Source organism: Molothrus aeneus, chromosome 6 (genome assembly GCF_037042795.1).
Source record: "Molothrus aeneus isolate 106 chromosome 6, BPBGC_Maene_1.0, whole genome shotgun sequence".
Classification (NCBI taxonomy): Eukaryota; Metazoa; Chordata; class Aves; order Passeriformes; family Icteridae; genus Molothrus; species Molothrus aeneus.
Window position 1 is genome coordinate 54,565,013 of NC_089651.1, and position 553,174 is coordinate 55,118,186.

The 553,174-nt window shown below is 44.8% G+C and overlaps 8 protein-coding genes and 1 pseudogene across 12 annotated transcripts; 3 read left to right on the plus strand and 6 right to left on the minus strand.

Moving 5' to 3' along the window:
- The first annotated feature begins 8,096 nt into the window (after nucleotides 1–8,096).
- CEP170B (centrosomal protein 170B) lies at nucleotides 8,097–66,370 on the plus strand. 3 transcript variants are annotated; one of them, XM_066551287.1, is made up of 21 exons: nucleotides 8,097–8,128; nucleotides 9,385–9,520; nucleotides 21,454–21,543; nucleotides 24,555–24,633; nucleotides 27,250–27,308; nucleotides 28,581–28,719; nucleotides 37,078–37,179; nucleotides 37,737–38,213; nucleotides 40,455–40,517; nucleotides 41,466–42,211; nucleotides 44,232–44,417; nucleotides 44,608–44,716; nucleotides 46,180–47,955; nucleotides 51,176–51,425; nucleotides 53,642–53,801; nucleotides 57,586–57,624; nucleotides 58,172–58,315; nucleotides 59,728–59,816; nucleotides 60,357–60,450; nucleotides 61,369–61,420; nucleotides 62,170–66,370. In XM_066551287.1, exons 2-21 carry the CDS (start codon nucleotides 9,416–9,418, stop codon nucleotides 62,403–62,405), a joined length of 4,995 nt encoding a protein of 1,664 aa, XP_066407384.1. In that variant the 5' UTR covers nucleotides 8,097–8,128; nucleotides 9,385–9,415; the 3' UTR covers nucleotides 62,406–66,370. The 3 variants fall into 3 exon arrangements, with proteins under 3 accessions (XP_066407384.1, XP_066407385.1, XP_066407386.1); XM_066551288.1 differs by lacking the exon at nucleotides 40,455–40,517; XM_066551289.1 differs by lacking the exons at nucleotides 40,455–40,517; nucleotides 57,586–57,624.
- A 4,634-nt stretch (nucleotides 66,371–71,004) lies between these two features.
- On the plus strand, nucleotides 71,005–85,542 carry PLD4 (phospholipase D family member 4). The gene is made up of 11 exons (XM_066551973.1): nucleotides 71,005–71,061; nucleotides 73,978–74,067; nucleotides 76,226–76,431; nucleotides 77,093–77,276; nucleotides 77,619–77,739; nucleotides 78,088–78,215; nucleotides 78,700–78,900; nucleotides 79,314–79,453; nucleotides 82,479–82,644; nucleotides 83,681–83,777; nucleotides 85,051–85,542. The coding sequence occupies exons 1-11, from the start codon at nucleotides 71,059–71,061 to the stop codon at nucleotides 85,248–85,250; spliced, it is 1,536 nt and encodes a 511-aa protein (XP_066408070.1). The 5' UTR covers nucleotides 71,005–71,058; the 3' UTR covers nucleotides 85,251–85,542.
- A 4,115-nt stretch (nucleotides 85,543–89,657) lies between these two features.
- Nucleotides 89,658–218,498, minus strand: AHNAK2 (AHNAK nucleoprotein 2). The gene is made up of 7 exons (XM_066552556.1): nucleotides 218,120–218,498; nucleotides 115,935–116,011; nucleotides 115,083–115,172; nucleotides 114,263–114,319; nucleotides 113,517–113,658; nucleotides 113,002–113,177; nucleotides 89,658–112,147 (listed from the first exon to the last, which is right to left on the minus strand). The coding sequence occupies exons 1-7, from the start codon at nucleotides 218,496–218,498 to the stop codon at nucleotides 90,632–90,634; spliced, it is 22,437 nt and encodes a 7,478-aa protein (XP_066408653.1). The 3' UTR covers nucleotides 89,658–90,631.
- Nucleotides 218,499–219,738: 1,240 nt separating this feature from the next.
- Nucleotides 219,739–228,403, plus strand: CLBA1 (clathrin binding box of aftiphilin containing 1). Its single transcript, XM_066552896.1, has 5 exons — nucleotides 219,739–220,200; nucleotides 223,660–223,808; nucleotides 225,269–225,398; nucleotides 227,119–227,232; nucleotides 228,236–228,403. The coding sequence occupies exons 1-5, from the start codon at nucleotides 219,754–219,756 to the stop codon at nucleotides 228,401–228,403; spliced, it is 1,008 nt and encodes a 335-aa protein (XP_066408993.1). The 5' UTR covers nucleotides 219,739–219,753.
- Nucleotides 228,404–234,447: 6,044 nt separating this feature from the next.
- On the minus strand, nucleotides 234,448–248,603 carry LOC136557662 (SERTA domain-containing protein 2-like). 3 transcript variants are annotated; one of them, XM_066551746.1, is made up of 4 exons: nucleotides 246,930–247,149; nucleotides 246,631–246,729; nucleotides 245,508–245,626; nucleotides 234,448–238,003 (listed from the first exon to the last, which is right to left on the minus strand). In XM_066551746.1, the coding sequence occupies exon 4, from the start codon at nucleotides 237,997–237,999 to the stop codon at nucleotides 237,148–237,150; it is 852 nt and encodes a 283-aa protein (XP_066407843.1). In that variant the 5' UTR covers nucleotides 238,000–238,003; nucleotides 245,508–245,626; nucleotides 246,631–246,729; nucleotides 246,930–247,149; the 3' UTR covers nucleotides 234,448–237,147. The 3 variants fall into 3 exon arrangements, with proteins under 3 accessions (XP_066407843.1, XP_066407845.1, XP_066407842.1); XM_066551748.1 differs by lacking the exons at nucleotides 246,631–246,729; nucleotides 246,930–247,149 and adding an exon at nucleotides 248,554–248,603; XM_066551745.1 differs by having other exon boundaries at nucleotides 246,631–247,149.
- Nucleotides 248,604–252,958: 4,355 nt separating this feature from the next.
- CDCA4 (cell division cycle associated 4) lies at nucleotides 252,959–263,863 on the minus strand. Its single transcript, XM_066552637.1, has 3 exons — nucleotides 263,755–263,863; nucleotides 260,523–260,603; nucleotides 252,959–257,887 (listed from the first exon to the last, which is right to left on the minus strand). Exons 2-3 carry the CDS (start codon nucleotides 260,559–260,561, stop codon nucleotides 257,132–257,134), a joined length of 795 nt encoding a protein of 264 aa, XP_066408734.1. The 5' UTR covers nucleotides 260,562–260,603; nucleotides 263,755–263,863; the 3' UTR covers nucleotides 252,959–257,131.
- A 1,702-nt stretch (nucleotides 263,864–265,565) lies between these two features.
- Nucleotides 265,566–276,701, minus strand: LOC136558234 (SHC SH2 domain-binding protein 1 pseudogene; annotated as a pseudogene).
- Nucleotides 276,702–282,006: 5,305 nt separating this feature from the next.
- GPR132 (G protein-coupled receptor 132) lies at nucleotides 282,007–284,771 on the minus strand. The gene is made up of 2 exons (XM_066552817.1): nucleotides 284,715–284,771; nucleotides 282,007–283,074 (listed from the first exon to the last, which is right to left on the minus strand). Exons 1-2 carry the CDS (start codon nucleotides 284,769–284,771, stop codon nucleotides 282,007–282,009), a joined length of 1,125 nt encoding a protein of 374 aa, XP_066408914.1.
- Nucleotides 284,772–438,991: 154,220 nt separating this feature from the next.
- Nucleotides 438,992–507,703, minus strand: JAG2 (jagged canonical Notch ligand 2). The gene is made up of 26 exons (XM_066552433.1): nucleotides 507,359–507,703; nucleotides 506,752–507,075; nucleotides 481,776–481,830; nucleotides 474,917–475,171; nucleotides 473,896–473,956; nucleotides 463,102–463,232; nucleotides 462,595–462,714; nucleotides 460,574–460,687; nucleotides 459,576–459,689; nucleotides 458,900–459,013; nucleotides 458,326–458,372; nucleotides 457,877–458,050; nucleotides 455,353–455,503; nucleotides 454,909–455,073; nucleotides 454,234–454,347; nucleotides 453,109–453,222; nucleotides 452,631–452,744; nucleotides 451,574–451,690; nucleotides 450,901–450,928; nucleotides 449,967–450,052; nucleotides 447,666–447,779; nucleotides 447,349–447,464; nucleotides 445,888–446,133; nucleotides 445,329–445,460; nucleotides 444,156–444,312; nucleotides 438,992–441,281 (listed from the first exon to the last, which is right to left on the minus strand). Exons 1-26 carry the CDS (start codon nucleotides 507,701–507,703, stop codon nucleotides 440,809–440,811), a joined length of 3,981 nt encoding a protein of 1,326 aa, XP_066408530.1. The 3' UTR covers nucleotides 438,992–440,808.
- Between the last annotated feature and the right edge of the window lie 45,471 nt (nucleotides 507,704–553,174).

Consider the following 553,174-nt stretch of genomic DNA (forward strand, 5'->3'; position numbering starts at 1 on the left):
TGCTGCCTCTCAGTCTCATACAAGACCTGTGTGTACTGTCCTCAGGATTTTTCTTTTTCTCTTTGCATTTTCTTTTGTGCTTGAGTTTAGCAGACCACCCTGTCTCAACCACACCACTTGGGGAAACCTCTTCATGGCATCCCTCTGCTGTGCTGGCTCCTCTGTTACATTATGTGTTTGAGCTGATGCATATGCAGGCCCAGCTACTGAGAAATGTCTTTTGTAGAGTGGGGGAAAGTAACCCTCAGGAATGAATGAGAAATTAAGATAAAATACTAATGCTAATGAATGTTTCTGCATTCAAAGTTAACTCATGGTGTGTGGGGGGAAAGCTCTAGGATGTTTCCTCAAGATCCCAAGAGCAGAAATTCAACCTGTAGCAGCGAGTGGCAAAGGCAGGATGAGGGTAGGCATGACTGAGTTGGGGATGTGCTGTGTTGTGCCCACTGATGTGATGCAGAACCTATTTTGTATGTCCTAGGACAAAAAAAAAAAAAAAAAAGTCTAAAATCCTTTAGTGAGATTTAGTAGTATAATCTGTTCTCATCCCTAAGTACCCAGCCTGTGGGCAGGTGTGACCAGCATTGACTGGTGTGGCAGTCACTGTTTTTTCCTAGAGAAAAAAACTTGCTTGCTGGTGTTATCTACCTCCTTTTCTCTCTGGAACCACTGCCAGGGTCTTTGAAAAAACGAGAAACCTGCACAAATCTGCTCTGCCATAGGGAAAGGAGAGACATCAGTTAAAGCTGGTGACTGGACCCTCCTCTGAGAGCTCCTGCACCCCCTGATATTAGATCTGGCCAGAAAGATACAACATGGTCCTTCTGCCTGCAGTGGCCAGATGTGGTCAGTTCAGAGGTGTTTCTGCTAAAGCTTTTCCTGCAGAAAATGCAATTCAACCCCAAACACTGAAGCTGATTGTTAACAAAGGGAGTTGTATGGTGCCATAATCTCCCAGCAAGCATCCATCCTATAGGTAGAGGTATTGAAAGGGCCCAGAATTTTATTAATCCCAAAAAAATTGTGCAAGATGGTGAAACTTAGTAGAGGTGAGAGGCATTCTGAGTCTCTTCTGGACAATTTAAACAAAGCAGCCTGTGTGTGTAGGAAGTGAACAGTTGCTTCATGTTTGGCAGATAATCAAGACTGTGGTACCTCTCTTTTTGTTCAAATGTCACTTAGCCTTCTTCAATCAACTCTCTCAACCTCCCACAACTAATTTTTGGGAATTAATTTCACCAGCATGGAAATACCCAGGAACCTGAGTCTTGCCAGGAGTGTTGCAATGACACAGAGATCTGTGCCCAGCTTACCTGAGAGCTTGTTTCAGTCATGATCACTCTGTTTACCTTAAATGAATGGAGCTTCTACTCACAAACTCTGCACTGACGACAGCCACGAGCTATGTGTGTGCAGTCAGAAAATGTGCATTTTTTTCAGGGCTTTAAGACGGTTTAATGAATGTGGAACACATGGCAGTTCATGCACCTGCTGACTAAAGAAGATTATTCTAAAGTATCCTGAAGCTTTTAAGAACCAGCATGTAATGAAGCCTCTACTACATCTCAAAAATACTGCTCTGTTGGTCTCCTGCTCATGGCTTTTATTCTCCAGTGGTGCTGTTATACAACTGTTTTCCCCAAAGAAATAAATATTATTCTGATGAGCTCTCATAAAATGCCTAACAAGCATATAAATCTCCAGCTGATGGCTTGTATGCTATAAATTACCAAAGCTGCCCCTACAGTTGACCCCATCAAAGTGGGCTGGCTCCTCCTGACACTGCTGACCTTTTCTTCCACATTCATAGCATTCTTCCACCATTCTCAAGTGAAGAAAGAGCATCACTAAAGATCAACACAGTGGAGTATGGTTTTAACTTCACAGGGCAGAAAATACGTGAATCTCCAAGTGATTCAATAAATTATTCCCTGCAGGGCAGCAAATTATGAACCTTCTCTTCCTGAAAGGCCTTTGCTACTACACTGGATATTCTTCAGACATATTCTTCAATTTAAAGGGAACTATATTTTTTTACATGTACCTATTAAATATTTCATCAAAGCTTTTCATCTTGCAGGCAAAAATGATAATGCAAGAAACCAAGAAGATAGTTTCAAGCAGAACTGACATTTTCATTAAACCAGATGATCAGTCAGCAGAACAAACACTTGTCTACAGTGGCAATAATAATGATGAAACTTTACTGTTACCTAAAATGTTCTTTATAACATCAGCAAAATAAGTTTATTGGTCTTGGATTTCCAGTAAAATGCATGAATTTGTTCAAATCATACAGGAATGACTTCTTTTCCAGAAGTTCTCATTTACCCATTGCTGAGTCTCTAAGTCTTGTCTTAACAAGTCTCTTAGGCAAGGAGCAACCTTGAATAGTTCATAAATCTGTGAGATCCTGTTGAATGACAGTGTTGGTTTTCTTTGGTGTAAACTGATGTTTCATTTTGAACTAGGATTTTTATAATCCTCAAGAATTTTAATCAAACAGCCCCACTGAACTAAATATGAAGAGGATTTTCCTAAAAATGCAGAAAATTGAACCAATGTGAGAAATTTTATTAAGAATCTCCTGACTAAGTGGACCCTTGGGAAAGGGTAGCAAAGGATCCCCTGCATGGAACAGAGTCTGCAATGAATGTACTTGCAAAATAAAGCTTGGGCCAGGTCTGAAAATGTGCAAGTGCATGACTGTAGTACTAGGGAAGAGGAAGGAAAATAAATAAAGGAGGTTACTGTAGCAAAACTGCTTAAGGAAATCCTGTATTTCTGGCATTCAACCAAATATTCCTGCCTTAGCATGATAATAACAACCACAGAGGAAGAGGAGAAAGAATTTGTTCATGGTTGGGAGGGTAAAGTACAGCCCTCTGGCCATGTGTGTTGTGTTGGGTTCCCCAGGCCATGTGAAATCATTTTTCGTTCAAGTAGGCTTGCAACCTGTCTCTTAAGAAATACACACATATATGAAAATTAATTGAACGAATAAGTGGGAAAAAACCCCTGAAATAGAGACAATCTCAAGCTGCCTGTTGTTCCCATTCTCCCACACAGGAGGCCTCAAAACCCCGCTGCTTCTCTTATGAAACCAATCAACTTTCCCTGAGAAGCTATTTCTTTAAATGTGATATTGAAATGGCTCTGACTTGCCATAAGGTGATTCCCATTTAAGATGCCACACCATACAAGTATGTATAATCTGACCTAATCTCATCAGACAGCACGACATCATCATTGCCGAGCTTTTACTAATTAAACCCCCCTAAAACGAGCTCACTTAAGCGTATGTTTTAATTCTTTCAGCGAAGTTTTATACCACACAGATCCTAGATGAGACATTCTGACAATGTTCACACTAAACCAGCTCCATTCTTTTATTGCACTGATAATTCTTCCTGCTCCCCTGCCACAAGTTATGAGGGTCATAAATTAAAAATAGTTGTACAAATTCCTCTCCATAATAAAAGTAAGATATTTTTCGTGGGTTAGCTGGGGAATGAAAGAGGATCACTGGAGAAGGCCATACTGCACATTCTGAAAAGAAGTGTTAACACAAATGGGGCTTTATTTTAGTAAATTCCATAGTAGTAAAATTAAATTTCATCTTGGTATGTAGGACTATGCTGTGGGTAAAAAAAAATACAAGTAAAATTCTCCAGCTGGTGTAAAACAAAGATGCCAAACTAAAGCTGTTTTGGGCAATGCTACCTCATTCCAGCTATGAATCTGTCCCTATAGCTGGTTAATAAACAGGTTAAAAACACAAGTATTGCAAAAAGCCATCTTGTGGAACCATCCAAACGACAGAAGCCTGTCCCAGTCAGACTGTATCTCTGCAAATATTTATGCCAGGGAATAACCATGCACATGAATGGTCTTATTGTTTTCCAGTTGACTGGGTAGGGCTGGGGCCTGTTCCTGGCTATACAGGAGAGGAGAATGTTGGCAACCAGCACAACTGAGGTACTGGGCAGAGTGTAGGATTGGTGTTAGATAGAGAGGAGGGGCAGATTGCTTTTGTTGGTCCAAACTCAGTTCAGCAAGGTTCCTACACCTTAAAATTAAGATAAACATCCATTAAAAAATAATTCTTTTTAGTAATTTAAAAATCACCAATCAGCAAGAAACGAACAAACAAAAAAACCCACCAAAAATCAAGGGAAATATTTTTGAAATGACACTTAGAAGGTGTATATTCAGAAGGGGCATTATTTGCATTTTATGCTGATCCAGCTCATGCTGATACCCAGAAACAGTGATGAAAAGCTTTGGTTTCAGGCTCCATAGGAAAGGGCTCAGTGCTGCCCTTTCTGCTGGCAGCCAACAGCACCAGTAGCTGTGTGAAGTACACAGGTCCAGACCTGCAGCATTCTCCTGTGAAAGCCCACAGATCTTTCCTGGTTACAGTAAAAATCCAGGCAGAAATCCTGACCTGAAGTGAGAATGCTGCAGGCACACATCTCCCTGCAGCAGGGCTCAAAGAGCTGGCATGTGTCCAATTTTGCTTTTCTGGGAAAGAAAGTAATCACTGAGGAGTGGAATCCATTTGAATGAAGAAGTGGTTAAGAAACCCTGCATGACCTACTTGTGAACCTCTCCTGATGCTTCTCAAAGTGAGTTAACAAAGAACAAATGAAATAATCTCGGGGAACAGTGACTGACAGCTACTTCTACAGCCCTTGGATGCAAAGTAGTCAGGAATTCACGAGCTGCACTTGCACTCATGAATGTGTGTGCATACAGCTGTGCACAGTGGATTTCAGCCAGCCTGCAAAGAGTTAATCAGGCCACGTTCACTTAGCAGTCCTGCACACCTTCATCTCTAAGCTACCCAGCATATTGATATCTAGCTCATGGAGAAGGAAAACTGCCCCTCAGAGGGGAAGCCAAACAGGACATCTGGATCAGGCTGTGATCGCTCTGGAACAGAAGCCTCCTCTGCAGCAAGATGCAGCTCTTGTTTGGCAACTCTGTCAAAAATCTCCTTCACTTCAGAGCCTGCCAGCAAGAACTTGATTTAGCTCAGCTCCTTTGGGGATGGTGGGATCTTTGTTTTGAAGCAGGGATCTAAAGTGGTTTTTCTCCAAGCTGTGGGTTCAGGATGTCAAAGTATTTCAGTGGAGCAGAGGACCTGATTCAACAGCTCTGGATACAGATTGCCCTGTGACCTGTTATTCTTCTGCCTGGACATTTTACCTTGCCCTCACTCTCCTTGTTTAGTGGGAATATGAGTGCTCTGGGACAGGGACTGGTCCCCTTACTCTGCATCTGCACAGCATACAGAGCAGTGAACCTCCTGCCACCTGGGCCATGCAGGCTAACACAGCTGTGAGCATGTCCCCTCTAGCTGAAGGTGACAATGCTGTAGATGAATGTAGAGGGATTTGCACGATAAACATATGCTCCAAATTTAGTGTGAGCCACATGGTGCTGCTACTACACCCAACTTTGTGAGGTCTTTCCCTGGCCTTTCCTCCTCCCAGCAGGAAGAAGTGCTTTTATGTCATTTTTATGGGGTTGTATTTTCCAAGACAGTTGTGTGTTTGGCTAGCCTGGGGGGTTGAGCAGCCCAAGGGCTACACTGCCTGCCAAAAGGGCTTGTTTCAATATGAAAAAAAAATTTAAAACTCAAAGTACAGCAGTGCAACAGCTTGTTTTCCCCATGGACACATGCTCTGAGTGTGATTTAAAGATGACAGTGTAGCACCAGGATATGCTGCCCACACACTCTTTTTGGAGGGGTGAGGAGAGAGGACAAGGAAAGACACCACTTATTATCTTTTTTATTCCTTTTAGATCACTGGAGTAAAATAAAGAGGCTGCAATGCAGCATTCAGCCAGGCCCAGGGTATTGGCCCAAACTTCATCTTCAGCCAGGTCAGAAGACACGTGGTGGGAACAGGGACTTTTTTTCTTCCCTATAAACATTGAAGTACTGACTGACTGCTCAAGTAAATACACATGGATAAATGCATGGTAAAACTGGGCTTAAAGAGAGACTAAAGCAAACACTAACCTTTTTATAGCAACTTATATCAAAGATTTGCCTAGATGGCAGGCTTGTATAAAGAAGTAAATTATCCTACTTCCTTTGAGGAGTTTAGAGATGCTCTACAGATTAGTTCATAGAGCAGCCTCTCCAGTAAATAGATGCAGTTCATAAAGAAGTGAATAATATATATAAAAACTTTAGCTATAGGTCAGTAAAACCAATAATAAAACATCATTCAATGACGGGATGAGCTGGCAAAATAGGGCAGAAATCCATTTTTATTTATAAAGGATTTCTATTATTTGATGGCAGCACTCAGTTTAAAAGCCTTCAAAGTGCCCTGGAAGTGGCAGCTGCTCCCTCCATCCTCCTGCCTGGTGTCTGAGGGACATGGCATGCTGCAAGGGTGTGGTGCTCTGCTCCAAGCAGAGACCAAGAGCACTTCAATAAAACACAGATGCTGCAGCTCAGCCAGCTTCCAAGACTTTGAAGATAATGATACCCTGAAATCACTCTGGGGCATGACGTATATGCCAAGAAAGAAGTCAAATGTTGATTTAAAGAAGGCAATAATACCATTAATTAAATAATAACAAAGTCCTACTGCTCTTCAGAAAGAGGAGGAAAAGGAAGAAATGCTGTTTTCCTTCCCTCCTTGCAGTCCTGCTGCAGTTCACTTTGCCCTTCCTGCTGCAGTTCACTTTGCCCTTCCTGGCTCCTCAGCCTTGCAGCAAAAGTATAAATCAGGGGTAAGCCCACAAAGTGATGTGCCAAAGGGCCACCCCCTGCAAGTGGTGTGCCAGACCTGTGGTTTCCATGCCATCAGACTTTATTAAGATTACATCCTGAGCCAAAATTCCAAAGTACACACAACTGAAGACACCAAGAAAAGTTCTTGCAGGTGACAGAAACAATACTCAAACCCAACTGTACAGAGTACAAAAGCAAAGCTGTCTTTCCAGCTGGAATATCAGCCTGGGGAGACATCACTATGAACTTGATGTGTTCCTATAGTCTTCCTTTAGCAGCCTGTGTCAGAGAACCAGTGCTCAGCTGCTGGTCTTTGCAGTTCCACTGACATCTGCAGGAGCTGGGGCCCTCTTGAGAAAGCTTTACCATGATATTCAATGCTCCTCACAATGGGAGAAAAAGTCATCACTCACTGCACTTACTGTTTTTCAGAATTTTCTAGTTACCTACAACTGAAAAGAACTCATAAAACAGCATGTCCTTTCACAGCACCCATTTCAGGCTCTTATTCCATGGTTAGATGCTCAAGATTAACTCAATCCTGCCAACTGCATTTAGGTACTGCCCTGCAAGAGGACAAGGAGGGTATGTGGAGATGGATGCCAACCTGCAGCCTGCTGGAGAGACAGACTGGTGCTGAGGCACACTTGAGTGGCTGGAGAGGCTGTGCTGGGATTTGGGCTGGAGAAGCAGCTGGTGTTGGGACTTGAGTGGGAGAAGAGGCTGGTGCTGGACCTCCCTGGTGTTGGGTCTGGTCCCGGTGTCTTGCAGAGGCAGCATCTCCAGTCCCATGGCACCAAGCCTGCATGTTGGACCTTCCCAGGCTGCCCTGGTCAGTGAGGTGCCAGAGGCTCTGCTGGCATTCACTGAGCCCCTCTGAGAGCCTGAAGGGAGGGATGCTGAACCAGGGCACGGCACTGCCAGAGGCTTCCTGGAGAAGCTGTGGATGCCCCATCCCTGGAGATGTTCAATGCCAGGCTGGATACGCCTTTGAGCAACCTGGTCTGGTGGCTGGCATCCCCGCCCATGGTGGCAGGGTAATGACCTCTAAGGTAGATGACCTTTACGGTAGATGACCTTTACGGCCCCTTCCAAGCCAACCCATGCCACGGTTGTGTCCCTGCAGCGATGACAGGACCCAAAGCCAGGCCAGCACCTTCCGCCCAGGTGCCCGGCCAGCCTGGTGCGGGACTCGCCGCGGCACCGCCGCCTCCCCCGGCCGGGCCCGGCAGGGCTGGAGCCGCCTCCTGACGTCGGGAACCTGCGGCGCGGGGGCGGAGCGGGGCGGGCGCCGGGAGCGGCCCGCGGGGCAGGCAGAGCCGGCTGGCGGGGCGCGGTGCCCGGCTGCCACCGCGCCGAGGGCCGCAGCAGGTAGGACGGACGGACGGACGGACGGACTGCCGGGGGCCGGGGGGCCGGCACACAAAGGGCTCTGCCGGCGGCTCCCGGCTCCCCTTCCCGGGCGCTTTGTCGGGGCCGCGGTGTGTGGGGCCGCTCGCGTGTCGTGACACGGGCGCGGCAGCGCGGAGCGGCGGCTCCCGGAGCGGCGGGGAGGCGGCGGGGGCCGTGCGGGCTGTGCCCGGTCCCCGCGGAGGGCACTCATCCCCACCTGAGCGCCCCGCGGCCGCTGAGGCTGCTGAGGCGGCGGTCGGGCCGGGGAGCGCCGCGCAGTCCGGGGAAAATGGAGATCTCCTTCCCCCGGTGCGCTTAGGAATGCAGCTGGGAGCCCGGGAGGTGGGTGAGGGGAAGGCGAGAGCCTGGCGTGTGCCGTGAATCCTCCTTCCTTCAGCCAGGCAGGGGAAAATGGGATGTTGTGGGAGAGGCAGGCGGAGAGGCCGCAGGAGCAGCGACAACAAATAGGTGTGGCCGGGAGAGCGCCCGGTGAGTGCCGCACGCCGGTCAGCGCTGCCGCCCCTCCGCCCGCTGGGCACCGAGCCCCGCTGGGAATCAACCGCAGCCTGGGCTTCCTGACCTGGGGTCGCAGAGCGGTTCGGTGTTTGGACCAGCCGTGCAGCGGGGGAGGAAGGAAGGAAGGATTTGTGGGCTCCCAACTTAAATCAGTGTGGAAGTGGGATGAGCAATGGGGAGGTTGGTCTCCTCCCTCCTAGCGCTGGTGTAAGCGCTCCTGGGAATGCACTGAGAAAGGTTAGAGGAGCCACGTTATGTCACCTCGGTGATGTGCTGGTCCACATCTCTGGTGATGGGGAAGGCTCAAGCCGTGTAGCGCTGTGGTAGTGGTTCTGGAAAATGTTCTGGAAATGTTCCGGAAAGGAGATCTTTTTTGTTTTCTCCTTTTTCCCCTCCACCATATTTCATCATTTCATTCATTGGATTCAGCTGGAGCCTTCAATTTTTTAAACAATCCTTTCTGCAGATCCTTAGTCTTACTTTGCCATGGGAATATTTCCAGGTCTGCAGAGCTCCTACACATGGGCAGCAGGTCCTGGCAGACACTTCACAACAACTGCTTGTTGTCACCAGAGATTTAAGATAGGAGCACAAGTGCATGACATGAGGCAGCGTTGGGTCCCACGGTAGAGGGAAATTTGGGAATGGCAGCTACACACTCTTGTACTTGCACACTTCATTAATAGCTAACTGTGTCTTGTGGGTTTTTTTGTGTTTAGGATGTATAAAGGTTAAGTGCCAAGCGCCAAAATGAGCGTGACTTCGTGGTTCTTGGTGAGCAGCACTGGCATTCGCCATCGGCTCCCTCGGGAGATGATATTTGTTGGGAGAGATGACTGTGAACTGATGCTCCAGGTAACACGGCTTTTTTTTTTGGTAATTATTTCTTCTGAAGATGCAGTAAATGTGTATGTAATGCTGGGGATCTGTAGAGATGTTTGATGCTTTCAAGTGACACCTTTTAAAAGGAACTTCCTCTTTTTATCCTGAGTCTGTGTTTCCCCTGAAGACTTCATGTTTGTGACAGCACAAGTGAGGTTTTCAAATTGCCATGTCATCAGATGGATAGGATCTGTAGTGGTGGGAGATTAATCAAATAGATTAACTGTCTTGATGCTACTAGAAGCAGTAAACAAAGACATTCCATTCTGTCCTGATCTGTGATTATGCTGCTGGCTTTTTTAGCTTTTAACACATGTGCTGTTTGCATGTGATTTGAATGCAGGCAGGGCTTTTTGTTTACCTGTTTTTCCCTTTAAGTTTGATTAAATTATTTATGCTGGTATTTCTCAGGTGTTTTTGTCATGGTAGAAAATGCTGATGTTTAGCAGAGGAAATCTGTTTTGGTAGGCTGAGTAGGCTGGTGACCTCTTCCCAAAGTAATTTGTGTTACTTGGGCAAACTTTGAGCTTCTATTAGTACTTTCCATACCAGCGTGTGTCTCTGCTGGACCTAATCCAGCATGTCTGAAGTGTTGACTGTGGTCTGATGTTTGACAGCATAATGTAGTAGATGTCACTCCAGACGAATGGGGTTGGAATCTTGCAAAGAGCTTTTGACAGGAGCAGTTTAGCTCAGGAATTCGTAGAAGCTCAGAATTGAATTAGTGATTCTGCTAAACCCATGCCATGAGTACTTAAGTGCACAAAAAATGTTCTATTGCACCTGTCCATCCCCCTTTTGCCCCTTTGTGAAGGTGGCAAATGTTCCTGTTGGTGGCAAAATTAGGAAGCTGCCTGCACAATGGAGACTCCCTCCTCATAATTTCCACTGCTGACCTGGTCACAGGTATGTCCTAAATGCTGTGCTGATGTAGGAGGCTGTGTTTGTAGTTGCTGCAGGGATTTTGTATGATATGTCAGTAGGAGGCCTGTTTAGAGAGGTGGAAGTGCTTGTAGAGGTGTAGTTGAAGGGCAAGGTGCTCTCTAGCTGTAACAAAGTGTCAGTGCCCACAAGAGGAGAGCTTGCAGTGTTTGTCCTGCTCTGCATGCTGGCAATGACTGGCACAGCTGTGTTGCAGTGGTAGAGCTGGGACTCCTGTTCCACAGCAGATCATCTGTTTGGGTTCTCCCATGAATCACACTATCTCTTATTTCATGTTTCTACATGTCTGGCTGCTGAGACATGTAAAGGTGAGACATTAAAAATGTCCTGATATTTGCTGTACGTCTGCATTTAGGTGTCAGGAACCTGATTGGCATCTTCTCTCATTACTTGGAGGGAGAAAACACACAGTGGCCCTGGTTTCCAGAAATGGTCTTTGTTTGTGGCTGCCCATCTTAATATCTCATGAAGAAACTTGAGGGCTGTTGTGCATTTTTCTTACTGTTAGCTTTCAGTACTCTGCCAGTCATGTCTAAAGCTGTGCACTCTAAAATAAAAGTACCCAAATACCTGTTATGCTTAAAATGCACAGCTTGTTTCTCTGGTTGCTTATGGGGTTAACTGGATGTCGTGGATTGTGAGGCACTCCATACCAACCAGAGTATTTCATGTTTCTTTGCAAGCCTGAGCTGGCTTGTCAGTGTTGCTTGTGGAGTACCCAACCTTGTGAAGGCTCTTTGTTTGCCATGCACTTTTCTACAAGGTAAATGAATTGAGATTTCTAGAGGAGCCAGGAATATCTGTGAAATGGTTGTATCTGGGGGCTCGTAGGTGGTGGGTGGTATTAAAAGAGGTTTTCATTATTTCACCAGAGTGAAGGCTCTGGATTGTCTATAAAAGCCAGCAGCTTGTGTTCATGGGGTGAGCTACATGTGACCCTTTATAAACATATATTAACATTTTATTACATTAAAAACATTTATTACTGGTCTGCTATCTCCAGTAATAAAGCTTTTTCTAGGCTCACATGTAAGGTCTTGTTTTGAACAGCACAGCACATTCTTTTCCTAGCCATTTGTTTATGAAGATGTTTTCCAGAGCTACCTGGGGCTCCAAATGAGATGTTTGTAGTAAGACTGAGTGCAGAAGAGAAACTGTGAGCAGAGAGACTTCATATCCAAGCAGAATTGTATGTGAGCAGATGGAGGATGAGATCTAAAAATAGACTTTTTCCCTACTGTGACTGTCCATGTCACAAAATCGTTGTGCAGACTGGCACAATCATTTGTCTTGGGGGAAGCTTAAGAAGCAGGGCAGTTATCAGAGCAGATGGACAGAGCTCTCGTGGCAGTTGTTTGCACCTTGTAGTATTTCTGTGGTACTAACCCTGAAACTATATATTCACTGCATGGTTATTTTCTATATATATTTCAAGATACTGGCATTTAATCCTTTAAAGTGCACAGCTGGGAACAGACTGGCAGTGACTGGGTGACCTGGTCAGTGTTTTTTCATCTCTAAGGCTGCTACTGCTTATTGATTTCATAGTGATATGGTTTGTGCTCCCCTGTTCAGTCCACGTGTAACACGGTGCTCAAACACACGGCACAGAGATAAACCTTGTCCGGGAGACCTGCAGTCTTGCCTTTCTCATTTTACTATTTTAGGAGTGTCTTGTATATTGATATTTTCTTGGAATGGACTGTCTCAAGGTATCAGATCTCTAAACAGCAAAAAAGGATGGATTTGTCACCAAGCAATTAAGCTTTAGTTTTGTCTGGTTTTCTTATTTCATAATACAAGTAGTGGATTTGCTTTCTGATTAACAAAGAGGTGAAGAAACCAAAGTCTTTAATCTTAAAGTAGGTCTGATAGTGGGGAAACATAATCTACCTTGATATCTTCTATACCTACTAAGAGGATTAGAAATATTGTAAATGTTTTTGCAGCTCTCTAAAGCTTCTAGTACAAGTAAATGCGAGATTTAAGTTGGGTTTGAATGTTAATGCATGGGTGAAAATGCCATGAAGTGGAGCTGTAGCTTGGCATGCAGTGTTGCTGCCAGAGCCAAGAGCTCAATTCTGCCCTTTTTCTAAGAAAAATGCTTTATTTCTTCAACAGCTTTGCTGCTTCCTTCAGGTAACAGTGAACAAACTGCAGGAGTGTGGAAGTCTGGACCTTCACTAACTTGCACTGCTGTGGGTTTTTAATGTGAAACTCGGGGGTGGTAGGAAGCAATAGTCTGAAAAGATCTACTTTTTTAAAATAAAAACTAAAAGAATTTTGGGACCATCCTGAAGAAAATAATTTTTCCTTCCCCCAACGTCCTTCTTTTGGGAAATGCAGCTGCCATTTTTATCAGCTTTGATAACTTGCTTACTGTGATGGGTACTCAGGCGACAAACATTTTGCAAACTCAAAAATTTCGCTTAACCATTAAAACATTCCCTGCTGCTCCTAAACAAAACATTTTTTTGCATTTTTGCTAAATGTAAATATTTACAGAATGGAAAGCAGTGTCATGATTTCCCTGGTTTTGTTTGAGAGGGATGTTTACTGGAAAATTTGACAAATAGAAATATTTAACCAGTGCTCCCCTGATTATTTCCCTCACTTTAGAGTGATGCTCTGGGCATGTGAGTTTTTACATGAGTGTGAGTAGGTGCAGGCAGCATGATGCTTTCTTTTTTATGCCTTTATCCTAGATGCCTTTTGAGACAGCCTGACATTTCCTATCAGGAGACACTGTTTGCAATTGCTTATAACTCTGCTAAACTTTGTAGGTGTTTGGGATGAGAGTTTATTTTCCAGGCATCTGTTTTATGCAGTGTGTTCTGGATGCAATAATTTATCTCCCTTCTTTGGTCTTTGCTGTGAGCAACTCTAAGAAAAATGCTTTTTTCTTCAGGTCAATTATTTAAAAGTATATTTAGCCTGTTCTTTGAAGTTCTGGCATTGTAGTAGAGCTGGGTCAGTGAAGATTTTCAAGAGTGAATGACTAGGTTGGAGGTGGTGGGTTTTGGTTTTTTTTGCCCACACTGAGCGGCTTTGACTAAGTTCCAAACCTTTGAATAAAATCTGGAGTTTGAATGTGGTCAGCAGGGATGTATTTGATAGTATTCCCTTAAGTGATTTCATCTGGGAGTGAGGCTGGCAAGGGGATGGAGTGGAGAAGTGTCACAGGCTGGGCAAAGAGGAACTGGGTGCAGGTATCCACAGGGCTGGGGTGTAGATGTAACAGCAGCTGTGCTGGATTAAATCAGGGTACAACTAACCTGGCATCCTGACCCAGTGGTCAAAGCAGCTGTCAAGGAAAGCTGTTCAAGCTAAGAGTGCAATGATACTTCCAGAATGCTTGTTCAACCTCTTCACCTGTGTTTCAGGAAGCCACAGGTCAGATCTTTGCATGTAGCAGTTGGATTTCTACTCTATAGAGCTTCACCAAGTGATGAAGATTTGGCCAAGTGAAGAAGTACAACGAGTACAAGTGAGGATTCTGTTAGTGCAGAGTGAGAGGAGGAGCAGCAGGATGTGGAGAAGTGGAGAGGGTGGTGCACGCAGGGCAGAAGCCTCTCAGTGTGGGCAAAACGGGCATTACAGGATGTGGCTGCTGAGCAGCATCACCCTTAGGCCTGAGATGGGTCAAGACTTGCTATTTATTATTCTGGTGTCAGAAGAGAGCTGTGAAAGCTCCTAGCCAAGCATCTGTCACTGGTCCAGATGGGACCATTGCTGCTTATGATACCAATTAGTCAGTTCAAGTGCTAAGGCCTTGTGAGCTGGATATACGAGTTCATTGTGGTGAATCACACAAAAGTAACAATACTGTGTTTCCATCTTTTTAGCTTGCTTTGTTAAAAAGACAGGGAATTACAAGCATTCTAGGCACGGAAGGAGTATTCTTATGGCTGCTAAGTCAAGTGTTTATAACTGCAGAGCAGTTAGAACACACTGGTGTGAAGGCTGCCTGTGTAATCCTGCCTCTGCCCCTGTGTACATAGGCATGAAGATGCAATCTGTTATTGTGCTGTTCCCGGGTATTTTTCCCCGCAGGATCTGTTCTGTGTCTGGTATGCAGGGTGCACGGCATGCTCCACAAATAATAGAGTGCAAAGATGAACCCTGCCTGTGTGTGACATCTGGTCAAATTAAGGTTTCATTGACCTGATGTATCCTGCCTTCCTTGGGCCATACTTGATAATACCATGTCTCTCCTGTGTAGTTTAGTTAGTGCATACATAAACGAGTGTGAATGGGTGTGGTTGTCTGGTACAGTGTTATGCTGGGAAGAAGCAGATGGTGAGAACTTGGTAGATGATCTTTTTCCTGGTCCTTCTAGGTGGCTTCGCTACAGTGCAGAAATTGTATCCCTCCATTGCTCATGTATTTCCAGCACTGGGAGCTCCCAGAAGAAGCCATGAGGAGTCTCTGCTGGTTGTTGTGTCTGGACCTCCTTCCCCATGGCAGTGTAGGGTGGAAGGGGGAAGCTGTAGTCAGGATGGGGAGATGCCCTACCTGTGCCGTTTTGCTGCAATTATCCAGAGGGTGTGAACAAGCACCTAAGTTAGTCCCTGGGTTTGCCAAGAGTAATTCATTAGGTGTTACAAAGGAAGTAAGTGTCTTACAGAAGGGAATGGATCTAGCCTTGGGAAGGTGCTGCTTTTTGACAGGTAGTGTTTCCAGGTGCTGGGACAGCAGCTGTGGGAGGAAGGATGCACATCCTGTATTTCCAGGCCTAGAGTTGTTTTTTTGGCTCTTCCTTGTCCCATTGTGTTCTGTTAATGTGCAGTTGATGGGAGGAGGTTATGATGCCTAATGGCATATGGGTGTAGGAGGCTGGAGGCATATCAAGACTGGCAGACCTGGGAGGGGAGTTCATTGCTGGAGGCAGGGTAGGGAGAGAGGTGATGCTGGCACTGAGGGCAGGTGGTTATTAGGGTTGAGAGGGGTTCATGCAGCTGGCAAGGTGCTGGAAGCCTGGACTGCCAAGAGAGGGTTTGTCCCACTCTGGAGTGGACAGAGAAAAAAGGGAGATGTATCTTCCTTGTATGAGATCCTGATCCAGGCATTAGCAGCTCAGCTGCACTATAAAAATTCAGGCTTGTGTCCCACCTTAAATTATGCTTTTCCATTCCTCCTGGGTGGCCATGTAAAACAAAGGAAAAGCCAGTGCATCTGTGGGCAGCGTGCTCCCTGCCTGTGGTCAGGATCTGACCCTGGGTCACTTGAACCAGTTCACTTTGGGGATGGGGAACCAGCGAGCAAAAACCCATTTTACCCCAAAATAATGGGTTAAGTTTTTATGGGAATCATGCCAGCTTCCAAATCCCTTTGCCAAGCTGTGGGGATTACAGTTTCATTTTCCTGGGGGATTTCTCTCTTTTGTTCAGTGCCTTATTTTTTGCTTGAATACTCAGGCCCTGCTTCAGCCACAGATCTGCTAAGCCCATGATTTTGGCTGCAGCAGAGCTGAGGGCAGGAGCCTCTGCAGCCTGGGAGCTGTAAAGAGAGTCCAGCCCCAGGATGAGGTGGCTGCACTTGCTGAAGAGATTTATCTGCTCAGGTAGAGTCATTGGAAGCTGGCAGCACCTGCCCCTGGGAGCCATCAGGCTGCCACAGGGGTGACACACTTGCAGCCAGCCTGGGGCAGGATGGAGCATTCACTGATATTCTGGAAAAGTACTGGAGGGGCCAGTGCACACAACGCTGTGAGATGCTTTGTGGTGAAAGAGGAGGACCCATCTGTGACCCAACACCCCTCCTGAAAGAGGTGTTCACATCTGTCATTAAATGTTATCCAGCATATGTTTACTTTTGAGGAGCAAAATTCACATTTCAGGCCAGAATGCCTGTAAACAGGTTTTTGTTGTTATTGCTGTTGTTTTGTTGGGTCTTTTGTTTTTGTTGTTGTTGGGTTTTTTGTTTGTTTGTTTGTTTGGGTTTTTTTTTTTTGTTTTTTGTTTTTTTTTTTTAATTTGGTTTTGTCTGTCTCTGTTCTAAAGTGGGACACCAGCAGAGGTTTATATTTCCTTACTGGGACACTTGTGCAGAGCACAGTACTGGCAGAAATGTAACCTGTTCACTATGGAAAGTATTTGAGCAACTGTTTTATTGCATGCTGCCACCAGAACGCTGCAGTTATTTTGTGCCAGAAGTGCACAGCAGACTGCAGTGAGGAACAGGGAAACTGCTCATGTTTGTTTATTTTATCTCCAGTGCCACGATGCCTCGCGGCACTGGCAGGGCTGAGGTCCAAATCTCAGCCCCAACCGGTAGGTTTTCACCCATGGTAATTCTCCTGAGGAAAAAAGTAGCATCTGTATCTGCACAGACAGCTGAGCTGTGTCTGCTCCCTGGCCCTGTGGGGAAACACAGGCTGTCTGGCTGTCTTTCTCCTCCTGCCTTCCTAAGCAGGTCTTTTTGCCTTGTGGATTTTGTTTGGCATCTCTGCAGCTCATATTTTCATCCTGAGATCCCTGTTCTCTGGATCAGACCCTTCCCCAAACACAAAGCTGTAGGGTGTGCACAGCACACGTAGCCACAGTGTGATTTGTGCCTCTATGGAGATTCTGCAAGCTTTTGAAGCTGATTTTGCTGATTTGATGATGTGTGCAGTTTTGAGAATCACAAGTGAGCTGCCTGGTTGCATGGCTGATTGGAAACTGGTGATCCAAGGTGTTGGTACCACTGTGGGACTGGCAGACCCCCAGGTACCATTCCTGTGTTTTGTACCATCTGCTTAACATGTTCATGGAAGAAGGAAGAGCTATATATAAAGAACCTCCTTCCTCAGTTATATGCTGTGTGTGCATTTTGTCTACTAGGTATTTAAAACATGATGCATGGTAGATTGTATGACAGAAAAGCAACACAACCTTATATTAGGAAGTGATTTGAATGTCTGGAAATTCCAGCCCTGGATGAGGGCTGAGTGTAGTAACAAATCAGTGCCCATGTTTTCCCTGCAGAGGAGTGTAAATACTCTTAATCAGAAAAGCACACGTGTTTTCCTGAGAGTTGTTTTCATTTGAGAACAGGTCCAGTGCTGGGATATGGTGAAAATGCTATGTGCTTCCTTCATTTCCAGCCTCTTGGAATGTAGCCTTATTTCTTGCTTGAAGATCACCAGTGCTTAAGAGGATGATACCTCCCTTCTTTCTTTTCCCCTTCTCAACCTCCCCTGAGGTGCTCCAGCTCTGGTTTGGTTGTTTGGATCTCTTACCCATAGCTCAGGACTGCTTCTCACCCCATCATAAGTGCTTTTGCTTTTGACATCTGGATATAGGTAATTGAGGTTTCTTAGTAACACTTTATTGGAAATTCTGTTGTTTTGTTTGGTTATTTTTTTGGACCCCTATGTCTACTCGTGACGGATCAGTCTTGCCTTTGGTTGTGGAGGTCATGGCTGATCATTAAGCAAGACTCAGTATTTGGTGCACGTGTGCATTTAGGTTAGAAGTCCTCTTATGTTGGTGACTCAGTCAACTTAATTGCAGTTTTTCAATTTAGAAATGCCTAAAATCTTTCCAGTGAAGTTGCAGGTGGCTGGGAGCTCTGCACCCATGGGCAGCTCTGTAATGTGTTGACTCAGGCTTCTTAAATCACTTTCTGTGATTCAGCAGGTCACTCCTTAGAAACCACTGGCCTGCTGGGCTGAAGTGACTATCCCTGGGCTCTCAGCTGTTACCAGCATGGAAACTGGTTAGTCTCCTCTTGGGAAGTGGGATTAAGGGAGCCTGCTCCTCTCTGCAAGAGACAAAAGCACCATCAGCTGCTGAGTTGCTGCTGGCACTGCACACAAGAGCAGTTTATGTTAAATGTGACTGATGTTGAAATAAACCACACCTCAGTTCTCAAGTAAGAGTGACCTTTGGCAAGTCTGCATCAAAATAAATAAGGTGTGATTTTAGTTACTTTAAGTTGAGTTTCCTTGGAGACAGGCCCCTAGGAACTCCTGCTGCCAGTTCCTGTAATGTTTGCTGGCTTAACGTAAACAAAACTAAGAAAATTCCTCTCTTCTCCACAAAAGCATGAAATTTCACAGAAGTGCAATATGCATAACAGTTTGCCTTGTTCCTGATGTGCTCTTAAAGAGATGCTGAGAGGTTGGAGGAAGACTGTGGGTCAGATTTTGCATGTTGTTTTGACTCTTTTTGCCATAGGCTTTCTTGAACACAGCTGAAACTTCCTTGGAAAACAGGCATAAATTGGTTCCTTTGGTGACCTCTTTCTGCATTTATGGAGGGGAATATCATGTTGCAGGAATACATGTCTGCTCCCCTGAGATGACCCCCATCTGACTGGGGACCCCTGAGTGGCTGAAGTCAGCTGTTGTAGAACACAGCAGACCAAGGGCTGTGCTCAGTTACATCAGGGTCAGATGCAGGGCAAATTGAATTTTTTGGAGACAGCTGGTTCCCAGAAATAAACTTCTTTTAAAGTGACCTGTGATACATTTAAAATCAGATACCAGATCTGTCCCAATTTTTTGTCTGGGTTAACTTTTTGGTCTGGAAACCTTTCTGCCCTTGGAAGGGAGATAAATGGTTTGTTCTGCCTTTAGAATCTGTTAATCTTTAAATGAGCCTCCATGATGTGCTGTAAAAAGCTAAAGCAAACACTGCTGCAGCAGTTTATCAGCATTCCCTTGTATCTCATTGGGAACAGTGGCATCCACAGTTTTGAGTAGCAGAGGGATCACGGGGAAGACAGATCATGTCTGTGCTGTGCAGGGTTTGCATGGTTGCCTGTGCATGGTTGTCTTTGACTCTGGTGCCATGAAGCACAGCACATAAATGCCCATGGACAGGGAGAGGGGATGGTCATCCCCCTCTGCTGTGTAGGTGAGGTGTGGTGATCCCTCCAGGAGCCCTGTCCATACAGTGCTCAAACAGCCAGACTGCTGTGGGGACAGGCTCTGGGCTCACATCCTCCAAAGGGTGTGAGGGACCATGTGACAGATCAGGAACAACCCCAGCTTGTGTAGCATCAGCTGCTGTGGTACCTGAGGCTGTGCCTGGAGACACTCCTGTCCTCAGGGCCATGTGCTGAGGTGCAGGGCCTGGGCAGTGTCCCTCAGCTGTGCTCACCTGGACCATCCTTACCTTGCACTGCACACGCCTGCCACAGCCACTTGGGTCACTGAAAATGGACTGAGGAGCTGCATCTGGTGTGGATAACAGGAGAGAGAAGCACTGCCTTCACTGCAAATGCTTAAGATGTGCCCTGCCTTGAGGTCAGGGCTCAGACAGCAAGTGTGGGGATGGCATGGGGGTGAGGGGTTTGTGTGTGCCCCTCCTGGGAGGGCTTTGCTCTGTGTTGCTTCTCCTGTTTAGTGCTCAGCATAGCAGGAGGCACAGGTGGGCTGTCCCCAGCCATGGTTTCTCTGTCTGTTCCACCTCTGTTTGTGTCTTTGTGGGGTGATTGCTGTCTGAGCAGCATCAGTTGGGCAGCAAAGCATGAAGTGCTTCCTTGGAAGTCCAGCAGCATGTGGATAACTGTATTAGTGAGGGAGCTGGAGGCATGGGGTCACTTGCCCCTGTCCTCACTGCCTCTGCTTGGGGTGACATGTCATGAATAGTGTGAGGGATGTTGCAAGGTGGAAGGGTAATCTTCTGGCCAGATAGTGCTTGCTTCATATTGGTACTTCAAGGTTATTCTGGAGGATGTGTCTCCTGGGCTGATGGGTGCTCTGCAGGGGAAGGAGACGCCATTTCTCAGGTGTTGTGGTACTTCCCATGTGCTTGATATTGGTAGGGCCAGAAGAAATTTCTGCAAATAGTAGCAGTTTGTGTGAAAAAAGCCTCTTTTCACCAAGGAATTGCCTGAAACAATCTTTGCCTCTGCATGCTTGCAAGAAGCCAGATAATGGCTTGCTGAGAGCGGTGCTGTGGAAACCAGTGTGTCTATACTTGGCAAAAGGAAAGGACTTTCAGCAAGAACTTGTTGGTTGGTGCCCAGGAGGATGAGGATTAGCTGACTTGGAGCCTGGCTGGTCTCCCTGCTCTCCCCTCCCCTGGCCTGAGGTACCAGGGAGGTCTCAGTGCTGTGTGTACATGCTGATGGAGAGACTGCTTCCAGTGTCTGCCTGAGGTCAACTGCAGCAAAGATTCAAGTTACGAGAGGCAGCAGGTCTAAAAACAGACAGTCTGGTGTCTTTATAGATGTAACACACCATATTTCAAAATTATTCATAGATCTTGTCCTAGCACTTCTTTCAGAAGTCTGACATGATGCCTGCTCAAGCGTCACACTGTTTTGAAGATAAGGTGCATTACTTGTGCATTGTGACAAAGCCAGTGGCACCAGATCACTGTTAAGTTCAGTGTACTCAAACCCAGTTTACAGTTTAAATTTTCTTGGAGTTGCTTTCTTTCTCATTCCAGGTTTACTAACCTCTAGTTTGGAACACATCCTAAAATTTAAATCAATTCCAGGACATAATCCTGGGAACAGTATAAATTTTTGGGAACAAGTTTGGTTTGTAACTCAAGAAAATGATTTTTTTTCTCTTTGAAAAATAGGAAGAAATGATCCCAAGTAGGAGCATCCCTAGTGTTGAGGCCATTGGCCTCAGCAGTTGAAAAATGGAGATCTTCTAGCTCATGCTGGCTCAGATCCTGGCCCCCAGGCTTTCAGTTTGACTGATTTTGTTCAGTGTGTGTTGATATAATTTATTGAAATTGTGGCATAGTCTTGACAGCCTTCAGCGATTTTTTAAAAACTTTTTATTTTCCCTTCTCCATGAAAAAAAAAAAAAAAAGCGTATTGTCTTCAAACTCTGCAACCAACCATGGAAGCATTTACTGCTTATCCTTCCATTATTTATAGCAGTAAATAGTATTTAATCCTCCCTGCTTTCCCCTTCTGTCCCCCTAGCCCCATGAAGGCAGTTTAATGTCTCAGTGTTGCTCTGATGACCAGTGTCTCTGTGCCTGATGCTCGTTCTGTGCTTCCATTGCCAGTCCCGCAGTGTGGATAAGCAGCACGCTGTCATCAACTATGACAAGGACAAGGATGAGCACTGGGTGAAGGATCTCGGCAGCTTAAACGGGGTGAGTACCAAACCTCCAGCTGGCAGGGGTGGCCTGGTGCTGTGCTGAGTCTGCAAGCACTCATGTGCTCGCTGAATCCTGCTCTCAGACCCTTTTGGGTCACTGCAGCTGTTGGCACGAGTTAAGCCAAACATGCATCATTATTTGCAAGGCCTGAGGTGGAGGTTGTGTAGCATCTCGTCTTGGGAGGGGAAAGCTTTGGTGAATATTGTATTGCTTTTTCCCTCTCTGCTGGTATCCTTGCAGAACGCTTCAGGGCTCACAAAATTAGAAAGCCTCTTGCAAAAGGGGAAGAATTAAATTCAGTTGCATGTTGGGGATGTTAACTTTAAACTGGTGGAGATTCTGGAGCAGCTGTTCAGCATGAGCAGGGTGACCTTTTGGTGGTTTCATTGTCAGTGCATGGAGTGATTTATGGGGTGATGAGAAATTTAATTTCATTGGGGAGAAACTACTTAAAACCACCTCTTTTTTTTAATAATAAAAATTGCTTTTTTGCCTGCCTTGAGCCTGCTTTGCATGAAAACTGAGGAATACTGTGAGCACAGAAGAAGGAACTGAGCCTGACTGAATTTTAACCTTTGCTCTGCTTCAACTTATGCAGTGGTGTTAGACACCTGAATTCCATGATACTTAAATACACCACTGTTGTTAAAAATGTCCAAATGTCGTAGCATGCCTCTGTTTTGGTAGTTTTTTCATACAAGTGGAGCTGTTCCTCTGCTGGAGCAGGCCTAAGCTAGATTCACCTAATTGTCTTCCCAGTGGGGGTTTTACTGCAGCCATTGTTTCATTGTTTTGGACATAGAAGCCCTCCACCATCACAGCCACAAAACCACAAGATGAGCCCAGAAACTTGTACAAAAACAGTGGCTAAAGCAGCCCTCAACCATTCTGCCTCTTCTGGCATCTGAACACAGCAAGAATGAGTGCTAATCCTTCTCAGCCTAATAGCTGAAGGCACAGAGCCCTGCTGAAATGGGAATATTTCCAGTAACTGGTCTGGACTCTAGCTGGATCCCTGGTTCAAAAGCTGTGGTATTTAACTCATGGTGGCAAAATAGCAGCTAAAGATTCTGCTAGCAAGGGAGGGAAGACATGTACCACTAATTATTTTCTATCTTTCTATCACATGCTAAACATAAGAATTTACAGCATTTTAATAGTAGACTTACGCTTAGAGAGGTAGTGGAGTAAAAGGGAGTTGCAGCAGTGCCTATTTTTGCAGCTGATCAAACACTTCTCTTGACTGTTTCTGTTGTTGGCCAAACCAAATTTTGCATGCAATAAACATATTTTTATTTGAAAATTGTCACAAAAACTTGTTTTCCCTCCTGAAACTAAAGAAATCACTTTTGAGCATCTTGATTTTAAATCCATTTTCAGAATTTCCTTTTATTTTGTATTTGAGTAGTCAGCAATGCATTATGTGGCTTTGCTGGATAATCTGGTTAATATTAATTGTCAAAATGTTTTATATTGTTTTTATTATAATGTTCAGGTAATTCTGCTGTCTCTATTCAAAGGTTTTTGTTTTAAGGGTAGCATTTCTATCCAAATTAAGAATTTTACTGAAGTTACTTTTATCTCAAGTAAATGTGGACAAATAGGTAACTATCAAAATGGGTTCTTGCAGACTTTTTTGAAGAAAATTCAGCAAACAATTATTCTTGTTCCAGATGCGACTGTTGTGGGTTTTTTAAATATTAAAAACTTTAATGCAAATTGGAATTCTGTGCCTTTTAACTAGCTTCACTGTTTTTATTCTGAAATTACAGGCCTGTTTCCCAACTCTTCTATAAATTGCCAGGAAACTGGGGGCTGTTGTCTGCTGAGATTCTAGTTTCCTGCTCTACCATTTATTTTTCATCTGTGGTTAATACTAGGTCTTATCATGCATGTTTGGCTTGGCTGAGGTGAGAAGACAGAAGGAAAAGACTGCGCTGCAGTCATGCAAACATGCAAATTCATTTTGTAGTTTAATTCTGTTTCCTCAGCTGCATTTGCATTAATGGCACAAAGCCCCAGCAGCAGGTTCCTGGTCTGAGAGGCTGGGTGAATCCCACCTTCCCAAGTAGGGTAACTCCTGGTGTCTGACTGCCTCAAATCCAGCTGTGGGAGAGGCTAATCCCCATCAGCACTCTGGGGCTTCTTCACCCCTTTCTTTTTTTTGTTTGGCCCAGGTCATTGCGAAGGCACATGGGTTTATTTGTGAAAGATGTCCATGCATGCTTGATTTGATCCTCGGTTGGTCTGGGAGAATTGTTTCATAGTGGGTTCCCTCCGGAAGCACAGACATCAAAGACATTTATTCACAGCTGTGAAATACATGTCTTGCACCTTTAGAAGGATGTTAATTCCTTTCAGCCTCAGTTAACTGCCTGGAGCATGGGCAAAAGGAGCGGGTGAAGTTTCAGCGCGAGGGGTTTGGTTATCTCGGACAGTGTGGCCTCAGGTGTCATGGTGATGCTGCTTCAAATTTTTTTCCCATTTCCCTGTGCATTTTCATTTCCCCTTCCTCTGTGATAGGCTTTGCTTGTTAAATTATCACCCCTTGGGGCTGACACCAGTCTTGTTTGGCATCCAGCAGAAAGCTGATTCCTAGCTCAGTAATTAAGGGCATGAATTGCAACCGTTTGCTGGTTGAGACGGGTGTAGGAGAACCAAGAGCATTTGAAGTTCCTAACTTCAGGCACCTCATTTACCTGCTCAAGTCAGGGACTAAAATTGCATTTGCAGTTGGTGCAAAGGAAATCTCCCTAAAGGTCCCTTCACAGCACCTTGCTTTGAAGCATAATTGGGGTGCTCTGACTTGCCCATGGGAGCTGCTTGCTGGTGTTGGTTTTTCCAAGGAACTTAGCTCCTAGCTCCTGACTTGGTGCTGGCACACTCTGAGTACGTGCAGTGCCATCAGCAGATGGCCATGGGTGCTCTCCAGGAGCACCATCCCTCTGAGATCCATCACCCTGGTACCCTCAGTCCAAACCCATTCCTGTGCTTCTCTCCTGCAGACGTTTGTCAATGATGTGAGGATTCCTGACCAGAAGTACATCACCCTGAAACTGAACGATGTCATTCGCTTCGGCTATGATATCCTTTCTGGAGAGGATGGGGACTCAGGCTCTGTTTGGGTTTTGTGCTGCTGGCTGCATGGAGAGGTACCAGGGCTAATTGTGTCTACTGAGTAAGGTGTTTGTTTGGAGCCTTTGGGTGTCTCATGAGCTTGTGTTTCTCCACATGAACCTGATTCAGAGCACATTAATCATGATGCCTGCTTTTTCATTGTACTTTGGATCAGGCCCTGCACTGGCAGTAATGTGGAAGTGCCTTTTTAGTCTCCTCCTAAGGAAGGGTTGTGGTTTTTTCTTTTTATTTGGGTGGCAACTGTAGCTGGTACTAGCTGGGAGCAAACATAGTTAATATATTTTTGTATGAACTGATATCTTCCTATATTTTTTTTCATTCAATTTGCCTTGTTTTATTAGTCATTTCACCCAGATGCTTTCTTTCAGACAATTTTCAGGCCTTCAGCCTTCAACATTTAGCTGTGGAGTTTGTAGCCAGACCTTGACTGTGTACTGATTAAAGTTTGCCTGTGCAAATTGGTTCTGCCATAAAATGCAAGAGTAAATCTTTAGCAATAGCACATTTCACCTCTAGCAAGGGAAGCTAGGTTGCAGTTATTGCTTTATTTACAGACCACAAATCCTGCCAGTGTCTGCTGAAACACCTTTGCTTTCATCCCTTTGCTTTTTTACCCTGATGTGACAGTATGGCTGGCTATAAGAATAGATGTTGACGTGCCTTTCTGAGTCTGAAGAGCAATAGTGGTAAGTAGAGGCTCCTATTGCTGTCTTTTCATGTAATCCAATACTTTTTTCACTTTTTTTTCAGTTACTTCTATCTGCCAAACTTTGCCCACTCAAGCTGAATTTAGAAGTAGCAAGTGTCTTCTTCAGGGTTTTTTTTTTTTTTCTTTTCTGGGGAGATGTCAATTAAAACAGTCCAGACATTTCTGAGAATAGAGCCAGAGACTAAGTTTTAGTTTTAAATTTGGTGGGGGAAAATGTTTGGCTGGAAAATTCTTGTGCATCCTTGACCCCAAGGCAACATTCCTCCTCTGCCTTTTGCTGTCCCATGATAATCCATTTGTGCTTGGCCATGCTTTAGCCCTTGAAATACTCTAAACCTTCAGCCTTGCTGGTCTCCCAGGGAGCTGGTACTTCAGCTCTCTGCAGTGACAGTGCAGGAGCACTCACTGTTGCCACCAGGATTGCTTAAACTTGTGTGTGCCATTCTGGATCTGCAGGAAAAGAGAGTTTTCTGGGCCATGGATCATAATTTGGGTCTTGGTCACTCTCCTCTGGAATCCTGTCATTAAAGGTGGTGTCTTGCTGCACATGTGATGAAATCCATTACAGGCAACCTCAGTTGAAGCTTTTCTTGATTTTGCAATTTTTTTTTTTTTTTTTATGCAGCTGCTTGTGTATATTCTGGTTTCTTGGTGTGTGAGGAAATGCAGAGAAGACTTGCTGTGAGCTCCAGTCCTGGGAAGGCAAAAATCAGTGCCTGGAGCATGGGTGGGTTTAATGGCTCCAATACCAGTTTAAACTTTTTACAGAAAGCTGTTCTCAGCAATGAGCAGCTGAGTTTAAGTATTTAGTCCTGCAGCCCTTTCATGCATATTCAAGTGAAATGAATGGTTATACTCATGAGTTGTAGAATTTATTGCCCTTAACAGGAAAATTTTAAAGAATGTAGGTTTTAGAGTAACCTTTGTAAGATGTACTGTACCTATGGCAGCTATAAGGTCTTTCTCTGCTTTGCTGTGTTGGTGCCATTCTGTTTAGCAGAGCTTTCTGTGCACACTGCAGGCAGCTTGGTGTGGATGGCAGCATCTCCTGAGGTCTTGGAGTCTCTGTGTCCCATTGCACGAGAGCTTTTCTCTTTTCCATTTACAGTTTCACTTACAGGCTGTGCAGAGTTTCCCTGCTAGGCCAGTATCACTGGGTTTATTTTTAGTCTAACATTTTCCATCTTTCCTTTTTCCTCCTCTTTGCTTTCTGCTGTGCTGATTGGGTTGTTCATGATGACATTCCAGATGCCAGCTTTTTTTTTTGCTTTTTTTTTTTTTAATACAGCATTGCTGAGGATTATTGCCTGGGCTCAACCATGTGAATGCCTCCCTCCCTAAGAGGTCACAGCAGCTCATGACCTGATTTACTTTTCATCTAGAAAACTGCAGTGACTGAAAGGCCTTGCCAGGGCAAGAGAGCACCATAGTGCCAAGGGTTTGAGCAAGGAGCTGAGCTCTGCTGCTCCCTTACCCAGCATGTGAAACTGGCCCATCTTGGCCAGGATGCTCAGTGGTCTGCCTGAAGCCACCAGCCAGGTGGAGAGGGTCAGGGTGTGAGCTGAGCTGGGGCTCTGGTTGCTCCCCCAGGTCCTGCACTGAGTTGCTGGTGCTCCTTCAGGCTTCTCCTGCTCAGGTCCCCACGTCTGCTGCCCCTCAGCTGTCCTGGATATGCCCAGCAAATGTGATTGTGCACAGCAAAGACCATGCTGGGCTGCAGCACAGGCAACTTTAACTACCCCGTGTATTTTAAGACTTTCTGGTTTTATGATCCTGTTTTCTTTCTGTGACTAAATGTTAAATTTCTTTGTCCATTCAAGTCCTTTGTATTTTCCTTAATGAATTTTCTGTACATTCGAATATGTATGTCCTGGAACAAATTCAACACAAAGTCCCAGAAGAAGCATTAAAGGTAAGAGTGGCTGGGTGCAGTGCACTTTAAAAAAAAACCAAACTTTTAAATACTCTGGTGATGATCAAGCAGAGTGAAATATTAAAATACTCTTGATGGCAGTGATATGTTTCAAAATGTGAGGCTCTCTTTAGATTTGGACTTAATGAACCCCTCCTTTGAGGAGAGATACATTTCCCAGTTATCTCAACTCTGATCTCCTATCCCTGTGCTAACATGTAGATCAAGTTCTGTATGTTCGTGACTGCCAAGAAAAAAAAAGGTTCCTTAAGCTGTAACGTGTTAAAGAATAACCAGCACATGAACCTGTGGGTGAAGCACAGCAAAACTTTTTTCTCCCCAGAAGTGGAGCACAGATGTCTTTTCTGAGCATGGTGACTTATGCCAGCTCCACCATACCTCCTCAATCAGGCTGAAGTTTGCTTAATTTATTCATGGGTATCATCTCATTTTTGCCTTCAAGCTCCCAATTTTTACTTAGTGAGCAGTCAGTCTTCTTAGGAGTGAGGTGTTTTTTAAACATTGTTCAGTAGCAGGTAAGAAATATTCAAGCGTCCCTTTATCTAAGGCAGAAAAGCAATCCCCTCTGGGCAAGAAAGCTATAATGTTCAACTGTGGGACTGGGCTATCAGTGCCGTGCATCAGCTCTTGGCTAGCAGATACTGCCTTCCTAGCCCTGGTTCCATGTTTAGGAATTGGCAAAAATAGGGAATTTAACAGCTACAATTGGGCAAATGATTCATTGAACTTACTCAGGGATAAACTGGATAGGTTCACCCTTTTATTAATTTACTTGTAATAAACCAGCTTCTAAATAGCTCATTTACTGTGTTAATATGGAACCTGTTTTAAGGTAGAATCGCTTTCCTAGCTGGGGAAAGAGTTTGGAGAAAATAATTCAAATAGATTCCAATTGCCTTTGCTGAAAAACTGAGATAATGCAGATGAGCACCCTGAAATAATTTATAATGTTCTTTTAAGAACAAAGGGGATTTCAGGATTTGAATCCTGAGTGGAGAATGGCCTGTGCTCTGATTCTTCTCAGTCTATTTTTTAAAGGATTTTGCTAATTAGTTGTTTTGCAGAGCTAAGTCACAGTGACCTTCTTGTGTACTAGAATTGTCACTTAATGGCTTCCAAATGGGGTACTTCTCCTGTTCTGTAGCTTCTTCCCAGGTGTGCATGCTTTTTGCTGAAGGACAGAGCTGCAGTGGAGTTTTGGGTGATCTGTTGGTGGGGAAGAGGTTTTCACTGCTCTTGGTGTCTCTGCAGCATGAGAAGTACACCAGCCAACTCCAGATGAACTACAAAGGCACGGCCGTGAAGAGGGCGGAGCAGCCCATGGAGCACAGCGTCTACACAGAGTCCCCACAAGCAAAGCTGGAGAAAGGAGAGAGGAAAGCAATTACAGGTACCTGCTTGGGAACCAGTTCATCTGGATTCTGAGCAAAGTGCAGCTTGAGTCCTGTGCTGGGTTATGATTCTGACAGTAGAGTCTTGTGGGTTGCATTTGGGAGCAGTTCTGGAAGGATCATCTTTCTAAACTCCTGGATTATTCCAGACTCTGGGTTTTCAGTCTCAAAAAAAAAAAATCAGCTGGTGTGATGGCTCCTACATGCCTTGTTGCTGTGTGTGTTCTGGAAAACCTGTGGGCAGAGCAGGTTTGGTAAGTTCTCTGGCACCTGTATGGTCTATTTTTAATTTCCTAATCATGAGCTGGTGTTTGAACAGAGAGAGTGACTCAGAGTAGAAAATGTATAGCTGCTGTGGCATGGTGCTGGCAGGCAAAGAAGCAGCAAGCCATTTCTTTCACAAAGCCTGGATGGTTTTAAATGGCTGTATTTCCTAACGTGCCAACATGTGGGATTGAAACTGACTGCCAAACTGGGAGATGTTTGCTTCAGGTTCACTGTTCCCCAGCTTCAAACCTTTTCTGTTTGAGAAATTCCTTCTCTTCTCCATTTTGTTAACAACTGCTGCCTGCCTTTAAAGATCCTTTGTTGAATTTGGTTCCTCTGTGTTCCCCATTATGGTTTGCCAGGACCTTCCCAGCAGTCTTGTCTCACCCATTTCACCCAAATTCCTGCCCCCTGTGTGTGCTGTCCTGACAGGTCTCTCTCCCCACTTCTGGTCAGGTATCAGTTCATGGCTTGCTGATGCATGGGAGGAACAAAAAAGGTTTTAAAGCATACTGGTGACATGACTGCCAGTGGTGGTCTTGTGGCTTCAGGATGGCAGAGCAATTGGAAAGCTTTAGGGTTTAGCAGGGGGAGTTGCCCACTCTGTTGGAGGAAGAATCAGGGAGGAGAATGGAGGGAAGGGGATGGCAAGTAAAAGAGTGAGGTAAACATCTTGGGTGAGTTTGCCTAGAGACAGGTATGGCAGCTTTCTAGAAAAGTGTACAACTTTGGGTAGATCTGTTAAGGCTTCATGATAACTAATTAGAGTGGGTTGATTGACCATAATCTCCCATGTATTGTCCTTATGAAAATCCCCCTAGGATGACACAGTGCACTAAAACAGTGAAATGTTCCTCCCTGGTCTCTTTGCTGTCTCCAGCTGTGTGGGAAGCACTCCCATTTTCTGCACTAGAAAACCTTTCTTTGTGTTGCTTTGGCTGTGTCTGTGTTTGGGACTGAGCCTGACAAGTGTGAATGTAAAGGGATGGAATTGTGGATGATTAAGTGTGACACTGGTGAGGGTGAGAAGGGGTGAACTCCAGCGGGGGAAGATCTCTCCACTGCCTTTCAAGGGGCAGGAGGTTCTTGGAAAGCTTTGCCAGTAACTGGAACCACTTTGTGTTTGCTACTACCTGGTTCCATGAACACTCAGTTTTTTATTCTTGCCACCTTCCAAAATACACTCTCATTGATTTTAACCTACATAGCATAAGCAGTGGATATTTGGAACACCTTCAAAGCCAGAACATTGAGTGACTCTTCAGCAAGGTGACCCGTTTTTCTGGCCTGTGATTTGCAGACCTGCATTTTGTTTCTGTCATCTTCACTGGGCACAGACCAGAGGTCTGAGGCAAAACGGGCTCTGTGTTCTTGCTGGGGACCAGCACTGAAGTATGTCACATGCAGTGGGACTGATGGGCAGAGCTAAAAAAAATCTGTAAAGTGCTGCTAACCCCACTGAATATAGAGGAAATCAGGACTTTTTGTTTGAAGTATTTTGCTGGATTGGACTGAAGCCTGTGGAAAGAGCCTGAGCATTAAATCAGTCCCTGGCTCTCCCAAAAGCATCTCTGTCACGTGAGCAGAATGATCAGTGGATTCCTTTCTCATCTGCGAGGTGACTAATTCACCTTGTCCTCAGCTGCACACATGCACTGTTTCTCCTCGGCTGCTGGGAGGACTGGCAGCAATTTGAAATGATTAGTGAAAAGAAGAGCTGTAGTGTTCTTAAGGGGAGTGGGCTTGCTTAGTGGCAGCAGAAGGAGGCTTTAGGGAAAGAGCTGTTTTGCTAAGCCTGTAGGTATTTAGGAATTTGCACTGACTAATTAAAGCAAGGTCTGGGCTGACAAAAGCCTTTAGAAGGATCGGTTCCCAGGGCCCGGGTGGAAAAGAGGCAGAGGGAATGCAAGCTTTCAGGGAAGAGGTTTAACAAAACAATGTGAACAATTAGAGCTGCTTAGAAATGGGAGGAGGTGAGGGGCTGAGGATAAAGAGATGCAGGGGAGTGAATGGGAAACAGTTGGTTTAGTCTTTATGCTGTTGAACTTGCAGCTTTTGGGTGTATGTTGCCTGTAAGCAGAAAATCATCAATCTGTGAAATGTTTGAAGCAAGGAGCTTAGTTAATTCTATAGCTTGGAGATGGATAGGAATAAAAGTGTCCACAGCTCAGCTAGTTAATGCTAAAAATAGCTATTAGCTCTCATGTCTAAAGCCTTAAGTTATCAGGAAGCCAGGTAGAGCCTTGAACTGAGTAGATTTCAAGACAGTCACAATCCCTATTCCCATCTGTTGCTACCTGAGTTGAGGTACTTGATGAGATAAGCTGCTTTGTGATGCTCTGTTCTCGGCACATGGTTAAATCCTCAGGCTGATCTTAATTTTTAGTATTTTCAAAGCTGCCACAGCCTGATGGGAGTGGGTAATCCCGAATCTGATGACTAACCTCTGAATAACTGCTGCAGGCCTGAGTTTCCAGGGGTGGAGGCTGCTTGCAGGGAAATGGGCATCATCACTTGCAGGAGTAGGACCAATTGCAGGAGCTTCTACCGGGATCTGTGAAATAGGTTTGCTCACCAAGTCAGCGTCCATGTCATTAGTTAAGTCCTCTCAGCAGAGTGGACAATTTGAAAGTCTTGCTGATGTCCAGGGCTGAGGTCAGCAGGCAGCATGGATGGAGGCAGTGGGAGTTGTGCCCAGCTGTGAAGTGATTTCCATGGTCTTTGGCTGCTTTCCCCATGAGATCATGGCAATAGCTATTTAGACACACAGCTCTGCCCTAGCCTTTAATTTAAGGGAGTGGTGTTATATCTGCTTTTTTGCCTGAACTAGAGTGGTGGTAACTGCAGCATGTTTAAGGTTTGACCATGTAAGTGATACAAGTACATTTGTGATCATCAGCCTGATTTGAAAGTCCCTGGGATCTGTGTATGTTCACAGCAGGTACAAAAGACCAGGGCCCAGATTAACCATGCACACAGTAAATAAATTGTGTGGCAAAGAGTAGAGAACTGCTTTATGATTATTCCTGCTAGTTCTGAATTCTTTATTTTGGAGAGGAGTGAAAAAGCAGAGATGTAAGGAATTAATTTTAAAATGCTGTAGCTAGATAATATTTTTTTTTCCCCAAGGCCTCTGCTGTAAGAAACCTACTCTGCATCTTCTAGAGATGGACATTATTGTTATTAATAATGAATCAAAAACAGTTTGACTTAAAGGAAGCTGGATTTCTCATGCTTTTGTTATGACTTGCAGTAGCGAGCTTCAAAGCTGTGTGTGCTTCTGTGAGCAAAGAAATTTGCTGTTGCTGACTGTCTGTCTCTCTCATGATTGTGTGAAGTTTTGTGAAGATTCAGGCAAAGCACAGTGCTCAGTCCTGTCCTGACCACAGGGGACACCTTCAAGGGAAATCAGACCCCTCTGTTTAGTGGGAGCTGTGTGCTTGTCTTGAAAGCACTTCCTCCTGCTTGATGATGGAAAGCAGCTTTAACACAGTCTTTCTCCTTTGCCTTTCATCACCTGGAGTGCATTTCTGGTTGTGGCCTTGTGTTCTGTGTGATTCACTTCTTCATAAATACACCCTTTGTATTGGCACATCTCATTCTCTCTTTTGGTGCCTCTCCTTCAGATGATCAATAGTTCTGTTTTAATTTAACAGGCCCCATTTTTTCAGACTGTTAAACAAATGGACTTCCCTTGTTCTGTGCTAAAACAGCCTTCATTTTTTCCTTTTGAGTGACTGCCCCAAAGACTGAAATCCAGGAGCAGAACACGTGTATGTCAGTGGTCTTCCCTGTATTACACCATCCCTGGTAACTCAGTATTTATCTGGCTGAATGCTTGTGCTGACCTCAATTCAGTTATCTAAAAGGATGGTTTTCGGGCTGCCTGCCTGAATTGATGAGCCAAGAAATATGTCTAAATGAATTGGCACCATCTGGGCAGCCTGGCACAGAGTGGAGAGAGGTGGTAACGAGCTGCCATCAATTGGAGGAAGTCTCATGTCATTAAAATGACTGAGCAGTTCATTTTCATTGGTGTTCCTCCCTTCACTGCTGACTTGAGCAAAGCCCGAGTTTCTCTGCTCTTGCAAGAACATCCATCTTATGCTAAAACAGAGCAGACAGGAGGTGGCTTCAGGGTGCTTTGCATATCTCAGGACACAGGCAAACATGCTGCTCTGGATGCTGCAGGTCCAGGTTGAGGTTGCTACCTAAAATGGATCCCAGCTGGTGAAGAGCAAAGCCCGCTGGCACAACTGCATGTGTAGCTGCTCCCTGGCCCACTTCTGTCACAGCCATCTGTTTTAGCTGCCTTCCCCTCGTGCTTTCCCCCCCTCCCCTCCCCTTTTTCTACAATATTGTTGTGTTAGAGCTGGAGCTGGGAGAGGTGTCAGTTGTGCTGGCAAATTAGAAGGGACAGAAGCTTCTGACATGAGCAGGGCAGCAAATTCATGTAGCTCTTTGTGCTGGTTTTGGCTGGGGTAGAGTTAATTCTCTTCCCAGTGCCTGGTATGGAGCTGTGTTTTGGATTTTTGCAGAACACAGAGTTGTTAATACAGAGATGTTTTTGTTATTGCTGAGCAGGGCTTACACAGAGCCAAGGCCTTTTCTGCTCTCTGTACTGCCACGCTGGTCAGGAGATTGGAGCTGCCTGGGAGGGGACACAGCCAGGACAGGTGACCCAAAGGGACCACAGGGATACTCCAGACCATATCACATGCTCAGTATATAATGTATAGAAGAAGGAGGAAGTGGGAGGGGATGTTTGGAGTGATTGTTGTTTGTCTTCCCAAGTCACTGTTACATGTAATGGAGTCCTGATTTCCTGGAGATGGCTGAACACCTGCCTGCCCATGGGAAGTGGGGAATGAGTTCCTTGTTTGGCTTTGCTTCTGTGCATGGCTTTTGCTTTCCTTAGTAAACTCTCTATATCTCAACCCATGACTATTCTACCTTTTACCCTTCTGATTCTTTCCCTGATCCCACTGGTGGGGGAGTGAGTGAGTGGCTGTGTGGAGCTTGGCTGCTGGCTGGGGTTAAACCACAACACTCTTCTGAGGTCACAGAAATTTTAGTCTGGTTCAGGATCTGTCTGCTTTCAGCAACAGCCAGGAATGATGGTGACTGTGTCACTTGACAATATTACTCAAAATGCAAATTAATATGAATGCTCAGGGGAAATATTAATTGCTCTTAAAATATTGAAACTGTCCCTGAACAGGAAGGTACTGTCTCCTCAGCTTTCCATCTGTGCTTTTTGCAGTTTTAAAATTAACTTCCCTTTCATTGTGGAGATCGGGAGGGGAAAGGAATGAAATGCCACACACACAGATGTGCAGCTTTGTCACAGATGCTGTAACAGGCATTGCAGGTGGTGCCATGTGAGCTCTGTATCAGGGGGCATGAGGAACCTTTTACTGCTAGGCAGTGAGTGCAGTGCAGTGTCTTCCACCGGAGGGCCCCAGATCTGTGCACTCTGGCCAACCTGGTGCACTCTTTTTAGGTGTTCCTAGACCTGCCCTGGGGTCTTGGCTTTGTGTTAGCTTTTGTCAGAGGGGCAGTTAGGGTAATTTCCAAGTACCTATCAGGGCCCAGGGAAATTTGAGACAGCAGAGGAACTGAATCATCATTCTTTATAAATCCTTTCTTTTCTCCCTTCATCTTCAGTTGTAATCCCAAAGTTCCTCATCAACAGAAGAGGTCTGACCAAAAGTCTGACTTACTCCCCTGGCTGCCTTTTCCCTGTAGTAGAAAAACTCCCATCCAACAAAGGCAGAAGCTCCTGTGTTTGTACTCAGATGGGACACAGATCTTAGAGCAGTTTCTGGGAAGACTTCTGTCCTGCAGGATGGGTGTGAGCTCTCTTAGCTCTCTTCTGCCCCTCTGGACACAGAATTGTCTTGGATTAGATCACTGGCATCTTCTAGACTAGGGGGCCTTTGGGATCCCTTTGGGGCTGGGATGTGCTGCAGAGATGAGCTGTTAATGAGCTGCAACTCCTTGTAAGATGCAAGCAGTAACAACATCCATCCTTGGGAATGGTGCTGCTTATGCAACAGTGGAGTGCAGGTGGTCTTTGCATTTCATCTGGGGCAGTTGATCCCTTTAGGCACAAATTAACTCAGACAGCTCTTGCTAATGGATTTGTGTTAAAGTGCTGATCTCCCTCCTCTGGCTTCCCCCAGATAGCTGCCTCTTGGCCATCAACCCTAAGGTCTGTAATAATCCATGGTGTGCCCTAAGTGCCTGACACTGGTGGAGCAGATCCTGCATGGGTGGGGTGGGGTCTAGTGGGCAAGTTACAGCATGAAAAGAGGATGGTAGGTTTCTGCTAGGCTGTGTGACAGCAGCCCTGAACCTAGGAGGAACCAAACCCTGCACTGGAGTAGGGTTCACTGACAACCTTGTGAATAGGTTTTTTATCATTTCCCCCCCCTCTCCCATGAGTGGTTTACCCATCAGTTATGAAACATATTGCTTGGCAATTCCAATTTATCATGGTGAGAAATGCTTCCTCCTTTGAACTTTCAAAGGCCGCCCACATAATAGGAGCATGGTTTATCTTCCATGCACTCTAGGCAGGGAGGAGAGCAATACTTTCAGCCTCTTTTGATCCTCAGTGAAAAGGGAGACTGTGTGGTTATCTTTGAAACACGAAGAAGATCTCTAGAAAAGGGCCTGTAGGCTGCATCTTTAAAGCAAAATTTTTCCTGTGGACTGTCAGTGTATGAGCTTATATATCTGGAATGATCCTAGACCAAAATATCTGAAGTGGCCACTGGGCCTGTGTAGCTTTAGAAACAACAGCATAAAATCAGGCTGCTTTTTAAATTTGAGTTATTTAATTCCCCTTCCTCTCCTGACTTCCCTTATGCAAACAACTGCTTTCTGTCATGTCCCTACTAAAGCAGGGAATGCAAAATTGCAGGGCTGTTTGAGAGCTGCTTTGCACAGAGCAGTGTGTGGCTTGAAAACCACAAGCTGAGCAGCAGCTGGCAGTAGAAGCCCAGCTATGGCCCTGGAGCTGGAGCCAGGGTTTCAAGACGTGGCTGGCTACAGCTGCTATGAGCAGAGGCAGAAACAGCCTAACAAAGCTGGATCTTAACCTCAGCCCCTGACCTATCCTGGTGTTTCTATCACCTGTAGATGAAAGAACAAAAGCAACTTTATTTGCTTCTCTTGAACTATGAAAAAACTGTAATATTAACTGTACCACAGGCAAATTGGGTGTATTCTTTTCGTTTGTTGCATAAACAGCAGCAGCCCAAGGCACTGCCATAACACAGCCTTGTTTTGTGGGATACAAAACGAGGAGCAGTGGATCAGCTCCACTGAGTGGGTGCCAGTTGTTGCAGTGAAGTCCTGATCCTGCAGTGAGTGCTTATTGAACAGAGAAATAATGCAAGCCTGGCTCTTCTAGAGGGAAATTCTCCATGAGAAAAACCTCTGTATTACAATGACTATACAACTCATTTGGTTTACTATAAATAAGCTTTAGAGCAAGAGTTTACTGCTTCTTTATGAAAGTGTTAGGAGATGGTTTTACTATTTTTCATAAGTTTGTAATGCTTCAAGAATTTCCTGTTGTGGAATATGTGTCACTTACAGTGGGAGTGGTAAATAGTGCAAAAAATCTCTTGCCTGGACACATCCAAGGATATGGTGGGACAAAAAAGGGTAGAGCTAAAGTCTTCCCAATTAAGGTGAGGAAAAAAGATTTTCACCTGAATTTCAGGAGAGTTGAAGACAGTTTTGTGGTTAGTGTTTTGTAGTCTGTCCTGCCAAAAATTTTCTACTTTTTGTGTATAGTAAGGCAAGAAAGGGACAAAAGCCAGTATCTGGGAAACACAGATGTGAAAGACATTGAAAGGAGGTGAAGTTAGTATCTTGCAATAGAATGTAAAAAGGAAAAAAGGGCGAAACAAAGAGAAGCCTGAACATATTATTATATATAATTTGCTGTTGTTATAGCTGTGGTGTAGCAGGTTCATGGTCTCATCTGGCCCTGCTGTTTTCCCCCTCTTGCTGTGCAATTGAACCTGGGAAATTAGTATTTTCTGTGTTAAAATATTTGCTTATCCTCTTCCTAGAAACAAATACTTACCGCACCCCTCTCTATGGGCAGCCCTCCTGGTGGGGGGAAGATGATGCAAATAACAAGGAGGAGAGAAGGCAAGAGGAACATTACTCAGGTAATGGAGAGCGAGGTGTGGTGGGAGAAGATACAGGACACAAAATTTTGGCACACTTTTGATATTTACTGTTTGAAGCCATCCTGTTTCAAGACTTGTAATTACTACTTCTTTTTTTGTCCTTGTATTTGCACGCTCCTGTGTTGTGTGTAGGTTGCTGCTGCTGAAACTGGAATAAGAGGGAGTTAAAATGTGTTCCCTAAAACATTTGACCATTAGAAACAGTAGTTGTGGAGTAAATCACTAAGTTTGTTTTAGAGTTAGTTGTGTACCTGTATCTGTTTCTCACCTCATCATCCTTGGGAGCCATTTGGTCTTAACACTCCTGTTGAATCTGTGTGTATGGAAGAGGCATCTTGTTTTCACTTATGCAGCAAACCTGATGTTTCCATCAAGCATGTGCTCTACTGCACAAAAAAGTGTTCTAGTTCAATGCACACACAGTGTATCTGTTCTCTAGCACGGTTGTGATTAGTAGCCCTTCCAAGAAGTTGAAATAAGTTAATTAAGTAGTACTGAAAAAATGTTATTTTATCCTTTTTTTTCCACTTTTGCAGAGAGATCAAAAGAGATAACCCAACATGAAGAGGAACTGAATGGGAATATTTCTACCTATAGAGATGCTCAAGAACAATCTGTGTTTGCCTTCCGGAGAGAGCCAAGTTATTTTGAGATTCCAACTAAGGAATTTCAGCAGCCATCAAAATCTCCAGAAACACAGGTTCATGAGATCCCAACAAAAGATGTTGATGCTGTGGTAGCCCCTGTGGTACAGAGTCATGCCTCTTTCACCATTGAATTTGATGATGGTACCCCTGGTAAAATAAAGATAAAAGACCATGTAACAAAATTTTCACTCAGACAGAGAAGACCCTACAGTAAGGAACCAGCTCCTACAGAAGTGATGTCGGCAGAGAGCAAAGTGGCTGACTGGCTTGTCCAGAATGACCCAAGCCTGATGAGAAGGCAGTCTGCAGGAGATGATGTTTACAGTACCAAGAGTGACCTGCCAGTTCATGTAAGGACGCTCAAAGGTGAGTGAATGTCTTGTCATGTGGACATAGCTTTCTGTTGGCCATGCAAAATGCAGCCTTTCATAATAAAATATGAAAACCCTTCTCCTATCAAGGAGAACTGGACTTAATTATCTCTGCTCCAAATTTGCAAGATGAAGAATATTACTTCAATGACTGTTGATATTTTGAATGCATCCAGCATGCTCTTCACCTGGCCCTGAAGTCATGTGTGATGTTGGCTTGGGGACACTAATGTGACTCCTCTGCATCTATAATGACAGCTCAGTAGTAATTGGTTGAAAATAAGATTTTGGTTTTTAAATGTCTAAAATAATTTCCATATGGTCAGGCAGGCTGATAAACACAGATATTTCAATGAATTTGGTTCTTTTGGCTTCTAGCTGATGGAATGGCTTTTCTTTTTACTTGTAATCCATAGGAGTGAGTCTAAGCATGATCATCCTGCTGCCTTAAGTGTGATCATCTGGTAATGGCCAGAGCCAGTTGGTTGGATGACAGAAAGTGCTGACAGAAACAGTACTGGCAGAGTTGAGATACACATGATCCCTAGTAGAGGAAATTGTTGTGCTTGTAGGAAAAGGTTTCTTCTAACCCAAAGCTTTTCTGAAATCCTGCTCTGTTCAAGAACATCACATTTAGTGAACCTCTGTCTTGTTAAGTGTGTCACTTGTGAGGAATTCTTGGGGGATTTTCAAAGATCTGAAGTGGAATTTGGAGCTCAGTTTTTAGAGCAGCTTGTGGGACTTACATGATTCTGATGCAACTTGGAATATGTTCTGCAAGATTTATGGTTGCTTAGGTGTTTCTCTTGGGCCATCCTCTGAACAGCTTGGAGGAGACCAGTGGTTCCTGCATTCTCACTGCCTTGCCTCTGGAAGAGCTATTGTTTTGAACTGCAGCTTGAGCTGATGAAGTCAAATTGAAGGTTACCAGACCTATCTGTGCTTGAGGTCCTACTTAAATAAAAGCTGTACCTTGTTTTCTCTTAAGGAATATTTGCTTTGACCTTCTTGAAAAAAAAACCCGAAAACTCATCGTAATATGAAGAGTTTTATGTATTACACCTCCAAATTGCTGGTTTTGGTACATATTTTTGGGAACCCTGTAGGATCATAAAGGTCTTCTATTCAGCTATAGGGTTTCACATGGTATGGAAATTGAACTACTTTGTTGGCCATTGCTTGGTTCTAGTTCTGCCCAATAAGGGACAGTGTTGAGGTGCCCTGTTTCATTATTTAGGATCTTATTTTCAGTGTACTGTGACTGTGTGATGAAAGGGTTTGTGCTGGGATTTTTTATGTTGTTGTCATACTGGATTTTGTTGACTTATTGGAGAGCATTGTCAAGGATAGAAATGTGCTTCAGTGGTTTTGCTCTTTCCTCTTGGAGAAAACTAGAGAGCTGGCAGCTGTTGCTGTTGTGATGCACAGGAGCACTAGGGACTGACTGCATTTGCCTATCTACAGTCCATAAGGCATGGAAAGAAGCTGAGGTTATTCAGGGTGCAATTTGCATATCAAGAAATCAACACTGGACATTTGATTAAAACATGGAGTGTTGATGGACTGAGGAGTTGACGCTCCTCTGCTTTGGCAGGTGTCATTTATCTACGATAGCTGTGCAACGTGTTCTTCTGGCAGGGCTGATGTTGAAGATGTCTTGGAGGCTGCTGCTGGCTGCCTACCAGGTTTGGGTCTCCAGGATCAGAAATGCCCTCCATCTGGGGCTATCTAAGTAACATTTGTTCATTTCCAGCAACAGTGTGGTGAATGTAAAGTCCAGTATCAAGACTACAGGGTGTTCAGGTCTTAGCAGCTTGAGAGGATGTGCATGATGTTCTGCTGGGGCATCTGTGAGCATGGTGCATGTTTTCCTTGTGTCCTCACTGTTTTGCATCCATCAGAGCTCTTAGTCAAGACCTTTAATTTAAGAACTTTCCCTTCCAAGGGTGAAGCTTATCAGCCCTCAGGGCACAATGCAAAGTTTGCTGGCTTTCTTCATCAGTGTATTAGCAAACTCTTCATAGAATTGACTCCTGGGTTGAATGGACCTTACATTAAATTCTAATCTTTTGCAGTTAACTTGTTGTAATAAATGGTCTTCACCCATGAGTCTGGAGAACTTGCCAAGTTGGTTTGAGCAGTTTTCCTTCAAACACGTGGTGTTTTAGCCAGTATATCTTGCTACATATTACAGTCTAGAGCGCAGAGACCTCTTTCCCCGTTCTCCCGATGACAGGTTCCTGGTCGTTGACTGAATCGTGTTGTGTGCCTTCACACCTGTTTGCTTCTCCAAAAAAAGGTTTGTTTTTTGTTTTACTTTTAACTTTTTCTTTTAATTTTGACTTTTTGTTTTACTTGAACTTACTTTCTGAGAGTCCTGAGCTAAGGTGCTGAGAGGCAGGCAGTCACTGGTATGTAGAGACAGTTGTAAAGATGGTTGTTGCTAACATAAATGAAAATAATTATAAACTTAGTTTAAGCTTAGTGAACTCTTAAGTAATGATTTAACCTTTGCTTGGCTGGTGATCGGATGGTGTAACTCATGGGGGCGTCATGGTGTGATTCTTAAATCTCCAGGAAGAGTAAAGAATCTTGCAAATCCACTTTTCTGTTAGCCTCTGTTTTATCTCCCCTTGTGGAGGAGGGTGACATGGGTGCTCAGAGATGCATGTACTTGTAATGCAGTGATCTGTCTGGTCTTTCATCATGGGGATTTGGTTTCATGGTGTGCAGTGTGAGGGTTTTATTTCCTGATTATGCGGAGATATTTCTGCTCTGTAAAAGAGAAAACCCAGTGAGGTGGTCTTGGACTACAGTAATTGGATAGAATGGCAGAATAATCTCTTCATTTTTATTTGAATTGAAAAAGTAAAGAAACAAAACATTAGGTATGTAAACCAATCACCACCAGAATCAGAAAAATCAGAAATCCATGAGGTTGAAAGTACTTCTTGAATTCTTTTTAAATAAGAATAAAAATAAGGTTAAAAGTACTTCTTGAATTCTTTTTAAATAAATCATTAACTTGGCAGCCAACCAGTGGTGAAAAGTGGGGTCAGGAGAGAGCTGCTTTCTCTTTATTTCTTGTGATGGGGTGTAATCACTGTACCACACAGATGACTTTGGAGTTTTTTAATCTTACAGAATGCTTTTCTTGTAACTGAAATGATAAATTTCATCTGGGAGGTAATGACAGGCCCACAACATCTGAGAGTACAAAGGTCAAATATTCATACCTTGTTTCCAGGCAACAGGCACGAGGACGGGACGCAGAGTGACACCGAAGATCCCAAGGCGGAGAAGGAGACGCCGACGGCGGGCGGGGAACGTCCCACAGAGCAGACGAGGCTGCAGCGCCAGATGAGGCGCGACCCCCATGAGATGCTGCACAACAAGCAGGCCTTCGTCATCGAGTTCTTCGAGGACACGCCGCGCAAGAAGCGGTCCCAGTCCTTCACGCACAGCGCTCACTCATCCCAGAGCGACACGGATCCGGGGATGAAGAGCAAGGTGGAAAAGCGCAAGAACGCATTGCCAGCGGAGAAGCCGGGAAATTCGGTGCCACCGTCCCACCTCACAGCCCAGACGGGCAAAGCCAGCAACAGCTCCTGCGGGACCCAAAGAACAAGCTCCTTCAAGAGGGACAAGACGGAGGATCGGATCAACTCTTCGTCCTCCTCTGCTCCCAGAGCAAAAAGTTATGGGAGCGTTGGGAGGAAGTCGAAAATGGCTCAGGATTTTATGGCTGAGTACTTGCGTGAGACTGCTCAGTCTGGGAAGCCAAGCGCTGAGAAAGCAGCCCCTGTGCCCGTAGCTCCACGCGTGGTTATATCCTCGGAACCAGAGCCTGCCTCTGCTCCACCTCCAGAGGTGAAGTCTGCCCAGGGCAGGAGGAATGATGAGGAAGACAGTGTAAGTGAGACGGGCACGTACACCATTGAGACGGAGTCGCAGGACAAAGAGGTGGAGGAAGCGCGAAAAATGATAGATCAGGTAAATGCTGCTTTTCTGTGCTTGGCCAATGAGCTGCGGGCTGAAGGCTTGGAGGGCTTAAATTAACTGTTGCCACGAAGGGATGCAATTGGGTGCAGCAGAGCATTATAGTTAGGGGTGGAAAATCGTCCTGAGTGACGTGTGCTAAGGATAGGCCCCAACAAACTGTGACACTTGTCTTTAAAAAATCCCATCAAAACAACAAAATTACAAACAAACAAAAAACCACAGAGTAAAAGAAGGCAAAACATGCTCACGGCAAAGAGCTGCTTGCTTAAAAAATGGAATTTGGAAGCAAAAGGGAAAGAGTGGGTTTGCCATCTGTTTAGAGGAAAGGCAACACCTGAATAAAGATCAGGCTGATCCTGCTGACAGCTGTGGCTGGGAGCAGCTCTGCTCTCTAGGACTGCTCCCAAGCCTCTGCCTTGGCATTGCATCACCTCCTGCCCACTGTTATAAAGATGGGAGCTGCAGTCCTTACTGATGCATCATCCCATGGTAGGCCACAGGAAATGCCAAGGGCTGGTGCTTACAAGCCTTAGTGGCAGATGTTTCTGTATTTGGCTGTGCCTGATTAGAAAGGCAGTGCTTGCTGTCAGGGCAAGCGGCAGCTGGCTGAGATAGCAAAGGGTGTGATCTAGGGCAGAGGCAATCCCAGATGGATCTGTACTTGTTTGGATTTTGCAGTGTGAATGATTGCATAAAAAATAAACTCCAGAGATGAGGAAGGCTTAAGAAGAACCCACCCAACTAACCAACCGCAGGGCAAATGAAAGTTTGGCTGATTTTCAGGTTTAACTCTCATCTGCGGTCTATTATGAAAACAAAACTGGCAAGTTGTTATGAAGATTTAGTGAAATGTAGTCAGGAGGATGGCAAGGTTTAAAGGAAGCCTTAATTGAGCCTGGCTTTAGAGCTTTGTATACACTGTTTATGAGCCTGGATCTAGCTTCTCTCTTTTGTTTTTGATTACATTTGTTCCTTCCATCTTGTTTGAAATGTGATTGGAAGCTTTCAGGGCACGGCATTTAGGTCACAGCAAGGTCCTAGTCTTGACAATAGATGACTAATTGTTCTGGTGGGGAAATATGAGGGAAAATGCCACAAAAATACAAATATTTCTGGGGAATAGTCTTGGCAGCCATGTGACTCTGGCAGACAAACTGGCCACCTTCTGGTCCTGACTGTGCCATAGACTTGGTGCAGTGCAGACCTGCCACTTGCGAAACAGCTGGTAACTGAACCTCAGTGCTTCTGTCCAGGAAAAAAGAAAATGAATTCTGGACTTACTTATGTTCTAAGGTGTTTCTGTTCTTTATTCCTCCACCATTGCAAGCACATTTTTTTCAGAGCAGTGAGAGTGGAGATCTTTATGGCCGTCTCTGCACAGCCAAGGCACCCTCTGTGGTGTATCTTCCTCTGAACTTCTTGCAGTCAAGTGAGAGGAACAAGTCCTTCTGAGGCATGAGTCTTCATCACTCCCCATAGAAGGCCTGTTTATCTTCAGGGGGAATCTGTGCAATGAGCTCAAACACTCACCCATCTCAGAGGTGCATCCTGTCCCAGTTCCTTGTGGCAGTGCAGGGCTGCTTTGCTCAGCCCACTCACAGCCACAGTCTATGAAAGGCACTGGGGACGGAGCTGTCCCATTTTCTCTGTCTAAATCTTCATGAATGAGCTGGTAAATAGCTTTCCCAACACTCATCCTAAATTTCTCTGGGCTGAAAAGGGACTCCTTTTCAGTGGAAGTTACTGCTGTTGAAGGCAACAGCCCTAAATAATGAGGGAGAGAGGAAAGGTGGGTGTGCGTGGAATTCTGTGATTATGTATATTTAAAGCTGCTACTGTGGAGTACAGAAGAAAATCATTTACATGGTTTGCATGGAAGCATTGGCAAGTGTTTCTGGCCCCTTGGGATCATAGTTTGTGTGTGACTAATGTTTCACAGATTTTCATAGATTTTGGCTAATGTTTTTCTGTTTCCTTGCATTTTAATATTCCCATGCAAATATCTTTTCAGGTTTTTGGTGTTCTTGAATCACCTGAATTTTCCAGAATCTCTTCAACCTTTAGACCAGTAATTAAAGGTGAAAGAGATGACTCCGGTTCTCAGCATCTAATCAGTGAAAACGGCACTAGTCAGAAGTCACCCTTGCTCCAGGCTTTTTCCTCAAAAGCTGTGAATGGGTCTCAGGCTGAAGCACAGGTATGAGCAGTCCAGGTGGATTTCCTGGGATGTTGGAGGTGTAGATGGGTTTTCTGTCTGGATGTAAATGTGATGTGTAGCTTGATTTCTATTTTAAACAGACTGAGTGATGTCAGTGAGAGAGGAGAGATTTTGTGGCTAGGATTTTGTGTCCAAACCCTCTTTCTGACCTCATCTTCCCCACTTGTAGATGTCTGCAGCATCTCAAGGGAGTCAGAAGTGGGTGTCAAGGTGGGCGAGCCTTGCGGACAGTTACTCTGACTCTGGATCTGTCTCTGGGCAGGGTGATGGAAGTGCAGGTAAGTCTCTTCCAGCACTGTGGTTTGAGGGTATCTGAATCTAAACAAGGATGTTAGGAAAAGCAGAAATTAAGGGCACCTCTGCATCTGGCTGTAGCTTTGTTATCTGTTTTAGCTGCAGTAGTTGGAGATGGGAAGCACAGAGTGAGTAGTTCCCAGTGGACTGAAGATAGAGAGAGCCTCTGGTTTGCATTTTGGAGTTATTCAAGAGGTTCTTAAATGTTAGGTTTGACATGACTAAATGGAACCTGGGCAGGAGAAAGCTTGTAAGGGCTTTGGGTGTTAACCAGCCCCAAGCTGTGATTCCTTAGACTGCCTTATGATGCCAGATGAGAAGAACCCTTTGCACGTAGCCTTGGAGTTAGTTCCTGACCTGCATGTTTTTTTGTGTGCTTCTCCTGTGTCTGGTTGTGCTGAGAATTTAGGCTGTTCTGGAATTTGCTGTTCTGGAATTTGGCTGTTTTAAAGGGTGTGGAGATCAGCATAGGAAACTAGATATGGTGGGGGAGAAATGATGGGAGTCTGATATCCCTCAATTTCCTAACTTGGAAAACACCTTATGGACTCTGTGGTCCTCTTGGTGTGTGAGAAAAGGAGAAGAGCACTTTGTTGGCTTTTGCAAATGTTTTCAACTTTTTTTTGGTTGGGATTACTTGTCATACCTTCTTGCCATCTACAGCTGTAGACAGATCCACTAAAGATTAGAAGGAATCTTTGTATCAGAGATCACTGCTACTGTTTTCACACCATGCAGGAGACCTAACTCCTGGAGTGCTTGTAACATTACCATAGCCAAATAACCAGTTATCCTGGTACTTAAAGGTGTTATCAGATAGGGAGGCTTGGCCAGAAGCATGGGAGAAATAGGAACACTCTTTCAATGGAGTGTTAGTGTTCCTGCTGATAAGCCCACACATGCTGGGGCAGCGAGCTCTAATTCACAGCCTCTTAATTATTACAGGGTCTTTCTCCTGGGACTTTGCTCTGGGACATGAGTGTAGGAGAACTTGTACTGTGAAAAACACAATCTATTTAGTCAAATGGGCAATGTTGTTTAGAATGGCACTTAAAACACTGCATCACTGATGTCTGATGGCTTTTCATCTCATTCCTGTGGCCTGATTGATGCTAGATGTCAGCAATGTCATTATACTCCATAGTGCTTGTACTGAGAGGTATATTAGGGGAGAATGAATCTGACTTCCTACCTCGAGAAGGGAAGGTGTTGGGCAGTGTGATTCAGCAAAGGAATTAAGTTTAATGTCTGTATTGATAAACTCGAGGGACCAGGCACCAACCAGGCCCTGCTGATGTTCATATTACATAAAACCTTAGTTATAAGCACATCTTGTGAGTGCTTTTGTGGACTTGCACTTTGCAGGATCAAGCTCTTCCTAAACAAATAAATAAATAAATGGCCCAATTCTACAGTAATTGATTCTTTTCCTCTTAACTCTCTTCAGAAAGTGGGGTACCCCCAAAACCTGGGGAACCAGAAAACTCTGTGCCCTCGAGAACAAGGCGCCTTCTTCCCCAGCTCCCTCCAAGTGATAAATCAGACAGCCCCACTCCCACAGTCCTGGTGTGCCAGGAGTCCTATTCGGAGGTTACCAAGAGAACCATCGTGAAGGACCACTGCGTGGAAGCCTATGGCGATTCCAGCAGCCACCTCTTCATCCAGGAAGACCTGGATCCGGATAGCCTCAGCGATGCCAGCAGATCTGATGATGGCTTCAGCACAGAAAAAGGCAAGAAATATAAAGAGAACAGCAAAATGCTAGAGCAGATGAGGGAAGACAACAGATCAGAGAACCGGCAGCCAGGAGCCACCCGGATCTCTCACGTGAGAGCTGTGAGTGAGCCAGTTTCTACTTCATTCTACATTGGTGATGACAGCAATGATGCAGAGGTTCCCTCCAAGCTCTCTATGAGTATATCCCATGCTCGAGCAGACAAGGACAGCAAGGATCCGGAGTTTTCCTTCAAGTGTGCTGGCACACCAGTTTCTGGAAAGCCACCGGTCAAAGATGTCAGTGCTTATATAAACACGGCTGGAAAAGTTGTCATTTCCCTTCATCAGAGTCTTCCTCAAGATCAAGAAAATATGTCAGGAAAGGAAACGGCATCTTTTGTTAGACAGGAAAGTTTTACCAAAGATAAATCAAGCAGTGGTGTTCCTCAGAATAAACTCCCACATATTTCAAGTCACCCTCTGCTTAAAGATTTAGAGACTGTTCGATCAACTCGTATGGACTTTAGTCAGGACACTCATCTTCTGCTTAAGGACACTGAAACTGCCTTGGCAGCGCTGGAAGCCAAATTGCTTGGTCAAAGCCAACAGCTGGAGCCGTCGGAAACTGCTGGTCAGCTGGAGGACTCCTTGTCAGGGGACTCAGATGTAGACACGGCCAGCACAGTCAGCTTGGTGAGCGGCAAAAACGTCCCAGCAAGTGCCCCGAAACGCAAAGCAGTTGTGAGCTTGCAGAAGGAGAAATCTTCCTCCACGCCATCCATCCAGGACCAGTGTGGGCAGCCCAGCGCTCGGGACAGGCTGACGGAGAAGCAGAAAACACAAGCACCAGAGGCACCCAACCGAGCAGAGGCCGCCAAACGCTTCCAGATGAAGCGGAGCGCTGGGACTCGAGGGTCACTTGACTTCACAGATGATGAGAGAAGTTCAAACTCACCCTACCTGCCAGTCCCAGATGCAGTTGTGTCTGACCATGAGCACTCAGTAACCCGGCCTGTGCCCAGGAGGAAACCTTTCACTCAGCCCACCAAGGAGGACCAGAGCAAAACAACCTCAAACGTGCAGAAAATCCAGCAGGTTCTCACCCGGTCCAACAGTTTATCCACCCCACGGCCCACAAGGGCCTCAAAGCTGCGCCGCGCCCGGCTGGGAGATGCTTCGGACAACGAATGCGTGGATGCTGACAAAGCAGCCTCCAACTCGGATGCCGCTGCTCAGGGCACCAAGCAGCCCACGGAGACGAAGAAGCTGTCCCGGCTGGACATCCTGGCCATGCCCAGGAAACGGGCAGGATCATTTACAGTGCCCAGTGACTCGGAGACGGCGCAGGCGAGGACGGGGTTTTCGGGCCGCAGCGCCGACTCCTATCGCAAGACAGGCGTGTCAGAGGTGAGAGCTGCAGCCAGGAAGACGGCAGCTGCTGCCTCTGCCAAGCAGCCTTTCAGCAGGACTCGTTCAAGCAGTGTCAAGTATTCCTCCTCATCATCCTGTAAGTGCTCCTGCTTTATGTTTCTCCCCTCTTCCCCTGTTTCTGACCTACAGGCTGCACGTGGTTGCCAAGGATTAGTATCACAGTAGTAGAGATGCTGCCTTGGTGAGTACAAAAGTCCGCATTCATGAGCAGCACAGATGTTGAGACTTCATGTGGATTTGGAGACAGCAGAGCACTCTCATACTCAGTGAGATGGTATTGTGGTTATGTCTGTGAGGGTACTCCAAATAGCTACTCCAGTGGTTTGGTTTTTGAACAACCAGTTGCCATTTGACAGTTTGCCATATTATAGAATTTAATGCCTTTCTAGTGCTACAAAAAATTCTGATCTGTTTTACTTGTACAATTCAAAGTTATCTCCCAGAGAGCTTATAATGATGTTGGTGACAGCTGATGTCCAAGGTGGCAGGTTTGAAGGCCTCTGAAACTGAAGAACAAAAAATATATGTCCATGTGTTGTGAAAGCTGTTCCCTTGTTGTTCCTGAAAATATAAATACAGAGCTAGACACTGCACATTGATTACCCCAAGAGATTGACACTTCTGTGTATTTTCACTGACTTTTGCCACAGCTAAAGCAGGTTCACAGTTGGGGTTCCCATGAGGCAGAGGTGTGGGGACTACATTTCCCTGCAGTTGAGCACTCAATAGACCCTTGAAATATCAGCATTTGTCGTATTGAAATCAGCCTTCAATTAAGAGGTGGGGACAATTCAGATGACAACCTTGGGATGGTAATTGGTAATGGGAGATTGTTCCTGAAACCTTTGGTCTAAGTTCAAGTCAATGCCTGTAGCCCTTGACCTGCCACAGATGTGGCAAAGCAGATGTGTTTGCTTAGGATTTTAGGAATGATTGGCAGCCAAAGGGACGGGAAGACCCCCTTTGGCTGGACTTCTCAGTCCTCTTGAGAAGAATGCTATTTTCAGCAGTTTCATGATTTTATAAGGGGTCTTGGAGTTCTGAATGTGTCCTTTCATATATTTTCATACAGCTGAGTATTTATCCCTCTTGCAGTATTCATTTTTATTGCATGCTAAAAATGTTATTTGCTGCTTGTTTTGATTTGGATTGTTTTAGTACATTCAGCTTCACCTTTAATTTTAGTGATTTTTTTTCCTTACACACTTGTATATGCATGTAAATCAGAATGTGATTAAGCTAAAAGAGTATGTACAGTCTCTTCTCTTGCCTTTTTTTGAGATGATGCTATTATTAACTTCTTGTTAATGCTGATAAACAAATTTAAAGAAAGATAATGTGGTCAGTTTTCCGAACAGGAGGTGCTCTTTGCACTCCCTCTGCCTTTGGACCACAGGCTTCAAATCATTTGGAGAAAAATGATAAGTGTTGGCCAGTTCTTTATTTAAATGAATTGGTTTTTGATTTCCACACCTCTGTAGCAGCATGCTAACACCTTTCCTTGTCCATAGTTGCAGCAGATGATGCTAATCCTTCCTCTGAATTAGTCACTCCTAAAATACTAACTTCCTAATTCTTTGATAGGATTGTGAACCTTGTGCAAGCTCTAAGTACACGCTGGTGTATTTTGAGCTTCATTGTGCTTGGTGTTGTGTGATCCATGCTCCTGTACTAATGCTGTTATAGCAAATCAGCAGCTAGAACTCCCTTCCTGCAACAAGAGTGACATGTTGTGAAACTGGACTATTGCACTGTGCCATCAAGACTTTTTCTAGCAACAAAAAAAATACAACAGCCCTTGAAAGCTTTGAGTGTCAAGCCTAGGGGATAGGGAGGCAGCTGTGGCTGATTTATTCCAGGAGTTCTTAGTGTTTAGCTAACCACAGGAGTTCCCAACTCTCCCAGTGGGAGAAAGTTAATCTCACTAGTGGAGGAACAGCATGAACTGTCTGCCCATGAGACAAGAAATGCCAGTATATTGTTGGGCCATCTGAAGTAGCTTTCTGTGAAAGTCACAGATAGCATCAAAATAATCCAACTTACCAGTTCTGAGAGCTAAAGGCCTGTCTCCCATGCTCCTCTGTGTACACAATTTGTTTACTCAGGGTAATTTAAATGATACTGAGGGAGCTGATTCTGATTTCCCTTGGCATACAGAGATAGAAAATGAGTCTTAGCATTTTAAAATTGCTGTTCAGTGACAGGGTGACCTCTTGATTCTAAAACTGCATTTAAAAAAAGAGACACAACTCTATGAATTGAATATGAGCAAATTTATTTTTATTATATATATATATAAATATCCTAAGCCAAGGCATTATTGTAGCTGTGAGTGAGATAGCAATGTCTAGGAGTTCTTCTTTCACTATACAGTAATTATATATAGTTTCTACCTGCATCTTACACGCCAAATTAGTTGGTTTTGTTTGTATGGTGTATGATGCTGACTTAATTCACAGGTAGTGTTTCAGTGTTAGGATTGTCTTGGTAACACAGTGAAGTTTTTAGGTGTTGTAATTTTAAATAACTCGTCTGGTTCTGTGTTTGGTGGGTCTTCATTCTCCAGGGGTGGACAGAAGGGAATGAAGCAGTACCTGTAGAGAGTATAGTGAAGCAGCAAACATTGGGAGCCCAGTTTTCAAACAAGGACACCTTGACATTTCCCATGCAAGGAAGACCTGGCTGTCTACAGATCTGCAGAACAAGTTGGGATAAGTGAGCAGCTTCCACTTGGCTCCAGGGCTTGGAGCCAGTCCTGAGTGTGAGCACTTTCTTGTAGAGTGTCATTAATGGTGAATTGTGAGGCAGGAGGTGAACACGGGGTGTGGACTCTTGCAAATAACACCAAGCACCAGCAGTCTACTCTTCACTCAAAAACCCCTCCTTCTGCTTGTACTTGAAGCTAATTAGAAAGGTATCTGCAGGCTTGAAAATTGGGCTCTCTTCAGAAAAGGACATCTGTGGGACTATGAGGAGTCTGAAATGTGTGCTACTTATACACAGAGCTTCTGTGCATGGAAAGCAAAGTCTGTGGTAGTAATTTACTACAGTGGAGGCATTAACACAGTCATTATGATTTTCCATTGGAATTTTCCACTCCAAATTTGTACAGTGAATGGGAGCTGTAGAGGGGCTCAACTTTGAAATAAGCTCAGAGAATGTGGTATTTTAACTTAAGATCTGCACAGAAACTCTCCTTTCCTTGTGCTTTTGGGCTAGTTTTGTGTTACCTTTCAGCCTTTTGTAGTTACTCTTGACTACTGTCCTCGGTCTGAAACCAATTCATTTTTTATAAGCATCAAGGCGGAGACCACAGGGTTCAGATTACACTTCCACTTCGGAGGAGGAATATGGCTCAAATCACAGCTCCCCTAAACACAAACGCTCCCATACTTCAACAGCCACACAAACACCGAGGATACGTGGCTCTGGGCTGGGCAAGCAGAAGCACAATGGCAGAGAAACAGACGAGGATGAAGATTTTGATGACAACCCTGACCCCTACAACTTCATGGCGCAAACAGCAGAGATAGCAGAAATAGCCAGGTGAGGTGGGGATTTATCTGCTAACCCATGAGTTGAAAATGGGTTGTTTTCTCCTTAGTGTTCAAATCAAACCCAGGTGGGGGGGTAGAAGGAGAGGTTCTCTCCTGTTGTTTGTGTGCCCCACATCTCCTTTATATATGAGCATTGACTTGGAACCTTTACAGCCCGGATGTACTGTTTGTACCTTGTACCTACAAAAGGCCATGGTGCAGGGCATTGTCTCTTGGTTTGTTTCTTGTTCAAGCTGTGGGAAGTCTAATTGTTTATACCTGCATAACTCTGCTCTCTGCTGGAAGTCACAGTGTGTGTGTGTGTGTGTACGGTGTGGTTGGTGTGAACTCTCTTAATTCTCTGCAGAGGAAGTCAAATGGATTAGCAAAGACTGAATATGTAAACTGTTGAAGCTGCTTTGCCTGAAGCTGGTCAGGGAGCTGTAAGAAATAGCTGCAGGGCAGAAACCTCTTTGCTTGGCACAACTGAATCTGAACCTGTCTAGACCTTGTATATAAATGAATCGTTGCTTAGCTTGATGTCCCTGGATACGGTGCTGGCTGTGTACTGGTGGTCTGATGGTTGCCTGGAGGACTTCAGCAATAAAGCAAATAGATTCTTTTTTTAAACAGTGGCATTTGAGGTTTGTCATCTCTTATATGCAACTGTGTTATGCCAACTTTCCAGAAATACTGGTCTTCCATTGTACTGGCCATACTTGAAATACTTTTGCCTGAGGAAGCTGCCTTGTGTCTGCTTTTGGCCACATCGCCCTCGCCGCTGCCGCGCTCACCTCTACAGGGCTTTTCTTGCCTGAAAGTTGCTGTCAGGCTGTTAGAAAGTGTGTCAGCCTTCAAACCAGGCTGCTCTACCTGTGCTGCACAAAGTGTGTGTGTGTGAGAGATGCCAGCTTCCCTCCCAGCAGCATTCCCAGCACCGGAGCGCTGGGGCTCTCAGCAGCTATAAATAAAGGGTTGCGTCAGCCTCGTCTGGCGCTGCACCGTGCAGGGCTCTGTCACAGAGTCTGCCTGGTAATTGCAGCTCTGATTTCCCTTGCTGCTCCCGAATTAACTGGGAGGGGTTTAGAGGAGTCAGGGAGAGTTAAAAGGGAAAATGCCACTTGTTTACAGTAGTGAGTCACATAATGGAAGTGTTTGGTGACAGCTCTATCCAAACCAGCACAGAGAGGGGTTACCTTATGCAGGCAGCTCAGCCTACTTTTTATTAGTTCAACTGTGCATTTTCTTTCCAAGGAAATGTTTTGATGAACTGACAGTTTTATCACATTGCTTGTTTTCCTTGTGGGTGCCTTCCAACTTGGAATATTCCATAATAATGGGGTTTTTTGTTGGGTGGGGTGTTTTGGGTTTTTTTTTTTTTTTTTTTGTTGGTTGGTTTTGATTTTTTTCATTAAAAGAAGATAGTTGTTTCAAATGAATCTGACTAGCTGTAAGATTATCTTTTCTTGTGGAAGCTTTCCTTTAAAACTACCACAACAGCTATTTCAGGTCTGAAAGGGTTTTTTAAAGCTCTACTACTAACAATCCAGAGACTTAGGAACTGTTTTTGAGCTCAAGGGCAGATAGAGCAAGGTCCTGCCAACAGTGAGTGTTAACTGGACACCTGTCAAGGGGCTTGAAGTTTCAAGATTTGGTTTCTGAAAACCAGATCCCTCTAATGTATGCTATGCTTATCCTCATAATCCTTCAGCTCTTGTGAAGAATGTGGAGGCATATTGTGATTTTCAGTCTACGGACCACAAGGAAAATGCAAGGGAAATTGAGTTTTTTTTCTTTTAGTTAAAAAAAAAAAATTTTTTCCCCTGTATGTACTTTTTAATGGAAAACAAGACCTAGGAAGAAAAATTAGCTGTACTGTATTAAGAAAGCAAAGAAACAAGAGAAAGAAGTAGAGTGAATGGGTGGGGGAGCAATAGCATAATTTTTTTTATGGATTGTCTCTAATTTGTGGCAGTGTGTAGTCACTAGCATTTGCTTTATATCAATTCTCCACTTTGAAGCTGGATTCAGGAGGGAAGGGGATTTATTTTTTATGCAGCTAGAACATTCCTCAGCCAAGGCAGCCCAAAAAGCCCTGCTTGCCCTAGCCTCTGCAGAGGTTATAGTTCCCACAAACCTTTTGTGGCTTCTCTTTTTATATGTTATGAACGTGAGGCGTGCTGTATTCTGTGTCCTGATGGTTCTGCTTCGTTGCCTGTGCTTTAGGCTCAGCCAGACCTTGGTGAAGGATGTGGCCATCCTTGCTCGGGAGATTCACGACGTTGCTGGAGATGGGGACTCACAGAGTTCCTCGGGGACGGGACCCAGCCCCTGCCTCAGCTCTGTGCCCAACACTCCAGCTTCCACCATATCTGCCAGAGAAGAGGTAAGGTGGGATCACTGACATCTCTGCCCCTTGGTGCTAGTGAGTGCCTGGGGCATGGCTGGGGTGGGAGACCAGGGCAGCATCCCCAGTTGCTGCAGCACTGAAAAAAACCTTCATTCCTTGTACTCCTAAAAAGCACCACCAGAAAGACCAACTGCAGCCTATGCAGGGTGCTCTTCATTTTCTCCTCTCTGCCGCAGCCAGAATCATGTAATTTCCCAAGGCTTCTGTTTGGATGCTGGTCCCTGAAATTTGCATCTAAGGAACAGGATGGAGGGGAATGTGTTGTGCTGCTGTGCCAGGGAGCCAGAGCCTTCCTCTTTGTTTCACACAAGGCACTGACCGTGTGTGCTGGCTGCACTCTGTGTCAGCTGTGTTTTGTGCTTCTGCTGTGTCCTTTCTGCCAGGACTGTTGAAATGCTGTGCAGGTGTTGCTTGAATCCCTTCCCTCCAGCTGAGTATTGATGGAGGAGGGCAAGGACTCTGGGAGCTGGGCAGGGAGGCAGGCAGGTAGCTTGGGAAGTGCTGTCCCCCAGCTCTTCAGTGAAGCTGTGGCTTCCTCCCAAACTGTGGAGCACAGTTTGTCTGCACTAGGCTGGGAAGGAGAGAGGCAATTTCTTAATTTGTTTCACCGGTGCTGCAGCACAGGGACCAGCTCAGCTCAAATTTGGCTGCAAGGTCACCAGGAGGCTTCAGATGCTGAAGCAAAATTGCCTTTGCTACTGTTTAAATCCAAATTCTCTCCTGTGTACCACCAGTGTGGGCTTAAAAAATACACAGCTCTCTGCTGCTCAGATGGTTCCCCTGGCCCCCTGTTGTCTTTGACTGTTGTGAGAATTGCAGACCCATCCTAGGCAGGGTTCAAAGCTGAGACCAAGGCTGTTACTCTGCCAAGAGGGTCCTTGGAGGCCCTGTGATCCTGCTGTGATCGGCACTAGATCAAGCAGAAGTTTAGGGAGATACCCAGAAGATCAGGTGACTGTGGCTGTGATTGTGCTAAACTGAGATCAGCTGCAGCCTGCTCAGGGAGGGGTTTGTCCTGGGGCCTTTTGGAGCCAAAGTGCACAAATGTTTCACAATAACTGCAGGCTCTGAGATAAAGTGTTTTATTGCTTTGTTTCCTTGCAAGTGCCACGCCTGCCAAGCTGCCTTTTGTATTATTCTTTTCAAGCAGTAATGGTGACATACCTACTGTACTTCTGACTTGCAAATGAAACATTTTACTGGGCTCCCACTTGCTTACAGAAAAGTAGGGAAGGAAGAGCAGCATCCCTGCTTTTTTTTGGAGTGCCACTGAAGGGTTCAACCATAACTCAGTTCATATAGAGGGATGTTCCCAGCTGCTAGTGGAGGACACCTGGAAAACAGTGTTTCTGCTCTGTGCAAAATGACAGGCTCCAAAGTGTGGTGATGAATAGCAGAATCACAAACCCAGGATTGCTCACACCTGGATGAGGGTTTCTCTGTGGTTTTGCAGTGCTGCTGTGTGGGACATGCCAGTCAGTCCCTCACAACAGTCAGGAGAGTAAATTCAGGATTGTCACACTGTAGGGAGTCCTCCTGGCAGTGCCCACTACCAGAGCAGTTTTTGAGATCTTACAGTGGTGTAAGGAGGACGAAGCACTGATATTAATCAGGGAAGACAGATCAGGAGCCATAACCTTTGGTGTGTTCAGGTAGTGGCTGAAAACACTCTAAAGGTTTTCTAATGAGGCTTCCTCTGAACAGGAGTGGATATCAGCATGATTTCAGCAGGGCCAGCATCTGGTAGCCCATTTGAGTACATCCCAAATGGCAAAGTGCATCGGTGTTGCTGCCTGATGTGATCGATAGCCAGGAACAGGTTCCATCAGCAGGGCTTGCTGCTGGCAGATGAGATGTGGAGCCAGATCCTAGCTTGGGATCCTAAACAGTGCAGCTTGGGGGTCTTGTTATGAATGCCAACAGTCTAAACTGATGTGAGTTTAATAACCAGACACCTCATCTTTGGTGCTGGACCAGATTCAGCACCAGTGCACTGCCATGCCTGCTTCCCCCAGTCTGAGTGTTGTTGAAACTGTGCTGAATTAATAATTTTGGCTTGATGCAGAGAAGCTGCTGGGAAATTTCTGAAGATCAGTGTGTGTGATGCTAAGCACTGTGAATTTTGTGAGTGTTTATCAAAAAAACTATATTAAATATTCTAGGAAAGGACATAGTGATGAGAAATAGCTACCATGGTTATAATAGTAATATATTGAAAGATCTGATAGAAGGAATTATGTGAGTAAGAAAAGTTTTCTCTGTATGGGTGTCTCTTATGCTACAATGGCTTATGCAGTGTTGTATGCCATTCTGCATTCTAGTACTAAATATTTATATATATTCCAAAAAAGTGGGGAAAATGCAGGAAAAATAAGTACTGATACTGGAATCGCTTTTGAGTGTTTAATGCTGTACCAGAAACATCATCTGGGACCAGTGTGTGGCTGGCATTTCTCAACCTCAAATGAACTGCTTTTTAAATTAGTTTTATTAAGAAGCTTGGTTAAAGTTTAAATGAGGAGTATCCCCTTATAAGTTAAGGTGAAGCCTTAGATTTAAGCCTTATTCTTCAGTTTCTGTTCTTTCAGGTTCAGTGCTGGCTTGGATGTTTGCCAAAGAGGCTTTCCATTTCCCCAGTGTATGTTTGGGGTGGTTTTGTTTTTCTAGGCTCAGCTGTATAGTTTATGATAAGATAGATTCTTGGCATACAGAGCTGAGTACTGCTACAAATTAAGCAAATTAAAAAAAACCCCAACAAAACAGAACAAAAGAGTTCAGCAAGGATGAAACCTTAATATTTCCTGTTTACCAAAGCCTTGGGTTGTTTGGGATGCCTTGCTTTGGGGGCGTGTAGGTTTTGCAGGACTCAGCTTTCTGCAGATCTCAGCCATCAAACTTAAACCTCAGCTGCTGCAAACACAGTCAGGTTGGATCATCCCAAATCACTGGCTACTTCTGCAAATTTTAGCCCTGCATAAAATTCTTTTGGCAGGTCTTTTTAAAAAATGTTGATAACGATGTAACAAAAACTAAAGAGCCTGATTAAGTTTGTTAAGTTGTTGTGTAACATACTCAGTATTAGTATTGGTACAGCAAGAGGAAATGCCTACAGTTTTGATTGAACAGAAAATGTGAGAACAGAACAGGTCATGCCCAAAATCTCCTGGGATGGTGGAGCAGGTGCTGTCCTTACCTTGTTTTCAGCTGGTTGGGCTGAGACCTGCTCACTGTAGGAATATCTCATTCCCTTCTGACACTTTTACTGCTGCAGTCAGCCTAACTTACTGTTTCTGCACTTGATGAAAGGAAGCTTATTAGCTAAATATTTTGGCTGTTCTGCCCCTGTGCTATAATATCTCACACCTGCTGCCTGTGTATAACCCAAGTGCTGCTGCATAGTGTGGGGAGCCTGGACCTTGGATGGCACACAGTTTCCTCACAAGGAGCTGTGTGCTTTGCCAACCAAAGAGCCTCTTGGGCTGGGTGTTCATCCCTTTCCCAGAGCATTCTGGATTTCACTCAGCACAGTCCAGTTTGGAGTAACTGGGGGTCTGCCCGAGGCCACCTCAGCAGAACTGGCTGCTGGCCAGGATCTCCGTGGCCTTCAGTGCATGATGGGGGGTGGGCACCAAGTGCTGGTCCTCAGGAATGTGCTTTTGGGAATATCAACCCCAAATAACCCCAAACCCTGTGTTCTCTTTGATACTTGCTGTCACAGTCATTCACTAGCATTGATCTCTTTGTTTCTGTTTTAACACAGATTGCTCGTAGATCTTTTCGGCTGGCATATCCATCTCAGGTGCACTTTCCATCCCATTATTTTTGTATCTCTGTCTTGTCACTGTTATTTTCTTCCCCTTCTTTTAAAGTTTTTGTCAGTAAACCCAACAGGAGTAACTGTCTTGTCATTTCTGTTCTTCTTGTTAATTATTTGCTTTTTTAGTGGTTTTGTATTGCTTTTTCATCTCTTTCATGTGTTACTAAATGGTTTCTGATTAATTTGAGTGTGTCTTTAATGTTGCATTGATGTATTAAGACATAAGATAACAGGAAAACAGAGTCCTTTTGAGTTCTAGCTAAATTCAAAAAAGACAAAGATGTACTTTTCCATACGTGCTCAAGACTCAAAATTTTAAAGTAGAATAGCCCCACAGAGTTTTGTGGTATGACTCCAGTGGGTAGGCACTTGCAGGATTGGGGTCTAGTAATTTGCTTACAAGCCCATACCTGTCTGAACAAGACTTAAGTGAATCAGTATTCCTCTAAATCTGCAATACCTTCAGTGAGTGCCTGTGAACCTGCTTTCCCTACTAATTTTTAATGACTCATTACTCATTATTTCCAAGTTGGTGCAGCACATTCCAGAAGCAAGTCTGAACTACCAGAAAGTGCCTCCGGGATCAGTGGAACTGAAGGATTTTGACCAAAATATGAACGACAACAGAGAAGAGGATCCCTCAAGAAAAACAAGGACCAGAAACCGTGAGGAGGCAGGCCACCTTTTTCTTTACTTTATATATGACATGGTTTTAAGCTGCTGTATGTCTTCTTGTTCTTTGTAAGCTGCCAAAGGAGGCTGCTCAAAAAAACCCCAAGCCTACACTTCTCAGCAGCACTGATGTGTGGGTATAGAAACAGTGTTTAAAAAGAAAAAAGAGGAACAGAACCACCCCTCTTGCCAGTAGTGACTGGAAGTTTCCTCTCTTGTGTAAAATGCCAGTAAAACCAGAGGCTTGGTCCCCTGTTTTTTGGGAGCACACATTGAGTGTCTTCTTAGGCTATTTCACTGCTGTCTTAGAGAAGAACTCAAACATCTCAGCTTTGAAAGCAGAAGCACTGATAGTTCAATGGCACTGTTCTGCAGCTGGCATCCTGGTTAGAGCTGCTCATGGAGCAGCAGTGGCAGGATCTGGACCTTAGGAGAGGTGTGTGACTGGGGCTGTGGCAAGCTGGTTTGCTGTGCCCTGCAGTCTGTGAGCATTGCTCCCTCCAATGTTACGTGCAGGGTGATCTGCAAATCACTGGGGTGATGCTAAAGGCTGGGAAAGCCTGTCCTGCACTTGAGGCTGGGAATGGTGTTGGGATGAGAGGTGTAGTGGGGTGATGGTGCCAGGAGGAGGAGGAGAAAGCTGCTGATCCCACACTGGCTGTTGCTCCTGCTTGCTTTCTGCCTGCCAGCTGTGGTGGGAAGGAAGGAGCTGGGCAGAGGCTTCAGGGAGGCAGTGAGGCAGAGCTGGCTCCAGCACAGCCACTCTGGAGGTGTAGTGTGACTCACACAGGCACATACAGGGGACTGTGGGCTGAGCCACTGGAACTGATCCTGTCCTGTTTTGAAGCAGTCCCTTCCTCTCCTGTAGAGAAGTGCCAAGGCTGGATAAAAGGTGCAGCTTCAGAGTGCCCCCACCTTGACGTGGGCTTTCCTGGCAGAAGCCTGGAGGCTCTGCTAAGCCACAGGACTTGAATATTTGGAGTTTGATAGTATTTTAGTAAAGCAGAATGTAACATGGTGGGATTCCTGCCTGTGAAGGTGGTTTGAGCTCATATGTGTCACATTAGGTAGTATCAGTGAGACTGCTTGTGGGGCTTCTTGCATTGTAATTTGACTTTTGGGGGGTTTTTTTTGGAGTGTGGAAAGTCCCAAGTGCTGTTCTTTCAGAAATGCTTAAATGCCTATGTTACTGCAAACAGCTCTGTCTCTAGAAAAAGTCTGAACAAGTTAGTATTAACTTTTTTGCCAAAGTGCTGCAGTAAAGCTGCACATCATCTTAATCTCCCTTGAACTTCAAGTATCATCCACACAAACAAAGATGTTTCAGTGGAGATGATTTACTGTACAAAAAAAATCCTGTTTTGTAATATGCTGCTTTTGCTAAAAGTTTTCCAATCTGTCCTCATATTTTAGGTAATCTTTGACAATCTGATGTTGAACCCAGTGTCCCAGTTATCACATACAATCCGTGAAAATACAGAAAACCTTGCTGAAAAAATGAAGTAAGTAACTTCTTGTCCCTGGCCTGAAATATTGACTTGCCGGTGAGTTTGTTGACTTGCTACTTGTGGAAGATATTGTTCTGTTGTCTTGGAAAGTTCTGTAATCAAGATGCAGGGAGTCTACATGTAGGAAATTGTGTGTGTGTAGTGAACCAGAGGTAATACGATTATTTGCTATCACTTTTCCTCATATATTTGGCCTTTGGAATTTTGATGCTGGGTTTGCCTGTTGATGCCTTGACTTTGAAATGTTGCCTATGCAGGAGATACAGCAGAAAACTGGTGGATTGTCTCTTTTTACAAGGCTCTTGTAAATATGCAATATGTTACCAAGCTTGTGAAATCTTTTCAAAGTTTGTTGTTGCTCTAGAGACATCAGAGGGAAGGACTTTGGATTGTTCCTAAATCAGCTGAAAGGAGCTTTATCCAGCTGCTAATCCACTAATCTCTTTTGTTGCCACATCTTGTGATAATTAAGTCTTTTAAACAAGCAGTTTGTTGATGGCAATTTTAAGATCTGCTCTACTTTTTGTATTACAGGATTCTGTTTCAAAACTCAGAAAGGACCTGGGAGGAAATGGAGGCCAAAATCAATTCAGAAAATGAAGTGCCAATTCTGAAGACATCAAACAAAGTAAGTCCATGCAAACCAGTGAAATACTAAAGACTTGATCCATGAAAGCTTTGTAAGAAACCAAACCAACAATCTCTGACCCTTCTCAAATCCATTTCTGGAATTTCTGGTCCATTCTCATGTGTTGAACTGCTGGATTTTGTTACTGTTTGAAGTGTCACAGAGTGAGTTCTTTCTGTGGTTTTGTTTCACCAAACCCTTTCCCAGTTCTTTTGCAAATGATCTTCAAAGCCAGGGTTTCTTAACAGATGTTGAAGTTCAGGGTCATTAGGCCTCATTTAAACATTTACCAAAGGGTCACTTGCCACGTGGTTGCCACAGCTTCGGTTGCAGACAGGTGTTTCTCATGAATGTTTGTTTTCTTCACCTGGAACTGTTTGATGTTAGGGCAGTAAAAATCCACCTCAGGGTGCATTCACTCAGGTGATTCAGCCTCAAGATGGTGCTTGTGCTGTCATGGCCTTTCATTGTCCTTGAAGGGGATTGTCAGTGAGGATGTAAGTGCAGTAGTGGATCCAGTGAATATGATTAATGCTAAACAACCTCGTGCTAGACCTGTGCAGCTTGGTGCTGCAGCAGTATAAATGTGGCCAAATGCCCTGTCTGGTCTAGGTGTTGAGTTTATAATTATCTTTGTGTATTTCATATTAAGGAGGAGTTTTTGTACAGGTGTAGCATTTCATAAAAGCCACTGTGGCCATGAATGGGGTGCTGTAGTAGCACTTGGTGACACAGTGCAGAGCAGGCTCCCTGTGCACTGACCAAATGCCCCTCAATGCAGCTTTTCTGGTAAATGAACAAGGTTGGGCCTGACCTTGAATCTTCTTGATCAGATAAGGCAGAAGCAGTAACACTAGATTCCTGTGTCAGTCGAGTACTTTGTTGCTTAATTTTCCATTCTGATGCTTTTGTTTCTAGGAAATCAGTTCTATACTGAAGGAGCTCAGGCGAGTTCAAAAACAGCTTGAAGGTTGGTCATCTAAAATGTTCCTGTTGTCTCCCAAATGTTCCTGTTGTCTCCCAAATGTAGAGTTGCACAAAATGAAGTATTGTTGGCCTGATTTGTCAGTGAAAGCTGGGAAAGGATGCAGAAGTTCAGGCTGTTACCACAGTGCTGTCTGATGAATGCATAGGGAATCAACAGTAGATTTATCTTATACTGCCTGTTTTTAGGAAAATTTTGTACTATTGAAATGTAGAAGCTGTTGCTATGGAAATGCTTTGTTTGTGGTAATTAGCATATTCCCATAAGATAATATGGTGCAGGACTGTTCTGGTAAAATAATATTTAGCAGCTCTTTCAGCCAATAAGCTGTGCTATGCTTTTTGGACTTGAATTTTGCACATGGATCTCTGCATTAGGAAAAACAAGACAAGCTCTTGCATCATCTAAAAGCATAATAAAGGCATGTAAAAACATCCAGGCAACATGTTGGGCTCCTGCTAAAAGCTTACCATTTGGCTGCTCTAATTTGTCTTTTCCAAATTAACCAGAAAGTTGAGAGTCCACATCTCTTCAGTCTGGGAGAGGTTTTGCTTGTTAAAGCTGTTTAGACCTGAATGTATTAATGAGCAAAATAACCTGACTAAGATGAACAGAAGTACTGCTCACAGTTCTGCTGCCTTCAAAATGAAGGCAGCAAACTTCTGTTTGGAAACTTTGCTGATGGCTGCTGATGTGTTTATGTCTCTTTTTTTTTTTTTTTTTTTTTTCCCTAGTCATAAACGCTATCATTGACCCTACTGGAAACTTGGATATAGTTGCCAGTAACAAAGCATCTTCTGCTGCTAAACAATCTACAGCCACTAAAGTCAGGACTGCTAACAATTCTGGGTCCACACTGGAGACTTTGTCCCTAGCACAGATGAGAAACTACGCTCAGAAATCGAACTGTGGGTCTTCTAGCTTGCAAGATTCGAATTTCATTCCAGATGGAGAGAAATACGTGATCTGATACAATATTTTGTATTGCTGTTATACTGTAATCTACTGTTGCATTAGTATTGTGTATGAGTGGTTTGTGGACAGTTTGTGTGGAGCAGTTCTTTAGATTGCTAACATGTTGCACAAAAAAGAAAAATCTATGCTGTGAGGGTGAATGGAAAGTCTGTGTATGCCTTTTAAACAAGACTAGCACTGTGGAGCAGCACATACTCAGCACAGAGGCAAACTGATTTTTACTAAATTACTCATTTATTTATTCTTCCAGTGTGCCATAAGAAAACAGGCTTTGCATATTTTCCATTCAATACTGCTGAGGCTAAAGTGCTCTTGCATTGGCCTGTTTATAACTATTAAGTTGTAATGTGGCTCAATTTGAAAAAAAAAACCACACCTTTTTGGTACTATATCTGTTTGGGTTTTATTTGGTTGAATTTTTTTGAAGTGTACAAGTGAAGCATTACAACTCTGTTGGAATCAGCTTGCAAATCCAACAGAACAATTGTGCAATATCATGGGTTTCTGAGAGAAACCCTTACTTGCAATTGTGTAAGATTTCCTTTCGGCAGTCATAAAAAAGAAGCCACTCTGAAGTTGTGCATCTGTTTTTCAGTCCAAAAACCAAAACAAGACAGAATAAACCCTTTTGTTTTTTCTCTTGGGAAAGTATAAAAGTTAATAATGGTATGAATGTAAAGACTACCAATACACCTACTATTTTTGATTCTCTTTCAGACCCAAAGTTTGGGGTAGGTGCAAAAAGTTATATTTTACAATTTAGCTTGCCAAATTTTCATGATTTTGGTACAAATGCGGTCTTTAAGCTGCTTTTCTTTTTTAATTTAAATATACAGTCTTTTCGTCATGAGCTACAGATGCTCTTGGCTGGGCCAAAGACTAAGATGTTTGCAATTACCCAATTGCAAAGAAAACCATCTGTTCCAATGGCTCATGGAATAAACTCAATTACACAGTTGCTGTGAACTAGTGCAATCACTTGACAGCACTGAAAAAATAATGGCTTCAATGTAGCTCCACCTTTATGGCTAATTCTGTTATGAATTTTTTTTCAATGCAAAAGTGCTTGTGAAGGCCACCATTGTGGTGTTCCTCAGAAACTATTCAACAGTGTCAAGCACTTGTATAGGTACATTTGGGATTTTTGTCTCTGGATTTAATTTTTGGTCTGTTATAATCTAGAAACACTAAGGATTGTGTACAGTTCTTTGAGCAATTTCTTATATAACAAAAGTTGGGGTTTATATTCTGTCTTTGTGTTAAACTGCAAAACACTAAGCAATTTTTGTTGCTTTAAGAGCAAAAATTTTGGTTTTGAGGGGATCTCTTCCAGATGTGTTTGCTCCCAGGTTTTTCTGTCTTGTATCAATTCCTTTTTCATTCTTCCAGGTCAACAAATAGTAATCAGGTAAAGAAATTATTTTGTAGCTGTGGAGGATACATTTACTGGGAAAGGTGAGCAGATGAGTTCCACTTTGCCCTCATACAGTATGTAGTTTAACCAGTGAAAATGGTTTCCCAAGCTTGACTGCTTCTTGTGTGCTGACTCTATATTTTGGGGTGAGTAGTGGATTCCTTAGTTAGCTTCAGTAGTTACCTGAGCTTTTCTGCTAGGATGTTGTAACTGTGGGAACCTGTTAAAATAATTTACATAAATAGGGATGCTCACAAAGTGTTTAACCTTACTAGTGAAGAAGGTGATTGCTTTCCTGGTGGAGCCAGTGAGAGCTTTCCATCAATTTCAGCAGAGACAGGATCAGTCCCAAAATGGGAGTATGTCAACACGTCATTAGTTTATTTTTGAGCCTGCAAGATGCTGGCTGGTAAATAGTAGATGCAGATATCCTTCCGAGATTTCCAGTAGGCTATAAGCTCATCTGCTTGTGTGGAGGTGCCCTTCCATGAAGAAATCTGCTGGATTTCACATAGATGAATGCAGAATAAAAAGAATTTGCCCTTGATGTTGTTCTGCCTGTAATATACGCACTATCTGAATGTGTTAATTCAGTCGTTGATTCTGATCTGTCTTTTCTTGAAATACCTGACTGTGTCCTTGGTGAATATCATAAGTGGTGGTATCATTCCTGACATATGAAACACAATTTTTCAAGCCCTTCTTAGTTAGGGTTTGAACTGACCAGGTGCTACCCCAACTCACTAGGAGTCAAAGGACCTTCACAGATAAGGTGTTGCTGTTAGTTTCAGTTTTGCTGTAGAAACAAGTGAATTACTAAGACATAAATCTGACTTCTCTCATTATTTGTTATTTCCACATCTTCATGGCTATGCGCAAGTGGATTCTGTTTCTCTGCAACGTGTCCTTGATGGGACTTCTGTTTACTTTCACTTGAAAATTGCTTGATTCTTCTTTGATTCTTGAACACATCAGGGAGGGATTTTTCTCCCTTGGTTGCTCTGTTCTGAACTAGAAGAGAGCAAACCCACAGACACCTTGCATCAATTAAATCAACCTGCAAAATACAGTACCTCTTCAAGTGACTAATGAGGATGCAACAATCAGTGTCTCTTGATAATTTGGAAATGAGTGTGTGAAGGCAGGGAGGATGCACAGCTTGATTTGTTTTATTTGTGACTCAGCCAAACTGTAAAATGCTTCTGTGTCTTGACACAATGCTCATTCTTGGATCTTTGCATTTGAAAAGGTTTTGCTAGTCAATGATGAAACGCGACATATTTTCTCTTGTGTTCACTGCTTCTGCTGTACTGTGGTTTGCACTTGTCTGCTCCAGATAAGCCAAAGAGCTATCCACTCCTTTGCTGATTGTTGGTTCTTTCAAGCAGTACTGTATGCAACCATGGAACCATGCCTGTGTGACTCCAATGTGAACCTGCCCCATGTGTAGTGGTGTACCTGGGGGGCCCAGGATCAGTGCACGAGATTCCTGCTGCTCCTGTGAGCTGTGGATGGGCCCTGCATTGAGCTTGGCAGGGCTGGCACTGCCCTGTGTGTCACTCCTGGGCCACTGCTTTTGTGTGTTTTTTGTTTGACTAAAGCAATGTAATCAAGGGTGGGATTTTTGAAGTCTTGGGGAAGCAGGTGCTCAGGTTCTTTTGGGGTTTCCATATGCTTTGGGTGCTTGATGCCCTGAGCACCTTCCAAAATCCCAGCCCTGAGCTCTTCCACTATACTTGAAAACTTTTCAGTTCAACGCTTTCAAATGTAAAATCCTGTTACTCTCTTCTGATGGGGTGAATGTAAATTCCTGTGAGGGTATGTAGGAGCTTTGGGAGCAAGGACCCAGCTGGATCTGTGGTGGTGTCATGTTGTGGTCATGCTCCAGGAGGAAAGAACGTCTGCATCATCCTTAGTATTTTAGTAAAGGTACAATTAGAGGAATGTTTACATACAGCCTACTGACAAAAAAGGAGACAAAAAGAAAAAGATAAAAAGGTGTAAAGTATTTAAGTGCAAGACTCTACTAGTTTTTTTTCTTGTTTTGCAGATCACACTAGCTATTTTTGAAGTTGGTAAATGTGTATAACTTTTGCAAAGACCAGACAGAACTACCTGTTCACTTTCAATGTGCCCCGTGATGAATTGTGCCTATTTCACTCTCTGCTGTTGTTATGCTGCTGATTCTGCTGTTCTGAAGTGTTCACTGGATCATTCCATTTGCATGCAACACAAATGCAAGCTGAGCTGTCTGAGAGTAAAGCTGAAACACGTTTGTATAACTTGAATCGATTAATGACTTTCTCTCTTCCACGCCCTCTTGAAATGCTGTGTATAATTTTGATTAGTTTCTTCTGCCCTGATTTCTTTCCACTTTTGGTTTGTTGTGTTTTTTTTGAACGGTAATTTATTTTTGTTTGGATTATAGGCAGTATCTGTACATTTTGTTTCAAGGTGATATTGTGGATGTCTTTAAAAAACCAAATTGTTATTTTATATAATTTTATCATAAAGTTGCTCTAATAAATCATTCTTTTATCATGTGACAGTGATGCTGCATTTTGTGCATTGATTTGGAGGAGGATGTGTTTGGTGGATGGATTGTTTCAACTGCTTGTTCTCACTGGTGTTAAGTGCAGTAGAATGACAGAATTGTCAGCAACTGGAGACTCAGAGCATGACTGGATCAGTCCTGTGACACCTATGGCTGGGCAGATCCCTCTGCAAAGAGCAGGAGTCCCCTTATTCCCCCAGAAACTCCAGGGTTTAAGTCCCTAAGTCCCTTTCACATGAAGTTAGCACATCTCAGTATTGTCTGGTGATACTTTATTTAATTTTTAGTGCTGTTATGTGTCATTGCCATGATTAACATGGTGGTTGAATCCAGCCTGGAAGTGATCGTTCCCCAAGAGGTATGTGATTGCAGATACATTATTAGGCTTATTTTTTTTTTTTTTAGATACATATATATAGCTTATGTGTCTGTGAAATAGTTGTTGATGTTTTCCTTCATTGCACCAGTGTCCTCCTTCCCTCCTGCAGTTCTGTCTGAGCTTTGCATCCTTCCTGGCACTTTAGAAATAATGTTAATTCCTCCTTCTCTGCACTGCCTTCAGCCTCCCCCAGCCTGCCTGGTGCCACTTGGGACTCTGCATTAGCACAGTTCCTGTAGGAAGCAGAACACATGCAGCTGATGAAAACATGGCATTGCTTGCCAGCAATAGCTGAAACAGAAATAAGAAGAAAATATTAGTCCCTAAGTAGAATCACTGAGAGATTTTCCATCGCCTGGTTACCTTTCCATCAGATACTTGTATATAGAATCTTTTACATTGAAAAGTTTTAGGGAGGGATTTTGTTCTTAAAAAACCAATAAATCTTATGTCTCTCTTAAAAAGCCTTCTGAAGCTTTGTGTGCTGTGTCTGCAGAGGTTTCTGTGTTGCCTACAATGCAGGGCTGCATTACACACTGACAATATTGCTTCTCCCCAGGCTTCCCTGACAGTATGGAGCAGTGTTTGAGTTGGGATGCTGTGCAAAGGGCCCTTTTGAAATCAATAGTGCACCCACTTCATTAATTTTTAACTGTTTGACTGAATAAACATAAGAGGCGGTGGAACTGTAGCCAAAACTATTTGCAACATAATGAAAGCTGCTAGAATTGAAAAATAAAGGATAGATGGGAAAAGTAATGATCTCCTCTGTGCATCTTCCTGCTGAGCCTTCAGCTGCAGGCCTGGCTCTCCAACATCCTCAGCTGCTTTGGGAAATAGAGCCTGGTTTTCCACATGTGCACAGCAGGGAACACCAGAACGCTTTGCCTTGAGCAGGGTTTCAGGATCTTTTCTCAGAACAAAACTTTTCATTCTTTGGAGGAGACAGGTTTGGGGTTCTTTTTGGATGTTGTGTGAAGATCCAGCAGTAGACCCTCATCTGCCCATGGGCTGGTGGGAGAGTCAGGACAGCAAGGACATCCTTGGGCTTTGAAGAGCAAAGCCCTGCTGGTCTCAGCTGGTGAGAGGGGGCTGCAGTGGGCAGTGTGCATGCAGGGGTGCTGCTTTCCTCAGTGGGGTGCAGCCATTTGGGTGCAACCCTGAGCACCAGCACACACCTGCACACTCCCCTGTGCAGTTACCTAGCAAAGGTGTTATTGCAGTGGGTTGGCTGCTGAGCTCTCTGAGTGATGTGGGCTGAGCAAGAGAAGCCAAGAACAATGAATATAAGAAAGCAGCACTCATTAGTACTTTACCCTGATTAAGCCTTTTCTCCTCTGAACAGAAAATACTGGAAATATTATACTTGCCAAAAGAGTTGGTGCCCAAAAGGGTTTGTTCAACACTAAATGCTTCTGTCAACATTCAAATCACAGGAAGGAAAAAAACCACCAAAGCCCACAAAATACAGCATCCACCTGGCACCTGCAGACACTTCCCAAACAGGAGATCCAGAGGTCTGGGTGAGATTTCGTTTCAGCAACAGCAATAACCACAGAGATAAGAGGAGTATAATTTTTATAATAGAAAATACCTTTAACACAGCATACACTGAAGTATTTTCCTAATACTTGCAAGTCGTCTTTCCCAGGTGTGGCTGGAGGGTGAGTGCTACAAAAGATGAGTGACAAGACTGAGACAGCAAAGGACTCTGCAGTCTCTTGTGCTATATGAATCACAGCTTTATTTGTTTTCCCCTGAAATATTTTTTTCTAAACAGAACATGGCTGGCAGACATGGCAGACATTAAATAGAACATTTAATTTTAGGCTGAATAAAATTTATTATAAAATTTATTATAACTTATTCCAAATAAGTTATATATTTCAAGTTAAATGTTTCAAGTCCATGATGAGATATCTTAGTGAATTTACTGAATGTTTTAAAAGATGGAAACTGAGTAAATCTTTAAAAATACTTCCAAACAAATCACAATTTTATTTAGACTTTGAAATTTTCCCATGACTTGTCAGCTGAATCACTTCCCAGTTCTGAACCTGAAATAATTTCTTTTGGTTCCCCACCCCCCTTCCCCAGCTAATTTAAGTATACAATCTTTTGGCACAAAGTATAAATAGAGCACTTTTCTTTTCAGACCTTGACTACTCCTGCCTCCCATCCTTCTGTCAGCTGTTGGTATTTGGAGCCCAGCCTCCTTCTCACGAAACAGAAAGTGTAATTTTGTAGTAATCTCTGCAGTGGTACTGATGTTTTTGTCTATAATTAGCTCTCAGAGATGAGGATGCATTAAACTGGCAGTTTCTTCTTAGCAAACCTCCCACATAGGCAGAAAAAGCTTCTCCACTCTATCTTTTAATGCGCCCTGTAGCAAACTGGAAGTCCAGGCATGATTTTTAGAGGGATTATGTTAACCATAGAGTGCCACCCAACCATACAGCAAGAGGTGCATTTATTCTGTGTGGGATGATGGCAAGTCAGCCAAAGCAACTGGTAGAAGGAGCCTTGTCTGAGAGATGGGGAAGAGGAAGAAGAAATAAAGTTTCCTGTTTGCTCTAAAACTTGCTATTCTTTTTTGTCTTTCCTCCCCCCAGCTGCATGAATTGGTCAAACAGAACCATATTCTACCCATAAACCCTCTTCCATCCTGAAGCTGTCATAGCTACAACACTGCTAGCAAGATCAGAAATGCAGAATGGGTGGGCTGGTATGTGAGGTCAGATGAGAAGGAAAGCAGGATTTTGCAAGCTGGAGTGGAGGAGGACAGTGGAATTCATCAGTGCTGCAAGTGGTTAGAGAGCTGACAAAGAGGAGGAATACAGAGCATTCCTTTTCCTGGGAGCTGCTTTTCCTCTGATACAACCCTCTTAAACTGAACTTGTGATACTGGAGAGATAAATTATGAATCCTGAACTTGGTAAAAAGGTGCTGCTGCCTGGTGTGGTTCGATCCCGAATTCAGTGGGAGCTTTTGTGACTTATCTGACACAGTTCACACCAGGATTTCAGTCCTGCACACAAGCAAGAGCTTAGCTGAAATATTTAGTTGGAATGCTCAGCCTCTGAAGTCATCTGAGGACCAGGGACACTTCCTGGGGGTGATTTGGACCTTTAGCAGGGGTGGCTTTCTGGAGCTCTTTCATTGGCTGCAGATCCTGCCTCCAGCTTTCTGGTAACTCAGATCTACAGGGACAGCAGCAGCCCTTCCTTTGTTTTTAAGCCCTGTAGTAAATCCAGAGATTTGGGATGGCTCCCATGATAAGTGATCTGTGCACAGCAGTAAATTCAGGAGTGAGGTGGCTGGGAAGAGAGGTGTCCTATCTGCTCCACTAATTACTTTTTGGGCTTCTTTGAGTTCATGCTTGTGTTTTGGTCTTGAGGGAAGCAGAGGACTCATGGCATTTGCATTTTCCATGGAAAGCCCTCTTTCTGTTGTACCAGACCTATCCTCTGGCTCCTTATTTTTTCCATCCTCAGCAGCTTAGTACAAGGTGTGCTAAAGCCTCATGTTCCAAGCTGTCTCCATTCACTCCTTACAGCATCCTTCCTCTGGACCTGCACTAGGGAACTGCATCCTTGGGTTCAGCAGGAACAAGAGGCTGCCTGGAGGAAAACAGCAGCATTCCCAGAAGGATTCGTGTTGGCTGAGGTGCAGCCTTTGGATTTTTACAGAAGGCATAATTAATTTCTTAGAAGCTGCCCCAAACTGAATGTCAGATATAACCCCTGAACAGCATCACTGCAAATTCCAAATGCCACATGTTCAAGATGGGGGCTGCATTGTTTCAAAGGAGCTGCCTTGCTCCCTTGTGTTTGTCCAAGCACAACTGTGCTTTCAAAAAAAGCTTTGTAGAGAGTTTGTTTTGGAGGGTTTGTCTGCTTAAAATGAAGCTTCTGGTGAAAATAGAGCCATGTTTGGGCAGCAAAGAGCACCAAAGCTGAGCAGTCCTTCCAGCCAGTGTCTTCTCATGCTGATGTGGACTCTGACTTTCCACCACTGAGTGGGAGCTTTGACACTCAACAGAGCAAGTTATGGCAAACATGTGAAGATCAGGACCCAGAGTTTAAGAACTGGGTCACAACAACTGGAGGATAACTTAGTACCCTGTCAGTACACATTGTGAAACTCAGTGTCTAAGAGGAAGTGATCTACAGCAAGAGGGGAAAAAACCAGAAGAAACCTAAACAAATGTGCTGACAGAGCATGAGTGTTGCCTTTTGTACACAAAGCTGGGATAACATCAGAGTACAGGGGGACATCCACACAGGAGGAGAACTTCCAGGATGGTGAGTACCTTTGTCTTCATCTTGAGGGAGCTGGGGGGTGGCCATGGAGAGATGAGTGCCCCTTGTTCATGTGAGGAACTTCAAACTGCTCCTGGGGAGGATTTGGTACAGTGAAAAATCACATGCTTGTGCTTGAAATGCAAAGTCTGACACAATTTGTTGCTGGTGGAGAAAAGAAGTTCCAAGAGGCATTTTGGAGACGAGGAGAAAGCAAACTTAATGTTACAAACAGCAGTGTCCTGTGGGTACTCAGCAGACTGGCATTAGCTGGTGCCCCAGCCTGTGCAGCAATGCTAAGTAGTGCTTATATTCACTGCTCTTGGATGAACTTCATTCAGTCATTGAAACTGGCAGCTGGTAGAGCCCTGAAAGCTTTGAGGGAGCTGTAGTTAATTGCTGACTAGCTACAATATTATTCTTAGGAATTCTGGTTGTTTCTGTGATGTTTCCCTTCTTGAAAATTAAACTGTTTTAGAGCAGTTCTCACAACTTCTGTACAGCAGGTGGGACTTCAACCCATCACCAGTCAAAAACATCAGAAAGGGCTTTGTTTGAACAGAATGATAGATAATTCTATAACAGCACATACAAAATCTGTTCACCTTCGTATTTTAAGAAAAACACTGCTTTTGGAAGACATTTTGTAACTGTTGTGAAAAAGAGAAGTGAAACAAGTTGTTTCTGGTAAGCTCCATCCATCTGAGGCCATCACGTGGCTCTAATAGCACTGACACCTGCAGTTTCTTACCAAGACATTGCCTGGGTCACCAGATGGGACTTTAGGAGCCAGAGGGACAAGGGAGCCAGAGGGACACCTCTACACCTCTCAGCTCCAGTCCTGTGTTGAGAATCACTCGTGGTGGCTGTTTGTTCCTGGCCAGCCCAGCTGACTGGGACAGCTGTGCCAAAGGCACAAGCTGTGCAGCGTGACCTGCAGCCCCAGTGGGCTCTCCTGGCCCAGCCTGAAGGGCTGCTGCTGTTTGTCAGATGCCTTTCATCTCCTCCTTTAAAATGCCTTTGTCTCACTTTCTACCCAACTCTCTCACATCTTCACTCTTGCTTCTCTTCCCTTTCTACCCACTAAGATTTCTGCGTTGCAATGTGACCCCTTCCTCTCATGTGTGTTGCTGTCACACCTTTCCCTGTGTGGTGGGTTATATCCCCCCATCTGCTTGGGCTGTCAGCTCTTTGGGGAAAGACAGTGGGTCTTTATTCTGTGCTCAAAACATGAACTGGGACTTCAGAGCTCTGGGAATGGCCAACTGTCCTTCACTGCTGGCAGCCACTCCATTTCTCCAGGGCTGGGAGAATGGATATTTACTTGCCAGCATTTGTAACTATTTCTAGTAGAAAAGCTTGCAGCTGAGCCTGGGGCAGCAAAAGGAAGTGACAGTGAAAAGTGTGAGTAAAACTGCTTTGGAAAGTGGGCTCTGCTACAGTGATTGCAGCTGATAACAACAAACAGGTCCTGAAATGGAAACAGGGCTTTCTTCTATGCAGCTCCAGTATGCTTTTAAGCAGGAGTGTTTGTACCTTTTCATCCCTCCCCACCTTTTCCATCTTTGTCATTCTCTCATGTCTGCTGTTTTACCACAGGTCCCCCCTTTCCACATCCCTCTCTGCATTCCCCAAGTCTGTTTCAGACCCTCCTCCCTTGTCTTCCTGTCCATCCTCCACCTCTTTTGTTCAGGCCCACCAGTACCTGTGAGTCGAGGAAGCCTTTGGGGCTGTGTCCAACCCCTGCCTGTTCCATGCAGCCACTGCATCCACACAGAAAGGTGGAGTGGGCAGGAGCTGGAAGCAGCAGGGAATGTGTATGGGCATGCTGTTTTGCTGCTGGGAGAGGGCAGACACTGTGAGCCCACCCAGTTCAGGTGACAACAGCTGTGAACACATGGCAAGATGGATGGGACAAGCCTGGCAGGATCCTTCCTACACAAACCTTGTTTGGCCACCCACAGAGCAACTCCACATCCAGTACCACTGCAGCAGGCTCCTCCTCCAGGCCACAAAAGCCCAGTGGCTCAGGGGTCAGAAGCAGGCATTCAGGGACTGGACACGTGGAGGTATCATCTGGTAGCACCTTCTGAGATCTGCTCCAGCCCAGGATCTGCTTCTTGCTTCTGGGAATGAAAAGTGTCATCAGGCTCCTGTTGTGTAAATTCACCTCTGCCAATGCAGGGATGATTCATGACCCACTGGGCATGTGTCAAGTTTTTGAGGAGGTAAAATAGGCAAGTGCCAACTCCCCCTGTCTGACCATCTGCTGTCATATTGGAATATTTTGGTATTTGCTCTTATGTTTGCCTCTGCTGGGGATAACAAAAGATTGGAGAAATACTGCCTGAGAAAGAAAAGAAGATAACTTATTTTCTAGAGTCATGACTGCAACAGGGGAGAAAGGGAGTTTGTATTTCAGCCTGGTCCCTGCCCCTTAACAGAGTCACTTCTGGAAGAGACGCTGGCATTGAAGACAACAGGCACAGGAAGAGAGCAGAAACCTGACAGAGTCACATGCAGGATGAGACTGATGCTCTGCACACTATCACCCACTGCTTCTGCATTTAATTACTGCTTGTTGGCAAATATGTTCTCTTGCAACAGGACAAAAGCGGGTGTTGAAGGATGGCTGGAAGAGGCAGTGATGCAGTTGTTTACACGTTAATTACTGCAGGGATTTTTGTGTGTAGAGAGCACGGGGGGAAAACAGCGGGGACACGTCTCTCTGTCACTTTGGAATCTGTTAATGTCACTCAAGACCCATAATACAGGAGGATGTTGCACAGATCCATACTCAAATCTCAGAGCACTGTGTAAAGCAGTGGCAGTAATCTGCACTATTTCTCTGTAATTGGCTGTACACAAATGTTGTTATAAAGCTTTATTTTTCCCCTTGCATACATTTCTGTTTTTCAGATTGTGAAAAAAGCATTAAAAACATCCCTGATGTTTGATGAGTCCTCCAACATGAAATTAGGCGTGAACAATCAAAAAGACGTCAAAACGGTAATTATTGGGACACAACACATTTGCTTACAAAAGCTGAGATTGTGCTGACATTTCTGAAAAGAAATAACAGGTTGAGAATTATTTTATTGGCCATTTTAGAAAACTGTGTAGGTTTCAATCCTATTTGTAAACAAGTGAGTGACAAAACCCTCATTGATTTATCCGGTAGACTGATCAAACCTTGCCCAGAGGGAGTAATGTGGAGATAAATCCTGCAGCTCTGTCTGGCTCAGGACAAGGAAACCACACTCATACAAATAGCCTCACTTCCACTCCTGGCACAGCATTTAATAATGTATTCATTTGTTCATTTATTCAGATGCCCAGAGTACCTGGACATCACAGTGTGTAGCATGGTGACAGCCATGATGTGACTTCAAAATAGATTTCTTACCTTAGAAATAACTTCTAAAACCTAAGTCTTGCTAACGTGTTCATGTGATGAAATGTGGAACTGTTAAAAATGGGTGAGATTTTTTTTTGTGGTAAGGTGGAGAACAAGCCAGAGGGCAAAAATTTAAGTAGATACCTTTAAGATGATTATTTTATTAAAATTGCTGCCTGAAATCTATGTCAGCACTGTAGATTTTGAGAAAAGCAGAGAAGATAAAAAGCAGGAAGCTTTATCCACATAGAAACTTAAACTGAAACCACATAGAAACAGAAACTTTCAGAGGCAAGTGGTTTCTGTGTGGTTTTCCCATGTGCCCTTTTGGGAGCTCAGATTTATGGCTGCAGCCTCACGACCACCCCCAGACTTGATTCTCCTGCCTGGGAGCTCAGAAGCTGGGCTCTGAAGTCCATGGTGCCTATCACAGGCTGGTGGATGGTTCCAGCTCCCACAAATTGCCATGGGGAGCCAGCCATGATAATTACTGGGGGGAAATAGATCTGCATGTGTGGCTGGTTGTCTTTGCCTGCTCAGTACAAGGCAGCATTTAGAGCCTGGTGCTAAAATTTTCAGCATGTGAGTGGCTGGACTGCAGATCTGAAGCTACCAGGTAGCCAGGCTACTTTTTTTTTTTTTCCATCTACATTCAGGAAAAAAATTGAAAGTGCAGCAAAAGTGAAATGAAACTAACTCAACACACTAAAGTGACACAGGAATACTGTGCACATGGATAAATGAGATTTGTGTAGCTTCAGTTAAGGGAGGTTTAAGACAAAACCAGAACGTGTTCAGAAACCACAAAATGTCTTTCTGCCTCTGACACTTTCTGAACTGTTTTTTCTCCCCTGACAACACAAACTTCCTTTCTACGGGAATGCTTGGCTTAATCCCACAGCTAATCTTGTGTTAGAAATTTCCCTGTTTTGATTTTAGTAGAAATTTTGTTGAACGTCCATTGGTCCTGTGCTAAAATAAAGCTAATCAATGTCAAATTAATCACAAAATTTGGGAAAAAACTCCAAGGGATTGATATGTTGGCACAAAAAAATTGAACCAAAAAATGGAACTAAAATCACAGTCTTCACATAAACCAACACCAATCCATTTCCAAATTTTCTTTTTTTTTCCCCCAGTTGCACTTTATTCGATCATGTCTCCTTTCCAGAGCGTTTGTTCCACTTGATTCTCTGATTTCAAGATTTCATGAAATTTCAGGAAATTCCTCCTTTCAGGAAGGGAATGAAATCTTGTCATTTCAATGAGGATCAATTGGTCAAGCTTTGGTCCATTTCCCCTGCATGTTGTGTCATCCCACTAACTTTTATTGTTTTCACTTAGCTTCAGAATTTTCTCTTTTGTTTTTAAGCAGTTCTTTTCTTCAATTTATTCTCATGTCTCTTTGTTTACCTTTATTCCTCAATTTTGGGGTTTCAATGTGTAAAATTCTAGCAACTTCTAGTCCTTCTCACTGCACCTCACTTGAGTTTAAATGGCCCTTTTAAAGGTCATCTAATCCAAACTCCCTGCAGAGAGAAGGGCCATCTTCAACTGGATCAGGCTGCTCAGGGCCCTGTCCAAGCAGACCTTGAACAGTTGTTCCTCACTTTCAGTGCTGCCCCTAAGAACATTGTCTGGCAGGAGCTGCAAGCAGATCTCCCATTCAAAGATTGTGATTTATTCACCTGCACAGGTATTCATCCATTAGCTGGTGCATCAATGTCTTGGTGATGACTTAAATCTTCTCCTCTGTGGGTTCTGTTCTAGTTTCAAATCTTAGGGGCGATTCTGACCCTTGGTCTGGTCCTGATGGCTTTTTACTTCCTGAGTATGGACAGCACAGTTGATGGTAATGGAGAAGAAGCAGCAGCTGTCAGCATTTACAGAAATGTGGAGGAGGAAGGACTCTATGGAGATCTCCCAAGAGCCACAACAACTGAGGAGGGCACCAACAGATGCAATGACTCCTGCAGGTGAGTCAGGTTAGGTGGCACATGGAGAAGTCATCACCAGAGGGAGAAATAGCTACAGGACTGATAATATCAGCATGGGCTTTATTCTCTTCCCACTGTACCATAAGTGATGAAGCACCACAAATTAGGGAGGAGTGCTAATTTGGGGGTGCTGTTTAGGCACTGGGTAATTGGCAGCTGCCTGCTGTGAGGGGCCGTGTCACAGCTCTGCTCCCAGTCCTTGCTTGTATGCTCATCCCAGCTCGGTTCCTCCTCTGCCCCCTGCAGCCACCCTCCTTTTGTGGCAGCAGTGTCACCAGCTGGCAGAGCAGCCTTTCCCAGAGGCTGCAGGGGCAGGGAATGTCTGTGCTGGGAGGGGCTGAAGAGGGTACCCTAGCAACATCCAGCTATGGGGGTTTGCTTTTCTCCACATCTTAGGCAGGGTAAAATAAAAAGCTCAGAATAGGTACCGAGAAACCACTCTGCTGAATTTGGGAGGTCACTGTACAACAATATAAGCCTGGCTACAAAAGCTAGGGGTAGAGAGCACTGCCAGCCTGTTTGTCCAGCTCATCTTGTTTGCTGTGGAGGTTGACACCCAGCATGGCCATCTGTGCAATCTGGCTTGGTGTCCTGTTGGGGTCACAGTCACTTGTTTCACAACACAAAATTGCCATTGCAGCTTTGAACTTGTGGAAAACGTTCCTTATGACTTACCCTTCGAGATAAACAGCACTGCAGCCAAACCCTTGTACCAAGCCTGGACAAAACTGCTTGATCTAGCCCAGGAAAAAGTGCACGTGGCCTCTTACTACTGGTCTCTCACTGGGAAGGATATTGGTGTCAATGACTCCTCTTCCAAGCAGGTAAGGTAAAACCAGCAGCAAGCATGTCTGTGATTGTTTTTCCTCATGTCCATGTGGTAGAGGACAGGCTGGCTGTGTGGTGTGTCTTCCAGAGACATTGCTTAACTCCTCCTGCAAATCCAGGAAGGTTTTCCATCTGTTCTGAAGCAACACTCCAGCTTTCCTCCTTTAGTCAAGTTAGGCTGAAATAAGTGAAATTTCTGACCTTCCTTGTGCTGGGGTTCTTCAAAGGAAGTACTCATTAGTACCACTGCCCTTGCCTATATCTTGCTACACCTTCTGCAACAAAATATAAAAAAATAACTCATATAAACTCATATAAAAAAATAATTCATCACACAGGGTGAAGATATTCTGCAGAGGTTTGAGAGGTTACTCGCAGAGAATGTCTCTTTGTATATTGCAGCAAGTTCACCAACTCTGGCTACAAAATCAACGGACCTTGAGCTTTTAGAAGAAAAAGGTAATTCCCTTCAGTGATCCACTCACAGCTTCTGTATTGCAAAAAGGCATCTGTGGGAAACCTGGTTTCCAAGGCCTGTTCTGATGTAGTGCTTAAATAAATTCACAGGACAAGCACCATCTGCTCACTAGTTCATGCTTTCTTTCTGTGCTCTTTAGGATCTTCTGAAAGTTCACATTTTGCATATTGTTTTTCCAAGTTACTGTGATCCCAGGAATGAGTGCTTGTGAATTTTGGTAGTTGTTACTGCCTGCAAGAGTCAAACATGCAGATGTGTTCTGCCTGTTGAGGAACTATCTCCATGCTGTACCTAAACTCTTTTTTTTTCCCCTCTCCATCTTTCTTCAGGGGCTCATGTGAAGAAGATTGATTTTGGACATTTGACAAGAGGAGTGTTGCATAGCAAATTCTGGATAGTAGACATGAAACACGTATACATTGGTAGTGCAAACATGGACTGGAGATCTTTATCGCAGGTAACGTCTGCTGCTGCGTATTCAGAAATGTGGGGGAAAATTCATATCCTACCAGATAACAGAGAAAAACCATATTGATGTAGAATATTGTCAGAGCAGAAGAAACAGCAAAGAAACATGCTGTCATTACATTACAAAGTTCCATATTGTTGGCTCCTTAATGCAGGGGTTTCACACCTCCTTGATGTTTCTTGTGGGCAGCTCCTCCAAGCACTAACTCTTCCTTCTTACAGCAGCCAACTGACTCCAATTCCCCTCTTGACCAACCAACCCACTCTTTTATAGCACTCTTCTTCTTATTGGCTACAGCTGCGGCCTCTTAAAGTCAGGCCTGCTCCTAATCTTTAATAATTAGCCCAGCTGCAATTCTTTAGGGGTAAGATTACTTTCTATACTACCTTTATTTTCTTATATTCTATCCCCCTACAGAAACCCCAGGAGGTGGCTCCTTCTGGGGCTGTGACACAGCTTGCTCTCTTTGCAGGTGAAAGAGTTTGGTGCTGTGATGTATAACTGCAGCTGCTTGGCCCAAGACCTCTGGAAAACGTTTAGTACCTATTGGGATGTTGGATATCCTAATGCTACCATCCCAGCTCCTTGGCCTCTCAATTATTCAACCCACATTAACAATCATCATCCTCTGGAAGTAGAATTTAATGGAATCTTGACAAAAACCTATTTTTCTGTAAGTATGTTTGAAAATAACACAATAGAGTGTAAAGTGCTTAAGGATTGAGCAGGAAAGTTTCTTCAGCAGTCCTGCTCAGTTGCTTGTGTTCCAGGTGGATAATAATTTGTTCCTTAGGTTTCTCTGGGATGTTCAAAGGATAGGGATAAACCCAGCATAAGCTGGCAAATTGTATGGCAGGAACAGTGTGCAAGTCTCTTTTAATCACCTGTAGGCCCAATATATCAATAAGTATCTGACCCAGCAGCATATGACATGAGGAAAGATGGTGATCCATCTCAAGTGCTTTGTGATATTTTAGTGAAAAGTAGGCAGATCTAAACACAAAGGAGTCTGATTAAAAGAAAAAAAAAATCACTGATCTACATGTTTTCTTCTTCTTTTTTTTTTTTTTTTTTTTTTTTTTACAGGCTTCTCCTCCAGCATTTTGTCCAGAAGGTCGCACCCATGACCTCTATGCTATACTCAGTATAATCAGTCAGGCACAGAAGTTTGTCTATGTTTCTGTTATGGAATATTTCCCTACCAGCCGTTTTGTTCAACCAAAAAGGTACAATTTCCATCTTCACAATTATCTTCACAATTTCCATCCTGAGCAAATCAGCTACTGGTACTATTTAAAGAAAAAAAAAATATGATTCCTCTCCTTCTGCAATGAAAATATTCAGAATGGAGAGAGGCTTTGCTCTGCATTCACAACCATCCCATAGACTGTGCCTCCCACGTACCAAGGGACAGGATGAGAGGAAACAGCCTCGAGTTGTGCCAGGGGAGGTTTAGATTGGATATTAGGAAAAAGAAATTCATGGAAAGGGTTGTCAGGTATTGGAAGAGACTACCCAGGGAAGTGGTGGAGCCACCATCCCTGGAAGAGTTTAAAAATTCTGTGGCTATGGCACTTGAATACATGGTTTAGTGGTGAACATGGTGCTGCTGCTGGGCTGAGAGTTGGACTTGATGACCTTAAAGGTCTTTTCCAGAACCTGACAATTCCAGGATTCTGTGATTCCAGTCCTGATGCTGCAGGAAGGATGATTACCAGTACCTGTGTGCTTTGCTGGTGCTCTGGAGCAGCCTCCTGTGCTCTACACACAGCAGAACAGCTGTGAAATGCCATGCTAGGGACAGTCAGGTCCAGCATCCTCCAAAATTCAACACAGTAGCTTTATGAATTGAGAGAGGAAAGGGAACACCAGAAATATATCTGGCATCAGATTTTTCAGAGAAAACATTGCTGTGCTCTCCTTTCTTGCTCCCATTTTTCTTTCTTGCTGTTCTTTACTTATGAAGAGTCTTGACTTCCTGCTCTATTTCTTGCTTGATGCACTTGACCAATGGTTTAGAGGGTGGTTCTTGACTCTCCTGACCTTTGCAGTGAGAGCTGAAACAGCCTCTAAAAGAAACTTCAGGGTGTTTTGTTTGTTTGGGGGTTAGCATTTTTTGTTGCTGTTGTTGAGGGGTTTGTTGTTGTTGTTGTTGTTGTTGTTGTTGTTTGGGGTTTTTGTTTTGTTTTTAACAATTCCATCTAAGTTCCAGCAGCAGCTTCAGAGATAAAGTGATGGTGTTGATCTGGAGTCATCACAGAATGGTTTAGGCTACAGACCATCTCATTCCTCCCCTCCTGTGCCATGGGCAGGGACACCTTCCACTAGACCAGGCTGCTCAAAGCCCCACCCAGCCTGGCCTTGAGCCTGAACCACTGTCCTGCTCCAGAGACTGCCCAAGGCTCAGCAGAACTGTGCAGGCTCTGCACATGAACCCAAACCTGAGAAGCACAGAAAGTTACACAGTCATGGGGCAGCACTAAGACTCCCAAATCCTCTTAGATATGCTTGAATTGGGATGTTTCTGTGCAACCAAGTGCTCTGAATTATCTGCTTACAACATTTCTCAGTTTTCCAACCAGCTAAATGATCTGAGAAAGAAGTTCAAGTGAAAGAATTACATACATGTCTTGTTGAATAGAGTAAGCTCTAGGCTGCCATTCAGCCAGAATGATACCATGCATCATGTCCCTCTGCCACAACTGTGTAAAGCCTCTGTTGTTCAGCTGAGGCATAGGTGTGTTATGGGGAAGATTTTAGGATAATAGAGAGATGCAGATAATTCTGCTGTCCAAGAAACCAAATTGAGACTAGCCTCTACTTGGAGGATATCTTTAATAAATCAAACACCTCAGAGGATTTTCAGTTTCTATGTAATACAATTGAGTCTCTGGGTTTCTCATCTTCTGAGAACCCACTCATCTTTCTGGGAATAAGTTCCCAGAAAGTCTCTTTCCCCCCTTAGGACTGAGTGCATTAATACTCCTTATTCTTCATCTAAAAGCTTAATCCACAGTTTGTGACATCTAGGGCTGATCAGATGCAAACAAGGGTTTGAAAGGCCCAGGGAAAGTGGCACAGGGCCTCGGGCTATCTCCACAGCAACCAGCTGTAGTGCCATGAATTGAAGCTGATTAGTTCAGGTTAGGTTCCTCCAGCAGCTGAGGCAGAGGAAACAAAGCTGCTGTCTAATGCCTGAGTGTTCATCAACTAGAAACTGATATATTTTAAAAATTGAAACCATTCAAAAATTGCATTTCAAATAGCATGATTTTCCAAGCTTTTCAGGATCTGTAAGTCAAGCCTGAGCCTCAGAGCACATGGCCAGGCCATTGATCACAACAGGACGATGCACGGGGGAGGATCAGAGAATTCAGGCCTTTGTACATAAGACCAAAAGGATTAAGTTAGGCAAATTAATTCATCATTGCTCATGGGACTGTGAGCAAATGCTGGACCTCTCTCTGTATCAGCCTTCCAATCTGTACTAAACATGCTTGTCTCCCTCCGTGCAGCATTTGTTAGGATCCACGCGATGAAAATGCCACGTGGGTGTTTGGAGTTACCAGCCCTGGGATGCACATTGTTCAGCTCTTAGGGTTGTGTAGCTGGGTGAAGGAGTTAAAAATGTCCCCCATTGCTACAGCCAACACAAATGTCAGGAAAACAGATTTTCCCATGTTCGGGGAACACGGAGAGCACAGCTGTGTCCCTTACCTTGGGCACACACAATGAGAACAGGGAGGGGTGGGGAGGGATGGAGTCTGCCCATGCTGGCCGATGGCACAGGACCACTGCAGACACTGGAAACAGTCTCCAGGGCCCTGAAAAAGCCATATTCTGCAAAATGGTTCTTAGACTTTCCTATGGGCTCTGCACTGCCCTTTTACTCTGTGCTGTATGAACTGGCCTTACCCTGGAGTTGCTATTGTTATCTTCAGTTTCCTAAGCAGGCACCACGCTGTGTGTGTATCTGTGTATGGGCACTTTACTAAGCTTTAGACTTTTGGATTAATTTCACCCCAATTTGGCAGGGTCTGGAGGTCTCAAAACACGTTCTGTGAGAAGAACAGGCTTGGTAGAAGGCAGAAACCTTGTTTGTACCTCCAGGGAAGCCACAAGTGCTTCACTTACTAGACACCAGAAACCCCATCTGTGCATCATCACTCCTAGTCTCAGTTTAACTTCACAGCTTTCTAGTGAACTGTTTTAAAAAACCATCCCTTTTTGCACACACCTGCTTTTCTGCAGATACTGGCCAGCCATTGACAATGCCCTCAGACGTGCAGCTTTCAACCACCGAGTGCAGGTCCGGCTCCTGGTCAGCTGCTGGGCCTACACAGACCCCGCCATGCTCCACTACCTGAGGTCCCTGCGTGCCCTCAACAACCCACACGCCCACATCAGTGTCGACGTGGTATGAATAAAAAACCTGATTTTGGAAAGACGCTTTGGGGATATGGCCCCCCAATTCTCTGATTTCTGAGAATAAGCTGCTGTTTGTGTGTACAAATGTTAGGTTTTAGAGAAGCTGGTTGTCTGGTTTTGCAGTGACTGCTTCCCGTTTTTGTGAAAATAAGGCCCAATATATAATCTTTGATGAAGTAGCTATTTCAAGATACTAGTGATATCAGGTAGGTGCCTGGCTGTGGCACTTGAGACATTATCCAGGCAACTGCTTTTCTGAGCACTGTGACAAGTAACAGTTTATATGATAACTTAGTGCTCCTCTCAGAGACCTTTTCCTGCATGGAATATGTTAAATTGGTCTAATTGATATCAGTTTTTTTTTTAATTGAGAGCTCTGCTCTCTGCCTATACAGATAGATCTGTTCTTGAACACTAAATATTGCACACAGGCCATAGGCATTAGGCTGGAATGCATCAGGTGGAGTGGGGATGGTATGGATGCTCCCAACATGATGCAGTAATCACAACAGAGAAATACCACAGAAGGAGGAGTGGATTTCAGAAAAAAAAAAAAAAAAAGGGACAGATAGATTTTGGTAAGAGTTAACACAAAAAGTTAGGCATTATCGTTGCCTACAGTACCCCTTGTGTCTGTGATCAGCTCATTCTCACACAAAATAAGAGCAGCAATCAGTGGTAAATGCAATCTATTAAACAGCTGCCTAAAACTGCATTTAATTGTCTGCCCTGTAATGATAATAGCTGTGCCACTAATGGAACATTGTGAGGCAAACATTTTCTGTATCTGATCTTAATTGCTTATCCAGTTTTATGTATAGTGGAAGTATTATTTGCTAGTTTTCTTGGATAGGAGTAAAATCTCTTCTATGGTCTATTCAATAATTCAGAGTGCAGTATGCTCTCTTTTGTTCTTCCCACACTCTTCTATTCTTTGAAACTATAGAAAACATGCACTGTCCAATCATGACGTCTGTTCCTCACTCAAGTATTTGTGTTAATATTTTTAATTCCTCTCCCTCCAGAAACTCTTCATTGTTCCTGTTCTCAATCACACAAACATTCCTCATGGGAGAGTGAATCACAACAAATACATGGTCACTGATAAAGTAGCCTACATTGGTATGTATTCCATTATTCCAAATATTTACAGTATCCCCAGATCTACTAGACTGAGGCTGAGATAGGATCAGCTGCAATACCAAAAAATACCTCATTTTGCCATACAAACCAAAATCTGTTCTAGGTAAAGTAGTATAGATGTAAAGGGGAGAAAATAATGTAGGTCAAGTTCAGTAAGAGATTATTTCATGTGATTGTGAGCCATTAGGAGCAGAGTGTGACAAGGCTGAGTGCACAGCCTGTGACAAACACAGCGGGGATTTCACAGCCTGTGTGCTCAGAATGACACAGGGATAGCTGGTGCTCCAGTACATAACATTACAGTGCTTTAATAAAGAGGAACTGCTGGGAGGAATTAATTCCATGCACTGTTTGTTGAACAGAATTCTAGGAAAGGAAATGAGAAAACAGTAATGTCAATTGTGCGTCGTTCCTGAAAGCAGGGATGGTGTTTACATTTCATCCTTTTATTAGGAACCCTCAGAAAAGGAGATGTGAAAGTGCTCTGTCACTTCAGCCAGCTCATCCTCCCAGCAATACACTCCAGCAAATAGCCTCATCTTCCAACTGGCTGAGGGTTTACAGCCCCAGTTGCCTTCAATACTTTAATAACCTGTTTTATACTTGAAGGCAGATATGCAGATGATTTGTTTTCATGCCTAAGCACCTTCTGGAATTGGCAGATTTTTCTGGCTAAGGCGATCACGAGGGGAAGTGCGTAAGTGATAAAATGTGCATTGTTCACAGTGCTTGATTGTCTGAATTGAGGTAGCTTTGGAGAGAGCTCTAGACAATGTCTGCAGCTGGATTTCCAGCTTTGCCTGGTTTAGAAGCAGGCTTTGCGTGTCGAGCTCAGAACAGCTCCTGAGGGTTTATTGATCAGGAGTCCAGTTTCTCCTTTTGTTTTCCTTTAACAAGTGAAGAGAATTGAGTAAATTAAAGACTTCTTTCTTTAAACACTGAAACCCATGTCAAACACTGGCTTTTACTTCTCTTAATACTCATATATTTCACTTTATTGCCATGTTTATGAGTAGATTTGTGCACTCTGTCACAGGCTGTAATGAATCAGAAGGTTATGAACCTTCAGGGTTGCAGTTAATAGCAAGTTTTGAAAACCTGAGGTCTGGCATAAGAAGGAGGTGACCTGATTTTTGCTGCCTCGTTGGTCCTAATGAGATTTGCAGTCATAGAGCAAATCAACAAAGCCCAGAGATCAAACAGAACATTGAGAAATGAATGTTTTCTAATCAGCTGCTTTTCCATTGCATAGGGACTTCCAATTGGTCAGAAAACTACTTCACTGATACAGCTGGTGTGGGACTAATTATCAAACAGAATTCTACCGACCTGCAAAGAAGGCAACAACCTGTCCAGGAACAGCTGAAAGATCTTTTTGATCGAGACTGGAATTCCAAATATGCGGTGAATCTGGAAGATGTGCAGGGACAGAAAGACTGTAACTGGGATTAGACCTGAAGTGAATTGAAATGTGCACTTAAAATAGAAACAAAAAAAATATATTTGAATCTTGTGCAGGTGCAAATCAAGGAAATCTCTTCTTTTTGTCTTTGTCAGAGAAATCACTTCCTCGTGGCATCCACATTGGTGACATGAGAATTTCTGACAGTTGACTCTACCTGCAAAACCACTAGTCAGTGTGTGATTGATTTTTTTGGTGTGATTACCTCATTGCAGAGTTAATGAAATGCATACAATGTTGTATGACAAGCTGTCTGACATTAAAGCAAACATCAGAGACACAGATCATTATTGCTCGGCTATTCTATCTTTAGAAACTGTATATTTCAACCTAAAAGTTCCATTAACAGTGTCTGCTTACATGTATTTAAACATTTTAAAAAAACTCCTGGCCACCTTAACTTTTTAGCCATGTATAATGATCACCTACAATAGCAAGGGCAGATTTTTAAAGGCATTTAGAAATTAGAGATACAGGGATTAATGTTGGTTGAAAAAATTAGAGATACCTGTTTCTAAGTGTTAAGGCTAGCTGCTAGAGATAATGCCTGGGATTTAAACTTTGGGGCCAGTTTCCAGCTCAGCTGCCCTGGAGCCCTGAGAGTCTGGGGGTGTTTGGATGTCTGTGTGTCAGTCTTGTGCAGCAAACAGGATGGGGAGCAGGGCAAAGCTGCTACATGGGTGCTGTTGTGGCTGGGGCATCCCACCTGCACTGTGGGCAGTGCTTGGAGAGGCTCCTTGCTCCTTCTGGGCTGCCCTGGTGCTGGCCCTGAGCAGTGTGGAGTCTCTGGGCTGCCCTTCCTCCTGCAGTCACTCAGGGACCACAGCTCTGAGCCATCTGGTGCCTGATATCCACATCCACCACAGCTCTGCCCTGGGCGACTTCCTGAGGTGACAGGAAAGGAGAGCAGGGCTCGTGCTCCAGCTGTGAGTGACACTGGGCTGGAGCTCCATGAGCTTTGCCAGGGCTGTGCATACACAAAAATCCCTATACAAATAATGACTTTCAGAGATGACCCCCATCAATGTTCCATTTTTTGGTTTCCGGGCTGCTCCTTAGCTATCTCTTCAGACATTTCCAAGATTCCTTGGAGTGTTTTATCCATCATTACAAATCAATTCTTCTTGTTACTGTGGCAGATTTTCTAAGACAGGTAGTTACATGTACAGATATCATGGAAATTTTGGGAGTAATCCCATACATGCCAAAATATTGAGGAACATGCAGGTGCTTTTCGTGCTCTCACCCCCTATTTCCTTACTAGAGCTAGCTTGAAAATCTTTGTGAGACGTTACATCTTCAACCAACAAAACAGTTTTCTGTAGAGGAGCACACTCCTCTAGATGGCACTCCAAGCTGTGTTTTCTGTTTTGGCAGGGATAGATACTGCAGGAGGAAGAAGAAAACGTCCTTCTCTTCTATTCGGGAGCTCAAATCTGACAGTGCTGGATTAGTTGTTCAGTGGGACAGAGTTTCTGGATAAGGTGGCAGAATTGTTCTTATGGCCATATAAACCTCAGGTGGGTTAAGGTTTGGCTTACAAAAGAAAAATGGATGTTTAGGAGAGTGCTCTTCTGTTTTCTCTACTGACTTCACTGCTGGTTTTCCTCTACATATGGGAAGGTGAGGGGGGTGTTTACAATGAATGCAGTGAACTGGATCTAAGAGGAACTTGGGAGTATTTCCCTCGTTTCTTGTGAGATTTTTGAAGACCATTCATACCTTGATTCTTATTTACTTGTTTTCTATTAAACATGTAAGTTAAAACCAGGCTTTGAGTCTCAATTATTTTCTATTTATGAAACAGGTTTAATAATAGTCCTTATCCATTCATTTCTTACTTATCTCTTTTGTTTAGATTGTGATTTCTCCAAGCTAAGGACTGGACCAAATGTATCCTGGGTCCTCCAGAGGCATTTATTAGCATCATCTTTGGGCAGACTGGCTATTGGAAAAGGTTCTTCAACCAGAGGGTGGTTGGGCAGTGGAAAGGCTCCCCAGGAAAGTTGTCACATTAAGAAGCATTTGAACTACACTCTTGGAGATGTGGTGTGATTCTTGGGGTTGTACTGTGTAGAGCCAGGAGCTGGACTTTGTGAGTCCCTTCTGGCTCAGGATAATCTATGATTTTCTAGTCTGACTGTAGACTGTTCAGTTTTTTGTCAGTATTGGTTTATTCATGTCTAGAAAAAGTCACTGTTTTGGCTCTTGAGCATGGACACTCTCCTCTGATCAGCTCATCTCAGGTACCTGTGTGATGAGGGAGTACAAGGTGTGAGAATTGGCTCTGCTTTACTGCAGTGGCTTTCAGGAGGAGCTGCTGCACTGCTCTCCCAGCAGGATCACCTCTGGAAGCTCTTGGTTTGGTGCAGTGCCTTGTGGCTACAGTGCACAGCAATGCAGGTGACAGCAGGACAGAACCCAGCTGGCTTCAGGGGTTATGAGTACTAACATGAGCACAAAGTTACCTTAGACACCAGCTTGTTCCAAAACTTTAGTATTATCTGTTCACACTTTTTCCTGCCATTATGCAGGATTTTCCTTTCCCAGTTGTTACAGATAAAACATACCTTTGTTGCTTTAATCCAGGTACTGGGAAAACATTTCATCTACCATTTATGCCCTATCAGGGTACACTTAATTTCATGACAGTAATTAATATCTCCACAATCCTTAGAGGATAGCTCTTGGGCCATGGGCACTGACTCACAGACCTCTGCTCTCTGCAGAGGCCCAGAAAAGTCAGCTTTAGTTGCAGGGTGGGTTGTGGTGGTGCAGTTTCCTGAAGAGGGGAAGTGGAGAGGGAGGTGCCAGTTCCTTCTTCCAGTATCCAGTGTGAGGATGTGTGGGAATAATTCAAAGTTGCATCAGGGGAGGTTCGAACTTGACACTAGGAAACATTTCCGTACCAAGAGAGAGCTCAAACACTAAACCAGACTTGTCCTGAGAAGTGTTCAATGCCACAAGCATTTGGACAATGCCCTTAATAGCCTCAATGTTTTTTTCTATGTTTTGGTCATCACTTAAGTGGTCGAGCAATTGACTGAATGATCATTTTGGGCCCCTTTCAATTAACTATTCTATTTTGTTCTGTTCTGTTCTATTCTAACGGTCTTGTAAGTGAAACAGGGTTAGATCAGCTACAAGGAAAAAATCTTTACTGTGAGGGTGCTGAGGCCCTGGCACAGGTTGCCCAGAGCAGCTGTGGCTGCCCCATCCCTGGCAGTGTTCAAGGCCAGGCTGGATGGGGCTCTGAGCAAGCTGGGCCAGTGGAAGGTGTCCCTGCCCATGGCAGGGGGTTAGATGGATGATCTTTAAGGTTCCTTCTGTCCCCTTAACATTCTGTGATTCTGTCATAAGAAGAGAAGAAATGAAGAACATCTTAATCTACAGATGGTTAGACAACCAAGTGCACTTCACTTACAACCCATTTCCTAAGTGTTTTGCTGTGTCTGCTTTCCTATACTAAGAAGAACATGGAGAAATATGGGAAAACTACTATAATGAAGCATGTCTGCACTTGTCATTCTGGAGAGAGGATCTCGTGAGTGAAGTGGTGATTGCAGCCGTCTTGGCCAAAGAAGCCACAAAGAAATTGAGCTTAAAATCTCGGCAGGAGGAAAAGGGACAGCAAAACTTCAACTCTGGACAGGAGGAGAGCTGACTTCAGGAACTGGTGAGTAAACTCTCCTGGAAAATGTTTTTGTATTTGAGGGGATTTTCCTGCTCTGCTCTGTGCTGGGGCAGCCTTGCCTGGAGTCCTGTGAGCAGTTTTGGGTGCCACAATAAAAAAAAGGACATTAGAGAGTGTCCAAAGGAGGCCACAGGGATGATGAAGTGTCTGGAGGGGAAGCTGTATGAGGAGGGGCTGAAGTCACTTGGTCTGTCCAGCCTGGAGGAGACTGAGGGGAGAGCTCAAGTGTGGCCTTCAAATCCTCATGAGGGGAAGCAGAGGGGCAGGTGCTGATCTCTTCATTCTCATGGCCAGTGAAAGGACCTGAGGAAACGGCTGGAGCTGAGTCATGAGGGATTTAGGATGGATGTTAGGAAAGGTTTTTCACCCAAAGGGTGTTTCAGCACTGGGACAGACTCCCCAGGGCAGTGGTCACAGCCCCAAGCCTGACAGAGTTCAAGCAGCCTTTGGACAATGCTCTCAGGCACATGGTGCGAGTCCTGGGGTGTCCTGTGCGGGGCCAGGAGTGGGATTCACGGATCCTGAAAGGTTCCTTCTGACTCAACATATTCTATGATTCAACTTTGAGTGAAAAGTCTCCATTACCCTTACACTAAGGAACTGTGCTGTCATTAAGTACATGAAGAACATGCAAACTTTTGCAAATTTAAGCTGGGATTTTCCTAATCAGAAATGTCAGTAACTCACGCTACTCAAGTTATTATTCCTATAGTGAGTTTATTGTGAATTAAGAATACAGACAGTGTTTTAATGGTACATGTGAAGGCTGTCACATACACATCCTGGTTTTCCTTGTGCACTTGAGAGAAGCATTAATATAAACAAAGGAGCAAATAATTATATACACCTCCTTTCCCAGAAAATCTCTGAAGCAATTCCACCAGTGTGGCAGATCATTCTAAGCATTTAACAATCCCATAAGTATATACATTAAAATTTATTTATCCACATTTGAATAATATTCTTTGTAAGCATGTTTTATTCTGGTATCTTACAAACATGATTTAGTTACATGTTTTTTGGTCTTGAAATTTTTCTGTTGGGTTTTGCTGTTTTTTATTTTAAATTATTGTAAGGCTAAATATGACCTGCCACAATAATAAAAAAAATGAGAAGAGAGGAAGAGGCAAAGCATTAGTCTCTCTACACTAATATTTAATTTTTATTTTATATTTTAAAATGTTTGTGGAATATACATACTACCTTAGCTGAAATAAAGAAAAAACCTTTTAATAACAAAGCAAAAGTAGATCAGAAAGTTCCAAAATCTAAACAGGTAAGTGTAGTTCTCATAATACTAGTTTAGAGCCCATTCTGGAAATAATCTGTAATCTAAATATAACTGGTGTGTTTTGAGAAGCCTCTTTAACAAGTCTTTTGGTATTGTTGAGCCTTTCAATGATTTACTTTCGTGGTTCTGGTATCTACTCAGACTTTGCTCAACCTATGGGCTCATCTGCACCTGTCATAATTGTTGCCCTTGGGGTAGATATGAAGAAATCATTATTTTTATTAGTGTACAATCTAGTACATCCATGTACTTGAAAAATTGTTCAAGTGTTCTCATGAATACCAACCTTGGCTTTTAATTTTCAGTTAGTAGAAAATTAGGAAAACATTCTCTTCTGTGGATGATTTTGTTTTTGTTGAGGATTGAGGATTGAGAAAATACAACCTTCATTTGGCTGTATCTCCAACAATACTAGATTTACTCTCTTTTTCTTCCTCCAACAAGATCAGTTCAGTTCTTGCTGAAGATGTCACAATAGATGAGGCCCCATCAATTTCAGCTTTTTCACTTTCTCCTATTTCTTTAGGTGATAAGCTTTCTTGTGCATCAAAAAACACATCTGGCTTATCTGTTGGGCTATCTTCATCTGAGAGTCTCCCCTCTTTATGACCCACCTCTTCTTTGTCAGCAGACTTAGCCTTTTTGGAAGGAGATGTGAAACCAAGCTTGGGAAATCTAAACCATCCAGCTTTTTCAGCCTGCTTAGAGGAATCATCTGATGTGTCAGCAGGTTTCACATCTTCTGGAACTGATTTTTTTATTTCTGCTTTTGCATCTGTGCTTGTTTCATCCCCAGAAGATGAAAAGCCAATACTTGGAAGCCAAAATTTAAATCTTCCAGGAGATCTTTTACTATCAGTCTTTTCTTTCTCATTGGTTATGTCTTTTTCTTCACCTTCCACTGCTTCAACTGCATCTTCATCTTCAGAGAGAGGAGCTGCAGTTATTCTCTCTGGTGATTTATCAGGAAAACTCTCTTCAAGTTTACTGGAACCCTTTACTTCAGCAGCAGATGTTTTTAACTTTGACAAACTTACTTTTCCTCTAGATTCTTCAGACCCACGGTGTGGTTTGTCAGATAGTTTAAGCTCAGCACTGCCACTTCCCTGTGCAGCTACTCCAAAGCTTTCACCAGCACCTGTAGGTTTTCTCACTGATGCATCTCCTGTTGGAGATGGCTGCTGGACCAGCACATCTAAATCACTGTGTGATTCAGGCAACTTGGCCTTGAGCAATGAGAATCCCAAAGTAGCAGTTTTGACCTCTGATGATAGAATCTCTGATTCTTTCAGTATCTCAGTAGTGTAAATCTCACACCGCTCAATAGCAACATGTTCAGGTTCTACTTTTTCACTTACTTCTTGGCCCTCTATGTAAGACCAATGAATGTCTTGCCCTGCACTTGAAAGGGAGGAGTCTATGGTAGCTGTCATTTGGGCTGTTTTAATGGCAGGTTCAGTCAGTGTTAAAATTTTGCTTTTTGCTTTTTGAATACCCCCCTCTACAGCTCCTGGGGTTTCTTCAGGGATAGCAGAGCTTGCTTGCAGTTGCACTATTTCAATGTCAGTACTAGATCCCTTTGGATCTGTTACTACTTTTGACAGTAAAACATCAGCTTCAATTGGGGGAGCTCTGAAAGTGAATCTTGGTATTTTTAGTTTGGGAATTCTTACACTTACTTCTGGGACACCTTGTGTTTGGTCCACTGTTTCCCCTGTTACTCTGGCAGATGCTTCTATACAATCTAGAGCTGGACTTTTCAGGCCAATTGATCCTTCTGGTTTTTGTAACTGCATTTCTGCTGTGCCTCTTTCACTTTTAGGTGCTGAATCAGCTTCTGACTTTGGCAAATTGGTATCATCTTCAAACCCCTTGATTTCAGAATGCAACATTCCAAACCTTGGAATCTTAAACTTGTATGCTTTAATTTTACTTGTTTCTGCTCTATCTTCTACTTGCACTTCCACTCCTGCAGACACATCCTTTTCAACACTTTTCACGTGAAATTTCATTTCAGGATCTACTCCAGTAATTTTAACATCCGTCTTCAATGTTGGAACTTCTACCTTTAGATCTTCCAGCTTAGCAGTAACATAAGTACCATCTTCTGATCTTTTTGCTGTGGACCATTCATACGTAGTCCTTTTTAATTGACTTTCTTCACTGTCTTTTCCTGTGATTTTCACCTCACCCTTTATCTTTCCTTTTTTAATTGCTGCCTCGTTGTTTTGAATATCTAGCTCTTCCTTTGGAAGATTAACATCTGTTTTCTTCTGTGTTGCATCCAGAGTAATTTCAGCTGATGATGGCTTGAATCCTACCCCTGATGTCTCTAACTTCATGGAACTTTCTACCTTTTGGACATTTATATCCTGTGATTTGCCTTTATGCTCTGGAGATGACAGAGTACACGTAGGAAACCTATTTGCTGAACTCTTGTCTTTGTCAGTTTCCAAAGTGCTTGGGTATGACTTAGACAATTCTGCTGCAGACACTGTGATTTCTGAAGTATGTCCTTCAGCACTGTGCTTAACTACATCTGCGTAAGTTTCAGTTTTTGGAATACTCACTCTACTATCTGTTCTTTCTGTGGATAATGAAATGTCTCCTTCAATCTTTGGCAAGCTAACATTAGAACTCTCCACAGAATCTCCTAATTTCTGAATCCCTTCTTTTCCAATAGTAATTTCAGCAACTGCATGTGGTAATGAGAAGGTATTTTCAGGAGCACTTGTTTCAGTTTGTACTTTAGCAGAAGGAATAGTTGCCTGAGCTTTTTCCATACTTCTTTCAATATCGGCATCACTTTTCTTTTCCTTTAAGGATGACCTGCCAAATGCAGGTATTCTGAATTTTGGCATTTTAAACCATCCCTGATGTTCTTCAGTCTGAACTTCAGCTTTTATTTCATGTTCTTTTAATTTGATTTCCTTCTCCTCAAGACTCTCACTAACCCCCTCTGTCTTTGGTTTGGTGCTTATGTCTACCTTTGCATCTTCAATGCCACCTGTCAGAGCTTGGGGTGTTTTTACCTTACCATCAACTACTCCAGGATCTGCCACATCAGATATAAGTTCTGATGCTGGAACTCCCACAGCAATGTCAGCAATTTCTTTTGTTGTTCTTAGTTGGGGTAGCTCAGCTTCTATTTTTGGAGAACTGATCTCTGTCTCTGGGACTTTCCCTTTTGTTCTAGTGATTCCAAACTTTGTCTTCTGGAATTTCTGCATTTTAATCTTCCCTTCAGGACCTTCTAATTTCACTTTTCTTCCATCCACAACTGATGAGCTTTCTGTTAATATATCAGGGCTCTTCAAATCAACTGAAGCTTCTCCTTTGGAGAGCTTAGTACCTGTTTTTTGAATATTACATTCATTGGTAGAACTTATTTTTAAGTCGACCTGTTGAAAACTCCCCTCTGAGGGAGCCAAAGAAGCATCAATCTTTGCTGAGCTGACTGTTATTTCAGTTTTAGAGGCTTCAGTTTCTACTCTGGAAAACTCCAGAGTGTGGACTGTAGTGTCAGCCAGTTTTATGCTGATCTGTGCCCCTTCTTCCGTCCCTTCAGGATGACATTTTTCTATATCAGGTATCTTAATAGAATCATCATCCTCTATTTCTGTTTTATGAAGAGTAGCATCAGCTTCAACTTTTTGAGATTTTGGAACCTTGATCTTGGAGAGCGAAATTTTAGGCATGACAAATTGAGGCTTTTTAATTGGACTTTTTTGCTCAACTTTTCCTGCAGATATTTCCAGATCAAGGTCTGGCCCACTACCTTGATCATCAGTTGCAGTTTCATTCACTTCTGTGTCTATTCTGCTTGACATGACAACAAGCTTTTGGTCTTCCAAATTTGCTCCAGAATCAGATTTAACACTTGCTTCCTTTTTTGGTGACCAACTGAAGGATGGAAGTTTGAATTTGGGCATCTTGAAATGTCCTTCTTTCTCTTCTCCATCTCCATCTTGCTTTATTTCCCCCTTGATCTTTACTGCTGCATCTGAATCCTGAATATCACTGTCTGGTTTTGGAATAGGAATGTCAGCTGATGGGAGGTGAACATCAGCCTCTGATGTCTTACTGTCAGTTTTGGTAATTTTGGCTTCAGGACTGTAAGTCCTTGTTTCTGTGCCACATTCTACCTTCAAGTCTGGTGCTTCAACAGCAATGTCAGATATTTCTACTGTTGCTTTTAGATGGGGAACCTTGACTTCTGATTTGGATTGGCCAACATTCTTTTCCGACCCTTTCCCTTTAGAAAGTGTGATTCCTACCTTTGGCATTTGGAATTTAGACATTTTTGTTTTCCCTTCAGAACCTTCAGCTTTTATCTCTACATCACCCACAGCAATTTCACTTGATGTTCTTTCAACACTTATGTCAGGACTCTTCACCTCAAGTGAACCTTCAGGTATCATCTTAATATCTGAGGTGGAGAGGCTGGCATTAGCAGCAGCTGATTTCAGTGTCAGATCATCTCCTTCACAGGTAGGAACTTTGACCTCACCTGTAGGCATGCTAATATCCACCTCTATTTTGGGAGCTTTGGCTTCTGGTTTGGAAAATTCTGAAGTTGGGACTGATACTTTGGGCACTTTTATGCCCAGTCCTGCACCTTCTCCACTACTTCCTTTCTCAGATTTCTGAACAGAAACACCTTCTTTTTCTTGTTTGGGTCCAGAAACACCACTTTCCACTACAGGCAGAGAGACCTGTACTTTCTGACCCTTAATTTTAGGGAATGAGATCTTTGGCATGGTAAATTGGGACTTCTTGGTTTTGGCCTTTTCACCATCTTTTTCTGTTGTATCAAATTCTTCATGAAGGTATTGATTCTCAGGAGCAGGAAAAGTTAATTCAGATCCCATGTCTCCAGATAAGGTAGACAAAGTGGGTCTTTCCAAATGTTCCTCAACATGAGAAGGAGCAATAGCTTCTTTCTTTGGGGACCACCTAAATGAAGGCAATTTGAATTTTGATGATTTAAATTTGTTTTCTTTCTCCTCAGTGCCCTTTTCTCCTGTAACTACTTCCTGTTCTGCCTTGCACTCTAAATCTGGGTCATGGATTTCTGCTTCTAATTTTGGCAAGGTAACCTCCATGGGTGAGAGATTTGGATCCATTGTTGGTGCATCCTGAACAACTTCAAGTGAAGGCTTATGCAACTTGACACCAAGATGGGCATCAGGGATTTGAACTGGTTTTTCAATATCAGGACAAGTCATATCAGATGTTATACTTCCCTTGGAAATTTCAGATTCCACATTGGCACCAACATCACTTTCAGATGCTTTTCCCTTAGATCGAATTCTGAATTTTGGTTTTCGGAATTTAGGAATTTTAACTGTGACCTCTGTGTCACCCAAAGATATTTCAGCAGATGTGGTTTTGCCCTCTAGCTTAAAACCTCCTTGCTCCTCAGAACCATCTTCACTTAAAATTTCAAAATCTGAAAGATTTTCATCAGCAAGAGATGCTATTTTTGATTCCGATTCTGATAGATTAGTTTGGTATTTAGTAAGAGTAATATCCCCCTGTTGTAATGATGACTCCAGATCAATTTGAGATGAAGTCACTTCAGATTTAGAGAAACCAATGCTAGGAACTCTGAATTTGGTACTTTTAGAGACACTCTCCCCCTTAACGTCAGTAAAATGTTTAGGTTCAACGCTCTCAGAAGGGACAGAAGAAGATTCCTCCGTTAAAGAATAACAAAGAGTTTCAGACACAGAAACATCATATCCAGACTGGCTTTGTGCATGAGGTTTGAAACTTTTAGAAAGAGAAATTTTAGGCATCCTAAATATAGAAGATTTAGATTTACCAATATCCTCTTTACAAGAAGAAGAATCTAGGGGAACATCAAAGCTCAGCGCTTGGAACTCAGACTCAGAAAATGTCACGTCCACGATGGCGGGTCCTGAGGGCTCCGTCACTTGAGGCTCCAGGAGGCTGACGTCCACCTCGGCGGCCACGGTGCCCTTGGCCTCTCTGCTGCTGGACCAGCCAAAGGAAGGCATGCCGAACTTGGGCATCTTGAACTTGCCGTCCTTGGTCTTGGTGGCCTCCTTCTCTGGGACTTTGGCTTCTCCTTCAAGGCTAAGGCTGGCCTCGGGGGCCTGCAAGTCGACGCTGGCCTGTGGAAGAGTTACGTCAACAGAGGGCAGACTGATGTCCACCTTGGGAGCTTTGATGTCAGCTTTGGGCATCTTGAGGGAGGGCTTCTCCAGCTTCACGCCAGTGCCCTCTGTTGAGGCCATCACGGTGGCGGATGGGAGCTCCACCTCAGCGCTGGGCAGGCTGATCTCGGCTGTGGGCACCTCGGCCTTGGGGGAGGAGACTGTGAATTTGGGCTTGTCAAATTTGGGCATCTTCAGCTTGCCTTTCAGGCCCGTGCCTTCCAGCTCCAGCTTGCCTTCGGCGGAGGGAGCTTTGACCTCTACGTCGGGCGCCTGGAGCTCCAGGGAGCCTTCAACGGAGGGCAGCTTGACATCGGGGGCCGTGACAGTCATGTCGGTGGCCTTGAGCTCAGCCTGCGGGAGGCTGACGTCTGCCTCCAGTTTGGGAGACTTGATGGTAGGCTTGGAGAAGACCACGCTGGGCACCTTGACTTTGGGCATGTGTATTTTCATGCCGCCACCCCCCTCTGCTTTGCCAGCGGCCACCTCCAGGCTGGCTTCGGCCTCGGGGCCCTGCAGGGCCGCTTCGCCCTCCTGGCCTTTGGGCAGCGAGACCTCGGCCTTGGGCAGGCTGACCTGTGCCTGGGGAGCTTTGACTTTGGGCAGCTTGACGCTGGGCATCTTGACGTCGGGCATCTTGAATCGGCCTTTCTCACCCTCGGCAGCTACCGTGCCCGTCTCAACGGTCACCTCCACACCGGGCACTTGGATATTGGCCGTGGGCAGGGTCACCTCCACTTTGGTGGCTCCAGAAGGCACCGTCACTTGAGGCTCCGGGAGGCTGACGTCCACCTCGGCGGCCACGGTGCCCTTGGCCTCTCTGCTGCTAGACCAGCCAAAGGAAGGCATGCTGAACTTGGGCATCTTGAACTTGCCGTCCTTGGTCTTGGTGGCCTCCTTCTCTGGGACTTTGGCTTCTCCTTCAAGGCTAAGGCTGGCCTCGGAGGCCTGCAAGTTGACGCTGGCCTGTGGAAGGGTGACGTCAACAGAGGGCAGACTGATGTCCACCTTGGGAGCTTTGATGTCAGCTTTGGGCATCTTGAGGGAGGGCTTCTCCAGCTTCACGCCAGTGTCCTCTGTTGAGGCTGTCACGGTGGCAGATGGGAGCTCCACCTCAGCGCTGGGCAGGCTGATCTCGGCTGTGGGCACCTCGGTGGAGGGAGCTTTGACCTCTACGTCGGGCGCCTGGAGCTCCAGGGAGCCTTCAACGGAGGGCAGCTTGACATCGGGGGCCGTGACAGTCATGTCGGTGGCCTTGAGCTCTGCTTGCGGGAGGCTGACGTCTGCCTCCAGTTTGGGAGACTTGATGGTGGGCTTGGAGAAGACCACGCTGGGCACCTTGACTTTGGGCATGTGTATTTTCATGCCGCCACCCTCCGCTTTGCCAGCGGCCACCTCCAGGCTGGCTTCGGCCTCGGGGCCCTGCAGGGCCGCTTCGCCCTCCTGGCCTTTGGGCAGCGAGACCTCGGCCTTGGGCAGGCTGACCTGTGCCTGGGGAGCTTTGACTTTGGGCAGCTTGACGCTGGGCATCTTGACGTCGGGCATCTTGAATCGGCCTTTCTCACCCTCGGCGGCTACCGTGCCCGTCTCAACGGTCACCTCCACACTGGGCACTTGGATATCGGCCGTGGGCAGGGTCACCTCCACTTCGGTGGCTCCGGAAGGCACCGTCACTTGAGGCTCCGGGAGGCTGACGTCCACCTCGGCGGCCACGGTGCCCTTGGCCTCTCTGCTGCTGGACCAGCCAAAGGAAGGCATGCCGAACTTGGGCATCTTGAACTTGCCGTCCTTGGTCTTGGTGGCCTCCTTCTCTGGGACTTTGGCTTCTCCTTCAAGGCTAAAGCTGGCCTCGGGGGCCTGCAAGTCGACGCTGGCCTGTGGAAGGGTGACGTCAACAGAGGGCAGACTGATGTCCACCTTGGGAGCTTTGATGTCAGCTTTGGGCATCTTGAGGGAGGGCTTCTCCAGCTTCACGCCAGTGCCCTCTGTTGAGGCCGTCACGATGGCGGATGGGAGCTCCACCTCAGCGCTGGGCAGGCTGATCTCGGCTGTGGGCACCTCGGCCTTGGGGGAGGAGACTGTGAATTTGGGCTTGTCAAATTTGGGCATCTTCAGCTTGCCTTTCAGGCCCGTGCCTTCCAGCTCCAGCTTGCCTTCGGCGGAGGGAGCTTTGACCTCTACGTCGGGCGCCTGGAGCTCCAGGGAGCCTTCAACGGAGGGCAGCTTGACATCGGGGGCCATGACAGTCATGTCGGTGGCCTTGAGCTCGGCCTGCGGGAGGCTGACGTCTGCCTCCAGTTTGGGAGACTTGATGGTGGGCTTGGAGAAGACCACGCTGGGCACCTTGACTTTGGGCATGTGTATTTTCATGCCGCCACCCTCCGCTTTGCCAGCGGCCACCTCCAGGCTGGCTTCGGCCTCAGGGCCCTGCAGGGCCGCTTCGCCCTCCTGGCCTTTGGGCAGTGAGACCTCGGCCTTGGGCAGGCTGACCTGTGCCTGGGGAGCTTTGACTTTGGGCAGCTTGACGCTGGGCATCTTGACGTCGGGCATCTTGAATCGGCCTTTCTCACCCTCGGCGGCTACCGTGCCCGTCTCAACGGTCACCTCCACACCGGGCACTTGGATATCGGCCGTGGGCAGGGTCACCTCCACTTCGGTGGCTCCGGAAGGCACCGTCACTTGAGGCTCCGGGAGGCTGACGTCCACCTCGGCGGCCACGGTGCCCTTGGCCTCTCTGCTGCTGGACCAGCCAAAGGAAGGCATGCCGAACTTGGGCATCTTGAACTTGCCGTCCTTGGTCTTGGTGGCCTCCTTCTCTGGGACTTTGGCTTCTCCTTCAAGGCTAAGGCTGGCCTCGGGGGCCTGCAAGTCGACGCTGGCCTGTGGAAGGGTGACGTCAACAGAGGGCAGACTGATGTCCACCTTGGGAGCTTTGATGTCAGCTTTGGGCATCTTGAGGGAGGGCTTCTCCAGCTTCACGCCAGTGCCCTCTGTTGAGGCCGTCACGATGGCGGATGGGAGCTCCACCTCAGCGCTGGGCAGGCTGATCTCGGCTGTGGGCACCTCGGCCTTGGGGGAGGAGACTGTGAATTTGGGCTTGTCAAATTTGGGCATCTTCAGCTTGCCTTTCAGGCCCGTGCCTTCCAGCTCCAGCTTGCCTTCGGCGGAGGGAGCTTTGACCTCTACGTCGGGCGCCTGGAGCTCCAGGGAGCCTTCAACGGAGGGCAGCTTGACATCGGGGGCCGTGACAGTCATGTCGGTGGCCTTGAGCTCGGCCTGCGGGAGGCTGACGTCTGCCTCCAGTTTGGGAGACTTGATGGTGGGCTTGGAGAAGACCACGCTGGGCACCTTGACTTTGGGCATGTGTATTTTCATGCCGCCACCCTCCGCTTTGCCAGCGGCCACCTCCAGGCTGGCTTCGGCCTCAGGGCCCTGCAGGGCCGCTTCGCCCTCCTGGCCTTTGGGCAGCGAGACCTCGGCCTTGGGCAGGCTGTCCTGTGCCTGGGGAGCTTTGACTTTGGGCAGCTTGACGCTGGGCATCTTGACGTCGGGCATCTTGAATCGGCCTTTCTCACCCTCGGCGGCTACCGTGCCCGTCTCAACGGTCACCTCCACACCGGGCACTTGGATATCGGCCGTGGGCAGGGTCACCTCCACTTCGGTGGCTCCGGAAGGCACCGTCACTTGAGGCTCTGGGAGGCTGACGTCCACCTCGGCGGCCACGGTGCCCTTGGCCTCTCTGCTGCTAGACCAGCCAAAGGAAGGCATGCCGAACTTGGGCATCTTGAACTTGCCGTCCTTGGTCTTGGTGGCCTCCTTCTCTGGGACTTTGTCTTCTCCTTCAAGGCTAAGGCTGGCCTCGGGGGCCTGCAAGTCGACGCTGGCCTGTGGAAGGGTGACGTCAACAGAGGGCAGACTGATGTCCACCTTGGGAGCTTTGATGTCAGCTTTGGGCATCTTGAGGGAGGGCTTCTCCAGCTTCACGCCAGTGCCCTCTGTTGAGGCCGTCACGGTGGCGGATGGGAGCTCCACCTCGGCGCTGGGCAGGCTGATCTCGGCTGTGGGCACCTCGGCCTTGGGGGAGGAGACTGTGAATTTGGGCTTGTCAAATTTGGGCATCTTCAGCTTGCCTTTCAGGCCCGTGCCTTCCAGCTCCAGCTTGCCTTCGGCGGAGGGAGCTTTGACCTCTACGTCGGGCGCCTGGAGCTCCAGGGAGCCTTCAACGGAGGGCAGCTTGACATCGGGGGCCGTGACAGTCATGTCGGTGGCCTTGAGCTCGGCCTGCGGGAGGCTGACGTCTGCCTCCAGTTTGGGAGACTTGATGGTAGGCTTGGAGAAGACCACGCTGGGCACCTTGACTTTGGGCATGTGTATTTTCATGCCGCCACCCTCTGCTTTGCCAGCGGCCACCTCCAGGCTGGCTTCGGCCTCGGGGCCCTGCAGGGCCGCTTCGCCCTCCTGGCCTTTGGGCAGCGAGACCTCGGCCTTGGGCAGGCTGACCGGTGCCTGGGGAGCTTTGACTTTGGGCAGCTTGACGCTGGGCATCTTGACGTCGGGCATCTTGAATCGGCCTTTCTCACCCTCGGCAGCTACCGTGCCCGTCTCAACGGTCACCTCCACACCGGGCACTTGGATATCGGCCGTGGGCAGGGTCACCTCCACTTCGGTGGCTCCGGAAGGCACCGTCACTTGAGGCTCCGGGAGGCTGACGTCCACCTCGGCGGCCACGGTGCCCTTGGCCTCTCTGCTGCTGGACCAGCCAAAGGAAGGCATGCCGAACTTGGGCATCTTGAACTTGCCGTCCTTGGTCTTGGTGGCCTCCTTCTCTGGGACTTTGGCTTCTCCTTCAAGGCTAAGGCTGGCCTCGGGGGCCTGCAAGTCGACGCTGGCCTGTGGAAGGGTGACGTCAACAGAGGGCAGACTGATGTCCACCTTGGGAGCTTTGATGTCAGCTTTGGGCATCTTGAGGGAGGGCTTCTCCAGCTTCACGCCAGTGCCCTCTGTTGAGGCTGTCACGGTGGCGGATGGGAGCTCCACCTCAGCGCTGGGCAGGCTGATCTCGGCTGTGGGCACCTCGGCCTTGGGGGAGGAGACTGTGAATTTGGGCTTGTCAAATTTGGGCATCTTCAGCTTGCCTTTCAGGCCCGTGCCTTCCAGCTCCAGCTTGCCTTCGGTGGAGGGAGCTTTGACCTCTACGTCGGGCGCCTGGAGCTCCAAGGAGCCTTCAACGGAGGGCAGCTTGACATCGGGGGCCGTGACAGTCATGTCGGTGGCCTTGAGCTCGGCCTGCGGGAGGCTGACGTCTGCCTCCAGTTTGGGAGACTTGATGGTGGGCTTGGAGAAGACCACGCTGGGCACCTTGACTTTGGGCATGTGTATTTTCATGCCGCCACCCTCCGCTTTGCCAGCGGCCACCTCCAGGCTGGCTTCGGCCTCGGGGCCCTGCAGGGCCGCTTCGCCCTCCTGGCCTTTGGGCAGCGAGACCTCGGCCTTGGGCAGGCTGACCTGTGCCTGGGGAGCTTTGACTTTGGGCAGCTTGACGCTGGGCATCTTGACGTCGGGCATCTTGAATCGGCCTTTCTCACCCTCGGCGGCTACCGTGCCCGTCTCAACGGTCACCGCCACACCGGGCACTTGGATATCGGCCGTGGGCAGGGTCACCTCCACTTCGGTGGCTCCGGAAGGCACCGTCACTTGAGGCTCCGGGAGGCTGACGTCCACCTCGGCGGCCACGGTGCCCTTGGCCTCTCTGCTGCTGGACCAGCCAAAGGAAGGCATGCCGAACTTGGGCATCTTGAACTTGCCGTCCTTGGTCTTGGTGGCCTCCTTCTCTGGGACTTTGGCTTCTCCTTCAAGGCTAAGGCTGGCCTCGGGGGCCTGCAAGTCGACGCTGGCCTGTGGAAGGGTGACGTCAACAGAGGGCAGACTGATGTCCACCTTGGGAGCTTTGATGTCAGCTTTGGGCATCTTGAGGGAGGGCTTCTCCAGCTTCACGCCAGTGCCCTCTGTTGAGGCCGTCATGGTGGCGGATGGGAGCTCCACCTCGGCGCTGGGCAGGCTGATCTCGGCTGTGGGCACCTTGGCCTTGGGGGAGGAGACTGTGAATTTGGGCTTGTCAAATTTGGGCATCTTCAGCTTGCCTTTCAGGCCCGTGCCTTCCAGCTCCAGCTTGCCTTCGGCGGAGGGAGCTTTGACCTCTACGTCGGGCGCCTGGAGCTCCAGGGAGCCTTCAACGGAGGGCAGCTTGACATCGGGGGCCGTGACAGTCATGTCGGTGGCCTTGAGCTCGGCCTGCGGGAGGCTGACGTCTGCCTCCAGTTTGGGAGACTTGATGGTAGGCTTGGAGAAGACCACGCTGGGCACCTTGACTTTGGGCATGTGTATTTTCATGCCGCCACCCTCTGCTTTGCCAGCGGCCACCTCCAGGCTGGCTTCGGCCTCGGGGCCCTGCAGGGCCGCTTCCCCCTCCTGGCCTTTGGGCAGCGAGACCTCGGCCTTGGGCAGGCTGACCTGTGCCTGGGGAGCTTTGACTTTGGGCAGCTTGACGCTGGGCATCTTGACGTCGGGCATCTTGAATCGGCCTTTCTCACCCTCGGCGGCTACCGTGCCCGTCTCAACGGTCACCTCCACACCGGGCACTTGGATATCGGCCGTGGGCAGGGTCACCTCCACTTCGGTGGCTCCGGAAGGCACCGTCACTTGAGGCTCTGGGAGGCTGACGTCCACCTCGGCGGCCACGGTGCCCTTGGCCTCTCTGCTGCTGGACCAGCCAAAGGAAGGCATGCCGAACTTGGGCATCTTGAACTTGCCGTCCTTGGTCTTGGTGGCCTCCTTCTCTGGGACTTTGGCTTCTCCTTCAAGGCTAAGGCTGGCCTCGGGGGCCTGCAAGTCGACGCTGGCCTGTGGAAGGGTGACGTCAACAGAGGGCAGACTGATGTCCACCTTGGGAGCTTTGATGTCAGCTTTGGGCATCTTGAGGGAGGGCTTCTCCAGCTTCACGCCAGTGCCCTCTGTTGAGGCCGTCACGGTGGCGGATGGGAGCTCCACCTCAGCGCTGGGCAGGCTGATCTCGGCTGTGGGCACCTCGGCCTTGGGGGAGGAGACTGTGAATTTGGGCTTGTCAAATTTGGGCATCTTCAGCTTGCCTTTCAGGCCCGTGCCTTCCAGCTCCAGCTTGCCTTCGGCGGAGGGAGCTTTGACCTCTACGTCGGGCGCCTGGAGCTCCAGGGAGCCTTCAACGGAGGGCAGCTTGACATCGGGGGCCGTGACAGTCATGTCGGTGGCCTTGAGCTCGGCCTGCGGGAGGCTGACGTCTGCCTCCAGTTTGGGAGACTTGATGGTAGGCTTGGAGAAGACCACGCTGGGCACCTTGACTTTGGACATGTGTATTTTCATGCCGCCACCCTCTGCTTTGCCAGCGGCCACCTCCAGGCTGGCTTCGGCCTCGGGGCCCTGCAGGGCCGCTTCGCCCTCCTGGCCTTTGGGCAGCGAGACCTCGGCCTTGGGCAGGCTGACCTGTGCCTGGGGAGCTTTGACTTTGGGCAGCTTGACGCTGGGCATCTTGACGTCGGGCATCTTGAATCGGCCTTTCTCACCCTCGGCGGCTACCGTGCCCGTCTCAACGGTCACCTCCACACCGGGCACTTGGATATCGGCCGTGGGCAGGGTCACCTCCACTTCGGTGGCTCCGGAAGGCACCGTCACTTGAGGCTCCGGGAGGCTGACGTCCACCTCGGCGGCCACGGTGCCCTTGGCCTCTCTGCTGCTGGACCAGCCAAAGGAAGGCATGCCGAACTTGGGCATCTTGAACTTGCCGTCCTTGGTCTTGGTGGCCTCCTTCTCTGGGACTTTGGCTTCTCCTTCAAGGCTAAGGCTGGCCTCGGGGGCCTGCAAGTCGACGCTGGCCTGTGGAAGGGTGACGTCAACAGAGGGCAGACTGATGTCCACCTTGGGAGCTTTGATGTCAGCTTTGGGCATCTTGAGGGAGGGCTTCTCCAGCTTCACGCCAGTGCCCTCTGTTGAGGCCGTCACGATGGCGGATGGGAGCTCCACCTCAGCGCTGGGCAGGCTGATCTCGGCTGTGGGCACCTCGGCCTTGGGGGAGGAGACTGTGAATTTGGGCTTGTCAAATTTGGGCATCTTCAGCTTGCCTTTCAGGCCCGTGCCTTCCAGCTCCAGCTTGCCTTCGGCGGAGGGAGCTTTGACCTCTACGTCGGGCGCCTGGAGCTCCAGGGAGCCTTCAACGGAGGGCAGCTTGACATCGGGGGCCGTGACAGTCATGTCGGTGGCCTTGAGCTCGGCCTGCGGGAGGCTGACGTCTGCCTCCAGTTTGGGAGACTTGATGGTAGGCTTGGAGAAGACCACGCTGGGCACCTTGACTTTGGGCATGTGTATTTTCATGCCGCCAACCTCCGCTTTGCCAGCGGCCACCTCCAGGCTGGCTTCGGCCTCAGGGTCCTGCAGGGCCGCTTCGCCCTCCTGGCCTTTGGGCAGCGAGACCTCGGCCTTGGGCAGGCTGACCGGTGCCTGGGGAGCTTTGACTTTGGGCAGCTTGACGCTGGGCATCTTGACGTCGGGCATCTTGAATCGGCCTTTCTCACCCTCGGCGGCTACCGTGCCCGTCTCAACGGTCACCTCCACACCGGGCACTTGGATATCGGCCGTGGGCAGGGTCACCTCCACTTCGGTGGCTCCGGAAGGCACCGTCACTTGAGGCTCCGGGAGGCTGACGTCCACCTCGGCGGCCACGGTGCCCTTGGCCTCTCTGCTGCTGGACCAGCCAAAGGAAGGCATGCCGAACTTGGGCATCTTGAACTTGCCGTCCTTGGTCTTGGTGGCCTCCTTCTCTGGGACTTTGGCTTCTCCTTCAAGGCTAAGGCTGGCCTCGGGGGCCTGCAAGTCGACGCTGGCCTGTGGAAGGGTGACGTCAACAGAGGGCAGACTGATGTCCACCTTGGGAGCTTTGATGTCAGCTTTGGGCATCTTGAGGGAGGGCTTCTCCAGCTTCACGCCAGTGCCCTCTGTTGAGGCCGTCACGGTGGCGGATGGGAGCTCCACCTCAGCGCTGGGCAGGCTGATCTCGGCTGTGGGCACCTTGGCCTTGGGGGAGGAGACTGTGAATTTGGGCTTGTCAAATTTGGGCATCTTCAGCTTGCCTTTCAGGCCCGTGCCTTCCAGCTCCAGCTTGCCTTCGGCGGAGGGAGCTTTGACCTCTACGTCGGGCGCCTGGAGCTCCAGGGAGCCTTCAACGGAGGGCAGCTTGACATCGGGGGCCGTGACAGTCATGTCGGTGGCCTTGAGCTCGGCCTGCGGGAGGCTGACGTCTGCCTCCAGTTTGGGAGACTTGATGGTAGGCTTGGAGAAGACCACGCTGGGCACCTTGACTTTGGGCATGTGTATTTTCATGCCGCCACCCTCTGCTTTGCCAGCGGCCACCTCCAGGCTGGCTTCGGCCTCGGGGCCCTGCAGGGCCGCTTCGCCCTCCTGGCCTTTGGGCAGCGAGACCTCGGCCTTGGGCAGGCTGACCTGTGCCTGGGGATCTTTGACTTTGGGCAGCTTGACGCTGGGCATCTTGACGTCGGGCATCTTGAATCGGCCTTTCTCACCCTCGGCGGCTACCGTGCCCGTCTCAACGGTCACCTCCACACCGGGCACTTGGATATCGGCCGTGGGCAGGGTCACCTCCACTTCGGTGGCTCTGGAAGGCACCGTCACTTGAGGCTCTGGGAGGCTGACGTCCACCTCGGCGGCCACGGTGCCCTTGGCCTCTCTGCTGCTAGACCAGCCAAAGGAAGGCATGCCGAACTTGGGCATCTTGAACTTGCCGTCCTTGGTCTTGGTGGCCTCCTTCTCTGGGACTTTGGCTTCTCCTTCAAGGCTAAGGCTGGCCTCGGGGGCCTGCAAGTCGACGCTGGCCTGTGGAAGGGTGACGTCAACAGAGGGCAGACTGATGTCCACCTTGGGAGCTTTGATGTCAGCTTTGGGCATCTTGAGGGAGGGCTTCTCCAGCTTCACGCCAGTGCCCTCTGTTGAGGCCGTCACGGTGGCGGATGGGAGCTCCACCTCAGCGCTGGGCAGGCTGAACTCGGCTGTGGGCACCTCGGCCTTGGGGGAGGAGACTGTGAATTTGGGCTTGTCAAATTTGGGCATCTTCAGCTTGCCTTTCAGGCCCGTGCCTTCCAGCTCCAGCTTGCCTTCGGCGGAGGGAGCTTTGACCTCTACGTCGGGCGCCTGGAGCTCCAGGGAGCCTTCAACGGAGGGCAGCTTGACATCGGGGGCCGTGACAGTCATGTCGGTGGCCTTGAGCTCGGCCTGCGGGAGGCTGACGTCTGCCTCCAGTTTGGGAGACTTGATGGTAGGCTTGGAGAAGACCACGCTGGGCACCTTGACTTTGGACATGTGTATTTTCATGCCGCCACCCTCTGCTTTGCCAGCGGCCACCTCCAGGCTGGCTTCGGCCTCGGGGCCCTGCAGGGCCGCTTCGCCCTCCTGGCCTTTGGGCAGCGAGACCTCGGCCTTGGGCAGGCTGACCTGTGCCTGGGGAGCTTTGACTTTGGGCAGCTTGACGCTGGGCATCTTGACGTCGGGCATCTTGAATCGGCCTTTCTCACCCTCGGCGGCTACCGTGCCCGTCTCAACGGTCACCTCCACACCGGGCACTTGGATATCGGCCGTGGGCAGGGTCACCTCCACTTCGGTGGCTCCGGAAGGCACCGTCACTTGAGGCTCCGGGAGGCTGACGTCCACCTCGGCGGCCACGGTGCCCTTGGCCTCTCTGCTGCTGGACCAGCCAAAGGAAGGCATGCCGAACTTGGGCATCTTGAACTTGCCGTCCTTGGTCTTGGTGGCCTCCTTCTCTGGGACTTTGGCTTCTCCTTCAAGGCTAAGGCTGGCCTCGGGGGCCTGCAAGTCGACGCTGGCCTGTGGAAGGGTGACGTCAACAGAGGGCAGACTGATGTCCACCTTGGGAGCTTTGATGTCAGCTTTGGGCATCTTGAGGGAGGGCTTCTCCAGCTTCACGCCAGTGCCCTCTGTTGAGGCCGTCATGGTGGCGGATGGGAGCTCCACCTCGGCGCTGGGCAGGCTGATCTCGGCTGTGGGCACCTCGGCCTTGGGGGAGGAGACTGTGAATTTGGGCTTGTCAAATTTGGGCATCTTCAGCTTGCCTTTCAGGCCCGTGCCTTCCAGCTCCAGCTTGCCTTCGGCGGAGGGAGCTTTGACCTCTACGTCGGGCGCCTGGAGCTCCAGGGAGCCTTCAACGGAGGGCAGCTTGACATCGGGGGCCGTGACAGTCATGTCGGTGGCCTTGAGCTCGGCCTGCGGGAGGCTGACGTCTGCCTCCAGTTTGGGAGACTTGATGGTAGGCTTGGAGAAGACCACGCTGGGCACCTTGACTTTGGGCATGTGTATTTTCATGCCGCCACCCTCTGCTTTGCCAGCGGCCACCTCCAGGCTGGCTTCGGCCTCGGGGCCCTGCAGGGCCGCTTCGCCCTCCTGGCCTTTGGGCAGCGAGACCTCGGCCTTGGGCAGGCTGACCTGTGCCTGGGGAGCTTTGACTTTGGGCAGCTTGACGCTGGGCATCTTGACGTCGGGCATCTTGAATCGGCCTTTCTCACCCTCGGCGGCTACCGTGCCCGTCTCAACGGTCACCTCCACACCGGGCACTTGGATATCGGCCGTGGGCAGGGTCACCTCCACTTCGGTGGCTCCGGAAGGCACCGTCACTTGAGGCTCCGGGAGGCTGACGTCCACCTCGGCGGCCACGGTGCCCTTGGCCTCTCTGCTGCTGGACCAGCCAAAGGAAGGCATGCCGAACTTGGGCATCTTGAACTTGCCGTCCTTGGTCTTGGTGGCCTCCTTCTCTGGGACTTTGGCTTCTCCTTCAAGGCTAAGGCTGGCCTCGGGGGCCTGCAAGTCGACGCTGGCCTGTGGAAGGGTGACGTCAACAGAGGGCAGACTGATGTCCACCTTGGGAGCTTTGATGTCAGCTTTGGGCATCTTGAGGGAGGGCTTCTCCAGCTTCACGCCAGTGCCCTCTGTTGAGGCCGTCACGGTGGCGGATGGGAGCTCCACCTCAGCGCTGGGCAGGCTGATCTCGGCTGTGGGCACCTCGGCCTTGGGGGAGGAGACTGTGAATTTGGGCTTGTCAAATTTGGGCATCTTCAGCTTGCCTTTCAGGCCCGTGCCTTCCAGCTCCAGCTTGCCTTCGGCGGAGGGAGCTTTGACCTCTACGTCGGGCGCCTGGAGCTCCAGGGAGCCTTCAACGGAGGGCAGCTTGACATCGGGGGCCGTGACAGTCATGTCGGTGGCCTTGAGCTCGGCCTGCGGGAGGCTGACGTCTGCCTCCAGTTTGGGAGACTTGATGGTAGGCTTGGAGAAGACCACGCTGGGCACCTTGACTTTGGGCATGTGTATTTTCATGCCGCCACCCTCTGCTTTGCCAGCGGCCACCTCCAGGCTGGCTTCGGCCTCGGGGCCCTGCAGGGCCGCTTCGCCCTCCTGGCCTTTGGGCAGCGAGACCTCGGCCTTGGGCAGGCTGACCTGTGCCTGGGGAGCTTTGACTTTGGGCAGCTTGACGCTGGGCATCTTGACGTCGGGCATCTTGAATCGGCCTTTCTCACCCTCGGCGGCTACCGTGCCCGTCTCAACGGTCACCTCCACACTGGGCACTTGGATATTGGCCGTGGGCAGGGTCACCTCCACTTCGGTGGCTCCGGAAGGCACTGTCACTTGAGGCTCCGGGAGGCTGACGTCCACCTCGGCGGCCACGGTGCCCTTGGCCTCTCTGCTGCTGGACCAGCCAAAGGAAGGCATGCCGAACTTGGGCATCTTGAACTTGCCGTCCTTGGTCTTGGTGGCCTCCTTCTCTGGGACTTTGGCTTCTCCTTCAAGGCTAAGGCTGGCCTCGGGGGCCTGCAAGTCGACGCTGGCCTGTGGAAGGGTGACGTCAACAGAGGGCAGACTGATGTCCACCTTGGGAGCTTTGATGTCAGCTTTGGGCATCTTGAGGGAGGGCTTCTCCAGCTTCACGCCAGTGCCCTCTGTTGAGGCCGTCACGGTGGCGGATGGGAGCTCCACCTCGGCGCTGGGCAGGCTGATCTCGGCTGTGGGCACCTCGGCCTTGGGGGAGGAGACTGTGAATTTGGGCTTGTCAAATTTGGGCATCTTCAACTTGCCTTTCAGGCCCGTGCCTTCCAGCTCCAGCTTGCCTTCGGCGGAGGGAGCTTTGACCTCTACGTCGGGCGCCTGGAGCTCCAGGGAGCCTTCAACGGAGGGCAGCTTGACATCGGGGGCCGTGACAGTCATGTCGGTGGCCTTGAGCTCGGCCTGCGGGAGGCTGACGTCTGCCTCCAGTTTGGGAGACTTGATGGTAGGCTTGGAGAAGACCACGCTGGGCACCTTGACTTTGGGCATGTGTATTTTCATGCCGCCACCCTCTGCTTTGCCAGCGGCCACCTCCAGGCTGGCTTCGGCCTCGGGGCCCTGCAGGGCCGCTTCGCCCTCCTGGCCTTTGGGCAGCGAGACCTCGGCCTTGGGCAGGCTGACCTGTGCCTGGGGAGCTTTGACTTTGGGCAGCTTGACGCTGGGCATCTTGACGTCGGGCATCTTGAATCGGCCTTTCTCACCCTCGGCGGCTACCGTGCCCATCTCAACGGTCACCTCCACACTGGGCACTTGGATATTGGCCGTGGGCAGGGTCACCTCCACTTTGGTGGCTCCAGAAGGCACCGTCACTTGAGGCTCCGGGAGGCTGACGTCCACCTCGGCCGCCACGGTGCCCTTGGCCTCTCTGCTGCTGGACCAGCCAAAGGAAGGCATGCCGAACTTGGGCATCTTGAACTTGCCGTCCTTGGTCTTGGTGGCCTCCTTCTCTGGGACTTTGGCTTCTCCTTCAAGGCTAAGGCTGGCCTCGGGTGCCTGCAAGTCGACGCTGGCCTGTGGAAGGGTGACGTCAACAGAGGGCAGACTGATGTCCACCTTGGGAGCTTTGATATTAGCTGGTGTAATTTCTGAAATTTTATCTTTTGATTTTTTATTGAATTCCCACTTCTCTGTTTCAATACCTGTTTTTGAAATCTGTATTTTTCCTGTGGTATCTTCTGTTTTTATTTCTGTTGGTGTAGATTTTATATCTGGTTTTTTCAGACTCGGTAACTGGCCTTCAGGTTTTTGTATTATATTGTTTTCATCTGTTTTTCCTATGGATATTCCTATTTCCATTTCAGCAGTTGGAATTTTTTCTGGTGGTCCAGTTACCTGAAGTCCTCCTGCATTTTCCAAGGTTTGCACTTTTAGTTCTCTGTCACTTATCTGTTCTTTAAGTTGGGCTGTTTCTTCCTTGGTATTTGACCAGGTAAATGTAGGGAATTTTAACTTTGGCAGTCTGAATTTGCTTTCTTTCCCCTCTATATCTTTTTCTCCTCTTTTCATTTCAATTTCTATGTTTAAGTCTTTGTCATTTGTGGGCATGCCATCTTCCTCCATACTTTCCTTTTTTATCCTATCTTCTGTGTCCTCTTTGCTTTCTTCTCTTGTTATTTTCATGTCTGTTTTGGGTGCTTTGGGTGCTTTGGCCACTTTGAATGATGGCATTTGTATTTTCCATGTAGATACATCTGATTGTGCATCTGGCAAAAGAGTTTTCACATTGAAATACCTGCTGTCCTCTGAAGTCATATCAGCTGTTTTTTCTGGGACTGACTGTGGAATGTCAGTTCCCTGTTTAGTAGTGTCAGTCTCTGTCTCTTTTCTTTTGGGCACTGAAATTCCAGAATTTATTTTCTGAATATTTACTATTTGTGTGTCTTCTGCTTGTTTTTCTCCTGTTTGCAGTGTTTCAGATGTCTGTAATTCTACTTTAGCAGTGCCAATTTCTAGGCCTTTTACCTGTACAGATCCTTTAGTACTGTGACCCATCAAGTCTATGTTAATTCCACTTTCTCCATCTTTTTTATCTGCTGTTCCCTTCTGTTTCTTTTTTCGGGATTTTGATGAGGCTTGTGGAGATTTTTTAGTTGGGCTTACTTTCAGATCAGCAGTTTCTAAACTAGGCTTTGGTATCTCTGTTGTTATGTCTGGTACTTCAGGTACACTAAATTTTGATGATGCTTCCTTGTCATTTTTAATGCTTATTTCAACTTCAGGGCATTGTTTTACATGAGACGGAATGCCATTTTTAATTTCTTTTAAGTCTTTTGTTAAAGTTTCATGTCCCTCCCCTGTCTTCACTTCATAAGCAGGAGATGTGGTATATTCAACAGTTAAAATTTCGGGATTTTCCAGGCTTATATCATATTTATGCATTTTTTCTCTTTCAGAGATCAGTGTCGTTTTTATTTCTTGTTTTTGCTTCTCTTGTGGCTCTGGTTTGGACCTGTGCATTCTGAATCCAATGCTAGGGAACTTCAGCTTCTTTTGGCTTCCTTTTTTCTCTTTGGTATGGACCTCTTGTGGAAATTGAGACTCTGTGTCCGTGCTTGTAGGGGAAATATCCTGCAAAGCAGGCTCATATGCATCTGATGTACTATGAGATCTTCTGTGCCTCAATATCTTTTTATTTTTGATTGATTGAAATTTTGGCCATGATAATCTATCTTTTTTAGGTCTCTTACTTCTTCCTACTCTTTGGCTTACAATTAATGTTTCCCTGTCTTCTTCTGAAATGGATTTTCCTGAAACATGCAGTGTTTCTTCAGGAATGCTCTCACTGAGCTCTTTTTCCTAAAAGAACAAATAGTATTCAGAAGATTAGAAGTAACCTAAATATAGGTGCAACAGAAAATAAAAAACATACCTTAAAACCTGAAAAATGTTCTTTTGATTACTAGTATCTACTTGTTATATAAAAAAATCCTGAAGATTATAAAAATATGCAGTGTCAGGCAGAAATTACATAAAACAAATGGACTGTAATATATGGATTTCTGAAGATATTCCTTTCAAAATATTACTGTAAAAAGTGGTTTCTGTATGTATGTATGTATGTATGCATCTATCTATCTATCTATCTATCTATCTATCTATCTATCTATCTATCTATCTATCTATCTATCCCTGTACAAATATATGTTATATATAGTATTTATGTGTATGTATAAGTATTTGAAGAAAATACAATCTTTAAGTTGATGGAAACCTATGAAGAGGTCTGGCAAAATATCAGTGGTTAGACACAGATTTTTTTTAATAGAAAAATCTTACAGAGAAGCTTTGGATTAAAATTTTCACTGATATTTTACATTTTTGAACATGCTTATTATAAGTATTACAGAGATTACCCAAGTCTGTTCCATCAGTGGACAATTAACAATTAAAAAAATGCTGACTCACTAAAGAGTATTATCACCACCTAAAACAAGATTGTGGATTTATATAAAATCCATAGTCTCACTCAAGATATTTAAAAAGCTGCAAATATTGTGTGGGATTTTTTAAAATCATGAATATTCATGCTAGTAACTTTAAACACATGTGTAAGTCTTAAGAAGACACAAGCGTGTGTTTTATGATCTATTTCCACAGAGCACATTACTATAGTATGTTATCCAAACTTTGTAAACTAATCAGAAATCTACCTGGGCTATCCTTTCCTTTTTGTGCTGGGCTGTAGAGTGTTCCAGATCTTCTTGCACGGCAATTTTTCTTTTGAGGCTGAATTGGACTCTGTATGGCTCGGAATATTGGAGAATCTTGAGTGCATCTTCATATTTGATATTATCGAAAAATATTGTAGCACTTAGAAGCTGATCACCTGTAAGTGGAATAATACATAATTTTAATTACTTTGTGTTTTCTTATAGTTTTTTTTTTCTATTTTAGTTTTGTATATACTAATTTCTATGTGTCTTTTCCACTGTTCCAGTGAAAACTGATTTTTTTTACGGTATACAAAAAACATCACATTTCATTATTGTTCAAGCAAGTGATCTTAGAAATTATTAATATGGACAGGTTAAGCTCATAGATAACATTAGTTGGTTTAAAATCTACTATTTCTGATACCCAAAGAGATGGCAGATCACACAGCTACAATTCTCATTATTTAAAGATATAGAATAAAATCAAAACAAAATAAAAAATCAGACTGTACCTTCTCTAAGACTAAATATTTTTGAAGCAGGAGATTCCTTAAGTACTTTTTTAATAAATATTCCTTCATTTCCTCCACCTTTCACACTAAAACCACTAGCTCCAGCTTCCACTTCTGTTTTCAGGGTCACTTCCATTGTCTCCTAAAGATAGAAAAATATGTGAATTTATCATTTTTACTAATTTGTATTAAAGGGTTCTAAGTTGTTCTACAATAAAAAATTTAATCTCCTCAAGTATATTTTCAATGGTGCAAAAAAGATTATCCAAAATAGAGGATATACTTAGTATGGGTTTGATTCTGTTCTAAATTACAATTAAGCACGTGTGTTAGGGTTATGTTAAATCAGGGTCATAGGAAAAATAGGTTATAATTTTAAAATGTGAAACATATGGAAACTTTTAGGGCTGAAAGATTGTATTTTCTGTGAAGATGTTAACCACTCAAATTAAAGTCAATGGGCCAGAAAAGTCAGAATAAGAGTTAATGCTATACTGCACTCAAATCAGAGAAGGCTAAAGAAAGAATTCTAAAAAGAATTATGGAAGGACCACAAATAGGACAAATAAATGTTCCTGCCCGTGCCACAACTTGGCCATTCATGGAGTTCCTGGTCAAAACAAGTCTGAAGTGATTCTTTGCCCATTTGTCCTTCCTTCTGTCCACCCATTCATGTCTGTGTGTTTTAACAAACTTTACTATTTACAAAGCTCATACCTAAAACTACAGAGTGCTTTTAGACTGACCTGTGGATGACTCTGCTTTGATTTGTCTGTAGAATGTCTTTTGTTTTCTTCTTGAAGCTGAAAAACAATTTTAAATTATTTCAAGTTCAGAAGCCACAGTGTTCTTAAGTACAACAAAAGTCAGTTAAAATTCCTGGTTTAGAGCAAGAAATGAGGCTGACTTTAATGGCAACAGAGCAAAATCAGGATCAAGTGCCATGTACAACATGAATGATTTAACTATACTAATCCCAGCAGTAAATTAGATGCTAAGGCCTCCCTTCATTTTACCAAAATTTGCATTAAATCAGAGACCATTGTAAGAAAATTTTCATTTAGTCAGAGACCAAATGTCTTAAGATATTGGGAGACTTTCTGTGTCCTAATGTAGTACACTGTTCATCTTTCAATTCTGTAAACATAATTTTTTTTTACTTATTCAACTTCAGCATGAATTTTAAACTGTTGCCTACTTAACATGGCTGTACTAATTAAATCTCTAACTTTGAATAACCAAGAGGTGCAGGTAATTTTGAAATACTTATTAATTAGGTTCAAGCCATATATTCTAACGGGAAAAACACTACAATTTCTTTATGCTTTCTGCCTTGTTCCTTTACAGGATTAAGTCAAATGCATTTTCATGCCAAGAAACAAGAACATGGTCCGGAAGCCCAGCACAAAATAAATCCATCAATGAACAGAGATGCAGTTTTGGTGGGGACAGGAAGACAATATGGCTGCAGCAATGTCCCACTCTATGGCATGTGGCTCTCTGCTACTTGTGGGAGCTAAAGTATCTTGAGAAAGCCATGCCTACATGAAAATTTAGTTATCTTGCCTTTAAATAGTCTTCTTCTACGGGATACTCATAAACTGGAGAGGATCCTTGTGGCCTTGGACGAATGTCTTCTACTGCCACTTCAGTAACCTGTGGAAAAGACATGAGCAGTGGTAAAGGAACACTCACCATTAAACAGTGACTCGTTTTTAGGAATGTTTCTCTAGCTATCCATAGTAACCTTCTGAGTAAAAATCTTTCATTACTGACGGTGGATAAAAAATAACCAATAACTTTTTTTTAGGTCAAGAACAAATACAGTTCTCATGTTAAAGCACTCGAACCCACAAGGGACAGAGTTCTGAGAGACAAAACCCAGTGGTAAGCTTATTTTGATTTTCTTTATGTATTGTGTGTATCTGCAGACTGAACAGACTGAAAACAGACAGATCAATTAGTAATAACTGAAAAAGTTACAAAAAAAAATCCCTTCCCTGCTCTATTTCCATACCTAAACTTTGCATCCAATGGCTTCAAACTTTATTGCCCTCTATAAGCAAGCAAATTCCCAGCAGGAATTTCTGCTGACAAGCAATTGGCATTCTTCCTTCTCCAGTCAGACAATAGGGAACCTAAACTGTCTAAATCCTTAAAGAAAAGTTACTGTAGTCAACAGCCATGTAATAGTTTGCTAAGTCTTGGTAGTAAACTTATGCCAATGAACCATGGCAAAGAGCAGATGCCTTTACACTGAAACATCTTTCTGGGTTTTGAGCTGGCAGGACAATCCCAAGCAAAAATACATTTTAATAGGAAGGAAAACCACCAGCAAGACCTAGCCATAAACAAAATATTTAAGATCCCATTTTGCCAAACTGTCATCACAGAAAAATTCAACCCTAAAAAACTCACAGAATCTTCCTCCTCTGCATCTGCATCGGCATCAGCATCTCCCGGGGGCTCGGCCGGTCTCAGCTGTCGTCCAGAACCTGCAAGCAGCACACAGGTTGTGGTTGTTGGTGCCTGCATGATCCACACAGAGCACAGAGCAGTCAGCTTGCAAGCTGAAACTCCCTGGAGCAGCAGGGCAAGGGCTGTGCACAGGCCACTGGAAAGGCCTGCCTTAATTTAGATTCCTGGCATCACAGAATGGTTTGGGTTGGAAGGGACCTTAAAGATCATCCAATTCTCCCTACTAGCCATGGCAGTGGTTATAATCTGGTTTACTTCTAATTCCACATTTTCTCCAAACTGGGGGGGTTTCTTTTTCACAAAAGCCTTTACAGTTCTGGATATGAGTATTTCTGATATGTTTAGAAAAAGAAAAGCATCAACCATCTGCTGACCCCAGTCTCCTCCACCAGCCCCCACCTTTCCAGAGGGACTGAGCCCACAGTGAAAGCTTGGAAGGACTGGAGATCAGAAAAAGTTAACGAGACGTGTACAGAGGGAATCTGAAGTGTTTCTACCTGAGTTGTTTTATTCTTTAAAATAGCAGAATCAGTAATTAACAGTTTGCTAACTCACAATGAATTAAATTGATTGAAATTCCTCATATTGAAACTCTTCCTCACTTCTGACAAAGGTCTTAAGAACAGGAGAGTAAATATCATGAACCTTGACAGTACAAAAGACATTTTTTCTTAGTTTTTAAAAGTATTGAGGGAAGACAGAGAAGAGGTGAAGGAGATGGGCTGTCTGAAAGTATGATGAAATGCTTTAAATTGGGCACCAAAGAATGAAAACAGCATTTTAGAACAGAATTAGAACATTTGCAGAGATCCAGCTTTAACCAGTAGAGGACAGTGTGGCTGAACTACGTATTCCCTAATGCACCAGCTATTCACACACATGCCCAAGTCCTTGTCCCAATAACTATGTCTCTTTCCTGTCTCCATGCTTGTTTTCTCCAAGCCATCAGGCTGTCTAGCTCCCCAGCACTCAGTTCTGCAACTGCCATTACTATACATAGCTTTGGCTCTCCTAAACAGATCCTCTGGCTTAAAAATATGCTCAAAAACTGGAGAAAACAACTGACAAGAAGAACTGTGCAACTCATTGTCTGTCTCAAATGGAGAATCCTTGGGCTGGAACACAAGATTTCTGGACATTACACACTCTGTGTGCAGACAAGATGGCACGACTTAGTCATGTCTGCAATCACTGACTTACACACGTTGCCAAGCTCTTGTTAAAGTGGCTGGGATTTTGCTGGTCATGCCTCATAATTTTCTGATCTCCTGCGTTTACTTCTTTGATTTTTTGATGATAAAATTATATATTACAGGCAAAGTTTTGCAAGAGTTATGCCCCAGTGATCAGTGATGGACCACTTTGTTAAGATGGATGGAAACAGTGTGCTTCCAGTGGGAATATCCCCTACCAATCTGTGGGTCAGGCTTCCAAACTTGATAAAATAAAAAGCAATCCACATTAGCCATATGTACAGCATCATAATCAGTTCTCCTGCAGCATTCCAGCTCCAGGGAATTTGGATCAACTCAGAACACATCAGGGCTGCCAGATTATTCCTCCTTTAGCCTTCACAGCACTAGTCCTGACACCTGCAATGGACAATTCTAGCAAATTCTAGAAAATGGTCTTAATGCACATTTTAGCTCAGATTAATTACCTGCCTGAAATTTAGCTTGATTTTTTTTCAAAAGCTCGAGCATTTTTAGTCTTCAAAAGCTCAAAAAACCTGAAAAATTAGCATAACCATCTTAAAAATTTAGACATGGAGTTATGAACCTGATTTTAAGCATTTCTGCTTGAAAATTCTGGAATCCATTCATGAAGCACTTCACCAAATGTATTTTAATAAGCATCATATGAGGAGAAGAGCTGTAGGATTGATGCTTGATTGTTTAATTTGCCTAGTGCTTCTAAAGATTCAGGTGCCAACAATAAATTTTATGGCTGTTACTAAAATTCCAAGAAATAGTAAGGACTAAGTCTTGTGGCATTGCCATATTTTTCCCCTAGGAGAATCCCACCCACAAGCCCTGCAGTCCAGTAGAATGACTTAACAGAAAATTGCTTGGATTGCTGGAGTGTTTGCTCTTCAGTGCAGCACTCCAACGTTAACTACAGCATTGATCCCTGGTGGCTGCCAATAATTTTGCTACTGGAAAAGAAAGAGGAAAGAATCATCTCTGAGACTTCTTAGGCTGGTTCACTCTTGTTTTACTCTGATGTAGCTTCAGTGACACTTCAGCTGTCTGGAACTGGAGCAATGCAAGTACAGTACCTCTCCTAAACTGTGATAGTGGCGCCTTTTCCTAAAAAAATTAACCAACGTATTACTGTCCCCAGGGCTAACAGAGATGTGGGTGAGACTCCAAGGAGGGGCATCAGACACACAGATGACCTTGCCTCCCAAAGCTTCACACTGAGGCTGTTCCATCCACCCTGATTTCCCCAAACTCTGCCTAGGCTGCCCCTCTATGATAGCTAACCCATGTCATAAAAGACTACTTGTGCCCTTGGTTCCTACTGTAAACTAAGATTTGCTTCTGATTATTTCCTGATTCAGAACACTTTCAAAAGAAATCTATAAAAGAGAGGCATTGCAGTACATTTTCAGCAAAGCCTTCTTTCTGAGTAGAAAAGCCTGTGCCAATAAACTATGATTTATATGCATGTCATTCTCATGCCCTGAATAGTAGCAATGCCAACATTTTAAAGATTTTAACTTTTTTTTTATGGACCCTGGACAATCAATGCTTTGTTCAAAATGTTTTCATAAACAAGATGGAATTTACATCATGACTACTTCTAATAGCTACTGGACTGACTTCAGAACAAGGGAATTTTTTGAAAGTAAGCAGTAGGAGTTATATAGGCTGGATCATTTTCATATCATATGGCTGAAATGTGTATCGGCTTTTCAAAATGCAATTATTTTAAAATTATTTTATCTTTAGCCTAGCAACCCAGATGGACTGTTTGGGCAAAACCAGAAGGAAAAAAGTAAAAAGAGGCTATTTTTTTGGTATTCACATTCATTGGGCAACAGGCTCCAAAATCACATTTGATACAATATAATGAATTCCAAGTAAGACAGTGTCATTTAATTGAAATCAAATGTGCTTTAATGTATTGTATAAAGAGAAACCTAGTTTTAATTGGAACACTAGCATATAAAATTCCTGCGATCTGTATGCTTCAAAATTAAATAGTACATGAAAATACCAGAGATGTTAATAAAAGAAACAAAAATGTCTTTTGCTGATCATCCTAGCTTCTCTGCTTCCAGACTATAGCCCTTTTTCTGCAGCTCTTGATTTGGGCTTTTTGCTTTTTAAGATTTTGTACTAAAGTTATATTTGCATATGAATAGTGAATTTAAGTGATCTGCTCTCATCTTTAAGCCTATTACTTTTCCTTGCATCAACTTCAACATTACTTCAACAAATAATTTCTCTTAACAGACAGAAACCTGCCCACAGGTGAGAACTTTTATGCTCTGCTAACTCACTTATTAACAATAACACACTCTATGCCTTTTCTTTACGCTTTGTCACAACCTATGCCTTTTCTTTATGAAGATTTTGGCATTTTCTAGTTACCATTTCTAAGCTGTGACAAGAAACTAGCAAATCTATTTGTGCAGTGTTGTGGAAATAACTCTGAGTCCATAGCCAGTTAGAAAACTTGTACCTTGACATGTGGGCAAGGCTGGGACATCTTTAGATCAGGTCTTTTCTGACAGTGCAAAGCATGCTCTGGACACATAACCTCATTTGTGTTATTAATAAGGAGAAGGAGGAATGAATAATTGCAAGACAAACAACATAATTTAATGTCATTGTCGTTGTTGGCACCGTGTTTGACCCGCTAAAGAATTCATACATGTAGGTTAGCAGTTTTCATGGTGCTCCCTCATGGGCTTATGTCTAGCTGTAAACAAAGATGTGCAAGGCTGCTGTCAGGGACAGCTTCAGCTGGCTCCTGTACCAGACCTCTCCTCCTGCAGCCATCAGTCCCTGTACCTGCAGGTGTGTCTGTCCCTCTGCCTCCAGGCACCCTGTCACACAGGGCTGTTACTCCTCAACGCATAAATGGCTGGTAACTGCCAATGCATTTCACCAGAAAGTCTTTTGGTTTTAAAACCACATCCCTCTCTCCAGATGGATGGTGTGCCTGACTTTCCCCCACGGCTTCTCCCTCTCCTGCAGGTATCACAATTACTGGGATTTCTTTTCCTCCCTCAGAGCTCTCACAGCTCCTGAGCAGTGCTGGCGTGAGGTCCTGCAGCTCCTTCTGATTCACTTCTTATAGTTGAAATAGGGAATACTTAGAATACTTAGAATGTTTTAAATCGCAGGTCCCAGTTCAGGAAAGCACTTGATAACAGGAACACTATGCACATGCCTGACGTTAATCTTGGCCTCTCAAGAGCACTTTTTCAGATAGGTAAGCTCACCTGACTCCCAAGCAAGTAATGCTGGAGGGAAATGATCCTGCAAGCATCAGCTGCAAAGATAAGAATCTGAAAGTGTCTGCAAATAAACTTTGCTATGCATGTGCTTGTTCCTCAAAGAAGCTGCCATAAGGTTTAAACATGGTTAAAGGACAGGCTCTTGCACAGACTGTGCAGGCTCCACCACAACCTCGAGAAGGTTTGTGGCACTTCCAGTCAACACCTCCAGCAATGCTGGGGAAAACCACCAGCAAAAAAAATCAAGAAGTTCATCTTCTACAGAGATTTCCTAGTGCATTCCAAAGACCTGGATTCATTCCATTGTCCTGCAAGATCCCATGGACTGAGTTACAGCAACTGCTGGGGAGGGCTCCGGGGCACAGCCGGAGCGCAGCAGGAATGCTCGGCTGTCACTCTGTCCAGCAGGCTCCATGGCCATGGATGGGGACACCCGGCTGTCACTCTGTCCAGCAGGCTCCATGGCCATGGATGGGGACACCCGGCTGTCACTCTGTCCAGGCAGGCTCCATGGCCATGGATGGGGACACTCGGCTGCCACTCTGTCGGGGCAGGCTCCATGGCCATGGATGGGGACACTCGGCTGTCAGTCTGTCCAGCAGGCTCCATGGCCATGGATGGGGACACTCGGCTGTCAGTCTGTCCAGCAGGCTCCATGGCCATGGATGGGGACACTCGGCTGCCACTCTGTCGGGGCAGGCTCCATGGCCATGGATGGGGACACTCGGCTGTCACTCTGTCCAGCAGGCTCCATGGCCATGGATGGGGACACTCGGCTGTCACTCTGTCCAGCAGGCTCCATGGCCATGGATGGGGACACTCAGCTGTCACTCTATCCAGCAGGCTCCATGGCCATGGATGGGGACACTCGGCTGTCACTCTGTCCAGCAGGCTCCATGGCCATGGATGGGGACACTCGGCTGTCATTCTATCCGGGCAGGCTCCATGGCCGTGGATGGCTCCACAGTCACGGAGAGCTGCCCCTCCCAGCCCTCCATGGCTGGAATGCCGTGTTACTTCACTTGAACCGCTGCCAGCGAGACAGCAGGGCACGCAGCAGCTCCACCTAGAAGAACCAGCCCGTCAGCTGTGCACGAACGGCTGCCACAGCGCAAAATCAGCCGTTCTGCCTCAAAAAAAGGTGTTAAAGTGAGCGTCAGCACCGCCCCTTTAGCACTTCCCCTCTGCTCTGTGCTGCCAGTGGGACCCTCCCCACCAAGCCCTGAAATTTCTGTGGGATGAAGACAAAGGGCTGCTCTGTGGAATGAAGATAAAGATTTTGCTGCTGAAGGAGTTTAACAGGCCTTGTTATCAGCGGGATGCTATCAGAACCAGCTGGGCCGGTGTTCAAGCTACACTCCTGCCTTTGTTTTGCTCTGGTTTGGCAATGCCCCTTGGCTGCACTCTGTCCCGGGGCTGCATACTTGTGCTGTGATGAATGCAGCTCGGACCTGGGAGCCGAAAGCAGGGGCACAGTCGTGCTAAAGGAGCAGCTACTCCCAAATAACCAACGTGTGTGAATAGTTTCCTTCCATTCAAGGCATGAACAAGATGTTTTGATTCATTGCCTTGGTATGTTAAGCTGCCCTTGTTGGCTGTTAGAGTACTTCATTAAAAGCCTTCAAATAATTTCATCTCAAAATCTTTTGAAGACATTATATATATGTGAGTTACAATCATGAGTCTCCTTGCCCAGCCAGAGGATTGTCCATGAAGTTAACACTTATTTTTATCAAAAGGAACAGTACTTTGCTCTGCAAAGTACATCCAAGCAGGGAAATGTCTCAGGAATTAAGGTTCCTTGCAGACCATACTGAGCTCTGTAGGATTTTATAGAGCATTTTCTACAGGTTGACTAATATCAGGAAAGATGTGTAAGAGCACTGGCAACTAAGAACTGATATAAAGACTGACATAAAAACAAAAACTAACAGCCCCCAGATGAAAAGAAGAGTGAATGGCTTTCCCATGAGTGTGTGTTTATTGATAAGCTCTGCCCACAGATTTAAAAGTATTAAAAGCATTCCTCATCACACTTCACAATAGGAGCAAAACCTCTATGAAGGCTGAAGAAAGAAGTTTGTGATTCTTACAGTGGTCTACCTTTTCTCTGATGGTAAAGATACACTTGATAGAAGCCACAGAACAATTCAGAACGTGAAAATAAATCACTCTGGTGGGGCTCTGCACAGACCTTCTCAGTTTGAGTCATATTTTAACATAAAAAGCACAGGGGACTTTTTTTTTCCAACTGTCAAACTGAAATTTAGCAGATCCCGAGTTAATGACTTTCATCTAGCCATCATCATTTATTGGTTACTTGGCTATATAGGAAATGTAGTTTGGCCAGATTCACATAACTCTTCTGTTACAAGGATAAAATATTAACTAAAGTATTTCATTAGGCTGATATTTCACCCCTTACTGAAACAGAATAACCTTTCCTACAAGTAACAGAGAGTTTGAAAATAAGCTCTTAACCAAAGTTTATTGCAAGAACATGAATAGAGGGATGTCCAAAAGAGACAGCAAAAGCAGACAGCAGTGGTTGATAGCTGTATTTGGCTCTCCTGGTCTGTCCCTCCTCCTAGCTAAAACACAAGTGAAAAAGGCAAATGCTCATGGCACCCAGCAGGCAACCAGAGGTTTGCTGCTGCTTCCCCTAGGCCATGGTTCTGTCTCAGAAGCACAAGTTTTGTATCATCCCCAGTTTTAGTCTGTTTGCATAGAGGGTAGATGTAACTTCCCGTCCCATGTCTCTATCTTGCATGTGTTAGGCAGGAGTTTTCCTCTCTGCCAGGTTTTATGTGACAGAATGGGTTTCCAGTCTGTGCTATACAATCCTGCATGAATTTGTACAGTGTTTTCTTGCATAACATTGTGATAATGGAATAATTGTGAATCAGTATAATTATAAATTATGATTTTTTCCAGGATTGCAGGGCCTGTTCTCACAAAGATGATAAGAGAAGGGAATCACTTTTTAGCAATTGTTGCTATGTGTGCCCAAACTCCTGGACTGAACCAAAATTGCTTACCACCCTTTGAACAGAAAGTGAGTTAGCAATTCATAGCCAAATAAAGCAATAAATACTGGTCTAATCCACTTTGATCCTCAACAGTTTTATCTCCTGGGACTCTCAACAGTTTTATCTCTTGGAATGTGCTGGTTTTACTTGCAATTGATTCACTACTGTGTGAATAAATGTAAAGTTGTATGGATAAACAGTAAATAGTAAATAGTTGTATGGATACCCAAATAAAATTTCCTGGAGTGTCACTGCCCAAGTGGATGATCTGAGTTTTAAGAAGGGTTTCAGGAATGTGTTGCAAATGAAGAGCTCTCACTTACTTACCAGCTTCAGAAACCCTAGTGGGAACTATTCTGCAGCTATTTGATTATCCAGTATATTGATTATTGAAATCTTGCAGTTTTCTCCCCTCTGAAATAAACCCCTTCACCTACACAACAAACTAGACTTGGGAAGGAAATGCACAGCACATCTGCCTTCCTCTCAGACAAAGGAGTTGATTCCTGCTGCCTTCCCTTTTGGACAGCTGTGAACTCAGCCCTTACCACGACTCACCCAGAAGCACAGGCAGGTGGGTGCCTATTGCGGATAAGGCCCATAAGGATCACAAAAATTAACTTTGCCACATTCCTTCTCCTCTCTGATTCACCCTTCCAAGAATTCAGGCTTCAACCAGAGCAGATTGCCTGTTCCACTGCCAAAGCACAGCCCTGCTCAGATTTATAAATGAATCAAATGAATGCATTTATGGAAAATGATCTCTCTGCCTGCGTAGGCTTGATTGGCAGCCCTGAGACTCAATTTCTCTGGCCACAGAGTCAGTATTTCTTAAGAAGAAGTGGTTGTAACACCAAGCTGTCTCTTAAGGTAGCCCAGTACTGACACATGAAGAAAGATGCTAATTCTCAGTGGTTTTGGTAGAAAGCACATTTGTTCTGTAAGAATAGGTCTTAAGATAAGAATAGAGGAACTGCTAACATTTTGCAAAAAGCCCAAAGAAACTGATGCAGGCTTTGTGTAAATGGCACTTACCACTCCAAATTAGAAACAGACATTTTAGCCCAAACTGCTAAAAATGCTCTTCAAACCCTTTGCTTAAAAAAAGTCCCCATCAGAATCAATGCCCAGTAAAAATGTTTGTATTTAGAGATAAATATAAACACATACATCTATAGAGAGAAAGAGTTTGTACTATGATCCTTATGGCCTTAAGGTCCTTTTGGTCTAGAAGACTTTTATTTCTCCTTACCCAACTGATAAAATTCAGTGCACAATCCAGTGCCCAGATACAGCAATATTAATGGAGTGATGCGACTTTGCTGTCGCTTTGGTATGCTGGGCACAGCCCCTCTCAAAACAGGAATGCAGAAAAAAACCTGGTAGTTTTCCCACAACCTTTTATGGGGGCTTTTATATAAATATCTGCCTTTGGAAACAGGTTTTCAGCTCGAGAGAAAATTCCCTGGGCAGCTTGTTTGGATGTAAATCACCACAGAAGAAAATATTTTTTAAGCTTTTAAATTCCTTAATGTATATGTAATACAAGAGATACGGGATAAAGGTGACAGAAAATTATTATGGGAAAATATTTTACATCAAAGATAAAGTTAACAGTTCCCTCACTTTGTTAAGATAAAAATCTTTTCTGTCAATAAACACTGACAGTAGCAAAATAACATTTGGCACAGCTCACTTTTCCTTGTTTTTGTGTGGTAGGAGATTCTCTTTAAAATTGGAGAGAATTTCTGGATGCAGACTGTGGGTTTACAAAAGCATAAAATCTCATTTACAGACAAACTAATCCATTGAGTCAGATAAATAAATAAATTAGCTTAGTTCTGCCCACATCAGTGTAATTCAAACCTGAATAAATGGACTATAAACTTGGGTTTCAGTCACAAAAAGGTCAGATTTCAAAATAATTGAGTTGGTCACATACCAAATTCTTTTTGAAAATGTTGTCTAGTGATTTCAGCCCATTGTTTTTTACCTCTTTTTGGAATACCTTTCCCTAACAGATGCATACCTTGCCCAGCATTTTCTAAACGTGTCATTTGATACATGTCTTCTTTTACAAATTAAATGTTACCTTAATCTTCATTGTTTGAAATTAGAAATAATTTTTAAGACTGAAAAGCATTGAAATTTTAAGTGCATATTAATTTACAGAAGGAAAAAACTGATGCTGACAAACTTTTGTTGCATTATATTTTTGAAAAAAATAAAATTGAATCTTTGCATGTGGTTCAGTACTGATTTTCCATTTCTGTACCTCCTAGCACCCAAAAATAACAAATCAAAAGGCTTGCTTAATAGATTAGAGGGAAACACAGTTTAGTTAAGGAAGTAGATTTCAGTTTTAGGTTTCACAGGCACAAGTGTAAACGATTGGGAGAAACCATTTCTTTCAAGACTCATTACTGCAGTTCTGGATTTCTTTCTGGGTAAAGACTAAAATAGCAAGAAAGTAACTACACTGTGGCTCATCCCTGAATTGAATTGAGATGGGTGGAGTTGTTTGAAAGCACTAAGAGGACTATTTCTTGGATTTGATTATCAACCCTAACACTGATTCATAGCATTTCCAAACATCCAGAGCTTCTCCGTAATACAAAAATAATGATATCTAATGGAAATGAGTAACTTTATCATAATGGTCTGTTCACACTCAGGTTAAGCATCTTGTAACTCAGTTAAAACAGGATGCATTCTTTTTGGAGGCGCATGGTAAGGTTTTTTCTTGATAAACAGCTGTGCTAAATTCAGACTAATTCATAAGGGAGAGTAAATTACATTTTGTTCTTCAGCCAGATCAAGACTCCACTGAAATAAAAGAGCTTTGTACCAATACAAAGTATAAGGAAAAGGAAGATCCTGGAGTTCAGTTACAGTTTGAGAATCTGCTCCAAGGTGGCTTCTTCAGTCATTTAAATCTGTGCAACAGGAGTGGCTTGTCCCCACTCTGAAGAATAGCAGTGAGCACCTTGATTTGTGGAACTGTGAAGAGTTTGAGCAAAGGGAAAGAATGGGAGGCACCTGGAGATGCCCTTCAGTCCATCTGAAGGGTTATCTGCAAAGAGTATTTTTAATATTTTTGAAGTATTAAGTATTTTTAAGTATTTTTTTTCTTTGCAAAGAGTATTTTTAAACCAATGGTGTTTTACTACCTGTGCTATCTTGCACCCTGCCTGGTCCAATGGCCCCATGAGGACTCTGCTGTCTGAGCAGTGGTTCAGCTCTCTGTGTGCTCTGTGTGCAGCAGAGAGACCTCTCCTAAGGAAGGTGGATTTGCATTCCTTGCACTATGCACAGCTTACAGTCAATAGTGCCAGAAAAGGAAAACGATTGCTACCATGAAATTATCCTGTCTAAAACAAAAGGCTCTACCACCATCTTACTGTGACATTTTTAAATGCTGCAGTCCCAAAGTCCTCCATGGACTGAGATGTTAATAGGGTTTTAGCAGAGACTGAAATATTTCCTTTATATAGTGGTGTTGGGGCAGTGTTGACAGAATTCTGCGACTACACTCAGAGCAGAATTTGTTTCTTTCTTCATTGCAAATACTTTGAACACTACTTAATCCCACTTTGAACACTTATGAAGAGGATCTGCCCCCATTTGACCAAAACAGAGTAAAAGAAAATCACTCTGCTGACCTTAAAAGACAAATACCCAGAGCTCTTCTTCTTTTCAGAGAAATCAAGTGCAGGGCTTGATGCAAAAGGAGACACATGAGAAAAGGGCAAAGACAAACCCACACATAAGCCCAGAGTCAGTCACAGAATCATAGAATCACGAATGGTTCAGAAAGGACCTTAAAGATCATCTCATTCCAACCCCCTGCCATGGACAGAGGCACCTTTCACTAGACCAGGTTGCTCAAAGCCTCCTGAAGTCCTGCTAACTGCAAAACAGGTCCTTCTACACTTCTGCATCAGGGAAATCTACTGTGGAAAAATTATCCCAAAAGGTTTTGAAAATACACCTGGGCCAGGGTCTCAAGTGTGTAGGACCCAGATTCAACAACACAAAGAAAAGCACAGAGTGAGGTTAAAATGTAGGATCTCCTGGGGCATGTCCTTCTGCTTAGGGGTTGGTTAAGGAAAAAAACTTTGCTTTTGGAACACAACTTAGCCAATGCTAGGTCTTGTTCCTGATCCCTGAACTTCTAAAGCCAGTTCTCAGAGGGCTCAAGCACACATATGCAAAGTACATGTTGCTGCAGGTTTATCCACTGGCCCTGTGAAAAACTTCTAGACTGGTTGGTACAAGGAGGTTCTGGTGGATTTGTTGCTCTTATCACTTGGGCAGGTGTGGATACTACAGCTATGTCACTCTGCACACCTCTGCAGCAGGGAAGGTCATGACCACTTCACACACGCACCTTCAAAGAGAGGGATCTGAAAATGTATCTAAACAATTTTTAGGGAAGTTTAAGTTCTCCTTGCAGAGCAGTGCCAGATCAGGAATACTGGAAAACACATTTTTCATGCATATGTTTTTTATTAAATGCAGTTGTCAAAACAGAGCAGGGCTCATGTTCCTGAAAAGGTGCAGGGATGAGAAGACAAATGGTTGGAATAAAGCAGGAATGTGCCTACTCTGCCTAGGCAAAAATCACCACTTCTGTAGAGCCTTCAGGGCAACCTTTAAACCAGCTGGCTCAGGGACTGGGAGCTGTGGGATTTCAGTGCACGCCTTACAAACCCAGCCAACTCCCCAGGGAAAGCAGGAGTTGCTGCACCAGCCACTCCTCCCGTGCCCAGGCTGGCTGGACAGACACCAGCTCTGCACAGCCTGCACCTTCCCAGTGCTGTGCAGGCACAGCCAGACAGAGACTGTCCCCAGCAGGGCTCCCTCCCTGCCATGCTGCAGGCAGTGTGTTCCAGGAGTGCTGGCAGTGGACTTACACCACCTACTGCAACCTGGTAACACCTACCTCTAATCATTTTGCTGCAGTAGAATTATGGAGGTGAAAACAGCAAAGGAAAAGCTGGGGTTTTTTTAATAAAGGTTTTTAAAGGTTTTTTTTTAATGATAATTTTCCTTTTATTCCATAGATACAGATTCAGATTTTAGCCTCTGATCTAAATTTGTGTCCTGAAGGTGTTCATCTGAATTTATAACAGTGCAATAGCAGAATCTGGCCATGATCTTCAGACAGTTAACAACATCAGTTAAAAGACTTGCTTATTTCTCTATAATGTATTATTTGAGTTTTCTACGGTGTTCCTATTCAACCAGGATTATAGTCCAAATACAATGCAGTTGTGTGGCAACAGTGTACCAGATAAATTCAGCTAACTCTGGGTAATATCACAAAAAAATATGTGTTTATAGCTTCATGCCAGTTTCTGACTAATGCTTTTGTTTGTTGCTATAGCAAACCACACATGAATCTGATAGCCAAAAGCATGTTTATGACTAACCTTAGCTCTCTGGGGATTGAAAATATGGAATAAAAAAAATCCCTAAACCACAACACACAATGTGAGGAGAACATGATAGGAAACACCTTTTTTGGCACAAGTTACTATGAACATTAAGAGAGAAGAACATCATAAGTGGAAAACATTAGGAAATGGGAACTGTGGGAATAACCGCCTTTAACCCACGGCAATTCAAATCCAGCTTTCACTTCACAAAGTTGTCTGTGCAGGACTAGAGAACTTTGCAGGAAGTCCTGGCTACATGCTAAGAGATGGATTTAAGCCTCTGAAATCTGGAGAAGCTTTGTATCACACTTTAAAACACTCAGACCACTTTACTGGAGATAATTTTTACACCCTGCCTTGACACCTAGGACATGGGTATTCACTTAATTAATTTTTATTACCATTTATGCTTTGGTAGTTTCCAAGAGCCTGCCCCAAGACTGACACCTCATTATGCTGTACAAATACACAATGGAGAACAGTGCTGGCCCCAAAGGGCTTTCTGTTAAACTAACAGAGAGAGCCAGAGGAGGAGGGGGCTGGACAGAGGGGGAGGCAGACACACAGAGGTGATGTGACTGCATCACCCACACAGTCAGAGGCTGAACCCAGGTGTCTTGCACCCCAGTTCAATTGACTGATTCTAGTTGCCAAATATGTTACTGTGAGAAGAATAATACATTATGTACCCTGCAGAGGAGAGAAAATCAGTGCAGTTGAAGGGACACCTAAACTAGGACAGCTTATAACAAAGCCACAGTATGTCAGGAAAATTTTATACTCATGTTACCATGTTATTCTTAATAACCTTTCTCCTTTGTAGGTTAAAAAAATAAAGGAGACTATTGCAGTAGAGTGTATAGATCACATCAGTCTCCATCAATGTTTTCTATTGATTTTAATAATCACTCTGTCTCTAGACTTGAATATTGCATCTTTATTCTCAGATTTGTACAGTGCATAAAGGCATATGATTACCACTATTCCTGACAAGTTCTTCCATCATCTGTACAATACTCAAGTCTTGAGTTCAGGTACAACTTTGTGGAGAGATAAATCTGCCCAAGCTCTCACGTTCCAGGTATTTCCAAAAGGTTTCTTGAAAGACATCCTGATCCACCAGTAGGATCATAAGGACATATCATAAGCCATAAATGGAAGCTTACAAAAATCAGCAGGACTTATATGATACCTGCTGATCATCTAATGCCACAGGATCAAATCCTGAAGTATTGATATTTCATTCTGTGCCTACTCAAGCAAGACATCACTTGGCCCCATTGAAACTGATACATGGCATGTTACATTGCATTCATCTTGTAATTCAGACTGTGATATGGGCTGAGGTCAGCTTTGATTTGCAAAATCCAGCAGAGTACACATCACTGCTCATAGCAATCACACCTGCAACCTTGTAAGAATAAACGCTTTGAGAAAAAAAAGCAATAATTTTGTAGGTTAGCCATGAGCTGCATTGGTGGGTGCAGCAAGCAGCACTAAGACATCAGTGCTGTACAAAGTGAGGAACAAAGGCAAATAAGAGATAGGCAGGAATTTTCTGGTAGCCCAAGTGTCACTGCTGGACCACAGTCGTGGTGGTAGGCAGAGGGCCATATATGACTCTCTCTTGGCTCTCACATGCTTTTTCAGTTCTTCACTTTTGGCAGAAAATGCATCTTAAGAAAAAGAAAGAAAAAAAAAAAAAAAGGAAGCTGCCATCCTTCTTTCCTCCACACTGGGAATGTGAAAACAGCTTTGGGTCCAGGAAGCACAAATACAGAGACCACTTAAAAACAGCCACTTCATTCTCTGTGATTTAGCCCCAAAGCAATTGCTCTTCCCTGAGAGTGCTGTAGAAAATGAAACAGGAGATCACAGACAGAGGTTGCCAACCCAGCTTCAGCTCCAAATTACTTTGTGATGTAGGAGGCACTGGTTACTGGCACTTATGGACACATGTTTATGCAGGCATGGTGCCACTTCATGAACATGTTTCCCTCAAAAGGCACAGCTACCCCTTGCACCCTCTGTCACACAGGCAGCACTTACTAATCTGCCAGCCTGCCAACTGCCCCATCTTGGTCATGGCCACCAAGGAAGTCCCTCCACCTGCCCAAAGCACCATGTGAAACTAGGTGAGCTCTCCCCACCTTGCAGAAAGTAAGACAACAAAGTGAAAAAAAAAAAAAAATTACTTGCTCAAAGTCACAAAGCAAGTTGGCAGCAGAGCCAGCAATAAATTCAACCCAGATGTGCTGGATTCCACCTCCTCCCTGCACCATGCTGCCTCTCTTAGCTGGAAGGAAATGTTTTACATTTACTCATCCCTCCTTTTCCTTTGTCAATAGAAATTAAAGCAGGCATCTGATTGCCTAAGTCTTGAATACTCCAATGGTTTCCAAGGCTTGCAGTAAAGTCAGCCAAAATTTCTATTGAGTCCGGCCCTAATGGACAACTAAAAGTGATTTCTTTGCCAAGAAGCCTATCAGTGCAAAACTCATTTAAGCACATACTACTTTTATATAGATAGGCATTGTGCATACATATATATATTTCATGATTTTGCAAAGAACCACTAATTACAAAACCACAATTTTTCTAACTGTGATGGTTTTGGCTGAGGTAGAGTTAATTTTTTTTTTTCATAGTAGCTGGTATGGGGCTGTGTTTTGGATTTGTGCTGGAAACAGTGTTGATAATTCAGGGATGTTTTTGTTATTGCTGAGCAGTGCTTCCACAGAGTCAGGGCTTTTTCTGCTCCTCACAGCAACCCCACCATTGAGCAGAGTGGGGGTGCAAAAGGAGCTGGGAGCTGGGACAGCTGACCCCAACTGACCCAAAGGATATTCCAGATCATATGGCATCTGCTCAGCATATAGAGCTGGGGGAAGAAGCAGGAGGGGGAAGGACACATTCAGAGCCATGGCATTCGTCTTCCCCAGTGCCTGTGATGGAGTCCTGATTTCCTGGGGATGGCCAAACACCTGCCTGCCAATGGGAAACAGTGAATTAATTCCTTGTTTTGTTTTGCTTTTGTGTGTGGATTTTGTTTTATCTATTAAACTGTTATTATCTCAGCCCACCAGTTTTTTCACTTTTACTCTTCCTATCCTCTCCCCATTCCACTGAGGGAGGGAATGGGGAGAGAATAGGAAGAGTGGGGCTGAGCTGACATCTGGGGTTAAACCATGACAGCAACTTAACCAAGCTGTGAATAAACTGAGCTACTACTATTAAAAAAAAGGAAAAAAAAAAAAAAAGCAATACAGTATGCTTTTTATACAGTAACTATAAATTTAAGATGAGCTTATTTTGTTGAAAGGTAGTAAAGTCTGTCAGGATGTTTTTCATTGAAGCTACTCAGGTCTGCCAAAAGACTGATAGCTAATTAACGTTCATTAATGTTCCCATCAATTTATTTTGTGAACAGAATGTCCAAATATTTAAAATTTGCTTATTAAGCTATCTATGGTGTCTGTGTGGTAGGCCATGTTCATGTATTTTCCAAAAGCAATGTAAATCTCATTTCCATCAAATATATCATGTCCTGTCAGCAAAATATCCTTACTGCTGTCAGCCCAAGGTAAGTCCACATCTCTGAGCAGTTAAACACACTCTTACTTGCCTGCTTTCTCACCCTCAAGGTGAGTGCCATTCCATTTTTCCTACCTGTCATCATACAAATCCAACTGGGGTTGTAGGTATTGTGCTGCTGTTGCTATAACTCCACTTCCAACATGTTGCTCTGCCTACTGAAGGAACTTCAGGGGAGCTGGACAAAAGTTAAAAAGAAATGCAGCATTTCATGTTGCATCCTCCTCTCACCCAGAAACTCAGGGGGCATGACAGTGGGAACAAAATCTTCAGCAGCTGCAGGTTGCCTAAAACACTGAACTCCCTCATTTCTCTTGACTGGAAAACAAATGCCCTCCAGATTCTGCATTCAGGTCTCCTGTCAGAGAGCAGCAGCCTCCTGCTCCTCTGCAGAAGAGCAGCTGGAGATCCCATACATGACAAGGTCAAACAGCTCATGGTTTTCTTAGATGCTCTTGTATCAGGTGTCTCCACCACGAGCACTCTGCACAAACCCACTGCTGGGTAACTGCATCCACAGCTCTGCTCCAGCCAGCAGGGCTTTACTACCATTGACATTTTCTGAGATCTTCTAGACAATGAAGGAGGCAAAAATGCACCTTGAAAAAGCTTTCCTTCTTTCTCTGTAGAACTGTTTATTACTGTCACCTCCATTTTGCTCAACTTGTGTGACACAAACCTTCTAAATCCTCTGAGGCACACCTGGGCAGGACACTGTCTCTCACCTAAGGTGGGGACCTTAACCTGCCCTCAGACTGCAGCAGCAATAAATGAGGAATAGGTCTTGACAAACATGGCTGGGTTGTGCCATTTTTGTGCAACAACAGTTAGTTTTACAGATTTGAGCCTGTGCTCCTGCCAGAGACACTGCTGTCTGCAAAGTCCCTGCGAAGCAGAAAGCTCTCACTCCTGCTCCTCAGAGCTACTGCAGCCAGGTCAAGGACATTGCTCCTTGCTGCAATCTGTCAGTGCTGATTTAGCAATTCCCCTGGATGCACAGGCTCTGGCTGGCCTTCCCCATGGTTCCAAGTGTGTCTGAGAGCCAAAACCTTATCGCAGTCCATCTCTGTCTCCCCACAAGAGCAGAGTTAGTGGAGGAGTTGGCGTGGTCTGTTTGTGCTGATATGACAGCCAGCTCCTGTTCTGGATTAGAGGATGATGGTTTTCCCTCCCCCTACGTCCCTTACTGGGCATTTGGAAGAGGAGGATTTGTGGGGAGGGGAAACATTAATAATAGGTTCTCATGGCTCTTTTGCCCTCCCTTTGCTCTGGTGCAAATGAAAGCCCCAGCTCCATGGGCTGTATCTGTGTGTGCTGTCATGGGGCCCAAACTTTGCCAGCCCAGGCCATGAAACAACAGAGTGATAGTGCAGAGGTGTTCATGCAGCACCTGAGCTTAGCTGCATGAGCAGTCCCTGCACAGAGGGCTGCTGGAAGAGGACCAGTTTCCAGGGCATGTCACAACTTGGGGGATCATTGCAAAAGTGCCGCTTCCCTATCAAACACTAGGGTGGAGGATCTGCTGACTCCAATCCCCCTCCTTCAGAGCTGGGCAGGGACTGAATGTGAACCAGCAATAAGCTCCAGACACACAGGAGGGCAAATAAATTAATGAAGCACAGCTGAGGATGATGGGGGCAGTGGTCAGCAGAAACACCCCAAACACACTGCAGTGTGCCTTGTTGCTGATGTGCAGCTCTGGGGCACCAGCGTCTGACACAACTCCTACAAGGTGTTTTTCCTGGGCTGCAAAATGCTGTGGTTGCCCACATGGGATTTTGCTGCATGAGGTTGTCTCACCCACACTGGTTTTCACTGGCCTGTGGCTGGATGTGTCTGTGTGTGGCCCTGCTGGCTGCTTTCTCAGTGCCCTTGAAAAATAATCCAAAATCATTGGTTTTCTTTCCATGGCATTTGCTTCTGTCCCTGCTCTGGGGTTGTCTTTGACTCCATCACAGGTACCTTTGAGCAGCTTTGCTGATGCAGCAGCCTATGGTAGGGGGGTGTGCTGTGGGCTCCCCTGCTCCCATACCTGTCTTTTTGCCAAGGTATCTTCCCTCAACACTGCCTCTGCCAAGCAGACTGATCCCAGAGGTACCAGCTGCAAAGGACTTCAAGGTTGGCCTGTCATAGTCTTCCTTCATGGGTGCTGTAGGAAGTTAAACATTTCTTTGGGGGAAAAAAGCTTTAAAAACTGAAAATAAGAAATCACTTTTTTTTCCACAGGTTTTCTTTCCAAAGCCATTCCATCAGCTACAGTCCACATCCAACAAGTTAATCTGACTCAGGTGCTTCACCCTCTCTGTTCAGAGCACCTGCAGTGCTGACTGCCCTCAATGCCCCTGCTAGCACTGCACCTTTTGCCTGCCTGCAAACACCCAACCTGCAGAACCACCACCCCTCTGCCCTGCCCTCTGCCTGCCACAGCCTTCCCTGCCCTGCACCAGGCACTGCTCTCCTGGAAAAGCCACGGTTCTATTGACAGAGAGGGACTGCAGCATATTCCTAATCAAGAGAGGGGCAGCTCTGAATTTGTGTGACAACATGCTCTGGAGCCCGTGGCTTGACTACAACATCATCTTACTGATGTGCAGTAAAGGCTGCTGACACATGTACCTGCTCATGCTGGCCCCAGAATGACAACACACTGCTGCCCTCCAAATACATTTCTGCTGCCAGGTTCTCCTTACGTACTGCAGCTGAGATCCTGCCTGTCTGGGATGCTGTATTTGCCAATACCCTCGGAGCAGCCTGACTTCTGAATAGGGGCACCTCAGGCACCCACACACCCTGCACACTCCCAGTCCTGCTGTGCTCAGCAGCAGCAGCAGCAGCAGAAGGGAAATGATGATCCAGGTCTCTGGGAGGAGTGCCATGGCCTGGGACTGGCCATGTGGTTGGGATGTGAGGGGATCTGCAGGACTGGGGCTGTTTATCCACAGGAGAAAAGCAGAAAAGTGAGAAAGGGACAGAAGGAGGGGGAAGCACTGGGCAGGGCTCCCAGGAAAATGCTGCTGTGGACAGTTTGCTTGGGCTCCTCAGGGACTCCTGATGGCTGCTCTGATCTCCTCACCATGAGACCCAGGGATGATTTGTTGTCACATGCGCTGAGCACACTGTTTTCTTTCTAAGAAAAAAGCTGGTATATTAAGGAGAGATTACATTCATGCTTGAGCTTATCTGAAAGTGCTGGGCTTATTCTTTGAGCTTTAAGGTTTATTTAGACTAAATGAGGTTTATATATTTGGTTGGTGAAGCATGCAGTGTATACATTATAATTATGTAGTTAATGCACTAATCCCTGTGATGAGCTTTTCTGGCATAACCCAGTTATAATAACAGTTATCCAAAAGCTTCTTTTTAATCTCTGAGGAAGGATAATTTTAAGAAGAAAAACATGATTTCTCCTGCTATCTCTTTCCAAACCCTTTCATTCACGGATTGCTTTTAGACTGACTGAAGCAGTGGTTAAATCCACTGTGAACATGTAACCCAAATACAGATATAAGATCACAGTGCCATTACTAAATTTATTCCTTTCACAGCAGACCTGTGGGGGCCCTGCCTCCATCCAGCTCTGCTGATCACTGGAATGTCCCCTCATAAATACCTGTGTGTGAAGAGTCTGTTTTACACCACTTACATGGTCAATCATTTTCTAGTCTGAGACGTGCCCCCCAAAAGGATACTGATAGCAAAACCTAAGAACACACCACCCAACACTGTTCATGGGAAGCCTGAGTAGCAAGATGGCATCACCATGAACCCAAGTGCTGCATGTAGTCATTCTCATGTGAAAATGCCCAGTTTGCCTCCAAAATGAGCTCTCACTCACTCTTTAGGTGCTGAGCTATTCATTCTGCAAACAATTTTTTTTTCTCATAATCAAGTCCATTATGTGAAAAAGTCAGCCCCAAGGAGTGTGAGGACACATTTCATATAAAAATCAATGCGACCTTTCACTGAAGCATAAATCAGATCAGCTCTGACATATATGAAAATATTTGGGGAATGTTTAATGACATTTTACTGTTCTTGTAAATTATTTGCTTTCAGCTGACTTTAGAAGCAGGAATAGTGGAAGCTCAGCTCATATCAGGAAACATCAGCAATAGAAACCACCAACTTTCTCATGATAGTTTCACAGATCTTCATCTCTAACAGACCTTCCAATAAACTCACACACACAGAATCACAGGACCTTTAAATGTGGAAAAGACCTCCAAGATCATAAAGCCCAACCTTTGACCTAATACCGCCATGCTCAGTTTTCAAGCAAATAGAAAAAAAAAAATCAAACCAAATCTTTTGAATGCCTATCTGATCTTCTGATCTGAGGGAGAGCTGCTAACTTCTCTGAGGTTCACCAAAAGCTAACTAATCTCTAATTTTCAAGATAATGATGCCTAGTGCCACCAAGCCGTTTTTCCCCTTCAGAATACAATGCAAGCATCAATTAAAGCCACTCCTACTGTGTGGAAAAGTTACTATCCCATTTGCTAACTTTAATAATTTTTGCTCCTGCATGCACATCCTTTGAGTTTCTTCTATTCAGGTAAAAATTCCCGTTTTGGAATTCACTCCTCCAAGTAATAGTGCCGAGGCAAATTCTTTGGATTAAAAAAGAGTGATGTGAGGAAAAGGAAAGAAAAGTTCCTGCATGTGTTTACTTGAGGGAAAAGTAGAGCACTGTGCCTGGCTGACAGTCAAAGGTCCAGGAGCTGGAGTAAATCACACAGCAAGTAAATGAAGAGAGGACCTGTGGAACACCTGATGACCTTTGCTTCCTATGGCTGGTATGGAGTATGGGAATCCTAGGAAAAGTAGGGATGCCTGGACTAATAAAATGTGTGAGCTTTCAGGATGTACTTCAAGGTGGAATATTTTATATCTGTAACAGTTTCTTAGACTGTTTAGCTAGGACTTGTGGAAATGGGAAGAAGTGTGTGCAGCTTGAAACCTTTGCTTTCCAGTGCTGGCTGGCTGAGGCTGCAGACACACCACTGTTCAAGGGGAGAGAACTGGGAGGTCAGTGGGCAGGTAAAAGGTATTTAAAATCAGAGGGCTGCATGGATAAGAGCTGCTCCTCTGACTCTGTGAAAGTCAGGTACAGAGCACTGCTATCAAAATCAAGTAGTGTTTGTTCTCTTAACTACAGGGAAGAAACAACATTTGCCCAGCAGTGAAGAGCAGTTCCTGTGGCTTTGGAGTCTCGAGTATTTATCAGCAAGCTTGGAAATCATATAAACCCTATCTCCTTGTTTGTGTTTCTGAAAAACAGATAATTCTGCCCCCTGAAGACACTGCTATCTTTATTAGGCAGATGAAGTAGACTTGGTGCCTGCTCTTCTTCAGGCACTTGCATTCCTGCTCCATGGAATTTTACTGGGATTTGGGCTGTTACCATGGCCTGGGACTCTCTCCCTTGCAGAGTTGCCGTCCCTTACTGATGGGTCCTCTATCAATTATCTTGGCCTATTTATTACTTACATGCCACAGCACCCTTAGCATACTTTGATTTGTTTCACTCTGGACTCACTATTTTCTCTTCTGGACTACACATTTGGTCATGCCTTTCTCTGACAGAAAACTGCAGACTTACTCTCTCCAATAAGTCAGCGGTGACTTTCAGATATTTGGCTACCTACAGTCCCTTTTCAGGAAGTAAACATGTTGGTAGGAAGTATTTAGCACATGAACAGTCCTCTCCTAGCCTGAGGTTTTGTTTTCCAATACAAAATAATGAATTCCAGCCTTGACACTGAAATCTGGAGTGAAACGAGCAAACACGTGGATTTAGCAAATTTTCCTTGGAGCAGGCATAACCCTCCCACACTGGGGCTAGGCACAGCTGTGGGTCATCCAAAGGACCTTCCCTGCCACAAGGATGTTGCCTTGATTCCTGCAGCACGTGGAGAGATGGCAAATTAGTTTTGGTTGGGTTTAATCTTAGCTCCACCAGGAGCCAAGTCCCCTACATTGCTCAGCCCTTCTCCACCACTTGGCTGTAGAGGGAAAAGCCTGCTGGGATGTTACACCAAAGGGAAGCAGACAATGCAGCAGTTGTTAGCTGGTGTTGTCAGGAAAACAGTTTGTTGGTGCACTGGGGGTCAGGGACATGGCAAACTGCCTGAGAGCAAGTGCTTGGCCTTGCTGGGTCTGCCTGTGCTGGTGCAGAGGGCCAGGTCCCCTCCTCACTCCAAACAAGGTTAAAGGTGAGGCTTTTCTCAGCCTTACTGGTTCACACTGTACCTGCAATACAGAGCCCACAAACACAGAGAGATGTTTTTCCAGAGGAGGAAATGCTGGGTTTTTTCAGGGCATATTTTGCTGTTTCCAAATGTAAGCAACATTATGGAACGCAAAAATAGCTAGATGTAAAAAATTAGATTGACTCTATTTACTCAAATATTTACTCAGCTTATAAGCTTTCACACCTTTCAAATACACTGTCTTGTATTCTAATTATTTAGGTCTCTGAATGTGAGGAATCCTGGAAAAAAATCTTATTCTAATCCCTCAGCGTTTTACACTTGTATAGGATGAACTTCCTTCTTTGCCCAAGTAGAAAACTTGAGGGACAAAAACAACACAAATCTCTGAGTATATCTGGAGATTCAAACCTTCAAATCCACATTCCTGTGGCTTCATGGAAGGCATGACATCTCAGTAAGACCCTGATGCTCCCTCCACTCACTCACAGTGACAACGTTAAGTGAAACACCTGTGGAGTTCATGGCGTGCCTTCCTGGAGAAAGGTGTGTCCAAGCACAGGGCACTGAACCCCCTGAAGTCAACAGGAGGTTAACTCAGATTGCAGCTATTCCCAATAACCACGCGTTGCAGACTGTTGGATTTTGTTTCAGTGATGAGCTTCAAGTACAGCCAAAAGCAAATAGAGGCACGTTGACCTCATAGCTTTGTGAAGACAGACGGAGAGTCCAAGACAATTAAAAGCAGGCAATACGTGCCATCTCCAAACCCCTGGCCAGCCACTGCCAGAAGTTCCCGCTGCCCCGTCCGACTGCAAAGCCATTAACACCCGCTGCAGAGGAGCTTGGAAGGCAGCCATCCCCAATGGATTGCTTACGAGCACTGACTAGAGTCAAACTGACTTCAGTCAGAGATTTACACAAGCCTCATAATCTAATAGTAGAGTTTACTTTACAAGAGTGCCACACCAAAGATAGTAAAATGCAGTTTTAGCTAACAAATCTACATGCTTGCACAGAAAAGCTACGGCCATGGTGGAGCGTGTCAGCACCGCAGAGCGCCTGGAGCAGATTTATAGTTTTCAGTTTATTGCTGAAGAGTTATTGTTAACTCCATTGTTATACACTTTCAGCAATTAAAAGTTCCAGTCACGCTTATCATTTTTAAACATAGCTAATAAAACCCAATAAATCCTGAGATGTTAGAGGTTTTCCTGTGCCGTTAAACATCTGACTTTTTTTTTATGCTGGATTTTTGACCTATGTTAGGATAGATTTTGGAAGTAAATTGGCTGTTGTAAGCTGGTTTACTTCTGATTTGCTTAGATCTGCAAAATTTGTCGTTTTTATTATAGTAAAAGAAAGAGTGAGGCAACACTTAGACCTTTTCCCTCATACATGCAACAGGTGATCATACAGTGTCTCTTACAAGTCATCTTCCAATCTTCTGTGCTCTTTGTGTCATAAATTATAAGGAATAATGTTTTTTTTTTCATTTTGTTTTGTTTTAGCAATGACTTTTGGTCTTTTGTCTCATATGAGTAATGTTTTCCCTCTTTTCTGTCGAAGCTTTGAGAGAATGGACTTTTCATTTTCTCTACAGGTTGTTACAAGTTCTACTTCTGACCATCTGTATTCACACATTCAGAAAGGTATCAGGGTACATGGATGAACCTAGACAGGTGGACAGAATCATTTTACCCTGTGTATTTCCCAGCACTTTATGAACTAGTTTCAGCAGCCTTGCAGGGAGCACTTCCAGGATCCAACTTCTACTGACAAGGTTATGGATCTGCTTTTTGAATGCCTCAAGGTTAATCTTAAGTCTCAAATTCCATGAACATTCAGAGATCTTAATGCCAAGTCAGTATACATATGTAGTGCAAATAGTATCTATTGAGATATAGTATCCACACAAATAGTATTCCTCTTATAGGAGCAGAGATACTATAAAATCCAAACAGATCTAGGATAGGACAAATAACAGAAAACTCATATTCATCAGAAATCAACCTCACTGTAAGAACATGACTCTTTGCACACTGAAATTCATTGCAACTATTGGGATTGGCTCTTTGCACTACAAAAGAGTTTCATTATCTCTGAGATCGTCCCAATGGGTTAAGTATACAGACAGAGGAAGTAAGAAAAACAACATGCATGATGTGGAATAGAGATTACTGAATGGAGGGGTGTGTATACACTAAGAACCAACATCCCTCTGAAAGCTTTGGAGGCTCAGAGGCTTGAAACCCCCTGCGTAAAAACACGGATCAGAAACTTTTTATCAGGGTGAACACATTTGTTCATCCCTGATCTCACCTCTTCCCATACACAGGAAAGGGGCAAAGGTTTACACCAGGTGAGATGCACCTTGGTTGAAGCTCTGTGCATACTTTTCCCCAGCAGTGTCATTTAACACACAACATCTTCAGGTTTTGCTTATCAAGTACAGCAGCTGGGAACATTGTGTCTTTACAACTGTAAAGTCCGGTTTCTGTACCAAAGGACACGAAATGCTCACACCCACATCTCTCTGCATTTTTAAAAGCCCATCATTTACTGCAAACTTTTGCAATCTGCACCAGAGATTTCATAGAAAGAAAGAAAGAGAGAGAGAGAGAGACGTTTGGGTTTTAAGAAAAAAACTTACCAAAAATAACTGAAGTTCTCTAAAGTTGCCCTGAAGTTGAAATAGCCCAGAACACCAGTGCAGAGCCTGCCTTAAACTCTCTCTCACTCCCCCTCTCTCTCCAGCAATTGGAAGGAGGGCTGTGCAGAAATTCAGCAAACAATTTTCCTTCTATGTCGACCGGGGCGTTCCTCACGGGCAGAAAGGGGATGGCTGAGCCTGGGTGAGGCTCGCTGCTCTCCCCAAGGCAGGGAGCACTGTCGCAGATTACACAGCCCGTGAAACCCAATCCCTTTCTCTGCTCAGGCAACAGCTGTACGCCTTCAGCCGAGGCGGGAGCAGGGGACAGACCCTGGGCTTGGTGCTGGTCCGGCTTTCCATGTCGGGGGACGCTGAGGGATGGGGGCACAGGGGGGTCCGTAAGCTCCGTGTCCGCTCCCGGCTTTGCTGCCTGCGGGCGCTCCCAGGGCGGAGATGCGGGGCGATTTCCGCGGCACTGGAAGTATATGGGATGTGGGCGCCCGCGCAAAACAAACATCTCTTTTCCTGAAATTCATTCCCAGCCTTGCTCCAGGACATAACTGGGTAATTAGCGTTGTATGTATTAGTAAATTCTCATGCAGGCATGCACACACGCAGGATGCAGCCTGTCACAACAGCGCGGTTCAAACGGGCTTCGAGGCTGCCCCAGTGCCCTCTCTAAATTCTTTTCTCCTTGTCACTTTTATCAGCTGTTTGATTCTTTCCGAAAGCCCCCAGAATGCTGAGCTGACAATGCTTAGACCAAGGGAAGAAGCACTATGGTGGCTGGCAAGGTGGGAGTGCCAGTGCTTAAAGCTACGTTCAGCGTGTGCTGATATTCTACACTTGAGGGAAGCTGCTTAAAATCAGCAAAACCGGGTTTGTGATAATTTCCAGCCCCTCCTCTCACCTGTTTCTATTTCACAGTGTCTTGGTTTGAAAAAGAAGTGAGTTTTTTGGGATGCTGTGGTCAAACTAATCGGTACTCAGATTTGAATATTGGCACCTGGTGTAGCTACTGAAGACAGCGTAAAACCATGACACACCCCAAGTAAAGGAACGAAATTTGCAATACAGCTGACTCCTCCTTCTCCCAGGAATTCCACTAATCCTTTGACTCCTCCTCCCTGGAGCTTTAAGAAGTCGCAGCGAGAGATTTCAGCCCAGGTTTTCCGTGTTTCACAGAAGCATCTGGCTGCTGGTTTGCATTCTGTCAAATAGGGGTGAGGTGAGGGAGGGTGTAAAATACAAACACGTAAGTAGCCCTGGGAGTGCCCTGCAATTGCTCCGGCTGCTTTGCCAACACCCCAGAGCAGGTAAAAAACACTCCAGCCAAAGGAGAAGGAGAACCCCTATGTTTACAGAGCAGCCTGGTTTCGTGTCCAGGCAGATGCTGTGCTGGGGGGTTTTATGCTGTTGGCTCTGAATAGGTTTTGACACCTGAAATTCTGCGGATGTTGGGTTCCTGGGCCCAAGTTTGGAATGGGCTTACATGGTTGTCACAGAGGGTATTTGAAAATCTGAGAGGAAAATTGAGTGTGTATCTCTGATTCCATCCTATATGGGTGCTTTTCAGGCATTTTATGAAAACAGGGTCACACAAATACAGTATTTATAGTAAAGCCAATTATTTAACTTGTGCAATTAAAGTATATTATTACATCTAATTATACATTATATATTAATTACAGATCGCAGATATAACTTAATTTAGAAATACTATATGCAATTTTATCTAATTAATATACAGTTTTTCAGCACATGAACTGAATAACACTTCAGCAATTGTGTCTATTTATTATGGGATGCTATTGTATATCTATACAAAATAAATAATATATAATCACATATAATGTGTGATTATATACTATATCTATAATCATATATAATTAATATAAATATGTTGTGAAGCAGTATGCAGTTCATATACAACCTCTGTCATCTTGTGAGTGTGGCACCCAAATAAGGAGTTAAAAGCAGATGTTGGCTGTAGTCACTGCAAGGTGGTAAGGCTGGGAAGGAGGAAGATGAAGCAATGGGACAGTGTTAGCACAGGGGAAGTGAGAAGGTGGCACCTGAAGTGTGGAAGGCCAGGATGGGTGGGGTTTGGAGCAACCTGATCTAGTGGAAGGTGTCCCTGCCCATGGCAGGGGCTTGAAACTGGATGGACTTTAAGGTCCCTTCCAACCCAAACCATTCCATGATTCTGTGTTTCAAGCAAGATGTCCTGCAGCTGCCTCCAGGATGGAGGTGCCAGAAGCAATAAAGGCCTCCTGAGGTGCAGTCAGCAGCAGCAGAGTGAACTGAGGTGGCTGAGAATGGGAACAAGACCTTGCTAAGAGCTGGCTCAGGCTGGCTCTGCTGACATCCCTATTTCTGTGCACTGTCTTTAGGACTATACCAAGGTCCAGCCTTTCTGGGCCATCTTACAACATCCTGACAAACAAGATACATTTTTAGAAACGGACGTGCAAAACAAGAAGCCCAGCCTACATCGTGGATTGATGTGGGGAGAGTTCATTGGATGCAGAAATGTGACTCCCAGCTCCAGGGCAGGTGGTGCCAGCAGCAGCACTCCAGCAGGGACAAAGGGACAGGCTGTGGGGTGGCAGCAGCAGCTGCAGTGTGCTCCATCCCCAGCCTGTGCTGCATTTCAGCTGTCCTTGCTGAATATATGGATGGGCGTTGTTTCGATCTTTTAAGAATTTTTAAAGCCCACATGAGACAAACTCCTGGCTAAGTTGAGAGAAGCCAACTGTTTTTCCATAAACCTGGAAGAAATGACTCTGTTGGTTTTCATGGTATTGGGAAATCCATGTTCACTGTCAGTGGCTTTTTTCCAGTTTCATCTCGGAACTGAAGGTGTAAGTCCGGATGTCTGAGCACTGCCCTGCAGCTGTGACTCCACTGAGGACAACTGCTGTGTCAGAGATTTATCCCCACGCAACTTCAAACCCGAAATCTTCCCTCTTTTCAGCCAATATGGTGCTGTTCTGGGACTGTCAAATTATTTCAACATCATTTGACTGACAGGAATTCATAATGCTCACTTGGTTTATTTTTAAATATTTATCAAATCCACTGTTTGTCTACTGAGCTATTGAAAAAAATGCTATCAGACCAATAATTTCCCAATTCACCAAGTATTTCCAGCACGAGTTATTCAGTGAGAACACTCCAAACAGCCCTTGTGTTTACTCTTCTTGACAGACATCTAAATATTAAAAGATAAAGCTCTTTGAGTTATGCTGCAGCAATATTAAAAAATATTCCTTTCTGCTCAACTGCCTTGCCAGGAAGCACCCTTGTACCTCACATTTCTCTATCCTGTATCTAACCCCATTTCCCAGCTTCCCTGTTGTTTTCTCAACATTGTTTTCTCTACTCTGCTCACAGGTAAATCTGCAAACACACAGCTGAATGACACAAGCTTTATTTTATTAGTGCTACTCACACCCTGCCCTGTGCATGGACTCATGTTAGATTTATGCATAAGGGTGTGCTGCTCTAACAGTAATTGAGAAATGAGATTAAAAACAACCGGGATGTTCCTGTGTTCTCTTTGACCCAAAGAGAGAGAGGCAGCATGTTCCATGAGATTGTAGCAAAGCATGCTCTGGAACACAAATCCTTGTAGTTTAATGTGGAGGATGCAAGGGTGATCATTTCTACTGTTTTTCCTTTTTAGCAGTTACAAATCTTCAGATATTTGGGGGAAAAATATGAAGCCATGAATTTCCACAAGTAGTTAAGACTGGGTTGCAGAGATCAGCTTGAGAAGGCAAACTTGTCTGCACAATTCAGAAAGGAGTTAAAAAATTGAGGACCTGCAGCTGAAAGAGAGATAAGATAGGCTGCTAAGAGAATGAACCACAGGAAAAAGAAGAAGGAAGGGAGAGATAAGATCAGCGTGAACTCAAGATGCAGAAGAGTGGATGGAACTGAACATCAGACTGGCAATGAGAGGAATGAATGGGTGGAAGCATCTGGCCACCAACTCTCAGTTCTAGCCCAGAGGAAGTAAAATGTAACATTAATCACCAGTTTGGACATCTCCCATGCTTTGTCTCCCATGACTGCATTTTGTTACGACACAGGAATGTATATATTTATCTATTTCACAGTCAGTTAGTTTGAACTGAAAAGGTATTTAAGCCAGCCACACAAACTTCCTCTGCATTTCTTCTCTTTTGCAATACATAAGCTATTAATTTGATTGATTTGCTTCAACATTTTTTTGCATAATACTCTTCCATTTGCAAATGGACATGCAACCTCACAGAGAAAGAGAGCCAGGTATGGAAATGAGGTTCCATCACTGCCTCTTTTAAGAAACCTCAGGGTTGCACTCAAAGACCTCTTTCTGAAGTTAGTCAATTCAGATGAGTTCCCCCCCAAAAAAGTGAATGGGTGTCATTCATGTATCTTGTAACTTAACTGAAGCCTGTCCTCCAAATAGTTTGGTCTTTTAATCTCAGAATTTACTCAAAAGAGGCTCCAGTGTCTACCTGCCTGTGGCAAGTTCTACCAGCACTGCCTGCTTCCTGCACTAACACCAAGATGCAACTGATAATATTTTGTATAGAAAGAAGTTTCTCCTTTGTGAAGATAAACAAAGGTCAACTCCAGCAGGTATCCAGGGCTGGAGTAGTAAAATCCAAACTCATGGCAAAATAACCCAAACAAACCCAGGGAAGGGTTGAACCTTTTCAGAAATTCAAATATTCTCTTCCAGGATCCTAAATACCTTTTTTTTTTTTTTTTTTCACTTTAGTGGTTAATATTGTTGCTGATGGGGAAAAAATAAAAATAAAAGGAGCCTAAAAATGCAGATCTACAACCAGCATAAACAAAAAACCCCAACAACAACAGAGAAAGCATTATTTAGAAATGAAACAAAATGAGACATTTTCAAGAGCACTCCTTTCACTAACAGGAGGAGAAGAAAGAGGAAACTAATTTACCCCGCACAGTTTCTTTTATTTTGTCCTCAGGCACATGCTCCATCTCTCTTTGTCCCCCAAATGCATTTCCACTGGCCCTGACAGTGCTGGCTTTGACCTTCTGCAGCCAAAATAGCTTGGACAGAACGAAACAGAAAAACAGGAGCCAGCCAGAGCAAGGGGCAACGCAGCCATGGGTACGGACCTGGGGGAAAACTGCTGGAATTGGCAAGGCTGGTACAAAACCCAGGGTACCCCTGGAGCTGCCCCCCATCATTCAGAGCAGAGGGGACAAAGCCACCGCCTGCAGGACTTGTCATCCCCTGGCCTGAGCAGTCACTGCTGCTGCTGGACATCCATCTCCAGACTGTGCTGGGGAGGGCTTTAATTAAAAGTTACTATTTACTCCATGTTCCCCACAACCTCCTCGTTCCCAACTCTCTGCTGCTCTCAGTTCCCCACTCAAACGGAATTCAGAGCTGGCTGGCCGTGAACCTTTATTATTTTACTATTTCAAAACCTGTCATGTGTGAAAAGCAGACCTGGGCTCCTCCCTGGAAAGTGAATATTAGTGACAAATAGCCGACAGGAGGAAAACAAAAGCAGCTCTTCAAGCTGGAAAGATAGGTGTTAATTTCCTGTGAATAACCTGTCTGTACTACGTGGTTATGCTCAAGCACCTGGAAAAAAAACCTATTTGAAACAAACTGTTTCTCTTTCTGCAATGTCATTATGCTGCCTTAAGCACTTTTATTTCCACAGTTTTGGTACTTCTGGATATTACAAAGTCAGTAATTTTTCTCGTTTCGAAATCTAGGTAAGAAAACCCCCTAAGGATTGTCAAAGTAGGGATACAACATTCACAAACTCTCCATTTTCAATGACTTACTGAGTTAGGTATTTCTGAAGTACTTTTAAGCATCTGTGTGACATTTGTTATATTTGATCAAGACACCTTTTTCCTATTAAATTGGAAGCTGAAGGATATTGCCACCGATATGGAATAATATAAAAATATCTCATATAAAAAATAGACATCAATAAAAGCCAAGTATAATTATTAAATGCAGTAGCTCAGATGCCATTGAAAAGAGCAGAACCTTTCATCTGCTATAGCAAAACACATTTCAGAGGTGTCACTAAAGGTTGGGGTTTTTTCCCTTTTCCTTTTTAGCAGTCCCTGTATGGAATGGCATAAACTCCTGCATTTTGTGGGTGCTCGTCTGGTTTATGGCATCCCAGCTGAGGAAATGCTTCAGTGAACCCTCCCTTGTTGTCTTTCTCTCCAAAGCCTTAGAACAGTTCTTAAACAAAGATCTTAAAATAAAAGAATCCTGGCAGACGATCTCACTCTGCGCCCTGGGGTTTCTCTGGCATTTAGAGGTGGTTACCGGTGATTAGCACGTTTGTGGAAGGAGTAATTGGGATCTGCACTGAAATAATCCCTTTCTTCTGGCTTCGGGTCCCTAACCCTAACCCTAACCCTGCTCTGGGGGATGGAAGGGGTGTAAATGCTCACCTGGGCACCTGGCTGTGCCCACGCAGCCCCAGTCAGGAAAGAGCTGTTTGCTGGCAGTGGCTCTGGGCCTCTGCATTTCTTACAGATACTTCTTTTTTAGCAGTGTTTTAACCTAAACCCTCACACACATCTGGAATAGCACCTGTTACTGGGTTACCTGCTCCTGTTTCTGTGCCCTGCCTGGTGGGCACCAGCTGGCAGATGCTGCCTTTGACAAGCAGCAAGAAGCCCAGGTGAGTGGGAAAAACAGGAGAAACTCCCTCAAACGGGGAACAAGCAAGCACCAGCTCCTGTCTTGCTAATAAAACAAACTGTTTTCCTCCAGATGATGAATGCTCACCCTGTTTTGCCCCTGTGTTGCAGGGGCACAGAGGGAGGCTGGGGATGAAGGGAGGGTATTTCACACACACAGGGGCTGCTGTGTGCCTGTGGCTGGCACACACCACCGTGGAAAAACAGGCTCAGTGCTGCTGCTGTGCCTGAGACTCGGTGTGCATCTTCAGGGCGTGGGCAGGGACACAGAAAGGACTCAGCAGATGACAATGGGGCTCAGTGTTTGCTGCAGGATGTCAGCAACACAGCAGGGTTTATTTCTTAATGAAGTGAGTCACTTGATTGGTATCAAGTATCTGTTAAGTTGAGTGATGGGGTGGATCCAAATGTTAGAGGACCTCGTTTTAAATATACCATTCACCACTCTGGACTGGCTTGCACTGTGTAAACAACATCAGTGAGAGATGGAAATATATTAGGTTAATTCCATCTGGGGTTTGTAAGTCTCCTGCTTCCTCAGAGAGCTAAGACTGATTTTCCAACAACACAAAATTCACCTCAAAGCCCTACATCCCATCACAAAAAAGCCTTTCCTTGGAAAGGGGAAAGCCTTACAGGGCAAGTAAAATCAGATAATCAGCACAGTTATCTGATTTCTGCACTTCAGCTTACTCAGCTGAACTGGCTCGCCGGTGTCCCAGAAAGGAAAACTCTGGGAAACAGCAGCCAAGAGGGAGTAAGGAAAGGAGTGCTCCCTCCACAATGCCCTTGGGATTCCACTGGCTTTGGCCTGTGCAGTTCCTATAGCTGGAATGAAATCTTTGAGCTTTAAGGGTCATGGCACATATATATTTTGATTTATATTCACTTACTGTCACTGAAGTCAGCCATAGTATTGCTGTGACTTCTAATGGCAGCAATGCTGAGCCCTTTAATGCTTCCTTCCTGACTTTCTCCCTCTGAAGAGCAGGGGAAACGAGCAACCAGCCTCAGACAGGGGTGAGAAATCCATCATGTCATCTTTTTCACCAGTCAGTGCCAGAGAAAGGTAAAATGTTACTGAAACTGCCAGACTCCTCAATACACATCCAGAAATTGAATTTAAACATTGATTGATGCTCCTGGCAGAGAAAATCATCTTCATAAGTATGAACAGGATTCCTTTGGGTTCTGCTGAAGCCCTCAGCTATGAGGCAGCATTTCTGTTTGGAGGAAGGAGCCCTAAAAGAGACCTTTCCCCACCCTGCACTGGTGCCCTTGAGTTCAGCTGCCAGCCACTTGGTTGGGTGGAGAAACCCAGTGTGTAATAATTAATTCCTCCTAATTTTCAATGATGCTAATGGTAAACAAGGTCACTGTTCAGTCTTGCACAGCACAGAGTGCTATACTGGTTCTGGCTGCAGTTGCCAATAGATAGGAATCAATGAAGAAAGACAGGATAGCTCATATTTTTTTTAAGGCAGAAATTATATATATTGTGGAGTTTTGGCAGCAGAAGTGCTCTCAGTTGCTGATGAAAACCCTGTAAATGTAGGCTGAGAAGAAAGAGCCCAAAATGGGTCAGGAGCAGAGAAGAGCATTTATTCTGAGATCACAGCAAACTGAACACTGCCAGCAGTGAGTCCTGTTCTTCCACAATCTCTTATCTCACACAAGTACTTGAGTCTTCAGTCTTTGTTTGCTTATAAATAATGAAAGTATTTTACTTTTATTTCCCCTTTTAAAAAAGGTATTGAATGTGTTTGGGGAGCAGGAGTAGAACTGAATCTTGAAGATTTTTATACAGTGTTCATGAAAGGATTTGAAAATCTAAGTAAAGAATTACTGATAGTTTAGCTTTTTCTTTGTCTTGATTCAAATAAGAAGTTATGTTATTAATTAAAATAATCCCAAGAAGTACCTGGATTGACCAGTGACAAAATAGAACAACAAAAAAAGAAGAGAGAGTGAATGTAGCTCTTTTCCTTTCTACCTCATGCTTGGTCAGCTTAATTATGTTAGCTTAGTTTAAAAACCTTCATTTTTAAAAAATGGGAAAAAGTGTCCTTAGAAGTTCTTTTATTTGAAATGGGTATTCCTGTGGATGAATGGTTAAGACAGAAGTTAGTGGGGAATTTTTAAAATGCATTTTTTAGTCACTGTTCCGTTCTTGCTCAAGGAACTCAAACAGAGGCGGTAGTGCTCCTCATGGTATCACTTAGGTGATCCTTCCTGCTCACAGGGTCCTGAGCTCCCTCCAAGGCCCTCTGGCAGCTGCAGGATCCTGCCTGGACTGGGCTCTTGCCCGGGCATACCCGTGTACCACGTCCCAGCCCATGATTCTGAGTAATGCGAGTGACTCAGGAAACAAACACATGTGACACCTCACAAGCAGCTCTGTGAAGGCTTCCAATTTCCCACTACACAGCCACATGATTCATCACCTTCTTCTTCTGCTGGTGGCTTCCTATGTAGAGAGTGGTTCAGTTAAACAGCACTGGCCCTACATATTTGCAAACTCAAAATCCTGCTTTCAGGAAACGATTCCTTTTCCAAATATTCAGCAAATACATGACAGAGGAAAAGGTGTGACAGGGAAACAGAAAAGCAGAACTGCAAGCATCACCTGCTCAGGTGTGATTTGCTAGTCCTTGCTGAAGGTTTTTGGATGCAAGAAGAGAAGCAAGTTATCCTTTAAGCAGCACCCATGAATGAGCAGGATGCTGAATGTGACAGCACAGATCCTGCAGGGGAAACAGCACAGGGAGGGTCAGTCCTTGGGCTGCCTCTTTCTTTTGCTTAGAGCAATGACAGGGCTCAGAGTGTCTTGTGATAAACTACTGCCTGGAGCCCATTTCCATGTGTAATTGTTAGCACAGCTGAGTATTGTCCCTGTTAAAGGAATAAAGGAATCACCCGTTGTTACTCCAGCTCCCTGGTGACTCAGCTCTGAGCGCTATTTCGGGTGGCAGAAGGGAGAGGCTGCCAGGCTGGCGTCCATCCCCTCCTGTTTCATTGTGGAAATGCCATGTGGCTGCAGAGGCCAGGCTCTGGTGCTCTGTGAGCTGTCTGAAGGGATGTCAGAGATCACTGATACCACAGGTGTGGTACAAACAATCCATCACTCACCCGTGTGAGGAGAGCCAGAGGAGTGGAAAACTAGAACATGAATGTGGTGAGCCCAGAAACCCAGCAAGTGATTCATGCTGTGTGGAAAACGGGCCTCACTGAGTTAGGCCTGTAGTTCTGCAGAATTATAATAATTTATCTCATAATTTATCTCATTTACAACAACATTTGTCTTTCTCTTGGTCCTGAAAAATGCCCGGGCACAGCCCGTGCACCATGGGTGAGCCTTCACCCTGTTTGCTTGCCCAGGTGCTTTTTAGCTCCCACAGATGGCAGAGGGAGGTGGAATTCTGTTCTTCCCTTGTGAGCAGGGGGATAAGGGAGCAGAGCAGATTTTGCTTAGCTCCCAAACCCAAATAACAGCAATTAAACCAAATTTGATTTGGTTTGTATTCCCTCTCATGTGCAGTTATGCTGGGTCCAGAGGGTTTCTCATTCCCTCTCTTTTCTCAGCCCTTCTCACTGGGGATTTCAGTAAGAAACATGAACACCACTCCCCTGCTTCCTGCAGAGCAGCAGGAGGGGCTGCAAGGGCTGGGCAATTGCAGAAGGGTGCTCAGCTTTCCCCCCTCAGAGACACCTTCCTGCTCGCCTTGCTTCCATAATTTTCAGCTCCAAGACTAATTCTGGAACCACAAGCATAATGCTGTGGCCTAGGACTATTCTTTCCCTGGATTAGAATATTTTTGTAGTCCATTTTGCCAAGGAATCACAACAGAAAAGCTGCAGATTGCCTGTTCTGATTATTCTCTCACTCCTTGCTGAAAAGTTTCTCTCATCATTCTGCTGAACAGGGAAATTTCACCAGGGAAAAGCCAATGAAACACAGTTTATATTCAGATATAAAATTCTCACTCAAAGAAAAATGGATTTTTTTTTTCTCTTGGGAAAATAATTAATTTCCTCTCCTGGATTTTGAACTTATTCCTTTATTACAGATCCTTTGATGAGAAATGAAGGACCCATTAACCATCTCCAAACTGATCATGCACCACAGAAAACAAGAAGCCCTTGGAGGCAACATGAAGTCCCCAGTCAACAAAATGAATCTTTAAAACTGGCAAAGGAATGAAGGAGTGAAACATCCCAAATGCCCAATTAGTCAGTTTTATTATCATATTGTGTGTGGTCTCTGTGAAAATCTGGCCACATCTCACAAACTCTGAGACCATCAAAAAGATGTTGCATGTGCATACCCCATAATAAAGCCATTAGAAACCCAAGAGGAGTTTTCTAGTGTGAGTCATGATACTCAGGAACAGATGAGGCAGGGCAGCCAATTCACTTTTAAAAAGCAGCATGAGCCCAGTGCAAATTCAGCAAATCCAGACAACCTGGATATCGCACAGAGTGTTTTATTTACAGCCTCAGAAATGCCTAAATCTCAACCAAGCTTCAAATCTAACTCCCTGCACTGATATGGAGGCAGGAGGAAGGGTGCAGATGCAAGCAACAGCTTCAAAGATTTATCTTAGCACCCACCTAACCCTCCAGTAAACCTGGAGAGAGGAGGACCAAGGGTTGTGAGGCAAAGGAGTGAGAGCAGGGATGAATTGGTTCTTGGTAACTGCACAGAGGAGAAGCCTTGGTGAGACCTTAAAGACATCTTGGGAAAGAGATCCATTTCAGGTACATCACCAATCTTCTATTTTCTTAGTTCACACTTTTTTAATCTCAAGGAGATTCTGGCTTTTTTAGTAGGGAACAAGTTGGAACAGAGCAGCACTGCAGAACACCCCTGGGGTGCCTATGAACCAGAACAGGTTTGGGAATCTGCAGCTCAAGGCCCACAGTCGTCATCCAGGGAGCTGCAAAAAGCCAAGTCACCTGCCAGATGTTAGCTACAGTCTTCCAGCAAGGCCACCCATTAATATAAGAAACAGCCACTTTATGAAGAACAAACCAACCAGGAACTCAGCAGAGCAGAACAGTGCCGGGCCAAGATGCAGAGAACATTGGGTGTGTGCTTCAGATAGAGCCAACATGAGACAGACAGGAGCCTGAAGCAGCCCTTCCTTCCCAACCATGGCAGTATTTTCTTAGCTCAGTTGCCCTGCTTGTTCACCCCCTAAAGCTTCACTGTTTCTGGACAGAACATGTCCTTACCAGGAACATCCATCCCTTGGGGCAGGGGAGATGGCAGCACATCAGCCTCTGCTTGGGATCAACCCTGCAGATGGTAGAGGTGGAGAGGGGGGGCAGCAGGCAGGAACTGTGGCGGGCTGGAGGGATTAAGCTCAGGTAGGAGTTGGACCTAGTCAAGGCTCAGCCAAGGAGAGAACATCTTCACCTGGACTGAACAAGAAGTGTGGTGGAAACCTCCAGAGCTCTTGGAGGCAGATGCCAGCAATACAGAAGAAGCTGGAATTCAATGTGTGGAACAAGGAGGAAGGGAGTGTTGGAGAGATGGGTCTAGTGGGAAACAGTCCTTTCAGGAGTGTGTAGCTAGGATTTGCCCCTTGTGCATTTTCTGCTCACCACAACTGCATTTCACAAATCCTCTAGCACACAGGTTCATGGGGAAGAGCCTAGAGGAAGATTTTGGGCATCCCTTAATAGTAGATGAAGTAATTGGGTGGTAAGATTTTTAGCCAAGGTGTATCCAGTGATGGCCAAACACCACAATTCCCATTTTAGACCCTAAATGTTCAAAGAAAAAGTTAGGACTGACTGAACAAACCACCACCCACAGCTGGTGATTTCAAAACTATTGTTATTTCCCTGGAAATCTCTGACTGCTGAGCAAGTAATTTTCACTCATGAAAGATTTAAGCTTTTTTTAAGGTGGCACTTTGCCAGCAGAAAGAAAGGTGGTGCACATCAAAAATGCTGGTTTTAATTTTGGCTGTACCTGCTGACCCTGACCTGGTGACAGATGGAACACCCTGAATGTTTTATAATGCATAAATACTTTGTCCATCTGGACAGGAGGCACTCAGGACCTCCCATAGCATGACACACTGAATGGCCACCCTTTCTCCTGTACCTACTGGCATCTCACAAGGCAATGAAAAGATTATTTCAGAGGCACTGCTCCTGCCTGGGAGTCCCATAGCCCATTGCATCCTTTTGTCTTCCAATTTCAAAAAGCATCATTGTCTACTCATTCTGAAAACAAGGCTATCCTCAGGTTTAGGCACATCCATGAGTTTGCCCTTCTCATCAGTGATCACAAGCAATGAAGGACAAGCACAGTTGAAATAAGGATGTAGTTACAGGCTTTTGCATCAAGTCACACCTTCCCCCTAACCTCTAGGCTAAGAAATCTGTGCATGCTCAAGTCCGGAGAGGTGTCAGCCAGACTGAGTGTACTGAAAGCCAGTATGGGTAGATGCCTGGTTTAGGACCTTTCCATGATCCTTTGAAGTATCCATACAAGACAGAACAGCAAGAATTACAAGAAAAATTACACCCTCAAGCAAAGACAGACTTTTATTCTGAAAAAACTACTTAAATGCAATCTGCTGCTGTGTAATATATATGCCAGAGGGACAAAATATGGTGTAAAGTAAGATCTCAGCAAGCTGAGATCCAGCTTACATATTTGGCCTATTTAATCCAAGGATGAAAATAATTACACAAAGTCAGTCCAAGCAATCCCAGAAGGATTTGAACATATGAAATGCAGTCACTGCGAGCAGCGGAAGGAAGGGAGAGCTTCACCAGTTTCAGTTCCCCTTGGCTTTCCTACCCTTGTGTGTGAATTTGGCCCAGAAAACTGTCTGGCACAGGGGACAGTGATCATTCATCCTTTCTATTTGCACAAGAATGTGGGAAGGGCTTAGAAAAAGCTCTTCTTCGCCCATCTGGGGGTCTGGGTGAGTGCCAGTTAAGTTCAATGATGCATAACCATTTCAAGAAGCTCCTTGCCACTCTCTGTTTTGCAGGCATTTGTAAAGAAAGCAATGTACATGCCCCAGTAGCATGTTGGTTGCTCTGTCAGGGTAGGGGGTATCCTACTTTTCTCTGCTTGTCATGACAGCAATACCAGGCAGAAAGGAAATAAAACCAGTTTATCACCGTAGCACACATCCAACAAGATTTTCAAACCCCAGCAGCTGGGGAAAAGAGAGAGAAGAAACTTAACATGCAAGTAGAAAGTCTTGATGTGGTGTGTGCTCAGAAGCCAGAAACTACATCTTCCTGAGGGCACCAGGTGCCTCTTCTCACAGAATGAGCAGCAAGGCAGCGGAGGCAAAGCAGGATGTGCTGCAGGAGGGGAGCTCCTACCTGGAAGCTGCGGGCAGGTTTCGGTGCAGTGTCCTGCTGACAGTGTCCCTGCTGCGATGGATGAGGTGCTCCGGGTCATTCATGCACCCAGGTCCCCGGGTGGGGCCAGCGGGGGTGGCTTTGGCTCCAAACCCCGCCTCACATGGTGTGGGCCCTGCTCAGGGAGCTCTTCCCGAGGGCTGCTGCCCTGTCCCATGTCTCTGTGAGCCCTCCTGAGGAGCCTCTCTGCACTGAGCGGGAATTGCAGCCAGCCTGCCTCGCCTTTGAGTCCTCGCCAAGGCTTTGTTTGTTTTCTCTTCTGTTTCAAACGTCCTTTGTGCCTTTCTGGCTCAGCTAATTAGCTACAATGCTCTGCTTTCTCCAGTTTTTAAGTGCTGCCCAAATAATAGCTGGTCAGACCTAGAGAGACTTCAAAGCCTGTGCTGGAGGTGTGCTGGGGAAGGAAGGTGGTCTCTGCCTGTGGCAGGTTCATCCAGCTGATGCACAGAACATCAGAAAAGGCACAGAGGCTTGGGGTCAGTATCTTAATAGGGTTTGTACCTTGCTATCTGCAGTGCCCTGCAGCCAAAACTGCCACATCTGTGCTCCTGGTCCTGGCACACATCACTGGGCTCAGGTAACAGAGGGGAAGCCACCAACACCTGCAGTTGCAGGAGGGGTTGCTGTGACATAGAAAGGATGACGCCAGGAACACACTGGTGCAAAGGAACACCTCCAGGGCATCCTCAGCAGCCATAAAGAGTGAGGAGCCCGAGAAAGAGGCACCTGGGGAATGGGGGAACTGCTCTGACACTGCTCAGAGGGAGAGACAGGAAAAAGACAGAAAGGCTGTGTATAGGCAAGAAAATCAGGAAGAAAAGCAGTTTCAGATATTTGGAGTTGTTCTATCAGATGGACCATCAAACTGTATTTTAAAGGTTTGTCTGAGCTTGACTGTTCCTACAGCTCCATGATGTCACTTATCTTCACCTACCACAGGGCAGTTTGTCCAGGGTTAAAGCTGCAGTTTCCAGCCATGTGGCAGCCTGTTGTAATCCGCCCCTATTACATAACCCAGCAAATATTTTGCTAAAGTTCAGTTTAATTGTAGGATTGATGGTGGCGAGAAGTATATTCTCCTTTATGAATTTTTCTCCTTTGGAAATCATGATAGACACATGCAAAGGGCAGTTTTTTCTCTGCTTGCCTTATTCAGTGGCCAAGAAAAGGCACTGTGTTCACCCTCACACCAGTCATGTTTTGCTTCTCAAGGGAGAGGTTAACATCTCTCCTTTCCCTACTTCTCCTGCTGTGGCACATACCGGAGATCAGAGTGCAAGAGACAAACATGACACAAGTCAAGCAAAGAACTAGAAATAGGGTAGGGAGGAGGTGAGTTATCCTTAGTCCAAATTAGGTGGAGCCCAGCAATTCTAGTGCTGTTTTCCTAAGGTCACTCTGGATTAGGGGAGGACACAAAGGGGAAGGGAGTGAGAAAAAAAAAAAATTGCTATTTAGCTTTTTCCTGAGACTGTTTATAGGTTGCTTGACATCATTTAATGATCATTCATGGCAAAGCTTTCTTAGGCTGTTTTCTTCTGCCTCCCTTTAATGCCACTGTTGCCTTTCTGATGATGGGTGGGATCTGTGTGGCTCTTTCCAGATCTCATATTTTCTCCTGCTCTTCCTCATGTGATTCTCTCTTTTCATGATATTGTTGGCCCTTCTGTGTAATACAGAGAACAGCTGCTGGAGGCTCAGACAAGCTGACTGTTAGGCCAGATCACAGATTTCTCTGTTCTTTAAAACAACCTCATATCTAGCTCTTTTAGATCCATGCTGACCCACCTTTTCCATCTTTTTCCATACCTTCCTTTAATCCATTTTGTTTTTCTAATCATAGCTGTAATCCCCATTTACTAAAGCTTTGTGTTGTCCAGCTCCCTTTTCCAGTTACACTAGTGTGAATCCAGAGTAAATCTGCTGGTGTAATTGGGATCATAAGATATGAGATGACTGTACCTTCCAGGAGCCAGAGCCAAACCCAATGTCACTGTCATCAGCATCTTTCTCGCCGTTGTTTCCAATATCAAAGAGAGATTGTAGTCTGGGAACAGTGATACCAATCATCAGACTGGGAGTTAAGTTGCATCATTTACCTACTTCAACCTTCTCCAGATGCTTTTCAGCCATTAATTAATTGTGGAAGCCCAATAAAGACAAGGGTTATCATTTTTCAGGGTGAGGCACTAAGAAGGCAGCAATGATCTCAAAGGCAGTCCCCCCTGGCTCTGTGGTGAAACCCCACATTGATTTTACTGGCTCAAAATCAGCAATAGGAGTGGAAAAAAAAAAAAAAAAAAAAAGAAGAAGAAGAAAAGTCCCTGTCTTTTGTCTGTGTCTTGCTAGAATGTTGATCCCACTGGGGAAATGGGTGCCACAGAATGGGTGCTGAGTCTTTCCCATGCCACAGTTGTGTCAAATTTGGGGTCGGTGTTTTGTTGAATAGGGTCAGAGGAAATATAAATGTCTGTGACAAGCCACTCCATATGGCACTGGCTTCACTGGGGCTATCACATTTCCCCTTCCAGCCCATGGCAGCAAGCTTCCAGTCCCTCAGGATTTGGGGATAGGTTTTCCCTTTTATGCTGTAGTTGAGTCCCAAAGGGATTTACTGATGTTGGTTGTCAGTCCAAGCTAAACACAGCTTTAGCCACAACACAAACCAGACCTTGAAAACAAAAGTGTGGAGAACCTGATCTGTTCTGCATTCATCCACATTCCCAGCACCTCTCCTGAAACACATCTGATGCCACAGTAACTTAAAGGATTCTGCTCCATGCTGTGTGTCGTGAACTTAAAAAAAAAAAATAGAAGCCTGGAAAACTTCCCAGACTGTGCTGTGCATCTGCCTTTTGTGCCCTAAGAGAAGAGCGAAGGTGGTAGGACTGTTTCCTTTAATTTTCTTGGCCCATAAGCATGCATCATGTTCTCACACAGGACTAGTCTGCTGGTCCATCCCAGCTGTATGTTTCATTAAGAAAAGCTTGTATTGAGGTGAGATGGAGAGCCCCATGGCACTGAAAGACAGATGAAACAGTTTTGTTTCTTGTCTCTTATGTATTCTGTGTATTCTAAATGCAGGTAGAAGAGTGTATGTGTAATGCACCTGTGTAATTTACAATTAATTTGCTAGCATTAATTTACTAATATTTCTCCCACAGTAATTCTAACAACTAGATAGATTTTTTTTTTTTTTTACAGCGTGTTCTGTCAGAGGAAGATACACTGATAGAAATCTGATGGTAATATGTACTAAAGAAAACTGGAAGCCCAGCCAGGACTGATTAGTGCAACCTCAGACCTGGCTGCTGTCCTCGTGGTGAGGCTCTGTGCAAGCACACGGCTGGCAGGGTTAGCAGGGGAACAAACTACTGCAGAAACAGGAATGAAAGGTTACACTTGTGCAACTCTCATGGCCCTGAAGATACTTCAACACAAAATATTATGCCAGCAAGTTTTGGTACACAGACACTACTATTTAGTTGTAATATCTACTACTACTAAGTACAGAGGCTTAAGGCTAGAAAAATTGGAACCTTATTGGCATTTTCAAACTCATCTGTGTCTCATGACTGGACACAGTTATGTAATTGTCTGTGTTGCCATAAAGTCAGGGGTGTATCCTTGAGAAATAGTTATTCCTTTGGTGCTTGAGAGCTTGGGGCCCTGAATTTCCTACAGTGAATGTGCTCTAGCTGGCCAGGATGGAGAAAGCTCCCTCATGCAGAATACCAGCTCCATGTGCCTTTTCTTACACATCAACACTGGCTCTAGGAGGTCCTTGTTATCCCCTCTCTGCATCCCCTGCACTGCCACATCATCCCCAAAGGTGTGCACACTATTAGACCAGGGAGAAATAACCTTCCTGCAGCCTCACTGCCAACCAAAGCCCCACGGAGATATCCCATTGCTCAGGAATGCAGCCCCAGGCACCCCATACATCCAGGTTACCCATGGTGGCTGCACTGGCAGACACTACAGGACAGACGTGCTGGGGATGGCATTGTGGCTGGGACAAGGGTGCAGTGCCCTGTGCCATGGGAAACACAGAACAAAGGAAAACACAATGTCCATCAGCACAGGGCACTGGCACTGGTGACCATGCATGCTGCAAGCTTGGATCCAGAATTGTTTTGCAGCCACTCCTCTGTACAGACAAGCCCAGCCTGGCTGATTGTTTGAGTGTTTGTCTTGGCAGCAAGCCCCCACCTCAAACCGAGGGTGTCATTTATCTCCGGTGGTGGCAGTGCTCGCCAGAGCGAGGAGCAATAGCAGCAGCCCTGGAGGCCCTGGCTGGTGGGGGCTCTCCCTGGCCTTTGCTCACATTCTTCCACCTCTCACACAGTAACAAGAGCCCTGCAAAAGAGGCTGCTGCAGCCAGATGCCTTGGACAGAAACAGATGGTGCCCAAACTGCTGGGTGAAATGCATCACGCTTTGGTGCCCAGGGAGGAGCACACTACTAAAGCAGACTTGAGATGCCTGTTGATCTTCCTTCTTGAAGAATTGAAATGTAGCAGTAAAGAAAAATCAACGTTTTTCAGCTGGTTTTGGTTTGCTGCTGGGGTATGTCCGTTCCTCACATGAATCAGAAGCTGTGGCAAGCACAATGTGCTGTGCCTCTGGCGGGTACATACCATCCCCATTTCTTGCAGCTTGATGGAGAACAGCAAACCCTTCATTGCACAGGGCATGGACAAAGAAAGCCTTGTTGCCTGTGGGGCTCTGTCATGCCGATGTTTCTTTTCCACTTGTGCTCATAAGTCACCAACGAGCCCGTGCGTACCCATTGGAAATAGAAGTGTGAAACTAATAACTAAAAATATAAACTCTGGAGGGAAGAAGATGAGTCAGGAGGGAGGGAAGACCGAGAGAAGCCAGAGGGATGCAATTTACTGAGCCTGATTCATGATGCTGGCAGGGAGCTCTCTGCCAGAGCCAGATGAATCAGATTCCCTTTTAGTCTATGCTGGCACCACAGTTATTTTGGTGTCACCATGGGTAGAACAAGAGTAGATATTGGGAAGCATTACTGTGCAGAGAGTGAGTGTCTGCTGAAACTGAAACTGCTTGTCATTTTAGCAATGTACTCACTGAATGAAGTAAAAGGGGGGAAAATGAGATATGCTGGTGTGTCAAGTCAGAGCTTCTCCTGAGAGCCAGGGTGGGTGTTCCTCATCCAAGCTGGGAGTCTGGCTCCTACAGGTTTTTTTTATCTCTATCTCTTGTTGGGCCTGGAATATATGCTGTTGCAGCTCATAGTCAAACATTGTGAGAAAATATTTCTAAGAAAAAGTGCAACTGAGCTGGCATTTTGGTTTAGATCCTCAAAATTTGTGGACCATATTCAGCAGCTCGTACGGTGGAGTGGACATGCAGCCTTTGGCATGGCAGACAAGAACAGAGGAGAAGGGATGTCACTGTACTTGTAGTGTTGTAGTGTTTTTCTGGATGTCACAGCTTGCAGGGGAGCCCTGACCAGGGACTTCTATAGCTCCAGCTGATCTCAGGATCTCAGCTGTGTTATTCCTACACAGTGCAAAGATCAGCATGGCACCTGAGAAGGAGCAATGTTGGGGTCCAGGTGTCCATTCAGCAAAGGACTAAGGGAAGTGTTTTATTTTGACCCTTGCTCCAGTCTGGTGGCAATTAGGAAGCCATACACACTTGCTCCAGTGTCTTAGTGAATGGAGTCCTTTACAGCCATTAGTTTCTGGGGATTTAGATCATGCCCCAAAACAAGGTGAAGAAAAGCTTTAGAAAACATTTGTGCTAGAAGGACCTCTATATTTTAGGATTTGGCCAATTGCCACAGTTTGCTGATGGAGATGTTCTCCTACTTATTTATTGTTCTGACTCAAAAATTATCCATTAAAAACATGTTCATCAACAATAGCAAAACACTCCCAGCCTCCTCCAGATGTCAGATCCAAGTGCATGCCTGTTCTTGCCTGGCTAATAAAGAAAACTGGCAAATTTTTGTTTATCTGTTTCTCACCTGTGTCATCATGACAGTCAGCTAAAGCAGGAGCAGTGAATATAGGCAGCAGAGACAGGAGCTTACAAAACCAGCCTATTTTTAGCCAGCCTCCCTTCCATGCTGGGGAGGAAACGAGGCATTTAATATGCTCTGCTTGATGTGGGATTCATGGTGTGGTTTTCCCCACCCTTGCTCAGATAATCCTGCCTCATCACCACGCTGATACTCCTTTCTCAAGCCCATATCACATGCCTGGGCAGCCAGCCAGCCTACCTGTCTGAGAAAAACAGAGCTGCTTCTCCCCGCCACACCCTGAGCTCCGAGGACGCTCACCCGCTGTCGGCAAACATCAGCAATAGCTGTTTGGAAAGCAGATGCCTGTCAGATTTTACATGCAGCCATCTTTCCCTGCTGCGTCCCTTCCCAGCACAGATCTTGTTGTAGGTGCCATGGCCCTGATCCTGCTTGGCACCTCCCGGGCACCAGGAGCTGGTTGGTGCCATGGCACGACCCCGTGCAGGAGATGCTCCTCTGACACACCAGCAGCATCCTTTCACACCGTCAGAAAACTGGCACCATGGAAGTAACAACCCAGGTTCATGGCATGGGGGAATTTTGTTTCCTTAGCCAAAAAAAACAGCCTGAAAAAAGCCAACCCAAACATTAATCGGTGAGGAAAGCCTGGCTTGGTGGAGTGCTCTGTTAGTGTTCTGGTTGTATTTGTTTCTATTAGGTAGCACCTAGAAGTCTCAAGAATGTCTCTGATGTGGTAAACAGAAAGAGTAGTAAGAACCACAAAACCAGTTTGTTTGCTAAACAAGTAAATCTGTGCAGGCAGACAAACATTAGGAAAATGCTGCTACTGGAAAAGTCACATTTATAAAAGAAATTATTTTCACCAAAACTATGTCAAATATATTTTGAATAAATAATATTTAAATACTGTCCGAGTGTAGTCCTAAAATATTTGCTATAACCTTATAGTGATTCAGTTGGTTTATCTAATCACCAGGTAACCAGCAGAGAGCCAGAATGTATCTTTTGTTGGGTGGAGAGATATGAGTTATTCCTTGAGTTGTCTCCTTGATTCCAACAAGTCAACTTAGGCAATAATAGGACTTAGAGTCTGACAAGCAATTTCTGACTTTCCATTGTTATGGAAAATATAATCCCAAACTATTTACATGAGAAAACAAAAATAATCAGGCATTCAAAGCAAAAAAATAAACGTGCTCCGCTTTTAGACTATGAAAATCTTACAGACTGTGTTTTGTAGATTATAACTTCTACCAGAATAAATAGCGAGGAAATTTATTGCAGAATGTAGATAAACATAGTTTTTTGTATATTTTAGGGAGAAAAAGATACTGTAGAAATTTCAGATTCCTGCCATTTTGTAGACACGACTTTAAGACTACAAGTTGCTTGTTTTAAAACAGGTCAATCTCTGCATAAACTAAAGAGCAAATTTGTAATTTATTGATACTCTTCTGCCAACTGAGCACTGTTTTGCATTACTCTTTAGACTCATTCCTCCAGTCACCACTGTTCTGCTTCAGCAATATTTTATACTAAAATGTGTATCTTTTCCCCTTTAAAAAAAAAATTAAATTGCTAATTTCCTCGTGCTCTGCAGGGAAACCCAGGAAAACAATCCCTTCTTCCAGAGTGCCGTGTTGTCCAGCCAACAGACCGAATACAGAGCACAGGACACGTTGAATTTGCAAACATACACTGCACAGCACAGCTTTAGCCATTGTAAATGCCGGGTGGGTTGGATCATGCAGGAATCCTGCTACTCTGAGAAATGAAGGGCAAGCTCGTGAATTAAGGCATGCAACCCGAAAGAGGTCATTTAGACACAGCTTGAATTTAATTTGTTTACAAAGTCAAAGGCTTCTTTAAGCATAGCTTCGACATGTGCAGGAAAGTTTAGAGGAGGTAAGGACAGGCTTTTCTTAACTCTATTTTTCCTTATCTGATTCATGCAGCATCAGGGAAAGCCACACCCCAGCAGCTGCAGGGCTTGCCTGGGAGGCTGAGCCGCAGCGAGCAGAGCACAGGGAAGCAGAAGCAGAATACAGAAAAGTATAGAAAACGTAAGCCCACCACTGGCTGGAGATCCTTGCCAGTTAGGAAGAACTAGATGAAAGCAGTCACACATCTTGGTAGATTGTGGTGGTACAGCAATAACAAGAGAGGAAAACTTTGTCTTTTCAGAGGATCCTGGTGCAGAATCAGTCCCAATCCAGAGGAGGAGACGGAGACTTTGTGATTCTGTGCTGCAGGAAAAGTGCAGCTAGACTGAAACTAAATGCTGACACACTCCCCAGCCTCTCAGTGAATATACATCCTTGGATGCCAACCAGATTATTCCGGGCTGCCCTGCATTGCATTATGCCTCACTGCTCACTGCTTGCAGAGCTGGAGTTCAGGTCATTGCAGAGAGGGAAGAGGAGTGGTGAGCATGTTCCTCGCAGAGTCTGAACACACTCAGGGAGATTGATGAGGGCTGCCCGATTGGCTGCTGCACTCCCCGAGCCCCAGCGGAGAGGCCACGCTGACAGGAGAGCACAGCAGCCTCCTGGTGATGGGGAGAGCCAGGAGCATGGGGCTGGCAGTGCTCTGCATGCCTCCCTGAGGAAATGCAGGGGAGCATGCAAGAAGGGTGAGCAGACCCCGGGATTTTCCCCTCCCTGTCAGCAAGATCTGATGCACTTCCCCCCACCTCCCACATCCCCCCACCCCAAAATCAGCAGAAGGGAATCCCACTCATCTGTTTAAAATTACATTCTTAAACCCTGGACACTCATCAGAAGAAGGGGTTTGTTGGAAATAAACTTGTATTCATGGCCAGCTACTTACCACCACCAAAAAGAAAAAGAACAAGATATACATTATATGTAGACTTCCTGTGTTGAACTTATTATAATGCTCAGACATTAGTAATCTTTAAAAAACAGGAAAATCGTGCTGCCCATTCCACATGTAACCAGCCTGGGGCCAAAACCAGCTGCTGTGCAAGAATGTGCACTGGGTCTGATCCAGTGCCCACTGAGACCAACAAGAGAAGTTTCCCTGATCCTAGAGGAGGCTGAGGAGAGATGAGAGCAGCCAGTGTGAGTAGGAGACCAGTGCTGCTAAATGTGAATGTGTCCAGACCATCACCCCTGTTTTCTGGCTGTGACTATTGCAGTGGTGTTGGTGAAGAGCACACGGTGGGAAGGGACTTCAAGGCTTCATGCTAGAGTTGGCTTCCTTGGAATTTAGGGCAAGGAAGGCAAGAAGTGTGGCTGTACTGCTTGGCATCCACCTTAGACTATGCCTAGCCCTTATTTTGTCCTGAGGAGCACAATCCCCATGACTCCAGTTAGCCTGGCCCCACCAGCTCTGTGGTGACTTGGTGCCTCAAGGATCACAGGAGAGGTGGCTCCCACCAGAAGTCAGGTCTGTGGACTTCTGAGGCCAGGGTTCAGCTCCCATGGCTTTAGATATCTACAGAATAAAAGCTTCATGCTGTGTCCCATTGCAGCCAAAGGACTGTAGTAATCCAACCATATTTTGTTAATTGTATCTCTAACCTTTATATTGTGCTAACTGTGCCTGATGGCATAAATCCTTGAGCAGCAGAGCCAGCCCAAGGCCCCAGCCTTTCCTGGCTCAAACATGGAGAAGATGGATCAGAAGGCAGAGTGGTGACTCAGGGATTCTCTATGTGCATAGGATGTGGTTTCTCTCTATCTGCAGAACCAGCTGATCAAGAGAGCAGTGTGGTATCTGACAAGTGAATTATTCTTAGTGCATAGAGGAATAAAAAATCCATGTCTTCTTCCCTACTGGTGAAAGCCCTTTAAAGACATGCTTTTGAACATAGTAAAATATTTAGTGAAGATGACAACAGTTCAAGTAAAAATGCAGATACAAGCACATGTGCATGCAAACACAGGAGAACAACTAAGCTGGAAGATCTCCCTATTTCACTCACCATTTCAGCCATATGTTTGCACCTAGAAAGCCAAAATACTTCTTGGGGCAGATATTTTTGGTTAGCTTTATTTTTGCTTCTGGTGTCAGTAGTGAATTCCCTCACAATACAGAAAGTGTGCAGGATAAGGAAAGCACCAATGTGTCACTGTCCAGCACAGGGAGCAGAAGGGCAGGACCTGGAAGAGATCCATAACTGGGGACTAGATTTAAATGAGGTTTCAGAGCTTGAAGCATGACATGTGCAGAAATGGGTCCAGCACTGTGCTGCCAGGCACCCCAGCTCTCTGCTTGGGCTGCTGCCTCGTGCTGAACACAAATACCCTCTGGAAGGACCTTGTTTCTCTTTCCCAAGAGATTGAATCCCTCCCACACAGGCCCAGAGGGGGCTGCTCTGCAGCAGAAGTTCAGCCCAAATGGATTCCTGAGTCTGCTGAGCTCCTGGATCTCCTGGAGATATTGGTATCCTTGGAGCTTAATTTATCCACGGTAGCAGGTCTGGGTTTCTCCAGCTGCAGTGGTTTAGGGCTGGTACCCACTTTTGCCATAACACACCAGTCCATGGAGCACTCTCCTGGCATGCAGGTGGTCTGGGTTCAGTTCCCAGCTTGCTCTGCAAGGGTGAGGGTTTGGATTCACATTTTCCTTACCTCAGAAGGACCAGAGACATAAACATGGAGCTTCATTGGATCTGGCAAACATCCTTTCTTGACACCATTAAGAAAGCTCTGTGTCTCTTGCTTGCTGAATGCATTCCATCAGAGTCTTCACAATGCAGATGAAGGGAAAGTGAGAGCCCCTTCCTGAAGGAAATGGCCACAAATCAGGAGCTGCTTGCCCATGGACCAGATGTCACCACAGACTCAGTTGAAACCAGGTCTGGGGTGCTGATAGAAGGCACCAAAGATTTAGAATTGCACAACCACATAGACCTGCTGGCCACCCTCTGCAGGGCCACGGCTCAGCCTGTCCTCCCTGGGCTCTTCCCAGCCTTCCTGCTGCTCTCTGCAAGCATTTCCAACCTGGGAATAGGGCTAATGCTACAGTTTTCTGATCACGCCCTTTCTCTGTAAAATCCAAGCCTCTTGTCCTCTGAAAATGTCCTCCCTCCATTTGCTCGTTAGTTCAGCCAGGTGGAGATGCCCTCAGGGCTGGCAGCTGAGTCTGATGGCCTCAGGGCAAGTGTGTCATGGAAATATCCACAGATGACAGAAGAACAGGCAAAAGCAATTGCAAAGTGCTAATGCTCCCTCAGGGGCTGTGAACAAAAATAAGATAAAAAGACAATACCAGACCTTTCTCGTGACATTCTGTACCCCAGAAAATGTGTGGTGAGGGAGGAGCAGTCCCTGGTGCGAGTGGTTTTGGGAACACTGCCTGTCTGGGAGCCTTTTTCCATGTGCTGTGCAGCCTTGCTGCTCTGTGTCCCTTCAGTGGACCAGGCTGAGTGGGACCAGGCCACCAGCAGAGCAATGTCCCAGAGCAAGGCAGTCACTGGCTGCCAGAGTTTGGTGGTGTGGTATTTCTGGGGGCTCTTTGCTTCCAGCTGAGTCTACAAAGACCCAAAAGTGAGATATTGGGGAGAGTATGTTTGCATGACTAAGGAAGAGAGTAACTGAAGTGCCTTTAGTTTCTCAAGCGAGACATTTACATTGCAAGTTAATTTTCAAGGATTTTTTAATAGTGTCTGAAAAGAGAAATGTACCTCTGAAGGGAGATTCCTCTAGAGATGGCTGTTGCAGACACACACATCTCCATTACTGCTCAAGGAGCCTGGAGGATGGATTCAGTCCAGTTTCTCCATTTTCTTCTGTACACAAAGGTACCTGATGCCCATCCTAGGTACCTTAGGGTCCCATGACATCTACATGGGGCTGGCAGATCTGACCCAGGATAAACCTGTCCCTGGACCCAGGACAAACCTGTCCCCTTCTAGAGAGGCCAGCAGAGGCAAGGCAGCTTATCCTGGTTGTCTCAGAGAGCACAACTTGCCTACATTTGGGCAGCTGAACCTGGCCAGGGAGGCTGCACTTTGACATTGTTAAAGCTGAGTCAACACATCTGTTCTGGATCTTGACAATTCAAATGTTGGGTAGACCAAAATTGTTCAGAGATGCATATTTTTTTTTCTGCATTCATTCCTACACGTTTTGTTTTAATTACTCTTTTCACTTGCAGTTCAACTCATCCAAACAGTGCAGCACAAGGGAAGATGGCTCTTCAAACGAGCTTGTGTTTCTGTCCTGTCTGTCCTTCCTGGATAGCAACACCTCACTGGGTGTTTCTTGTTAGAAACTTCCTCCTCTGGACGTGTGACCCGGTTCATTTCACAGGTAAGACTCCTCCAGTGGGATTTATGGCTCTGGCCTGGCACACCTTGTTCCCTCTGTGGTGTTGGAGGAGGGCAGGAGCACAATGGGAGGGTGAGGTCAGGGCACAGACCCCATCTCCTTGATTCTCACAATAACACCACAGACTTGCCAAAAATATAAATACTGCCAGGAAGTAGGGGCTAGCAATATACTTCCTGGAGGTATCACAGAATCACAGAATAGTTTGGGTTGGAAGGGTTCTTTAAAGATCATATAGTGCAACCCCCTGCAGTAAGCAGGGACATATTCAAATAGATCAGGTGGTTCAAAGCCCTTCCCAACCTGAGCTTGAACACTTCCAGGGGTGGGGCATCTGCTGTCTCTCTGGGCAACCCGTATTTCACAGGTTTCAATGCAAAAACCTTTCTTAATATCTAATCTTTTAGTTTGAAACCCTTCCCTTTTGTCCCACCCCTCCATGCCCTTGTAAAAAGTCCCTCTCCAGCTCTCTTGGAGCCTGTTCAGGCCCTGGAAGGTTCCATAAGGTCTCTCTGGAGCCTTCTCTTCTCCAGGCTGAGCAACTCCTGTGTTTGTAGGACAGGTGCTCCAGCCCTCTGATCTGTTCTGTGGCCTTCTCTGGACCCACTCCAGCAGGTCCATGCCATATCCTGAGCAGTTCCTCAGAATGTCAGCCCTCACCATGTCCCCACACAGCCGTGTGTTCAGATGGCTTTGCCCTGGGTCAGTGTGTACAGGAGGAAGAATTCCAGCTGTCCTTTTGCTCTGCAGTTTCCATACCACTGAGAGGTTAATGAGGCTGAATGCCTCCCTGATCCTCAAATACTTGTGCAGAGCATGGGGAGCAGGGCTCGTGCCTTTGAAGCTGGGAGCTGGGGGAAGGCAGCTCAGCCCCGGCATCTGTTCCCAGCGGGGCCGGCTGCGTGAGCCCTGCAGTGCCTTCCCAGCCCTTCAGCTGCTCTGCAGCAGCACATTGCTGAACTGGGAGCAGCTCCTTTGTTCCCATGGGCATGGATGTCGCTGTCACTCTGCGCTGGAACTTTCCAGGTTGCACAGCAACCCCCCAGCCTCGATTCCTATATGCATCCCAGCGTTTGCGCTCTGCATCCAAATTAATGTACTTGCTCTTTTGAGGGCCCAGATTCCTCTCTCTTCATTCCCTTCCTTCTTGCTCTCAGTGTCCTCCTATTCTTTACCATTGACCCTCAGTGGTTGGTTACTGGTCAGATGGGGCTGCCACTGCATGGGCAGTTATGGAAAATGGGTGGCAGGAGGTTTTTCCACTGAGGTCTGTTGGGATCAGAGGGGAGATGCATTGCCCTGGGAAACATGTTCACATTTCCATGTCCAACAGGAGGCTCAGCTAGTCCCTCCTCAGCCTTCCCTCTCCCCTTCAATGGCCTCCTGAAGTGTGCCCATTCTCACTTGTTAGATGTCTTCTGCTTGGATTTATACTCTGGCCAGTTCAGCCGTTTGAGATCTTCAAGGTCCTGCAACATCTCCTGAATTACCAATTTTCTTGTTTTCTTTATGTGACTCTGTGCTTTTTTCCTAGAGTGTTTTACATAACTTTCTAGATGATTGGAGGTTTTAGTCTACGTGACATGGACCAGTTCCAGTGACTTTTCCCACTTCACTTTTGTGATCTGGTATCTGCTGAGTTGCACAATCTCCTCCAACAGTAACATTCAGCTCATCACTCCCCCAAGGTAAAAATCTGCTTAGGGAGCTGCTCTCATCTCAGATGCACAAACCTTTTCTGGCACAAATGAAGTGGGAAAGTCAGACAGCAAAGTTCCCTGGAGCCAAATGGGTGTCACTCATTCCTGCCATGTCCTGCCATGTACTTTTAAGCAGTACAGCAAGAACAGAACAGAGAACTTAGAAGCAAGTTTAGAAGTTGTCTGAAATTGTTCCTACAGGCAAGCAGAGCTAATAATTGTACATGGGAAAAATTAGATTAAAAATATGAAAATATTTCACCTGAAATAAAAAATAATAATACCCTTCTCAACTTCAGCCTCCCAGGCCCATCCCTCCCTTTTAAATGTCTGTGATTTGTACCACTGTTGGAGCTGTGCACATGGAGTATCCAAAATGAACATGCAAGGCACCCTCAGTTTCTGCTGCAGCATCCCTCATGCAGAAGGAGTCCAGGTGTGCAGCCTTTAGTGTGCAGAGTCCAGGTTCATGAAAAAATGGTCCTTTCCTAACAAAATTCGGCACAGCTCTTTATACTGGTGTTTTCCTTCTAGCTTGGGATCTTTTCCTTTAGTAACTTGGGACCACACCATTTTGCTGGACTAAGGGGAGACTCCAGAATTTGGTTCCTGACTGTAAAGGATCTTGTCATGGCCATTTGTTCTCTTTTTTTAATGTGCATTTGGTGCATGTAAGTGAGCATGTACTGGTACGTCCATGGGGCAGGGAAGGAGGAAAATATGCAGTGCCCAGTGAATTTCTGTAGGGCCATGTTTTGCTGTCCTGACTCAGCTGTTCTTTTGGCCAAGCTCTACTGACCAGCTGTTCAAAGCTATTTAGACACCGGATGCCTCAATATAGTTCAGCATCTGTCTCAGGCTGACTGAGGACTGGTGAGGACCTGTAGAGACTGATCCATTCATGATCATTATTTGTAAAGACATTGGCTTTTGCTGCTGGACCCTGTGTGCCTAAATTGCCTAAATTACTTTTTTTTTTTCCTCTGGAGAATTTCTACTATTGCTCTTTGTACCTTCCAGAAGAGTCCCCTCTTTGCTGTCTGATTTTAGCCTCCTCCTGGTAAGTCTCTAGGCAGAGATCAAGGCTTGGGCAGAAGAGATTCTCACTGAGAAAAACTTAGGCCAGGTTAAGTCTCCTGCAGTTTCATCACACTATAGTAATGCTAAAGTGCAGTACAGATGTTCCTAGTAAAACACACTTGCTTTCAGGCTTCCTTTTTGAGACCATCAGGTGTAATATCTCAGTGTTTTACCCAAAAATACTCTTAGTTAGGGTTCTATTAAAATAACTTTGAAAGTTTCATTAAAATGTATCTGAAGATTTCTGAGTGAGATATATCAACCTCAACTATATAAAGGCTTTCATTTTTACAAGAAAGTATCTGCATACCCTGATTTGTCCAGTTATGAGAACAGTTCATTTATCTCTTTCTGTTTCAGCCATTTGAGTACCAGAAAACCAATTACAGAAATTTCTTCCCTTTTACAAGGACACATTTTTCAATGTTACATTCCTTGGGCTATGAAGAGGTATTGGTTGCCTAAAATCTGCTCGTTTTCCATAGCTCTGTTTCTCAATCTCCTCTTCCCAGCTAAAGAGAAAATATCAGTGCAGGAAGGCCTTTTCCTCCACAATGATCAGATCAGTGCTCCTCCATTAACCAGGCAAAAGCCACCCAGATGAGATGCATTGCCCAGATAGGAAGGATTTTAGAGGCTGCAGGGCTGAGTATTTCAGGACTTTACCCCTTACATTTCTCTATCCAGTTCTGACTGGAGTCCTGTGCAGATTCTGGGAGAACTCAGCATGTAAAAGTGGGATTCCCCAAGGCCAACAAGGAGCAAGCCCCTAAGTTAGCCTGAAGAAAATGGCAAGGAGAGTAGCAAAGAGATACAGACACTTAGCTCTGAGCTGCAGAAGTACCTGCTCTCACCTGGAATCTGTAACCACAAACTCTTCCCTGGAGACCATGTCCAAGCCACCCTTTTGTCACAAAACACAGATGGGGAGAGGCCATCTGCCTTTGCACAGAGTCGCAGGACACTTCTGGAAGGTGAGAAGCTGAAGAGCAATTCCTTCCATGTCCTGGAGAAGGGTGCCTGAAGGTGTCCTCTCACTGTGTGCTGCATGGAGTAGGAGAGAGGCACTGTGCCCTGCATGAAAACACCCCTCAACCCAGCAGCCAAAGTGTGTGGGCTCTGGCCAGACTGGGAGAAGGCTTTGGCTGGTGGGCATCTCTTCTTTCTGTGTTGCCAGAGGCTGTGCTCCAGAGCTTGCTGCCTTGCAGGATGCCTGATGTGAGTCTTTCATGACTCATCCCTCAAAATAATCTCCCACATGAAAAAGGCCTTTTAACTCCAGGGTTCCATGTGTTGTCCCAGTGCTGAAATCTGCCCAGTCCATCTTTGCTGTGGGTCTTCTCTATCTGCTGCAGACTTGTGTGTCACCTGAGCAGTGCCTCCCACTCCATCAACCTGTGTTGCATCTGCTCTCTCGTTCTCTCAGCTTCCTCCAAAGGGGCCATCATTCACAAGTGAGAATGCATTAAGGTCCTTTCTGGTGTTAGCTGACTTGCACAGCTCACCCAGTGACACCCAGTGCCTGGCATGGGGGTTTGTGAAGAAGAAAATCCTTTTACAGAGATGAGTTCATAACAAGTGGATCGCCATCCTTATCAGTGGGATTTCCAAAGGGGCCATCGTTCAGAGGTGAGAATGCACTAAGGTCCTTTCTAGTGTTAGCTGACTTGCACAGCACACCCAGTGACAGCCAGTGCCTGGCATGGGGTTAGGAGCTGCTTGTGATTTCCACACTTTGCCTTTGCCTCTGGAAGGAGGCTCTCGTGGTGCTCCAAATGATGCTGTTTGATAAACAAAAGCATTTGCTCTGTTCCTTTATCATTTCCTGAGAGGGCGTGTTCATCTCCTTCCTACTTGTGGCTGTCCTCCAGCTCCTGGATCTGTGCAGGAAACCTGCCCTGAACAACACGTGAGGGCTGCCAAGACAGGCCCTGCTGGTCCCCACAGGCACCAGCAGACAGAATTAGAGTTACTTGTCCTTGGGGATCAAGTGGGACATGGTGTTCTCCTCCAGAGACCAGAGCACTTTCACATTGCACAGTAGCTCTGACTGGGGACAGAGGAGGGACAGTGCTGTCACACTGGCACAGGGGAGGCTGCAGGAGCATTTTGGTGTTGCAACCTCCATCCCATCCAGCTGAGCTGTTTGCTGTCAGCTCAGCAGGCTCTGTCACAGTGGAGAGGGCTGTGACTCCAGCAGGATCAGGTATCTGAGCATGCCAAAGACTCAACTTCCCAGATGTGGGAACCCAGAATGTCCTTCTGGCTGTCCAGGATGGCCAGAACCCTGCCAGGGGGCTCAGAAGCCCTGGCACAAAGCCCAAAACACCTGTGGGTTTGATTGTGACCCATGGAGCAAGTTACCAACCTTATATAAAAATCAGCAAGCCACAACAGTTTAGGTAGAATAATAGTGAAGTTATCACAGGGTGGAAAAGTAGATTTTAGGGTTTTTGGTAGGGGGGTTCAGGAGGCAAGATGGAGGGATCTGGGCATGTCCAGCCTTTCTCCTTCTTCTTCTTGGCCTCCATCTTCTGCTGTGATGTTGGCACTTTTGGATTGGTTTAGAGTAGAAGCTCACTGTCTAACATAGGTGATAGGTATTGGAAAGTAATTGTAAACATTGTACAGGTAGTTCTTAGTATAAAGACATAACACTGTCCCTGGGGCAGGCAGAGTGCCTGGAACTGTCCTGCTGGATGGACCTCGGCAGGGCAGGAGAAAGAATTTTATAGATAAGGAACAATAAACAACCTTGAGACTGAGAAATGAAGAGCTCTGACTCCTTCTTCAAGTGCCAGGCTGGGAAAAGAGACTTTGCAACATTTCTCGAGGTCACTCTGACCAGCGAGAGATCCCAACACCCAGGGACTGAGGCAGGAGCTGTGGCTGCTCTCTGTGAGTGAGGGGCTTCACCCTCCTGCTTGCGTGTGCTGCACACCAACCTCAGGGCAGTCAAGGGCTGCAGGGAGTGGGTTTTTTTCCTGCTCAAAAGAGGACAAAGCCTGAAGGAAGTTTCATGCAGATCTCACTCTACTCTCCCTGGCAGTGAGAGCTGTGCCCCAGGTATCCCCACACCTGCCAGGGAGGGGTCTGGCCACGGCTGTGGGATTTTTGCCCTTTTTTCTCACAGAGGAGGGCAGGGAGAGCAAGTTCTGAGGAGGGAGCCAGTTCTGAGTTGTCTGCTGGGGTTTCAACCTGGTCCTCAGCAAGGCAGGAGGCTGCTGCTATTTATTTCATATGTGTGGTACCTCTGTGAAGGGAAAGCATGAGAGCGACTCAGGCTGCTGCCTCAGGGATTCACAGTTTCAGCCAGGCACAGGGGTGGGACAGCCATGCCACCAAAACACAAGGACACACCATCAGCTGCAGCCACTGCTATCCACCTGCCATAAAGTTTGGGATCAGTTATCATTCTCATGTTAACAGAGGCCATGATCTGCACAGCATCACCTCTGAAAACCAGCCAGCTGTGAGGGCTCACAGGGAGGGCTGTTCTCCCTGGACAGCCTGACACTTCCAGGCAGGCTGTGCTGTTTTCCAGAAAATAGGGACAAAAATCAAATGTGTGATGCTCTTGAACTGGTCTCCCTAGGAAAATACTCTGTGTGTGAACAAAAATGTGATCCCAAACAGAAAATGCTCACATAACTGAAACGTGTATGGCCAGAGAAGAGCTGATAGCTGGTGGGAGGGAGGGTATCTGCAGTACCATCAGAGATAATGCACTCCCTAAGGAATAACCCCCTGCTGCTCTGTGGGAGCTGGGGGTGGCTCAGCACAGCGCTGTGCCTTGCAGAGACTGGGAGTCCTCAGCCAGAGACTCTGGGCTGGAGCAGAGCCCTCTCCAGCAGCCAGCAGGGTCTGCTGGCCACCTGCCCTCTGCCCTGCTCCTGGTGCCCACCTGCAGTGGCACATTAGGGTCACTGGTTTCTTCACACTGTCAGTGGCTGGCATTGCCACAGGAGTGCCACCACTCAGCCCAGGGTGCTACCTGAGCACTTGTGCCTCAGTGGGACCAGTGTCCTTTCCAGGATTGCAAGGAGACACCTACAGCCAGCTGGGATCCACTACCAGGACCTCCTCCTGAAGGCGCACACCACCTTTCCCAGACCTCACCAGAGCTGAATCTTTTCCATCTGAATGAATCCATTCCTCCTTTTCAGTGATTACACAGAATCTGGAGCTTTGGTTCAGGAATTGGGGGAGCCAGATTTGCTGAGAAATGGGATTCAAATCCATGCTTGCTCACCAGGTAGTCCAGTGGGAGCTGTGGGAATTCCCATCACATTTCCTGAAAATGGCTCTGCTGTGCAGCAAGAAGCTCAGACTCTGATCAGATAGAGAGGCACCACTGCAAATACAACTGTGATTTAGTGGTCAGGGTAAGCAGGTGGCTGCCAAATCTTGTTGTACATTTTGCATTAAATATTTAGCACATAAAAAAAAGGAAGTGGTTTTCTGGAGCAGAGTGCCCCTTCTTCTAGGTGAGTGGCTCGACTGCTAAACCATCAAAGTCATCATTTTTCCTTGATGCATGTGTTGAGGTTTTTTTTGCTTTCTACAACCTGAAGGAAAAAGAGTGACCTGTGAGAGGTAACTTGCAAAATATTTCACTGGGGAATAGGAGAATACCATTATCCAAACACTGCTTCTTGTTGAGTGTATGGGATGTTTGTACTGGTTCAGCTTGCAGGTTTTTTGAGTTATTTCCTGATGCAAGACTACCCTAAGCCTAATGGATTGAAATGCTCTTTCTTCTGAACTGCTGCACCCCTATAAAAAAACCAAAGGTGTTAATATGTCTGTTTACCACTCTGCTTGTCTCCGTGGTTTTGGTGTGAGCTCTGGGCAGCCAAAGGTACAAAGATGGGAGAGGCAGGTGCTTCCAGGTGCAGCACAGGGCAGCATTTAACAGCAACTCCAATTATCCCTCCTGCATTAAACCCTTCAATGAAAGCTGTTTTCTTTAGGAAGTCTTAAGTTTGCCTAGCATTTATCAGTGGGTAAGTGCTAGCACATGAGTGTGAGGATGAGGACAGGGTGCAAGGCTGGGGACAACTCTGGGAGAAGGTGCAAAAGAAGAGGAAGCTCAGGGAGGAGCCGTGACTCAGTGTACAGCCAACAGGCAGAGTCAGGGATGGGCTGTTAGAGGGAACAATATGTTGGAAAATAAAATTATTTGGCTTTTCTGTTTTAAAGAAAAATAGCATCCTCTGTGTAAGGCTGTGCTGGGATGCCCTGTCTGACCTTGCTCTGAACCTGGGTGTGTGAGCAGAGCTTATCTGGTGGGGGCCTTCTAGAGGTCTGCTGTACATGCTGTTCAAAGGAGATATTCCTACCAGAGGAGGAGGAAGAGTTGTGCCAGGAGCAGAAATGAGGGACAGAGCCCCACCGATGGTGACAATGGGGTGAGGGCAGGAGGGTGCCTGCCCAGCTCCCCCACCTCAGGGCCACCCTGAGCACACCCCAGAGCTCTGCTCTATCTGTAATTCACTTTGCATGATTAGTTTGACATGATGTAACCCCTGTCCTTGTGACTCAGCAGGCCAAATATAAGCATCAAATGACTCCAGAGTCATCTGATTTACAGGAGTCTCACTTATAACAGCTCATTACCGAGCCAGCAAAGTGTCTGTGAACCAGCCAGCAGAGAGCAGATTGGAGAGCTTATGAAAGCAGATTTTGGGAAGACTCTCCTAGTCATGCCTGCAAAACCATCTACTTACAGCAAATAAGCAAAATCAGATTGCCTTACCTTCTAAGTTTTCCTTTCTCACTTCACTTTATCTCAGGAAGTGACGTTTCACCAACCAAAGCCCATCTCAGGAATGGTTTGTTTAAAACCAAGTGAAAATTAACTCTGGCTGAGAGCTAGGTGATGGAAGCAAAGTTTTCCACCAGCACAGGGTGAGACCAAAGGCAACTCTCAGACCTGTAGCTCTGTTGATGGCAGAATTTTCATGTGGTGTCTCTGCATGTCAGTGAGTCCTGTCAGAAGCCAGTCAGTGGTCAGAAACTCCAGTTGCTGTGAAGTATATTCACTCACAGGCCTTCTGCATTTATTGTATTACTTAGAGAGCCAGATCACCAAAAGTTTTCTTAAATCCCCCTATTGTACTTTACAGCTCACTCCTAAAAAAGCTACATTGGGCCAGTGACTTGGGTGGTCAGGTTATGATGTTTTCTGAATTACTGCAGCTAAAACTGCTCCCATGGAATATCCCAGGCACTAAATGTGCTATTTGACTGCAAAGCACCCATTTTGACATCACCTGTCTTTAAGCTAAATAAGGAAAGGAAATGGGGAATTTCAAAATGCAGTGCCACTTGCATTCAAGTCTTGCCTAATGTGATCCCTGCTGTCAGGTATTTCTCTCTCTGTAATTTCTCTTTCTGGGCTGGTGCAGGTGTGCCTGTGCCCTGAGAACATGAACTTGGAGGGATGTGGCTCCAGCTGATCTCAGAGATCTTGTCCTTATGGATAGAGAAGACATGCCTAAGCCCCTCTCAACATGGTACAATGCAAACACCTCTCTAACAGAGTATTTCCCTGACCTCCAGGCTATGGGATACTTGGGATAAGGGGTTTCTGGGAGCTGAGAGGGGCACTCAGGTCTTCCCACAGCTAGATGGGTGTAACTCCAATTCCTTGCAGCCGCTGAAGAAATAAAATGTTTTTATTCCAAATCTCTGGGCTGTGCCCAGCCCCACTCAGAGGGGGTAAAGTAATCTCTACCTGCACATGTCCTCAACTGCAGATTGTCACAATGCAGGAAACACAGGTAAGAGATTCAGTTTTTAAGGAAAATACAGAATGTTTGGGTGTATGCTTATCCCATGGGTATTTTTCATTCTCTCTCCCTCTTTTTATGCAGAGCTGTCACAGGAGACATCTGACAGAACCTCTTGGGCTTTGTCCATTGTATTTAAAAAGAATAATCTCGGAAATGTTTTGCCTAGTTCACATGATTTATTGCTTCAGGATAAGGTTTTCTGGAAATCTGTGAGATCCTCCAGGATCAAAGCAGCCTAGCAAAGGCAAGGTGCTGTTATCATTACATCTTCAGTCACCTTGCTTTCCCCATAGGGAGAAGTAATTGTGCATGCAGTTTGTGTCTGGAGGCAGCATATTCCACAGAAATGCCACTTATTACTGCCCTGCTTTTCATCTGCAGAGGGGAAAAGGGATGTGAAAATGCCTGGAGGAGCAGGAATGTGGTAATATGAATCTCATTTTACCATGCCTAAAAGAACCTCATGCAGACAAGGAGTTGATAAAAGAGAGTCAACGCTGAATAAAAATCCCCAATTAGAGCCCTATCAAAAGCAGCACTTCCACGGGGAAGTGGGTTAGCTCTCCCTGCCTCTACAGAAACCTGGGCTAGTGTGTGCTTGCTTGGCTTTTTCATAAGCTGTCTGTACCTCTCCCATCTTGAAGCCATGGATTTCTTTCCAGGCACCTGCATGCCACTTCCAGCAGCTGGATGGCCAAAAGCTCTGCTGTGCTGCTGCAAGGTCATTGCTCCAAGGCAGGGCTCTGGAACTCTCCAGTCCCAAAATACAGAGGGTTTTTGCCATCAAATGATGGAAAGACACAGTGGTTTGCCATCCCTTTAAATGGACACATCCAGCAAGCCCTGAACCTGATAGAAACCTGATGGTGCTCAGCAGCTCAGCCCTGGCTTGTGGCAGCCTGGAGACAGAAGTCTCATTTTCAGGCTGAGTTTGGAAGCAGTATGTGGGTGGAGGGACAGCTTGTAGCTGTTTGTGGAGGGCTGGAAGGCTCCAATTTGTGATTGTTGTCTGCTCCCCTTGGAGCACAGCCCTGGTTTACACCAACCCCCTCGTCCCTTGTGCAGAGGGAGGTGTTTAGGAGCATCCCCAGCTGAGCCAGGGGCCTGCAGCCCTCCTTTTGTCCCAGCTGCCACTGGCACTGAGTGCCAGCTGCTTTTCTCATTCCTTGCACCCCTGACACCTGTGGGGCAATTCCTCAGGCAGGGATGTGAAGTTCCAGATTCACTTTCACACTTCCTGCCCTGGAGTCTGTCCTTGCAGTGAGCTGTGGTGGGCTTCAGATTTGCTTTTACATTGCATTTGAGGGGGCTAAAACATAAACAGCTTCTTCAAAACCATGCTCTATGCAGCTGTCCCCTCAGATCAGGTGAATCTTTCCCCCATAAAGATCTCCTTGCTCTCAGACAGAGCCTTATCAGCAGAGGCTGGTTGATAAGCCAGAGCAGCGTTATGTGTAGGGGGATAGAATATAAGTAAATAAAGGTAGTACAGAAAGTGATCTCATCCCCTAAAGAGTTGCAGCTGGGTTAATTATTAAATATTAGGAGCAGGCCTGATTTTAACAGGCCACAGCTGTAGCCAATAAGAAGAGTGTTATAAAAGAGTGGGTTGGGTGGTTGAGGGAACTGGAGTCAGTTGGCTGCTGTGAGGACAAGAAAGAGTCAGTGCTTGGAGGAGCTGCCTTTGAGTAACATCAAGGTGTGAAACTCTGGAAACGTGGAACCCTTGTAATGTAATGACAATGGAACCCTTGCAATATAATGCCAACAGTTATGTGCATCTTGGCCTCACACACAGCAGCACACGTGTGTGTGCACACACATTCCTGCCAAGCAGGAGGCAGCAGTGAAGCTTCCAGTGGTCTGGAAGGGACCTGGAGGGCTCTCAGAGAAGAACTGAGCTTTTAAGAACCCCTTTGCATTCAGCCTCTTCCTCCAGGTACCAGTTTATTTGTAATGTCTGATTTTCCCCTCAGCACATTCATGCCACCTGCTCTGACAATTATTTCTGATCTTGCCCAGTGTGAATTTCTGCTGGGCCATTCATAACTGACTGTCACAGGGTGCCACAATCCTGCTGTCAGAGTGAGCACACACCTGATTTACTCACTATGCCTATGTTAGGAAATTACTAGTTTACATTTAGGGGGGAAAAAGTTATATTTTTTCTTCATCCTCTCAAATTTTATCACAGCACTATCAAAAATAAGGGCTGAAAGGGATTTCTGAAAGTCATCCAGCCCTGGGCAGAGCCAGGACAGAGTGAGCATGGCCTGTGCTTGGTCCCAGTGTAAAGGCACAGCCACAGAGTCACAACATCACAGAGCAGCCACTGGCAGGATTTGTCTCAGCAGTTCAGGAGCTCCAGGGCTGACCTCCCTTTGTACCAGCAGAGTTTTCATTTTGCTGTGTCTGAATTAAACATGCCTCCCCCAAACATGCTGCTGAAGGGGAGGTTTCACTGGGAATGTTGTTGGTATGAGACAGAAGCAGCCTCCACATCTGCCCCTGCAGAGTCCTGGTGGTGCAGGAGCAGAGGCACAGGGAGGTCTTGGTGCTGTTGGGATGAGCAGACCTGGCAGGAGGGAGATCTCACGGGAGGGAAGGGTGCTCCCACCCCCTCATTTCCATCAGCCCAGCAGGACCAGTCTCTTCTCAGTGACAGACACCTTGTGGGATGGTTACAGCCCAGTGGGAGCTCCTCAGCATGCAGCAAACAAACTGGGAGTGGCTCCCTTGTGAGACTGGTGCCCATGGTACCACTGCCTCCATGCCAAAACACAAATCTACTTCTTCCCACAGAGGATGAAGCTGTTTAAACCAGCCACAGTGCTCCTGATAAGGAGTGATTCTTCTTTGCAGCCACCAGGTTTCCAAGCAGATGTGTTTTGTGGGTGGGAAGCTGTGTGTTGCCAGTGTTACTGCTGTGTGAATTCCTTTTTCAGATGTTTATTTGTATAGCCAATGTCCTCAGTGTGTCCTTGCTATGGGTGTAGCCCTGATGCCAATAAAAACCTCCCCAAATTTCAGCAAGGGCATCTGATCCTGTGTTAAGTTGCAGGAATAATGAGTGTTTTTTAACTGGTACTTGAGCTTAAAACCCAATCCTGATTTGTAGCCCCATAGATCTCCTTTTCCAGCCCTGAGTCTTTCCTCCTTCCTTGGGAGTGGTGGCATGGCTGTGCATCAGTCAGTGGCTCAGGACATCAGGGGAGCACATCATGATGACACATGTGCTGGTTTGCCCTGGAGTTTGTCCGGGACAGAGATTTGCTCTTTTCCAAAGTAATGTCTTGCAAAAAGGGGAGTTGTGGGGAGGGTTGTGACATGTGGACAGGGGCCATAGCTAAAGGAGGGACAGTTGTTTCAGTCTGCTGTCTCTTCCTCTACTCATGGAAATGCCCAGTTTGGGCTCAAGTGTGAGGTGTTGTTGCTTTCCCTCTCTTCTGTAGCTTCAGGATCACAGCATTCCTTTATCTGCAATTTAATGTCTACACAGAGTGCTCAAATCACACCAGTATTTAGTAATGCACTGCTGAGGGAGGAGGCTTTGCAGTCTGAAGCACATTTAGGAAAGTACAGAAATGTGGGGAGGGGAGGAAGATCCCTGAAGGCATCACTTGTACAACTATGCAGCATAAAAATTTTCACCACTTCAATAAAATATACACAAATAATTTACAGTCTCTCTTCAAGCCTAGCGGCTCTACTGTGATTTCTAAATAGAATATGATTAATGTTAAAAATAATCCAATATATGAATTCTGTCTTCTGGATTGTTTTTAGCAGGTCAAAGGCCATTATTGCAGTAATTGAATAATCCCACAGCCCTTTGCTCCAGACATTCACTATGGAAACTAAGCAGTGAGGACTGGCTATTCTATTTTCCAGTCATCCAGACAGCATTTTAATGGGAAAGAAAAATCTGATGCAGTTAAAAGCCCCTCTAAAAGCAGATTATGGGGAAAAAATAGATGCTCAGATGAGATGTGGGCTGATGATTCACTTCAGAATACTGTAATTGTTAAAGACACTGATAATCACTTTGGCAGGAATGCAAAGACATAGAAATGCTTTTTTACCCTGTGTTCTCTAGATTGAGAGACAAGGGGGAGGGCTGTTTTCTTTCCATGAGATCAGTGAAAAGCACATATTTCTAAAGCAGAAATCAGTGTTTGTTCTGAGAGTGTTTTAAGACTCTCAGATGAAAAATACTCTGCTGTTAGAAATGTTGCATGTCATATTTAGACAACAGTGTTTATTAATTACAGGATAGAATCATCTAATGACTCCAGCTGAGATTGTGACATAGAGTACCAAGTATTATATACACATCATGAAGTGATGTGTAAAAAACAGCCAGGGACACCTCAAGCCTCAGTAGACTTGTAACTGAACACTGTTTGTTTCACCTGCTTTTACATCCTTGCAAATCCATTCACCCCAGCTGAGATGCTCTTGTCTTACCTCAGCTTTGGAGGGAGACAAATCGTAGACAAATTTTGTTATTCTCATTTTTTTCTGAGAAAAGGGCAGGGGAAAATTAGCTTATTTGTCTTAAGTCACAGGAGGAACCTATGGAAAAGGTGGCATTGACTCTGGAGAGTGTCCTAGATGCATAAGACTGTTTTCCCCCTATAGGAAACATCCTAAGCTCATTTCAAGATGAGTGAGAGTTAGCCAGAAAAACCCAGGTGCTGTTTGGTCTCCATCACTTCTCCTGCATCCCCTTGGAGTTTTCTGTGTGTCCTGGTGGGCTCACATCCCCTGTGGTCCTGTCACAGCCACCACAGAAGACTCTGCAGATCTTGAGAGATCCGGGGAAAGCAAGTACAAACTGCAATGCAGGCATGAGGCACAATCCAAGCTTTGAGCACACAGGGCTGCCAGTGTGGCACTCACCAGGCTGGTTACTGAGCCTGCCAGGCTTGGCTGCTAAAAACATCCTGGCATTTGGTTAACTTAACCTTTAGAAGCCCAGCAGCTGCTCCCCAGGCCTTCTGAGAGGCCAAGCAGTCAGCATTTAAGATCCAAGATTTGAAGCATTGCAGATCCATTTTTTATGCATCTTCAATAACCTAAAAAAAGCTGAAGGTCTGCTAAAGGTGCAGCTGCATTACCGGGAGGGAATCATTTAAGGTCTGGCACAGGGAAAAGCACATCTTTAAAAGACAAGCCTATCAGTCTTTAATGAGGTTATACGGGGACTGAGTGGTCATCTCATCATTGAGTAATCCTTAATGCAACGTGCTCTGAATCTATAATTAAAGCAGCTTCCACCTTTATCTCGCATGCTAAATCTTGATTTCTCCCAGTTCTTGCAAAACCTCTCTCTGTCTTCAAGGTTCACCTGGTGTGTCCCTGAGCTCTGAGAGGACTCATCTTGAGTGGCCTGGTGGCACTGTGAAGGGCTCACTTGGAGCTGAGAAAGAGAAACTCCAAAGTGATGTTTCCTACTGAGTGAGTTTCAGCAAAATAAACCACGTTTTAACAGAACAAAGCACCTTTATAAATTGTTATTACCCACTGTCTCTTGCTGCAGTCTGGCTCCTGCCTGCTCACTGTCTTTCTCTATGGAGAAAAATCTCTGCTTCTTCTTCAAAAAATCCTCTCTGAACCCAGAGGCTCTTCAGATCTCCCAGGAGGCTCCTTGCCTTCTCCCCCAGTGAAGTCAATTCTACCTGAGCCATTGCAAAACACTCCAACAGCACCTGCTGCTGGAAAAAAGCAACTCAGGGCAAATTAATTACCTGTATTTATAGAAATTACAGCTTTGAAGCACTCACTCATGCTTATTGCCAAGATACCCTCAGGGGTAAGAGAAAGAAGGAACCTTTAGGTCCTAAAGGGAAAATTCTTACAGAGCAAAGTTGCCAGACCAAGCCCTCTGCCTTTTTCTTGGGCAACTGTGAAATTGTCCTAAAAGCACAATAAAGAACACTGTCAGATAATTGCCCTGTGGTCCAGGCACTGACCAACAAGTTGGCATTTTCTCTCAGTTCCTAACTTCATCCCAGGTTTCCTGTGTGATCTTCAGCAAGTTGCTCAGACTGGATTTCCTCTTGCACGTGCAGGTACAGATTCCCACTGAGTTAGGTCAGTGTCTGCCAAGGACCTTGCAGCAGTGCCAGCCTCAAGGCCCAGCCTGTGCAGTCCTGCCTTGCTCCTGATGACTCTCTTGCTTCTTTAGATACTTTGGGACTGGGTGGCACACGCTGTTTTCTCTGCAGCATCCCCAGCTGAGTTCCAGCTTTGATTTGGGGCTCTAACACACCTTCAACCACAACACAGTAGAAATAAACTACAGGTGGTGGCAAAGCTTTCATGTCTACAGGAGAAGTGCAGGGGCTGCTTTATCTCCTTGCAGCAGATAACCTAAATCAGCCCCAGTTTTCCCCCAGCTACTGAGCTGTGTGAGATGTGCAGCAGGCACAGTTTCCACAGAGCAGTAATTTATTTAATCACATAGCACAGAGCAATGGGGATTGCTGGCTCAGCACAAAGAGACAAAAACGTGTCAGGAGCTTCTCCTGAAGGAGCAGCAACCTCCAGGCTGTGACTGTGGGAGCTGTGCTGTCTTTATTGAGAGTTCAGACCTGGTGTGACTTCACAGCACCTCTTGTATACAAAATGAGAGGCATGGGAAGGCAGGTGAGCTGAGGGCATCTTTCTAAGCATGGCAAGTGTTCCCCAAAAAACTCGTGAGAGCTGCAGCCAAGCCCAGCTGAGCTCTCTCTGCCTGCTCTTGGAGAAGGCTTTTTGTGCACTGCTGCTACCCAGATCCTTTAGGTGACATCCAGCAGGTGGGAAGGGCTCAGCCCTGGAGCCTGGGTGGCACAAACTGCAGAGCTTTCATTTCAGAGAGAGGCCTCAGCATGCTCATCCTCCTGTGTTCACTGTGCCCAATTTCTGCACAAATCCCAGGCTTGCAAAGCTGGAGGGGCATTGTGGTGGAGTCTGGGTTTAGAAAACCCACTGCTAAGGGGACATTTAGGTGGTGACTGGAAAACAGGAGTCCCACAATCTCTTAGTACTGACTCTGGCCCTTCACAGGCTTGCTGGCCTTGGAAGGGAAGGTGTCCAGTGGAGGGTGGGATTTGGTGAAGGTGCCCACTGGAAGGTAGGATTTGATGAACTTGCCAGAGCAATTAAAAAAAAAAAGAAAAAAAGAGAGTTGAACATTTTAAGAAAAAGTTGCATTCTGACTGAAACTAATGGAAATTAGGCATTAAGCAGATAAATGCATTTCTGGTTCTAACCCAAATTTTTGTAATACGTCCAGTGCCCTGTTAGGAAGAAAAACTCATTGAATGTCACAGTTCCTCTGAAACAGAGGTGACTGATGTGCTGATAAATTGGAAATGCAACTCATTCCATCTTCAGCCAGAGAACTGTGTCCTGCATCTGACATTGCTTCATTATTTTAATGTTTTTCTTTTTCTTTTTTGGATATCATGTTCCCAGACAATTTGAGTCACAAATAAATCAACCTGTCTTACATGTCAGTTCAGCTTTTTCTTATTAAATTGAACAACTACTGGAATTTAGAGTTTTAGGAAAGAGCTTTCAAATTAATGCAAAGCTTGAACTGGTCTTATACTGCAAACCAGTGGGAAAGAGTAAAGCTCCCTCTGACTGGCAGCCAACAGCCACTTAAATTAAGGAGGAGTCAAACTTTTTGCCAGTTTCACAAAATGTCAACACATCTGTCTGAATTATGAATTAGCAATACTGAGCTTAAGTAGAAAAAAATGGACAGAAAATGGACAAAATCAGATCTGGATCTCCAGGTTACATGCAAGAACTGAACTCTGTTACTTCTACTTGTATGTAGTTGTCAAAACAATTCAATGTTGAAAAATTTCAAATGTTGAAAAGCACCTCTGCTTAAATAACTTAAATGCTCAGTAAAGTACTAACAACCCTGGAATCCCTTTATACTTTAATTTAGTTTTTTCTTTGTTGGTTTGCTTACTCTAGAACTCCATCTTGAAATTAATTGCATTTTTGCTCTATACTGAACAAACTTGCAGTTTTCTGGCTTACTGGGAACTGTTGTGTATGTTTTCTGAAGTAATGAAAAAAATTAATGCCAGTTTTAATTATAATTTAATTATGATGTATATGCAAATTATATATATATATATATATATATATATATATATATATATATATATATATATATATAATTTGAATTTAATTTCATTATAATAGCCATTACCAGCCCTGTAGGTAACACATACTATGAGTAGGCTTCAAAGAATTTCACAAAGGGAGTAAACATATAATTAGCACTGCTTTACAGATGGGGAAACTGAGTCAGGAGCTGTCTTGGCCAGAAGAAGGCAAGAAGTTATCTCCAGGTACTGCACCTCAATCCTCTGGGCGCAGCTCCATGCCCAAGCTTGTTCAGATGCTCTGGTATCTTTCTGAGAGCAGGGGCTAAGCTGGGTATTTAGGAGCTGTAATTCCTTTTTCCAAACCCTGCTTCTTCCCTGCAAAATCCTAGACAACATCCACCTCCAAAAGAAATGCCATTAGGCAATAGATGCTAATTATTATTGTGGCAAAACTTTCTGTCTCTGGCAATCAGCCAGACAAGACATTGCCATGGAAGGCTTGTGCACCTTTAGCCACTTCTCTAGCTGTAAAGAACATTTCACTTCTGGAGTGACTGTCCCTGCTGAGACCTCTTGAGGCTTCCCCTGTCCAAACCAATGTCCCGTTTGAGATCTGGGACCTTCTGAGATCCCTCCTGGCCACTTTGGGCAGCTGCTGCTCAGCCCTGCAGACAGACACAGCCAGGGCTCACCCTGTGCTCTGCCAGGTCATCATACCAAGGAGATAAGCAGAGCTGGATTGCTGCAAGAAATGTGTGGGTGAGGAATTCATCCTTGCCTAATTTGCTGCTAATAACTCCCTGGCTGTAACACAGGGAGCACTCATCTGTACAGCTTCAGAGCCTAAGAACACAGAAATACATGCCTAAACCACAGTGTGATCCAAAAGGTGTAAAAAAGAGATGTGTTTATTAGGAAAAGGAAGATATGAAAGAAGGGATTGTAATGAATAACTGGGTGTGTATATATATGTCTGTATGTCTATCTATATATATGTATGTAAAGAGGTAGAGGGCTTGACTGTGTCAGTCTTTTCCAACCTAATTTGGTTTTGTGATCCCTGACTTGAAGGTTGTTGTTGATGATTTCAGTCATCATAATACAAAAAAAAAAGACTGATACTATTATTATACTAGCATATATATAGTATATATATTATATATACTAGATATATAATACTATATATACATAGTATATATTAGTATATACTAGTATATATTATTATACTAGTATATATATATTATATACTAGTATAAAATTATACTAGTATACTAGTATAAAATACTATATTTTTCCCTTTATTCTTAAAAAAAAAAGTCACATTTTTTCCCCATGTACTGGTGAGATGACAGGGCATTCTCTGGAAGAAAGTAGCGTGAGCCATAGTTCAAATAAATTAAAAAGGAATGAGAGAAGTATGGAGTACAGATATGTCTGGATGAGTCATGCATACACTGTCAGGAGAGATGAAGTTACAAAGAAAAGTTGGCATGTTTGTGAAATTTCCTGCCCAGATTGTGCCAACAGAACTCACATATGGGCTTTTGAAACTGCAATAACCCTCATGTGTCTGTGCCAGAGGCTTTTGTCCGTGCACCAGTCTCCCTGCAGCCTGGAACAATCCTCTGGTCCCAGGCCAGAGGGGAGGGTGGCTGCAGACTCTCAGCAGGCAATGTGTGAAATGTGCCCTGGGACTTCAAAGTGGTTCTTGTTATTCTGGGGAGGTGAGAATTAAGGAAAAGGTGTTTCATACTGTTTTGTTTAAAGACCTACAACAAAGAGGAGTGCACTGTAATGTAGGATCCCTGGACTGGAATCCTGACTTTGGACAAGACACTTAACAGTCTCAGCTTCCCCTTCATGGAGAGGATACTGTCCTGGCATCTCCCATGGAGCACTCCCAGCTCCACTGAGGAAAAAGACATTTATGTTGTTATTACCTTCCTTTAGCATTTGTGAGTGTGTGCCATGGGTGGGTTGTGTCCAGCAGGCAGCAGGCTCTGATCCAAGTGGGGTATATATAAGTGTGGCAGCATGAATAAAATAAAATAAAATAAAATAAAATAAAATAAAATAAAATAAAATAAAATAAAATTATAAAATAAAATAATAGGAAATTATCACAAGTACCTCAAAGCCAAAGTGCCTGGAAGTGGGAGGGTGAGTGAAGCACACTTTGAAGTCATGACCTGTGCAGAAAACCTCCCTGCTGCTCCACTCACAGCCCCACTCTGACCAGGAGCAGCTCTGCAGCTCCCTCAGCTTCTCCTGTGCTCCTGCCCACAGGAGCCTTGGTTCTCACCAAGGAGATCCAGAACTTCCTTCTCCCTGCAGCTCTGTTGCTGCCTGATTGTGATGAAAAGTTCAGAGAGGTTGGCTTGTGCACTCAGCTCATCCAAGGGCACAGGAACCATGGAATCATAGAATTGTTTAAGTTGGAAAAGACCTCTAGGATGGAGGTAAGGGGAGGAAAGCATGTGAGAAGGACACCAAGAGTGAGAAATGGCACGTGGGTCTGGATTCATGGATTAATGGAAGAGCTACCAGCACAGCTTGGAGATGATGCTCCTGGGGGAAGGGTTGGTATGGAAGATGGCACAGAGCAAGGCCAGGGTGAAGGACACAGGCAGCACACCTGGCACACATGAGGGAGTGAGGGACTGAAGGGAAAACATGGCCCAGAGGCAGGAGAAGATTCCAGAGAGAGAGTGACAGGATAAGGGCAAGAGTGTTCAGGGGTAATCAGAAGAGAAAATCTCCCTGGGATAATATTACATCATTCAATTTGTCTGAACATTACATCACATCATTTCTGACTTCCTTCACTGTAGCAATCACTGACAAACTCCCCAACTTACTTAACACAGAAATACCCAAATGAGCAGCCCACCAAGCCCAGGATGCAGCAGGGGCAATTCTCTCCTGCAGGCAGCCCTGGGTGGGTGGGCTCTGCCTTTTGTCCTCACCCCTGGGACCAAGTGAGCTGCTGGAAATGCTGGCCCACTCTCATCCTTGCTGCTGGATGCTGCTTCCAGCCCAGGCTCACTGATTACAGCAGTGAGGACACCCTGTTTTCCAGCCAGGGGCTGGGGGACTGGCAAGGAGATACCTCCAGGAGATGGGCTGTGTCCTCAGGAAAGGTCTGAGGCTCATGATGGAAGGATGAGGGAAGATACAGACACCCCTGGACACTTTCATGAGGCTCAGAGGCCCATTGTGAAACTGCTGTTTCTTGGTGCTGGGAAAAACAAGGGGAAAAAAGACAGAGATAAACGAAATTAATACTAATGTTTTTCTCAAACTACAACTTTCAGGGTCAGGACAGCAGGTCAGAAACTCTTTCCTCTTGCACAGCCCTTTCTCAGCTCTCTGCCCTCCCTAAGATCATTCCATAAACCTCCTGAGGAATACTCCACAGGTGTAAATACCTTCACTCCCTTGGCTTTGGGTGGAGATGGGGATATGGCTGATTTGAACCAGCTGAGGTTGTAGTCTCTCTGAGCCCAGAACAGTTTGATCTGAGAATAAAATGCCACCCCAAGCATGAGTGCACTTCAGGAGCAGCCTAACAGGTGAATGATGTCTTGAAAAATCTGATTTTCAGCAGTTACATCAGCTGCATTTGTTATTCTTCATCCATTTCTAAAGTCTGGGTTCCAGGATGTCTCCCTTCCACTGTGAATGGGAAGCCTGTGTATCTCAGTGAGATGTTATTCATTCCAAGTGAATACACTTGTTAGCTTTTCTAATTACCCTTCTCATGTTCTCACATAAAAATGACTCCAAAAAATTTGTATTTCCTGGAACAGTCATTGACAGCATGTTTACCATCTCTAATTGATCACCCATCACAGACTCCTTCTCTGCCATAACCACTCAATATTTCAGGGCCAGGCCAAGAACTCGCTTTAAGTGGAGAATATTTGCACAGTGTGTCTCCAAGGCAAGAGGAGCCCTTTGAAAGGTTAAATGCTGGGGTCTGCAGCACTCCCAGTCTTGGCTGGAGGCTGAGATGCTGCAGGCACGAGTGTGGGACACTGCAGCAGCCCTCAGCAGGCTCAGGACTGCTGGCTCAGCAAGGCTCTGGGTCTGGAAGCTGGGGGAAAGGGAGCAGTCCCAGTCAGAAGGTGATTATAATAACTTAAAAACTTACAAACTTAAAATTTGCCTTCCCACCCAGCACTCTCCTAGGAATTCTTTGTATCTCCAGTAAAACCATGTTTAAACACAAGAATAGAATGGTTCTCTTTATTTATTTTCTTCCTCTCGAAGTTCCATCACTGCCAGATTGGAGGACTCTGGATGGAAAAGCAGAGGAGGAGGAGGAGCAGCCACACAAAATCTAAACAAGTGAGAAATGTGAAACATCAGGAAATGTTTCATTCTGCATCAAAATGGAATAAAGTTTTTGTTTGCAAATTGAGAATGCTGAGCAAGTTAATGAACAACCATAGCTCTTGTGGTATTTGAAAGGTAATCTCTTATTTCAAAAGCACTTCTCACTGACAACACTTCAGGTTCTGACCACAATTTGCCATCCAGATTCCTATAACACACAATGTTCCTGGGTGTGGGCTGGTCTGACTCAAGGAGGTGGGATATGGGATGTTTGGAAACACAAGACATCCCTTGCCCTGCAGGGCTGGGGCATTTCCCGTGGCTCCAGCCCAGTCTGGGCATGGCAGTGCTGAGCACCAGGATGGTCCAGGCTGCACCTCCCACTAGCAAAGGGTCTGTGGACTGGGCTCCATCCAGAGCAAGGCTGTGCCTGCTGGGGGTGATGCTGCCCTCAGCCATGCAGGGCACAAAGAGCTCAGGAATTGTGATGAATCAGCCCAGAGCCAGCATGTGGTTGTTCACATCAGAGCCATTTCATTAGAGCCATTTACTGTCATTAAAACAGGTTGGTGAGCAGCAGGACTTCCCAATCCATCCATTTCTGGGTAGGCTTGTAAAGTGCTGTGTGTCCATTGACAGTAATTCACAGAATCACAGAATAATGAAGTTGGAAGAGACCTCTAAGATCATCAGGTCCAATGTGTGCCCTAACACCTCAACCAGACTATAGCACCAAGTGCCATGTCCAGATTTTTTAAACACATCCAGAGATGGTGATTCTGCCACCCCCTGGGAAGAGCATTCCAGTACTTTATCCAATTATCCATGGCTAGCTGTGTGGGGGCGTTGTAAAAGCAAACCTTTGGAGTGAGGACCTGCACTGAGCTGCTTTGGAAGAGGAGATTCAGAGCATTTGTGTGCAGTGAGGTGTGAGGGAGCCAGGCAGGCTGGAACAGAGCAGCACTGAGAGGGGAGCAGGGAGCCCCAGGACAGGCACTGCCTTTGCAGAGCCCAGCTTCCCTGGGAGATGCTCCTGCAGGAACAGCACTGCTACAGCCCAGCTGTCCAGCTTCCAGCCCTATAGCCTGCCCACCCTGTGCTCATTCTGGGTCCCTGCACAGTGTCTGGCACACAGAGGGGTTCACTCTTTGTCACCAGCATCACACAGGTCTAGCCAAGCTGAGCTCCTCTTGTTTCAGCTTTTTAGTAATATACTGGAAGCTGTAGGATGTGTACATTGCACGGGAGTTTTGAGATTAAATCCATCAAAACTCAGGGTACTGCTCCAAGGAGGCCATGTAAGTCACATCTATATTTTCTGAGTTGTGTTTAATTTGATTCAGGTCTTATCTAATCATGATGCTGCATTCAGAGAGAAGCTGGTTTAATAATAGAAATTTCCCAGCAAGGACAAGCTCCAGCTGCTGATCCTGTGTACCCTGGTGCTGAGGAGTGCTGTGTTCCAGCTGCACAAGCAATAGGGACATTTTCACTGCGCATTTAGCAGATCCCACCTGAAATCCCTATGGAATACACTGTAAAAGTGGAAGGAGATGCCCTTTGATCCACAACTGAAGTTCCCTGCCATATTCCTGCTTCTCTGGCAGTCAAATGACCCCTTTGCCAGAGATCCCAGGTGAATCCATCAACAATTGAATGGATTTACACTATGAATCAAGCACACAGCTGTCTGACCCAGCTCCTACTGGACTTAGTTTTGCCCAAGGTTTATCCCAGAGCACTCTGAGGATCAAACCAGTCACCCCAGCACTGCCTCCTAATCATCACCCAACAAAGAGCTGAATGCCTCCCTCCCTCCCTCCCTACATCAGCAGCTCCTGAGCACTGACTTTGGCATAATGCAGCATCCAAACACAAGCAGACACAGCAGGATTTACTGGAAGAGGTTGTCTCTCACAATCCATTATTTATAGCAGTGCTTTATGATTAAACCTGAAGCCATTAGAATGGAAAAAGCTCAGGCTGGAACTGTGTCAGCTTACTCAGAGAGCACACAGGCATGGTCATACCAGAAAAAAAGCATGTTTCCCTGCTCTGCCTTTGGGATATATAGGGAAAGGGTAAGCAGGCAAACAGGATGACAGTGTCAGGCTGCAGGGATGGAATCTGATCTTGTGGGAGCTCACCATAATTTGTGTGGGTAGCACTGGGGCTATTTGTGGGGCCACCTTGTCTGCACAGACCTGGCTGGAGGTGCAGCACCCTCCTTCTCCCTGGCTCTCTGGGGATGTGCACCCAATCCCTCTGGCAAATCCACACTCTGGTGTCCTGCCCCAGGCCTCAGCCCCAGCAGAGAGCTCTACAACCCCCCTCCCTTGGCACAGCCAGTTGTGTATGGATGGGTGCAAAATCCTAATGCTTAATCCTGCTGCTGCTGCATCTACAGAGAGCTCCTGTGAGGAGCCCCTCATGAAGCTGCCAGCCATGGCTGCACCTACAGCAAACAATCAGGCAGCAATACTGATCATATCCAGAGAACCCTGGATGCACCTAAATCCTGGGCAGTACAGTCCTGTGGTGGTTTGGGTGTAGCTGTCTCCATGGGGGAGCACGAGGGGATCACCTGGGGAGATGCTGGCAAGTGTGATGGCAAAGCAAAACTTCCCTCCTGGAGAGCCTCTGCTTGGTCATCACCCTGCCACCCCTCCATCCCCCTGCAGAATTATGGGGAGTAAAAAGCCCTGTAGAGCTGCTCTTCAGCTGAGCATCAGCCTGTGCTGACTGTTTGGGGCCAGTTTGTCCAAGTTTTCTCCGCCTGGAGGGCTGTTCTTCCCATACCACCAGCGACAAAACTGCACAGGTCAGTTGCTTTTCAAAGTGAAGAAAATACTCTTAGTGCAGCCAGATGAAAGCTTTCCCATCCTATTTAGCACAAGATCTCAGCTCCCATGTGGAGCAGGGCTCTCAGCCAGCACTTGCCTTATTTAGGGGAGTATTGTAGAAGCAGGTGATCTTCTAGCTAGGGAATAATGTGTTCTGACTCCATGATTCAGAAGGCTGAACAATTGCTTTTTTAACACTATACTATATTACATTAATACTATATTAAAATTATACTAAAGAAAAACCTGTGACTGTCTGAGACAGTCAGGACACAGCTTTGACCCAATTGGCTTAGGAAACAAAACAATCCTCAGTAGAATCTAATTGATAAATCACTTTGGGTAAACAATCTCCATAACGCATCCCACATGTGCAAAACAACAGGAGTAGTGAATAGAGATAAGAATTATTTTCTCTTCTTCTCTCTGTGCTTCTCACTGCCTTCCCAGAAAAAATCCTGGGAGAGAGAATTATGTCTCTCTCTGTTCAGAGAACGTGAATACTAGTAAAAGTCCCAGAAAAAAAAAAAAACTTTAAAATGAGCCTCTTGAAGCCTTCTCTGTGCATCCCTGCTCTCTATCCCAATAAGTTGGAGGCATGGGATGCCTTATCCCACCCCACAGCAGGAGCTTCATCCAGCAGTGAGATGAAGATATCAGAACCTCCCAGAGGATCTGGAAAGGGTGTGGGGGTGCAGAGGCCAGAGGAACTGCAGGTTTTCCCTTTCCCATGTCTCAGCCCTGGCAGGCAAGCAGGGTTGAACACAAGCACACAAGATACTACAGAGAAAATTAACTCTACCAGCACAAACTAAGTTTGCCCTCCAGCATGGTGAATTAGGAGAGACAGACAAGGAGAAGGGAAAGAAGGAATTAAGGGAATGTTGTATTTACGGGTTGCCCCGTGGCAGGAAGGAATGATTAATCTGACTCCATGTTCTTAGAAGGCTAATTATTATATTATATTATATTATATTATATTATATTATATTATATTATATTATATTATATTATATTATATTATATTATATTATATTATATTATATTATATTATATTATATTATATTATATTATATTATATTATATTATATTGAAAGGATACAGAGAGAAGGCTAAAAGATACTAAAGAAAACTCATGAGTCCTTCCAGAGCCACGACACAGCTTGGCACTGATTGGTCAATAAGTCAAAACAATTCACATGAAACCAATGAAACAATCACCTGTTGGTAAGCAATGTCCAAACACATTCCAAAGCAGCAAAACACAGGAGAAGCAATGCAGATAATTTTTGTTTTCATTTTTCTCCGAGGCTTCTCAGCTTCCCAGGAGAAGAATGCTGGGCAAAGGGATTTTCCAGAAAATATGACTGTGACAAGGGAAAGGCCCCTTTTTTTCTCTGAAAGAGCAAGGGCTGGCAGCTGTAGAGCAGGGTTGTCTGACAGCTCCCTGCCATCCCCTTGGTTCTGGCAGGAGAGCTCATCTGCATTGGCTGCCAGTGCTCTTCACCAGACACAGCAGCAACAATCTTCAGTGTCCTTCAAAAATGTTTGCAATGATGCTCTCCAGAGCCACCCTTCTGGCATCCCTTGCTTGGACCCCTTCCTCACCCAGGAGCTGACCCTGAACTGTTCCATGTGCAGATGGGGGTCAAAGGCCATAAACTTCCAAACTGAGAAAGAAGAAAAATTACTTTCTCCACCAAAGAAGGTAGGGAGAGAAAAAATTAGCAACTAAACCCCCTGATGGCAGCAGTTTTCCAGGGCAGTGAATTAAGGGATCTCTCTGTGGCAGAAAGAACATCTATATGACATCTTTTTCCATTGCTGAAGAGTTAGAGTTGTAGGTTCATCATAGTTCTTTTTTCATATCCATAGGTCAGTCTGTGACACTTTATTATTACAGCCCATGTTGTTTGGAGCACAAGACCTGTTTGGGCACCACAGTTCCCTTCCAGCCCTCTATCAAATGTTCTCCCATGGTGAATCCCCACATTGGCATAAGAAAAGCTTGGTGTTGGCATAGCTGGTGGAGCACATCACACTTTCTTCACAGAATCACTCATGCAGCAATGAACTCCTTCAGCTCAGCTCTGCACTGGTGTAAATTAGGAGTAAAGCACTGTGGTTCAGTGAGATAAACCCATGATGAGTAACAGATTTCCTTGGATTTCCTTATCTTCCTGCTGTGACCTGGCTGCTGAAATGTAACCTCAATCCATCACTTATGGAGAATAAATTCCATTACCAAACTTCAAGCCTGGAGTCTGTCAGTCCCTGGCCATCAGGGTTGGGAGATTACTTTACACTGCCTGACCTCTGACACTATTTAAGTGCTCATCTACAGCTACCACTATTCATAACAATTTAATATTTTCATATTTCACACATGTGATTTCATCTGCCTGGCTGTAATATTAATCAGTGTGCAAAACCAGTTTTGTTAAAACAGCTGCCTCATAGGGGGCGTTGTGGACAGAGAGTTTTTCTGCACATCTGTCGGATTTCTTTGGCATAACCTTCCTTTTTATCATCCTATGGGGTCAGTCCTGTGTCTCATACTCATTTCAGATTGCACTGTCAAGCTGTTTTGCAAGAAGAGTGTCCCAGCTTATTTAGTGGTCACAAGATGCCAATAAAAATGGCAAGCATTTGCTTGTTCTAATAAAAAAATCCTTGCCCTGTGTTGGACAATTAGCTCATTTTGTACAGCCCAAAACCACTTCAGGTGTTGTTTGAGGTTCATTCCATTATTTCAGCAAACCCTTGAGCCAAAGGATGCTCCTGTTACCACCTGAAGGCATGTCTGGATTCAGAAGCATTTCCACACCTCAAACATCCAACATCTTGCATTTGTGTGACTCAAAGATAAGCAGAGTCAAGTTGGTGAGAACTGGGCATCAATTATCTCCTTTGAATGCTGTTGAGCTGTTCTTTGGGCTAACATGTGCAGGGATATATTATTGTACAAAACAAAATCAAGGTGTTTGGGTTTTTTAGCCAGGCGACACAGTTCTGTCAATGCTCAAAAGATTCACCCAGTTGAGCTCAGTTTTGCTGTGGTTAAACCACAACAAAATGGATTTGGTACAAGAACTGGTGCATTTTGAAGTAGATGAGGGGTATCTTCCTGCAGGTTTCACCATTCTAAAGGGACACACCTGAGGGTTTTTTAAACTTTTCATGGGTATTTTTGCTTTTGGGTCATAAAGTAGTTGATCCACTTCATAAGGATCATTATCAGGTCAGGCAGAAAATCTTGGATTGCATTTGAGGACACTGGCCTTGTTGGATTCCTGGCATTGGGGCACTGAATAGCAATAAAGTAAAAATAGCAAAAAAATGAGAAGAACATGAGTAGTTATTAAAGAGGAGGAAATTAGGAGGGTTTTACAGTCACAAAGAGAAGGTGGTTGAGGAACAACAGGGCATTATTTGTCCTACACGAGAACTGAAGGGTGTCCAGTGGAAAGAGCAAGTAGCAGATTTATTTTAAAATAAACAAGGGGAAGTACTTGTTCACACAATGCATAACTGAATCGTGACTCATTGCTGCAGGATGTTGTGGAGGACAAAAGCCTGCACAGGTTTCAACAAACTCAGGGAGAAGAAGTCCATTGAGAGCTATTGAATAAGATAATTCAGATGTTCCCTGTAATTCCCAGTCCCTACAGCACTGGTTGCAGGGATCTAGGCTGGAATGGTAAAGCAGGGAACAGGTAACTCAGCATGTGCTGCATTTCCTACCTCTTCCCCCAGCAATCTGCTTCTTGTCTCTGTTAGAGAGAACTGTCAGAGGACTTTCTGACCTAGCAAGTATTTATATTTAGCAACACAAGCTTATTTGTGGAAGAAATTGTGGTTGTATTGATGGCTTGCCTATGGGGAAGATTGCTGGGAGGGGTCTGCTGCCGGTGAGAGATGTGTGTGTGCCTCTTGTACGGAATAAATCCACTGCTCATCTGCCTTGCTTCCAGGCTGTGATAGGCTCTAGAGAGCACAGTCACAGCTGGGAGTGCTGGTTTTGTCACATCCTTGGGGTTTTACTGTGAAGGGGAAAGGCAGAGAACTCAACCAAGGGCCTGAGTCCAGCTGGTTTTGCTGCTCTGTGCTCTTCTAAGAAGTCAGTGAAGGAAGGAGAGGTTGTTTGGGAATTTAAATAAGTGATTTATAATAGGTTACCTAAATACATGTAGGAGCTCAGTGTTGGAGGGCACTCACAGGACGGTCACAGCAGTTTTGGATAATTTGGTTTTCCTCCATCATCTCTGCCTGCTGGCTGGGCCTCTGAAACACAGAGGGGTTCAAGTGATCAAATTAGTGAGGAGGTTCTTGTTCCCATCCACTGAGCAGCCTCTCAGGAAGGTCTCTGCAAATTTCATCTTTGTGTCTATTTATCCTACTTAATCAAATCTACAACATCTTGCAAGGCTTTTAAATCTGAGGTTGTCTTTTCCTGCATGGGGAATGGGGGGATTTGAAGCTGGGCTGGAGAAACAGTGACAATTACAAAACTTCTGCTTTTATCCTCCTAAGAGAACGTCACCTAAGTGTATCCAAGGTCCCACTGCAAAGTTTGAGCAACACTGGAGAATGGTGGCCAGGTAAGAGCAGGGTTAATAATATTATAACCACCAAAGAGAGAAAGCAAATAATATTGTTCCAACCTAAACTCCCCTGCAGAGCAGGCAGGCTGTCAGAAATATTTCCTTTCTAAGTTTCATTTAGAGAGTGAGATGGAGAGATTGTAATGGCAAGGAAGTGAACAAGTAATACTCAGGGGCCAAAGCTGGGAACCAAGCAAACACTCCAGTGAGGTGGCTCTGTCACAGAAATCTGTGCCATTGCAGGGATGATCTGTAGGAAAACTTGTTCTCCTCTCTTTTCCTTGGCTCACTGGATGGATATTGCCTGATCCATCCAGCCCTAAGAGCATTGAAAATTCATGGTTTGTGAAATCAACACAGGGCAGGAGACTTTTTGTCCTTTTAATGCCATATTAAAAGTGATGAGCTCAAGATTGGGAAGCTTAACGGGTCTGCAGTGTCTGTCGTCCCTCCCAGGGTGACTCAGAGAAGGAGGAATGTGAAGCTTTGTCCACCAGGGACAGAGCTGGGGGTCCAACCCTCGGGGGAGCTTTGGGTGTATCCCTGATCTAAACTTTCCACGCCTTTCCACCTCCAGATATTGGTTTAAGATGATTTCTCTGATCAGGGAGAGAGGCAGCAGTGGTTTTCAGCATCCCTGCAGGCTCAGCATTCTGTTTCTCACGTCCAGGCATCACTCTAATTTCTTAATTCTGCATTGGCTCGTTGTTTTTTGGGTTTTTTTTCCGGTGAATTTGGCACTTCCCATGGCATGCTGCTCCTGAAGTTATTTTGCATCTTCTGATACCCCCTCCTCCTACATCTCCTCCCTTCCCCTCACTGTCTGGGGAGAAGAGCCATTAACTGAGCCCTAGGCAGGGCCTTTTCTGATACAAAAAGAACATAACAAACAGGTAGTGCTTTAGCAGCAACACTGCTCTGACTAGTTTTTGTAACCTTTTTCTCACAAAAAAAAAATTGGCAGATTTTTGTTTATAACAGTTTTTCCTGTGATTTGTGTTCTCCTGGCCTTAGGTGAAGAAGAAAGATGTGCCTGTGTTTAATTGGGCTTGTCTCTTCTGTCAGTTCTCTGAAAATATAGAAATTGGATCTGGCCATGTTTTCCCCTTAAACTCTGGAAAATATATTGGATCAGTCAGATAAAAGAAGCTGTACAAATTAGCTATCAGCTGCTAAATACTTGGCAGCCTGGACAATGCCAGTATCAATCAAGTTAACAATTCAGTGTTTCCCTCCTTCTGCTGGATTAAAAAACTGAACTGCTCTGCTCATGTAAGAAACCACCAGAATTCATCTTCTCTGTGCTTGGGTTGCTGTTTACCCAAGGAGTCCTCAGTAAAATTTTGTTTCCAATTGCTGTGCTGTGGAATTATGGCTATCTCTCTGTGCTCCTTGAGAAGGTGATTTGTTACTCACTGATTTGGTGAGATGAAACAAATTGCAGGAAGTTGAGGATGGATGGATGGATGGATGGATGGATGGATGGATGGATGGATGGATGGATGGATGGATGGATGGATGGATGGGAGCTCTGGCTGACATTGGGTGGCACTGAGTCTGCTGAATCCCTCAGGTTTTAATTAAGGGGCTTTTTTGCTTCTTGTTAAATTTCCCTGCTTTAAACCATATGGAATTAACTGTCCTTTGACGAGGGAGGAATGAGGTGAGAAACTCCACCAGCTTTGTGCTTTTCTTGTCCTGCCAGAGCTGATTTCTGGAAGGGATCACAGGTCTTGCTTTCAGTGGTCCCCTTCTCCTGGCACTATGATGTGCTGCACTGACCTGACCCTTGTCTTTGTCCCTAAGACAAGAAAATTGTTAAAGATACACCCAGTGACAACAGTACATAGCAGTTTTATGTCTTCTTAGGGAATTAATACCTGAAAAAAAGAATCCAAATCTGTTAGTCCTGAACTGAAGACCATGGCAGAAAATCTTGTGCTGGCAGAAGCAACAGGAGATGAGCCTGCCCGTGCCCTGCTGCTCCCAGTGTGTCTCAGGGGCAGCTCCTGGCAGCACAGCACCACAGCCAGGAGCTGCCCCTGCCAGCCAGCTCAGGGCTGGGGCCATCAGCAGGGAGAGCATGTGGGAGGACTGATTTTTTGGGAAGTTTCATCCCTTTTAGCTTCATGGCCCTTTCCTACATAAGAAGCGCTCCTTAAAAACAACAGTTCCACAACCTTCCTTTTTATGCTGTTCCTACCAGCAGCTCCACAGACAGTCTCTGACAGAACACCCACCCTCCCAGCTCCCAACAGCTTGGTTTGAAGAGATCTCCCTAAAAGTGAAAGCTCTTATCCAGCAAACAAAAAGAGGTTTTTGTAAAGACAAGTGGCTTAAGCCATTTGGGAAGCACATATGTGCCTCACCATCTTGCTGATCTGATGGATGAGCTGCTTGAAAAGACAAAGGATGGGGAGGCACAAATTTCTCCTGTCTCCCCTTTGCTGCCTCCAGAGCCTGCTCACTCCAGCACAGTTTTATGTGCACTGTGGGCACATAAGCCCAGAGAGAGCACCTCCAGTGACTGGAATGTTGTGCACTGGGGTGCCAGAGCTGTGCACAGCCTCCAAAGCCCCCCTCTGCAGCCACCAGCTGTCCTGTGGCAGCTCTGAGCTGTGAGATGTGCATGATGCATCATCCCATGAAGCCTCTAGGTTTGTTTCCTCAAGCTACATCAATACCCCTTTAGAGTAGACCTGTGTGTCTGTCCTTTCTTAATGGGAAAAACTCCACTACATTTCTTATATTGTTTTTTTCCTCCTGGATCAAATGTAATTCATCCTGCCCTGTAATGCAGAACTTCACAAATTTGAGCTTACTTGGTTGCTTATCCAATTGCATAATTGTTTCAACTACAGAAAACTAAATAAAGACTTTCCAGAGATTTTTATTTTGCCATGTTTAAGTAGGTTTGAAGTGCTAGAATTTAACTGAGCTTTAAGAAACCCAAAAAACCCTTATGCTTTGGAAGATGTTAACTTTGGCTCCTATAATGGACTAGCCATAATACTAAACACATGCTGCAGGAAAACAGAGACACATAGACTCTTTTTTTTCAGTAATTTTGGACATTGTCTCCATGTGTAACTTTATACATAAATAAGAATTCTTTCTCTCTCACTCCACCCATGCATTTTTAATATTCTCTCTGGAAAGAGTTTCCTTAAACACTTTAAGGAAGCTGCTTCTTCTTCAAAGACTTTTTCCTGCCTCCTCGCTTAAAACAAGAACTTGGGTGGCCTCTTTTCTGATAAAGGGCGTCAGCTCTGTGAGCTTTGGGGTTTCAGCTCTTTCTTTCCCTGAGCATCTGTCCTGGCTGATGCCTGCACACATGGAGAGTGAAGCAGGTGCTCCAGAAAGACTCCAGGAGAAAATGTTTTGCCAGCAATGTTCCTGTAGCAATAGCTGCAATGAGCAGAAATTTAGAACTCCTTTGGCAGCCACACTCATGAGCACTTTGGATCCAGAGGCTGCTGTATTTTAGAAATTGCTGGTTCTGGAGGAATGTTTTGGAGCCCAGAGAGCTCTGACAATGCCCCAGTAACCTCAGTGCAGTTGTTCTTCTCTCTAGTAGGGCACAGTTTGGACAGTGGGTCACTGCCCAGCTGGGCTTGTTTATCCTTGGTTCAAAAAGGCGTAAAAATTAGGAGGTTCAGCAGGGAGGATAGGTGGGAATCTGGAGAACATGATGTACAGGGGACTGGTCTTGTTCAGCCTTAAAAAGCAAAAGCTGAGGGTGATTTTCCAGCTCTCTTCAGCTCCTTGTGGCAGGGTATTGGAAGATGCAGTCAGGCTTTTCCTGGAGGTGCACAGCAATAGGACAAAGCACAATGGACAAAAGCAGGAGAGTGAGAAGCTCACCTATAAAGAGAATTGCCAGGAGGACTGACAAGCACTGGGCAAGGCAGAGGATGGGAAATCTCCATCCTGGAAGACAGTGAAAACCTAGACAAGATCCACAGAAACCCAAATAGTTGGCCCTGCTTTGAGGAAAGACCTGAACTAGATGACAGCTAGGGGTCCCTTTCAACCTGAATTTTTCAATGTTTCTGTGATTTCTCATCTATTAATCCTTTCAGTTTTCTTCTGTGTTGGTAGTTTTGTGTGTTGTGCCCACTCATTTTATCTGAAATGTGCACAAGAAACAATTTTGTCTGGCCCAGATTTCAGGATCTACTGAATGATGATTTTGGGATTCAGCAGAAGTGGCCAATATTTCACCTTCACAAATGTGTCACTTACACATCATAGCCTGCTTGTTTCATTGACATTCCAATCTCTAAGAACTCCTGTTGTGATGCCAGAGTGGTGAAATTAAAGAATCTGTTACACAGGTGGGTAAGAGGAAAGGAGACAGTGTCACACACTAGTAGAACATTCTGGAGCAGTTTCATTAATTCTGCCTTTATACACAGACTTCTCTCTACACTGCTACAGTTCTTCCTTTTGATTGCTCCAGCACACTGCCAAACGTGGAGATAGGGATCTTGAGCCACCTCCCTTAATTTAGTGAATCAATCCAGCAGAGTATCAAATGCCCAGAAATACAGACCCAGGAGGAGCTTGTCTCACAGAAGTTAGAGCAAAGAAGAGAATAAAATGGATTGCCAGCATTGCATCCAGTCAAGCCAGGAGTGCCAGACCTTTTCTGAAGAGAAGCCACACAAGTTTCACTCATCTTTGCTGTTGCCATTGGTAGGAAATAAGCAAATGTTCCTATTCTTTCTTCTACATAAATATTTCCAATAAGTTAATACAAGGATATGGGAGCATGAATTATTCCTATGCTTGCCAAGTACTTTGATATCTCTGGAAAAAAAAAAGTCTGTGAAGGTTTTAGCCATTATTAATTAACATGGTTGTTGATTTTTGCAAAATACTGCCTGCTTGGAATAATGTAATGTCACTGTGAGTGGTACAATAGGGCAACATAAACCATAAACATAGAGCATGGTGTGTGTTTCTCAGGCATGTGAGACACAAACACACACAGGGCAAGTGCTCTGTGATCCTCTCCTGCCTACCCTGGCTTCAGGGCAACAAAGGCAATATTGAGGAGCCTCAGCTGTTCCAATGGGCTTTTAACATTTCAGTAACCAACAGAGGATCTGATGGGCCATAGAGATGAGTCACAGCCATGTTTTATGAAAAATCCTTTCCTTACGATTTTTTTCTCCTGAGAAGCTGAGGGGCCTCAGGAACAAAATGTAAACAATGGTTATCTGCTGCTGTGGAATGCAACAGGTGGAGTTGTGATTGGTCTCATGTGGTTGTTTCTAATTAATGGCCAATCACAGTCCAGCTGTCCAGACTGTCTCGGTCAGTCACAAGCCTTTGTTATTCATTCTTTTTCTATTCTTAGCTAACCTTCTGATGAAATCCTTTCTTCTGTTCATTTAGTATAGTTTGAATATAATATATAACATAAAATAATAAATCAGCCTTCTGAAACATGGAGTCAACATTCTTGACTCTTCCCTCATCCTGGGACCCCTGTGAACACCAGCACAGAGATGAGCCAGCAGTGGTGTGTTTGCTCAGTCAGTGCCCAACAACTCCTCCATGTGCTCAAGCAGTGCTTTGTGTGTAAATTGTGTCATTTCCCACTAAGTTTGCACAGCACACTTTGGTTTGGGCTGTAGACCTGTGGTTTGTGTTGGCTGCATCCAGCCAGCCCTGTCAGCATCCCTGCAGCACCACGAGCTCAGGAGCTGATGGAAGTGTGTCATTATCACAGCAGTGTAACCCCACAGCTCACAGAGAAATCCACCATCAGTGCTGGGTGCTTGGGCTCCTCAGACAAGGAGCAGGTCCTCTCTGTGCAGCCCAGGATCACCAGGTTGCTGGGGGAAGAGCAGAAATAGCTGTATAAACTTCACCCACCTGCAGTAATGAAGCACCTTATGGAGCTGTTAGCCTGGGCCTTTATCCATTTGGGATCCATATTCTGCACCCTGACAAGAGAGGGGCCTCAGCCCCCTCAGGGCCTTTTTCTTAGGAATAAAACCCACTCCTTTCTTTCAAAATATGTGACAGTATCATACTGAGGAAGGAGCTGTGTGCACTCTTCCATGGGGAATATTCACAGCATTGAAGACAGGGGGCAGCCACCACCAGTCCCTGACAAAGGTTTGGGACAGTCTAAGTGACTTCCAGCCTGATTTTTAACCCCTTTCTGGGACTATTCATGCACTACATCTGAAAATCATCTGCACGAGCAGGTGAACAGGAACAAGGTTTATACTACAGGATTCCTGACTTTGAAGGCATTACCTTAATATTAACATTTTCACTTGCTCTCTTCCTGACAAAATGCATCTTGAACACCTCTCAGGTGGAAGCTGGGAGAGACAATCTCTTTGAGGACATCTCTTTGGTGGCTTAGACCAAGGGTCTAGGGAGAAATGCTGGCCCTGGAAGCTCTAAACATGGGCAGACAAGAATGCCAGGGTGCCCATCAGCAGCCTAATGAAGAGGATGGCCAGATGCAGTGCTCAGATCCAGGCCTTGTCCTGTTTGCTCACAGAGAATGATCTTTTAGCTCAGACTACAGACTCATAAAATCTATTTAAGGATGTGCTGTGTTTACCTCACAGTGTACCAAGATCCCTTGGGAGTTGTTCTGTTTCTGCTACACTTCCTCCCAGATAATGATTGACGCATTTTCTTTACTTCTCTTTAGTATTTCCACCTGATGGTGGATAACAGGTATGGCAATGCTGGCCCAGCTATGGGCACAGGCTCTCTCCCACATAAATGTAATCAGCATTTCAGGTTATAAAGGCTGTGATGGCAGACAGTATCCTTCCTGTAGATAGAAAGGTACTTTCTAGCCAAACCAGCCAAGTATGATCCTGATCTCTCTATCCCTGTCTCTTAAATTAGAAGTTTGGTCATGTTTCACCTCTGAAATTCCTGGAGCAAAACCTTCAGGCCCTGGTCTACTGTGATTGCTGGGGGAGGGTGTGCAGCTCCAGAGAGCTCACCTGGGCAAGCCTGTGCCCAGGTGGAGCTCAGAGGCTGCAGAGGATGGTGGATGTACCTCTGGAGCACAGATGTCAGCATGGAAAGGCCAAATCTGAAAATCACTACAACTGTTTCATAAACAACATGGAGGATAATTAATGATCCCATTATAAAGACACAGCGATGGAAACAATTGCAAATTTACTTCTGGCAGACATTTTTGGCAGAACTGATTGTGAAATACCAGAGAGAGCCTCACAGGACTGGGGCCTGTTTGCTGCACACAGCATTTGCCCGTTGATTCCTGGGGAAGCTGAGGGACAGAATCACAGAATGGCTCAGGCTGAACTGTCCATAGAGATGGACAATATTCCTTCCAGGTCTGCCAAGCACTCACTTGCTCTTCCTAGAACTCACTTCTGAAGCTGCAGTTCCTTCAGCCCCACACTCTGCTCCTACATTTCACAAGTTAAGTTTCATGATTTGATAAGCTCTCTGACTGCTTTACCCTTGTATAATCCAAGGACAACAATTTTAAGTGCCTTGACATTTCAGATGCTTCTTGGGATTTTTAGGATTTCAAATGAAGACCTGTTAAAAAATTCAGTCCCTTCAGTCTTTTCATGCTCAGAAGCCTCAGCCTTCTGATGCAGTTTGTGTTGCAGCAAGTGATTTGCTGTCTCATTAAAAGAAAAAAAACAAAACAAAACACAAAAAACCCCAACAAAACAGAGAAAAAAAACAAAAAGAGAAAGGAAAATGACACTCATGTGTCCAGGCAAGGAAGTGACACACATCCACCTCCTTTCTCAAGCAAACAAACAGCTCCAGAGCCGTTGTTTGAGTCACAGCTGCCTGAAGAGAGCCGAGTGCTGAGCTCCAGCCTTGCTCACCCAGGACATCAGAGGGATGCTGCCCCTGCTTATAACCAGCAAGCAGAGCTGAGCCTGTGGCAGTCTGACCACACAAAGATACAAATCTGTCTGTCACTTCATCCTGCACAAGCCCATATTTCAAGTAACTGTACACAAAAGCCGCTGCAGCCATAGCAACAGTTTTTAAACAAACTGCTCCTCAATGTAGTTTTTTTATGCATTTATGCAACCTCTTCTTAGGAAAATAGAGGGGGATGTGTGTCTATATGGTTAGAATTTAAACATATGTACACATTGATATAAAGATATTGATGGGTAGAGGTACATACACGTAATGCAGAATTATGGTGAATAAAGATATTGCTAGCTAGAGGTACATGTAATGCAGAATTATGGTGAATGAAGATATTGCTAGCTAGAGGTACATGTAATGCAGAGTTATGGTGAATGAAGATATTGCTAGCTAGAGGTACATACATGTAATGCAGAGTTATGGTGATGCCCTGTAGGTCAGAGTTCTGTGGAGATGCTCAGTGACCCAAAGCACTGCCCATCACCCTGAGAGGGGAGCCCTGCCTAGAGAAGGCCAGGTCACCCCATGGCCAGCTCAGCCACCAGCCTGGCAGCAGACTAACCCAGCAGAAAAACAGGGAATCTTTTTCTTCAGTGTTAGAAAGCTGGTCTGGCTGCTGGGAGAGCCTAGTGAGTGTGAGAGCAAGCTGGAGGGAGCAGACATACTGGTGGAAGAAACATTGTTCTTTCAGCATCTGTTCCTGAGATCAATTCAGTGCACCCACAGCCCCAGCTGTCCTCCTGGAAAAGCCTTTTCCTCTCCCTTGACTGTGGAGAGAGCCCAGGCAAACAAGTCTTCCTTGTCTTAGCCTTACCAAACGCCCCTCATGCTGCTTACAGCAGGATTTACAATAGCTCAGAGCTCAGGACCGATTAAAGCAAATCCGCGGAATTCGGGACGCAAAATTCGGAATTTCCCCAGTCCAAGCACATCAGCTGCCTCTCATTATTCCTCTGCTCCTGTCCTCTTCTGCAGCTTGTCCAAAGGAGCATTGCATGGCCCTGCAGCTTGAGGGCTCCTCAAGCTGTTTCTGTTATTTGAAGAAAACTTGTAATGGGAGGGTTTTGGAGGAGCAGCTCAGAGGGAATATTAACACACTTCAGAGTGGAATTCTGTGGCTGTGACAGCCAGAACAGCTTGGACATTTCACCCCAGGCCTCTCTCAAGTTGGAAGATAAGAACACAATCCCCCCAAGGCAAAACACCATAATATTTCTTACTTGACACCCTGTACCCATGAAAAATGCCTTTCAAAACTGCTCAAATAATAGGAAAATTATCATTAAATGTTCTTCTGAGGTGTTTTCTTTAAGATTAATATTTTGCAACTTTATATATACACTGTGAATAATTTAGTCTGAATATTTAAACTGACACACACACACACCCCTACTCTTTAGCACTATAAATCCACCTTAGAAATATAAAAATCTGGATTAATTAATTCAGAAGCTCACTTTACAAATCTATAAAATTACTTAATTAATTTTTATATTACAGAAAGATTAATTGGGGAAAACTGTTGGATCAACTGGAACAACTAATGTTTGATGTGAATTTATCATATAATGCAATTATTTCATATGTTGTATTACAGTAAATTGCTGCCTAAGAGAAGGGAAGAATATTTTAGGAAGGACTTTGCAAATATTTTTCCTGATTTTAACCATTCCAAACTTGTGATTATGCTGGTAGAAAATCTGAGCAAATGAAGGAAGGGTTTTACTGAAACACATGAGGAAGAGCTCTGTAGCCACAGAACAGACACAGTATTCTCAAGGCTCTTGCTTAGTCTTGTTTTTTAGAGTGTCAGGGGCTTCAGGACTGATCTCTACAAAGCAGAGTTGTAAAATCATGGGTTCTGTGTCTTATTGAGAAAGTCTCTTCCTGGAAACTTCCTGGAAAGTTCCCGGGAAAAGCATAGAGAGATAAAGGGGTATAGTGCTAGAACCAGGCTTCACTTTTGTACAGACATAATTTCTGCTGGTTGTAATTGATTCAAGACTATCCATGGTATACACCAGACATTTAAATCAGTAATTTGGTCTGGTTTACTGAATGTCGAAATCCTTGCAGTAAATGAAGCCAAACTAGCTAAGAGTCTGCAGATTTTTTTGAGATGTAGTAAAATAAAAGGGTAAAAACAACAGCAAAACCAGGAAAGAGACAACTGCCTTACACAGAGTACTCCTAATGGCAGACTGCTGGTTTGGCTGTCTGAGGAGTGAGGTGCAAAGCATCTATTTATGCCCATGGTTGCACAGCCATCTCATGGACAAGAGTTTGAGAAGAGGGACAAGTGATGGGTAATCATGTCTTAACCCTCATGCCAGTGGGGGAGAGGGGAAAGAGCCTCTTGCAGCCCACCCTGAGGGTGGGCTGACACCGAGGGACGCAGGGCATGGCTGGGCTCTGTCCCTGTGCAGAGCTGGGTGAAACCCGGGCAGCAGATCACACACTCTGCACCAGGGGTGATCCCCAGCAGCCACATGCTGCTGCTGAGCAGATGGAGCACAGATCCTCTGCAGAAGGGCAGCTCATGCTCTGCTGGGTTAGCAAAATCCCCAGTGTGGAGGGCAAAACTGATACACACGCTCCAGCTGAGCCAACCAGTCTGCCCAGCAGTGAGCAAGCCTTGTTCAGGGTATCAGCAGGATGGAGGGATGGCTGCTGGATCCAGCTCTTTGGATGCTTGTCACCTAAGAGCAGCAGATTTTGGTGTGTGGCTCACAGGACAAGAGGATCCAAGAGCTCCCACCACCAGGGCTCCATGGTTAAGCTGGGATTTCCCTTGCACCACTGGCATTTCCCTTGCACCACTGGCATTTCCCTTGCACTACCAACATTTCCCTCACAGAATCATGTCTGAGGATTGTTTTCAGTCTGTGGAACCACCTGGGATGCTTTTTCCTATGTTACAGGCTTTACTTTGCTGCTTTTCTCTTCCCACAGCATATTGTCCCTTCCAACACTCAGCAATCCTGCAATGAGATTTTCGTGCCATAATTCAGCCCACTGGGGTAGGATGGAAAACAGGATGCTGTAACACACACACAAAATCCACCATCAGTCTCAACTGAGGGCTGAGGAAAACTGCACTGCTGTCCTCCATGAGGCTCCAGCCTGGAAAAGAGCAGCCTGAAGCTGGCTGTGGCTGGGAAGGGCCCCCTGCAGCAGAGCTGTTTGGGGTATGCTGATCCAGACTGCCTGCATTTCTCATCTAATGTCACTCACTTCCAAGCCTCTCCTTGGGGCTCTCTGGAAGTTGCTTTGTGCTGCCACAGCCCTTCATGCAGGTCTTGTCAAATGAATTCACAACCCTTACTTGCTCAGTAAGGAGCTCCCATTAACTGGAACTAAATTTAGCCCAGCTCTTCTGTGTTGAAAGATGCTGTATAGAAATGCAAAATGAATACATTAAAAATTAAACAAGGCAAAGATCTAAAATACTAACCTTATCACAATACATTCAGCTCAGTCTTCTCTGTGTTCTCAGTATTTTTGCCAGCCATCTCTTCCATATAAATTTATTTAAATATGGAAACCTTGCTGACATTATTTCAAAAGAGAGGACCCAATCTTTTTTCCACTTATAGCTAGTGAACTGATCTCACTGTCTGTAGGGAGAACAACATCCAGGTGTTAGCAATAAACTCAAAAATCTGAAGTGTTCTAGTCACCTTATTCTGCAAGGTTCCACTCCTAAACAGCACATCTAAATGGCTTGTAGGAAAAGAGCAACTGGTGAATAAACTGACAGGCTAGTTTATGGTTAAGTATTTGATAAAATTTAATGGTTCACTAGATTTACTTTGAAAAAACATTTTATTTAACAAATTGCCTTTTCTTGACATGTTCCTACCCATATATAACTTCTGATTTTCCCTGACACATTCATGCCCTTGTAAATCATGTCTGTACTCAAGCTAATAATAAATGTATGCACTTTTATACAGTATTCAAAAATGGAAAATTAATATAAAGTGTGATTGAACTTCTCAACAAATGCTTTTTCTTTTAAAAAATGAACTATTGGTGTGCCTGTGCATCTCAAGTTTATATTTTGCTGTATTATTAATTGACACGAACCATGTGCTTTGATGTTTGAGTTGAACAGCCTTTTATTGCAACTGTTTCCTCTAATGTAAAATGTGTGTGGCATAAGTCTCATTGCTAATTGCAACCTTATGATAATATTCTGCAGAGTCCTGCTGACCTCATTTACAATAGCATAAGAAGCTGAGGCCAGCTGCTAATAGATGCATGCTAAGCCTTTTCTCTTTGGTGAGGTTTTTTTAGCATAAATAGAAATGACCAAAATCTAAATCTTAAAATGCAAGTCTGTAGGCACCTGGGGACAGTTTGGATCTAGACCCAAACTTTGAATTTCCAGGCCAGGCACAGATGCTGCAGAAGAGGTTCCCTGCTTTTGCTGCTGATTTGTTTTGCTCTCAGAGCAAATGTGGCCTCAGCACGGAGTAATACAAAACATTAAATAAAACACGTGCTGCCCTCTTCCAGCTGGAGCTGTGATAGCGTCCTCAGCGCAGGAGGGGCTGGCTGTGTTCCCTCCTCTGCCCTCCTTTGATTTTGCTGTGAATTGTCCAGCCCTGTGTTTCTGGTGTTACCGACACGGAGCTGGGAGCAGCCGCCTGGGAGCTTTAAACTGTTTTAAACGATTTTCTCTTTGCAAAAACAGCTACCTTGTGTTGGTTGTATTTCGTTTTACCACATGCAATACAGACAAAACAAGGCTAAAGCCTGACTTCTTATGAACTACATGGTGCAAAGAGCATCTGGAAGCATCATGGCTCAAGGAGGGGCTTGAGTAAGTGTTTAATGCAGTTCATACGAGGCAGGCACGGCTCTAAAACAATTGTGGTGTGGTACACACAGTGTACCACAGCTGTGAGGGGAAGGGATAGACAAGGTGACATGAAGAACGTTTGTAGCAAAGGTGGGACAGAAGGATTTGTTCCCACAGACCCTTCCAACATTCCCAGGCACACAGGATTTCATTCCTGGGGTTGTCCTGTGCCCAGGACAGGAGCTGGACTCGATGATCCTTGTGGTTCCCTTTTACCTCAGGATATTTTGTGATTTTATGGTTCTGTGGCAGCCTGCCCGGCTGCTTTGGGCTCACCTGCATTCCAACGTGATGGACTTACTGCAGCTCCACCCGCTGCCATCTGTCACCTGTCCTAGCCCTGGGACACCCATTCTAGCTCACCCAGCTCTGTCTGAGATTGCACATTCCCACCTCCCAGGGGCAGAAGCAGGCAGAGCAGGGGTTTGGAAGTACAGGAGGCAGTTTACTTCAGATTCAGAAATTGTCACCTGTTTTATGTGACAGCTGAGCCCTTGCCTGCTGTCTGTACTGCAGCCATACTGCTTTACTGGAGAGGTGGCACTCTCTGGTAAGAAAGGCAGGTGACTGTCTTACACACATATGCAAAATTCAAACAAATTCTGTCTTTTTGCTATTTAATTCCACAGGGTTTTTTTCTTGCAAGGATCACAGAATCGCAAAATGGGTAAGATTGGAAGAGACCACACTGGGTATTTTGGTCCAACCTCCCTGCTCAGGCAAGACCATCCCAGAGCACATGGCACAGGATTGCATCCAGATGGTGCTTGAAATATCTCCATTGAGAGAGACTCCACACCTTCTCTGGGCATCTGTTCCAATGCATGGCCATGCACAATAAAGAAGTTTTTCCTCATGTTTGGGTGGAATCTCCCATGCCTCAGTTTTGCCTGTTGCCTCTTGTTCCTATGTAGTGTCACAGTCATATTTTCTGAAAAATCCCTTCACCCAGGATTTTCTCTTGGGAAGCTGAGAAGCCTCAGAGAAAAAGCAAAACAAATTCTTATCTCATTTGCTTCTCCTGTGTTGTGCTCACATGTGGAATGTGTTTGGACATTGTTTACCTACAGGTGGTTGTTTCATTGGATTTCTGTGAATTGTTTTGACTCAATGGTCAATCAGGGTCAAGCTGTGTCAGGGCTCTGGAAAGAGTCAGGAGTTTTCATTATTATCTTTTTAGCCTTCTGTAAGTATCCTTTCTGTATTCTTTAGTATAGTTAGTTTAGTATTCTTTAATATAATGTAGTATCATAAAATAGTAAATTAGCCTTCTGGGAACATGGAGTCAGATGCATCATTCCTTCCCACTTCTGGGGGCCAAGCAAATACGACACCATAGCTTGGCACAACCAAGCAGAGCCTGGTCCATCCTCTTGCCACCCTCTCCTCAGATACTGACAGACATTGATGAGGTCCCCTCCCAGTTGTCTCCTCTCAAGGCTGGACAGGCCCAGCTCCCTCAGCCTTTCCTCAGAAGAGATGCTCCAGACCCTTCAGCATCTTTGTCACCCTCTGCTGGACCTGCTCCAGGAACTCCATGTCTTGTCCTGAGGAGCCCAGAATTGGACACAGCACTCCACCAGGGCTGAGGAGAGGGGCAGGATCACCTCCCTGACCTTCTGCCAATGCTCTTCTTAAGGCACCCCAGGATCCCACTGCTCTTCTTGGCCACAGGTCCCTCTCCACAGAGCTGCTTTCCACAGGTCTGTCCCAGCCTATGCTGTGCCTGGGGTTGTTCCTCCCCAGGTGCAGGACCTGCATTTGCATTTGTTGAATTTCAGCAGGTTCTTCTCTGCCCATTTCTCCAACCTGTTGAGGTCTTTCTGAAGGGCTGCACAGCCCTCTGGGGTATTGGCCACTCCTCTCAGCATGGGAGGATGGCATGCATTTTTCATTCATACTGCAGTGCTACATTTTAAGCAAAAAAATGACACCTTTACTGACAATTTAATTTCACAGTGTTTGGGACATGGAGACGTCCGTCAGGGACTTGGTGTCTCCTTTTAGGGGCAGATAACTTAAACCATCTTTGATGGTGTTTCCCCCGTGCAAGGCAGAGTGGTGAGCTTTCCCCCATGCAAAGTGCAGTGATGACCACCAGTGCACCAAGCTTAGAGCCCCTGCAGAGCTCACTTGCAGAATGAAGAAGCAAGATCCTTGTAATGAAGGAGCTACGAAGATGCTGATTATCATGATTTTGTGTTCTTTCACGTGCTGCTTGAAGTGGGAACTTGAGTTTTTAAAATATTTTTATGCTAATGCTTTATTTGGTTCTTTTTTTTTCCTAGGGATTTGCTAAGTGTCAAATGTAATGACTTCAGGTTGAAGCACAGCACTTCTAATGGATTGTGTGACCTTCCCACAACCTCAGTGAGCAGCACCAACGAAATTTCCAGGCAAGCTAATTAATACACTGGTACAGCACCAGGCTGGTGAACCTCCAGCAGCTTAACTCTCAGCTGAGAGGATGAAATCCTCCTGCCCTCCCCACACCCACATCTCTCTAACAATGATGGATTTGGGACCTAATCAGGCATTAAAACAGAGGATTAGTGAGCTGCAGACCGCAGCGATCACGGCTCGGCTTACAGGGCATGCAGGGGACTGGCAAAAATTGCCAAGCATGCTCCCAGCAAATTAATGTCTATGTACCTGAAAAACCTCTGTGGGCAGCAGAGACTTCATATATAAATGTGATGATTTTGAAAGATCAGCAGAAAAGCAGAGCAGAACAGCAGCTTAGTGGGAAATTTTAATAGAGGAGCAGGTACAGGTAGGTGGGTGTGAATCATCAAATACAACCCAAGTGTGGTACCACACCCCATGGTTAATGTCTTACATTTAAACAACCCCCTTCTTGAAGATGTGGCTTAGGTAGCAGGTTCAGGGAGTGTAGGGCCCACTTTCACCTGTGTCCAGAAAAGGGACCACAGGAGAAGGTACCAAAGGAGAATGCATGCTCCCCGTTTTTCTGCTTTGACTACACTCAAACCAAGAGAAATTGAAGTAGGAAAGGAACACAGCATTAAGAGAAGCTGGAGCTGGAGGTTTCAGAGCAAAAAGAAATGTGTAATTGTCTTCTTTAAGATCCTTTTCTTGGCTGAGTTGATCATAGGAAGCAAGATACTTAGATGGCCATTGTTATGTGCACAATAATAAATAATTTGGTGCAATAAGTACTGGCCTTGTACATCAGCCATGGAAGGTGCTGAACTGCTTCCACCTCTGGCTCCTGCCACAGGCCTTCCTGTGGGATGTGTGTGCAACAGCCTGGTGGCTCTGGAGGAAGACACTGTTGTCAGGGCATGTCACCGCTCCAATGAGGTGCCTCCAGAGCCTCTAGAAGCCAGTCTGGCACCTTGGATATCTGCCAGCCCCCTGAAGGAGGGAAGGAGCCATCCCACCATTTGTTTTACACAAACATGGCAATGTCTGGATCAGGGCTGGGCAGGCAGATGTGATCACTGTTGGTATTTTCACGTAGGTGCTGGGTGAGTTATTTCTCCTGCAGCTCACAGCCCCTGTGGAATTGCTTTTAGAGGTGTGCCAGCACTCCTGGGCAGTCTGGTGATATTTATCACTGCCCTGCAGATCTGAGCCCAGAGCTGTAATTCCTTCAGAAGCTTTGGCCCCTGCCAAGCAACCTGTATAGAAAAGCAGCACTCACTGTGTTGGGAACAGGAGTGTGGGTACAGGGGGCTGGTTCCAGCTGATGAGGGGAGGAGGTGCAAAAGGCACCTTACAGTGTGGCCTTGAAGGGATCTTCTGTGGGATCCAAGAATAGCACCCTGGAGCCACATCAAAGCACTGTCACTTCCCCAGGTCCTCCAGCATGGTGACAGAGTCCATGTGAGCTGTGTTGTGCTCTCAGAGCAGGTGAGTGTCTGCTGTGCTCTCAGTGCAGTGTAATGGCACTTCAAGAGGATCACCTTTATTCTCTGAAATCTGTTGCTGGCCAGTGCTCTCATACAGTCATACCGTGAGCAATCTCCTGCTTCTACCAGCAAATTATCCTGCTACCCAGGAAACCTTTGTCCCTCTCATGTCCTGCTCACTGAATAAAAAGCACCAGCACTTCCATCAGGGGCCCAAGCCTCAGCTCTCTGGGTTTTCTGGAGACTGAAGGCAGAAGAGAGAACAGTTGGCAAATGGATAGTAAAAAAAAGATCTGATAAAATAATTGAGGGGTTCAGCAAGTGGAACTGACAACAGAAGGGAAAGCAGCTGAAGAGAGGAAAGGATTTCAAGCCAGCAGTGTCACTGGGCAGAGTGGAAGACAGGCAAATGCTGGCCAAAGGAATGTGCCTGTGGCACTTGGCCCTTTTCATATAGGCACAAAACCCACTTTGGGATCTCGTGGGAGCTCTGAGAGTCACACAAGACTAGTTTGAGAGTCTTCTTTCAGCACATGTGCTATGTGAATTGCTGGGAGATCCTGAAGTGGTGCTGCCCACTGGATTTGGAAGGTGATGTTTCCATAAAGTGCCAGGGTGGAACAGGGTTTCACTGCCTTTCCCCATTTTGTGCTCCCCAAAATCACTCTGAGAACAGAGTAACTGTCAAAGCAAATGTGAGCTTTGCTTTGGAGCCACAATGGTGGGCAAACACCCACATAAAGGCAGCCACTGAACACAGGGTGCTGATGCCTCTTGCACATCTTGCATTTTTCAGAGGTGGACTACAGCTCCCATGTCTTTCACACCTGAGACAAGAAGAGAAGGATGAAAAGTACACCTTCCACACTGGATGTCACTTTCTTTATCACTTCTGCACTGACAGCCCATCAGTGAAGGGGTCCTGTGGGATGGATTGTCTGTGGACAGCACACAAAGAAGGTGCTCCAATACCTTTATAGAGTGGAGTGTGGAGGGGATTAATCACTTCCCCTGCTCAGGAGCACTGACAGATGTGTTGTGTGCACAAAAGAGAGACAAGGGAGAGCTGCCATCTGCTGTTGGAAAAATCCTGGTTCGTCTCTCAGCCCAGGCACTGCTCGGAGCTGCAGGTGGCTCCTTCCTGCCAGCAGCTCCCAGCACACTGGGATAGCACACAGGGCAATATTCCACAGGGAAAACAGGAATCCAAACCCTGCACTGGGGAGGGGAAAGGTTTGCCCCAAAGATCTGGTCTTCTCACGTGTGAATCAGGAAGAAGAGGATGGATTTACCAACCTTTCCAACCATCCATACCTGCAGCAAAGCAAAGAGGGGAGAAGGTATGGCAAACCCTCTGTGCCTCCAGGAGCGACTTCAGTGGAAAAATCAAGCCCATCTTCAAATGTAAGCCACAGATAGTCAATTAGATCAGTATTTAGACCTGACCACTGCAGTGGATTTTCAAAAGGATGAGCATTCTGTATTATTCTGAAAAAAATTGGTGACGTCCTACATTCTAAACTCGGGGTACTGAGGATGAAAAGAAAACCAATCACTAACTGAAAAGGCAGCTCATTTATTGAAATGCCATTCTGAGTCATTCAAAATTATTTATTTGCTTCTGAAAACATGTTTGCTTCTATTTTCCAAGTGACATTTTACGTCAGTTCAGCTAAATGTATTGTTTTTTACAAGAAAAGACATCCAAGTATTTAATACAAATTAAATATTTCAGTCCTTTAAATAGCAAGTTAATGTTGTTTAAAACTTCAATTAAGTAAACTCAGACAAATCTGAAAATTCTGCATACAAATGTATCTCTTGCTTATATTTTTTTCCAAAAGAAAAAATTAATTAAGGAAAAAACAATCCATAAAAAACCAATCCTTGTCATTTACAAGGGAGCCACCCAATTCAATAATCCAGGTCTTCCATAAGCAAGCACAAGTTTGTAATACAGCAGCATAGTGCTGATTTGACCTGAAAGTAAACACTTTTCAGTTATTATGTTGAAATTTTTCACTGCAGATTGGTATTTTTAAAAAGGATAAAAAGATAATAATTCTAGAGTATGTGTAGTAAACTAATGATTTTCCAGTAGGAAATGCTGAGAGGAGCAGTAATAATAATTAAAGATCAGTGTTCAGTCAATTCAGTTGTTTGCATTGGTGAATTTTTGAGTAATGATATTCTGCTCTGGTAGATGCATACGTGTGTGTCTAAATATAAGCTTATAGTCCATGTCTGAAGCTTTTGACCTCTTTACCTTTTAAATAAGGACTGAATTATTAAAAACAAAAATAACCAAAAAGAATAAACCAAACCCCCACGGTGATAGTTCAAAAAGAAAATACTTATTCAGTGCAGTAATTATGCACAAGGCCTGGTCTGACAAAATTGTAAAATTCTTTTTTTCCCCCAAGCAGATAACAGGAATTTTATTCCACTATACTTCAGAGGGGAAAATTCTTAATCCAACTGTGTTGATGCTTCTAACTTAACCCAGTGTGATTTAAACAGGAGCTGGTGATCCCAGCAGCAGCTGTCACACACTCAGCTGAGTCCAGAGGACTGAACTCAGACCAGGGCAGGTGAAATCCCTTTTGCAGGACATCTCTACTTCACACTGACCCCTTTTGAAGTGAAAACCTTCCCAAACCACACCAGCGCAGGTTTTTTCTTACGTTTGTGCGTGTTTTCAGCAGCATTTGCCTGAGAGCAGAAGGCAGCAGTGCTTACACCCAGCAGATGCTGCAGCCAATTGTTCCCTGCAGGGACGCAGGGCTGGCAGCTGGGTTTTCCCAGGTGGGTTGTGAGGTGTGCTGGGGAGACACAAACAGCAGCGTTACCTGGCCAGCCCTTCGCAGAGTTTCTGACGTTACCTTGGGAAGAAGGAGCTGGAGCTTCCCTCTGTTCCCACATTCTGGTGTCAGAAGCCTGTGGCAGCTTCTGCAGATGCCCGGCTCTGCCGCAGCTCCTCGCTGTGCTGCAGACACACCTTGAACCCGGCAAGGTTTGCAGAGCCACGCAGCCCTTCCCCGCCGGGCGGAGGAGAGCATCACCTCAGCCTGTGTGCCGCCTCTTGGTGGCCTTTCCTTCGAGAAGACAAAGGTGAAAGCGTGAAGCCGAGCAAAACAATCTCAGTCACTGCAAAAAAATGTTGATTTCCCTCGAACACTGAAGGGAGGGCTGGAAGCCCTGAGGTCCCCGCGGCCCCGGCCGGGGTCGGGCGCTCCGGGCTGAGTCAGCCCCGCCGAGCCGGTCCGACATCCTGAGAGCAGCCGCGGGATGGCAGGAACCGCTCCGGAGCAGAAAGAAAACAAATTAAAAAAAACTTTCAGACAGTTGCCAATAAAGTTTCTTTGGCTCTGCGTCTGGGCATGGCTCCCAAATCCAGCCTCTTGCCCTCGGATAAAGCACTAGAGCCTGGAATGAGAGTCAGATGCGTGGGAGGAGTGCATGTGTCTGTCTGGGCTGGAAAACGTATGAACTGTAGTGCCTAGAAAAAGCTTTTTACTTCGGGCCTTGCTCCAGAAAACCTCTTTCCTTGCTTTTACAATTGTCCTCTGTTCCTTGGGACTACCCAGATGTCTAACCCAGCCTGAGGACAGCGAGCTGAGGAGTTTTCTTGGTGTCATTCCCTCTGACCCCCGGGCCTGGGAGCAGCCAGCCGGGGGCACACAGCCTCCAGCCCTCACCCTGTTCCTCACCAAGTGGGTGGGATGGGATGGGATGGGATGGGATGGGTTGGGATGGGATGGGATGGGATGGGATGGGATGGGATGGTCACCAGGCCGTGGGGTGAACTGTGTGCAGCACTGGACCCACAGCTTCTGGCTTTACCTGTCGGGAGGGGATCAAGCCCCAGCCTCGGCAGAGACACCCAAATACCTCGGGGGGCAAAAGAAGATGGGGAGGAAGAAGGTTGTTTTTGGTCTGTTCCTACTGTTTAATCCTGAAGTTCTGTTAATGGGTGGACTGATTGTCACTCTTAAAAAAATCTGTATCCTGGAACTTTCCAACTATGTGGGAATTTTAGCTAGTCTCAAATGAAAGGCAAACAGGAACCCCACTATCAAAACGTGCTTCATTAGCCTGCCAGGCCGCAGCAAGAAGCTGGGGGAGGAAAAAAAGAGCGAAATTTTTTTTTTTCACACCACTGTTTGAACCCCAGTCTCTTCCGGGCGGGCAGAGCGGCTGTAACCCGGGGGATGCGGCTGCGAGCGAGGCCCGGGGGCGAGCACGGAGAGGCGCCGGTGGAAGCGGAGCGAGGGCGGACAGACAGACAGCGGGCGCGGGGGATGCGCTGAGCCTCCGTGGGCAGGGAGGCACCGAGGGAGGGCTCGGCTGTCCCCGGGCGGTGCCGGCCCCGCCGCCCGCCCCGCACACCTCGGCCCGCCCCTGGCGACCTGCGGGCGGCGGCGGGGCTGCTCGGGGAGAGGCTGCTCGGGGAGAGGCTGCTGTGGAGAGGCTGCTCCGCCGGGGCTGCTCCCTGCCCGCACAGGTGACACCTCCCTGCTTGTAGAGGTGACATCTCCCCGCTTGCACCGGTGACACCTCCCTGCCCGCCTCGGTGACATCTCCCTGTCCGCACAGGTGACATCTCCCTGCCCGCCCCGGTAACATCTCCTTGCCCGCCCCGGTGACATCTCCGTGTCCGCACAGGTGACATCTCCGTGTCCGCACAGGTGACATCTCCCTGCCCGCACCGGTGACACCTCCCTGCCCGCACCGGTGACACCGCGGGCGGAGCAGCCGCCGCCCCGGGGAAGCGCCCGCGGCTCCGGACGCGCGTCCCCCGCCCTGTCGCTCCCCGGGGACTCCAGCGCGTCCCTGCGGGCAGGCCAGGGACCTGCCGCACCCCTGCTCTGTGCCCGGTCCGCCTCCGAAGGAAACCCGGGGGACAAACACACATTCGGGTCTGTTAAGCACCGCGGCAGGTCGGTGAGAGGAGCGTTTAGTGAGTGCTTTTTAACTCGCCCCCCAAACCAGCTCGGGAAAATGCTTGAGGAGATGGGGTTAACCTAACATGGCCAATGCAGCACGGTCTGTATCGTTTACAGATGCCAAACTGAATTTATTAGATCTGTCTCAATTACCTATATAGCTGGAAATACTGTATTTTTACAGGGTTATAGTCTTTGGGATGGGGCAGCCTGTGCCGGCAGAAATAGCATTATTTGAGTTTGCATTATTTGAGTTTGCATTATTTGAGTTTGCACGAGGTGGATGAAGTAGTCACAAAAAATATTTTTAAAGTGTTGGATGTTGACTGTAGTTGTTTTAGTTTGTCTCCAGTGTGCTCAGTCAGTTCTGAGTTAATAATCCAGTGACTTCTGTTATGTATTTGCTGGGTATTGTTCACTACTTTAATGGCTTTCTTGTGGTGTGGGCAGATAGTTCTGTGTAAATTTTAAATAATTTTGCCTACAGCAATTTTCAGTGGATAATGCTGGAATGTGTTTATTTTAACCCAGGCATTCTTTCTCCTACCTTATCAGCTATCTTTATTCCTACACAGGCCTTATCACAGAGGTATTTATTTATAATCCTTTCTTTGCAGGCTTAATACTCTGCACAGAAAGTGAGGCCGAATAACTGCACATGCCGAGTACTGGAGGAGAGGCTGAAGGACATCCTGTTTTGTTTCAGCAGTGTTGTTATTCTTTGGAGTGAAATGAAGAATTTGATTTTGTTTTGGAAACACTCATATTTCTGATGCAACTGAACTTCAGTAACCTTTTTGCAGTGCAGATTTCAACAAATAATTTTTGTTCTCTTGAACAGAGATGCAGAACTTGTCGGTGGTAGAAAGTCTTGGTAACGCGGACGTACCACACTGTGAGCCTCCAAAAGACCTGGCAGCTGAGGCAGGTGGAGTGTGTCTCAATGAAAATGGCTGTGACTGGAACGGAAGAACAAGGAATGAAGAAATTGTTAATCTTGAAGCAACGCAGCAAAGCCTCCCTGCAATGAGCAGCGAAGGGAGAAGTTGCGAGGAGTTTTCTGAGAGCAGCTTTAGTACCTCAGAACCCAGTGGTTCCTGGGGTGATTTTGAAGGCTTCACGGAGCCCGTAGACAAATCAGAGAGATTCAGTGATAAACCTGAAGTTTTGGTGAAGTCAGCAACAAATCGGGGAGCCGATCTGGAGCTGAGCAGCATTTCTGCTGCCCACGTGTGTGCGGAGCCATCTCTGTGCCAGGGCATGCAGGAGGCTTCGGGCTCTCTGGGTGAGGTACGTGTGCCCAGCAAACCAAGGACCTGAAATGTTCGTGTTTCTGCTTCCTACACCTCCGGGTCTGTATCTGTCTTCTCTGTAGTGGGTAATCTGCACATGCAGAGAAATTGTCCAGCTACTTCGCAGCTACCTCAAGTGGAACAAAAGCAACTTCTTTGCAGTGTTTGACAAATACTTAAGCTGTGCTGCTGGAGAGCTTTAAAGAATGTAATGCACTGTTTTGCTTCTAGGCACTAGGAATAAGTAGGCACATAGGCAAGGAAGCACGTAGGCACCATGAACCTTGCCCTGAAGTACATGTAGTGTAAAATTTAGACGAGAAAGAGCATAAGAAACAACAAATCGGGAAGGTGGGTGACAAAAGCGGGGTGGACAGAAATTCTGTGAGTTGTCTGCAAACTTATTGAGGTAAACCCACCTATCATTGAGTTAGAAATTGGCAAAAACCATGTATTTTTGTTATTTAGTATACTCTCTGAATAATATCAACAGTTTTTCTGGAATTTTAGTGTGGTGGTGACACACAAGACATTAGTAAAAATAATATAATTCATATTTTAGCATAGGATATAACATTCAGTCTTACAATGTTAGAGCTAAAATTTTGAGTAAATAATGCAATGAATTCTTATCAGCACAAAAAAAAGTTCAGGTGAAGGGTTATATATTGTGGGGATAAATGTGTTTCCATGTGGACCAAACATGCATCAGCAAAGGGAAGGAAAGTAGCAAAAGGGCAGAAAGAACATAGAAATACAGAACAAGATCTCCTTGTTCTTACTACTTTCATCCTAAATGACAACATTTGAAAAGAGAGAACAATCAGCTGAGACTTCCATGGGGTTAATCTGTAGCAGTAATAACTTACTGCTTGTAGTCTCTTGGGTGAGTTTTAGTGTGCACAGGGGACTGACACTTTCCTGGAGACAGGATTTCTTGCCCTTTGCCTAGGAATTTTACTTGTTGCAGAGGTATTACTAGTAAAAACACAAAGATGCAGGTGGGAAAAGCTGCCCACACTGATTGAAAGTAGATACACAAAACACCTGGTTATTGGTGTGCACAAACAGAGAACTCAAATGTTTTGTAATGCTGGAAGTGGCGGACAAGAGCCCTTCTGTTGGAGAAAGAGAATGTTGTAATGACTGAAGCTGAAATGGAATATAGCAGGTTGCTTGGTTTCTTTCCAAAAGCAGCAGATCTTAATCTTACTGAAGCCTTTTCTTTACTTTGCATTTGTTAAAGGCAGAAGGAAATGTCCAGTACGAGTTAAATCAGTTAACCATGCTTAGAGTTTCAAGTTGTCTTTTCTCATCTCAAGGTAGAGAAAGAACCACAGAGCTGCTGGATATTCCTTGGAGTGTAGAATATATGTGTAGCTGGTTCTTTATCCCTGTGCTTTTTGCATTGTTAGTTTGAGATCATAAAATCTTTGGACAGGGACTCTGGCTTCTGTGTGATCAATAGAAAAAGGCCAGGTGGGTTGGAAGGGACCTCTAGGAATCATCTCAGGTCAGAGGTCTCACCTTGAGTATTTATTGCTTCAGTTAGTTGAATGGCATCAGTTGAGATCAAAATCATGTGCTTTAAGATGGAAACAATCATTAATTTCCTTGCAGTAGCTGGGTATTTTGCCTACAGGATTGAAAACTTCGAGGATTTTTCACGTGCTCTTTAAACACTGGCCTTTGAGAGAGGGACTGATGCATGTGTTTAAGCCATGGGATATTTTGATATAATAGGACATAGAGGATTTGTTCAGAAAGTACTGACATGAACTTTGTACATTGATATTTTATAATTAGTAGAAAGCCACAAGATAAATGGAAATATACCCAAACTTTGTTTCAGAAACACTCACTGAAATAGACAGTAATAAAGGTAATAAAAAAAAAAATCTCTTGATCTGTCTTGGCTAAACTATAAGTCAGTGACTGGAATGTGTGTTGGAGCAGCACCAAGGCTCTAGGGAGATGCTGCCATTGAGGCAGAGCTGTGCTTCCCTCGATGCTCTCCCTGGGGCTGTAACCCCCCCATCCCAAAGCCAAGAGCAGCTGCCTGGCTTTTCCTTGACTCCCATCCCACTTCACTTTTGGTGCCTACCTGGAAGTTTGGCTTTTTTCCTTGACCATGTATGCCTCAGCAAGTGTAACTTCAGAGAGCTCTTCTTCTTGAGCATCCATCAGGATCCTCCATTGTATCCCTGTTGAAATAATTTACAAACTGATTGAAAGTACTGTGACATTTTGGGGAAGACTCAAAGGAATTTACCCAGGAGTCTTTGAATGCCCCAGCAGTGAATCATCAGGACAGGATTTTAGCAAGGCCTTACTTCGGGAAGGAGCAGCAGTGGGCACAGATTCTGTTCCTTGAAGCATGGTCAGAGGTGCAGAAGCTCTACCAGTTCTGTTGATTTTGCCCATTTATCCATAGATTAAATCCATACTCTGTCAGTATTCACCTCACCTGTCTGAGTTCACTATAATGACACAGTGGAAATATTTCAGCTGTTCAAGTCACAATTAAATGAAACTATAAAAATGTGGAGTATCCATGCTTAGGGTTTTCAGACTAAATTGTTGATTGCTGGGCAAAACCCCCAAACTGAATGGCTCCATTCTTGAGTTTTCACACAGTGTTGCTGCTCCTGCATTGCAGTCCCTGGGCAGGGTGGTGAAGTCAATTAATTTGCTTTTATTTGGAGAATTGCAGTAATTCCTTCCTTGAAGGAATAAAAGGATACAGCTTCCAAACCAGATGGCATGCCCCTAGGATAGGATGTAAATTATGCATGTTTTCCCTTGTATATGTATTTCTTAGTTGTCAAATAACCCCGCTTACTAGTGCTTACTTCCACTAGGCCTGTCTGGATCCCTCCTGTGCTGTGGTCATTCCTCCAAACCTGCTCATCACTCCTTGAGGAGGAACAAGGATTTAAATCTGGCTCTGATTTTTAACATAGGCTGGAGAAAGTTTGGTGCAAAGCAAGAATACAGAAACATCCTCACCCCAGCTTTTTTGCAGGCTTGCACAGTGCAAGTATTTATTGGTAACTGTAGCATTTGGCAGGTGTGTTACATTTGAATTAGGAGTGTTTGAATACTGAGCTGGCAAAACAAGCTGTTGAATTGATACATCAGATTTGACCCAGACTGAATTAGCTGAGCAGAAGGAGGAGTCCCAAGTGTTAAATATGCAAGTCTGTGACCAAAATGCTGGAAAGTTGAAGGCTAAGGTTCATCAGAAACTCTGGGACTCTTGCTTCCTCTAATTCTAAGTACTCAAAATACTCAAAACACTGAAACATGAGCTCAGTCCCTCTACTAGTAAAAGTAATAGTAATTCTAAAACAAATAAGATAATCTCTAGAATTATTGTAGTCTTTGGACTAGGTCCTTCATGAACTATGGGGATGGTTTGTATGATGTATATAATAAAAATATCTTTTTTTTCTAGGAAGGCCACAGCTATGAGGAGATATTTAAGTTGGGCTTTCCAGAAGTCTTTGTGCCACAGTCCAGAGAGCACATAAGAAGCTTAGAGCAAGTTCTTGATGCAAATAATGAAGATGTTTGGATTCCTGAACTTTTGAAGAATCAACTTTGGTAATGAGTTTACATTAACAGTTAAAAAAAAAAAAAAGGAAAGCAAAAGTTCCTCATCAATTACACTGTTTCATAATTTAGAAATCAGTGGTGCACTTAAAAATCTTTTTAGTACTATGCCTTTCAGTGTATAGATCAGACCAGTTTTGTAGCACGTTGTTAAAGGAAGTGGATGGTGCCTTAGCCATTGGAAAACAATGAAGGGAATATATCAAAATTACAAATTCCTGCTTAGCGTTTTTCCTGCTGTTGGTGTGTCTCCTTATGACTAAGCCTCTGGAATGCCAGAACCCAACAGGCAGCCTGTTCTTCCTGTTTGCTTGTCCTTTCTTTACAGCACATCCCACTTATTTCTTCATCATTGGAGGCTGCTGCTTCTACTAACAACTTGGGTTTTTTTCCTTCCCTCTCAGTTTTCCCAGTTGGTAACTTCTTCTCATGTTTAACCAGATGTGCTTCAGAATCTGTGGTGCATCTGGCTTTTCCTTGACTCCCATCCCACTTCACTTTTGGTGCCTACCTGGAAGTTTGGCTTTTTTCCTTGACCATGTATGCCTCAGCAAGTGTAACTTCAGAGAGCTCTTCTTGAGCAACAGCTGGAACACTTCTAGCTCTATTACATGTTTTTTAAGGATCAGCAGCTTCAGAGCAGTATTGTAATTACTGAACAGTGTTGCAGTTATTTTTTCATTACTTGGAGGCTTTGTGTCTAGAAAAGAGTGTCAGACCCTACTTGAGAAATGTCCTAAGACTCAGAAGAAAAGTGGGTAAAACTTCTAATGTGGGCACCCTTTCAGCCAAGTTCCTGCATATGTGTTGTATTTTAATCAGCATCAAACTTGTGGAGAAATATAATTGTAAAGGGGACTGCATTATTAGGTAAAAACAGGTAAAAACAAAAATTTCCTAATCTACTGTGACGAGTAACTAAGGTCAATGACAACTGCAAACTAAGTAAAGCCCAACTGAAATTTTATATGTGATGAATGCAGTGTAAGAACCCAAAGAACCACGCCAAGGGAGCTCTCTCCTCTCTGTTTCAGCAGTGAGTGCCTTTGCCTTGTTGTGTGGGACAGGTGCTGCAGGGGTGAAGTGTGACCTGTGGGATGGAGAAAGACTTGAGAGACAGAGAAGGCAAAGGGCAGAGCTGACAGGGCTGAACTCTGCCCACATTTCACAGAAACAGCTGAACACTGTGAGCTGTTGGCATGTAGCAGTCTCTGGGATGTGCTTCTAATGCCCCTCTTATCTGAGGAGCACAAACAAGCACTTCTGCTGACTTACTGCTCCCACTAATTGCCATGCCAGCTCATTAGTGCATTGGGCTGGCAGTTTGGACAAGTGCAAAAGAGTTTTAAGACAAGTTCCTTGTTAGGTGAAGGTTAGTATACAGCTGTGTGTAGTGAAAATAACTGTTGCACATGTTCACTGGGAACCTCAAAGCGTGTTTTGTTTCCTAGCATGGATTCTGGAAATGTATGGAGACCACTCAGGGACTTTGATAATACCCCCAGCTCAAGACATCCCTGGAGTAAATCTCATTGCCAAGAAATCCTCTTGAGTGTTCTCGGAGTAGATGCAAATCAAAAGGTAATTGAACAATGGTTTTCCATTCTGCCAGCATAAACACTGGGCTGGGAATCTGATCTTCTGTGAGCAGCACATGCAGATGCAGGAGGGACTAGATCTGGGTGAGTCACAAGGTTGTTTTTTTGTTTTGTTTTTTTAACAGGGAGCTTTTAAAGACAATAGCTTAGTGTTTTCTCATCTTCATGTGTAAGCAACTATGAACTTGTGCAGGATCACACTTTAATTGTCTTTACAGTGAAGTCTGCCCAACACAGTTCCCTGTTGTTTGGTGGTACAGAAGTTTTGGTAGAGATGGAGAAGCAGCTCCCTGGTGTGTGGGCAGTAGGATTGTTTACTTTTTTTGCTCAGAGTGTAAGAAAACTGTCAGCCTCCAATATCTATCTTCACTTTCTGTTAAGTGAAAATCAGATCTGAATCAGAGAGGCTGTTACAGTAATTACTGGATGATTTTACTGTGAAGAAACTGAAAGTGTGTTCAGCTTCCCCTTTCCTCACATTATTCCTCTGTTTCTGTAAGGCTTGAGGGAGAGTATCTTACAAATTGGATTGAAACCAAAGAAGCGGCGTTGAAAGATCTCAAATAGAAATGTCTCTGTTTAACAATCTCTTGTTTTGAGAAGGTACAGGTGTCAGGGATGGTTTAGAATTCAGTTATTTAGCTGGGATTAATTAGTCACATGTAATTTTCAGAAGTAACTATTACAATTGATTATTTGAATGCTGAAGCATGGGGTTGACAAGACAATGATTTTAGGGGAGTATTTGACTTTTCATGCAAGTTATATACAAACAGAAGGATGGTGCTGAAGGTAGAAATCTATTTTGCACTTGAAAATCACTTTGTAGAACTGTAATTTAACAGAGAGAAAATTGGAGACATTTCTCTAACATAGCTAAACTCCCATTCTATTCCTTTCTTGCCCCCCAGCATTAAATCAATGCCTAGGCAGCTTAAACTTACATCATTATTCTTATCTATTTCTGGAAAACTGTATTGCTTTTAACAATACTGATTAAGAGGCATTTCTCAGCAATGCTTTGGTGCTAATTAAGGATAATACTAATTGGAAATGGCTTTTTTTTTAATTGAAGCCACAGATTCATGTGTGTAGGTGATGCCTTGAGGAGCTACCTGGAGCAGAGGCTACACAGAGTTAGATAATAAAGTTGGTATTTATTGAAATGCTTTCAAAGGATTCTCCTTGGGCAGTGCAAAGTCTTGCAGAGGCTGCACCCAAGATGGACAACAGTCACCAGTTTTCTCAGATGGGTATAAGTTTGGTCTGTTTGCATATCAGAGGTTAATTGTCCATTTTTAGCTTCACATTCCCCCTGTTTGCTCCTCTCCCAAGTTTAATTTTGTTTACACTTTTTGGGCCTGAGGCTGTGTTGATGACCTTGTTTCTCAGGCCTAAAAGGATTGTTTAGTCTGACCAAAATGTGAAGAAAGCTAACTAGCATTCTATACAGAGTTCAGAGTTATACACTAATGCAGTACAGAGTCTGAAAAATACAAAAGCTGAAATGTAAGGCATCATTTGTGGAACCGGTTCTGGCATAAAATTGTTTTGATGAAAAGGGAGACACATGAAAAAATACATCTTCAAAAAGTAAAATTTAGTGGTTATTTGAGGGAAACTTCTCTTTTGGTTGTATGCATTGAAATCAGAGAGAAATGCATAAATAAATTAATAAATAAAATGTAAATTATGGTTTTTAGGATGTTTCAGAGAACCAGACTGATATTTTTGAAGAATTAAATGTCAAAGATAATGAGGACTTTCAATTTGATGGATTCAGTGTTAACGACTGCAAAGCATTGATCCAGACCAAGGTAAGGACTGCTCTGGAAGTGAGAACTCCAGAGAACCATGGAGTGTGTTTAGCACCTTCCTCCCTGCTGTTCCACCACATGTTCTCATGTAATGGCTTGGTGCTGGTAAAACTTTTGGATGTGGAGTTGGTTTTTGGTCTTTGGAACCTCTCTGACTGCTTCAGGAAAGATACCTTGGCACTTGTTTGTTTCTTGTTGTAGCAATGCAAGCTGGAAGGAAAATTGTGTCATTCTCCATTGCTGTCAAGCACCTCAGTCACCTCACTCTGTTTTTTAGCAAGGTATTTTGGAGGAATATACTTAAGCCTTGGTCCCTTCCTCAGTGGAGAATAAAACTGAGCAGCTGTTGTGGAGACAGAGAGTTTGAGACACACTTTTCATTGCTCTCTTTTATTCTATTTACTGCTGTGGACAGTGAAGGTACACAGCTGATCTGGGAACCTTGTACATAAGAAATGATAGACTGGAGAATTCAGAAATAAAACTTAAAAGGACTGAAAAACTTGTTCCTTCATAATTCAGTTCTGCTTTCTTCAGTGAGTATGTGAGGGGGATCACAGTGGCTGAATCACATTGGAAATGGAAAATCACATTTTATTTTCAATTGAAAATAAAATACAGGAACAGGGTTTAGACAAAGGAGAAATGGTTTGAGGTAGACAACGAAGGAACAAAAGAAAAAAGAATTGTGGTACAAAGTTAAGGTAAAAGGACAATATTTTTCTGGGATAACCTGGAAAGAACAAACCCTGCAGCTTGGTGTCTCAAAGAAAAATTCATTAAAAACCATATGTTGCTATTTCTAATTTGAAGTAAGTCAAATCTTACAATGGGATGTTTTCCATTTATCTTCATATTTATGTCCATTTTTTCCTCTAAAAAATTAAAATAAATTTATAAAATATTATTTTAATGAAAATTTATAAAAATTAGGTTGGCATATGCAAAGTGATTAACCTCCTATAGGATGGAAAAATTAATTAAGTTTTTCTTTTTCACTCAGCTTTCTGTGTCACCGGACTCCAGACATGGTCACCTTTTCACCTGTAACCTCTTTTTGAAGACCCCGTCATCAAATGAAAACACACAGTGTATAACAATCCCAAGGAAGAAGCAGATTTTTTCTACACACAACTTAAAAATGAAATTTTTCAGTAGCAATGTTTGTTGAACTAAATGCAATTTTTTCTTTTTTTTTTTTTTGAACTGAACGCAGTTTACCTTCATTTTGTTACTGACTTGGTACTATAGACTACAGACATTCTTTAGGAAAGTGACATATTGCTGTATTTGAGGGACATAAGGCCACGTTATTAGAAGACATTTCTCCTGTTTAGTTGAGAAGTCAAATTTTGTAATTTTGCCCTGCCAAGTTTTGCTGCAGAGTCGTGTCTCTTACAGTAAATGCTGCAGCTGCAACCACGCTTAGAGATAACTCTGGTGGACTCTCCTGAACTACTGCCCTTTCAGGCCTTAATGCCTCTTCAATCAAAGCCCTTCTTTCCCTGCCAAGGTCTGCACAAGTCTCAGGTGTGTTGTAATGTGCCTTGCCACCATCTCTCCTCATATTGTCCCAGTTTGGATCAGCTGAGACCTGTGGCTTTGCCACTGCTGGCTGTAATGAGAAGAGCCTTTCTTCATTTGGGGACTTTCAGTGGGGTTTAGCAGAATAAAAGTGTTTTAATTTCTGTCTGGTGAAGCCTGCTGTGGTGATAGGGGTGGAGGCAGCAAAGTGCTTCATTCTGGGATTGATTTCTGGCTGAAATAAATCACCTTGTGGAAGCTGATTGTCACAGGACACGTTGGCTTCATCCAGCCACCCTTACACCCTGCACACCCTGCTTGTAAAAGCTCAGCAGTGGTGCAGTTCAGGATGTGAATAATGGTGTAAATCCCTGCCCTTTTAAAATTTTATGGAAACTGTCAAGTATTGCCCATCTTCCTGCGTGCCTGGGTGCTGCAGGGGATGCACTTCACTGTCACTCAGGAGAATCCATGCTGGTTCCCTGCCAACTGCAACAGCTTTATTTATTCATTGGCAGTAACTTTTACACAAGTTACTGATCTATTTGCTGCTCTGGCCATTCTGAATATGGAAATTTTATATGGCTTTTTGTTTTAAAGAGATGCTAAGCATGGCAGCTGATATGTATTGAAAGCAGGGAACAAAGTTGGGTGTTCCAAAACTAAGTCAGTTAATTATTTAATGATGTGCATAGTCTGTTCTTAGAATTAAGAATACCATAAAGCACTGGCAGACTTCAACCCTTAATCTAGTAAACTGTTCAGCAGTGACATTACAGTTGCTGTAATAACTTCAGTAATGCTGATGATACCTCAGTGCTATTAGCATGGCATGAACTCTGTCCTGCTTACTCAGTAGATGGAACAGGGCATTTGGAAAAAGGCTCTTTTAAAGTGGCTCTGCAGCTCCCCTGGCCCTGGAAGGAGTTCTGCAATGCCAATCTAGAAACTCCACCTGTATACCAGAACAGGGTTAACTTTTTCAGTTAACCCTAGATTTGAATTAATTTTCAGTTTCCCTTATATTCTTTCAGAGCTCATAAACATGTATTAAATAGGTTTAATTAGTAGTCATAAACTCACAAAATGTTAAATTGCCAGTAAATGGTGAATGAATAGTTGAGGTTAGTAATAAACATTATTAAAATCAATTATAAGATTAAAATCCCATTTTTATGCCTTCAGACAAGCAGGGGCCTGCAGAGGGGCTTTAGGGGGCAGCTTGTAGTATGTATAACATTCACTGATGCATCAGAGCCCTCTTTTCCTCTGGGCTTTTAACTCTGCCTTTGCTTGTGTGAGCACTGGATGAATGGATGGAAAACTGTTTGGCACTGTTACTCTGGGAGAAGGATGAATACGTCATCTTTCCCTCATATTAGCAGATTTTACAGCCCTGTCCAAGGTACAGAATGGAAAAAAAAAAGGGTTCAGCCCTTGTGATTCAGCAGGGAAATGAACTACTGGGGTTCCAAAGGTGCTGGGCTCCACCTTCCAGGACTTTTTCTTTTGGGCAGGTGCTTTGGGCCACCTGAGCCCTCACTACCTGTCAGAACTGGCTGCATAAGACAACTGAGGGACTTTGTAACTCATTTCCAATCTGAGATGAACAAATTCACCATTCCAGGGGAAAAGACTGGCAAAATTTGAATGGCAAAATAATTCAATTCAGCTTCAAGGCTGGGCAGTTCTGGCAACCAGCCCCATGGGAATTTGGACACGACCGGCACATTTGGGGGTACCCACAAAGACAAAACTGGACTCTCTCAACTGACAGAAGATCAGGGACACAAACCAAAGGGTAGCCAACATTTTCAGGCACATTTCATGGTAAAAACACAGCCTTGCCTTCTGTGGCTCTCCTGGGAAACGAGGGGTGCCGGAAGCGCCTCTGACGCGTTCAGCACAAGCAGCAACCGCGCGCACCCTGAGTCATTTCCTGCTGTCCCTGCTGCTGTCCCTGGCAGCCAGCCCGGGGTGCCAGCACAGGCACTGTCCCCTAAGGGCCAGCACAGCCTGTGTCCTCAAAGGGCCAGCACACACTGTGTCCCCAGAGTGCCGGCACTCACCGTGTCCCCAGAGTGCCAGCACACACCGTGTCCCCAAAGGTGCCAGCACTCACCGTGTCCCCAAAGGGCCAGCACAGGCCATATCCCCAGAGTGCCAGCACTCACCGTGTCCCCAGAGTGCCAGCACACACCGTGTCCCCAAAGGGCCAGCACAGGCCATATCCCCAGAGTGCCAGCACAGGCTGTGTCCCCAGAGTGCCGGCACTCACCGTGTCCCCAAAGGTGCCAGCACACACCGTGTCCCCAAAGGTGCCAGCATTCACCGTGTCCCCAAAGGTGCCAGCACTCACCGTGTCCCCAAAGGTGCCAGCACACACTGTGTCCCCAAAGGGCCAGCACTCACCGTGTCCCCAAAGGTGCCAGCATTCACCGTGTCCCCAAAGGTGCCAGCACACACCGTGTCCCCAAAGGTGCCAGCACTCACTGTGTCCCCAAAGGTGCCAGCACACACCGTGTCCCCAAAGGTGCCAGCACACACCGTGTCCCCAAAGGTGCCAGCACTCACTGTGTCCCCAAAGGTGCCAGCACACACTGTGTCCCCAAAGGGCCAGCACTCACCGTGTCCCCAAAGGTGCCAGCACACACTGTGTCCCCAAAGGGCCAGCACACACTGTGTCCCCAAAGGTGCCAGGACACACTGTGTCCCCAAAGGGCCAGCACTCACCGTGTCCCCAAAGGTGCCAGGACACTCCATGTCCCCAAAGGGGACACCAGAGGCACTCAGTGTCTGTGCTCTGGAAGTGGCACGCAGAGAAAATATCACTTTGTGTCTCGGCACGTTTAAAGCTCCAAATGTCACCATTTCTAACCTTAGTCCTGAGCTCTCAGCTGTGACATCCCGAGTTCTGATGAACTGAACGTGTCACTGTACTCTGTGTTTGTGGAAAGCAAACACTGCAGGCTTCTGACATTTGCTTAGGATTTTGAAAAGGTGACAATGAGAGCAAGGCAGGAGATCTGGACAGGAACGCCTCTTTCTTCTGCTGGGATTAGAGGGAAAATATACCCACAGAACAAAGTTTTACAAAGTCCCAATCAGCATTGAAAGTCCCAATCATTACTGAAATTACAAATTCTTTTGGGGAAGGAATGCTGTAAACATTCTTCAGACAAAACCCCCTCAAACCAACTTCATTGTAGTTCAAAGACTGAAAATTTTTCAATGCATATTCTACAATGTGGAATTTAATTAATTATTATAATTTTTAAAAGAGTCAAGAAAAAGAGTGGGAACAATCAGACTCTAGGACGATTTCTAATCATACTGTAAGCCCATCGTTGGTTGCATATGCAGAAGATGGAGTGAAAAACAAATAAAAAAATAAATCTTGTAAAGATTTTTTTTTCAAAATGCAAGGTCATTGCAGGATTTAAAAGCACTCTGGTATTTTTTAATAATGAAGATCAGCTTTAATAGTTTAAAAAATGGGACTTCCTGGAGTATGCCTACTCCAGTTAAGACAGCAAAAGGAATTTGGCTAAAACTGAGCTACCTGCAAATTAATTGTGAACTCCCAAATTTCCCTGTGGATCCAAATTTAACTTTCCAGATCTCCTCTGGAAGATTCAAAAGAGAAAAAGTTTTTGTTGCTTCTACTGAAACATGTCTGAGAAGCTCCTAAATTGCCTCCCACAGCACAGCTTGAATGCCAGAGCACAGCCAGCCTGGCTTAGAGCTCTGCTGGGTGGGATAAGCAGGCCCTGATGAGGGAAAAATGTATGGAATGAAGTTGCAACATTTTTTGCTTTTTTCAATCAAGGCGAGATGCCTGTGAATGCTGGGCAAATCCTGAAATGCCAAAAATCCTCCAGCTTCCCCAAACATCTACTTTATTAACACACACTTCTGCAGACACACTTCGGAGCTTAATGCCTCGCTTCTAACGCTGATTTTGAGCAGCTCAAAATTAGTTTTGCTGCTAATTTATAATTCATCTTCCTCACAGAACTAATGGATAGGTTATTTAATTTTGTGTATTTTACTGTTGCTTGTGCTGGAAAATTAGGGGTTTTTTTTAAGTGTCCCTTCCAGCAGAGAGATTACAGAGCTGGACAGAGCACCTGGGCAGCACCCAGCCCTGCCCAGCCAGCTGTTTGAGGCAGCACTGTCCTGAGCTGTGCTGCTCTGAAGGCTTTTAAAAGTTCAGATCTTTCAGCGTGGCTAAAATCAATGTATGAAAGCCTACACCACTGAAAGCTTCAAAAATATTTTCTTAAAACACTGAACTGCAGCACACCCTTGAAAGGCAGTGTTTTCTGCTGCCACAGGCACAGGCTCAGCTCTGTGCTGCAGCATCCACAGCAGCTTCCTCAGGAATGAGTCACTGCAGGAGCTGATGGCACGGTGGTCACAGCACTGGATTTCTGTGCAGTTCCCTCTAGACCTGGGCTTTACACACTCTGGTCAGCAGGCTCCATGGCAAAGGGAAGGGCAATTCTGTGAGCAGCAGCCAGGGCAGCCTCATCAGTGAAAGTTATGCCTCAATCTATTTGATATAAACATTTTTCCCTTAAAATGGAGGGAACTTGATGTAATTCTTAAAATGGCACACAAAGAGGTTCATCTCTATTTAAACACTTTAAAATGAGGGGAAATGGCGATTCTGCCTCAATTCAAACCTTAGTTTGAGTTAGAAGTTCATTGCAGAAGGGTCTACAATAGGAAGAGGATGGAAAACTCTAAACCTGAAGCTGCTGGTTTGATTATCCAAGCAGCCTTTCGCTAGCCCAGAGAGGCAGGGCTTTGGTGCAGCCTGCCAAGCACACAGGTCTGAAGAGCCACCACTATGTGTGTCAAGGACATCTGTATGTGACACTTGCTCTGAGGCACAGCAACCCCTGAAGGGACACCGAGAGCTGCAGGGGCTGGGAGCACCTCACAGGGCACTGGAGACAAAGCCCAGAGGGCAGCTCAGTGCCAAAATCCTGTGTCACCTGCTCCCAACAGGAATCCCCCTGCCCCACCAGCTGGAAAAACGCCCTGTGGGCCATCCCTGCTTTGGGGATGTGAGGGTGTAGTGCTTTTCAGGGAAAACCTAAGAGCCAAGCAAAGCTGCAGCTTAGGTATTGATAGCTGAAATAGAGAAAAATCTATGGATTGTGGTCAGTGAGTGTAACATTAGTAGAAGATTCCAAATTCCAGACTGGGAGGATGAGATGCTGTGCAAGGCAATGACCACTGAGCAGTGGAGGAGCAAACACCATGAAGACCTCAAACCTTCTTAATAGTCTCAATTATTACTGTTATAGGCATAACTGCCCAGGAATTTCAGTGTTCACAGTCCCTCTTTGGAGGCACCCAGCTCAAGCTGTGGTGCTTCCCTAAAGGAATCCATCCTTCAGGGTACATGGAAACCTCATGTGGAACCTCATCCCCCACCCTGTTATGGGGCCTGGGATGGGCAATTATTTCTGTACAGGTTTGTAAGGTGTTTATTATTTCTAGGGACAAAGGATCAGGGAGAGGAGGAATATGGAGAAGGAAAAAGGATTCAAATGCCTTGGGAAAATGCTACGTGTCTTTGTGAGTGAAAGACCAAAGAAAAAGTGGCAAAGTGCCATAGATTTTTTTATGCTTTGTTTTTAAAACAGTCACATACCAAAGGCTCCAAAATATAACCAGTTTAAATGCAAAACTGTGGCTTTTATTTCCAAACATACAATAAATAGGTCCACCACAACTAGCCTCTAACTTCATTTTACATGGAAGGATTTTAAAATTAATTTGTGCATATTTAAAAATTAAACTTCCCTTTGCACATAATTCCAAACATAACCGAACTGCATTACACACCAGGTCATGGTCTTGGCACTGTGACACAAGCAACCAATTAGAAACAGAGCTCTGTAGCCAGGACTTGTACAAAAGTTGCATTTTGAATTGTTGATAAAAGATCTACCAACAATTAAATCTTTTGCTGCAGTATACAAAAAACTTTAGTACATAAATGTTGAAAAGCAAGTTGTCTTCTCTTCCGTTTCTGTAGAGACTGCAAGGTAAGTGGATTTATTAAGTGTTCACTATTTGCTATATGATACAATTTTCATACCAAAATATCTTTACTGCATAGTAACATTCCATATTTTCAAATGCAAAAAGAGATTAGATGCAGTCTTTTTATTTTATCCCTCATCACTGAATTTAAAGACATTTTTAACCGCATCTCTGTTTCATCACAGTGCAGAAGGCCCTTAATATTTCAAGGATTTATTCAGTCATATTTTTAATACAAAAGTAGAGGCTGAGGAAAAGCCAGAGTAGTCTATACACAATGCACAATCTGTGTACATTCTGAAGCTGTACCTCTTCAAGAACTAGTTATACACTCTTCAAACAAATCCCTTTATCCAGCAATTCAAAATGCTTTAGATCAGAAGTTTTATATTAGAATCAATACAATATATGCATATAAATACATTTATACCCTTCAGCTGCTAAACAACCCAGATGGTTGCAAGGATGTGACCGGAAATGGTTCTCCATTGGCCTGGGATACCAAATTATGTCGGCAGCTAACTGTTAACCAAGAGAGTCACAGTAAAAAATGGAGATCTCTGCACAAGGTAGGTGTGCCACAGCATCAGTTAAGACTAGAAATACCAGGTGACACCCTGGCCCCTTCAACAGGGCCAGGATTTCAACTTCTGTGAGATGCAACACACAGGCAACATTTTTTCCCTCTGCTGACACTCCGTTCATAAAAAGTCTCAGCAGAACAACAAAACCCCAAAAAACACAACAAACCAAAGCAAAGGTTTTACGACTGCAAGTTTCCAAGACAGGTGCTGCAGCTTTCAAGAACAAAGTAAAAGTTTTATAATTAAAAAAAGAAGGAAAAATAAAAACAAAATCCAAACCAAAAAGCAATGTGCAAGTGTGAAACTCAGAAGACAATAGAAGGGATCGATCTAGACCTCGGTTCAGGCTGAAACACAGAACCCGCACTGCCTGATGGAAAACCAGTTCTCACTGCAAAACTCACCTCCCGCTGAGCAGGGTGTTTGTGTATCTGCATAAAAACACCCCTGCCCCACCCAGCACAGCCTGGGGCAGCAGCTCCGGGGTTCCAAAGCCCAGGTGGCCCCTGGGAGGGACAGAGCCACCAGCACTGGGTCCCCCCACAGCCCCAGGGGTGTCCCAGCACAGGGTGATGTGTTCTCAGTGCTCTCAGCTTGGCTTCTCAAAGGATGCAGAAATGTTGGCTGAGTATCCTCCAAAGGTGCTAGAGGCTTTAAGTTTGAAGCGTTTCTTCCCACAATGCCAGGTATAAAAATGTGTATCTCTTTAAATAATATTGCACATAAAAATCATCTTAAAATCTGTAGTGAAAGCAGGGTTGAAGGACAGTGTTTTCCAAAAGAGAATAAAAAGCTACCTGTACATAGTAAATTTTAATTTAAAGAACGCCAAGATTATTCAAAATCTAAGCACATAATACTGACAGAAAAATGTTAAATTGCACAATCTACATATAAATTAATTTGTAAATACTTAAAAGTTTTTAAACATTGAATATCCTTGATTTCACAAATCAGCTAGGTCACTGTCAAAGGATCAACTTAATGAGTTAGAAGTACTTTCCCCCAGAAAGAAACAGAAACAAAAAGATTTGCAGTCTCAGATGAAGCACTGGAAAGAGTTAAAGCATTTCAGCTCAGAGGTAGTGCTAAACACATCCAACTAGAAGTCCATTATATTTGAACTATGATGAAATAATGTAGTAAAATGTAGAAAGACTATAAAATTTACAAAAATAAATAGTTCTGAATGCTTTAGAAAATGCAAGAGACTTTGTTGGTAAGTGTCTTGATCTGCTTTTCTGACCAAAAGAAAGCAAAGCGTGTCTCATTTTTAAAATATACCCATCTCTAAGAACATGTCTGCAATCCACACAATCTGACTCTGCAACTTGACAGATGCCAGCTTGGCATAGACTCTGATATTAAAAATAAAGTGGAGGCTTTGTAAAAGATCACCTCATATGAAATTTGCTTTGCATGTAAATTCTTCTGTCAAATTAAAAATTGCACATAAAAAAGTTTATTGAAAGAGGCATGGGGGGTGATGAGGGTATGTGCCCATTGTTCCACATACACCCTGGAAGGAAAATGATGATTGCACAGTTCTGATAAATAATTTTTCTTTTTTTAAAATCTGCCACTTTTTTGGTTTGTAAGTTTTGGAATTATTTAGAAAATTCTACTATGGACAAATTATTATTTAGTTTGCTTTTAAAAGAATTCTTTACAACTATTCCAGTGGCTTTTATCCTGAAACCAAATCCAAGTGGCAGTCTAAAAGTATCTTTGGGTAAAACAAGTATCAGGATCCAACCAGAATTTCCATTATGTGGTCCAACTCACTCAGATCTGTTCTGCATATCTGAATGTTGTTTGCTGAAGAAGAATTACAAGATGGGAAGGTTTTCAAGGGTTCTTCTGTAGCAAGAGATGGTGATCTGGGCGGCATCAGGGGAGGGCAGCAAAAGTCTGAATCATACATCGAAGTGTCAATATCTTCAAAAATGTCATCTATTGCCAAATCCTTCAAGTAACTGGTTGAATTTGAAATCTCAAAGGAACCAAACACACATTCAGCTCCCTTCAAATCCTGCCTGTCATCTTCTAGTTTCAGACCAGTATTTTCTGGAAACTTTGGCTGGTCATCTCCAGTAGGAACCAGACAAGTAGGTGGGCTGATATCTTCTACAAAGTCTAAATCCTTCAGAATAGATGAAATAGCAGATGACATGTCATCATCTGAAACCATCAGCAGGCTGCTCTCAATCGGGTCCTCCCCAGAGCGCAGCTCACAGCAGTGGGACTCCTGCTGACCAACACCTGAAGGCAGCTGAAGGGAAATGCCAGGTGCCTCCATCCCTGGGTAGCTGTGAGAAGCAGCAGCAATGCCAGGGCAGATGTTCACTGGCTGCTGGCTGCTCTCTTGCCTCATCTCCTCCTGGATCTGGCGCACGGTGTTGGCGATGAGCACGGAGCGGTGCAGGTTGGGCTCCACCAGCATTTTGTACGTCTGTAACTTGGTGAGGCACATGTTGAGCACCAGCTGCCTCTTGAGGGGGTAGGACAGACCTCGACTGGAGTCAAAGGCACTCGAGAGACCAGCCATGCTCTCCTCATAGTCACTCAGCTTGCGCTTTAGGCCTCTCCCCAACATGAACCTGCAAGACAAGAATCCTGAATTAACCTTGGGCAGGCCCAACAGACAATTCTGAAAACCCTCTAGTGTACAATGTATTGGTTAGCTTAGACTTTTTATGTCACAGAACATCAAGAGGTAATAGAGGTACTTCCATTGAAAAGATGCACTTTCCAGCTATATTGTTTCATAGCAAGTTCTTCCTAAACAGAAAACATGGAAGAAATATACTAACTCTTTTTTTATAAAGCTATATACTTCTAAGTATATCTGACTGTCCACATGAAATAAAATAGATGCTTGTATTAAGGATCAAACTACAGACTATTTCATCATTTCCACTTTAACATTCATTCTTGGGTACAGCAGGTAAGATTTCAAGCTAGTTTTCAACACCCATTTTGATCTCATTAAGGCATTCTAATGTCTTGCTCAGTGTCTCTGAGAACATACACAGAGTTCTATGTAGGGCTGATTCTTCTCTTTTTTTCTTTGGTGACCCAAAATTGTTTTACAGCAAGACCAACAGCAGGGCCTCCCATGGGATCCTTATATCCACTCCACATCTTGGTAGTTTGGTTAAATGTGGGAGGAAATCTGGCTGGGCCACTGAGCTCACAGAGAGACAGTGGGTTCACAACCTGCCACTGACTTCACACTGAGAACATCAGGCAGGAAGCTATCAAACAGTATTTTAAAAGTGACCAATTTTGGGAAGGGAAAAAAATAGAATTTAGTTGCTTTCATTCTGCTTTGTGTGCTCTTGCACTGAAATACAGTAGGTGTAGAACAATGTGGTACAAAAACCTGTACACACAGTTCTAAAATATAAGTGAGCTAAACAAATACCTGCTTGGGTTTTTTGCAATCCCAAGTCTAAAGAGTTTTATTAGGGACAACAAGCCCTATGCAATCACTCATATAAACACAAAAAAGGAGTGTACTCTGCACAGAAAACACTGGTAAAATCTTAGTTACACACATCCTAAAGTGTCCATGAATACAGACACCTTGTTCCCAAACTATTAAAAAAAATTAAGCAATCACAAATTAGACACCAGTGGCAGATTAAGGGCAGATCCTTCGTGCACAATGATCCAGACCCTGCATGCTGCTGAGGCCTCCCAACTTCCTTTTCATGTGAGCACTGGATGCTGCCAGCAATAGCTCAGCTGATGGCTGCAGCTGCCAGCTGCTCGCCTGTTGCTAGACTTTTGGGGACAAGGAGAAGGCAGCAGGAGAAAGCCTCTTTTACTTTCAGGATTTCTCCAGATTTGCAAGGCTCCATGGCTATGTCCATCTGCCCAGACAAGGCTTTGGAGAACTCCGCTCCTCTGGAGGAACAGAAAGCAAGAAAGCGCTGCATCCTCTTCAGCAAGACACATGAGAGAAAACAGCTGCTACAGGATTTTAGGTGTCAGACTTCTCAATAGCAGACACTTTTTGTTCTTTTAAGGACATATCTGGATAAAATTCAACTTGTCCTAGGACTGCCTTTTTACTTAGCAGGGAGTAGTCTGGTCTATCTTCAGTTCATTAACACAGTCACTCTTGAAATAGCAACAACCTTTAATTACTTGTAATCTTACCACTTCTGCAACTTTTAAACTACGGAACTCTGTTTTTCTCCAAAGTTTTCTGCTTAAGTGCCACAGCACGAGCTGAATCTCTTTAAAAACCAGAAGGTGTCTGGAAGTGGTGTACCTGCTCACCCGGGTCATCATCCCACACTGATCATGTATCACTCTCCCACTCCAGCACCCCATTAAGAGCAAACACACCCAGACAGTACTGAGCACTCCATTACAACAAAATCAGAACAAATATGGATACAAAGTTCAGGCACAAAATATAAAAGCATTCTGGAGAGGCAGTGTGTGTGTCAAGGATCCTCAAACTATTCACAATAATGTCAGTAACTGCTAATTTTTGACACAATCTATGGAAAATCACATTTATGTGGGACAAGTAAACTGCAGCTGAATATACCAACTGTTGTAGTGGAAACAATAATTTATGCAAATCATAAACTCACAATAAAATTGTGAGCTCTCTATTTCAAGTAGCATTTACATGTTGTGTACTATCTCAAGCATTACCTCACAGCATCACTGTAAGAACAAAAATTATGCATCAGAACAGCTCTTTCCTCACTGAGCACCATCATTCCCATACACTGCACACTAGTGGGGTTTGTTTGCTTTTCTCTCAATTAATTAAACAGACCAAAACTTACACCCATAAGGGAATGAATATATGACCACACAGGAAACAGCAATTCTGACATATCACACATTCAGAATGCTTGGTTTTGATAATTTACTGCTTTTAATATATTTTTTAAAATACACATTTATACTTTGTTAGACACACAGGACATACTATTCTCATCTCTTTGAATTATAAAAATGATGTTAATTCCTAACATCTCAAAAATGTGCTAGTACTTAAATTCTGTAAGCAAACTTCAAGAGCAAGCAGACTATGACATGCAAGGATGTATAATTTCACAGAAACAACTTAATATGACATGTTTTACTTTTCAATTCAAACAGTAGTCTTGTTAGACTAAATACTTCATGCTCATATAGGCAGACACCCCTCTTTTCATTCCTCAAATTTCCTTCATAAAATTTGTCCCAGAGCATTTTACAAACATGTAACAATGCTTGAGCATGACATCACTTGACTATGAAAATGAAGTGCAAGAAACACTATTTGCTCCAACTTCAAAATGTTTCTACTTAACATACCCTCCACTCCCAAGATGTGTTTTTAAAATAAACAAACATAGTACTACCTTACATTTTAGAAATTCGGTCTAACATTGATTTATTTCCTAACAGGAAGGATCCCCTACTCTCCCACAAGGAGCTAGATGACTTCAGCGGTTACACAAAAATTTGTAAAAGGCTAATAAAAACCAGAGTACCATTGGTACAGTGGATTTAAAAATGACTAGTGTCATGGTTGCTACAGGAGACATTAAATTTCAGTTCTTGTCAAACAGACTCAGCTGCTGACCTACAAAAGACACAAAGCCCCTTTGTTAGGAGCTAATCTACATTTTATCAGGCCTTTTGCTTTACTTTCTAACACAAGAATTTCTGATGGGATCAGATCTTTAACACACTACTGTGTATTTTCTAAGTACCTTGTTCTGCTGTAGCACTGCCATTGACACCTCATCCCAAACCCAAAATTCACAGTCAGATGCTCTCTTTCACAGCATTACTTTGCAGCAGAAGATGCTGATGGCATTATTTAATTATGCAATGCTTATCCCACTTCAAATTTTTGGTAGTAAGGCAAAGGAGCAGCCGTGCACACACAAACCCCAGCTGCCTGCTCAGAGGAGGAGCAGTGTCAGCCCTTCCATCAGCTCAGAGCAGCACAATCTGGGCACACTAAAGCACAGGCTCCAAAAACTGCACTCTCCTCACTCCAGCCTAATTCCAGGAACCAACTCGCATCTCAAAAAATTGGGTCAACTAACAGGATTTTAGGATGTGCCAATCTGATAACTCTGTGATTTGTAAGTAAATAAACGAAATAAAAATGAAAAGTTTATGCCACTTCAAATATAAGGTCTTCACATAGCTGTTCAATTATAAAAGCAGCAAACTTAAGTCACCCTTTTCTTGAACTTGAAAAAGTTCCACAACAAAAATTTTTTTTTCCTGTTCAGATGATCTATTTTAAAATCTTTTGTCATGAAAAACACAGAAACAATGAGGAGCAACACATCTCAACTTTTTTCCTGGCATCTTCTCATCCTCTCCCATTACAGCAATGCAAACTGAGCCACAGGCTGCTTATGGCAGAATGCTTTTTTAATGAAAATAATTTTTCAGATATAGAGAAAAGGAAGCAAAGTGAACTCAGTATTTGGGAGTACCAAACTCTCTATTCACATCACTGAACTACAATGGAGTCTACACAGAAATTCTGCCCTGACAGCATGTTCCTCAGTTCCTTCCAGTCCTCCATGGAGGACATTTCATTGCAACTCCTCCCTGCTAAGATGGGAAGAAGCATCCAAGCACTGTAATCCTACACCATACCAGGGTTTGAAAAAACTTGGGAGGGAAGAAGCACGTCCCTGGTTGGCAAATCCACACAATACCAAACAAACAGGCCTGGTCAGGGTGCAGCTACTCAGAAGAAACATTCCAGGCTACCAAGAAAAATTCACATTGCAACGTGTTGTGGACAATACAGGGCCCGTGCCACCATTTCAGCTCCATCTGTCACACGGCCTGACAGTGCAGCTGCCACTGACACATGGCTGGGAAGTACAGCTGGGAACACTCTCAAGGAATAATGCAACATGTGAAAACCCTCAATTACTTCTATCTGGGCAAACTACTACTTAAAAACTTTTTTGGAATACGAGCGAGAACTAAAGAGAAAAGTTAAACAATGTTTAGAAGTCAGGACCTCACAGAGCTTTAATTTTCAGTAGGGAAGAGCTTAAAAATAATGAGTGTATGAAACACGACTGCCATGGTTAGTATTGTCTGAACACAAACTTCTCATGCACTGTATTAAACTACACAACAGTTATTTATTTACCACTAAATACGTTTAAATAGCAAGATCATCAATAAAGTACCTGGCATTTCCTATCCAGGTAAAGATAACTGAATTCATAGTGGCACCTTTTGGCTTTTCTTTTGAGAGTATTATTAAATTCAAACTTGCTTGATCCTTTCTGTACAGCCACACTGGTGTATTTTTCAGCCCAAGACTGCCTCAAAGGGAAATACTACGTTTTCTTACAGGACAAAAATACCAGCTTTGCAGGTGTGTAAGCACCTCATGAGTGAAAGCTGCCTGTCAAGTTTGCAGTAATGCAACTTAGGTATTAAAATCAAAATTAAGAGACTCCTTGCTATTGTAATTTGGGCAATTCCCTTTCAAAGTCTCTTTTGTCTCGTAACTATAGAAACCATGTAAGAGTAAAGACAGACAGACTCTCTGGACTGTACATTTGTGTTAGTGACTGACCAAGGCTGGCTGATAACCTGGTGTTCTGCCCTCCCCTCTCTTCATGGACACATCTCACAAGCACACATCCATCTGCAGAAGTGCAAAGGAAAACAAACACCCCAGCAGCTACGGCTGCTCCCCAGAATTATTTGATGTATGCTGTACACTGTTTTTAAAGATAATCCTTCCCCTACCTGACACACATTTTTAGGCAACACAACTTCACAAGCAGTTTTAATTAAGTGCTGGACTGGCTATTGATATTTCACACAGAAGAAAGTGCATAAGGAAATGGAAAGGCTGAAGGTGCAGTTAACAGACAGCACAAATCCCTTCCTCCCATCCAGGCTTAGTGCTGATCACTTGGACATGCCTTACATAACAGTGTAAGCTGTCAGAGCACACAGAACATCTCTGATCTAGGGTCCCCAGCAAGTGCTGGAGATCCCCACACTACATCTTGCCTGTTACCCTGAGCAAGTGAGGGAAGGACTAAATACCTTAGGAAACATTAAATGAAAAAAGTTTAGACCTGAAGATACTTCCAAACATTCAGAAGTGTGTTTAAGTCCATTGCCTCCCCACCCCCCTCAGCCCTGGCCCAGTTTAGCCAAGATGAGTAACTGCTGGAGAAGGCACAAGTGACTAAAAGTGTGCACACAGGGAGGAGTGTAGTCCTGCCAGCTCACTCCCATACCTAAACTCCTATGCAACAACTTCACGGGAGTCAGAAATTACCAGAAAATGGCTGCTCAAAGAAAGAAGACTTAATGTCAACTTTTTGGTCAACAAATCCTGACCTGTAACACACCCACAGTCTGGTATAAAGCAAGTGGAACACAGAACCAAGATATGCTACTGTTCAGACTCAAGAAACCCCAACAAAAACAACAAACAAACCCAAAACCAAACACACACACAACAACTCTGCAAACAAAACAGAAAAAAAAACCCCACACCTAAGGATTTCCCCACATTCTGAAAGTCAGACTAGCCTGAATAGCATTCATTAGGTACAGGACAGGAATGAGAGGAAGATTGGGTTTAGTACAGAATTATTCTGGAATTAATAATGTTCCCACTGTCATTGACTATGTGTGGAAGTAGAAAATAAACCTGTATCATACACAAATATTTTAGGAGCTGAAATGATGTTTAGGAAGCACTTGGAAAGAAGTTTTACTTTGATTTAAGAGTTATTCTGAAACCCCCCAAAACAACCTGTTTATGTTATGTCTACTGGGATCTGGAAAATTCCTGCACTTAAGGACATCTTTCTAAGTTCCTTACTCCCATTTCATTTCACAAAGCACTGATAAGAGCTTTGCTTTACAAACTATGGCAGCTGAGTTTCAGAGCATGCCATTTCACTCTGGAGAAGGAACTCTGTTAGGGTCTGTACCTTCCACAGCTAAAGCAAGTGGGTTCCAGTGCTCAGTAGAGAGAAACTTCCACCCATAAAAAACCCCAAACTAAACCACTATCACTCTTGTCTGTCACTTGTGTATCTTGTTCCACATTTATTAATAAATCTCATGTCTATGTTTTCAATAGGAGTGTGTTTAGCAAGGTTTTTTCACAGATTCTGGGTGTATTTATTTATTTTTTTTTTTTGTGGAAGAAGGGCCCGGAGTAATTTAAACAAAGAATCAATAGTAGTTGGCAAAAGCTAATACATAATCAAGAGTTACTAAACCTAGAAACACCCATAGTAAAACTAAACTATAATTAACTGAGAACCTAAGACTCATAAAGGAAACAAGAAGAACCAAACCACCATGTTTCCACCAAAGCATCTCACTGGAGAAGCAAATGATCATTAGAGCTGCAAATGCAATGGCAGACCTCTTCACAGCTTGTTCTAGTCAACTAACAGTTCTCAATCCCACATTTGCTTCCAACAGAGATACTAGATGCATTCCCCTACCTAACACTGACACATGTTTTCGGGTTACAGGGATCTAAAAGATCTACTTATAAAGGAAGTTACAGCTTATTCAATATTAAAAATTGGCATGCCCATACTTTTAACAGAAAAAATTGGACCATTAACAGTGAAAGCAAACAACAAAAGAGCTTTTTTCCTGATAGAGGACTGTGCATTTATTCTTTCTGTGACCAAATCAGAAATCATGAATTTTCATTGAATTTTCTCCTGTAGTACACAACTTTACTTCAGTATCCAAAGTGCCACCTTCTCACAAGACAGAACTGCAACACTCAATTTTAGCAGCTGAACAGTGGATCTTACTGTAAGATTGAAGTCTTAGTTAACCAATTTCCAATACGAATGTGATCTTAAAGTAATATGTTTTATTGAATTGTGATAATTCCCCCTTATCAAGGAAAACAATAGTAACAGAAATTCAGAACACTCAAACCAAAGTTTTTACCTCATTTTATATTATATATCCCATTTTAAAAAGATATATTTCAGTTTACCATTCTAATCCACAAATAACATCTGCAGACCATTATCAGAACACGTCCTATGCCCATAAGATACAATTTCATAAAAACATAGAAGTCATTACCCTTAGAAAACAGAAAGGAGTCCAGGCAGGAAGATTCTGGATTTTGCATAAAGCGTGGTCATCCAAGAGTCTTGAGCTATCCCAGAGGCCAAGCCATCCACTGAGGTAGGATGATGCGACTTAAGAGGAAAAACAAAACAAAATCAGAGTATTTAATTACCATATGGTGGTTTTTATTTTTTTTTTTAACCAGAAGCATTAAGCACACAATTCAATACAACTTTTTAAATTATTTGTGGTAAATTCTAGAAAAGCAGATAAATGTGGGTTAAACCCCCTAAAATTCACAAATACACTGAAATAAGAGGACCTAACTGCTTTACCTGTGAACAAATAAAATGCAGAAATTATCTTTTGTAAATGAGTATTGCAGAATGCTGATCCTCTGAGCATTAGGCTTTAGGATAAGGACTTGGCACTACTACTTCCTAAGGTTATTGAACACCAATTTACAATTGCAATCATCTCAAAAATTACATAATCAGGAGAGAGAATACCATGCATTGTGAAGAACTACATTTCACAATTATCCCCTAATGCTTACAGGCTGCAAAACCAGTTAGATTTTTATTTAATTCTCCAACTTTCCTCTTTTTCAGCATACATAAAACCAGTATGAGAAGGCAGTTGATAAGGTGTCCTATGATTGTGTCTAATGTTCAGTGTGGCACCAGTTCCATCAAACCCCTAATATAGCAACATCTGCAGTATGGCCAGAGACCACATGGATTAAATCATGGATTAGCTCAAGGCATTGGTAACTGGGAAACGTGAAAAGGCTCAAGTGACAGTGAACTATGGGCTAGGCTGGGAAATGTGGAGGGAATCGCACGATCCATGCTCTTGGGGTCTCACCTCCACCTGGAGAACCCAACAGTTATGAACTGCAAGGATGAAAGCCCTTGCAGGGGCTAAGAGCCTGCAGGCAGGATTGGATGTGACGTGCCAGTCTGTGCACATCACACACGCAGACACCTGACCCAGCTACGGCAAACCCACAAATGCAGCGCAGGAGCAAGGATCAGCACTGGCTGCACAAACACAGCCCCTCACGAGCAAAAACCAAGGGTTCACACATTATTGCACAAATCTTAAAATAATACATAGTGAAAGGCAGTCTTACATTCAGACAGACGGGCAAGTAAACGCCTACAGTTCATCTTACATAGCAACTCATAGCCTGATGCTAGCAAAGGGCTCCTCCGCTTACAGAACCTCGGAACTGTAAAAATGCAGTAAAACAGCAGTAAAATGCCCGTGACCTCAGCAAGCCAAATCTAACCCACAGCAACAAACACATTAACATCTCCCTCCTCCTCCTAGAAGCTGATTTATTTCCCAGTATAATGATATCCATGCTATCTGTAAATAATTAGAAAATAAAAAAAGCCCCAAATAAAGAGACAAATGAAGATTCATAACCTATTTGCTCTGAAACAGCAGGACTTCAGGTGGTCACTATTGAGGTTCATTAAAGAGTACTTGTTAGGTCACAGGGAGAGGTGTGCAGTCACTGCATTTTCTATACACTGAATATAAAAACACACGTTTTAGAGTTTTAGGATTCTTTAATGCTAAAACAACTTCACAAAGCTAACAAGCATAGTAAAACGTTGAAAAGTTTTAGATTTCAGCACCTAAGCTGAAAAACCCCAAACCCAACAGAATTAGAAGCACTGGATGAAAAAAAATAGTACTGTTACTTGTGGTTTAGAAGTCCAATATTTTGCTAGAAGGAGATGAAGTCAAGAAGTTTTCAAATTTAATTTCTTTATTAGACACCTCAAAGGATTCCTGCAGAAGTAACTGTGGAGGTTTTGACTTTTGCCCTGTATGATTTCTGGGCACACTGGGTTAAGTGTCAGGAAGAAATACAAAAGTAAGGTTATTAGGTGTAATTTTTACAATCTGTTAGGAAAAAAAAGCAACTATAGAAGACACAGTAGCTGCAAATCACTATCAATTACATCTCTAGTGGATTACTTTCTGTCTTCCTTTCCTAGTACGTGTTTAGGGGTCACTTTAGAATTTTGAAATTACAGCATCATTTAAATGTTAATGGCATTTCCCACATTGCAGTTAACTGCCCGAGCTATGGAATTTTAGCCACATCAAAAATAAAGTGGAAAACTACTGCATAAGGCTCCCACCTATGCTTTTAGAAACGAGCATTCCAACACAGTTCGAAAAATTCCAGGCCTAACTAGGGCAGAAATTATTAACTGCACCTATTTGCGAGCTTAATCTGCAATATGCATAGAGACCAATCTTTATGCTCCTCCAGTCCCATCCACCTGCTCGTAGCCCAGAATAACACACGTTTATTAAGCCCAGCAAAACCTGCTTTTAAAAACGTAACTGCAGCTTATACATAAGTCTCAAGTACCGAGCGGCAGCGATGAGGAGAGCCAGGATGGAGCGGCCGGGATTCAGGGAGAGCCCTTTCCTGCCGCCCTCCCGCAGCCGCTCCCGCGGCTCCTGCCACCATTTGGCCTTTGTGGAAGGCGCGTCGGTGCTTCCTGCGGCCGTCCCGCCCCCGCCGCGGCCGTGGGCAGCGGTAACCAGAGACAACCTTGGGCTTCCCGAGCTGCGAAAAGTTACACTCCTCCCCCTTCCTCCCTCCGCCCGGCTCGCTCAGACCCCAGCCGGGCTAATTATAACTGCGCGAACAACTTCCACCGCCGGCCGCGCTCCGGCCGCTCCCCCCGCGCCCAGCCCGGCTCCCCGGGGCCGCCGCACCCGCACCCCGGCGCCGCTCTGCCCCTGGCCCCAGCCCGGCTCGCCGGGGCCGCCGTCTGTCCACCCCGCACCGCCCCGGGGCCCGCCGTCCGCTCCACCTGTCCCCGCTGTCCCCTCCTCTCCCACCGCACCGCCGGCTGCCCCTCCGCCCCTCAACGGCAGGGCCCCCCCGCCCCGTCGGGGCTCCCGCCGCCCCCGCCTCGGCCTCCCGCCGTGCCCCGCCGTTACTCCGCGACCGCCGCCACCCTCCCCCTGCCCGCTGCTGCCAGCCCCGCGCCCTCCCGCCGCCTCCCGCCCGGCGCCCCACCTGGGAGCAGAGGAAGCCCCGTTCGTTCGCGGCCGGCCGCGCTCCCTCCCTTCGGCGGGGCTGGGACTCGGGCCGGGAGGAGGCGGAGGCAGCGCCACCCCCGCCGGGCCCCGGCAGCCTCCGCTCCGCCCTTCCCTCCGCCCGCGGCTCCCGCGGGGGGGCGCTGCGTGCGCCGCGCGCGCCAGCTGCCCGCCCTCCCATTGGCCGGCGGCCCTTTCAACCTGCCCGGCAACCATTTTCTGACTGGCCGGCGAGCCGGGAGGGCGGGGCTACGGCTGGTCCCGCCGCACCGCCCAATGAGCGAGCCGGGAGAGCCGGGGGGCGGGGCCGCGTGGCGGGCTCAGCCAATGGGGGCGCGGGCGCCGCCGAGTCCCGCGTTCCCGGCGCGGCGCTTCGGGGGCGGCCCCGCCCGTGCTGCCGGGGGTGGCGGAGCGGCTGCGCCGGGCTTGTCTCCGCTCCGCTCCGCATCGTGCTGCTCCGCCCGCCGCTGCTGCCGTGAAACCACCGCGGAGCCACCGGCCAGCCCGCACCCAACCCCACAACCACCCCTGCTCCTGCCCCCCCCTTTTTTTTTTTTGTATAAACTCGCAGTCCGTCTGTGACCAAAACTACCAAATTTCAGTAAAAGGCACGCCTAGGGCCTCTACAGAGCGGCGTTCCTACAACGCCCCGGTGCCAGGCCTGTTGGGACACCAGGCGCACACGTCTCCGACCAGCCCTAGAGCTACGTCAAACATTGCACAATTCTCCCATGAATATTCACTTGATTTTTTTTTTTTCTTCAAAGATGTGGTGGTTTTAGCCGTGCTCGAACCTCATATTTGCTTTTCACGGGCATTTGCGTAATCAAGTTACATTGGCACGAGCGTTTGTACAAACCAGATTTCAAAATCTGACATGGAAGTATTTGTAAAGATCGATTTTGATCCTTTGTCGAACCCTGCCATGGATTGGTTACCTGATGCATCCCCTAAAAGCTGCTTGATCTAAACCCATCTCCGGAAGAGCCAATCTCTAGGACATTAAAACCAAACAAAACTCAAGGACATTTGCACAGACGGGTTCCTACATAGACAGCAAGTACAGACCAAGCTCACACACAAGCTTCCATGTCGGTCTCATAAATACTACAGAAATATTTTCAATTTTCTGGTGGAGATACACTACAACTTCGAGGAAAGATCAGCTGGTTTTTGTGATAATTCAGCAAAGGACATTTTTTCTTTTAAACGCTCAGGTCCAACAGATTTTAACTCTTGTGTCTCCTCATGGGCACTCGGGGTAGGAGTGTGCAATGGGGGCGAAGGGCAGAGGGACAGAAAGCCAAGGTGACCCCTGTGGGTGAGGTGTCCCTCACTCAGGACAGGGACATCGTCTCTCCAGGCCACCTCTCTCCTGCAGCATGGTGTCCCCAGTTCCCCAGCCACAGCTGTGCTCTGACCTCACTGCTGGAGGTCATGGAGCACAGAAGGGCAGCGAGCACTGCCATGAGAAGCACTAATGAATCCTTTTTGACACGCTGCCGGAGCTGAGGAGTGACACCCCGACCCCCATGGTCCATCTGCTGCACCAAGTGTAAGTGCAGGACCAGTGTCAGCACTGAGGGGGAGGAGTGGACCAAACACCTCCCCAAGATCCCTTCCTTCCCACCACACACTGTGGCTTAAGTGGAGGAGTAACTCTGAGATGTTCGGGATTCTTGTGTCTGCTGAAGTCAACCAGGGACAGCCAGGAGTGTTGCACCAGGACCAGCCCCTGCCATCTGCTGGGGATTATCTCCAAGGAATTGACACAGGACAGGCACACAAAGGTAGCTGGTGCAGAAGGGATGGTTCTGGAATCATTATTCTAATACAGAATATAAAAGGGTAGTTTAACTAGCAGTACCACCAGAGTGTCCCCATAGCTTGAGCCAAGATTAGGCTTTGCAGACTTCATCTCTGTTGGCCAAAAGTCTATGACCTCTGGGCATCCCTGCAGCACCAGGACAGTCCTGGACAATTCTCCCTCTCCAGCTCAAAGCTTGAGCCTCTGGTACAGCCATTCTCCTCCAGCCCAGCAGACCTTCCAGAAAGACACCAACGCTGGTCACCCTGCTCTCCTCACTCTTGCTTGAGTGATTAACCTGAGGTGGTCAGCTGTTCTGTAAGCAGTTTTTGTTCTGTGCAATAGAAAAGGCTGAATGTGCCTTCTAGTGGGTGTTTCTAAAAAGGTCAGTTGTTTCAAGCATGATCTGACAAGAGCTACAGCAAAAAAGAACCTGGAGTTGTTTAAATGCATGCATCGTAACTTTGGATTCATGGCTTAACACCTGAAGAAGTTAATATAAATGACACAAAATATGGTGATTGTTTGCAAAGGGTTTGGTCACTTTTTTGCTTGTGTTAGCAGTGGGATTCACATAAAAGAACTGGAACCTCGATCAACTTGGCAATATTTAATGTCTCGTGCTAGAGGAGCCATGCTTGTCACACACAGTGAAGAATTCAGAGGGTTGTGCTCACATACAAGGTCCTTCTTGACAAAAATCTTCCTTTAAAAAGTGCTTACATTCTCAAATGAGGTCATGTTCTAGGAGTCTAATGCTCTCCCATTTTGAATTGAACTGAGCTTGAGGCAAACCAAGGGTTGTATATGATTTTTTAAAGCTTTAAACATGGCCTTTCAGTATGACTGTACTCACTGCAGCAGACCAGGATGCCATTCTCACAAGCAGCATATTTGATTTTGCAGCAAATTTCACATAAACCAGGAAAAAAACACAACCCCCAAACCAATCAGGGTCTCTATATAACTCATCTGAAAGGAATGCTGGGGGTTTGCTACTTCTTCTTACCTTCACACTCGGCATCTATTTAAAAACACAGTTCCATGAACACAAGAACTAACAAAGTCTGCTTTCCTATGGATTTATGCCTGTGATTAATTACTCTGTGTCTAAGGTATGAGCTCTAATTGAAGCTGGTCTCATGCCTGGAAACTTATGTCTCTCCCTTATCTGGATTACTGGCTATCAGTACAGAATGCTGTTTTCTTCTTGTATCTCCACACTTGGAAACATTCTAAAAATGTAGTGACTGTGAGATCTGATGGATTTGGTTGAAATGAATGAGCTGTTCTAGAGCTGAATGGCAGAATGATCCTGTTATGCCACCCTTCCATAGGGAAGTGAGAAAGGCAGAGCACACTGCACCAAACCCTTGTTAGTTTTATCAGCTCTTCTTGGTGTAAAGCCTCTGTGAACAAACTATTCCTACACCTACTTAAGTTTATTAGAAAAAGCCATGACACAAGGTGGTTAATACAAAACCTAACAACACCTTACAGAATATTTCTCAGAGTAGGAAATTAGCCATTGATCTCTTTTGTCAAAAGAATCACAATTTACAAGAAAAAGCACTTTCCCCCTACACCTTTTGAACAAAGCAGAGGCAAAAAAGCAAATGACAGTACCAGGCTTCAATTTAAACAATTAACCATTCAACAATTTTGTCTTAAACTTCAGTCAGTTCACTGCACACAAAATAATCCAAACACCCAGTGCTTTCCATATCTAGCCTTTCTCTCAGTAATTATTTCAAACACAGAAAAGTGAATGGTTTTTTTTTCTTCTACATATTAAACTCTTTTGGGTTTTGAGTTTTTTATCAACATACCCACTCTTCACTTTGGAAGTCTTGTTTTGTAAGCTTGCACAACTCCAGGCTGAAGTTACTTTTTCTTGATTTCCTCTCCAAATTTTGTCTGTAAATGGACCATGAAAAATAGTATAAACTGTTTCCTTTGCTGCATTTTACTATTGCAGTACATCCTTGCACTTCCCTCTCCATGGCAAGCTCCATGGGGACTTCCAAATACAGCATACATGGGGATACAATTTTTGTTTAATTCTGGTTTTGCAGGCAGTCTTGTAATCACATGTGCCTTCAATTACTCTTCCCTAAAAAGATGACACTTGAAATTACTCAAATGTTTCCCTAACAATGCAAAGCAGCCGCTGGCATTAGGTTTTCCTGTTGACATGTTTGTCATGCATGGACATTTACCACAATAATTCTTCAGGTCATAAACCACTCATTTTGGGGGAATGTTGGCTAAGCAAATGAATAATTATTGGGTTTTTTTAAAGAAAAAGCTGCCATACAAACTTAAGAAAATCATGTCAAATAATGAAATTTTTGTATTTTTCACTATTTTTTTTTCAAAACAAAAAATTTTTTTACAAATATCTAAAATAAGTCTGTCTCCTGACAAATTATTTGATGGGATTTCACCTCTCCATGAAAACTCCTTGGGAAAAAAGTAGGAAAACTTATCTTAGCTGTCAACTTTGCAAGAGACACTAAAAGAAGTTCAGACAATCCTTGCAAAATCTTGTATTTAATAAGCCAGATTGACAAAAATACACATGTTCCCAAGATGTTTATTTCATTTCTTTGAAACTTGGTGGCTTTGTAGTCTTGGTATTAGTCAGAGTGTGAAATAATACTCATTTAAGAACTGATGAGCAAACAAAATTTGTCATCGTCAGCCATGGGGTTTTTTTGCATATGGGACTACATCCTAGGCTTGAGACACAAGCATATTTTCACTTTGAACAAAAGTAATTTTTGAAAGCATTTTTGTCTTATCATGGATGTCAGAAAGCAAATGTCTTGGGTTTTTTCATTCTAGCTTTTGACAGTTCATTTACCTATAAGGGAACATGGAATAAGCTGCAAGACTGTAAAGGAGTCACACAAATCAATATTCTGAGACACAAAGAAATCCATAATGGTCTGGTAATTACAATATTAAACTATACTCTCAGTCAATTTACAATAATGCCTTTTAAAATGCTTTCTAAAGTAGCCCAGACACATCCAAGACTTCAAAAAAGTCTAAGGACAGCTTTGAGAACAGGTAATTCCTGGTGAGTCTGAAGGCTCAGCTCGTGTGTGAATCCCTAACCTGCTCCAGGCTGAAACCCTTCACTACTGTGCCTCCAAGGCAGTCTGCTTAGGAAAGGTGCTTTTTTTATTCAAACACCTGATTCTCTCTTCACTGACCAAATTTGTCCTTTAGGCTAACACAGCTCTGGTTGTAGAGACAGGTGATGTTTTTTGCTAGGCAAACCTCCAGAGCTGTGGCAGAGAGAGGGGGTTAAAAGAAACTAACAAGCACCACACAAACAGAGAAGCAATAAGCAGAGAAGCCATTGTTACAGCAGCCTGGATCCTTGCACTTCTTGTGCCTGATCTATGATTTTCTGGCAAGGGAAAAGGAGAAATAAACCCACAGGCACAGAGGAAGGGCACAGATACTCAGTGCTACCTGCAAAGGAAGCAGATTGGATATGAGTGTGTGCCTGACAGTGCTTGCTGTGCTGCAAGTGTCCAGCCCAGTGCCATCAGCACACCAACAGCCTTGTCTGACACACGGCATTGATACCGTGCAAGCTCCACAACTCTTCCCTAGGAGCACAAGAGAAAAAAGGCTGCTGGGAGTGGCAGCAAAATCTGTCAGAAGCCTTTCCTAATTTAAGAAGCTACGTTTTTTTAAATTTCCCATTTACATGTAGAAATTAAGAAAATCCCCAGCAGCAAGTATCATCTCTCACCATTTGTAGTAACAGCTCACTAAAGAAATGAGAATAGCAGTTAAAAAATGAAGCTTCTTTTTTCTATATATTTTTTTAACCAGGAGAAGTGAAGCATGAGAAGCTGAATTAGAGTGAGACACATTATTAAAGCAACAGGGAGACAAGCTCATTTTACAGACTGGTCTCTGCAAAGCCAGACCAGTTGTAGGCACCCAGAAGTTCTGCATGGTGACTGTGCAAGTTTCAGCAATATCAATTCTTATACCTGCTGAGCCAAGATATCAGGCTTGTAAGAGCACATAAGATTTGGCATAAGTTTTAAGAATGTAATAAAACCGGATATATATTTCTGTTTAAATGCTTAACTCCACAAATGCCTACTTACCTAACAGCTTTCCTGCTAAACCAAGTAGACTCTATAAATTGTTTTAAGTAGGCACAGCTTCCTCAGTAAAGGAATGCACCCAGCTAGATGAAGTATAAAGTTATAAATACACACATGTGCACTTGACATACACAGTTTAACAGTTATGAACAAGTTATTCTGATTCCTATCTGTAACATGTAGACTGATGCACACACTAAGGAGGGGGGAAAGAGCATTTTTAAGATATCTTAACATGAAATCGCTCATTTAATGAAAATGGAGGGTATGGGGGCAGAGAGGAACACACAGTTGCTCAAACCTGTGGGTTTTCAACACAGTTCAGAGCAGTTTTAGAAAAGTTTCCCAGAGGAACAGAAGATATTTTGTTATTCCAATCAATGCTGATGTTGCCTTTATAAAACTGAAACTGGTTCTCTGTTTTACCCTAAGGCATCTGCTTTCCAGTGTCGTGGTTCACACGCAGAGAAGCATCAAGAAAAATTACATGCAGATTTATAATTTTTGAAAGAACTTCTGATACTACAGCAAACACTACCACATAAGCCAGCTTTATTTCACTGTGAGATATGACAGTTTTTATCTATATTTGGATCCTCCTGAATCAGCATTTATTGCTGCAATACCTATGAGTGATCCTCTCAGTTAAGGCATGGGCTTCTCTGTGGTCCAGCTGTATCCTACAGACTGAACTTGCAAGTGCCTATATGCTATTTCTTCCTTTAACATGAAGTTATTAATCAAAGTTTAACTACAGCAATTACGAGTTATCTTATGCCAAATTTAAGACAAGGAAACATCTTCTAGTTGACTGAAGACTCACACAAAGTGCATGGTTTCAGAAGATGGAGCCAATACACATTCAACTGCTGAGTTTGCAAAGTTTATCTAAATGACATCTTTCCTCAAAGCAGATGATTCTAGAGCAGGTAAGCTCAGTGGTCTCCTTATTCTTGAAGCGATACTCAAATATTCTTAACACCCCTTTGGCACCTCCACCTCCAATCCCCTTCTAGGTCTGAGAACCTGCATCGTAGGTGAGGTCACTCATGGGAAGGCAGAGCCTGTCCACACAGCAAGGTTCTCTTTTCTTCTTCAGCAACTGGCTTGGCTCAGATCTACAGAAAACAGCCACATTATTGACAGATGTCTTCCCCTGGCACAGCCATGGCCCACCCATTCTAGAAACCAATCCATATTTTCCCCCTTCCCTACACCCTGCTAGCTTGGGGCTTTTCCCCAGTAGCAGCTTCTGATGGGAAACATTTGTTATTTATAATAAAATCATAGGTTATAGTCAAATTATCCCTTTCCCCCCAAAAAAGTCTCCTAGGAAGATTAGTTATACACTCTAAACCAAATGTACTGGAAGAAAAGACCACCATCCCATGTTGTATTACATTTTTTGTTATAAAAAAAGCCAAGAGGAAACCCTTGGTAAGAGTGGAGCATATTAATTATGACAAGACATCATGACATACCAACTAGTGAGACTTAAAGGCCGCTAATAACACTTTTTGTAGTAATTAGTGCAAGATAGTTATCCCATATAAACAAATATTTGATGGTAGACTTCAATGATAAACAATTCACTTGATGACATTTACATATAAATACACATAAATAAAAACCTGCATCATTTAGGTTTGTAGTTAACAAAAAAGTATGGTCTGAAATGAATTAAATGTAATTGTGTCTAGCTAGATCAAAGATCTTCCTATAATGATACTCAAATATGTGGGATATGAAAAGCATAGATGTACAATTCTCAATTTAGTAAAGTACTACTCTATAAAACAGAATCATGAAAACAGCTCTGACATTTTAATGCAAAGTATAAAATTGCATATTTACATTTACATACACTTTACTGAACTACATCGGGTAGCTCATGGTAAAAAAACATCCCTTTTTGAAAATCTTGCAAAAAATACATCAACTGCAGATATGATCAAAAGTTACTAAGTTAGCAGCTGACATAACATCTGTAGTAAAAAATATATTTTAGGAAAATACCTGGAAAAATCTAAACACCGATAAACACTTTAAAACTATTTTTGAAGTAAAAATTGTAGCAAAACCCAGAAGAAGCTAGCAAGGATAACAAGAACTATTGCATACTGCTCTTTAAGAGCCATGTAGGGACTTAGAAGCAGCAGGTATGGTAGAGTTTTGTGGTGTAACAAAGTGGAAACTGGAAGGTAACAGGAAATCAGTTATCCAGCTTCTCTCTCTGTTTATTACCATTTTTATGGGAGAAGTGTAAGAAGATAAGAGAATCCCTCTCCCTGAGGATATCCTCCATCAAAGGCTAAAACAAATTGGTAAAAGGAACCCAATTTCAATAGCCTTGGACCCCCAACATAGAAACATTTACCATATGTACTTACAGTTCAGTGGACAATAAATCAGATTATTACACTACAAGTTGCAGGTTAACTTTAAGAGTTAACACTATTTTGCAATATGAAGTGCTTCTTAATATATATATATCTATATAATATATAGATATTTGTAAAATACTCGTGCAGATAGGATAGAACAAACTGTGGAAATTGCTTTCTCCAGTCTTTTCTTCCCATTAACAGATCTTTACCTCCACACAAGGAGGTTCAGGATTCAACAAGGATTTCCACAATATGATCAAGGTCATTAAGATCAGATTTACAATTAGAATTAGAAGCTGTATTTGTTGGAGAAGAAAATGTTTCAAGACTATCACAGTGTCCCATTTTTGTGTTGCTCATCATGCCAGTTAACATAGTATCAAGATCATAATAAGAATTGTCAACTTCTGAAAACAGATCTTCAACAGTATTAGGACTTTTATTCTCCAGTGTCTCAAATATTTGATCTAAAGATTTTTGAAAGTTTCCTTTATTTTCTTGTGGACTCTCCATTTCCCACATGTTGCTCTGCAGGTTTCTTGGTGTCTGCACTGCAGAGGCTGTTGACATAGTTTCTGAATTATCTTGTGCCTGGTCACTCTCAAAGTCTTTATTGAAGGTACCATAGGCTGGACCATGCTTTCCCTCAGCTTGATCCCTAGATGAACGACAGAGGATATCTGTTGAAACGAGACGATCCAGGGATGCCTGCCCTGTGCTCTGTGTATTTATCATCTGCCAAGTCCCATCTTGAGTCATCTCCTCTTGGATCTGCCGTACCGTGTTGGCGATGAGTACCGAACGACAGAGGTTGGGTTCCACCAGCATGTGACACAGCTGAAGTTTAACCAAGGACATGTCTAGAAGTGACTGCCGCTGGAGATTGTAGGAAGGAATAGCCTTAATACCAGCCAGAGTGCCTTCAATATCTTCTTCACCATCAAAACATTTTCTCTTTAATCCTCGCACAAACATTGTGTCCTGTTAAAAAACCCAAACAAATAAAAAATCATGTATAGCATAAACAGCTCAAGAGGGAGGAGGAAAAAAATGGTACTAAAAAAAGAGAACAGTGAACTTTAATCTTTTATTAAAAAGAAACATCAGAATTGTCATACCATGTTCTAGAATGGCCAGTGTAGTACAACAGGGGTCAGGAACATGTGGACCGGGTCCCAAAGGCGACATTCTGGAACCAGGGGTGAGCAGGTCCACAAGACATCAGAGAGGGGCTGGGGCTCCCAGCTCCTGGCTCCCACAAGGCACGGCATTGGAGAGGGCAGGGGCTCCCACAAGGCATGGCATGAGAGAGGGCAGGGGCTCCCACAAGGCATGGCATGAGAGAGGGCAGGGGCTCCCACAAGGCATGGCATGAGAGAGGGCAGGGGCTCCCACAAGGCATGGCATTGGAGAGGGCAGGGGCTCCCACAAGGCATGGCATTGGAGAGGGCAGGGGCTCTCACAAGGCATGGCATTGGAGAGAGGCAGGGGCTCCCAGCTCCTGGCTCCCACAAGGCATGGCATTGGAGAGGGCAGGGGCTCTCACAAGGCATGGCATTGGAGAGGGCAGGGGCTCCCAGCTCCCACTGAGCTCCACACTCGGTGCCAGCCAGGAGCTGCTGCCTCGCACAGAAGCAAATATCTCACCGGCTGCATTTCCCCTACTGCACAGGCGGTTTCTCCTCGCTCCTCCTGAGTTTCTACTGGCATGCTTAACCTCTGATTTTGGAAATAAAAATACAACCTGGCACACCATCTTTAAAAGATTTGATCCCTCCAGAACATTAATATTCCCAACAGAGAAACAGGGAAAAAAAAAACAAACCAAAAAAACATGGGCAGCACATGTGAACTTTTCACATGTGAACATGTGAAAAGATCAGCTTATTTGGCTCCAAAGAGAGTAATATCTAGATTTGTTCCATGTAACTTGAGACATTCAGAAGAGGTGCCCAAAGCAGTCCTTCCGGTTCCCTTCCTTAGGTGAGTAATTCCAACAAGAACTGGGCAAGTCCAGTAAGGACAGTCACAGTCATCCTCTGTATGGGCTTCTCTACTCCTTTCCCACTTGACTGTAAGACAGGAAAATTCCTGTATTCCTACCTAAGGTTCACCAGCTAAAAATACACAGGGTGCATGCAGGCTTTTCAGTATTCACACCTAAAATCACTTGCTGAATTCTACAAGGGGTACCTCTCAAGTACCAGCCTCAGCTCTTCTTCTGAATTGCACTGATTTTGACAAAAGTGCCCCATGCAAATATTGTAGCTGGTCCCTTGGAATACAGAGTAACTTTTTTTTTAATGCAGTATATATATCAATTCTTTAAGTCTTATAAAAATTGGGCTGCAAATGAAAGCTGATACCTGATCTTTACATTTATGCTTCTTCCTTGTTTTCCTTTTAAATCTTCTGTCCTTAGAATTCCTGTTTGCCCACTATTTGGGGGCTTTTTTTCAAGGTAGTGACCCAAACAAAACAGTTTTTCAACTACAAGTTGATAAAACCAAAATACTATTGCAGTGTCTTTCTATATAATCTCCCATTTTCCTTGATAAGCCCTAAACTCTGCCTTGCTTTTCTGGTTGCTACGGTACATTCCACATATTTTCAAGGAATTCTCTCTCAGCTTTTTCAGAGACACTAAAAATCCACCAAAGGGCAACACCACTGCTCCTTTCAAAATACATTACATGCTTATCTACTGTGAAAACCTGGGGATAGCACAGTAGCTAGATAAACACTTGGTCTGACTCTGTACAACACTTGTAACACTGCTGTACATATCCATGAAATAACCTTCATTGGGATTTGCCAACTCTTAAAAGATTTCTTTCCAGTGAAGGTACAAAACTCTTTAGAAATCATAATGTGCAGAGACTACAATATAGAATAAACCTGGTCTTGTAGTCATTTTTCATAACTTCTTAAAAGCTATCCATGAATTAGCTATTTATTAAATATTTTGGATGTTTCTTCTGAAATTTTATCCTGAAACCTAACATATTTCCATTACTCCTATTAAATACTGAATATTGTTGTTGCTCTATAGTTCCTTTTCTAGATTTTTAGACATTCCTGCAGACTTCCTATCAGAGGATATCCTATTTAATTTTTCCAACACATCTATGTACAGTAATTTCTGAACATACCCTTCCTCCCCCTTCTGAAACAACCTCTAGAAACATCTTTTGGGACTGTTTACAAATCATGCATGATTACATCATCAAACATTAAACACTGTGCAGAGTTTGAAGTTTCTTTTATTTCAACTTACATTCTTGTGAAGAGTAATTAAAACTTCAATTGAATGTTAACCTGGTTCCATACATCTATAATTGGGCATTTATATGCCTTCTAAGGCACACCAACCAAACAGAGCACAGAGAAAACTTGAAAACCTCAATACATCACACACACTTGGGCACCTAGAAGCAGAGGAAAAACATTTATCTATTCTTAAAGATAAACCTTTCACAGCATTCACTGGATTTTTTCTAACACTTGCTTTCAATTAGTATCTTACATCATAAACCCAGTTTTTTTGCCATCCTGTTCTTGTGACTGCACAGAGTACCAGGTTAGGGTTTCATTTAAGAAGCAAAAAGTGACGTACCAGGAATTGTGTTTGATGCAGTCCTTCCTCTTCTCCCATGCTACTGAGCAAGAGTCCATGCAGTAAAAGTGACAGCACCACCTGCCAAGCACAGGGAAGCAGGATGTCAGGCAGGGACAGGAGATGCAGAACAAGACAGTTTTCCTTCAGTATCGCTATCCTGTAGGATGTGAGCATCATTCCCAGAAACATGAATAGTACTATTAAACCCAATGTCCAATTAGAGCACAAGTGTGATTTGGCCAACAATACCCCCAAAATCTGCAGCTGGAGGAAAATGCCAGTTTAATTCCAACTCCAAGGCTATTGCCCTGACCTTTGGACCAGCCTTTCCCTTATGCCTACAGCTTTGCCACTTAAAGAGCAAACAAAATTTTTTCATATGAGCAATAAAGTGTACACAAACAAAAGGTAAGCAAGTCTTCCTTACTTTTATTACAAAACTATAGTTTTCACTTTTGTTGTACAAACCCATGTGTATCTATGTAGCATCTAGAGAAAATGAGGTGGCACAAACACAAAACTCTAACACAGCAAAACATGAGAGAATTTTCCTTTACCAGCATAGAAACTTTATGACTAAGATTTACTTAGCAAGATGACAATAACGAAAGTAATGACAGTAATTAAACTGCTTTAACAATAAAGGCTGAGTTTTTAAATCCCATCTAAAGCGTAATAAGATCTGATACCTCAAATACAACTTCCCATCACATGCAACAATTCCCTTAACTACTGAAATGAAAAAGAATGCTGTTCCAACAGGCTACAAAAACTTTTATAATAAACCATGGAAACAATTCAGATACTTTTCTAGACATGTCTGTGCAGTACAAGACAGTTCTGCATCTGCAACTGAACTGCATACCTGGAAAAGAAACAAATAAAGAGGATGCACATGGACATCTGTTCTTATTTTCTGTTTTGTGTAGTAATAAACAATTTTTCAAGATTGCTTGCTGTCAAATAGAGGGAGAAGAAGGTGGATGACAAAGGACTTGGGGGTGGGAGAGCAGAAAACATATTTTTCCTCAAGAAGCTGCATTCTGGTTAAAATACCACAATGGGGAAAAAAACACCTTTAACATTCTCAAGCCAAAAACTTTTGACTTGATCCCAGATATTCAAGCTAAATGATGTTATGTCATGGAAACTGTATTTCAAACAACTCATAGTCTTTTTTTTAAAGGACTGAGCTCACAGCAACTTTAGAAACAGTGTCTCCAGGCATCCGAACTACAACTTCAGTCAAACACCGTATCAAGTCAATAAACTCTTTATTTCTGGCAAACACTTCATGACACTATAAAAGTTCACAAGTTTTTGCTCCCCAGGTACACTTTGAATACATTCTATAAATGAAAAGTGATCTCTTTGAGAGTCTGTGTCTGGTGACTATTTGAATCCCAAAATTTCTACTTTTTTGGAGGGTAGGTGACAAGGGCATAACAAACATCCAACACCAAACATCCCTCCACCCCCCTGCCAAGAACTACAGGTAAAGATTGTGCAGTCATGAGAGAAACAAACTGATATTTGGTATATCTGACAATTTTAGAGGGAGAGGCTGTGGCTGTTTGCCTCCCAAGACAGTGGACAATACAGGAGGGGACCGTTGCTGTTGGTGAAAGAGCCATTATCACATCACAACCTAAATGGCAGGGGATGCTGGCAGACCAGGCCAGTCTGTAATCTGTTTACATACTACAGAAGGAAACTTTTCCCATGCAATATAAAAATGTGTAAAACCTGCTGCACATGATTCCAGGTTCTTCCCTAGATCAATAACCAAACGACATGGACCTCTGTTAGTATAAGGCATTAGCCATTGTATAAAACCTTTTTTGGTACATCAGAGCAAGACTGCTGCTGCTTCAGAGTCAAGGTGTTCAAAATCCCCTGATAATTTCAAGCAGCACCTTTCTCCATCCAAGAGGCAGTATCTGGATGAGCTACATCATCTCCTTTCTTCCTCTGCTGCTCCAGTGTCATGAGCCCAAACTTTGTGTATTCAACTAAACTGCTGTTTGAAACAGCTATGCAAAAAAAAAAAAAAAGTCGTCAAGGAGACAACAGCTAGCTGCAGCATAGTGCACTAAGAGAAAAGGAGTTTTGCGGGTTTTGTTGTTTTGCTTCTTCTTATAAATAATAGCACAGCATCATGTAATTCATTACAAGTTTTGCTTTTAGGATCAACAAATTCCCAGTCTGCTTTACAAAAAAGGTGCTTGAAATTTGATTCAGTTCTTATTAGAGCATCAACGTAAGACATTCCAGGTTCACACTCAATTTGGACTCATAGTGATATGCTGCCAAAGAGACAGTTAAGTACTTAAGGGAAAAAAGCTGCTTCCCACTAACTGGGCTAACAGAGAAGATAGGGAATTTCAGCAGTGCTTATCTTTAGGAGAAAGCAGACAAGACTGGAGGTTCAGTGAAGCACGGTGCTGCTTTTTGTACAGCCGTAAGTGCAGTGATGATGGTTAGCACGGAAAGCAAGAAGGGGCCGTATCTCCTCTCTGCCACTCTAATCCTCTCCACTCCAACACTGGCTTTTCTAAGAACCGTGGGAAGAAACCAAAGCTCTGTGTAACAGTGGAGAAAAAGAGGGAAAGAGAGCTACTCCTCCTCTTTAGGCATGCACGTGTGCCCATGTGGTGGTGTCGAGGTGTAAGGTGGGATGCAGACACAGCAGAGGGATGGTAAGGCCAGAAGCAACGCTATTCAGACTGGAACAAAGGCCCCTGTGAAGCACTGGGGTCTGCCCACCCCCGGGGCGTAGGGGGCTGGCAGGCACCTCTCCGGCACTCGAGAGATTTGGAAGGGGTTCCAGCACCCGGGGAAGGGCAGGCTGAGCAGATGGGGCAGGAGTTCCTGGACACGCAGGTGGGGGCCGGGAGCGCTGGGCAGGGGGAGCCCGCAGAGCCGGGGGGAGAGGCGGGACCAGGGCGGGGAGCGAGGGGGAGCTCCCCAGCAGTGGGAGGGCAGCGGAGTGCCCGGGAGAGGCGCGGACGCTGAGGGAGCGCGGCTGCGGGAGGGACCGAGCGGAGGAGAAGTGCGGAACGGGCCCCCGGTCCCGCCGCCCCGGCCCCCTCAGCGCTCCCGGCGGTTACTCATCGCCCCGCGCTCTCGCCGCCATTTTGAATCGATCCCGTCCCTTCCACGGGTTCCGCCGGCACCGGCTTCCCGCGGATCCGACCCAGCCCAGCCCGACCCAGCCCACCGTACTCACAGCCTTGCCACTGCTGTCGCCGGCGCACGCCCGCGCAGGAACTCCCGCTCGGCTCCCGCCTCACCGCCCGCTCCGCGCCTGAGGGACGGGCGGGGCCAACCGACCCCGCCTCCCCCCGCCCGCCATCTTATTGTCAAACCCCACAAAGGGACCCGCGCCCGCCTGGGGCGGGCCTTCCCCGGAGACCGCGCCCACCAGGGAGCGGCGGCAGCTGCTATTGGCTGCCTCCAGGCGCTGCAGGCGCCATTCGCCGCTGTGATTGGCTACAGCGCCCGCCTGTCCCGCTCCCGAGCTCCGCCCCGAAGGCTGTGGGGTTGCCATGGCAGCCGGGCCCTGCCCCTCGGCCGTGAGAGGCTGAGGGAGGCGGGGGCGGGGGTGAGGCGGGGCCGCCCCGATTTCAAATCGCAGCCAAGGCCCCGTGGTGTGTCTGGGCTCCCGGCCACGGGCTCCGGCGGGAACAGGTTCAGACCTGGCCGCTCTGCAGCCCGCGGGGAGCCCTGGCGGGGGAGGGGAGAGCGAGCGTTGGTCGCCCCGGTCCAGGCTCTCCCCGCCGTCAGGCGCCACTTCCCTCAGGGCCGGGGAGCTCTGGGGCCGCGTCCCGCGGGGTGACAGGAGGCCTCAGCACTCCATTAGCAAGGCCTGTGGCATTTCCTGTTCGGGCCCGGCCGCCAGCCCCGGGTCTCGCAGTCAGAGCCAGGAACCCGCGTGCTGGGGGCGGGGGTGATGCCTCACACCCCGCAGGGAGCGGCTGTCTGAGCACGAGTCAGCAGGGAGTGCCCAGGTGGGCCAGAAGGCCGGGGGTGTTCTGGCCTCTGTCAGGAATAGTGTGGCCAGCAGGACCAGGGATCGTCCCCCTGTGCTGAGCACACCTGGAGTGCTGTGCCTAGTTCTGGGCCCCTCAGTTCGGGAAGGCTATTACGGTGGCTGGAATGTGTCCAGAGAAGAGACCAGAGCTGGTGAAGGGTCTGGAGCACAAGTTTTATGAGAAACAGATGAGGCAGCTTATGGGTGTTTAGCCTGGAGAAGATGAGGCTCAGGGGGGACTTGGTCATTCTACAATTTTCTGACAGGAGGGTGCAGTCAGATGGGGGTTAGGCTCTGCTCCCAGGGAACGAGTGACAGGGCAAGAGAGAACACGGCCTTAAGCTGTGCTGTAGGGAGTTTAGGCTGGACATTAGGAAGAATTTCCTCACAGAAAAGGTGAATAGGCACTAGAATGAGCTGCTCAGGGAGATGGTGGAGTCGCCGTCCCTGGAAGTGCTGAAGGAAGACTGGACGTGGCACTTAGTGCCGTGGTCTAGTTGACAAGGTCCTGTTTGACAGGACTCGATCTCAGAAGTCGTTTCCAACCTAACTCATTCTGTCCTAAAGCTGGCGCCGCCCTGCTGAGCGAAACCCCCTCCCCAAACCCTGCTGGCCGCTGTGACCCCAGCCCGATGCAGCTGCACATCTGCAACCACTTAGGCCGCCGCAAGCGTCTCTCGGTCGCTCTCCCGGCCGAGCCGCTACGTGCCGGCTGCTCCCGGAGCAGCCCGGGGGAAGGAGGGGCGGCTGGCCCGGGCTGCCGAGCGCCGCACAGGCGGCAGCTGCTGCCTCCCGCCCCCGGGCGCGGCGGGACGGGGAGGGGAACGAGCTGCAGAAAGGGTGGGATAGGCAGCCGGAGCTGGAGGATCGGCGAGGCTTGCGGCTGAGGTTCTGTAGGAAAGGCTGGGAAACAGCAGAGCTGTAGCGTCATACAGTAAAGCAGGAGGAAATAACATTTCCATAGCAAAACAAGATCTGCTTTTGGGACAAGACTCAGTCATCTCTTTTCACTTCATCTGGCTCTTCTTTGTAGTAGTAGCCCCAAGTTAATTTGCAATTTTGTAGCTGCTTTCAGTTTGCTCAGAAATGTCAGCTCTCTCCTGAAGCTGTGCATTCAGGTAATTGTTCATGCCTGAAGCCTCTACACAGGTTGGCCATCCCCCAACTGGGTGGGCTGTGTTCTCTTTTGCTCTGGCTGCTTGAAACATCTTTTACATCAGAGACCATCACTGATCTGACCAGGACCACACTATATCCTTTATTATTGTGGATCACATTATTGACCATGGTTACCTTGGGAAATGTCATTAATACTCATCTAAGAAGTTTTCTATAAGTATTCCCTTATTGCAGCATTGCTCAACAGAGTGCATGCACTACCTGGATGTATTTCCACACCAGCACCCTTAGCATCACACAGATCTGAGTTTTTCATTAATAGCTTTGCTGATGTCTACACTGTTATGCCTCTGGTTTCATATTGTAACACACAGTTCTCCAGGGTGGTTTTCCCATGATGGACATTTAAAATCCCCTTCACAACTTCCTGTGACACTTCGAACTGGAGGTCCTTTTACTGGATTCTGTTTGGTCAAGAAAGATGTCTCCTTTCTTTTGTTTATTTTACCACAACATAAAAGGCACAGCCTTTGAGTTCACCTGAATCAGCACTGCAGAACAGGCCCTCTAGAACACAGTGACCAGGACAGATGATGACTGTGTCTGCTTCCTAACAGGCACTTACAGCTGTCAGTGGATTATGGTGAAACTGTATTTCTAGGTCTTTACCACAATCAGCTACAAGCCCAGAATCACACCTTGTTCTCACATGTCAGAATGCAGCCTCAGTCAAGGCTCAACACATCACACAGTAATCCAAGTTACCCTCTTCCTCCTCCCTGTCCCAGTCCTCCAGATGCACTGGCAGAAGTGCGTGACATGGTCTACAGCTTGTGCTGTTTGGTAAAACTCTCCTGAGTCATTATACACAACCCACAGCTCCCACACTGGTATCTGGTGTCCCTTAAGCTTCAAGGAGCTTCTGCTTTCAGAATTGAGTACTCCATATCAGCCACTCCAACAAGAACCTCAAACACATTTGTATACCAGATGTCCTGCTGTCCACATGGTGCAAAGACTTTGCCCAGGTATTCAGCTGTGAACTGTCACCTCCAAAGTTTTGCAATGTTAAGGAAGAGTTTGGACCCTAGGTTCTGAGCCAGAGTTGGTTTATTTCAGCTTGAGGTGGTGCCTCTGGAGAGGAATCCCAAGCCAAGGAATCCCTGGGCCTTTATATCCCCACACTCTGTGCACCTGATCTTCCTGTGCCCAATGGTGGTTTACGGTCTGGAGTCTTCTAACGCCTCATGGAATTCCTTCTCCATGTCCACGTGGGCAGGCCATAATTGTTCTTATCTTCCATCCTGGGGCCCTTCAGGATCTCAGCTCTTATCTGAAGATACCCAGTCTTTCTCTGTTTACTCCCCTGCTTAGCTCTCCTTGCTGACAAAGTTCACTTAAAGTTCCTTGACACCAAGTTTTGAGCAGGACCCACTCATGCTAAACTGTCAGCATGTTGCAATTAAACTTAACCCTAGACAATTAATTTCTAACATTGTAATCCCCAACAAGCAGTCAACCAAGATGTAATCCTGGTAATCTCTAAACTGCTTGTGAAACAAAGGATGTTCAGTGTGAAAAATATCCGGAAAAAATACATTCCCGTTGGGCAGAGTCTTTCCTAAAGCAGTGCCTAGTTTGTCGCGATGATGCCTTAGTCACGCCGGGAGCCATCACTCCAGACACTCAGCACACGCCTGGAGCAGACAGATCCAGGCTCTGCGCCTCGGCTGCTCCCGCAGGGCACCGCCTCCCACAGCTGGCGGCAGCCGGGCCTGACCCTCCTCCCACGGCCCCGGCAGCCCCTGCTCAGCCGGAATTCAAGTAGGTATTCCCACAGAATCCTGCAAGAACCTTAGGCCCCTTTGGAGGCAGTGTGGGGGCTGTTCCCTGAAGGATCACAGCTTGGAGAGTTCATTTGCATTGCTCTTTCTAGTGATAGCATCACCTATATAGAGTAAGGTACTTAAGTCCCCTCTCCATATGCTTTTTTCCTTTTTTTCTGTGTAGCTACAGTGAGAGGACCACAACATTTTTGTTTATGTTTTTTTCCCCTCAATAACCTCTCCAGTGAAACTGGAGGATGTTTTATGGCTTAAGAACTACATAATCTAAGTTTCTGACTAAACCAGTGAAAGAAAAATTGTGAAAGATTCTCCATCTTCATTAAAAATCTGAGAAACTAGTGATGTCTCCTCATTTGATTATTCTCAACAGAAATCAACTCTCACATCTCACATATGTGAGAAACAAAACTTGAAAAGTCAAAATGGAAGAATCTGGACAGATCTTTGCAAAACAATGCAGCTTGAAGTATTCACTAGAGAGCTGGAAAGAGATGTCTGCAAAACTACCTGACAGGGGAAATGGAAATGAAGAAAGTAACTGCATACAAAGAAAAGGAAAAAAGTGAGGGAATCACTGGCCAGGATCGTCAGTGAGAGGAATAGCAGATTTGTCTTTATAAACAAGCCGTGGGTCTGCTGGTAGATAAAACTAGCTTTGGAAGAGAAAAGAAACACTGGGAAGGATTCCACTGATTGATGAATGGAAAAAGATATTTGCTTTTACAAATAAACTTTAGGTTTGCTGATAAACAAAATTAGACATTGAGAGATGAAAGAAACAATGGGGAAGAAAAACCCCTAAATTCTGTAAGAATTAAAAATTAAAACAGAGGGTTACACATTAAAGGGAAATCTTCGGGAAATCTTCAGTGTCAGGTGTACTGGGGACTCTGTACCTCTCAAGTACCTCAGCCAATGGGGAAAGAGAGAAGGAAAATGCAGCCGGGAAATTAGGATAAAAAGGAGGCTGCGTCCTCCAAAAATTTGAGAGATCCCAGGGGAATGCCCCATGGCCTCTCCCTTTATTCGAATAAAGCCAGAAAGGACTCCTCTGTCTCCTTTTTGGACATAAACCTCTGGTGTTTGTGGATTAATTTTCGTAACATCAGGGGAGCTACTATTACTTCTAACACCAATCACTTATATTTTTTCCCCACATAGTCCTACTACAATACATCTTTTCACAGTTCTAATTCTTTAAAATATCTAGTCTTTTTACAAGACCATATTTTAAAACTTGTTGAAACTTGTTTGTAGTTCAATCTCTCTCAACAATATAATCTCTATTCTATAGCCTTCCTAAATCAACACACCTTATCTAAATGTTTACATACAAATGTATAAGATTGTGTGAACTTTCGATCAGGTTTTAAGAATTCTTTACAAATCCATTTCTCACAAGAGCATATACCCAAAGCTTCTAGAGAATTGGAAGGCATTGCACCTAGTAAGACACTGCAGAGCAGCCTGCCTGCTGAGGAAGTGAATAACACGGGTGACAGGGAAAATGGTACAAATCAGCTCTGCAGGTCTCTCCTGGGAAGCCGAGTCACCACTGACATGGTGCAGCAAGATCTCCAGAGCCAGTGGAAGTTCTGAAGAGATTTAAAAGCACTGGCAGCCTGTATAAAATACGGATGGGATGCTCTCTTTGTCTGAAACAGGAGGCACCAGGGCTGGTGTAACAGGAGCAGGCATTGCCTCGATCTTTCCAACCAGGCCCGAGGTGCAGATCCATCCTCAGCACATGGAGGCAGTGATTTGAACCGCAGCCCCAGCCTCAGAGCAGGAGGGCCGGGCGGAGCGGAGCTGCTGCTTTGAGCTGCCTTCCCTTGGCTGGGCAGCGGATGCCTCGTGCTCGGTGGAAGGACGGGCTTGGCTTCAATCCCTGAGAGCTGCGTGTCTCCAGCCGTGCCGCCTCCCCGAGCGGAGCAGCCGCGGCTGCGGGAGCTGACCGCAGCCAGCTCCGGCTCTCCCCATCCCGCAGCCCGGGAGCCCTGCCCGCCTCTTCCTCCGGCCGCGGCTGGTACCGGCTGGTGTGACCTGCGTGCCACGGGCCTTGGAAAGCAGCCACTGCTCCCTCCCTCTCGCCCAGCCCCCTTCCTTCCCGTCTGGAGCAAGCCTGTGCTGGGCTGTGCTTGATGCCTCCGGAGCTTTGCTGCTCCTTTCTCAAAGCTGCTCAGGCCCCTGCTGAGCTGGCCAGTCTTTCACACATTGGCTGTGACGGGAAGGCTGTTTAGAGCTGGATAATGTTTATAACACCGCAGAAATTAACAGAAACGCAGCGTCCAGGAGCACGCATGACACAACCCTTTTAAAAGACAAAAAAACCCCAAACCCAACAAAACCAGACATGACTCAGCCCTGAACTGGAAGCTGTAAGCTGTCGCCAGTGCAATGCTCTGCTCTGGGTGGCGACTCTTTTTGAGAGACAAGGTGTGTTAGCTCAAGCTCTGTGCATTACCAGCACAACTGCCTGTGGTTTGGAAGAGTTTTTTGGCTGTGATCCCACTGGTTCAGAACGGGGACAGAGCTTGCTTGCCTGTGCCTGCTAAAGACAATGTGGACTTGTTCTAAGTCTGTATTGTTTCTCTCATAATTACCGTTTGATTAAAGCATTTAAGATATGTTTGTCTTTTTAATTTTGCTCTAGAGTAGGGCAGGAGGCCCATTCCTAGCACACATAGTTTCCTTTAAGCCCAACCTGGCAAATTCTGATTACTTCTGAGATAGGCAGCATTATGAATCAGTCCTTAGTGCTTCTGCAGACAAGCACATTCCTGCAGCAGAGCTCCCCTAAAAAATCCAGAGGCAGATGGAAAAACAGCTAAGGAGTAATTAAATGTGGCTGTTCCTCAAGAAACAAGCCTGTAGTAGCAGCTCAGCCGGGCCCCATAAGCCAGGTACAGGATCCAACTTCACTGCGTTCAGTCTGCAGTCACAGTGCATTGAATGTGAGAGAAGTTGTTTTTGGGTCACTGCAGTGTGTTAATGCACGGAGCACCAAAGGTGGCTGGAACTTCTCAGCCTTCCCTGAGGGTAGGCTTCTCCTTCACTGCTCTGAGCCTGGATGTTACTCCTGCCTGTAGGAAGAATTAAACAAAGAGCAGTGGGTAACTGGAGCCTGTAAAACAAAGGAAAAGATTTGTAGTAAACGAGTGAACATTTGAGGGCTAACTGTAGCTTGATGTTGGATGATAATGATGCTGGCATCAAATGTTAGTGGCTTGCAAAATGAGAATAGCACAGTCAGAGCACTCATCACCCCAGCTAATCCATGCAGCAGCTAATACATGTCTGAATATGGCACTGTTGGCTCAGCTGGGGGTTTGAAAAACGGAGCAGTGGGAGTAGGCAGGTGATGGGAGGGGCGTGTGGCTGTCAGCACAACAATGGCAAAGCATTCTGTTCGTAGGCACAAATCTGTCTGCCTCAGGCCACCAGCCTCAGGCCTTGGGTTTTATGGCTGTATCTGATCTATCTGCAAGGAGGCCATGGGGATTAGGAGTGACATGAGCCAAGAAATGAGTTCTTTGTAAGAACTTGTACAGACGAAGATACTCTGTGAGCTAAAAGCAGCCCTGCTGTTTTTACCCAAGCCAGCTAGTAGCTTTATGGAACCAATATTAAATTGCTAAGAAGAGGTATTAGTATGTTTTGATTGCAGGAAACAGTGAAGACAGGACACAGGGAAGCTGTTAGGCTTGCAGTAGGCCACTCACTCTCTTAGCCTGCCTGGCTAAAGTGGTTTGGTTGAAGATCCCTCACAGGCCCTCACTGTTGAAGTCAGTGACTATGAGTTTCCTCTTACAGTGGAAAGGCACTGAAAGAGAGTGCCCTCATTACAGTACTTGTTTAATCTCTTCAGCCAGGACGATGTGACAAAATAGAAGTAAAAAAACCAGTGTTTTCAGCAGGATCTCTATAGTTGTCAGCCAATTCAGAGAATGTGTTCTCCATGTCAGGTGAAAGTGTATGGTAGTGGACATTGGCAGGGAGGAACAAAGCCCAGATGATACAAAGTTAGTGACAATAGGAACCTCTAGTGACAAAGCACCATGCACTGGACCAAACAGCAAAAGTCTCCAAATGTTGCACCAGCAGTCAGCAAAGATGGATTTTAAAGTCCTAAATGTCGTTTGGGGTTTTATTTTAAGGTAGCTCATTGTGATAGTTCAGGTTTACGTTTGTGAGGGACAAGATTATTTTGCTGTTGTGAAAGTGCTGTCCTAGAAAGGAATTTTAATAACTAGAAGAACACACCTACTTCTTAATAGGGATTTTTTAAACGTACATTTTGGATACTTCAGTGCCATGTTATGGTGCTGCTCAAAATATGTGTTCTGTATCTAAGCATAAATACCATAGGCTATGACAGTTGCTATAGCAACTAAGCATCTACTATTAAATAGCACCCACAGGCTGAAAAACCATGTGCAGCCTGTCAGTACACAAGGTATTCCTTTCTTTTCAGCCAGCTAAGAACAGTATTTTCATCTCAGGAGCTAGTCTGTTTCTGATGAATGTGTTTGTGCTGGTCATGTGAAGATCTTTTCTCCCCCATCAGCTCTACCTTCCTTTGAAACAGCAGATACCGTAAGAACAAAATAGCCTGGAGTGGTTGCAGGCTGAAGAAGTTAATGAATAATTCCTTTTTTCGTATATTTTTGAACATACATTAGAGAATGGCTTTCAAATCTTTTAGTCCAGATTTGAGCTTGCACCTTTTCTGTTCTGCATCTTTTGATATTACAGTGTTTTGCTCCTGAAACCAGCCTTTCAGGAGGCACCGTGCTGTTCCTACAAGCCGTGTCCTTGAAAATTACAATATCAGTGGGAAACTAATTTCTGCAGTCATGGCAGACTGGAGAGTTATAATTCAAAAGCACAGTTAAAACTAACAAAACTTTTAGGAATATGTGATGTAGTTATTTATTTTAAAGCTTATTTTAAGGTTGGTAAGCATTTGGACCATGAAATCTATGGGGAAAAAGAAAAATGAATACTGAGTTTAATATGCAATAATAATTCTGGTGGTTGAGATTTTGGTAACAAGCTGTTGACAGTTGTTTTACATTTTCCAAACCAGAAATGTGATTTTCTTTAGACCCATCACAAACAACAATAAAAAGAAGAGAATAAAATGAAGCATCAGTAAGAAAAATATGCTGGTTATAGAAATAAATGCTTTATCTGCAAATTAAAATGACCCTCTATGAGCCTTGAAGAGTAGAAAGCAGCTGTGATGGCGTATTGGAGTGTTTGGATTGTTTCCAAATTTTATTTGAGTGTCTGATGAATCAATAAGTTAAAAGGAAAGTGTACTGTAGCCACAAATTATTGCTGATGTTGATTTGCTGGTGGCTTAGCAGAATTCCATAGTCTGTAAAAATATAAATTATAGTAGGAACAAAACAATTACAATTTAATAAGAGTATCAAAAAGTGAGGATAAGAAGTAAGTAAGGTAAGGCATGAAAAGGCATATTAAAATGTGATTTTTTTTTTCCTAAGAGAATGATTGCTAACACATGTGTGCCTTGTGTTTAAAGGGTTAACCCAATTAGAAGCATGACTATGAACAGAGATAACAGGCTGTGAGCTGGTCTTGCTCTCTGCTCTGGTCCTGCACCTCGATGGGAATGACAGCCTTGACTTTTGTAGCAGTAAAGGAATGTTAACTCCTGTCTCCTGGTGGTCTGCCAGTAGCCAGTGGTTTCCCAGCAATCATTTCAACGTCTCATATTAATGGAATAATAAATCTTTAATTGGTATTACTTACAAGTAGCACCAAATGCCAACAGACTTGGGATAAAGTCGCAGGAGCTGCTGTGAGCAGTGGTGCAGGAGGATGTGGAGAGAGGTTTGCTGAGGCAGAGAGGCAAAGTGGGGCTCATCAAAGAGTTGTTTAGAATTTGCTGGGTGTTTAGATACTGCATGGGGCTCAGCTGAATGCCTTAGATGGTCTGCCTGCCTCCTGCCACTTACATCCTCTTCAGGGAATCATGGACACATCCTGACAAGTTCCATCATCCTCCATTTTTTTATTTTAATACAAGGGAATTGTCTCTTTCTCCCTATGATTTCCCTGTTTTTTTGCTTGTTTTGTTTGTTTTGTTTTGGTTTTGTTTTGTTTTCTTCTTGTTTCTCAGCTTGTTTATGGCCATCCTTTGCAAAAGGTTGTGTTTCTGCCATATTTGGATAAATATTATAGCCTGATCTTGTGTCTGGCTCAACAGCTATTTGTATGGTGAGGATAAGCACACAGGCACACTCCTCTGTACAGACTGTTCTACCTAGGAGCAGCACAAAGTCTTACAGATTATGTTTACAGGATGTGAACTTTAGGGATGTAAGAGGTACTAATGTTTTTTTCTTTCACTGTGAAGTCCACCAGGCTCAGCAGGAGGAATAGGGTAGAGTCTGGTGCCCTCTTGTGACTACATTGAACTACAGGAAAAACATTATACCCGGACTTAAAAGCGGTCAGAGCTTGAATTGCACTGGAAAACACAAAGAAATTGATCCTAAACAAAAGCTTGAAGCATAGAAAAGGGTGAATTAACCTCTCGGTGTTATTTCTGAGATGAAAATTCTACATGGCTCAGAATAGAGGCAGTAGTCACAACTCATAGTTGACTGATATATTGAATATTTCAATGACATGTTGCTTTCATAAAAACTTTTCTTCATGCTGTTCAATTAGATAAGGTACTGAAGGATGGGCAAGTCAGGGTTATACATTAATATTGCCTTGCATAATGGAAGATTATGCCCCAGCTACATTTCTAAATTAAAACCTCCCCAAATTCTCCAAATTCTGAGAGGCTGAAGTCATGATCTGAAACTATGGTCCAGGGGTCCAGCAAAAAAAGGTCAGATTCAAATTTAATTTTCTGCAGCCTTAAGGGAGGAGGAGGATGGATATTTTCATGCCTTTGGTTTAGGCTTAATTTCACATTGATTTATTTGGAATGAGTTTTAGTATCTCTAGAGGTTAAAAAAAAAGAAAAAAGAAAAAAAATATTATTTTCTGGGATTTCTGATTTCTTGTACAGTGTTATTGTCTTATCTTGGAATTTGACTAAGAACTTGTTCTAGTATCTGAAACTGAATGCTAGGATGACAAAAAGAGAAACATTTAGTATAATTTCCAGCCTCCCCAATCTCATGAGAGGGGAATATTTCTGGTCAGAAAAGGCAATGACTCATCCTTTAAGAAATCAAGACGTGTCCACTCAGCCTCTCTAGGGAAAGCCCCATGCTGAGTTATAAAATCACAAACACCTCTGAATTCTTATTTTGTGTAAACTGAAGTCATCCTCTGACCTTTAGTTTCTCATCAAACTTTTCTGACTTTACAGTCTGCCTGTATCTGCTTCACACCACGGTGTACAGAGGAAGATACTCATTTGTCCTCTTCTTGTTTCTGCTGAAACTTCAGATTTTTTCTTGGCCTGTCTAGAATCTCCTAACTTTTGCTGGTGGGCCATTCCCCCAAGTCAAGACAGCAAGATTTGGTGATACTCCTTGAGTTCCCTTGCTGTTTAATGTACTTTTTTTCCTTCCCTTTTCCATATCTCTCCATCTAGTCCTGAGTTTAGTGTGAAACTTCTGGATTTGTCCCCTTTGGGATACAGATGTACCTGCCAGTGATGCACCATTTCACTGAGAGCTTTATTTTAGGAAGGATTTGAACAAAAGAATTAGAGACAGTTAGAAACCATACATGCAGCTAAACGGAAAATGACAGGATTTTTTATAATGTATAAAATGTCCTGTATCAAACACACTGCCTCATCACCTATAAATGTCCAACATTTATAGAACAAGACAAACAAGAATAAAAAACAACAAACAAGAATAAAAACTACCTGTAGTGGGTAGTGTGAACCTCATCTTCTTGACTATATTTAAGAAAGCAACACTACCTTGCCTCCAGTTAATAAAATCAGTAAGTAATAGTTCTGTTGTCTCAAGTGTGTCAGACTCACACTGTCAGAGACTTCATCTCAGAAAACTGGTGCTAAGAAAGTGCTCCCAAACTCATGAAAGTACTGTCAGGAAGGGAAGAGCTTGAGAGGCACAGTCCACATGGATAGATCTTCAAGAAGTAGGGATTTTAGAGATTATCCCTGGTGGGCCTCCTGTGTACAGCACTGCAATAGTGCTACTGCTGTCTTCAGTCCTGTACCTAGACAGGTAGCATGAGCCTTGTGAGTGCTTGGCACTGAGTGGTTCCAGTCTGGAAATCAACTCTGCAGATCAGTATCACTCTTATCTTCTGAAAACAACAAGACACCTCCAAACACCAGAATATCACAGTGAGGAAAATCCCAGCAAAATCCCCAAGGGTCTAATGCCATGTTACCAGAAGGAGACACAAAGTAAAAATGAAAGCCTGTGTGTATTTCCTTCTGATGCCTCAGCATAAATAGAAGCAAATAAAGTACTTTGAATCTGACCCTGAAAGTGCTGACTAATTAAAATTTGTGTTTTAATACCTCCTATCTGTCTCTATGCTGTTCTCTGCTCCATTGCAATAAGCTCTGAATATGCACAGACACACCTGCTCACGCTTTCTAGTATCTCCTGCAAGGGCTTGTGTTTTAAACCAAGGAGCCAGACAATGCTCAAGGGAAAAAATGTCACATTTTACAGATGGGGAACTGTGATACAGGCTGCTGCATTTCTAAGTAGCTTTCTGAACATGGATATTTGCATATTTGCTCAGAACATCTGTGACTTAAGGTTTACAAGGTTTTTAAGGACTTTGTATATCATACAGCACCCTCTTCCCACAGTATCTGTCTTCTTTTTGATTCTTCATTGCCCTCAAGAAAATATTTCAAGACAGACTTTTGAACATGGATGCTCTGTGATCATGCACAGGCCCTGTCACCTACAGAGACTACCAAACAGGATGGATCATTTCATGGTGCAGTGAGAGGTTGCTCTTGTAGACAATATTCATGTGTTGCTTTGAAAAATTTTTACCACATCTTATCATATGTCCTCAGCAGACTTTCTGTCTGAAAGGCTGGTTTTTGCTTCATCACCTCTGAGCATTTCTTACAGGATAGAGTAAGAGTATAAAGACCTAGAAGTTGTCAGTGATGTGAATTACAGATTAGACATAGTGAGTTCAGAGCCCTTTCCTTTCTTACCAACAGCTCATGATGGCAGCTACTAACAGCTGTTACCAGGGTGTTAGTATGAGTCCAGTTTGGGATAACATTTCTCTTTTTGTGCTTCACATTCTTGTCACCTTGAGGCCGTGCTGCATCCCTGCTGCAAGCAGAAGCGCCCCCTCCTGTGCAGAGGTTCATTTTACGGGCAAGGAGGGAGAGCAATGCCGTGCAAACCACCCACTTCCAGCAGGCACTGAAGAGATGGACAGAACTGGTGTCACATCCTCTAGACCCGGCTGCAGAAGACATGCAGGGTGATCCAGCTCTGGGGATGCTGGCACTTGTATGCTTCCCTGCATGCCAGAGAGGTAAAAGAATTATTGCATCTCTTTGATGCAGTCCCCCCACTCTTATTTGCTACTGTTAGTTTGTGCTGGTTTGAAAAGAAGACGGGCATTCCAAACTGTCGGGGAACTTTGGCATCATTTCACTGTACAGAGGAAGTTTCCTAGAGGACCAGTCCCACAGTGTGAGCTGCAGAATGACAATATCCTCACTCAGAAAAGCTGTTAAGTTGTGGATATTTCTGAAAGCCTCATTCTGAGTTAGATTTCATCACTCACTATACAGCAGAAATTTGACATTAGGTTGACATGAGTACATCCTAATGTCTGTACGTGTACAGTCACAAGGTGACCAACTGCAGAAGAAACTTTGTCACATGTGGAGAGGCTGAGTTCATTCCTGTGGGATTTTGCCAGCTTTGAAGTAAAATTGTAGTAATCCTCTTGTGGCAAAATTTAATACAGAACATGAAAGCATTTCTTAGTCAGGAATAGAGTTTTATAAGTGAGTTACCCTAAATATTTACTTAAAAAATGCAGTCTTCAGATATAACTTAAAACTAATGAATAAGCAAACAAATCACATATATTGTCTGCAAAAACTAGTCTGGCCAGCTCTAGTTCATAGCCAGAAATTATTCACTTCATGTTTTATAGTCATACTTAAAATAATCAGCAATGAGCTTATCTCCCAGGTACATTGTAAGTGTCTGAGACACATGTAAAAATAAAATGTTTTATTTATACAGTAGCCCACTCTTATTTTAATCAAATGATTGAAGTTATACCTGAGTAAATACTGAGTATAAAAGAGTGAAATTTTCTAATCCCACCCCCTTACACCAGTGCACAGCTTACCTGCTCTGCCATCTAAAGACCAAATTGGGAGGCACAGCCTTGGTTTGGTTCTGTGCTCTCTCTAACTCATCTCATAGCTTGGACTGAGTTGGGGAGGTCAGGAGCCAGATCCATATGGGTACAGATCCAGATGGCTGTGTTGAGAACTGCAGACCTGATGTGGCAGGTGAACCTTTCTTCACAGCATGAGGCAGTCCCTGTGGGCTCACTGGTGGTGTGTCTGCAGGAGGAAAGGGTTGAAAGACTCACACACTCAATCCACCCCTCAGATCTGCTCTGAACACACAAGTGCCCTTTGCTGTGTATCTCACACTTGGGCCAGTGCTGAGACCTTTCCTCTGCCTGAATGGCACAGTCAGATACTGTCTGACAAAAAACAGATTGTGTGCTTGAATTACCAGACAAGAAACAGTCACTTTATCTGGTGGGACATTTTAACAAGATGGAATGTTTCTTGATGCCCTCACTCAGCCATAAAGCTGCTTTTCTGTTTATCCAAAGAAGTCAGCATTTGCAGTTTTCCCATGTGGATATGTTGCTTGGTACCAGGCCCCTAACCCCTTCAGTAATCTATCACAGAATATTTTAGCTTGGAAAGCACCTCTGGAGATTATCTAGGTAAATTTTTATATTAGATCAGGCTGCACAAGTCCGTCACTTCTAAAACTTTTCTTTCAGAGTGTGGCTGAACAAAGAAACTCCAAGGATTTTCATGAAGAGAAGATGCAGAATGACATAGTAATTTAGAATGACATAGTAATTTAGAACAGCATGCAGCTTCATTAAGGCAGCAGAACTGTAGCTGTTGCATCAGACCCTTATAATCCCAAGCCCCTGCATCTATGGCACTGGGTTCTAGTGTTGCTTCACAGAATTGTAGAATAGCCTGAGTTGGAAGAGACCTACAAGGATCATCAAGTCCCAACTCCTGACTCTGCACAGGCACCTGAGAGCATTGTCCAAATGTTCCTTGCACTCTCTCAGGGTTGGTGTTGTGACCACTTCCCTGGGGTGCCTGTTCAAGTGCTCAGCCACCCTCTGGGTGAAGAACCTTTTCCTAACATCTGACCTAAGTCTCCTCTGCCTCAGCTTTAGGACATCCCTCAGGTCCTGTCTCTGTTACCAGAGAGAAGAGACCAGCACCTGCTTCCTTGATTCCCACCATGATGAGGGCTCCCCTCATCTCCAGGCTGAACAGACCAAGTGACCTCAGGCACTCCTCATATCCTCCCCTCCAGAGTTTTCACCATCCTCATGGCCCTTCTTTGGTTGTTCTCCGATAGCTTGATGTGGCAGTGTGTTTTAAGAGTTTTATAGTTGTTTCAATTGCAACAGTTAGTGGTTCAAGGTTAATTAAGCAAAATGGTTTGCTCCTTGTACCCCCGTTTTATCCCCTCACAATGGTTTCTCCCAAGTTGTTTACCCCGAAGTTTTCCCGCCCCTTAGCCGCCTGTTTCCCTGCTCCTCCCTCCCTTCCCTTGTATGGACCTGTCAATCCGAGTTGTGCTGTCCCCTTCCCTTGTCCATCAACCTAAATCCACCCCAATAATTCCCGAATGTTCGATGTCCTGGTTCTAACAGTTGATTTGTTTTAGAGGCTTCTCCCCTCCCCTATGTTAACGCCATTGTCTTGTTAGATCCCGTGCTCCTCCCCGAGTGTTCTCCCATTGGTTATGTGTTGTTCCCATCCCCTAAACTAGCCTCCTTTAAAAACCCTAGCCGGATCACTGTTACCTTGTCACTCGTCCCTGATCCATCTTCTGAATAAAGCTTCATTGGACTGCATAGAATGTGCTCTCCTTCGGATCTTTCCCTTGGGATCCTGGTGGTGTCCTGCTGCAGTGTCACCCTCTTTCCCTCGGGATCCTGGTGGTGTCCTGCTGCAGTGTCACCCTCTTTCCCTCGGCATCCTGGTGGTGTCCTGCTGCAGTGTCACCCTCTTTCCCTCGGGATCCTGGTGGTGTCCTGCTGCAGTGTCACCCACACCGCTGCAACCACGGCCACCTGGAAGGCCTCGGTGGAAGCTCAGGGGCAGCCTCCCTTGTGTGTCCCTCCAGTCACTCAGGGAGCTTTGCTAGCTGCCATTCCAATGCTCTGTGACTGCAGGACAGCCACAGCTTAATGTCATCTTTATATAGTGGCTCCTAAAACTGCACACAAGACTTGAGGTGAGGCTGCAGCCGCTCAGCGCGGAGCAGGACAATCCCCTCCCTCAACACACTCACTCCTTAGAGGAAAATCATCAGAGATGTTTAAATTCATTGAGGTCAACAGCTAACTTACATCCATGTCAATCAGTTCAGAAGCCTGTACCTCTGGTTTATTCTAAATTCACTTCTGTTTTTCATTAAGGTTTGATTTCAGACTATGAAAATCCTGAGGTTGGGCAGTTTGCATGTGCATCTTCAGAGATGAGTCACCAGTGCTCTGTCTGGCAGGGGCTGTCAGCAGCCACATTCTGCTGCTGCTGCAGAATTCTTCAGCAATCGAAAGTTACAGATATTCAGCACCTTGCAGGTCTCTCCATGATACCTTAGGGAATTTGATCTCCGAGATGCATATAAAAATAGAAATCCAGAATTTTTTAATTAGCGCCACAACAGAATGTCACGTTCTTCCAAGAAACAATCTCCAATTTAGTATTAGGTGGATTACTTTTGAGGACAAAGTCATTTCACATATAAATACCAGAGGAGTCATTCAATAATTAAAAAATGAAATATGTAATAAATTGAGCATATATAATTTTGGCATAAAGGTTCTTTACAAAAGTAAAAAATATATAAAAATAAAACATAACATACAAAGATATCTATGGCAGTTTTAAGACAAAAAGTATTGTATTTGTATTAAGACTGGTTAATATTAATTCAATGCAGAAATGTCAATGTCAAAAACAATTTCAACATGTCACAGAAATACAACACCACAGATTAAATGGAATGATGCTATGAAACACTCTACAAACTCATACTCAAACTGGTTCACGATCTGTCTGTTGAATCACATAAAAATATGAAGAAGTTGTTTAGATAAACATTGCCAGATTTGTATCATTCTTATTTTTTAAATACTTGTTAGAAGGCACAAGGTACTACTACCAACAAGTTATTCATAATAGAAGTGGCAGCAGCAACAGTGGAATTTGCCCCAGCACGTCTGAGGGAGTTCCCAGCTGTGGGGAGGAAGGACTGTGCTCTCCAGATTGCCAGCCTTCAGCAGCATCTGTGAGCCTACCCATAGCTTCTGCAGACTCCTGCACAGTAAAAGTGGGATCAATAACAAAAGGGAAGGGTTAGCTTAGTCAGAAATGTAACACGAATTCAACAAACGTTTGGAGATGGCATAAAAGCAGTCCCTGACTCCACTTGGAAATGTATACATTTTCTGTATATTTCAGTGCATTCTAGGTCTGACTGCAAAACAAGTAAAATTTGCTAATTGTAAACTATCAAGCATTAGAACTGTACAATTTATAATTTCAGGGCAGTGCAGGATCTTGACTAATGCAGCAGCAGTACTGTTGGTCTGTGTTATCAGGCATTTTTTTGCCATTTAATTCTCCTGGAACGTGTGATGTACCTGAAGTCACATGCTAGAGTACGAGGAAAATGTTTACTCATTTTTAATATTTTTCCACTGGTTAACCACAAACGGTAACAGCAGAGTGCATGTATGAGAAATGGAAGATGTACCTCCTCAAGAAGAAAAAATTTCAACATTAAGAACAGTATATTGTTCTCCTCTGCAATGCTTTAAAAATTTTTTTCTCAGAAGATAAAACTGGTTTTATTTCATATGAGAGAGAGAGTCAGTCCAAAAAAAACCCCAAACTTTTAAGATCCCAATTTTAGTTCAAGTAAATGACTTCATTTATTTCACATATCCTTAGCAAAGCGGCATTTTCATCAGTGATACTGGTGGGCAAAGTTTATTGTAGGAGACAAACAGAAATGTGAATTATTGCTCCCATAGAGTCCTCAAGGAGTTTATGGCCCATGCAGGATATGCAAGATGATGTCAGCACGTAAAAACTTGTGTCCTGCAGCTGGCATTGGGAACTTCTTATTTGTTCCAGCAGCTACCAGCTAGCTGCCGCTTTCCTGGTCTCTGCCACTGGTGCAGGCCTTCGGAATGTCAGATGAATCTGTTATTTCTTTGAGTTTTCTTTGCTTTGGCCCCCTTCCTCTGATTCTTTTAGCATTTCCAATTTTATGTTGTCAGTATTGTGATCAGTGGATGAATTTAGCTTGGATGAGTTCCATCTCCATCTTCTCAGGCTCCTATAACAGTCTTTTCTGACGTTTTCACTGACCAGAACGTAGATAATTGGATCAGCAACACTGTTTGCAGTGCCTAAACACAGAAACACTGTAAAAATTGAATATATCTTATTTTCAAATGGACATGGGCAGTCCTGATGAAACATAAAGTATATGGCTCTTATTATGAGGACCACATGATATGGAGCGAAGCAGATCAAGAAAATAGCAATAATGGCAATGGCCACATGCTTCACTTTGGCTTTCTCACGACAAGTCAAGCTGCTGCTTCTTTTTGTAGCTTGGAAAATTTTGTAGTTTGTAAAAATCAGGATTGTGAGGGGTATGAGAAATCCAAACAGGAATCTAGCACAGCTGAAACAAGCCAATAATAAGTCAAGGGGCACTGTCTCAAAGCAGGTTTTCATCTCTGTACAGTTTTGTGCATCTTTCATAAAAAATACTGGCAAGTGGATTCCTACAACCACAATAAAGAGAAAACAGACTATTATGGTGGCCTTCTTCTGTTGTCTTCTCCCCCTTGATTCCAGAGAATACACCAGTGCCACGTAACGATCCACAGAGATGCAGCACAAAAGCAGAATGCTGAAGTAGATATTGCAGAAAAAGATGAATCCTGTTGTCCTGCAAGCAAAGTCACCCATGGTCCAGTTGTGCCCATTTTTCACATAGATAATCCAGACAGGCAAGGTACTTAAATACATCAGGTCACACAATGATAAACTGAAAATGTAGATGGCAACTACTGTATTCCTTTGGATTTGTACAAATGTAAGCAGAGAAGTTAAGCAATTTGCTGGAATGCCTATAGCAAAAACAATGCTGTAAACAGCAACCAGAAGTGTCTGACTGTCTTGATAAGGAATTTCTGGGCAAGTGGAGTTACAATTTTTGTTTAGCCAGTGTTCCATTATTCTTTCTCCAGATGATATTTCCTAAGAATCAGAAGACAAGGTGGAAAGTTAGCAGTGCATCACTTAAAAATATGTCAGTAAAGGTTATGGTCCCATAGGTGCCAACTTGTCATGTTTGTGGAGCAAGTGGAAAGAAGGATGTTTGAAAGGTTCCTCCTCAGACATGAACTGAGAGAGAGAGGGTCACATGCCTCCACCTCTCAGATTTGGACTGGATTCTGGTGGCTATGTGGAAACTCTCTCAAGGGGGATCTGAAGTTTTGTCCCTGGACATAAAATCATCCATCTCCTTTTTGTCAGTTCCCATTCTAAAATTATATTGTAAATGCTAAAACTGTCATCATTCCTCTTGCCAAGTATCATCTGCACCCAAAATCTCACATGGGGATCAGCCTACAGAAATAAGGCAGATGAATATGAAGTTGTGGACCAGCTTAGACATATTTGAAAAAAAAAGCTGGGGTTCAGTATTGTCCCATCTTCAGAATGACTGGAGAAAAGAATCTTCAGTGTTGTGTGGAGGAGATGGCACAGTACTCAGAGCAGTGACAGGACCTGAGGGAATAGCCTGAAGTGGTGTCAGGGAGGTTTAGGCTGGCTATTGGAAAAAGGGAGGGTTGTTGAGCTGGTGTTAACTTATGAGCACGGTGGATGCAATAAGCGAGGGCTGGTGGTGATGCATTTTTTGCTGCCTCTAAGCATCTCCTCCTCCTCCTTTGGTGGAGGAGGAGGGGTCTCTTCTGGGCCACCTACCAATCTGCTGTGTAGAGGGGATAAAAAAGGTGCTTGATTTCAGGGTCAGCAGTGGTTCTCTGCCCAGGCCTCCTCTGTGAACTGACATACAGAACTTGTCCTCGACTCAAAACACACCTGGTGGTGTGAGAGCTGCTGTACACTGCACACCACAGAGCTGCTGTAACCCTGCTCACCACAGAGCTGCTCCACACCACACAGGGTCTTGGAGACCTCCCTTTCTATGGTAAAGCACAACAGGTGAATACAGCTCACAGTCAGGCAGATGGTGACATCCAGGGCAGGGACATGGCACAAGTCACACACCTTGTCTATCCACACACCTCAATAAAAGCACCTTCAGGAGTGGTTGAGGGTGCTCTCTCCTTCCCTCCTCCTGGCTTTGCTCACTTCTCCTGATCCTGTGCTTGTTTGAATATTCTTCTTTCTGTCGGGCTTCCCCCAGAGCAGTCAGTGATGGTGCAGGGCAGCAAACAGTGGAAGAGTTCTGTGGATACATGGCTCCCAATGCTTGTTTATCTTGCCTCCTCCCCTCCCACTTTTGCTCCAAGTTTCCTTCCCATGCTCAGCATCCTTGAGGGAGCCTCAGGAAGGAGATGCCTGTGACTTTCTAAGCTACTTGCCTGGAACAGGCATTTTTCCTTGGTGTTTGGCATATGGACTAAGCCACAGGGCTGGAGCTGAGCCGAAGAGACCTTCACATGTAAATGGCTGTCAGCGCCAAGCACAATGCCTCAGCTGACAAAGTGCAGCCATGAGCATGGACCTACCCTTCAAAAGAAAATCAGGTGCTGAAGGACTGTCCTGAAGCTTTGACCTGTCAGCTTTGGAGCTTTGGAGGAGGAGTGTTCTAAGTCCCAGCCCAATATAAGGAAGGAGGAGAGGAGGCCATTTGCTCCACTCCTCACCTTCTCCAGGCTCTCAGCCCTGTCCAGGGAAGAGTCTTCTTCCACTGGCCACGGCATCCACCTCCAGTTCAGAGCTTCACTTTCTCCACTCAGTTCTCCAGGCCTGCAGAGAGGTTTCTCCACAAAGCAGCACTCAGCAGACAATTTATGACTTTTCTCCTGGTGACATTTTCTCTTGTGTTGACACAACCCTTAAGGGGAAGGAAGTAACACCACAATCGTCCACCCTGTGACTAAAGTCAACTTCTCTGTGCCTCTATAGCTCTCTTCAATTGAAACCACATTCCTGTCTTCTCAGACCTTTAGAGTTTAATAGTTTGATGCTTGGCTCAGCCTAGATGATTCCCAGTTCTTCCTCTGGGACGTTGAGGCTAACCTGCATCTCAAATATTAATTCAAATGAAAAGCAGTAATTATTACACCAGTGAAAAAAACTAGACACCATTTTCTATTAATATTTGTGATGGTCAGCTTTGGTTTGAACACCCGAACTCAAGAGATTTATCACACCCAGCAATTTTCAAGCATTTATAAAGGGTAAAATGTAGTGATGATGACAAGAATGAGTAATATCCAAGAACCCATTTGTAAGACACAAACTGTTCCAATGAGTTATCTTTACTACCCTGAATCCTTCAGTTGAGCAAGCCTCTCCACAGTAGCTGTTTTCACCTTTTTTGGCCTATCCTGATCTGCTAGGTCTCACCAATCATAGGTGTTAGAGCAGCTGTGTTTTGCATCAGCAGCTCAATGTATTTTTGTCAGCACTCTGGGGCTTCTTGCTCTGTGAGAGTCACTGCACGAGACGTACCGCAGTTATCACGTGCACCTTCAAGATGTGCAAAACATCTCATCTTCCAGGACAGAGAGAGCACGAAGCACCTGAGCAAAAATTACTAGAAGATGGAGTAATCTGCTAAGATTTGCTGCATGCCTGCTCTGTACTTACACTCTTCCATTTCTAATATTCTTAGGCTGTTTCCGTGCTGTTAGACAGCTAGATAATTACGTTTCATACTCCTAAAATGCAGTGGCTCCTGCTGCTCATTTGGGCCAATTGCATTAATCTTTTCTCAAGAAAAGTGTTTTCAGTAATACTGAAGTGAAATAAAAAAAAAAAAAGGAAAATGAAAACAAGCAGGAAAACAAAAGGCTTTACTTTGTCTTTTTTTTTTTTTTTGTTATTTGTGTATGAGCTACTCATGTGAAACTGTTTAAGTTTCCAAAGGAGAAGTTGGAGTGATAAAAATAGCCACTATTAGAAAAAGTAAAAAAACGAAATTACTGTTATGGTTACAAGGCAGGGAAGGATAAGTCAAAAAAAGCACAATAGTTGGACAGAGACTGGTTGAAAGTCTTTGGAGTAACTCACCTGATATACACAGGGACAGAAGAATAAAAAAGGACGCAGTAAAATCCATAATCATGAGTACAATTCCCCACATCCCTAACAATGAGTACAATTACATGATCAAAGCACATTAATTAATATCTATTTTATTTTCTAATATTTTTCTGATCATCCATCTCTTCCAGGCATTATTTTTAGAGCCAAAAGTTTTGAGGCATTTATGTGGATATTAGGAACAATGTGAAATAACCTCTGTGATGGTTAAAATGAAAACAAACTTTCCCTTCACACTTTCCTTCCTGTCCCAAATATCTGTAGAGGAAAACAACCTGAGTGTCTCAAAGCACACATCAGCCTTCAGCGAAAGAGGACCTGAGTTTCTCCTGAGGGATTCTGTGTGCTTTCCTTGGTAGAATGTGGTGCTGGAAGGGTTTGACATGAGGGTGCCAGCAGGATGTCAGTTGGACACTCAGATCTATATTGAAACACATCAGTTCCCAGATGTGACATTTGTGCCACCTACAGTGCTTGTCACCAGCAGTGTCACTCCTCCAACGTCTAAACCTGGGCTTCTCCTCATGCAGAACTTACAATAATTGCCTGTAAATTATCAACTGATAAACTTTTGTGTCTCTTAACTTGAAACTAAGAAATTGCTGTGCTATTTGCTCTGCTGTTCTTGAAAGAAGGAAAAATGTTTATGGTGTCTTTGAATAGAAACAGATCATGGCCCATATGCCCAGCAAGTCAGTGAACTGCTTTATTTTTTTTCCATTATTAATTTAAACAAATTAGCAAATGAAGTCACTCCTATAAGCAAATCTCAGCATAAAAAGGAGAAACAGCCATGGCTGTACTTGGTTACTCATCAGACCAATCATTTTTACTGACACACACAACACAGTGGGATTTGAAGCTGTATAGTTTGAAGTTTAAACCCATTTTCAAGCAACTTGGTTTCAAATTTGAACAAAATATATGAATATATAATCTTGGCACACTATAGTTTGAAAACTGTGTTTAGAAAAAAAACAACTGTTTTAAAGCTATCCTGGGAATCCAACCTGAGCACAACTCTATCCTAAAATATCTTTCTGCCACTGGTGGAGCAGGTGATCCCTCTCTTGCCTAGTGCTGGTTAAAACAAGTTTCAGCATTTGTAGCTGAAAGAAGCAAGACCCTGGGATTAGTTATACAGCCTTTATATTTAATTCTGTGTTGCAGATATGAGGTGTAATGCAGATATAAGCAGTTATATTACATCATATTACAAAGATATTAATATGAAGATAATAATGAATATAAAAATAAAGAAGGTACATGGTAGAAGAGAGAAGTTATTAATCAATTGCCTTTCAGGAGGGGAGAAGCTCAGCAATCTTTCCTGAGGAGGGAAAGATACTTGATTTACCTCAAGATAACACTGTTCATGGCTGTGAACTCTCAATGACTGTAGATTTTTAAATGCAGGTTCTACATAAATTCATACATCCGCTTCCCCCTTTCCACAATCTAGAAATCCCACAATAGTACTAAATGTGCTAATTTGCTAAAATGAGCAGCTGTGGTATTACTAAGGGGAAGTGTCATAATTCAGGCTTGAATTATGAGGCTCAGTTTTAAAAAGTGATCCTTCCTTAATCTGGGTGTCCTAGTGCCTTGCTACCTGGAGAGGGACTGCACAGGAGAGAAGAATGTCTGGTGGATGTGGGAGAAATGTTGACAAGAGATCCTTGTAAAGGGTTTAAGACCACGTTATTCAACGTATATAAAAGCAGGTAAAACTGCTTAAACATTGTAGGTAGGGGAAGTTCACAGGTGAGAAATAGACCCCAAAATCCACCTGTACCAGGGGACTTTGGTTTCATGATTCAAAGGCTATAAGTCAGGATTTTGTGACTACAGACCTATCAAAGTTTCTCAGTCCTCCCTGAGAGCATCAGAGTGCAGCTATTGCAGGACAGATTTACTCCCTGGTACCCACCAGCTTGTGTGGAAAAGATCCCAGAGCCAGAGGAATGGCTCCATGGCCAGGAGAAGCAACAGGAAGCCCAGAAAAGCTGTCATAAATTTGGGGCTAAACTGTAAAGCCTGTCAAGTCAAAAGGCTGAGGTAAGTGTAGGTGTTAAAGCAGCGGCAGTGAAAGTGAGCAACTGAGAGCAGCTCTGCTTCACATCTCACCACACCTGAAACCATCAAGCACTCAATGAGTCCCTAAATATTGCAACTGAATTGGTGGCCTTGTCATTGGGGGCTAATTGTGTATAGCTTCTGTTAAAGAAGGAGCCCATTTGGAAACCCAGCTGACCAAACTTTCGTTCTGGTTGTGCTGGAACTACAGAGTTTTAGAAAAAGTGGATGAGTGTGGTGATTCCCATTCCTCTCTCCTGTATCAGGGTGCTCAAGGGTGCTGAAGCACAGCCAAGTGCCAGCAGATTTGGTACTAAGGGTATAGAAGTGGATGGATACTGCTCTGAATTACTAAAAGAACAGGCTGGGATGTTGGAGAACAGGCTGGGATATCAGGGAACAGGATGTTTTAACAAAGTGAGGAGGTCTAGCTATGCTGACACACTGTCAGAGATGAATGTGTTTTATTGCCAGGTTTAAGGAAAATTTGACTTCAAGCAGCTGAACAAAGAAGCACCAAGACCTATGTCCAAACCCACCAGTGTACCCCTTAAAAAGGGGTGCTCTGTTATCCTTTAGATTTCAAGTTTTCTCCAGCAGCTATTTATGGATATCATCCTCCTTATTCTTGGCCTCCAGGCCTTCAAACAGGAGACTCCTGCCAAACATCTGGCACCTGTAGTTAGAAACACACTAAGAGCCATAGAAAGGCCCAGTCCAGAGCCATGTCCACCCCAACCTACTGTGACTCAAAATCATCTCTGGGGTAGCAACTGAACATATCCGTAACCAAACACATCTGATCAAACTCCCAGATCCACAAGTGTCCCCTCTTTCCTTCACTGACACCTTCACTGCAATCATTACAGTCACAGGGATCGCAGGTGCTTTCTGCATCCCCAAAATGCATTTGTCTCTTTCATCCCTGTTAAATCCCCCAGTCAGAGCATAAACTGTGCTGCAAAGAGTGAGCACAGATAGGATGGCTCCTCTTTCCAGGAGGAGGAAAATCTGAAGATAGTGTTGAGCTTTGACCTTGTGCAGTAGATTATCTCTCCCTGATAGGAGTCTTGGCCCTGCCCTCGTGGGTCTCTATGGAAGCTGCTGTGGTGGCATCATCAGTACTAAAGATGGTGCTGGGGAAAAACAGAGCAAAGAGTTGCCCAAAACAATTTAATGATCTGTTAGACCTGGGCTCACTGACATAAAGGCTGCTACTGACTAGTCTAGGTAGTTTTGTATTAAATTATTTTACTTTTGTCTAAAGTGGATGTCTCTGAGCAAGTAGGATTTGTTTTGCTTTGCAAAAACCATGGTGCCTTTTTTACTTGAAACAATCCTATTTTTAACAGTGCCTACAAATAGTATTTAACAGTGCTCTGAACTTAGACACAAATATTTCCTCCTTCTCCATTTACCGTGAAGCACACTTTCTTTGTTCCTTTTTGTCTTCTGATTTGCTCTCAACGAATTGGAGAACTTCCATTTTCCTTTTTGACATCTAGGTCACTTCCTGTAGCTACCTTACCATACCAACAGCAGGGCTTTCCCCTTAAGACTTTAGTGATACCAAAAAAAAACTGTGATGCTCAAAGATTCCTCTTTGAATGTACACATACCTCTGACATCTCTGTGAGCACACTCACTTCTGCTAATCTGTGGTATTTTGTCTGAGTCGTCATCTCTGATCTCTTCTGGCTCTTTATACACCTACTACAATGAGCCTCTTTGTTTGTCGGCACACTATCCTGGAAGTTGTTAATGTAAAAATCCCAGTTAGTAGACATTTCCCAACGCATCCTGACACTTGACAGCAAAATTATTTGTGTGATCATGGTGAAGCTGTAAGATCAGTGTCTTCCAAGAGGCTTGGGAAATGCTGAACCTGAAAGAGCCATCTGCACTTTCAGGCAGAAATCTGTGCAGAGGGGGTGCCCAATTCAAATTAAATTTCTTTAAATATTCTTTAAATTTCTTTAAATATAGTGTCCTGCGTAGAGAACTTTGGAAAACTTCTCAGAAGAAAATCAGTCTTGCCCATCGTATACTAATGAGCAGAAAAAGTGTTTATTTTTTTGTTTGTTTTGTTTTTGTTGGTTTTTTGGGGGGGGGTGGGGTTTGTGATTTTTTTTTACTTTCTTTTGGTTTTTTTTGTTTCTCCCCTACAGCCCTCTTCTCCACAACGAAGTTGCTGGAAGTTAAAGAGCTGCTGGTTTAGAGGCAGCAGCAGATCTAAATGGGATTATGAGAAGGACAGGTTTAAAATAAACCCAGATGCTCTTTGGTCTTTGGAAGAGTAGTCAACTCTGAAAATATTTGACCAAAAAAAAGTTAATTTAAACTCCAGTTAGCCTCCACATCCCTGAGTGCCAGATATCAGCAATGCTGTGTGAATAAAAGGTGGAGAAAAAGAAGGAATGTAGTGTATCCAATTAGTCTCTATAGACCAGCAGGTAAACTTGACAATTAAATGACTACCTTGCTTTTCCAGCAGAGTAAGGATGAGAGGAAAGGCTGGATGTGAATTCTTCTGAAAAGAAACCCAGCATTCATATTTCTCTTCTAATTCTGTATTCATGGCTCATGCACTGCAGTAATAGCTAAAGCTCACCTCACAGCAACCTCTATTCTGCCAAAATCCTTCAATCCTAGTAATCATCTGTCCCTGACTGGAAATAAAGTGGATTTCTAAGAGAAATATGTTTTTTATAGGTAAGGGAATTCATAAGGAAGACAAGTAGGAGGGGCTGCATCAACTGCAATTAATTATTACAGACCCAGCAACTTCATCAGTCACAAGGAGATTTAGACTGTGGTGAGGCATCAACACAATCTGCATTTCTTGAGCACAGACACACGGCACGGAGAAACATTGACCAGAACAGAACAAAGGAAAATGCTGCCAAATAGAAGCAATGCCTTGACTCAGAGATGGAACACTTACCTTTTTTTTTTCCTTTTTTCCCCCTGGTTTTCACAGAGGAGACGATGAAGTGCTCCAGCTCATGCCGTGCTCAGAGGCTGCTCTGCCAGAGCTGGAGGAAGTAGCTGATGATACCACGTGCAGTCCTGAGTGCTGTGAGCTAAAAGAGGTTCTGTGGGCACAGCTTCATCAAAAGTCCCCAAAAGTGTGTCACTTTTAGCTGGGTGTGCACGGAAAGCAGAGGCCGCCCAGTGCCAGCAGAGCACCTAGGAGGAGAAGCAGCCTTAAAAATTGTTTGCTGTCAAATTCTGTCATTTGTACAGAATTGCACAAGTGTGGGAGGTTGTACAGCGAGTGGGAGGTTGCTTTGGTGACTGCCAGGCTCTTGTTTGGGCTCCTGTTCTGGATGTGCGCCTAACTCACTGCAAACATGCCCCAGAGAGACAAGGAACTAATGAACTGCCCCAAGCCCTGTGGCTCCTTGGGTCAGAGCACCTGTGGGAGGTGCTGATTCCTACAGTGGAGGAAATTCCCACTGTGGGAATGAACTCACCTGAATATGTGTGAATTGTCTGGGTATTGAAAAATGGGAAACAGTATTAGAGCCCAATAAACCGTGTGGTGATAGGAGGGAAAGCCTATTCTGGTGCCAGCTGGGATAGAAAAGGCTGAGAATGCTGAAGAAGATTTGATGGTGTTTTAAACACCTTCTAGAAGTAGAATTGAGTTGCAGGAGTTCCTTAATAGCAAAGAGCATTGATAAGAAGGAGAAGGAGCATATGATCTTTACCAAGTGCCCTAGTTCAGGCTTTGTGTGAGGGAGGAAGAAGACCCCAATATTACAGTGCCAGTTTGTGAGACCCGTTGCATGTGGTTTTGCAGATGCTGTGTGTGACTCAGTCAAAGTTAGTTATGGCCTTCAGGCAACTTTTCCATCATTCCTACCAGTGCCACTTTCAGTGAGGTGCTCACAGGACCCCACGAGGGTCTGTCAGTGCTTGCAGACTGCTGAGGGCTAAGGTGGACAGGAAGGAACTGTAGGGTGACAACCCAAGGTAAGCAGAGAACTGAATTTACTTTTGGTATCTGTATTGAAAGTGAAACATTTCTTCTGAAAATTAAAGACATGCATGGTATATGCTTTCATTCTGATGTAAAAAAGTTACTTTGGTTCTGTTCTGGAGGAGGTTTCTGGAGATGGGTCTTTCTGTAAAGAGCAATTTATTCTCAGGAACCAGAAGGAATTGGGGAAAAAAGAGGCTGAAGCTGGTTTCCATCTGTGAAGGAGAATAGGTGAAATTTCTGTCTGTACCAGCTCAACTTGACTGGACATATTGCTGGAACGTGTCTGTGCACTGCCTCAAATGTGTGATTTCATGTCGTTCCTTCTCTGTGTAGTAATGGAATCCAAAGGAAAACACAATGAAGGAGTAATGTTTCTGACATGACTACAGATGTTTTTGTCTCTGTGCCTGTCTTTCATTCAGATGTGTGGGATAGAAGAGCAGAGTGCTCTCAGACCTGAGGAACTGGAGTTTTCACAGAGACCAGGGGCTCCTCTGTGGTATTTGTGATGTACCAGCTCACGGTTCCCATTTGGCTGCAATCAGGTGTGGGGTCAAATACCTGCCTGATTGTTTTCTCCATGATGTTTGGTTTAGGATAGCCAGAGACACATTTGCATTTTCCAACTGGATTTAATGATGAAACTTTGAAAATTGCATGGTCCTCCATAGGGAAATGAAAGATGAGACATCTCTGTGCCCTTGAATCTTCCAGTCAGACTTGAAAAATGTTACTATTTATCTTCTTCATGCTTCTCTCAGTAGTACAGCACCAGCTGACATCACCCAAAACCATTGTCTTGCAAGATGAAGACTGATGCAAGATTTCATGTTGGAGGATGCTTTCAAAATCTTCTGATAAGATCTTCTGTGACTGGAGATGAAAACTGAGGTACACCTTCTGTGGGTGGCAAGACCAGAACAAATATGTCAAATGTACTCTGGTTTTGGTAGAGATAATACAAGCAGTGCAGCAATATAAATTTTGGTCTGAGCTGCATTGTACTGATATCTCACCCAGTCAGTAAAAAAAGATTAGATAAAGAACCATTTAAAGCAGAGTTCAGAAACTCTCTGGCCAAATCCAACTGAAGTAAATGGAAATGTTTCTTTTAAACTCAGTGAGTTCAGATTGGGCATTTTGAGACTATTTCTTTCTGCAATTTAATTTCTGGGTGCTATTTAGCTAGTTGCCTTTAGGTTGTGTGTTCAAGCAAGGTAAGCTGCATAAGTGATGTCTTCTATGCACTCTTCATGATTTTCCTGCTGAGGTACAGTGACTGTCCAAACAGTAATAGAGAAAAAGGTCCAGCCCTGCTTTAACTCAGTTCTACATAACACAGATTTTTTTTTTAAATTTTCACAGCACTATGATAGAGAAATTGCTTATGCACCACTGATCAGTTAACAGAAATAACTGTGGAAAGCTGATGTGATCCAATGTGTTCGAAAGACTTTTAGACTTGAGTTTTTTACTCCCCTTTTCTTTCATTTAGAACTTATTAAGAGAAAAACAGGTAAAATATTTCTCTGTTCCACTGCATATTAAAATGCTCTGTGTTAATGTCATCTTCCCCTGGTTGTGATCAACAAGAACCTATAAATGGAGGAAATTTCAGATCATCTGCCTCTCCTTTCTCCACCTGCAGCTGAATACAGGGTTGTGGTCATTTATTGCAAAAGATTACCCAGGAAGACAATTTTGTACAATCGTGCATCTTTTGTGTAGTAACCAAGGTTCTTTTTTTTTGGAAAATGAGAGAATATGGCTTTAAATTTGCAGCATGGGAAGTGAGGAAATGAAAACGGTATCTTGAAGTACAGGTCTTATGAAACAACCAAATGTCTGTCTCTGCCTGTTACCAGGCAGTGCACTGAATGAAAACAGAGCTGCAACCTGTCTGGGGAGTGCAGCATATACAGGATGGCAAAAAGGACTTTCTTAATCATGAGGAAGGCAGGAAAGTGGCCAAGAGTCTCTAGGACAGCAGTGTCCAGGGGCTACGAAGCACTGAGCACAGAATTCTGCTCTGTGCTGCTGTGGCCAAAGCACTGTGTGAGTGCCCCTGCACTGGTGTGATCCACAGCTGTGCCTAGCAAACAATCTCAGTAGCTTGGGCTGTCTGTGACAGTGGCTGTGATGCTGTTGGTTTGGCACAGGGACAAAAGTTGGCCATGGTGCTTTTTTTCAGTCTATATCAGGATCAACCACAGGATGTGTTAACTCTGCTAAAACTGAAGCTCAGCTTCCTTGCAGACGCTTCCTACCTGCAGAGTGTTTCTCTTTCACACGAGGTGCAGGCACGTGCCACACTGGCAGCCAGGCCAGCTGAGTGGCAAAACCATCGAGCTGGGCCCAGCACAGAGCTTAGAACGATTTCTGTCTGACCATGCACACCCAATCCATAGCATGCGGTCTGCAGGGAATGCAGACAAGTCCTGCTGCTGGAAATTAACAACATGGGGCTGTCAGTTGCTAACATTTTTGGTTCAGTGGCTTTCCTGCATGTGATGGGTGGGACACACTCAGAATTCTGCTGCTTAGTCAAGCTGCATAAGTGCTTGCATTTCATGTCTGTGTTGGAAAGCCCTCCTGCTTCAAGTTTGCCTGGTTTTGTGAGTGGTGTGCAGAAATTTGGCAGTTCTCCTTTTTCACTGGTGTAGTGATGTACTGTGTGCCTCAGGGGTGGAGATCCACTAAGTTGAATGTGACTGATCATGCCCTCATCAAAGAAAGGTCTCTCACTGAAGAGAAAAGCTCTATCTGTGTTTGACAACCCTACCCTGCCACATGCTGGGATTGATATGGTCCCTGTCAGGAGCTCGCTGGAAGAGCACAGCAGGTTGTCACACAGAGCTTCTGAGAGACTTGTCTAGGGCAACAACAGCTTTATCCTCTGATGGTAAGAGTGGAGAGGTGCCAGTCTGTACCTTGAGGTCCTTGGGATGAGGTGGGGTTATATCTGACAGCTTTTTTGGGACACCCTGCTGCCAGTGGTGTGGCCAAAGCTGAGACACAAGTGTGCTGCTGCAGCTCAGGGAATTTGGCTCCAAACTTTGAATTCAGTCTCTGGACCTGTGTGCTCCCAAGCATCCCAGTCCATCCACTTTGCCCTTTTGTTCAGCTCCAGCTGTCAGAATAAAAGGAAACTGAAAACATGATGAGTTAGCAGGCGCCCATCACTACCTGCCACGCTGTGCCAGGCTCAGCTCTGCTGCTCATGCTGCACGTGCAGCCCTGTGACAGATTTTTCTGGCTTTCTTTTCTTATACTGAGAAACCCTAACACCCACAGGGGTAGAAAGGTTACAGTTGTTAGTGCAGGAAAAGGGTGCGGTTCAGAGAATACTCAATTACAATTTTTTTACAATCTCAAAGCAGTGGCAGTGCTGGGCCAAGACCTGAAATTTGTTTAACTCTAACAGACCAGAGAGGAGTTCAAGCTGGTTTTGCATCTTGTGCAAACAGCTAATATGGTTACCCCAAGATCTGTGCTACTGCAGGGCTTTTGTATTTTTGGATATTAAATCTCGGGTTAATACAAAACCTGTGTCAACTGTGGAAACAAAGTCATAAAATTCATCCTCCCATTCCAAATCCTGAGGAAGCGGAGTGGTTGAAGGACAAGGAATTGACATACACAGCAGTGCCTTGGACAAACCTGGGGTTCAGATAAACCAAATCTCATTCAAACACTCTGCCATAAATCTAAATATTTTTGACCATTGTTCTCACCTTAGCCTCTATAAGAAGGCTCCTGTGATAGGAGAGGGGGATAACAAACCGCGTGATATAACATAAACTATTCAGTGCAATAAAAAGACTACTCAGTGCAAATCTCCAATCAACCAGTGCAAAACAACAACTAAATAAACTATTTAGTGCAATACAACAAGCCTCCTTCAGTTTGCTCTGCAGCCAGGCTGGACCTGGCTGATGCAGCAGGGATTCAAAGGGATTTGGTGTTTGCATTGCATCAGCTCCTCCTGCTGTGGTCGCGGACCTCTCTGCCAGCTCTCCAAGGCAAAGATCCCCGCTGTCCACTGGTAGAGCTGCACCAAAGCCCCACAGGTAGGTGGCTCTAGGAAGCTGGTACCCTGCTGGGGGAGGATGTCACAGAGCTGGCAGGTGCCTGTGGGTGACCCCAGCACGTCTGTACTGGGGCTCAGCACTGAGGGCCACCTTAGAGAAAAGCCGCAGACAGGAAACCAGGAAATGTTTTGCAGAACAGAGATAACATAGAAATAATGCTCTGTAAATGGTTTGATTTACTGATTTACATGTGCAGGGGCTGCCATGTAAGCACACAGGAAAAGGAAATGGAACGGAGGAGGAGGGGGAGGAAAGAGGCAAGAGGACAAAAAAACGGGCTGGCAGGTTTCATTGGGAACAGGACTTGATGTGCTGGGTTTTCTCCTGAGCATGGTGTGTTGTGGAAATCTGCAGTCACACATGGACACTCAGGATTGTGAACCCTTTGGTTCAAAAGGATGTCTGTCTTTATCAAAATGGGCAACTTACATCATCTTGGGGTCCTTCTGCACTGAGAATGTGATGTGTCCAGCTGGAATCACCCTGGGCACGCCAGACCTTAATAGAGCAAACCAGTTCCTGAGCCACTGATCTGAACTTCAGCTGTGTGATGGAAGAGTCACAGAGGGTAGAGTTGTGAGCTCTGTGCTCTGTTGCTCAGATTTTCTCAAGAAAAGAAGACTTCAGAGGTCTCTGTGACTTCCTTTGGGGTGAGCCCTCCCTTGGCATTAGCCTCAGCCAGCAGTGGGATGCACACTCCCGCCAGCAGCAGATCTCTCTGCAGAACCTCTGTGCACAAGTGATTTTTGTGAACCTTTGCCAGACTTTCTGTGATCCACCTGACTGCGCCTCAGTGGGGGAGCTCACAGATCTGGGCAGGTATTGTATTTGTGGGGTGCCCCGTGGCAGGAAGGAGTGATGAATCTGACTCCATGCTCTTAGAAGGCTAATTTATTATTTTATGACACTATATTATATTAAAGAATACTAAACTAAACTATGCTAAAGAATACAGAAAGGATACTTACAGAAGGCTAAAAAGATACTAAAGAAAACGTGTGACTCCTTTCAGTGTCTTGACACAGCTTGACCCTGATTGGCCAAAAAGTCAAAACAAATTCACATGAAACCAATGAAACAACCACCAGTTGGATAAACAGTCTCCAAACACATTCCACATGTGAGCACAACACAGGAGAAGCAAATGAGATAAGAATTTGTTTTCCTTTTTCTCTGAGGCTTCTCAGCTTCCCAGGAGAAAATCCTGGGTGAAGGGATTTTTCAGAAAATATGACTGTGACAGGCAGGCTCTACTTTACAATTGTTTGTTTCTTAATTTGGTCACTTCCTTTGTGTCACTGACCTCCAGTGGGGAAACAGAGGCTCATATGTGGGTGGTGAGCTGGGTGATGATTCCACTCTGCAGTGGCCAGGCCATGGAACCATCTCCTGCAGTTGGATGGTTCCCTCTGATGTCTTTTTTGAGACTTCTCCTCTGAATCTTAGGGGGTGCTGGTGGGTGTGAAAGACTCTTCTGGAATCATAGAATAGAATCATTTGGGTTGGAAAAGACCTCTAAGATCATCCAGTCCAACTGTTAACCCAGCACTACCAAGTTTGCCACCAAGCCATGTCCCTAAGCTCCACAATCACACATTTTTTGAACACCTTCAGTGAAGAGTTCAAAAAATGTTCTAAGCAACTTAATGTTTTGAAGAAAGGAAATTACCTGATGAAGGTATGATATTAAGCCTCCAACTAAAATGATAGATTTAGTGGGGCATATATTTGGAGATATTTGCTTCACTTTTGCTCAGATAAAGTCCCTGATACAGTCTGCAAAAGGAAGTATGGTCTTCCTTGAGATTTCTAGGTATGTGTACACCCCAAGGAGAAAGAAAATCCAAGCTTTTTCCCCTCCTTTCCCACCAGTTTTTCAGATCCTCTTACTCCATCATAATAACAGAACAGACAACAGAAAAATCTACTGGAAATCACTGACTTTTGAGCTCTGACACACTTTTTTCAATATAAATATATATTGCTATAAATTGGTTTTTCTAGAGACACCTGGGATTTTGTTCTGTGTTCAGCAGTTTGCTTTCACTTAAACAATGAATTTACAACCTCATTTTTCAAGCACAATTTCCATGCCCTCCTTGGTGCTGGGAATGTACTTTTCTGAAGATTCATTTGTGAAGCAACCATATAAATGGGAAAGATTCTCTGACATGAAAAATCATCCCTTCCATCATATTTTCTCCTGACCCTAGCAGCTTCAATCATTTTGTAAATAAAATTCCTCATGGGAAGACAGATGATGAAGCTTCACCTGGTGCTGGGGTGGAACAGGCACATTTTAACACGTGACACTGGGGATGGGAAGTCTTGTCTGTCTGTCTGCCTGTCTGTCTGTGATGCATGAGAGTGATTTCTGTGGTAGCTTTTCTGGAGTGACTTTGCAGAGTGGAAGCAGGTGGACCTTGACACCACAGCTGTCTGTGCACTCCAGGCTACCCAGATGTGGGATGTTTTTGCATGAAACCTCTGCTCAGCCAAACCTACAGGTTTCAACATTTTAAGAAATGCAAATATTTTATAATTATCTGCCAGCTTTGGTAGCATGTGCTGTCAAATAATGGGAGGAAAACAGATACAGCTCAGTTCTGGACTCATCTTGTGGTCTCTTTTCATTAATCTCATCTCTGTCTGAGTTTTAGCTTTCTCTGTTTAGAAGACATCTGTGAATTCTTTTAAGACTTTCTCTGCAGATATTTTGAGATGAAGTGGCAAAAAGATACTCTGAGAGACACAGTTATTATCACAAATTAAAAAAAGAAAAACAACAAACAACCAACTGTAGGTATCTACATATAATGACACATGGAAATCCCAGAATTTTCCAGAACCAAATGCCAGTGCTCCCACTGACCTGACTGAATGGAAGTGTCATGGTGTGCTGTGAATGGAAGTGTCATGGTGCCAGCATCACTGCTCAGGTCCCAGGCAAACAGATTCACTGGCAGGAATCATCCCAGAGCTAATGGAATGCACACAGCAAATACATGAGTGAAAATTAAGGGTGTCTTGTTATATCACCAAGCACTGAAAACCACAAAAATGCAATCACACCCATAAAAAATGTCCCCCATTCCTCTGCAGAGGCACCTTCCTGTCTGAGGTGCCTGATCAGCTTGGGTGACATCCTGGCACTTTCAGGAACAGGAGGAAAGGGCTTTGAGGACAGAAGAAGAAAGAAGATGGTCCAGAAAGAATGCAGTGTCTTTTCTCTGCTTGGTTTCAGGATGTTTGAGGTACATGTCTAGCTGTCAGTGAGGGCTCTGGGCAATGATAAGCAAGCTCATTCAGCAGAGATGGATGTGAATGTTTGCAGGTAGCTGCAGGAACAGCCACTGGTATCCTGCACCTGGTTTTGGGTGGCCTGGAGAAACCTGACATTGCACAGCCAGGCAGTCCCTTTGCTCAGGACTTCTTTAAAGACCAGGAAATGCTCAGGACTTCTTTAAAGACCAGGAAAACAGGTCCAAGCCCCATCCAACCTGGCCTTGAACACTTCCAGGGATGGGGCAGCCACAGCTGCTCTGGGCAACCTGTGCCAGGGCCTCAGCACCCTCACAGTAAAGAATTTCTTCTCAGTACCTAAACCTGCCCTCTGACAGTTTGAATCCATTATCCCTTGTCCTGTCACTCCTTGTAAAAAGTCTCTCTCCAGCTCTCTTGTAGCCCCTTCAGGCGCTGGAAGGTCTCCCTGGAACCTTCTTTACTCCAGGCCGAACATCTACAACTTTCTCCAGTCTGTCTTCATAGCAGACATGCTCCAGCACCTTGAGCATCTTCATGGCCTCCTCTGGGCCTTCTCCAAGAGATCCACATCCCTCTGGTGTTGGGACACCCAGAGTTAGATGTCCAGCAGCACTGCAGGTGGGGTCTCACCAGTGTGGAGCAGAGGGACAGAACCCCCTACCTTGACCTGCTGCTGAGGACATGGTTGCCTTTCAGCACCCCAAAGTCCTTCTCAGCACATCTCTTAATCCATCCTGCTTCTGTCTGCTGGCTGGTGGAAGGACAGCCAGGGATATGTCAGCTAATCTTTTTGCTTTGAATTTTTACTTAAAAAATTATTAATAAAATGGACACAGTGGGTACCAGGCCTCTTTCCCTAAAAAGCTTCTTAGCAGTCCAAGGCAGAAAAACAGGAGGAGTAATGAAAGCTGCTGTACTGTTTATAAAAAAGACATCTTCTGGTGTTCTTTGCTACTGTTCTATGGTTCCCTTATAGTGGTTTGTTGTAAGAAAATTGTGAGCCTGTCATGATAATCTAAGATTTGTGCCTTTTCTCCTAGCAGTGACATTTTCTGTTAGGACACCATCTTGTGTCTCGTGTTAGAGGGTTCTTAGTAGAAACATCAGTGATAGGACAACAAAACAATAAATAATCTGTTATGATGTCTAAATCTTTTTGAAAAATGGCAATTACATGCTGGTATTTGCTCTTCAAAGTATCATCCATTATTTGGGAATGAAGGAACAACCTCTCATAGTTAAAAACCTTATCAAGCTCAATCACAAAATCAAATGAAAAGCTGTACTCAAATGTAACCTAATTTATAAAGTGAATTATTACTTTATTGAATAAGAAATTTAAACAGTCTAACATGAAAAATCAGATTCTATCAGCTCTTGATCTTTCTTTGGTAACCACCAGATTACAAGTAGTCCCTAATTCTGTGTCTGCTACTGAATTTCAGTTCACTTTATTTTAGCATGTCTGAAGGGAGTTTGTTTATGGTACAACTGATGGGAAATTCCAGATGGAAAGGAGGAGTTAGTACATAGAGAGACAGACCTGAGCTTTTCTTCTAAGCCTTGGGTTTTTTCTGAGAAGGAAAGAACAAAACAGCACCACCCTTTTACCAGTGCTTTTTCATCTGGCTGTGTGGGTGGTATGTTGAAATAATAGTTTGGTGGAGATTAAAGAAAAGCGTGGCTGCTGTGTAGCTGCTATCAGAACGGGGAATCCCAGCTCCTTAAAGAGTGTGCACAGCCAGACCTGAGCAGTATTATTATAGGGTTCAAAAGAAAAAACAGCCCAAACAATCCCCTTCTCACCAAAGCTCCCCTGGATTTCTGTGTGTGCAGCAGTGGGCCAGGTCTGGGACTGGGAGATCCCTGCCAGCCTGTGGCTGCTGAGCCTGGGCTCTGTGCTGAGTCTGCAGAGGTCCTGCTGGGTTCAAGCATCTCCTGCAAAGATGGGCAGCCTTGCTCTGGAGATGCAAAGGATGGAGACCCCACCAGTCCCCCAATGTGTTTGGTGTTTTGTCCCAGTTATCAAAGAGCACTGGTGAAATCTCTCCTTTCTTCCTGTCTGGACCCAGCAAACGACAGTGTGTTGTTGATATAAAAGGAATAGCCCTGCTTAATACATAAGGAGCACATCTATTTCAACCTTCCCACATAAAGCAAAGCAGTCTTTAGTTCCTGGTGCTTTCTTCCATGTAAATTCAAGGTAGCCAGAAGCCATTCTTAGCAGAATGTCAGACACTCATCATGAACCCCCCCCCCCCCCTTTTCTAGACCACATTTAAACCACAGTCTGCTTCCTCTTTAGCAATCACACATTTTGTCTTCTGTGGTCCTGAGATACCTACAGGTAAATTTTCCTACGAGCCAGTGCTGAGCAGTAAAGCACCTCAGCAGTCTCACTTTAGTGCCTGGTAAGATTATGGGGACTAATCTATGAGTTATTGAAAAACACTTGGAAGACAAGGCAGGCACTGGTCACAGCCAACACAGGTTCATGAAAAAAAGTCCTGCTTGACAAACTTAATTTCTTTTTATGACAAGTTAGCTAGTCATAATAATAATCCTTGAGCAAGGGAAGCCAGTTGATGTAATCATTTTGGATTTCGACACTGTCTCTCACAGGATCCTTCTGGACATAATGCCCAGCAAACAGCTGGATAAATACAGATCTATGATTCCCTGAGTGCCCAGCCAGTGTCAGGTTCCTGTGGGTTCCTACAGGGATCTGGGTTGCTCTGGAGAAAGGGCATGGTGAAGAGAGGAGGGCTGGAAGAGGGTGAGTGCTGTACTTCTCCCACTGAAAGCAGGCCAGGTATATGGAAAATACATTGATGTTTCAGAAGGGAAGCAGCTGGGGAACTGACTGTGGCTGGGGAACTCGGCTCTCAGAAGGAAGTCCCAGTCTCTGGTGCTGAGTTTATTTTTGTCTTTTAACAGACAACTGTAATGGATCAAATGGAAAACCAGCCCTGACAGCTGGGTCTGAAACATGCCTGCTGCCCATGCACCCTGCCAAAGGTCATGCTCAAGGCCAGAACTGTGCTGGCACAGTTAGGAGCCTGTGGTGATAGTTAGGAACTTGAGATGCAAGTGGTGTTTTGTGGAAATATTTGTGCAGTTAGCCTACATGCAGTCACAGTAGACTGAGAAGAGATTTAACGTGATGGATAAAGCAAATAAAAGACCAAAGAGCAGAGTGAGTCCTGAACCTCACACAGGGTGGTGTTTGCTCTGGTCTTTGCACGTTGCTATTGCAGGTAGTTCATGGTTTCCTCTTTTTAGATTCCTTTGAAAACTGCACACATGAAAAGTGTGCAGACAACAGAAGGCAGCAAGAGTGGCTTTCCTGGGCAACCAAAGGTTTGCGTAGTTCAAAATTCAGCCTCCAGTGGTGGCTCAAAGCAGCTCCTGGGGAAAAGCAGTGTAAGGGTGGCAGCTCCCAGTGTCCCCTCCCCAGAGCTGCTCCCTCACTCCATGAGTCTGCACGTCAGGGACTGTTTCAGCAGTGATCTTTCTACTGCTATGCATGAGCACGGAAATAATTTCCTTACATCCCTGCTTACACTAACAGTGTATACTCATGCCTTCCTTATTCCCTTTTCTCATAGTGCTGTACTGGGACCCTGTGCTGTGACCATTCATTAGTATTTGCAATCTCTCACTTCTTCAGCTCTCTCACATCAATTATGGGATAACTTTTAGTGTTTTACAGGACACAACATCGTTCCCTGGTACAGCCTTGGAAAACCCTGAATCTGTCATGTCTGGGCCAAACTCATCAAAATTGTAACTCAGTTTGGCAAGTAATTCTTGTTCTTTGAAAAATGTCAATTACCATTTCCTATTCATTTCTGTTTGACTGTACTTACCCCATTCATCTTCTTTACCCATTTGAAGTATTGATACACTATGAGCACTTCTTCAAATGGAAGTGGGAGAGAGATTATGTCATCTCTTTTGGGAATGCTGATTAGCCATAGTGCTTATTTTAAATATTTTTCCCTAGTAGATCTTGCTTATGAGACTCTTGATGTAACTGAGGAAGAATGTTCTTCGCCAACCCCTTGCTATACATGTACATGGTCCCACTTCTTTCTGAATACAGACAAATATCTATTTAGTACTTTTCTGTTTTACATTACCATTCATTTTACTACCCCTCTCTAGTGATATTCCTGCACTATTTTTAAGCTCCTTTTGTTCTTAGTCGAAGAAAAAAGACTTTCTTTGCTCTGTTCTTAGGTGTTTCTATACAGTCCTAATTTTACTTACTAATTTCTCTCACTTAGTTACTTCTATTTTATGTTAACTGGCAGCTGTTTCTCCCTTTCACAACTGTGATTGCTTTTCAGTTTCACATTGATTCCTTCACTTTGCTGCTGAAGCAGAATGAGATTTAGTGTGATCTGTTTGCACTCTTGACTTGGAAGTCCCGACTTTTTGACCATCTGATAAACCCTTCATCAAAGGCCTGAACTTTCATCTGGGTTCTTCTACTCACATTTTGTCTAGCAATGAACCTGGATAGTAATTTTCCTTTGAGCTATAGAATGTACCTTTTTAATGCTGAGTATTTAGGGCAGGTAAATAATCAGGTCACAATCAGGTCACAATGATGCCTGGCATTCAGAGGTCAACAAACTTTCCACCCAGAATTTGGTTCACCACGTTATGTTGCAACGAACACTCTCACCATGGGTGTGACCCTCACGGGTTAGAAAATTCACCTGTACCACCCAAATGCTGTTTTTCTATTGGCTACTTAGATCTCTAGCATGTGTCTCCCACATGAAGCTCTCTGTGCATACAGAACTCCTCTGTCCACAAATTGGATGAGGGTTAAATGAATAATGGGTTTAAAGAACAATCATGCTGCTTTTTGACTCAGTGACTTTGTCTGGTGGTCTGTAGCAGATCGTTCTGCAGATACTCTCCCTGCTCTGCTGAGCATCTTGTCGATCTGACCTAGCAGCTCACAAGTCCACAGTGGTGCTGAACAGAACCACCCCCAGTCTGTCCTTCCTAATCAACAGTTTTATTTCAGTATCAGAACAGTCATCTCACCAGGCTCCTGTGACATCGGCTGCATCAAATTCCATCACAAGTGATTTTCTGTTCCTCTCATATCTTACTGGCCCTTCTAGCACCAATATAATTGACCACAAGTTCTCTTTTTTCGTCATTCAGTGCTTTCATCATTCAGTCAGCAAGCTGCTGTCTGTGTGTGGAGTTGCACGACACACACTTTCTTGGCACTGTTTATTTATTGTTGCTGCTCTAACCAGCCCTCTATGGCTCTCTCTGAAAATGTGGGCAACCCACGTGTGACAGTAGCTTTTTCCTGTTTCTGATGTTACCTCTCTTCCTCAAAGACAGGAGACAAGCAAAACCAAATCTGTTTGCCTCATACCCATTGTGCTGGCCATCCACAGCTTATTCATGAGTTGTCCTGCTTTGCTTTGGTACACCAAAATTCAGTCAAATACAAATCTTCTTTTTTTGTGTGTGTGTTCAGGCTTTTATTTTGTGCCAGTTCTAGAAGGATGAAAACAGGAAAGACCTGAATGCTCATGAGAAAAATCTTCAGTTTTAGGATGTTTCAAGAACAGTTTTGCTGATCGGTTGATACATGTGAACATTGACAAGTGAAACTGCTTGTGAGTCACTTTGCTGTTACAGCAATGAAAAACGCAACATCATCTCTAGTATCTGGGCTGAGGGAAAGTGGCTGTGAAACCAGCTGTAGTGGTGGGAATGTCTTTCCAGAAGGAGGAAATGAGGAGAGTAAGAGACAGCAACAGTGAGTGTGTACAGGGGAAAGTGAGAGCCACCCTGGGCCAGAGAGCTGTGGAGCTGTGGAGCTGCTACAGAACATGGCAGGGCAGTGTCCAGCAGCACCATCCCAGATCCCATCCCATTGCAGGGCAGCCAAATCCACTCAGGACTCACCCAGGTGGAGATGTCCTTGCTTCTGGCTGCAGAGCCTGGAATGGAATGGAGGAACATAATGGAAATCTTGAGCCAGGTGAAAGCATCTTCTGTGTTCAGGCATGGGGCTGCTGAGGCAGAGAGAGACCAGATCCCATGGATGCTGCACTAGGTGGTGTGGAGAGGGTCAGAGAGAGCAGTAAGGAATGTAAGGATGGAGAAGAGTCATCATTGTGCCATGTCAAGAAAGTCAGGACAAAACCTGTAGGCATTAGAGCCAGAGCAGGCACAAAAAGAAAAGGCAGGAAGAGTGGGCAGGTGCTGGGAGGTAAAGGAGGTTTCTACAGCCATGGCATTTGGGATGGGAAGTTGGGGGAGAAGAATTTTGTGCTGCTGAAGGCAGGAATGGTGAAGGAGGTGTGGGCAGGATGTATTAGTGTGGGCAAGATGAGAAAAGCCCCAGAATGGTGATGCTATAGGCAAAGGTAGGAATTATTGACTGCAAGGAGAAGGTAAGGAGACAAGAGAGGAAAAGGAGAGTGAATTTGTCATGAAAGTGAAAGAAGGCATTAACAGAAATGGCAATGGGTCTGAAAGAAAAGTTTGTGTAGGAAGAGCAGTCTTTGAGCTTCTCTTCCTGCAAGAACTTGCAAGGGCCATGCAAGAGCTCACAGTTACAGAGAGGTCAGAATAGCAGTGCAGATGAAAATGCCCTTCTCAGTGAAGTGGTTACTGTGATGGGAAATTGGGATCAGTCTGCCAGAGGAGGGACTGGCAAATGGTGATGGCACCTTCACTGGCAAGGCCTGCAGAGCTGATGTGAGGGGCAGACAGCAAGCCCAGCTCCTGGAGCAGACTGGGCTGAAGGTTCACCAGGGAGGATCTGCAGGGAGTCACCAGTGGATTTGTTAGCTTCTCCTCAGAGATGAAAATGGCAAGGAGGAGCTTGGAAATAGATACTGGGCAGGTGGACAGCACTATCAGTTGTCCTGGGAGGTGAAGCATGAAGCCATCAGTTTTTGGAAATGAGATGTGGCTACAAGAGAGCTGAGAACACCTTCCTCAAATGGGGAAAGGGCTGGGAGAGCTACTCCAGGGCTTTGAGGAAATGAACCTAGGAGCTCCCCCCAGGAGGGAGTGAGGAGAACATCTAGTGGTGGCCTGGAGTTTTGTGGGGTTTCCCTCCATCCCTGTGACCAGTGGCCCCATGGTGTCTTCCCAATGACTCAGAGAATTTCCCAAGGCCCTGCTGAGAGCTCTCTGCATGCATCAGACCTGGTTTGTGGTTGGTTTCTTTTGAGCATCAAAACTGCAAAAGAAATTTTCTAGCTCCTCTCTGTCTGGGAAATGGAGTAGTTACTGAGAAAGCACATGTCAGCTGGGAACTGGGTCGTCTGTCTGTCTGTCTGCCAGCTTGTGTGTCCCCATTCAGGATGTCCTGGATTGTTGGATTCTAACACCTACAGCCAGGGCTGTCCCCACCCTGCCACCTTGCCAGGGTCACAACTCCAGGTCTGAAAAGTTACATGAGAATGTACAGTGTGAATGCAGCCCTACTTTTGGTGGGAAAGATAACTTCCAATACTTAAAAGTAAAAACTCTAATTTTATTTTACCTCTTACAAGTAGAAATTTTACCTCTTCAGTGCTTTGCTACTAAAAACTCTAATTTTATTTTACCTCTTACAAGTAGAAATTTTACCTCTTCAGTGCTTTGCTACTTTGCTTCTTTACTGCTCATGGATAATCACAGCTCTTCTCTCCTTATGGCCATGCATTTGTTTCCACGTGTCCAAAAGATTCTCACAGATGGAGAAGCACACCTCTGCCCAGGAAGCCACTGGGGAGGAAACCTCACACTGGGCCAGGAGCAGCTCAACAGAGCTACCTGCTGCTGCTATCAAGCTGCTTTTCATTTTTTCCTTGGCTATTTATTACAGAGACCCCCTCAGTGGTGGTGAGGAACCCGTGTACACTCTTGGTTTGTGAGCTCTAAGCTGGTGCTCATTTAGATTTTCCATGTGTTGGAAAAATGTTACTGAGCCTGGCTTCCTCAGTAAATACTCTCAAATGCTTGTTGCCCATGCTGAGATTCTCTTGTCCCTGCATGACTGAAGGGATCTCACACACTTCCATGCAGAGGACTCAGAGGTGGCACAGAAAAGCCGTAACAATGTGTTAATCCAAAGAGAACCCTTCACAGCTTGTGCAGTCAGGGATAGCTTCTTGTTTTTTCTTGAGTCACTCATTGTAAAACTATTCAAGCTACTCAGGGATAGAGAAAGTTTTCAAGGAGTTTAAAAGAGGCAAATTCAGACATGCCTTGGCTGTTCAGGCTGCACATCCAACCTTTCTGCTGGTAGATGGAATGTAGCTGTTTCCATGTTGAAAAAATAACATGACTAAGATGTAGTGTGTTTGAATAATAAAGCAGCCCAGTCTGGGCCCCACTGAGTGTGAAGGCAAGACTCAGCTTGTAACGTGGCTTTCAAGCCTCTGACTGATTGGTGATGTTTTGTCTGAACCCCTCAAACCATAAGAATTCAGGAATGGCCCAGGCCAACTCTACAAATACTGTTCCTATAGAATGGATGTCATCTTCCAGGCACAGAATCATGGAATGGTTTGGGTTGGAAGAGACCTTAAAGATGATCTTGTTTTAACCCCCTGCCGTGGGCAGGGACACCCCCCCCTACAGCAGCTTGCTGAAAGCCCCATCCAGCTTGGAATGGGCACTCCTGAGCCATCAGTCTGTCCCTCTGATCCCCTCCTCACAGCCACAGCTCCTCTTGGCTATCTATGCCTGTCTGGATGACCTTTGTCTTGGGAAATGTTCCATCTTGGCCAGAAAAAGGTCTGAGAGTGTGGGTACAGTCAGCAAAGTCAGGGAGGCCCCTGTGAGCTTCAGCCTGCAAAAGTGGGACACAGAGAAAGGGTTCATGTGCCTCTGTGGCTGTGGCTTGAGCCAACAATGAGAAAAATGTGGGGAAGAGCAGTGCCAGCATTTAGACTTTGAGGCCTTTGTTGTTCTCCCCAGGTGCTTTGAAAAGGGTGGATAACACTCAGATTCACTGCCTGGGTCATTCACCTTCTTTCATTGGTGACTTCAAGAAACAACTCATTAAGGCCACAAATTTAAAAGAATACCCCAAAGCTTACAAAGCTGTCAATGATTCTAAGAGGTCACTTTCAGCTGTCATTTCAAAGTTTTCGGACAGAGCATTCTTGGGGAGCAGTAGCTTAATTTGAGTGATTGACACCTGTCATATTAAAAATGTGGACTGCTGAGGACTCCATTTCCAAGGATAGAGACAATTCTCCTGGCCAGAGATGAGCTTAAAATCACAACCAGGCATTACCTTGCCATGCTTTGTCCTAGATTTTTAGAGCTGGTACGTGGTCTCAACCCACCCAAAATTTTATACAGATTTTGTTTTCCCCAATTCAGTTAATATATTTTTCCTAAACGACCACTAATACCACACACCACAAATAAATAAATAAATAAATAATCCTGCATCCCAAAAGCAGATCAATTATTCAGGGTGCTCCCTGGGTATAAAATCTCTGGAGCAGCAACATTTAAGAGGCTGTGGATCAGCTACTTTGCAGTGTCATGAAAATTTCATGCTCTCTTGGCAAGGAAGTTAGTGAGTCAGGCAAATGAACTCCTATGCTGTCTCCCTGACCTGGATACAGGCATACACAGTTTCAGATTACAGCTCTGTGTGTGTGGCTCAGAGAAGAGGAGCCCAAGTGCATTTAGGCCTTTGACATCCAAGGAGTCCAAGTTTCAGATGTGCAACACCATTAAACATGTTTTGAAAATTTCTGCCCTGGTGACCCTAAAAAAAGAAAAAAAAAAGCAAAAAAAAAAAAAAAGAATAATGATAATAAAAACCATCTTACAGATGAATTATTGGTTTCCAAATGCAAAAGTTCAAGTCAGGCACAGAACATTTGCCCCAGAGTACCTTTATTGGCCTGCTGGCACTGACTCCTGCTCCTGGCCATGACTGCTACAGCCTCAAGGCTGCGCGTCTCACCTGGTCTGCAAAGTGTGCCTGGAGGTGGAAAAGAAGTGGAAGCAGAAAACGTGTCACCTGGTTGCTAAAACATTGAAGTTTAAAAAAAGCCAGGTGTGGGGAAAATTAGAGAAAAGAAAGAAGAAAGAGCAGAGCAGTAGAGCCAGCAGGCAGGTTTAGCCACAGCAGAAGCAATGAGTACAAAGCGAGAATCTGAATCTTTGAGTTGCTTACAGCTTGGTTACACCGACTTTGCTGCACTGTGTGGCTTTATTGGCTGCTCCTGCCTGTCACACTCCCGGGCTCTCCTGCAAGGCACCAGGAGCAGTGAATTCACCCCACAATTCCCTGCAAGGCACCAGGAGCAGTGAATTCACCCCGCGATTCCCTGCAAGGCACCAGGAGCAGTGAATTCACCCCACAATTCCCTGCAAGGCACCAGGAGCAGTCAATTCACCCTGCAATTCCCTGCAAGGCACCAGGAGCAGTGGATTCACCCCGTGATTCCCTGCAAGGCACCAGGAGCAGTGGATTCACCCCACAATTCCCTGCAAGGCACCAGGAGCAGTGGATTCACCCCGCCATTCCCTGCAAGGCACCAGGAGCAGTGAATTCACCCCGCGATTCCCTGCAAGGCACCAGGAGCAGTCAATTCACCTCGCCATTCCCTGCAAGGCACCAGGAGCAGTGAATTCACCCCGTGATTCCCTGCAAGGCACCAGGAGCAGTGAATTCACCCCACAATTCCCTGCAAGGCACCAGGAGCAGTGGATTCACCCCGTGATTCCCTGCAAGGCACCAGGAGCAGTGGAGTCACCCCGTGATTCCCTGCAAGGCACCAGGAGCAGTGGATTCACCCCACAATTCCCTGCAAGGCACCAGGAGCAGTGGATTCACCTCGCCATTCCCTGCAAGGCACCAGGAGCAGTGGATTCACCCCGTGATTCCCTGCAAGGCACCGGGAGCAGTGAATTCACCCCGCGATTCCCTGCAAGGCACCAGGAGCAGTGGATTCACCCCGTGATTCCCTGCAAGGCACCAGGAGCAGTGGATTCACCCCGCCATTCCCTGCAAGGCACCAGGAGCAGTGAATTCACCCCGCAATTCCCTGCAAGGCACCAGGAGCAGTGAATTCACCCCGTGATTCCCTGCAAGGCACCAGGAGCAGTGGATTCACCCCGCGATTCCCTGCAAGGCACCAGGAGCAGTGGATTCACCCCGCGATTCCCTGCAAGGCACCAGGAGCAGTCAATTCACCTCGCCATTCCCTGCAAGGCACCAGGAGCAGTGGATTCACCCCGTGATTCCCTGCAAGGCACCAGGAGCAGTGGAGTCACCCCGTGATTCCCTGCAAGGCACCAGGAGCAGTGAATTCACCCCGTGATTCCCTGCAAGGCACCAGGAGCAGTGGATTCACCCCGTAATTCCCTGCAAGGCACCAGGAGCAGTGGATTCACCCCGTGATTCCCTGCAAGGCACCAGGAGCAGTGGAGTCACCCCGCGATTCCCTGCTCCTCGGATGGGGCTCTGCCAGCCCGGGATGCTGCAGCCTCGCTGGAGGTACCGGCTCTGGCCAGACGATGTCACGCTAATCCCGCGGATGCTCGGCAGCCCGGAGTTCATCTCCCAGCCACAAGCACTGCAGTGGAGCTGCCTCCTGTCCTGCTGCATTAACATCTTCCCAAGCTCTCCTTCTTGTACCAATCACACAGTGGCACAGAAGGTGCCATTAAGGCTTTAAAATTGAATGAGCTCTAATAAAACCTCTCCCTGTGATATACAACCCAAGAACAGGCTATGCTGCAGGAACATTGCATTGTGTGTGCCTTTATATCCTTCCCTCCTCTCTGTTTTAACTGTCCATTCCCAATCACTTTAATAACATTTCTGCATCTTTACGTGGTGGATTTATTGCAGATTAACTCCAGAAAGGTAGGTAGGTGTCTAATTGTCTAACGTGAGGTGTCTGCCCCACCTAGCTGGAGCGTTTGCATTCCTGACACGCTGATAAATGCAAACCTGCCTAAACCTTGGCTTGGCTGAAATGATCATGCTTAAATCCTGCTTGATGACTTCCCAGCCCACAGAAACAAACGGGAAGTCCATCCTCCTCCTGATTTGACCAAGAGTTCATCCTCTAAATTTACAGGGTGCAAGAAGCTCTGTAAGTGGCTATATCCCATAAGCTTTCTCAGCACACCAGTGTTGCTCACTGAAAACAGATGGCACTGGTCTAAGCCCTCTCTCAGGCTGTTGGAAACCCAGACTGAACTTCTATTTCCCATGTGGAGCCTCCCATGTCCTGAAAACCTGCTGTGAGCATCCAACTGTTAGATCCTCTGGGGTCTGGTCTCAAAGTCTCCTGCTGAAGCTGTTCCATGTGGCATAAATAATTAAAGATTCACTGGACCAGAGAGAAGTGGAAGATGGACTCTCCTTCCCCATGGTCAGGACACTCATATGTGTAATGTGGGAAAGTCAAGTTATAGGTTCCTGCTCCAGTGAACAGCTAACCAGCAGCACGAGTCAGAGCAGCTCCACCAGGAGAGGCTGAGACCCCCCTTCCCAGGACCATCCAGGGCCTGCTCGTTTGGGCATTTCCATGAAACAAGAGAAGGAAAACCAAGGGCAAAATCTTCAAGGCCCTTAACTACTGGGTAAGAGCTGAGATGTCTCTGTGGGGAGGACCTGAGCTACCTCACATGAAGTCTGGAGGATGAGTGGGATCAGCAGTGTCCACCCAGCTCTGTGTCTGTCTCCAGCTCAGCTGAAGGCAGGTTCTGGTGGAAGAGCAAACCCACAGGGTAAATCTTTGATACCTCCCCAAGATACACACTGGACCCAAGTGGATAAAACACCTGGTCACCTCACTGGTGTTCTCCATGGTTTATTCTTGTGCCTTACTCAGTTAGCTCACTTCCTACAAACTTCAGCTCCTTATTTTTGTTGTACCTGTGGCAGAGAGCTGGACAGCCAAATCTGAACTTGGACATCCCTGGGGTGGCCGTGTGTTGGAATTTCAGGCTCTTTCTTGCTCCAAGGTCAGCATGAATAAAACTCAGAAGACGTTGTTTTTGAAGTTTCACTCTGAAGTTTATTATCCTTATCTATTACAAACTCATGAGATGTGAGCTCTCTCTAACAAGATGAGTGACTTAGAATGGTGTCTGTTCAAGGCTATTTAAGTCCCAATTATCCAATAAACAGCTGACATCTATATTATTTATGTTTCTAACCCAATTATGATCACCTAAACCCACAACATGGACATATTTCATCCAATTGGAGAAAATCACCCAGATCTGTGAAGAAGGAAGAAGAAGTTGCAAAAAGACATCTAATCCACACCCCAAATTCTCCATCTTGGCTCCCATATATTACCATATCCTAAAAACCCAAATCTAAGTTTTTTCCCCCTGTGAGATCACACAATACTATCCAAACTACACACAAACTGTTTCTGTGCTATCGCTCAAATTTTGAAGCCTTTTCAAGCCTTTTCCAAGGTCTCAGGTCAAACATGGTGTTTACTTGAGGGTTGCCACCCTTCAGTAATTCAGTAAATTCGGAAAGCTCCAAGCTTTCAGCCATCAGAGTTCCAACATCTGTGTGCCTCAGGGGTGAGCACAGACTCTTGTCTGCAGGTTTGCTGCTGTGCAGCACTGAACATTGTGCACATCTGAGGCCCACAGGCACCACCACAGCACAGACCTAAGTCTGGTTCTGTGGTTTGCTGCTGTAAGTGACACAGTCTCTGTTGTTTTTCACCTGGTACTTTTCTTTAATGACCTGGCTGTGCAAGACCATTGGAGGTGATTTTATTTTAGGCTCAGATTGGGTTTGCTCATTTTGCAAAAACAAAGGGGGAAAGAAAAAGTGTTTCTTCTTGAAATAAGCCTCCAGCAAAGGTTCTCTCAATTCTCCAGTCTCTTGCAACAATTTTAAAGAGGAGGCAAGGTGTGGAAAGAGAGTGTTTTCCATTTGGTGTATTTGGACAGAAAGGCAAGTGCCCAGGTCTGAAGAAGAAAACTTCAGGCTAAGTTTAGAAGGTTCTATTTCAGACTTGGAAAACTGAAGGAGTATCTGAATTTATCCAGATCAGTAGTGGAGCTAATGAAAAGTGTTTCTTTGCAGATCTTCCCCAAAGGATATCCTTACATCACCTCAGCTGGCTGTGACACTTGGCAGAAATGAGTGGAGCTGCACAGGTGTTAAAGCTCAGTAGTACACAGAAAACCAAGGCTCTCATGTAGGCTCCTTGTTAGGAAGGTTTTTAAGCACCTTTAAACATGTTTGCAATTCCCCTGATTTCAAGTCAAACTCCTTGCTTAACACATTAAAAGGAGGAATGACTTTTCTTTGGAAGCCCTAGAGACTTTGTGGAGAAGTTGTTTGACCTCCTTGTGTCTCAATCCATCCAGAACATGAGAGTGAAAAATAAACAGCACCTCATTAAAAAAGAAATAGATAGTGTGACTGACCTGAGCTTGCCTTGGTAAATAAATTACAAAGCCATAAAACTGCTTGAGGAGCTGCTTTGCCCCTTTGAAACAACACCCACTTCAGGCACTCTCCACACACTGAGCTGGGGGTGACAGAGAGAAAACACTGAGGAGCTCTTATCATCATCTGCCTCTCAAGCCCCCATACATTCTTCCTTGTCTGAGCTAAGCAGAAATTATAAACCAGTGATGAGAGATTGCAGTAAACACCAAAAGCGACTGATTTAGCCATGAGCTTTCCCAACCGTTCTTGCCACCCAAAAGCATCCCAAGGTCAGATTTATACCCGTGTCCTTCTCTATTCCCAAAGGACTCACCTTGATAGCCCAGCTACCCAGGGTTTTACGTGCTGCGGCTCTCAGTGCTGTTTGCTGGGATGCCCTGTGTTTCCTTGGTAAATGGCAGGGCTTGTGAGGCTGGCATGAACAGTTGGACTGGATGATGTTGGTGTTAAAGTGGGTGTCTTCCAACTCTATTCTGTGATTCTGTGAAGAAGGAGCGAAACGGCCAAGGACTGCTGGGAGAAAGGTCAGAGGAGTGATCTGGGATCTTGAAGATTAAAAGAAACAGCCAACCAAAGTTTGGGGCTGGTCTGGGTCTCTTTAAGCACTGAGATGACAGTTTGTCTGAATGAAAATCAGTTTGTCTGAATGAAAATCACCCTCTATTTCAGCATCAAACCTGAATGAAGAGTGGAAAAGTCCCATGGGTGTAAAAGCAAAAGTTGTCTCTAGAAAAGTATTTGTAGTATATTGTAGTATTTGAAAAGTATTTCACCACAGATGGGGATGGGTGCTGATATAACAGGATTGGAAATGGGGAAAGGCTCCATATAGCACACAACCAGGTGAAGCATGATCCCCTGGCACACCACTGCTTCAAACAAACCAAATGCACAGCATCCCCTCAAAGAGAGCAAACTTCAGCTTCCTGCCCAGTGCTGCCTGGATTATCTGCCCATGGATTACCTTCCCATGACCTGAAACTCTCATCCTGCCCATTCCCTCATCCCTGGATAGCCTCTGTCTTTGGGAATGCAACCTGCCAGGGGTCACATGAAGAGATTACAGCCTAGACATTTAAGCTACATCAACACCTGTCCCTGTGCCTGTAAAGGCAGGATGGCAACAGGATGTTTCCTCCATGTGTAAACAGAAACCTTCCTGATGGACCATGGTCCCATCAAAGAGAAGGTGCAAACTTGCTTTTCAGTAGCTGCAGAATCAGTGCTTAACCAATCTGGAACTGCTGATAGATACAGTTTTTTGGCATGGCCTTTCTATGCTACCTTTAAATTCTTGTGTAATTAAAGAGAAGCAAGGAAAAAACCCCAAACCACAACAAGCACCACTTTTGATTGCTCCCCCTGTGTTTAATGAAGTCCTAAAGATTAGAGAAATGTGCAGACAGGACACCTGAGCATGGCAGACCAGAGGCTGCGGGCTGCACCCAGCCTGCTGCTGGCACTGCAGGCAGCCAGTGTGGCTGCAGAGGATTTCTACGTGGTTCAGGTCACTTCTGATCCAGGACGGGGAGCCTCAGGTACAGTGAGTGGAGAGAAACAACTGTGGAATTTGGTTAGGTACCCAAATGCCCCTTGCCCTGGGCAGGAGGTGAGATTTTGTGTGTCCTGACAGCTCCACTGCCTTCTGCTTACCCGTGTGAAAAGCTCTGTCACAACCAGACACTGCAAGATGAGGATGGAGTTTTGCCTTTGCTTTTAACCATCTAAAGAGCTGTGTTTTGCCTCTGAATGAGTTTCAGATGCATCTGGAAAGCAGCTGAATGGCAATCTCTGCATTTGAGGGCAATCACATTTATTATTTAATTTTCCTGCTTAGTATTGCGTGTTCATCTTGGGGCGGGGGGGGGCATTTATTGAGAGGGGTGCAGCATTCCAGACAGAGGAGTAAGTTAGATTGCCATGATACAGATGTTCTCCTGCATGCAGAGCAGTGAAAGGAGCTGTTTGCTCAGCATGAATGAAAGTATTTTGTTGGCCTCCTCTCGCAGTAACTCATCTCGGGCCATGCCCTGTGGGCTCTTGCTCAGATGGGTTTGTTGATGCTATCAGCAGCAGCAGCAGCATACCTGCAAATGTCTCAGGGGTACAAACCTTGGCCAAGCCACCCCAGGAGCCCATGGAGTTATCCTGACACACTCTGTTTTCTAGCTCAACCTTTTTTGGGTAATCTGGGTGACTTTGTGGGCAGATTCCCCCATGCTTGTATGTGCTGAGCAATATTTAATGGGATATCTTGGAGAGTGAGAGGCCATTCAGTCTGAGTGGGGACTTGGGACTGGCCATGACTTGGAAATATTGCATATAGTTAAGATCTGCACACTCCAGTGAGATAGTTAATGTGGTTAAAATCAATGGGCTGTGCTAATTTACCTCAGCTGAAGTCTGCATTTCACATGGCTTTTCAGTACTTCCTTTAGGCTCTATTAAATCCAATGTTTAATTGCAAACAAACTGGATGATGGATCAGTTAAAGAAAAATCTACTGTAAAGGGTTGAGGATTTAACCTGTACTATCTTTATGACTCCCATGCAGATCTTTCAGACCAGTTATTTGCATATGTTAAAATCTAATTTGAATTGTTCATCACATAGAACTAGGTAAGCTTTTTTTTTTAATGAGAGATGTAACTGCAGGGCACTATTAAATTCTAATTAAAAATCAGTCAAAAGCACCCTTTTCTTAGTGTTTGTGCCTGCAGCAACACTTTCACTGTGGTATCAAAAGCTCAGTTCATTACTTCTTAATTAATTTTGCCTTGAGAAGATCTAAGTTCTCAGAGGACCTGTTGGGTTTTTAGAGCATTGTCTACACAGTGTTTGCTTGTACACAGCAGCCACAATGACATTCAGATCAGGAATCCTTACCCATTTAATCCAATTTGATACAATGTCTGCAGCCTGCCAGCTTTTGGGAACCTGAAAGATGCCTGAAGTTCACAGCACAGAGGATATCCTGCCTGAAGCTACTGGTATTGTAGGGATTGTCTCATCTCCCTATTCCCAGTGTGCCTGTTTTACAGTTGAAAAGGTTGGTATGCAGGTTGATTTTTAAATTTTTTTAAAAATTATTTTTTGGTGAGGGAGATAATGATGAGTAGGAAACTAGTCTTGCTGCTGACCCCAAAGAAATCTTGTCTGGAAGTACTTGAGTTGGCCAAGATTTTTTTCCCTCCACCAGGCTCCTGGAGATGTGCACGTTTCTTTTTCAAGATAAGAATCCTGCAATCCAGATCTCCCACTGCAAATGATTCATTTCCCCTCCTGGCACGTGTCTGATGGTGCTGAGCCAGAGCTGACCAGGGCCCCGGGACAAAGAAAGATAAAAGGTAAAAGGGTGGAGGAGAATCATCTACCCAGTTCCAGGGGACATTTTTCACAGGTCTAGGGCATTTCCACCAGTTTTGGTGATGAGCAGACCATAAATGTGCTCGGGGCAGGCTTGAACATCCCAGCATTCCTCAAACTCCACAAGAAAAGGGTTTGGCAGGAAAGTGTGAACCAAACTTGCAAATGTCCCTCTGAGCTCGGCCAAGAGGGACATCTGTAGCTGCTGTCTAAGCCAGGAGGGACCTGGATGATACAAATTTTTATTAGGAACCTTTTTGTTAAGCTTAGTTGGCACAAGCAGACCCTGTAACTGTCAAAGGCAATAGTCCAAGTGTCCAAGTCTTCTTGCTGCAAGACACAGAGTTAGATGGGTGGGGCTGAGGGAGTTGTGGAGAAAAAAGTTTAAATTGGGGGTGGGGAAAGCTTAAAATGGGATTTTGAGGCAGTGTCAGCTTCCAGCTTTCCTCTTGGAGAAAGTGCACAGAAAAAAGGGGAAAATTTTAAAATAGAAAGAAAGAAAAAAAAAAACCCCAAAACTTGATGAGTGGATGTAGGTAGGGTGGTTTTGATTCTGGGGGAAGCCCCCTTCTCTCCCCAGGTTATCCTGTCCTTTTCTTCAGCATTGCTTCAAAGAAAGCTCTCCTTTTCTCTTCTCAAATGCTGATTTGGGGACAGAACAGTGGCTGGATTTTTTGCTCCTCCTCTGCTGGTGATGTTGAGGGGGCTGAGCAAGAAAAGACACTGAACTGCTTCTAAATGACCCTCTCAGCTCTCTCCTTTCAGAGCCTGTGCACACTGGCACCAGCAGGAGCAGAGCTGGTCCTGAGCCCTTCCTGCCACAGCCACACTTAACTGCAGGATGGATGGATGGATGGATGGATGGATGGATCCACATCTAAATGGTCATCATTTCATGTTGTGGTGGCCAGGAGAGGTTGAAAATCAGTACCAAGTTTGGTTCATAAGCTGCAGGGTTTTATTCTCGTGCTATGTCATAGAGCATCAACACTCAACACCAAGCAGCTGCCAGTTGACTTGAGCATCCAGCTGAGGTCAGAAAGCTGCAGCCCAGCCTGTGTCAGGGAAAGATGGTCATTATTTCTTTCTGCCCTCAGAAAAGAGCCAAACCCTCAAGCTTTTGATGCTGCAGCTGTAGAGTTGTAAGTCAGCATGCAGCTGTGGCCAGAGCTGTGTTGTGCCAACAGACATGTCAGTCCTGGAGAGAAAAAGCTGAAAGTTTCCTCAGTTTTGATTTTCAGGTTCAGTTTGCCAAGATTTTGTTTCTGACAGGCAGCAGACCTGAGCCTAATGTGCCTCAGGGATGTCTTCATTCAAATGTCAAGAACCACTAGGGATGTGGAGCTCAGAGAGAAGACAAGGGAAGGAGGGACATGTTCTAACCTGAGATGTAGGAGCAAAGCTGGCCTGGCTTTCCATGGAGGAAAAATCACAGCAGGACTGTGCCAAGGCCATAGTGGTTCAAAGATGGCAAATTCCAGGGGAAAACATTGAGGCTCTTGCCTATTCCATGCAGCTGGATAGGACAAATTTTTGTGATACACTCCAGGATGTGATAGCTACCAGTAACAAGCTTGTAAGGAGGTGCAGAGAAAGGGCTGGGCAGAGTGAGAAGAGTCCATGGATGTGTGGCCAACAAACCTGAGCAGCACTAAGGAGAGGGATGAGCCTTATACTCAATATGCAGGAATAGCCTGAATTTCTGCCTCTGTGCCTTCCCAGAGGGATTGTTCCCACTTTGCACTGAGTGCTGATGAAAGAGGAAATTCTTTTTGCTCAGGGGGCCTTGGAAGATGTTAATGGAAATGTTGGGTGAGGAGGTGAGCAAGGCTGCAGATCAGTTTTAGCAGGAATCTAAACTGTCCAACTGTATAGTTTAACCCACCCCTCTTCTTTTTCCACTGAGAACACCCAGCCATGGGGCTGTCACTGCAGTCTGTGCAAAACCTCCTGGCAGGGAAAGCAAGGCACTTGTGAAAGGCTTCCTAAGGGAAATGATTGCATCCACTGAGGTTTAGCATACTTGAAAATGTACAAAAAGGAAAAAAATTCTTGTGTAGGACAGAGGATGGCCTGGATAAGATAAGATAAACAATTTTGTCAGGCTCTCTGAGCCTGTTTGTTTATACACCACGTTGCATCAAGTGAGGGTATATTGGTATATCCTGCAGCAACGTCCTCACTTGCATCTGGGCAGAAACCCACTGAAGAGACAGAGCCCAGCTGCAGAGCTGAGAGGGCAAGTGGACCTTCTCCCTCATTCCCTGCTCCCCTTCCAGTCCCTCTCCCTCTCTCACCTCCCTCCAGCTGTCCTCAGGAAGAGCTGCCCTTTGGAGTACGTGCCTCTGACCACCCTGCGCTCCCTGCTCTGGGATTACCAGGAGCAGGTTTCCAAGGAATTCATTTGTCATTACTTGCTAAATAAATGGAGGGTGATAAGAATCTGCATTCTGCTTCCACAAGAACCTGTAGATGCTGTTGCTGGTGTCCCAGTAGTTTCTCACAAGAGTGCCCAAGTCACTCATTCTTCTCCATAAAAGCCGGAAAGGGCTGCCTGGCTCAGCTGGTGTGGTCAGTTCTTGGGAGGGAGCCTCAGCACTTTCATTATCAGCACTTGCCACGAAGTGTTGGACAGGGAGGGCTCAGCAGCACAGCAGGAAAAGGGTTTCATATCTGGAAATAATCTCGTAGAAGTTTCTCCTAGGCCTGAATTCTTGGCAGTAGCCTTTCATCCAAATCTCCTGAGAGGAGCAAGGGACTTTCATCCTTTGGTAAAGACTGGCAAGTTTTACTTTTTTTTTTTTTTTTTTTAAACTCCCCATTACAGAAACCATCAAAAGAATACATCTAGTCACTTGTTATGATGGACATAAACCAACATATTCCACAGGTGATTTCCTCAATTGTCTCCTTAGGAACAGCTTTGGCTCCAGAGCACCCAAACACCAGATCTGCAGACACTCAACTGCTGCTGAAATATCTAGTTAGCTGCTTAAATATCTCTTCAAATTAGGCCTGTGCTGCTTTGCATGTGTTAATACATTTATTCTCATAAGATGTTTCTGAAGCAGGACTGTATTTCAAGGGTTGGGGTACAAGGGCAGAGTAACATAAGGTCACATTTTCTGAAGAGCCTGGAGTAAATCCCAGTAGACTGAAAACCCTTCCCCTGCAATTTATCCAGTGTCTGGGGATAACATTCACATCTCCATCCTCCAAACTTGGATTGTGCAGTGCCAAGAAGGCATCAGCTAGAGCTTATTAGCTCCAGTAGTCTTTTAATTTTTCTATTATTACATGAAGTGTTTCCATTATAGAAACACCCAGCACTGGGGAGGGAGGGGATGACTTTTGTGCTTCAAATAGGTCTTCACAAAAGGGCTAAAAAAATCCCCACAGAACACCCAAGATAACATTGTCGTCTGTAATCTTAGTAAAGCACCCAAAATGGAAAGCATTCTTGTTGTGAAACTCTCAGGTTGCTGTTTTGTTTGCTCCTTATTACGAGTTAATAAACAAAAGTGTTTGGGTTAATTTTGTCGTGTGTACTGTGAGTTGCTAAGGAACACGGCTCCACTCTGCCTGAAGTCTCTCTAGTGAGACAACTGAGAGAGGCATTAAAGTACTGTAAAATAAATGGGATGGAGCATGTTAAAGTGTACCAGGCCCTGGCATTTGGAGCATTTTCTTTGTTTTGGGTGTAGAAAAGCCAAAGATACAGAGTCCAGCTGACAGAGCAAGGGCAAAGGTTGGCAGGTGGAAGCTGTGCAGCTTTGGCTGTGAGATGGTGCCTTGCTGGGCTGGGTGTGATGTGCAGCAGGAGGGCTGGCACCAAGAGGCCCAGGTGGTCAGTGAGGAAATTACCACAAGATCTGGGAGGTTTATGGATAAGATTTTTGGTCAGCAACAGGTGGAGAGGGCTTGGTGTCTCTGAAGGTCCTATGTGGTGGCCCATCATAGCAGGGAGGGCACATCCCATGTTGAGCTGATACAGGGGCCACAGTCCCACTACATTTCCCTGAGGCTGCCCAAAGAAAAGGCTCTCTCAGATGGCTTTTAGCTCCCAGCAGGGCCAGGAAGGCCAGGATGGGAAAGGAAAACTGGATGAAATGGTGTCTGTGTGAGTGCTCTGAGCAGAAGCCCGTGTGTCATGGAGGGCTGAAGGAAAGGCTCTGATTTTGCCACAGCTTTCAGACAAATGGACTTCTCTTCCAAATGGTGGTTATCACTGTTGTATGAATGCAAATTGAAAATCATTTTCTGCAGAACAGTACAAAAAGAGGTACAGTGTGTAAGGTCTAATTTCACACTGAAAGCAAGCAGCAGAGAACAAGACACTGTTTGAACAGAAATAGAGATGGAGCATGTTGCTGGGCTGGGAATTACCAGGGAACACTCTTAAAGGTTTTATCACTTCTCTTTTGCAGGCATTGTTCAGTTTTGAAGAAATCCTAATCTGGATCAGAGAATTTCCATCTTTCAAAGTGATGTTAGCAGCAGATTAATTTGCCTCTGCCCCAGTCTCCTTCCAGGACAGGTTTTTCTCAAGAAAGAGGCACGTGTGTTTGGGCTGAGGATGCTAAAGGAATAACTGCACACATGTTTCTTAGAACCTTTTCTGTTCCAGGACTGGAGATACAGTCTGAATAAAGCAAATCAAGTTAGAAAAGTCTTACATAGGCCCATCTGTAGGGTGAGCCACAAGTTTTCAGCAAATGTCACAGCTTTCAGAATGACAATTTCAATGCTAATGTGTTCAGGGTACAGGTTTTCAAATGGGAATTTTCCCCTTGAATTCAGTGACTAGATAGTAAAAATTCTACTATAAATTGAGCAGGGGTTAGAGGAGAGGGGAGAAAAATGAAATCCAGGAATACCAATCAGCCAAGACAGGTGCTGGAGGAATGTGTGCAGTGCAAGTTTCAAACTTTCAGGGCTTCCCAGATTTCTCAGGGCTAAGCTAACACTTGTCAGTGTGGAAAAAAAAAAATCCCAAAACTCCAAAACTTTCCATTTTGAGGAAGTGTGGATGATAACTACTGGGTTTAGGAATCAAATAACCTCTTTCACTACATAGCTAGAGCTGTTTCCTTCCAGTGGCCAACCAGACAACCTCCAAGTGCCCACAGGCATGCCAGGAGAGAGCTCCTCACAGCCTCTGGGATTATGGATAAAAGCAACAGGCTGGGACTTCCCAAGAATGCTTTAAAATATACATTTATGGAGCTCATTTATGGCTTCTGCAAGCAGAGGCTGGGCAGGATGCATTTCAAAGAGCTTAGGTGTAGAACACATATAGATGATGCATATCCAGTCTGTTTTATTTTGCCTGCAGTGCCTGACATAGCAGTGTCTGACAATGAATCACACACATTCAAGCAGTCCAGCATGGCACAGATTTAAACATGTAAGTGCCATTTCCTATTGTCCCCAGTCCAAGGGGCTTGTGGAGCATCATGTTAAATAATAGGGCTGCTATTAATAAAGCTGGAGAGTCTGTGTTCAGCACTGCTACATGACAAAACACATCCCTGAGGCTGAGGTTCCCTTCTGCTGACACAGGCAGCTAAATCCAGCTGGGCTGGAGCTGCTGACATGCTTTTCAACCTTGCTGGAGACCCTCTAGAAATACTGAGGTGATTAAAACAAGACAGAACAATATGACTAATGCAAACCAGGAGCCCACGCTGCTTCTTAAAAATGCTGTTGTGTGTATTTCTGCTGGGGGAAGGCAGGCCAAGTCACTGGAACTGCCTCAAGTGGTTGCCTTATTATTTGTATGAAATTGGCTCTGCCAAATGAATGCTTATTCCAGGGAATACATAGACACCCTCAGATCTCAGAAGGAGGGGAGATGGGGGACACCCTATCTTAAAGGGAAGCATCTTGGGAGAGTGGCAAACACAGCAGGCTGAGACAGTGAGGTGTCAGGGCATGGGCAGCACACCTGCCAGCTCACAGCACGAGGGGGAAGCGTGGGTGACACAAAGCAGGGCAGCCAAAGGGCTGATTGAGTGCTGCACAGTCAGCCCAAGGTGTCAGGTGGATTACAGATGCCCCTGATTGCACATTGCATGAGTATTTTAAAATTAATCCTATTCTGACCTGGAAGGGCAGATTTGGTGTCATGGGTTGCCAAAGCTGAACTTCCCCAGACTGACTGTGGCTGTGCAAGTGATGAACTGGACCTGCTAGCAGGAGCCAGGAAAACAGCCTTGGAGAGAAACTGAGGCCCAGCTTCATTTCACTTGGCTGTAAGGACTGAACTGAGTGCCTGAGGACCACTGCATCCTCCAAAGAGAGCCAGTGGGAGACACCCAATGCTCACCTCAGTTATGCTTTAGGGTTGTCTGTCTCCTTCAAGGTTGCTTTTGGTGTTTGGCATTGTGGAGAATGAATCCAAGGCTGAGCAGCACCTGAGACCACACAAGGAATGTTCCTCTCCTCCTCTGGGAGCGTGGTGCCTCCCCTGGCTCTTGTCTTCTGCCACTTTTCTGCCTATTTTGGCTTTCACTGCATCCTGACCTTGCTCTGTGCTGGAACTGCTGGACTCCAAATCTCCCTCCCAAAAATCAGACTGGGGAATGCTAATACTGAGCCTTTGAAACTCTGACATTTCAAAATCAGTTTTTCCTTCCTCACCTATCACAGAGAGAGTAAGAAGCTGCCATATCCTTCCCATGTTTTGCTTCCCCAGACAATGGGATGCTGGTTTGCTTCTGCACCCTGTCCCCATCATTGCTTGCCACTGCAGTTGATCCCACCCACCTGGTGCAGATAGGTCACACAGGAAAAATTCATTTAAATTAGGGCTTGAATTGTGCTTTAAATGGCATGTGGGCCTCTCAAGGGTCTTTCTGAGACCAAGTGAATCTCAATTCATTGAAAGTTTCCTTCTGAGCAAATGAGAGAATTGAATGGGGCTGTGCTCTGCTACGTGGTGCTGAGGTTGATATGGCAACAAAGGTTCTAAAAATGATGAGAGGCAAATGATATTCTCCTGTGTTATAAATAGCTGTGTCAAGTTGTTATGGAAACTGTCAAGTAAACTGGGTTAAGAAGGGCTACTTTTCCTGCTCTCTTTTGCCAAGGCTTTCTGAATCAGTCTGTGCCAGCACAGTATGAGGAGGAACTACAAAAGCTGGAAAATGCATTGGTCAGCATCTCTACAAATGAGGTGGGATGGCATCACAGCCTCTGTCCTTAGAGGCTGGGACTTCAAATGGCCTTGCTGTACCTGCTCTGTTCCAAATCATGATGTGGTCTCCCCAGAATCCCCTCCTGGAGATCAGGGCCTTGATGCTCTGCAAAGACACAATTGTGTGGGCAGCTTTTTTCCCCTGAAGTCTCAGAGAAAACACCCAGGTGGGTGAGTGCCAGATGGAACTGCAGTCACAGCTGTGCATACAGTAAAACACTTTTGGGGCAGGCAGGTGGAAGAAGCTTCCACCAAGATTAAAAGTGCAGTTCAGAGGGTTTTGAAACCAATGTACCAGCTGTGAACTGGAGGGGGCATCATGTATCCTTTGATGGGAATATGAAAAAGGTGACAATCAAAGCAAAAATGTTGAATTGCACTTTGGGCACCAACCTTTTGTCTTAAAGGCATTCCAGCAGTAGACAGACCCAAAACACCCAAATCCTCTCTGAAGGGTTCCTCTATTCTGAGCTGAAAGGTTGCTTTGACATCTTGTTTTCATCCCCAGTCCCTTTTGTGAGCTGCACAGAGGCATCACTTAGGTTAACCTCCCCTTGTGAGATGCCCACTGTGCTGCATTGTCAGAGGGGTGATTTTGAGATAACACACTTGTTCTTGACTCATTTTATGTCCTAAGGAATTTTCCAGTAATGAAGCACAATTTGATGTCTTTGAAAGATACCAGGCAGGTAAATGAACCACTCACCTATTAGTGCTGTCCTGTTATTGTCACTGCATCTGTCCAGGGCCATAATTCAAGCAGTACAGCTGCTTATGATATGCACAGCCCTCTTATCTCCATTTCCACAGATACAGTTATCTGGCACCTATCCCTCTCAACACGATCAAGATTAGACTCAGAGGGAATGAGGTTGTTGAAAGGTCTGCCTTTCATATTTCCAAAGACATGATAAAACAGAGGATTTTGAAAGGGTATTCCTGAGCTGATGTACAGTGGGTATTCAATACCTATAAAAAGCTCTCTGTCATACATTCAATACACCTTTCCAGGGCTTAGCAGTCAGCATGTGGAGTTATGCCACAAGGGGTTAGTGGAATGTACTTTGTTCCTGTGTATAAATAGCTGGTTTTTAATAAAGAACATTCAAAAGTATGCAGGAGCAGACAGGATGTTAAGGCTGAGAAATCCTTTTCCTCTGGAGTTGTGCAAAAAAAAAAAAAAAAAAAATTCACACATACAGAGGAAAGAAAGTAAAACAGTGAATTGGCTTGGTGCCAGCATTACAAAAAGGGGAGGAAAAAAAAAGGACAAATAAAGTTCACCTTTGTCTCTGGGAGCAAATTTTTGCTTTTATCCCTTCAGTGAAGAAAAATTGCCATTTTCTTGGCAAAAGAATAGAATATGTGTACAATGGGGCAAGGCTGTGTGACACGGGGGTCAAATGGTAAAAAAACTGTGCCCTGCAAATCATTTTTGAAAGGTAAATAATGACTGCACTCTCATTCTGGGATGGAGCTCCCATGCAGAAGAACCTAACAGAGCTCCTGGCCAGGAGCAAGAGGTGTTTCTCGTGTCACACTGAGAAGAACCCTCAGCTGGGGACAAGGAGGAATCTGTGGTCAAACTGAGGTGTGTAAGCACAGTGGTCAGTCCTTCTGCACCCCAGGTGTCCATCTGTCTTGACCATTTCAATCATAAGGACCTTAGATGATGGACTCTGTCTGGGCATGTTTGTGGCAGTGATCTCTGACTCCTATAGAGTATAAAAATATGAGTAAGCAATGAGGAGTGATAAGGAACAGATGCAATGGAGATGGGCAGCAGTAAAAAGACAGATTGATAATGCAAATATTCCTTCTGAGTGGTAAAGGTTTCAGAAGGGAAGAGGAGAGGATCAAACAGGAGAAATGTCAAAGTACCTGATTATGGGAACTACCTGAGAGATTATGTCCAAAAGATGGAAGCTCAGAAACTCTGTCTACCAAAGTTTAAAGTTTCTATTCCTGAGTTATTTCTGACTATATAAATGGGGAAGACTGTTAGGACTGGTGCCATAGCTCCAGATGAGGACAAATGAATACAAAGCAGAAGCAGAGCTACAGAACTGAACCGAGCATTCACGTTTCCTGTGTTATTTTCAAGTTGTTTTAAGAGAGACTGCAGTGAAAGAGGAACTTGGTGACAATTTCTCAGAAGTCATACAACTATTGAGCAGCTCCTGGGGAAAAGAAACAAGCAAAACACCCCCTGCATCTCAGGGCACCATGCAGTGATTTTCCAGTCCTCTCCAATTGCTTCACAATGCGTAGGCTGAGCAGTGATTGGGAGCTCTTACATTTTAATGCCAAGTTTCAGAAAGATCTTTCTCGATGTCTACTCCACCTTTGTTTCCTCTTTTCTTTGTGGTTTGGGTCTACCTCGACTCAGAAGTCAAAGAAAAGTGGATGGGCTGACACACTAGACTTTGCACTTGAACAGCTTCAGACATTTTTCATTCATTCCAATCCTCCTTGGAGGCATTAATAATATTTTTGCCTTTATTTTTTTTTCCCCCACAGCCTTAGATATATCTATATCTATTTATTGCATTGCACTATCAGACAGGGCAATAATAGGCATTAAAGGAGTGTGCTTGTTCACGTCTTCTAAGTGATGTCAGACAAAAATGCAGCCTTCAGCTCCGCTCTCTGTAACTCTGCAGCCACTCAGAGACTACCCATGGCAGCATCTCTCCTGCTCCCTGAGCTCTATCCACTTCTTAATTTCATGTTCTTCCTTGCACCATTATGTCTCCCTGAGATCAGGATGCACGTCCCACTTTCCTACTGCCTTTATTCCCACTCAGCCAATCTCATTTGGCTTTTTTTTTTTTTTCTGAACCCAATCTGTTATCAGCTATGTTCTTGAGCGTGTGATTTACTATCCCATACACCTAGGGAAAGTTGGCCCATGGTCCTTGCTGTTTTCTTGCCTGCTGGGAGCTAAAATTTCCTCATTGAGTCCTCCCAGGAGATCTAGTACCTTTCAGAAATATTGTTCCCTTTTTTCTTTTTCCCAACAGTGGAAATGCTTGACATACTTTGCAGATGTGTAAGGCTGTTACGTAAAGCATCACAAGAAGGCAAGAGCCCTTGCAAATAATAAAACTGCAGGCTAGTTGAAACCAGCCCCCTTATATCATTTTTCTTAACGAAATGTAAATCTACACCCACACAAACTATGTGCGCTCGGAGCAAAACAGTATTCCACATTCTGTGGCCAGGAGGGAGCTGGTGGAGGGACAGCTCCTGCTGCAAGGAGCTCCTGCTGCATTCCCACACCAGGCTGGATCAGCCTGGGCATCAGCACGGCTGCTGCCAGGGGCACTGAGGCCAGGAAGCGGCTTGCCCGTCCATAACTCATCAGACAGCCTTCCCTGAGGATCTTCCCTCCCCTGTGGGCTCTGCAGATGTGGACTGGAACGTGCTCAGCCTGTTTTCCTCCAAGAAGTCTTTCATGTCTCCAGGCAAACTTCCCTGGCGAACAAGGGCACGAGCACAAAAACAGGAGAGTGGTGTCTGTCCAGCCAATGTTCATCCTGGACCTTTTCCTTCTGGGGCTTGTGCCCCCTTCCCTCCTACTCAGAGCTGTCCCATTTTCACACTAACTTTCTTTTCCACCATGCATAGGCCTGATTTAAATATGGACTAAAAATAATAACCTTACTTTCCACCACTGCCTCCAGAAAAGTAAAGGCATGCCAATCTTGGAGCAACGTTTAAGTGGGCATCTCAAAATTACTGCCACAAAATCACTGCCAAAGAAGTGACAGGGCAACCTGCAGGATGAGACATTTCTCAATATGATATCCAGGAAACTGTTTAATGTGACTAGCTTCAATCAAATTAATTGTCTATTATTCAATTAAAAATAAGGAAGTAAAGAGACAAAACCTTATTTAATTTCTTTCTGTCATCAGCCAATGTAATCTTCAGTTTAATGAACCTGATGGGTTGTCTTCACATGAATAAAGAATTTTTCCTCAGGCCACATACTCCAGTCATCACTGGGGGCTGGGAAATCTCAGTTCCATTAACAAAGGAGAAGTCCAAAGGTGCTGCTCTGCAGATGGGATAGGACAATTCCCCATTGCTATTAAAGTGCCTTAACTGGAAAAGGTTCAGTTGGGCTTGCAAAGGGACAACATACCCCATTTTCTGAGAAAAATTACTTCCTTTTCTCACATATATTTGGTGACAATTCATTTCCTCTGCTCTTCCCAGAGGTTTTATATGCAGTTGTTTCATAATTTGCTGTCAGATCCCAGGAACTGCAGAACAGACACAGACAGAAGCTCAAGAAGAAATTCTTCCACTGAGCAAGAATGTGTTGGCTCTAGCTTGGTATCCAGGAAAACTGCACAGGAACAGTGCAGGGAACCTGGAGGAGGAACACAGACTGCATGCAAGCTGCCTCTCTGCTTCTCCCACCTCTGGACAACAACTCAGGGCCAGGGTTAGTTTCCCTGGAATTATACTCCTGGAGGCAGCATTAGAAAGCCTCACCTGCATGGTTTTGCCCCAGCCAAGTCCCTTTCTGTAACAGAATCAAGGAACATAATTTGAACTGCACCTCTGTGTTTCCTGTACCTACACAAGATGTTTACGGTCCAGTTGGAGAAGATGATGTTCAACAAATGGTCAGTTAAATTAGACTGGAAAAGGGACAGCCAGTGGGAAGAGGGAAGATAAGGAAGGGCTGGACATGGTAGCCCAGGGTATCCCAGCTAATCCAGATGCTGATGGAGCTGGTGATGGCTGTTCCAGTCTCTGTGCCCTACAGCAGCACAGAAATAGGTGGCCAGGAGTCACCTGCTCCAAGAGTCTCCCCTCCATTTTGGCCTCAGTTCTGAGTCTAATGTCCACTGCTGTTTGATGAGTTTGTGCCATTTCCCCATGCCTGTCACCCACCCCAGACCTGTGGGCTACCCTGCAGCAGACACTCCAGCTTGTGAGGCTCTTGGGCCAAAGAAGATCCTAAATCCTAAATCCTTCCTGATGCTGAAGTGAAGCTGCAGCAGTGGCAGACCCCTGGTGTGACAGTCCCAGCCTCCAAGGGAATCCATGCTCTCCTCTACCTGCTTTAGCCTTATATAATGTTTCAGCTGCAGCTAGGGTGACACTGGCACCTTTGTGTCACTGTGAGGCTTTTGTGCATCAGCCAAAGTGCAATGCTAAACCCATCAGGGTAATGAGGGCCCCCTTTATTCCCAAAGGGGGGTTGTGTACTATTGCCTGAGCCTTTGGAAGTGTCTGTTTGTGGCTCAGAGGCCAGGTGGGCTCCTCCTGGGGCAGGTTGGCTGGCCATGCAGTGCTGGGTCACACTGGGGTCTTCTCCACTTGCTAGCCAGGAGCTTTATACTGGTGGGTGGTGGGAGCCATCACTGCAGGACTTGTGCCTCCTGCACCTTCACCATCCCCTGCTCCAACCCAGCCCAGAGCAAGCAGTGAGATCCAGCATTCTTGGTGGGATATTGCAGAAAGGGAAGGCAGAAGCTGTGATGATTCAGAGAATCTCTTTTCCCAGGTGAGATGCTCCGGTGGAATTTGAAAACTTCTTTCCCTTGTCAGAAATCTTCTCTGCCACTGTGGCTCCCAGAAGGGTGGTCCCAGAGCCTGAGAAATGCTTCCATATGGACCCTCAGGTTGAACCTGGCCTGATACAGATCTGTAGAAGGGACCAGGCTTTTTGTATCCCTTGCCAAAAATAAAACAGAAATGAGGCAGAACAAAAAAATTGGAGGTGTGGAGGGTTTACTTGTCAGTCAGGCTCCAAGTCCAAGGAGGGAGGTCAGAGGATTCCCTGTGAGGTATTCAGAAACTGCAGGAGCAGATAATGAAGGTTCATTCAGGTCAGCATCTGGCGTTGCAGGGCGCGGCCCAGCCAGCGCTCTGGAGTCTGGAGTGTGCAAATAAAGATAAAGTGACATGACATCCTGCTAGGAAGGTCACTAATTGGCCACGGGGCAATCAGGATGAAGTGCAGTGAGTGGATTTTGGTGCTGGAAATGCCATCAGTGAAGGTGGCTGTTGCTGCAGGGAGGGGCAGCTCCCCATGCCCAGGGTGCAGCATTTGCTGCTGGCGTGGACAAGTCCTGACTTCACCTTCACCTTCCTGAGTGTCTGTTTTGCAGCTGAAGGGAGGCTCAGCCATGGCTTGGGGTCACTGCAGGAGTTGAAGGGGCACTTTTGAGTGCAGAACAGCCCTAGTTTAAGAGATTCCTACCACTCAGGGACAGACCCCTGTGCCTGCAACCTGTTCTTATGGCAGTGGCTGGACTCCTTTGCTCATATGCTGCTGTGCACAGCGTCTCTTTTCTAAAGCAGTAGGGTCCTAATTCAGAAACCAGGCTATATTTAATGGAAATAAGTGTTTAGTCATGAGCTCAGCTGTCTTGGTCTGTTGTGGCAGCTCCTCAGATGTAACTGGCCTGCTCCTCTGTGTGACAGTCAACAGATACTCTGGTTTTAAGTCACACATCCGAGAAATCATTTTCCCAGCTTTTAGCAGAAAGGGAAGGCTGGTTAAAGCTATCCACTAAGAATGGTAGTTCCAAAGGCTTTGCATCCTGGGCAACTCCAGTAATTGTTGCTCCAACACCAGCCCCTGGCCAGGCCTGATCCCAAACTGAGGCACTGAGCAGCAGAGCAAGGTTTGCACACCATTCCTACTTTTTGTTGGTTTGGTGTGACAGTGACTGCCTCCTCTAGCAGTCACCTGACTATGGTAATTTTGTTCTAAAGCATGTGACTCCAGTTATCTCCTCTGAATTAAGACATGCATTGCAAAATTTAACATTTTTTCTGTACGGCCTAGAAAAGCATATTTTTGACAGAGTATGACTTGACACCTTTCTGGAAAGCATGACTACTTGTCTCTTAGTTTGCCCAATGGGAAATGTAAATTACCAGTAAGCTAGCATGACATATCAAATTCAGCTCCCTGAGTAGAGCATATTAAAATGCCATTTTTCCATCCCAAATTATATTTCATTATGCAGTTACAATTTTGACAGTAGCAGTGTGCAGAATGCATTTCATATGCTAACTAGAACAGACTTTTTTTGCTAATTTGCTGAAAAAATATTATGGTATATCTAGGGCATAATGTTTCTGGAATGAAAAGAACAGCAGCTTTAGGGATATAGTCTGTGATCTTTGTTTTGGGTGCTGATTGTAGTTGTACACTCTGCTCAACATGAAGTGACAGACATTTCACCCACTATTGCTAAAGAAACATCCCCCATTATATTTTTGGTCTAATTTTAGTAACTTCCATGCATTTGGATTAGATGATCTCTGTAGGCCCCTTCAACTAAACTCTTCTATTCTACAAAAGCAATTTGCTGTTTCAATGGGTTATTGTCATAGAAGATGAGAAATTTTTCCAGTTGGCTTTTAAAATCCTTATTTCTTTCAAAAAAGAGAAGAGAAACTGAGCCCAGGATTATAAACTTTATCTAAAATCTGTCGAGGTGGTTGTGGGGTTTAGCCCAGGGCAGAGCAGAGAGCATTTCTCTTAACACACATTGGTAAATAGGAGAGACTTTGCTAACTTTTTATTTTCCTGAGCTGCTCTCATGTTTACTCACTCAGGGAGGGAGGGAAGAGCATAAAGTATCATCACACCTCTCAGTATGGGCAGCAACAGGACAAGCTGTGACCCCAGGGAAGTGTCATCTATTTGCCACCTACTTCATGACATTGCTTCTTGTGTGCCAACAGCTCAGCTGGAATTGGGGATAACCTGCATCCAGGTCCAGCAACTGCTACGTCCTGACATCATCAGGAGCCAGATTAGGAGCCAGATTATGCTTCATGTGCCTCACAGGCTTTTGCTTTTCATACTGCTGTTATGTCCTAAACGTGTATCCTGTGTCCCAGGGCACGGCTCCTTGGTTTGGCCTGGAGCCGTCCCAGCAGGAGCTCCTGTGCCTGGCTGGGGTGCTCACTGAGCACTCCATCCTCCTGCTGCTCCCTCTGCCAGCTCCCCCCTGCTCCTGGCCTTTGGGGAGCCTTCAGACTCTGATGGGAGCAGCACAACAGATCAAAGATCTGTTTAGGGAGTGCTGTTTCATTAATCCATGACCGATGGGGATGGTGTGTGGCATGCAGGGGCACCGGGCACATGGCAAGAAGCTCTGAGCGCTCTGTGCCCAGAGGCTCCCTCCTCCCGGGCACCAGTGCAGCACCTCCTGGCAGCCCTGTGCTCGTTTTGGCTCGTGTCCGGCCAGCAGAGCACGATAAGAGATAATTAGTGATTAAATTGCAACCTTTTATCTCGGCAAATGACGGCTGCTTCCTCCTAGGCTGCCTAGGCTGACGGCGAGCGTTCAGGACGAGCCGAACAAATCTGTTTGCTTTGATCCTGAATAAAAACCTGGGAGAGAAGCTTCCCACTCCTAGGGCAAGGCAGGATGGAAAGCTCAGTTAGCCTTGGCTCTGCGGCCTCCGGGAGCCTGCAGTGGGAAGTTTTGCGGGAGATGGATGCATCCCTCCGGCCACCTCCCTGTCCGGGCCGCACAGCAGCAGAGGGCAGTAGCTCAACGCGATGCTCGCTGCGCTGCAGACGGCTTCCCTCCGCCTCGGCATCTTCTCCTGCAGGTTTGTGCAGCCTCCAGGTAGCTGCTTGTGCGATTAACATCAATCACGCCTTTTTAAATAAAGCTGGGAGTCCTCTGCAGGGAAGGAGGAGGGCTTGCCTGTACCCCCAGCCTCCTGCGAGGCACCCACGGGCAGCAGAGAGTGCCTGCAGTGAGTCAGTGACTGCCTCGGAGCCTCCCCGGCAGGTGGAGGTGGCACAGGGGAATTGAGGCTCTGTGTGGGACGTGTAGGTGGAGCAAACACCCTGGAACCGAGAGTGAGGAACCAGGCCGGCTGTTGCTGCTCGTTAAGGTCTCCTTTGCAATGGATTTGGGTTCCACAGGAGGGGCCAGTAGTCTCCCTGTAAGGGGCAAGTGAGGGTTTCAGCAATACCTGAGTGGTGCCCGTGAGTGCTTTGGTCAGTGCAGGCTGATGCAGTCCTGCATGCCAGTCTTTGGGAAGACATGAAAAACAGTTTCTATCCTATTGAAAGGTGGTTACTGATCTATTATTGAGCACCCAGACAGTGCTTCAGCTGCATAAAACTCCTTCCTATTTGCAGTTTTCTTCCTCGTGGAAGAAAGGAGGATTACAGAGTGATCCTGAAGTCAAAGACACACAGAACACAGAAAACAGGCAGAGGCACAAAAATATGATTCGCTCTAACCCTCTCAAAAGCCTCTCCAGAAGCTCCAGAAACCCCAGCAAAGAGAAGGGAAATAAATCATGGAAACCTGTGATGAACCCCACCCTGAACATACCAGCGCACACACACTGCTGGGGCAGAGAGCAATAAATGCAGAGCACAAGCAGCAACACGGCAGGAGGGTGCTCAGAGCCACATTTTACACAATCCAGCGCAGGTATGCGAGCTATTGCCTGGTGCCCTCCTGCCTTGCCGGGACGCAGCCTGAGAGCTGCACCAACACGCTCTGGAGCTGCAGGTTATATCTTTACCTGCTTTGGCAAGCTGGGCTGAGCCATGAGCCCAGTGAGAGCCGTGCCTGCCTGGCCGCAGCCCCGAGCCGCAGCTGGCCCGGCAGCGCTGCCCCGCGTGTGCCGGCGCGTTTCCCAGGCTGGGCTGGGCTCCCAGAGCTGCTCCAGAGCCACAGCTCACCCCTGGCCTCCTTGGCTCCTCAGGGAGCGCCTGCTGCCTTGCACGGGACAGAGCACGAAGGGGCACAGAGCAAACTGCAGGAGTGCAGTGTTTGCCTTGCCTCTGCTGTGCCTGGATGCTCTCCAGGACCAGGCAGACCCCGGGAAGGGCTGGCACTTGTTAACCCCTCCATTTCATAGAATCACAGAGTCATTAGGGCTGGAAAAGTCCTCAGAGAGCACTGAGTCCGACCATTAACCCTGCTCTGCCAAGCTCACCACTAAACCATCTCCCATCTAGACGTTTTTTGAACACTTCCAAGGATGATTGTTTCCTGCAGGGCTGTGCTTGCTGCAGCCTCCCAGGAGTCTGGCTTTTCTGTCTCTGCAGATGTCTCACTGTGTGCCCCAAGACTGGTGTGCACACTGCGCCCCTACCCTTGCACCAGGCCTGGCCCTTTTCTGCCTGCTGCCATCCAGGGAGCAAACACAACATGGGAGGAGAAGTCCATCACACAGGAGTGCTTCCTTCTCACTGCTGCAAGGGAACACCTGGCATCAGCTCCATCCTAGGGACAGACCTCCTTGCTCTGCAATCCCTGCCTCAGGCAGGTCTATACACTTTGCATCCAGACTTTTCTGCATGCACCACATGCAGAAACCTAAAGAGAGTCACCCAGGTTAGGGTTTCATACAAGACCTTCAGATGTTCAGGCTTGATCAGATTTGTAAGGCTATTAGCACATCATAAATCAGTACATTCCCCATCTACTTTCTTCATTTCTGTGGAAAAAGAAGATCCACACAGCGCCTTAAGGTTCCAGACTCAGTTTAAGTATCATCAGGATTTGTTAAAGGACTCTTTTTGGAGTGTCTAAACCACCAGAAGTAAATGGGTTCCTGTCAGCCTCATTGTCTCAAGGAGTTTTTTGTCCACTATTTGGGCCTGGCATGAATACTGAGCTCTGGACACCCAGCTCTGAACTCATTGAAATCAATAAAAAGACTTAGGATGACCCCAGGCAACATTTTCCTCATTTACAGGAGGATGTCACAGCTCTGTCCTGTGCACAGAGCCACCAAGGTGAAGCAGGGTGACTAAGACCATGCAGCAGCTGAGTGGCAGAGGCTCCAGTTCCTTTGCACCACACTGAAAAACATCCTCAGACAGGGGGATTGATGCCACAGGAGTGTTTCAGAGCTCACATGGTTGAAGGAGAGACAGAAGTCTTGTGCAGACAAGAATGAAGAATCAAAGCATGACGTAAGAATGAGGCAAGAAGAGATCACTTGCTGAATGGTCCAGAAACTCTTAGAGCTGAGTTCTGGCTCTTGGTCTCTGCTCTGAGGGTTGGAGTCTTGAATCTCCATAAGATGGTCTTATGGCGATCACTTCAAGGACAGTCTTGGAAGAGAAAACCAGCAGTCCCAGTTGCCACCAGTCTTTACCAGAGCTGGAGGAGGCACTGATCATGAAGATTTAAAGAGCAGGATTTGCAATTAACTGGCTGTTAATAATCCCCAGGCACTACCTGTTGCTTGCTCTGTAGATGGCAGCACAAGGAAACCAACCAGCTTCATGAACTGTGCAAGTACAGAGGTCTGTCATTAACAGGGGCAGTGGAGGGAGTTATTTCACCTGAGACTTAAACCACTTTCAATTTTTAACAGCAATGGGTTAAGAAAACAAGAAAGAAGCCACAGCTGCAAGCAAGTAGTAAAAGTAACTTGTAAAGAAAGAGAGGTCTTATGTCATATGGAGATAGTCTTCAGCTCATAAAACCCTCTGATGGTTACCACAGAACTGCAGCTCAAGGGAAGAAAGCCACCTGATGAGGCTTATTAAGAGTCTGTGTTCTTTTGGGCACAAACCTGACCTTTATTCTGTGTTTAAATAGCAAATAGGGATTCATTGTCTCAGTCCCCAAATGTCTTTGCAAAAGGGGTTGGTATGGCAAAATTTATCAAAACACAGCATGTTCTAAAGTGCTTGGAATTTCCATTTGAAAAAATGTGGGTGGCTAATAGTTCTCAATCACCTCCTCTGCGGATCTGCCCTGAAATAATTTTGGTGCATTTTGATATGTTGAAATATTCCACTTAAATACATGGACTCCTAATGGGGTTGCCTCTCCACTACAAAAGTGAGAAGTAGTAGAGCTTATCTGAAGTCAACTGCCTGCAATCATGTTTCTCTTTGAGAAAAATCTCACTTTTTCCATGGCTTGGCTTTGCAATTTAAAGCCATAAATGTAGAAAGACATTTCTACGCCCTCCTACAGAAAGACAGGGCTTTTGTTTTTCCTTCCACGGGGCACACTGGAAAGGGAGCCTGGAGGGAACTTCATCTCATGAACTCCCAGGGCTGCTATTTCTGAGCACTGATTTCCTACTTGGGATGTAGATCTTGACCTCTGTGCCCCTGGCTGACTGGCTTGCATAAACAAAGAGCATCGCAAAGAAGTCAGAGCCGGATGTACCTACAGCAAATAAATCTCTTCCTCTCTGACAAACAGAGGATGAATTGACCTCTTGCACGTCATGTCTGGTTGTCTGACCAAAACTGTCAGTCACAACTTTCTCTCTGGAAGCATTGGATGAGACAAGGGATAAAAGGGACATAAAAGTGACATCAGTAAGACTAAAACAATGAATGGCAGGATTTCCTCTACCATCTCCATTACTTGATTCCTACAAGTTTTCCAACCATGGCTGGTCAAACCCCAGACACTGTCTGTGTGCATTTGACTCACACAGGGTGAACTAATAAACCATCTCCTGTCACTCCTGTCCCTGCCCCATTTTTGCATTCATTTTCTGGAAGCGGTCCAGCGAACAAGTTCACCAGCCTGAACATTTGGGCTGCAGTGAATTTTAAAGCAAACATCTGGGGTCTCTGCAAACAGGAAATCCACCACCCTTCTGGACTGGAACATTTGTAGCTGAGAAGTGGGTGCTTTCTGCTCTACAGACAAGAGATCCCTGGGAGACACCCTGCAATCCACACATCCAACCAAACCCTCACAGTTCTCCTCAGATTTCAGGTGGTGAATCCTGGAAGCACAGTGCTGGGAGTCATACCACGAATTACAGCAGGAATGATTATATTGTGAGTCATGGGAAATTAATTTGTGAGTGCTGGACATTGCTCCTGGGTAATTTGGCCATGCCCAGACCGGGGTGGGCTCCAAGGCAGAGCTCGTCTCCTCTCCAGCCTTGTGGAGGGAGTCCTTCCCTGGTGAACTGGGGAGACAGGATGGGGAATCATGCATGGTAAACATGTCCTGGCACACATCTGGGGCTCAGGAGAAGAATATTTATCAGTGCCATGCTGGCTTTCTTAGCAGTGATGTGGCTGGATGATTTAGGGTGATTATTTGCTCAGTTTCACTAACGATGTGACATGCAGTAAAATGTCACAGACAATTCCATCCCAGTGAGGTTTTTCCACAGTCACACAGAGCCTTGTTTGCTGGCATACACCATCTGGCCCTATTGGATCTGCACGTGTTTATGCCAGGGAAGGCTCTGACCCAGCAATCTCTGTAAGATGTGTGTATATATATATATATATATAAATATATATTTATATATATACACACACACACAGAGACACACACTTGTACATATATATATAATCTCCAGTTTTCAGGGTCAATATGCAGGGCAGACTGTAATGAGAAACACCCTCACATGGGTCATGAAACTGGAGTGTGAGATCTTGGAGTACAAGTGCTGCCCCTTGGATGCTAACTGAAGCTTTGGAACCTTTTCCCAGCCTTTCAATCATGTGTGAAATGTGAAAATACAGGGTAACCTCATCCCCAGGGACTGAGGACTAACCAAGCCCTGCTAAAGCCTCCTTCCAGACCTCCTGGGAATGGGGAAACTGAGGCAGCAGCTACTGCAGGAGAGATTGTGGACATGTGGTGTCTCCAGGGCCCTTCCAGGGCTCCTGGATGACTGCTGAGCTCAGTTCTCCTCTGGGCTGACCTACACTGCTGGTGTAAATCCAGACTAATTTGGCCACCGTCCTTTCTTGTGGGAATGATGCCTGGAATGCACGTCTGTATAATTTTTGTCCTTTTTAAAGCAGATTCCAAGTGTGTGAGGAAACAGCCTATCGGGCAAGAAGGTTCTGCAGCACTGGGCAAAGCACAGAGAGGATCAGCATTCCTGCTGGGACAGGCTGAGTTGTCTCCATTTTCCAGTCCATCCTGGAAACAGGGACTCTTTTCTCAGACTCCAGAGGGTAAACTGGGAACTTCATCCAGAGCTCTGAAGTTCACATCTGAAAAACTCCACACCCACCTCTAGAAAGGATGAGCCTTTTTGGGAAAAAGAATAAAAAAAAGGTTTGATTCAGATTAGAAGGCAATGGGGCAAGTTATTTCCTGGTGCTTTATGTCTAAGAGGAATGTAGCCCATACATTTATTTCCACCCTCCCATTCTCCTAATACTTCAAGGGCTTTCCTTTGGAAACTCCACATGTAAGGCAAACAAAGCTGTAATCCCTGCAGTGCCTATCGTGTTTGTGCAGCAGTTTTGGAAAGAAGGGTGCAGGTTGCTGTTGAGCTCGTCACAGACCATTCCTTCATTTGGATTTGGGTGCATGAGCCCTGCATGGGGGCTGATGAGGAGCACACCTGGCCTTTGGGTGCAGGTGACCCACAGGCTGCACTCAGTTCCCTGGAAGGGACCCAGGAGCATCCTTTGGGCTTTGTGTGCCCTTCCCCACATGCAGCCTGGTCCCTGTCCTGCCCTTCAGCCCCTCACTGAAATAGAGGGAGAGAAGAAGAGAAGGAAGGGAAAAATATAAAAGAATGATAGAGACTCCACCCTAAATCCAGGTCAGGTACATCAGCAACCTTCCATTTTTGTGGATCCTGCATTTAAGAATTCATCCTACTGTCATGAGGGTTTCTACTGCAACACAGCAACCCACAGGACAGAAAGTGTCACTGTGCCTCCATTCAGTTGGCTCAGTGCTCCATGAAGACTTTTTCTGGCAGCTGTGAGCACTGGCAAAAGGTTAGAAGGCTTCAGAAGGCAGGGAAGTGTCTCACTCACTTGTTGGTTTGGATGTTGTTTTAAGAGCAGAGCAGTACAGCCTCTTGTTCTGCTGCCCCAGAGGCCAACTCCCAGTGCTGGCCTGAATTTACTCTGCCAGAAAGGCTTGGAGTGACACCCTCAGGCATCCCCTGTTTATCTACACAACATGGCTGTGGGAAGGGAAGTGCTGTTAGCCCTGAAAAAAAATAAATTAACATGGAGTGACTGACAGGCAGATGAAGGCTCTGAACCCCAAAAGGACGCAGATAAAAATCAAAGGAAAGTGCGGAACAGGGCTGTGTGATTTTCCCAGGGGTGGCACAGGTAGGACAGGATTCCTGACAGCCAGGTTGTTCCTGGTAGATTTGCCAGTCCTCAGGCTACCTTCTGTCCATGAAGCTCTTGGAAAAGAACCCTGAGAAGAGCAGGGGCTGGCAGGCAGGAGAGGCCAGGCCTTCTCCTGTGTATCTTAGGATGCAGCTCAGCCAGTATCACATCACACTGGGCTAGAAATCACATTCACTTCAGTTCCCAAGATAAAGCAGCATATAATATCTCAGTAATTTTCCATCCATCCAGTCAGTCTCATACACTCAGCATTTACTATCATTACTTTATTGTCTCTTCCAATGCAAACAGCCCTGCAGCACAGCCATTATCTTCCCCTCCTTATCTCCAGGCTTCCAGGCTAGGGGGAGAGCCCTCTGGAAAAAGTGAGATTTTTCTCAAACAGAAACACGATTTCAGGCAGTTGACTTCAGATAGGCTCTACTACTTCTCACTTTTGTAGTGGAGAGGCAACCCCGTTAGGAGTCCACGTATTTAAGTGAAATATTTCAGCAGCTGTGAAAAACCCCATCCTGCTACTGAAAGTGAGGGAGGTTCAGATGGCTCCAGCCAGCAGAAGCCAGGAAAGCTGAGCGAGTGGCCTGACAAAACAGGGGCATTGCCTGGTATTTATTTGGAGCAGGGCTTTTTGTCAGGAGTTTTCCCCAGGCAGAGGCTCTCTTCTCATGGCACTGCATTCACCAGCAACCGGGACATGGGAGGGGCACCTCACATTTTTTCCTGACAAAAGTAGGCTCCAGGGCACATGAAGCCAGGAAACACTCCAGGAAGATGCAGGGAGACATAGCAGAGGCTCCTCCAGACCATTTCTGAGGGCCCTGAGGGCTCAGGGAAGGATGCAGGCACTGCCATGCTCAGAGCAAGACTCACGGGGCGTGAGTGAGGATCAGGGCGCAGAGTTTGTACTGCTCTGCATGCTGGAAATTGTATCCACTTGGTTCAGCTTCTTTAAAAAGTCATTCAGAAGTATTTGGTGAAGCTGAAAGAAGCCTTGACTTGAAAGAGGAAGTGTGGATTGAAATCCTAACTGCTTTCAATACTCTTAAGTCCACATGTGAAGCATGATTTAAACTGAGATATGTGTTGCCTAACTCAAATGATTGCAGTGACAGTTGCATTAACCTCTCTGGCACCAGAGAGATTACATCCCTCCAATACCAGCTCTAAACAACAAAATACATGCCAGTTGAAAAGTTAGCACACAACTGGCATTATCTCTGTGTTCTCTCCAGGCTGTGCCAAGATATTCTTTTCTTATGAAGATTTGATCAAGCTCAATTTAGAGAAAAAAAAAATAAAAAATCATTTCTCTGAGTCTGAATCCCAGCACTTGGCAAACTGCACCCCTGTGAGTACTTCTCAAAGCAGGACACATCTTGTTCTCTGGAAGAGCTTAAAACCCAACACCTCAGGGTGCATTATTGCAGGAACTTTTTATCACGAGGGAGCAGTTTCCTGAAATCACAGTGAAAAGGGTGTGGGAAGGTATGGAGTCTTTTTTCCATTTTGCCCTGGTGAAAACACCTTCTGCAGAAGCAAGATTACTTGCAGGCAGGTTAGACTTATGCTGCAGCACCCTTGTTCTGTGGTCATATAGCATCACAAACCACAGCTGAAATCTGGCCTGTTTGGAGGTCAGTGGAAGTGAACCACCTGTGATTCTGTTGTAAGGAACACTTTGTTTGACCAGCTACTATATTTGGAAAGGCCAAGATTAAGCAGAGCTTGAAGACTGAGGACATCCTCAAGGTCTAGAGTGCAGCAGGACCTCTAGGACCAGATGCCATGAAAGCAGAGATGCCACAATACAATGCTGAGGGGTGCTATATTAATATGTCATTTCCAGTGACTCACTCTTCCCACAGATTCTTGTCTGTGCCGTGTTGCTATTAGTGTTAGAAGCAATTTGTGGGTGAGACGGTGTTTCACCAAGGACAATGTCTGTGATTCAACACTTTCTCCCATCCTACTTGTTTTCAGAGCACGTAAAAGAGATGCTTGGGTAGGAGACACATTTCATAGTTCCTCCACCTGCTGGAGGCTTCTCACTTCCCTGACCCAAACCTTTTTGCTTTATCAGTGCTGTGGCTCTGCCTGGGAGCTCCAGCTGAAACTCAGGTGGTGGCTGTGCTGGGTGCTGTACACAAACATGCCCCTGGCATCCCCCTGGTGAGAGCAGGCACCAGGCTATTGCATATTTGCAAACTCTTCTTCTCTCTCTGTCACACCCCCACCACACATCACCTATTTTTGGAGGAGACATCCCCATTGCTTGTTCCCCACACTCCAAAAGGGCCCTACTGAAATTGCCTGACTTTGTAGCTCCGGATGAAGCTGTTGCTCTGAGCAAGTGCAGACAGACAGAGCGATTGCCATAGCAACAGAAGTTGTGTGTGAAATCCCTGGGAACTGCTCCTCCTCCTCCTCCTCCTCTGCCCCCACCCATTCAGGTCCCTTTTCAGATTTCTCTCCTTTTTTTTCCCCAAGGTGCTAGTGCCAATTCACTCCTTCTGCTGAGCACCTGGGGAGATGCTTTGAAAGCAGCCTGCTGGGTTATGATAGCACGCCACCAATTACTGAAGTGGCAGGACAACTTTGTAGAGCATCATATTGGAAAAATGCACCCTGCTGGGTCTTGAGAAAGTCTTAATGAGGAGAATTGAAAGAGGGCAGACAGTGGGAGGGTTGCTGCCTGCATCTAGGACCTCAGGGGCATATGCCAAATTTGTTCCTGATCAGATCTGCACTGAACTATTTACTTTTTGAGACGCTAAGTCAACAGATGCGCATCAAAACAAATTAAAACCTTTCAACATCGAGCTGCTAATGGCTAGAACCACACAAAATAATGCAGGTTATTAACCCCATAATAAGGAGCTCATTAAAATGGGAATTGCCAATTAGGTTACTTAGGAGTTCCATTAGGAGAAATACAAGCAACAGAAAAACCACTGAATATTTGCCAGTTGCTGGGTGCAACACACTGTGAAGACTGATGGCCCCAGAGATGTGTCCAACTGGTGCAGACTGGAAGCATTGCCAAGGGCTGCAACACAACCAAAGTGTCTTAAACTACAACGGGATAAAGTTCAAATGACTCATGAACTCAAATCAGACCTCGAAGAGGTGCATTTTGTGCAGGGAGTGCTGGAGATTTCCTTGTTGGTGAGGGTTAAGGACACCAGTGCTACCACTCACTTTTGTGTTTGTATTGACATTTAACTTCCCTTGGCAAGCAGTGCTTCCCTCCGGTCAAAAGGGGCATTTTTAAACACCCTTTGGACATGACCATCAGCCCAAAACTTACCAAAAGCTTTTTGTGTTGTAATCTCTGACAAGACAGACACTAAATAGGACAGCTATAGGCAGCATGACCTTGCACATAGATATCTCCAAACTGCTTTGGAGAAGAGTTTTACTACTCTAGTCTTTGCTCTGCATTTTACTGTTTCTCAAAGCTCTGGGTTTTTAACTTATTCTTCCTAGGTACTGGCATTTTTTTGTCATCTGGAGGGAGCTGGAAGCCTCTCAGAGCTTTCTTTGCTTTATATATGTAAAAATATATTCTCCCCAACTTGCTGAAAATGGCATGCACAGAAGAGACCTTTAAGCTTTATTTTATTGCTGTGTAAAAGTAGCACAGTAATGTCCTCATGTTGAAATCCCCATTTCCCAAATGGCACCCGTCTTGCTTTCCCACTCACACTGGAGCAGATTTCAGATATCACAGAATCACAGAATAGGCTGAGTTGGAAAGGACCCACAAGGATCACTGAGTCCAACTCTTAGCCCTGCACAGCACCATCCCCAAGAATCACACCATGTGCCTGGGAGTACCACTCACACATTTAACGCTCACAAAACCAGATTTGAGCTGAATGTTCCTAAACAGGCTGTTAGACATAGTAGGAATGAGACAAACATTTAAAGGTTTCTGATTTTAAAAAATGCTCTAAAAAAAGGAAAATCCTTATTTTCCCTTCTGCAGTCTGAGAAAGCCCCAAAGTGTCAGGTGCTTAATGAGATGAGAGAAGGAAGAAGGGAGCAGGAAAGGCTGGTGTGATGCCTGGGTGCACAAGGAGGTTTTTGTGTCAGGCACAGTTTCCTGAAGCACTCTGAAAGCATCCAAATGGGGGACTTTTTCTTCAGGAAAGGATCCAGCACTGACCCTGGGAAGACACAGCTGTGATAACCCCATTCTGGGGCACCTACACCTACACTAAGGGACCACACCATCTGGGAATAAGAATTGCTGTCAACATAAATGCCACTCTTCCCACAAGGACTGAACTTCCAGAATGTACATTTAGTCAAGAAAGTCACCTTCCACTTTGACAACACCCATCTTTATCCATGCTTTACCTTCACCCCCTCAAAGAAATGGGAAATTTCTGCAGTGCCAAGCTTGATAGAATGTCAGGATATATTCCACTGTGGGTTTACACTGCACTGCTCAGTGCTGGGATGAGCTTAGCAGGGAAGGTGGATTTTGCTGTGCTGGAATGCTGCTCCTGGAGCTGACACACCTTTGGGAAAGCTTCATTCCAGCCCCTCCATAGGCCAGCCTGCAGTCCCTACTGAGAGCCCTGCTCATGATGCTTGGTTTCACCCATGGTACCAACAACCATCCCAAAGACACCAGGGGGAAATGAACGCAGGATGGGGGAGAACACAGGAGTTCACTGCTCCATCCCCAGCACCATCAGCTCCTGGGAGGGGCTGGAGATGAGGCATCACACAAGGGACCACCAGCATGTGGCACCTCCAGGCCAGTACAAAGCTTTGCCATTTTTCAGGGCTTTACATGGGCTCCTGAGAACAATGTGGGAGGACTTCTTTTTGGTATAACTAGACTGGCACTTCAAGGGGAAGAATTATGTGAGCATGTCTGTAAGAGCTTTATGCAGTCCCAGGTGAGCATTTGAAAGTTATTGAACAGGCAAAACTGTGCTTTGAGCAGTCAGCAAATCAAGGTCATCTCAGTCAACAAAATCACAAAGAACAGCAAAAGTGCTAAATCAGTATGGTCATATATTTACAGTGAATAATTTAAGCAGCTCCAGAGTTGAAACATGGAAGAAGATTTTCTTCAATGCTTTGAGTTTAGCTTTGTTTTCAGCACCACTTAAAATGGTGAATTATGTTCTTTTGTCCCACAGGTCTTATGGAAACTCAGTCCCTGCTGTCATGACTTCTTAAGGGATATTTGCCCTGAAGTTTGAGCAGGGACAGGTCCTGCTCTCTTTCATCTCTTCCAAAATGTTAACTTTTGCACATACACTTACTGAGGACAGAAATTGAGATAAAACAGGTTTTACTAGCATTGTTTGAGAAAGCATTAAAAAGATGTTAAGTATATTTAAAATTAGAACTGTGGTGTAATCTCAGCTGGTATAGACTGACATATTTCTGATGGTGTAATGGATCTATGCCAAATTACATCAGCTGGCCACAGCATAAGATGTTAAAACCAACTGGAAAACTCATCTGATATTTAAAAGCAACATATGGGAGCAGCAGAGGCTTTAGGAAGATACTTCGTTTAGGATATTTTGAAAACAGAATATGTCCTACAGTAGTGTGGAAGGAGGTGTATTAACTTGTATCTATGTCCTGTGGGCAGTAATTATAAGTTAAATCTTATTAATATTGCTCCACATCTTACTTAACAGTATTTTTCATGGTCTTCTGGGGTAAATGAGTAGAAACTGAATGAGGCATTGTCCCATGTGGGTTTAGGAAAAACAAATTTTAAACGAACTAACAGAAGTGCTGACCCAAAAAGCAGGACCTGCTTTTGCAACTCAAATTCTACATCTTCTAAAGAGTATGCACAAAATATTGTAAAGTATGTGTACAAAATATATGCATTGGAGAGAGACTATTTACAAGGGCATGTAGTTACAGGACAAGGGGGAATGGACTCAAACTGAAAGAGAATAGGTTTAAAGCAGATATTAGGAAGAAATTCTTCCCTGTGAGGGTGCTGAGGCCCTGGCAGAGGTTGCCCAGAGCAGCTGTGGCTGCCCCATCCCTGGCAGTGTTCAAGGCCAGGCTGGATGGGGCTCTCGGCAACCTGGTCTGGTGGAAGGTGTCACTGCCCATGGCAAAAGGGTTGAAACTGGATGATTTTAAGGCCCCTTCCAACCCTGGCTGTTCTATGATTCTATGGCTCTATGAAAAAGTAGAGACTTAGCCACCAAATTTGAAGAAATCACTATTCAGTGGGCACAGAGGCTGTGCTTGGCAAATGGAATGGTCACTGTGAATAGTGAATGTCTTCATCACACCCATATTCAGCAAAGTAGCCTCGAGAGGATATCAGAGTAACCTGGACTGCTCTGCTGAGCCAGGGTCTGTCTCACCTGTGGTTTACACAGGAGTTCCACCTGCAAGCCTGTCAAAGCTCAAACACACAAATGGTGCTGTTTGTAGAACAGACACCACGAGAGGATGACACAGACAAACATGGGAAAAGAGCCTGCTTTCTCACTCTCCTTGGCAGCAGGTTGAAGAGCACAGTGCATCTTTTGTCGTGATTCAGCATGTGACTACCTAAAGAAAAAAAAAAATCGGTATTTCCAATGCTGTTTTCTTTATGTCTTTTTAATCCTTTAAAGAAGATGCAGTGGTAAAAGCTTTATTGTAAAGATCGGTGTCATCTGTAAATGAAAAGTACAACTGATTGTTCTCATAAAATATAAGCCTGCTATTTCTACAGGATTTATAAAGGAGAATTAAATAGTTCCCATGAAAAATTCAGATGGGGCATAATATAAAAGGGTATTTTGTCAATGGAAGTAATGTTGATGTAGATCAACGTTTGGGATGAATTTTCAGCTTGGCTGAAGATCTCATGCTTTTTCAATATACTTTGGTCTATGCATTAGACCCATCACACACCTGCTCTGAAACCCAGAGATTTCAGGCTGCTCTGTGTCAGCTCACTTAACAACTTGAGAACAGAAACAGAAAGGGACATGTACCAAACATAAATCAAAAGTGGCATCAATACTGCCAAGAACTCCTGGTTTGCAAGCACTGACACCTCCCTTTCCACCCCACTGATTAAAATAAACTCATGCAGGCATGGATAAGAACCACTAAGACTGAAATATTAAACTTTCCTATTAGTTGGCAAGAGGGGATGGAGAATTTGCCTCAGAGATGTCTGAAACTCAGCCCCTGCTGAAGATTGCATGCAAGGGCATAGTGGATACCTAAGCAAGGACTTCAGGCTTTAGTTCTGTATAAAATCTGTGTATGACCTGGTGGGAATGGTTTGTGTGGAAGGTTTGTGTGGATCACTGCTCCCTGGTGACTGCACACATTCCAGGGCAGCTGATCACACTGATCACACTGACCCTGGTGGGTGCAGGGACAGTTGTGTGTGAGGCCCTTTGCACTCTGGCAGAGCCTTTTTCTTAAGCAGATTGTCCCACTGTGGTAGGTTCTCCAGCAGGAAGGGTTAACTGCCTGGTTGGAAGTGCTGGTGATTCTTCAGGTCCTGACACCAACCATAGAGGAGCAGGTGAAGAATTGCTCTGCAGAGTTGTTTCTCCAATGACTGTGGTGATGAACATAGATTAAGCTCCTGAGTTTCTGAAATTGTATGAGATTTCTTCAGGCCTGAATGTGGCCCTGAGCATCCTCCAGGCAGCAGAACCTGCTCACCAGCACCACAGCACTGACTCAGGCCCGCAGCACACAAATTCTGCATTTTTAGCCTTAAATGGCTAAAACCCAGTGAAGTTTAAAGGCAAATCATATGCATTATGTACAACAAAATGACTGGTTTATACCATTATGTTTTGATTTCCTCAGGAAAACTAGGACAATTAAAGGCAGGAAGGAAGATCATAAATTTGAAAGGAGACATGAGGATCACCACTTACCTGAATAGGAAGCTTTAAATAGTCTATCATTGACTCATCACATTTGCAAACAGTATAGCTTACACTTTTACTCTTGCTTACAGAGCACAGAATATATGTGACACTTGTGAATTAAAATAATTGGTAATTTGTGCCAAAACAGGTAAAATACCTGTATTAGTTTTAATTATATGTGTTAGCCTTTCATGATGTAGATGAATAACATCTAGTTTTGGAACCATCGTGTGAAAATGAAGAATTAGTCTTCAGCCTTTCAGCCACAATAAATCTCTGTCACAAGACTTGGTTGCTTACTAAACCACTCAGCCTCTAGCACATTGCCCACACCTAGGCAGATAAATATGGCTCTTTAAACCAGAGAGACAGATACATGTAATATCTAGTTAACTGTACTCCAGAACTGCAGTTTTCTGTAGTAGTCTTCCTTTGTATAAAAGAATATGTCGAGACAACTGAAATTAATATAAACATCAATAATGTGTAAGTCCTTAAGCAAGATGAGGTACTCCACTGTGCAAGAGGTTGTGCATCTTTATATTAAATCTTCTCTCTGTCTCTCCCCATTATTTAAAAGATTAAATAGATGAAGCGTGGAGAAAAGTAATATTATCCTTATCTCCTGATAGTGAACTGTAATATATAGGAGGATAGAGTAACTTGGGTTCTGGAAAGCAGGGCTAGGACCAGGAACTTGCCCTGGACTACTTATCCCATCATCTCAACCAGGAGCCTGCCCTTCCTCTCATTAGTAACACCAAAATGGAGTGCAATTTGAAGTTTAGACAATGAAACTTTTCCTTTGAAAATTTAAATTTCCTTTAAAATTAACTTTAGGTCCTTGATTACAAGCCTCAAATCCAACAATTGTTCACATATCTGCATATTCCCATTGTGATTGTTTCTCTGAAACAATATGTAGGCAAGCACTACATTGCCCAGTCAGAGTAGGAGCTCTGGAGACTTGGGACACCCCCTTAAATCTATTTTCAACAGCTTGTTGCACATGTATGGCTTTTCCATGACAACCAGGCTCAAAAAGCAGGTAATCCAGCCAGCATTTGAGCAAGATGGTGCCTCACTGAGGCTTCTGTGCAGCCAACACACTCTTCTGAAACAGGCACAGGAACCACAGATGAGCAGATCCCAAATATTTTGATAGACAGGGCCCCATAAAACATCAAGTTAGAAGCTTGGCAGCCCACAGACTGCCATGACTTCAGTGGCTGCCTCAACCTGTATCCAAGCAGCAACCCACACCAGTCAAGTGGTGGGAGGGAGTTTCTCATCCCCTTCCTGCAGAGCTTCCCTTGGTGATGCTCCAGTTGCTGTCACGGGCACTCGAGTGATGCTGTGTGGCTCTAATGTGCTGTCACCCTCCCAAACACGTGGGTGGGTTTCACATCATCACTGAAGTGTGGTGAAACCCTCTCCACTGAGAAGAATTGCCAGGAATTCCTTGGCCTGCTGTGAGCAGCACTGCCAGAGCCACAGGGGAAGAGCTGCCACCTGTGGTGCAGATCAGATAAGAACCAGGAGTGTCTCTGCTGGGAGCAAATTCAAGAACAGAGGGTCTGCTGCAGACACATCCTGATGTGGGGTCCCCAAAGCCCCCTGTTAATAAGGGCTTAGAGGTAATGTGTGGGAAAACAAAGAATTTGCTAGTTGGCCATACACATTTTGGGATTTCTGGATCATAATTGGCACTGTGAATCCCAGCCAGAAATCAGTGGGCAGACAACACAGAGAAATGGGAGCATTGGTGGAACAAATGGTCCAGCAGTTTTGTAAAGAAATCAGTGAAATTCCCATTAAGTCTCCTCATATTCTCCAGATTGATGGTATTTTCAAGTGTAGCATTAATCTCCTGTCTGTGGTAAAAGTCTAGTTGAGGTTATGAGCTAACAGGAGTTAGGTACTTGAGGTATGGCAGTGTAGCATACCTTTCTCACTGCTCCCACTCTGGAGATCATGATATTACCCCATGGATATCAAAAGGAAGGGGAGATTAATCTCTCCTCTGGCCCACATTAATTAGTCACCTAGGAGAAGGAACAAAAAGCACCACTGCAAAGGGCATCTGCAATGCTTGTGCTGGGTCTGGGCTTCTCCATGTCCTTTTGTTTACCTGCCTGATGTCTGTCTTGCCAGGCTCTGTCTGTACACATCTGGAGTATTTAACCCCGTGCCACTGGGATTTTCCACCTTGTCTGCAAAGAAATTCCTTCCACTACACTTTCCCCCCCAGTTTTCAAGCCCTGATGATTTTGCTTTCATTTACATGTCTGTTGGCCCAAGGAACATTGTCAAAAATGTGACTGCAAACACGCTGTGATCCCAGAGGCAGCAAGATGGTGACTCCATGGAGGTGGAGAACCAACACAGGACCTGTGTGTATGGTGGTTTTAAACCCTATTTTTCCCTACAGTGGAGACATTTCCAAGCCAATCCTGCTGGAGATCCAAGTCATCAGGTCATTATCCCCTTCCCAGTCTGAAAGTGGCCATGTGTGTAGCCCCAACCCTTGCTTACTGATGAGCCTTGGTTCTGTCTCCTACCCAGCAGCACTCTTTCATGGTAAGGTTTGTCTCTATCTGACTGTACCCTGCTTTGTTTATTTTTTCCAGGCTATGTATGTGTTTATTTCCTTTGATGTTCCTAGTAAATAGGTCATTCCTTCCACCCTCTTGTCTATACCAGTTAATCTATACCATTACCTGTTTGCCTGCACTCTTTTCAGAAGGCCCTGCCCCTAGTGGTATTCCTATTAGCACTTCAAAAGAGGATTGATCTGGGTGTTTTTAATGAATTATCAGCTGTAGCTTTCTATCAAATTAGCATCCAAGGAACTCCTCTGGATTACTCCTCTCCACAGCCTCTGGGGTTACTCCTTTGACCTCTCCTTAGTGAGCAATGTTACCCTGTGGATGTTTCTGCACTTAGATTTGTTCAATTTCTTGCTATTCCCACTATGTCCCACTTTTCATTTATTGAAATCCCTTTAGGATGGTGCTTCTAATAAATGATTTGCAATTCACACTCCAGCTGAGTGTTATCTTTGAGTTTGATTGATGTATTTTTCTTCTCCTTCCTCAGTGCTACTGCAGATGAATATAATGTCCAACCCAGCAGGAGTCCCTGAGGAGCTCAACATGGCAATATTTATAAGAATACTCCACTTTCTATTGTAGGGGCTGATTTTAATCTCTTTCATTGTTATTCTCTGTATCCACCCTACATGTTTCATGTAATGCTTTGGGCCTGGTCCAGCCACTGTTAAAGTCAACTCTGTCTGCGTGGAACCTTTAGGGATGGATCAGGTTCTAAAGGAATATTATGTCTGAAGAAACTGAGTAAAATTACTTACTGAAATCAAGAACCTTTCTGCAGAAGAGTTCTCTGTAAAACCAGTTGTCTTGTCAGCCAGTGAAACCCTTAAGGGTAAATTTACCGCGTGACTCAAGGGACCAGATCCCTTCTTCCTCCCACCAGCGTGTCCCACTAGGCTGTATACTCATCCCACATGATGGATTAGCAGCTGCTTATCCTTCACTCTCCCCACCCAACACTTCCCACTCCATGTGGTTTTCCTCCTCCCACCAACTCTGTGAGTATAATCTGTCTGTAGAGTCTATCACTTGGGTGCCACTGCCCCTCTTAACGTGACCTCTGTGTGTGTGTGTGACACATTTCTGCTTTGTTCCTCCTGCAGAACAGCTAATGGTGCTTTCTGATTATTAGAGACCAAGTTTCACCTGGAAAGGATGCCAAGTTAATTGATCTGTAATTCCCCTTTTGGAAGAGAAGCGTGATGTTTTCCCTCTGCCAGTCACCAGGGCTTCCTCAGTTCTCCAGGAGCACTTGAATATAATGGATAATGGGCCTAAGAGTTTTTCAGCTAATTCCTTTAATACCCTTGGGTATGTACCATCTGGCCCTCTGTGCCGATTTCAATGCACTGTGCTCTTTATATTTCTTTGCTGTTTCTTTAATGATTTTGTTAACTCCTGGCTCTCAGTTTCTTGGCTTTCCTTTGATTGCTCATTGCACACAATGTTTTTAAAGGAATTTTAGAAAACTAGAAGAGGTGACCTTTTTTTAGCTCACTGTATCCACGTCAGAAATTACCTCGCTTTTTAAATTAACCTTTCATCAAGAAGCATTGTGTCTCAAAAGTTTGAGCTGAGATTATTAGCTTTTATCCTATCCAAGCAAGACTGCATCTACAGGACATTTCCTGCTATTTGAAAGAGAAAGGCATCCAACAGAATTTTCTTTATGACCCTATATCCTAGTTTTGTCTTCTCAATACTGGTAGGGAATTTTTCCTTCTTTCTATTGTGTCCTATTTTCTCTCTCTTCAAGTGCATTTGTGTGACCCTGCTTGCATCCTTCAGATACTTGTAGACTCAAGTATGCTATTTTCTTATCTCTTTGCCAGCTAATATCTAAGCCCAACTTCATCTTCATGAATCAAACCCACTGCAAATGATCTGATTATGTCTCTACTCTCCTTTGAGGCCTCTGACTTTGCAGTGTATGGCACTGAGATTCCAAGGAATTAACAGCAGTCTTCCAGCCCTATCTAAGACAGGCAGATTAGGGTGATGCCCACTGAGGATGGCAGGGAATTTCACGATGCCAGCTGGCTGCCAGAAGTTACACATAGATTCTCTTCCTATATCACTTCCCAGCTTTCCTTAACATGGCTGCTTCCGAGGGTCCTTTGGGGATATTTTCCCCTGAGTGATGGTAGCCCATATTATTCCACTTTCATGATGTTATTTCCTAGCCACATTGCTTATCTCTGTAGGTGCCACAGGATAAAATCTCTGTTCAGTTGCATTCAAATCTCTTCCCATTTTAGCATCAACACCATCTTGCTGTACTGTGAATTTTCCCAGCTTACTTGCATGTGACTTGCTTTCATTTCCCCCCAACTTTTCTTTCTATTATCCAATATTCTTCCCAGAATATTTTCCATTTCAAACGGCTTCTATAGGATTTCCTTTTCCTTTTTTAAAAACAAACAAAGTTTTTTTTCCTCCTTCTGCATAGACATATTAGACATGACAGGTTTATACCTGTCTACCTCTAATACATGATATCCCTGAAATAGGTACAGACAATGATGGGTCTACTCATATGCTGAAAGATGGAGTAAAAGGTAAGTAAAATTCATTAGGTGAAACAGCACAATGACCAGGGCATGGTCACAGGATGGTTTTGATTTGAGTGTGAATCATTCCCTGTACAATCTACTGAGGTTGGAAGAGGACAGTCTCCTTCTCTCTTGCATTTAGGCATCAGGTGAGGGCAGTTGTTGTTGCCTTCCCTCCACCCTGACTTTGGATGATTTTTGTGACAGGGACCCCAGTGCTCCATTCCTTTGGCACATCCAGCGAGGTGGTGCCTGGATATGGACTAGTCCATGCCTGTCAAAGTGCTGGATGGGAAGCAGAGCAGGATAGGACACTCAATAACTTCCCTGAGCCTTCAGGCTACGGAGAAAAAAATGACCCCCTTTTTCTTCGCAGAGACAATAAACAAAAGGTGGCATTAAAGCCTTTGTTTGCAGGAGATCATGAAGATTTCAGTGATACCATATTCCCCTGCAGGGGGAGGGATTAAGAGGGATACAGAACAGATTTACAAGCCCTGGAGAGAGTAAGTATCCAACGGAAATCTTTGGCAATCCCCTTCCCTTCCTCTTCTGCGTCTCACCCTGGCTTCTGCTAGCACTTAGAACAAAACCACCAGCTCTTGCTTATTTTAATGTATTCTCTATTTTACCCTGAACCCAAATGAAACATCAAAGGTCTGGCTCAAGCACTTGCAAGTAAAAATAGCTCTAAGGCCAATATATTTAAGGCCCCTGACTGATATCTCTGAAATAAGTCATCCTAAGCTCATGAGAGGGGAATTGGTGTTGTTTGTTGTGTGTGGTGCTGATAGTGGGCAGTACTGACACGTACAGAGCAATAGATGATACTGCAAAAGAAAAGGAAGGTGAGAAAAGGGGCATGAAGACTGCATTGCACTGTATTGTGGAAGAAGAGCAACATATATTTAAGATAAAAGCCAGTTTCAAGCTGCCTTTATTTTCTTTCCAATCTGGTCCTTCTCATCGCTTCTGAGAAATTTGGATTTGAACGTGTCTTTCTTGGTACATGAGAGAATGGTAAATCTTGGTACATCCTTGGTACATGAGGGTGTGACCCTCTCTCTTCCACAAAGTACTGCAATTTGTTTATAACCACCCAGGACTCATTTATTTCCTGTGATGTGCCTGTTTTTGAGGTAAGATAAATCAAGGCTATGAAGGCAGCAGGCACATCCCATGCAGTCCTTTTGAATCAGCCTGTTGTCTCCATTGCTCTGCATTTGAACAACTATGCTTTTATTCTCTGTCCCTACAAACTTCTGTCCTAAATTCCTTTGCTTCACAGGTAAATAATATTTTCTCTTTCCATCTTCTAGTAACACGGTGAATGCACCTTTGCAGTCATTAATCCATACTGCCTTCACATGTGCAGTCTCTCACTCAAACTTGGCAAGGACATTTTGAGCCACTGTGATACCAGTACCAGGTGGGATTTTCTGGAATAGATCAGTGTAAGTCCTGTCTTCCTTTGACCTGATGTTTTTCACCACCATTTTCCAGCAAATGGTTCCCAAATCTAACATTTTTGATTAGGTTTTCTTAGATATGATGGAGGTATATCATCTAAGGATGTAAACACAGGGTATTCCACAGATTCCTGCATGTCCTGGCCTGCCCTGGCAGACAATTTATGAAATCCCTTGAGTCATGAAGGAGGCTTTATTTACCAGGAAGGTACTCGAAAGAAGTTGGAAAGTACACTTGATTTTAAGCACACACATCCTTCAAAGGCTGGTGCACAGACAAACCCAGTGAAGTGAATCCTTATGGCTCAGCAGTGAGGGACATGAATGTGGCCACATGGAGCAGATGCAGGTTTCAAACCACTGTCTGTGAGCAGTGCAGCTGAGTCCCATTAGCTGAACCAGAGAAAAGCACAAGAATGGGTCAAAATGGGCCAGAAACACAAGGGGCAAGTGCTGGAGGGTGTGAAAAACCCCAGCCTTGTGGCTCTCAAGGCTGCTCTGCTAACATGAGGCCTTGCTGCAGTTATTTAAGCAGGATGAACAAGATAAAAAGGGCTTGTTGGTGTTGGATGCTGAGGCAGTGTTTAAGACATCCCTGACTCACAGCTCACAAGCTGGGACTCGTTTTGCAAATTCAGTCCTTGTTCAGATAGGATCAGGGAATGTCTCTGGGCTGGATTGCGAAGGAAGCAGTCTTGCCAAATATGCTCTGCCCACAGCACCGTCCAGACCCGTCAGATGATATTTCTTCTCATTTTACTAATGTATGCTTGGCCCCAATTCCACGCTACCTGAGGCTACAGCCGTAATAAAAACACAGCACACATGCTGTGGGAGGGTGCATGCAGCTGGTGGGAGTTGAGGCACGTGAAAGTGAAAAACACAACCCTTTCTTAATTGCAGGAGAGGGATCAAGAAACAATATTCTGCTGAATCCTTTCCTTCTCCCTCTCTCTCTGTGGCTCACCCTCACCCATGGCCCTGGCTGTCACTGGAGGAGACAACAGCAGGTTTCCTCTGTGCAGAGATTGTTCCATACCTGAGCAATGCTGAGGTTTTCAGGCAGAAATGGGGCTTGTGCTGCCGCACACAGCTTGTGTTTGGGTGTGGCTCCTACACCAGGATCATCCCACGTACCCACCTTGTGGGTTCTGCTGGTGGATGGGGTGTTGGTGATCCAATCCCTACCTGAGGATGGAACCATCCTGCTGCTGTCTCGCCTTGGCCACGCAGGACATGCACTCCTGGAATGGAGTGAAAGAACCCTGGGCATACATTTGTCTCCTGCCCATGAACTGCTTCCATGAGCCCTTCTAAGGGATTGGGGGTGAGTTGGGCTGCAGCTCTGGACTGAGTGAAAATCTCACTAAGCACCTCATGGGTTTAGAAAGTTTGACTTCTTCAAGCCATGAGCCCTCATGGATATGGCAAATTCCAATATCACTGCTGTGTCTGTAGAGAAGAAATTAAAATAGAGAGCTGAATGAAGGCAAGGGACTGTTGGGGAAAAGAAAAGCTAGCCCCAGGGAAGGGGCAGAGAGGAACTCCTTGGTGCAGGCCTTGTTTCTGCTCTCAGGATGTAAACACAGGCACTGGAGGGATACTCCCTCAGAGGAGCAGAACATGTTGGGGTCCTGATACCATCCTCACCACTGAAACCAGCGAGCCACCACAGCTCTGGACCTCCCTGCCACATCGTCATCCCACTAACATCTACTCCTGATATCACTTGTTAGGGATGACCTTGTTCTCTGACAGCTATTCCTACTGGAATCTCTTGCAGAAAGAACCAGCATGGGTTAGAGAAACCCATAGGTAGTTTTGAGAAGGCAGTTTATGTGCTGAGAAATTTGGGATTTTCATGGACTTGCAGAAGTTTCAAGCTTCTGACACTAGTCTGAATCCTTTTTTTCTGACCTTATAGTGAACACTGCAGCTATTAAGAGTACTTTCAGTCTAAAAATTTATATTCAGCACACATAGCACAGTCTATTTGTGTTGACTTTCAACAGCAGCATTTTATTTACTGGCAGCATTTTTTGTTGGCTAATATTTAGCAGCTCCACCTGCTGATGCCCAGCCCTGCAGGATGACATGCAAGTAAAGATGATGCAAGAAATAGAAAATGGTCACTTCCTTTTTCCACTTCTTCTGATTCATTTCACACACTTGGTATATTAATCATTGCTTTTTTCACTGGTCTGTGCTGTCTCAGATGCCTTAAAAACACTGGCTCAGGCAATGTACTGTCACATCAGAAGGAGTTTCTTTTCCTTGTTCTCTCCAGGGGAACCTCCACCCCTCTCTAGGCAAAACACATGAGATGCTAAGGCTTAAAATTTATGGAGCCTGATTTAAAAGCCAGGATGTCTCCTGGTCTCAAGGGAAGGGAAATGACCCTTGGCTTATTTTGCAGTCACTCCTTTTCAGAGAAGGAAGTGCTAATAAGCACTCACTTGAGGCACAACAGCTTAGCACAAATGAAGGCCAAAAAGCAGACACATAATTGCTGTGAGTGAGAACAGAGGAGCCAGGAAGAACACGTGAGAAGTTTCCCTTGTGAGTAGTGCTCTGTTAGTGATGCACATCAGCAGTCCCACTACAGTCTGAGATGGTAGCTACCCAACATCCAGGACTGCCCAGGGATCCTGCTTCCCCTCCCAAAGCAGCTCACTTGGAGCTGGGGATGGGCCCATGGATGCAGCATGGGGGAGGAGAGATAGAAAGGAGAGACAGTCCTGGGCAAAGGAAATGCCTGAAAAGCATCACTGGTGTTGGTAGGAGTTCCACATGGAGACAGTCCATTGCATGCTCTGCACATACATGAGCTCTTGAGCAGTTTGAGAACAGCTCTGAAAACGCATCCTGCTCACTCAGGGGAAATCTCAAGTGGCATTTCTAGGCAGAGGACCTTAAGGCTCTTGGGAGCCTTCCTGGAAGAATACCAGGGCATTTTCCTCCACAGAACCCAGCACCTTCCCCTTGAGGTGAGCCTTCCCACAGCCTCCCTGGAGGGGACATCTCCTTGGTTGTGACACCTCTGAGTGACCCACCCTGGTTTCCCCTCCACACACCCCAAAAGTGACCATGCTCCAGGCCCCACAGAGCACCAACCACAAAACAACATGACCACAACCTATGGTGCAGCTGGAAACCAGAAAGGGCCATTAGTTTGTCTTACCTGGCTTGGCAATCACAGACCATCAGATTCCACACACGTACTGCATCCAGTGACTTGGTCACACCAAATATCTTGATCCTCTCAAGCCTGTAATGTCTCAGTCAGAATCTGGGAATGGAATGGACTGATCCTCAGCAGTGGCAGAAAAGGGCTTGGGTGAGTTGTGCCTCCATGACACCATCAGACAACCTGCAACTCACTACCACCAAGGAAGGCAAAATAAGTCAAGATTCTTGTTCTCTGGTCTGAGGATAAAAACAGTTTTGAACCTCAAATGGAGCATTCACTTTGACCCTCAGCAAGTTAGAGTCTAGAGTCAAAAGGGGATGTGGAAACACTGCCATGTACAGCTGTTGCACCACTTTTCTTGTTGCGCTCCCACTTATTGCTCAAGAACAGTCCACGACCTTTTTGGCCAGGACTTGCCAGTGTTTGTGACTAAAACTTCAGCATGATAGTGGCTAACACCCTTATTAGTAACTTTTAATAGTTCCCAGACAATGCATAAAATGAACATAAGTAGTTTCTTAAAGACTTGAAGCACAAAGGCTTGCACATGCCATTTGAATACTATAAACAGCTTATAAGAAAATTGGTTATGAGGCAGTAAATCTAGGAGTCCCAGGTAATTAATTCTTTTGTGTTTCTAATTTCTGTGGCCTTTTCTTGCTGTTGCAAAGTGTCAGAAGGGTATTTACTGTCACAGATGCATACAAACACACATTTCCACCTGATTTTTCAGAGATGATGCTCCTCTCTAATGTTCTCACCTTGGAACAGGGAGGGAATGGCAGCACCTCAGCCTCTCCCCAACAAGTAATCCATGAATCAATAGAGGGGACTATCCTGCTGTATTTAGTATTGATTCAGCCTCTCTTTGAGAACCATGTGCTGTTCTGGCCCCAAAATGTAAGAATGTTGTTAAGGTACTTGACTGCATCCAGAGGAGGGCAATAAAGCTGGTCAAAGGGCTGGAAAGAATGTCCTGTGAAGAACAGCTGGGGATTTTGGGCTTGTCCACTTTGGAGAATAGGAGGCTGAAGAGTGAACTCATTGCTCTCTGCAGCTCCCTGAGGAAGGGGAGAGGGAGGTGCTGATCCCTTCTCCCTGGGATCCAGATAGGGCGCATGGGAATGGGTCAAAGCTGCTCCAGAAGAATTTCATTCTTGACATTAGAAAATAATTCTTTACTAGGAGGGAGGTCAAACACTGGGATGCCCTGAGAGGTGGTTGATGTCCCCAGGCTGTCAGTGTTTAAAGAGACATTTGGACAATGCCCTTAACAACATGCTGTAACTTCTGATCAGCCCCGTGGTGGTCAGGCACTTGGACTGGATGATCATCACTGGTTCACTCTAACTGAAATAGTTCTATTCTATTCTATTCTATTCTACTCTATTCTACTCTATTCTATTCCCTTTGTCTTAGCATTCAGCTGCTGCCAAAGGCCCCTGCTTGTCTTCCACACAAAGTCTGGCTTTGCTGGGTTGTTCAAACTGAGTCCAAAAGGAAAGAACTGCTTGGTGATTGTGCTTTGGTGACTCCAGCCCACCAGCTCAGCTGCCTACGCTCGTGCTCTGTCCAGGGGAAATGACACCTGGGCATTTCCAGTAAGCCCAGCATCCTTTCACTGGTTGCTACTGGGAACTCCCCACTGAATCATCCAACCCTCTGCAGACATACACACATTTCCTTCTGTTTCCCTCTGGAGAAACCAATCTGTGTGCACCCTCTGAGAGCATGTGAGGTCTGACAGCAAGGCCAGTCAGCCAGGTATCAGACAGGCAGAAGTGTGCTTTCAGGAACACCTCAATTTTCAAATTTTCAAATTTTTTCAAAACTTTCCACGTGAAAGTCTGTCACTTTGTACTGTCATATTGGGAACTGGAATATCCTGAACCTTCAGAGGGAAGTGGTAAATGAGCAAAAAATGTACCCTTAGAATGCATGTACTCCTGCAGGAGCCATGAGCTTGTATTGCTGTCATATTCTACAGACTCATCCACGTGTGTGACAACCACACTGAGGAAAATTGCAGCTGGCCTTCCTCTCCATAATGTCCAGGAAGAGGGAGAGCAGGAGTTGGATCAGAGGGCAGAGTATTCCCCACACTATGCAAATTTGCCCTGTTGCACATACTCACTTCACCGAAGAGTAGTGCCAATAGCTGGATCAAAGCACATCATGCAGAAAAATATCCTTCGTTGTTACAACAAAGTGGGAAGGTGAGGTGTCAGTGGGCTCCTTACTGGGTTTGCCAGACTTCCTGCTGTTTGCTCATGTTGCACCCTCAGTAGCAAGACTCAAAAGTGTCTCCAGTTCCCCTCGTTCAGTTCTCTTCCAGGTGGAATCGCCCACCCACTGTGATTAAGTCACTTCTCAACCTCCTGTCTGACAAGGAAAGAGCATCCTGGCCCCCAAAGCTCATTTTCCATCTGCAGCCTGACTTCAGTGGTCCTCCTCTACACCCTCTGGTGTCTTCATGTCCCCTCACTGCCCCAGCACGAGCCACTCTGGTAGGAGATGTGAGATTGCTTTCCTGATTGCCTGTCACTCCACCTTCCACCCTCTGTGAAAGAGCCAGACATTTCTTGTCACATCCCTGCACAGAAAGCATCTCTAGACATTGCTGGCACCATTTCCCCAAGCAGTTTTCCATCCTATGGGCAGGCCCAGGGTTTGTTTGAGATGGAGAGCTTGCAGCCATGCCAGGCTTCCCAGGTAGCATGTGCCAGAGCATATGTAGTTTAAGAGAGCAGAAATGTAAAGAACAGGCTGACTATCCCTCCCCCTTGCCAGCCAAGCTCTGCACATGTTCCCCAGTAAAATTTCCAAATGAGGTCAAGGCATTTAACTCATTATCGTCACAGAGTTCCCCCACCAGACTGAAGGGTGTCCAGACAGATGACAAACACTCCATCTGAGCAATGTGGATCACCAAAATCCAGAACTGCAGCACAGCTGCTTTGGACAGGAACACAGCAACTCTCTCAAGCCAGGAGTGTTACACAACCATTGCCTAGAAAGGAGGAAATCAACAAAATTTCTTTAGTTTAAATCTCAGCAGAAAATCAAGTAAATTAAAAGTGGGCTCTGCCAATGACATTCCCGCTCCAACAGCTGGGAACAGAAGGTCCCAGTGGTTCTAGTGGCCACAAGCCACCAGGAAATGAAAAGTAACTTTCTCTTTGGGAGTCTGGAGGCCAGCAACACCATGGCCCCTACCAGCCCTGAATTATTCCAAGGTTGACCCCACCTGACAGAACTTCCTGCGACATCTGGATATTCTTTGGATGTCTCTGCCAAGCTGCAGCTTGTTCCCAGCCTGTTGAGTTCATGGGACCTAAAAACACACATTTGCCTGGGAGCTGGCAGTGTCACAGGAGAGAACTGTACTGAGAGCTTGGTTGTCCCACTGCCAGCAATCACGTGGGCACAGATTGGGCACAGGCTGCCAGGGATGGTCCAGACTTCACTGGCAACAGCAGCCCCACACTGGCCAAGGGGGCTCAGAGGTGCTCAGGTCCTGTCCCCATCCCCAACAGGGGGTGATTCCCACATTGGAGCAGCCTGGATCCAATCAAGCTCCAACAGGATCCACTCTCAGGGAGGGATTTGCCTTTCCTTGCACAAGCTGACTGTGCAGGGTGGTGAGTCATGGCACCTGGGGGGCAGCTGAGTGAGCAGGGCTCCCCAGGACAGATGTACCTCTGTCTGTCCAACACATTCCCTGCAGGTCCTTGGGCCAAGCTTGCCCACAGACAGTAACTCCAGAAGAATTTTCCCTGTCTCTTGTGCAAACTCCCACCCAAGCACAGTGCTGTCCTGTGGATTCATTTAAAATTTTGGTGCCCTCTGCAAACCACAGGGCATCTGTATCATAACAAAACATCAGATCTGGCTTGAAAAAATATCATGCTGTGTCAGAGAGGCCCTACAAGACACAGGGATGGTAAGGACACGAGCAGATGCCTGGCAGTGATGGGTCATGGTGGCTGGCAGAGCCCATTGGGGTGTCCGCGCTGGCGGTGGCACCGTGGGTGACAGGCACTGCAGGTTCCCTCAGTGGCACAGCTGCCTGAGCTGAGCTGCATTTTTGAAAGAGAAAGCAAAGCCTGCTTTGGTGTTTTTGTGCATGGGGAGGGTGTGCCTGGAGCCAGAGTGTCTGGGACAGCCATGGCCAGAGGAAGCCGCGCGGCCGCTCGCGAGGGAGGAAGTCGGGGAGTGCTGGGTTTGCTGCAGAGCAGCGGGGCTGGAGAAGGGAGTCCAGCCTGAGGAAAGAGCACGGAAGGAAGAGGCTTGGAAAGTTCTCTGCTGATGTGGATGCGGAGGAGAGGGTCGGGAAGGGAGCCTGTCCCTGCAGACGGGTTTGTGAGATGTGGGAGAAAGGGCTGGGGTTTTGGGATGGAGGGACTGGAGGGAGCAGGAAGACATAGCTGGGGGAGGTGGAGAATTGCTTCCAAGTGGAAAATAGTCCAGGAAATAGAGGCTGGAACTGGAGGGTGAAACCAATGCATACAAGGAGATTTGGAAAATGTCACTAGTGATTGAAAGTCATCATTCAGAGCTGCTGGAATTGTTTGTGAGATGAGAGGCATCCTGGAGCAGCCAAGATGAACAAAACCCAAACCTTTGCCCTCAGGTATCTGTAGCCAATACACAATCAGTCTTACCTTGTAGACTCATGCTTCATTTAACCATCATTTTTGTTTTCTTCGGTTTAAACCCTTAAGCTTTACCTGGCACCATTTAAATGTGATGGAAAGGAACAGAAAAACAAGGAATGGGCACATGGGATGCTGGAAAATCCCCAGGTGTCTGTACACAAGCAGAGAGCAGACCAAAGTCATGCAGTCAGGAGCAGGCTGGAAACATCCAGCAGTACTTGAGGCACACCACCAGCATGTGCTGCAGGCATCTCTTCCACTGCATGGAGAAGCCAAGACAGCAAATACTGCTGTACATAGCCCCAAGGGCAATGGCAACTGGCCATGGGGCAGTGCCAGGGCAGGATTTCTAGGGGGCTGGGGCAGGAGTAGAGATGTGCTATGTCACAGCCACAAGACAGCCCCCATAAAGGAGTCAGGAAATTGTGCTCTCTGGGGATGAGTTTTACCAGCCAGCTCTGCTAAACCGGATACAAGTATGCATGTCCAGAGCAGGGTGACACAGCTGGGGGAGCACAAGGCCTGTGAGGAACACTTGTGGAAGCGCCAGATGTTTGGCCTGGAGAAAAGGAGGCTCAGGGGGCCCCTTATGCCTCCTACAACTCCCTGAGAAGAGGTTTAGCAAGGTGGGAATCATCTCTTCTCCGGGGTAAAAAATGATGGACAAGAGGAAGCAGCCTCGAGTTGTGCATGGATTGGACAAGAGGAAACAGCCTTGAGTTGTGCATGGATTGGACGTTGGGAAAAATTTCTTTACTGAGGTGTTGGTCAGGCCCAGGAAGAGGCCGTCCAGGGAAGGGGTTGAATTACCATCCCTGGAGGCATTTAAAAGATGTGTAGATGTGGCACTCAGTGACATGCTTTACCGGTGGACTTGGCAGAGTTGCGTGATTATCTTAGAGGTCCTTTACAACCTTAACAATCCTATGATTATAAGTGCTTCCTGCCCAGCCCAGCCCAGCCCAGCCCAGGATTAAAAACTGTGTTTGTTGTTGTGTCCTAACACCTATATCCCTTTGAATGTGCCCTGGAGATGTCCTAATCGACTCCTGATTGAGCAAACTCCTTACCCAAGGGCAGTGCAGGATTTAGCAACAGCCTGCAGTGCAGCTGGCAGCACCCAGCAGTGCTCCCCAGAGCATGGCAGTCCCCTGGTTTATGCTGCTTGGGCCCTGACCATCAAAGGGTTGCAGAAATCCAGATGGGAGATGGCTGAAGGCACAGCTCAGCAGTGCCAGGGCTGGTGTGCAGAGATGCTGTGCTGGGCTCAGGCTGGCTGGGGTTCAGAAGAGATGTGTGAGTGAAAGAAGTGGGTCTTGCTGATGTGGTTTGTAACTCCTGGGCTGTGGGCTGAGTTTCTCATGTTGGCATCTGATGTGTACCTAGTGAGGCTTATAAACAAGTAACTCCAAGAACAAACAAAGAGGGAGAGCTGAGCTGCCTGGGGTTGCCTGTCTTGTGACTGGAGACTCCAGAGTGCAATAAAACATGAAATGCAGCTGTGGCAGAGCTGTTACAACATCTGTGGGCACCCTTTGTGCCTGCTGTGGTTGAGGTCCTTTTGCTGCCTTTCCCTGCCAGCTAATGAGGTTTCTCTCTCCTAAAGCAGAGGCAAGAATTCACAGCAATAATAGGAGTTCAGCATATCTGAGTGCCATCCCCTTCTGCCAAGTGTTTGTTGCAAGCAGCCAAAATGATCAAAAGCTGACCTGGAGGGGAAAAGAATGATACAGACATGTTTGCAAATCCCGAACTAAAGACATTGCATGAAGAAAAGCTACAAAATTGTAGCTTCTTTTTAGTCAAGTAGAGTTTTAGTGAGGAGTGGCTTGTATTGTGGCTAGCACATCCAGAATTCAAATGTATTAAATATTTCTAAAATTATATGGCACTCTGTTGTGTGTTATTATAGGTCTATTTGGGGTTTTAACCTGCAACAGCCCTAACAATTAAGTCTGTATAATTCTTGCTAAACCATCCTGCAAGGTCAGATTTGTGGTCTGTGCTTAAGCAAAGAGAAGAGCTGAGGCTGGTGAAGAACAGCTTGCCAGGCTGGAAAACATGGAGCACCTGCATTCTCCCATCACACAGGGGAAAACAGGCTCTGGTTTTCCCCACCAGCACTTTTCCTGGGCTGCAGTATCTATACTGAATGCTGTCAGCCTGTGGAAGGAGGTAACCATGTCACAGGCACTGAAGTAATTTCTAATAGCAATGGAAAGTGTCCAGAAATGGCTCCCTGCAAACACAATCTAAATTCACTATTTCTGCTCCTGATGAGCAATGTCTTAGGCAGTTCTGGATGTCTTCTTAATTTTTAAATGTGACTTGGAGTGTGTTAATGTTAATTACAAGCACCAAGAGCTTTGCAGGTTCGGCTGATTTGGATGGAAAAGCAAAGTATATCCTGTCTTGTTTCATGATTCAGCCTGTAATTGGTAGTTTCAGTTCTGATGGCAAAAATCACCATGGTAGTAGAGATGCAGAAATAGTAAGCTGCTGTTCAGATTCCCAGCCTGATCTTTACTGTCAGAGTTGTAAATCTGAAACTTGCACAAAATAAAAGCTGTATCATCTTTCTTAGCAGACAGGGAATTTATAGAGCATAATATACAATTACCCTACAACATGCATTTCTTTCTTTAGTAAGTCTGTCACTAGAACTTTCCACTAAATATGGAAAATTTAGTGCAAATGTATTAAACATTTGTCAAAGAAAAGCATTAGCAACTATATAGGCATATATGTATACATATATATGTCTGTATATATATATATATATGCATACACCTACATATGTACAGACATGCATACCTAAAAGCACATATAGGTTTTTTCATAGGTTGGCCATTTCTCACTGCAAGAATCTTCTGTCAGTGCTGGATACAGATATTTACCTGCTAAAAATATATATAAATAATGTTTCAGCAATGGTTCTTATCAGCCCTGCCTGCCCATGACTGCATCCCCCCAAGTATCGCTGAGCTTTTGCAAACTACTTGAATAGCTGAAAATAAAGATCTTAATTATGAAAGATCAACCTGGCCTGCTTGATTTTAGGCACCTTTCCTCCTGCTTTCAACCTGAAATCAGCTTTCTATGAGGCAGGGAGGAAAATCCAGTGAAAAACTGGTAAAGGATAAGGAATGCGCTCAATATAGAGACACAAAAAGAAATAAAGGCAGGGCTTGTGTTTCATCTTTAGGCATGAGGTAAGAGCATGGCCATGAAATACCTCAAATAGAGACATTTTCAAAACCTTGTTTTCTCTTACAACAGCCTTTGCTCAGGGAACCTGACAGAAAGGTCTAGAAATGAAAGTGATGCTGAGTATACACAAAAAGGGCTTTTTATGTCTATAGACTCAATGCACAGGATGGACAGTGAGCACATACATGTGTTGGACAGCTGTGGATATAAAAAACATTGTCAGATTTTGCACAGGTGCAATAGACAACCATAGAAATGAGCAGTAAGTTGCCCAAAAAGCCTCTTTGGTTTCACTCAAAGAAGACTACATGGACAATTGGTAAGTAGGCACATTTCCAGGGAAATGGCTATTCCTGCAGAGGTTTGGAGCCAGGAGGGGCTGAGGCACAGGGTGATGTAACCCCACCAGCTTGGATCAGGAAGCTGCACTGGTCCAGTGCATGCAATTCCTGTGTTTGACCCCATTGCAGCAGGCATGGTTTGATCTGCACCCACACTTACCAGTGAGAGTGTTCATTCACTGAACAAACTGGGCAGGGAGCTGCTGGTATCTTTGGTCTGCCTGGAAGCTTTGCTGCAGCCTCAACAATAAAGTTACAGGGCTGAGCTCGGGGCTCACTGGAAGAAACACCGTGACCTGCAGCATTCAGGAGGCTGGCCTAGGTGACCTAAGTGTCCCCTTTGGCCTTGGGCTCTATGAATACTCCCTGCAAGACCAACTGCCTTAATCCCTTGCCAGAGAGGTGGGGGGATACTGATCTTCTCTCGTAAGACTTTCCATCTCTATTATGGCACTCAGTCTTAAGCAGCTCACGTTCACCCATATGGCCAAGCACATACTTTGCATTTGTCTTCTGCTCTGGTGTTAATGATCCTACCAGATGCATTCCCAAATTCAGCCAGCACGTGCAGTCCTTTTGGAATTGTGCATTGGGTAAGAGACACCGGCTTCCAGGAGCTGAGCGTGGGGAGCTCGTGTTGTCTCATCCCAGCAATTTGTGGAGAACAAAAGAAATAGGTAAATTCCCTTCTTCCTCACAAAGTCTCCTGCCACTGACACAAGTGTTTCTTCAAAAAAAAAAAAAAAAAAAATTTTCCTCCTCCTCAGATGTCCTCAGACACTGAATTTGCAGTATCTGATAACACACATTTCCATAGCAACAAATAGTGATGACCCAAACACAGGATTATGTGACTTCACTCCGAGTTGAGCAGAATATTAACAAGGATACTGATAGCTAATACTTTCCACTCTGTGGCACCTCCCTGCAGAGGATTTCAGGGAGATTTACGCACATCATCCCCAATTTGCAGATGGAGAAATGAAGAGGAGAAGCAAGTGATCTATTCTAAGACCAAGAAAAGAGGCTGGGCTCAGAGTGCCCAGAAGGGAGGGAGGGAGGGTGGAGAAGAATCACAAAGACCAGGTCTTCTGGACTCCAGGCAGCAGTGGAGCTGTCAGAGTCCTGCTCTGCCCAGTTCCTGAGAGCTGCTTTCTTTGGGATAACACATCCACCTGGCTGCTTCCCATCCCCTCTCTCTGTTCCCTCTGAGGGCTCTCTGTGGTAAAATGGCATCACTAAGTCCAGCTGCCTTCTGTTAGTAATTCAGTGTGCTGGTGTTAGCCCTCCCTAACAAGCCCCAAAAGCTTGGAGGTTTCCTTCACCCAAAGTGATTTTCTTCAGGTGATGGGAAGGCAGAGGCTGTTTACAAACACAGGGTGCCTCAGACCTGAAATACATGAAATGCAGCTCCAGGAGTTTAAACTTCAGCAAAGGGACATTAAAGAAGCAACTGGATGAGCAAGCATCATGCAATGCTCTACTGGAGACAAGGGAGGAGGGAGAGATCCCACTGTCTGAACTTGCACAACACATGGGGGAAAACAACCTGTATCTCACTGACGGTGAGTTGAAAAGACTGTTGCATCTTCAGAAAATCAAGGAGCCTTTAGTTTCAAAAGAAATTTAATGAAAATGATAAAAGGAAGTGCATCCCTATCTCTCCTCCCTCAGATAATTGGGTGTAAATACCAGCTTCTTTTCATGCATCAAACCTTTTATCTGTAATTAGAATTGGCTTCACCCAGATCCACTGGTATCCCATGCTAAGAGAGTTCCGGTGGTAGAATAAAGTGCCATGTGATTATTTATTTACTCTTACAATACGTGTCAGAACAACTTCAGGAGATTTGTCTGCGTTTGGAAATGGAGCTCCCAACGGCTGCCCTAGCTGCAGCCCAGGAAGAGATCCCTCAGCCCTTCTCTTTGATACCCTGCTGCCTGGTTTTCTCCCTGTGCTCAGAGAAGAGATGGAATTCGTTCAATGAAGCACTTGGGCATGAGTTTACATTCAAGTATTGTAGAAATTACCTTTAGAAACCAGGGGAAGTTAAGCACTGCTTAAACCATGCTTGAAAAAAACCTGAGGCTTTTTGGTTTGCTGTATGTTTCAGGAAACCAATAAAGCTTTAAAAAAGCAGACCAAGTAAAACATTTTTTCAGTCCTAGTTATCTGTTTCACCTGGGACTATTTGAAGACTTCTTTTACTGGAAAATACAGTGATAATTCAGGGGCAAAGGGATTAGTGTTGAAGATGGTTTTGGATGTGTGGGTAGGAGAGGGAAGCAGGGACTGGGTGCTACCTGTATGAGACAGCCCAGTGAGTGGGATGCCCACCTACTGCATGGGAATCCCCTTTTGCTGTACTGGGGGAACCACATAAACCTTGGTTCTTCCTTCCATCCCTCTGGGTGAGTGCCCAAGCACCATTTTGCAGAGCACTGGTGGCATGAAGCCTGTTTTTTATGGTCCCTCTCAGAAGGCTGTAGCTTGCAGGGAAGTTGTCAGCTAGCCATGTGATGTGACCTCAACCCTGCAGCAAATAAATGGTTTCTTAATATTAGTAATGCTGAGGCAGATAAAATGCAAGAAGGACTTTTCAGACCTGCAGATGTGTTGTATAGTATGAGAACACAGAAAAAGGTGTCCTGTACTCAGTCTGCCCCTTCCCACCAAAAATAAGCCTTCCATCACTTTTTGAGAGGAGTTTTATTTTTTTTTTTTAAGTACTTTGTGACTCTCAGGGCCTTTTAGAGGGAACTAATAATACTCTGTGACAAAAGACCTGACTGGGTTTAGGGTGGAATTTCTGAGTGGCAGACCTTGCCGAGGATTTGAGGCAATCCCGTATCCAGTTGCTGTCCTGGTTGACAAAATGCTATGTATAACACAAAAAGGTGCAGAGTAAACCAGCTGAGTGTTAAAGCTCTAAGCAAGCTCATAAATTAACATCCACTATGAAAGAAAATACGTGTGTGTTACTGCACAGTTATTACACATCTCTGCTGGGGAACAGCTGCAAAATCCCCGAGCCGCTACTGGAGCCGCGGGCTGCGCTGCACAACTCAGAGAGATTTGAGCTATGGCTCGTGGACCCTCTAGGGAGACAGACTGGCTTTGGAAAAAAACTGAAACCAAACCAAAGCCACAGTAAACCAGTCTTACTCTGGGCTTTCTGCATGTGACACGAGCAGTCAGCCTGTCAAGGGAGAATTCCTTTAGGTTATAACTACAAAACTTGTTTTCTTGGGGCTTGTTCTAAAGAAGAGGCATTTGTAATTTTTGAATAACATAGGGTGTTGATGATAGAATTTGCAGAACACTGTGATACTGATGGAAAGTAAATTTGTCTTTTGTCCCTGTGGCTGGAATAAAGTCAACAAAAAGTGCTCTGTCCAGCAGGATCATGTCACATCTGTACCTGGATGCTAAAATGTCTCCAAATCTTCAAGTGAATTCAGGGAGAGAAGCATTTTGCTTGGAACCCTTTTCCTATTACCTGACACATTCTTCCTACTATTGCCAGCCTAAAAAAAAAAACTAGGGAAAGGAGATTTCATATCAGTCAATGAGCTAAAAACTGTAGAGCAAAGCAGAACATCATCCAAATAAATTCAGACCAGCAGTTAGAAGTGACTTGGAAGCCAAAGCACATTAGTCTGATGCCAAAAGCAAGCTGCAGTGCATCCTGCTGAAGTCCAGGGGGATCATCACACCCTGAGCTGAGTGCAATGGCCTTGCAAACACCCACCACCAGCAGCAGATGTGTTACAACGAAGAAGCCTGTCTGGAAATTCAAATGCATCTCTGTGCCCTCTGATACATCCAGATAAGTGGAGCAAAGAAGCCATCTAAATTCCTGGACAGGCTTCACCCACATCCCCATAAATTCCACTAGGGGCTCACAGCAGTTCCCATGTGTTAGGACTGTGTTGGCAGACCTGTCTCTAATTGTTTTCTTCCAGTAAAAAGCAGGATATGACAGGCTGAATTTTGCCCTGAATTCTGTGGATAGGATGACTCAGAGACTGGGATATTTCAGGGGCAAGAGAGATCAGTGCTTGCTGGGCAAAGGGAGGTTTTTGCCACATGGAAGCCAATGCAATTAGCCCTTGCCTTTAGGGAGCTGTGGTGGCAGCCAGACACTTCTCCTCACCACATCACTGCAGACATTGCTTGAGTTAAATTGGTGAAGAAACACTGCAGGGGAAGTGACTTTGATGTTTTCTGCAGGAAAGTACATATAGACCAGCCAGTGCCTTGTGCTTTACACCCCTGGCCAGGTCAGGGTGGATTTTACACTCAAACACACAAAGGTTGTAGCACAATGGACCTGTGTGTGAGGGAGGGAGGGACCAGATGCTCAGATGCTTCTTTCCCCACCCTGACCCAGTAGTGGCATGCACATATCTTGCTTCTTCTTCCTAAAGATCGTGGTCATTGCCAGCTCCATGCAGCACTTACCAAGGGCTCAGCTCCAGGCTGCCTACAACACACCAGGATTCATTTCCACCACTTACATTATGTAGAATATTCCTTGTTACTTGTTGTTTTGGGGTTTTTGTGTGTATTTATGAGTTTTGTTTTTGGTTTTTTTTTTTTTATGAGATGGAAGAAGAATTAACTTGGACCACTTAGATCTTCAAAGAAAGTGCTTAATTTCTTTGCAAGTTGCCTAAGCCCTTAAGAAAAACTTATGAGGAGGGGACTGTGAAAAGAGGCTGAGAATGGAGTGAAAAGAAGGTGTTTCCAAATGAAACAAATAAAATTCAAAATCTTGTTTGGCCTTTTCATCATCATCTTCAACCTCCCATATCTGTCTTCTACACCACATCCCTGCACAGAATGTGTTTGCATTCAGCTGGGCCACAACTCTTGGTAAATTCCACCTGTTTGCCTGAATAAGAACAGAAACCCCCTCCAGCTCTAGCACTTTAGTCAGCAGGAAGCTATAGGTACATTTTTCTTTCCTAAAGTGATTATTTAAACCTCTTCTCATCAAATCCTCCCAGGATTAGAGACTAAGGAAAGGCTCAAACATGGGCTGAGCTGTAATATCACTATTGCTCAGTGGGGAGGCTCGTCCCCAAGGTAACTTGCACTGGAAAAGTTTGTTTGCCAGAAAAGTAAACAGTGCTATAGTAACCTGCCCTGTGCAGAACGGCCCATGCCAGCAAATCTAGTAATTCCTTGCATTCACAGAAATAACTGCAGGGCAGATGCACCCAAACTGCCTTTAAATGACTCACTTTTGAGCAGGAGGATTATTATTTTGTTGGAGGATTATGCCACTGTCTACAGTTCTTGCCTGCACTCTGTCCCAAACAATCCCAGCAGCTCCTCTCCCAGCTCCTCATCTGGGTGGTTTATGTCTTCCTCATGTGTCCCACCATCTCCTGACCTAGGAAATGAAGCCCAGTTTCATGCTTTTTGGAGCCTTCACCAAGACTCTGTGTTTTTCTTTCCTTGTGGTCAGCGTCAGTCTCACTGGCTTCTGGCTTCTGCCTTGCACCAGGGCTCTCCCTCTGACCTGCTTTGCCTCCTCATCTCTTTCTGTTCCATCTGCCTGAGCCAAGCACCCACCATCTCCTCAGCCTCTGGAAAGGGCCTCTTTGCCCTGTCCCATCCTCCTCTGACAAGGACTCCCTCTGCCCCGTCAGTCCTGTCCTCACACACTTCTTGGGAGTCCCTGCAGCAGGGCTGGAGAGTTCAGAAGCCTTCACAAAGTCACCACCAGATCACGACACAAGAAATTATTGAGGGCTGTGAGGGTACATGTCCTGACCCAGGAAGTGGGAGTGCCATATAATCCCAGAGGAAAGCAGCATTCCAGAAACATGTGCATCTGCCATACTTGAATCTTTTTACAAGCACCACAACCAGCAGGTCAAGGCAAAGAATGAGGTTTCAGAGCAAGACGTGTCTGATGGCTGAATTGGTAGGACCTTTCTCATGTTTTGATGAATTTGTCCTCCACATCTTCCATTCCAGAGTGAATTCTCAACCCCCTGCACTCACATCAGTTCTCCACCATGTCCAGCTGAAAAGAGAAGGAACAGATTAAGCAAATTCAACCACTGGAAAATGTTGAGGCTCCTGTCGGTCTGGAAGGGGTCAGCTTGCCAAGACCTCTCCTTGGTGGGCTCATTCTGCTGCCCCAAGCACCAGTGAGAGCACAGGGACTGTTCTGTCTGTGCTGCTGTTCCTGTCCTCATGCTCCCCTGGTTAAGGAGGCCACTGGCATTTCCCCTTCCTCTGGTCTCTCCATCTGCCACAAATTCCTACAGCATCTGCTCAGAGGGACTGAGATCTTTTGGAATCTCTCCTGATTCCAGATCCACCTTTGCTGTCTTTTAGGCATCCCTAAGAAGCAGATGAGCTCTGGGGAAAGCTGTAGGTCTGTGAATATTCTCAGTAGTAGACACTTTACTTTTACTGACCATCTTGCACAGCCCAGGTTTGTACAGTTTTTAAGACATCCCTCCACACATTTCTATAAACACAATCCTCAGCCATTCAAATTAGGAGCCAGGGAGAGGCAATTCCCTCCCTACCTCATGCACACAAAAAGTATCACTACGTTAGGACACCTCATAAATAAAACATATGTCAGAAGTTTTCCTTGCATCAAACACTACAAACAAATGCATTCAGTCCTGTTTGAGTGAGGAGACATTTGTGACAAGCAGTGCTGCAGGAAATCATGTTTATACCTGCACAGAAATTGCTCAAGATCATTATGTCCTTGAGAAATTATTACCTCTGTCCCCTCCCTCTCTCCCCCACCCTCACCACAGCCAAGGTCTGGGATAGCCAAGGTTCTTTGGGCACAGGATTGAAACTATGCAAGTGCTGGATGCACTGCTCTGTTTGCTCAGTGACTCAGAGCACTCTTCTCATTCCTCCTTCTTCCCAGTTATTCTTTGTCTCCTCTCATTTTTTCCCCATGCCTAGATTGCAGTAGGAGCCCCTTCTTCCTCAGAAAGCCTGGAAACCCTCCAGGAGCAGAGCACAGCCTTTGGGAGAGGGCAGGGAGCTGCACTCTGTGACCGTGGTCACAGAGGTATTCAGGTGACGGAAGAGACGAGAATGTTGACTCCAGGATCAGAAGGCTTGATTTATTATTTTATTATATATATATATATTACATTATCACTATATTAAAAAGAAATGGAAGGGAAAGGTTTTCTCAGAAGCTTACTAAGCTAAGAATAGAAAAGAAATGAAGAATAACAAAGGCAGCTCTCTCGGACTCTGTCTGAGATAGCTCGGTCCTTGATTGGCCCTTAATTATAAACATCCAAGATGGGCCAATCACAGGTGGACCTGTTGCATTCCACAGCAGCAGATAACCATTGTTTACATTCTGTCTCTGAGGCCTCTCAGCTTCTCAGAAGGAAAAATCCTAAAGAAAGGATTTTTAGTGAAAAGATGTCTGCGACAGCACTCCACTCCCACCTAGCAGCTGTGACCCTGCTGGGAGCAGCCACCACAAGGAGTGTATGGAAAGGGTTGAGGAAAACACCAGGATCAGCAGTTGACCATCTTATAAAGTATCAGCAGAGAAATCCTGTCCAAACCATGTGTGTTTTTGTGTACTAACCTACAGCTGGACACAGTTTAAAAGCTCAGGATTTCAGGGACTGATAACAATGTCTGGGGAGAGGTGTAAAGATGGATGTGACAGAGAGAGACATCTGACTTCTCTCTCTCATTTCATTTATTAGGAAAGACAGCTGCCTTAATTACTTTTTTTTTGTTTGGGTTGGGAAGGTATTTTATGTTTGGTTTTGTTTTGTTTTTTTTTTTTTTTTTTTGTTCTGATCTGAATTTGGCCATCCACGGTGCAGGATGAGTGAGACTGAGCATCATCATTTCTCCTCTGTTTCTGATTCATTGCTGAGCAACTGCTTTGCAACAAAACTTTTCAGAGACATTATAAGTCAGGACCTCTGTACCCAGAAGACACTTGTCCATGTGCACAGGAGAGCTGGACCCAAGCCAAACCTTTGGAAGGTCTAGAAAATCAGGTGATGTGTCAGGGAAGAGGACACTTTGTTCAAGAGGGGCAGCTGATCAAATACAGAAGAGTCCATGAAAATGAAGAGGATGCTTTCATTATTATTTGGGAGGGAGCAGTGATGATAATAATTTCCTCTGTTCCCTTCATGGCAGAGAGCAAATGTTCATCACCAATTTGTCACTTGCTCAGAAACAGAGGCCATTGTGAAGTGAGAGGACATCACCTTTCCCTGGGCTGCCTGTGGGAACAGTGTGAGCTGTCACAACACCTCTTTAAGTTCATATTCCAGCTGCCACTCCAGTTCCAGCTTCTGAACCCTTGCTGTGTTTAGTAGCCCCACTTGCAATTCTTAGGTAATTAAGTTGATCCATAGAATGTGTCTAAGTAACACAGCTGAGTAAATGAAAAACAGAGCTTGTAGGGAGTGCTGAGTGTGTGAGGGAGGCCTCTGAAACAGAGCTGCTTGTCAGACAGGGAACAGGTAAACAGCACATCACTGCACAAATCCCCTTACTGAACTCAGAACTGAACCAAAATCAATGCCTGATAAAGGGCCAGAAAGATCTGATCATTTACACAGGGCATGCAATTTCACTTCACTGTTCCTGAATCTGCCCTCATAATTTTTAGCTGATTTAAAGCAAGTCTTTCAAAAGTTATCTGATCATGATTTACCACATTCAAGCTTCAGGGAGTCTGTGGCACCCATTGGCAATGCCCTACAGTGAGAATTTGCCTTCTCCAATCAAGAGAAAAACTGTAGTTAACTTAGAAGCAGGATTTGTTTACAGGGAGCTGCTGGCCATCAGGTAAACAGGTATTTTGCTCTCTAATTATTTAATATTTTAAAGCTGGGCAATTGAAAAAAAAAAGTGGAAATAAGACAAATTGTTTCTATTAAAATCTGGAAAATTTGTAAAATCAAGCAGAAAAGTTGTTGAAACATCCTATCCCACTTTTTGAGAATAAAGAACTTTTCAATTTCCACCATAGATCAACTTCTCATTTTTATATCCTAATGTAACATGGATCATAATGTAAGAAAGTAGTTATAAAATCTAGTGCAAAATGGAAACATTGAAAAATAAAAATTAATCAGATCAAAAGATTGAATTTAAATCAAACAACCTCATGTTTGTTTGTGTTTTTTTCCCCAAAGGTTTCCCTTACAGCGATTTTGAAGTTTCAGGTTTTCAATAATTCTCTGAATAAACTCTGGAAATCTTCCTGAGACAGACCATCAACATTCAGTAGGACCTTCCAAGATTTATATTGCTGACCCAGCTTGCATTACCAGGGGACACAGCAGAGCTGTATCAGATAGAGATCCTGCCCTAAGTGTGTACAGAGCCACATCTGGGGTCTCTGCCAGCTCAGCCATTCCAGCACAGACTCTGAAGGAGAAACAGCTTCCATCACTGCTTATCCTGCCTGTTCCTGTTTAGCTTCATAGCTCCACACTGGCTCAAAAATGTGCATTTACCTAAAATAAAGTTGGAGCTTTGGATTTCACTTGGCTTGTGAAATTTGGTCCTACCCACTTTTATTTTGATTATTTTTTTTAATGTACACATATATATGCATATATATACATGTGCATTCATACATATACAGAAACATATAATAGCAAAGACAGAATATAGGATTTTAAAAATATTTTCCAGGTGGTTTTCAGGCCCAACAGCTGAGACTCTCTTTTTTTTCTTTCTAAAGTACTAAGAGGATAAATATTGCCATTTAAAAAATAAACTTCCTCAAAATTGTCCTTTCTGTTCTGAAAGACCGTCTTGTTCTTTAGGTGATTTATGATATCAATCTGTAACTACACGTGTATTGTTCAGAGTGTTCAGCAAACAAGACCTGAGTGTTTGAAATACTTCAGGGCAGGAAGAGGCACAAAACATTAAAACAGCCTCCCAGTTCTAGTACTGCCACTTGAAATCCAGTGTCTTCTTTCCCGTTAATGCATCTCATGCTGTCATTGCCTCTTCATTTCCACATAAGAGAGCACTGACAGGCCAGCTAAGCCAGGTATTTGCTATGCAGAGACCAAAATCAGCTTAAACTGAGCACATTCCCACTTTTTAAAGTGTTAGGCTATTGGCGAGCTAGGCCAAAATATTCTGATTCTTTTTTTTTTTTTGGTGAGTGATTACTTGATGTCCAGACAAAATTTCAGTGCAGGAACATGGGCCAAGTAAAATGCAGCAGCATGATGAATGTTAGGAGGTTGGTGTACCATGACCATGGAAACCACCATTTGGTGGCAGGGTTGGGCCAGCCCTTTCCCTGGCCAGTGAAATCCCAGAGGTTCCCACCTGCTGCCTGAGGAAACCAATTTCTGTTTCAAGGGGCTGGGATGGGAAGGTCTCCAGAGAGAAGAGCAAAAAATTTAGCCTTAAAAGACCTGAGCCCTGAGAGTATTATGGGAATCCTGAAGTCTACAGCCTGAGGGTTTCTGGTCAAGAGCGGAGACTCATCCCCCTGCAAGAGCAGCTGTGTTAGGGAGAAAGCAAGACAGTGGGGAGGAGAGGGAAGAAAGAGAGGAGTAAAAAGAAGATCTGGTAATTTGCTTAGAGAACCAAGGAATAATTTAGGCTGGGAGGCACTTCTGGGACAACTCAGTCCAACTTTGAGTTGGACTGAGATCAAATTGCTCAGAGACTTGTTCAGTCCAGCCTTCAACAGCTCTGAGGATGGGAAATCCCACAGCCGCTCTGGGTGACTTGTGCTATATTTGACCACTGTCATGGTAAAACATTTTTTGGCCTTATATCTAACTGGAATTTTCCATGTTCCAACTTGTGACATTAGAGGGCACATCTCTGCTTGCACCTTTTGTTTATGAATTTGTGTAATCCCTGGCTCTGCTGGCACTCCTTGTCTCCACAACCTTCTAAAGCAACAAACTCCCCAAGCTGAGTGCCAGCTGTGCAAGAAAGGCTAATCCTGGTGGTCTAAGCCAAGCATGACCTTGGGGTGGTGGCAGGGAGATGGACAGCAGATAGGTCCCTCTTCATACACCTTCTTCCTGTTAAGACCCATTTTCCCATCATAACCTATTTTCTAGGTTGGGGCTCTGGGACCAACAGTTCCACAGGCATTTGATTTGCCTAAAGAATATTGCAAAGGTTATGAGTTTAATCAGTGACTGATTTGCATACATTTGTTCAGCCAGCACTACAATAGCTCTTTCTGGCCAAGTCTGAATGAGTTACACATCTAATATTATATATCTCACAAATGTTATATGTGTATTACCTACGTGCACATGTACTCACGCATACATTCATCACCTCGATACATCCTTTCATGTCAGGTATGTGAATTATTTTGTTTATAAGAAACAAAGTTCCCTCCCTGTGCCAGGATTAAGAAGACCTGCGTTCCTTTCCTGACTCTCCTTGGGATCCCATGTGATCTGGCCAAGTAATTTCATGTCTCTGTGCCTCTGCCTCCCTTCTGGAGAGCAGGGGCAGCGCTGGAGAAGGAGTGCGTGGTTCGCGCTCCTCGGGGCTGCATCCCCGCGATGCCGAGCGGGAAGAGCAGGGATGTGTCATTCTCTGCAGAACAATGGCAGTTCTGACATTCCTAATGCCATGGCAATATGAATATTCAAAATAGCAGGGCCTTTGTTAGAGATCCTGATGAACTGGTGATTAACATCGCTGTCATTTCCTTAGAATAACGAGTGCTATGCTCTTATCTGGAGAAAAGGGAAGGAGAGAGGGTGGAAAGATAGTGCTGAGTGTACCGGTACGTGGACTTCAGTCATGTCAGACAAAGCCTGGAGACTCAATTAACAACAAACGCTGCTTCCCAAACCAATCCCTATTCCTGTGACATTTATGCTGCTCAGGTTCATGTACTTAACACTCAGCTCCAGGAACCCTCTCTGATTCCCAAGTGGTGCTGGTGTAAAGTGTCAAACCCACCAAACTCCAGGATGGCAATTAGACACTGCAGCTATTTTCATCTTTCTCTTGTGGACACACTGTGCCCCTCGCCTGATCCAACTTGGCAAAACTTTCCTTTGAGCCAGAGAATATGTAGAAAATCCACATTACACCTTGTCATAATATTGGTCCCTAATTAAGTCGTTTCAACAAGAAGGCATCTTTAAAGGACACACATATTTTAGTGGAAAATTAAATTATTAATTTAATAATAGTATTATTCCAGTGGAATAGAAACATCCCACAGTATTTGGGATGTTTCTATTTCACTGGAACATCTGAAGATAACTTTACCATCAAAGCGACCGTACCAGGTAATTGCACTCAAGCTGCTGGCCACAGTACATCTCCAGAACACCTTCCCACTCCATTATGTGGCTCAGACAGAAGAATTTTGCCCTCAAATTCTTGTTATGCACACATATAGTGCATATTTTCCTACTAGACAAAGCTTCACTGTACACAATTCCTCTGCAATGAATTACTTCTCTAGAATTTAACTACAAAGGCCCATTTGGAAACCATAAATGCTGCATCGACCCCAAAGGACAAATCCTGCACTTTCATCAAGGCAAAACATAGAAACTGCATAACTATGGCAAAATGTGGGCCAGAGCACTAGCAACATCTCTTCAGAAGGGGTCTACATTTAATAGGCAGAAATGTCTACTTCAACCACGGAGCTAAGAAAAGAGCCTAGTTCAGTATCTGGAATAATCAAATGGGGTTACAAATTTCATTCATACCTAAGCTCTGTAAATTAAGATGGATAAGAAGATGTGTGTTTCTAAGAGGACACTTAAGCAAAGATAAGGGTTTAAGTGCTCACAGCTTTGCTTGTGTCAGTGTTATCTGTAGATACCCTTTTTCCATAACACTTGGAGTGACTTTTTAATGTACAGATAATATGTTCCTTAAATGCAGCCCATCCCATATACATGCACTGTGAATTGCTCCATCATTAATGTAAATTTTTCCATTTAATAAAAATATTGCCCCTTTCAGGATTCTTCTTTCTGGTTTTGTTTGATGAAGCCTCTTTAAACATGCTGGATGCAAGATTTCAGGAATGGCTTTTCCATCACTGCTGCACCAGACTGCCCTGTCTGCTGGGAAAGGTGGTGGCTCTGTTTTGGTAGCAGGGAGGGAAGTTTCTTGCCAGGAGTCTCACACTTGTAATTCTTAGAAAGATCAGAGATTGGGACTAAATTTTAAACAGATGCAGACTTTTCTTCCCTGTTAAAAACATCCAGATCCTCCTGGGTTCTCCAGGCCAGGAATGTCCTGCGGTCTGAGGGAAATTCTCATGTCCTGGTTGCTCATGTTTTTCTTTGTGAGGAATCACAATGGCCAAAGTTAAACTCCCTGTTTTTACTCCCAGTCCACTCTTTTTTCATTTTCCTCCACCACACTTGGCAAAATATCCATCTACCTTGTTCTTAGTGCTCACCTGACTGTGTTTCCTTAACTTTTACTGTATGATCCCATCTCTGCCAGTCACTTTTCTGTAAATTCATCCTTCAAGCCCATCCCTGCTCCATGTTCACCAGCTCATAGCATTAACTATTTTCTCCTTACCTGATCCTTGTTGAATGGCTCCTGCAGGCAAGGGCTAAACAAACATAGATATATTTATATCATGCACAAATAATCTTAAGTATTGCAGCAACAAAACCAACAGCAGAATTTTTTTTCTTCATTTAATCACAGTGCTTCTAGCATCTGAAAAGTTGAACAATATCTGCAGTAAGCCCCGTATGAAGATAGAGAGATATTTACCAGTTTAAGGAATTTAAAAAGTACAGAAGGAGGAAAATGCACACTGCAGTGATGGGAAATTGAGAAATGGAAGAAGCACAGATACTTATCAAGGTCACAAGGAAGCTTGTGGCAGAGCATGGTATAGACTACACAATGCTGAGGCACCAGCCCAGGCCTTTGCCAAGCAACTATCCAGCTTTTTAAAATATTCATCGAAGAAAGACAGGCTTGTGCAATGCTCCACAAATAAGACAGAACAAACGACAAGTCATTACCCTGTAGAGGGGCAGACTGCAGAAACTGAATTTGAGAGGTTATTATCTGCTGCTAGAAGGTTGTGGATTTTGCCAAATGCTAATTTAAATTTTTTTCTGGTTTACAGTGCTCAGGAAAAGAGAGAGGTTTTATTCTCAGCCTTAAGCACTGCAGCAAATTCTGTCCAGTGGAGTTAAACTGGCCATGTTAGAAATCCAGAATTTATATGTCACTGTTTTATCAGATTTCCAGAGACATATAATGTCTCTTTCTCCTGCCAGTAAAACCAGATGCAGAAGGATCCTTGTTTATTTAGCCCAGGATTGTTAATGGCTGGGAGTAGCACACACTGGGGTGTGGCTTCCATGTCTTGCACAGAGAAGTCCGTGCTGAGAGACCAGAATTAAAACAGACTGAAGCAGAAGTGCAACCCACTGACCTTGGCGCCAGCAGAGTGGGAAAAACATTATGAAAATCTGGACTCAGCATCCAGGTCAAGTCTGATTTTTACCCCTTGAAATTCAAAGGTACTTGATACAAAGCATTAATATAAGTAAATTCTTTGCTTTCCGTTTCCTTGAGGAAGCAAACTTTCAGGCTGCAGGCACTCCTTTTCATCTCAACTTGAAGGGAAGAAAGAAAATGCTGGGTTGGTCTTTTCAGTGAAGAACTTTTTGCATAACTTCATTAAGACAAAACAAGATGGCATTATAGATTAAAGTAAAGACTTCTGTTAAGCAGGAGGTTAAACAAGTCTTTAAACACAGCTCCTGCTTCATGTGCTAATCCTGATTTCATGACAGTTTGGAGGTACAATCTTTTCCTCTGGCTCTATTTGGCTCAGCTTGAGTCTGAAAAACAAGTTTGAAAACAAGTCTGGCATCTGCAGCAATAACTTTGAGCAAAATGGGGGTGCTGCTCCAATTTTGGTGGGAAAATTATGGTGTCCATGGAGTTATCTCCTCTCTCACCCTCACAAAGCTCTTCATCAACAAAAGGCAAAGCACCCTGAGCTGTCCTGCAGCACAGAACCCAGGGAGCCCAGAGGACCAGTAGGAAGGCAGCCAAATTCTTTGGGTGGGAGAAAACGGCGTGGTTCTTCCTAACACAACTGCATGAGAGTTCCAGCCTTGCTGAGAACCCAGACTGGGGTTAAAGTAAAGATGAGGGCTGAAAAAACAGTTCCAGAGAAGGGTTAATGCAGGAGAGCAGCTGGCCCATCAAGGGCAGTTTTGGGTTAAAAAACCCAAACCCAGAAAAGTCCTGTGCACAGAAAATGCCCATGTACAACAAAGGCAGCATCCTTACCAGTGTTAAAGTCACATTTAAAGCAATAAAACTCCTCACTCTGCCTCTGAAGAAGCAGCAGCAGAAATCTCTGGTAAGTGGGAAGGGACGAGAAGAGAATTTTACATTCTCATGGTTCCTTGGCTCACTCCAGCACTGTTTGATTAACTGGAAGCAAGATTTATGTGCTATAAAGTGCTCTGGGGAGGTCGCTGATGCCAAACCTCTGCACCTGGGTTTTGAAAGCCTCTCTAAAGTTATGAGAGTATCTGTATATTCTCATCTAGGAAAAGAAAGCCCCCCTGAAAACCAAAAGTAACTACTGCCTTTTGGCAGAACAGCAGAGTGCAATTTCACCTAGGAGGGAGATTTGCAAAGATACTGACAACCACTAAATGGCCTGGTCCCACAGAAATTGGATGTGAGTGAGCACTTCATGGCCATTTAGCCCTGGGGAGAGGTATCCCCTTACCCCTGATTAGTTTGGATTCTTCCATAGAAGGAAGATTAAAGGAATATCCCATTAAATTATTTCAGGATTGCTATTGTTTTTCAATTTTAAATTATTCTACCCATGGGATTATTCCAGTATAATCCCATGGAAACTTGCTTCAGAAGACAAAGGAGCTCAGTGTCTCTTAATGGTTAGTGGATTCACATTCTTGTGTGACATCTGCCTCTAATATGATTACTTGGGAATGAGCAGTGCAACCAGGGATGTTATCAGCCTCTCAACTGACTTGGAAATTGATTTTCATCAACTATTGTTTAAAACTGTTGTGCTGAGAGTTGAAATTGGCCCATTTTGTGAATAATTATGCCGTGCTGATGATATTTTCAACCCCTTTTAGAAGCCATCAACAGTCTGCAATATTTGGGTGTTGTGCAGGCTTTGTCTGGAAATAGCATCCAGCCTTCAGGAGGCTCTGACCAGGTGGAAGCTGTTCAAGGGGACTTGTTAACACCAATTTCCACCAAGCAAATTTTCTTTCAGAAATGTGCTTCTGTTTACCACCAGTTGATGCCACACGTGGTCAAAGCCCTCATTTGATTTGATTCTTGTGTCAGGGTTGAACGCTGTGGACTGGGACAAACTTTACAGCCTGCAAGAGCTGTGGTAGCTTCAGACTACTCATGAACAGGATGGGAGAAGAGGATGAAGATGTCTGCACTTCAACAAAGGTGGATAAGCAGAAAAAGCAAAACAGTCTTGAGAAGGGGAAGCTGATTCAAACTGGATGCTCAGACATCAAGATTTTGACAAATCTTGGAGGTCAGTGGCCTTGGGCAGAGAGAGGGAAGGGGGGAGATGATACTTTAAATGGAAAATATGCAGCCTAAGCAATTTCTTTGATGTCATGCCTCACCACCAGCGTTCAGTGGTGCAACCTTAGTGGCCCATGCCTGGAGCACACCTGGACAGGGCTCTGAGTCTCACCCTCATACACTCCAGGAGTGAGGGTGACAGCCAAGAAGGTGATGGTTGAGTGGCAAAATACTGGGAGAGGAAGAGGGTTTGAGGTGTTAGAAGAAGCCTTGGGAGGAGTTGAAGGTCTTTGAGATTGAGGTGGGAAAAAATTGCTTTTTCAAAATCAGTTGGGGCCTCACTTCTGGGGCACACTGAGGAACCTGCAGAGTTGGAGGCAATCCCTGCATCATTACAAGAAAACCTGAAGAGCAACTAGCAGGACTTTTATCTTCTAGCCTTTTTGTGGCTAGGTGCTGCCATTACTTGCTGCTGATCCCTCAGACAGGCAGGCAGCAGTGCCCTCTGCACCTCCCACCTCTGTACTCACGCCAAGCCCTTCAACCACACAAGGTACAAGAACAAAATTTGCATTTAGCCTTTGAAGCAAAAACAGTATCTCCAGGGCTTCACGTGGATTAGGTCATTAGATCTCTCCTGTTGGACAGGAGCTCCCTGAAGGAATGCAAGGAAGTAAGCACTATTTTGCCTTTGAAAGAAGTCAAGAGCCATGGATTTAACTCCCACTTGATCCTTCCAATTATGCAACCTGGTTCAATTCTAGAGAGGACTCAAGGAAAAGAGAAGCTATGGCTCTGTATGCAATTTGAAGACAGCCTCAGTTCAAATTAAGTGGTATTTGACTCTGACAACAAGCTGGTCTGTAGGCACCCGCACTGCCTGACTTGTTTCTGGGTATCCAGGCTCCCTGGGACTTGATGTTCATGTGAAAAATAAGTGCATAAATTATCCAAATGTCAGGCACTTCCTGGCATTTACATGCACTGGATGTCTTGTACTCACTGTTCAGTGCACAGAGCTCCCTGCTGGGTGATGCTGATGCCATTGCTTGTTATCTAAAGGCCTTGTGGTCACCTCTGTGTCATCTGAAAGCTTTTCCTGGCATGCTGGAGGAGAAAGGCAAACCAGGTTTACCTGCATTGTCTCCAGACCTTTGCAAGTTCTCCTCACAGGAGCAGAGCTAATTGGCAGCAGGATCATAAGTGCTGCTGGACCCCTTAGAAAAAAATCCCTCTTGCTAGCACAGGCATCTGCTTTGTTTTCTTTCTAAAGGGCTGCAGAGCACAGAGTTTGTTCAGCAGGTCTGGAGGCATCAGCCATACTCTTTCTGAGGCTGAAGAAAGGCTGATTTTTAAAATCTCTTGTGGTGCTGCAGGTATACCTCAAGACCAGTTTTACAGATAAGTGGTCCATCTCATTTTGAAATTTTGAAATGCAAAATAGGTAACTGCACGTGCAGAAGGACTTTTCCAGCTAAACAAGTAAACAGCTGATATGTTGGAGTGAAACAATCCAACACTATCCCACAACCATGAAGTATGAGGAGTTAAATGAGCTTTAAGAGATTAATCTAGAAAAGAGTTATTTCAGATGATGAGTTGATGGAGCCACTAGTGCAGTCTGGGCCTGTGACAATCCTGTTAACATACTGGCTGTAAAATTGCCCCCACATCCATGCACACATTTATGCATATGTATGTATATTAATCTCCTAATTGGCCTGTAAATGAGATGTTGGTATTATCTAAAAATGAGACATAGCACACAGTTAGAAATGCAAGGATTTTATTTGTGGACTTATTTGCAAAATGCTGACATTTAAGTACAATGCACTTCTAATTTTTTGCAGTCTGGATGCCTGGGTGGGGAAAAGCTGTGGTGGTGCTGCTGATGGAGCTCCAGCAGCACAGATCAGCAGAGGACCCAACCCATGCAGAGCAGTAGGAACATCAGTTCCTCCTGTTTCCTTGTGAAAACTGGTGTGATTCCTCTTGCTGATGAAGCAGCAAACTCGTCTTCCAGGATTCCAGCTGGCATGGTGTAAGTCTGCACACCGTTCTCCATTGATGGTAATTTATGGAACTTTAACAAGAGGGAGTTTAGCTGGTGCTAGAGAGCTTGATTTCTTGAACCCCAGACTGAATGTATGCAGTGAAGTCCAGCTATAAATAATTCCTGTGCTGTTTTATAAAAAGTATTCTAAGTAGCAAATATCATCTGTTAAGCTTATTTGCAATTGGTACACGCAGCTAAAGGAAACAAATGAACTGCTGCTGAATTAATTCTCAGCCCATCCAGAAACTTTTTTGCACTTTGTCTGGAAAGTTTCCAGGCAGCAGAGCATCTGGCATGCAAAAAGTGGGTGGCTTCCTGGGAAAGGGGTTGGCTTTTTTTTTTTTTTTAATTTAATACATTTTGTTTACAAAATTATCCACTTTTGGCCAGATTTAATTCTGCCAACCTGCCTAGAGTAGCCCGTTTTAGAGAGAGTGTGTTGGTTCAGACAGGCCTTTGTTATTGATCGGAGAAGCTATAAGCCAGTGAGAAGACACAGCCCCTTCCCCTCAATAATCCTCTTAGGGGGAAAAAACCTCCTGGTGGTGTCCTCCTCTCTCCTCTGCCCCAGATGGGACCAAAACAGCTCCTCTGAATGAAGCACTGAGGTTTTTCATGGTCCCTGGGAGGGCAGGAAGACAGTGTGATGGTTTTGAGGGTGCTGGTGCCTGAAGGTAAAGGAGCTCTCGGTGAGTGCCTCTCACATAGGTCAGCAGGCAGATCTCCACTGAACTGCAGGCAGCTCCTGTCTAGGCAAGAGCTTTATAAATAATCCCTCTTTTCTAGAAACATGCCCAATTTCTTATGTCAGTTGCCCCACTCTGTTTGCAACGAGAAACAAATAAAAGGAATTTCTAAAAGGCTCCTTCTCAAGAAAGAAAACTTGCCTCAGAAATTCAGCTACAAAAATTCTCCTTCATCTCTTCTGTACAAGTTTTTTTTTGTTTTTTTGCTGTTGCATGTCTGGGTCAGGCCTCCCATGGCGTGTGCTGTAGGATGTGCAGGATGTGGCCCAGAGCCCTCCTGCTTCCATGGCCCTGAGCTCACTCTTGTTCCGGTGGTAATAACAACACTGCTAATAAGGATAATGACTGCAGAGCTGGAACAGTATATCTGATGTTTTCACAGATGATGTAACTTTTCTTGATATGGAGATGCCTCTCAAACCCCTTCAGCTATACTTTTTATTACACTCCATTTTCTTTTATCTTTTTTTTTTTTCCCTCTAAATACATTTTTGATTCTGGTATAAAAACAGCTGATGCACTCATAGACAGGCAAGTTCCCACAAGCAATTAAATTTTGGGTGCAGACATTGGTGTCCTATGAATGACATTTCTTTTGAGGGAGGGAGGAAACACAATGAAAAATAAACTATTTTAACTTTAGAAACAACAACAATAAAAAAATCGAAGTAATTTCCTAGAAGAGAAAAAAAATTAAGAGCCAAATCACTGCTTTAAGTACAATATGAAGCCTTCATGAGTAGTAAAAACATCTAACAAAATGTCTTGAACACCCTGCAAGGCTGAAGAGGCCCTTAGCTGTGGGGCTGGAGGTGGCACCAGAAGGAAGATGGCACACATGCCTGGTCCTCTCCCAGTGGCAAAGGACACACTGGTGTTGCTATTGAGGCTGTTGGGAAAAGTTTTAAGCCAAAGTGTGATCTCAGTTACTGTGTCTGGAGCAGCTCCACTAACTTCATCTCAAAATGCTATTCCAAACAATGTCATGCTTGTGGATGGTGGGAGTTTGGTCTGTTTTCCCTGGAGTCACCCTGCAGGTGTGCCTCTCCCTTCCCTGCAGGAGCAGGTCCTGCAACACACTGCCTGCTGCTGCTACAGGAGCGAGGCGAAAATTGCACTTGTGATTAATGCCTGAAGTTTTTATGGGTGTTCATAAGACATCACTTTCTGTGACCACAGGAATTCAAAGCTTAGTCAAGCTATTAGATCTGAAATGTTTTCACTGAGATATTTTGCTTTTGAAAACAGAAACAAAGCAAAATCCTTATTCTTTCATCTTCTCAAAAAAATATGCTCCTGAGGAGCTACAGGAGGGTGTAAAACAGAGCAGGTTCCCAGGTTCCCTTCCCATTCCAACCCAGGGGCAATGCTGAAAAGACCACTCTGGGGTGGCTCCATGTCATCCTGGATGAAGGAGAGACAGTTTGGAGCTGCAGCCTGCCCAGATGTCCCCTGGGAAGGCTGCCCTTGGGTACACACCTATGAGCCACCTTGGGGACATAGCATGGAGCTTTCCAGAGCTCCCAGGGGATGGCACCCTCTGCTTGGCTCCGTTGTTAGTGCTTGCAGGAAGCACTCGAGACAGCGTGGGCAGTGTGGGCTGGCACAGGAGGGAAGGCACAGCCACCATGAACGAGGCTGGAAGGTGCCCCGGCACACCAGGCCTGGGCATGCCCCCGGGCTGGGGCTCACTGGGGCCATGGGGCTGGCTGGGAAAATCCATGGCAAGTGCTGCAACATCACATCAGGATGGACCAAAGCAGCCCCACATTCAGCCCCCACCTCACCTTGGAGGGGGACATCCAACAGCTTCCCTTGGTGCTGTGCCCACCTACCAAAGTTTTGCCCAGCTCATTTGGGACAGGGCAGCAATTACAAGTGAAGAGTGGAAGCCACATCTCTGTCTTGCTGCAGGACCCCCTCCCCTGGCCATCATACCAGCCCTCAGCAGCATGTGGGTGAGCATTGCTGGATTTCACCCAGAGCAGCCAAATCTGTGCCTTGAGGGTGCCCATTCCTCCTGCCCCATGTTCTCTGAGTAACCCCACAGGAATCAGGCACCGCGACGTCAGCCGAGCTGCCGGCACCACCAGCACCGTGGTGTTCAGGGCCTCTCCCATCACCCAGCAGCCATGGAGAGTGTGTTCCTGCTGTAAGCATTGCTTGGATTTCACCCAGAGCAACCAAATCTGTGCCCTGAGGGAGCCCATTCCTCCTGCTCCATGTTCTCCAGGCAACTGAGTAACCCCACAGGAATCAGGCACCGCGACGTCAGCTGAGCTGCCGGTACCACCAGCACCGGGGTGTGCAGGGCCTCTCCCATCACCCAGCAGCCATGGAGAGTGTGTTCCTGCCATGAACATTGCTTGGATTTCACCCAGAGCAGCCAAATCTGTGCCCTGAGGGAGCCCATTTCTCCTGCCCCATGTTCTCTGAGTAACCCCACAGGAATCAGGCACCACAGTGTCAGCCGAGCTGCCGGCACCACCAGCACCGGGGTGTGCAGGGCCTCTCCCATCACCCAGCAGCCATGGAGAGTGTGTTCCTGCCATGAACATTGCTTGGATTTCACCCAGAGGAGCCAAATCTGTGCCCTGAGGGTGACCATTCCTCCTGCCCCATGTTCTCTGAGTAACCCTACAGGAATCAGGCACCGCGGTGTCGGCTGAGCTGCCGGCACCACCAGAGCCGTGGTGTGCAGGGCCTCTCCCATCACCCAGCAGCCATGGAGAGTGTGTTCCTGCTGGAGCCAAGAGCAAATACCAGAGGCATGAATCCTGCCCCAACAGCTCAGGGTTTGCAGAGCTAAATTAAAATGATAAAGGGCTGCAAGGCTGGGCAGGCTCGCTGGCACAGGGCTGGCGGCAGCGGCGGGGCCATCAGCTCTGCTGGGTTCTCGCCACTGAGGGTTTGAGCCAGGCAAGGGCTGCTCGTGCCCACTCCTCTGCTGCTCCTGGTGTCTTGGGAAGGTGTTACCTGCCAGGACAGAGAGGGATTCAGCTGGTTCTCAGCTCCCACCCTTGACTGGAGCTTGGCTGAGCAGCTGTGGTAGGTTGAGCCCAGTTTCTGTACACACCCGTTTGGAAGACCCACTGTGGTCTGCACCAAGGGACACCATTGCCATTTTTTTCTTCAACTTGCCTTTCTTTTCAACTTTTGATGTTGAAGGTTCAGGCTGTTGGGAAGGGCAAAGCATTTGAGGGATTTGCCTTTTTCTAACAGCCACCACTACATTGATTGGAGGGATTCAGCTCATCCTCCCTTGGTTTAGGAAAACTTCAAGATTCACCTTTTCCCTTCAATCTAACCCAATTTTAACCCATGCAGAGCTCCTACCCTTACACACTGTGTCTCTGGTCCACCAGGAGAGACCCTTTCCCTTTCCATGGCTTCCACAGCCTCTGGCTGTGGAAATTTTATGGTTTTCCTACACCCCAACTTACCTATGAAATTTGATGGTTTTCCTACACCCCAGCTTAAACTGATAGGTTGCTGCATGTGCAAATACTTGTGTCCACACAAAATTTCCTCAAAGTAGTCCCAAGGATAAGAAACTTTTCACAGATCTGATTGTACCTCACCACCAGTGCTCCTCTTCCATCTTTCCCACAAGAGCTCCCCTCCCCTCTTGCCATCCACACCCATTTATGGGTTTAGGTAATCAGGAGTAAATTCCATAGGAAGCATGTTCATATGGTTGGAATATTCCTGTGGTCCTTGAACACCTTCTCTCTTTGTTGCCTGTCTGTAGCAATGAATGCTATTAAAATGCAAGTGGTTTTCAAAGGGCCTGAATTTTTACTCATTTTGTATAGGGATCCTTTGCTGTTCTTAGAAATGTTTTGCCTTTCCAACATTCAGTAAGATGTCACAGGAACCACAAAAGCCTAAGGCACACACGTTTATATTTCCTGGAGCTCACTGGCTGTTACAGTTCCCTGAGACATTCTCCCTGCTCTTCCTCCTCAGGGACATAGCTGAGCTGCTTCAAGGACAAATATTCCAATTATAGACAAAGCAGGGAGCTCTCAGAGGCAGGTGTTAACATTCAGCCTACAGCTCCAGCTTCTCCAGTGCCTCTTTCGAGGTTTCCAGGCAGCAAATGCAATCCCCTCTGCTTCCCTTTCTGTCCACAGCTCTTGCTGTTCTCTGAGTTCACATCACTGTCATCTCCTGGTAAAATGGGAAACCTCTGAATGGCACCTCTGCAATAGCAGAGCAGGGATAGACACAGGACAGGTGTGTGGAGCACCCTGAGTTCACAGGAGAGTGCGAGTGGTCACCCCAAAAGCCACCACCAGATGACCCAAGGGTAGGGTTGCAAAGCTGATGGCTCAGGGGAGCAGCCAGGGGACTCGCTCTTCATTCCCACTCAGCTGTTGGAGACATCCCTGCATCCCCCAGCCCCCTCTGCCACAGAGGAGTTGGAATACCATGGATACACCACTAGTACCCACAGGACAGCTGTGGGACCTGTATCAAGCACTCTTGCAATGAATGTCCCATCCTGTCTTCTCCTATCCTAAACAACCATTTATCAGTGGAAGAAGAGAGAAAATAAAAATGGTGTCAAAGAAAGCCAACCTTATTTCCATGGACCATGGAATCCTGAGGATTAGTTCCTCTGTAATAACTGCTCCTGCAAACAGGTACCAGGTAAAAGCCCCTATCACTGGTAATATTCTGTTCTGCCATATTTTTCAGTTAACTTTTTCCATCACCAGGGATAGCAGTGTCAGAATTGAATGGACAAAATACATGACAGGGAATGGGGCATGTGGAGAAACAAATCCCAGTTCTAATGCTGTGACCTCAGGCAAATCTCTTTTCTGCCCCACAGTTTATGCTTGCACACTTCATGTGTCTTTTCTGTCCTGACTACAGGTGCCTTGGGACAGACACCACCTCGCAAAATTTGTTTGCAACAATTCTCCTGGGAGGGCAAAGAAGAACATAATAAGTGCTTAGTGAACCATAAAATTATTTAGTAAATAATAGGCAGTTGTGAGTCACTGCCCTGTAACTCCACGTCTGGTTCTTGGTGAGTATTTTTATACACAACTAAGAGACATAAGGACTTACACCCCATCTTCAAAAGGAGGAACCTAAGGGTCTTGACTCACATGGAGTTAAAAATGCAATGGCTGAGGCAGGCAGATGTCCTGCCTCTCTGGATGGGGAACATGAAGAGGACAGCTGGGACCAGTCCCTGACTTCAGTTGTCCCACTGTGTAGTGGCAACCACGAGTCCCTGAGCTCCCATTACCTCAATCTTTTTAGTCCCTTCTGAAAACAGCTTCATTTCTTGACACTTAAAAACTTACTGGTCTTTTGGCACTAAAATATCTGTTTACTTTGTTGTGTTTGTTTTGCTCGGTTATTTTTTCTGGCCTCTGAGCAGGATTTTGTCATCTGTATGATATAGTTTCATGATATAGAAAGGTATGTTGAGGAACAGCTGTGAATGAGTCTGCAGAGCACTTGAGAAGCATCCAGCTGTGGGGACAGTTTTCATCTGTGGTCACCTTATGAGTGATGTGTCCCACTGCCCCTTCCTTTCTTCACATGTTGTTCAACTTCATTCAGACTTTGTGATATCTTGGTGAAAAGTATTGGGTAATCCTGGCTAATGCACACCACAGGAAATGAGTTTTTTTATCCAAGACCCATTTCCATACCTGATAATGTTGGTGGGTCTCAAGCTCATGCTGGCAGGTCTCTTCCAGTGGCTGTTTCAGCAGTGCAAGTAAAACTGCTGCCAGGTGGGCATATCAGTTTTCCAGCTGGGGTAATTTCCAGTTTAATGAATTACTACTAAAGTGAGAAGAAAGAAGTTTTCTCCCACTCATTGCAATCACACAGGGCTGGTAGCCTGAGGTGGGATAAGGTGGGTTTTCTTGGTGAACATGAAGATCTGGTAAGTGTGGCAGCTGGATCAACCAGATGTTTCACCAGGTTTTGAGGACTGTTTGAAGAGGTGAGATGTGGAACCAGCATGTTCTTTCTCTCATCCAAGAGCTTTGCATTTATCCCCACAGATAAGGGAGCAATCTTAAGTGTTTTCATGTGATAATCTTGTCTGACCAATTAAACCAACACCCAGATTTTGTGTCCTGTATCAAAATGAGAATGTCTGTGCGATTCTATCTGCAGAAGGACAAATTAGAAATTGGAAATGCACAGAAACATATATTACAGTGAAAAAATGGGGGATATTCAGAAGGGAGCTGTGTCCAGGAGAAAGCAAGTGGTCAGACCCATTCCTTATCCTCCACATATCCATGCCACCAAACCAGCATCACAACCTGACTGGCAGGGCTCTGCTTCTATGTTGCCACCCCACAAAAACCCTTTGCAAACAAAACTAGATGTCCCAGGCCATCAAGTGCCTTTCATTGAGGCAAAAATGGCAGGGCTGTTCATCCTGGGTCCCAGTGCATTCCTCCTGCCACTTCTCCTTAAAAGGCATCACCCACCTGGCCCGATTATGAACATGAACTCAGCAGCCCCACACTCACCCTTGCATAGCAACTGCTGGATAGTGACAGATTTTCAGGGAATTGGTGGTTATCTGATACATAGTTGAGCAGCCACGTTCAAGGCTATAATTGATCCTTGCTCTCTTTTCTTTGTCACAAGCCCACCTGCTAACTGCAGCTCTTTCCATCAGGTTGTCCTCTAAAAAAACCAAGGGATTAATCTTGTGGCGTAGCTCAAGTTACACAGGAGTTATTTGGCAGAATAATATCTGTGCACTGAGCTAAAACACCAACCTGGGAGTAAGAAAGTCAAACAAAGCTGTTCTCTTAATGTTTAAAACCTAGAGAGATGGTGTAACAGGCAACACAGAGGGCAGATTTGCATTTTTATTTTCATTTTGAAGGGGTTCTCTTGTGCTGTGACATGTGCTCCAGGCTAATGCTGCTTTACCTTAAACTGCTCCCCTCGGGTGAATTCTAACAGCTAGCAGCTCTCATGTTATTCCAGCTGTAGGCAGAATGTGTGGCACTGTGCTTTTTATTTGAAAAAGAAAGTCACACTGGTGCAAATAAATGAGACTGGAATCACTGATACTATGGATTATTTGCAGCTTGGGAAGTACATGAGGTTGAAAAAATACCTCATTTATGGGCAGGTCACTATGGAGGTTAAGACCTGAAATGGAGTCATTAGCCATGTTCTATAGCTATGTTTGGTAATGTTTCTTAAATTATTCTTTCTACAGAGATAAAAATCACTGCTTTCTTTTCTCCCTTTTCTGGTTTTATGATCGCAGAATACATTAACATATATTCATTTTTTTTGCACTTTTATAGTTGCCTTCACATGTTTATGAACACAAATGAATTTAGCACAGAGGCACTTGGACACAGACAACGTTTCACCAGCTTAAAGGTGAGGAAAAAGACCTGGGGGCAAATAGCAGGGAAGCAGAAAGTGGCTGGAGGCAGCTGAGAATGCCAAGGGGAATCCAACATGCTTGACAAAACTGCCACCTGGATCTGCTGGTCACCAGCACGTGACCCTGAACTCGGACATCAGCACAGGGGAAATTCCTTGGGGAAGAGAGGACCATGGAAGCATGGCCTGGGAGCTGCAATTACTGCTTGGCTGCCAGTTCTGCCAAACACTGATGTCAGGACAACACAATGAAGGGGAAAAGCCCCACTGGCCATGCTGCCACCTCGTGTCTCTGTGCCTCCCCATGTGCAGAATCCCTCTTTTCACAGGTCTGTCTGAGCATCTTGGGGAATTCCTATAAGGAGAACAAGCCTGCAATAACAGTGGCCCATCTACATCACAGGGATAGTGCTTTTAGAAGAAGTGCTTTTCTTCTGACAGCCATACCAACAAATTCACTGCCAAAAGAGCTGTTTGTTGCACAGGAATTGCAAACATTAAAGCCTGACCTCAGCCACGATTACATGGGACACTGCTGCAGTTGATATCACCTCAGCTCATGGAAATTGGGAGATAAATTAAACCTCTGTTTGCAGAAGGGGCTGTGCATTCATATGCCCCTATAAGCCAGGGCCATATCGATTTTCCAGCTGGGGTAATTTCCAGTTTAATGAATTACTACTAAAGTGAGAAGAAAGAAGGTTTCTCCCACTCACTGCAATCACACAGGAGCGCTGGGGCTCAGCTGGCCAGCCAGAATCTGTGAGATGCTGCTAAACAGAGCAGATCTCCAGTTATACTCCAGTTATACTTCTCCAGATTTTGAGCATTATTGCAGGTCAGCTCCTCTCAGGACACAGCAGAAAGGTGTATGGCCTGAAAGCCCAGACTGAGCATCTCATCAAACCACCTCCAGTCCCCACCTCCCTGCAATGGCGCATGGAAAGAGCTGTGCACAGAGCTCCTTGGAAGGGGCAGAGTGACTGGACAGGCTTTAGGCAGCAGGGCACCCCCATGGCATTAAAATCCACATGGCATTAATTCCTTAGCCATAATTTGTGAATTATTTGGGGTTTTGTCTATGCCCCTGTTCCTCCCTTCCCCCCACCCCCCAAGTTTATAAAGTAATTTATGTGTGTGTGGAGAGATTGACATTAATAGGATGTTGGAAAAATGGAATTAAAAATTTCAGGAAGGAAAATCAGCTGGAAAATTACTTTTGATCTTTTAATTGAGACAAATAGGGAGAAATGAAGAGATGTCAAGGGATGATATGGGGCTGACAGGGAAGTGGAGATAGAGGCACTTAAATGTCACATGAAGTTCTACAGATTTGTTTTACTTTGAAAAAGAAGAAAATACTAAAACTTTCTTCAAGTTTTAAGTAATCTTCTGATAAATTTAATACCTGGTTTGGTTTTATGTTTTTTTGCAGAAAATGCACCAGGGCTCCAGATAAAATATATTTCTGGTCCATGTGTTGGGTTCCCCTGTTGTCAGTGGAACATCTGTCAGATCACAGATCACATCTGCTCCCTGGTCAATGACAAATCTGCTCATAGCTGCTAGAAGATTGTTCTTGCTTAAAACATTCTCTCACCCTTTCATGAAGTATTCAACTACATGCTGGGGAGGTTTAGAAAAATAAGGTCTACAATTTTACTTAATCTGCTTTATAGTTTTCTGCTTAAAATTCCCTTTTAGCCCTAAATTTGGAATATATGTGAAAAGTTTTGGATTTTCCTAAACATAATATTCCTTAAAAAAAAATCTTTTCTGACAAGTGAAACATTTTGATTTTCTACTTTTTTCCCTTTCAAATTACGTCACGTCTTTGTTTTATTCCTCCTTTTGTCCTTGTAAGCCCAGTAATATGCAGTTATTGGAAAGTCACAGATGACAGGGCTTGTCACCCTCTTTCTCTCTCTCAGATTTAGGTGTCCAGTGAAAGCTAAGCTCAGCCTTTTGCCCCTTCCTAGAGAGCGTGGGATAAACTGCCAGCTGGGTCTCCCTCTGCCCTCTGTAAATGGAGCCCAGAAGAGCAGCCTGGGTGAGTACCTGACTCTCAAATGGCTGAAATTGTGTCAGATGATTTGCACCCAGAGTGCCTGAGAGAAACGAGACACGGGCAAGCAGATGATTTCAAGAAAGCTGAAAAGAAAATGCAGATTATCACAAAATCTATGTGATGTTGAGTGACAAGTGAGGAACAAAGGGAATTGGAATGAAGAGTAAAAAGGGAAAGATAAGCAGGAGAATTGCAGTTTCAAGTGCTTTAATAGATCAATATCAATAGCTTAAATTATTGATGTTTTTTGGTAAAAAATTCATGATTTCTCACAAGTCTACCTTCGTCATGATAGGATTTGTTTCTAGTTTTTCCCAATTTCTATGTTGCAAAATAAATGAAACCCCTGCATCTACCAAAATAGATTCTGGCATTACTAACAGCTTCCTCTGTCTTTCTCTGCTTCTCCTTTCCAGCTTCAGCTGTTGTCATCTGCCTTCACACACGCTTTGTGCTGCTCCCCCTGGTTCCAGATGGCCAGAGAGAAGACAGACAGATACCACAGTGCAGGCACTATGGAGCAGCCCCAGCAGCCTGGAGAAGAGACAATCCATTTTTCCCTTTCTGGGATCATCCTGTTGTGTGTTTCCTGACTATGCAGGATGTGGTGTAGCTGATAGACTGGCCCTTATATAAGGGATTATATGGATAAGCCTCTCCAGCTGCTGATTCCTGCAGCAGGGAGTGTGGCCCTGTGTTCTTCCATCTTCCCAGACCTTCTCTCCATGGCACACAATGCAAGCCCACCATTTCGACCATTCTGGCTGGTGACAGGATAGCCTCAGTGTTCTTTTCAGCTGCAATAATAGGTAAAAAATATTCATGTTGGAGGGTCACCTCATGGGGCCAGTGAAGACCTACTCCCAAATACTATGGAGCATGGACACAGTCAATTTTTGTCATTTGGTGCCCATGTCTCATCACACTCAGAGCCAAGAATTTCTTCCCAATGTCTATTCTAAACCTGCCCTCTGTCAGTTTCAAGCTATTATCCCTTGTCCTATCACAACACACCCTGTAAAAAGTCTGTCTCCAGCCTTCTTGTAGCTCCCTTTAGGCATGTAAGGCTGCTGTCCTTGCAACCACTGCTTCACTGCTTCCCATTCTTGGTTTTCCTAAGGCTGTAGTAGATTTTCAGGAAGTTGCATTATCTGAAAGGGTCACTTGATGAAAGGTTCAACTTGTAAATGCATATTCAAATCTGGAAGACTAAGTGCAAAGCAAACCCCTAGACCTGTAAGGGAAATGTGAGCAGGATATACATGATTTCAGGCTGCAACAAAAAATCCAATCCCTATCAGCATTATGACTTGCCATCCTTCATAGTACTATGAATTTGGAAGCTGAAAGAAAAATAGGGAACTTTGGAAGTTCTCTAGTAGCTATTACGGGAAGTGGTATAGCTGTATTCAAATAAATGTGTCCCACTTCCAACATTCTAATGTATTTTGTCATTTCTCTGGAGGAGGCGAGAGAATATAATGGAAATTAGGTTTCATTTTCCATTATTCATTTCTAGCAGTTCTAGTAATATCTGCAGAAAACCTGCTAATCCCAGCTACACACCCACAGGGAGACTCATATTAGAAGCATGTCTTAAAATATTTCCAGCCAGCCCACAGGTTATATTAGCATTATGATACCTCCTACAGATGCTAGGATTGAGCACATTCGGGTAGTCCTTGAACAAACATATGCTGAGAAATGGTGTTTGTGCCATACCACTGGCAGAGCCAGTGCTCAGGAGAGAGTAAAGGTGGGCAAGGATTAAGAAGCAGTGCCCAAACTGGAGTCAAACTCCTTAGAGTTGAAGATAAAATCCAGTTCTAAATGCACTTCTCCTCTGGCATACTGGGCCAAGTTGCCTACTCTCTTACATTCATAAATGCTTTACGTCAGCCAGCCATAAAGAGCTTTGCCCGTATCTTCTTCCCTTTGAAATGGATATAAACCCAAATACCAGTGGATCCCTGCAAAGGCTCTTTGGCCATTTCTGCTGGCTTTGTAACTTCTGATGTCCCGCTGAGATCAGCCATGACCAATCTGATTTGGTGCTAACACGCAGCGTTGCCATGACTCTTCCTCTTGCAAACTCTTTTCTTCTTTTCCCAAAGTCAAATATGGAAAAGCTGTGACAGCAGCATGAGCAAAAGGATATTGGAAATAATCCTCTTCATTCAGCCTGCATGCAAGATTTAGTGGTGCAGTAGCATTGCAAGGATGATTTCCACGCATCTGATAACGCTGTGACACCCTATAATAAAACATATACCTTCTGTTTCATTTTATCCATTTAAGCCCTTTGAGCAACCAGCAGTTGTTGAGTTCCCCACTCCTGCTATTAATAGTCGGGGCAGACCACTCTGCCTACTTAGATTTATTACATTTTAACTAATCTTGATTGAAGTCTTCGCATGTAAGGGCTCCAGGGCAGTCACTCACCAGGGTTACACACAACACACACACACACACACAGAGTTTGCCCTGCAATTAGCTCATTAGATGTCACATAATAACCATTTAATGTGAAAAAAACAGGTTGTGGTTTCCAACCAGGTTTTGGTTTCCCCTTTTTCATATGAAACCTGGACAAGTAAACAGAAGGATCTTTTCTTTCACCATGATGGATGTATTCTGGACTTTTACCCATGCAAAAATCCCTCTGAAGTCTGTGGGGAGATTTCCCTGAGCAGGGAAACTTGTGCAACTCCACAAGTTTTGCCTGCACTGGGTAGCCATGATTCAGAAGAAATCACACACAGGGAAGCAGAGAAATTCCTCCACATATTTTTTGCTGAATATTTTCTATGATTGATTTTATGTTGTGGGATTTGTTAATGACATGTGAAAACCCGCTCAGGGGAAAATTTGTGGTGCAGTTTCTCAGCTGCAAGATGAGAGCAAACAAGCCCTATGTACATATTGTACAAGGATGATGAAAAGGGTGATGCTTTCCCCATGGCAAAGGGGGTTTGGAGGCTGCCATGTCCCTCTGTCCCTCCTTCCTCCCACAGGACAGCACGAGCAAGCTGAGTGCCTGGCTGAGAAAGGACACCGGAAGACACACTGAACACTTTGCTTTAAATGCAGCTTTGCAGTTCCTGTGGACAAAATATTTTGTTGAATGTTCATGTTTCAGTTTCTATTACTCCAGTAAAAAGTCATTCATGCTCATTTTCGAGGTGATATATCAGTTTTAAATGTTTTTCTGAAAAGCACCCAAAACCTGAAAGTTAAATAAAATTAAAAAAAAAAAAATAAAATACTTCCCATTCTGAGCAGGAACATCACCACTCTTAGATTTAACCATGAGTGTTTCCAAGAACTGAATTTGCTGGTGAACAAGCAACACACCAGCAGTGCACGCTGACTGCTCACAGCCCTCTCTAGGTGAGCTAGGCATCCTTGGGAGCTCCTGCCCCAGGAGAATAGGCTGCCAGCCTTTAAAAACCCTCAAGATGCAGCTTATTTTGCCTGAAGCTGATTTTCTCTGGATGTCTGCTGCAACTGGTGCTGGGGGCAGGCATGGATGCAGCTGCATTGAGGCTGGGTTAGTAAATGCTCCTTTTGCAAGAATAGGATAAATCTCTTGGATTTTTAAAGTCTGGCTTCAAAGTGCCTGCAGCTGGTGATCTGCAGCTCAGGCAGGGCAGTGGGCTTGTCCCAGCTGAGAACATGCAATTGTCTGGGCAAGGTGCAGTGGGTATGGACTGAGAAATTGCACAGTGCAGGGAGGTCCAGCAGTGGGGCTGGAGGCAGTCAGCCCCTGGAAAAGGCACTGTACAGGAAATCTGGTGGGTTCAGAACACGTGGAGCTTCCTCACCACACACAAACCTCCTGCACCTCTTGTGCACAGGAGGTCTGAGGCATGAAGGGTGCATTCAATGCATTCACCACGTGCTGCATGTACAGCCTGAAGGTGACCAAGGCTGGCCTGTGTGATTGGGGGGTGCTGTCAGCACTCTGCAGGCTCCTGTGAGAGAGTGCATGTGAACTGCAGAGACCTTCCCATGTGCTCCTGGAAGCTGTGAAGAAACTTGGCTATTGCCAAAATTCTACATTTCGGGGAGGGGCGGCAAGAGGCTGATAAGAAACTCTCTTTTTGAGAGTTCAGCAAAAATCCAAATCCCAGGGGGAATGATAACTAGGGAGGGGATTGTTCTGTCTGAGGTTTGGCAATGAGTTTTGGGTCAATCCCAAAACCCATTGGTTTGACTTTCAACCTATAAAGCCCTCCTACTGTGTGGGCCCAGGACAGAGGTGACAACTTCTTTCCTCTTGCTTTCTGCCTCTGGCACACTGGGGTTTCTGGCTTTTCACTGGAAATTTTTTAGGTGGTGAGCACAGCCCTGATCCTGCACTGCATGGTGGTGACATGCAGAGGCAACACTGGAGAGCTGAGTGATGCTCACAGGATTGATGGGGCTGGACTGGATGGCCCCAAAAGTCTTCCCTGCTTTGGGTGGTATCTTCTGCTTTGAACAACTGCTTTGACCCACAAGCTGAAGAATGATAATTTGTGCTGCTCTGATGTGGGAAACAGGTAGAAAATTCACCCTTTTATTGAACTTTCTGTCCCTGGTTGTGCCTCTGCCTGCCTGGTCAGAGAAGGAGCCTTTCATGTAGTGCTGGTAACTGGTGGGATTTGTTGTCAAGAACAAAGCAGAAGGGAGATATGGGAATCAGTGTTAGGTGTGGAAAGGTGATGTGGACACTGCTTCAATGCTTGCATGGATGCTTTAAATAGAGCAAACTGTGTGTTTCAGTGATGTCTGCTGGGAGTAGCACAGTGTGTTTGGTTTGTGATACTGGCACACACCACACATAGCTAAAGGGACCTCTGCATACCCACTTGAATCATAAACACATCAGCTGCAGGGGATTTGCATCTAATGTCTTTCTTGGCACAAACAGGACCTCCCCACCCCCAGCATCCAAATAATCCATCCCCTATCAGCTTTTGCTATGATATGTAATGCAGATCAGCATTCCCATCAGGGAAACATGAACACTTTTATAAGCACTTTCATAAAGAGGTGTTTCTCTGTGCCCACATAAAGCAGAATCTGGAATAAGAGAGAACACACAGTCATGAATCCATCCATCCATTGCCAGCAATGTATTTGGGAAATTTTTTGTCTTTTTCTGTCTCACCTATTGCAAAACTCTGTACCTTATCAGTTGTTCTAAACAGTGTCCAAATTTCCTTTGTAAATAATTTTAAATTCACAGCCATCATTTTGTGACTGTTAATGACACTATTCACAAGATATTTTTACAGTTACCAGCAGCTTGATATATGTATATATTCCAGTGAAAGAAATAGTTGAGCAGCCAAGCAAAGCACAAAAATTAAAATGTTGTTTTAGGACTATTGAGGCACAACAGGAATGGAAGAAAGTTTTGGTGGGAGAAAGAGAGAAATCTCAGTTGACATTTTGGAGCAAAGACCTGAGCCATGACTGTGATTTCTGCTGTTTTCTGCCAGCTTCCCTTTCCTTTTCCCTGGGTGAAGACTTTCCTTAAACATTGTGAGTGCAATGTGTTTTCCCAGGGTTTTGCACAGAAGGCAGGAAGCCATGGAGCAGTGCAGGGGAGGCAGCTGCTGTTGCTGCCCCCCTTCCCCAGTGATGGGGTGCCCTGGTCTGGGATGGAGCACTTACCCCCATCCCAGCCTGCAGGGGCTTCCCAGCAGTGCTGAACCCACAGGACAACCAGACCTTGCCAAGGGTTGAGTGCAGCAAAAGCCCTTCCTGAAGTTCATTCCTGGGCTGACCTCAGCATGAAGTTGGCCCATATCAAGGAAATGTGTGTGGGAGAGCAGGCAGGGAAGGGAAGCATAGCTGTGAGGAAGGGGAGAGGCTGGGATGGAATATCCATGATCATCAAAAGCCTGAAGGAAAAGCTCCAGGGCTAAGCAGTGGCTAATGGGACAGGACTGAATCCTCCAAATGCTGGAGGAAGGCTTTTGCAATCCAGGAGAAAGAGTAATCAAGACCTGGCAGAAGTGTTTGTTCAAGCTTCTTTGAAGCTGCTGTGGCCAAAGTACGTACATTGAAAAGAAAAACCCCGTTTAAAAGAAAATAAAGAGCTTAACAGAGCATATAAATTATATAATGACAATGCTTATAAAACCATCTGCTGGTCTCTGGATCCTCACTTAGTCATGAGAAATTGCTTGGTGCATTTTACTTTCTAAAGAGCAAGAAGTTCCCTGCAGAAAAGAAACTCAGAGGTACTTCTTGGGAGAAGCTTCTTTGAAGTGAAGCAACATCCCAGTTGCTGAAACCCCTGCTGTAAGCCAGCTCATCAAGGAAAAAGAACATTTCACTCAGCTTTTCTTCCTGGGAAACATTTTGGAGGAAGCCTTCACCATGAAGCCAGAGCATGCCCCCAGCTCTGGCCCACTCCTTTTAAACGTCACCCCAGGCTTTGCAGCAGGCTTGGGTTGGCTCAGCCAAGCCTGGCATGACAGGAATTCCTTAAAAAATGATCTGCACGCTCCCTTTGAGCCTCCTCATGCTTGTGCTCCCCCCACCCTGGGGAGGCAGGAGGACTTTGTGAGGCTGCCCTGGTCCAGACAGACTCGGAGCAGCCCCACGGGGGTGATTGATGGGCACTGTGCTGGTGAGAGCACTGAAAATAATCCCAACACATGTTTCCCAGCACCTGGCAGCCAACCAGAAGACAGCACTAGCATTTCCTAAATACTGGAAAAATGACTGTCACTGCAGATGCCTCGCTAAATATAACCTGGGTGATGTGGCAGCCTGTGAAAGGCTGGAGAGGGGCAGCTACCCAGGACATGGCACAGCTCTGGTCCCATCTGAGCCTGGCTGCCATCCCTGCACTGCAAGATCTCCAGCACTGCTTGTGGAACAGGCTTTGAAGCCACAGACCTGATGGGGAAGTGTCACTCGAGGCACTGGTGCCAATAAGATACTAGAAATTAGAAATACAGAGCTCTCTGACCAAAGCAGCCTCTTGCTCTCCATGGGTGGGAGGGATGATTTAGGATGTCCCTCCATGTTTTGGCCTCTCTGGGAGGGGTTTTTCCTCCCATGGAGTCCTCCATGGTGCCTGCATAGGACCCAGGCAAGGCTCTTCATGTAGCACCCACACAGCTTGCACACCTAAAGTTTCCTGGCTCTTGTGAGTGTTTTCACAGAGCAAAGTGCTACCCAGTGGTGAAACATAGTGTTTAATTTTTAAAGGAGGTGGGGATTATCCTCCTCAATGAGCCCCTCTCCCCTTTGCCCCCTGGCCCCACCACAAGGATTACTTTTGCAGCAGAGTCCAGTGGTTCCTCGGTTGACTGCCAAGCGTCAGCGCTGGGAGCTCTCTGTATTGTGTTACAGGACAAGCCAAGGGGTAGTGCTGCCTGTGTTTGCTTTAGCAGCTTGCTGGGCCACCAGATGGATCCAAACATGTGGTTCTGACTCTGATACCCGGGTCTCATTTTCCCAAGCTGGCTTTTGTAGGAGGGAGTAGAATTGAAGGGACCTCTTGGGTCATTTGTGAAATCTGGTCTCTGGGACAAGCCCTGGTCAAGGTTTTTCATGCTTCTGAGACTCAGAAGTATCACTTTAACAGCCAAAATGTTAAATAATATGCCTAGGTTTGTGCTTCTAAGACAGAATAGTTTGTTTGCAGAAGCTTCATTTGCTCTCCAGGCTGCTGTCATCCCCCAGCAAGAAGTGTCAGCCCTGGGCTGCTGAGCTGCAGACACAGCCCTAAGGAGCTGTGTCATGAATGCTACCAGGTGAGAGCAGAAATCGGAATTTTAAATGCATGGTATTTTTCTCTGTTGCTTACTCCCTCCATGGGGCTCAGGAGTGACAAGAAAGGTGGTGGAGGGAGCCTTCCAGTCTGGGAGCACAGAAAGCCCCAGTGAGGAGGAGTTTCTAACCAAGAGGTGAAGCACTGGGGGAGGCTGCAGAGCAAGGTGGTCACTGCAAAATGCCCAATCTGCCTTCATCCACCTCACAGGAGCAATGGGAAAATGCAAAAGCATGCTGACCCTGCTTTCAGCTGACTTACTCAGGTCCCTCAACAATCCCAGAGTTCTCCTATTAGGTGTGCTTGATAATGCTCATGTCATGACATCCTTCTAGAGATGTGCTGGCAGTGTTCTAACATGTGGAAAATGCCACAAACAAGGAAAAAAAATCTAAAAGTGCTTTCCTGGTTTTGCTCTCTAGGAAATTATTGAAATGTCTTTGGCCTCAGGAACATCTCAGTGGGAGATTTGTTTTGCCTTGTCACAGAATCACAGAATCAGAGCTGTGTGAAGCTGCAAGTCACCTTTTCACAGCTCTTATTAATAAGCAGAATTAAAAAAAAAAAAGAAAGAAAGAAAAAAGAGCAGAATAGAATGAAATGTAAACTCTGGGCTATGTCCTTTCTGTATGTTTGTAGAGTGCCAGCTAGAGCAAGCTCAGGGATCCTGGAAATTTTATCATCAGACAGTTAACAAAGGAAGGAACTGCAGAAATCTGTCTCAAATCCATCCCCTAATATACTGGCAGACGGTAATTTTGGATATCATTGTCTGAAGCTGCCATCTTTTAGATGCAGCTCCCCATATGCAGTTCTGACCACTCTTTGGAAATTCTCATTTCTCCCTTTTTTAAATGATTCAGGCTTCAGCCCACAGAGATGAACAATTAATTTCCAAGGCAAGGGGCACAGGGTTTGAGACTTGCAGGTGTTCTCTCTAACAGGAGCTGTCATAGGAACGGTTCCTACAGCAGAGTAGGTAAACAAACGGATATAGAACACAGTCCTGCAAAGGACAGCTGCTGAGAAAAGCTGGAAGGGCAGAAGTGTCATTTAAACAAAAATAGCTAATTTGGGATCTCCTGTACAGGATCCTTATGAGTTGCCAGTGTTTGACCATATTTGAGCATATGGTGATGGCTGATCCATTTTTGTCTCCAGCATTATCTGTACAACCCAGAATGCAGCGTGTGAATTTTTTGATGCAATGAAATGGGCAGAAGTAATACAGGGATGTGCAACTTCATAAGCACCTCCTGAACTTTTGGATTTCCTTTTTTGCTGTGTGCTTCCCTCCAGCCTGGCTGTCTGTGCCCACCTGTTGCCTCTGCTCTTATGTTTCGATTGTAAGTGCTTTGGGATGGGAAGGGTTATCTTCATGTGGGGCACTTGTGCAGGGTCTTAAAGCACTGACCTTATATGTAATGGTCTCCTATAGCACCATGGGAAGATTTAGGAGCTTTCTGGGTTGATAAATCTGAAAAGCTCTGTCTGTAGGTATGTAGGAAGCCCTGTGCTCACACACAGGTGCAGACTGCCTAGTGTGGCACTTTGTGACCTCTGGAAGTTGGGAAGCCTTGGGGTGTGACCACCAGGTAGGGAGCTGGATGCTGGGGCTGCTGAGCCACCTGCATGCCAGCTGGGGGAAGGGACACATCCTGTCCACAGTGCCTGTCCCAGGGCTCAGCTGTGTGTCCCTCCCTGGAACTTGGTGTGGTGCTCCTGGGCAGGGTCTCATGGTGTGGGGCAGCAAGGGGCTGTGGTGTATGGAGGCAGCACCTCCTGATCCACAGGGCAGAGTGGGGTTTTTGGGAGTGAAGAACTCAGCCGAAGTGTGAGTGATGGAATTCTGCCCTCTTCCCAGCATTCCATAGGGTAAATCACCCTCTCAGGGCCTTGCTGCCACACTCACGTTTGTCCTGCCATCCTCCACCTCACCTCCAGCCAGTCTGTGTTCTGCAAAGCTGTTTGTGTTTCACACCCCTGTTTATGGCACGTGGTGGAGTTGGACTGGATCCTTGCAGGTCCCTTTCAACTCAAGGAGACTCTATGGTGGAGCAGTGAGCACAGAAATGGGTTCCTCAGCCCACCTTTCTGGTTCCTCCCTGCCTCCTGCACAGCTGTCCTGCAGGCAATGGGAGCAAAAGTCTCCAGGCAAATCAGCTGATCTGGGACTTCATCACTGCAAATCACATATCCTAGAAGAAGATTTCCCAGGATTCCCCCTCCCTCACTTCAGCATGCTTGAGGATGCTCTCAGGTGGTTTTGGTGAGCAGCCCTCCATGGCTGAGACTCAGCTCTGGGTCCCTCTGCTTCAGCTCCCCTCCAGTGGGATGCTGGCTCCCAAGAGGCATCAGAGGGCATGAAGCAAAATCAGCTGACAAAAAAGTTCCCTTTATCTTCATCCTCATCCTCTTTATAAAGGCCCATTGTGTGTCTTCCCTTGCATTCAGGTTTAGCAAAGTTGACAGGCACCTTCAGGAGCCATTAGGATTTTAATATTCATCCACTTTCCTAATTGTTTGCTTCCCAGTGCCTTCTCTTCCTGCCAGGACATGGAAATGTTCCTTGCCTAGAGCCAGATTCCTCCAGCTCCCTGACTAATTTCCCTACAAATTTTGCAGCCAAAGCAGTTGGCTGGTAGACTTGTTCAACACTTTAATTGTACCTAGGGTGAAATTCATGTCCCTAGCTCCAGGTGCCTCCATCTATCTGGTTACCATCTAACCTGCTGTTGTCTTCTTAGAATCAATGGCTTCAAGAAGGATCTATCTCATGCTGAAATAGGTGCCCAAATAATTACAGCCATCCTTTAGTCTGTTATACAGGGCTGTGGAGGGAGCTCTGATGAGACAGCAGTGGTGTGAACATCTGAAATGCTGTGAGGTGAATCCTATTCTCATGTCACAATCACAAACACTCTCATGTTCTCTGCTAGTTAAAACTGCTTAAAAAGACCATAAGGAATTATGGATAATCCCCAGCTGCATTAAGAAAAGTCATCAAAGGACCTGTCTTCTTTCTCATTGCTCTGACTGAAGAGTTCCTATTTCCTTCTAATTCCAAACATCTTCTTGAACCTCCCAGTTCCACTGGCAGCCCCAAGAAATTTATGGAGTTTCTGTATCCATTTTCTGCGGCTATGCACACAGATTGTTATCTTGCCTGTAATGAAGTGTCCCTTTCTCTAGCAGAACTGCAGGTTTGCATGCCTGAAACAGCAGCTGTTGAGGTCTGTAGCCATGAATTCAGGGCAGACTGATGAGCTGTACCTGTGCTTTGCACACCCATATCCACACCAGGACAAATGCAGGCATAAAGGGCATCAAAGAACCTCAGAATGCTTTGGGTTGAAAGGAACCTTAAAGTTCATCCAGCTCCAACCCCCTGCCATGGGCAGGGACACCTTTCACCAGACCAGATTGCTCAAAACCCCATCCAGCCTGGCCTTGAGCACTTCCACGGATGGGGCAGCCACAGCTGCTCTGGGCAACCTGTGCCAGGGCCTCAGCACCCTCACAGGGAAGAATTTCTTTCTAATATCTAATCTAAACCTGCCCTCTGTCAGCTTAAGGCCATTCTCCCTTGTCCCCCTTTTCCCACCATTCCATATTCAAATTTCTCCTGAAAGCCTCCGGGTGAGGAGGAGAGAAAACTTCTCTTCAGTCATGAATCTTGCATTTTCAGTCTTCTCAGTGTCTATAAAACCTTGTAGAGTCTTTAACTTAGTGGGACTTTGGCACATGTTAAAAGTCAGCCACGTAGTGAACCTCCCTCCTGAATGAGACACTAAACACAGGGCACTTTGAATGGAGCATTAGTGTTTATTTTAGGTCTTCAGGTTATGCTTTTGCTATATGGCTGTCCAATGCACTGGAGACTGTGAGTCTGCAGATACACATGTGCACAGACCCAAACTATCAATTACAGCACCAAAAAAGAAAGTTTGATATCTGCTAAGACGCCCAGCTGAAGAAGAAAAAAAAAAAAAAAAAAGAAAAGGAAAAAAAAAGGAGAAAAAAAAAAATTAAGCACAGAAGTGGCTAGAGAACTGTCCAGAAGTAATAAGTGAAGTTTTTAAGCTAGGTTTGAAGACTAGCTGCAACTTGCCACACAGGAAAAAAACAGAAGACAAAAGCACCATTATGCTTTCTTAAAAATGTAAGAGTACAGCACACACATTCCCTGACAAGGTCATTAAACATGGGTTCAGAGACCCACAGCAGCATGTGCTGGGTACAATGGGTGTTTACTCTCTGACTGAGCGAGGTGCTGGTATGCATAGGGGTTACTGTCACCTGAAGAATATCGGCTTTGGCCCCATGTGGATCATAACTGCTTGGTTTGGTTAGTGCACAGAAATGCAGCTAAACCCTCCCCTTTAGATATCTAATTTGTTTGGAATGACAGGCATGTCCTGACTAAAAATTAATTCTGCCAGGTGATATAACTTGTTTGAATTCGCAGGAATTTGCCATTTGGAAAAAGGAAAAAGGAAAGACATTTAATTAGGGATGGAGCTAAAGCAGCTAATTTGATCTTTCTATGGGAAAAAAAAAACAACCCAACTAAATTACAGGTTAAATATGAAGACTGTGTGCTCTGGGTGAAGCATGCTCCCTGCTTGAAGGTATGCTTTGATGAGGCTTCTCCAGCTAAGAAAGGCAGCACACATTTCTGTAAAGCAGTAACTTTATCTTGCTGTTTGTTGTCTTCCTGCCTCACTCTGAGCAGATGGCTCAGCCATGCCAGGTGTTTATCCAGGGGGCTTCACTCTGGCACTGAGTTCTTTGTGGCACAGCACCCACAAGGAGGGGAAAGGCAAAGCTGGCTGCTGTGGCAAAAGGAGTGCAGCTGCCTCTCCAGAGCTTCCCATCCCATGCACTGCCTCACCTCAGCCTGTCCCCTCACCTTCCCAGGGGAAGGAGACTCCCTGCTCCCCTTCCCTTTCCCTGGAGCTGGGCAATTCCTTTTACCCACAGTGTTTTATCACCCCAAAACGCTGTGGCACAGCTCCCATGACAGAAATGGTGTGGGGGAGAGTTGGAGGCAGGTGGGCACAGTCCCACCATGGTCAGGGCTGGCCCAAGTTTGGCCATGACACCACTGCCCACAGCTTTGCTGTGCCCTGGAGAGCCCCAGGACAGCCTTGAAGGAGCATCTGTGTTTGCCACATCCTCAAGGATATCTCAGCCCGTGCCCAGGTGCAGAATGAGCCTTGCAGATTGGTTTGACCTCCTGCCCAGGAAAATTTCCTGTTGACTTCCAGAACTGCAGATCATTAATAGCACCAAGGACATATCCCAGCAGCAGTGGCTTTTGGGCTTCTTCCTCCTCAGAGAGATCTGGGACACCCAGTCCAGGAGCATGATTCAAGAGAGCTTCGTCACCCACCACATCAGAGTGCTTCAAATGCAGATAGCTTCAGACTCACTTCCCCTGGCCATGACAAGATAGTCTAGACCACTAAAACCACATTTTCTGGAAGTAGATTCTCAGATGGAGTCACTTCCTGACAGGGCTCTTTGTCTTTTATCAGGAGGAGCGAAATCAGAAAAAAAAGCTAATTATTTACTAGAGGGAGATTTTTTGTTTAAATCTTTTCTCTTTTCTTATTAGTGTCCTTCCAGTTTATTACTCATCTGTGGCTTTTTTACAAGTTGTCTTTCAGGTGAGGCGCAGTGAAGTGGTGTTACATTCCATACATGTAGGGGCTTAGCTGCCGTTTCATTGTGTATTCAACCCTGTAATTAGGACTCAGATGGAAGACTTTATGCCTCTAAAGCAAAGAAATTCTAGGTTTCTTGGCAAAACATTTGGCTGAGTACATAGAGAGCACCTTAAGTACTTAAATGGTCTCTACGTGAGGAAACCTGATGCCAGAAATGATGTACCTTAAAGGCAGGCTGTTGGGAAAAGGCAAACAAACCAGCGCTAAAACGCTTGATGTCTCAAAGTACATTCTTCCTGAGTATTATTTTTTTCTTGGAAGATGCTCTGTGAGAGGAATTGTATTCTCAACAATGACTTGTTGCTGGCACCGGGTTGATGTGAGCCACATAAGGAGAGGGAGTCAGCAAAAAGCACCCGGCTGCTTCTCAATAAATTATGAGGGACTCGACCGTCGCCTTCAAGCAAATCAATGCAGGGCTGCTGTGGAGTGCCAAGAGCAGGAACACTCGGTGGGAGGCAGCCAGCATCTTCCTCAGGGCATGTCCATGCATGGCTGCAGTGCCTGGTCCCTTCAAAGGGAAGGAGGACGGCCATGGGACTGCAGGATGAGTGCATGGCAGGGTGGGTGTTTCAGTGTGGGGTGTTGGCACAGGAGGGCTTTACCCGGAGAAAACCCACACAGGGAAAAGGGGAAGTGTGTTTCCTTCAGCCCAAAGCTCTGCATGGGACAGCCAAGGGCTGTGCTCCTGCCTGGGGATGGGCTGGGGCAGTCCCAAGGGGGAGGAGATGCTCTGTATACAGTGGTGTTTTCCACTTGGGCGTGCACTCATCATCTTCCCCTGCCTCTCCTGTGTGCCACCCTGCATCCCCCAGGGCATGCTGATGGGCAAACCACTGCTGGAAGAAAGGCTTTGGTGATGGGGGTCAGCAGAGCAGCCCTGTGACCCACCTCTCCAATTAACCTGCTCTTTTATTTGTTGTCTCCTGCTGGAAGGCAGTGCCACTCAGTGCAGACTGAGAAGCTGGAATTGAGAGGTGGAAAGAAGGACACAGTCACTGGACTCAGGAATATCACCCACCTTGTGCTCAGACTCCTGGGTAGAGCAACTTCTAGGGCTCACAGCCTTAGAAGGCACCACTGGGGTAATAAAAGGCAGCAAGAATATTAATGCTAACAGTAATGGTGTCTGGTTCACACAGATCTTCCAGCAGTTGGTCTCAAAATACTACAAAAAGGGATCAATAACTTTTTTTTAATAGATGGAGAAACAGTGGCACAGAGCAGTGACCTTGTCACTGTTATCCAGCTGGCTGCCACAGAGCCAGAAGCAGAATTAAACTCTTAGCCCATGCTTTCTTCAGCCTAAAATCAACTCAGCTTTGCCAATTTGACTTTTCACAGTGCCATTCTAAAATTTGGCAGAGAAAGGTCCATGTATCCTCCACTCACCTCCCCTGTGTTTGGAGCCTATAAAATGCTAAATGAAACAGCAAAACCAGAGCAATAAAGATTTCTATCAATGGGGACCTCCCACTGCACAAGGAATGTATTTAGTTTGACCTTCAAAAGTAAGCATCTTGTCAAAAGTTTGCCCGAGATTTTTAGGGTTATTTGTGCTTTCAAGGAGATGGTCTGCATATCAGATGAGCCAAAATTTTTTGGGATGTCCAAATTACAACAGCTTTTTTTTTTTTTTTTTGTTATTAAGCATCAGAGTAAATAAGTATAAGCCCTACATGGAGCATCTTGTTGGGGCATACAATGTATATGCTCCAGGGCGCAAATATTTTACACACCCTCCCCTTTGATTTTTTTTTTTTTAATGGAATATGCAAATCGTGCATGTTTCAGCTGGGATTGTCTCTCTTTGATCTGACTGTTCTCCATCCTGGAAATTCTTGCAGCAGGGATAAACTGAACTGAGCTGTGCAGCTACAGGGAATTTCACTCTGTACTTTCTCCAAGCTCGTCAGGAGCAGCAAATCCACTTGAGAGACCTTGGAGTGTGGCAAGAGGTTCAAAATAAAGTCTCTGCAAAGGAAAGGCCAGAGAGCACTGCTCCAGGCCATTGCAAAGGATGAGCAAAAGGGCTTGGATACCATCCATGTGAGGATTCACCAACAAATGGGGCAGTCACATGACAAAAAGCCATGATTTCCTTTGAATTGCAATCCCTGTTGGCAGCATGAGGTGGTGGAGGCACCGATAGCAGGTCATGATGTGTGGAGAGCAGTATTTGACTCTCCTGCCCAAGCCAAGACCTACACCAGTCAAATCCCCGTCAGCACCTGCTCTTAGTGCTGTTATAAGTGTGTTATGTTAATGGCTCAGTTTGCTGCCTTTGCAAATTGGCCCCACAGGGTCTTAAAAATAATCGAGGGTGTGAACTGTCCCATGACAGCACTTTCAGGTGTCCTGCTAAGCAGGGCAGGAGCTGCTCCATCCTCAGGTGAGTCACAGGAAAATGGTTTTAGGAAGCACAGCAGGGGGAAAGGCTGGGGTGAGAGCCACCTTCACCCAGCCAGGAGGGCAGGCAGGGCTGCAGAGGAGAGGTCAGCTGGAGCAAGGAGCAGTGCCTTGGCTACGCTGCCAAAACAGCTCCCGCCAGGGCTTGAATTACGGCCTTTGTGCAAACAGTGCTCGCCACCGCCACCAGCTCCCGTCTGATGGAGCAGATAGGGCTGAAAGGAAAACACAACAGCAGAGAAAGCAACATATGGTGATAGGGGTGGGTGTGCTGGGTGAAACCTGCTCCTGCTCCCGCTGCAGCCAGGGGAAGTTTTGCCTCTGACCACAGCGACAGCAAAAGTGGAGCTCAGGGGATTGGACTGGACTGGACTGGATTGGACTGGAGACGTGTTTTGGCATGCAGAGAGATGTGTGATGAAGGGACATTTTCATGGCCAGGATGACCATCCAGCTGTATTCCAGGCTGTGTTGCAGTGAAGCAAGCAGGAATTTAGAAGTTTTCAGAGATAACCATTTGAGTTGTCTGCAGAAAAATCTACTTATACTGGGGAAATGAGGGAGGGAGGGAAGGAGGAAGGGAAGGAGGGAGGATGCCCTTCCTGAATTTGGAAAGCATTCCTGTTTATTTCTGCTTGCCTGTGGGGGAGAGGGAAGCTCAATGAATCATCCCAGCCACATAAAGAGCACAACTAAGATTTTACCTGAGTGAGAAGAAAGCTTTCTCATGGCTCATAAAGGCTTATTGATTTGTCCTTTTCTATTTATGTGCCTCTGCAATTCCAGGAGCACAAGTGGAAAGAAAACATCCCTGAAAAAACTCACAACACTGTTAGCAGAGGTCTGACCCTCAGCCCCTTGACAGAGATGTTGCCTCCAGCAATGGGTTTGGTCCATCCTCTGCTGACAAAAACAAACCAGCCCTGTCATGTGGAGTGCCTGGCGTGTGGAGCCCCTGGCCTGCAGCAGTGCCCTGTGCTCCTCACTCTCTCTCCCCTGCACACATTTGCCTTTCAGGCAAGTGCAGGACACTGCCAGGGGTCAGCTGGGGGGTAGCCAAGAGTTTGGCCTGCAGTGTCTTGAGGCTTATCAATAGGCTGTTGTTCAGCTTGGGATTCCTGAGCTCCTTAGTCACGTCTTTGCAGGTAACTATAAATCACCTTCTGCAGAACCTGGGGTTTTGCAATACTTGGCCCTCTGCAATTTTACCTCTTCTGCAAATAACAAGAGAGGCCATTTTTGGTCTGCTTCAGACAGGCCTTCCAGTTACAGGCTCTGGGCTCACAAAAAAATTAGTTGGGCTGATTCTGCTTCCTTGCTGAAGTTATTTAATTTCATTAAAAGCAGCTAGAAATACATTAAGTTTCTCTATGCTCTTGTTTTTCCATAAAAGGAATAGTTGCCAGTGGGCTGGAAAATTGGCAAAAGCAGCCATAAAAACATCACTAAACAGGCTCAGAGAAAGACTGGGATGAGATTGCATACCTGCCCAAAAGTACATGGCTGGTCCAGGCCTTTCCCCTCAGGTGGGCTCAGTGGTGGTTGCTGCTTGAAGCCCTCCTGAAGCCCCCAGTGCTGTGACACTGATCACTGGTGCAGAAGCAGGTGACTTTTGGGGTGTCCCTTTCACCCCACATCAGATCCCATCCACCTCTATGGGTGATGGAGTCCCAGAGGGCAAACCCTGCATCCACACCCTTCCTCTGTACTTCACACTGTGCAGTTTCACAGGGCAGCAGCTTGGCTGGGAGCAGGGCTGCACAGCTGAATGTGTGTCCCAGGCAGTTTCAGCAGATGGTTTAGGAGTGCTGTGGCCATGGTAGGGCTCTGCCAGGGACAGGGGCCCTTCCAACATTCCCATGTGTGCTTTGGGACCAAGGGGATGTGCTGACCATTCAAGGTGCCAGCAGCCTTGGGTGACAGCAGTGCCACCCCATATCTGTGGGGTTTGGCTCTGAGGCAACTCACCCAATAGCAAAGTATTCCCACTCCTGCAGCACTCAGCAAATTAGGACAGAAACAAGTGTATGGCAGACTTTAACATTTACTGCCTCATTTTTCACACAGGCTACACATTGGCTAAAACCATGGAAAAACCCCAGGCTACTGCAGCAAACCATCAGCATGGCTGTCATGTCTCTGTGCCTGCTCTGCCCTGCCCGTGGGAGCAGCTGCCGCATCGGCTGCTGAGGCTGCTCGGGGCTGGATTTATTTTGAAATTTATTTTTTATTACCGCGATAGTTTTGACTTCTCCACTTTTCAGGTTCACTCACCCTCTCGTCGTCGGTGTCTCTCCCCCTCTGAGCTCACTTAATAATGCATGACAAGGGCTCTCTCTGCCGCAGCAGCAATAATGCAGCGCGTCCCGCTCCGTGCGGGGTTGGGTTTCTGCCGCTCGGGAATTCGACAGATGGAAACGCTGGGATTCTTTCCATGGCCCTCCTGCCTTCCAGGCCCCCAGGATAGCAGAAGATTATCGAGGGCATATCCCAGCACAGTCACAGGCATGGGAGAGGGAGGACCTGTGGTGAGGGTGGTGGGGAGGAAGAGGGGGTATGAGTCATTATTTTAATGAAACTGGTGAAGATGAGAACCTTTCCTATGCCTGGGAAGGCAGTGCACTCATAATCATATTGCTAATTAAATCAGTTTGGCTTCCTTAAACTGATTTTCTTTCACTCTCATGACTCAACTAATTTAAAAACTCAGACACAAGGCCCTGTCACCTCCATCCCCAAAACGATGCTGGTGTTTCCTTTCCTTTGTTTTTCCTTCATCACATCAGAAGCAGTCCTCTGTTCCAAGGGAGTGTGAGGATGATGTCCAATACCTCACCCAGCAGGGATGAGGCAAATATTAGAAGATCTAGTGCTTCTGCAAAGCACTGTGCTGCCACCCTTGAGTCACTGCTGATTTTATATATTCACTTCTGGAGATGCAGGGGCTGGTCCATATGATCAGGTTCTTCCCCTGTCTATGCAGGGGATGCTGCTTCCACATCAGCCCTTTTTGTGCCAGTTGCCCCACAGGTGCCAGCCTGATGCAGTCGAAGAGAAAAGGGAATGTCAGAAGCTGGTCTGGTGGTGGAGCAATGCGTACCTTATTTCCCAACCTGTAATCTGTGTAGACTGTGAGAGCTGGGGTCTTCAGGTGGACAAAGACAGGACAGAAAAAGGTGGATTAGGAAAAGCAAAAATGAACATGAGGTCACTGAAAAGAGGAGCAACTGGGAGTATGTCACAGCCAAAGCTACAAAAGATCAAAAGACAGCTCATTTGAACAGGCTTGTCATACAAACACAAAGCACTAATGATAATTTTCTGTGTCATATGTCTTTGTTTCTTTACACTGAGAAGTATGGGTGGGAGCAACAGCATGCACAGAGCAGGGATATTGGGATTTAAGGATAAAGTGTCAGCACATGCTCGAGTATGCACAGGTGAGTCCATCCTGAAACATGGGTTGAAACCACACTCATCCTTCAGCCCTGAGGCTGCCTCCCATCACCTCTCACATTCATTGACATTGGGGCATGGTGGTTTCTGACTTCAGCCCCAATCCTTTCTATATGTGAAGAGACCTGGGCTTCCTTGTTCCCAGAAGTCATCTTTCCTTCCAAAAAACCAAAATCCTAGCTACCTTCCAGATTTCATCCCAGATTGAATAGCTGCTTGTTTCAGCAAGAGTTGTCTGCACAGTAGCAAAAATACTCATTTTAGAGCAGGAAACACTGCAAAAGCCAAAGCTGGTTATACTTTATTGTTATGTCAGCTGGCTGAAGCAGTCTCACCAAAATAATGTTGCTGTCAGAAATGATTGCTGGCATATAGAAACACCAGTGGGTCAGAGAGTGGAGTTTTGGGGACCATTCCACTGCTTCTGCAGCTGCTTTCAGTGGAGAAAGGGTTGAACAGGAACTCAATGCCATGCAGTGCCAGTGCCTACCTGGGATGCCCAGTTATGGCTGAGTGCACACAAGGACAGCACGCTGCTGCCTAGGTTGGGTGCATTCCCTCAGCCTTCTGCAGCTGCAGCTCACATTTTACCACTAATTCTGCCCCACACAGCGACAAAGCTGCTGAACATGGGACTTAGACACATCCATAGTGTGAGTTCATTAATTTTTGTCTTGGCCAGAACACGCACAATGCTCTGGCAGCTGTGGGAGCTGAGCAGGCAGGAGCAGGAGCAGTGATGCTGTGGACATGGCATAGCTCTGGTGCTCCATGGCCAGAAAAGCTGGGAGGGAAGGAGGATATGTGCTGAACTTTTGCATCCTCAGGTCCCAGTCAGTACTCAGGGTGGCAGGGAGGATGTGGTGTGGCACAGCAGAGGTGCTTCAGTGCCTCTGGCAGGAGAGGGACAGGTGGCTGCTGGCAGGGACATCACCACGGGCACAGTGACCCTCCCCTCAGCTCAGGGGACGAGAGGCAGGGTGTAACAGGGAACACCAGGCAGCCATATCATCTGACTTTATCCCTTTATGAGGCCACTTTGTGGTCTCTGTCAATCCTGGATGACAAGATATGTAGATGGAAGCCAGCATTTGCTCCGTGTCTCAGTTTGCCTGCTCCAGCCAGGCTTAAAGTGCCTTGTGAGCAGGGACGGAGACAGGTCCTGCACCAAAATATGTCACTGCTGGCTGACGCAATCCAGGCAAGAGACAAGGGGACTTAAGACAGCTCATGAAAAATATGCCATGAGACTCTCCTTTAAACCTTGCCTTCAGGCTTTTGGACTTAAAAATAACACACACACCGTTGGCCATTTATGTTTAGCTCACTGGGGGCTTTCTTTCCTGCAGGAATGCAAGGATTAGATGGTCTCCTCTGCTTGTGCAGGGACTCCAGCGGCTCCCATGAAGTGATCATGTTCTTCTCTCCTAAAGCCCTGCCTGGATTGGCAGCAGTGGTGCCACAGCAGATGCATGAATGAGATTCCAGCGCTCCCAGCCCCGGCCCGGCGGGAAGGAGGGCACTGCTTGAAATAAATAGGGCAGGAGATCTTTCTCCTTTTAATGCCTTTATTAAGAATCAGCTCAGGTGGGCAGAATTGACAGGTCATGCCCATGCTGCTGCTGCTTTCAGGAGTGGCACAGAGGAGGAAGAAGAGTGCAGCTGCGTCCACTGGTCTGCAGGCAGAGCTGGGGGTTCCGAACTCAAGAGAGGATCAGGAGATTCCCAGTGTTTCAGTTTGACATTCGAGGTCCTCTTTCCTAGGTTAGGGTGAGGGGTAAAAAGGGTCTTAGAGGATACTGGATTCTGTTCCTCACGTCTAGACATCACTTTGATCCCTCAATTCCATGTTGGCTCGTTGTCTTTAGGGTTTTTTGCTAGGTTTGGTGAGGGGTTTCTTCATTTGCATGCCAGTCCCGATGGCATTTGCATGTCAACCCCAATGTCCCCTCCTCTTCACCTTCCCGGTGCCATCCTCCAGGAAGCAGCAGGGTGCCACTGAACAAAAAAGGGGAATTCCCAATCATCAACAACAGGTAGTTAACAAAAAACTATTAACAACAGGTGATTACAACAACAACCAGTTAGAACTCCACTGTGGCAGCAACTGGCCCAACCTGTGAACTCTGCAACCTTTAAAAAAGATGGGCAACTTTTCTACTCATAACACTGCTGGGCAGGACAGGCCCCGGGCCGGCCTGGAGCAGGGCCTGCCAGCCAAAGGAAGGCTCCAAGAGGAATGTGGGAGACATTCAGGTCTGTTTTGTAGGCAACAACCCCACCTGATTGCAATGCCCCTGTTTCTGAAGGTCAGAGCCAGCTGCCTGGCTGAAATCGGGATGGGTTGCCAGCAGGTTTCAGTGCACTGAAATGGGAATGATGGTGGGAAGAGGCTGCAGAGTTTTGTTAATCAGGGAAGTGTTAGATAGGCAGGTCTGATTAACAGGATGCAGCAAAATCATCAGAGTAGAGAGGGTAACAGTGGCTGGAATATTGGCTGTGGCTGGGGGGTGCTGGGGGCTCATAAACCTCAGCCTGTCCTCAGAGATGAGCTCTCCTCACTACATCAAAACAGTAATGGGGTAAAACAAACAACAGGCCCGGTGCTGGCTCCACTCCAGTTTCCTTGATTAAGCACTTATTTGGTCATGTAACAATTTGAGGGTGGTGGGGAAGATAGAAATGAAAGAGGAGTTTTACTAGGAGAGGCCTAGAATGAGCACCCACACAAGCTAAGAGCAGGTTTACATCTCAGAGCACACCTGAGGTGTGGGCTCTGCATCACAGCAGAAGGCAGCTTGGTCACAGAGAGACACACTTGTGTTTCCATCCCTCAGATGGAAACAGATGAGTGATGGAGTAGTGTACCAGAGCAAGCCTGGCTAGCCTGGGGATTGTCTTGCAAATATAGGGAGGCAAATCTGGTTCAGAAGGAATTTCATTACTAGGGACACCGAGGCTGGACCAGGTGCTGGCTGCCATGCTTGGTGTGGATGTGCTTTTCCTGGGTGGTACCAGCCCTCTGTCCTCCCTCAGGAGCAGTCCAGAGGGATGTGGCAGTGCTGAGCTCTGGGCTGTGCCCTTCAGAAAATGATTCACAGAGGAACTGGGGAAGTGGTTTAAGCCCAGATAACACAACACTTCCCCATCCCCCCCCATCATCAGGGAATCAGTGCTGCCTGTCAGGGGCTGCTGAGATTGCCATGACTTTCTCCTGCAGTTTCAGGCCTTCCTAGTGCCTCCTTCTTGTGCCAGCTCACCCATTTTTTGGTCTAGTCTAAACTCCTTCACACTAGTGCCTCTTAACACATTTCACCTCCAACAGAGGTAAGAGCTGCTGCTGTTCCTTTGGGTCACAGGCCTCCTAAGGCACTGCTTTTGGAGGCTCTGTCACAGAATCGCTGCTACACATGGGGAATAGCCTCCTCCAGCTCACTGGGCTGCTTTGAGATAAGCAGCCTTCTTCCAAACTGCTCCAGCCTCCTATGATCTTTATGGAGCAATTTGTTATGTCAAGTGTAGGATGTACCATGGGCCACCAGGGCAGTGGTCCTTAAAATGTGCTTGTTGGAGAAGGAACACTTTGAGAACGTGAACTTGAGGTGAGAGGAGCACATAGCTCAGATGTCAAATGCTGTGCTGAAGACGTGTTTGGTGATGAAATAAGGATTGGTAAACTCTGTTGTGGTGGCTGGTTTGAGAGATCAAGTATTGCCTTCAGGCTAACTGCAAAAATGTGGAGAATCTAAAGGCACATGGGGCTGACAAAAAAGAAAAGTGGTGGATGATCAGTCATACCAATCTAATAATGCTGGAAATAATTTGAAACAAATTAGAGGTGGAAAACAAAGAGTCAAATTAAAAAAAATGAAGATAGGAAAGACCAACCTGTAGGTATTGCTAATATTTCTTGTCCTGTATGAGAGAAAAATTTTCCTTGTGGATAATTGAACTCTCCAGCCAAGTAAGAATGTGTAATTGTAATTCATGTGGAGAAGAAATTGTTGGTTGTCATCATTAGTGATAATATATTAGTACTGGATGTTCTGATGAGGGCCTTCTGTGGTCAAGTAAACATGCCTACAGGGCTTAGCAATAGTCCCTTCCTTTGAGGGAGCACTTAATTACATCTAGAGAGACCTATTGCACCTTCTAACATGATAAATTACCATTGCTAAGCTTCTGACACTAGAGTTGCTTATCTGCTGAGCAGTGGTAGAGATCAGGAAACTCAGTAGGTGGTTCCTCAGTAAAGTAGAAATCATTGCCACCATCTGAGCCTTTCCTTAATGTGTTTTACTTCACACACCTCCTCATTTCCTGGGTCTGAGCTGGCCAAATGACACACACACGATTTTCTTCTCTTCTGACCTCCCAGCCCCTTGCCAAGGTGTAATTCCCAAGAGACAAAACACCAGGAGAAGGTCTACCACAATTGCTGACCCAGCTCTCAGGATGAAAGGAGGTACCTCACCCAGCAGGTGTTCACAGGACTGAGCAACCCATGGGGGTTCATGACAAAGCCTGCGTTCAACCATTTCACCTCAGGACAGCTGCAGAGGTATTTACCAGAGAACTTTCACTGCTGCTGAGGGGAAGAGATTGTCTCTGCCTCATGAGTCCCTTGCAGAAGTCAGCTTGAGGAACAGCAGAAACCCCTGGTGGTCTCTCTTTATGCAAATTAGCTCTTAATGGGAGAAAAAACAATTCAGGGTGTTTTTTTCTGGTCACCTTTCTGACTTGCCAAGTGTTACCCAGTGGTCCCTACTAAAACATTCCTGGGGAGCCGTTGGGGTGGCACTGTTCAGGCAGGCCAGGAAGAGCTCAGAGGAGGAAACCAGCTCTCCCATGCAAATGAACCCTCTGAGACAGCTGGAAAGCTCTTTCTTGTGGGCTCTGCTAAATACCATGGTCTAATGGGCCCCTGTGTGCTCCTTTGTCCTGGCTGCACGTGCTGGATGCACACCCTGGCATGATGTGGTGCTGTTTGTCCAGGCTGCAACTTGGGCACCCAAATTAAATCAGCACAGACTCACTGGGCCTGTGAGAACAAGAGGTTCATAAACCACCTTCAGCTGTACACCGAGTCACACGGGCATGGGTCTTGGTTGGGCTGCATTTGCATCGGTTTCATAAAGTCGTAAGATCATTAAAGTTGGGAGAAACTTTTAAGATCATCAAGTCCAACCATTAATCCAGCACTGCTAAGGCCACCACCAAAATGTCCCCAGCTGCCAAATCTACATGTGTTCTAAATTCCTTCTGGGATGGTGACTCCACCACTTCCCTGGGCAGCCTGTTCCAATGCTTAACTGCCCTTTAAATGAAGAAATTTTACCTAATATCCAATCTAAACCTCCCCTATGGAACTTTGAGGCCGTGTCCTCTCACCCTATCACTTGTTAAATAGGAGAGGAGACTCTCCCCCCATCTACAACCTTTCAGGTAGTTGTAGGCAGCAATAATCTCCCCCTTCAGCCTTCTTTTCTTCAGGTTTAACGACCCCAGATTCCACAGCTGCTCCTCATCATACCTGTGCTCCAAGTTCCCAACTGGCTTAACCCCAATGGCTTCACTGCCATATAAACATGATAAGGATCCCATGGTGTCTGTGTGATTACTTGAATATACAACAGTGGCATAAGAAGTCTGCTCCTAAAATCAGATCTGTTTCCTTCAAGTAACTGTACAGAAAAAGCCAGAGAGGCACAGTCCTGAGCAGGTCTGGGGCTCTCTGCTTCAGCCTGCTTCTGGGACAGCAGCTAAGCATGCTATGAATTACCAGAAACCCCTGTGATCACTTAAAAGGAGAGTGATGATTTCCCTCAATGACTCAAGGAAAATCAGGCAGGTGAAACCCTGTGAGTGAGGTCCTAATTCATCAAAGTCCTTCCCCACAGGTCAGCATATGTTCTACCCTAAAATTCCAATATCAGCCTGGTAATGATGCGTCTAATGTTGAGTAAGAACATTTTCCCAGCTCAGTGCCCATGAAAATGGACAGTCCATCTCTGAGAATTCCCCAGCCTTGCTTGTCCTGAGACAGCAGGGACTGCAGTGTCAGAGCTTGGTCCAGTTTGCCAGACAGGCTTTTTCCCCTGGCAGCCAAGCCAACAAAGCCCACAGCATGCATGCAAAGCTGCAGAGAGCTTTTCTGGACTAGGTGGTCAGGCCATAGTGGTTTGGAGCTATTTGGGGTGTGCTGGACCACCCCAATGGTGCAGTCATGGCATCTCTGGAGGAGCTGGGGAGAGCTGATGGAGTGAAGAACATCTGCATTGCTGTGAGCCTCAGCTCCCCTGCAGCACCCAACTGCAAACTGCTGCTGCGTAATCTTAGCTGCTTTTTGTCATACTTTCCACATTGGTTCACATCCTGTTCTCTTTTCACTGTAGCTCTCCTCTCCCTTTCTCCTCCAAGCCTGATGCCCTGCCAGGCTATTTCCCCTGGAAATCTCCCTGCCTGAGTCCCTGAGCCTGCACCCTGCCTGGGATGAGGGCACACCGTGACGTTTATTTGCCACGGGGCATCAGGGCTTGCAGCTCTGGTTTGCTCCTGCTTGCCTGCACATTCCCTGCTGGGATAACAGTATTGTCTCAAGGAGTGGCTGCTGTAGGTATGGGATCAGGAAACTTGTTTGGTCATGCTGTAATCAGAGCAGGAACTCTCTTATCTGCTCTTATCACGCAGCGCTGCCGTGCAGCTTCCCCAGCACAGCGGATCCTCAGGGACCCTGCCAGCGTGGGACCAGGGACTCCAGCATCACTACCCAGAAATGGATCAGGCTCTCCTCCCTGTGCTGACAGCCGTGTTCTGCTTCTCTGAGGATCTCATAAAAGCATGGAGAGAAGGGAGAACTGCAGGGGAAATCCTGTGCATTCACTGGAGTTCCAAATCTGAGGCCAGCTGCTCCCTTCAAGTAGCACAGCATACAAAAACTGGACCTGGTCCTGTTGTGAACCCCAGGGAAGGGGGTTTTGGCTACCCATGAGCCTGTCCAGGAGCATCAAAACACCCTGACATGAGGCACTTTATAAAGCACCCATCAGCCAGGATCTGCCTGTGTTGCCTTATCCTACAGACAGCCTTCCTGTGCTCATGTCATCTGCTTAGCAGTGAGCTTGGAGAAAGCTGAGCCAAAGTTTTGGACTGCTTGAAGGATCCAAGATAAGATACAAATGTCACCACAGTGTTTTCTACCCCTCCAAATCCTGCCTGGTGCTGCCTGCCCAGTTTCTGATCAGGAGTGGAGGCAAGTGCCAGGTCTGCTCTGTACTCAGCCCTTGTCACAGGGGGTGGCCTGTTCCAGGCAGTGGCAACCAGGAGCAGCTAATTAACCCTGGCCATATTTGAAATAATTGCTAATTAAAACAGAGGCACACCAAGCTGGTTAATGCATACCCCACTTTGTCAGTTGTCCCCTGGTGCTCCTGGTCAGCCAGGGTTTGGTGGTGCTTCATCTGTACCTCTCCTTTTCCATCTGGAGGGGTTGTGAAGGTGGAAACTCCCACTCTGAGATATGCCCAGTGCTTCCCTGCTGTCAGCTCCATGCACGTGTGACATGATGAGGCAAGAAAATGAAACAGGAGTGGGAATTTCTGATGGTATTTGAGCAGAAGGAGAGGTTGGTCTTCAGAAACTCTGGGTTCAGGCTTGTTTCTGACTGCAGAGGGAATGCTTCCAGATTTTTCCAAGCCTCTCAGAAAAAAAGCTGTTGAGCTCAGCAAATGTATTTCAGTGTTTTGTCTCAGACCTTTCTCACCATGAAAATACTGTGATATTCAAAAACACAGGGACAAGCCAGCAGTTGCAAGATTTGTGCTGGATGGATGGAGTATGGATGAACTGACCCAGGACTGTTGCTGTCACAGCATCAATTTCATCTTCCTCCCTTTGGTACGCCTGGGGCTGCTGTGGCTGACAGCATCTTTATGGACCTCCCCCAAATGCAAGAACAAACAGTTTTCCATCATCAGTGAGGACTGCTGTGATTTATTGCAGAATAATCTATTGAAAATGGGTGGAAGAACTGTCAGGATGGGGAGAGGGGGTCACAGTGTCCTGGACAGGGACTGAAAACAAATGGGGCAGGAGATTTTAGTGCAGAGCTGGGACATTGGAACAGTACAGATGCAAGGAACAAGCCTTAGGTTCTGCAAAGCAAGCTGCTGGCTTCAGGTTGATTCCAGTAAAGCAAGTAAAATATTGCAGAGGAGCAGGCAAAACTGTCATGGAAAGGAAAGCATCACTGCTTGTTTGCCCTCCTCTCAGTGTGCTGCAAGGAGCATCAACAGCTAAGCTGCATCTCATGGGCTGGTCCTGCCTCTGAGGCATTGCCAGCATCCACAGGTCCATCTTGTCTCTTATTTTACAATAAATCACAGCAGCTCTTCCCCTGGAAACTCTCTGTTTGTTCTTGGATTTAGGGGCAGAGGCACGCTGGGGGCTGGCCAGGCTGAGGTTGAATGTGTTTGCACAGTGCCTTCCCTTGTGGGATTGAATCCCAGTCAGCCCAGTGATGGATGCACTGCTGAGCCAGTGTATCTCATAACCACAATCATTAACCAAGTTGTTGGAGGGTCAGGGGTTGCAGGGCTGAACACCATCCCTGCTCCAGCTTTTATAAGATTCCTTTGAGGCATTGTGTGTGAGCACAAGCCATGTGGGCAGGGAAAGTCACTGCCAAGCCCTGCCATGGTGGCTGAGCCACAGGGGGACATGGTGAGCAAGGGACAAGCTGTTTGCACAAAGATGGGGAGAAAATTGCAGGGCTTGGGTTGCTCAGGCACTGGGTCTGCCCTGTCTTTGGGAATGAATGCAGGGTTTCCCCACACTCACATCTTTGTTTGCCTTTCCTTTCTGCAGAAGGAGGAAGGGCACTGTGGTTGAACTGGCTTCCACTCCTCTTCTTCATTGCCCTCCCCCTCCCCCTTCTCTGGAAAAGGTCATTCATGGGCCTCTCTCCTCGCTTCATCAGGGCCTCCCTGCAATTTCTTTCTCTCACACACATGCCCAGGATCTTTTCTGGAGAATTGCCCTCCATTGACTTACATCTGATGCACAAACACGTGCAGAGCCCAGGGAGGCAGTCACTTTCCCAGGCAGATGTCTCCAAGTGTTAAAAAAATAATCAGCTGCAAGCTGGGATGCTCCCATTCATCCTGGAGGGCAAACTGCAGCGGAAAGAAAGGGATGTGCCTGTCCCCTGGCTCTTTATGGAGGGTCTGTTTCTTAAGAGGCTATTGAACCAGATTCAATGCACCACTGAGGCATCTAAGAGGGGATTTAGGGACTTAAAATTTGCCTGTGGGAGCCAATACATACTTAGTGAACAAATGGCTGGGATCCTGAAAAGGTTATCAGGCTGACAAAAGTGGGGGAAGAAGAAATCAACTCACACTGGGGAAGAAAAGAGAGAATGAGAATAGGACAATATGGCAGCAGGATGCTCAGGTGGGAAAGAAAAAACCCTGTGATGAAATTCCTGAGCAGAGACATGTGCTGGCCAGCAGCTTTGGGAAATACACTGGAAAAAGTGTAGAGGGAAAATGTGTGATATTAAGTACATCCACTTCAGTAACTAAAAATACTTTTGCTCATTCTTCAGTGTCACAAGAAGACATTTTTGTCATAGCTTATTTAGACAGCTGCCTGCAAATAATCAGGTTGAGTCCTAATCTGTCAGTAACATAAAAAAAAAAAAAGGAAAGGAAAGGAAAAGAAAATGCCATTCCTTAAATAAACTCAAACTTTCTGTGGGAACATGTAGCTTTCAACAAAAAGTGACTTCGCAGAGAGTTGCACTGGCATTTTCTTGCCAAGGTCAAGATATTATCTTGATTATCAAGAAGAGCCTTCTTTTTTTTTTTTTTTTGAAACAACTTTTCATTAATTTTTAATGCAGATTCTATTACAGACAGCAGTGTACTTCAGAAAACACTAAGCCTGGAATAAGGAGCATTGATTGTACTAATGGAAAATGTTCTTCTGACAACTGAAGTCCCACTTGTACCTTTCCAAGGAGATTTCAAACTTTCTTTTTAATTATGCTTTGGTTTGGAAACAATATTTCAAACTCAGGTTTGAAAACCAAGTAAATTTGTATCCCTCTACATCATCAGCAAAGGAAATTCTTGTCCTGTGTAATGTCACTCACTTCTCCCACAGACCTGTGAAATGTGTCATCACCACCTCTGCTGCCAGGCAGAGGGACAAGGAGTGGCAGAGCTGGGAGAAGCCACTTATGGGCTGGGAGGAATGGGAAAGCCTGCAAGGAGAAAACAAGCACCACCCACCCCCTTCATGGACATTCCTAAACTGAAAAGCCACAGGTATCCAAACTGAGGACACAGGGCTGCAAATATATGCATCCACTTGACTTATCATCAATATGATTGCAGGGAGAACTCCTAGGGGAACATGTGTGAGAAAAGTAGAAGGCAGCAGGGCAGCAGGGTGCAGAGACCCTGTGTGCATCCCTTGGTTCCTTCTCTCCAAACTGTGCCCCAAACAGGCTCTTTGTGGTCTGGGCTCTGGCCCAGGAGGGCTCTGCTGCAGATCTGTGGCTGTATTAACCCTGCTGTTGGTGACCTCTGAGAGGAGACAACCTGGCTGCCATCCCTGGGGAGCTGCAGGCAGAAATGGAAAAGCAGAGGGTGGCTGGAGAGTGAGCCAGGGGATATCAATTTTCATAGCACAACACAATAGGGAGAAAAGAACTCCTGAAAAGCAGAATATTCAGAGGTGCTTTTCTTCAGCTGCTCCTGGAGTGGCTCCACTCCCAGAAATGTCAGACTGGCACTGGGAGGACTCACTGCAGGCTGATCAGCATAGTCACAAATTGGAAGGAAGGAGGGAGACTGCAGAGAGGATAGCAGCTGAAAGGCCAGTGCAGGCACACAGGGGAGATCTGATTAGAGAGGATCCAAATTCCTGGGCCATGGGACACTTGCCAGACAGGTTCTCTCATTTGCCCCTCCAAAATTTGAGGGCTTTCCATGAATACAGCATCTGCACACCACAATGTTTGTGGAAAGTGCTGCCCATGCCCAAGGCTGGCCCACACCAGCAGCACAGAGCTGGGGTGCTGGGCATGCTCTGAGGTGAAAGGCAGGCTGGCCATCCCTCCCCCACAGCTTTCCCACACCCAAACCCCAGCCCAGGCCTAGGGAGCAAGCCTGGGAATGTTTCTGTGTATGGGCAGACACCAAGCAGGTGCTCTCAGAAGTTCTCATTAACTCTCCATCAAGAACTCAGCTTCTGGACAGAATGGGGAAGGAGGAGAAAGGAGCTGCACTAAAAGCTGGCCTTATGCAGTAAGTTTTTAACACACACTCCTCTCCTGTGCCTTTCTGTCCTGCACAGAGAGCCCCTTAGCCCTGACTCACCAGCTGGATGGTGTCCCAGTGCCACTGCAGATATGTGGGCTCCAAACCCTCTGCACTTGACTCCCCATTTGGGAAACCACTCTGAGGTCACTTGGGAAACTTCACACTCAGAGGTTTCAAAACTGTGTCTGACTCAGAGGTGCAGGAGCTGCTGCCACGAGCTTGTGAGATGACTCCACACAACATCTCTGACATGAGAGCTGATTAATGCCACCCAGGCCATTGCTGAAGTGCTTGCTGAATCACCTCCATCCTTTACCCAAGAGAGGTATTTTTTTATTATTTATTACTCATAAGGAAGACAATTTTGTCCTGTTTCTAAGCCATGGGCTGCTCTGTGGCATCCAAATAGATTTGCAGAAGGCTTCTTGGTCTCCTGTCCAGATTGGAAGCAACAAATATGAAATGTTTCTTCTTCTGAAGACAAAAGGAGTCACAGCAAGGTAAGTGTGAGTATTCCTGTGCAAAGACTTTATATTTCAAAGGAGGAATGATCTGACAACCCAACCGACCTCACACAATGCCCCCTTTCAGCAACACTATTTTGTGGATTGGTGGAAGAAATGTGAAATGTTCTTCACTGGAGTCAGCCAGCTGTGAGCAGAGGATTCTTAAATTGTCACCTGAGACCCAACACTGCACAGAGGGAAACAAAACACTTCCAACCAAGCCAATAATTCCCAGGAAGGAATTTGTTTGGTGAATGTGAGCAAGGTCTCTCAGAATTCCTTGGAGTTATTGACTATGGCCTTGGGTTTTTCTTGGCAAGTTGTGGGTGGAGAGCAATTTTTACCTTTTTGTTTGTTTGTTTGTTTGTTTGTTTATTGTCGGAATTTCAGGTGCATTCTGATGAGAAATGCAGTATGTGTCTTAAGTTTGAGCTGAATAAAACTTCACAAAGGACCTGCACTGACACAGGACTTTCTGTAGCAGGAAGGACAATTCAGTAAGGATCAATAATTGTGTCCAGGGAATAGAAATAGGAGATGAACTGAGCTGCTAATTGTTCTGTCCTAGTAGATACCAGTAGCTGGCCAGGGAGCAAAGGGGGCTTTTGTCCCTGTCCCTGGTGCACACCACCAGTGCTCCTGGCTCTTCTCTACCCCAGGCAAAGCCAAAGGCACAGTGAGGTGAGTGCAGCACTTGGGTTTTGCTTGGGGTGGAGGGGAGCTGGAAGGTGTCTGTCTGCCCACTCTGCACACCAAATTGAACACAGAATGAAGGCTGCATGAGGGGTTCCTTTTGGTGAGCTAAGAAGCACATGGAAAGGAGACCTCTTTCTCCAGTGAGCAGTGCTGGCTGTCAAGTCCTACATATTGAACTTTCTCACCCCAGTCTTCTCTCAGAGGTTTAGGCCCTAAAAGCAGTGCTATAACTGTGCACAAATAGTCAGATTCTAGATGGGGAGACATTGTTCCTCCAGCATTCAGGTGCTGTTGGTGTTTTTATCCTTTTCCTTTTCAATGGCATTAGAAAAGCCCTTACACTAATGCTTAGAGCCTGCTCCACCTTCAGTGTTGAGTCAATACCTGTCCTTCCAGCATGGACTCAAAACACCACAGACTGCTCCCCACAGCACTGCACTGTCTTCAAACCTGTCCTGGCTGGTCAGGGATAACGTCTGAGATGCCAACACCCATATCCAGAGCAGTGCTGGGCCCTGAGTTGTTTCTCTGCCCTCATGTTGTATTTTCATCACATTTATCAAGTCATGCCATCTCCCAACAGCACAAGGGTATTTTGTCAGGCTCCACATAGATAAAAAAAACTATCTTTTCTTTCCATCTTTTGAAACCCGTTGTTTGTTCTTTATTCATTTCCTTTTGCTGATTTAATCTGCTGCAGAAATGAGCTGTTGCATGGTGGCTCCTCTGAGCTCCTGGAGGAACCCTGCACTTGGGCACCATCCCACAGAAACCATCAGCTCCTTGTCCAGGGTGGCCACTGACCCTGGAGATGCTTGCCCAGCACCTGCTGCCCATAGGATCTCAGCCACAGGAGGGCCTTATCCCAAAGTTTGGTGACAGGTCTGAGGAAAGGATGAACCATCCTGAGTTTTGGAAATCATTTGTGGGAGACCAGGTTTCTGAGGCTGGTTGGCAGGGATATATGCTATCCATCATGGATGTGAGAGGCAGGGGAGAATGGCAGACCTTAGAGGCCCAGAGCCTCCTTAATTTTAGCAAAGAGGATTGAGAGACAGCCTGATACATATGCTTTGAAGAGGTGAATATATTCGGCTCTTCTGGGGTCTGCAACATTACCAAGGCAGAGAAGGAGAAGGATTTTTGAACCAGAAGGAAAGCACATGAGTGAACAATGATGATGACCAGTTTGTGGGACAAAGAGAAAGAGGTGCTCCATCTCCCACTGGTTTCAGAGCAACACGAGCTTCAGTGAAACAAGCTGCTGGGTTTGAGTGACTGAGCTCAGAGATCTGTGTAAATTCAGATTTAGCAATTCCTTCTGGCCATAAACACTACGACCCTGCTGGTTCTCACAGTTTACCAGTGGGAAAGGGCCGAATTTGGTAAACTCAGACATACATGTCACGTGCTATATTTATACAAAGCAGCACAGCTCTCTCCTTGTAGGGGAGCAGCCCTGTCCCCATGTGGCAGCAGTCACTCATCAAAGGCCAGCAGCAAGTCTGGGATGGGGGGACAATCCCTGGGAGCGTGGCTGGAAGCTGTCCACAGCTGTCTGGTTGTAGTGGTGTGCTGGCATCCCAGCCTGGCCTCTCCGCTCCCAAGGAAGCTCAGAGGCAGAGAGGGAGGGTTTTGTGCTCTCAGAAAGGCACTTGCAAGAGGTCCAGTGTTGGCAGCATCCTGGAGCACCCAGCCAGGAGCCTAAGACAGAGGGCAGTGCTGTTTCTGAAGGCAGTAGATAAACAGCATTCACATGGCTGTGACCAGATCTGATGTTGCTCTGCTTCATGTCACATTGATATAAATGCAGTTCTTAGAAAACCCAGAGAGACCTAAGCTTTACCAGCCCACTGATCCCTGGAATAACAAAAAAATCCAAATGAGGTAAAACCCTGCAAGAAATATAAACTTTGTAACTCCCTAAACCCACTTTGATTCCAGACTGTTGCTCTTGCAAGACAGAAGAGAATTTCCAGGTTTTGTCTGGAATTCAGGTTCACCTCCTCTGCAGGAATGCCGGGCACCAGCCCTCTCTCTGTTCCCTGCAGGTAACACACATGTGCAGCCAGAAATGCTGCCAACTCACCTGACTTTCAGCACTATTTTTTTGTGAGACTCTTGGTATTAACCAGGCGTCCTCTGAAAGGATCTTGAGTGTGGAGGGTAATGTAGGAGCAGTGTGAAACCCATCGGGGAGAGTAACCAGAGCAGCAGCATCGCTATGGCCATGGAGATAAGGGGCAGCTCTCACACCACAGCTGATGAGTGACATGATTTCTAGCCCTTTCAATGCCTTCAAGTGTTTTACTCCTTGACTCAAACTAGAAGTACCACAACTTAAAAACAATGTCCCCTTGGAGGGGGAAAAAAAAAAAAAGAGAAAAAGCGGCAATTTTTCCTTCTATTTTTAAGTCTCACTTCACCACAATAGCTCCAATATTTCACTCCTGACTCAAAGGCAAAGTCCGAGGGAGCAGGATATGCTGTAGGGTATCTCTCTTGCCACACTATTCGTGTTATTTTCAAGTTCCTCTCTGCAGGGTTGATCTTGGCAGCAGATCACAGCGCCGGCGCAGCACAATGTAAACTGGAGCCATTGTTACTCCATCTCCCGCTCCTCATCGCTGCAACAACATTTCCCCACACGCCTCCCTGCAAATTGCTGCATGTCCCATCCTGCTTCCCACCCCCCTCCAAAGGCCATTAGGCTGCTGCAGTTCAGCTATTCATCCAGCCCCCTCAGAGGCACTGAAATGAAGTGGTTTTTCTTTGGGGCAGGGTTTTGTGAGCTGGTCTCAGTGACAGCAGTGAGTGGCTGTGCTGCTGGGCTGCCCAATGTTTCATGTCATGTGCACCAAGCAGGCAGAGGAGGGTGGTAGGGAAGAGGGCAGCTGTCAAAATGGCCTTAAATGGCTTCATTTTCTTCCATCACCTGCTGAAGGCACATTTGTGGGTCTGGTACAGGGCTGAGAAGGTGACCCCTCTGCATGGGATCAGCCTGTGGTGCTGTCTGAGGAGTGTACCAGGGCTTGGATCCATACAGCCAGCTGGCTTTGGCTGATGGAGCCAGAGCTGAGGATGAGCTGCAATATCAACAGAGAGCTCAGAGCCTCAATCTTCATCACTGGGGACTGCTAAATGGCAGCTGTTTCTGGGACTTCTCCTTACAACTTTGAGGCCCTGGTATACATAAATATGATGTAAATACATGTGTGCATCTGTGCTCACTCTGCCAACAGCACAAAGGCAGAGGGCACTGCACAGAACCAGCACGATGCTGAACCTCAGCTGACCCACCTTGCTTCATGAGGGTGCTTGGTAGCCTGGCCCCAGCAGCTGCAGCAGGAGGAGGCTCCACCAGCAAACCCAGCCCCATCCCCAGAGAGCTCCTGACAGCCACACTCTGCCCAGGCTTGTGGGGATGGCACCCAAGATGGGCTGGGAGCAGCGATAAAAGTGACATCCATGGGAGTTCACCGCCAGCTTCAGTGAAACAGGATCAAGCCTTCAGTCACTTGGCAACCTGCTTTATCAACCTGAACTTGTATCTCTCTCTGCTGCTGTTTTTCCAAGGGCTATTCATGGTTCAAAGCTGTAGACAATGCTGTTCCTTTCTTCACTCACTGCCACCTAGTTATCTCTGGCAGAGTGTGACTATGGAGAGAAGCAATTTGAGAGAGGAAATACATTGGAGATGGAAATAGCATGGAAGATACAACAAGGACTTGACTTTCTTGTTTCTATCTTATTCAAGATTATGCTTCCTGACTGAATCCCTGAAGACATTCAAGTTGTTCTAAAAATTATGAAAGGAACAAAAGAAATTTTTTCATGCACATTGCAGAGAATCCAGAATGATTCTGCTGATTTCCAAAGTGTAGAAGCTGGGGAAATTGGGGAGTTGGCCCTTGGCTGAAGCATGAAATATAGGGAAGGCCCAGGGGCCTGGAAGAAACAAATGTGTGTCCCAATCAGATACATACATGGGAACATTTTTTTCAGCATCCCAATCCATAGCCCTTTGGAAAATCCATCTTGGTCTCTGCAAACATTCCATTCAATGAAAATTCAGTAGGTGGACAAAAAGTTATAGAAAGGGATAATTCTACAAATAATTCCATGACAGGACAGGGTTTTGTGGAAAGAGATGACTGATAGAACCCAAAGCCACAGGTTTCAAACCTTGGGTATGCTCCTGTTCCTTGGAAGCTTGCTGGATCAGCTCATCTGCACAGTGAGGAAGTTTGTCTTCTCGTCCTGGGCTTACCCTGAGTTTCCTAACTTTCCACCAGAATTTGGCTCAGGAGCTCTCACACGTTTCATTCATGTAAAGGTGCAGTTAAACAAGTGCACACACCCAATACAATTTTTATAGCAAGGGTTTTGCAATCTGGACAAAAATTTCCTTGAAAGATTAAAGTTGTCATCCCATGGATGAATCTGATCTGATTGATTTGATATTCTGAAAAAAGGTATACATAGACATCAGTTATATGATAAGTTTGCAGTGAATTAACAAAATTAATGAAAAATGAACAAAATAAAAAAAATTACAGGAAAATTTTAAAAACAATAACTTTGAGGAAAAAAAAAATATTTTTCCCTGCTTAGCTGACCTGCAGAAATTAAGGCTAAAAGGTCACATACACCCCAGTGGGATGGTGCAGTGGCTCTGATTGGAGCAGTTCCCTGAGGATGGAGGGTGCTCAGGGAAGCATCCCATGGGCAGAGCTCCTGCCCTGCCCCATCTCCTGGGACACTTGCACTGGCCAGGACACTGGGGTACAAAGTGGCACCAGGACATGAGCTTATCCCCTCCATACCACTGGGGCTGTGTGTTGGAAAGCCTCCCTGAGAGTAGCTCTGAAGAGATCCAGAGCTGCCAAAATGCCCAAACTGAAACTTTCTGTCTATTTTAATCTAATCCAGCATGATTGCAAAGCTTTTTCCTGCCTGATCCCAAATGGATTTTCAGGCAGAGAAATTTATGAGAAGTAAACAGCTAGAGTTAAATAAACACTTGCAGGCCTCTGGCTATCCTGGCAGGGAACTAAAAAAAAAAAAAACCAAAAAAAAAAAAACCTGACAGCAAATATTAGCAACAGTTTTTTAACAGGTGGAGGAATTATCGTATGTATCTAGGAAAGAAAACAAAACAGGCACTCCTAAATCACCAGTGCTGATTTAAACATGAGCTTTTAAATATAGTGTGTGAGCAGCAAATGAGTTCTAATTGAGGAGAGCTTGTAAACAAACAACAGCTTTCATCTGCAGCGTCACATGCAGGCCCTGTGCTGGGGCTGGACCGTGCTGCCACAGCCCAGGCCTGGCAGTGGAGAGGGGAATGAGCTCTGATCTCCTTAAGGAATGCCAAGGCATCCTGGAGCAATGAGGGACAACAAACCTGGGCTCACACTGCTCAAGGCCTGGATGGGCAAAAGGAGCAGTGCCAGCTCAGTGAACCCGGCGTGCACCAGGATCCTGGCACTGCTCCTCATCCAGCTGCTGCAGGGACCCAGAACAACATCTGGGACCAGTCAGCCTGCCGTGAGGGTCACTTTTTAAAGCCACCTTTGAGACACCTCATTTTTCTTGCAATAAGGGAAAGCCCCTTTCCAGCAGCTGTGTGGGCATCTGATCTGTGCCACAGTCACTCATCATCTCCTGCTCTGCTCCAAGGTCTATCCAGCACCATGAAGTGTCTGAGGAGCAATCTGGGAGCTGGACAAAGGAGGGGACGTGGCTGGGAGCAAGCCTTTGAGAGGCAGCTGGGGCTGTGGTCAGAAAGGAAAGGTCTGCTGCAGCAAAGCATGCACAGTTAATGCTCAGCCTGTGATGCAAGAGTGGGGGAGATGCAGCACGTCAGGAAACATCCACACAGTGCAGATACAATCAGGCTGAAAACACACAGAGCATGCCAAGGAAGTAACCTTGAATGTCTGCTGGTATTTTTTCTCTGGAAAGCAACAACAGGATATTACAAAGGGACAGAAGCATGGACATGGTTGCCAGTTCTTACCAAGATACATAAATTACCTGCCCTGGAAATGAGCATGAAGGGGAAAAGTGTTTATGCCCAGTCCCAGACCAGGGCTCCTTAAAAGGCCACTTGTAGCAGTGTCCCACTGAGCTGTCACAGCCAGCTGGAGGTTTTGACAGCAGAGTGGTCACACTCAGCATTAGAGCTCAGCCTTTCCACTGGGTGTGCAGGGAACAGGCCTTGGAAAGTGCTCCCACTGCAAGAGGGATGTCCTGCACCAGACACACTGTGTGTGCCAGGCATCTGCTGCTGGGAAGAAGCAGTTAGCCTATATTCAGATTTTATTTCTCTAAGTTTTAATCTCTCTCTGCTCTGAAAAACGATTAATTGCGCAGACGAGCTGAACCAGAAACTGGCAAATCAAAGCCACCCTTGTTTTGAAAACACATTGCCCACAAACCCCAGATTAGCACCGTGCCCCACAGCAGGAGAAACACAAACCCCAGCAGAATATAGCACCCGCAGCACCAACCTTTAGTACCCAAATTTAGGCATGCAGAGGGAGCAGCTGAACCCCGAGCCTCGCTGGGACCCATATAGACCACCAGAGTCCATGGGAGCAGCAGGTGCTTGGGAACACTGCGAATCAAAGCACTCCTTTGGGGCACTAAATATAGAGCAAAATTCAAACAGCCAGGCTGGAAAATGTCTGCCATGTGCTCCCTGCACTGCCCTGTGCTGGGGGTCCCACATACCCAGGCTGCTCCTCAGATGCCCCTAGAAGGTGCTGGCTCTCTGCTCCCACCACCCCTGCCCACTAACAGGCTTTTATCCAAGGTGACACGGTGCGAAGAGGCTTCTCCTCCTCACTTTTTCAGAGGATATTGCTGCACTTGAGATAACCTCACTGCTTTATCTGCACTGAAAGCCATGTCAGCAGACTGTCAGAACCTCCCTGGGGACCTGCCCTGTCCTGGGGCCCTGGGGCCGTGCATGAGGGATGTCTCTGTGCCAGCATGCCAGGGAGCCTCACCAGGCTGAGGGTGGCATCCAGGCACATCCCAGTGGGCCAGGGAGCCCAGGCAGCACCCTTGCACTTCCCAGTGTGTGTGTTGAGAGAGCAGAACTCTTCACTGTTGATTTTTTCTCTTCTTTCTTTTTTTGGCTATAATTTAATTTAAAAAAAAGGAAAGAGAAATGGAGAGGAGAGCTTGCACATCCACACTCACCTGTTAACTTGCCCAAGTGTTCAACTCCAGCAGTTTTACCTCCCATTGAGAAGCTGTTGTACTCACCACTTCTGTTTTCTTTTGGGAGGTGGGGATGAGAAAATGCAGCAGCCATTGAGCCTGCAGTGCCCTGTGGAGGGACAGCCCTGCCTGGGGAGTTTCTGCCCCACAGAAGGCAGAGCAGGTCAGGGACATCAGCTCAGCCAGAAAAAGGGCTGTTGGCACATTCCCTGCCCAGGCTGACTGTGGGTTCAGCACTGAGCAGCCCTTTCTCCCAGCCCTTTGCACCTCCTTGTAAGAAACACATGGAGGATCTTGGAGTGGAGCCCAGTGATGCAGACACACATCAGTGAGGGGACCACCAAAGAGGGAAGCACTCAGAGAAGCCACATGGCAAAAGGGGAAGCAGATACAAACTGTCCCATAATTTCTAACCCACGGAGAGGTCAGGCCCTGGGCCCACAGCTAAAAAAGGTACAAAAGAGGGATAATCCCCTTCTTCCCAACAGCTATCATACACTATTTTGAAATGATGCTACACCTACATGTTTATTTGAAAAGAGATACACAAAACTAATTTTCAGCTGCTTTTTGCAGCACTTGCAGGTATCAGAACCTAGAAAAGCCCTGCCAAAGGATTTCTCCTGCTCCTAAACAATGAGCTGTCTGAAGCAGTTGTCACACATGGGTAAGCTTTTCACAAGAGGCTGCCCAGTGATGAACCAGAGCTGATAGATAATGGTGGGGAGAAGCCTCCTGGGCTGCTCTCCTCACAGCTTGAGCAGCCACAGGTCTACCCAGGGCTGGGCACAGGGCAGTGGCCACCAGCCACCCACCCCTTCCTCCTTCTCCCTGCTGCCTCTCCAGCAGCAAACCACACGTGGTGGTGGTGCAGTATGAATGTGGCCCTTTCAACCTCACCTTGAAGGGTGCAGGGCTGGGGGTTCACCACTTTGGGGACAGGCTGTGCCAGCTGTGACTTGTGGCACAGCTCCTCAGCAGCAGAGCAATTGAAGAGGGATGAACCAGTGCAATGTGGTACCTATGTAACCCTCACCTCTAGATCTTAGTGATGTAGCATTCCCCAAAACACAGCCTTCTTCCACACTCACTGATGCCCACATCCTTTTCAGCTTCCTGGCTGCTGGGAAGGCTGCAGGGCTTGTTCCTGTACTGCCTGGTGTGCACAAATCCTTGCCATTGGCATATCCACCCACTCCAGCCCTGCCCCAAATAAACAGGATCACAATTCCCAGGCCCACTGTGGACCCCCACACCCCAGTGCTGCTCCTTGCAGACAGACATGGTAGAGTGAGCTTCTGGAGGGATCCCAGCACTCAGAACAGTGGGATTCAGACAGCTTTGCTCTAACAAGAACCAGGAGCATGCAGAGCCAAGGCATGAGACAAGCACCTCTTCTTCATCATCGGTCTTGAAGCCGACATGGGTCAAAAAGAAAACTGTGCACCAGACATGGTCAAGAAAGGATCTGAGCTGAGTATAAAACAGTGCTGGCCTTTGTGGGGTGCCCACACATCAGATACTGGTCATTTTGGTCAACGTGACTCCAAAGGGACAGGGAATAATTTGGAAGGGCACAGAGGTCATATAGGAAAACCAGCTGGAGACCTGGGACAGGCCTGCAAGTGGAAAGAGAACTGACTGTGAGTTTGAACTCCAAAACTTAGGGAGAAAGTGGTGTCTGCACTGTAAACCCCAAATGTTGTGGAGCTGGAGAGGGAACAACAGTTGCTTGGTGTTTTCACATCACCTTATTGAGGAGCAGGTTCACAACAAAGAGAATGAAGTGCTTTTCCACCCAATTCACGGTGCAGTTGTGGAACTCATTGGCACACAATAAAGAAGCATAAAAAGCACGATATGATGCTACAGAGAAGAGATGCTGACTGAAAGAGCTGGATGGGTGTGAGAAGGGCTCATGCTGCAATTTGCTGCTGCCTTGCACTTTCTGTAAGCATCTTCCACGGGCCACTGCAGGACAGAGGATGCTACAGTAGATGGACCTTTGATCTGCACCAGTACAGCTGTTGGCTGAGCACCTTCCACCCACAGGTGGGGTTTCACTAATGAGCAGGTGGGGTTATGCCCAGAGCTATGCCTGCAGGCAGATGGCCAAGCCTTCAAAGGGCCTTCTGTAGGCCGCTGCCACAGCACTTTCCAAACCTGCTCCACTGCTCCCTGCCCAGCCTCCTTTCACAGCCTATCAGCACGGCACATCTGCCACAGGGAGAAGTCCCCTCCAACCCAAGCCTCCTTCAGATGGGTGGGAGAAAAGATAGGATAGCAGCTGAGAGACTCACAGGTTAACAAGTCTCTCCCTACCAAACAGGGCTGAAGGAGTTGCATTTGGCTGGCTGGCTGGTTCTTCTTTTTGCCAGAATATGTGAAAGCCTCTATTGGGGACCCAAAGGTCAGAAAACATCATGCCTTTCTAATCATGGACTTGTATCCTTACAGAATGTCACATTTACACCTCAAAAGTGATCCTTCTGCCTTATCCACCACTGGAAGCCAAGAAATCTTAGTTTGACTTCAGCAAAGCACATTTATTCCTTGTGTCTCAGTGGTTATAAAGAGTAATATGGATGGAGTACATTAATATGAGCAAAAACAGGACATCTCCTCAATATTGCATAACTTCTCCATGGTTTTTCCCCATCTAGAAAAAAACTGGAGCAGCTTTGTAGCCAGGGAAAAAAAAATAAATAGAGCTTTTCTTCTGAGCTTCTAAAGACTAGCTCATTGGTCCCTCAAGGTAGTTGATTTATGTACTCCTTTCATAAAGACAGTGCAAAGTATCCTTTGAGAAGGATTTCTACAAAATCATTCTGGATGTCTGCAGAAAACCCCAGGTTATTAGCTTTGAAGCAGGACAGGTGGGTCTCTGTTCAGCTCATTTGTAATGTACACTGCCCTGTACATTGTCTGTTTCTTCTTGCTCTAGAAATAGTAAATACAATAGAAAAAGGAGATTTGTATAAACCATCCAGATTTCCTAGATGGATGCAATCTAGCTTTTCCAAGGGAAAAGGTGACCGAATGAACCATGAAACTTAATGATTCCTATAAAAAACCCAAAACTTCCTATTTCGGAATACTACCTATGGCATTCATTCGTACACTTTTGATTGCAAACACATGTTTACAATTGAGTGGTTGAAGAAGAGACATTTTTGCACTAAGTCCCTGTCACACTGAAAAAATATCCAGAGCTTCATGCATACAGAGCAAAAGCAGAGTTCCACATATTCATAGAGAAACAAGGATGAACTTGGGAAGGATTTAGTCATCTCTTAAGGGCACCTTTTGTTCCTTTGCTGTTTTATAAGCCCATTCTTTACCTCACCACCTGTAATGAAATAAGAACACAGGGATAGTCAGGGACTGCTTTGCAGCACTGAACAGAGCAAGTCCGAGTCACACATATTTTTTTTCACAGTAAGAGCAATATTCTAAGCTTGATACAAGCACCAGCCTTGGTGCTGAGAATAGAGGAAGAGCAAAGACAACCTCTACTCCCCTCATGCACAAGAAACCTCCTAAAGGTCACTACTAGACTGCCCAGGACGGCTCACAAGCTACTGTGAACTGTTCTTCAGGCTCATCCTTTCTCCAGTGCATCCGAAGCACTAGGACAGCCCCCCAGCACTCAATGACAATGAGACAGTTCAATTCACTCACACATATCATATCTCTAACATAAATTCCTCTGCAAATTTGTTACATGCTAACCCCATCCCTTTTGTTTAAGATTCCCCACATCTAGAACTGCAGCTGATGTCCTCTGCAGCTTTCAAGGCAGTGACTGAAATGCCTTTCAACCCTTAGCTTGTTCTTGGAAAGGTTTGGGCAGAGTGAGTTATTTTGCTGGATACATTAACTTGCCATGCAAGCACAGTCTGATCTGAAGAATAATAATTACGTGGCCTGCTGGAGAACAAACCAGACAACAGCAAATGGCCAAAAGAAAAATTGAGCTCAGCAGGTGTTTCAGGTTAACATCAGGTCTTGGAAAGAGCATCAGGGAAGAAAAATTAACCCAGAACTACTCATGGCTTAGAAAAATCACAAGAGTCCATTTATTAGTGTGCCTCATAATGCAGTTCTTGTAACAGAGAGGATTCTGGCAGCACCATAATGCTTAGCACATGTGCATCAGCAAGAAGTTGAGATGCAAGAGCAACATCTGTAAAAATAAATCAAGATGACACAAAACTACTGAATAAGGTGAGATGAGGCATGTGGAGACATAGAACTAATTTAAGAGCAGCACAGAAATAGGATCTGCATAAAATTGATCAAGGTTAATTTGTGGAAGTCAGAAAGTTTACTTTTTGTTTGTTTATCCTCCTAAATTTATTAATCTTGTTTCACATATCTCAGTGTACATAAGTCACTCATCACATGAAGGAGGCATCAAATCATTCTTGGATTTGGCAGGGAAAGAGCACTACAAAATTGAACATTTGCCTGTGTTTTTTTGGTGAATCTGCAGAGGAACAACTCCTGATATGGGACAAGTCCCATTGTTCAGAACAGTTGTTGATGACCACTGGTGTGCCCCTTGCTACTTCAGTACTGGGAAGAAGCAGAATTGGCACCTTTGGGAGCAGTCAGCCAGCTCATGACCAGATGACAGAACAGCAGTGACCTTATTCCAAACACATATAAACCTATTATCTCTTCTTTTGAGAAAGATAACAGAATTAGATTATAAGGACTGACTCAGCTGAGAGTTATTTCTGTCACGATGAAGACAAGCAAATACTCCAAAAAAAAAAAGGCAATAAAAAGTAGCTGTATGATGACTGGAGCAAAACCTCTGCTAGAATCTAGAATTCTGCGTCAGATGCTGATAGCTACTAGGAAAAATTAAACTTTTATATTCCATATTATCTTACAGGAATTCATCTTTTACTATGTAAAATATCATATACAAAGGAACTGTTAGAGAAATGGGAACAGACCTCAACTGAGATTGGAGCATGACATGTAAAAGCTCAGAATGGCTGCACAGTAGAGAAAGGTATTCCTTCAAAATCCAACTCAGTTGGGAAATGACACCTCCTCAGGCATGCTCAGCCAGCCCTCTTCTCACCCCAGGAAGCCAAGCTCTGCTCAGAGAAGGCTTCACTGAGCAGCCAGGAGGAGAACCACTGCAGAACGGGCACGTGGAACACACAGAACATCCCGAGCTGGATGGTGCCCACAGGGATCATCCAGTCCAACTGCTGGCAGCTAAACACAGCCCCTGTGCTCTGCAGGGAGAGCTGGAGGGGTCCCTAAGGCCCAGGGGACAGCACCTCCTCTGCAGGCTGCCCATGGCTCAGGAAGTGCTGGAGCTCAGTGCTGCACGCTGGGGTTACGGGAAGTACCGGGAATTAAACCTGGACTTTCATTCCTCCTCTCTTTAGCCTGGTCACACCTGAGCTCCAAGCACTTAGAAAGCAAACAACAATGTGCAGTATCTTACACACAATGAGGGAATCATTTTATTAGATTATGGAAGACAGCAGCATTACAGTACAAAAAGTTACAAGAGTAGCAGAAAAAAAGTGTTTTTGGTTTAAATACTCAGGATTATACTGGGGAACATGAGAAGGATAGTACCCTTTTCTAAACTAACTCCTAACCAGGTTATCAAAATAAGTTTTGAATATTTAGCACAAGTAAAAAAGTTACAACAAACATCATTATAAAATGCTTTAATAAATAGTTTCTTTTCTGAAAGGTTTTTTTTTTAAGAACATGTCAAAGAAATGTACTAAAACAGATGATCCTGCAAAGCAAATCCTGCATTCCTGTATAAAATAACTGGTTTCAAAACATTCATGTTTACATTGTTCGTGGGCCAGAGTTTACACTCTCAGACATCCGTTCTTCTCAGTGGTAGGGTAACTAGGTATATGTAGTGTTATGCTTCTTCAGTAATTAAAATAAACTTATAGTCTGCCCATTTAACAGCAATAATAAAAGCCTTAAAAAAAAAAAAAAAGCATAAGCCTTCCAAAACATTTAACCATTTCTACTGAGGTACTCCCATCCTCTGAGCTTGCCAGCCTTTTTCCTTTAGAGCGAAAGATGAATAAAGCACAACAGAAACAACACTGAGGAAAATATTGTTCCCTTCATTAGGCCTGTATTTAAACGCAAAAAAAGTAATACCACATGTAATTAACATATTCACAAAAGAAAAAACAATGCCTCTCTATGTTGGTACTGTACAGTAGATGCACCCGTTAGTGTTCTTGAGATGGGCTGAACATGGGGATAAACAAACATTTCTGGATCTATTTACACGTAAGTGGTTATGCTCCTATGTAAATACAAATGACCAACAGATTCCTAACATTGATTGTATTAACATCATTTTCTAATCTGGACATAATACCAAAAAAAAGTCTTATAAACTGCCATAGAACCTCCTTTTCTGCAACATAAATTAAAAGGAATGACATGTAAAAAAAAAAAAGACCAAAATATTTAACTTATTAAATCAAATATACAGAGTGATTCATTTAATATGTACATATTTACAAAAAAGCACTTTCACTATTAGAAAATAAACTGTGTCAGTTGGGGAACCTAGAGTTCTCACAATTTTACTATATTGATATGGCAGTCTTTGACAGTTGCTATAGAAAAAGTTTAATCTCAAGGCACTTGTCACATGCTTCAATACTGCAATTCTAAAGTAATTCAACAGAAATAAAAAGGCCACTTTTAAACCACAGTTGAAAGATCTCTATAATTTTTTTTTGTTCCTATTACAAAGTGTGTAAGGCAAATTTGGAAAAAATCTTACAGAAGCTACTAACGTAACAAGTGCAGTGAGCTGCCATTAATAGAGATTCAAAGTCAAGAAAGCAGTTTAAAGTTCACACAATTTCCTCAACCAGGAGGTTTTAAAGCCACCATTAAATTAGAGCAAGTAATAAAAAGAAATACATTCTGTAAACAGTGTACAGTCTTTTGTAATAAACTTTACACATATTGAAAATACAACCTCTCCTCTGCCACACAGCGAGTGTATTATAAGTAAACTTTACAAAAATAGCAACTATCAAAGATTACTCATTTTTTTTTCATCTGACAGTCATTGAATAATTTATACAAGGCTAAAGAAACAAAATAAATTTTATTTATTATTTTTATTTATTTTTTTTACGCAAAATAAAGAAACTATGAACATTTGACTCCAGATATCTTTAGTCCTTGATGCAAAGTGGAGATGTCAATTTTTCCCCTCCCCAGCAGGCGCAGTCTGCCTACATCCCAAATACAGGTTAGTCTCTACTGCCTTCAAAGTTTGATGCATTCACATTTTTTACAGATCTGTTGTCCATTTTGCCTATTTGGTGGGATTTCTTTACTGGACTGCTCTCTGATGTGTCAGACACCTTTGTCGGCAAAGGCTTTGCGAGTTTGTGAGAGAGGAATTTGTCCATTTCCTCATCTCTTTCCTCCTCTTCATCCTCCTCTTCCTCATACTCTACATACTCCTCCACTGCATCACAAGTTCTCTTTTGAGGAGATATGAAGTTTTTGCATTCATAACGAATGTCTTTGTTACTGTAAGATCTGTCTATAGGATTTCTTATGGGATTTAAAGGTGCCCACTGGTTATTGGCACCCTCTTCTCTGGGAGGACGGCTTCTCTCTCTCTCTTTTCTCCTCTTCCGAGTCCACCACACGCAGATGATGATACAAGTCAGCCACACAATGCTAAACACCGCACAAAGAATTGGAACCAAATAATCTGGAGGGCAAATGGAAAGAAATAAAGTCTTGTGTTAACAGAACAAAATATATAGCACTGGACAATTGCAAGAGAAGGATCCATACTTGACTACAGGTGATCCCCTCAACCATTTTTAGGAGGAAGGAAGTAAGATGTTTTTACAGCACAATAACAACTGCCTGAATGCACCAGGTCCATTTGAAAGTGCTCTTTACTAGTTTAGCTTTACATGATTGATGATGAGGGAGGAAAGCTCCATTTGAGATCTTTTGTCCCCTCCAACAGACAAAATGGTTTTGATAAGTAGCATCTTTCTCTAGCATCTATGCAAAGTTGGCCAAGAAAACCTGAGTAATCCTGCTACGACAAGGTTTTTATTCTAAGAAAACTCTTACCCTAGCAGGAGGCAGACAATGGAGTACTGTACACCTAAGTTGCTCTAGAGTACTGGCACTTGCACCTGCATTTATCATCAGAAAGAACAGTCCTTTACCATCAGTGTCTACAGACATTTATGTATCAATGATCTCCAAAAACATCCAGGTTAGGGCTACCAAATGGGTAACCAAATGGGTCATGAATTCTTCAGCAAGCTCCTTTTCTACCTCAGGATGAAATATGAGAATATTTGCCCTAGGGAGAAGAGTCTTCACTGCTCAATGAGCAAACAAAAGTTGTTGAGGCAATTGCTTTTCTCCAATCTCTCAATCCAAATCTCATTATAGTGTCCCCCCACATAGACACAGATTATTTCTCTAGGAAAACATTTCTGGAAATTTTACATTTATTTGGATTTCTTCTGCCCCCCTTCCTCAAGAGCTGTACAGCTAGGAGAGAATAACAGCTTTTTTTCTGTTCTTGATAAGCAAAAACTCACACATGGTAAGGGGCAACAATAGATGAGGTGCTTTTTTTTATATAGAGCAAGGGGATTGTTCAACAGCTCTGCAGACAAATGCTGTCAACCCACCACTCTAATGCCTGATCCAAACATAAATTCCCTCAGCAGTTTTAAGACATCTGCTTATAGAATAACCTGGAAATGACTATACAAAAACAACCAGTGTTTCAACACCACAGTCCTTCCCTCCAATGTTCAAGTGCCTTCTGAGCACATTCTTATGCGGAATGTGACACATTCTCAAACGTTTCCTTTTGGTACAGGAAGGTGAGTACACTGCCAACATGGCTGGCCTCAAGGGATCTCAAAATTATATTTTAACAGTTATGGGAAGGGTTGCACTCACATGAATAACTGCTATTCTCTCCTGATTTTTCATAAGCAACCTAACATTAAATCATGAATGGGAGAAATACTTCAAAGAAAAAGGAGCTCTTCATAACAGCTTCTCCAAGATTAGAATACAAAGCTTGCATTCTCACTGCTATCACATCTATTATTTCATCATATGACCATGGATCCAAGTTCACTTAGTAACAGGTTCTTCATACAGAATTTTTGGCATACAGACTCCAAATTCAGACTACTTTTTCTTAAAGCTAGAGGAAATCAATGAAGCATCTAAATTATCAACTTCACCTAGACACTCAAACATCCCACGCAAATGAGATTCTCAACACGTAGGGCTCTCAAGCACATTTTCTGATAGGTTTTCACCCACCTCAACCAATTAAGGGGCAGCAGTAAAACAAATACAATCCAAAACCAGGTTACAGTTTGCTTCATAACAACTCCACTTAAGAACTAAGGGCCAGTGGTCAATACTGAGCCCCCATATTAAAATGAGGAGTCTGGAAACCATTTTGCAAGAGGATCCAAATTAATTCACTATTTTAGGAGACTCTTTAAATCTTATTGAGGTGGGAGGCAAAGTAATCTGCAGCCCTTTAGCCCTAGAATTTAATAAGCAATCAGAAAAGCCAGAGGGCTGAGGCATGCCCAAATCCCAGCTCAAATCCTTATCTCCTACACAACTGCTGTTTAAGGCAGGCACACTCCTTCAGGAAAGCTGAAGAAACAGAGCATTTGCCAAGACTTTAACAGATGAAAGGCATTTCCTAGAAGGAAAATGCAAGGGAAGTGGAACCAGGCAATCTCCTAATTGTTTAGACTATGGATAGAAGATCTTCCAGAAGATTATGTTGGGGAGGTCTAGGAAAAAGTTGGGAGAGCCTCCTACCATTGTAAGCTTTTCACTCTGGGGCTTGGTTGAACTTAAGCCTACCAGCGGTCTTCCACAAGCCCATCTCCTGCCTCCCCCAGGCAGGAACACTGGCATGCAAAACCTCCACTCGCTCAGTTTGGCACAGCTCTTGGAGATAAAGGTCTCCAATCACACCATATCCTCTTAAAGAGGAATGAATGCTGCATTTCAAGCCAGCTGTGCACTAGTGAGAAACACATGTTGAAAAGGAGAGCGAAGTTTTACATCATGGCCAAGTATTGGAAGAAACTAGACATCTTTAACTCTTGGTAAGGTAAATAAATAGCACATAAGCACTTCAGAAGAGATTGGTATCACACCACACCTTCTCTCTCCTGAATTTTCATTTCCTCACAGCCTCAGTACAGCAGCATCAAGGGCCGAGGCTGGTTTAAGGTTAACATAGGAGAACTGGACAGGCTTGGAACTGCACACAACAACCGCTGATCTTATGAAAGGTGTGCTTGGGCTGGAGAGGTGGGCTGGCAGTCAGAGCCAAAACCATGGCAAGAGTATCTGGGCATATCACTTAGGGATGAGGTTAAGTTTAAAGTAGCACACAAGGACAGAACCTTGATTTCAAAGCCGCTTTCTCTTCAGTGAGTAACAGCAACTAAAAACACAACCCGGTGGATCATTTTCTCCAATGTGTACAGAAAGATAAGAGAAGTCTGACAGCAGGGGAACAAAAAACACACCACAGAGGAGGTATGCATTGGAACCTTACCTGATGATGAATTCCCAACAACGATGGTTTCCACTTTGACTTCAGTTACTGCCAGCATGACCGTGCTGTTCTGTCGCTTGGTGATGGCATTGACTATTGTGTTAGCAGCATTCTGAATGAGGCTGTTATCTTGTTCATCTCGGTGTGGGACAAAGGACTAAAGGGAGTGAAGGGGGAAAGCAAGAAGTTATTGCAGTCACCTAACCATGGAAATGTACTTTTTAAATCTAGCAACACTTTAATTGAGTTCACTCAGTTGAATTTGCCTGACAGTAGCTACAAACAGTTCTCTACAAGCTTACCACAGCAACAGCATGGCTGGCTCTACCCAAACTGCAGACGCAGTGTCAGACTTGGTGGGTAGCACACCTACTTGTTAATTTAACATACCTCAAAGCATAGGCAGTGACTTCCATGTTACTTAAACTGATGAGCTAAACTTAGTCATAGTTTGGAGCAGTTCAAGACATGTGGATTATCTAGACAGAAGCTTGGACTAATAACAGTCTGCTCTATTTATACCATACACTTTGGTCCCTGCATCATGGCTCAGCATGTTCTTTACAGTACTAGCAGAGACATACAGTCCAGCTTCTGCCTGGATAAACATTTACCATGAAGATTAACTCTTTCTTGAAAACTAAGCTATACACAGTAATGGAGGGATTGAGCTCTAAATGCATCTAAAATAAGTCTTTAGTTCATTAGGGCAACAGTTATTTTCATCTACTTGACTTGTACCTTGTTCCACTTCTCACTTAGTACCTCATGTTTAAAGAGCATCCCTGAAGCAGCCATGCACTAAATGCACAGCAGAAACCTCTTCACACGAACAATCCAGCCACCTGTAACCATAGCTCCTTACTGAGAAGGTCAAGCGCCCAAGATTTCTGACAGAACAAGTAGGCACCTGTTCACTAAATTTGGGCTGAACTGGTCTTTGAAGTAATTTATCATGAGCTTGTTGTAGCCATCTGTCATTAACAAAACCTGCAGTTTTAGCTCTCTGGCAGTGTAGGAAATTGTGAGATCACAAAATTGCTTTGCTGACAGGACTAGGCCACGGATTGGTCCACCTGAATTCAAGTAAAACAAGCTTGAACAACTTCTTCCCCAGCAAAAAGTAATAAGAAAACATATTTGTATACATATAGACACACGTCTCATACTTACAATAGCAACTTCCACTGCGTTCTCTGTGGAGTAAGATGGATCACACAATATTATCAGAGTTCTGTCCCTAGAAACAGTCCTAGTAGCTGGTAAATACCGGATTTCAGAACAGATATTTTCTGTTGTAGTGCCCTGTTAGAAGCAAGGGAGATTGTGTTGTTTTAGTTGAAGAAAAAGCACATAAAAATAAGGATCTTCAGAGTTACAGTTGCTAAGAACTGATCAAGGCAGAAAAGATGGGAGCAAGAAAGGGCAGAAAAGTGAAGCACAGCATTTTGAATGAAGGGCAAAAAACTGAGCTTGCATGATTATGTTAGTACAGTCTGAACTTGAAATGTAAATAGTTCTTCAAGACTCAAGAAGACAGAATATTCAATACCAATCCAAATTTTGCCACATCCTTTAGACAAAGCTCCATTAAAAGCAACAGGAGTCTAGTAATAAAATTTCCAAGCTTATAATAGCAAGGAGTCATACTAGAAACCTTAATCTTGCATGCTGTGACATAGAATAGATCCCTACCTATATTGCCACACTTCATTAAGAATTCCATTCTCACCTGGGGGACTTTGTCTCCATTAAAAATTAAAGTAATTCTAGCACAGTCATTGTCCAAGTACCCAGAATTAGGCAGACACTTGATATTGATAGGCAGAGGTTCAGAGGCACTGCATTCTCCCCAGTCTGTGCATGGTGGCTGAAAGCATTTCATATATTTCTCCTGGCATTCTTGACCCATGGGACACTGGTTATTGGAATTATCCCAGTATTTGTGTAACAGACAAGGCTTTTTTCCACACCACACCTAGGAAATAAAAAGAATGAAGCACTGTTACAGGTAGTTGCTCTCATGCATCAAATCCAAATAAGCAATTCACACAGAAAAAGATCTGTCTTTTGATACTGCTGTAGTTCCATTAGCAGATGGAGCTGCTCTTCCACAAAATTAGGACATTTAGTACAGCCACAAGAGTAAAAATCTGTGCAAAGATAATCTGAGGAACCACTGACTGGGCATATCTCTTAGAAGCTTATGGATCTGTCCCACTTAACTGAGTTATATAGAAACTTAGCATTTATTTTAATCTGGTCCTCTAGGCTTCTAAGATATAGCAAGAGCAACATTGCTATGAAGAATTTCTTCAAAATTCATAACTGAGACCCCTGCCAGAGAATGCAGAATATGTGAAGACCTGATGCACATTGGTGATAAGCACAACCACTCCAACCATGCTCCCAAAAGGTAACAGTTTGCTGGTACCCACAAATTACTGGGGTGCAGCAATTTCCAAACACAGCTCCATGCCAGGAACTGGACTTGGATGATCCTTGGGGATCCCTTCCAACTCAAGATATTCTACAATTCCACATAGCCCTTAAGATCCTACATAGTACTGCACAGCTATTAGGAACTTAGGGATTTCTTAAAGCACAATTGTCTGCAAGAAAGTGCAAGTGTTCCATTACACATGGAAGAAATCCACATGTGGATGAGTTGAATTTAAGGCACATGTTCAATCTACATTTAGGTCTTTCTTTTGCTCAGTCACAAAACCACCAGGATCTAGTCCACTATAAATATACAAAGGTTGAAAGCTGTCAGTTCATAAAGGTACTGAAGAACAACACAAAAATACTGAACAATACAAAAAGGCAGTTAATACTCAGTGAAAAATTTCTTCCTACATGTCCTCCACCTTGGAACTCATATTTCAGTAAATTAGGAGTTCTAAAACTGTGTTTGCAAAGCTTCAGCAGTGTGATTTATTTATCCTTTATTCCAGCTCATATTTTATTTTCTACAACAAGTGGTCTAGAGAACCTGTTCTAGCAGGTTGACAGCAGGACAGTAACTTATGCATTAAAGAAAATCCATAACTACTTTTACAGGAAGCCACTTTTTTTGTTAAAAAAAAAAAAGCCAAAGAAAATTTAGAGGAGACAAAGACTAACTGGTATATGAAGAACAATGAGTTTGTTTCAGCCACAGGAATTTAAGAAAATAGGCCAAAATGCCTACCTTGGTGCAGTCAATACGTCCATCCAAACAGTGGCAGCTGTTGCACTCCTGTTCCCACCGGCTGCCATGGGGAAAGGTCATTCCTTTAAGCCAGCAAGGCTTTCCAATTCCAATCACTAAAGAAAAAGAAAAACCCAAACAAAAAGCACATTCAGACACTTCACCTCTTCAAGTTATATAATAAATACTATACAAATTTAAATTAAAAATATTGGCTACTATTCCTTACATATCAGAATACTGTATATAAACTTTATACTGGCTACATTGTGCCCTGTTGTGTTTTGGGTAAAGGTTAACAGCAGATATCAGAATACCTTCTTGGCATCTAGGACCAACTCTTCCAGGGGGACAAGTGCATCGGTATCCGTTTATTTCATCTATACAGGTGGCACCATACCCACAAGGAGAAGACTGGCATTCATCAATATCTGGACAGAAAATAGGTAAAACTCAGTGACAAGGACACAGGACATTGTAATTAATAATTTACTGAGGTGTAATCTAACAGTACCTTCTTTCTGTAAAAGCAAAGGACAGTGTGGCTACAGAATTAATCTTGTAATTAAACAGGTCTGCCATTTCAGCAATACCCCATAACAGATTTCTCATAATTGCACCCTAATTGAAGTTCTGGTAATCAAAACGGCAGTCATATGCTGACTCATCTCACAGAGCAGAGGTGTTGGACAGCTGAAGGTGTTAATGCCTTGTCCACATTCAGCTACAGAACAAGTCCCACATCCTGTTCTGGCACTAATCTCAGACATTTAGGCTTCACACAAAAGCATGTGTTTGCATGAAGTTATCAGAGTGCAAGACCTGAACAATGATGTTGCTCAACAATGCTCAAAGAAGTGACTTGCTGCAATACAACTGACCAAAAGGCAGAAGAGTAACAGTTCAGTTTGTAACACACATTTGATGAACATTAATAACCTTGAAATAGTGAGTAGATTAATTTAATACATAGATACTTAGCATAAAAGCCTCTTTAAAAAAACCTTCAAAGGGGTTAGCCACAGAAAACCATGGGAAAAGGCAGGGAAGCATGGTCCATTCAGATGGACAGCAATGTGTCATTTGTTATCCTGGGGAAGTGACCGATACTGATTTGTGCAACAGAAACCAGCTCATCAAGCTGTGAGCCACAGGCACCAACTGCTTCATTTTCAACCAGAAATATCTCTCCTTCAAAGCATCTTCTGAAACTTTTCTTCCATTGAGTATGAATGCCCTTTCCAACCCCAGAGAAAACTGTCTAAACACCAGTTCTTGTCTGATACATAGTATCAGCTCATTTTAAAGTACAGAACTTTGAAAGTGAACATGAAAAATGGCAGCAGTGAGACTGTTACACTTGTAGGCAATGCAAAGCAATCCAACAGATATAGAAGGGCTTTGGGTTCTATTTTAACTTCCTTCAAAAGTGCAGTAAGATCTAAATTTCAACTCTTTCCTGTCTTCACACTATATAGGTTTAAGATTCTCCAGTCTCCATATACTGAAAAAGGTGATTTAACTCTGTTTCTGAATCAGCCACAAAAGGCATTTTTTTCAGAGCTACTCCTTCCATCTATACTAGTCTAAACAAGTAAAAAAATGTCTGCAGCTCCATTATAAAGGCACAGTATTTGTATTTGTGACATCCTAGCCTTAAGGGGAAGAGAAGCAGGCAAGGAGAATTCAATATCCCTTTCTGGGCATCTGGATCTAGACACACAATGATTGCTATGCCTCCTTCTGTACTGAGATACCACTAAGCTGATGCTTCCACAAGTGCTGCCCCTCCAACCAGAAGTGCTGGCTTGTTTGCTCTATGCCAGAATGAGGATGAAGTCTCAACTTGAAAGCACATCACCATACTGGTGGAGTGGAAGGACCAAGCCCAGAAGCCTTGAGGCTACAGAATATTCAAAGTCTGAACTTCCAAAGCAGAAAGTAAAAAAAAAAAAAGGTATATATCCATTCAAGTCAAAATGGTAAAATTCCTTCAAAAAGACAAAACCACAACAACCCCCAAAACACAACCAAACAACAAACCCCCCCCCCCCCCCCCCCCCATCAGCTTGTTCCACAACACTTCAAAATACTTTTAGGGTCTGTTTTTCTCCTTCTTTTTGGCCTCTGCCCTTCAGAATAATTGCAGTGTAACAGGTTTGTTTTCTAGCTTTGAAAGACCTTTATCACACTTCTGTTATTCATGTGCCAGCACTACACTCAATGTTTTTGTTTCCATTTGGAATGTCTCAGTGCATTCTGGTTTCTTACATTAAGTGGAACACATTCAGATATATGTCATCTTTACCAACAAGATATTTATCAACAGAGAACTATTTAAAATTTAAGCTCCTATGAAGCCAGCACCCCAGAAACATCAGAATTATCCAAGAAAATCCAGCAATCAAGTCTTGAAACATGATTTAAGCTAACTTATTTCAGTGCCATGCAATGAAATGAGTAACAGAACATAACCTGCTATTATTTACAAGGTATCAATACCTGGCTAACAGGTGGCTTCTGCTTCATTATTTGGAATTCAGCTGAGCTAATGTAAAAAGGGTCACCAGGTGTTCTTTCCAATTTGTGCAGAGTGGTACAACCATGCAGGTACTTACTGATTCTGCAGTCAGGACCAGCAAAGCCAGGGGCGCATTCACATCGGAACCAGTTCACTCCATCAACACAGATCCCTCCATTGTAACTGTGAATAAAAAAGGGTGCTCAACAAGCCATCCACATTGCTTCATTGGTCAATTAAAGCTTTGTTAATTAAAGCTTCTGCTGCTCTTTAGGGGGACAATTTATTTCTATCAAGAGCAAAACCATAAAGCTAGATAAACAATATTGCTTAGCAAGTCAGCAGCTAAACAGCAACATCCTACAGATGCATGAGGAAGCACATCCAAGAAGGCAGAACAGCACTTTCCAGTGAATACAAAGAAAGCCCTAGGTTTTCCAAATTTGGTTGTTTTTTTAATACATGAAGCACAGATGATGGCATCAGACTGGACAACTGAGAAAGATAAGGCAGACTATTTCATCCACGTCAGTTTTTTCCCCCTTCAACCATAAATATCAGCCTCTGTATTTAAAATATTCCCACTTTATCTCCCAAAAATTCAGTTTTGTTTTTAAACATGTTTATACATAGTAATTGGTCACCCAGGACATTTTTATATTATTTAAAATTATTAACTGTAAACTAACAGGTTTTGATTTCTCATTTTTTACTCTATCTAATTACAAATGCTTCAAATGTTATTGTACTTGATTCACTTCCTATCATTGTAATTTACTGGTCAGTTCCACCATGGAGACTACACTAAAATACTTTTCTTTGTTCATACATGAATCAACTCAAGATGGTTTTGTGGTCTTTGGTGCTGTCAAGGAATATGGCACAGCAAAAAAAATGGTTATAAGATATTTTACAGAGGCTGGCTTCAATTATTTTAGAGTTAAATTGGTTCCAATCTGTAATGTAAATCCATATTACTGTGCTCATTTGTATTTTCACAATAGGTACAGGACTGGAGTTCATGTACTTACCATGGATGAGGGTTGCAGTCATTGGTGTCTAGAAAAAAGAATATTGGCTAGTGTAAATAGTGGCACAATTTATTTTCTAAAATATGAACACTATAGTTCAGAAGCCACTATATTTGATAAGAAATATACAGAAATTAATGTTTTCTTCCACACTTGAATAAAAAAGTTCAATTTTCATATATATCAACAGTAGGCAGCATAAAAGCAGAACTCAAATTTAGAATTTCCCTCCCACTCCCAAAGTTACACCCTGGGGGAAAAAATAAAAATTAAGGTTGCAGGCTTTACTCCACCTAACCAATTCATTGTCTTGGTATGTCAAAGTAGTTAACAGCTACTCTCAGAGAAAATGGCTTATACACTACTGCCTGTCTTCCAGATACTCTTCATTATTAGAATTATTATTTTTTTCCTGCTCTGCATACATTTCCAAAATTGTATTTTTATAGAATGCTGAGAGTCTTATTTTGGCAGAGACTGGATGCAAAAAGCAGCACGACAAACTCTTCATTCATTACTCGAGCATCGTCTTCTTTACCTACCTCCCACTCTGAATGATTCAGATATTTTGGCACATGAACCCCATAAACTTGCTTTGTTTCAGTTAACAGCTCTCTGCCAGACACTCCCAATATCCCAGGGGGATGCAGGGGAAGAAAGAGAAAAGCCTTACTCTGTGTGCATGTGCGTCCTTCCCATCCTTCCTTGCAGATGCATGAGAAGGAATCCCCGCTGCCAACACACGTTCCACCATTCATGCAAGGGTTCAGAATACAGCTGCTGTTTTTAGCTTTGAAAACAGAAAAACTGTCTGTTAGCCCAGAAAACAAAGAGTACCTATCATCTGGGTATGTCAGTGTCACAATCCTAAACAGCATTTAAGTCAACAGTTAAAAACTTAGAAAATATCAAAAAAAGCCATCCAGAAATACTCAATCACACAACAGTGGCTCACCCACCTTCACCATGGTCCCAATTCAATTGTTTAACTGAACCATGAAATTTTAATAAAAAGGAATTACCTCCTTTCTGCCCCATTTATGTAAGCATTCTTCAAGTACTGCTAAATTATTACTTTGGCAGTGAGTTACCCAGGCTGTGAGGTGTTCTTTGCAATAAAACACAAGTATTTAAAGATCAGGTTTTGGTTAAAAGCTGCAATTGTATCTAAAAAGTAGAAAAACTCTACTAAATTATCTTCATTTTACTTCCTGATCATAATGGAAGTTTCATTTTCAGAAAGATGCAACACAGATACTACATTCAGTCTCCAAAGGGAAAAAAACCAAAATCAAGTAGTTCCCTACAGCAGGCATTAACCCTGCAAATCCCTCAGGAAGAACCTCCTAATTTCATTTTTCCTGAGTATGCCTGCTCACACACCTCATGATGACAAACCTTGGGACTCTGCAAGCCAAGCAGGGGAATAAATTCCCAGGAAAATATTTACACAGGGCCTCTAAAGACCAAAAGAAAAGTCAAGACACAAGCCCCTGTTTTCTAAAACTGCTTAGGAGAGAAGCTATGGAAAAGACCATGTAAGAAGCCAGAGAAGAACTGTTTCCTAAAAATCAGTATCATGTCAGATAAGTGGAAGAAATTACTGAAATTTCAGTCACCACCCAACTGGAACAGCTTTGAACTGGTCAGCCAAAACAGTGTCTGTTTACTAAACAGTTGTTTATTTAAACATTTCTCTGCTCCATCTGTAGAAAATTTTAGAAGCTTACCAGTGTTGCAAGTACTTCCTATCCACTCTGGGGGACAGGAGCAGCGGAATGTGTCCCCATCATCATAGCACGTCCCACCATTACTGCAAGTGTTTGCATCACACTGGTATTCACCTACACACCACAACAAAGCAGTTGTAACTTCCATTGGTCTTGTTGAAGGTACTTTTAAATCACAAAATTAAAGAGACTTCATATTTAAATGCACCAGTACCAGAAACACATTGTTCTGCTGCTGTATTACAATAAACAACCCAAAGAATGGAAGCTAAGGACATCTCTCACGAAACCGTTTCACTACATGAAGGAATACATTTTTTAAATGTTCCATTTTGTGACTGGGAAACTGGAAGGGGTAAGGAAAGTGCACCTATTTTTTCCCACTGTGATTGTTTTATTTTAAATTTCAGGAACTCCAGTCCCACGAGAAGAAAATAAATCTTTGGGTACTCTAAAGATCAAAGCAAGGAACACTTACGTGAGTGACAAGTTTTGCCTTTCCAGTCATTCTTGCACTCACAATAGAAGTCATTTACCAAATCAATGCATCGGCCACCGTTGTGACATGGGTTAGGAGAACAGTCATTGAAATCTAAAAAAAAGTTATTTAAATTAGATGATCTAGCCCAGCCAAGGCCATGAGAAAACAAAACAAAACAAAAAAATCTCTTTATAAAGAAAATACATTTTGTACTACCTAGGAAGAGGTATTATTATGAGGTTATCTTTATACAAGCAAGGAAAATACTGTGATTTAGTACAGAACAACATGAATTATAACTTTCTGACTGCCTAGAAGGACCATTCAGTATGGCTTCCCAGTAAAGCACCAAAGTAGCTTTGCTTTTACAAACAGCAAATTGTATTCTGAACTTCAGAAGGAGCTTTCTAGTAGGGACCACCATGTCCTGTAAAGGAGCACCAGCACAGGACATGCTGGGAGATCAAAGAGACGATTAAGGCTCCCTTGTTCTGTTCTGTTTTAAAACACAGATTTACAGCCATTAGAGGTGGGTTAGCCACATACATACATATGTGCACACATTACAAAATTATGGATTTTAGAGAAAGCGCCTTTCACTTGAGACAAACATTTTAATAGGGGAAACATAACTATTCCAGAACAGATTTCATCTAGACCACACAAAAGGCTCTTCTGACAGCAATAGCTGCCAAAAGCTGCTCAGAATGTATTTCATATCTTAATTGATGCATGTCCTGCAATAAGTCTCAGCAAGTCCTTGCCATCATGTTTTAGAACAGGCTTCATTCAGAGCAGAAAAATAAACAACTGCAGTTTCCTCTGAGGTGTCTTAACCATGAACTGGCCCAGTTCACTTCCTGGCCAACACTCTTGCCTATCCCCAGGACAAAAAGATTTCTCCTCCTGAAATAAATGCTGAACTATACCAAAGAATCAGATTCTGCTCCTATTAAAGGAACTGAGGCTTTTAGAGCAGCTACCTGAAGGTATTTCTGAAAATATTTCTGCAAATAAGACAATTATAGAACAGAGAAACTACCCCATTATTAAGCACATACCAACCATCTCTGTTACAACAAGGCTGCATCATTTGGCCCTGCAACACTGAGCAGTACTCACTTGTGTCACACAGCTCTCCTTCCCAGCCACTTGAGCAGAAACATCTAAATGAATCAACTTCATCAATACATGTCCCACCATTCTTGCAAGGTTTCCCAAGACAGTCATTGATATCTGCAACAAAAAGTCAACAATTATTGCTCAAGGCTGTTTTCACCTACTCAGAGGAGCGATCTACACTTGTGCCTCTAGGAAAAGCAGCACAAAGTTATTACTGCATTTGTACATGCAAAAGAAAAGCTTAAACATCTGCTTTCAAGCCTGGTAGGGTTTCTGGCTGTATTGTCTCTCATGGAGCAAGTTAAGTCCAACCAGAGCATTACACTTACCTGGCAAGAATATCCAGGGGTTTAAAAACACCCAGACCAGCAATACAAGTCCTGGTCCCCTCTTTGTGTTCTCATTTTGGAGAAATCTGAGGCTTGTAAGATTGTGCATAAAGGTAGTGGCTACAAACACATTTACACTGAAGCTGGACTAAAACCAGTGGAGGAAGTGTAAACCACTACAGAGACTGCTACCAGAAGAAACAATTTCAAGCAGTACATCTGAAACAGCACCTTACGCAACTTTACTGAAATCTAAATGTTTTATTTTATGTTGCAGAGCTTCAGAACATTACCTTTCAAATAAATTTATAGCAAAAAGAATAATCTTTTACAAGCTCCTACTTACTTTCATGACAGTATGTTCCAGTAAAACCTCTGTCACAGGCACAAGTGAAATTCCCTCCTGGCTGACTAATGCACCGTCCATGAGGCCCACAAACGTTGGATGAAATGAAACGAATTCCTTCTTGGGTAGCATTAGTGAAGACTTCTATTGTACAGCTGTCTATTACTGAAAAAGAAGTGAGGTCTTTAGGCTAATGATCTGTATCACCAACCAGATTTTAGTTTTAAAAGAAGCTTTACAAGAATTAAAACTAAACATGATTTTATGTTCGCTGTAAGTGACCATCCAGCTCTTCATAAATGAGGAGCACATCCTCTCATTGCCTCACTGTTTTATGAAGTCAAAGTGAGTACAATAAAAACATTTCTGCATTATACTATTCCCCAAAATGCCTTTTTTTTAATGTACCACCATCAAGACAGATTTATGGACAACAGCAGATACCTTTACAAGAATTGTTCTTGCAGTGGTCCTTGAGATGAGAACAATTTTTTCCATCATAGTCATCAGGGCAGGCACAGTAATAATCTCCTCCCAGATCATAACATTTAGCCCCATTCTGGCAAGGGTTAGGTTCACAGAAATCAATATCCATCTGTAAGACAGAGACCACAGTTAGCAGCAGCTGCTTCATTTCCCAGGAGTAAGCAGCATTATCTGCTTTGCCAGAGACACAGATGAAGCTAATGTACAAGGAACCTCAAGTTTTAAGGTTTATGAATCATAAATATTGCATTCCACCCTGCAAGACAGAGAAACTTCAGCTTACTCTAGTCTATCCTAATACAAAGCATTTCTGACACTGCTAAAAAAATACTCCTTTGGAGGAGGCTGAATAAGCACATTTGCAGTAACTCAGTGAATAATTACTTAAGCCATTAGGAGACACCTTACTGCAACTTCTCTGGATCATTATAAGTCACTTGTCTGTCCTTCACACCCACGTACCAAGTGCCACAAGGCAAGCTAAACACCAGTGCACTTGCCAGCTTTCTGTCTGCAAGGGACTTAAAATGCACAGAACCTAAACAAAATCCCATCCCCTAGAGCAAATTCTCTTCCCATCTCAATTAACACATAGAATTTATTATAAAACCACACAGCTTGGAAGGGACCTCTAGAGGTCAGCTACTTCCCACCTCCTGCTCAAAGTAGGTCTAGTTAGACCTGGCTTCTCAGGACCTTATGTTAAAAAATACCATCACTACACCACTTTACACATAGTTACATGAAATGCACTTTGAAATCTGACCATCTGATCCTGAGATCAAAATTTAAACCTTGTCTTCATAGTGCTATGTTTAACATAGACATTGCTGTGGCAAAACAATTCTGCTGCTTTCTGCTTTAGACTGACACACAAGATCACTGATTTGTGATGCCCTAAATTGGTCTCAAAATCCACAAAGCAGCCTCAAAAGGGATATTTTTACATCACAGTGTCTTTCCTCCAAATTATTTTTCTTGAGGATGGCTTTTCTCCCCTCCAGTCAGTTTTTCCTTCTTCACACCTCTCTTGGGAGAAAGATAATTTCATGTCTGTAAAGTTGAAAAGCTAAGTCCAGTAGAGGTTTTAATCCCTATTTTTAGCAGTTCAGTAGCTAAATAGGAGAAAAATGCCAAACTAGCCAAAGGAGAAGGAACACAAATGGTGTTAAGTATTTAATTCAGAGGAGCACATACAATTCCAGTCACAACAGAAAATTTTTAGCAAATCATTTCGTGCTCTTACACAGAACATTCAAAGCAAGCTATAAAAAAATAGCTATGGTCTGAGAAAGATTCTCAGATCTCCTCTATCAGATGTCTCCATTTGTTTCCTTCCATTAGTGTAAATTTCCCCTTCCCAATGCAAGTTCAGTAGCTGGTACTTTAGCATCTGGAATCAATGGTAGATATTTCCTGCAGCACACAAGGCAAGCAGCCAACTCCCCCCTATTATTCAAGCACATTTGCTAAAACTTTAATTACACAGTATTGTATGAATCAGCCCAGAGTAGAGCACTGAAGTTATGATCCTTATGCAGAAACAGTTCATGAGCTATTAGGTGCTGCACCAGTTTGATTAAACTGGTTGGTATCTGCAGTCCTTTTAAATTTTGAATAAAATGAGGGTACTACTTCTTTAATGATGCAAATAATGTAGAATAAAATTAGTTCAGTGTTTAAGAGAGATCACTCCAATATCCTCTACAAAAATTTCTGGAGCAAATCCAACAAAATTCTAGCCTAGTGCCTCTACTTGATACTAAGCATAACATCCAGATGAATTTGACTATCAGCAAAAGCCAGAAAGTGAATACTTAATGCAAAATAATTTTACCCTGAAAAGCCTAATGTCCTCCCTAGAAAAGAGGAATATCTTCTTTACCATTAATTACTTCAGAAATTACCACTAAGACTTCAATATTTCAGATCTGAGTCCTTAAGCACTAGAACTCCATGTTCCTAAAATTATCTCAGACAAAGTTCTGAGAGCTAATACTTGTCTATCTGCCTGCCTTTAGTAATTATGTTAATCATCACCATTATATATAATACAAATAATTACATATCAATTATTCTACTCCTACCAATAGCAGTAGGATTAGTTGAAGGGTAATTCAATTATGGTGCCTCAGCATTATTAGGATGAGAACCTAAAGCACTCCAGTGAAACAAAAGGACAAAGGTCCTGAAAATTGCAAAAGAAAACATTTCAAGTTTAAAGAATACCTGCAGCCTTAAAACCCTTAGGAAGGCCAACACCTGTATACAACAACTTGCAGTTTATCAGGCTGCAAATTCAAGTGTTCCAGCTACTAGGACAGCACTCCACAACAAATTTGCTTATTCAGAGTATCAGGTAACAGCTACGACAGGCAGTGACGCTCCAGCCTTGGGTTACTCCCATTTAAACCCAGAGATATATTTCTTTCAGGAATTCAGTCCATGACAAGCATTGCAGTAATGTCTGCACTGCCCTCACCTCACAGAAGACTCCTGAGAATCCCTGGGAACACAGGCAAGTGAATCCATTCACCAGGTCTTTGCAGCGGCCCCCGTTCTGGCAGGGATTGCTCTCACACTCGTTGGTTTCTATCTCACAGTTCTTTCCTGTGAAACCACGAGGGCACAAGCAGTGGTAACCGTTCACTTCATCCTTCACAGAGCAGGGAAAAGAAGCAAAAGTAGAAGGATTTGTTTATTGACAAAATTTGCACACAAAAATTCAAGTTATTTCTCTACTCTGGATTTGTGGACAGCAGTACCACCACAGAATTTTATTTTGTGAAATGGGTGCAAGAGTTTGAAAGTACAATGTTACATTTTTAACATCTGAACTCATTTAACCAAACTGTAATTGCAAACTATAAAACTCCTAACCAGTCAGACAAAGATTAATTTTCAACATGGAATGTAGCGAACAAGAGTTACCTTACAAGTCCCTCCATGCTGGCATTGTCCGTGACAGTCATTTATATCTATGGATAAAATATGCAAAGCATTAGAATTCATATTGAAAGACTAAGCTGTAAAGTATAGGTTTAGCATAAAAATGGAAAACAAGTAATTTTCCAAAAGGTTTTTTTCTAGATGTTTCAATGGAAAGGAAGGATTCTTGATGTCTTAAAAGATCCTTATTTTTTCAAAATAACCAATAGAAAATGACATTCTATATTTCTACTACATTGTACTAAACATGAGATGTCAATATAATTTCATATCTAACATTTTAGCTTAAAAGTATTTTAAATTGAATCAGTATATATCATTAAGAAACATGTAAGAGTCAAGAGATTTATTAAAGTGTGTCTCTAAGATCACTTTAATACCAATTACCTTTCAAAATACATTTTTGAACAGTATTTTCAATTTACATTGCTAGAAGTTAGAAAAATCCTGACAACAGGTGTTTCTTTCTTGTTAAAGTATGTATACTATCACTTATATTTTTTTTTTAAAGAACAAAGCATCCTACTGTCAGCATACATACTAAAGAAATACTAACTGATATGACAATTTACTCCTGTCCATCCTGGAATGCAGTCACAGTAATATCCACCAATGAGATTTTTGCAAGAGTAAGCATTAACACAGGGTTTCCCCTCACACTCATTAGCATCTGTGAAAGAAGAGAAAATAAAGAATAGAATAAAGAACAAACCCAGAAACAGATTACCACAGCACCAAGCAAAGTGTCCATGCAATCCCAGCATCAGAAGCTCACATTAAACATTGGTAGGGCACTAAAACCATTTACATACCACAGGATTTTAATGCACACTTGCCTATAGCAGCACATGCATGTTATCTTACTCTTCCCCTGGCCAAAACTCAAAAAGGCAATTTGTTAGTCAGGGAAAATTCCTCTCTGGCCTCCACAAGCTTAGTCACTGTTCTGCCACCATGGAAAAGGAGTTACCATCACCAGTGCTGCATTTTGCAACAGAAAAGTTATGGGGCATTCTAAAAGACCTATTACAAGTAAGCTTAAGTTGGGCCTTAAATAGTTACAGATCCACTTGAAACTTCAGGCTTTGAGATCTGCTAAAGAGGAGCTAAGATACCAATAACAACACACATAATCCACATTTTCTTCAATAAAAACCATGCCAGAAACACATAGAGTTATTAACTGTTTAGGAATACTCTCCAGTGGTCTCCAAAGCTGTAGAATTACTTACCAAGCTGGCAAGTTGCTCCAATCCACTGCTGTGGACAAATACACTCGAATGCATTGACACCATCAATGCAGGTCCCTCCCTGAGCACAGGGGTTCGAGGCACACTCGTCAATATCTGCAAAGGCAAAGGGGGACTCCATCACACAGCCTAAAGCTTGGCTTAACAGGTTCTGCTTCAAAGCTAGTTTGGGATGAAGGGGGAGAATGTGCAAACAAGCCTAGGCACAGCTAACCTAATTTTTTACTTAGGATTTCTCACATTTTTCTGACAGAGAAGATCAGCAAACAAGAATCAGGTAACCTAATAACCTACCTATGATTTGCATGTTCATTGAAAGTCATGTCCCTAGATTGTGACACATATTTAGCCAGTTTTGGTTCTGTGGTTGGTAATTTTCAGGGTTTTTTGGTTTGGTTTTTGGGCTGTTTTTTTTTGGGTTTTTTTTGGGGTTTTTTTTTGGTTTTTTTTTTTTTTTTTTTGTTTTTGAGGACAGTTGTTGTTTGAAAACAGGTAAGCCACCTGTGTTCCAAATCACAAGCAACATGCAAACTGCAATACAGTCCCACAATACATTTCAACCACTTCTCTGTCCTCTGAACCAGACACTTAAGCATTTAAGTGTGCAAATCTACTTTTCTGCTATTAAAGAAAGGGAGAACCTTTAAACTTCACATTTATATTTCTCAAAATGAAACTATTCTGTATTTTGCTCCAGAGTGGCTGAGTCAGGAATTGACAAACAAGCTTTGGCAACAGGGCATTTCTTTGGATACAGTCCAGCTATGCTTCTGATAACTTTCTGATAACAGATCTCAACTGCATTAAGTCAATACTGTGGGCTGCACAGAACCCTCCTCTTTTCACTCTGCCAATGCTCAGCTGTTAAAAGACAGGGAAAGTGAAAGACTTCCACCAAATTCCAAACCCACAGAGCATGTTATCACCAAGCATCAACCCTTCCAACCCAACAGGTCAGGCACCAGCAAACCCATACCCACCAATAGCACATGTTGGTCCACTCCACCCCGACGGGCAGTGACACTTGAAGCCTGACGAAATTTCGTGACAAATTCCACCATTAGCACAGGGATTAGATACACAAGCATGCTCAGCTGGGGAGAAAGAAGGAAAGAAATTCTTGCTAAATACTCTTCCAGTACCAATTAAGGAGAACTTGCAGTTAAAAGTTGCATTGGCTAAAAGTAACCAAGGGAAATAAAAGTGGAGAGATACCAGTACAGAAGTTTTGAGCCTTCCTCTCCCACCTGCAGAGAGTTAAGATTCCCAGAGGGACAATGAAGCAGGATTTCACTGAAGATGTATCATCCTTCCCACCTAATGCTTAGAAAGCCTAAGTACAGACATCTCACTCTATTCAATTCCAGCTAAGTTCCCCACTGACACTCTGCTTCTAGCCATGCAGTTCCACCTCCAGAGCACTCCAGCAATTCTTTTAAATTCAGTGAGAAAAAACTGATATACTGTACGGAGAGGTCTGAGTTGTAGCAGTTTAAGGTCTGTTTAGCTTCATTCTAGCACTGCTGCTTGCAAACAGCAGGGAATAGAGGTGCTCACAGGCAGTGATGCTCCTTGTCACTCCATGCAGGGCTGTAACAGTGGCAGAGGCTGCACAAAACCATCAGGTTGAGGAGGGACAAGCTTTTTGTAACTTCTTTTTGGTAACTTCCCCTCTCAGAAGGCAAGGAAGCCTTTTTGTACCAGTACCTACAGCAGCTCACACACCAACCTACTGTTAAAAATCACTGAAGATGTCAACAAGTATATGGCTCCCTTTTTCACTGCCTCCTCACTGAAAAGACAAGCTACTCCCCCACAGCTTTCAGGGCAAGCTATGGCAAGATTTCCTCCATTTTAGCCTAAACTTTACATCATGTTCTACCAGCTGAAGCAAAATTTAAGTTTTGATGGTATCTTTAATACCACATAGACCTTTAGGAAGTTCAAAGATCTACATCCTGATTAACTCCAAAAACCTGCTGATAATAGCTTAGTGAGATTAAGGCCAAGCAGTGAAGTTGAAAAAAAAGTCCTTTCCATCTAAAATTTTAACTATCAAGGAACAGCAAAATTCATAGTGAGAAGCTGTGAATATCAAATTTCAAAAAAAGGATTAAACAATGCATCATGACAAAGAAAAAGAGCATTCAATTAACCACCATACGAAGCAAAATATGAAAGAACTAGAAACTGCACACTGTCCATTTACCTCCAAAGTGAAAATAACCAAGAAAAGTCTCCAGAGACAAAAACTGTCCCTAGAACATGAACATTTTGGTCTTTGTGTAACACATACACAGATAGAAAAAAGCAACATGCTAGCTTTGTACTGTGGTTGACATAGGAAGCAGTTTTTCAAGACACAGATCTGTTAAAGGCAAAGCCATACTTCCTCACAAATGTGGTTTAAATGCTCTCCTCCATTTTGCCATCAGGCACAAGGAAGACACTTTTTGTTCAGACTGATCAAGGTGACTCTATAAGAGGGTCTGAGCACATTTCCATAATAATTAACATTTCATTATTAATTCAAATGTATCAGAAGTCCCACATTAAAAGATTAGGTTTCAGTTGATTAAAAAGCATAGTCAACACATTCAGCCGACTAAAAATGGGGCCAAAGCCCCACATCAGAGTAGAAACTGAGGTGTCCATCACTTCCACCTTTCTTGGTCCCCAGCTTAGAAAAGATGCATGCTTGCCAGCAAGCCAGAAGACAAGAAAAGGGGCAGCAGGGAGTAAGGCAACAGGTTAGACATATGGCTTTCCCTATTTCATGAGACTACAGCCCAACTGCATATTTGGATTAAGGGAGAGAAGTTAAAGGGAAGAAATAGTCTCAGCCTTATCTAAAGGGAAACTGGTGTAGCATTTCTGTTGTCTTTGGTGATATTTTGAACAGCCAGGCTCAGACCCCAGAAAGGAGAGGTGGAGCACATGCCCAGTGCAATGCAGCAATGCTGAGGCAGTGCAGGTGTCCCAGGAGAGGCGTCCCACGTACCGATCTCGCAGTTCTTGCCCGAGTAGCCGTCGGGGCAGGCGCAGCGATACTCGTCCGGCTCCGTGTTCATGCAGGTGCCGCCGTTCAGGCACGGGTGGTGATTCCCACAGTAATTCAGATCTGCACAGAGAAAAGACCCAGTCAGCAGGGAACACGGATCACACCATTTCAGTCCCTACTCAGTCACACAGATGCCTTTCTGGCTCGAACATCCTTCAACCCACATCATCCCCATATTCCAGTGGCTAGCCTGTGATCTGGTAACTATCCACAGAACAGGGAAGAATGAACAAGAGACAACTGCAGGAGTTAGAAGAGTCAGGACAATTCCAAGCCTTTTGTCTTGAACTTCCTATACTTCTGATGCCTAGGCACCATCTGCCACACGAGAATTAAGGCACAGAAACACTCGGGTAGTTGCACACTAGCAGAAAAGAAAAGGGGTTAATGAGTTATCAGTTAATCATGCAACTTAACTTATTTTTCCTGTACATTAATGTTAAGTACCTTTGTTACAGAGCAGGCCACCCCAGTTGGTTTCACAATTACACTGCCATGGTTCATTACAGCTCCCATGAGCACAGCCTGGGTAGCGGACACACTCATCACAGAACTGTCCTTGCCAACCATAATGACACCTAAGATGTAAGTTCACATGTTAAAAGTTAGCAACGTGATGCTTCATCATCAGCATTACATGTATTTACAACACTACACTTACCATTCCCAAGAACAAGGCCAACTGTTCAATGTGCAACAGATAACAAAACTTTATCCTGTTTAGAAGGGACACAACTAGTCCTGTTGAACATCCTTTATGGGAACTCATCCTGCTCAAATGTGTTACACACAATGGCAACAAACACCACCAAGCAGTACACGTTATGAGAACTGGACATGAATTAGTTGGTCTTTCACAAGAAGTCCCATCTTCACATAATCATCTCACACGAGGACAAAACTTGTGATTGATACAAAAAGCTGAAATTGATTTTCAGGAGACTGCTGGCTTACTGCATCGAGCGCCACTCTGTTTTTCTGTGAAAAGAGATTTCAAGATAATAGCCAATTTGCTCTAGAGTGCTACAGCCTTAAAAGGCCAGGGCAGCCAGAAAGGCAGCAGTCTTGACAATTTTCTCAATGCCTGGTTTCTCAAGAGAACCTTTTTTCACAGATTTATTCCATTATATCATCAGTGTTCTCTACTGGCACTATGGAGAAAGTATTCTTTGGAGAAAGGAGGAGTGAGAATAGAAACAAAGGCCATTAATAATTCATTTGGTTTAGACTTGAAATTTCCCCACAAGATTTCTTCTGAGACCAGTATCTTTATGTTAATCTGTATCAGAACTCCACTAAAAGAAGCAACTGTTTATGATACAGGGAAGTATTAAAATCTGAACTAATAAAGGGGGGAGGGGGGGTGATTTTTTAAAACATATTTATATTTCACACATATTTTAAGTACCAAGAAATAATAAGCTTGCTCTTTTGGGCCAACAAAAGAAATGTTGTGTCTGTTAAGAGTGTATTTCTTATACAGAATTCAAAAAACATACTAGCAACAAAGAGATCACACTGAATGAGAGTTGGGCACATGCACAACAGTCCAGCCCTATTGCCTAGAGGAAAAAAAAAGCATTAGAAATTAAACTACATTTTTTAGATTTGACTCTACCATTCTATTGTCCACATGATTTGAATAGTATAAAAGAGCAGAAAATAAATTAAGTCTTGGGGGGGGGTGGGGGGGGGGGCAGTGAGAGAAGAAAAGGAAGAGAAGTATAAATGAGGAGTCTTGGTTCCTTGTGAATCAATCCCCTTCCACTGTTTCAGTAACCTGGATCAATCCCCAGAGGAACAGATCAAGCTGTGATGGCAGCACAGTATTTAAATCCCTTACTGTTTACATTGGAAGTAAGGAATCTAGACGCGGAATCTCTGCAAGACCATTCTTTTCATACAAGTTCTAGAGCTACTTTGAGCTCTTGTCCCAGTACCTGCTCCTGCCCTGGAAAGCTCCAAGATCTCCAAGAAGAGCCTCAGCTGAGAACCCAGCCCAGAGGCCTCGACTGCTCCTCTGAGCAGGGCTGGCAGAAGCCTGGAGAACACTCATGTTTTAGAAGCCTCTTTCTTTGGCTGCAGCAGCAGCAAGAGGAAACAAATACTGCTCTTGCTAAATTTGATCTCTTCCTTCCTCCTCAAGGACAGAAAAATCTTTTCAGAGGATGGTAATAATAAAAAAAGCATTGCAACTTACTTTACTGGCCCCAACCCAAATCTTCATCCATGCCAAACCTGGCACTACTGCCAGTGATTCACCATGACTATCCCAGCCAGAGCCAACTCCCTACCCACATACAACAAGCATTTTCAAGAGCTGAAAGTCTACATCACAAAGCAAATAATCACAGTAACTCAATTTATTCTCCATAGCCCATGGATAACAAGTTTCTTTGTTTGACACTGCAGCAGTGCTTAAGAGGGCAAAGAAAAATATAGCCACCTTCTAGGACTTGAAGGCATCTTAAGCACCTACTTGAGTTTGTAGGTATGCTTGGTGACATCAAAATTAGTTCAGCAGAAAAAAAATTGCTGTTTTTTCATGATATTCAACACAGTCAAAGTTTACTGTTAAAGTTACCACCATGCCTGAGGGAAATAATTTCTAGAGGCTAAAAGCAGTCCAAAAGAACACAATGTTTACAAGTCAAAAGGTTACTATGTGGTAAGCTGATCAGCCTTCAGTTTACAAGGAAGAGTAAATTAGGATTTCCTCTTGAACAGGAAGTCTGGTCGCATCCTACATTAACAGGTGCTAGAGCAGCATTAATTCCACTTCCTTCTGAAAAGATAATGCTGATATGGATCTCAGCCCACCCCAAGAGCAAGATGGGATCAATAAAGGTAAACCAACTCAGAAATGGGTATGTTCTCTGTCATTTATGGGTACGGATGTGTCATTTCTGATAAAAATATCAAGGAAAAAAAAACAAAGATGAAAATTATTAATGATTTACTATGAGAAGCCCAAATGGTACAAACACAAATTCAACATCATTTAGGAAAAAAAACCCAAAAAATTCAAACCAGAATTCCTTTTCAAGTACCAATCACTTGTGCAAAAACCAAAACAGTCAGTGCAGCTAATAGTGGGCTAAAGTTACTTCTTCCCTGCCCTCCCATCCCAGTCAAGAATCAACTAAATAGCAATTCTAAATTTTTCACATCTGACAAAATAAGAAAGCCAAATATAGAGAATCTATAAGGATTCTCATTGTTCAACAGACAAAGAAAATTCTTATTGGAATCAAGATTCTACTTCCTTTGTCCTTCCCCTATGCTGACTTCATCAGCTCAAAGTTGTCTTCACAATCCAGCACACGCAAAACAAAAATCAGACCTGGCTTAATCTTAGCCCTTGCTGGGTTATTAGGAGTACAAAGAAGCTACCATAAATAGATTGTTACAGTTTAGTAACTTCCTGATGGAAGGCTGAAGCACAGGCATCTGCTCCCAGACAAAAGCATCCCCTTGGGTCACAACTAAAACAGAGTGTAATTGGGAGAGAAGAACAATTGTTGGTTATCTTGAAACCAACAACTTGGAGAAGAGATTTGGTAATTCTACAGGCATACTTCACAGCTTCCATTTTCCTTAGATGAGAGTCTGGGGGCAACAGGAAAATGAGAATTCAAACAAAAGGCTGGAGGTGGGGGTGGCAGGAGTTAACATTAGCAAAAATTCTAGACAACTCTTCAATCGTCAGATTAGAAAAACTGCAACTGTGCAGAAAAAAATACTACTGTCATTGTCAAGCAGAAAAAGCCACAATAATTCAGCTCAGTGGGGCTTCAAACACCTAAATCTCAGGATAAAGGACTTTCTACAGTAAATTTCAGTGCATTTAAAGAGGTAAATTTAACATCAGGGAATCCTACAAAAGCACTCATCACTACACACAGTTCAAAGTCAGAACTGTGAACACACAGAGTTCACAGGCACATGTGTACTCAGAGAGAGGGGAAAGTGGGTAAAAAAGCATGAAACAGAACGTTTGGGGTTTTTATTTTTCCTGGGTCATTCAAAAACAAAACTTATCAAGTCAAATAGAGGATTTTTCTACAGAAATATACTTTCCTTATGTTCTTCTGAAAGAGATATAATTAAGGAAAAAGCTGACAGTAGCCTTCGCTTTCCTCTGAGGAAGTTGGTTATAATTATTTAGTAAGAGCTAGGTTGAAACTGAACATTTCCAAACCAGATGGAAGTAACCAGATGGGTCTAACTAGACCTCCTTGGGCAAAGAGGGGACTACATGACCCTGGAAATGTTGCCCAAACTCCATAAATTTATGTCAAATCCTACAGTGGCAATTATAGAAGTGATGTGGAAAGGTGAAGAGAGGTACTCAGATCCTGAAGGTCTGTGAACCATGGCTCCTCAGCACCTTGAATGATTAACTTCTCCTTATCCAAAAGGAGGATGCCTCTGCCACCACAGCAGAAAGTCAGGATGGCCTCAGTGGTCAGCTTAAACTCAGCTCTTCTGTATTATCTTCATACATGCTTTATTCTCCTGGTTCACCCAGTTCTGGTTATTTTGAGAGTCCTGATCCTTCTGTGCAGGAAGATCAACTGAGAAACTTCGTATTGCACACCTCATCCAATGATTAATCTATGCTGGTTAACCTTAAAAAAAAGCTCTGTAATTCATGAGAATGAGAGGATACCTAAATTAATACTGTTCTACACCTACTTACAGAGCTTTGTCAGCACTTCATGCATAAATACACCTGAACCACCAAAGTGAAGTCTATTCCTGAAGTCAATGCAAGAATATGGGGCCTAAAAATAAATTTTAAAAAATCTTAGGGAGGATGTGGTTCAAGCCTTTAAATATCACAGGTTACACCTCACTGATATATTGCTCATCACACACAAAGAGAGAAGACAACATCATTGTGAGGTATTCTTACACCTTTTGATAAGCAGACTTTTTGGAAGGAGCCTCTCTCAATCATGTTTCAAGTGAAAGCTGGGGCCAAAATACTCAATACAGGAAAACAAAGCAAAAACAGTGACATTAAGAGCAGAAGCAAAATGCATCATTCAGGGGTGGGGGGAAAATAGCCCTCTTAAATAGAAAACCACTAAATTTTCTAGTGACGTGAACAGGATGGTGTTGCATAGGCCAGAACAATAGCTTTATATTAATTATTTACTTAAAATAACCATAAGAAAGTCTGTTTAAACTTTTAGGAGATTACTTGTTGCACAGCAGGCAGCAATATTGTCCAGCTGTTAGATCCTACAATTCTGAGCATCTGGATTCAATGTTAATAAGCAGTACAGTACTCATTCACTAAAACTTGTCACAGAAACACTTTGCCCACTTTCCTACCTTCAAAATAGGCAAGATAATTTTGTGAATAGCAAAGGAAAACATACTCATTAATGAGCTCAAATAATTTAATTACCTGAAAGCTTGTTATCTTTTCCTCTCACCCCCAGCCTTCTTATCACACCAAAAGATATAAACCTTTCCCTACAAACATTTTTCTCTTTTAATAAAGGAAGTTATTGAAAGCTAACAGTCTTACTCCAGTACTTTGTAGAGTTTTGAGAACAAGTTAAAAGAGGGGATGGTTCAAAAATTTTTAGCCAAAACATTGCTCAGTTAACTTACATAAGTGGCTCTAAGGGTGTGCCTGTATTTGCATTAGTTCACACCAGGAACATGCTTTTTACGTGAACTGCCTGATCATTCCTGTTGCTGGTGTGTTAGTTCACATCACAGAGCTGTTTTGGAACAAAGGAATTGGATTCCTCTTAGGTTAAACTAAGGTAACATCAGACAATATATGCCAGGAGCACACCCAATGTGTTCCAGCTGCAAACAGGCATTCAGGCCACAAGAACAGACTAGAGAGTCTAAAATTTAAAGTCCTGAAGTGTTTGGAGTGTGATATTGAGTTCTGTGCACTGCTTTGATCTACTGTTCTAGTTCAGCTGCACTCCCCACACTGCTGTAGACACAAGTTCAAGCACCACATGTTTTTACTTCCTGCACACCCACTCACAGCTCCTGGATGCAGATCCACCTTTAGGATATGTTCTATACCCTCCAACCCACTCATGCAGAGCAAGCCTCAGTTCCTTGACCAATAAAGAAGCAAAACATGAGATTCTTTGTCTAACTTAAGGTGTCTACTTGTGAAAGGCTTGCCAACATTCCCTAAGGGCTCACCACTAGGACATAAAAAAAAATAAATAAAAGCAACACTGGTTGTAACAGCAGGCAGGAGAACTCAACATGAGGAAAGACACAGCAATGGTAAGACTTTTACAAGATCTTGGAGACCTGAAGCTGTGATAGGGTATCTTACACTAAAGAGAAGACAGGAGATGTTCCAGTCATGGTACCAAGTGCATTCCTGCAGAGCCAAACAGCAGCCTCACACTTTTTAGGGAACATGGGCAGCCCAGCATTGCTGGAATTGAGCTGGTCAGATGCCAAAGCAGCTAAGCACACTCTCCAAACAAATTTTTTTTCTAGTTTACTGCTCAGAGCAGCTTATGAGATTTCTAATAATTCCATTCTGGAACACCTGTGAGAGATCCCCACCTCTTACTTTCTCCCAGTTTTTAGAAGCTGGAATTTTATTCCCTTCTTTCTTTCAATTCTATAGGACCTTTTGCTAGTCCTCTACAGTCTTTCAATAACAACCTGTTTTGAAAAGCCTCACAAGATCACTTTATACCCATGAATGAATTTACAAGAATCCAGCTGTTGGATTTTTTTTAAATAAAAAGTTTAGACAGAGTTCCCCAGCATTGATGTTAAACATGTTATCCACCCAAACATCACAAACCACAAGTGAGACATCAGTGATATTGGATAGCCTCTGAGAAGTCTAAGATTTAACAAAGACTCACTAGAACACTTTTTACACCACCAATACTCCAGGTAGTTGTAGCTCATTTTGCAGCTCCAGCTTTTCTGCATCTCTAAAGAAAGTACTGGATAACAGCTGAGCAGGGTCTGGCTTACAAAGTGACAGATGAAGGGAGCAAAACCACTTGGGAGATTTTGTGCCTTGCAGGCACTGCAGGACTGCTGAATGGGAACACAAGGACTACAAAAGGCATGGCACTGGACAGAAAGCTTGAGAAAACTTTTTCCATGGGGCAAAAATAAGGTACTTGTTTAAACAAAACCAAACAAACAAAATCACCAAAACCGTAAAACTAAAACTGTCACATATAGTACTAGAAAAGTCAGTTCAAACCACACAAATCTTAATTTATTTTAGAAGTTTCTTTAAAAATAGTACACTTGCTTTGTCCACCTTGCACAGAATTCACATTAGAGTACTATTAATGATCCCATTTCTAATTTATTTCAGTTAGTCTGCACACTCTAAACAAATTTTTGTATCAGTTGTGGAAAGTAAGACCGGCATTTCCCAGGACAAAACCTAGCTCTTACCATGGCTGCAGACACAGCTGAGCAGTGTTAGGGATTCAATTCCTGTTTTGTTTTCAGATGAGAAACCAACATTCAAAGGCAATGAGAAAAGTAGAAAGACTTCTGAAAATACCACATCCTGGCAGGGCAATGACAATGTAAGCCAGATATGAGGCCTATCTGGACCTCAACCAAAGCCATACCACTCTGGATAACAAGGAAGTGAAAGATTGAGCTGTTAAGCCTAGTGACAGCTTATGAGTGGTACCAAACATACCCAGCTCAGCAGTTTTAATCAAGGAAAGAGACTGTCACTGGTGGTTTCTTTACATTCAACTCTGCTAATTTCATGAGGTCATTGAACCCAAGCCAGATATGAGCCATTAGATCAAACTTCATTCTCCTCCAGACAGCTTAATGGGATTTAACAAAGTACTTTAAATGATGCAAAAACATACAAAGAGTACCAGCATCAAGGCTCTGCAATGTTGTGTCTTTGATAATCCCTCCTACTTCTTTGGCCTGGTGAAGTCAATTAAAAAAAAAAAAAGACAATTTAACCTGCCACTACAGACCAAAGTTTATTGTCTTTCTTTATGCACTGTGGGTAAAGACTGGCTTCTTTTCTCTTTAGGATGGTGGCATTCTTCCATCCTTGCAAGATTCAGCTAAGTTGCCTTTGATTTCCTCAAGGATGTATTTTTTCATCTTTATTCAGGAAACTCTTATTTTTGCTGAATTGCCTCTACAATGACAAAACCACAACACCTAGACCCAGCCACACCACAAAATCATTTCCTACATCATGTCATTTTGAGATTTCTGGTAATCCCTAGTTATTTTCCATTTGATGTAAACTCAGAAGAAATGGAAAAACGTCTCAACACTGTAACTTTCTCAAAGCATATGGGTGGATGACTTTGACCAACAGATGATGCACACCCAGAACAAGTGACAGCCTCTATTAACAGTCTCAGGTCATTCAGCTACTTCTGATTGTAGTGTAACTTTTAATCCAAGAATTACTCTAAATTACACTGGAACATAAAAGATGGAGGACAGATCTTGAGACCTTGGTTGAAGCCTTGGAACCTCTAAGTTACCTCCACATTTATGCAAGTTGAAGATGGAAGCCATTTTCCAGCTTTTCTATTTACTAACAGCACTGCAAGTTTTGGCAATTAAGTAGCTTTTGGCACCAGCTGGTTCCCAACTACCTCACACCCATATTTTTTCTCACATTTTCATTTTCTTTCTGAATTAAAAAAGGACATTGTTTTCACCTGTTAAATTACAGTGGCAGCTGTCCAGAAACCAGGATGAAGGAATCTAGATTAAAATTCAATAGCACCAAACATAGCAGTTTCTTTTAAATAACAGCTTCCTTTGTACTGCTGAAGATAAAGGTCATGTTTGTAAGCCTTGTTTATTTTTAGGCCAGCATCATTTTTCTACAGAAAGTATTATCCATTTTGGTTACAAGCAACACTTCCAATATAGTCTAATAACTATGACAAAGTACTACTTAAAAACACAATTTAAAGCTTGTGTGTGAACACACTCCAGCTACCAAATCATCATTAAAGATACAGCTAAGAACTCACTGCAATATTATAAAGAGTGGCCACACAGAGAAAAGCCACTGTTGTCCTTCAGTTTGCTGATCACAGCTCTGACTTGAGCAGACAGGCATCAAGAAACAAGGTAAACTGCACACAATAATCCACTATTCCTTCCCTCAGTACTTTCTTTCAGGTGAGAGAATCACCCATCACAATAGTGAGATACCTGGACAGAGTTCTTCAGTAGATTCAGGGTTATTTTTGTGGGCTCAGTTTAGCTGGGTGGGTTGCAAGGGAACACCTGGATTTATAGCCCCAAATGCTTCTTCCCATCAGCTCCAGGCTGCAAGAAAAGGCTTTGCCATGTGAGATCACCTATTGACAGCCCCCTTGAAAAGGTAACAGCACCCAGCCTCTCAGCTTGAAAGGTTTTATATTTCCTTCTTGAAACTTCCCTCCTCCTCTCCAGCTTCTGCCTTCTCACATACAGCTGGTATCACAGAGAAAAGGAAGTTAAAAAGGAAACTACACCAACCCCCATTCAAAAAAAAAACCTCAACCAAAGGTACTGCTTTGTATTTGTTGAAATCTGTTTCTTTTACATATTTAGTCAAAGACTTCTTGCATTCAAAAAGCAAATATTCACAGGCTCCTAGGATGCTACTTTGACACCTACAGGACACCAGAGACCCTTACATGAATCAAAATTCATTAAAATAGGCTCTCAAGGGGAACAAATGCATTCCTGGAAGGCTCAAGGGAAGGAGTGTTTCTTCTTCAGGCAGAAACGATACTGGCCCAGCTCTCAACAACAACTCTACTTGTAACAAAAAATACCCAACAGCAGTAGGAGCCCCCAATACTTGAAATCACAAGGAAGATACTTAGTGATATGGAAAAATGACAAATAACTTTATATATAAATATTCTTACACAAAAGGGAAGCCATCATTTAAACATTTTCCTTGAAAAAAAAATAAAGGAATTTTTATAGCTTGAGAAGTGAAACCACACACAAACTGAAGCGTTGCACTTGAAATTTACAGTTCTCAGTCAGACCAGAGTGCTACAACACAACAAACCTTCTAAGAAGTCAGCAGCATCTGATGGAAGTTTCAGGGCAGTAAGAAACCAATCTGTGCTGCAAGGATTTAAGGTTTGCTTTGTTATCTGCCATCCCCCAGTATTAAAAACATGAGGCTCTGCAGCAGGATGGGACATGTCACCTACCACAGTTCATGAACTGGCATCTCAAGCCCAGCTCAACCCTAAGCCCAGCTAAGCTGGACTATCTGCATCCCATTTCTGCCACTTCTGTGGAGGCTACAGTAGACAGAAAGATGAAGCCAAATTGCCCTAAACTGTCACAACTTGTCACAAAGTGGTATTTGCCAGCTCTCAGGGGTTCTGGCAGCCACAGATCAGTTTCACATCATTCCAATCAAGCAGGTTCAACACAACTCAATAAGGAACCACCATGTGAATCCACCCTTACAATGGTGCATACCACTCTGACCACAAATAAATTCAACAACTTACACAGGATCCCAAACTTGCAAGTGGACCTGTCCCATTTCTTCAGCAGAGTAAAAATAACACCCACTTCCCCTTGACCTACTACATTGAATGCCTGAACCTCTACAGGAAAACAATCAACTGCCCTTGCTATCACAGTCTACTTCAGCTGCATCACAAAGTTAAGGGAACATTCCACTCTGTTCTCTCACATTTAGGGACCAAAAAAATTTACCTGGGGTAGAAGGCTTAGGCTGGGGTTGCTACTGTATCTCTATTATTACTAAAACCCTTTTGTTCTTGGAAAAGCAACATTTATTTTTTGGTGATCAAAATGTATATTGAGTGCTCGAGGACTGTGAGCATTTGCTCATCTAACAGTCCAAAGAGCAAGCTTTCCCCTTCCATTTGAGAGCAATAAATATACAGAGATTAAAACTCCTAAAAATTTTGAAAATAATAATAAAAATATTGATTTTCTCATTCAATAAAGGCACAATTTTGAACTACATGAAGCAAATCTGTTTAGTCCTATATAGGCAAAAAATAGCATAGCATCACAAAACAGTTCAGAGTATATGCAGTTCTTAGACACATGACCTCTACTTCAAATCCATTTCCATCCATGTTCTTGTACAGAATTTTTCCATTTTAAAGTAGACTTATTGAAAAGTAGCAATATACAATGAGGATACTTGAGAGATCAGTGCTTCCCCCCCCCCCAAAAAAAATATACTCAAGCATGCAGACTTACTTGCATTCCCCAGGTACACTGCAGCCCCCATGGAGCAAATTACATCCTTGTTTACACACAGCTGTAGACACAAAAAGATTTGGGCATCAGTCTGGGCAGCCAGGTACCCATTACTGCAGCAGCAATCTGGAGCTCCTCAGGCAGGGCTCCTGTCATTTAGCCTGTCTGTTATGTGTGCAAAGCAGATTGCCTTCTGCCATGTTCCAATAGTTGCTCCTTCCAGAGAATTATTTCACAGAACACAGCACCATTACAGCCAAAAAGCTTTGCAGCAGGAGTGTCAGCACTCAAGCTTTTATGAAATGCAGTTGTTTTTAAAACCTGGTATAAGACCAGTATTATGCTGGAAATCCCAAACTTTAAGTGATACATGACCTTGAGTAAGCTGTAAAAACAGTCCTTCCCATCATTAACAAGCTTTTTACTGAAAAGGAACAGAACACAAAATCAAAATGCCCTCAGAAGAAGAGTATGTTAAATAATTTTAGCACTAATTACTGAAGGGAAAATGCTGAGATATTTGATTGAGTGGTACATTAAAAGACACAACTACACTTGAATTTCTGTTCCCATTAAGAACTATCAAAAAGCTTTCAGCTTTGCACACTTTACACTTAAAACTGTTTCATTTGCAGAAACAGTGTTATGGGCGCATTTTTACAGGATTGAAGTCTACTCTGTAAGTAATGATATCACTTCAATAAAACTTACATTAACAGATGTAATGCCTCATTTTGCTTTGAAAGAATACCACCATTGAATAAAATCAATTAGTAAAAGGATGTTTTCCTGAATACTAGATCTGTTTAGGTATGTTCACAGCACACACCAGAAGCAACACTGTATCCTGTGCTCCACTTTTACACTGAGGATGTTTTATTTAAAGATTTGTATTGAAAGGACAAAGCATGTAAGTCCTAAAATTAATATGCTACAGCACTGACACAACAGAAATACCTACTGCAGTTTACATCTATTCTACATACACCAGGGCTAATCCATGACAAAGGAAACATACTACCTTGTTTGCATTCTTCTCCCATCCAACCTTCCATGCAGGCTTTGTTTCCATTTTGATCACAAGTGTAGTGACCAACAAAGTCATCTCGAGGGCCACAGAACTTGTTGCACAGAGCACTGTAGTAATTTTCATCACATTTCACCCTTATTTGCACTTCAAAGTGGGCAACAGGACCATTGATCTGCAGGGTCTTCCATCGATCTTCTGGGTTGATCATGCCAGCATGTGCCACTCGCTCTATTAACAAGTTTTCACCTTTTTGGAAAGAAAGGTAAATTCAACAGGGGGTTAAGTTTGATAGCACACAATGACATATGGAATCCAATCAGAAGTACTCAACTGGTTAAGGGAAAACCAAGCAAAGAAAACGTTAAGATGATAAAGATCTACTGTATAACTGAATTTTCCTTTGCCTTGCAAAGTTCATTACAGGAAGGCCAATTTAAAAAAGTGTCCCAAAGGAAATATTAAAAAACCCTGGAACATAATCCATAGGAAATAGCTTATTTTTCAAGGCAGCCAAACATACCACACCCACATGCTGACAACTAGCAGCTTTATCTTGATCTGAGGCTCTTCTTGCCTCCTTTTTGTTCTTATAAAATTGCAAGATCTGCATAATTTCATAGCTGAGATAAAGTTCTCTGCTGCGAGTTTCACTTAAAAAATAAAGCAAAACACAATATATTCAATTTGCTGCAAAATCACTGAGCAATAGTGAATAATGCTCCTGTAGGCTTGCATTATATACATAAACTAGCTTGTTTCCATTTCATTATTCACTCTACAATAAAGGCAAAACACCTTTAACAACCATCCCATAGAACACTAGACAGCTAGTGTTTGACATTTTGAGAAGAAATAAACAAGTGAACCCAGGATTGTCAAGGGCCATTCCCAGCTCTGTATCCTCCTTATCATCAGCCCCAGGGAAACTCCTGATAATTATGATCCCTGTTGCAGCACACTCTGTGAGCATCCTGCCTAGTCCCCATGGAAAGCAGAAGCTCTGCTACTGCCAGGCTCCACTCACTGAGGCCAATCTTGCACGAAAAATTACACATCCCAGGGGAAAAGAGGATTCCAGGCTGTAACACTACAGAAACTGCCAACACAAAGCATTTTCATTTACATAAATATTCATTTTGTATCTTTATCCATGTAATTCTTTGTATAGAAGCTTCAATACCAGGAGGTGAGACAATTATAGCCAGTACAATTAAATTACAAAATTGCTTCAGCAAATACTGAGAATAAGCAAAGCTCAGTAGGGGGAGGGTAAGGGCAGACAGTGAGCAACCCCAGTGGCAGGAGTTTTCTAATGGGTTCACCATTCAAATCTGTTACCACCCTGCTGTACAGCTTTTCTGGGTGACTGCAAGTTGACTACAAACACTATTCAAGGATGAGAAAAAGGTACAGAAGCTTCACTTGAACATATTAATTTCATACACATTTATGAAATAGCTATAATATTACCAGCTCAGAGCTTCAGCCCCCATTTTCTTTAAATAAAGATTCTGTAAAGTACATGTTAAAAGAAATGAATAACCAAAAACTTGCACACAGCAAGAGGCTGAGATGATAGTGAGATAAAGCCTGAAGCTCAAATTATTAATAATATAGAACAAGCCAAGCTGGTAGCAAGCAATACTAAGCTACCACCTTTAGCAAATCCATTTTACCACCCAGTTGCTTTCTAGAGCTCATTAACCTCATATGTTTAGAAAACAAAACCCAAGGAGTGACTGTTTCTCAACCAGAACATTATTGACAGTTTAGAGGAATCCCGTGCATTTCTTAGCAAAGTGTTTTCAGCTGCTCCAATATTAAAAGAATAAGAATAATTACAGAAGTATCAAGCTCTCCAAAGTATCTTGCTCTCTTGGCATCTTTTTCCAAGCTGGCTTCTATAAAAATGTTTCCTCTTGAAATGAAAACAATACTGAACTTAAAAAGAATCCCTTTTAACTAAGCATTGAAAGGTACTCTAGTTTTTAAGATCTCACAGTATCTCTCTGCTTTATTATTAAAAGTGGTATTGCCATGCATAACCTGTAAGTCATGCTTGCTTGGACTAGAGTGCATGAAACATCTTATAGCTGGCCAAGATAAAGAAGAGGGATAGGCTTCAGTGTAACTCTCATTCCTGTGCATAAGCTGCTCTGTCATCCAGCAGCATGTGCAAGATAGAAAAGGCTGCCTGCATTTTATTTTTGACCAACAGGATATTTATCACACAAGCCACCACTGAAAGTTTAATGATTAGTTAGAATCACAGAATTTTTTAGGTTGGAAAAGACCTTTAAGGTCATCAAAGCCCAACCATTAACCCAGCACTGCTAAGACCATCACTAAACCATGTCCCCAAGTGCCACATCTACACATCTTTCAAATACCCTCAGGGATGGTGACACCACCACTTCCAAGAGCAGATCTCAGCATCCTTTAATAATCTTGTTTTCCTCCATTGACTATGGAGAAACTATAAAGGAAAACATGCTGAATCACTGGATGGTCAAGGAAAATTAAACAAATAGCAAATATATATTACAGAGCTGCTTTCCTGCTATAAAAGCAACATAGGCTCCTTATAAACAGCTGCTGCAGTCACTGCTGTGAAAGTGTTTCCTGTAAGTGCATCAGATGGACTGAAGAACAGGTCCTGAGATTAAAGGAGTGGCTCATATAATAAAATTCTTATCAGGCATCTTCAGGCTAATGGAGATTCATCAGACCCAGTTAACTGGAACAAGCATTACAGCTACTGCAAATATACCTATGCAGAACAGACCTCTTGATACCAGGGGTCAAGAACGGGGGAAATAACCCAAGAGTGCTCTTTTTATCTTTTTGAACACTCTAACTTTATCTTCACAAGCTCCTCTGAAAAGGAATGTATACAGAGTCTTAAGGGTTTTTCCTCAAGCTTGTATCAGTGTAAGTAGGGTTTAACAGCCTAAATAAGCAAGCCAAATCATTTACCCTGAGCCACAAAAGGCATGAGGGAAGCAGCTCCAAGCCATTTCATTTCTAATACTAAATTCTTAAATACCAGACTAAGTATGAGAGTTCTGTTTAACTTCAAATTTAACACTGATCCTAGATAGGAAGGTGCATCTTCCAGAGAGATCTGTAAACACAGGGAGGAACGTGTTTGTCAAGGTTTCTCCTTCCTCCCCCACAATACCAAAGCGTGTCTGAAGATATTCAGCCTCTCTCACCTAACTGTTTTGATGAGAAAAGTTTGCTGCCTGCATCTGACTTTGCCATAGAAGTTCACCTTAGGGGTTCACACTTACTACTTTTAGCCTCCAAGTAAAGGCACAACTGAATTTCTCTGGTTACTGGTCAAAAAAACATCATTCATTACTCAAACTTACATACACAAAAACAGCCCCCAAGCAATTTCCTTGATTAACAAGTTTTGTACAAGCCTCTCTAGAATAGCAGATAGTGAGACAGATGTTTGCATAAAAGGAGATGATGCCTAAAAGGTAGTTCTTTAATTAATGTTCCCAGACCATCTGATTTTTGGAAGAGAAAGCCTTGTCTGAAGAGTATTTAACAAATTTGAACACTGCTCATCAGCACCCCAGCCTTTGCAGAGGTCAGACATTCCCCACAGGGCTGTACAAAAGGGGATGCTGGTAGCTGTTTGTAAGGGAACAAGACAGTGACATCACATGAACTTCACACCCAAAGGAGCAGGAGGTGCCCATCTCAGGAAGCACATTCTCTTCAGCAATATCTTTGGAGCACTATGGACAGATGAGTCTCCTACAGATTAATGGGAAGGACCAAAGCAACCACTGCATGCCTGCAGCAGACACAGAATCAAATGGAAAAAGTTACTTCCCACATGAAGATGCCAGCTTGTTTGTCAAGGCAGGGCTGGGTTGGGCATTGCCAAGAGCTCTGCTGAAGTCTGCCAGGTCAAGTGACTTACCTGGAAAGTGGAACTGCTGACAGATGACAGTGAGCAGGCCCTCTGCAGTGACTTTGTATCTAAGCCAGTTTCCTCTCCCCCTCTTCCACCCTCCCAAAGCAAACAAGTGGTAACACTACATTGCCACAAGCTTACCCCCAAGCCAACCCTGCTGCACACAGGAGGAGAAAAACACACCAGCAGTTCAGGAATTGGGGGTGAAAGACCCTCTAGGAATTTGTACAGGGGAAACATTTGCTGTGGCAGACTTGCTCTTGAGATGGAACTTCACAGGTCAGCTCTGAGTCCCCCTGCCTTCACTGAGTGCAAGAAGAATGAAGGATGCTTGGACACAGGGAGGAACAATGACAAATGCTCTAGAACCTTCAAATTGTTCACTGGAAGCCTCTCTTTCTAGGTTTTAGAGGAGGTTTTTTGTTTGCTTGTAGTCTTGATTGGGTTTTGTTGTTTGTTTTTGTTGTTGCTGTTGTTTTGGTTTTTAATACCCACTTTAGAGTCCAAGCTGGAACACAGACCCTACTTTTAACTCCCAGCCTTACTCATCCCCATTAAAGGAAAGCAAAACCTGACTCTAGAACTAATTAATCAGTTTATAAACAGACTCTGGCAATTACTTTGATTAATCTATCTTACAGTAGCAACTGAAGATACATGTAACCTGATCCCCAGATCAGCACAGCACTCAGGATTGACAGGGAGTTAAGCTTTCCACAGACATTCACTTCACCCCTCCAGGACCAGATATGGTCTTTTCTCTCGAGGAGCTGCTGTATTCCCTTTCCTCTTCTCTAACATGTGAATTTTTACTGATCTGTGTCTGCTTGGCAGTTGAGTGGTGTTTGAAAAAATACATCTTTGAATTGAAGCATCTTTAGAGTCTTGACAGATTCACAAGGCAAAACCTACTGCCAAGATCCCTCAAAAAAAAAAAAAAAACAGAAAACCTTCAGCATTAAGGAATTCTTCCCAGGAATCTTATATGCAAATCTAAATTGAAGCACAGCAAAGCAACACATCTCTATAACAGAACCAGAAAACTGACTAGAGAAACATTAAACCAAGACAAGCACTTCGCTAGTCTTCTGCCAAATTACAGGCCAAGAAAGCCTTCCTAAATTCACCTGACAAGCCTTCAGCTGCAATACAACTTTGCAGTACCTCTCTCTGGCAGCCTAAATTAAAGGGAAGTTCACTTTCCATCAGCAGTTTCTCATAGAGCTAAACTGTAATCTGACACTTATATACTCTCCCACAGTTCATAGAAACTGTTAATTTAAGGAGATGGCACAGTGGGCCTCCAGAAAACACTCTATATCCTGTTGGCCTCAAGTTCAGGGGGAAAAAAAAGAATGCAAGTAAAGAGATTTGTTAGAGCTTGTTAAACTAAAAAGTATAACAAAGACCTAACACAAGCCTGAGACAACTGTCTTCTTATCAAGTGTATTCAAAAGAAATCTGGGGTTTAAAGCTACAGATCTGCAAGAGCATTCAGCAAATTCTAAGAAATTAACAGAATAGTTACAATACTATTACTTATTACAAAGCTCATTAAAAAATGAAATCCAGCACTTGAATGCATACAGATGATTTACAGGATAGGCTTTCTCTTCATGTTCAGTCCTTTCTACAACATCTCATGAGTTGATTTGCCCTCTGTAACTAGGGCATGAATATTCTAATATTTGCTGTACTAGCTGTACCTAGATAAACTATTCCAAAGCTGAAAACCACTTAAATTAATTAACATCACATAGTATATTTTAAGCAAAGCATTCAAGAGGATTCCTCCAATCTGTTACTGTGTAGGATATAAGATTTGGGCTTACTCTGCTCAGCACATGAGATCTCATTTTGAATACCACACCCCACTTTAGGAAGTGCCATTCAAGAAGGCTGTGGACAAACTCAGCTGAAGGGCTGCAGCAACATTAACAGAGATGTAAAGAAAACACAGCCAATAGAAAAAGGCTAAAGGAGCTGTTAAACAAGACAAGCTTAACTCTAACAGCAGAAGGGTTCAGGAACTAGTTAAACTAAAACTCATCATTACTGATACAGAATTTGATGATGATTTGGGACATATGTAACCTTTTCACTATCTTAATGATCAAACACTTACCTTCCCCTACATTGATCCCAACTGAAATGAAAGAGTTCATCAATAACCAAAATGCAAGCCTGAGGTACATTTTTCTCTTGTAGCCAGAAACATTGATTATTTTAGGACATATTTGTAAACCATTTACAAAGAGTAGGTTCAAGGTGGAGTCCTGCTTTAGCAGCATTATGGCAATCAGCACCTTGATATGATTTTGAAATATTTACAAAATAATCTTGCTCTCACTCCAGATCAATAACCCTGCCTTGACACTGAGTATTAACATTTACAGACTGAAAATGCAAGGTAAGCTCCAGTACTTGAGGAGAAACAGAGAATGGATCCTCCCATTATTTAGAACAATTTCAACAAAAACATGAAGTACGCTTTCCTTATGGGGAGCAAGAGTGCTTAATTGCTCACATGATCATGGAAATTATTGCATAGCGTGATCACAAGCAGACTGAGGAGAATTTGAAGTGCAACTCTACAAATTATCTTCCTTTTTCTAAAAAAATAAAGCCGAGCATGATTTATAAGCATTTTTTTAGAGCTAATTATCAAAAGTCATTGTAATTACACCCTTTTGTTACAACTGTCCATTCTTTTTCCTATACAGCAATAACTTTTCACAGTTCCTAACCCAATACTCACTCTTTGGATTTGTACATGCCCTTTTCTCAGACAACAGCTTTGTCTAGAGCTGATCTGGAGGGATGGCTGATTGCAGCAGGATACAATTTCCTCCCTCCCCAGTCTGCACAAATACAGCACAGAATAAGTACAAATTCAAGCTTTACATAAATACTCACCAGCTTTTGTATCATTATCCCAATCCCATGCTTCTAATATTAATGTGAACGACCTCTGAAAAAAAACAAGACACCAATTAGACAGTAATAAAAAACTTATAACCAGACAAACTGATTTGAAATAAGCAGATATTACTCCTACAAGAAAGCCAGTTGAAACCAGTAGCAAATTTCACTTCTCTGTTGTCCTGTGAAAGCCCTTGAAAGCATCTTCTCAAAAGCATGAAATATAGCTGCATTGGAAATTGTGGGACAATCCATGCTATCAGCAAAACAAAAACACCCCTGCACACACACACATATTGAGGACTGAATTATTATTACTCTCCTCCCACTGCATCTAATTCTCAGCTTCGCTTAGCCACAGAAACCCTTTTCAGCAGCAGCCCTAAAAGGTTTAAGTGAAATGAGGTTCTGAACCTTGGGAAACAGCTGGGATATTTAAGACTTAAACAACTGAACCACCTCCCCTAAAACAGAATGAGAGCCATCCTTTAGAAAGCACATGAAAGATAAGTCTGTACCGGATCTGTTTTACAGAAAAACATATCTAAAGAAAAAATACACAATTCACCCTGCATCCATCAGAAATTTAGACTTCTTTCTCATGAAAGGGTAGCATAAAAACAGAACTACAAAAGACACAGCAAAAACAATTATTACAGTAAGCACACCTGGCACTGTACTTTTCCCTGAGGAAAGAAAAAACCCATGATTTCAGACAGTTCCTAAATGATGCAGAAAAAACAAGAAGCCTTTACTTCACTAAACTAAGGCTTCAGGCATTTTTCTTGGTTTATGATCAAAAATGTAGGGCAGACGTTAATATTCAAATACTAAACTTACTTAGAAAAAAGTTATGCATACAGGTAATTTTTAAGTGCTTTGAGTTGAACAAGAATAGCTGCCAAACCATTCAGCTTTGATAGCTTCCAAGTGCTACAAGTAAGATTGAGAGCCTTACATATATTCAAAATCATGGAAAAACCATCAAGAACAGAAAAGAGTTATTGCACCACTATCCTATAATCCTCCTATACACATCTTCATACAGAGCCAAGCCCTGATGTGTGCACAGTTCACAGCCTAATGATCTATAAACCCACATGGGTATGGGGACATTCAGCCAAGAAACTGCAAGGACCCTCTTTGGAAGAGGATTATGTAAGAATTCAGCCATCTTGCACAGGGTCATTAGGATTATTTTACTTTTACATCAAGACAAGTGTGTTTTTATTTTGAGATAGCTCCCTAGGTACTTTACACAACCCTCAACTCTACACCAAGGAGAGTTATCATAACACTGAAACCTCCCCATTTTAGAGCAGCAGCAACAATAGGATCAGTGCAGCACCCCAAGCAGAAGGGCTCTCTGTTTGAGGTCTTCCATGACTACAGCAAAGATCATTCTACTCAGAACTAAAGCACTTGAGTGCTTATTTTCCACTGCTCAGTTACATTAACATATAAACCACAACTCAGCCTTTGAAAAGAAGTTTTTCTGTGTTTTCAGCTTCAGACATATACTTGGGAAGATGATTTTACATCACTGAAACAGAAACAGGTTTAGTGGTGACTATTTAGATTAGACTAAAGAAAGGAAGGGGAAAGGGAGCTCAGCAGTGACCATACTGGACAGAGACATACTTGAGCTTGTACTGCCCTTGGAAATGAACAACTGAGAGATCAGTTGAGAAAGCAAAGGGCTCTACTACTGAGGTATGATAGCACAGCTCAACCCCACCCAATTTTAAAGATAAACAGTAGCAGAACATTTTAGCAGCTTCACCCTCCAAATCCCTGCACTTCCCAGTCTCAACACTTAGAGAAGCAGATAGGAAGAGGGGTTGCAGGTAGTGTTTTCAGAGTACAGTAGAATCCTATCTGCTACCTGAAAAAAACACCCATAGATTGAATTGTTGAAAAAATAATTTCTATATAATACTGCCCAAACATCATCTTCTGGCAACAGCATGTCTCCTTATTTTGTATCAAAATTATAAACTAATCCAAAATTCTGCAAATCAATGCAAAGTCCAAAGTTATCCACATCTTCCACTTTTAACTACTTACTTCTAACATATCCCTTAGTTTTCCTGTGTTCCATTGATTTGTATTAGAAGTATAGACCAGTGCTCAAGTGCTTTCAGATGCCCATTTACTTATATAAGGGCTGGTCTTTCCTACTGCAAATTGGCTGTTACATCTGACTGCCCACAAAAGGCAGCAAAAAATGCAAGATGGACTTGCTGCCTTAGGAAACAGACCAGTCATCTATGCTTTCCCATCATACCATTTGAAAGCAGATTTGTATCTGTGCTTAGGATGCTAAAGAATTTTGATGGGTAAAGAGTTCCATGCAAAGCACTGTTCCAGCATGATCACGCTGGATAGTGTGAATCAGGATAAATAAGCATTTTAAGATGCTTAAGACAAGAAATCCCACAGCTCTGGTGGCAAACCTCACGTCTAAGTTGGCATAGTCTCTGGAGCAGAAAATACTTTTTTATAAGATCGTAAAGCAGAAAAACTGCTTTACGATCTTATAAAAACTTAATAGCACATTATGAGCAGCTATGGCTCTGGTGCAAAGCTGCTCCTCCAAAATGTGGAGGAGCCCACACAGCTCATGCTGCCTCCTCGTGGCTTTGCAAGCCCCAGTTCCCACAGGCCTGGTCCCCAGCATTTGCTTTGACCATCCTCCCTCAGGTCAAGAACCACAGCCCACCTGTAATGAGTTTAAAGAACCTACACAGCAAAGACAAGACAAAGCCTTTTAAATCCTTTCACTTCCCTGTGTCTACTTTTATGGGTGACCAGGCTGGCACTTGGCTGTTCACACATGAGCAAGCATTTGGAGTGTAACCTTTCAGGAAGGCTTGCAGTCACACTTGCAGGAGATTAGGGATGTTAATCAAATGACATTACACAGTACTGATAGACAAATGTGTATTTACTGGACTGTCAGTTTCAGCTGGGACAGTTCTCAGTTGTGCAGTTTCTGCTCTTCTGAGTTACACAGTCACCCATTAAAAGCCCCAAACAGACACAGCAAGAATGCAACTGTAAAACTTATTTTTATGGCTATTTTACCTCTAGAGAAGATAGTCAAGGTTACCAACCCAACCTGTCACCCTTCCTCATCTCCAGCTGGCCAATAACTTGAAAGAGGAATTCCTCCCTGTGGTAGTGCAATGGATCATCACATAACTACTACACCTCAAAAGAGAAAAATGGTCCTTAACACACTTGTTCAAAAAACCCAGTCTTCCCACTACCACATGTACCAAGTCTTGCACTAGATCTGCTTACATGTCTTTGAATTTTGCACTTCACTGTAAAATGACAGCTGAAAACTTGCAAAAAAGCATCTGTGTTACTAAATATGTTCATAATATGTGGCACTGAGAGCTTCCCAGTTATGGCTCAATTTTACTACCAAAATTATTTATTAGTGGAAATTTTAACATCCATATACTCACCCTGAGTGTAACCTTACCTAATAACCAGAGTAAGAACTGAAGTTTAATAACACTAATTCATATAAATTTTAAAGCATATTTTCAGCTTCACACTGGCCATACTCATTTTATGAAAACTCTACCATCAGCTGACATTAGTCACATCTGCACTCTTCTAAAGAAAGTCTTAACACAAACTAACCACCACATCCACTGACACCAGCTGCAAGTAACTCCTCTATAGCAGAGACATTGACACCTGACATCTTTCTTAAATTGTGCTTACAGAAATCAGCAACTGAACTTGCATTAATTTAGTTCTTGTCCAGAACCCAAGGAGTACCTATACAGCAAATATTTAACCCCTCACATCATCCAGCAGTGTCTTGGCTTTTTGATGTATCTTTAATATGAACAGACTCGCTTGAAAGTTATTTAAGAACATGTTCTCCACAGAGACTGTTGATGTAAGTATGCTCAAGTCCATGCATAAATCTAACAAAAAAAACCCACTCCACAAGTATCCTAAAAATGTCCCAAAATCATAAGCCTGACACATAATACACACACACACACACCACCACACCTTCTGCTTTAACTTGCACACAACTCTTGCTTTAGGCTAATAGAACAGCAGGACATGTATATTCCAGTCTGCTCTGATCTCTACAAAAAGCTTTGTGAAGTATTATCTGTTGTTCATTTCAACCAGTACTAGCAAAATATTTAGAAAATATTGTTAAAGTGACCATGGCACAGATTTGAGGGGGAGGGGATGGGGTATGGAACATACAGCACTGGAAACAGACTTGATTCTACTGACTCTGGTGATTTTTTGAAAGAATTAAACACACAACATCATCATTTGTGCTCATCACATCAAAACTCAGAAGATGTTAAAGGCTACAAGGCAGAAAAACATCAGTGCACTTCTGCAGAAGAGCACAGCTTATGCAAGAGGCACTTCGTAGGAGTTAACTAAACAGATATGCCAAGTAGCTTGGAAAGATACAAATTAAGTCTGTTGATCCTGGTGATGCTGCCTCAGTTGTGTTTTTTTTTCCTCAGGATTGGTGTTGACACAAGCAACTTCAAAGCATTATTCCTCTGTTTACACTAAACAAAACACTCCCCATACTATCCCAGAGACCTCCTTTCTGGGGAGGGGGGAAACAAGACCTGTAATATTGGTTTGGCACTGTCTTTTCATGAACTGTTACTATCGCCTTGGTATCTGCAAATCAACATTCAAAAGGTAGGGGTTTTTTTCTGGCAAACCAGTCATGTCAGAATTTTCATCCCAAGAGAGATGATCAATCTGATGACAGCATTTTCAGTCAGGTATAGAACTTAAGAGTCTCCAACCCACAGTCTGAAAAATGCCAAAGGTGAAGCGTGAGCTGAAATCAATACTTGAAGTTTTCCGCATCAATAACATTCTATTGTGACTTTTATGCTAACAGGCAAAAAGTTATTAACTTCACATGAATCAAAGGACTGATTGGATTGTCTACACAGAAAAATGTTTTAAGAATCAGTTATGAAGCAGAAAAAAGTGTTGCTCCTAAGCAAATCCCAAGCCCACCTTATCTTCCTGTTCTACAGTCACACAGCAAATGCAGGGTGTCATCTCCAGTAAATACTGTTTCTTTTCAAACCTCAATCAAGCACAGGAAACATGTGTACTCAAACCTTTCAAATGTCCAAACACTGCATAGCATATCACTAGTTTTACTGCAGGTTAATTTTTGTAACTTCTGGAACAAGCCACCACCAATATTTCTCACAGCCAAGTCCACCAAGTCTTGATCAGCACAGTCAATTCTCACACTTGCTTTCATAAGAAACTTTGAGCCAAGTGAGACAAGCACAGGTCTGGGGGCTTTCCCCCCTCTTTTTTTGTTTCAGCACCTCTCCCCCTCCCCCAGGCAGTCTGCTTGCCATGGAAAAAGCTGACTTCAAGGCAAGCATATTCCATTTCCTTCCCCAGGAACTCTGCAGCAAGTTCGTACAACTTCCTCATGAATAACCCAGAGGTGGAAAGTGAATAAGGAAAAAAATGAAGAAAGATTCTGAGAAGGTCTAGGACTCACAGTGAATACAAGTTTAAGGGCTGCAGGTTTATCTTTTAGAAACAGACATTATAAAGCCATAATAGGGACCTTTACTGAAGGAGTAAACCATCCCCATTTGGGGGGGGAGCATGGGGATTGGGGGCAGGGACAGGGAGGAGAGCTTTTTCTGAATCTTGAAGGATATTTCAGCCACTTGCATGCAAGAAGCTTCTCTGCTGAATTCAGAGACCAGTCACCATCCAAAATCAGAAAGCTGACCATCCTTTACATCTTCATTTTTCATTTAAGGAGTAAGCATAGTGAGTCCTAAATCTTCCCGTTGGAAACCAGGGCCAAACAACCCCATCTTATTAGGAATGGAAAGCTGGGTTAGAGTCCTGCAAACATCAGCAGCAGATAGCAGAAAGCAGTTGAGCAAGTTCAAGTTTTCTGTTTGAGAGCAATTACTTCAGTTATACTCCTCTTGGCCCAGTCACAAAAGCAAGATGATGTTTACAAACTCCGGAGCCCTACTGTTGTGTGAGGGGAGCTCTTTGTGAATTAGCCCCACCTGACAATCTTTAGGAAGTCTGCAAAACCAGGGAGGGGTGAGAGGGGCTATTTTTTGCCATGGTTAACAGACAACAGGCTGATATCTCCTCCTACATGAGTCTGAACACTCATTCCACTCCTCCACCAAACTAAGCAAAACCTAAGCTGGAGGAGTGTGTATGTGTGTGTGCATGTGGGGGTGGCAGAGGGAAATCTAGACTATTAAGATAATTTCATTGCAAAAAGAGCACAAATAAAAACAACAGGTGAATAAGAGTCAGTCCTGGAGTTAATAGATCAAATTTAACACCCAGGTAGAGACTCACTTCAGGTAAAGAAAATTACCCAGCAACTAGGTGGAGGTAATCCTATCAACAACCAGCTGCATGCATCTGAAAGATAAAACAACTTGAAGGAGGGACTCAAAGGGGTATTACAACACCTATTTGGCAGTCCCTAGTGTTTTACAAAACAGGAGCAGTGTGCTTCTCTCCAGGGTGATCAAACCACCAGGATCCTGACATATCTTACCAGAGAACACATTTGTAGTAAGATCTTCAGAAGATACTCTGATCCTTCCGCAGCAGGAGTTTCACAGTGTGAAGGGGTCTTTATATATCAAGGAACAGCAAACATTTTGGCTGTGGAGCTCTTAAAATCATCACAAGTTAAATACTAGCGTTGACTATTGCCTGTAGGAAACAGAACCATATTCACAAAAGCCCAAAATGCCATGACAGACTGGAGCTCCTCAAGGCAGGTCATTAATACAGTCACCTCAGACCACATAAAAGCAAAGTGAGAGCCCTCAGGAGATCCATCTGCATATGGGAAGCTAAACCATGGGAATAAAGACTCCACAACTTTCTTGTAATTTAGCACCCTAGACAGAAACTCAAAGCACATCTCAACCAAGTCAACCTTGTGACAAATGGCAAATCAGAGATGGCACATTTGGTTCAGCACTGGCCCTGACCTCTGACAGCACCTGTCAGCTGCTGCAGCCAGGGCAGCAGCATCCCTGAGGAAAAAGGAAACAGGCACCCCAAGAACAGTTTTCACAGCACCAGAAACAAGTAATCAGCTTCTCATTGAAAAAACCCGCAGGAGATGTGACCAGGCAGCAGTCACAGGAGGATTTCATCTGAAGAAGAGCTCATCTGCTGACTTCTTTCAGCTCCTGGAAGAGCCCCTCCCTATTTTAAAGCAGTGCCTTTCACCATTACACACATAGCAGTAATGCTAGTCCAAGGGAACAGCAGCAATGCTTGCCTCTGCTTTTTATAGCTGTCTGCTGTTCATCCCCACCCTATCCATCCCCCTTCCCCTGATTCCAGCATGTACACATCTCTGCTGTGTTCAGGGAGATTAAGTTCCAACTATGAAGTCCGAGCTGCCAACTGTGGCCACTTAAATTTCAGCAAACACCATAGGATTGACTTAGAAATCATCTGTTTTCCATATACTTTCAGAACAACAAAAAAAAAATCAGTTAAAATTCAGCTACTCAGAACTCTCATTATAACTTGCCTTTCTTGATATTTTCCAGCAAGAAACAAGAATATCAATGTTTAATAGCAATTGATGCTATAAGTTGTCAGTTTTCTTGAAACACTTCTGTTTTACTGCAAATGCCTTCTGCCCATGCCATTTCTAGGCACCTCCTCTGTGACACAAGTCTCAACAAAAGTATTGGCTCATAAAACTAATCAATCCATCAAGGACGAAAGATTATTTTTTTCCCAACTGAATAAGCAAGTTTAATGCTTATGAAAAAATAATCAATTTCATCTTAGATGAATGACCAGTAACTTTATTCTAGTTACTAGAACAATGACATTCTAGGTGGTCTTTAAACAACTTCTTATTCTTATCGCTTTCCCTGGTAGCATTCAGAATTCTTTGTTGAATTCTGCTGTAGTAGGAGTACAGCATTGCAAATCTCACTTAACTTCCAACCTTGTTGAATGTAAACTAATTTTCATAAAGCCCATCACAACCCTGGGTTAATGACACCTGTGACCTTGTTCTTCTGTGCAAATGTGCACTGATAAGCAAGGTTTCACTAAACAGATCTTTTGATAACCATAACCAGCTACTCCTTCAATCCACCAAAGCCATGCAGCTTCTCCCAGCTAAGCGAGTTCCCTTCACAAACTCAACACAAGTTCTTTGATCACAGAAAGAGATCTGCCTCCCACTCTTTTCCATGTCTTGACTACTTAATATTTAGAAGTCTGTTGAAAAGAGCACCCTGGATAGGAAAAGAAGTTAGAGAAAAACAAAAATCTTCCAGGAGGAGGACTGTAGAAATCAAAGGTCCAGAGAAATGGAAGAAGGATCAAAGAATCAAGTTATTTCCATGAGAAAAATGAAAGAATTGGCCAAAACTCCTCAGCCTGGAAAAGACACAACAGGAGTATGTGACAGAAGGCTAAATGCTTCAGCAGGCCCTGGGGATGGGTCAGGAGTAGATAATCTATTTCCATGGTCTTGGCAAGAACTAAAAGGTAAGAAGGGAAGCTAACAGCAGTCATGGCCAGAAGAGATGAAGTCAGAGAAGATGGCATTTTAGGCAGAACTTGGCAAAAACGCTACAAAGGTGGCCCAAGGGAAAAGTGGTTTTAAGAGTTTTGTGGGCAAACTGGCACAAATACTTTGGAGAGACCAACCACAACTGCTTCTAGAGGCTCTCAGGTTGAAAACAAAGCTAGGGACAATGACAAGCAGTTTTCTACATTCTTGCTCTTAGCCTCCTATGAACATTTTTAAAATTTCCTGAACTCCAGTTCCAGTACAGGTGTGGTTTTGAAGCAAGCATTTCACTTTTTCTGATGGCTGACATTAAAACAAGACAGTGTTAAAATTAATAAAACAATGACAACTGTGGAATCTTGCACACCTGCCTGAGCCATTACCATCCATCCCAGGATAAACAAAATTTTGACCAAGCAGTGTTTGAGGAAGAAAAGGAAGTCAGGAGAAACAAAGCACAATTCTAATTCAAATTTATAATTTTATCTTGGATTGAAAACCATGATAGAAGAAGACATAATTGAAAAATCTAATCAAGATTCTCCTTTCTGCAACACTGAAATGTCACACGAAATAGAACAAATGCAGAAATCACCAACCCATGCATGCTATTCAGTCAGGTACCTGTTGCAGTGAATGCAACAAATTCTGTTCAGATAAAAAAGACAAGCTGAGCTAAATCTACTAACTGGGAGATCTTATTATTTAGAATAAAGGTTTAGAAGACTGTAGGCTTCTGAAACTTCCCCTGAGGAAAAGGTAATCCAGACAGCCTTTTAATAGTGATTAAGTCAGGTGACACAAAGCAGAACATACTGTCATTCAAGGCAAGACAACAGAAATGCTCAAATACAGCAAGCACTTACTGCACTAGAAGAAGATTGACAAGTGTCAAGTGAAATAGAAAGCTTAATGATTTCATAGCAATTTTTCACACAAAAATTCATCAGTGCATTTGTGACAAAAATCCTGGTTTAACTATAAGAAAAAAAGGACACCACTTGTTTTGGAGAAGACTGGTAAACCAAGGTTTACACAGAAAAATAACTGAAATAATTTCACAATTCCTCTCCAAACTTTAGCTATTCTATTTACACTAGCCAAAACCAACCCCCTACTGGCTTCCATGTGGCACAGATGAAGGCTAGTGCTATTCCTAATTAACCTTCCTCCACTGAGAAAGTGATTCTGCACTGTCTACGTGTGTCACTGAGCCAAGTGTCACACCAGCCACACATGTTATTCCATACCAGCTGAAGAGTAAGCAAGAAATACTTCCCCCATTAAAAGCTGGGCCTCTCAGCCACTCAGGAACCAGCCTAAGGAACAAAACAGCATCTTTATTCTCCAGGGAGAATTAAGGGAAGAACAGAATAGAATAGGAAAGGCAAAGATTAGTTTAGCATGACTGGCACAGAAGCTGTGAAGGCAAGAGCATCTGTGACAGTCTGGAAATAACAGTTAAAATTGTTAGGACTTGAAAGGGAATAAAAAGTAAAAAACACTCACAGACTTGCTACAGGACTTCCCTTACTTGATTGAACCACCCCAAATGCAACACTACTCTCCATAAAACACAACTTAAAATCACCCATGGAATCCTTGTCATTACACAAGATCCCAGACAAACCACTGGAAGAACCAGTCTCTTCAGAGCAAACCAGATTAATTAGCTAGATTTCCAAAAGATGTTTCTAGATACTCTGCTTGGACCCCTGAAGTACTCCTGATAAATGGAAACAGTAGATACATCATTTAGCCATTTGGGTGGGCCTCAATATCTTTGTGCCCGGGAGATGCTAACAAGCTCAGCCCAGGCCTCAGACAACACAAATTTGGAATTTGAGCAGAGATCAGAATCTTTAGTGGCCTAAGGAAACACATTTTAGACCAAAGTAAACAGGAGTAGAGAAGCAGGAATCAAGACATCACAGGTCTTCAGGAGCCAAACCTATATACAGGTAACCAACTGCTGGTAATGTTTTTCATTTGAACTTTTTCACACTCCCCAGTAAGGAAAAAAAATGCCTTTTAAGTTTTTGTCAGTAAGCACATAAGACCTTCTCCTGCAGGTCTCCAACAAGTCCTGGAAAAAACTTGCAGAAACTCAATAGCCTTTGAAAGCTCTGTGAAACTGCTTTTCTCCCAGGTAAGGAAAGGAAGCCCAACTCACCAATTCTATTCCAACCTCCAACAAAAAACATGGCAAAAGCATCTTGGAGCTGATCCTCAGATCTGCTGGGCAGAAGTCTAGCATCCCATAAAAGCTTTAGGCATGTGGAAAACAGCCTCAAAAAAGGAGAACTTGTCCCAGCCCCGGCAGCAATGCTCTGTTTATACATTGCCACTGGGAAAGAAAAATCAACACCATAGAGAAGAATAACACATACACAAGGTAAAATCCACCTGAAAACAGTCAAACCACCCTCCTCATCACTTTGCTTTGTTTCAAGTAGTTGATAAGGGCTAATGATGAGTACAGAATACAAAACAGTTATAGAAGAATCATTAGTCATTCTTCCTAAAGGCACAGCACTCCTCTGCTAATTTACCCAAGATATCTATGTTCACTAAACCTTTGTGTAGTGTGATTAAAAGTTCACAAATATTTGGGTATCCTTTGATATGGGTGTTACTGTGCCTGTCCCAGTGAGGTTTCTTAAAAGTATATTGGAATATAAAATAGCATTAGCAAGATATTCTTCTACACCTTAGAAGAAATTAGAGAGAAGCCAGCCAATTACCAACACTATTTTAAGAGCAATAGGATGGGGCGTGGAACACTACAACCATATAAAAGGAAGAGACAACATCCTAGTAGCCTACTTGATAACTGTCAAACAAATACCACAGTTTGTATTCTGCCCCTCTCTCAAACAGGAGAGCCTAGTTAACATCCCCCAGTTGCATTTCTCTTTTTGAGAGTTGTAAAGCAAAAGCAGCAGAAAGGAAAATGAAATTAACTCCACGTGCATCAATCCTGAAAACATATTTGAACCTTAAATAACAGCCTTCCATCCTATTCAGGGAGAACACAAGGTGTTGATTTTTGAGATTAGAAATGAAATTAAATCAGAAATTACATGCAGCATCAGAGTGGCAATTCCAGTAGATGTTTGCTAGTATCGAGTTTTAGTGGACTAAAAAAAAAAAAAATCAGAATCCACTGGTTTAGATAGAGGATCACAGGATTAAGTATCAACACACATTTTGCCCAATCATTATGTTACAGAAAATAATCAGCTACATCTTAAGATACTTTCATGACTTCACAGCTAGTATGCTTCAGTCCTTTCCACCACAGCTGGAGCTGGCACTGGGAGTTTCCAGAAACCCACCCAGTTAATCCAATAGCAAAGAACAGAAGAAAGTATTGATGAAATTAGGGAACAAAGAAAAAAGACTTTTAGATAAAGAGACATGTACAAGAACAGTACCAGGCAGACACTTGGGGACCCTCTGAACATCACTCTATTAGATTTAAGAGGAAGCTTTCAGCCTTGCTACCACCTTTGAACTGTTTCAGACAAACTTGATATTAACCAAGTATCCACGTCCTACTCTTTTCCTAAAGTTTTGGAAGAAGTCCAAGATAAATTAAGCCCATTATACACACACTTTCTTGTTGCATTAATGAAAGCATAGCTAGATTGTCTCTTTTGAAGTGTATGTAACAACCATGAAGACCCACTAATGGTTAGTGCAGGACTTGTTTTATGCTAATATTTAGAATTCAAAGATGAACTAGTAATTAATACTGCTCTTCCCCTCCCCTCTGCACTCCATGTGGCATGGATATTAGTGTCCTCTGGGCACTTGAAGCCATGCATCATTATAATTTCAACTTGAAGTCAAGAGGGAATTAAACTAACTATGTAATAACATACTTTAATTATTGTTCTAAACACAGAACACCTGCATGCACTCTCTTTTGTATTGGAAATATGCATACTAAGAAGGTAAGCAAATATATAAAAAAAACAGATATGCCCCCAAGTTCTAGGTATGCAAAGACCCCAGGAAGACAGAGTAATGTTTTAATCTTAACCCTTTTAAATAATGTCAGCTGCTAATAGCACTGCAATCTTTCCCTTCATTTTTGAAAAAGCAAATGCCCACAAAACCAATTCCAGCTAATGAGCTCTAGATGCCTTGCCTTTGGAAGAGGAGAGGCCCACACTCAACCGCTGTTCCCAAGGGAGCAGAGATTGTGGCACTGTTTTTCTAAGTCCTCCTCAATTCCCTCGTCAGTCCTACCCAACTGAGTCACCTCCAGAGCTCCTTGGGCAGCAGCAGCCACAGCTGAAAGGGGACATGAAACAAAGACTCCACCAGCCACAGTGATGGCTGTGAGCTGGTGGCTCAAATCCTCATGCAACTCTAAACAAAATCCATTCTCTTCCTCCCATGGCTTTGGTTCTGAGCAGAGGTATCACCACAAACCTTCTCAACAATAAGAAACACTAATATTGTGGTTCTGTTTGTCTCTGTTTTATTGCTACACTGAGTCACACAACAGCTTCAGTCAATTTGAACTTCACATTTCCACAAGAGGCTTACCAAACAGTGTAGAACTGCTCATGGCTAGGAACAGAAGTGTCATTAATGCAAAAGAAAGGGACAACACACCTAAGCTGTCCTTCATTTCAGCCCCCAGCAAAACACCAGCTCAGACGTTTTCAACTTCTGCACATGCTAAAGAGGCTGGCAGGGAAGCAATCAGAAATAAAACACCTTATTTTAGTTCTCTGTAAATTTACAGGAATAAGTTGAGCAGAAAAATAAGAGTCACCATTCCAAGAGTGGGTGCAAGTTCTTTCATGTAGATCAACACACACAAGGAACTTGAATAAAGGATTAAGCAGGGATTATGCACACAGTTAAATATACAAGGTAGAGCCAGAGTTTAGCTGTGAAAAAACTAAGTTCATAAACACATCCCTGAAACAAATGCTTCAATCATATCCCAGCAGCAGGACTGAATCTTCTGAACAGTCCTTTGTGGCTACAGTAAATCTTTATCACATTTGCAGCACCAACCACTATACTGGATTTAATTACTATTAAAAATTAATTGCTTACAGCAGCAAAGAAACACAGCATAAAATAGCATATGTAGCCCATCATTCCAAGCTATTTGAATATACAACAACCAAGACATGATCAATCCCAACAAAGCAGCATCAGAACTTCAATAGCCAATCATGTCTTCCAGATTCATGTAAACTGGAGGGGATCTGATATAGCTTTATGCTATTATAAATCAGACAAAAACCACAAATGGGAACACCTTTGGAAGGAAAACTTTGTAACAATGATAGAAAAGTACATGAAGCAGCCTTTGAAAATAAGCACAGGCCCTACAAATTTACTCTAAGCATGTAAATTCAGAACACTTGTCTATTTTTTCCCCTTCTCCCACTAACATGGATCTAGAAGCTATGAAAGGGAGATTATGTCAGCAAGTCTTCAAATTTATTTCATTGCTGACCCCCAGTTGCTCCTCTGGTGGGTAACAATGTTATAGCTTTCCTCATAAGCATGGGTATCAATAGAGAACACAACAAAGCCATGGAAAGTAGGCCAACATTAAAAAAAGTCACAGTAATTTTTTAAGTCCAAAGCTGGAGCCATAAATCAAAAATATGTCCCAGTGACTACTTTACAGTTTCAGCACTTCATTTGCCACTGACTCCCTGCTGTTCCAACTTTCTCCACATTCCTTGGCAAGCTGAAGATTCACTGAGTACCAAATCTTTAAAATCCATCCTAATGGCTTAGGGACAAACAAATTATCACTGGTAGCAAGCTGCCACAAGCCAAGACTATCTTTCCAGCCAAAGCTTATTTTGTTTACCTTACATTTGCAGTGATCTGTGAGTAGATACGAGCAGCTTGAGAAGCTCTGGTGATACACAACAGTTTGTACTTCTGCCTGAGCCTGTGACAATTAACATTCTGACAGCCCTCAGTCCAAGTCCAGGACACACAGTCTTAGATAAAGGGAATCTGAATTCTGGAAATTAACCTCTGAAGAATTGCCACCAGCTGGGTTTGGGCAACCACTTTACCTTCACCTCTTCCAGAACAAGAGATTTGTGGTTTATAGCTTGGTCATTTCCCCACAACCCTGAAGTTATCACAGCTGAACAGCAAACATCAGAAGGCACTGCAGGAGCACTAAATATCTGACAGCCAACACCTTACATGTCTGTGCAAGTCCAAACACTTCATTTTCCCCACTTCCTTCCCTTCCTCACTTTCTGACAGGAGAAAGCACCAATACGTGTGGATGAATCATGGAAAAATACTGTTCTACAAAGGTACCCAACAGCCAAACACAACACTAAAATATTCTGGGCCTATATATAAACACATGATTTCAACAACAGTTTATAACCAACACAGGGGTGCTATCAGGTCATTGTGATGCACAAAAACCAATCACACTGAGGGGCAGCAAATGGATATACCTGCCCTTAACAGTCTAAGTAAGCATGGTCTGACTTTTAGACTTTGCTGATTACATGTGCCCAGTTACAGTAAAAATTCCATGCTGTGATACAAGGAAAATCATGACATTGTACCATAAGAGAGTCAGAACTGTCAAAATCACCACTATTAAAAAAAAAAAAGAAGAAAGGAACAGCAGCTAAAACTATTAAGCAGTAGCATAGGTTACCAGACAAGTGCTGTTAAAATTGTCCTCAGTCAGTAGGAAGAACACTAAATAGTATCAAAAATTGCACACTCTAAAAAGCTTCTACTTCAGTAAATTAACTGAAGATCAATAATTAAGCTATTTAAATATTTCTCAACTTACTGCTTAAAGCATATGTCAATCAAGTCTTCCAAGTATGAACAAGTTCCCTAATTAGATCTTAAGTTCTCCAGCTGGAATCCAGGACCTATTACACTAAAAGTGTAGATTCTGTCTCTGCAAAGTAGACTGTTGAACTTTGCAATGCTATAAACAGCATCATACATATTCAGGAAAAAGAAAAAAAAGCAAGAAAAAAAAGGAAAGAACCCTATTTGATGCTTTAGTTAACTGTTAGCTCATACAATAATTCTCTCCAAGTTGCATGAAGGGGTAAGAATATTTTTCTACCTACCATAGGATACTGCATCAGTATTAAGATTCACTAAGAGTCTGAAAATGTAAAATTTATCCAGTTTGAACATTATATGCTTAAAGTTATTTAAGATAGTATGTTCACAGTACTAGAAAGTACTGGAGAGACTAGAGACACAGTGGACTATGTGGAACTAGAAGAAGCACTGTAACAATAATAATCAAATTGTAACATACTAAACAAAGCCCACCAGAGCACATCCTGCTGGGAGCAAGATATATATAATCAGGACTTTCAAGTCCAAAGCAGGATGTAAACAGATTGCAGTTTGTGTACTAATACTCCAGCCTTATCTCAGATTTAAAAATTTAAACCCAACCAAAAAAAAAAAAAAACCAAATTCAGAGAATGAGCACCTGTGCATCTGTCCTAGGGGCATATAATTGGTTACTCAAGGACTATTAGGCTGTTTCTTAGCAACCTCTGCAAGCTCTAATCAAGTAAGACTAAGATTGTCATTTAGCCTTGAAATGCCTTGTCCCTTCCATCTAATGTAGCTTTATACTGAGAAGCAAACAGTCATTGCAACCACAGATAAAATCCAGGCTTACTACATGATTCAGAGTTGTTGTTATGAGAAGATCCTCATGTTAAATATGATTTTTACACTTTATTTAGCATCTGAAACAGTCATAATAAAATAAATATTTCATTTTTCTCCTTTATATACAAATTAAATGCTAGCTACAACTATGAAGAAAACCCTTAGGAATGGTTTAACAAATGTGCATAACGTATAGTACAACTCTTAAACTACATTTTATTACTGTAAATCATTCCCCAAATATAATAACAGGAAAACTGGTTAATATTAAAAACAGTGGTAGTGACATTTCAGGTAAATAGCAAGCATTTCTCTCAGAGCTAAATAGAATTTAAGTCTTTGGTGATACTGAAATGTGTCTACTATGTTGCATACACTGGACTTCTAAAATTAACTACCTGCAAGCAGAGTCTGGCCATCAGACCAGGAAAAAAATTTTAAAAAAAGCAAAAGCATTGGAGTAATCAAAAAATAAACTCATCTGTTCAGTCCTAGTCTAGCATTGCTGCTTGTCTGCAGTATCAATGGGCACATGAGAGATTGCTGAAAACAGCACTCAATCATTTATACAGACTATTTTTTCCTGTACAGTAAGCAAAGGCACCAAAGACTGGTTACATCAGGGATGGCCACCCCTCCCTGACTCGAGGTGTTCTACACCACAGCCATCACAGCACTCTCTCCCCAGTTGTGTCCCTCCCAACAGGTCTGCTCAGGTGCACAGAGGGGAAGGAGCAGCTCCCAGGGGGCCCCACCAGGGGCAGGAGGTCAGTGGTGTCTAACACGAACAGGCAGAGACGCTCTCACCAACCCACACTGGTTCATCCCCCAGCCCTGGGAGCAGGGCCAGGGTGGGGAGGTCAGGCTACACCTCCTGCTCCTGTGAACAGCACCAAAGCACTGAATGGACACAGCACATGCCTCCAGCAGTCACCTCTGACCGGAGATTGACCCGTTTTAGACACCCACTGACCAAAGCCAGAGCAGATTTCTAGCAAAAAGCCCATCAGAGGTTTAGCACAGTGCAGGAGAGGGAGGGAATGGTGGAATTACTGCCAAGGAACAGCAGCAACTCTCCTTCAGGTAAGCAAATGAATAAGCATCAAGGAGTGAGAGCACTGCCAGTATATCCTTATTCCTCACTCCTTGAAGCAGCCTCTCTCCTTCCCAGCTGATGCTCTCAAGCTCCTTCCAGATGAGAGAATTACTGAGCTAGAACTGCAGAGGAACAAGGGAGAGCAAATGGGTGTGCTGGCAGAAAAGGCAGGGTCACTTTCTGATGATGTCTCCTCCTCAGGTTGAGCAGCTCTGAAAGAGAGCAGGCAACAAGCAGGGCCCACAGAGAGTTGACAAAACACTGGGCCTGTTTTCAGAAGAGCAGGGAGGGAAGCTTTCTGGCACACAGTAACCTAAAGCTTCTGCAGATGACTAAGTATCCAATGTGATCATAGCTGCTTTATGAACTTAGGGTAGTTTTTAAAGTGCACCCATAGCATGTATTTCAGAGCCAACACAAAGCAACACCTAGAGGAAAAGCAAGCAAAGGAGTCAGACTATACAAAAAAAGATGAATTCCACTCATCTCACCTACATGAAATGACTCAAAGGCATTACTCAACAGAGCTGGCCACAGGGGACAAAAGTAATTTTCAAAGTTAAAAAACAAAATTATTTACCTTACACATCTGTCTCAAATCCCCCTTCATACAAGAAAAGCTTTGTGACAGAAATACATATTAACAAATATACTAAAAATTCACGAGACCATTTCTGGCATTTTCTAAATTCAGAAAACATAGTTGTTCCACATTATTAATTGTTTGATAAAAGCTTAATAATTTTTTGCAGCTTTTGTACTGAAAAACAGCAAACCTGCAATAGTTCCCAAAGCAAGCTGCATTTGCAAAAGAAATACAAGCAGTGGCCTCAAACACAGAGGGCAGCTTCTGCCACACAGAGCCTCTCAACATCTACACTCACACTTGAGCCTCACAGGATCACTCAAAACACCTAAAATACAGGGGGAACACAGTCTAATTAGGCCAAATATCACAGGTCTGATGTAACATAAACCAATTATAATTTCACCCCAACTACGTTCAAGATAAACCCGACTGTTTAAAGGTTAAAGCTACAACTGGTCATGTCTCTAGCAAACCTTTCCTATGCAGATTTTTTTAAATTGAGAAAACAGCATTTGGAACATCTTTAAACAGCCCAGACACAAAGCCTGTACTGCACTGCAGTGAATCAAACATGCTCTGCTTCTACCTCACATCCTCTCGTGTAAGAGTAATCCTGACTACTTTAATACCTATTCCATTTTCAGTCAAAGATTTAATGCCCACACCAGCTGTGTGGCTAGGAGTGTAGCATTTCACAGATAGGCTGCCTGGAGCACCTTCTGGAATAAAGATTAGAAAGCTGACAAGAGGTGTACAAGCACACTGTCAGTGGCTGGGAGGTGAGGGACTCCGTCTGCAAGTTTTGACTTCAGCCTCAGTGTTTCCAATAAATAAGCACATGTTTATTTAAGGAAACTTTCAAGGAGTATAAATAGAAGTGTTCTTTACTATCTGACCATCTCTGTGACATTCAAAAAACCCCCAGAATTTCAAGGTATAAAGTTTAAATAGTTAGCAGAATACTGTCCTTTGAGGCATATTTATTTCAAAGACATAAGAAATTCTAGATTTAGTGACATGAATGCATGAAAGATTAAGAGTGCAAAGAGCACTTCTGCTTAAAATTAGAAGACAGATTTCCTATAGTTACATGAAACTTAAGTCTTTAGACTTTCTATTCTGGGCAAGCTGCAAATAGTTGCTGGCACACACAGCATGCCAATAATAAATCCCTTTTTCAAAGAGTGGTTCTGAAGTGGTCACCATTAAGGCCTTGGTTCTTTTTTAGAGGTGACACCTGCAGCTGCTATTGAAATCAACCAGAGTTGTCACTTCCCAGCATTGCTGAAGTCACTCTCTAAAACATCATCCCATTATCTTCTTTTAAGAAAGAGCAAAACAAAACCTGAAAACTACCTTTTGCATTTGTGTCACTTGAGACCAAAGGGATATCATTTTTATAATAAACCATTTCCTCAACCTTTTGTTTCTGATCAAAAAGGCTTCAAGGCAAATGCAGTACTGAGCAGGTGAAAGCATATAAATTCCATGATCTACCTCCCCAAAGGAAACATGGATCCATGTTTTCTGATTCACAGTGTATTTGCTCATGATTTGCAACAAGCAGGGGAAGGCTTTATGAGCACAAGGACTGCAGGTGTTTTGGCAAAATATGAAATATTTTGGTGTGGCAGTTCCACAGGAGGCCCAGGGTCTGCTGACAAGCCCACCAGGCAGCGGTAGGAAGCATGCACCAAGTTTGGGGAGGGAAAGTCAAAGCAAAGCCTTCCACCTGGGGAAAAAAGGCTACTGGTAAAAAAGACATTAAACATTTACATAGATCATGAATATACAGCTACCAACTAGATTATTTTTTCCATCCTGATTTCCTGAGCTAACCAGGTGTGATGCATGTACATCACAGCCCATCACAACCAGGTGAATTTCACATTTGCTTGCTTTGCTTTCACATTTCACACTTGCTCTCACTTCTTACTCCCTGCCCTCAGGTCTTGCTTGGAACTGTGCTTTTGCAAGCAGTTTCCTAAAGAAGGAGTTTTAATGGAGCAAAGAACAACTAATTACAGGTAAAGCTTGCAGTGTGTCTCTCCTGATTGTAATCTTTTTCACAAGAAAAAACATACCTACTGTTCCTCTGGTACAGCCATGCACAAGTTTTTCCAGTGCTAAATGGCCTAACTTTAACCTGCCTAATTTAAGCACATCTGTCCCGATGGGTTGTCATCCAAGATGACAGGATGCATGTTTACTCTATCAGGAGCAGAGAGTAATCTAATCCAGGATATTTTCATTACAAAGCCTCAAGATCCTGATCAGAGAGCACTGATGGCTGTGTTGAGACAGGAGGTAGACCAACTGTGGGTCTACCAGCCAAACAAAAATAGACAATAGCATTTCCTACAGCCAGGCTATCTGGTTCCCTAGAGGCACCAAGGATCCCAGATAATGAGCTTGAAGGCTAGATGTCTTAACCACCTTCATCTCTCAAATTAAAAGCACTGGGAGAGCTTGATGCAGAGTCCTACAGTTAACCAGACAACATGAGAAAGTGCCAGGCAGAATGCTGTACCCATTAAGCAATAAAAGCTGCAAGGTCAAGTATTCCTGCTCAGGTTTTGGCAGGGGAAGGGGCAGGTTGCTTTCTAAGAAATTTAACATTTACTGCTGCAGCCAAGCTATCCTCTCAACAGCTTTACATATTTGATGGTTCACACTCCTGTGTATGTTTTAGATCAAGACTGAATCCCTCCAGGTATTTGGATAAGATCTACACATGGACTGCACACAGATGAAACTCACAGCCTGGACTTTAAAATTGACATTTTTTTATCTACCTGAGAGTTAACATTACTTCAGAAGGTTACAGAGTGGTGCTACTGTCACACTCTAAATAGGAAGAAACACTAAGTGCCTAAAAAATTAAAAAAATCAATTAGTTGCCTAATCCTAGCAGGGAAGGCACCCTTTATCCAAGCAATTTGCTGCCTGAACCTCTACCATTTCTCCTTCAGATTGGTTACAGAGTCCTAGCTAAGCACCAAGGAAAAGGAGAGGTGAAAATGCTTGTTTCTGCTTATCTCCAAGACCCTGAACACTGAAGTGGACCTGGGGAGTTCAGAGTATACAGTGCCCATGGGTGTGCTGTCAGTCACAGCAGGATCTCAAAAACAGAGGGGCTGAGAGGAGCCAATGATGCATACTGCAACACATGATTTCAGCATCCTCAACTAGTCAGAACAATTCCTCTATATGACTAATTAACTGAAGTCATGGATGCCATACCAACATTTACGGTACAGGAAAAACTCTGAATTCCCTGAGGGAAAGAAAAGGGTGGAGGGAGAAACCACACACAACTCCATTTCATGGCATCTTGCAAAGGAGTACAAGAAATGGTTCCACGTAACCCATCCCACAGAACAACCAACTTTAAAACATCATCTTCAGAAGCAACCTTCAATTAACCCCAAATCTAAAATTCTGCCAATGGCTACTGATAAATATTAATGTGCCAGGTATTTGTGAAGCTTCAGTGTCTGAACAAACAGCTTTGTGCTAGGGGAAAAAAAAATACTCAAGACTAACACGCCTAAACTGTAACTGATCAGAATCAACTTCAAAGCTACTTGAATTCTTCTGTCTTCTTTGTTTTAAAGTTGCACATAAATTTTAATTGCATCATTTGTTTGTTAACAATCGCAAACAAGCATTAAGCTTCAAGTTTTACAGCAGGAGGCAAAGAAAAAAATGTGAGGTAGGTGGGTGAAGAAGACAGCTGTATTGTTCTAGCTGTTCCTCATCCTCTCCCACTGCCAGATATCTGTGGATGATGTATCCCAAGGTAGCAATTTTAAGAACTTTCTGGCAGTATCCCAAGCTCCCTCTTGCAAATCAGAGATCAGACTAATGATATTAAAAAAAAAGGGACAGGAAATAGGAATAAGCTGGATAACTGACACTGTTTCAAACACTGGAAGTCGCTGAACTCTGGTACTGCAACTTTATAGAAGAGACAGTTGTCCAAACTGAAAGATTTTACCTCATGAAATTAAAAAGGAAAATCAGTAAAACAAAACAAATCACTCTTCAAGAAATTACTTGCTTTACAGCTACTGCTAGCTTGGGACACTGTAGTATCTCACATACTTTAAGAAACTCCCTCCCACCCTGAGCAATTTATACAATACTGCATTACAGTATTGTAACTCTAAGTGAGGGAGTTACCATTCAGGTGAGGTTCACCAAAAACTCTGCAAATACTCATGTTGGTTTTCCTTACCATGGAGTTTAAAAATTCAAGCTAGAGCTCCTGAAATAAATCCTCTTCTCACTGCCAACACCAAAGCAAATTTGTTTCATAAGTGAAGGACACAATTTCCAATGCTCTTTACTCTTGCTCCTTCCCATCATATTAAAGAAACAGTAACTTAATTACTGTTGTACAGCAAAAATAAAATTCATAGGAAAAGACTATGCCCATATTGTTGTTCCTCAGTTGCAAACTTGAATAGAAAAAGAATATTATTTGAGAGTAATTTAGAAATTACCCCAGAGAGTTGAAACCTAACCCAGGAACTCAATCTACTTCAAAACCCCCTCGTGATAAACCAGCACTACAATTAAGCCTCTCCTTGCAAAGCCTACACAGCTTATGACAAAGATGCTGTGTTCCCCATCAAGAGACTGAACACAGAGCTCAAGATCTAACTACAACATACAGCAGGGACTTCTTTCCATAGGTGTATCCACAGACTGTTGTAAGTAAAACTACTCCACAGCTTATTTTTAGAACCCAGGGTGGGCTGGGAGAGTATTCAGTAAACCGTCCAAAAATCAGCTAACCACCCACTAGACTGCAGTGGCACTGTTTAAGTAAATTACAGCCCACTCTGCAACAGCTGCAGGGAAAAAAATGGTGGAAAAAAGAAATACCTTGAGTATTTCAATTCCCTCTAAATGCTGGAGCCAACAGTACAAGAAACAGCAGCAGACAGGGCAGTGTGGGCTGGAGACACTGAGTTAATTCACCTGCAAGAGGCAGGTCAAACAGGCCTTACTTGGGACTAGGTGAGCACAGGACAATATCCGGCAGCTGCAAGGTAAGAATGTGCTTATTCCAACAGAGAAAAATTCAAAGAAGGCTGGGCTTAGGGACCTGCAGTGCAAGGATTATCAAACTCTCCTTGTGTTTCAAGTAGCAATACTAGAAACTGGCAAAATAAAAGCCTGAGTTAAATTACCTTTACTTCCTCATGCAGATAACATACAAAGTTTGAGGTGCTAACGTTACTGAAATCTCCTGCTGAAGAGTTTACAATTTCATCAAGTCTGTATTAAACGGCCAATAAAGAGGAGAAAGAATCCTAATTTTCTCTTTGATCTTATAACTTAAGAACACAGTTCTAAATGCCCTGGGTTTATAGCATCGACTATACCCATTAACAGGAACATTTCCAAGTTCAAGAGGGCACAGGACCAACAAAGGCCATCAAAACACCCCAACCTGGCAACCAGAACTTAAGTACCTCTGCATGGAAAAATTTATCAGTTCTACCTCCTTTATTTTTAAACATTTAACTGCAGCAAACTCAGTCAGTCCTAAAATTGCGGGGCATGAGCATCAGAGGTTGGAGGGTCCCTGGTAGCACAGAAAGTGAAATGATTTATGTAGACTGGCTTCCTTTAGCTTGAAATGCAATTGAAGCGTTTTTGTCCCTAACCATTCCTAGCAGGCATTCTTTAAGTAAGTGAGATCCCGCCAGCTACAGTCTGAGAGGTCAGCAAGGGCCATTTCATCTGTTAGTCACCGGGTGCCAAACGCAACCCGCAGGTACCGAGGCTGCCGATACGCATCTCCCCACCGAGCCGGGGCACTGCACCATCCCCATTCCTCAGCGCCTCGCAACTTGCCAGCTTCCACCCCGTGGCCCACTTGGACGGGCTGAGGGCAACAGCTGTGAAACTCCCTGCAGGATCCTACCTGCCTGCAGCCGGGCAGGGAGCCCAGCCTTCCCTGCCTCCCTCCCTGCGGCCGCTCCCAGCGCCGGGCGCTGTCCGCACCCAGCTCCCCCAAAAGCAGGAGGATGCACGCAGGCTCCAAGGACAACACCAGCACTGCCTGCAGCAGCCCCCCTGATGCCCCGTCCCCTAAAGGCGTTCAAAGCCAGGCTGGACGGGGCTTTGAGCACCCCGGGCTAGCGGAAGCTGTCCCTGCGTACGGCAGCGGGGCTGGAACGAGACGGTCCCGGAGGTCCCTTCCGACCCGCACCAGCCGGCCCCCTAAGGTCCCTTCCAGCCCACACTGTTCGGTGCCTCAGGTCCCCGGCAGCCCACATCGTTCTGCGTGCGGCACCCGAGGCGGCGCGGCCTGAGGCGACAGCGCGCTGCTGCGGGGGCGACACGCTGAAAGCCCCGAGCCGCGGAGCGGAAGGCAGGGCGGAGCGGGGGCGGCCGCGGGGTCCCGCACAGGCGGGCACACCGAGCCCCTCAGGCACACCGGCGGTGTCGGGGTTCGAGGCGGGCTCGGCCCGGGCGGTGCCGGGGCCGCGGGCCCGGCCCAGGTGCGGGGGCCCCGCCCCGCGCAGGTGCTGGGACCCCCCGGCGCGCGCCCCGCCCCGCCCCCGCCCCGCGCGCTGCGCCCGCCGCCAGCGCCCCCTGCCGGCGCAGCCCCGCACCGAGCCCGGCGCGCCGCGGCCGCGCCGTCGGGCTCCGATGCGGGCGGGGACGCGGGGGCTCTCCCCGTTATTGTGATTTTCCTGCCTCCAGCCTCTCCGGGCCCGGCCACCACCGGACACGGCTCTTCCCGCAGCCAGCCCGGAGCTCCCGCAGCGCCCACCGCCCGCGGTGGCTCCCGCCGCGCAGCCGCCCCCGCTCCCCGCGCCGCCGGCCGTGCCCCGCAGCCCCGGGAAGCGGCGGCCGCGCCCAAGGCAGCGCCCCGGCAGCTGGCCCCGCTCAATAACGGGGGAGCGGGAGCGGCACCGACGGGAGCGGACGCGGGGGAACGCCACACAAAAAAGGGCTGATAACGAGAGCGCGATTAAAAACCTACCGGCCACGCGAACTGGAAAGGAATAACAATCCTGCCCGTCTCGGGAGTTCTGCCTTGGTGGGAGTATTTGTTGCTGTTCAAATAGAAAATATTTCCACCGAGAACGGGGGTAGATCCGAATCCGTAGTTGCAGGGTCCGACCGGGGTGATCTTGGCCTGATATTCCTTGAGGCAGACTTTCACGTAAGTGTCGCACTCGTCCCGAGAGCAGTCCAGGTTCTCGGGGCTTTTCATGCCATCGCAGCATTCCCCATTGAACAACTCGCCGTTTACATTCCGCACCGAGTTAAGCTGCAGCTCGAAATAGCCCGTGGACCGGGACACCTAAAAATAAAAACCGAAGAGGAGACAGCCTCGTTACTACCGCGGCCGGGGGCAGCACCAGCAGCGCGGTGCTGCGGGTCCCCGGCTCCCCACGACAACTTTCGCCGGCTGCGGGTTTAACCCCGCCACGGCAATATACATACGCGTACATATATATACATACACGCACACAGCACTATAGGCATAAACACAAATAAGAAACGAGCGAGGTGCAAAGGGAGCAGGGAGAAGGCAGCCGCGGCGCCCCGCGGCCGGAGCGCAGCCCCCCGCGCCCCGTCCCTACCTGCACGCAGGAGGCGAGGAGCAGCGCCAGGCCGAGCGCGGCGGCGCGGGGGACCCGGCTCGGCCAGCCGGCGCCCCGCATGCCTCCTGCTCCCGCTGCTGCTCCGCGCCGCCGCCTCAGAGGAGCCCGCCGAGCCCACCGGCCACGGACCGGCGGCCGCTCGCGGCATGGGCGGTGGGGGAGCCGCCCGCAGCGCGCCGGGGGGCGCAGGGCATGGGCTGCCGGCGGGGCCGCCCGGAGCGCTCCGCCGCCGCTCCCCTCCCGCGGGCTCCGCTCGCCCTCTGTGCGCCTCGGCTCCGCGGACACCCAACAAGTAGGTGCCGGAGTGACAGCTTCATTACCCATTCGCCGCCGCGGCCGCCGCCTTCATATTAATGAGGGGGACGGCCCGGCCCCGCGGCCGGCGGGTGGGGCCAGCACCGCTCCCGCCGCGGCTCTTAAAGGGCGGCGGGCGGCTCTCGCTCCGCCCTGCACTGACCGCAGCGGGGTCCGCCAGGTGCTGGAGGGGGATGAGAGATGCGGGACAGCCGCGGGTGGGGGGTGGACACCCAGCCCACGGTGTTGGAGGAATAGCCACGGCATGCGTAGAGGAGGAGTAGGGTGGGTGCGCCTCTGCTTGTGAGAGAGCAGGCGATGTGTGCGCCCACGCTCGTGTAGAACTGCCCAGGGAGTGTGCAGAAAGCCATGGAAGGGCACATGCAGTCAGGGAATGCTTGGGGTGGGAGTACCCCAATAATGCAGGAATTGGTACTTCTGTGCAGGAGTGCTTGGGGGGAATTGCCTACAGCTGTGCGGGAGTTGCTCAGGGTGGGATCACAGATAGCTCTAAAGCAGTGCTCAAGCAGAGATCACCTACAGCTGTAGAAGGGTGCCCGGGGGAGATCACCTACAGCTGTGCAGGGGTGCCCAGGGGAGATCACCTACAGCTGTGCAGGAGTGCTCTGGGGGGATCACCTACAGCTGTGTAGGAGCAGTGTGCACTCAGTCATGGACGATGGCAATGGTTGGTTGTGCCTCCAGGGATGTAGGTGCATGGTATGTGCAGATGTAGCCATGGAGGAGAACAGAGCATGGGATCATCCATGCCAGTGAAAGAACACGCACGGTGTGTGCAGCCGCAGCTGTGGAGGAGTGTGTGCGGTGGACACACCCACCCGTGGATCCAGAGGAACACTGGGGCTGCCGACACCCACCGCCCCAGAGGAGTGTGTGGGGTGCACGCACCCACAGCTGTGTAGAACCACATATGGCTGTGGCACAGCGCACGGGGTGTGCGCACCCACCCTCGTGGGGAGGCACAAAGGGTGTGTGAACCCACAGCCCCGCAGGAGCTCACACGGGAGGGCTTGCAGAGTGACATGTGCGGCGCACAGAACAGATGGCCAAGTGCTGGATCATGTCCTCCTCCAGTGGTGGCTCAAGCAATATGAGGGTAACTGCGAGGAGATTTCTCCTTTAGTTTAAGCACCCTGTGATTTTGATCCCCGCTGACAACTATGAAAGCTATACGTACAAACAACGGCATGCTATGGATACAGTATCAAAGCCCTGCAGATCTGCATTTAGGACCTAAGTTTTCCTACTGTTTCTCTCCCTCTCCCCGTTTAACTCTTTCGTACTGATCATCCACTGGAGTGGACAATTGGAGAACAAACAGCTCAGAAATCAAAGGGCTGTCAAGTTGCCCGTGCAGAAAAGCTTTCAGAGAGCCTCCCCCTGCCTTTTCAGCGCCCCACTGCCCCCATCCCTCCAGCAGCCAGCCGGCACGCTGCTCCTCTGCTATTCATGGCCAGCGTGCAGCTGCAGCTACTCTCCTAGGCTGACACAGCAGCAGCTGCTATGTGTGTGCCAGCTGGCTAGCCGCTCTCCAAAATCCTCTTGTCCGCCCCGCTCCCCTTGCTTTCCTGCTTCCCCACCTACAGACCTGCTTCTCCTTCCCCACCACGTCTCCCACTTGGTGACAATCTGCTCCAGTTTCCTATCTTCCCCACTGTCCTGAGCCTACCCCTCTGCTGTCCTGGTTCACCTTACTTGCTCTCTAGGAAGCATCCCTTACTTTCCCTCTCATCTCTCTGCAGCTCAAACAGGAGCTCTCTGAAGTGGAGCGGTGAATATTGCTTTTAATTATTTTATGTGTCCTCTCTTTGAAACTGTGCCTCCCAAGATAACTGCATTCAAGCATTTTTTTGGTTTAAGATAACCTCTGGGATAACCACTTTTAGAAGGCGGCAGGGGGAAAGTGGGGAGAGCTGAGGGAGGGTTGTTATGCTGGGTTGAAGTCTCCTATTAAAGTTGCTGCATTTTGTTAATCAGAAACTCCATCAAGCCATGTTCTTTGCCCAGCTGAGCTGCTCGCTGGCTTCCAAATGGATGGGCAAATGCTTTTTAGTTTTTTAATTACTCTTTCTGGTGGCTGAAAAGAAGGAGTTTCTTAGATGAGCTTTCTACCTAAAGATTATTTTGTGGTGGATGGCAGCCAAAATATTTTGCAAGACAGGTATTTTGTTTGCATGTATCATGATAAACAAACATAAAACCTCACAATCTACCTTCAGCACTATGTGGTCAATATGCCTGTGGAGGAAGACATATATTTTTATCACCAAGCTAAGCAAATGTAATACAGAAGAAAGATGATCCAGTAGTTACAGCATATGCTCAGTCTCTACAGAGCCAAGCTCGGTTACCTGCTGTATCACAGAATTTCTTTGTTACCTTGAGCACACTGTGTGCACTTTTTTTTGCTTTGGTTTTGCCTTTGTAAATATTCCACAGTACTCAGAAACTCTGGTGCCATTTTAAAATTCCTTTTCTCACTGTAACCTGACTTCACAGGAGCAGAGAGGGAAGGTGCAGCTATTTCCGGCCATTCTCTCTGCTTGGGGAAATTTTCATTTTATTCTTCTTGGTGCTGCAGCCCCGTTTTCAGCCTGAACTCCTTAGTTCTCTTGCTGTGGTTATTATTTTTTGAGTGCTGTGGAGTTTCACTCTATTCTCCTTCAGGTATGGAAAGCAGTTTCATTGCAGTTATGTAAAGATAGTGATTTATTTTCAGGTAATGCAGCAAGAATATTTATTAGCCATTGAACTTTGAGCTTTTAAAAAAGCCTGGTGGCCAGATCTGGTGGTGAATGCTGAGAACGGTTAGGAGGAGACATCCCTTGCAGCTTGGAGAATGTGCATCAAATGACCAGTGTGTGACCAGCCCTGGAGGAGGGCACTCCAGCCTCTGGAACTGTCCCTCCCTTCCCACTGGGGCTGCCTCCTTCTAGCTTTTGGAGAGAGATGAAGTTCGGTGCCTTGGTCACTTCCAGCAGGCCACCAAACTCCAGGAGTGCAGTGGCAGGATTTGCCCCTTTTCCTCCAGCATTTCCCGGGCTCTGGGCTGCTCTGCTCCTCCTGCTGCAGGACAGCTCCAGGACTGGCTTTCCCCACTGTGAGTGAGCCTGCAGGAGGCGGCTGGCTCCATAACTCATTCCCAATCAGCTGCATGCTCCCGGGGCTGCCAAGTGCAAGCGTCTCCTCTTACACACACACCTGCAGCCCAGGCTGCTGTCACCCAACCCGCCGCCTCCCTCGGCCATCCTGCATCTGGCTGCGCCCGTGCCAGCAGCCATCCTTTTGCCAGTGGGGGAGGCCAAGGCCTTTCCTTCCCCTCTGCGGGGTCATTGTCCCCTCACCTTCCCCAGAGAAGGGTCCCTGTGCCTTTGTGTTGGGTCACGGGGCTGTCCATGCAGTCCATGCGTGCAGGCACCTGCCTAGTGCTCAGGGGGAGTTGATATAAATTTCCCTGTGTTGAGCACGAGCTTTGAGGTGCTGTTCTTTTGCTCCCTCCTCATCAAAACAAGGGCTGCCAAGATCCAGATTAAAAAAGCATAAATATCCTCCCATTGCTGTTCCTTTGCTCCTTTTCTCTGGCAACTCCTGATGATGGTAGCAAGTGGGAACCAGGGGCTGTGCATGACAGAGGGGTGAAAATAAGGCTGAGAAAACTCAAGTTTGACTTTAACAGCCAGCAGTTACTCATCCTACACAGGGGACAGGACTGGAGAACATCAGTCCCTCTGGCAGGGGAGGGATGCACTCACTGCCAGCCCCAAGCAGGGTGGAGTCCCAGCATCCCACACCTCCTCCTTCCCAGCCCTCTGGGCCAGGATTTTAGCTTTTGTGCTCTAGACCTGCACTTGTGCTAAGGTTATGCCTGCATGCAAATCCTTTGGAAGTATGCTCATTAAATAATTTGCATACAATATCCCTGGAGGATCTCAGCAGCTAGGAAGTGGTAGGGTTTATCCATGTGCCTTAGAGGTACAGGAATGCCATTTATCTGTATGCATATGGACATGGACACACATCTCACTTACCCAGGCCAGAATGTCTCCACTTGGGAAAGTTAAGGGCAAGAAGATCACTTTGGATGCTATCCATTTGAAAATTGGCAGGGTAGGAGTTAACCTTCCCTTTGTGGCCAGAAAGGCTACAGCTGCCTGTCCTTGAGAGCAAGGCATTGCAGGACAGAACCAGCTGTGAAGAATTAATTTCTCTCCTTCCTTTTCCATGTGAAGCCTTGTGTGTCAGGGTTAAGGATATGGATGGAGAATACTGCTGAGGAACAGAGATAGATGGTAACTAGCACAGAAGAATTTTCTTTTTCTCTTCTTTGTGTAACTTGACTGGAGTAAGGTATTTTGAGTTTTGCTCTGGGCTTGGCAGACAAGGACATGTCTTGTCCCTTGACTTTGACAGAAGACTCCTGTTGGGTTTGTATGTCTTGTGTAATGTCATTAATAAGGGTGTACATGCATGTGCTTGCTCTTCATGGAAGCAAACCAGATCTAAACTGCAAAGATGTTGATTTAAAATATTATCCAGTATAAGCCCTGGGAGTGGCTTCTCTTAGTTAGGATTGAGCTGCCTGTACAGCCCAAGACAAGACCAGGTGGAGAAGGCAGAAGGTAGTGCTTTTATTTGTCTTCCTTCCTGACCACGACTAGGAAAGTAAAGTTATTCCTGATGGAAGTTGTGCCAGGAAAGGAGCTGAGATCTTGGCAGCACCCTTTGCTATTTCAGTGGTTGCCCAGCTCTGATCTGGCACTGGTCTCTGTGGGCTGTAGAGCAGAAAAGAGGTGGTTTCCTATCGTTTTAACTTTGCAGCCTGGTGAGGTTTCTGCTTTTGGGGCCTGGTTTTCTGCCAGAGAAGCATATGCTGGGTCTGGCCCAAGAAGACAGTTGGACACAGTTTGTGCAACTCTGGGTACTAAAGGCCACCAACATTGATAAAGTGGAGGAGAACCACTGAACACAGCCTTTGAGAGTCACTTCCAACTTACCACCACCTGTGTGTGAGCCCTGCTTAAAGTGGGAACACCTGGGGTGAGGGTGGAGGTGTGAACTGGTCACTTGGGGAAAAAAAAATTAGAAAACCAGCTCAGCTGACTTCTATGAAACAATCCACTCTCTTAAAAGTGAAGTTCTTGCTCTCCTCGTGGTTTTATCTTCATTGTGGGTTTTCAGAAAACAGACCCTCAGAGAAACCTTTTCAAAACTGGCTGAACCATGCTGTGTGCTGTGTCTGCTGCCCACACCCAGCCTCTGCTCCTCAGGGTCACTGCAGTCACCCTCAAAGAAACACCTGCCCATGGCTTTCCTGGTGCATGACTGACAGAGAACAAGGTCAGAAGGGATATCCAGAGACTGTCTAGTTTATCCCATTTCCAAGGAAGGAAAACCCAGTGCCTGCTTCTTGCATAATAAGTGATTAAAAGACATCCTCAGATAGAAATTTCTTAGCTGTAATAGCCTGTTCTAATGGTTAACCATCAGAAAATGCATGCTGCTTCATTACTACCTTTTGATCCCACTTCTTGATCTTTTTGCAATGGATATGGAGCTCAGCAAATTCTCTTCCTCTCTGCTGCTACCCTTTATGTATTTGAAGAGTAATGTTGTGCCTCTCTCTGATGTCTCTTTTCTACAATTGAAATATTTTTTTTTTGGGTCTTACATGATTGTTGACTGTATTTTCTAGACCTTTCATCATTTGTATGGTCCCATTGTAGTCTCTCTGTCCTGGTTCCTCAATTAACTTAAAATCCAGTGCCCCAGATGGGACACAGAGTTCCAGTGAGACCTTTGCAGCACTGGATGAGATGAGAGGAACACATCACACACCAGGCAGAAATCACTCCTGGTTGTAAATGCCACATGATGCTTGCTGAAATAAATTTTTCCTTTTTTTTTTTTTTTTTTTCTTGCAACAGCACAGTGTTGTTGACTTCAGTTTGGTTTTGCCATCTATTGAGCATCTTTTAGTCTTGGAACTTTAGGAAAAATATCTAGGTGATCTAATGAATTTGTGTTAGCCATTACTCAATTCCTTGTTATTTTCCAGATGTTTCAACAACATTTCTTTAATCCAATTTTCTCTGAAAATTCCCATGGTGTTAGCTTGGGCCATATTCTTAAGCTCCTCCCTTTTCCAAAAGGAGTTATGTCTCACTTCTGCAGTATTCTGACACCTTGTTGGTGCTCTGTGGGATCCCAGAGAGCTGTTAACAGCCGTGAGATTGCTTTAACAAGCAGTCTAAGCACATTAGATGTAATCAAGGCAAGTATTCTTTGCTTATTCTTTCTTTCTTCTAGACTGAGATGTTCTCCTGTCATCCATGGCACTATCTGTGCAAACCATTTGGGTACAAGTGGTCTTTTTACTGAAAGCTGTGGTGAAGAAGGCAGGTGCTTTTCTTTCCTGTTGGATATTTCTTCTGATAGAAGGCCTTTTTCTCCCTGATAATGTATTTTATGTTTTCTTGATGTGCTCTCGAACCTGTTGGTTGTATTTCTTTTTAGATCTTGATTTTTCTTGTTTGGTCCCTACATTTTCAGATTATACATTTACAATTCCATGCCAGTGAATCTCTCTTCCATTTTCTGAATAAACCATTTCTTTCTTTACAGGTCAATGAAGTGGTCATGTTTTAAGAAAATAGTTTGTTTCTTACAAAAGCTGTTTTCCCTCCTCTGCTGGGATTATTTGAATTGATGCCCTTACCATTGTTCCTTTAAGGTTCTGCAAACTTTCCTGAATTCTCTTTTCTCTGAGACTTATTATCAGTACTGTGAGGTTTTTGAAATATGGTTTCTGGAAGTCCATTGTATTTATTTTGCTGTTTTCCTTTTTTCCTTTCCTATGGCTTGTGAACTATGTTGTTTCATGGTCATTTTCACCCAAGCTGCATTCCTCTTGCATGATATAAGTGGTTCCTTTCTTCGGTCAAACTTAGTTCTCATTTTGATTATGTATCAAGATTTTAATCTCTTTTTATTTATTCCTTATGCTGTTTGTATGATTGCATCAGATGATCCCTTATCCTCTTCAGCAGCCCTCCAATGATATTCTAATGAGTAATGGTATTTCCCCCATTTATAATGGCTCTGCCCAAGAACTTGATGCTTGTATTTACCTGCTCCCTTCTGCAATCAGTCTTTGTGGATCCTGGTTTCATTAATCCAGCAGGTCAGAGCACAGAGATGCTCTTTCTGTCTTGCATTCCATGCTAGCTCTGATCACCAGCTCTTTTTCTTGGAACATCCATCCAGGTTCAAGCAAGCCAAAACCACCTGCACAGCCATGCATTCATTTCCAGGAATAGAGTTATAAGTAGCTGATGCCACTCGTGACCAAAATAGCGAGTGCTTTATTCATGGAAGGAATTTTCCCTTCCTCCTTTAATCCATGAATTAGCCTGACTAGTGTTAAGAAAACCACTCTGGATATGCTGAGTCTAGACAACTGCCAACACATCAGATCTCTGATTGCCATGGAAAAATCCTAGGAAATTACCCAAGATGCAGCTAACAGTTTATCTAATTGAAACCTAATCTAGATTTAGACTAAGCCACTGGCATCTTTGACCTGTTGTGGGGCCAGGGAGGTCTGACATCCCTCTCCTGTGTCTGGACCACTGGTCAGAGCAGAAACTCTCACTGACCAGAAGATGCTGTTTTTCTGCTAAGAGGTGGCAGAATTCAGGAAAATGCAATAAAATGTTTGTGTCTGTGGAAACAACATATTCAGTGAGTAGGGAGGAAATCAGACATCTGTCTATGCAATAAATTGCTATGGTGCAATGTATTGTGGTGTATTTACCTAGATATAATGGTAATTTTCTCTTCTTACAGAGGTAGTCCTTTCTCCACATTAGTCATGTGGCTGGGTTTGACCAGCTCACACCTTGTCGAACCAAAATGTGGGTAGGATGGAGAGTATGGTAGATGAGGGAATTAAAAGTATGAGTTATTTAAAATTATGATTCCATCTTCTTTGAGAGTATCCTACTCCCTGTCAGCAGAGCAAGGTTCATGCACTCCTCACTGATATTAGGCTTTTTCCCAGCAGCTGATAATGTTCATTATTTCTGATGACCTGGAAAACCTACCCAGCATCGGAGGAGGAGGAATTACTTTTTGTTTGCATCGTCTGTCATGTAGAGACAGCTGTAAGACAATTTGTGCTAGAGTAGTCAGATCTAAGGAAATGCAGATCTGTACCTGGCACTGCTGAACATGACCTGGGGATGTCCCAGTGTGAGCATCCTGCCAGTCCAGCCTCAGCAGCAGAGAGGCACAAGAAAAGCTCATCTAGTGCAAAGATTTGTTAGTGCACTTACACAGTGACGCTGATTTAAAGAAGGAGAAAAAAAAGGACAATAACTACAACATTCTTATCATTTTTTCCAGTTATTAATGAATTTATGTGAATTGCTCTTCAATGTGCAATTTGATCTGATTACATGTTTGTGCAATCCTCTGTTTCTCTCACTGACACCTCCAGCCATTTATGTTTTGCGAAATAAACTTTATAAAAGTTTTCTTTTTAGGGCTTCTCTTATGGCTGAGATTGTCAGAGAAGTGATTGTCCTTATCACAGCTCTTTCACTAAAATACTTTGTGCCCCTGTCTGCATTAACACTGGGATCTCAGTCAGTCTCTGTTCCCTTCAGCCAGTGCCTTCCAGCACTTTCCATAAGAAGGTGATGTGCAGGAGCAGACCTCAAGCTTGCAGAAGACAGCTCAATTCATCCACTGGGATGGCTCAGATTGCCATTCACAATTCATCTATTTATGCCCCAATTAACCATTCAAATAAAATTTTTTATCACTCCTAGTTAAAAGCACACATAAATGGAGCTTCCTCTTCTGAACAGGAAACTTTGCTCCAAAACAGAATTCCTTCCAAAACAGAATTCCTTCTTCCTGAAGCCAGGCAAAATAACGAAGAGGGGTGAGAGATGTTCATCTACTAGCACTCACCATCAAAAACTGTAGATAAAACAAGATTACTAAGAAGAAGAGTGCTATTAAAGGAGGAAACTGCTGCTGTAATTTTGTTAAGGAACATGAGATTATTTAAAAGCCTTTTAAAAGGTGTGTTTGTTCCGGGAGAGGAGGGAGGATTTTAGAGGAAGGGAGAAAGATTATTTGTCTTTCTTGCTTATAAAATTCATGTGGCTTCCCTTGCCCTAGCCAGGGATTTCAGGAGCCATTTTAAGTCATTACTCCAGCCCTAATGAAGGGGACAACCTGCACCTTAGCTTTGCAGAGGCTGAAAGCATAGGAAAGAAAGCTTGTGAGCTGTAGAGGATTTGGTGCACTGCACTGCAGGTTAAGATTTTGTTTCCAGCAGTATTGGCTCCTGGTGGTGATGATCCCTGGAATACTCACACAGCAGCAGTCTCATATTGTTCAGAGCTGCTTTATAAAACTCTCAGAGCCATGAACAGGTGAGCCTCACAGCCTGTGCCTCACTTCCCTCACCCACAACCAAGTTTGCACCTGCCCAGCACACAAAGAGTGATGAAGCAGGGAGTCAAACAGGCTGCCAGCACTTCCAGCAGGCTCCGCTGTGTTGTTCCCAGCAAACTGCGCAGCACACACATGGCAGTGCAGTGACCCCATACCAGGGGCTGCAGGGGCAGAGATTGGGGTGATTCTGTGGGGATGATGTGGTGCTGGCTGCACACCTTAGCCAGGCACTGCTGCTGCTGGGTTTGGTCTGTCTGTGGTGCACAGGCTCTGCTAGCAAGCAAAGCAGCACAACTGTCCCTGGGATTGAGGACCAAACTTTAGCCTGGGAAGCTGGAGATCCTATTCTGCTTCTGAAAGTGGCTTCTTTGCATACCAAATGGGCAAACTGTAAGTATTGCTGAGAGAGCTAGGAAGAGGATTTGTGCAGATGCAGATCATTGGCCAGGAGTTACATGTAGTCTCTCTAAAATGGGATTCTGCATAGAGAAAGCTGAGGGACTGAAGGGATGCATTAAACCAGGCACGGCAGCCATACAAAAAGCATTTTGTGTACAGTGTCAACTTGCAGCCAGAGCTGTGCATTTCTATCAGGTTTTCAAGGTCAGACAGGAACTTGGTGGTCAGGATCTGGTCTGACCTCAACTGGTTTTCAGGCTTTCATTCTGCTTGCTTTTATTAAAAGAGAGGCTCTGCAGCAGGGCTCCCCAGGATTGGATCAGCACAGGCTGCTCACGGGGCAGAACGTAGCCCAGGGGATGCCAAAAATATTGAGAAAACACTGCTGAGCAGCAGAAAGCTCCAGGAGCCAGCGTGGATTGTGTCTATGCATTTCTCCCTGGCAAGGGAAGAGTGCTGTGGAACAGAGCTGATACCTGTTTGTTCATTGTAAATTAATGGCATGTTTGAAATGCAGAGCTCCACTGAGTGGAATGGCATAAAACTTTGGCATTGTGATGTGTCAGGATGGGAGGCTTGAGGAAACTGTGGCAATTCTGGACTTCAAAAAGAGAAATGTTACACAAATGAACTTGGAATTTGAGAGAGGTTCCAGTAATGAACAATTTTGAATAAAAAGATTGAATTTATGCTGGAAAAAAGAAGTTCAGGATGTGGCTTGTTTTCTGTGGTTAATCCCTTCTAAATATTTAAGGAAGAAAAAAAGAGGGAATGGAAATAGTGCTTTGTTTAAAAATAGGATCAGAGGTTCTCCTAAACACATGAAGGAATGCTTCAACATATTGTACCCTGGGATCCCTTCCCTCGAACAGGCTCACCCTACTCAATGCATCCTGGAAGAGTCAAAAATGAGCTTGCATTTTTTAAATCTACATCTAGGATTTGTTAGCCTTCAAATTTGGGTTCAGCCCTCAAAGCATGTGTCTAAAGCATATGTCACCCACAAGCCATGTTGGCCTTATGCAAAGAAACGAGGAATCACACCTGCTGTCACTGAAATGTGCAAAATGACCTGAGGCTGGAGAGAGACTCTCCAGCTGTGGCATCAGACCCTCTGCACACCTGGCACAGCCTCCCCTCACTGCCCTGCTCTGTGAAACCTCTCTCTGCAGGCCAGCAATGTGCCCAAGGCCTCTGAAACCCTGGATCCATCCAGCATGGACCAAAACACAGAGCTGGCTGCACGCCCGAATGCAGGGGGTTGTGGGTGTATTGTGTCTTTGCATACATTTCCAGGGAAAACATATTACACCTAGCTTTGGATGCCAAACTTCTCCAATTATGAGAGAGCAGTAATTCACCAAGGAGTCAGTATTCCTTCAATTTCCTTTCCTTGGAAATGTTACTGAGAATCTGTTCTGAATGGAGGCAGATGAAAAATGCTACATGTTAATGCATATTCTGGGTTAGCTGTCTTTGTTAAATTAGAATGAATGCTGCTCATTTCCCATCTGGTCCTCTTTGACATTACTTCCAGAATATATTCACAGCTCTTATTTGTACAGTACAAATGGCTGGCTGTAGTACCAACTTTACCTTTTATAGGCTGCTAAAATGTTGGTGCCAGATCACAAAATAACGTTCTACTTCTAGGAAGCATCTGTGGGCATTGCTTGCTCCAACAGCTTTCTTTTTTTCTTCCTTTTATTTTCTTTAAGTGTAACCATGTATGTGAAGTGAGTTTGTTGTCAAACCAAGTGAAAGTTGACGGCTTGACAGCCCCAGAGCCTGCAATCTTCCTGGAGCAGCGAGGATGCAGCAGGCAGATCAAGCAAAGTGCTATCAGCCTTCTCATCTCTTCTGCACAGCCTTCCCCGAGGGCTGAAAGCACAGATATTTCTCCATCTGCAGCTGCTGGTTGGTGCCTTTGCTGACTGCTGTGGCCAGGGATTTTGTGCTCTGGATCCCTGCATGCTCCGGATTGCCCTGAAAAATACCAATGCAACGACAACTGAGCAGCTCTGAGCCAGTGCTGAATCCGGTGCTGCTGACCTGAGCTGGTTTTCTGATTATTCCTAAATCTTCCCATCCATGAGTGTTTGTTTCTGGCAGTTTCCTTAGCAGGCTCCCAGTCCCAGCAGCCTCCGCCCCTGCCCTTCTGTGCATTTCAGACCTACCTTGGTAAACAGAGTGTTGTGATCCGAAACGCCCACGTTTTTCTGCCTGGAGTGACCAAGGGCTGCAGCGTCGCGCTGGGAATTCTCACCATAGCAACTACCAGCATTGACAGAATTTGGTACTCATTAAATAGGCTGTTTGTTTACCTCTTGGGCAGCAAGAGTCGACTACAACCAGAGCTGAAACACTGCCAGCTGAGCAATGCTGGGCTGCCATCGTAACTTCACGTGTGGCACACATAATTACTGTGTTCTGTAAGTGAAACAGATATGGGAAGCCTGTGTGGGATGGGAGTGTTGAAGATGCAGGGTGACACGGTATTATTATCAGAAGATCAGCAAGCATGCTTGTCAGACACTGCTACGTGCTCTCCATGGATCCAGCAAAAAGGGAGTCCTGAGTCACATGCCCTTGACAGATGAGATAAATGATCATTCACAGGGGTCAGCTCATGGACTTACCAAGCAGCAAATGCACAGGGGAATAAATTATTGGTACCCCAGCAGAAAATCCTGAAGCTTGCAGATAGAGGCTCAGTGCTTAGTCTCTCAGGGATCAAATGTGTGGGAGTGGTTTTTAAGATGGTTGTCAATACCCAAAATGTTAGAACCACCTAAGAGTGCAAAAGTGACTTTTAGAAAACATATCCCATTGTCTGTGCAGCTGTTTCAGTTGGCATCTGCCAGCCTCTGGGCAACCCTGTGCTTCCAGTGGGGCATCACCTGCTGCAGAGCTGCTGTCAGCTCTTCAGCAAGGGGTACAAATAAAAGGAAGCACCACAGCTGAACCTCTTCTCCCACCACACAGCTGTCCAGCCTCCATAGCAGTGTCTCTGTTGGGGTGATGGCTTTCAGCACCTTCACAGGGGTGCTGCTGGGCACCCACCACTGCTCAGGGAGGAGCAGGCTGATGCTCAGCCTCAGCACAAGATCTCCAAGCTGTGGTGTCCCCCTGTCACAAAACCTTCAGGCAGCCCTGTAAAATCAACTAATGAATTCTCAGCACAGCCAAATCCATGGAGAAGGAGCACATGCAGGCATGGCCAGAGCATGGACTGGGAGCATTGCACACTGAGCACCCAGCATCCCATGGCACACAACTGGAGTTTCTATCCAGCACATGAATGCATTGACCACTCTTCCACACCCCCTGCATGCCTCCAATCTGGATAGAATTGCTGCTTGCCCCTGCCTGCTGCCAGAGCACCCCTGAGGTCTGGGATGTGGCTGGCAGTGAGGACCCCAGTCCAGGCAGCAGCTGCAGTGCATGGCTGTAAGATGATGGAAGAGGAAAGAGAAGTCCTAGTGTGCCCTCCTCATTTGGCATTCCCTCCAAAAGGGGCCAGGACTGCTGCTTGGGTCCCTGCCCCAGGCAGGGATGGAGCAGGAGGTGGACTGAAGTCACTTTCTGCAGTCACCTAATTAGAGCACTTCAGAAGAGGGACAGGTCCAAACACCATCCCCTCTGCCCCTTAGGGAGCACAAGAGGTGTCCGGTCACAGCTGGCACGCTCAGGACTTTGTGCAGGCAGGGGCTTGTAGGAAGGGAGGGCAGAGGGGAGAAATACCTCTGAGACAAAGGTGAGCCTGGGAGCCAGCCCCCACAGCTCTGCTGACTGCAAAAGGCTGAGGATTCTGCATGCTGTTATTAACACTTTTCCTCAGGTCATACCTTGAACTAACCTTTCTCCCTTCCTTAGGCAGTAATTTTTGCCTTTTTTTCCCCCCTAACCTTATCACCTTGTAAACAGTCCTCACTACTGTGCAGGTGCTAACCACCCTTTTTTTCACTTACCTTGGGTAATTAACAAAATTAAACTCCATAAGCTGTGCTCAGATATACCTAGACTGGAACTGCTCCTTCTTTTCCAAACACAAAGAAGAGAAGTTAGAGCTCTAAACTTGCCTGTTTTCCCTAACCATGTGAATTTGTCTAATGAGGGTCACTATACTTCCATACAACCCTGGTCTTGCTTAATGGCAGGCAGAAGAAAGCCCTGTGCTCTTGTCTCTGTTTCCCCAAATCTTGCCACATCTGTTCAATTCTAAATGCAGAGGGCTTTCCTTAAAGGTGCCTTGAGCATGGGGCTGGGGAGTTGTTTCCTCTCCCCACCTCCTGGCACAGTTATTTTTGTTTTGGCATCAGTGGGAGAAGGGATGGGGAACACCATCCCAGCCTGGTGTGGATGGCCTCCTGGGGACCCTCAGTGAGTTTGGCTCCTCATCTGAGTGTGCCACAGCGGCAGCCAGGGAGTCTGGTCCCCACAGCTGCCTCCTCCCTGTCCAAAGCAGCGAGGAGAGAGCCCAGAAGGCAGTGGGGAATAAATTAGACTGCAGCAATGGGTTCAGCTACCAGGCCATTGGGAAGGTTTGTGCAGGCTGAGCCATCACAGCTTTGCTGCCACCACCCAGGGCACAGCTCTGAGCCCTGCTGATCTCACCCACACCCAGACTTTGATGTAGAGGGTACCATTGTGATTCACTTGGGCATCACAGCCCCTCATAGCTTCAGTATTCCCTGGATGCTCGACTTTAGCTGGCACAGACCTCATTTTCCAAGGTGCCAGACTCTCCTCACTCCCTCTGCAATGAGACCACAGCAGAAGCATCAAACTAAAGCCTCCAGTTTGGACAGAGAATGGGAGAGCAGCAGCAGCATGCCCGGAGGGGAGAGGTTATGGCTCTGCTTTGAAGGGACAAAGATGGAGTGCAGGGAAGGCATGAGGATTAAGCAAATGCTAATGGGGAGCAGGTGAATGGGTGATCAGATCAGAGGGAGAGCTGCAGGCCCTTGCATGTGGGGACAGGCAGAATTGTGGGGCAGCTGCTGGCCATGGGGCTCTTCCTGGGGCTGCTGCTGCTGCCTCTCACAGAGGTGCTGCTGTTTCCAGGCTACTCATGGCAGGCTGCTCTGTGCTGCTCTTGTTCCAGCCCTACCACTTATTATGAACAGGCACGTTGCACATTTCAAAGTATTTTTCTACTGACTGTAGAAAAGCAAGAGTATGACTGATATAAGCAAGAGTATGACAAAATGTGGTCATGAATATTTCAGGGTGATCATGGGAAGACCTTCAACAGCTAAAATTTCTTCAGTGTCAGACATTTGGTGGGGCTTGAAGATGCAGAGGTGTTGAAAGATGGTTCCCTGCCATTCAGATCTGCAAGGAGAGGGGTGATGGCATGTGTCAGGCTCTGATGGAATGGTAATTTCCCAGTTTCCCAGGAGACCTTTCAGTCATCCTTGTGTGGAGCTTCCTCAATACCGGGGAAAATTGCAGTCCCTTAGAAATTCATCCCATGGGCAAAGGAGACTTGAAAGTTATATCTTTACTCAACACATAAGCAATATGCAAAATTATTAAATTAAACTGAAAAAAAAAATATGTGTCATGGTTTAACCCAGAACAATTAGATTTTGTAATTGTTACTTAGCTAAGAGGGAAGATATTTTTCCACTGGAGTATTTCTTTCTGCTTTCCAATATCTATGATTTCTAATGAGCAGCAATTCTTCAACTGCACTTCCAGACATTGAGGGGAGCAATTGAGGACATTGTGGAATTGAAGGCTGGAAGGAAACCAGAAGACTGTTTTTCTCAATCCATAGGGGTCTCTCAACCTGAGTCTTTGCTGAGTTCAAACCATCCCCTAACACCAGCAGTTGTTTCTGTTTATTGTCTTAGAATAACACCGGTGGCTTTCTGGGGCCCTGTTCACAGCAGAGACTGCTTTGGATTTCTCCAGGGGGAGGGAATGGCCAAACCTGGTGCACATTAACCCTGCTAGACCCTTCCTCCCTGCCCCTGTGCTGGGCTGCCAGACATCAGGAGCTGAGCCTCTCCCCTGCTTGTGTCCTGAGCTGTGGGACTGTGGGCACATCCACCTGCCCACTTGGGATATGCTCCTTCCCACTGTGAAGATGCATGTCCCTGTTTTGGAGCTAAATTGAAGCTGGGCTTCACAGGCAGCTAAGCCCAAACCAGACCCAAACCCCCAAATTTATCTGGGTTCAAATACCTGGGAGTGGACTGCTGTGAATGAGACAATAAGTTGCTTTGTTTCCCATTCCTGACTCATCCTCTTTTACTGCCTCACGTTTTCAGCAATGAATGAGTCCAACTGCCAGTTTGGAGAATTATTTTTGTGGCAGAGCATGCCTGATGGAAGAGACAACCATTGCTATCCATTTCCATTAGCAGCCTGTCAATAGAAATTAAATTACATGAATAAGGCACTATCAGTGCCAACATCACTGCAGGAAAACATTAATTAATCCTCATTTACATTAGTCAGTGCTACCATCAAATAGACTCTTCTGTTGCTACCAAAGACATTTCCACAAATGATTGTTGCTGTCTGATAAACAGATTCACAGAACCTCACTGACTCACTTGTTGGGCACTCGCCATCACATTCGGGGTCTGAAGGAAGCAAATGCTTTGTGGGATCCTATTCAAAGCCCAGGTTTGACATGAGGCCTTCCAGTCCTGTTCAAACCAACACAGACACCAGAGAGGTGGGGCTTTGGGCTGTAAAGAAAATAAATCCCCAACTAACTTATAATACTCACAGCAAATTTATTTTTGTGAGGAGTTCAAGATGTGCCCGTAACCAGTGTAAATAAACATCCCTGAGGGTCTGATGATCTTTCAGAGGGGGCTGCACAATAGAGGGAAGATGGAGGGGACTGGTCCTTGCCTTCTGGCTCATGGAGGAAGGATGAAAAGCTAAACTCCTTTCTGAGAGAACATTTAAGTCAGACATGCCCTATTTAAACCACAGGATGTCTTTACTTGTGACTTTTTGGGCCCTGCTGAAATCCAGATTTGCAAACAGGCTCTGCCTTCACTGCAGGCTGAAGGAACAGACATCTGAACTCCAGTGCCCTGTGAGGGGCTGCCAGCCTGGCTCTGCAGCCAAGCCCACCTGCCAGCCTTCTGTCCCAGCAAAAGAGAGCAAGGAGCAGTGCTGCTGCACCAGGACAGCTGTCTTTTGCACACACCTTGTGGGAGATAAAGAAAACCTGGTACATGGTGAGCTGGGGCTCACCCAGTGCTGGAGAAGTGACAAGAGTGTGACCATAAAGGAGTCACCATTACCCCAAAGGCTTCTTCCTAAAGCTCTCACCATTCCATACATCCCCTGAGCTGGCACACGTGACTTCACCACCAAACAACACTGACATGGGTCTGCAGCATAAGCAATGCAAGCCCTTGGCTTCCTCTGGGGAACTCCTGGGAAGGCAGGGTCTGCAAGCTGGGATGGTTCAGAAAGCACTTTGGAGAGGTACTGTGCCTGATTTGGGACTGTCAGCCCTGTTCCCAGATTTGAACACTGGACACAGCAATATTTCACTATTTCCAAGTCCTCCCATGACTGTGGAGGAAGCACTGTGACCTGATGGAGCAGATTCCTGCTCCAAAAGCTGTGCAGGTGTCAGCTCAGGCTGAGCCACACACAAGATAGAGCTGGTCACTACAGGTGCCTCTGCCTGTGGTGGAAATTAGAAATTATGACAGCAGTCCTGGTGGCAAAAAACAGAGGGCTGAAGAAGGATGAGTGAGGAAGAAGCAAAGAAAATACCAGAACATCTCAAAATAATGGCAATAACTTTCTAAATAAGTTGCACTGCAGGGCTTGCTTGCTGGCTACTGAGGTGACTGTGTTTCAGCATCACAAATATGTTATTCTGCTTTGCTGAAGGAGACAAAATGGCCTAATAGGAGGTTGGAATGGGTGGAAATGGAAATTAGAATCAGCAGCAGCTTTTGCCAAGAGATAAGAAATGCCATTAGCAGCTCTTCTCTGTGGCAGACTGCTGGGTCATGGGTGCTGCTCCTCCTCCCTGAGCATTCATGACAGCATTTCCCCCAGCCTCCAGCACTGCCAGGGACCTGCTTGGAAGCACAGACCTGCAAATTCACATCTCCACGGGAGAACTGTGCACTTGTACTTGGGGTCTTTCTTTAAACCCATATGCAAAAGTAGCACTAGTACAGGCCTCTACGCTGAAAAGCATATTTTGAGCTATTAATGATAAATAGAGGAATAAGAGAAAAATCAGCCTGAAATCTCTGGGTTATGGTAGGGTTTGAAATCCTTTTCAGTGCATTGGCTATATAGTATCTGGCATGAATTGCTGGTTACTGTAATAAGTCTTTAAATCTACTTTAAGTGCCCTTCTTTTCTTCCTTGTGTTTATCATCCAAATGGCTATATGGGGATGTATTAAGCAATAAACAGTAGAGTCCAGATAAAAAAGCTTAGCTGGGATAAAGCTAAGGCAGTATCCACACAGGCAGTGCATGCATAGGCAAAAGCAAGAGCAGGAAATGTAGGATGCACCTCAGGAACACAGCACATGAAAGCAAAATATACCCCATAACCCTCCTGAGATTTAGAGTGAGGAAGTGGAGATGTAAACAGCATCTACTTCTTGGTGCTGTTCCAGCAAGAGCAGTCCTGGGAGGACAGGGATGGGCAGCAGTTCCCACCCTGGGTAGGAGATGCTGAAATGGGGCTTTGAAGCCCTGCTGGTCCATGGTGTGGCCGCCTCCTGCAGAGCCCAGCCTGTTCCTGCTGGATATGGGCATGCAGGCATCAACCTCCTGCTCCATCTCCCCATCCCTCTATCCATGGAGAGGGAGTGTTTTGGTGCATGTTCCCCTGACCCTGATGCCTGAAAAGGTCTCTGTGGGAGATGATGGTGAGCAGCCCTTGAAGAAAGCTGAGTTAAATCTGACTCACAGTGATTGCTTGAAACGTGCTCCCCAGTCACCTGCTGCCTTGTACCAAGTGCCAGATTAATATAATGAACCCCTGATCCTTCACTTAATAGCTACACTGTGGCTCAAAAGCTGGGGACTCCTACACCATGTAAATTTGCCTGGATTTGATACGCCTACTGGTGACCTCCAGCCCTTTTAAAATGGTTTTGTTCCTTGGAATAGAATGGATTTATTCTTTTTTTTTATTTCAGTGAGATAAATGGAACAGGAGTCAGGTCCCTAATGTTATGTTAAACTGCATTGAATTAGCTGAGGCAGAAAAATCTCAACTCAGGTAAAATGTCAGGTATTTAAGATTTTTAAATGCTTATCTCCAGCTTTCCTTGCATGAGCTGCTTTGTTTCTTTGTTTTTACACAGTAAATAAGTTTTTCTTACTTTTCCAGATAATTAACCTTTCTGCTTCAAAGCCAAGGGCGAGGATGTGAAGGCTGATACTCCAGGGGGACAGGTAAAATTAGAATCATAGAATAAAGGAACACTTTGGGTTGGAAGGGACCTTAAAGTTCATCCCATTCCACCCCTCCTGCCATGGGTAGGGACATCTGATTAGGAGTAATCAGAAAAAAATAATGTGGCACCAGGAAAGACCGATAGTGCCAAAATCAGGGAAAAATTACAGATAGTCTTACCTTGATGTGCTTAAAGAGCAGGGAGTTAAAGAAGTCAACTGCAGTATGTGCTGAGACATCAGAGCCAAAAATCACCTTCAAATTACTCATCACTTTAGAAAACACACTTTTAATTGAAATCAGTCTCCTTAACTAAACTCAAAGACTTGTTTTCATCAAGCCCTGATCCATCTGGCCAAGGCTGTATTCAGCAGCTGGGATGTCTCCCACATGGCCATTGCTCCTATGGCATGGTGATCACCTTGGTGTCCATGTACCAAGCACTCCCTGGTTTCTCCCACAGCCAAATGGGAGATGGCAGCCAAACAGGGGGCTTGGCAAGGGGCAAACCCTGCTCTGGCATTGACAGAGGTGATTTCCTTCTGGTTTTCTCCTGGACACAAGGTGGATCCAGCTGTAAGAGGAGGTGGAACACTCTTCATGTTCTGTGTGCCATTTCCCTCCAGCTCTCAGTCTTTGCAGTCCAGGAGGGGCTGGGGGCTCACTGAGAGCACACAGGGCTCTGGGGGGCTCTTTCAGTGACTGCTGAAGAAAGCAGGTGGTGGGTTAGATGAGGGAGAACAGATGGTCTGAGGAGGGTGTTCCTACACCAGGCTGGAGAAATCATCTCTTCCCTGCACCTCCCTCATGCAAGCTGCACAAGCTGTGGCAAACTATTCACATACATTTTTTTTTGGTGTATTCCTCTATTTTTTCTGTGCTCAGTGTGAGACACTCATTTCTTTTACTGTGATGCATTGCCACCACACTTTATACCACCTGAGTGCCTTCCACATGAGGAGCCAAGGTGAAGTCCCTGGATGGGAATGATCATTTTCTTTTTGCCCTCTTGTCTCTCCTGTCCCTTTGTGGGTCTGCTGAACAGGCATGCACAGGTGCACCTCAGGTGGAAAGGGAGGGGAGAGGTGGGAGATATCCACTGATATGGCTGTGCTTCAGCAGGGATGTAAGGGCACAAGCTCTGCATTAATACTTCAGATATTCTGATGTCTGAATGCTCAGAGGTAGTGCAAAGTCTTTATGTTCAACCACAAAGTCTGCTTGATGCTATGAAACATGGAACATTCAGAAAAATCTCAGGCTGAGCACTCTTAGCAACTGGAAAGTAGCAATTTTGACCTTAATGTCCCAGTTTTTTATTTCTTCAGCTTTCCAAAAGAGGTAATATCACCAAGTCTCTCAGGGAGGTGCAGGTGGGCTCCTCAATGCTGGCAACCTGCTCAGCTACTGCAAAGTCTGAATGACTCATGAAAATTGAGGTGTTGATGTAGTTAAAGACATCCTTAAAGCTTCTGATTTACCTGCGCAGTACTTGGTTTTCCAGTCCTATTTATAGTTTCAAAGATATGAACTGTTCCTTAACAGTCCATGAGAAGTAAGAGGGAAAGAAAAAGATTATTCTCAGATTGCAGTTCATTGGTTTGATCCTGGGATGGCTGTTCATTGACTCAGTTAAAATAACTTGAAAGATTTTCTATGTCTAATGTCAGGTACATCTCAAATGAGATGGCAGAATGGTGGGCTGAAAGCTTCTGTAGAAAGAAGATGGAGAATGGCCAGGATGGTGAGATATCCAGTCCATTTGGCTACACAGACTTCTTATTTGTGTTGCTGTAACACTTGGAGGCCCAGCTGTGGTCTAGCACCTCAGTTTGGAGAGTTCTTGTTGGTTCTCCTCCTCTGTTGCACATTTGCTTTGAGATAACAGATAATTGCATGGGAAATAGAAGTTGGGCAAGAGACCAGGACATGCTCTGGTTCTCAAAGGCTACTCAGAAAAAGTGAGCCATTTCTAAGGATAAGTACATGCCAGACATCCCATCAGGAACATGTTTAATAAGTCAACAGTGATGACCCCCCTAAAAATTGCCATTTGCCTTAGATAAGACATATCTCTGTGATAACCTCAGTATTTGCCTTATTCAAGATAATTCCCGTAACAAGTAAAATTAACTTGGTGCTATTTGTTTAAGCAAAATTATTTATGAAGGGAATGGCTGGGGCTGTAACCTGAAGGTGTTCTCAGGTAGGTGATGGTCACAGCCATGGCCAGCCTGGGGCAGTGAGCACAGCACCTCAGGGCTCTTCCCATCCACTGTCCCTGGAAACCTCACCCAGATGTCTGCCAGAGCCCAGCTGGCCATGATGAGACTGAGCAAAGCTGGTGATTCAATTTTAATCAGTGTTTTCAGTGTCCTTTTTCACTTTTCAGCCAAGGTCCTTCCTGGTTTCCAGGTGCTTTGGTGGCTGTGGCCAGGAGAAGGTGGCAGGCTGGGAAGGGCAGTGGGTGAGGATGTGGCTGGGTCATGGGACATGGAGGTGGACTAGATCTCACATTGATGGGAAGGAGAGCATTGTGTAACCAGCCAGGGATGATCTGTTCTTCTTACCTGGTAAAGCAAAATGCTGAATGTAAGAGATAATTTTATGTAAACCAAAAAATTGAGAAAATGCTACAGAAGAGAAATGGAAGAAAAATTTGCCCTGAAAGCAAGACAAGCTTTCACCATCAAGAAATTTTTTTGTAAAAGAAACAGCAGAGATTTTAACTTTTGCATTGTAATTTATATATATATGTATATATGTGTGTGTGTGTGTGTGTGTGTTTGTGTGTGTGTGTGTGTGTGTGTGTGTGTGTGTGTGTGTGTACATGGATGTGTGTATGTGTGTGTCAATGTCAAATCCCCCAGTCCAAGCCTGGTATGCTGACCACTCAATTGAACCTGTGAGGAACATTATACAGACCTACAGACCCAGGAATGACAAGGATTTTACAATGGGCATATACACACACAGGACCCTGAAGCCTAATAAGGAAACTCTTTACCATTTGTTTAAAGACTACATAATTTATGTTTTTCATCATCTCACAGGGGAGAGAAGGTTGTTTACTTTGATTTGTTGATGCAGCAATTTTAAACATATGGTATGGTATGTGGAGTCTATCTGGAACAAAACACACCTTATTGATCATGGTGTAACCAACCCAAAAGCCATGGCAGGTAAAGAAGGAAATTGTGTAAAGCATAGAGTGCACCATTCTCACTCATTTATACACCAGAACTCTTTATGTGATGTTTGTGATCAAAAGCACCTTGCATGACAGAAAAATTAAAAAGTAAGGTTTAAAATGCCAGATCTGAGTTGTGCCTTGAGGGCAGAAGGAGGGAGAGGTACCCACAGAGTCAGCCCATGCTGCACAGCTCCCAGAAGGGTTGAGGTTTGAGCTCTTGGGGGCAGGTAGCTGTGGAACCAGAGGAACAGTGAGGCAACTCCATGGAAAATCTGCAGTGATAAATTGTTTGCTCTTAATATAAGCAGGTTCATAAACCAATCTGATCCCTGAAGCTTGATAGAGACCAGATACCAGAAGGCACATTTTCAGCTGCAGAGCTGGCAGAAGCCATACCTGGGATCCTGAGCCAGGTGTAGCATTACACGGTGTTTCAGACAGGGTGGATTACTCGCCATGTCCTCACTAGGTTACCCAGTGCTGTGCTGTTCAGTGAGGCTCTCAGAGCTAAAACAAGCTTTGATTTGGTCATCACAGGCAGAGTGCTCTGTCTTGGGTCTGTCTGATGGTGCTTCCAAGCAAAGCATCATCAGGCATGGGGCTGAGCATGGCCCATCACCGACACCAGCAGCACAGAGCTGGGCAAGCTGCACAAGCCGCTTGGGGGACGGGGCTCTCCCTGCAGCTGCCCTGGCCACAAGGTCCCCCTTGGTGGCAGAGCGAGTGCAGCAGTGATGCTGACCCCAGTTTGGCCATGGGGATCATTCTGGAGCCCAGGTGGCCTCATGATTTCCTTCTGTGCAGGTCTCATCAGCCCATCCTCCTCTCAGTGCCCACAGCTGGGAGCTGACAGCCCCTGCTTTCGCTGCTGTATCCTCACATCTCCTCTTGTTTTCATTCCCAGTACACAAGCGCACACTGACGGTCCTAAGTGGGGAGAGCAGACCTTCAATTCTTCAAACTTTTTACAAGAAAAGAGTGCACTTTGCCTAATATGGGCTGCTCCCTGGGCTCTTTGCTTACATCTATAATTTTAAACAGAAGGAGTGGGTTTTGCTGGTGGCTTTTATCCCCTCCTTGTTCCCGTTTGTTTTACTGTAAGGAAAATGTAGCCACATAGTCTTACTTCTTTGTGCAAAGGGTTTGCATTCAGGCAAGACATGAGAAGTAACAATTTAAGTTTGATAGCACATTTTCATAGACCTGATAATCAAATGTTAGGTGTACACTGAAAAAGCCAGATTCTGCTTTCAGTGCCTGAGCCAGATCAAAGTAGCTGGACTAACCAAACTAGGGACCTAATTCAAAACTCTAGCTTTGTTTACACCAACTTCTTTTTTTTTTATTCCGAATGCTCTTAACATAAATTGTTACTCTTATTTTATTTTATTTTTTGGTAATACTTGTCTTTTATGTTTACATCCTAATGCAGCTGGGAATTTATTGACAGTATCTCTTATCAGAACTTCTTGCATCGTGCCAGACATCTTCTGAAGCCTTTTGTAGACTCAGAAAAAAATAATTTCATCATGCAGGGACTCGTCCTGTAGCTTAACTTTTTATTAGAGTTCATAAAATCAAGATATCAAGCCTCAAAGTGGTTAATGGCTAGAGCAGACTAAGAAAATCCTCTCCTTATCTCTTCCTGCCCTTTTCCCACTGAGATATTTTTTGACAAAATGAAGTTTTAGCTGCAGTGAAGCATTTTGGCTTTCCTCAGGAAAACCTAGTTTCTCTTATAGAATATAGAAGCACTTTTTATAGTAAAATTTCCAGCTTCTTATAGCAAAAATGTCTCGGCAGAAATGTTTTGACTAAATTAACTAATAGCAGTGTGCCTCTGTTCCTATCTATTACCAGAATATATTCCAGACAGAACTTGAAATGAAGTAGACAGCTATTAATACAACTCCTTTCAGCTTCTGAATTCTTATGTTCACATGATTCCCTCTGAATTTTCTTTGTTCGTGCAATAATCCTTCCTTCCCTGTTCAGTACATGCACTTGGTTTACCTTTAATGTTCATTTTGCACTGAAGTTGCCAAATATGAATAGTATGAACATCAAGTACTTTTCAGCATTTCATCCTTCTGCTCCCTGGGTTTGCCAAGGTACCCAGGTTGTCATTATAAATACAAGTATAATCTGCTGTTATGACAAACAGCAACAGCTAAAGGAGCATCAGGCAGCGCAAGGGAGGGGAGGCCACCCCTGTGTTGTCCCTTTTGGAGCCTTTGGTGGCCTCAAGGTGATGCCCACATGGATGAGCATGGTGATCCAGGTATCAGCTTGGTACAGGGTTGTGTGACAACCTGCCTCTCTGAGCTCATTATCTCTGGCCATGCTGAGTTTCAGCCAAAAAATCCCTTCTCACTCCTCCCTCCCTCCCTCCCTCCCTCTTGCTCCATCCTCTTGGCCATGCTTCTGGAAGGATACTGGGGTCTGGTGAGGACAATGTCAGAGATCAGAGTTGGTTGTGGGGAAAATGTGGGTTTTTTTTCTCCTTCCCTGTGTTATTTTCCAGCTGGATCAGTTTCCTAGGCTGGCTCACAGACACACTATACGGGCAGGTATGTGTCAGGAGGGATTTTCCCCAGTGCTGGCACAGGATGAGGTGTGGAGAGATGCAGGAATGTCAAGAACCAGCCAGGCTGTTAAACAAGACCCCTCATCCCCACATCTTGGCCCAGGTGGCTGGAGCAGCCTCTGGTGAAATGGAACCCAAACGCCTCCAACAAGCTCTTGATTGAGCCATTATGTTTGTGACTAATTTCTTAAATATCTGCTTTCCTTCTTATGTTCTCTCAAGAGCCTCCCACCGTGCAGTTGACTCACACGTGAGCAGGTGCTGCTGGCAGAGGCAGCAGGTGCTGGTCCCTCCACCCCTGCCCCCATACCCAGCCCCAGCACTGCTCCTCTGGTATCCCCCATCCCCAGCACTGGGGAGGGATTCTGCCCAGGCCTGTCCTGCTGCTGGTGGGGTCAGGGAAATTACACCGTGCTGTAGCTCACAACATCCAAAGACCCATCTAGGTGGGGGAAAAAAAGCAATTTTCCTGTTTGCTTTCCCTCTCAATGAGGAAGAAAAGGGTTTGCAGTGCACAAGGTGGGTTCTGGTATAAGAAATCAATGAAACTGTCTCATCATTTTTTTCCATCCAGAAACTGTCTCATAATTTCTGCGATGCATCCACATTTCAGAAATCACCATTTTCACTGCACAGATCAGGCAATGGCATCGTGGCTGGGTGGTCAGGTCAGGCCTGTGAACAAGCTGGTCAGCTGCACAGTGGGAATGAGAACTGTGTTTAACTGCAGCTGTTACACCACTGACAAATGAACCTGCTCTCCTCCTGAGTCAGTCTTTCTTAAGGGAATGACAGGAGGGGCCAACTCACACAATGCTGTAATGAAAAAATCGCTGCAGCACTTGTTCAAAAATTGCAGCTCAAGCATTGCCTGAGAGTAAAGTAATCCAGCAGCCTCAGCCCTGTGGGTAGAGCTCACCATGCCTCTAGTCAAGGCATGGACACAGAGATGGACCTCACTTTGCATTTAGGGGAAGGTCAAGCAGGAAGGAAGCCAAGGTAAAGAGTTGCATTTCCTTGAGTCAGGCATGGGTGAGAGGATTTTCATTGCTTGGTTGCTACTGAAGGTCTTCCTCTGTCTTCTGGCAAAACCCTACCATGATTCAAGGCATGATTTGGGGAGCTGTGGGCTTCTGGAGGAGGGAAGGCACCTGTGTGTCGAACATCCTTTTTCCATTGAGGTTCCTTTGGTGGCCCATAGGTCACATCCAGGTGCAGCAACTCCATCCATCCAGAGGAGGCAAAGAAGGATTGTGCAAGTAGGTAATGCTGTTGAAACAGCTTCAGAATCACTCTGTATGGATCTGGGTTTGGTCCATGGGGACCAAAATGGCATAATCCACTTATTTGGGGAGCTGTAGATCCCCTTTTACTCCTGCAAGCCATTTGCCAGCCATGCTCTGCACTCTGCACTGCCAAAGGCCCTGCAGGGTGTCAGGGAGGGCTAAGACAACCAGCCAGCCAGGCAGCAGCAAGAAATGTCACCATAGAGCTCTGCAGTGAGGAGAGAAAGGGCAGCAGACACCTGTCTCGAAAAACCTCAAAACATTATTAAGCTCTGGTGGCAAGAAAAATATCACTGGGAAAGATGTTCCTGTGCAGAGCTGGGGCAGGGCTGATGTCTGTGCTGAGACTGTGCTGAGCCAGCTGGTGGATCTATACAATTGCCAGACCCCTTCCCTCCTTGTCCTTAGCTTGGGAGAGCAGATGCAGCACCACTGAGCTCATTCCTGCTTTTTCTTCCATATTAGGTAGACCCCTAAGTGTCGTGCCCTTCGCAGAGCTCACATCATCTCCAGACAGCAGCAGATGGCACTCGACGGCTTGTGTGGTGTCCGCGGCTCCTTACGCCTGCCTCACCCTTCTGCAGCTCCAATTCCCTCCTGCAGCATTGTGCCCCATCACATCATCTCTTGGTGGTGCCACCCTTTCCCTGTTCAAAGATATCCAGGTGCCACCAGTGTCTGTGAGCTCCCTGTCAGTGGGTTCCTCTTGCATCACAGCACTTCTGGTGCTGCAGTGTCCCAGAGAGGTGGCAAAGATGTCTCTGCCTCTGCCAGTGGCTTCCTGAGGCTTGTACAAAACCTGGGGCCTTGTATCAAACTTGGGGCCCTTGTATCAAACTTGGGGCCTTCTATCAAACTTGGGGCCCTTGTATCAAACTTTGGGCCTTCTATCAAACTTGGGGCCTTCTATCAAACTTAGGGCCCCTGTAGCAAACTTGGGGCCTTCTATCAAACTTGGGGCCCTTCTATCAAACTTTGGGGCCTTCTATCAAACTTGAGGCCCTTGTATCAATCTTGAGGCCTTGCATCAAACTTAGGGCCCTTGTATCAAAGGTCCAAGAGCACCCTCACAAGCACAGACATCAGCACCAAGGGAAACAATCCTGTCTCATGGCAGGAGATGTCAAGGAGCAAAGCATCCCTGGGTCACATTGTACAGTTTTATATTTGACAAGGTTTCATGGGGGCTTCATCCTGCTTTGAAAGGAAAGCCCTGGGTGCCCAGTCTGGAGTGGTAGGCCTGCATTTGTGGCTGTCTGGGCTGTGGTGCTCCAGGCCATTGTGAGGGGCTGAGCTGGGGTGGCAGTAAGGGTAGGGCTGGCCTGTCTGTGATGTCCCTTGTACCAGGCTGGAGGCTGTGCTGGGTGGGAGCCAGAGCACAAACTCGGGCATCGAGAGAGTGCTTCCCCTCTTGCACCCAGAGCCCAGTCCCTGGCAGGAGCTTCTTGGCCACAGCTCAGGATGGCTGCTGCTGTGGCAGTGGCAGTGGCCAGGCTTTGGTGCCTGCCAGCTGCCTGGCTCTCTCTCCTTCCTGCCCCCACTTCCCTGAGGCTCCTATTGCCACTTCCCCTCCGCCTATATCCCTCAGAGCCTCATCCTCATCCCTCACCCCTTGTGTCCCTTGCCCTGTAGGCCATGGCGGCCATCATCATCCTGGTCTGGCTTGTGCACAGCCCTATCCAGTACGCACAGGTGGTGGGGAAAGGGCTGGAGAGGGAGACATGTCTGCATGGGAGTGTGTGCAAGTGCCAGGAGTGGCAGAGGATTCGGCTGCTGTGGGACCTGGAGCAGAGTGGCAGCTCCTGGGGGGTCATGCTCTGGACTGCCACGGCCACTCTGGGCCACTGCTGCAGCCCTGGTCCTGCTCTTGGTTCTGTGCTTTCTCCAAAAAAGGAGCCATGAGCCAGAGAGGAGTGGCCAGATCCATCCAGCAACAATGTGGATGAGACTGCAAAAGATGAAGGAAACAATGCTGTGACAAAGAAAGTCCTGGAGATGAGTCCCAACACACAGAGCTGAGCTTGTGGGGGCTCACACTTGATGAGGGTAGTATATATTAGGAGTAGTTCGTGTTTAAGTGGTTAATATGTAGATAGTGCACTTATCCCCCAACAACTGATAAGTAGCTACTATGCAGTTAGTGGAGACATGCTCAGTAGGGAGAGTTAGTGTTTTTATCCCTGCTTTCCTGTTTTCTCAATAAAACATAGTGTTCCAGAATCTGGATTGTGCAAGTTCTTATTGTAGTCCCCCAGCCCTATTGTGCCAAATTGGTTCTAATCAGAAATTCAGCCTATTTGCACTCTGCCCATCTTATCTCACATGATGAGCTGCAACTCATTAGGGTTTAATTTCTGCTGAATTTCTCTACCTTTAGTGCATCAGTCACCCTATGGTCTGGTGCCAAAGTGGGCATGCTGGATACAGATATTGGGCTGCTGTATCAGCAGTGAGATTTGCTGCTGCTCCTTTCCTCCAGATCCAGAAGCAGACTAATGATTCAGAGTTGATTTAGCTGAGAAGCCTGTGGAAGGTAACTTCAGTGCGGACACTGTGCAAGGAGAAATAACTTGAAATTTTTTCAGGTATTTTATGCTTTCGCTTCCCATCACAGAGCAGTCTTTGCAGCCAAGGGGAGAAGGTGTGCACTTAGCTGATAAAAATAAACAGCATTCTCAGCTGCATTCCTGGATTTAATGTTTGCAGATCTGATATTCACTTGTGTTGCTCCGGCAAGTGTGAGTACACTCAAATACTAAATATTTACATAGTGTGTATCACGTGTAGATGGGGAGGAGGGAAGGTATCATCCCTCCCTCTTACAGGGGAGTTAAGTGACTCTTCCATGCTTGATCTGGACCCTAACAGGACCTGAAATCCATCAGAGCTCTTGGGGCACAGGGTTGCTCTCTTTCCCTGGGACTTTGGGAGCCATGCTTTTGGGAAATGGTGTCCCCTGCCAAGGGTAAAGGAGCAATAGGGAATTTGGCATAGACAACTGGATAAAGCTTTGGGTGCCCCATTATAAAATCAGGCCCTTGTGTGCACTGTGATAGCATCAGTGAGACCAGGAGGCTGTACCTCATGCACGGCTTAATTTCACCCAGGAAACCATGCCAAGGACTTTAAAGAAGCAGCTGCCCCCTAATTCCAAAAATCACCCAGACTTCTGAGAAAACTCATCTCTTCCAGCCTGCACAGCAAACAAATTGTTGCTCTTTCTGTTGACAACAAGCCATAAATTATCCCATTATAAAAGGGAGCAGCAGCCAGAGGAGCTGTGCTCAAACCAGCTAGCAGGCATTTTATTTTAGCAGGGAAGGGCAAAACCCTTGTGCTTAAAGGAGATGCCTCCCAGTTTACCCAAGGTGCCCAGCAGCCTCCTGGCTTCTATAGGTTCCTACTGTAAAGGTCACATAGATGGCTTGGGAATAATGCATTCCCCTTGCTCATGTCAGGCGGATGGAGCTGAAAGTCTCTCAGGACTGGTTGTCTCCTGCATGTTTATTTTATTCAGTGGTATCATGTCAGTGTGTCTGCCTAAATATAGCTTCTGTGAAGAGCATTTCTAAGTTTCCTGTTACAGTTTCACTCGCAGTTACCTTACAGTAAATGGAGGAAAATCAATGTAATCTCAATTACACACTGCCTCTAAATGTGCCTTGCTGGAAATTCTGCCCGGATTGATTCTCCTCTCATGGCAACTGCCCGTCCTCTCTTCCTTTCTCCCTCTCTATCTCTCCTTTTTGTTGTAGTAAACCACAATTTTATAATTTAAAACCCCATCACTCTCCTTTCTCTGATGTGCCCTGCAGATAAGGCTTTCACAGGAACCGACAGTGCAGAAACCATGGAGTCCCTGGCCAGAGTTGCAACTGTGCAGTTGGGATTAATTGACTCTGTGGCATTAGGACATGACAATTTTAGCAGCTTCAACAAAGTAAACTGAGCAGAAGGGTCAAATTCAAGGTAATCTCTGAACAGCAAACATAAGTGTAAAAATCCCTTCTTTGGTCTTTTGCAGGCAAGACAATCCTACAAGTAGCAAGAAAATGATTGACTTAAAAATTTATTCCCTTTGCTGTGGTGTTTAAACACAGCTCATTCACCAGTCCCTGCTGCCTTCTAGTAACATATCCACAGATCCACAGAAAAACTACTATTATCAAATCCCTGCAGTGTCAGTGGCAGCCGGTCACCAGTAAACAATCACAGCTATAAAATGATCCAACAGATGTTATGCTAGAGATGAGTAGTCCAAAATAGAAAGTCTAAAAATACATCTCCAGGGCCAAATCACACCCTCTTTTTATGCTGCGCTCTGCCATTTTTGGCCCACAATTGGCAATTTGATTCCAAATGGAGGTAGTCCCACAGCCACAAGCACACTCTGGGATGGGACAGGATGGGGGGGATGTTGTCACGAGGGGCCCTGACTACAGTGACCACCTACAGACTAGTCATGATCCTAAACAAGTTTATTTGAGATTATTATTATTATTATTATTATTATTATTATTATTATTATTATTATTATTATTATTATTATTGTTGTTGTTGTTGTTGTTATTGTTATTATTGCTATTGTTATTATTATTATTATCCCCTCAAACATCCCCATAATCCAACACAAACAGGCTCTCAGGAATTATGCACACTGATATGTATTTTTAAAAACTCAGACCTGAGGAAGGATCTAATACCCAGCATGATTGTATTGTATGTGCAAAAATCAAAGCACCAAAGCTTCAGCTGCTGCAGGAAGGTGGAGTGGAGGTATGGCAGAGAGAGATCAAGTCACAACAGGGGATGACACCACTGTGCTGCCCAAGCCAAGATGGGGCTGGGGCTGGGTGTCCTGCACTCCCACCATGGGTCCCCAGTTCCTCAGTCCAGCAGGGAGGTTTCATCAGGAGATTTTGGTTTTATCTTGCTTTCACATCCTGAGACTGAGCCAAAAGGAGAGCACAGATACCTCAGGGGCTGAGCAGCTGCTTTGCATTACAATGTCTATTAAAGCCTGGAGATAAATGCAGGGTTATTCTCTGCTCTTTTGAAAGGAGAGACCCAGAAGATGTGTTGGCAACATCCTCTCTGCAGAGAAGGGTGTTTCAGCCAGAGGGACACCAAAGAGTGACCTCACAGACCTGTCACCATTAAGTCTTAGAGAGTTTGTTCCTACAAGCAAGGAGCAGGTGATACCAGTCATTTTGGCCTATCTGGGTACTATCTCAGGCTCTGATCCTATCAGACCTTGTGAGCCAAACAAGACAAGGCCACAGCAGCAGCTGGCTGGGAAATTTCCAGGAAAAAGAAGCAAGCAAGCAGCCTTTTCAAATCTGATCCTCTTCTCAGTTCAGGGCCCCTGCAAGGAGACTGGGCCATGAAGCAGGATGGGGCATTAAACTCTCAAATGCGAGGTCAGTTCAAAGACCTCACTCCCAGCCCAGCTCGGTGACATGGCCTAGACAGGAGGCTGTATTTCCCAGAGTTTCTTTGGCTCTTTAAACGTTGTATGTTTAGCTTGGGTCACCATCGAATAGAGGTGGATGGCCACAAGAAAAGCTCTGAGCAAAAATGGAACTTGCCCAGCCAGAAAGGGGGTATGGGATTAGAGGAAGGCTGAAAAGTAGAAAAGCTCCTGGAAGAGTGTAATATGTTCACTGAAGGCAAGTCACTGGCTGCTTATATAAGAAACAGACAAGGCTGGAGGAGCCCTGGCAGCTTCCATCAGTGCCAGGATGGGGCAGGAGGGATGATCCAGAGGACATAGACAGCTAGCACAGGGGGTATCCCAGTGTCCAGGGATGGCTCTGGCTGCCCTCCACTCTGCTTGGCAGGACTGGTGTTCAGTGAGCCTGACCCACCAGGCCCATTTCTCATCCCAGTGTGGCACAGTCCTCAGCCATGCATCCATGGGCAGCTGCCCTGTGCTAGCTTTCACTGAGAATGCCAATGGAATGGGCTGCAAGGAGCTCTTCATGCTCATCCTTCCAGACCAGGAGACTGTTTGCTGCCTCTCTTGGCTGCTCTGGGACAGTCAGAGAGCAGCCCTTCTTGAACTGCCAGGTGAACTGTCCTGCAAAGTGCCCTACAAATTGTCCTGCAAACTGTCCTACAAACTGCTGGACCAAGGGCAGGGTGAGCTGTGCGCCACACACACCACGCCCGTTTGCCCATTAGTCCATTTATTGCCCATTTGCCCATCAGCCCATTTTTTGTCCATTTTTGCCAATTTTTTGATGGGCCATTTGCCCATTTGCCCATTTCTTGCCCATTTGCCCATGAGTTCATTTCTTGCCCGTTTGCCCATTTGCCCATTTCTTGCCCATTTGTCCATTAGTTCACTTCTTGCCTATTTGCCCATCAGCCATTTGCCCATTTTTTGTCCATTTTTGCCCATTTTCCCATTTGCCCATTTCTTGCCCATTTGCCCATCAGCCATTTGCCCATTTTTTGTCCATTTTTGCCCGTCCACTGCTCCCCGGGGCCGTTTGACCCTCCCTCAGCTGCTCCCAGCACTGCCCCTCCTCGCCTGGTTTGCTGCTGGACCCGGTGGCCCTGGGGCTGTCCCCAGGCTGGGGAACTCCTGGTACAGCTGGGTCTAAGCCTCACCCCCACACTTACTTACCTCACACATTGAGTGAGATTGTCACTGGTGTTCCTCCCTCTCTGCAGTGCTGCAAAGACAACTCCCACATCCCCAGCGAGATGGGGATGAGTCGGGAGGAGATGAAGGCCAGAAAGTGCTGATTTCTCATTTCACAGCTTGAGTAGAAAATTTCATGTGATCTCAGCATCACCCCTTCCCCACTGCCCTTCCCTGGTGATGAACATGCTTGTGCCAGCTCAGATTCAGTGCCTGAACCATGGAACGCCATCTCCCTGTTGCACTTACAGAAACTTCCAAAGACATGGAGGTGGCTTTGTAATGGAAACCAAATGAGATATCTCCTAAAACATGTTTTCTGGAAGGCTCCTGGCTCAGTTCCAGGCCCTTTGGTTCTGCCTGGCACAAGCTTTTCAGAGGCTCTCCCTGCCCAAAGGACAGTGCATAGTAGGCTTTGGCTGCCTGCATCCCTCATCCAGCTGGAGCACATAGCCTTAGCTAGGATGTTCATATTTCTTGGTGAAAGAAAATAATAAAACCAGAGCAAGTGTTAAGGGATGACCAGCCTGTGTTTATTTTCTCTTGACGTGCTCACACATCTCCAGTTTTTCACAGATTAATTCTTACTCCCTGTGTTGTGGCTTTTTTCAATTTTACAGAGACTTGAAGCTGAACTCATTTACACTAGAAAGAATGTTTCTTGCTTCAGCTTCCCAACATGGGTTAAAATCAATAACATTAAAGTTTATTTTAAACACTTTAGTTTAGCAAAGCAAATTTCTCAGCATTCCAGCCTGCTGTCAGTTTTTTCACTGCTATTTGCAATGCATTAGGTGTAGTAAAGGAGTGTTTCACAATCCCATCTGCTTTCAAAGACCTTTCTAACAAACCCTGCAAAGAGGATATAATTCATGTGATGACCTTGGTAAAAAAAAAAAAAAAAACAGGCCTCAAGGTGCAGCACGTGCAAGGGGGTTGATACACACACAGGTTTAATTTTAAAAGAGGTTTTATGTGACACTGTCTTGTCACATAGCAGGGAGCTATTCCTTTGGCTCATTTGGAATATACATTTTATGGTTTTAAATAGACCCCATAGCCTGGGAAATGCCCATGAGCTGATGTTTACAAATACACCATGCCATTACCTTGTCAGCAGAATAAACCTATGTGCCATATTGTTCAACAGCAGAACTTAAAAGGGATGATCAGACATTTTTGTGAGTGAGAAGGGGTTGGAGGAGGCAAGGTGGGTGAATAAATTTGCCACAGATGACACAGCTCTGCAGGCAGGGCCCCTAAGGAGAGGGCAGTTGGGTTTTCTGTGCTGCAGACCTGACTGCCACAGACCAGGCTTTAAGCAGCTGATCTGGAGCAGCTGCAGACTCAGCTGCTGTCATGGAGCATTGAGCCATACATGGACCAGGCTTTGACATTTCTCCCCACTTCTGAAAACCAGGTCACCTCTCAGGTGCTGGCAGTGGCATTAAAAGTCTAATTTTAGGCTCCTGGCTGCAGCAAGCATCCCTGTAAATGCTCAGTTTCTCTGCCAAGCTTCTGTAGGCTGGAGTGGAAATTTGCATCAAGAAGGCTTCACTGTCTGCACTCTGAATGGAAATTAAAAAAATGCTCAGGAAGATCATCTGGACAGAGTTATCTCTGAGAAGGCAGCACAAGCAATAGAGAAAGAATGAGTTATTTTGTTTTTCAGCACTGTTTTAGGGCCCAGCCTGTGACTTTTCCCATCTTCCCACCCTCCCTTTTTGAGCTGCTGGCAGTTGCAGGCTGCCACCCCCCCGACTGTCCCTTGGAGCCCCTGGAATGGTCCATGCTCAGCACCAGTTACATGCAGAAACAAAACTGGACCAGAAGGTAGCTGTGAGCAGCTCGAGATGCTGTTGGCTCTGTTGTCCCATCTCACATCTGCTGCACACGGGAAGGGAGATGGGGACTGCAGGAATCCTGGCATTTTGTGGCAAGGAGGTGGGAGCAGGAAGGGATGGTGAAGGCTTTGAGGAAGGAGGGGATTGGATTCTTGCCACCCTGTCCTCGTGGTCCCACACACATAACTGATACTCTGGGATGACCCCTGGGTTATCTGACGCTGCAGATTAGCCAAGGACTTGTTTGAAAGGACAGTTATTTTACAGTGGTGTGAGTTATCTGAGATGCAGGCTATATGCATGAAAACACAATACTTGGAGCTCCTCAATTCAAAGCATTGTGATGTGATAGTGAGATACATATTATAGGGCCTTAAATCATGTCTACAGCCCTGATTACAAATTCACACAGTCCTGTCTCAGCATGCACCAGGAGCAGAGTCAGACCTGGAAAAGATTCTTTGGGGATGGACTATTCAAGTGCTCCAAATTCCTGCTCAGTCTCTGGGAGAGGATACTGATTCAGTGCTACCTTTGTTTCCCCAGGCTTTCATCTTGGAGAAAGCCTGTGCCACTTGCAGAGAAGGTCCTGCAGATATTTGGGGCACAGCAGTTACATCCAGCCACTGCCACTCTCCTAACACAGGAGTACAGACACAGGCCAGCTGGCAGAGTGTCAAATCCTGGTCCTGCAAAAACTTGTGGATTTTCTGGCATAGGCCAGGGTTTCACCAGGCACATTCCTGCTCAACTTCATACCTTTTATCCTTGTTCATTAGAACTTAAAATCCAACTGAACAGACCACCCAGGCACTGGTCAGAGAAATGCATTTTCCAGTGTCTGGAGGAACAAGGAGGTTTGCCATGTCCCTTTGTCCTGGGTCTCTTGTGCCCATTTACCAGGCAGGGTCTGCTGTATTGTTAACTACAGCACAAACTGCCCTCCAGCTGCCTATTCTGCATTTTACAGGATCTGGACCACTCCTGAATTTGCTCTCAGGGTCTTGTGCCTTTCCAAGGATTCTGGAGGAGGAACCTGCAATTGGGCTACCTGGTATAAATGGGTGGGCTAGTTTGTTCTCTTTTGTTTTGTGGGGTTTTTTTTTTTTTGTTTTGTCGTTTTTTTGGTTTTTGTTTTGTTGTTGTTGTTGGTGGTGGTGGTTTTTTGTGTTTTTTTTGTTTGTTTTGTTTTGTTGTTTTTTTTTTTTAATATTGTCTTCATATTTAAATGGCAGTATCAAACTTTTGCCATAAGTTCTGGTCCAATGTATCATATCCAGGGAGGAGACCTCTGAGGCAACTGCTCTGACAGAGGACCCAGAGACAGCAGTAAGGAAGGTGCTGCAGGCACATGGAGAGGAGTCAAACATCCATCCTGACTCCTCCTCTGTGGAAGCCAGTACAGACCCTACACAGGGATTGCTTTTGGCAACTGTGTTTTCCAGGCCATATTTCTAAAGTAGAGAAAAGCACTCAAATCTGTGACTTAAGGGCAAAAACTCTTCACCTCCTCTGAAAAGCCTCTCTGAAAAAACTCCAAACTGTGTGAGGCCCAGTGCTGGTAATGATGCTCTTTTCAAATGAGTCTTACTTAAAGAAGCCCCAGTTGTGCTGAAGATGACTTCAGATAGGGGAGCTAATTACTTTGCAATCTCCAGCTGAGAATATGAAACTCTGGAAAAAGCTTCTTGTTTCACCCAACTCTGCAATTCTACAGAGGAAATAATGGCCATGCACTGCTGGGGTAGCCTCAAGCCAGGGCTGCTGATAAGCAGCAGCAGCAGTAGGCAGGCAGACAACATCTTGAGCATCTTGAGCAGCCTCAGGGCAGGAGTGCACTGGGAGCAGCCACTGACAAATGCTGGAGACCTTTTCCTGACCAGAAAAAGTCCTGTAGGGAGCTCAGGGACAGGTACAGCTCTGGAGGGAGGGAAGAGTGGTTTCTCTTCACATTTCTATCCCTATGTCCTTTTTCTGGTCTATGGTCAGAAGGCCTGGAAATACAGCAAGTGCTCATTTTACTCAATAGCAGGTCTGGATTTTGGTGTTGACAGTTCTTAGTAAGCTGTTGAAGCCAGAGCTGTGCCAAAACAATCAAGGCAAAGAAAAGTCATTCTATCTTTCTGTGTAGGGTAAGTCAACAGAGATCCTTCTCTGGAAACAACAGAGCTGTATTTATTTGCATCCAACCTGGTTTGGCCCTTATTTGGCAAATAAAACCATGTAATTTCCATCAGTGAGCAGCTGAAAATTCCCCTCTGCTTTCAGAGACCTTTTGAAGTGGGGATGCCTCATATTACTTAGAAAATTGATGAAACCTGAAAGATTAAACCACACTTCTCTATCGTTACAGCATGGGACACCTGGACTTCCTTAGGAGGTGGCACAGAAAGGTTCTGTATAGTCTGAGGTGATCAGACATGCCACCGTGGTTGGTTAAGGTCACACACTTGCTGCAGCAGAGGTGTGGGGACAAGTCTGCACCTGACTGAGGCTCCTCAGGTTGATGCCACTGAACCTGTGGCCCTGCCTGTGCTGGGCTGGGGGGATTCACCAGCCCCATGGCTGCCCCATCTTGCAGGAGCCACCCTGGCTTATTCTTCACTGTGAGAGTGGTGAGGCATTGGCACAGGCTGCCAAGAAATCCGTGGATGCCACATTCCTGTAAGTGCTGAAGGCCAGGTTGGACAGGGCTGGGAGCAACCTGATCTAGTGGAAGGTGTCCCTGTCCATGGCAGGGGGGTTGGAACTGGATGATCATGAAGGTCCCTTCCAACACAAACCATTCTAGGATTCTCTGATGATATGAGGGTGGAGGAAAGGTTTTTGTGCTGGATACTTCTGGAGTTATGATCCTTTCTGGGGCCTTTGGGGGTGGTCTGTTTGTTCTGTGGCACAAGTTCATCTCCTGCATTGCAGAGTGATGATGACACAGCTGTGTGCCTCTGAGAACTTTCCTCCCATCCCTGCTTGAGCAGACCTGACCCTTTGGGATCTTCCTCTGTAATGGTTTTCATCAGTGCTGAAAAGAAGCTTTTCAATGAATTAAGTGCAAAAACATCCCCTTAGACGGGTACCAACACACAACTCACTGGGGAAAACACCTTCCTGAGAAAGAGCCTTCATTTAGCTGTGAGGCAGAAAAGCTCCCACTGATGGCTGTGAGCAAAATTAAGAGCTTTTGGCTCGTGTATCTATAATTAGACTGAGCAGAAGGCAAAATATTCCATTATGACAACTTCAGAGTTGAAAGAAATAGGTCTGAGCAGATGTTGATTTGCAGGATAAACAAGTTAATTCAATTCAATTTAGCCCCCTCTACAGTTACAGTCCTTTGTTCCTTGATTTAAAGTGTCAAATACAGGGCTCATGCTGTACACATGACAAAAAGCACATGCCAGGACAGGCACATAAATCTGAAAATAGAAAATATATCCAGTATCCTTGAGGTCTGCTGTATTTCCATATCATCCCTTAACCTTCAGGACCTTGGCTGTTACCCAGGGCTGGTGTTCCACAATCACACACTTGATTTACAAAGCCTTCACAGCTTGCCAGTGGAAGGATTGCCTTTGATGCAGGGACCTCTAAGATTACAGGGCTGCTAGGATGGTCATTAGGTTGGAGATTGAGCCTCCCAGTCTCCAAATTTTCTGGTGGAACCAATGTCCTTTGAAAAAGGCTGTTTGGAGGCTTGATGATGGGAGGGAGTCAAATGGACACAAGCATGGGGTTGGTGCTGAGTTCCTCCCTGCACATCCATCTGTTCTCACCTGGGAGGGCACAATCCTTTGGAATGGGACCTTCCTGGAGGCTCTGGAAAAGCCCAAGCTCATAAAAGGTGTGAGTGCAAATTGCTTGAGAATAAGCTTGGTTGGAGACAAACAAGCAAACAAACAAACAAACAAACAAGGAGTTTGACTCCTGGAGTCAAATGCTCTTTCTGAAAAGCTGAGCTGGGGTTTAAAGGGCTTTACTTCCTTCAGAGGTCTTGGAGAGGTCTGGGGCTTCTCTGACTTCCAAGTTTAGACTGAGACATAATTCAGCCCTTTTAATAACTGAAAGGCATTGAGTCTTCTTAGTCCAAAGGAGCAGATAAGCAGCTTTCTGAGTACTCAAACTCAGGTTGCTTTTACAGCATTAGTGCAATACTCTGTCTATGCTTAATAACGTGGTTTGTATCAGTGGAATGTCAGTGTACACACAGGCTTAGAACAATTGTCTAATATTTTTATTGTCTGCAATTCATTTTTCTGAAATTTTAGAAGAATTTATTTGATCTAAAGCACCCATGATCTGCATAAAAATGGCTGGTGGGAGGGCTGAGCACTGCATAATGACTTGGAATACTGCTGAGCTGCTCTGTATTGGATGCTGCTGCATGGGATCTGACATCTCCAGGTGGCACAAAGAGGCAGGCACTGCTCCTTGTACCTCAGAATGACCCAGCTGGCCCAAAACTGGTTAAAGGGAAGGAAACACTTCCTAACCTGCACAGATGGCTCCTGTTAACTCCCCTGTGTCACTCCTATGGCTCAGTCTGGAGTTTCATGGCAGTGTGTGCTGTTTGCTGGCAAAACAAGGGTGGCTCTGAAATGTTCCAAGCTGCCTTTGATTGCTGTCCTGCAGCCAAGATCTTTGGTTTTGTTTTGAACTACAATAGGATGGATATTTGCAGCTGGAGCATGGCTGTAGCAGTAGGATATGTCAAAATTCATCAGACTACTGCCCCAACAGCTTTGTGGGCTTTTCCCAAGCACTGAAGGCTTCCCATGCCATGGAAGTCTTGGCTGGAGATGGGTCCTGAGCCCCTTGAAACATTTAGAGTGGTCCTGCCTAGCTCCAGACTCCCCTGCTCCCAGCGGCTCAGCAGTTTCTGCTTTTCTTGAAGAAACAACCAAACTCTTATTGCACATAAAATATCTAAATATAGTACCCGAGGGAAAAAAAGTTCCTCTTTTTTGTATCAAGTGTAAATGCTCTGTGTAAATTCTGCAGTGCTCTATGCACATCCTCGATGTGCTTTATCAAGTCAGTGAGGCAAAACCAGGCCTGGGAGCACCAGCCCTGCAATCCCAAACCACCACTCTCAGCTCCAAGCCTCTCCCATCTTGTTCAGAAACAGGACCCTACAGAAAAACGTGTTTTGTAAGCAAACAACTTCACAAAAATGAGTAATTTTGTTAAATGTTAGCCTAGTTGCATTTCATGTTTCCATCTCCCCTCTCTGCTTGCCAGGCAGCCCAGGGTGGGTGCTCAGGTACAGCTGACAGCAGAAACACTGGGAGAAATTCATCACCCTGTGAGTGGCACCCTCATGGTCCAGCTCTGTGGGATGCTTGTGCTGCAACTCCATGGGCTTGCCCTTTCCAGTGGCATTGTTAAACTCAGCCTGGAGCAACCATCCCATCCAAGAGGTGGAGGTGCCGTGGTCAGCAGCAGCCAGAGCCCCTGCACTGGCAGGCAGGTTGCATAAGCCTTGTTTCTCTGGAAAAGCAGCTAAAAATAGCCAGGGGGGATGTGCCAGGGGCTGCAGGCTCCTGCTGCCAGGTTTGTTTTATATTGCAGCAGCTCTGGGACTCAGTCCCAGGCCATGCACCGTGCCTGGAGCCCGGGTTTGGGAAGGGAGGGCTGGGGCTGGGCTGCCATGAGCCAGCACCCACAGCTGGGCTGGGGCCACAGGAGGTGCCCTGTGCTCTGCCCTCAGAGCCACAGTCCTCACTGGGAGCCTGCCCAGCTCCTGGGGACCCCCAGTCCCTGACCCACACCCAGAGCTGCTCGGGAGGATCCTTAACGAGGAGGGTGGAGGTGGTCTCAGTTTCTTTATCCCTCGTAAGAGGGTTTGCACTATAAGGTGATACCTTCCTCCAGAGCAGCCTGGTCAAGTGGAAATCAACACTAGCTAAGTAAATGCTGATCATCCTGCTTACAGACTTGAATTAAAAAGCTTTGCCAATCAGCCTTGATTGATAGAAAAAGGACAGGGCATTAGGATCAGTCATGAGGCTTCAGAAGGCAAGACATTCAACTTCAATCTTTTTGTTTCCCCATTTATTAACCAGGAACAGACCTGGCTCATTAACAGCAGAATATTTACACATTGCTTTTGCCAGTGAGAAAAAAACAAATGGACATATTAGAGTCCACCTAGGAGCTAAATCCTGTGCTAGAGAGAGCTGATGCTCTGCTGTGATCAATCAGCCTGTTAGCCTTCGCTCAGAGCCTTGGCTCCCAGGAAGCCCCTGCAATCAGATCTGATTATGGTGATGTATTGGTGTGATTTTGACTGTGCTCCTCTGAGAGGCTGGGATCAGGTTGTGTGGAAGAGCAATAAAACAACAAAAAAAATAGCAGTAAAAAAATTACCCTGAACAAAGACATTAGAGGTAAAACAAAGCCATTTGGAAAAATGTAAATTTGGAAGATGTAGCAGGTGAGAGCATTGGGTGCAAAGCTGGGAACTGGCTTGACCATGTCCTGCTCCAGCTCTGGGCTGCCCAAAATGATGTTGCTGCAGATGGGACAGTCTCCACTCTTACAAATTCAGCTGGTCGGGGATGTAAAGGGTTGTGGCTGCCTTGGAGGTCAGCCTGAGGCTGTGCAATTTTCATACACACCCTGCACCAGCCTAACCCTGTTCCCGTTTTTTCCTGGCAGCCTGTTGCAAACCCCTCTCCCTGCTCTTTACAGATACTGCATAAATATCAGACAAAAGGTTGCTCACTCCAACAAATGGGGTTTTCTGAAGCACTTCCATGACTAAGCATAAACCTTGAATGTGATCTTGGCTGCTTTGCCCTGATGCTACCCCAGCCATGATAGGAAGAGACAGGACAGATCCTGATGCCAGTTCCAAAGACCAAGGAGGTTTGCTGTGGGTGTGGAAGGTCCCAGCTCTGTGGCTGCATTCAGGCCCTGCAGGCTCAGGGCTCCCAGTGCTGCTGACACCCTGCTAAGCTGCCACAGTAGGAACGAGCAGGCTGCAAACTCACCCTGGGGCTCCCACATGATTGATGGCAGGAGAGCAGTGGGGCTGGCAAGTGGATGAGCAGCTGATGGATTGCTGTAACTCAAGCCTCTGCATCCCTGCTGCATCTCTGGGCTCAGCAGCACTCAGGCTGTGGCACAAACCCAGCCAGGCCAGCGAGCTGCCACTGAGAGCCTGCTCAGACTGGGAATCTGTGGAGCAGCAAACCCAGGTTCTGCCTCTGGGGAGACCCATGGGGGTGCTGAAGTCCTCCCAAAGTCCCTTGCTTTAACAGTGACTAGAGAAGGGGTGCCGGAGAAAGTGTGGCTCGGACTTGTGACAACTCTGGTTTTATTTTCCTGATTTTATTGCAAAAGGAGAACCTCCAAAGGCCAGGCTGGGAGCGGGGGGAGCGTGAAGGACCAAAGGAGAGAGGTTACAGAAGGAGCGTGTGGGTTATCGCTGCTGTGAGCGCATTCCTGCGGGGCCGGGCGGGCCCCTCGCACAAACCCCGCCGCGCTGTTTGCACAGCGCCCGCCGCTCGCCCCAAGAACATTTCTTAAATTGTTTCTAGCACTCTCAAGAGCGTGATTGTGCCTTGAACAGTTATTTTAGCCATGGCTGCACGAGCAAGTGCTTCCCCAACACCCCCTCCCCACGAAATGGGGCAGGACTCCGGAGGGACCCACACGCTGGGCAGGAGATGGAGGCACCGTCTACTCACCAACACATTGGAAACCCTATTGGTGACCCTGTCCCCATCCCCAGGAGAGCTGGAGGGGACCAGCAGGCTGGAGCACAGCCATTCTCATGGCCCAGGCCCTACCCACAGCCCCCGGGGTGGTTCTGGAGGTGGTGGCTGGGCTGTGCCACAGACAGGGCACAGGGCACAGGGCACAGAGCACAGGGCACAGGGCACAGCACCATCCGTGCCCACCATCACCTGCTGAGAACTTTGGAAAGGGCTGGGTGGGGCCAGTGCTGTGCCAGACACCCCAAAGCACTGGGGCAAGGCTCATCAGATGTTCCCATGGCACCTAGAGCCAGGTGAGATGCCCCTCTGGGCTTACTGTCAGGGAATTAACAAACTGACCTGGTTTATTTTTTCCTTTCCCAAGCCCCTCTCCACAAGTCCCAGGAAACAGGGTTAAACCAGGCTGTGTTCACAGCATGATGGACATGCACGGGATGGCATCATTTGGAGGGGTCAGTCTCTCACACAGCTTCAACCCCAGGGGCTTCCCACACACAGCAACATTTTGCTGTCATAAAAGGATCAAATCATGCTTTTCTCACTGTTGAATGCTCTACCCATCAACACATACCCTGAGAACTGACACACAGGTGGGCACTGGAGGAGCCCAGGGATTTTTCTGTTAATGAGGCTGGGGAATGAGGGCCACTGTTAATGATGATGGTTGACAGACATTCCCACCTTGCCCATTTCCAGCCCATTTTCCTCATAACCAAGGGTCCAAAAGGGGTTTCTCTGAGTGTCACTGCTTTGAATGTTTTATTAGAGGCTGAAGCCAGTACAGGATATTGAGCACTTCAGCAGCAGAGCAATACAGGCCGTGGTTGGCAGGGTTTAATATGGATCTGATTGTATTTCCAATTACGAGAAATGCACCGAAGCCAGTCCTGAGCCAGGCCAGAGAGCTCCAAGCACCACAAATCTGGGCCATTTAGCTGCTATGAATTCTTCCTCTCTTCCCTCATGATTCATCTCAGGAGCATTCAATTCCTTGTAAAAATGCATTGCCAATTAAAATGTGAGAGTGGCTCTGAAGGATTAGACAAATTGAGAAGTACCTTTTGCAGCAGAGTAGGATTTGAGCATCCCTTTTTTTGTTTGTATCAAGCAAAATCCTGCATGACCCAATGGGAATGAAAACTCCTGCTCGAAATCTACTCCAGAGTCCATGGCATCCTTCCTTTCATGAAAGTCAAGTCTGGACTGGGGCTGAGGTCTCAGAGCTCCACCTTAATGCTGTGCTGTGTGAGCTGTAGCATCCCAAAGCAAAGCAAGCAAACCCCTTTTTGGAGAGGCTGAGCCCAAACGGGGGCTCGACTGCAAATCATTGGTACCTGATGCCAGAGTCACTGGGCAGCATCCCTGGGGCTGCAGAAACAGGAACCTGCTGTATTGTAGGATCGCTGTCTTGGGAGAGACCTTAAAGATCATCTGATTCCAACCCCCCTGCCATGGGGTTGGAGACAGGGACCCCTCCCATGTAAGCAGGTTGCTTTCACCCCCTGTCCATGTTCAGGCAGCAGCACTGCCCTGCCTGTTACCTCCACCCCGGCACAGCCACCAAGACAGGAGCTGCAAATCCATCCTGTGTGCACAGGCTTCGCTCTGATCCCCCTGAAGCCTCTACAAGCTTCAGGCGGTGGCTCCCAGCGGCTTCAAACAACCGCATTAATCTGTGACAGCCTCCCCTGGCAGAGCGCGGGGAGGGAGCGCAGCAGGGGCGGCCCAGACAGACTTTTATGGCCACAAAGGCCACGTCGCACCTGCTGACGGTTGTGAATAGACTTGCAGACAGCACCAGGTGTGCCATTGCAACAGATTGCACAACTGGGTGTGCCTTTCATCTATGTATAGAGCCCCGGCCAGGGGATGGAGCGTGCTCGGCAATTGTCCTAATTTAGCAAAAATCCTATTTGTCCAGCGGGTCGGCACGTGTATTTCAGGAGCAATTATCTCGCTTGTCCTTGGCCTGGCCCCGGGCCGGGCCCTGCGGGGAGCCGGGAGCGCCGCTGCTCCGGCCGGGGGAAGGGATGGAGATCAGGGAGGGCAAAGGCGAGCGGGCGGCGGGAGCATCCCCGCATTCCCCGGGGAATCCCGCTCCCCACGGGGCGATTCCGCTCGCTTGGTTACACTGACAGACTTTTAGAGAAGGCGTTTCAATCACATCTCTGCTCGTGAGAGCTGGGAGCAGTTTGCAGCCACTTCACAAATAGGGTCACAAGGAGCACTACCAGACGAGATCCGTGTACTTGCAAGGTGCTGGTGCCTTCTCCTCTGCCACCCAATAGTGAGCCCGACAGCGACACTGCATTGAAGATTTTATCATTCCATGCTTCATTAGAAGTCTGAGTCATAACTTCGGGTTCATTAGATTATTTCTACATCTCAAAGTCACATCGTAAAGACAGCAGAGATTCTAGGACTTTGTGTTATAAATGTGGACCACTCAATTGTACTCAATAAAAGACGCTGATCTCATGGGGATGGTGGGATGAGATCAGCTCAGAGTTCTGCAGGCTGGAGCCAGTATTCATTAGCAGCAAATGGGGACCCTGCTTTATGCTAGCTGTCCACCCTCCATGGATGAATGTGTGGTGGCACGTCCAAAGGATGCATCTAAAACACAGATGTGATTGTGAGATTCCATTAGAAGAACTTTCTCCCTGCCTGGCTTGGCCAATTTATATTTGATTTGCTCTAATTAGGATCTTTGAAATAAGCCTGGATGAGTTAAATGACATCTGAATTGTTCTGGTCTTATTTTTATAAATATGAATCATCTACTGTATTGAAAAAAATACCTCAACAAGGCCAAGCCCTTTGTCCCATATTGTCAAACCTTTATAATTGCTTATAAAATCTCCCACCAAAATTGACATGGAAAAAGTAAGACGTTGAAGACACATTTATATTTAA

Excerpts from the sequence above, each read along its gene's own strand:
- CEP170B (XM_066551287.1), top strand. The coding sequence starts at position 9,416 with ATGAGCGTGACTTCGTGGTTCTTGGTGAGCAGCACTGGCATTCGCCAT. Across the intron at positions 40,518-41,465 it reads GTTTGCTTCTCCAAAAAAAG|GCAACAGGCACGAGGACGGG; the intron begins GTTTGTTTTTTG and ends CCTTGTTTCCAG. Across the intron at positions 42,212-44,231 it reads CGCGAAAAATGATAGATCAG|GTTTTTGGTGTTCTTGAATC; the intron begins GTAAATGCTGCT and ends ATATCTTTTCAG.
- PLD4 (XM_066551973.1), top strand. Across the intron at positions 78,901-79,313 it reads TGACAAAAACCTATTTTTCT|GCTTCTCCTCCAGCATTTTG; the intron begins GTAAGTATGTTT and ends TTTTTTTTACAG. Across the intron at positions 79,454-82,478 it reads CGTTTTGTTCAACCAAAAAG|ATACTGGCCAGCCATTGACA; the intron begins GTACAATTTCCA and ends GCTTTTCTGCAG.
- AHNAK2 (XM_066552556.1), bottom strand. The coding sequence starts at position 218,498 with ATGTCACCTCTACAAGCAGGGAGGTGTCACCTGTGCGGGCAGGGAGCA. Across the intron at positions 116,012-218,119 it reads ACTGGGGTTCAAACAGTGGT|GTTCTGGACGACAGCTGAGA; the intron begins GTGAAAAAAAAA and ends TGCTGCTTGCAG. Across the intron at positions 113,659-114,262 it reads CAAAGCAGAGTCATCCACAG|GAGACAATGGAAGTGACCCT; the intron begins GTCAGTCTAAAA and ends TTCTATCTTTAG.
- CLBA1 (XM_066552896.1), top strand. The coding sequence starts at position 219,754 with ATGCAGAACTTGTCGGTGGTAGAAAGTCTTGGTAACGCGGACGTACCA. Across the intron at positions 223,809-225,268 it reads CTTTTGAAGAATCAACTTTG|CATGGATTCTGGAAATGTAT; the intron begins GTAATGAGTTTA and ends TTTGTTTCCTAG. Across the intron at positions 227,233-228,235 it reads AAGCATTGATCCAGACCAAG|CTTTCTGTGTCACCGGACTC; the intron begins GTAAGGACTGCT and ends TTTTTCACTCAG.
- LOC136557662 (XM_066551748.1), bottom strand. The coding sequence starts at position 237,999 with ATGTTGGGGAGAGGCCTAAAGCGCAAGCTGAGTGACTATGAGGAGAGC.
- CDCA4 (XM_066552637.1), bottom strand. The coding sequence starts at position 260,561 with ATGGGAGAAGAGGAAGGACTGCATCAAACACAATTCCTG. Across the intron at positions 257,888-260,522 it reads TGCATCAAACACAATTCCTG|GACACAATGTTTGTGCGAGG; the intron begins GTACGTCACTTT and ends GTTTTTTAACAG.
- GPR132 (XM_066552817.1), bottom strand. The coding sequence starts at position 284,771 with ATGCCGTGGCCAGTGGAAGAAGACTCTTCCCTGGACAGGGCTGAGAGC. Across the intron at positions 283,075-284,714 it reads GGGCTGAGAGCCTGGAGAAG|GAAATATCATCTGGAGAAAG; the intron begins GTGAGGAGTGGA and ends TCTGATTCTTAG.
- JAG2 (XM_066552433.1), bottom strand. The coding sequence starts at position 507,703 with ATGGGTAATGAAGCTGTCACTCCGGCACCTACTTGTTGGGTGTCCGCG. Across the intron at positions 481,831-506,751 it reads CTTTCCAGTTCGCGTGGCCG|AGGTCGTTCACATTAATATT; the intron begins GTAGGTTTTTAA and ends GTTTTTTTTCAG. Across the intron at positions 445,461-445,887 it reads ATGGAGACAAAGTCCCCCAG|GGCACTACAACAGAAAATAT; the intron begins GTGAGAATGGAA and ends TGCTTCTAACAG.